The sequence below is a fragment of the Ursus americanus genome, chromosome 6, assembly GCF_024610735.1.
Source record: "Ursus americanus isolate L20-20 chromosome 6, mUrsAme1.1.p, whole genome shotgun sequence".
NCBI lineage: Eukaryota > Metazoa > Chordata > Mammalia > Carnivora > Ursidae > Ursus > Ursus americanus.
The window spans coordinates 70,623,254-71,065,843 of record NC_142132.1 but is presented as its reverse complement, the minus strand read 5'-3'; the positions used below and the strand labels follow the sequence as shown (position 1 = coordinate 71,065,843).

General features: G+C 47.9%; 2 protein-coding genes, 2 long non-coding RNA genes and 2 other non-coding genes across 11 annotated transcripts; 4 read left to right on the top strand and 2 right to left on the bottom strand.

The window, feature by feature from the left end:
- Positions 1-4,903: 4,903 nt before the first annotated feature.
- On the top strand, positions 4,904-20,960 carry TOMM20 (translocase of outer mitochondrial membrane 20). Of its 2 annotated transcripts, none has more exons than XM_087863132.1 (5): positions 4,904-5,166; positions 10,619-10,665; positions 12,455-12,536; positions 16,614-16,756; positions 18,728-19,789. In XM_087863132.1, the coding sequence occupies exons 1-5, from the start codon at positions 5,046-5,048 to the stop codon at positions 18,800-18,802; spliced, it is 468 nt and encodes a 155-aa protein (XP_087719258.1). In that variant the 5' UTR covers positions 4,904-5,045; the 3' UTR covers positions 18,803-19,789. The 2 variants fall into 2 exon arrangements, with proteins under 2 accessions (XP_087719258.1, XP_045639350.1); XM_045783394.2 differs by having other exon boundaries at positions 4,905-5,166; positions 19,699-20,960.
- Positions 5,606-5,740, top strand: LOC123783170 (small nucleolar RNA SNORA14). The gene has a single exon (XR_006777148.1). It is a non-coding gene; the product is annotated as a small nucleolar RNA SNORA14 (small nucleolar RNA).
- An 11,985-nt stretch (positions 20,961-32,945) lies between the features above and the next one.
- LOC148110009 (uncharacterized) lies at positions 32,946-38,611 on the bottom strand. The gene is made up of 3 exons (XR_015724870.1): positions 38,456-38,611; positions 36,658-37,760; positions 32,946-35,883 (listed from the first exon to the last, which is right to left on the bottom strand). It is a non-coding gene; the product is annotated as an uncharacterized LOC148110009 (long non-coding RNA).
- Positions 38,612-42,595: 3,984 nt separating this feature from the next.
- Positions 42,596-287,006, top strand: LOC123783036 (uncharacterized). 5 transcript variants are annotated; one of them, XR_015724868.1, is made up of 6 exons: positions 42,596-45,183; positions 53,182-66,186; positions 97,406-97,701; positions 197,520-197,565; positions 281,782-281,927; positions 282,101-287,006. XR_015724868.1 is itself a non-coding variant. In XM_087863133.1 (4 exons), exons 1-4 carry the CDS (start codon positions 66,176-66,178, stop codon positions 258,282-258,284), a joined length of 453 nt encoding a protein of 150 aa, XP_087719259.1. In that variant the 5' UTR covers positions 42,596-66,175; the 3' UTR covers positions 258,285-265,201. The 5 variants fall into 5 exon arrangements, 1 of the variants encoding a protein (XP_087719259.1); XR_015724867.1 differs by having other exon boundaries at positions 42,596-66,186; XR_015724869.1 differs by lacking the exons at positions 281,782-281,927; positions 282,101-287,006 and adding an exon at positions 258,185-265,201 and having other exon boundaries at positions 42,596-66,186; positions 197,520-197,615.
- Positions 74,865-74,971, bottom strand: LOC123783145 (U6 spliceosomal RNA). The gene has a single exon (XR_006777128.1). It is a non-coding gene; the product is annotated as a U6 spliceosomal RNA (small nuclear RNA).
- Positions 287,007-405,703: 118,697 nt separating the features above from the next.
- LOC148110008 (uncharacterized) lies at positions 405,704-407,530 on the top strand. Its single transcript, XR_015724866.1, has 2 exons — positions 405,704-406,139; positions 407,207-407,530. It is a non-coding gene; the product is annotated as an uncharacterized LOC148110008 (long non-coding RNA).
- The last annotated feature ends 35,060 nt before the right edge of the window (positions 407,531-442,590 follow it).

The window sequence follows — 442,590 nt, the reverse complement described above, 5'->3', positions numbered from 1 at the left end:
TATATTTAACTGACGCAAAAGTTGCACATGACAGCACTGGTCCTTACTGTACATATTGCTTTTTGATATATGTCTTTTTTTAAAGATTTTAGACTTAGGGTAAACACTTAGAATTTTAGTGATTATGTATTAGTGTAAGTTAGTGGTTATATATTAGTGTAAGTTAGAAATATGTAATTAACACTTCATATGGTTATTTCGAGAATTACTTAGGATGAGACTAAAGTGAGTAAATTAAAATGTATATATTTCTTATGTTTATATGTGTGTGTGTTTGTGTGTGTGTGTGTGTGTGTATACACACACCTTAATGTTGACTGGACCTAGACAGAGTCGAAATACTTATCTAATACAAATCCCAATCCCTAAGAAGAAAGGGTTTTAAGGGCTATTATGTAATAGCCACTGATTTTTTTTTTCCCCTTCCTCTTGAACTTGTGAAAAGTGGAGTTCTGTTTTTTTTTTCTTTCATCAACCTCTGGTAATAAACTAACCCAAGAATATTATATGAAATATTGCTTTGATTTCTTAACCAGTAATCAAACTCGTTACCGAAGTCCTTGGCAAACTGTCAAGCAGATTTCTACTTTTATTTGTTTTTGTTTTTTTAAAGATTTTATTTATTTGCCAGAGAGAGAGAGAGTGCAAGCACAAGCAAGGGGAGCAGCAGGCAGAGGGAGAAGCAGGTTTCCCACTGAGCAAGAAGCCGGATGCGGGACTCAATCCCAGGACCCTGGGATCATGACCTGAGCTGAAGGCAGACTCTTATCCGACTGAGCCACCCAGGCATCCCTTATTTCTCTTTTTTAATTTGAAAAAATAGTCTCCCAGGAAAACTTGTGTTTCTTAAATTGGTGTCATGTAGTAGAATGAAACAGTCCTTCAAAAAATCCCATTTAAAGGATATTTTCTGATAAAATACGGTAATTAAGTCACAAAGTATAAAGGTCACCAAGGGGAGAGCATATCATTGCATTCCCCTGGGGCTCAAGCTCATGCTATGGCTGTTGCCCATCTCAGAAATCTTACCAAGCTGCGTCCATGCCCAGGAGGGAGGGGTGGGAGAAATCTAGGGCTGCTGATCTGAGGCAGGCAGAATCTATGGTATCATGTATCAGGTGAATAAGAGGATTGAGGGACAGTGAGTTATTACTGATTATTTTAAAAAATCTTTCTTTCGGTCATAGTACCAGGAAAACCAAATGGGTCTTTAAAATGTAAATTGTAGAAATCAGAACTCTATTTTCCTGTATCCAGAGACTGGATATTTCATGTTTAGCATCCCCTATGGTGCTTAGAATCTAGTTTTTTGTAAGTATGGTTCAGTGAATACTTTTTACTTGGTAATCGAGCATTTTTGTATGTATTTCCAGTTACACTTACATAGAGATGCTTTGTCTATAGACTATATAGACTATGACTGTAGATGGAGATTATATATGGTATATAATTTTCTTGTTTGTATCTTATAGTGTGTATATTAGTGTACGTTACATGGTATATAATTTACAGTGTATATATAAATTTGTATAATTTTAGTCTTTAACATAGAGTGCTCCTTTTGGTCTCTAGGTTTTTGTGTAAAGAGCCCTGGACTGGAGTGTAGGGGCATCTAGTTCTTGACCCAGCTCTGTGGCTGTGTGTGAATGACCTTGGACAAGCCTCTCAGCCTCTTTATCCAAATATCTTGATTGGTGAAATAAGGGGTATGGACTAGAGCAGTGTTCTCATACTTTTTGATTACGATCTGTTGTAGTGGCTTTAACTTCACTTTGCGATCAGTACAAATATGGGTAGATGTAACTGACATGAAAGTTGCACATAACACTACTGGTTCTTACTACACATGTTGCTTTCTGATATATGTAAATTTTTAAAGATTTATTTATTTATTTGAGAGAGAGAGAGAGAGGAGCGCCTGCGAGTTTGTGAGCAGAGGGAGGGACAGAAAGGGAGAGAGACAATCTCAAGCACACTCCCTGCTGAGTGGGGAGCCTGATGCGGGGTTGATCCCAGGACCCTGAGATTGTGACCTGAGCTGAAACCAAGAGCCAGATGCCCCGCTTTCTGATATTTTAAATTCTATTTTATTAAAAACACTGGTTGTGATCCACTAAGGGTATTCTACATCTCACTAATGATGTGACTTACAAACAAGTGTGGGCGTTCCAGTCTGTTTCTATGCTTGTGTTTTACAACAGGTGTTTTAAAATGGAGAGTGGTTAGGGGATAAAAAGACACAAGTGTTGCTCTAACTGTGCTTTCTGTAAACATGTTGCCTGGTATATTGTACCTCATAGGAGTGACCTGAACATTTACTTCATGTTTACTGTGCACAACACAGGAATAGTTCCTTGTTCATTCAGGAGTTTTATTTTTTTTAAGCTTTTATTTATTTATTTGGGGGAGAGGGAAAGGGGGAGAGAGAGCATGAGCAGGAGGAGGCGCAGAGGGAGAAGGAGGCTCCTCACTGAACAGGGAGCTCGATGCGGGGCTTGATCCCAGGATCCCGAGGTCATGACCCAAGCTGAAGGCAGAGGCTTAACCAACTGAGCCACCCAGGTGCCCCTAGGAGTTGTAACCTCATGGCCATGTAGTCTGTTCAGGTTTTCAAAGAGTGGAGTGCTAGGCCTCATGTCATCTGTATGGCCTTGGACAATTCTCTTCTGTTCCAATATACCTGAGGCTCAGGATATGCTTCTAACAGCTGAGGTTCACTTGCAGCGTTTTGGAGCAAGAAGAATCAGAAGGTATGTTTGCAGTGCATAAGGAGAAGTTTTTTGTGTTATTCTGTTCTGTGTCAATCTCAATTATTTGCTTTGCTTTGGTATATAATGCCTCTCCACACCCTTCTCCCTCCTCCACCGCAGTCCGGGCAATGCATACATACCTTTGGTCCAATTTCCAGTCTTCCATAGGGTCTCAGGTTCATCACTTAAGCAGAAGGGCTTTCACTGACTCCTGAACTAGGTTAGGGCCTCCAGCTAAGTATTTCCGTTAAGTACCCTTGCAATAACTTCTGACGCCAACTACCCAGAGTTAGGCCAGACTTCATGTTAAGTGCACAGAGAGCACAGCTTCCTACCAGACTGCCTTCAGACCCCGGACAAAATTTTGGTGAGGTCTCCAGGTCACTCTCATAACGAGCTGGCTACTAGTTTGGGGGTTCCCACTACTCCTTCAGGTTCAATAATTTATAAAGACTTAATTCAGAAGCATGTTACACTTTCTTTTTTTTTTTTTTTTTAGAGTTTATTTGTTTGAAAGAGCACAAGCGGTAGGGTGGGTGGCGGAGAAGGGCAGAGGGAGAGGGAGAAGCAGACTCCCTTGCTGAGCAGGGAGCCTGACACAGGGCTTGATCCCAGGACCCTGAGATCATGAGCTGAGCTGAAGGCAGATGCTTAACTGACAGAGCCACTCAGGCACCCCTGTACTTACTTATTTTATTAAGTTTTATTTAAGTAATCTCTCCAACCAACGTGGGGCTGGAACTCACAACTGGGAGATCGAGTCACGTGTTCTTCTGACTGAGCCATTCAGGTGCCCCAGGAACATGTTATGCTTAGGATTACAATTTTATTATAGCAAAAAAATTCAAACCAAACCAGCCATAGGGAAAGACCCATAGGGAGAGGTTCGGGAGAGTCCCACACTTGAAGCTTCTGTTGTCCCCTCCCAAAGGAGTCAGAACACTTCACCCGCCTAGCACATGGCACATTGGTGTAGACACTACAGAGTATTGCCAACCTGGGAAGTTCACCCAGCTTCTGGGTCCTGAGTTTTTATTTGGGTTTCATTATGAAGGCCATGGAGTTCAACTCAATCTCCAGCTCTCCTACCCTCCAATCCCCTGCCCTCCCCAGGGATATCATCTGGATCAAAGGGCCAACTCTCTAACCACATGGTTGGTCTTTCTGGCCTGGATGGCCCCCATCAGGAGGTGACTCCTAAGCATAAACTGTCAGCGCTCACCATGAGTAAGAGCCATCGCTGTCACTTCAAGGGTTAAAGAGGATCCCTCCCTAAGACTGGGGACAGAGGTGGCCACTTTTATTACACAGCCCTGTATGTGCTTTCTCTTACCCCTCTCAATTTGTAGTTATTTTATGTATGCTTCCTGACCAAGGTTTTGTCTTTTTAATTATTTTTTTGAAGATTTTATTTAGTTTAGCGAGAGAGTGAGCACAAGCAGGATGGGGGGGGTGGGCAGAGAAACAGCAGAGGGAGAAGCAGACTCTCCACTGAGCAGGGAGCCCCAAGCTGGTCTCCATCCCAGGACCCTGGGATCATGACCCCAGCGGAAGGCAGACGCCCTTAACCGACTGAACCACCCACATGCCCCTGTCTTTTAAATTTAAACTACCATACTTGTTTCCAGTGACTTTAAGACAACACGTTTTCAATTTTTTTTCAATCTCTTTTATCCGTTATTTTTCAGGAATCGTTCAGCTTAATTTTCTTCCACCCCTCATGAAACTATATTGTAATATTCTGACACTGAATCACTAGATTATGTTGCTTGCTGCACAGCAGATTGTGAGTGAACTTGAAAAGCAAATTCAGTTCAATTCAAACGAGTCACAGGTTGTCTATATTATACAAGAACAAGATGAATCATTTGTCGTCAGCTCCTTCCATCTTTGACACAAGCAAGGATGCCAGCTACCAAGCCTTTTGAGTATGTGTACGACGGCCACGCACCACCTTCGCTACGTCACGCTCAGCGGCTTTTAAGGAAGTGCAAGATCACCCTCAAATCCCGACACCAACGCACACCCCACCCGGAGGGGCCTGGGCGACCGCACCTAGGCCCCTTGCGCAGGCGCAGACGAAGAGGCCCCGGCTGCGCTGCTCAGGCACTGCCGCGGACGTGCCCGAGGACCTCGCGCTGCCGGGGCCGGAAGTGCGTGCGCTCGGCCTTTCCGCGTCCCTCGCGGTGAGCGTCAGGTCGCAGCGGCGTGGTCCGCGCAGAGGGTTCCCGGCCAACTGCTCCTTTGCGGGCCCCGACGTCGCCGCCCTCACTCCTGCTCTTCGGTTGAGCGAAGATGGTGGGCCGGAACAGTGCCATCGCCGCCGGTGTCTGCGGGGCTCTTTTCATCGGGTACTGCATTTACTTTGACCGCAAGAGACGGAGTGACCCCAACTTCAAGAACAGGCTTCGAGAACGTGAGTGGGTCCCCCCGGCCCCAGGCCCGCAGCGTCCATCCGCCTGTCCTTCGCCGCCGCGGCCGCCTCCGCGTGCCTCCTCCCCGCTGCCCACTCGCGGGGTCGTGGGGGGCGTCGGGGGTGCCCGGCGGCCGCGGGCCACCGGGGCGGAAAAAGGCAGCGGCGCCGGCTGCGCGCTCCCGGTGCCGCTCCTGGCTCTGGTGCCCTGCAGGATTCCCTCCATTTTGGAGGGACGATTTTTCCCGTGTTGTCTTCCCCAACCGCTTGTCCTCTGAATGCATTCGTTCGTATTATAATTTAGGATGTATGTGTGTGTGTGGGGGGGGGGCTCTTTTTTTCGTTCACCTTTTTAAATCTCTATTCTTAACTCTAAAGTCATGTGTTTTGTATTTTACGTATTTGTGCTTGAAACCAGATCCGTAAATCAGCGGTATCCTTGCAGCATTCTTAAACCCTCTTGGTAGCTTCCCTGAAAATGCTTCCAAGATACGAGTGAATGCTATAGAAATTGCAGGGGAGTCCAAAGGGCTGCGCTTCTCCTGTGGCTCAGTCTTATTTCATACCTGCGACATCTTTTAAAAGAGGTTCACGTGAAAGAAATCGTGTCACCAGAACCATTGTGATCTTTGAATTTCGGAGGCCTCCTTATTCGCAACAGTGGAAGGATAAATTTGTTGCGATAATTATTTTTGTACCTATTTAGGTTGCTCAGTCGAATAATTTCTAAAATTAAAATTAAGGGACACCTGGATGGCACATTTGGTTGAGCATCCAGCTCGGTTTCAGCTCAGGTCATGATGTCAGGATTGTGAGTTCGAGCCCCACGTGGGGCTCCCTGCTCAGCGGGGAGTCTCCTCCCCCCTTGCCCTTCCCCCCACTTGTGCACTCTCTAAAATAAGTAAATCTTTAAAAAATAAAATTAAAATCAATACGTAAGTTATTATGGCCCAGAAGGTACGAAGGCGTGATTATTCTAATGAATGCTTACTATTTAATTAAGCAGTAGTAAATCTTTTCAGGTATTCAGGAGCCCCACGTGGCTAGTGACCTACCGGCTTGGGGGTATAAGACGACCTTATACCATCTAGATCATCTAATTCTAGTCTTGTGTTTTAGGAAAGAAGGGATACAGACTATTTTATTTACAGTTAGATAGACTAATGGAAAGAATGCTATTTTGGATTCAGACACTCAGTGTTCCAGTCCCAGGTTAGTCACAGATAAGTTGCATAATTTTAGACTTTCTGAATCTTACGTTTCTTAGCTGGTAAGATCAGGTAATGTCACCTGCCGCTGGTTGTTTTTGTGAAGACTGAGCTGTTTGAAGTGCCCACCACCATTCGTGATAGAGAACAAGCTCCTCCATAAATGCTGGCTGTAAGCCTAGCTAGAAATTGAGATCATTTTTTCATAGTTTCAGTAATAGTTGGAGGGGTGGTGGTGGTGGTGGTGGTATGGCTACAGAGCTCAGTAAAGAACGGATTAATCCTTTCTTCCTTTGGAAACACTGCAGTCTTATTGTTAGAAATCTTGAGAGAACTAATTTTTGGTTGAAATCAAAGAAGCTGTCATTTTAGACAAATTGAGAGATTATTTTCAAAATCCCTTTCCCATCATCTTCAATCCATAAATTTTTTTTCTAGCGTTAGCAGTGGCCTAAAGATCTCAGTGGTCAGACTTGAATGATTAGCTGAGTAACCCTGGGTGAGCAACTTGAAGCTTTTGTTTCCCTCTTTTGTAAAATGTTATAATACATTGGGAGTTTAGTACAGTGCCTGGCGCATGGTAATTGATGGATGCTACAGATTGTTTATGAATATAATTTTTCGACGTTTCCTTTAGGAAGTAAATTTAGGTTCAGAGTAATTCTGCAGTCCGTAAGTTCATGTTTTATGTGTATTTTTGAAAGTAGATAAAGTGTTTTAACTTGTTAGGTTTACACAGTAGCACTTGGGACTAATTTCTGATAAATACTGAGTCAAGGCCTAATTTTGCTCATTGAATGTGTAACTCCATGATTTCTCAGTCTGTTACCATCTTTCCCTTTATCACAGAGATAATGTAATATACTGATAAGGTAACAAGTAAATTGTCTTATGAAACTAAAGCTAGAATTTTAATCGAATGCTAGAAATTTAGAGCAACTAATCGGTCTTAAAATTTGGTAATTTTATCAAACATTCAAACACAATCACTCTCTACCACAGTAAAAAATACAACTATAAGATTGGATAGTAGTGGAAACTAAGTTTCTCTCTGTTGGGTTTCATTATTATTTTTTGTCATTTCCGTAAATCTGGCTTAGCAAACTGTATTTCTGTATATTCTGCAGAGTTGCCATGTTCATTTCTGAGGTTCCTTTTATTTTTATGGGAACGTCTTCACTTCTGTTAGAAGGTAGCGGAGGGATAGTGAAGTATTTCCCAAACTGAGAAGGCACTTCGAGACTGGGAAATGAAGCAGGTGACTCCATACAGTTTACGGTTTTATGCCGCGTGACTGACTGACGGGGGAGTGGGCAGATGATGATCCCGCGGCAGTTATTCTCCACAAAGTCCAGATTTTAGTCCACATTTCTAGAGTGAGGGCACTGGCAGAAGAGCACTGTTGTGGGATCAAAGGATTTGCATGCACCTAAATGACAGCTAACCTTTTATTAGATATTAGATACTGTGGCACTACCTGTGTGTCAGGAAGGAGAAAGACTGTGTTCTCTCTCACAGATTCATGGGAGGCCAAAGGAAGCCTCCCCCAGTCATGGCCTTGGGCCTCTCTAAGGTCTAAGGTATGTACGTGAATCTCCAAGGGACCTGGAACATTTAGCCCCAGGAGAGGTCATCCAGTGCACATGAACAAGATGGAAGGCCAAAGACAGAGTCGGTATTGTCCCCACTCTTAAAGCTTCTCTACAGCGTGCAGCGGCAGTAGAGAATAATGTTTGAGGACACATGTTCTGAAGTTCAGCTGCTTGGCTTTGAATTGCCCCTCTACCAATTATTAGTTGTGACCTTGGTAAATGTTCTCATCCGTAAAATGGAGATCATAATAGTACTTGTTTTAGTGTTACTGTAGGATCAAGTAAGCGAATTAATAACCTTTAGACTAGTGTCTGGCCCGTAGCATCTACAACTTACTGGGTGCTTACCTTTTTTTTTTTTTTTTTTTTTTTAAGATTCTATTTATTTATTTGATGGAGAGAGAGACAGCCAGTGAGAGAGGGAACACAAGCAGGGGGAGTGGGAGAGGAAGAAGCAGCTCCCAGAGGAGGAGCCTGATGTGGGGCTCGATCCCAGAACGCCAGGATCACGCCCTGAGCCAAAGGCAGACGCCTAAAGACTGAGCCACCTTGGCGCCCCTGGGTGCTTGCTTTTAACATCTCAGTGTTCCTTTGTCTTCGTGTCTGTTGCTTCTGTGAGGTCTTCTGTATCTCTTCTAGTCTTTAGTCGTCTCCTTCTGGCACTAGTGATGTTAGTAATTAGTTAATGTAGTATGGTAGCATTTATTATTTTCTGCCTCAGGACGGCCAGATGAAACCCTTAAACAAATTGAGGGTAGAATGTTATGGTTCTGTTTCCCCATAGTTGCCTGAAGATGAACACCTAGGAAAGGTAGTTTGTTAGAAAAATAGGCAGACTTCAAATTTATATGTAAGATCAGCTTATTTAATGTATCTTTTTGTTGAAACTGTCAGAATTGTATTTAAGCCTTAGAGTTGTAGCACTTAAGGTGTTTTGGGGGCTAGAGTTGCCAAGAGGTATGGGTGTGGTTAAACCCAGTTTGATAGGGTAGATAAGTTTCCTGGACCACAATAAATGAATCCATCTCACTGCAGTTAGGCAGACTGGTCACTTGTCTTTAGTCATGCATTGATTGAGACTTGAATTTGTGGCCCACTTTAAGGTTTTCAGAGGACATTTGCTTGTTTTATGAAGCTTTTGTTTCTCACAGTGGTAAAGTTAAACATGCCTTATCCTTACAGAGTCAGAGATTTATTTGCCAAAGATCACCCAGGTAATAAGTATTAGAGCCTTAACCTTTCTTAGCTCTGCCACAGTCTCCCTGTCACTGGTACTTTTTAGTGACTAGGGAAACTTATTTAGGTATTAGCATAGCACAACTCCTGGTAGTGAACTATCTCAGTACCAGATGCGTACTGAGGTAGTTCATCACCAGCTCCTCATTTGGCACGTTATAAACCAGACACTGTTAAAAAATACTTTACATGCATTAACTCATTTAATCTTCACATCAACTCTGTGAAGCATGTATCATTCTTAGGCCAGTTTTACATACGAGGATAGTGAGGTACAGGTTACTAGAACTTGGCCCAAGGTCATGCTGACACTAAGAAGAGCTGGGATATAAACCAAACAGTGCTTCCCCTGTGCTAACACCGTTTCACGTGGAAACACCCTTTCATGTGGAGTATATCATTATTTAGCAATTTATTTTATTTTTTATTTTTTGAAATTTTAAAAAGATTTTCTTTATTTGAGAGAACGCTCAGCCTTTGGGGGGGGCGCGGAGGAGCAGTGGTAGAGGGAAAGGGACAAGCAGACTGCACTGAGTGCAGAGCCCAACACGTGCCATCCCATGACCCTGAGATCATGACCTGAGCCAAAACCAAGAGTCAGAAGCTTAACTGACTGAGCCACCCAGGTGCCCCTGTAGCAGTTTAAAATATTGTCATGTCCTTTATTGATTTGGCTTAAGGCTTTTAATATTTTAACCATCGCTTACTTCTGAGATACGTGGTGTTGCTTTTTCGAGTCAAAAACAAGACAAAAAACAATTTACAGCTGAATTCTGTCCTCCTACCCCCTCTTTTTTTCTCATTTAGAAATGCCAGATAGCTTTCAACATTCAGTAAAGATTGAATCTGTTATATTTCAGTAATAAAACTTTCTTTTTTTTTTTTTTAAGATTTTATTTATTTATTTGACAGAGACAGCCAGCGAGAGAGGGAACACAAGCAGGGGGAGTGGGAGAGGAAGAAGCAGGCTCAAAGCAGAGGAGCCTGATGTGGGGCTCGATCCCATAACGCTGGGATCACTCCCTGAGCCGAAGGCAGACGCTTAACTGCTGTGCCACCCAGGCGCCCTGAGTAATAAAACTTTCCAACAGCAGTGGTTTCATTCTTGCTTGTGTTTCATGTCTTATGTAGTTTTGGGGGGGGGGTGGGGCTTGCTCTGCTTATGGCATTAATCACCTGTTAGAATTGCTGATCTTGGTGCCCCAGAGGGAAGGAAAAAGCTCTTCCCCAGAAATAATAATATTGTCCATAGCTCATTGACCAGAACTCTGACCCTGAGAAATCACAAGGAGACAAGGGAATAGGAGAGCCCTACTCTGGGGTGTTTTGCAAATAGAATGAATGACTGCCACAGCAGTTTGACTTCTTTTGAGTTCCCATTTAAATAATGGTAAAATTAAAATACTCCATTTCTTGCAGGAAGAAAGAAACAAAAGCTTGCCAAGGAGAGAGCTGGACTTTGCAAGGTAATCTGATTTTGTTTGTTTGTTTGTTTATACTGTATTTATATATGGTTATAAAACTATAAAATATACTTAACATGTGTTTTGAGAAAGCTAGTTGATACCAGACATTGTATTTTCTATTTTGAAATATAATTTGTTGTTGTGTTTTTGGAATAGTTAACTCCATTCAACTGCAGATTTTCTGGTCCATCATTATTTCCCCCTTGTTGGCCCAGATAGCAGACAGCTTACTACATAAGCAGTAACTGCAAGGAAATAAGCGGATAGTCTCCAGAAGATAATTCTACCAAACTGTTCAAGCTTTCTCACTCAGCTGCTTCAAAAATAATACAACAATACATTTATTTATTTAATTTTCCTTCCTTCAGCTCCTTTTAAAAGAACCACATACTATTTGTTTCAAAAGTTGTATAAGATTATTCATGCCCAGTGATCCAGAATCCTACCACATGGCAGATTTTTTTATCTTGATGTTATATGTACATGTAGATAAAAATCTTCTTTTTTTCTTTTCATAGCTCCTGTGTTCATGATTATTTTTAATGACTACATAGGTTTCTCTGCTTGATAAAAAAAATGTTCTGTGACATGTGTAAGTAAAGTAAGTAAATGTTAATCATTGCACATATAGCTTTTCTTTTTTATTAAAATTAGTTCCATTGTTTGGATTCCCAGGACTTGGACTACAGGATCAGTAGTGGTTCTTTTTAAAGCAAGTTGAGGCAAAGAAAAAATTAATCAGAAAATGTTACATTTTATTATTTTGAAACAATCAGATAATCAACACAGCTAAGTGACTGGACACAGTAATAATGAAGTGAAACTGAGAGGCAACCACTTTGTTGCCTTATGTCTAAACTACCTTTCTGAAGTATATGTTGTTAGTGTTTCAGTAGCCTTTTCTTTCTAAAGATGTGGGAAGGTAGATACAGACATGCATCAGTGTGTATTTTTTAGATTCAGGAATAATCAAATTCTTGCCTCTGCTGGGATAGTTACAAAAGATGCCTCTACTTTGAGAAATTTAAATTATTTCATCTTTGTTGGTAATGCGAGTGTATGTAATATTAATCAGGAACCAAAAGCTTCCATTAATAGAAGTCTAGGTTTTTAAATAGAATAGGACTTTTTAAAAGTAGGCTTATGTTTTTTAATAAGTCACATAGCCGATGGCATTATATATTACCATAGTCTGGTAATATATAACAAACTACAAAACAAAAACACAGAAATCCAAGCTTATTTAAATAAAGCTGCTTTTATAATAGCAATTTGTAATAGCAAAAAAATTAGTAGTAGCTCATGTGCAACAAATAGATCATGATTAAGCAGTCCTAGATTTCTCAATGGAATAGTCTATTACCATTTAAAAATAATCTTTTAGATGCATGTAAAATCTATACAAAATGATGTGGGATCAGAAGAAAGTTAATTATGGTTACATAAAAATCTATAAAAATGGCAATCAAAATAGTATAAATAGTAAAGTGCACAGTTTATGATAGAGATAATTGTATTCTTCATTTTTTACTTTAGGTTTGATGTACAGCATTCTGAGAACTGTTCTAGTATCAGTTTGATCAATAAGTATTTTTTTCTTATATTCATTTAAATGTAGATACTAAACTAATGCTTGTAAGTATTGAAGAGTAAATTTCTTTTTATCTTTTTTTGTAATGAGTTATTCAGTTTTTTGTTGTTTTGGTTTTAGTGGCATGATTTTCTGTGTATTGGTTACATCCCCAGTGTAATTTTGGTATCAGTTATTAAATATTCTTTTTCCAAACAGTTACCTGACCTGAAAGATGCTGAAGCTGTTCAGAAATTCTTCCTTGAAGAAATACAGCTTGGTGAAGAGTTGCTAGCCCAAGGTAAGTCATTAAAAGATGAGGAAATTAGAATTCTTCACAGTAAGTATAAATTTATGGTGATAAGGGGCTTTTTTTTGGTGTAGTGTAGCAGCTTTTAAAAAAGTTATTCTGAATATTTCAAGACAAGTCATTTAGTAATGGGAAAATTATTTTATTTAAGACTGGCTCTAGGAACACCTGCGTCGCTCAGTTGGTTAAGCGTCTGGCTCTTGATTTTGGCTCAGGTCATGGCCTCAGGGTCCTGAGATGGAGCCCTGTGTCATCTCTGGTCTCTGTGCTGAGCCTGGAGCCTGCTTGAGATTCTCTCCCTCTCCCCCTCTTTCCCCCCGCCCCCTTCCCCCGGCTCATGCACACTCTTACATGCTCTTCCTCTCATAAAAAAAAAAAAGGACTGGTTCTAGAAAAATACTTCTCGTGGGTTATCATTATCCATAAGATGTTTTGAGTTTTAGGTTTATTTGATACATGATACAGAGAATATAAGTAATCTTTACAAATGAGGTTATTTTTTTAGCAGTTTAGGGACTATAGTCATAATGCAATATGTAAATAATAACTGAAGGATTGTGATCTAGGCATATACTTTCTCAACTTCTTCATCTAATCTTCAGGTCTTTTCTAATATTTATAGGAAGGAATGGCTAATATAAGTCCCAGAGAAGGTTAATTTACTTGTCAGGGTCAAAACAGTGAGTTCATGGTGCTCGATTTCAGGACCAGCCCGTGATCCGAATATGATCTAGAGTTTAGGCTGTGTGCTTTACATATTCAATTAAGGATTAAGAGTTGTTTTTTTTAAAAAAACATTACTATTATGAAGTTAAAATGATCAAAGTGACAAATCTGAGATCTGTAATGCAGTAATTTAGAGTCTTAAATGTATTTATAAATTTTTAGTGCCAAATTAGCTTTTATTTTTTTAAAGGTTTTTTAAAATTAATTAATTAATTTGACAGCACAAGCAGGGGGAGCTGCAGGGAGAGGGAGAAGCAGGCTCCCCGCTGAGCAAGGAACCTGATGCGGGGCTTGATCCCTGGATCCTGGGATCATGACCTGAGCCAAAGGCAGACGTTCAACGGACTGAGCCACCCAGGCACCCCAGCTTTTATTTATTTTTAAAAGATCTGTTTATTGAGACAGAGTGTGTGTATGCAGGGCACTTGGGGGTAGGGGAAAGGGCAGAGGGAGAGGGAGAGAGAAAATCTTAAAGCAGGCTCCACACCCCAGTGCAGAGCCATCAGGCTCCATCCCAGGACCGTGAGACCATGACCTGAGCTGAAATCGAGAGTCTGATGCTTAATTGACTGCACCACCTAGGCGCCCCCAAATTATCTTTTATTTCAAAAGTAGCTTTGAAGTATTTGCTATCATTAGTAAAAATGATACTAGGTGTCAAGTTTTTCTTACGCTCATTGCTGTATCATAGATTTAGATAGTATTGAATTAACAGTGTAGGTCATTTGTGGTTTTTTATTTGGTTTTTTGGAAAGGATTAAAGGTTTCAGGTGGTGGTGACATGTTAACTTTTTGTCATGTCTCCCCCTTCCCAGTAATTTCTTTGCTTTTCTCTTTAGGAAATAATTATCATATTTGGATGGCATAGTAGGCTGATAATATTTATAAATAAAAATGGAAATTCCTTACTAGAAAGTAATTTTGCCTTTTTTACCCCATTACAATAAGAAAAAAGTGAGGTTTAATCATGGGGTAATAGTAAAGCACTTAAATCTTCAAAGAGCTCATTTGAGAGACTCTGTTACTTTAATATTTGAAACGAAAAATCTGCATGTATAGGGATATCTGTGTCTAAGGTATAGGTTGTAGTATTTCAGTTCATGCAGACATTCTCAAAGTATTTTGTTCATGCTCATAAATAAAGAGGTCTGTTTGATACTATCAAAATTTTCTGTCTTCCAAAATAGAAACACTGTTTTATATCATTTTATTTATTTTTTAAAGATTTTGTTTGTTTGAGAGAGAGGAAGAGTGAGCAGGGCAGAGGGAGAGGGAGAAGCAGACTCCTTGCTGAGCAGGGAGCCCAATGTGGGACTTGATCCCAGGACCCCAGGACCATGATCTGAGCCGAAGGCAGTTGCTGAACTGACTGAGCCACCCAGGAGCCCCTAGAAACACTATCTTAAATTATTTTACTCAGAGTGAAACATACAGAAAAAAGTACATTCATAATAACTTCTGTTTGGATGGGCTTGGAGATCCATGTATTGTGACCATCTGTTGACTTGAGCTGTCAGCTCCAGATTGAGAAGGACAGTAACTCATGCTGTCTGGGAGGAAGGCAGGGAAGGACAGGTGGGAGTTACTCTTTTTCCCAAGCTCATGTTCCACACTTCAGCTCATCACCATCCAGAGGGTTACTTAACTCTGCCAAGCTGCCTTTCTTATGGTGGAAACTACCAACCAAACCTGAGGTTGAAGACTCAGGTGGTTAGAATTAGGGAAAAAGTCAACATCAGAGTAAGTCATGCGAAGGCATGAGTGATTTAGGCAGTGAACTTCATCGCTTGGCAGTCTCTTCCATCCAGGGATCTTCCATAAGCATAGTTTTGTTAACTGAGCCAGATCTCATCTCAGGATGATATAAACGAGCTCAGGTCTGCAAGTGCATAGAGGAAACCATTGAGTTACTGTGGTGGTTCATTAACTGTTTCCAGTGTATTTAGAAATGTTGGGAGGTGTCTTGGGATCCCGTGTTCTACACAAAAATCCAGTAGCAGCTCTGTTTCCATTTAATAATCAGAATTAATATCCCCAGGCGACTGTGTTGTAATCCCCTATATTGCCTGTAAATTCAGTGGTATGAGGATTCAGTGGCCAAGTGGCATCTTAATCACCAAGTCAGTGGAGCCATTGTGTCCCCCAGTGGAAGTCCAAGCCCTTGCAGAAGAACTAAGTCTTTTGTATTTTCCATTTTTAATGCTTTCTTCAGTTTGAATACCTCAGTCCTTAGATTTTTCTCAGTTGAAATGTTCAAGCAATTCCTCTTCATATACCATCCTTCAGTCCCTTATTTGGTCATGTTCTTATTCAGGGATTGGTCATGATCTTATTCAGGGTCAGAAAACTTTGTGTTTACTGGGTTATTATATAGGGCAAGATGTGGGGGTGGGGTGGACAGGACATGAGAATCTTCTGTCTCTGGATGCACCACCCTCCTAGTACCTCGATGTGCTCACCAACCCAGAAAGGTCAAGAAACAATTTTTTGGCATAAGTAGAATTTGCTCAGTTTCCTGTGTTTTATGTAATTGTTTTTCTTTCAAAAGTAATGTGTCCATTGTAGGATAAATTAAAAGAAAATCCTACCGCTCAGAGATAATCATTATTCTGTTACCTGCTTGTTGCCACTTCCATTAGTGTGACTGTTTTTCCTATTAGTATCACTTTTTTAAAAAGGTTTTTTTTTTTTTTCTTTTTTGAGTTTGCATGTGATCACATTCAAAATAGTATAAAGGATTATCTAAAGTGAATTTGGGCCTCCTTTCTACCTCAGTCCCCAGTCTTCCAGTTCTCAGAAAGGTAGTGTTCCGTAGTTAGCAATTTCGTTTCTTTTCTTTCTTTCTTTCTTTCTTTTTTTTTTTTTTTTTTAAGATTTTATTTATTTATTTGACAGAGCACAAGTAGGGGGACTGGCAGGAAGAGGGAGAAGCAGGCTCCTTAATGAGCAGAGAGCCCTATATGGGACTTGATCCCAGGACTGTGGGTTCATGACCTGAGCCGAAGACAGATGCTTAATTGACTGAGCCACCCAGGCCCCCCGTAGTTAGCAGTTTCTTATATAATTAAATAGTAATATACTTGGACATTTCTGCACTTTAGTTTCTCCCTTTTTGTATGTGTTTTGAAGACACTTGCATATCAGTACTGTGATCTGATTAATTTTTATTAATGCTTTCATAATATTCAGTTATATGGATGTACTATAGATTAGTTTACAAGTTTTTACTTGTGTGATGTTTTTGGTCAATATCACTTGGAGATATAGTGAAGGCTTTAGAGTTGAATTTTTGACAAAGGCAGACTTTCCAGGTCACATGTTATTTTTATGTAAATCTTTCAGGCGAATATGAGAAAGGTGTGGACCATCTGACAAATGCAATTGCTGTGTGTGGACAGCCACAGCAGTTGCTGCAAGTGTTACAGCAAACTCTTCCACCACCAGTGTTCCAGATGCTTCTGACCAAGCTTCCAACAATTAGTCAGGTAAGGATTCGAAATGTTAATAAAAGTGAGTAGAATCTGAGAATTAAATGTTGTAGGGACATTGACATTTAAAAATTAGTCTAGTGAACATGATGAAATTATGAAACTCATTCTTGGAATCAAAGTAGAATTGGAGATAGCATGCTTGAAATTTTTCTTCCCTAATAATACTGAAATGAGCATAAGATCGAGTTATTGTACCCTACATGTGGATCAGGAGGTATGTCTCATAGTATGAAATCTCAGGCCTTGGTGTTCAAATACCAAAATTCAGGCCACTCGCAGCTACTTTCTGAAACTAGCTTTCTGTCGACTCTTGTGAGCCCATGCATTCAGTTAAGTGGCCTGGCAGAGGGGCCAAGATGGTATAGCCTGAAATTAGATCATAAAGGATTGTGGATACCCTCTGATCTCACTTCTCTAAAGGCCCCAGTGCCTCTGCTTCTGCCAAGGTGGGCTTTGGGCTTGGAGCTATTTGACTACATCTCCAAATGTATATTAAACACAACATTTGTATAAAAGATTATGTAACTTAAGAATTGATTAAAGTGCATTCTGTTGGTTTTTAATTTTTTCCAAGGAACCGAAATGAATCTGTTTTTTGAAATAGTTTGTTTATTTGTGTAATTTCCACAGTTGGTGTGATTTAAAATTGGTTAATTCTTCAAACTGACCTTTACTCAGTTTGGAAAGGGATTGGAGAGAAAATAAAGGCCCTGAAGATTTCAGGGAAAGAGTTGAAAAAAAACCAAAGATTTGGTCTTAATCCTTTTTAGACTAATGTGGTTCCTGGTCTGTCTAAATCAGAATCTTCTGTTAGTATTATCTGCTCTTGGAAAGGCAGCAAAGCTTAGTGCTTTTGGAAGATGGACCTGAGAGTGTGAGGTCTTTTGAAATATGGATGAATTCAGGATGAAGCCAGAACTCCTCTTTTAAAAAATGGCCTCCTTTACTCAGTTAACTTAATGTCATCTGGAAATATTTTCAACTGCTAATTTTGGAATTACTGTATTCCTTCTTGTATAATGACTGAGCATTTTCAGGCCAAAAAGGGAAATGTTAGGAGCATAGAATAACCAGTAAAGTGCTAATCAGTATTCTTAGTCTATATGGGAGTGAAAAGATACCTTAAATTCTTTTTGGTTTTAGTTATATAATTGATTAACATGTAAAACAGTATAATATTATCCTTCCTTGGATTTTGAAATAGGACTGACAGTAGTGTGATCATTATTTTCTTTGGTAACAGTGTTTAGAAGTGTTAAGTATTGAAATCTCAGAATGGGTAAACTTAATAAGATTTGATTCTTTGAATAAAAAGGACATATTTTTTTCCCTTAAAATTTTAGTTTAATTGAAGTATTGTTGACACACAGTGTTACATTAGTTTCAGGTGTACAGCTTACTGTTTTGACAAGTGTGTACATTATGGTCTGCTCACCACAAGTGTGGCTACCATCTGTCTCACCATACAATGGTATTTCATGATCATTGACTGTATTTCCTATGCTGTATTTTTTATCCCCATAACTTTTTATCCTTGCATAACTGGAAGCCTGGACCTCTCACTCCCCTTCAGTCATTTGGCCCATCCCCCCACCCACTTCAGTTCTTCTGGCATCCACCAGTTTGTATTTATGCATCTCTTCCTCCTTTTTTTTGTTTGTTCATTTGTTGGTTTTTATATTCCACAAACAAGTGAAATTAGATGGTGTTTATCTTTATATTTGTGAAATAATACTTAGCATAATATCTTCTAGGTCCATCCATGTTGCAGATAGCAAGATCTCATTCTTGGTCCATTGTATATGTTTACCACTTCTTTATCCATTCATACATTGATGGACACCAATGTTGTTTCCATATCTTGGCTATTATAAATAATGCTGCAGTAAACCTGGAGGTGCATACATCTTTCCGAATTAGTATTTTCATTTTCTTTTTTTCTTTTTTCTTTTTTTTTTTTTTAAGATTTTATTTATTTATTCAAGAGAGAGCAGCATGACTGGGGGGCAGAGGGAGAGGGAGAAGCAGGTTTCCTGCTGAGCCGGGAGCCGGATGTGGGGCTCAGTCCCAGGACCCTGGGATCATGACCTGAGCTGAAGGCAGACGCTTAACTGACTGAGCCACCCAGGTGCCCTATATTTTCATTTTCTTTGGGTAAATAACCACCAGTGGAATTATTGGATCATAATGGTTTTCCTATTTTTTAATTTTTTGAGGAACCTTCTTACTGTTTTCCACAGTGGCTGCACCAGTTTACATTCGCACCAACAGTGGATGAGAGTTCCTTTTTCTCCACGTCCTCACCAACATTTGTTACTTCTTGTGTTTCTGATTCTGGGCATTCTGACGTGGGAGGCGATATCACATTGTATTGTCGTTTTGATTTGCATTTCCTTGATGATTTAATGGTGTTGAGCATCTTTGCATGTGTCTGATGGGAAAATGTCCGTTTAGGTCCTCTGCCCGTTTTTAATTGGATTATTATTTTCCTTGGTGTTGAGTTGTAGGAGTTCTTCATATATTTTGGATATTAACCCCTTACTAGATGTATCATTTACAGATGTCCTCCAGTTCATTATTTTGTCTTTTCATTTTGTTGGTTTACTTTGCCATGTAAATAAAAGCTTTTTATTTTGGTGTAGTCCCAGTAGTTTATTTTTGTTTTTGTTTCCCTTGCCTGAGGAGACCTACCTAGAAAAATGTTCTTAAGGCCAGTGTCCAAGAAGATTACTGCCTGTTTTCTTCTAGGAGTTTTATGGTGTCAGGTCTCACATTTAGGTCTTTAATCCATTTTGAGTTCATTTTTGTGCATGGTGTAAGGAAGTGGTCCTGTTTCATTCTTTTGCTATTTATTGAAGAGACTGTCTTTTCCCACTGGATATTCTTGCCTCCTATGAAGGACTTCGAAAAATTAAATTTTTTTTTTTCTCTTTCAGAGAATTGTAAGTGCTCAGAGCTTGGCTGAAGATGATGTGGAATGAGAAAATGTCAACATAATCTCAATTAAAAATATTTTTAAAATCTTAAGTCGGAAGATGAGCAGCTCTGGGGGAAAAGGGCAAATAGGCTTGTTACGGACTGTCCTACACTGAAATCTACCAAAGTCGGTTTTTACTTTGTGTAGATCCATTCATTTGTTTTATTTATTTTTCCCAGTGAAAAGTGTATTTTGCTAGCAAGCTTTTCATTTTATAAATACACTATGAGTTACCAAAATATCATGGATTTATTTTATTCCTAAAACGTGCAATTAAAGTGTACATAATAACATCACATTACTTATGATAAAAATACTCAGTGCTTAGTTTTGAAAGATAGGCAAAAAACGTATAGGAGAAAGCTGAAGAATGCACGTTTTTTTTTAAGCTAGTACATTTGCTCTACATAAAAGAATTGGATGGAAACTTTATCAAAACTGAGCATTAAAATCTTTGAGAGATTATTTTTTTCCATTTAATCTCTTAAATATTTGAGATGTGCTGCTGTGCTGTATTAATTCACCCTCTCCCTGTGTATTTGTCTTGAAATGTTTAAATCGGTGGGCTTAATGTGTTCTGGATATTTATCTACTTGTATTTTAGATGTATGTAGTTGCAAATAGCACCAGGAATTAGATCTATGTACATTCTTAATCTAGCCATGGAGCTTCACCAATTACTATCTGCCCTCTTTTCTCACTTAAAAAATGAGGGAATTGGTCTGCTAATTCAGAGAAGTGTCCCTTTCAGCTTTTACTTCATTTGGTTCTGTCTAGCATCTTCAAATTCACCTTCTCCTAAAGGATATATTTGTTTGGACAACCAGGCCTTGCATTTTTTTATACTCTGAAGTTTGCATGCTTGCCTGACTTAGTATTTCTGAATTGATCCCTCCCATTTTTTTTTTTTTTAAAGATCTAACTTGTGTTGATTTTCACTGAAATCATATGGTTCTGTCATTACTCTTGTAAATCTGAAACTTAACTTTTAGGGTAACTGGGATGATAAGCTTGTAAAATGTTCGCCTTTGCTTATCTTCAGTGTATCTCCTTAATCCTCTTTCAGTCTGATTCGTTTATCTTGTTATGATGAGAATAAGGTGTAACCTTGTGGCTGAAGACTTGAAAAGAATGGAGGTGTTCTCAAAATAGTGACTTGTTATCTGCAGTCACAGATTGAACATTAGGTCTGAGAATAAAGATCCTTGGTACTTAACTTATCATCTGTTGAACCGAGTAACAATTCCTCCCTGTATATACATTGCCTTTATTTTGTCTCAAAATCTGGAGAGATCCTGAAGACTTTTCCAAAGTACTTACATATTTAATTTACTTACAAATTTTCCTTAACCTTAACCTTGGGTTTTTGTTGTGGTTGGGATATAGAGGAAAGAGTTTGGAGTATGGTTCTAAGTTTTTGCTTCCAGACAGCCGCATGGCCTTTGGCAGGTCACATTACATCTCTGAATTTACCCCTAGTATTCTCATTTATAAAATTAGAACATCAGACAGTGTAACTCAGACATTTAAGGACTCTTCCTCACGTACGTTCCAGGTTCGTGATCCTGCAACCTTAAACAGTATGTTTTGTTTTTTATTGCATCCTGCCTACTCTTCTCTGGGGATAGGGAGGTGACCAGTGTAAACATTCTGGTTAGTCGGTTTTACTCCTAGATCCCAAATCCAAAGCAGTGTAGTGGTCATCGGTCACACAGCTAGGAAACAGTCTTTTTGTCCTGTACTCTCCCTAGCCAGAGGGGAGTATTCAGACCAACAGCATTCAGAATGTAGGTCAGAGTTAGAACATAAGGGGGAAAAGAGCATGGGGTAGACAGCTCGGCAAGGGAGGAGTGGACCCATAGAAGCTTAGGACTAGCTGGAGGAGTGAGCAGTCTACTTAGCTTTGGGAGAAGGTATGAAGGCTGTATACCCTTGAGAATTGTAGTGTAGTCCAAGCTTGGTATCACTGGGTTTTCTGAAAAATAATCAGCTTTGATCTAATGCTTGTTGAAAAGGCTGTGCTATCTTCCCAGTGGAGCTGATTATACAGTCATTTTCTTACTTAAATGACAGCTTTTGTGCTTTAAAATTAGGTGCCACTTTTGGAAGGTGGTAATTGGTTTTAAAAAAAAAAAAAAGCCCAAACAGTTTAAAAAAAAAAAAAAAGCCCAAACAAGGTTTTCCCCTAGGCACATAATTGGCAAACATGGTTTCCTATCTAAATTTTTACACCGCGTTGGAGCCAGGCAGTAGGGATGATGTTGGCCAAATGGTGTTCGACCCACGATTTAATCAGAGTGATGACAGCCTGAATGTGCCCATGTGTTAATTTTGAATGCTTATATAAAGTCTTTGAAAATATGTGTTAGTGCATGTTAGTCCCTGGGAAGGAGCTGTTTGATTCCACAATTTGTACTTAGGTGAAAGTACGCTTCAAATGTGCTTACCTGGCAGAGTCTGTGCTGTCCTGTTAACAGATAACTAGAATTTATGTTAAGTACATAAAACCTAGGACAGTGGGCATAGTAGGCAGTCAGCGAATGTTTGAGTCCTCTTACCCCTCAATAAGGTTGATATTTTTTACCATCTTTATGCTTGCTTTTCTGACCTTGTGGAACCAACTTATGGACCAGAGTATTAATAAAATATTACAGAAAAGATTTTGAGAAAATTAGTATATCATGCAGATGTTACACAAAATTTTCTTTCTTGTAACATAAAAAAATGCAGTTTTATTGCTTGTGCCTCAGCTGTTTAAGTAAATATTAAAGGGCTTGGAGAAAATTTTCTTTCGGTGTATATTTGCAGAAGTGAATTCTCAGTTCGATTCACAGTGGTGGTACCTGCTTCTAGGTAAATATCCCTTAGAGAAGTGACAGTTGACAGTTGTGCAGCTTGTCCCAGGAAAAGCACATTTGCTTTTGACTTCAGGAGATTCGCAGATCCCAGGTTAAGAACCCGTGCTTTCCTGTCAGTAGGTGAGGATTTTATGTAATAGTGGGTTCCTGACTTGAGCAGGTGCCTGGAAAGAGTATTAAAACACATCGCTGGGCAGTAGGTCTCAGCAGGATCATATTATCAGTATATATTTTTTAAATCAAAATATATTTTTTTAAAGATTTATTTATTTTTGGAGAAAGTGTGAGCAGGGGGAGGGGAAGAGGCAGAGAATCTCAAGCAGAGTCCGTGCCCAAAATGGGGCTCTACTTCATGACCCTGAGATCATAAGCCACCCAGGAGCCCCCAAAATATTTTCATTTTTAGTTTCTTTTAAGTAAACTCCCCCCAGTGTGGGGCTCCAACTCAGGACCCCAGATCAAGAGTCACATGCTCCACTGACTGAACTAGCCAGGTGCCCCATGTTAGCATTTCTAATAAGTCTCCAAGTTTTAGTGGGCTGCTGGTCTGGGACCCTGCTGTGAATGTGACACAGCAACACTCAATAGTGGTGTAGAGAACATAAATAGGAAATTACTATAGGATAGCAGCCATGTTAACGTCAATGTACTTTAGCACTCTCTTCTGTAAAAATGAGATGTGTAGGGGCGCCGGGGTGGCTCAGATGGTTAAGCATCTGCCTTCCGCTTAGGTCATGATCCTGGGATCAAGCCCCATATTGGCTCCCAGCTCAGCGGGGAGTCTGCTTCTGCCTCTGCCTCTCCCCCTGTTTGTGCCCTTTCTCTGTCTCTCGCAAATGAATAAAATCTTAAAAAAAAATGAAATGTGTAATTAGAGAAAGCCAGCTAACTGGGGGTAGAATGTAATTAATTAAGAATACCTGGTACTCATTCTAACGATCTGAAGCATAAAGACCATCAATTATCAGACTTTATGTTCAGTATAGGCCAGTCCATTTAAATGTGTTTTAGGAATATTTTCTATAAACAGCCCATCAACTAGACACATCAGTTAAGCAGAAATTACATTCCCTGAGCATTTTAGTTGTGAGTTTTAAAATTTTTATTCCATATTTGTGTCTTCTGGCAAATCAAATGGATTTTTCTCCTTTTTTAGATACAAGGTCTCCAGGACGTTTTATGTATGTAATTTTTTTCCTTCACTTTTTTTTTTTTTAAGATTTTATTTATTTATTCGACAGAGATAGAGACAGCCAGCGAGAGAGGGAACACAAGCAGGGGGAGTGGGAGAGGAAGAAGCAGGCTCATAGCGGAGGAGCCTGATGTGGGGCTCGATCCCATAACGTTGGGATCACGCCCTGAGCCGAAGGCAGACGCCCAACCGCTGCCCAGGCGCCCCTTTCCTTCACTTTTGATAGCTACATACAGCTGTGTTCTGGAAAGAGTCCAGGAGGCATTACAGAGGTGTTAAATCCTTTCTTAATTTCCACTGATATTGATAGAAGAGTCAAATACTTTGCAATCATAGGGGTATAGAAGTGATGGGTGGGGGAATGGAGGGAGAAGAAATGGCTTAAGAGGGGCTGTGGTTGAGCTGGAGCTTGATCTGAAGATGGCATGTGGAAAGTGCCAGCATGTGATCTGTGTGTTCCAGGAGAACAAGGATCCCACTGGAATTTCACTGAGATCTTAAAATTCATGTAGCCCTGCCTTGCCTTTGTTGCCTAAGGAAGTAGGTGAGACAGCTGAGCTGGCCTTTTTAGTTTGTACCTCAGTAGAGTGGGTAATTTTGAAGTTCTAAAACCAGAACCTGTCTCCGTTCACCCAGAGTAGCACGCAAGACGAGTCCCTGGGCAAGTTAAACAGGTTCGTTCGTGACCTCTGGACGGTGTTCACATGGTGCCCGCACTTGCTCACCCTGCTCAGCGTTTGAAGAGGGCAACTTTGTGGTCTTAGAGACTGATTATTTTATAAACCAGTTACATCAGTTACCATTTTTATAGAGCCCTATGGTAGTTTCCAAAAGCTTCCTCTACAGTTAGGACTCCAGTAGCGAACCCAACTTGAATTAGCACTAGTGGCATTTGTTGGCTCCTCAGGAAGAGTAGATCTAGCCTCTCAGATTAGCATGAGCACCCCAAACCAGGACAGCTCCCTCCACCTCTACGTCTCATTGTGCTTGTTGATGTTCACTAACACACAAAGGATGACAGAAACACTTCCTGGGCTCTAGAATGGATTCAATTCACTCAGATGCCTTACAGTCTCCTACAGGAGTCCTTCCCCTTTCACAGCTTAAAAAACCTGCCTAGGGTTGCATGGGAAATGGAAGGTTCAGGATTTCCGCCCCATCCTTATGGACATATGATTTATAAATTAAGATTTTGTGTATTTAAAGTGTGCAGGGCGATGTTTTGGTGTATGTGGACATAGACAATACCACCGTCTATCACCTCACATAATTACTTCTTCAGGCATGTAATGTGAGAATACTTACGATCTACTCTGCAGATTTCAAGTACACAGTACTGTGGTCCCCATGCTATACGTTAGATGTCCAGAACTCAGAACTGAAAGTTTGTACACTTAGTTCAACATCTCCCTAGTTCCCCTACCCCCTTATCCCTGGCAGCCACCATTCTACTCTTTCCATGAGTTTGATTTGTTAGAGTCCACCTCTGAGCGAGATCATACAGTATTCGTCTTTGCGTGTCTGGCTTATCTGACTTAGCACGATACCCTCCAGGTCCAACCATGTCCCAAATTGCAGAATTTCCTTTTTTAAGACCGAATATCCCATACACACACATTGGTTACATTTTATGTATCTCCTTATCCACTGACAGACATTTAGCTTACTCTCCTGTCTTGCCTCTTGTGAACAATGCTGCAGTGAACTTGAGAGTGCTCTTCGAGATGGTGATTTCATTTCTGATGTATACCCAGAAGTGGGATTGCTGGATCATTTGGTAGTTGTTTTTTAAGTTTTTGAGACCTGTCCATACTGTTTTCCAGAGTGACTACATCACTTCCCAGTGGGCTCGCTTTTCTCAACATCCTCTCCAACACTTGCCTTTTGACTGTGTTCCTAGCCATTCTGTCAGGTGTGCGGTTGATGCTGTTTTGTGTATGTGCTGCAGAAGTGAGCAGGATTCACATTTCCCAGATGGTTAGTGATGTTGAGCACTTGCTGGCCATTTGCATGTCTTCGGAAGAAAATGGCTGTTAGGTCCTTTGCCCATTTTAAGATTAGATTATTTAATTTTTTGCTGTTGAGTTGTAGGCATTCCTCATTTTTTTTTTTTTTTTGGATATTAACCCCTTATCAGATAGGTAGTTCGCAAGTATTTTCTTTGATTCGGTTGGTTGTCTTCACTTTGTGGATGGTTTCTTCTGTGTAGAAGCCTTTTAGTTTGATGTGGTCCCACTGTTTATGTTTTCACTGTATACATGGAAGTATTTAATATTTGACTTTCAAAATTCTGAGTTTCACCTTTACAGTATTTCTTACAACATTCTGAAACCAGAATTCTTTTTCAAGTTGTTTTTGTAAATTCCTTTTTGCTCTTTTACTTTTTTAATTGAAGCATAATTGACATACAAAGTAATGCTAGTTTCAGGTGTATAACATCGTGATTCAACAATTTTACACATCATGCAATGCTCACCATGATAAGTGTAGTTAGAAAACAAACTGGTGGTGGTCGGAGGGAGGGAGGTGGGGGATGGGTGGAATAGGTGAAGGGGACTAAGAGGTACAAACTTCCAATTACAAAATAAGTCAGTCACAACATTATGACAGTATTGGCTCTGTTCCTCTGCTATACTTTTAACCCCATGGCTGACCACCAGTTTGTTCTCTGTATTTACGAGTCTGTTTCTGTTTTTCATTTGTTCATTTAGTTTTTTAGATTCCATATATAAGTGAAATCATGATATTTGTCTTTTTCTGACTTATTTCACTTAGCGTGATACCCTCTAGGTCCATCTCTGTTGTCACGAATGGCAAGATCTCATTCTTTTTATGTCTGAGCAATATTCTGTTGTGTATATATACCACTTCTTTATCCGTCTATCTGTTGATGTACACTTACTTTGCCTCGGTATCTTGGCTGTTGTAAATAATGCTGCAGTGAACCCAGAGAGATGCATACATCTTCCCGAATTAGTAATTTCATTTTCTTTGGGTAAGTACTCAACTGTGGAATTACTGGATCTTACGGTAGTTCTATTTTTAACTTTCTGAGGAGCCTCTATACTGTTCTCCACAGTGGCTGCACCAATTTACATTCCCATACATACAACAGTGCACAAGGGTTCCCTTTTCCCCACATCCTTGCCAACACTTGTTACTTCTTGTCTTACTGATTCTAGCCATTCTGACAGGTGTGAGGTGATCACTCATTGTGGTTTTGATTTCATTTCCCTGATGATGAGTGATGTTGAACATCTTTGTATGTGTCTGTTGGGAAAATGTCTTATTTGAAAGTATGTCTTCTGTTCAGGTCCTCTGCCCATTTTTAATCAGATTATAAGTTTTGGGGGTGTTGGGGTGTATAAGTATTTTTTTTTTAAGATTTTATTTATTTATTTGACGGAGAGCCAGAGAGACAGGGAACACAAGCAGGGGGAGTGGGAGAGGAAGAAGCAGGCTCCCAGTGGAGGAGCCCAATGTGGGGCTCGATCCCATAATGCCAGGATTACGCCCTGAGCCGAAGGCAGACACCCAACAACTGAGCCACCCAGGCGCCCCATAAGTCCTTTACATATTTTGGATATTAAACCCTTATCGGATATTTTATATGCACATATCTTCAGTTGAGTAGATTGAATTTTTGTTTTGTTGATGGTCTCCTTGGCATAAGCTTTTCAGTTTGATGTGGTCCCACTTGTGTTTCCTTTTTGTTACCTGTCTTTTGGTGTCAAATTCAAAAAATCATCACTACGACTAATGTCAAGAACCTTTCCCCCTATATTTTCTTCTAGAGTCTTATGGTTTCAGGTCTTATGTTTCCGTAAGTCTTTAATCCATTTTGAGTTGATTTTTGTATATGGTAAAAGAGTTCAATATCATCCTTTTATGTGCAGATATCCAGTTGACCCAGCGCATTTTTTTGAAGACTGTCTTTCCTCATTGTGTGTTCTTGGCACCTTTGTTGAAGATTAGTTAACTGTAAGATTTAAGGTTTGAATTAAGGGTAACTTAGCACTGTACTTGGTTATCTCTTTGAGAGAGAGGGTAAAGGAGTTGGGGTGATTTTTTTTTTTTTTAAGAATGTAGGTACTTTTTCACCAAACATGAGAGACATAATGAGCAAACAAAACAAAATGGCCATTATATAATTCAAGTTGTACATAGAATGGATGCTGATTTCTTCAGAGAATACAGAGCCTGAGCAGTTGAAAGCACAAAACATTATTGAAATGATCTCTTATCTCTTTTAAAAATGCGAGTTTTTTTTGTTTTCTGTTTTATAACTTTGCATTGTCTAACATAATAATCTCTGTGCCCCCTCCCAAGTTACTCAAATATAGTTAATGCTTCAGCAGGGCATGCCATGACTTCCTGAGCTGCTGTCACAGACTGGAGCAGATAACAGGGCCAGAGTGTTGGAAAGGCTAGAGTGGAGAGCACGTTGACTCGGAGGGCTGGGATGAACCTGGGCTAGAGCAGTCTAGCTGTTGGGCCTGGGAGCGGGGGCTCTAGGTAGGGAGTGGGACCTCTGCTAGAACTTGCTTCTCTCCTAAATTCGGTTTCATTTAGAACTGCTTCCTAATTTCTCCATTCTTCGTGGGTGATTTCATGCTCTCTGGCTTCAGTGCCACCTGTCCCTGATGTCGTGTCGTCGTTCCCCCCTCCCCGCCGCCCCTCACTCCAAGCCCAGGTGGGTATGGGTTCCTGCTTGCTTAGTATCACATGGATATCTACAGGCACCTCAAATGACATGTACAGAATTTAATTTATTCCCTTAAACAGGCTCCTTCTGAGCCGTCCTCCACTTAGCTGTTACCTACTCACCACATTCCATCAGTGACCAAACCTTGCCGCTTCTATTCTTAGTTTGTGTCTGATCCATTCCACTTCTCTCTGGCCTCACTGCCAGTCTCAGGATATTTGTCTCCAGTTACTGTGTAGCCTCACGTCCTCTGATCTGCTCTGCTGCCCAGGGAATTGCTCTGAAACATGTCCCTTCTTTGTGTGGCAGCCACAGCCCCTGTAATCAGATTTGACTAATTCTCCAGCTTCATTTCTCAAATGCCCTCCTCCCTCTTCAAACACACAGCACATAGGCTTTGATCATACAGAACAAACTTCCCCCATAGGCGCTTTCCTCTCTAGCTGTCATTCTCTTGTCTCACGTGATGTGCCCTGTGCTGTGGGTCAGGCACTATGCTTATTGCCAGGGATCTCTGGATAGACACAATCGGCCATTCCCTCACTGATTTTACCTTCAGGTTGAAAGATAATTAGTGAAGCCTTTACCAGTGGCGGGGTTAGGTGCCCTCTGTTGGGAGAGTCTGTAGAACCCTGGGATATTCTTACCAAGATCTGTAATTTTTTTTAGTAATACATCCCATTTTCCCAGTAGGCCACTCCCAAATACATATGTCTTATTGATGATTGGGTTTCCCAGCATAAAGCATAGGAATAAATACTTAGGAAATACTTAATGAATGGAAATCCAGATGGGCAAAAGTTGGCTAGGAATCTTTAACAATGAAATAAATATAAAAAATTTTTTGACATGACACGTGAGGGGTAAGTGGAAGGAAAAAAGGCATATGGTTGTGAGGAGTGATAACATCTCTTTTAAAAGTTACTAATTACTGATGTAGGAAAAGATGTTAGGGTTTGAAGCCGACAGCCAAAGGAGTAAAGACGTCTTTGATGCAAAAAGGTGGTTTTATTAAAGCACAGGGACAGGACCCGTGAGCAGAAAGAGCTTCATTGGGGTCATGAGGAGTGGCTGATTATGTACTTTCAGATTTGGAGAGGTTAGGGGTAGTGTAAGTCTCTAAGGAATTTTGGAAGCAAGGTTTCCATGCTCTTGAGGGGGGCTAGCTATTGTTTGGGAAAAGGTCATTTAATACCATCTAATAAAACCTGAGTCATGGCCTTCAAATGTATATCAGTGGGTCATATGCCTTGGGGGATGATTGCCAACATGTATCTTGGGGGGTTGAGATAAAGGAAGTTTCCAAAGCAATTTTTATACCTTAAAGTAAACTGACAGGATCCTGGGGGTTGGGCTAAGATTGGCTTTTGCCCTTAGCGGAGTATTAACATGGAGGCAGTTGAGTCCCTAGAGGAATGTCACTCTGTCTGTTTAAAGGACTTGTCAGTGTTCTGTAGATAGTAAGGAAATGGAATAATTTTCCTTCTGCCTTTGTTTCCCACATCACTTATGTCACTGGATTATTAGAAATATACAGAGTTTGAGATTAGAAGGGCACATACCTCTAGGCTTCCTCATAGATCTTGACAGTCTTGTAGCTGAACAAAATGTCAGACATTTTTTTAGGAAGTGAGCCTGCCAGCCATTGAAGTTGCATTTATGAGGATTTAAAAAATGTCACTCTAAACTATCCTTTTCTTTTTTTTTTTTTTTTTAAGATTTTATTTATTTATTTGACAGAGAGAGAAACAGCCAGCGAGAGAGGGAATACAAGCAGAGGGAGTAGGAGAGGAGGGAAGCAGGCTCCCAGCCTAGGATCCCAGAACGCCGGGATCACGCCCTGAGCCGAAGGCAGACGCTTAACGACTAAGGCACCCCAAAACTATCCTTTTCTTGAAAGCTTGTCAGATAATGGGGCTTAGTTATGTGTAGTCCTCATTCAAGGCTGTTCTTCTGCGAACCAGTCTGTACGCTGCCTTTTCCCAGTCCCTTTGAAGAAACAGGCTTGTTTGTTGTTTCGTTTTGTACCTTCCCCTTGGGCAAGGGGAACTTAAAACAGTAGCCCAGACTTGCACCTCATACAGAACTTTGAAGACTTGAAATTTAATCTGTTTTCACAGGTGGCACATTTTAAAATTCACCTTTATATTCAGAAAAAGATGCTAGCTAAAATACTCATGCTTTCACTAAAATTTTGATGACAGAAGACAAGACTTTCCAAATTTTCTTTGATTTCCTAGGTATTCGACATTCAGCAAGCTCAATATAAATAATATTATTAATTTTAAGAATGTAAAGGTGACTGTATCTCAGTAATAGATATTTTGTTTGATTTCTGTCTCGCATTCTGGCTGTCTGACTTTGGGTAATAAAATTACTTCAGTACTTCCTTACTTAGAAATACTTCGTTAGCTTTTTTTGGTCTTGTCAGTAAAACAGAGAAACAGTGAAATGTATTGCAATCGTTTGCTTATTTGTTTTCTTTCCTGCTAGACCATAAGTTTCTTGACATAGGAGCTAGATCTTAGTTTTCTTTGGATCCTGAGTATCTACTTGGCATGTCAGTAGGCAGGTAGTGAATGATGAGGTTGTGGAATAGAGGTGAGGTTCAGTGGGGTGGAGTCCGGAGCCGACGACCAAGAAAGAATTCTTGAGGTGTCTTCGGTGCAAAATGGTGGTTTATTAAAGCACGGGGACAGGACCCGCAGGCAGAAAGAGCTGCTGCCCCAGGGTTGTGAGGAATGGCCCATTATATACCCTCAAGCTGGGAGGGGGTTAGGGATAGCGGAAGTCTCTAAGGAATTTTGGAAGCAAGGTTTCCAGGACCTTGAGGGGGCTAGCTGTTGTTGGGAAAAGGTCATTTATTACCGTCTAATAAAACCTTAGTCCCTTCAGATGTATATCGGTGGGCCATATGCTTGGGGGATGATAGCCAACATGTATCTTGGCGGGGGGGGGGGGTGTTAGAGATGAAGTTTCCAAAGGAATTTTTATACATTAAAGTAGACTTACAGGATCTTGGTGGAGGGAAGGGGGTCAGGCTAGGACTGCCTTTTGCCTTTAGCAAAGTATTAACATCAAGGCAGCTTAGTTCCTAGAGGAATGTCACCGTGCCTGTTTCAAGGACTTGTCAATGCGCTGTAGGTGGTAAGGAAATTTAACTGTGTCTACATACATTCCCTTCTGGAAGCTAGGTTACTGAGAGCTTTGTTCTTGTAAACTGCTAAGACTTTTGTAAACTGAGGGAGACGTAAGTCTTGCAAGATTGTGGTCTCTATAGTTTAACTGTTTCTTTGTCCTTTAGGGCAGCCAGGAGTGCCTGAGGAATGTTGTATACATGGGGGGGGGGGGGGTTGCAGGGTGTCAGCTTCTGCTTTGTCCTCAGCTTGCCTTCCGATCCCTCATCAGTGAATATTTACCAAGCAGAAATCAAGAGGGTGGACAGTCTTGTTAATTTGATCTGAATTAAAATGTTCTAGTACTTGACAAAAAAATTAGAAATGCCTTTCCTTTCTGGGCTTGTCTTAACACGGAATCTTTTAATTAGAAAGGAACAGAAGTTTCTGGATAGGGTGAAAAGTCAGCCAAAACGTTTTTACTCCTTTGATTTTTTTTTAAAGATTTTATTTATTTATTTGACAGAGAGAGTGCAAGAGAGCACAAGCAGGGGGAGCAGCAGACAGATAGGGAGAAGCAGGTTTCCACCCCAGGACCCTGAGATCATGACCTTAGCTGAAGGCAGATGCTTAACCGACTGAGCCACTAAGCACCCGATTTTTTTTTTTAAGATTTTATTTATTTTTTCAAGAGAGAGTGAGAAAGCACGCATAAGAGCGGGGGTGGGGGCAGAGGGAGAAACAGACTCCCCACTGATTGGGGAATCTGATGCAGGACTCCATCCCAGGACCCTAGGATCATGACCTGAGCCAAAGGCTGACGCTTAACTGACTGAGCCACCCAGGCACCCCAACTCCTTTGATTTTTATGAAAGACGATACCATGTAGTATTCAGATATTTCTGTTAATGCTTTTACCTGTCTGCAAAATGTGAGATTTCTTCCTAAATGCTCCTGGATCCAGAGTCCTTGATTTTGAGAGGAGACACAGGCATACCAGACTTCCCTGGAGTAGAGTAGGTGGGAAGGGTGAGAGGTGTTCTGACTCTTAATTTCCGTGTGGAGAAATTGTCAGTCCACAGCCTTTTTATTTTATTTGGGCCTGTGAAGGAGAGTATTTCTGTTGATTCTCTAATAGAAACAAAATGGTCAGCCAGCACTTTTTCTAAATAAGAAGGGACTTCCAACAGGGAATTTGCAGAATTTAGATGTTTTTCCTTTTGCCAAGTGTAACTGCCCTTCTGAAGAAGGGCGTACAGATCTTGCTGTACTTGCTTAAGAAAAATAGTATTCCACTTCTTTTCTAAGAAAATGGAAAAATCTTTCCATGTGAAACCTGTAGGTGATGGCATTGTCAGGATGCTTCTGGAAGTGCCGGGAGCCAGTGGTCAAGAAAGAATTCTTGAAACATTTTCAGTGCAAAAAGGTGTTTTTATTCAAGCATGGAGACAGGACACATGGGCTGAAGAGCTGCACTGGGATTGTGAGGAGTGACTGATTATATATAAGTTAGGGGGGAGGGGTGGAGATAAAGGAGGTTTCCAAAAGGGTTTTCCTGCATTAAAGAAGACTTACAGGATCCTGGAGGTCTGGCTACTGTCAAGGTAAGGTTGCTTTTTGCCTGTAGCAATGCATTAACATTAATATTAACTCCAATGTGAACTCCTTGAGGATTGCCCTACTCTGCCTATCCCAAGTGTTTGTCAATGGGCTGCAAGTTGTAAGGAAATTTAATTTTATCTACACTTCCTTTGCCTTTGTTCTCTTCATCAGGGGGAAGTGGGGAGGTTAGAAAACACAAACTCATCTCAACACTGGACGGTCACTCAGCTCCACGGACTCCTTATCTGGGAGGCACTGTAGGCCTCCGGCTGTCTAGATAGCACATCTTCCTTCAGGATATGTGGAGTGTCCTTTTATCTCTGCATCTCACATTCACCCTGCCTCTTCAGAGAGGTTCTGGAATGTCCCTGTGTTGGACAAAATCACCTCAGAGCAATTGACTTCTTGTGTCACCTTATCCCCGGTGGCCTTGAGCTTGGTCAAATCTGAAGTGCTTGGTTTTGCAGGGTGGTTTTCAGTCAGCTTGTCTGGGTGAGCCAGTCCTTGCATGCCGAAAGATGTGCCTAAAGCTATTCTCCAAGGGAAGCTGGCTGCTAGGACGCTTAAAACTCAGGGATTCCTTTTCAGGGCTGGCCACATTCCTCAACTCTGATCCTTTAAGAGATATTTAGAATATTCTGGATTCCTAAAATTGTGCTTCAGAGAAGTAAGTAAGAGCTGGAAGTTAATGATACCTCCTCTGTTAGAGTTCTAGACTAATCTTACAAGGCCTCTGATGCTGTTTTAAGAATCATTCGAATCATTCGTAATCGGGTTCCCTTATCTTACACTCTCTTTACTTACTGTTACAACATAAAAATATATAAACCTGCATTTGTGTAATGTTTTGACGGCTCTAGGTGTTTTATCATTGAATTCTCAAAGCTATGAGGAAGGTAGGTTATTAACAGAGGACACGTGGGAACTTAGAACTGTGAAGTGACTTGTTCAGTGTGGTATCTCTCCTGATCGGATGGGGGCCCCCCAAATGTGGGACAACCCGATGGGGTGGAAGCCAGTGGCGAAAGAATTCACCTGAGGCAGAACAAAGGAGAGAAGTTTATTGAATACGCCCGCAAGGGAGCTGCAGGCAGGGAGCTACAGGCAGGACAGTGGAGGAGAGACTATCTGCCTGGAGGCAGTGGGTGGGGGCTCTACTTAAAGCGGGGAGGTAATGGGAGCAATGGAATTTTTCTTTCTTGGTACCCGTCCCTGGTTTTAAGGAGCCCTTTGGTTAGTTAAGGCCTCTGGATATTTTGAGGCAGGTTTCCTGATGGGCCTGTCTGTGTTCAGCTGGGGGTGGAGGGGGGTGGGGGGGTTACCGCGGGACCTTCAGCCTTAGGTCAAGCCTGTTGCCACAGGGGACAATACATCATAATGCTTTGAGGACAGCAAGCCTGATGAATGTCCTCTTAATTAAAAAGATGTCGATTCCACAAAAAAATTTTTGTGGAGTCTGACAGAAAAGGCTGTTAGTAAAACCCATCAGACTCCCCCATCTCAAAAAAGGAAAGAAACAGGTCCCTGTGTACTAAGCAACACAACATACAGTGAAGGTTATGTCTGCTCAGTTATACCCTCGTTCTTTAGCACAGCTGTCTTCTTCCAAAGCAGAGGTACACAAATTAAACTTCTTTCTCAGAGGGATGAAGGTATGTGATAAAGATGGTCCAGAACCCTCTAGGCCAGCCTCCCAAACATTAGCCCTAGAGCAACAGTATGCCTGGAAGACACCCATCGTAAATACTACACTGACCTGCTTAAAATAGTTTACAGTTTAGAAATTTTAGTTCATTCCATGCTGAAAATCAGGTGACAGATATCCTACAGGTAAAGGAATAGGCTCTCAATGAGTCAAGAAAAAACATCTCCCCTGTCCAGTTTTCAAAGGGCTCTGGGTCAGGCTAATTATAGACAGTATTCTTCATTTGTGGAGCTGTGGCACCTGACTTGCTGTTCTGGTCGCACACGCGAGTGTTTCAAGGATGAATTTGTCAGCCACAGACTTCTATTTCAAGCATCTGCAAGCTGGTCATATTTTGTGCCCTTGTGGTGTGTCACCACGAAACAAAAGAAGTAACAGGTGAGGTGTGTGTGTGTGTGTATGCCGCATAAGAAAATGATTTAAAGCTACCAGCTGGGCCACGAGGAAATCCAGTCTCCATTGCATAGGACTTGAGGGCTTGGACACTGGGCCAGTCTTTCTGAGAGGGAAGTATCAGCAAAGTATGTGTCAGGTAATATTTTTTGCAAAAACATATTCCTCCCTTCTCCCAGCATCCCATCTAGTTTTGCTCTGCCATTGGTCGAGTGCACACACCTGCTGTTCTGACGCTGGCTGCTGTGAGATCATCTGCCAGGTAGCCAAAGATGCGGTTGTGCTTTAAGTCTGGAGGAGGACGGAGATGACAGCGGGCATCAGGCTGTCCCCCTTCTCGGGGAGGGGGGCGGGGGACGACTCGGCCCTCCAGTGATGAGCAGCGTGGTGAGCGGCGGAGGCCTGGGCGGGAGTCCCGGGCGGGAGTCCCGGGGAGCATGCGCAGCAGGCCCAAAGCAGGCGCGAAGGAGAGCTCTTGCGCCATCTAGTGGTGGCGTCCTTGCCGGAGGCCTGGAGGGAAGTGCCTCGCGCTCCTGGCTGCGACTCCTGCCTCCCCGGCCCTGAACCGAGATTCTGAATAAGCAGGCCAGTGGCAAAGTAAAAAACACTTGAACAGTTATATATTTAGGGGGAAATAAAGTTCAACCTGGAAAATGTACCAGGATAAAATTTTGTCAAGTCTGGTCTCCGGGCCCCATAAATTTAAATTTTATATGGGAACATGCCAAATGAGAGAGTGTAATACAGAAAAATAGTTGGAAGGATTGCTGACTTGTCAAAGAAGAGACTTCATTCCAGTGTTACTTCAGAGTGCTTTAAAGCAACCTAAGTTTTATGTAAAATTCTTTAACTCCTTAACTTCCGGTTCTGTGCAAAAATAGAGGGGCGCCTATGGTGGAACAAACAATTTTTGAAATCAACAACTTGGAGCCTGGGTTCCAGATTTGCAACTTACAAGGAACTTCTTTGAGGCTCAGCTGATTCATTGCCAAAAAGGATGGTAGTATCTCCTCACAAGGGGAATTAATACTCCGACCACACATAGCATCTACTGTATCTGTGCCCAGCACTGTTGCCTGGTCCCCCAGTCCTGTGGGTGCTCCTCTCGGCCACTGGCTCCCCAGGCCCCATCTGCTTTGAACCCACTCATTGACCTTGGGCCAGCTGTACTTCCTGTCTTCTGCATCGTTTCCCCCTCTCTACTAGATATTTCCATTAGCGCACACATGGTATAATTTATCCCATTTTAACCAAACCTCTTCATCCTCTGTCCTCTGCAGCTAGCACCCCATTTCTCCTCACTCTTGTGTTATGGCAAAATGTCTCCAAAGGGCTGTACATACATACCTGCTGTCTCCACTCCTCCCATTCTGTCGTGATCCACCCTATCAGACTTTTGTCCTGTCGCTTCCACTGAGGCTTTTTTTGCCAGGGAATCCAGTGACCTCCTTGGTGCTGAAATGTGGGGTCAGTTCTTAGTCTTCTTTTAAAATTATTTTAATGATTTTATTTTAGAGAGTGAGCATGCAAGCGGGGGTGGGGAGAGGGGACAAGTAGACTTCATGCTGAGCATGGAGACCGACATGGGGCTCAATCCCAGGACCTGAGATCATGACCTCAGCTGAAATCAAGAGTTGGACGCTTAACCGACTGAGCCACCCAGGCGCCCCCAGTTCTCAGTCTTTTTCTGTGAAGGACTGTCAGCAGTATTGGACACAATCACTCCCTTCTGGAAACCTTTTGTGCTCTTGGCTTCAGGACACTACACCCGAGTCTTCTACCACACTGGCTGCTATTTCCCACTTTCCAGGGCTCAGTCCTTGGATGTCTTTGCCAGTTAACTCACTCCTTAATAATCTTACCCAGTCTTGGGGCTGAAGATACTGTCTGTATATGCTGGTGACTCCAGAGTAGCATCTCCAGGCTTGGCATCACCTCTGAACTCCAGACTCAGCCAGCTTCCTGTATGACCTCTCAGACTTAGTGTGTCCAAATTGAACTTTTGATCTTCCTGCGTAGACCTGTGTCTCTGGAGTCATCTCCATCCTCGTTAATGATTCCTTCGGCTTCCAGATATGCAGGCAAAAAATGTCCATCATCCTTGACCCCTTATTTTCTCTCATACCTCACATCCAGAGACTCTGCTGACTCTGCCTTCATGATGTATCCAGAATCCAGTCATTTCTCACCACCTCCCCATCACTCTTGTCCTGCCCCACTTTATCTATTGAGTGACCATCTCCTCCACAAAAATGTCAGCTCCATGAGGGCTGGGTTCCTGCGTACCACCAGTTTTGTGTGTCACTATATCCGTGGGGCTTCAAACCGTGGCCTACTTGGTGCTCAATAAATACTGGCCAATGGATGAGTGAATGAATGAAGCAATTGGTGAATAGCAGGTATTTAATACATGGTAGCAATTGTCTTATGTTGTCCTTCTTGAGTAGGACCTAATTTGAGTAGGAAATTAAAAGAGAAAATGGCACTGTGAAGGAGCAGTCAGATATATCCATTTATAATATGTCTATAGTTTACTTTGAAACACTTCAGCAAGGGGCTCCTGGCTGGCTCAGTCTTGATCACAGGTCACATTGGGTGTGGAGCCTACTTAAAAATAAAATAAAAATAAAATAACACACTTCAGCAAAAAAAGAAATGCATGAAGCCAAGCTGGCAAAAAGTCAACAAATATGAAATTGAGCCAGTGCGCCTGTGTTTGTTATACTGTATTCTTTCTACTCTTAATATTTGAAAACTTTAATAACAGAAACAGAAGATATGCTATGCAGTTTTTGTGGGAAACTCATGACAATAACATTTTTTTAAAAAATGGTTACTACACAAATTTCAAGGAGTTGCATGGCTTCCATGTTCTTTTTTTTTTAGATTTATTTATTTGAGAGAGAGAGAGCACAAGCTGGAGGAGGGGCAGAGGGAGAGGGACAAGCAGGCTTCCCAATGAGCAGGGAGCCTGCATGGGGCTCGATCCCAGGACCCTGGGATCATGACCTAAGCCAAAGGCAGTTGCTTAACCAACTGAGTCACCCAGGCATCCCGACAATGGCATTTTTGTAGTGCTGTCGTTTGAAAGCAACCTGCCCTGAGATGGCTGCCCGAGGAGCCAGAGGACCAGTCCCCCACTCACCTTCTGGGCTGCTCAGAGAACCACCAGAGCATCTCCAGGGGCTCGGTGCTGCCTCCACGTGGCTCCCCAGGTGGCTTCTGAAAGGTGACCTGAAATGCCAGCTGCTGCTCTGAGACATGCAGCTCTCAAGCAGCTCAGCTGTTGTAGCAGAAAGGCTTTTTGGTGCTGGGCCAAATTTATGACTTTTGAACTTGCAGGGGGGTGGGGTGGTGGTGAAAAAAATGGTTAAATCTAAGTCAGAGGCCTGCTAGAACTACGCTTGGAAGCTAATCAGAGATGAAATAATGACTCTCCCTCCATGTGGCTTAAGTGGGGTAACTCGAGATGGTATCAGTTTAGGGTGGCTGCCTGTTTGAAGGTGGTCACAAGTGGTGTTTTTTGCCTGGCTTCACAGCAAATTCTGGGAACGGTCAGTCCATTTTACCATTATCTCTACGTTATGGGATTCGGGATGATTTTTTTTTTCTCACAGTCGCCTGCATTTTTCAAAATTTCTGCCTTCACCCCATATTATCCTCACAGTAAGAGAAAACAAAGTATGGCTTTTTGTCTCTACCTACTGTGTCAGCTGGGATGCTTTCTGCTGCGACAGCAAATCCAGATCAGACGGAAGCAGATGGGGGATCTGCTGCTTCATAGGCAGGGTGGGCGGGCTTCAGGCACAGCTAGGCTGGGGCTGCAGTGACACCCCTGGACCTGCTTTCCTCGTCTCCATCCTACAGGCCTTGCTCTAGATTTAGCTCCATATTCTGGCAGATGCTTCCCTTGTGGTCACAACACAGCCATGAGGGCTCGAGACTTTTATCTTTCCAACTGCAAGTCCAACAACTTCAAGTCCAGTGGGAGCAATTTGTAGCTCCCCCGTTCCTGGCAAAATGCTCTTAGTCTCTCATTGGCTTCTTTGCCCACCTACAACTCAGGGCTGTGGCAAGGGAGATAGAAAAACTGACTGGCTTGTGTCTGGGTTACATGCCTCTCCCCTGAGATGGAGGTAGGACCCTTTCCCCAAAGCGCAGAGGCTAGGAGTAGGGAAACTTACTTTCCTAGAGGGAATTTGGTATCCAGTTAATGAAAGAGGCAGGGGAGTAGATGGCACATAGCCAGAAAATCACAAACGCTGTCTTCCTCCCTACTCCAGAAATGATTTGCAATAACCCCATCAGGAGAAAACTTAGGCTACGGAAATCTCCTGTAATTGAGCCCAGAATGTAGCTCTGAGCTCCCTGGCAACCAAGGTCAAAGGCAAAGCCTTCTTCACAGACTTCTGGCTCATCAGGATTAAGCAGTAAGGGGGCGCCTGGGTTGCGCAGTCATTAGGCGTCTGCCTTCGGCTCAGGGCGTGATCCCACCATTCTGGGATCGAGCCCCACATCAGGCTTCTCCGCTGGAAGCCTGCTTCTTCCTCTCCCACTCCCCCTGCTTGTGTTCCCTCTCTCGCTGGCTGTATCTATCTCTGTCAAATAAATAAATAAAATCTTTGGGGAAAAAAAAAGGATTAAGCAGTAAGGAGAGATCACTAACTGACAAAACTTTCCTAAGATTCCAAGGCTCATTTTAAATTGTCCTCTCCCTCTGTTTTCTCTGTCCATCTCCAACATTTCTTACTGTTTTACTTTTTGTCTTGGGCAGTCTTCACCTTTTTCTCGTGTTGTGTACTGAGCGGCGTCCTTGTCCCCTGTCTCTGCCCAGAGTCACCATATGGCCTGCTGCCCTTTCTTCACAGTTGAATAGGAAACTCTCAGAACACCGGGGGCTTAGATCAGCACAATGATCCCATTTCACCATGTACTCCTGAAGGGAGGCAGTGAACCTGAACTTGAAAGGCTAAAAATCCACTGCCATTGGGTCATCAGTCAGCCAGAAACAAAGGGTTGAGGGACTTGAATTTAGTTTTCTTTCTCTTTGAGTCATCTCCAACCCCAATCCCTACCCCCTGACTCTCCCCCTTTGGACAAGGAGTGAGTTGGATCAGATGGTGACGCCAACATTCCTGCCTGACTGTAGAAAGCGCCTTGCGCAGTGGGAAGGTAGAATTCTCCCCGCTGAAACCCCTGTCACAATGTCTTCTGCATCAAAAAGGTTTTCTGAGATTTTCCTCCCAGACCACATAGTTTCTCACAGATCCTGAGAGTTTCACACTCAATTCTTTTTCCTGTGTTGACAAGCAGAGGAAGCACATCTGCGGAGGCCGGGCGTGGCGCTGGCCCCTTCTCGGCCCTGCTGTCCCAGGCTTGTCTGTTGATGAAGCGGGAGCCGAGCCAGAGCGGCCAACAGCTGCAGATGTTGAGGGGAGGGCTGGCCAGAGGGCTGCTCATTGGGCCCCGCAGGGAGCCTTCCTGACAAATGTCATGGTCGCTTTGGGAAAAGAAAATGTTGACTGGATGACCCCTTCCCCCCTACTCCGAGGCTTCAAGTTTACAAAGAAGCTACAGGGAACTGTTGATCCCCCAAAGAGAGGGAGAGGAGGGCACCTTTTGGCCTGACTACTGCTTGGGATATTTTCTTCCTTCCCTAGATTGGTCCTATTTGCACCTTTGTAATGGTCAGCATTTTTCCACCCCCCTCTGGAAACAGCAGCTGCCTGCATCTCCAAGGTGAGGACCATTGCTCAGAATGGGCCTTAGGTATTTCAGCGTGCTGTCGGGGAGTAGAATGTGACCTAGTAAGCATATGCCTTAGGTTGCCTGCCGTGGTAGAGGGACATCCCCACCGTAAAGAACATTTCTCAGCTGCTTTGGCTCTCCAGGATTTAGTGGCTTTCTTCCAACACAGACATGCCACTAGGGCACGATTCATGTTATATACTTAGAAGCCTTATTTTAAAAATTGGATTGCAAAGTAGAGTGTATCTCATATGATTCAACATGTTTTTTCTTTTTTCCAATAGTTTGTGTGAGTCTATTACAAATGGACTAATTCTGCCTTAAACAAAAGTTCTTTTATTATGCTAACCGATAGCGCATAAACACAGATGAAAGGTTTTTTCCTTGAGAAGTTGTCAGTTCTTGACATGAAAGAGTAGTGAGCATTTTCACTGGTGTCAGTAACTTTGACCGTTGTCCGGTGAAAGAAAACGATTGAACAGCACAGCACGTTTGTGCCCTGCCTTAGCAAGCGGTCACTTACGCAACTGCCCCATCTGGGTCTACACCCGGGACTCTCCTTCAGTACAGAAGTTGTAACCATTACACTGAACTGGAGACTTCCTTTAAACAAGCAAATGTTTCCCGTTGACAAGGAGAATGTACCCAGGACTCCAATTAGTGAATATACTAATGGCTCTTTCCTATCTGTGATTTTAGCTGTGTTAGCTAAGAGAGAAAAATTTCTCCCTTTGTCTTCCCAGTTACTCATCTCCAGTGGAATTCCTTACAGTCAATTCACAGGCCTTTAGGGATGATCAGTTCATTTTTACATGTTGACTAAAAATCTGCGAACAGTGTATTTAAGCCACGTACTTTGAGATAATGCCCTCAGAAGTTTAGCTTATAACCGGTCTCATGGTTCATGTTCCCTGCATTGTCTTCTGCGGGGGGGTGCACATGGGAAGAACTCAGTGATCAATGTAACCTTTGGATTTCTTTGGGAGGAAACAGATCTTTGTTCCAGCACCTGACAGTCATTACAGAACTATTAGGAGAGGACAAGAGAAAGAGAGAGAGAGAGAAATGCAGGTCTCTGTGCAAGATCATGGCCACTCTGGGCCAAAAGCTGAGTGTGTGTGTGTGGTGATTTGAGTTTATGTGTCAACTGGAGGGTGTTTTTGGATGAGATTAGCATTTAAATTGGTGAGCTTTGGATAACACAAGTTACTCTCTAACATGGGTGGGCCTCATCCAATCAGTTGAAGGCTGAGAAGACCAGAAAGACTTGTGTCTTTCAGTAAGAGGGATTTTCAGCAGATGGCCTTTGGACTTCATCTGCACCATCAGCTCTCCTGGATCTTGAGCCGCAGATTTTGGCCTTGCCAGCCTCCATGGATCTGTGAGCAAATGCTTTATAAGAAATCTCTTTGTAGGGGTGCCTGGGTGGCTCAGTTGGTTAAGCGTCTGCCTTCAGCTCAGGTCATGATCCCAGGGTCCTGGGATGGAGCCCCACATCGGGCTCTTTGCTCAGCAGGGAGCCTGCTGCCCCCCCCCCCCCCCCGTTTGTGCTCTCTGACAAAATCTTTTAAAAAATCTCTTTGTATACATATCCTATTGATTCTGTTTCTCTGGAGAACACTGATTAGTACAGTGTGTCTGCTGAGACTGGTTCATTTGTGCAAGACTGCAGACTTTCAGTCAAGGAGACCTTATAGATGAGCTTCTGTGTTCTTCCTTGAAAACGCTCTACCAAAACCACCCCTCCGGGCTTTCTCGGAAGTACCTTCTTGGTGTGCGTGGGTGCCCTCTAGTGCCAGATGTAGGTACTGCCGAGTGCTCGGGGGCTTCCCTGTTGCCCTCAGCAGCAGGTCCCCTTTGGTTCCCTAAGCACATGTGAGGAGATGTGCATATTCGTGTGCATCATTCACTCTTTTATTCACTCAACAAACATTTAGTGGGGGCTTGCTTGTGCTCAAGGAAGGCATTGCAGCAGATGCAAAGACTGCCCCGCAGGTGGTCCGTTGCCCTCACTGAGCTCATTAGTCTCGCTGGAGACAAGGAACAGAAGCAGGTGATTATAGTCACGTGTGCCCAGGGCCAAGAGAGAAAGGTGAACAAGGAGCTGAGGCTTAAGCAGTGGGGATTTGAGGCCAGACCACCATTTGATGGTGTTTACTCTGTTCCAGGCATGGCACTGGCTCTGGACACAGAGCGGTCGTGGCTACCTCCTGCAGCAGCGTTAGGGCTAGTGGGCCCATTCTCCTTCCCTCCATGCTTCCTTCACAGTGGCTGCAGCCTGTAACGAGCAGAGATGTGTTGGCCAATAGCAGAAACTTAGATTCGAATGACATTATCTCCTTCGATTTCCTGTCTTTATGCTTAAGGAGAGGTAGCCTCAGAGAGGCCTCATAGCTCCGCGCTTGTGTCTTCTTCCTCAGCCCCTGGCCTCCAAGTGCTCTGGCCCCATGAGGAGCCCCTCCTAGCCCGCGGCCAGTGAGCCTCCTGCTGACGCATGCCCGGGACTTGGTACAGGAGGGCCTGTCCTTGGCCCTGTTTGGATGTGACCTTCCATAAACACAGGACATTCAGTGGCCATCCTCCAGGCACAGAGCACCAGGGATGACTTCCTTGCATTTGCCGGAGTGTGGCAGCGGTTCTTTAAAGATCGGGGCCCCGCACTCTTAAGCTCCAAGCAGTACCTGTGGAGGCCGCTGCTGAAGGCTGCCTTGTAGGGATGGGGTGAGAGTGTCCCCGAAGAAATCCGGGGGTGAGGTCGGGAGGGGCTGGGCCTGGGGCAGGTGTGATCCCCTCACTTCTCTCAGCGTCTGCTCTGGGCAGCATTGACTAGAGGGAGGAGGAGGAAGCCCTTCGGGTCCTGTGCCTCCTTGCCAGGGTCCCTGCCTCCTGCCCTACTCAGAACATCAGCATTTTACCCTTTTTCCCTCACCACCCATCCGTCTTTCATGGACTCAGATGTCCCTTGAGACTCGGGAGTGCTCCTTCAAGCCACAGACGTTGGCATTGCTTCGTTGGAGAAGCCCCCTTAAGCTGGTAGTGGTTACCGCTTACGGAGCACCTGCTGCGTGCTGGCACAGTGGGTGTGGGGGTGTTAAGACCTGACAAGGGCGTGCAGCAGACGAGGTCCACCTGGCCCTGGCTCTCCCCATTCTCTAGCCACTGTTGGAAGAATCTCTGCCAAAATCAGGCCCACTGGACAGACCCCCAGCAGGAGTGGGTGGGGAGGGAAAGGGCTTCCGAGGCTGTGCTCCCCTCATTTGAGGTCTGCTCCTCCACCCCAGAGGCAGGCTGGCTTGGCCATCTCCTGCATTGTCTCAGGCCTAAAGACGGGCCTTTGCCCACCTCCACTGCCCATTCCTTTCTGCTCCAGCCCCGTGCTAGTTGCTGAGGCTGCCTCCAGGAAGATACTGTGGCGTCCCGCCCTGGGGTCCTTGCACTCAGCCTTGCTGTGGGGACAGGCCCTCCCCTGGCAGGCAGCTCAGGCCTGGGGCCCGTGACCGCGAGCCTGACAGTCACCCATGACTGCTGGAAACCAGATTCTTTAGAGCAACATTTGTCTTTGTTTCACTCATTGGATTCCACAGTAAGATGACTTTTTGGTGAATGTGTTGGGAGGGCTGACTTACGGTCAGCCAGAGGCCTGGAGACTCTGGGAGAGGCCAGCGCTCCAGGGCTCGCCCCAGGTGGCTCTGGGCTTTGGAGAGGCAGGCCGCTGTCCTTTATCCAGGGCAGGCAGCGGGGCCAAGTTGTGTGGGCACTCAGCCGAGAGAGTGTTCAGCCTCCTTCCTCGTCACCTGGTCTCCGGGCCACGAGCACCGGGATGATTCTGTTGCTGCAGTCCCTTCTCTGCAGGAGGCTCGGGGCCGAGTAGACCCCATGTAAACGTCTCCCTTGGGAAGGTCAGGTGCCTCAGGTGGCCCGTGCTGCTGGCTGCTGGTCAGCGGGGAACCACACGCAGCATGTGAGGGCCGTGGCTCCTCCCTGGCTCAGTGGAGTGGCCGTGGTCACGGAGTGCCCGTGTTACCGCTGATCGGGGTGCTTTCGGTGCTCGGACCCGCCGGCTGATTACCCGGAGAGGCCAGCTGGTGCTGTGCAGGGGAGGCGGCTGTGGCTGTGGGGTTGCAGGCAAGTAATCGCACGTTTGGAAGGCCCGGGGTTAGAATCCCAGACAGGAGGCCCAGTGACGCGGAGCCTGCCCCTCCCTCCCTCCCCTTCCTGCCCACAGGCAGAGGTGCTATGGGATGGGGACAGAATGAGACAGCCTGTCCTGCTTGGGGTGGTTATGGTTTCTGTGTCCTAGCGGGGGGTGGTTATGAGGGAGATGAGGAGCTTTTTAAAGTCTGTTTATTGTTTTAATGGTAGATGACCAAGCCCAGATGCTCTCCCTCTGAGAGGCTGGGTGGATGAGGGGTGCAGGGTGCCTTGGGGCGGAGGCCTTGGGGCGAGTTCTCAGGGCTCAGCCACTGTTCCTGTCTGAGTGGCGAGTGTGAGAGAGTGTGCCTGTGAGGCACACACGGCAGAGACAGCACGGCGGCACCGGGGCCCTGGGCCCGGGTTCTGTAGCAGCTCCTTCGGAGGGGGTGAGGCTGTGGCACTGTGATTCCTCTTCTTGACCTGGGAGCTGGCTGTTTTCCAGTGATATGACAGAGGAGAAGTGGCCCAAGGGTCTGTTCCCCATCCTCTCTGCCGCAGTCGTGAGGGTGATCACCCGGGCTCTGGGCCGAGGAGGGGCTCAGTGCAGAAGGGGGCGTGTAGTCCCAGTCCCAGCAGGGGTGAAGCTGTCTGCCAGCTCTGGGGCCAGGGTGGGGATGAACTGGGGCTGGGGCAGGGTCCGTGGGAACAGCAAGAATTAAGAAAGGGATCTGAAGGGCAGGGTCAGGCATGGAGCATCCGGATGAGGGGGTGGGTCAGTTCCAGATCTTTATTCGACACTTAAAGGTCAGGCACTGGGGAGACCTCACTGAGAAGAGACCAGTTCCTTTCCTCTTGGGGCTTAGAGGCTAATAAGGCTGGGGAGCGTCCCTGGAGGGCATGGGGGAAGCGCAGCCTTTGTCAGCAGCAGAGGACAGCTGGGCAGTCCCGGCTGAAGGTGCCCACAACCACCTTCCTGGAAGACATTTCCTGCTGTCCGTCAGCTGAGGTTAGACGGGGAGCCCCGACTGGCCCTGATGATCTCGAGTTTGTGTTCCTCTGTCTCTCTTTGCCTCAGTTTCTCCATCTGTAATTTGAGGGATTGTTTCAAGGTTTAAACAGAATATACGGAAGTCCTCTAGAGGTTGGAGCACATCGCGGGGTGAGCTCCTGGTCAGCAAGTTCAACACCATCAGCATTCTTGTTTCTGAGACTCCTAGAGTCTCGCCGTCCAAGGAGGACGCCGCTGTTACCTGGCCCGGAGTCCGTAGACAAGAAGGCTGAGGTCAGGGGCGGCTGTCCTCTCTGTGCCCTGCCGTGTGGGGCCCGACGCATCACCACCCAAATGATAAAGGGCGAGGAGAGGCCAGAGTGTCCCTTCTCCTCTCAGGGGGCTGACGTGGATGGTGGAAAGTGAATGACAAATCTGGCCTCCAGGGTGGGAAACTTCCTGGTCATGGGGCCTCGTGCTCTTCGCAAGACAGAGCTGCGAGTGTCTTCAGATCCCTACCCGGCGTCTGGGTCACATGGGGTGACGGCGCTCCTTGCTCCGCGACATCCTTGTGCAAATCAGACGCTTCCCCCCTCAGACAGCAGATCCTCAATGAAATCGATAGCACGCGTCCTACTTTCCCTGCCGGGACCACATTAATCTTTACGTTTGTGCCACATCACCGGTTCTCGTGACAGCTCAGGATGTTTTTCTGCTTCTGAGTATCCCTTTTATTAAAAGACTTCTGAGCCCCACAGACGTGTTAACCAGTGGCCCCTCTGGCGCCCCTGAGCCTTTCCATTCTCCCAGCTCAGCCTCTGCCTCCTCGCTTCTCCCACAAGTCTTTCCACATCATTCATTTTGACATTTAAAAGTTTCCAAGCTTGTTCTGAAATGCCACAAAACTGCCTTTGTTATTCGCGGGCTTTGGAATGCTGAGAATCCCAGGACACTGGGCAGGAGGGCCTGCCTGCTCTGGGCAGGGCCGGATGGGCAGGACCAGAGGGCCTGCTGCTGCTGCGGGGAGGTGGGCTTCCCAGGCGGAGAATGGGGCTGTTCCTGTCCCTCCCTCTACAGGGCCACCTGGCCTCAGATGCCGCTTGTTTCCTGGCCTTCTCTCATTCTCACGACGCCAGGCCGAGACTTGTTCTTCTGAGGATCACAGAGTCACTCCAAGTATTCCATATACTCAGGAAGAACACTCTATTGACCCCATTGCATGATTTCTCTACCTTCTGCTTGGTTCCTGCTCTTCACAGGTCCTCCAGTGTTCAGGAGAGAATGTCAGAGAAAACAAACCTGGACATGTTTAGGTCTCCAGCTGTGGAGGCTGTCTTCTTCTGCGGACCTAAGTGTTGGGCCCATTTTCTATAAGATTTCACGTCCAATTTGCTTTGGCCGAAGGTGCCATTTTGCAAGCACACGACGCTCTTACAGGGATCTGCTAGTCTGTGGGGGTGCCAGGGGCACGGGTGCAGAGGGGGTGGGCAAGCCCGGGCTGGAGCTGGCTCTGCAGGCAACTGGAATGCCGTGTTCTATTCAGCGTGCTACCTTCCTGGGTCTGTGCCCGAGCAACGCACAATGTTCCTCACAGAGCGCGTACCTCTTAGAGTTTCCAAAACTGCACGGTTACGCTGCTGCACCCCCAGTCTTAACGTGGAAGCCACCTTCCAGTACCACTTTAGACAGCGCCGAAATCAGGACGACACAATCCAGCTCCCTTTTCTCGAGTTGTTCCCAGGCCATGGGTTCACGAGCTCGAACAGTTCCGCAAGGAGGCAGCGTAGGTGACTACGTTTTACTTGGCCTCCTGAACACAGCTGCCCTCACATTCAACAATCACTCTTCCCAAGGCAAAGCACAGTTTACTGCCAGAAGGAAGGGGACAAAACCAGAATGAAAGACAGTGCTTACCAAGAAAGGACAAATCGCACACCGACATCTTCACTGTGCACTGACAAGAAACTGGGGCAGTGGGGGGTCAGTTAGGAGACCAGCATTTTTGAATCGGAGCCCTCATACTTCTTCAAGTGCTGGCACGAATCTCTGGGGGTCTTGTTAAAATGCAGATTCTTACTCATCAGGTCTGGGTCGGGGGGCTGACAGTCTCCCTTTAACAAGCTCCCAGGTGAGTCCAGCCCCTAGTTCCACCTTTGAGTGGTGAGAGCACCCGGTACTACACCATGAAACAGTCCTGTGCTTGATTCGTGCCAATGAAACACAAAAATTAGGTAAAAGGGGTATTTATTTTGTATTAATTTTCCAATGAGATTCTCCGCTACTCTGTGGACGTGGCCATGGCTGTCAGAGACTGCTGCTTTCCTGCCAGGGGTTAAAGGCAGCCAGGCGCCAGGCCCCTTTGTTGCCCTACCTGCTTGTCAGACTAATGGCCACTGGACAATCCCCATCATCCAGGCCCAGCACCTGCGTGACCAACAGAGCCCATGGGTTTCAAGCCTAGCTGCCTGGACTTTGCAGATCCCAACAGCCACCTGCCTCCCCCCCACCCCGAAGATCCCACCTCCCCCTGCAGCAAAAACAAAAAATGAGAGCCCAACAGATGTGCGCTGGGAATGAAATGTGGCAGGCCTGGCCCATCACGGACGTGGCACACTCATGAGAGGAAGTCACGATCAGGTGGAAATTGCTGCGATCCTGCTGGTGTGGGCAAGTGGGATGGTATGGGCATGTTGTTGGGTGCAGGTATAGCCACGCACGTGTGTGAGGTTGGACTGAGGGGTGAGGAAGAGGAGGGGTGGCATGGCTGGGCTGGAACCCTGACACATCACTGTGAGGCCCACGGTGGGACATGCATTTGATCTCCTCACCCCGCACACGTATACCTATATATCTGAAATCAGGGTTTACATAACAACACGTAGCCTTACTGCACATGACACCCTTTAATTTTTTTAAAAAAAATTCTAAAATGCTGTTTCTGATCCACTAAATTGATTTCAGGGCCCACTCTTGAGTCATGACCCAGATTTTGACAAATAACTCAAGTACCTTGTGAGCCTTTTCTTAAATGGAGACTATGTGATTCTTTAATCTGTTGAGGAGTAAGGCACAGGTCTTCTTTAATGTGAGAAGATGTCACTTAAGAAATATGCACTTAAAATTGTGAGATCTTAGTGAAGGGATCTATTTCTCTGGTAAACTCAGAGCATCTATGAAAATGGAAGAATGAATGAACTAGCATATTTACAGACACTTAAGTCTCTGGATGGAAGATTTCAGGACAAAAAAATTTTTTTAAAGTATTACTGATAGGTGAGGTCCAAGTAGATACGAATTACAAATGTTTTTGAAATTAAAATTTATAGTAACAGGATAATATTGATTTATAAATAAGTTTTGAATACATCTGTAATAGAAATGATGATAATGTCAATATTTACTGAGTCATTATATGCCTACACTATTAAACATTTTAATTCATAAGATACTTCATAAGATAATTCATAAGAATTTGGTCTATTTAGGAACTTCCCTTTATTTTCCTAAACAGAATGTGGCTCTGGGAAGATGAGGTGTATTGCCCTGGGTTGGTGATCTTGTTTCTTAGAGCTGGGAAGAAGTCTTTTGGGTTTTTATTTATTTTTTTAAAGATTTATTTATTTGAGGGGCACCTGGGTGGCTCAGTCGTTAAGCATCTGCCTTCGGCTCAGGTCATGATCCTAGGGTTCTGGGATTGAGACCCGCGTTGGGCTCCCTGCTCAGCAGGAAGCCCGCTTCTCCCTCTCCCACTCCCACTCGCCCTGCTTGTGTTCCCTCTCTCGCTGTGTCTCTCTCTGTCAAATAAATAAAATCTTTTTTAAAGAAATATTTATTTGAGAGAGAGGGCAAGCACGGGGAAAAGGGCAGAGGGAGAGGGAGAGAGAACCGCAAGCAGACGCCCCGTTGAGTGTGGAGCTGGACTCGGGGCTTGATCTCATGACTCAGATCATAACCTGAGCTGAAACCAAGAATTGGACGCTCAACTGACTGAGCCACCCAGGCCCCCCTGGGAAGCGGTTTTTAGATGGTGTTATCCAGAGCTTTAAACTTTTTAACAGGGACAATATACTGTAGGGAACACGGTGAGGGTGCAGTAGGAGCAGAAAGAGGGGCTGGCGCTCTGAGCCGCTCTGTCCTGTGATCCAAGATGGCTGCCTCAGCTCCAACAGAGACTGACTTTGACCCCACCGGATCCAGTTTCAAATTCTGGGGAGGGGGAATCAGATTGGCTCAGCTCATGCAGTCTACTGTCGTCTGGGTCTGGGGTCATGAAGTATAAACACGGTGTTAGGGCCTCAGCTCTGCCGGCACGGCAGATAGTCGTGGTCTGGGCAGATACCCCAAAAGCGGCTACGATACTGCGGAACCCTTTGTTAAAATAAGATCTTACCTAAGAGCCACACGTGTAAGATGGATAAAGACAGAGTTGTTCTGGTAAAGGGTACAGGGACCAAAGTCCTACCAAACTGGCACCCCTCCCCTGGCGCCTGGGCGTGTAGTTTTGAAAACTATGGATCTATTTCTGCCCCCCATTTTTATAGAAAAATGAGGCTAGAGAGTGGGGTCGTCTCCTCAGAGGTACGCTGCCACCGAGTGTCAAGGCTGGGACTGGCACCAGGGCCCCAGCTCCTTGTGGAATGTCCGCTCTCCTCCTCGCTCCATCTCCTCATTCCCAGTTACACAAACACACTACTGCTGGGAAAGCCTTTTGTTTCTTTTAAATTCCTTTTTTTAAAAGGAAACCACTTTTGTATTTCTAAGGTGAGTCGATTTTGACTTGCAGAGTTAAAACAAAACAAAACAACACACAGTGAAGGAAAATGGAACGCCAGAAGAAGACCTGTGTCCCTGGCCAGGAGTGGCTTGAGGGTGCTGGCAGGGCCTCCTTGCCAGACCGAGTCCTGCCCAGCACCCTTCAGTCCTCCTCTCTACTTCAAACATAGACAAGGGTCTGGTGGCACAGACAGGCTTGCTCTGGTAACTGACCGTGTCTCAGGTTGAACATGTGCTTTGGTGCCTCCCACGGGATGGTGACTTTTGTCCTAGTGTCTCCCAGCGATGCCTCCATGTGTGGGCAGAGAGGCTCAGCGAAGCACCTGGCAGGAACGTGCTAAACTTGATGGCCCATTTCCATGAGGGTTATTACACGTACACTTGGAGAGATCTCCTCCTCACCTCCTGGCAGACCGTTCTAGAGACGGGTGCTTGGCCCCAGCCGCTGGCAGGTCACAGGCAAAGCCCCATGGGTCCTCTGTCCACCGGGTCAGCTCGGGCTGTCTGGAGGCTCTGCCCTGCGTCTGCTTGCAGAACCACTTGATGGCACTGTTAGAACTGCAGAAAAGAGGCTGCCTCCCTTGAAACAGTCCCCCCCCCCCACCCCATTCTAATCCTCTCCAAACTGTCATTTCCACCCACCTCCTTCCAAACAGAGGCAGAATAAAATCATTTCCTAGCCTGTTCCTGCTGGCATGTCCCCTACCCCCTTCCATCCATTCCCGGCTGGGTGCGAAGATTTAGTAGCCCCTCTGCCCTCTCTCCCACCCCTGTGCTCCCATCCTTCCAGCCTACTTTCCAGATCTTTATCATTCTGTGTGTCTCGGAGGACCTCTGGGGTTCCACGCAATCTACTCGGAGGGGAAAGGGCCATGAAACGCTTCTAAGAACATGGGGATCTGAAAGAGGAAGCAGAAGCGCATGGAATCCTTCTGGCCACAGGACTTGTTTTCTAGAAGAAAGAAGCAAACTGCCGTGGGGGGAGAGCAGAGGCTGCGTGGAGAGGGGTCACTGGGAGAAGGTGCTCGGGAGGAATGGGAGGAATGTGCAGACAGTGCAGGAAATGGGCTCTCTCGGGCGGAATCTTGGCATTAGGTTGCACGGATTAAAGGCTTTCTGTTCTTGGCTTCCCAGCTGCCACTGTGTCAAAATCCCCCTCGACCCACCGGGTCAAGGGTGGGGGGGGCGTGGTCCTAGGTGACCCTTGCCTTCATCCCTTGTTTTGGCCTCTGGTTCCCTGTTCTTGTGGCCACTTCCTCTTTCTCAGAGACGTGAGGTGGGGGGGACCATGATCTAGAAAAGATGGGGAAAACACCGCTGCCCCACCTTGGCACCCCAGATCTCTGGTCCACCCAGCACAGAGCCACCCGCTGTTGCCCCAGCCTGCCTTCCCCAGGCTCCCTTCCCCAAGAGGAAGGAGAAAACGCCATTGCTTGGAAGGAATTAGCTGTAAGGAAAGCATTTTCCCTGAACAATTACCAGGAAATACTGTCTTGACTGATACTCTTGGACGTGCGGACATGCGCTGTTCTCCTGGAAGAGTTATTTGAAGGCTTGTTAAACCACATAAATGCGGATGAGAGGGTCCCCAAGCTCAGAGTGGCCCACACAGCACAGGCCGCTGAGGCCTCCTGGTTTCCCTTTGGGGGGTGCTGGGTGTGCTCCCTATGTCCGTCCTGCCAGCCAGCACAGACTTTGAGCGGGGCACCCAGGCCCACTCACCCGCCCAACGGCAGGTGGGAGGTCATTCTTTGCTGACTCCGGCTCTGACTGGGGCAGGTGCATGCCTTCAACCCCATGAGTAATACCCGGCTTTTCATCTTCAAAGGGCCTTCCCAAGATTAACCAATTAGTCACCCCCAGGAAGGCTACAAAGCAGGCTATTATTGTCTTCATTAAGCCCGTGGTGAGGGAGGGAGGTGAGTGGAGTCCCCACCCCAGGCCAGTGAGAGTCTGGGTTTAGGCGCAGGTGAGCAGTCCTTCAGGATGTCTCAGGGTGTTAGAGGGTGTGTGGTGATGATGAATCAAGAACATGCTAAAGTGGGGGCTGGAGCTTCTTGCTGGGCAGAAGTCGGGGATGGGGAAGAGGTCACAGAGGGGGGAAGGGAAGGATCGGAGGGTTTGGGGCCGAAGGAAGGGTGTCTTGCTGAACCCAGGGCGAGCAGATGCAAGGACAGGTTAACACAAGCATACCCACGGAGGGCTCCGCCATATGTTCTAACTTTCAGAAACTGGTGCTGATTCTGCCCTTCTGAGCCATCCAGATATTTGTGAAATGAGTCTTGGAACACTTTCCTTTTCGTTTCTGCGTGAGGATTGTGAATGACTAAAAATGATCACGCACGTGTTGCTAAAGCCCCTGGCAGACCAGAAGTGTGATGTGACAGCTCAGAAGGGCGGGAGGTGAGTGTCCAGGTCACTCCGAGCCGTGGGTTTGTCCTCTTTCAGACGCACAATGCAGGTTAGAGTGTCTCAGGAGGTAGGACTGTGTCCTGGTGAGAGTGAGAACTGAAGCACCTTCTGGAAGCCAGACAGCAGAGCAATCCTTTCAGTCAACCCTGTCTGCAGCTGCTTTTTATAAACTTGGCATAAATATGTGCTTGGGAACGCCAGGACAGTGTATCTGGAAAATATTTGCTACCCTTCGAACACACACACACACACACACACACACACACACACACACACACACACACAGACAAATGCTTGGAAAGGAAAAAAAAAAAGAAGCACAACAGAAATTGTGCATAATACAGAGTGGCTTCACTTGTGGTTTTTTTCCATTACTTCCTCAGTTCATTTTTCTGCTGCCAATTTTAGAAGGCCATAAGTCATAGTTGTTGTTAAACTTTGTCAGTTAAAATGTAACTCTAAGAACAAGTCATATGATATGTTGTAGCCAAATGGCCTTTTGGAGGGAAGTTGTCATGGAAGGCACAGCTCACAAGTGAGTCCCAGTGTCCCCAGGTCTCCCCTGGCGGGTGTTATGCACTGTGCCCACCGGCAGTCCTGGCCGTCTTGGACCCAGAGCTGTCATTAATGCCACAGCTCCAAAGAGCCACCTCTCAGAAGAAAGGTGACGTGATGAATCCAGTTTCCAGCGTTTACTCTGTGTGACCCAGGAGCAGAATGTGGTCTCATTAAGAGTGATTTGTTAAACCCCCCCACTTTGCTCTCCTAGAAATGACGGGATCCACTTTCTCATAATCCTTGACCCAGCAGAATCTGAAATAAGAGGCCAGATTGGCTCTTGGAGGCTGGGAGTGCCCAGCTTCTTCACATCTGCCCAGAGGACCAGCAGACCCAGGGCTGGCAGGCAGCCCGGCCCATGCCTCTGGGCTCTGGGGCCTCACACTGGACTGGCAGCCTTCTGAGGGCAGGGCCCAGGCTTTCCCCAGCTGTCCTGATGTTGCAGGCAAGGCCAGGAGCACAGTCTGTGTTTACACATGCTTCTGCTTAAAACCAGGCTCAAGGACAAGCACCAGCAAGGCTGTCAGAGCAGAATCAGCTTGCAGTGTGGCAAGGAAGTTTGGTGGCGGGGGTGGGGGCTCCTATTTCCAGTCCCATCTTCTCCCTGGGCTTCTGTCTGCTCTCCTTTCCTCAGTCTGACTGTCCACGGAAGCCCCCTTGGGGTCTCAGAGGAGAGCAGGGGAAGCCGTGGTGGGGATTAGGGAGACTTTCTCAGTGGCCAGGCTCCTGAACCGTGAGGCAGGGTGTCCTCCTCGTGAGGCCAAACCAGAACCAGGACCGTTGTTCTGAAAAATAGATCATTGCTTTCATCCATGAGCCCATCAGGAAAGTTATGGGAAGGACTGACAGGTCTGATTCCAAACTCTGCCCCTGACTTGCCATGTGACTTTTGGGGAAAAGCAGGGCCTTCACGGTTGCTGAGTACCCATCTGTCGAAAGGGTGCTTGGGCCCCATCTCCTGTGTGGGGGGACACACTCCCTGTATGCTCCACACGGTACCTTCATAGGGAATGCAAAGGCCGCTTCACTGCCTGGTCATAGGTCCTCTGGGCCACGGTGCTGGCTCAGTTTGGGGGAGCTTGTGCCACTGTTTCAGAATGAAACCTTGGACGCACCTCAGCTGGCGTGCTTGAGACTGCCCCGCTTGTCTTCTGGACCTTCTTTCCTTCTTCAGGGCAGGAGTCTTTTGTTCATTTATTCATTCCTTCCTTCATCCGACAAATACGTACTACAAAGCTCCTGTGCTCAGGGCTCTGCGCTGGCCGCCGCTTCCATCAGTGAGCAAGGAAAGTCCCTGTCTTCATGGTGTTTTCATCCTAGTCGGGGAGACAGGCAGATGGATGTGGGCCAGCTCGTCCCACAAAGAACTTTTGCGTAAGATGCTGACTACAGCAATGAAGAGGAGGAACAGATTGCTAAGAGAGCACACAACAGGAAAGATGACTTGTCTGCAGGAGTAGCTGAGGTGCCCTTGGCTTTGCTGCTTCACCTCCCAGAGCCTCACCTGTGGAATGGGCACACTGCCATTGGCTTCATGAGGCTGCTGTGAGAAGTGGGGAAACTAATGGATGTGGAAAAGCACTTTGACAAGTGTTGGCTGCTCCCATAACTCTCCTGGGTCCCTCGTAATCCGGCACCAGCTCCATGTTCTGCCCTCTCTTCTGGAGAAACCGATTTAACAATCCAACCTTGCCTGGACAAACAGAGGAAAACCCATTCCAAAAACAACTGGCCTGAAAACCATTTTCTTGGGAGGGAGGTGGAGAACTGACGAGCATCCAGATGCTTCAGCGGGGTCTCGTTGCTGAAAGCAGCGTCCTGCCGTGGCCTGGAAAGAGCACACGTGGGGGACAAGTTCCGATCTCCCTTCCATGTGTGCTGCATACTGAACACCGCTCTGCCCTCTGGCCACAGCTTCTCAAATGCTCTGTTTACGGAGACATATTTAAAAGACTCAGGAAATGAACTCACATTTTTTCCCTCCCCCTCCTTTTCCAGAACAGGGCAGCCTTCCTGGAAGAAAGCAAACAAAACAAGTGTGACTGTTTAAAAAATTATTGGAAAACCCGTTCTGAACACTCCAGCTTTGAGTGGCTCTCCTGGGCGGAGGTCGCGTCACCTGCCGCTTCCTTCTGCCCTCACCCCGAGGGTGTATCTGTGGGGAAGGGGCGGGGCAGCCGTGTGGCCTTGAAGGAGGAGGGAGCTGAAGGGCCTTAGCAGGCCCCATGACCAGGCCCCCTCCCACACCCGTGTGCACCTGACACGCACAGACAGATGGGAGCCCACATGTGTGCCCCTGAAATCAGAGAATTCTCTCCCTCCCAAGTGCAGCAGACTTCTGCCCTGCGTGTGGGTGACTATTTTGGGTTTCTAGGTGTTCTCGTTTGATTTGTGGCATTCTTGGTGCTGTTATTAATAACACCGTTGGCTGTACGGAGGCTGAAGATGAAGCCTTTTCATTGCAGCCATCTGGTCAGAGTGCTTTTCCTTTGATGAGGGAAAAACCTTTGCTGTGTTTCAACTGGAACGCTGCCTCCCAATTAAGGTGACAGCAGATGCCGAATGGCCCCGTGTTTGCAGGAAGAGGATGCTCAGCCAGGCTCTAAAGCGCCGGCTCTGTCCGGGAGGGAGCCGGCCTCGTATTGATCGTGCTTTGGCATGCCAAGCAGGCTCCAACTCGAAGGGACTCGGCCAGGAAAGCCACCATCAGGTGTTTACCGGCTGGGCTGGCTCCGCGCTCAGGTTTTCCATTGTCAGGCAGTGACAGCGATGCGTTACAGACACCCTCAGGAGACGTTCCTCTGCTTTCATAACAATGAAGGATTTTTTTTTTTTTCTGACTCATCTTCAGAAGACTCCCCCCTCTTCTTCATTTGAAAATAAATATAATTAGTAACAGGCAGACGTACTGTATATAGCCAGCCCTTCCTATCCGGAGAGTTATAATTAAATGTACATGCTGTCTGTTGTTCACTGTCTGCTAAATGCCTCGCCACCCGCTCTAGGGAAGCAGCAGCCCTTGGGTGGGTGCTGCAGGGAGACAGGCCTGTTGGGGCTCTGAGCCCAGTGCCCGGTTAGAAGTGGAGACACAACATGGACCAAGTGGCCGTTGTCCCCTTGCACTGCCCCAGCCTGGGCTTATCTCCATTCTCCACCTCGAGCTGCTCTGGGCAGCCCCAGGATATGCCTGGTCGGTGCTGGGGCGGTCTGCAACCTCCCCCCACACCCCCAGAGCAAAGGGAGAGTTGCCAGGTACGGTTGTCATGGTAACGTGGTGGCCGCTGCTGGCTGCTGCTGGCGAGGGGCACCTGAGCACCTGCAGGCTAAGATCTGCTCTCTCCAGGCGGGGAGCCAAGACAGCGTTCCTTTGTTCCCAGCTCCCTGCCTGTGAGGCTGGCACGGGAGCTGCAGCCCCACCCCACGTGGCGGGCGCGTAGACAGGTTATCCCCAGGTAACCCGCGGCTCTCCTTCCGGACAAAAGGGCAGGCTGGGCGTTTGGTGGCCACTGTCCAGGCCCACGGAGAGCTCATATTCTGCTGAAATCAGTGGGTCAGGCGGGCCTAGGAATGCACACACACACACCTCATGGGCATATTCTGGGCCCGTGGCACAGCCACCAGGCTTGGTGAGACAGGCTTGGTGACCCAGGGGAGGCTGCGCGCTTCCTGCCTCCTGTCCCTCGGGCGGGCAAGGCGGTGACCGGATGACTAGTTGGCCTGGATTGAGTGCAGCAGGCGTCATCTGAGCCACAGGCACCTTTACCCAAGTTGCTCAAAGTGTTTTCCGAGCAAACAGTTGTTTCATAACACCCGTGAGAAGTAGGTGGGGTGACAAAGCATTCTTTGTCCCTGTCTTACAGATGGGGAAATGGAAAAGCTTGCCCAGCCAGGTGGCAAGGCCAAGAAAGGAAGAACGAGCTCTCCCGCCCGGGGCTCTGGGGCGCAGAGGGCCGGGATCTCCACCTGGCTCTCAAGCCAGGACGTGCCCTGTCACTAACTTCTGGGGGGGTCCTGGGGTGGGGGAGAGGCCCATCGGAGAAGGAGGCCAGAGGTGAAGGAGGCTCAGGTTCTTCTCCCTCAGCATGGAGCGGCCTCTGGGAACCCACTACCTGTCCTGTGGTCTGAGCTGTTGACACTGGCCGTTGGTGACCCAGGAAGTGTCAGGTGGCTGGAAGTTACTGGACTCTCAGAGGTGGTCAGCAGATATTTTTGAGCATCCTGTGCTGTCCCAGGGATTGTTCCGGGCACCGGGGGTACATTAGTGAGCAAAGCACACAGGGCCCCTGGTCTGTGGAGCTCACAGGAGACAGATAATCAACACGGAACATTAAGAAGAAATCATTTTGGAGAGTGCCATGTGCCATGAGGAAAGTACAGATGGACACGTGCCAGAGACTGGCTGGAGGGGAGGCTGGGGAAGAGGGGCAGCCTTACAGAGGAATCAGGGAAGGAGTCTACAGGGGCTAATCCAGCAGGAGAAGGAGCCAGCCCTGGACAAGCATTCCAGAGGGAGGGGACAGCTGTGCAGCGACCTCAGGAGGGCAGTGAGGGAGATTTGTCCCAAGGTTAAGGAGAAGGACGCAGCTCCTGGATGGTGGCCAGAGGGGGCACATGGGGACCTGGTCATGGGCCATGGGGCCAGGTGTGACTCTGGATGCAAGGGGAGGCAGTGGATGAGTCAGGACCTCTTGGAGAGGAAGCCCTGACACCTTCTGTGGGACTCGATGTGGGGCATGAAGGAGAGAGTAACGAAGGATGCCTTCTAGGCGTTTGTTTGAGCTGGAGGACAGGGCTGTGGATTAAGGCGGGAGACTGAGGAAGAGCGCGTGGAGGCTCGTCTTGGACGTGGGGAGTTTGAGATGCCTGCTTCCAGGTGGCTACACATGGGGTGTGGGCGTCAGTGTTTCTGAAGTGCTCCCTCTCAGACCTCAGAGAAGAAGGATGGTGGGCTCCCTTGGAGGACGGTGGGTTCTGTTGTGGTGTGTCCTAAATTCACCTGAGCCTCCCAGTGCTTAAACCTAATCCTTATCAGGGAGCATCGGGCTCCTGCTCTCTGAGCTGGAGCAGGTCTCTGTCACTGCTGCTTTATGACGTGACGTACAGTCGTCCCCCTTTTTCGTGGGGGATACATTGCAAGACCCCCAGTGGGTGCCTGAAACTGCAGACAGTACCAAACCCAATATATAGACACCATTTCCCCCTATTCATATGTACGATATGGTTTAATTTATAAATTGGGCCCAGTAAGAGGTGAACGACAATAACTAATAATAAAATAGAGCAACTTTAGCAATACACTGTAATAAAAGTTAAGCGAATGTGGTCTCTCTCTCAAGATATCTTAGTGTACTGTACTCACCCTTCTTCCTGTGATGACGTGAGATGATAAAGTGCCTGCGTGGTGCAGGGAAGCGGGGTGAATGACTGAGGCATTGTGACCTGGCATTAGGCTACTCTTGGCCCTCTGGCCATACGTATCAGGACGATCGTCTGCTTCCGACCGTGGCTGACGGCAGGTAACTGAAACCAGCGGAGAGCAAAGCCACCACTAAGGGGGGGACCTTCTGTCCATGAGGTGGTGAGCAGTGGACCCAACTTGCTTGTTCCTTCCCATCCAGCCCCCTGCCTTCCACAGTCAAATCCTTGGTCATTTATTCCTGGGCGCCATAATTAGGCTCATCTTATTATCTGTGGGTGAGGAAGGACCTAAGTCTTGCCTGTCTTTTGGTTGATAAAATGGAATGGTGAAAGTTTAGCAATTTCTTCTAAGAAGGGGCATTTGAAGAGGATGAGCCCATGTGGTCACTGACCAGAGAGGGGTCCCCTAAGCAGGAGGGCTAGGACTCTTTGTGGCCACGGACTTGGCATGTAACTTTACAGAACATGTTGATGCATACCCCATAGTGTAAAATGAAAGCTACAAAAAGGGTTACATCAGAGAAAACAGCCTAAGCCCCCTCTTGGACCCACCTACCGTCTCTCACTGCAGGGTCCACTCAGAGCCATTAGTGCAATGGAAATTCCAATTCTGGGTCTCAGAGGAATTATTATTATTATTTTAATTAATTTTTTAAATAGTAGGCTCCATGCCCAGTGTGGAACCCCAACGCAGGGGCTTGAACTCACGACCCTGAGATTAAGACCTGAGCTGAGATTGAGTCCTACACTTAATTCACTGAGCCACCCAGGCAACCCTATTATTATTTTTTTATTTTTTATTTTTATTTTTTTTAAAGATTTTATTTATTTATTCGACAGAGATAGAGACAGCCAGCGAGAGAGGGAACACAAGCAGGGGGAGTGGGATAGGAAGAAGCAGGCTCATAGCAGAAGAGCCTGATGTGGGGCTCGATCCCAGATCGCTGGGATCACGCCCTGAGCCGAAGGCAGACGCTTAACCGCTGTGCCACCCAGGCGCCCCTATTATTATTTTTTTAAGTAATTATGCCCAACGTGGGGCCCGATCTCATGACCTGAGAGCAAGAGTTGCACGCTCCACTGACTGAACCAGCCAGGCACCCCTCCAAGGAATATTTTGTAGCTATGCATGTATTAGGGTATTTACCTCTATGGAAATTTGCTGGTATCTTATTGTAAAGCTTCACAGGTGGCTGGTTTACATCTTGGATTTTACAGGGAAGTTTCTGATATACTGAGAACATTGTCTTGTGAGGTTCTTTCCATGTCCCAGTAATAGATTCAGGGATATCAGTTCTCATACCCCAAGAATCCCTTGGGTGAAGACTCAGAAGCTCACTCATTCTGATCCACTTTTCAGGGCACAGAACCATGATCGCTTTTGTGGGGCTTCCAAGATCACCGAGTGCTTTCATGGCCCTTTGCTTATTTGATTCTTTCCATGACTCACCGCATTATTGGCAGTTTGTCAGTGCAGATGCAGCAACTAAGAGAGGTTAAGTCCTTTGTCCAAAGTCACACAGCAAAGGGAGATCTGAGAATTAGTCCCAGTCCTGCAACCTCTCCCACTTTCCCAAGTCCCTGTCATTGCACCTTTGGTGGCACGGGGCCAGGGTGGTTCTGGGCACCTGGACTGATGTGAATGTGAGTTTGGTAAGCCTAGCCTAGGCGGTGCTTGAAATTCCCTGAGCTGGCTCTTGGGAACTAGTTCTGCTCCCAGAGGGCTGTGTTGCAATGGGACCAGTGGATGAGAAGGTTGAGACAGACAGCCATTACTTCACCAATGTGAATCAAGGTCATTTGTCACCTCAGGAAGCACGCGGAGCTGTGACATTCAGCAGGGAGGTGCGCTGCTCCTGAGTCAAGCCTGCGGTGTGGCCTGGCACCTTTCCCGTGTGGCAGGGAGAAGGGGACCTTCTGGAACTGAGGATGTACCAGACAGCCAGGCCCAGGAACCCAGAGCCCTGAGGAACTTGGTCATACCTGACTCAGCCCCTCTTTTGAGAAAGGAACCAAATACCATGTGGGGTTGCTCCCACAAGCTGGGGCAAGGGCGCCGGTCCACAGGAGCCATTGGCAGAAGCTGGCTGACTGCCATCCCTAGCTGAGGCCTTTTAGGTACTGTGACAGGCATGACTGGAGGGCCAGCAGCTCCTGACCCTCTCTTGTCACCTGGGGAAATCAGGCCAACTGTGAGCTAACAGAGTGTCCTCCTAGAGAGAATCTCTCTTCCTAGTTTCACAGGTGGTACTTGTTTTTTTTGTGTTTTTTTTTTTTTTTTTTTTTTTAATGTGGGAGTCCAGAACTTATCCATTTACACTGCTGTCCATTAAAGTGCTGTGCCTCAGAGGAAAATGCTCTCAGGGGTAGGGGACCAGGCCCGGGGGTTGAGGCCTGGGCATCGCTGCCCGTGCTCTGGGCAGTGCACGCCCGTGTTTGATGAGCGAGGACAGTGCCTTGTCTCACCGGGCCTTCCGTCTTATGTTGGTAGCATCGGCCTCCATCACACCTTCCTTTTGGGCTTTCTTCCTCAGGAGAACAGCACTGAAATGTCCTTTGTAGTTCATTACTCAGGCCGCAGCTCAGGTGTGCCTCACCGAGAGAGGCCTTCCTGGTAGACGTTAGCTGCCCCCTGCCCATCTTGATGTTCCCCTGGGCACTTATCATGACCAGAAATCACGTGTCTGTTTGCTAGCTTGCTTCTGATGCCCCCTCTCACCAAAATGTAAGCTCCATGAGGGACGGGACCACGCCTGGTTCAGCTCACCGTCACCCCCTAGCACTTGGCAGAGAGACTGGTGCGACGGACACGCAATATCTATCTTTTGAATGAGTGAAGGAATGAATGAATGCAACCAAGTAGTTGACGCGGAAGTGGGCACCGGGAGGGGCAGGTGCATACAAGCAGATGCTCCCAGGCGCCAGCGCCGGCACGGGGCAGCCTGTGAGCTGCTGGACCCCTGCGGGCTCCGCCTGGGCCGCGCAGTCATTATCTGATGGATGAGTGGGTCGTGCCGATGAGTCAACAGCGACGGACCGGGAGGTCAGGCGTACCTCAGCCTCAGAAACTGCACGTGTCCAGAGGATGGAGGAGCCCAGGAATGTGTTTGTCATTGATGTCAACCCTGCTGCAATGGACCACGCCTGCTTCTTGACCCAGGAACGTGGGAAAGAGAAAGGCATGGCTGGTTTTGGAGCTGGCAGCGGAGCTGGTTGTAGTAGAAGAATGCCCTGCTTCTGATTCAGAGCGGGGAGGTGCTCTGGTGTCCTGCCACGGCCCGAGGACCGCAGGGTACGTCGCTCCATGGCTCCTCGCCCTTGCCCGTCAACGTCCTGGCAAGGGGCTTGTTCTGACAAGTACTCGCTTTTGCGATGGAACAGCCTCTCTTTTGTCCAAAACCTTCCTTTGAATTAAAACTGTACAAAGAACCTTTCGAAGAGGAAAATAATTGGGTTGGGAAGAGGAGACTGTGTCCCATTTGGACACTTCAGTCCTTAGCTCCTGCTCTGAGACTTTCTGTCCTTTGCTCCTCTGGTGCCCACAGCACACCATGCCTTTTGGCTCCCAGCCTGGGGTGGCATCCATGGCTTCCTCCTCCTCGGGAGTCAGTCAGAAGCCCTGGAATCTTCTTTCTTTCCTCTCCCCTGCTCCCAGTTATCCTGCTAAGAGGACATGGCAATTGGAACAGCAGGCTTCCGGAGCCCAGAGTCGAACCCTGCCCAGAGACCCTGACTTCACCACGAAAATTCTTCAAGCACAGGAAGCAAGACTCCGAAGAAGCGCAGCCTCTGGGACAACGATGGTGTGGCTTCCTGAAGGGCTGGGTTTAGCTCTGGGGCATTTGAGTGGGAACAAGTGACATGTTCCCCCCCACTTCTCTCTTGCCCCAGTGCTGCTGGTGGGGAGGTGTGACCTACCCTTCTCAGGAGTGGGAGGGGCTGCCTTGCTGCACGCAGGACCAAGCATTGGTATTACACGGGCCATGTCATTCGTCCCTCACAGCGCCCCTGTGCGGTTGGTGCTGTCATTAGCTTGTAATTTGTCCTGGAATGTGAGCCCGGGGCGGTGGGACCTGTGTCTGTACAGCGCCTGCACCATGCCATACAGAGGGGGGCATTTGATGGATGGGGCCCACAATGTGGACCCAACACCCACTCACACACCCTGCACCTTCTGTAGGAATCCATCCCCAGCTAGTGATGGTTTAGAAGCCCGTGGCGGTGGGCCATCCACTTTGGATTCAGCCTATATACCAAAGCTTTTCTAAATCGCCACTTGGTCAAATGAGCAGTTTTATTTATGCCTTGATTCTTTAAAACACTGGATATGTTTATTTCTTCTTGCCTCTTGTTCTTTCAAGCTTGAAATTTCTCAGCACATCAAAGTCTTCAGAATGCCCTCAAACTTCTGTCTCCAAAGGCATTTTTACTTGGCTCTGCGTGGTGGGAGACGCTTCTCCTTTAGGAGGTTAAAGTTTGTTTTTGGCTCTTGAGTTGGGTGGTGTTTGTAAGAACGATACCAAGACAGCGGCCTTTTTCTCAGATGAGCAGCAATTTATGTTACGTTTTCATGAATTTCAGTTATTCCAAGTAGGGGTGGCCAAAGTCTACATGGTGTTTGATGCTCAGTGGTTTTATCTGCTGAAACCTGTTGTTTTTATGGCTTTGAAAATCTTAGAATAATTCAGTGTTGCCAGACCCAAGAGGACCGTTTTCCCTTTGACAGTTGACGTACGGTGTATGTACAAACCATATGGAGAGGGATGACCATATTACACTCAGAATTAGTCTTTTTTTTAAAGATTTTATTTACTTATTATTTATTTGTTTGTTTGTTTATTTATTGAGTGTGCAAATGGGGGGAGGGGCAGAGGGAGAGAATCTCCAGCAGACTCTCCGCTGAGCACAGAGCCTGATGCAGGGCTCAATCTCCCGAGCCCTGAGACCCTGACCTGAGCCGAAATCAAGAGTGGGAGACTCACCTGACAGAGCCACCCAGGCACCCTTAGTTTGTCTTTCTAAAGATTCTCTTCCCTGGTCATTTAAAAAATATCACCTAATTACCTAGATAACCATTTTTCATAACGGAGAACAAAACATAGTTCTCAACTTCTTGCCCCCCTTTGTCCCAACTTACTGAATTACCTGTCCGCATTCACCTGTGTCCTGTTCAGTCCAGGACTGAGAACAAGCCGTCTCGTCCTCTGCACGGCCAGCCTGTTTGCAGGCATCCTGGCGGCCCGCGCGTGAGGGGTGCCCACCCCTCACCCCCCGTGGCACTCTCACGTCCTGAGGAAATGTACTGTGTGACCCTGCGGGACCCTTGCTCTTCCATCTCTGCACAGTTAACTGTGCTAACCGGGGAGTCATCTGCACTCCCGCCTGCACTCCCTCCCCTGTCTCTCCTCCCTGGCACCACTGACAACACTCCTGCTCACGTGACACCTGGCCCTTGACACTTCGCACTTGACACTCGTTTCCACACTCACGTTTCCAGGTGCATGATGAGTGCCTCCCCTGGACTGTCCCCCAGATTCCTCAGATTGAGGAGGGTAGGAATGAACTCAGCATCTTTCTGTAAGTGCGCTTATCTTCCCTGATTTCCCATGTGAGGTGGGGGCGCTCCAGTCTGTCCAGAGGCCTGCCACAGGAAACCTGGTCTTATCTGGGACTCTGCCTTACCTCCGGGTTCTGCGGCCCACTTACCCATCTCCCGAGTCAGCTCCCCTCACCAGCTCAGCATGCCAGTCTGGGCCGGCATCTCTCCTGTCTGGGCGATGCAATCCTTGATCCAATCTTCTCCCTTGAAACTCCATCCAGATCAAAGAGAGTGGGAATCTGACCATGCCCGCCTCTGTAGAAATGCCTCCATGACTCCTGATTAGTTGGGAGTCACACCCGAGCTTCTAGCAGGGCATGCAAAGCTGGTGCCATTGCCTGGGCCCCATTTCTTGCCACTCTGGGATCTAGAAGTACTGAGCAACTTTAGATCCCTGGCTTTGGCACGCTGATCACAGGCGCTGCCTTGATAGGTATGGGTCCCTTTGCCAGGGACACCTCCTGACTTCTCATCTGCCTGACAAACTCCTATTCATCCTGTAAAATCCTCACCCAGTGTCACCACAGCTTCCTCCCGAGACAGATTGTTCCATGAGACAGCATCAGTGGAGTGCAGACCTCTCTTGTTTTCCCCATTACTCTGTGGTCATGACTGTTTCTCCGTGGCTCCCCTCTTGCTCAGGCAGGAACTGCCTCGGCACAACCCACTTTCTAGCACAGTGTATAGCACATAGTAGACTCTCAATAAACGTCCTGAGCTGAGACCTTATATATTCTAGGCAAGTACCAAGAAGCTGAAGTCCTTGGTTGCGGTCCTTAGGCCTCATCACAGCTAAGGATGGTCAAAGAGAAAAATCTGTCAGGGACCCAAGAGACAGAGAGCTCTTCTCCCCTTTCCTGGGGTGGCTGCCTGCTCTCACATTTCCTTTTTTGGGCAGAAGAGCGGAGCTTGATTTGGCTCTTTTACTGACCCTGAACCTCCCGGAGCTTCAGTTTGCTGAAGGAAACGAGGATCCGATAGGATAATGCAGCCGAGAGCGTTAAGTGAATGATGGGGGCACTGGGGTTCTCTTCATGCCTGTCAGCACCTGTCCTCTCTCTGGGCGACGCTTGCGATGGTGACGTCAGCCCCCCACGCGTGCGCAGAGCTGCTGAGACAGGCACAGGCGCCGTCCAGGAGTCCGGGTCGCGGCTTGCATCTGCGATGGGTATGGGCCGCAGCAGCTGTTTGTTTATTGGGGCGATGGCTGAGGAAGATAATAGCACTCTCGGGGGATGTGTCTAAGGTAGGATATGTGATGGAACAACAAAGTTGAGCCCACGTGGGGGGCTCCATTTTGGCTCCGTGGGTTTGTCAGCAACTCCTGGGTGGGAGCGGGTGGTGATGGGAGTTGGGGGATGGATGGGGTGCGTGGGTGGCAGGTGGGGGTTGGGTGGGGCCGCTGTAGAGCAGGCAGGCCTCCCTCCCGTGCTGCTTCAGGCAGACAGCCATCACGCACCCTGGGAAGCCCGGGCGCCGGTCATGCTCTTGGCCACAGACCAGCCAGCAGATGCTGTATTAGCAGCTCGAGAAGGCATGGCACCTGGGTGTGCAGCCCGGAGCGGAGCAGCACCGGACCGAGGTGCACATCAGCGAGGGGCTTGGGCCGGGCCCTGCTGCTGGCCTGCGTGGTGTCTATCCGTGGACAGAATAACACCTGCATGGACTTTATCCTGAAGCCGGTGTGTGTAACTCCTGTGATTAGCTAACCAGGTGATTCATTGCTTACACTTCCTGAGTCCTCAACCTTTTTTTTTCCCCCGGGGAAGTTCCCTTTAAACTGGCCATAAAGTATGCCACGTGTTGTGTGCCAAATGCCTCTGCAGATACTTGACTCCATTCTGCACATTCAGATGGCTCCCGGGCAGTAGTCACCTTCCACTGACTTTCCTCAGCTAGTGGGGCTCACTGGTGGCTGCGGCCTCTCTCCCTGACCCAGCTCTGTCCACAGGATAGACTTTGTTCTTTTGTCCATCCGTATACACCTGTCCTCGCTCACTCCCCAGATATGACTGAGCACCTACTAAGCCACACGCTCTGCTCAGCCCAGGAGTGGAAACCTAACTGAGGCGCACACCCCACCTTCCAGAGCTTGGGAAGAACCAACCACAGGGAGTGAGCTAAAGGCTGTGAAAGAAAAGATCCTGGGTGGTCAGTACAGAGTTGCTCAGCCCCTTTCACAGAGAAAACGCAGTGGCATCTGGTCTGTCGTCAGTAAGTAATAAAATACTTATTATACTTATACTCAGCACCATCGAGGATCTTCCAGGACAGGTGCTATCTAGATGTGACATTCTCGGTGCCATTATTATAATCAAAAGCGCCTAATGACCACACATACTAATGCAAACATAAGAATTCTAGTTTTTTGGTGAAACCGTGGCTCAGTGAAAGGTTTTTGTAGACCGGCTGTGGTGTGCCAAAAGAACTTTCTTTTTAAGCCATCTTTTGGGTAGCCCAGTGACATAGGAACACTGGAATAAAGGTGAGGTGCAGGATGAGAACCTATCCCAGGTACACCCCACAACGCCCCTCACCTGGGTAAGCACACATTTGCATATCAATGTATGGATTACAGACTTCCTTTTCTCAGGCCTAGGAGGTGCCCTGTTACACAGGGGGACCCGCAGCCAGAGAGCTCTCAAATCCCGTGCAACTTGAGAACCCAGGACTCGGGTCTTCAGAGCCCCAGGGGCCAGTCCTACATAGCGATTTCTATCTGCTTTCCCTTAAAGGAAGGGATTCTGCTTTGTAACTCACCCTGCCTTCAAACGTGGGCCTGGCCTCCAGTCTCAGAAGCTGTGCTGGTTTCTGCATGAGCCGGCCAGATTTTGAAATTACCTTTGGAGCCAGTCATTGTAAAAAGCCTGATACTCAGAGGGGAAGAAAGGTAGCTTTCATAGTCACTGATGAGCTCACCAGGTATGGATGGAACTTTTCAAATGGGCCAAATTAAACAGCAGGCCTTGAGCTCGGGGCCTCACGGTGCTGTTGTGAGGAGCAGGTGGGAAGAGTATCAGATGTGTGAAGTCCAGGTGACAGGTAACCGGATCCCCGCCGCTGAGTCACTGTGTGTGATGCGCTGTGGGAAGCGGTGTTGGCAGGGGAAAGCCACGCCCTCTCACCTGTCCGCAGAGGGGCCAGCAGCTTAACCCAAGCCTGTTCCCGCAGGACTGCCATTGGCTGCTTCGAGTCAATGAAAGTTGATATAAATCTGCAGTTTCCGCAGCAGCAGTAATTAACCCGCGGGAACCTTGCTGGAGCAGGTAGTTTCAGGAGAAACGGCGCTGGAGATGCTGGAGGGAGATTAGCGTTTCTCAGCTCTCGCGGTGATTTGCGTGCATTTCAGCGTGCGTTCAGTTCCAACGCATGACCATAAAGCAACCTCTTATAAATTAAATCACTAGGCAGGGAAAATTGACTTTGTTTCAGTGGAGGCCCTGGGATGCTGGTCTGCTTCGAGGGAGAGTGGAGAGGCCTGGCTTCCAGCTGGTGTCCTCAGTTTTCTGGCCTGTCTGGGGAGACCTTTGGCCTCACCAGCTCGTAGAAAATTTCCCCCTGGAGGACCTATGGTCCTGTTCACTGTAATGAATCAGAGGCCTGCCCGGGTTCTGGGGGAGCGTCTAGTCCACGTGCCCAAACGGCAGCTGGCAGATGACATGTGATCCTATTTCCATTTGGGGAACAGGACTGGCTCCTCAGGGCCCTCTGCACATGGGCAACTGGCCCAGGATTACAGGAGGCGGGATGATTTTGGGGGGACTCTGTGGCCCAGTGAATTGAGTATTCTGAGAGTCGGACCTCTGTTTTGATCATTTTGGTCCTAGCATCTAACACTTGGTGCTCAAGACCCAGGAACCATTTGTGGAAAGAGGGAGCACACAACAGGAGGAAACCTTCCCTGGAATTCCTTCCTTGGAACAGAATCCTACCTGCCCTCAGCTCAATCCTGTTCTCTGTAGCTCGCTTTTTTTTCCATCAAGCACTTGGACGTGTCTTTAATGGGTTCCAGGCACAGAACAGGTCTGGCTCTTCTCCCGTGGCGGTGGTGTCCCCTGCTGAGAGGGCTCAGTGCCCACATGCCCCCTGAGCTCCTATGCCCTTCCCTTCCTGGAGGGTGTGCTTGGCAGGAGTCAGTGAGGCTGATCCTGAGGGGCTCAGAGACACCCTCCCACCCCCCGCCACCATCAAGCTTCTAGAAATCTAGACCTGACCCTGTTTTTCAGAATGCTGAGTTAGCATTTCCTTTACCTATACGAGGAGGCTGATGGGCGGGTGGGTGGGTGTCCTCCTGGTAGGAGTGTGGTGAGCATGACTACATCAGGGGGCCCCAAAACACAGAGACAGATGCCAAGGATAACTATTTTCTTATCTCATAGCTACCTTGAGTTTCACAGGAAAAGAGTATTAAAGTATTTAACCTTTATATTTAAGTGTGGAATGAAAAGAGTGGCTTCCCTTTATAGGATTTTGAAGTCTTAGAGGTCGGCTGGTGCTGTGGACTGCATGCAGGTTCGTGTCGCCAGCCCCCCACCCCAGCATAAATTCATATGTTAAAAACCTGATCGTCAGTGGGATGGTGATAGGACGTGGAGGTTTTGGGGGGTGATTAGGCTAAGAGAGTGGAGCCCTCCTGAATAAGTTTAGTGCCCTTAGGGAAGAGACTCCACAGAGCTCCCTCACTCCTTCCACCATGTGAGGAGGACGTAGCAAGAAGGCACCATCTATGAACCGGGAAACAGGCTCTCACCAGGCATCGAATCTCCTGGTGCCTGGATCTTGGATTTCCCAGCTTCCAGAACTTCCAATAAATGTTTGTTGTTAAGAAGCCTCCTGGTCTATGGTATTTTTGTTATAACAGCCCAGATGGACTAAGCCGCAGCCCTACCAAACTAATACAATAACTTTATTTCCAAGGGGATCAGATTACAATGAAATCCCTCAGAGATCATTGAGAGAGAGACAGAGAATGTGTGTGTGTGTGTGTGTGTGTGTGTGTGTGTGTGTGTGTGTAATATGAGCACGTGGCAGCAGCATTTCCGTGTCGTATGCACAGACATCCTTTGTCATCCTCTAAGTGGTCTGGGGAAGGAATCAGATAAACTTGGAGAACTTGAAGTTCCAGGCTCTGTTTCTAGCCTTGGAATGTTCAAAGGCCTCCCCAGCTGTTCTGTGTTCAGATGTGGCTTTCAGGAGGTGGGAGGGTGGTTGGAGCTGCTCCTGGATATCTCTGAGCCTCTCGAAGAACACTCTGAGTGCATGAGAAACCATCTGCACTGCCTGCAGCAGAGGCCATGCTGCTGAAGACTGGTGGCAAAGCAGGAAATAGAAGGACGCTGAGCCCAGAAGTAAACCCTCATGTACGTGGTCAACTAATATTTGATGAGGGAGCCAAGAACACCCAATGGGGAAAGGATAGTCTTCAACAAAGGTGTTGGGAAAACTGGATAAGCACATGCAGAAAAATGAAATTGGACTGCTGTCTTCCACCACTCACAAAAATTAACTTGAAATGGATCATAAGACCTAAAGCTAAAATTCCCAGAAGAAAGGGAAGAAACTCCTTGATGTTGGTCTTGGCAATAATTTTTTGGATATGCACCAATGAAAACAAAGCAAAACTCAACAAGTAGGACTGCATCAAACTTAAAACCTTCTGCACAACAAAGGAAACAGTTGACAGTATGGAAAGACAACCTGCAGAATAGGACAAGACGTTTGCAAACTATGTATCTGATAAAGGGTTAATATCCACAATTTATAAAGGATTCATACAACTCAATGATGAAAAAAACCTCTAAACAATCTGATTAAAAAATGAACAGAGGAGCTAGAGATGTTTTTCCAAAAAAGACATCCAAATGGCCAACAGGTACGTGAAAAGATGCCCAGTGTCACTCATCATGAGGGAAATGCAAATCAAAACCATGGTGAGATATCACCTCACACCTGTCAGAATGGTTAGTATCAAGAAGACAACAGATAACAAGTGTTGGTGAGGATGTGGGGAAAAAGGAACCCTGTGCACTGCTGGTGGGAATGTAAATTGGTTCAACCACTGTGGAGGTTCCTCAAGAAAATTAAAAATACTATATGAATCAGCAATTCCATTTCTGGGTATATATCCAAGAGAAATGAAGAGGATATCAAAGAGGTATACACAATCCCAGTGTTTATTGTAACATTAGTAATAATAGTCAAGATATGGAAACAAGCTATGTGCCTGTCAACAGATGAATGGATAAAGAACCACCCCCATCACCTCACACACAGTGGAATATTATTCTACATGAGAAAGAAGGAAATCCTGCGATTTTTGACAACAGGGATGGACAAGTCAGAGAAAGACACATACTGTATAATATCACTTATTTGTGGAATATACAAATGCCAAACTTATGCAAACACAGTAAAAAGTTCGTTACCTAGGGGTTGGGGGTAGGGTGGGAGAATAGGAGAGAGGCTATTTAAGGGTACAAACTTGCTACTAGCAGATAAGTCCTGGAGCTCTAATAAGACCATATAGTGAATATAGACAACAATATTGTATTGTATTTATCAAGCTTGCTAAGAGACTAGATCTTAATTGTTCCTACCACAAAAAAGAAATGATAATTATGTGATGTGATAGAGGTGCTAAATACAACGGCAGTCATGTTACAATATATAAATGTATCAAAACATGTTGTACGCCTTAAACTTACATAATATTATATGTCAAATGTATGTCAAATATATTTCAATAAAAAAGGAACATTCTGTACACTTGACATCCAGCCCCCAAAGTGTAGAAAGCCAGAGCCCTCGTTCTCCCCCTGAACTGTGACCCTAACAGTTCTCCAGGAGCTCAGCACCCCGGCCATCTCCCAGTCCCCAGAGACACAGCCTGTCATGGTGGAGTCACATGATGTCCCTGCTCCAGCTTCTTGAGACTTTCAACAGATAGGTCTTAGTTGGTGGTGGGAGCAGTGGGCTTACAATCATTCTGAGGTTGAAGAATTTCATTCAACGTACAACAAATGTTTGTTGTCCAACTGCCTTGTATCAGACAAGTGTGATACACTTTTATGTTTATTCCATTTAGTCAATGTGATAATCCTGTGAGATAGAAATTCCCTTCTCCATTTAAGAGATGAGGAAACCAAGTCTCACTGGGCAAAGAACACAGCTGGAGAGGGGCCGAGTGGTTCTGGAATATCCATCCTTTGACATCAAGGGTAGTTTGTATAAATCATCTCGTATGCTACTGCAGTATTCAGGTGCTCAAATATTTGCTTTGCTTCCTTTTTTCTTTGCAATCTGCATTGTGGGCTGTGTCTCCATGTCCTTGAGTGTAGAGCCTGCTTTTGGGAGGAGTTGGGAGACTGTGACCTCATTGGAGCCTGGGGTAGGGCTCCAGGGAGAGTGGCCAGGTTTAGCAAATAAAAATGCAAGATGCCAGTTAGATTTGAATTGAATTTCAGATAAACAATGAATATTTTTGTTTTGATATAACTATGTCCCATACAATTTTTAGGATATACTTATGCTCAAAAAGTATTCTCTTGTTTATTTAAAATTCAAATTTAACTCTAGTTCCCAGTGAAGCTTGCAGTTGATTTAATGCTGAAGGAGGCTCCATTTGCAGAGGCTGGGACTGGATTCAGCTTTGCTCGTGAGCTCTGTGGGCTATCCAAGCTCTTTCTGAAATCAGAGAGAAGGTTACATCTGGCATCTATACTGAAGGTTACAAACTGGCAACTTGGGCAAAATCTAACCAGCCATGTTTTGTTTAGCTGGCATGATGTTGATTTTTTGGTAATGATTTATTTATTTATTTGAGGTGGGGAGTCAGAGAGAGAGAGAGAATCTCAAGAAGACTCGCCTCTGAGCATGGAGCGCAACGTAGGGCTCGATCTCACGACCCTGAGATCATGACCTGAGCCAAAATCAAGAGTCAGAGGCTTAACAAACTGAGCCACCCAGGACCCTGGGCATGATGTTGATTCTTTAAAAATTGGTCAATTTTTGAAAACCAGGAGTTTCTACATACAAATCTAAATGACATCCTTTTAAAATTTTAATTCCCGTGTAGTTGACATTCAGTGTTAGTTTCAGGTGTATGGAGTAGTGATTCAACAATTCCATACATCACCCTGTGCTCATAACAGGTGTGACTCTTTAATCCCCATCACCTGTTTCACCCATCCTCCCCCCTTCCCTCTGGTAACCATCAGTTTGTTCTCTATAGTCAAGAGTCTGTTTCTTGGTTTGACTCTCTCTCTCTTTTTCCCCTTCACTTGTTTGTTTTGTTTCTTAAATTCCACATATGAGTGAAATCATATGGTATTTGTCTTTCTCAGACAGACTTATTTCACTTAGCATTATATTCTCTAGCTCCATCCATGTTGTTGCAAATGACAATATTTCATTCTTTTTTATGGCTGAATAATACTCTGTTGTATATATATACCGCATCTTCTTTATCCATTCATCTATCAATGCATACTTGGACTGCTTCCATAACTTGGCTCTTATAAATAATGCTACCGTGAGCTCAGGGGTGCATGTACCCTTTGAATTAGTGTTTTTGTATTTTTTGGGTAAATACTCAGTAGTGTGATTATTGGATTGTAGGGTAGTTAGTTCTATTTTTAACTTTTTAAAAACATTTATTATTTTTTTTTTTAAAGATTTTTGTTTTTAAGTAATCGATATACCCAACATGGGGCTCAAACTCACAAGCCTGAGATCGAGAGTCTCATGCTCCACCCACTGAGCCAGCCAGGTGCCCACCCCCCCCCACCTTTTTTAAAAGACAGGTGGCCCCTTGGGGTGCTTGGTTGGCTCATTAGGTTAAGTGTCCAACTCTTGATTTCGGCTCAGGTCATGATCTCAGTGTCATGAGATTGAGCCCTGCCTGGGATTCTGGGCTGAGTGTGGAGCCTGCTTAAGATTCTCTCTCTCCCTCTGCCCCCTACCTCCCACCCCTACTTGCGTGCACTCTCTCTCAAAGAACTTAAAAGACAGGCACCCCCTCTTTTTAACTTTTTGAGGAACCTCTGTACCATCTTCCACAGTGGCTGCACAGGGGCTCCACATCCTCGCCAATACTTGTTGTTTCTTGTGTTTTTTATTTTAGCCATTCTCACAGGTGTGAGGTGATATCTCATTGTAGTTTGATTTGCATTTCCCTGATGATCGGTGATGCTGAACATCTTTTCATGTGTCTGTTGGCCATCTGGATGTCTTCTTTGAACAAATGTCTGTTCATTTCTTTGCCCATTTCTAATTGGATTATTTGTTTTCCGGATGTTGAGTTGTATTAGTTCTTTATATATTTTGGATACTAATCCTTTATTGAATATGTCATTTGTAAATATCTTCTCCCATCCAGCAGGTTGCCTTTTAGTTTTGTTGACTGTTCCCTTCGCTGTGCAGAAGCTCTTTATTATGATATAGTCCCAATAGCTTTTTTTTTTTCCTTGTATTTCCCTTACTTCAGGAGACATACCTAGAAAAATGTTGCTACGGCTGATGTGGGAGAGATTTCTGCCTGTGCTCTCTTCTAGGATTTTCATGGTTTCAGGTTTTTAGGTCTTTCATCCATTTCGAGTTTATTTTTTGTGTGTATGGTATAAAAGTAAGTGGTCCAGTTTCATTCTTTTGCATATAACCGATCAGTTTTTTAAACACCCATTGTTGAAGAGACTGTCTTTTACCCGTTGGATATTCCTTCCTGTTTTGTCAGGATTAATTGACCATATAATTGTGGGTTTATTTCTGGGTTTTCTATTCTGTACCATTGATGTATGTGTGTATTTTTGTGCTAGTGCCATACTGTTTTGATTACTACAGCTTTGTATTATAACTTGAAGTCCGGAATTGTAAAACCTCTAGCTTTGCTTTTCTTTTTCAAAATTGCTTTGGCAATTCAGAGTCTTTAAAAATATGGAATGCTTCATGAATTTGCATGTCATCCTTGTGCAGGGGCCAAGTTCATCTTCTCTGTATCATTCCAGTTTTAGCGTATGTGCTGCCAAAGCGAGCACTAAATTTCTGACTTTTTTTTAAATTTCAAGTTTTATATTTCTTTTTTGTTTTTTTAAAGATTTTATTTATTTATTCGACAGAGAGACAGCCAGCCAGCGAGAGAGGGGACACAAGCAGGGGGAGTGGGAGAGGAAGAAGCAGGCTCCCAGCAGAGGAGCCTGATGTGGGGTTCAATCCCAGAATGCCAGGATCACGCCCTGAGCCGAAGGCAGACGCTTAATGACTGAGCCACCCAGGCGCCCCTAATTTCAAGTTTTTATCTAAGTTCAAGTTAGTTAACGTATATGGCAAAATTGGTTTCAGGTGTAGAATGTAGTGATTCATCACTTACGTATAACACCCAGCACTCATCACAAGTGCCCTCCTTAACACCTATCACCCATTTAACCCATCCCCTGCCCCCCCATCAGCTCTGCCATGCTGAGACTTTAAGACCACATGGCAGCAGTCATCGGCAGCCAAGTACCAGCATCCCTCTTAGATGGGGCATGCACTCACCAGTTTGCCCCGTTCCCATTCCCATCCCTCCCTGTGGTTACATCCTGCCCACTTGATCCGCTTCTACTTGTCCAGCCCCTGCAGGTATTGAGTTTTTGACTCCTGATCTATACTACATGCCAAAAAGTCTACTTCCAATGACAACAAAAATACCAAGAGTCTTCATTGGACTGGCTCCCCCCCATTTCTTCCATTTTATTGCATCTCCCTCCCTCAGGGCACTGATGACCATGTACTGGTTGCTGGTTATCCCCTCCCCTCAAGGAATGCCAGCCTGACCCCAGAAGGCCAGGCCATGGGCGTGGCTCCCTTCGAGATGGCTCCACGAAGCCTTCCCTGACTCCCACAATCCCTCTGTTGCACACAGAGAATCACATTGCCATTTGGTTGAATTTCTTCATTATACAGATTAAGAAATGGAAAATGTGACACTCAAGAATGGCACGCAATGAAAGCTGTGTAAAACTGCGACTAGAGCTCAGGCAACAGGACGTGGGAATTTCTCACCAAACCACGTGCTGTTCTTGAGGATCTTGCCTCAGTGCCCCTCACATCTCCACCGCAGGGCATCGTGCCATATGCATAATGAGCTCTCTGACTGGCTGATTGATTGATTACTCACTCAGCGCTCCTGGCAAAGCAGTTCTCACTCTGTTGAACAAATTATCTTCATGCACTGCAGTCTCCAGAGCTGAGATTAGGGGAGCTCACTGTAATCTTCAAATCATTTAGCAATGTCTTGGAACCACTGGACATGATACAAGGATCTAGGAAAAATGTCTTCTGTTGGCATGTGGAAAGGAAGGGGGGGGGAAGCAGGAACTCTGAGGCACTGTGCTAGGGATTTTAGTTTTGTTTTCTACTGCCTGTTTTTATAAATAAAGTTTTTTTTTGGAACACAACCATATATTCACGCTACGATGGCAGAGTTGAGTGGCTGCAGTAGAAACCATATGGTCTGCCTATCCTAAAATATTTACGGTGTGGCTCTTTATAGAAGAAGTTTTCTGAACCTTGATGTAAACCATTCATCAGCCCTCAAGGGTGAATATTACTCTCCTCACCTAACCAAAGGGGAGCTGGTACTCAGGGTAGTGTTGCTTGTCCATCCCACCACCCAAATCATGGCGGAATGGAACTCAGGTATTTGATTCCAAAACCCATTGTCATTTGACCAGATGCCCACAGGATAAAGTTCAAATTTCCTAGTAGGGATCAAACCCACTTGTCCAACTTCTCCCTCCCATGTGCCCATCAGGCCAGCAACCTTGAACTCCCTGCTGGCTTCCAAGCACACCAACTTTCTGCTTCTGCATCTTTGTAAATGATATTTCCTTTTCACCAAATCCCCGACCTCTTTCTCTATAAGTAAAATCCCTTCATGACGCATCGCAAATCTTACCTCCTCCAGGGAACCTGCTCTTTGTCAGACAGTTAATGAGAACAAGAGCCAACATTATTCGTGTTTTCTTTGAAACATGGACTAGGCTGGCCGCTCTGCTCTGTGTTCTATGTAATCTTTTTATGACAACCCTATGAAGTAGGCACTGATAGTTGCACTTTCAAGGGGCACACGCAGGTTGAGAGGGTTAAGTAACTTGGCCAGGGTCCCAGAGCTAGAGGTTTGGACCTGGGATTTGGCCTGGGTCTGTCTGATGTTGGAGTTCAACTGTTACCACCACGCTCTACACAGCATCTGCTGTGTGCTCTTGCGCTTTCTCCTACAGACCTGGTTTTATAGCAGTTGCTCAGCCTGGTGCCTGTCTCCTGGAGGCTGGGAGCCCCTGGGGGGCAGCGAGCACATCCCTTGACAACTGTAATCTGGCCCATGGAACAGTCACTGTTTGTGGGAGAATGCCGGCACCTTGTCTTCACAGTGCCAACCCTGAACCTCGTTTTCTTGTTCTATCCATATTATTTCAACAGCAATTTGGGGAGACAAGATTTCCCCGAATTCCTTTCTGTTGGTGCCACCATCTCTCTGCCTCTGAGTGGATTGCGTGCAGATGACAACCCAGGCCCGTTCCTGGCTCGGCTCAGGACTTAGATTTTTCTTTGGTCTCTTGGTATGTCTTTATTAGCGTTTGAGAAAGGTTCTTGTTTCATCCATAATCAAGTCAAAGTTCATAGCTGTGAATAAAAGATGGGTTAAAAATAGCAACGACAAAATGACTTCTTTTCCCCCGTGGCCTGCCTTCCTCTAGAAAACCCCCCAATTTTGAGCAGCGATGTGCATCCACACACCGTATAGGCTTGCTCAGATTCAAGAAAGGGAAACGTGTTGAACTATCATTACTCACTGATAAATAATAACAGCAGCAACATCAACAATAACATCCTGACTGCGGTCAGTTGGCACACTTCATGGTGCATTTTATGCTATGGGAGCTGGGGTGGGGACAGGGCGCAGGCCCCGCCCTCTTGCGGCTCCCAGCCCGCTACAGTGCACTGTGATTGGGGATCTTGGAAGAGGGGCCCCTGCAAGCCCGTGGGGTGGGAGGCGCAGGGAAGGGCCTCGGGAGAGGGGCGATGGAGGGTGGCAGCTATAGGCCTCAGGCATCAGCTGGAGCTTGGTGCAGCACTCAGATAGCTCTTGCTTTGTCCGGGACGAGTGACTGAGGAAGGATCATTCAAACGCAGGTTCCATGGTGCCCAGCCTGCTCTCTGCAGGTTCTGAGTTCAGAGGAATGGTGGAGTGGGGGTTATATCTGGGGCCCACCCACTGACTCCCAGGTCCCTACTGAGGGGATCTAAAGACCATGGAGAGGTGGGACGGTGCATGGCAGCCCTCCCCAGCCCCTGTCTCCACTCCTCTCCCATCCCTTCTCTGACACCCACATCGCTGACCTCGTCAGGGAACATCATTCTTTCCTGGGACGACACAAATAAGTGGTATGAAGAATCCACTGGCTTCTCTTGCCTTGCATTTTAACGGCGGTTCCAAAGGAATGTGTCTGAGCTGCACTGTGGAAGGGTATGGAATTATCTATCAGCTCGACAAATGATCCATCCCATCGGGATTTCTGGAGGAGAACTGGCCCTGTGCTACACTAGCCATCTCAGCTGGGCTTTGCCTGCCTGAGTCTCCTCCAGGATGCTGGAAGGAACTGGAGGGTCCAAGGTAGAGTCAGGGTCTCAGCTGCAGGTCCAGGAAGAGCCACATGACTGTCAGCATGGCTCCCATCAGCACCAGCCCTGGAACAACCCTGGAATGAGCCAGGGAGCGTCTCTTGTTTTCTCATCTTGGTTTGTGGCTACTTTGCCGTGAGACCAGAGGCAAGGGGTGTTCAGCCTGGGCAGTGTCACCTCTGCCCCGTCTCCCTCGCAGGGTGGAGGAGGACATGTGGCTTCGTGCACACGGCCATGTTTTGAACGGTTTCTAGGAGGCCTAAGTGCGTGCTATAGATTCATTGCCTTGTGTTCTAGGAGGATGGGCTGGGATGTAGTGACTGGGGATGGGGCTGGGTCCCCGCTGATGCATAATCCTGTCTCTGGTATCTCTCTGTGGATTTCCCCTTGGTTTTGAGGGGCGGAGTGGGGAGAGGGCGCTAAGTGTTTCTTGTTCAGTATTCCTGGTCCCAGTGATAACAGAGGTTGTGAATTATGGACGCGGCAGCAAATGTTTTTAATCTCCCATGAAACAAAACCAGTGTGTTTTCGGCACCAGGGGCCGAGGGCAAGGGAACAAGCAGACAGCTGCTCTGATATGGCTAACTCGGGCTGACGTCAATGAGAGTCAGTCCAGGCCAAGGGCTCCACTCAGGAAGCTTCAAAGTGATACCGAAAACAAATTTGCATTTTTTCCTTTCACGGGAACTCAGCTACTCTCAGTTCCACCGAGATGTTTTCACCAGCCTTTGCAACTGGCTAGTTATGCTGAATAAACAGGGCTTGCAGTGTAGTGGGAATGCAGCGTGAGTTTTTGCTTTATACTTCCCCTTTAAAATTTATGCAGCGGGATTAATGATCCCTGGCCCTGGATCAAAACACTGGCAGGAGCTGACTTTTCTGCTCCTCTTAGGAAATAGTCTGTCCTAAGGTCGCTTGAAATGGAAAACAGTCTGAATTTGGAATTTGAACGCCCAGGCCAAGATATTAGTCAAAACTGTAAACTTTGACATCTCATTCTCCCCGCTCCAGCTTCGCTTGTTTAGGGTTGGAAGCCTGCGTGGGAAAGGGGGCTTCTCTGCTGGACTCCTGCACCCCACTCCCGCTGCCCCCCTTCCCCCCCAAGGTGCAACCTAGGGTGGAGGGAGGAGGCAGCTCTCACTTGAGTGGGGGAGTGGCGGGGGGCTGGCTGAGGCTCTGAGCTGACTTTTCTTCTGGTGGGGCTCTTCTGAGGGCCTGCCCTTGTCTGCTAGGTGGAGGCGTCCCTCTTCTGGGTGGTCACTTGTGACTTTTCCCTCCATCCCTGGGTTTTACCGCCAGCTCCTGGCTGCTGGGGTCTCTGGCTCTCCGGACAGCCCTACTGGTCACGCCCCGAGATGCCGCCATACTGCCTCCCTCCCCATGGGGCCCACATCTGGCTCCAACCTTCACGCATCGCTTGCTCGGACAAACTCTGGAATGGAAGGTGACCCCAACCCAGGGGCTTGCTGCAGGAGTCACCTGCAGATTTGTTCCCCGTGCTCGCTGTAACACGTCACCACAAAACTTGATGGCTTAAAGGAAAAGAAGTCTGAAATCGGTTTTACTGGGCTAAATCAGGTGTCAGGAAGGCTGAGCTCCCTCTGGAGGCTCGCAGGGAGGGTTTGCTCTTTGCTTCTTCTGGCTTCTGAGGGCTAATGTCATTCCTTGGCTTGTGGCCCCATCAGTCCGGTCTCTGCCTCTCTGGTCACGTCGCCTTCTCCTCCGTATGTGGCTGGGTTCCCTGGCTGGGAAAGGGCCCCAGCCTTGCCTGCCCACAGCTGCAGGGAGTCACATGGTAAACTCTCTATGTAGCTGCGTGGAAACCCCCGCCCCCCGCCCCACATGTGTGGGGTGAGCGGGCAGGCCCCTACTTGACCTTCAGGAAGCACGGCTTTCTTCAAAGATACTCCTCTCGGCAAACCCCCTCTTCAAAGTCCTGTCTCTCAACAAGCTGATTTGTTTAGACTCTCCAGGCAGTGGGAAGATTCAAGGTTGTGGATCTTAACCGTTTCCTGTGAACACCTCTTCTTGCTTTGCAATTTCACAGTGGAAGCAGCGTGGCCCCCGGAGTGCCACTTTTTCACATTCGGTTACACTGGTGATGGGATTGTTAGTGGCTGATGGTGCGGGGGCTGTCCCCTTCAAGGTCATGCACACTGTGGCCTGCAGCGGTTGCCTGTGGAAGGGCCAGGGGAGCTGCCCGCACCCGGCACCCTGGCCTCAGATGCCTCCATCCGTGGAGAGCATGGAGCTCTTTCTGTGAGTTCACACCACGGTGCGTAGTGCCGCCCGGGGTTCTTTCCGCACCCGTTCCCGAAGTGCTGACCGTGTCCCATCCTTACACGGTCAGAGGACTGCCGGTGGGAGGCTCTGAGAAGCAGGTGCTGCAGCACGACAGTGGAACTCTAGTGACAAATGATGCAGACCCACTCAGTCTTTGGGTTTCCAACTTGCAGCTGGGGTGCTGATCTAGAAATTTCCTATTCTGTGGGTTAGCAGATTATCATTTGATAGGGCTCGATGTTTGTGTGAACTAAGCTGAGATGGACTCGCTGGTCTGGAAGGAAAATGTACTCCTCGGCTCTCAGAGTGTGGGTCCAGCTTTTAGGGGAAAAAAATGGAACAGATTTGTTTGGAAGGTTCCGGAGTGTTCAGGTAATAAATCCTCTTATCTCCTTCTTCCACCTTAGCAGTGAAGACAAGTGGCCTGTCTCTTGGCTGCTAGACTAGGGAATGAAAAATCAGAGCTGGGCTAAATTCCTAGAGACTTGGGGATGCTGGTGAATAGGGAACCCATTTGCTCACAGAGTTACCTGTGAAAACTGTAGTTTATAGAAGAAGAAACTGACAAATATCAGCAAAACCATTGTTCAAAATGACTAAGTCCTTAGAGGCCAAGATTGCTCAGGGATCTGTCAGCATGCCTTGATTTTTTTTTGTTGTTAAGATTTTATTTTATTTTTTTAATGTAATCTCTACACCCAATGTGGGGCTCAAACCCACAACCCGGAGATCAAGAGTCACATGCTCTAGTGACTGAGCCAGCCAGGCGCCCCATGACTTTTTTTTCTTTACTGAAACGTACCGCACCCCTTTCTCCTTTACCACCTCAACCCACCACCCCCATCAGTGACTTGATAGAAAATTCGAGTCTTCTATTCTCTCCCAACTCACTTTAGTCCTGATTCTCAGAGGCCAAAATGTCATTGGCTCAGGTGGCTCAGGGGTCTGTTCTGAGTTGGCACACCTCTTTTATTCAGATAATTTTGGGGGAAACTGGGGAAGATTTGGGGACAGGCTCGCAGTCAGGTTTCCCCTAGTGTGATAAACCTGGAATCTGTTACCTGGAGCCTTTGTTTGCTGGGACAGCTACAGAACACCACAGACCAGGGGTCTTACACCACAGAAATTAATTTTCTCACAGTTCTGGAGGCTGGAAGTGTGACATCAAGGTGTCGGCAGAGTTGGCTCCTCCTGAGGCCTCTCTCCTTGCCTTGCCAATGGCCGACTTCTCTGGGGGTCTTCACGTGGTCCTCCGTCTGTGTGTCTGTGTCCTAATGTCCTGTTCTCATAAAGACGCCACTCACACTGGATTAGGGTCCACCCACGTGACCTCACTTCCCTCTTCAAAGATTCTATCTCCAGATGTAGTCCCATTTTGAGGTACTGGGGGTTGGGACTTCAGCACATGAATTTTGGGGGCCACAATTCAGCTCATAATACTCAGGAACCCCTGATCTGAACTCGGCTGCTCTGGACCGGACTGGGATGGAATGCAATGGAAGAAGCGGGTCTGGCTACTGTCCTCCCCACAGCCCTGTTTCCACTCACGGTGTGATTCCACAAGCTTCTTTTCTTCCTTCTCATTGTCCTGCTCCAGCCTCCAAGCTGTTTCCCACAGCAGCCCGAGGTCAGCGACGGGACTCTCTGTAGCTGAGTCTCCTTTTCTGCTCCTTTTGGACACACCTTTCCTTCCCAGAAAAGAGGGAATCTTTTCAAGTCCTGCCAGTGGTCACAGTCAAGTGAAATATGAACACAAGGGCTGACCTAGGGGAAAGGGAGCCACCAAAGGGCATCGGGCAGGGGAGTGAGAAGGCAAGTTTGCACATTATTTTTAGTGCCAGCATACGATACACCACGTTCTCCCCTTTGCTTCCCCCCCCCCCACATGTGTAGCCTCCTGGTTCCAGCAGGCAGACAGGCCTGCTTTGACTCATGCCTCTGCCATTTACTAGTTGTATGGGCTTGGCTAGGTGACTTAATCTTCTTGGGACTTGGTTTCATCACATATAAATGGGGATAGTAGTGTTTGCCTCACAGTGTTGTTGGGGGGATTACTTAAAATGGTGTTAGGGGCTGAACTGTGTCTCCAAATTCCTACGCTGAGGTCCTAACTCCCAGTTCCTCAGAATGTGGCTGTTTTTGAAGACAGAGTCTTTAAAGAGGTGATTAAGTTAAAATGAAGTCATTAGCGTGGACCCTAATCCACCATGATACCATGACTGGTGTCCTTTTTTTTTTTTTTTTTTTTAAGATTTTATTTATTTATTTGACACAGAGACAGCCAGCGAGAGAGGGAACACAGGCAGGGGGAGTGGGAGAGGAAGATGCAGGCTCCTAGCGGAGGAGCCTGATGTGGGGCTCGATCCCAGAACGCTGGGATCACGCCCTGAGCAGAAGGCAGACGCTTAACAACTGAGCCACCCAGGCGCCCCCATGACTGGTGTCCTTATAAGAAGGGGCGATTAGGACACAGACAGACACACAGAGGGATGACCATGGGAGGACATGGGGCAAGGAAGAAGACGGCCATCTGCAAGCCAGGGAGAGAGGCTTCAAAAGGAGCTGACCCTGACAACATCTGATCTCAGACTTCCAGCCTCCAGAACTGTGAGATAATAAATTTCTATTGTTCAAGCCCCCCGGGCTGGGGCAGTTTGGTACGTCGCCCTGGCAAACTAAGTCACCAGGTTTCAAGCTGATCACGCTGCAGAAACTCTGGCTCCGAGCCTGTCCCCAAATCCCCCTCAGTTTCCCCCTGGGATTATCAGGATAAGAGAGACGTGCCCACTCAGAACAGATCCCCATCCGAGCCAACAACGTCATGGCTTCTGAGAATCAGGAATAAGGTGATTCGGGACTCCCGGACGTCAGACTTCCAGCCTCCGGGACTGGGAGAAAGTAACTTTCTGCTGTCTCGGCCCCTCCGTGTGTGGTACTTTGTTCCTGCAGCCCTAGCAAACTAATACCTGGTACATAAACGGTTTTCTTCCTTTTCTCCTGCTCTCTTGCTCCTCACCACCCCCAGCTGGAGCAGTCTTGGGCTAGCCCCCTGCAATCTGCAAACTCAAGTCAGGACACACATGCAAAGGGCTAAACATGGAATGGGACTCACAGAGCAAGGGAGAACAAAAGACTATGTTAGAAAAGCATCTGACACCTCAAACAAAAAGTACCTTAAAAATCACCTAAAAGTTGGCACCTTAAAAAAATGGTGAAAGCTGACTCTCAGTTCATGGTCCCTTTCTTGGTTTTTTCAGGGGTTCCCTACTGAGCCCCTCGTCCCCACGGCTGTCATGAAATGGGGAATCATCTGGGGCCTTCGTGGTCCCTTGGAACCCCCGCTCAGGCTCTGCGTCCTAACTCGGGGAAAATCGACAGCTTGGCAACATTGTCTTCCAATCCAGTAATGTGGCGTCTCTTCTCCTTTGCTTAGTTCTTTGAGATGTTCAAGAAAGGCTTATAATTTTCTTCCATAAAGACTCGCACATCTTTTGTGATTTTGTACTTCTGAGTGTTTTAATTTTTTGTGATTTTGGTATTTTTATTTTTTTTATTTTTTTATTTTATTTTATTTTTTTTAAAGATTTTATTTATTTATTCAACAGAGATAGAGACAGCCAGCGAGAGAGGGAACACAAGCAGGGGGAGTGGGAGAGGAAGAAGCAGGCTCATAGCGGAGGAGCCTGATGTGGGGCTCGATCCCATAATGCCGGGATCACGCCCTGAGCCGAAGGCAGGCGCTTAACCGCTGTGCCACCCAGGCGCCCCATGATTTTGGTATTTTTAAAGCCTACATTTTGTTTTTATTGCGGGTGTACAAAAAGGCAGCTGAGTTTTATATTTAGATTTTGTGTCCAGCGATCTTGTTATGCTCTTATTAAGTGTAAGAATGTATATGATTTAGGAAGATTTAGGAATGATTAGGAAGATCCCTCTGTAGAAACCATGTCATCTGCAAACCGTGAGAGTTTGTTTCTTCTTTTCTAAGCCCTCCTGCATTCCTTTTTCTTGCCTTACTGTGTTTGCAGTGGCTTCCAGCAATGGGCATTCTTGTCCTGTTCCCAGTTGTAGAGGGAAAGCCTTCAGCATTTCAATGTTTCATGTTTGCAGTAGGCTTTTTTGGGTAACTATCCTTTATCACATTAAAGAAGTTCCTTTCTATTCCTAGTTTGCCGGGAACTTTCCAATTTTAAAATCACGAACACATACTGAATTTTCGCAAATACTTTTTCTATGCCCACAGAGATAACCAAGACTTTTCCTCCTTTAATTTGCTAATATCATGAGCTACATTAGTTTGTTTTCTAAAGTTAAGTCAGCCTTGCATTTTTAATTTAAATCCATCTGGTTATTATACATTCGCATTTTCATACATTGTTAGATTTAATTTGTTGTTTTTAAAAAGGGATTTTAAATGTAAACTCATGATAAAGTTTGGGCTGTGATTTGGAGATTTCCCATTTGCCCTTCCAGATGTGGTCTCTCCCTTGCCCTGCCATGCTCACTGCCAAGGGAGAGCTGGCTGGTATGACGGTATGAATTTCTGCAATGAACTCTCTGCTTCACAGTTTGGCTGGGCCAGTGGGAGCCCTGGCAGGAGACTGGAGGGAGGGAGGAGAGTGAGGTCACCCCAGGCTGGTTGTATCCTTTGATGGAAGGTCACTGGTCCTCCCAATGTGGCCCACTCTATCCTTGCAGGTTCTGGTAACTTCTTTCTTCCCTAGTTCCTATCCCAGGTACAGGATCCTTTGTTATTCCCTTTCAACCATAAATTGTGAACAAATCCTCCTCAAATTATCTTATGTCCTGCTGGGACTTTCACTGACGCAGCCTATAACTTTCCATTCTTGCAATATTCTTGCTAATTTTTACAATCGAGACTATGATAGCTTCACAAAAGGAGTTGGGACTGTTTCTTCTTTATGTTCTGGAATAGTATTGGTTCCTTGGTAGAACAAGTTAAAGCTTTGGTAGAACTTGCTGGTAAAACCATCTGGGTCTAGTGTTTTCATCGTGAGAAGAGTTTTACCTACTGAATTCAGTTTCATTAGTGGTCGTTAGACTATTAACACTTGCCTTCCTTCCTTCCTTCCTTCCTTCCTTCCTTCCTTCCTTCCTTCCTTCCTTCCTTCTTTTTTGCCTGGAGTTAGTTTTGGTAAGTTTGAAATGCATTCATTTACGAAGTTACTGGCATTTATTTTTTACTCTATTGTCTTTTTTCTCTACATTATACTTAAGTTACCCCCCCCCCCAATTAATGCACTTTATTTTTTAGGGCAGTTTCAGGTTCATAGCAAAACTGAGCGTTCCCATATACCCGCTGTCCCCCCACACACAGCTTCCCCCACTGTCAACACTCCCCACCACAGTGGTACATTTGTTATCACTGATGAACTTGCACTGACGTAATGTTCACCCAAAGTCTGTAGTTTACGTCAGGGTTCACTCTTGGTGCTGTACATTCTGTGGGTTTTGACAAACGTATAATGACATGTATCCACCATTATAGTACCATATGGAGTATTTTCACTGCCTTCAAAATTCTCTGTGCTCTGCCTATCCATCCTTCTGCTCCTAACCACTGGTCATGTCATCATTCTTCATTCTTAATAATTTTTATTTGTATTCTTCTTTTTTCTTGATTAATCTTGTCCTAAGTTTGGCAATTTTACTAGTCGTTAGAAGACCCAACTATCAGCTTTTAAATTCCTATTGTATGTATGTTTCCTATTTCATTGATTTCTCCTCTTTATTATTTTTTCTTTTAATTACTTATGTTTTTTCCCCCTTAATCTTTTTTCCCAAGTTGGAAGCTTAACTTGTTAGCTTTCTGCTTTTATTCTTTTCTAATGTAAGCATTTAGGGCTGTACATTTCTATTTAAGTGGCACTGTGGCTGTATCCCACAAGGCTCTATATAGGCGTTTATGTCCTAGTCTGATTGGAAATATTTCCTCATCTCCATTTGGATTTCTTTTTTGATCCACAAGTTCTTGAAATGTATTTCGTAATTTCTAAACATTTGAAGTTTTCCATTTTATTTTTATTATTTTTTAAAAGATTTATTTATTTTAGAGTGTGCATGAGTAGGGGGAGGGGCAGAGGGAGAGAGAGAGAGAGAGAACCTCAAGCAGACTCCCTGCTGAGTGCAGAGCCCCACTCAGGGCTTGATCTCAGGACTCTGAGATCATGACCTGAGCTGAAGTCAAGAGTTGGCTGCTCAACTGACTGAGCCACCCAGGCACCCCTATTTATTTATTTTTATTATGATTTCTGATTTGATCACATTATAGTTAAAAAATATGGTTTGTAAAATATCAGTCTCTTGAAATTTGTTGACGGGCTCTATGGCTGAGTACATGGTTAATTTTCATAAATGTTTGTGCTTGAAAAAATGTGTAACATGTAGTTGTTAGACATGGGTTTTCTGTATAGATGCCTTAGATCAAGCTTGTCAGTTGGGATGTGAAAATATGCTGTATGTTTTCTGATTTTTCTTGTTCATTCTATGATCGGGTACACTAAAATCTCCTGTGATGGTCGTTTTGTCTCTCTCTCTCTCTCTCTCTCTCAGGGCGGGGAGGGGCAGAGGGAGAAGGGGAGAGAGAGAATCTTCTGCAGATTCCCCGCTGAGCGCAGATTCCCGATGCAGGGCTCAATCTCACAACCCTGAGATCATGACCTGAGCTGAAATCACGAGTCCCATGCTTAACTGACTGAGCCACCCAGGCTCCCCTTGTTTTGTCTCTTGTAGTTCATTCTGTTTTTCCTTTATATACTTTGAATCTATCTTATTAGGGAGGTACAAGTTCAGAATGACACCTTTTACCATTATGCACTGACACTTTTTTTTTTTTTAAAGATTTTATTCATTTATTCGACAGAGATAGAGACAGCCGGCGAGAGAGGGAACACAAGCAGGGGGAGTGGGAGAGGAAGAAGCAGGCTCATAACGGAGGAGCCTGATGTGGGGCTCGATCCCGTAACGCTGGAATCACGCCCTGAGCTGAAGGCAGACGCTTAACCGCTGTGCCACCCAGGCGCCCCTGCACTGACACTTTCTGTCTCTAGAATTTTTTTGCCTTTAAAGTCCATTTTAATTTATATTAATTACTAATATATTAATACATAAGCTTTCTTTTTTAAAGGCATGCCTGGGATATTGCTTTTTGCCTTTCTGTTTTCAACCCTTTCTGTATTCTTATATTTTAATTGTATCACTTATAAACGTTGTAAGGCTGAATTCAGTTGACAACTTTTGTTTCTTTACTAGAGCATTTAGTTTGTTTCCATTTATTGTTTTTTGTTTTTTTTGTTTTTTTTAGATTTTATTTTATTTATTTGACAGAGACAGCCAGCGAGAGAGGGAACACAAGCAGGGGGAGTGGGAGAGGAAGAAGCAGGCTCCTAGCAGAGGAGCCTGATGTGAGGCTCGATCCCGGAACTCCGGGATCACGCCCTGAGCCGAAGGCAGACGCTTAACCGCTGCGCCACCCAGGCGCCCTGTTTCCATGTATTGTAATTAACTTACGGGTTTTGGATTTATTTTTACCTTCTTTTGTGATTCCTGTTTGTCTGCATTTTTCTTTGATTTTTCCATCTTTCTTGACTTTTTTGGATTGAATGAATATTTTTTTTTCTTTTTCTTTCTTTTTTTTTTAAAAGATTTTATTTATTTATTTGACAGAGAGAGAGACAGCAGCGAGAGAGGGAACACAAGCAGGGGGAGTAGGAGAGGAAGAAGCAGCTCCCAGTGGATCAGGGAGCCCGATGGGTGCTCGATTCCAGGACCCTGGGGTCACACCCTGAGCTGAAGGCAGACGCTTAACAACTGAGCCACCCAGGCGCCCCTGAATATTTTTTTTCTTAATCCATTTAACTCCCTCTATAGACGTGGATGTTATATTTATTATTTCTTCTTCTTTTTTATTAGTTTCAGAGATAGAATTTAGTGATGCAAATAACACCCAGTGCTCATTACATCAAGTGCCCTCCTTAATGCCCATCACCCAGTTATCCCTTCCTCCCACCCACCACCCCTCCAGCAACCCTGTTTGTTTCCTAGAGTTCAGAGTCTCTTATGGTTTGCCTCCCCCTCAATTTTCATCTTATTTTATTTTTCTTGCCCTTCCCCTATGTTCATCTGTTTTGCTTCTTAAATTCCACTATCATTTCTATTATTTTAGGGATTAACCTTGAAATTTCATTTATTTTATTCATTAAAAAAATTTGTTTATTTATTTGACAGAAAGAACGAGAGAGCACAAGCAGGGGGAGCAGCAGAGGGAGAGGGAGAAGCAGGCTCTCTGCTGAGCAGGGAGCCTGATACAAGGCTCAATCCCAGGACCCCGGGATCATGACCTGAGCTGAAGGCAGACGTCTAACTGACTGAGCCACCCAGGTGCCCCTAACCTTGAAATTTTAAAATGTAAAATTAACTACTACCTTTACCCTCCTCCTGGGTAGTGCAAAGACCTTTGAACACCTGAACTCCCATCACTGTCTCCTGATGTATGTGCTATTACCATCTAGTTCTGACTTGTTTTATTTTAACTGCACAAATTGAACATAATTACTATTGTTTTATACCATCAATTTTTATTCAGATTTATCCAAGTATTTACCATTTTGTCTGCTCATCATTCCTTCTTGTATTCAGATCTTCCTCTCCTGGGGTCATTTTACTACTTTCTGAAATAACCAAACTCTTCCAGTTTGGGTTGTCTAAAAATGCCTTTAACCCCTGTCCTTAAGAAATATTTTCCATTTTTCTTGGGCACACAAACAGCAGTGGGCTAAATCTCTTTTCCTCCATTGAGAGAGGACTGGCATTTAGAAATAAGCGCACTTGATTACATGGGGTTCTCTTGGTCAGCATTTAAATGTCTGTTTCCTCCACATCTTGTAAATACATATTTTCCCCAATTTTTTCTCATGTAGCAACGGGAATACTGATTGAAAAATATTTTTCTCAGAAATTCTGAATTTTTTCACAATTCTTGCAAAAATGCAATGCTGCATTTTATGCCCTTAAATTTTTTGGATCTATTTATTACATTATGACAAAGTTTTATTAGTTTTCTCTTTGTAGCTTGTCATTTACATTTTAAAAGTTTTATGAGCAGAAGTTATTAATTTTTCTCTTAGGGTTAGCTTTTTTTTTTTTAATGTTGTCTAAGAAATGCTCTCCTACCCCAGGTGAGACCTGAATTACACTTAATTTTGTTTTTGAAAAGTTTTAAAAAGTTTTGTTGTAAGGCTGAATAATATTCTATTATTTGTATGTACCAAATTTTATTTGTTAACTTATTGATAGGCGTTTAGGTTGTTTCTACATCTTGGCTCTGTTGAACAGTGCTGCAGTGTTATTCTAATTTTAAAGGGAATATCTAGAATAATATTTGTTGGAAGTTTTCTTTTTTAATTTAAAAAAAATTTAAAATTTTTTGGGGGGCATATGGGTGGCTCAGTTGGTTAAACAGATCAAGTTGACTCTTGATCTCAGCTCAGGTTTTGATCTCAGGATCGTGAGTTCAAGCCCCACATTAGGCTCCATACCCAGCATTAAAAAATTTTTTTTAATTTTATTTAAAATTAAATTAAATTTAATTAAAATTTTATTTAAAAATTAAAAAAATTTAAAAATTTTATTTATTTATTTGACAGAGAGAGAGCAAGCACAAGCAGGGGGAGCAGCAGAGGGAGAAGGCTCCTTACTGAGCAGGGAGCCCAATGTGGGGCTCTATCCCAGGACCTCGGGATCATGACCTGAGCTAAAGGCAGATGCCTAACTGAATGAGCTACCCAGGGGCCTCCAAAATTACAAATTTTTAACTGTGGTAAAGTACACATAAAATTTATGTGTAATCTTTTTTTTTTTTTTAAAGATTTTATTTATTTATGTGACAGAGAGACAGCCAGCGAGAGAGGGAACACAGCAGGGGGAGTGGGAGAGGAAGAAGCAGGCTCATAGCGGAGGAGCCCGATGTGGGACTCGATCCTGGTACGCCGGGATCACGCCCTGAGCCGAAGGCAGACGCTTTAATGACTGCGCTACCCAGGCGCCCCAAATTTATGTGTAATCTTAACCATTTTTTTTTAGTAATGTCTATGCCCATCGTGAGGCTCAAACTCACGACCCTGAGATCAAGAGTCACGTGTTCCTCTGACCGAGCCAGCCAGGCACCCCACCACCTTAACCATTTTTAAATGTTTTAAATGTACGGTTGACATTGTTGTGGAACCAATCTCCATCATTGTCTTGCAAAATAAAACTTTATACCTATTAAAAAACCACTCTTCACCCCTTCCCTTGGATCCTAGAAACCACCACTTGACTTTCTCTCTGTATGAATTTGACTACTCAAGGTACCTCATATGCGTGGAATAATACAGCATTTGTCTTTTGGTGACTGGCTTATTTTACTTAGCAGAATGTCTTTAAGGTTCATTCACCTTGCAGCAAGTGTCTGAAATTCCTTCCTTTTTACAGCTGTATATTCCACTGTATGTATTTGCTACATTTTGTTTATCCATTCATCTGCTGATGGCCACGTAGTTGTTTCCATCTTTTGGCTATTGTGAATAATGCTGCTGTGAACATGGGTATGTAAATATTTCTTGGAGATCCTGCTTTCAGTTTTTTTGAGTATGTACCCAGGAGTGGAATTGCTGGATCGTATGGTAATTCTACTTATAATTTTTTGAGGAAGTATTATAGTGCTTTCCACAGTGGCTGCACCATTTTACATTCCCATCAAAGTGCACAAGGGTTTCAGTTTCTCCCCATCCTTACCAACACTTATTATTTTCTGTTTTTTTTTTTTTAAGATTTGTTTATTTGAAAGAGAGAGCGTGTGTGTGTGTGTGTGTGTGTGTGTGTGTGTGTGTGTGTGCCTGAGCGGGGGGAGGGGCAGAGGGAGGGAGAGAATCCTTAAGCAGACTCTATGCTGAGTGTAGAGCCAGACATGGGGCTTGATTCCAAGACCCTGAGATCATGACCTGAGCTGAAATCAAGAGTGGGCCGTTCAACCAACTGAGCCACCCAGGTGTCCCTGTTTTCTGGGCGTGTTTTGTTTTGTTTTGTTTTGTTTTGTTTTGTTTTGTTTTGTTTTATAGTAGCCATCCTAATGTGGGTGAGGTGATGTCTCACTGTGTTTTGATTTGCATTTCCCTAATGATTAGTGCTGTTGAGCATCTTTTCGTGTGCTTATTGGTCATTTGTATAGCTTCTGTAGAGAAATGTCTGTTAAAATCCTTTACCTATTTTTAAATTGGTTTAACATTTTTTATATGTTCTGGATATTCTTTATGCATTCTGGATATTAACCCCTTATCAGATACATGATTTGCAAACATTTTCTCCCCATTCTGTAGGTTGACTTTTCCCTCCATTGATGATACATTGGGAAGGTTGAATACATTTCTTTTATCAGGTTAAGGTTCCGTTTTATCCCTGGTTTACTGAAAGTTTTTTTCTTTCTTTTTTTAAATCATGAATGGGTGTGGAATTTTACAAAATGTTTTTCCTGCATTTATGGAGATGATAAATAAGATTTTTCTCCATTAACCTTTAATGTAGTAGACAATAACAGTGGATTTAAAAATATTAAACTATTTTTGAATTCCTGGGATAAACTCAATCTTGTGGTAGTATATTATGTATTTTTATATGCTGCTGGATTTGGTTTGCTCATATTTGTTTAGGATTTTTTTTGTGTGTCTTTATTCATTAATTAAATGGGCTTAATAATTTAAATTTCCCATATTGTCCTTGTTTAGATTTTGGTGTCAAAATTATACTAGCCTCATAATTGTGGAGTTGTGGCATTGTCTCTTTTTTCTATTTCTTGGAAGAATTTTTTTAAGTTTTTTTTTGTTTCTTAAGTTTAGTAGTCAAATTCTTTTATGAATTGTTTTGGCCTAATGTTCTCTTTGTTAGAAAATTTTAATTGCTGCTCTTATTTTATTCACGTTTTTATTTTTTGTAATGGTTTTGGTAATTACATTTTTTCTAGGAATGTATCAATTTTATCTAAATTTTTAACTTAGTGGCATAAAGTTGTAGAGGTATTCCCATAGCCTTTTAATCTCTGCAGCATTTGTAGTTCTCTCTCCCTTCTCATTTATAATATTTTAAATTCTGACTTCTCTTTTTCTGATAATTCTCCTTAGAGGTGTTTCTTGATTATTCTCTTCAGACTTACTAAAAAATAATTTTGAACGTTCCTTTCTTATTCTCTTTGCTTGTTTTCTGTTTCTTCAATTTAGTTTTCTGTCTACTATCTCTTCTGTTCACCACGTAGTACCCCTTACCTTTCTCTTTATGTTATTCATGTCTGATATGTTCCATCTACATGTATTGAAAAGCTCATCAGAAGAAATTATAATTTTTGCTTTCGGCCATTAGTGTGTTATAAAGAGCTCTAGAGGAGAAAACCCATTTAGTATATTTACCCAGATATTTACCATTTCTGTTGCCCTCCCTTCATTTTTTTAAGATTTTTTTTTTTAAGTAATCTCTATGTCCAGCATGGGGCTTGAACTCACAGCCCCAAATTCAAGAGTTGCCTGCTCTACTAACTGAGCCAGCTAGGTGCCCCATTCCTTCTTTCATTTTTGATGCTCTGAGTTTCTTTTAGGTACCATTTTTTTTTTTATGTCTGAAGAACTTTCTTTAGCAATCCTTTTAGAGCTGGCCTGCTATTGGCAGATCTTTGTTTTCCTACAGTTGGGAATGTCACTTGCTTCACCTTCCTTTCAGAAGGATATTTTTGCTGGGTATAGAATTCTAGTTTGACAGTTCTTTTCTTTCAGCACCAGAAAATATTGTGCCACTTTCTTCTGGCTGCCATGCTTTCTGATGAGAAATCCACAGGAATTTCAGTGATTGTTCCTCTATTGGCAATGTGTCACTTTTCTCTGGCTGTTTTAGAGATTTTTTTTTCCTTCGTCTTTAGTTTTTAGCTGTTTGATTATGATATGTTTGGCATATATTTCATTGAGTTTATTCTGCTTGGGGTTTTTGAGCTTCTTGAATCTGTAAATTTATATCTTTTGCTAAATTTGTGAATTCATTTCCCAGAGTCGGAAAAATGGCCAATCCCCTTCCACTTCAGTACAAATTTGAATTCTGGTTTTCTTACCGAATTTGCCTGCTACTGTTTACTTTCCAGAGTCCTTGTTTATCTGTGCCTTCTGCTTTTGCAGTCAGTGGGAAATACAGTGTTCATGTGCTCACTCCATCTTACCTAGAACCGGAACTTTAGAGCAGGTCTTTGTAAACAGAATTCTCAGTTGAGGGTTTTTTGACCACTAAATTCTTAGCTTGAGTTATTTGGGGCTGCCAAGGTAGGTTAGAACTGCAGGTCCACATTGGGGTTAGCTTGTGGTTGCACACTTTTAGGTTGAAAATTTTCCCTTTCTGTGCTGTGCCAAGGTTCGAGATAGGGAATCTTCTTTGCAGTTTCTGGTTTAACTCTTGCCCTAAGGATATGTCAGCTTTACAGGGAGCTGTGGGTGCTTCTTATTAGACTTTCCACCATGTCTCCTGTTTCATGCACTCCTCAAGACCTAGAGAACAAGAACTCAAGTTACTGAGCTTGGTCGATGACCTCGAGGTAGGAGTTGACTTTGGTGCTCTTTTAGTAGGTAATTTAACTTAGAATTCTTTAGGTTCCTGACTTTACTTAGTGTTGCCATAAGTGTTCTTTACTTTTTTGATTCTTTTCAAAAATTATTATTAGTTGGGGCACCTGGCTGGCTCAGTCAGTAGAGCATGTGACCCTTGATTTTGGTGTTGTAAGTTTGAGCCCATCTTGGGTGGAGAGATTACTTAAAAATAATAAAAAATAAAATCTTTTTAAAAAGTATTATTAGTTAGGGGCGCCTGGGTGGCACAGCGGTTAAGCGTCTGCCTTCGGCTCGGGGCGTGATCCCGGCGTTCTGGGATCGAGCCCCACATCAGGCTCCTCTGCTATGAGCCTGCTTCTTCCTCTCCCACTCCCCCTGCTTGTGTTCCCTCTCTCGCTGGCTGTCTCTATCTCTGTCGAATAAATAAATAAAATCTTTAAAAAAAAAAGTACTATTAGTTAAAAAAGATTTTATTCGATAGTTTGTGTTGCTTTCAGTAATTGGGCTGCCCAGCTTATCAGTCCACCATCTTGCTAGTGATGAAAGTCCAGATAGAAACATGTTCTGGGCTCCTAATCATGCTCACTACTTTGCTGATCTTATAAAAGACGTCTTTGTGGATGTGTGCAGTTTTCCTTATGGGACTTTCCATTTATATATGTTTATTTAATTTTGTCTTATTTAAAACACTGTTTGGAGGTGATGATGAAATACACAGTGTTTCAATAAGTCAATATATTTTCTGTAAAAATTTAACCCATACTTAATACCTGATCTACAAGTGAACAAAGATATGTGGAATACTCTGAAAATGGTAAAGCACTATGTAAATGTAAGATGTTATTACAGAAATAATTTAAAATCTCTTTATATTTAATCAGGCCGTGAATTACTATGAAGACTAAATTAAAAAGACAATTCATAATAAATGCCTAAGTAGAAGCCCCAGGGGCTTCTGATGAGGACCAGCTGCACACCTGTCTTTTACAGATTTTGAGAAGCTTCTGCATATGAACTTGAACCAGATTTTCTTAGAAAGCAAGCAGAAGCAGTCAGTTAAGCAGTGCATCCCTCGGGAAGTTCATTGCCGAATTTGACTTCTATACAGTCGTAACTCTGGTCTGTTTATAAGGCATTTTATAGTTTGTTTACAGGGCTGGGAGGACACACTTATGCATTATTTGTGGTATTTGCAGGGTATGACATCAGAAACAAAACATGTATTCCTATACTTGAGGTTCTTTTTCTCATTGGCTCCTTCATGGTGGCACCTCTGTATTTATATCTGAGATGGCTGTGAAGTGTGGCATTCCCCACGCATCTAACAAAACCCTGGGAGGGCGAATGGTTTAGAGTAATTAGGAACGTGGGCTTTGATGTTAAGACCTGCTCTGGCTCTGCCACCATGGGCTGTGTGACACTGGAAGAGTTCTTTCCCCTTTCTGAGGCTGATTCTCCTCATCTGTAAAATGGAGATAATTATCCTCATCTCCTAGAGTGTTGGTGGGACTTCAGTGAAACGAGCCATATAGCGCTTAATTCAGTGACTGGCACATGAGATACTCAGTAAAAAGTATCTATAAAACAGCTCACTCTCTTGGGGTGCCTGGGTGGCTCAGTTGGTTAAGCCTTCGGCTCAGGTCGTGACCCTAGAGTCCTGGGATCGAGCCCCAAGTTGGGCTCCCTGCTCAGCGGGAGTCTGTTTCTCCCTCTCCCTCTGCTGCTCCCCCTGCTTACTATCTCTCTCTCTCTCAACTGAATAAATAAAATCTTAAAAAAAACCCCAGCTCACTCTCAATCCTCCGACTATGTTTAGGACAGTGATTCTGAACCTGGACAGAACATTAGACTCACATGGGAAGCTTTGAAAAACCCGGTGGCCTAGGCCCCACCCCAGAACGATCATAGTAGAGTCTCTAGGTTGGGGCAATTCTGATGTGCAACAAGGTTGAGACTCGTTGTGGGGCCTTGTGAGGAGGGCAGGAGTGCCAGTCCTGTGGGAAGATGCTGAAGTTTCTTCAGGAGCACCCTCTGCTGGGCATCCCAGCTTACCCTGCACATGCTGACCTCATGAGGGCATTAACCTGGCTAAGAGAATGTGGAAGCCCAGTGTGTGCAAAGGTCCTGAGGTTGCAGGGGTTAAAGATGACTGGAGGAAGCCGACGAAGGTCATGGAGGATGCAGGGCAGAGAGAGGGCAAGGAGGCCAAGGGTGAGGCAGTAGAGGCATATGTGTGGACAGACCATGGAATTCATGTTAATAAGATCATTCTGGCTTCAGTGGAGGGGGAAGGGAGGGTAATGCCACATCCTCAGTGAGACAGGTGATGGTAGCTTGGTCTCAGGACCAGTGTGGAGAGGAGTAGATTCTAGAGACGTCCAGTTGGACAGGACTTTGGGGGTCTTGGAATGGCAGATATGGACCTTGGTAGAAGCACAGAGGTTTCAGGCTAGGATGGGCCTGTATTCCAAAGAGATGCCCAGTGATGCCCAGTAAGTGTTTGTCATTCCTGCTGAGGCTGGTTTTAGGTGTGACCTTGGGCGTCTTGCTTCACCTTGGGGGCCTCAGTTTCCCCATCCATGAAATGGTGGGATTGGAGCGGTGTTCTCATGAGCTTTGTGCCCACATTCCACACTTCCGGAAGCCTCATGGCTGTTGTCTTCAGGGACCTCAAGCCTAGTAGAGTGGCCACTAACTTGGCTTTCACGTGGCCATGGTACATGCTGCTTTCTAAGAAGGCCACTGAGCCCCATAAGGGTGAGAACTCCCTTCTGCGTTTACCAGTGTTTTCCTGAACAATATCAGGTGCTAAACTGCCACCCCTGCTCTTATGCTCTGAGAAACCCTGCGGTCTCCAGAGCTTCTGAAGCTGTTTCATTCTTCTTGGTTAAGGTGGAGGTGCCCTGCTCACTGCTCCTGCTCCAGTGATGACAGCAAGTCCCCCCAAGAAGCTGAGAACCTCGGACACTGGTTCTGCAGCCCACACTCAGGGACTGGCCCGGAGCAGACAGTTCTCGTGACTGGGGCAAGGAGATGCGTCTCTCTCTCCTGCCTCCTTGTCACTGGGACCCCATGCCATCTTCAGATTGGGCTGGAGGCACACGGTCCTGTCCTTCGCAACTCCCCATCCTGCTGCCCTCCAAACCAGGCCTTGTACCTTTCTTCCTTCCACACGCTTCTCTTCACAGGTAAGCTCTCCCAGGGGATTTTTGCTCCTTGATAGTCAGAGACCTTCATTACCTTTTGTAGGTTCATTTGCATTTAGGCCTTATGTTTAACCTTGGAATGACAGCTGGCTTCCCTTTAAAGGAACTTTGAAACTAAGAGGTCAGTTGGTTGTTTGTGTCCTCCACAAATGCATATACTGAAATCCTAACCCCTAATGTGATGGTATTTAAAGGTGGGGCCTTTAAGAGGTAAATAGGTCGTGAGGGTGAAGCCCCCATGATAGGATTAGTGTCCTTATAAGAAAAGACAGAGAGATATGATCTCCCCCTCTCAACCTTGTAAAGACACAGAGAGAAGGTGGCCGTCTACACGCTAGGAAGAGCCCCCACCAGAACCTGATCTTGAACGTCCAGGCTCCAGATCTGTGAGAAATAAATGTCTGTTATTTAAGCCCCCTGACTGTGGTATTTTTGTCAGGGCAGCCCATGCTAAGACAGGTGGGGTGGGCATTTTGAGCCAGAGGAGGACCTTTCTGTTGCCATTGATCCCAGGTACCCGTAAGCTTACCCTCATCACAGTGAGCACATGCGTGTTAGTCTGCTTGGTCTGACAAGCAAAGTACCACAGACAGTGGCAGGGAGGTGGTGGTACTTCAACAATGGACGTTTACTTTCTCACACATCTGGAGGCCAGAAGTCCAAGATCAAGGTGTTGGCAGGGTAGGTTTCTCCTCTCCTGAGGTCTCTGTCCTTGCCTTGAAGATGGCCGCCTTCTCCCCTGTGTGGTCACGTGGTTGTCCGTCTGCACGTCTGTGTCCTCATCTCCTCTTCTTATAAGGACACCAGTCCTACTGGATTAGGGCAGATCCTCATGACCTCATTTAACTTAATCACATCTTTAAAAGCCCTATTTCCAAATACAGTCACGTTCTGAGGTGCTGGGGGTCAGGACTTCAACCTAAGAAGTTGGGAGGGGGACATGATTCAGCCCCAAACAATTTCCTTAAATGCTTAATGAGGCAGTTGAGGCACAGGGCTGGATGTCTATTAAACTCATAAACAATATTTGTTGGGTCGAAAACATGAACATAAAGGGATGGTGGGTGGTGGTGGTGGTGATGGTGGTGGCAGCGGTGATGGTGGCACTGGCGTTGTATGTATGGTTCCTCCCCTAACTCGTACGCTAGAAATGAGCTGGCTCCCAGCTTGTGAGAGAAACCCCCATCCCCGCCCCAAGATCTGTTTTTTGGAGACACATTGTAAAACATATCTTCATTTGTTTACTTTTTTGAAAATCTCAGCACCAAAATGGGGTAAACCTGAATTGATCAATTTAATCTCTAGTATGCCAATCACAAACACTTCTTGCTGTAATCTTTTCAATGTGCCAGTTGAATAAGAAGTTAGAGGAATAGTATATCAAAGCTGAAACTCAAATTGTCTTCGGAATAGGCCTTCCTTTGTGTTGGTTATTATAAGAAGATCTCTACTGAAAAACCGTATTTGAAAACTCAAGTTAGTCTTCATTTTCTACAATTCATATTAAAATAAGCATTGGGCTTTTCGCATGTTGATTTCTTCCATCTTTCCAAAGGCCTCTTTCCCCTTATATTCGGGTATGGAGAACCTAGTACATACTAGGTTCTGTGACATGGTCTTCCTTTCAGGAAATTCAGTCCCATGGGGAAGACAGGCAAGTAAGCTGGTGATGATGGCTTACTGAGAAGGGCTGGAGTCATGACTAGCCCAGGACACAGTGCGAATGCAAAGGAGGGTCCCTTCTCTCTGACCAGGGAGGTGGGAGGCAGCTTGTTGAAGGGCAGATGGGGGCCAGCAGGCAGTGGGGCAGTGAGAGGAGGTGTGATGTTGGGGGGTGGAGTGGGGAAGGAGTGAAGGAGAGGCAGGGGAGGGGACAGGGCTGCCACCTGTCCTGCCACCTGATGGCAATTTTCCTTCAGGGCCATTCCTTGGTCCTCAGCTGTTTGGCCTGCACTGTGTCTTGTGTCCCATTTTTTTCTGTAAACAGTGTGACCTCGTCCTAGGTTCAAAGGTGGCCTTCGTGTCCAGACCTGGCCACTTAGCATATTCCAACCTCCAAACCCAGTGAGTGGTGAAGGGGTGAGCATGCTGACCCAAAATGGCTCCGTGAGACCCAACCCAAGACTTTTCTTTCCTCTGGCCGGCTCAGTGAGAATGTGAAGTCACCACAGCTGCTTTCCTGCCTGTGAGAAAACCTGCCTAAAAATGACACGAAATAATAAAACTGAGCAGGGCCTAGAAGAGGCAGGCACTTGAGAGCATTGCCTGAGGCCTGGGCCTACCCATGATCACATTCCTTTTCTAGACTTCTTGGTAGTGGGGCAATTCATTCATTTCTTGAGTGTTTTTTGCTTAAGCTACTTGCCACTAAGAGCTCTGACAAGCATGGCTATCTTCCGATGATTACTGGGCCACAGAGCGTTCCATCCAAGCGCTGGAAACGAGCATTTTGTTGGACTAATTTTAGAACATGGGACAGAACTGAAAAACCAGGGGCTTTGGAGTATGACAGGATAGATGGGGTTCAAAACTTGGCCTTGATCTTAACACAATGTGATGCTTGTTTGGCGTATTTTTTCAATACCCCGAGCCTGCAAGTTTTATCATCTGCGCAATACCGTGCTCCAATTAGGCAGAAAACAAATGTCTATTGAGCAAGTGTTTGTTGAATGTATAGGAGCGGTGGAAATATATGCACATTCTCTTCAGGCGGGATTATTTGCGTCTTCTGCCTCTGCATAGAATTGCAGAAAATGACCTCAGGAGAGCATAAGTGGCTTCTCTAAGATGGAACAAATTTCTCAAGAGCCAGGTTGAGGAATCCGAGTGAAGGAGGCATCCTATGGCGTTGGGTGCTATTGACCCGGCTAAGCACGTCTCCCCAGGTGAGCAGGGAGCCTCTCCCAAGGAGTCAGCTCCAGAGTCTCTGATAGGAGTCCCCAGAAGCCTTTTCTGGATTGAAGAACGCTGTCAAGGGTGAAAGTTTGGTGTAGGTTGAAAGAGAAATCCCTTGCTCGTGGTGCCTACTGACTTCCAGAAGCCAGCCCTCCATGGGGAGGGAGTGTGAGGGAAATGAGACAGCAGGAGCTCGGGTTGGTGCCGGTGGTGACAAAAGGCAGCAGGTGGGGCCATGGAGGAGAATGCGTCAGAGGAGAGGACAGGGGGTCTGGGTCAGAGGCTGCTGCAGAGGTAACCTGCACAGGGACCCGGGTGATGGCTGCAAGTCAGTGTTCCGGATTTCCCAGGGGCCACCGTCCCTGGCTGCAGCCTCTGGGCCACCCCCCTCCCGTCCACCGGACTGCGAGCCACCTAGGGGCCCTGTGGTGTTGGCAGTTTAAGGCAGAGGAGTGGAGATTGGGAGATTATGTGTGCAAGAACAATAGGAACAAAGGCTGCTTTCAGGCCAGTGTTTGCATATATGCTTCACAGTCTAAGGGAATTAAAAACAAACACCCTCCGTTGTTTCAGAGCTATGTTGCATGACTCAGGCAGTGATTTACCGACAGGGCTGAAACCTCACTAATGGGTTCCAGCGACTTCAGTGGACCAAGAAAGGAAGACTTGTTCCCAAGGTCCCGGGTCGATGTTGGGGAGGGCTATTATGCCATAAATCACAGTGACCGCGCAGGGGGCGTGGGCTTGCGGGAGGGCTGGAGCCTGGAGGGAAGCTGGCCCCCGAGAAGTCGAGAAGTCGAGGTGCCTAGTGGCTTGTCAGCTGCTTCCAGCCACCCCCGCCCCAGGATGCTAACTCCCCACGGACTGTAAACAGCCAGTTGTTGCTCTTTAGGGCCCTGGGTGGGTGGGTGGGGGTTGCTCCCAGCCTTGCCTGAGACTCACAGCTGGTCTTCCAGGACTCGGCCAAAGCAATGCTCTTTCCATCCCTGGTCTGGGGGGTACCGAGCATGACGAATTTGTTGCTGGTATTCAGCTGACATCTTCCTTTGCTCTCCACTTCCCCTCTAGTGCTAATGCTCCCTGGGGTCTAGTCTCTCTCTCTCTTCCCCCTGTTGCTGTGGCTAGCTCCACCCCGCCCATGCATGCCACCCGTCCAGCTCTGCCACTGTGTTCCCCCTAAGACCGTCACTTGCTTTTCTAGCTCATTAATCATCTTTGTTGCTTTTCTCTGAATTTTCTGAGTTGTGCACTAGTTTCCTGGCCAGGGGCACACAGAGCAGCTGCTACTTTCTCAGGCAGAGGACAGAAGAGGGGTCTTCTGTCTGGTCACAGACTAGTCCCTCTCCTCCAGAGCCGTCCTGGGTGTCTGCACCTGGGGCTGCACAGACATGCTTCCGGGGACTCTCTGGGAACCCTGTCTGTTAGAGACTCTTCCCAAGCAAAGCCTTTACATGTTTTCAGGATGAAAAGAGCTTCATGATGAGAAGGAGGTCTCTCACCTTCTAAAGCAGGCCCACAATAGGGATGTAGGAAACGCTGTTGGGAGGAGGCTCATTCTGCAGGGAAATGCAGTGGGTGTGCTGACTGCCTCCAAGTCAGCGCCCCAGGGCTTGACCAATGAGGACTGGGGACTTGGGGGATGGAGAGAGCATAGGGCTTCCTTCACTTCCCAAATGAACACACTGGTTGGCGTTACTTATCCTTGCAGCAGGGCAATGATCTAACAAAATAATCACGACGTTTGAGTCAGAGGATGGCGTTGGCACTCACCACCTGTGAGATCTTAGTAAATTCTTTGGGCCTTAACAACTCATCGGTGAAGATGGAATAAAGATGGTGGTGACCATGATGGTGATGATGATGGTGATGGCGATGATGAAGAGAAACCCGGTGGAAGGGTGGTGTCCACTCCCATGTGTCCCCAGCTTGGTGTGGTCTCAGGTGCTCCCATCTGGCCCCAAAGAACAGGAGTGGGAGCTCTTTCTCCCATCCTCGTGGGGGCTCCAGGGTCTGGCTGGGGCTCATAAGCATCTGAGATGTTGTGGGCTGGCTGAGCAACTTGGCACGGAGCTGGGGGCACCAGGAGCTCTGGCAGGCTATGGATCCCACCCAGAGGAAGGCGGCATGATCTAACATACCAGCCGGTGGGGTTCCTACTGGGGCGAGCTGCGCTGCCTTTCCTTCTCAGTGCCAGGCATGTCTCCTCTGGTCCCCCCCCCCCCACTAGGACACTCCCTCACAGTGCCCTTGTCCCCTGGCACTGCCTTCAGAACTTCTGGGACCCCCATCCGACCAGAGATGGAGACTGATCCCTTTTCTCCAATCCTAGCTCCCTCCCTCTTCTAATGCCCTCCACAAAAGCCCTGCTGTGTGGTCCCTCCTGCCCACCAAAGTGGCACCTATTCCCTTAGGGACACAGAAACTTGTTTATTTTCTTGGAGGCTGGGGAGGCCCTGGTCCTCAGCAAGGCCAGGGAGGGAGAGTGTAGTCAATCCTTCCAAATGCCTCCCCTTCTGCGAGGAGAGTCGGAGGGCTTCTGGCTCAGGGCGTGTAGGGCATCAGACTAAATTGTGCCACAAGGTTTTTTGTGAGAACCAATTGCGATAATATACATAAAAATGCATCTTAAGTACATTAAGTAAAAAAATGTGATGCAAATATGGGTTGCTATTATTTCTTCACCATGAAAACACTTGAAAGTAGCCCAGAGCCCTTGTCCCTGCAGCCAGAGTCATCCTGGCCTCTGTCGGGCCTTTGCAGGGCTGGTCACAGGAGAAGGATTGAGATCTACCTTTGAGGGGTGGCTGGGTAGTCTGGGGAAACATGTATAATGTAGGCCACTGCGGGCCACCTGTTGGACTTCTGTCTTTTGTGTGGGCACGGGAGGCATGCCATCCGTCTAAGCACACCTGTAACTATCGGTCCCGAATAACCCGAAGTTGTTGAAACCCCGTTTTCTTGCTTGGTGTAATTGCGTTGCCTCACATCGGGGAGCCTTCTTCTAATACTTAGAAACCTTTGCTCTTTAGAGGTGGAGACATTTTTTTATGGCATTATTCACAGTGGGATTTGATTTATGGGATAGAAAAGACTCGTGCATCTATTAACATGTGTCTCCAAATCGCCTCTGTTTCCTCGTCTCTGAGATTTTTAAAGGCTCGTCAGCAGTGTCTGACTCTGCTGTCCCAACCAGTCATTTCAGAGCTAGGCTCCCCAGGCTTCTCCCAGGCATGCCCTTTCTCTCAGGTCGCTCACCTCTCCCTGGGCATTGTGGGCTCAGCGTCTAGACTGGGGATTCATGGTGGCTTTTCACCACCACATACTCCACGGTCCCCTCACCACCTCTGCCTATGCTCATTCTCACAGCCATTCCTTGAATAAATACGCTCGGTCAGACTCTTTATCCCCTCAATGTCCAAGGAAACTGATTCATCACACTGAGGTTTGTCTGGGAACTGCTTCCAGACAGCCCAAGCCATGTCCTGGCCCGTGTGTGGGGTCTGAGTTTGGGTCTGGTCCTTCTCTTCTTTGTTCTGCTTTATTTGATCTCCCTCTGGGATGTGGTCCCTGCCTCTTTCTGTGCCATTATTTCTCACAAGTCCGTGGCCCACCTTAGGTTTCCCCGGAGAGACATTCTTGCTGGCCAGGGCCGTGTGAAGCTCCTCGACTCTGGTCCTAGGTGCTCAGGCCCATGTAACCCTTGAGTCGAGCGTGCTCAGGCCAAACGGTAAATCTGTGGGTGTAAATATGAATAAACCAGAGGCAGCTGGATTTCCAGTCTCTTGGTTTCCTGTCTCAACTTAGTGTTATTCAACAATCTTCATGGCATTTTTAGGGCCTTTGATGGTGGAAGGAGGAGCATTTCTTTCCATTTAGGAAAATAACTTCTCAGTTTGGTCTGGAATTAATTTTCCTTGTCCAATTATTCTCAATCAAATGGCATTGTGAAGAAGCCATGGTGAACTTGTTCAGTAACTCTTCTGTTGTGTTTCTGTGGTTGTTGCAATGTTCAGAAAAAATATTTTATCCCTTCAAGGAGTCCTGACAAGAAGTTACAGAGGATTAACAGGGACCAGGTTGTAAACTGGAGATGGACCATCCATCACGGAGGAGGGGCTGTTGACAGCTTTAGCAGCCCTGCTGTAAAGAGGTAGACACCATGTTCTCCATTTTGTGGAGTCAGGATCCTATATCAAGTGAGACTTCTTGATATATAGTGGAGCAGCTGAGAATTCAGATAGGTAGGGGTAGGGGGCTGATAGAGCAAGACATTCACAGGTCAACAAAAGAACATTAAGGAGACAATCCTTTCGATAGGCATCTGGCTTGGGGAGAATAACTCAACACTGAGACTCTATCTCAGGCCATGTGGCAGGACCTAGCCTTAACATTTTTAAAAATTCCTTTCCCATCAAGAGACAGAGTCTACATCCTTCCTGTTGGCAGACTTCAGACCACTTTGACCAGTAAAGTGGGGGGGAAGTGATACTATGCAACTTCTGCAGTGGGGTCACAAAAAGAGCTGCCTTGTTTGCTGAGACAATGCTCTTAGAGCTCTGTAACCAGCTAAGAAGTCTGACTATCTTGTGGTTGCCGTGCTGCAAGGAAGCCAAGCCACATGGAGAGGCCACATGTAGACCCTCTGGTCTGCAATCCTAGTCTTTTAGTTAGCTGAGCCAGATGCCAGATGCATGAGTGAACAAGCCTTGAGATGATTCTAAACCCGAGCTGTCAAACCACCCCCAGACTTAGAGTCTTCCCTGTTGAGTCTCCAGACTTTGTGGAGCAGAGACTGGCCATCCTCTCTGTGCCCTGTCCAAATTCCCAACCCACACAATCCATGTACATAATAAGATGGTGGTGTTAAGCCACTAAGTTTGTGATTTGTGAATGCAGCAATTGCTGCATTAGAAACTGGAACAGGAGACCTGTAAAATGGTGGAAAAATAAAGCAGGTTAAGGTGTTAGAGAGTGATACAGGTGTAGGTGGGGGCAGACATTTGGGATGGGGTGTCAGAAGACTTCTCTGAGAAGCTGACATTTCAGCAGGGATTTGAATGATGTGAGCATGCAGGCTCACCTCTGGGGGAAACAGACCCTGGTTATAGAGAGCAGCAAGTGCAAAGGCCCTGAGACGGAATGAGATCATTCCAGGGATAGCAAGGTGACTATGTTGCTAGAGCTCAGAGAGTGAGGTGGGGAGGGATAGGAAATGAGAGGGAGCCATGCAAAGGGCTTTGCTGACCTTGATAAAGGATTTGAGTTTTATTGTAAACCAGCAAGAGGTTTTGAACAGAGTGATATTCTCTGAACTCACTCCCTCACTGACTTTATCCAGTCTCATGACTTCAAATAGCTTCTATATGCTTATCAGTTCTAAATAGATATATTTCTCACCCAGACCTCAGCTCCGAATTCCAGATTCTTTATATGGCTGCCTACTCAACTCTTCACATGGATCATTAATAGGTATTTAAAATGTAATATGTATAAACTATTAGCCTATCCCCTGTCCCAAACCTCCTCCTCCCATAGTCTACTCAATATTGTCAAATGGCAACTCTGTCCTAGTTGCTCAGATCACCTTTGACCCCTTTCTTTTTTCATATCCCTGTCAGATCAGTAAATTCTACTGGTTCTGTTTCTCATTGGTTCCCTCTGCTTTCATCCTCACCTTCTTTCCTGTATTCTCCTGGCACAAAGTGTGTCTGATGACAATCTGATTTTCTTTTCCTTCCCAGTATCTTGCTTGGTCTTTTTGCCTAGATGTCCAAGGGATTTTATATTTTCCTTTAAAGTCTAGAAATTTAACAGAATATATTTTGGTATTTTGGTATTACTTGTTTCAGGGTTGATTTTGACTTTATATATATAGTTTCAAATTTTAAATTAATTTCAAAAAAGCTTTCTTGAATTGTAGTTTTTAGGTTTGGTTCTGTTCCTTGCTTCAGTTTTCTGGGTTTTTTTGGGTGGCTTTTTCTTTCTTTTTTTTTTTTTTTTTTTTTGGTAAGGGACTCCTTTTATACAAATGTTGGATCTTCTTTGCCTATCTTCTATTTTTGTTACTTTCTCTCAAACCCCTTTTCATTCTTTCTTCATTTCCTTTGATTTAATTTTTCTCTTTTAAGGTATTATCTGCTGGATTTATGCACTCTTACTACTATTGTGATCTGTTTTTGACAACACGCTACACCAAATGTCTGGATTTTCCACATCAAATTAAGTAATCTGGTATATCTGCTCATAGGATCGAGGGAAATACTTAACAGCCAGATGAAGAAGTAGATCGAGCAAGGTCTGGAAGGGTCTCAACCACAGGAACTTCTGTCTTTGAGGAGTTTGGGGTGCACCACCCTCCTGGAACATGGATGTGTTTGTTCACCAACCTGGAAGCTCTTTGAACCCCTTCTTTTAGGTTTTTATGGCAATTCCATTACATAGGCACAATTGATTAAATCATTGGCCATTGGTGATGAGATCCCCAGTCCCTCTCCTCTTCCCAGAAGTCCGACAGTGGGGCTGAAATTTCCAACCCTCTAATCACATGGTTGGCATCCAGCTGGTTTCTCTGGCAACCAGCCCTCACCCTGAAGCTGTCCAGGGGCCCACCAAGAGTGACCTCCTTAGCATAAACTTAGGTATGTTTGTAAGAGGCTTATTATGAATAATAAAAGATGCTCCTCTCACCCTGTTGCTCAGGAAATTATAAAGATTTTAGGAACTCTGTGCCAGAAACTGGGGATGAGGACCAAATATATGGTTCTTATTATATCACAATATCACAACTCTTAATCCTTTTTTAAAAAAGATTTTATTTATTTGAGATAGAGCAGGAGTGAGAGGGAAAGAGAGAGAGAGAGAGCGCACGAGTGGGGGGTGGAGGGGTGGGGAGAGGGGCAGAGGGAGAAGGAGAAGAAGGCTCTCCACTGAGTAGGGAGCCCAATGTGGGGCTTGATCCCAGCATTGGGATCTCCATGACCCTGGGATTTGATGTGGAAAATCCAAAGGCAGATGCTTAACTGACTGAGCCACCCAGGCGCCTGCACAATATCACAACTCTTGTCTTCTTTTTAATGTCATCTAATTTCTCTGATATGATTTTAAAAATTTCTAATATTTTCCTGAATTCTGTCATTTTACTACTGAGTTTTTCTAGCTCTGATTTATGTTGTTCCTTTAGCTTTTTGGGGAAATATATTATAGATTTCATTTGTTTTGTGGGCATGTCTTTTGGGTATGTTTTATGGTCTGTAGGGATGTAATCCTACAACGTTTATATTTTTTCCTGAATAACTTTGTATGTTACTTTTTTTGTGTTGAAAACTTTTTTTTTTAGATTTTATTTATTTATTTGACAGAGAGAGACAGCCAGCGAGAGAGGGAACACAAACAGGGGGAGTGGGAGAGGAAGAAGCAGGCTTCTACTGGAGAAGCCTGATGTGGGTCTTGATCCCAGAACGCTGGGATCACTCCCTGAGCCAAAGGCAGACGCTTAATGACTGCACCACCCAGGTGCCCCTTGTGTTGAAAACTTTTATATGAAATTAGTTTTTCTGAATTTGCAGAAGACGTAGCTCTGCTTGGCTTCTCTAACTTCATTGCTCTACGATTTCTCCTTCTGTTGTTTTCATGTAGTGTTCGAGAATGTGGTGGCTCAGGTGCCTGGGAGGCTCAGTCAGTTAAACATCTGACTCTTGATTTCAGCTCAGATCATGATCTCAGGGTTGTGAGATTGAGCCCTGCGTCGGGATCTATGCTCAGCGGGGAGTCTGCTGGAGATTCTCTCTCCTCCTCTCTCTCCCCCTGCTCCTCCCCTCTTCTCAAATAGATAAATAAATCTTAAAAAAAAAATGTGGTGGCTTACTTTCTGACATCTCTAGGCTTTGTTCCCCAAACTCTTTTTAGATGGCCCTTTCATTTGTTTTCTTCCTTTGGCTCAGACAGCTCCGCCCCTTCAAGACCTCTACTGCAAACCCCTTGAACTCACGCATGACTTGACTGGGCAAAACCCTCCCAGTGTCATCTGCCATTCTCCAATTGTCTCTGTCAACTTTCCATTGAGTACCTGTTGGGTATTCTGAGATTTTCAGGTTGGTCCGATCCCTGATTCTCTGCTTCTCCTTATACAGATGTTAATATCATCTGTAGAGACAAGGTTTGTCTCTACCCACTTATATTCTGGGGGTCCTGGGGATACTTTGCTAGTTACTTTTGTGGTACATATGATCCATGAATTTTGGTTTTGCTGTTCTGTACTACTGTCACTAGCTATTTTTCATGATGGCATTTGGGAAGATTCAAAAATTATGATATCATCCCCAGAATCTTCTTCAGTTCGTATTCAATGCATTAACCAGAATGGTGCTATTAAAATGTGTATCAGATCATATCACCACTTCGATAAAAATGCTTTAGTGGCTGTCCATGTCATTAGAGCAAAAGCCTAAATCCTTACATTGACTTCTAAGGTGCTATGTAATCTGACTTTCTCCACCTCTCTTCCCTGTTACCTCTCTGAACTCCTCTCACACTACTCTCAACCTTGCTTATTATATTGAGGCACACTGTCCTCCTTATTGTTTCTGAGGTATGCCAGGAATGGCTCTGCTTTAGGGTCTTTACACTTGCTATTCCCATTGGTTTTTATTTACATGTCACTGTCTCATTGAACCTGCCCTGGCCACCCTATCTAAAATTGTAACGCTTACTAACATTACATATTCCCCCCAACCCCTACCTTTCCTGTTTCATTTTTTAATTAGCATTTATCACCACATATTTTATTAATTTCCTTATCAAATTTTTAAAGATTGTCTTTATTTATTTATTTACTTATTTATTTAGAGAGTACGAGTGGGGGAGGGGCAGTGGGGGAGGGAGAGAGCACATCTCAAGCAGACTCGGCGCTGAGTCCAGAGCGATGTGGGGGTCGATCCATGACCCTGAGATCATGACTTGAGCCGAAATCAAAGTTGGATGCTTAAGCAACTGAGCCACCCAGGTGCCCTGTATTAATTTACTTATCAATTTTTAAAATGTCAACTAGAACATAAATTCCATGGAGGAGGAGATTTCTGGTCAAAACTAAATTTTTGTCGAATCAGTGAATACATTTCAAAATTCCCTCTGTGGAGAACAGCAATGTATAGGGTGAGAGAATTCGAAGGAAGAGACCAATTAGAAAGACTCCTGCCATTATTCAGGCAAGAGCTGGTGGTGGAAGTTGGGGTAAACAGTTGAATTTGTGGTCTACTTTAGAGGCAGAAAAGGCAGACTTGCTAATTATCAACGTAGGTTGGTAGATGCTACTTAATTGTTTGATTGATGAACTCCTGTAACATGTGGGCATGAAAATGGCTTTATGACAGGCTGATCACAGCTCCTGGTCCCCATAAATTCTCAGTATTTCATTGAATAATCTGCCAAGTATAGCTAGGGAAAATTCAAGAGTACTCAAGGCAGAGAGGGTATTTTGGAGGTGGGGAGAGGAAGGGTGTTTCAGTGAGAATTTGCTGCATAATAAATCAGCCTAGAGCTTAGTGACTTAACACAGCACAGATTTATTATTTTTCATGATTTTATGGGTTGCCTAGGCAGTCTCTCTGCTGATTTTGCCTGGGCTTACTCATATGGCTTCAGCTAGCCAGAGGCTCAGCTCGGCTGGATGTTCATCTCAGATGGCCTCTGTCGCATGTGGCAGCTGTTGCTGGTGGTCAAGTTGGGGGGCCTCACTTCTCCTGCACAAGTCCTCTACCCTTCTAGTAGGCTGTACCAGCTTCTTTACATGGTGGTCCATGGGGAGCATTTCAAGGGGGCAAAAGTGAGAGCTGCCAGGGCTAGCCTTGGAAGTCATACAGTGTTACTTCTGCTAAATTCTATTGGTCAGCATAAGTCACAGGCTAGCCCAGATTCAGGGATAAGGGAAACGGACTGTTAACTCTTGATAGGAGCAGCAGGTGAGTCACTGCCAAAGGGCACACTTCCCGAGGTAGGGAGAATTCGTGGCCACATTTTGCAATCTTCCACAGAAAGCAGCCGGCATTTATGGAGTGTTAACTATGTTCCCGGCACCGTGCAGGTACAACACATATGTGGTTCTGGGTAATCCTCACAGCGATTGGGGGGCGGGGAGGCCAGCAAAGAAGTGGAGACAACAGATGGCTTCTCCCCAGGACTCAGAACCAGTAAGGGGAAGGCTGGCATTCAAGTCCACATTTGTCTGACTTTGAAAGCCTGTTTTTGTTTTTTTTCTCTTCTTCTTTAACCCTGGTACTGGTCATGCATCTGTGGTGTATAGAGGAGGGATTCGGTTGACTCTGCCAAGCGCTTTTTTTTTTTTTCCTTTTCTTTCTTCTGCCTTCTTTCTCTTGTTCGCAGATTTTATGAGTTCTTCACCTTGTTTGGGGATTTTTTTTTTTTTTTTGGTCACACACTTAACAGTTAACATTTACTGTGTAGTTACTACAGTTTTGCTCATGGTAGACTCTGTTGTCTAGACACAGTGTTCACAGTTGACCAGGCTGCTCTGGGTTGCTGTCCTATTGGACTGACCTTCCCGTCCCTGGTGTTGTCGGGATTTCTTTGCCGCAGATTTCTGCCCTGTTGGAGGCAGCTCCAAGCAGGCAACGGGGGGCTGGGAGCCCTGCTGCGTTCCCCAAGATGGCCTGAAGAGTCTGTTATCTGCGGAATGTGGCCACCAGTTAGTATTCCCATAGCCTGGGCTGCAATTGGGCATCAGGGCAGTCTCCCTTCTGGCTGGGGAGATGGGATATACTCGTGCATGGATTTACCCTCTGACCTCTGTGTCCTGCTTCTCGAAGAGGAGAGATGAGCACTAGTGTCTCCTTTCAGGGTAGGCGATGAGGAGCATTTAACCACTCCCTGCTCTGCCAGCTACCCTTGGTCTAGTTGGCTGTTTCCACCCCAGGCAAGAGTTGCTGACTGGTGAAAGCACATTCAGACAGCAGACCACTTACCTTGGGATGGCCTGTGATAGTATTCAAAACACTTTCACATGCACGTCCCCACGAGAACCTCGCAACATTCCTGTGAGGGATGCAGGGCAGGTGATAATGTTCCCACTTCGGAGGGGAGGGCAGTGAGGCTGTTGCCCGACTCTCCGTCAGACCCGGGACTCAAGCCCAGGTCTGTCCACCCTAAGTCCTGCTTCTCTGTGCTCAGGCCGAGCTGCCTCTTGAAGACCAGGTAAAGGGTGTGGGCATTAGGGCGGAGTCTGGGAGCATGGGAGGAACGGATGGCCTGGAACTCTCCAGTAGCTACAAGTCATGACCTCGAAGCCAGAGCTCTGATGTAGCCACAAGCTTTGTTCAGTGATGGCTGCCGTCGTTCTGTGGGTGGGACCGCAGTGCCGGCTGGCTGGGGAATCCCACTGGTGACAACACAGCATCCTTTTGCGCTGACGCGGCAGCAGATGCCCCAGGCCGACTCCAAGTCTGACAGCATCTCTGCGAAGCGTGTGAAGGGACAGCAGACGTCAGAGCCCTCCTGTAAATCACCTTCACAAAGGCTCTTTGTGGTTGATTCACTGATGACTCATTTATAATCTGGTTTCAACATTGTGAGTCAAAATGTGCCACTTTCATTAAAAATAACATTCACTGGGGTCTAACGGCTTTCTTTTTTCTGTTTTTTACTGTACTGTGTGGTTTCTGGATGGGAAGCTGTCAGATAGCAGGCGAGGTGTTCCGAGGCACTTGGACAGAATAATTATGCATGCCTTCACAGGCTCCCACTGATAGAGGAATGACTGAGCAAAGAGGACCGAATACCTACTGTGCGTTCCTGCTGCCTTCGGCACCGCGAGTGTGTGCGTAGTCAGCGGGAGCCAGCGCGAGCGTGCGTGGAGGGTGCGTGCTGAGCGCACGAGGGGCAGGTGCAAGACGAGGTGTCTGCCCTGCTGGAGATTCTAGTCCACACACAAATCCAGAAAGTATCAGGATCGCTTGGGACGCTTTCATGCGGATTCCTGGGCACCTCCCCCCGCCCCCCCAGCTCCGTAGGCGGGGCCTTGATAAACCCCTCAGGAGATTTCAGGCACAGTAAAGTTGAGAGCCTCAACTTTCGGTGAGACTGATGGGAAGTCCCTGCAGGCAAACCCTCTCTGTGAGGGGAGGCAGGTGGGCTGCCAGACAGAGGGGCTGAAGGAGGAGGAGGAGGAAGAAGAAAAGGCAGGGGGTGGGGTGAGGGTTCCGCAGCACTGAGGGTGAAGTGGGCCCCCAGGATCCCCGTGGGGACTACACTAAAACTCCCTGCTCTATTTGAGGCACCCACAGCCTTTCTGGTTTGGGGACCAAAACTTGGGCATCCCCTACTGCCCTAGTGGGGAAAAAAAAAAAAAACATACAAAAACGGTTTAGTGGGTATTCTGCAGGGTGAAAAGCCCTTGCTCTGCTTATAACTTTATACTTTGTGTCCTTCAGCAATGTTGGAAACTTTAGTGGGAAAGCCACTGGCAAGATCCGGTTGAGTCTGACCTGGCATCGAAGGTTTGTGCTGTTCTTGGGAAGCCACCATTTCATTTCAGCCATTTGTAGCTTTTTTTTTGCCATTTTCTGCTGTTGTCGTTCTAAAGTTTCGTTTAGTGAAGACTTTTCCCTCCAAGACCAGGGTCAAATGTGATCTGACTTTCCATCACTTCCTCCTCAGATGGGGCTTCTCTCCACCGGCTTCTGGGGCCCAAGCTCTCTTGATGGAGCTATGGCGTGAGGTCTGGGAGTGAGGCTCAGAGTGGGAAGGTGGAGGGTTCATCCCAGATGGCCTTGCCATCATGACAGTGGGCGTTGCCGTTCAGCAACCATGACCTGGCCCGCTGGGACTGCCTGACTCTCCCACTGCTTCCAGCTTCAGCTGGCACAAATGCCCAGCACCTTGCTGGGGGCATCGCCATGGTCCTCACGTTTTTGTTGCAACTCCTCTCATTCCCATCTGCCCAGCCTGTGCCTGATCCTCTCTCTATGGCTTCCCATGCCTGCAGCCTGAACTCACTCCTCTGCCATGGTTCAACCCAATTCTAGAGCCTTACATCTGCTTCCATACCTACAGACTCCCCAGGATGCTTCCCTGGCACCAGCCTACATGGCTGCCATTCCTGCTGGTTTCCCCTTCACCCCAGAAGGTAATTGGGCAGTTGGCATGAAACTCTGGTGCTTTAGGAGGGGATTTTATAAATTATCTGCCACTTTCTGGTCCTCATGCACCTCTCCTCATCAGTCGGCTGCCTCTTGAGGCAAATGGTCACAGGGAAGGAGAGGGTCTTGATCCTTGGGCTCCGTATCTTAGTCCTTAACTGGAGCATCATCTGGCCCATTACCTGTCACATGCCCATTTTCAGTAAGAAATTAACTTCAGCTCATTTAATTCTTGGGGTCTTTGTTGTTGGCTTTGGAGTTGGTTTGGGGACAGGGCTTCATTAAGAAAAAAGAGGCAACATAGAGTATTGGTTAAGAGTGCAAAATCTGGAGTTTAGGTTCCAGTCCAGACTCTGACTGTCTCGGCATGGTTGCCTGTTTTTTGGGCAAATGACTTAACCTCTCTTGCTTTGGTTTTCTCATCCATAAAATGGGCATGACAATAGTAGTACCCATTGGAGATTTTTATGGGGATTGCATTCATTACTATTTGCAAAGCATGGAGAACAGTGCTGAGTACATTGTCAATGCTATGTGGATTTGTTCGATTTCTTTCCTTCACTTTTACAGAGCAGCAGACAGATCCAGGGAGGATGAGCAAGGAAGTGGCAGAGCCAGCTCTATACAGGGGTCTCTCGTCGCTCTTCTTTGTGGCCTCGGATGCCAGCGACAGACAGCATGACTAGGGCTCTCCCCCAGCCATTTGCAGCAAAGACCTTTGTGTGGAATTCAAGATTTAGACAATCTGCTCAGTGGCCCAGTTTTGGTCAGTGTCCACAAATGTGTCCAAAACTCCTCTCGACCCTCCCCCCACTGCTAATTGCCCTTCTCTCAGCATTCCTGAGTTTCTGTGCATTGGTCAGCCGGAAACCGGGGATGGGGTGGGGTGGGGTGGGGATGGTCAGGCTCAGCTCTTGCCTCACCCCTGCCCCAGGCGCCACCGGCTGTTCCTCTTAGGAGCTCCAGAATCGAGCCGCCATTATGTCTCTTCTGGACAGCTGCAGTAGGTTCCTAGCTGGATGTAGTGGTCTGCACGGTGGCCCCCAAATATCAGGCCCCAATTCCTGGAACCTGAGATGGCACCTTATATGGGGAAGTTTTTGCAGATATGATTGAGAATTTTTTTTTTAATTTTAAATTGTGGTAAAATACACAACATGAAAGTTACCATCTTAATCATGTTTAAGTGTCGAGGGGCATTACGCACGTTCACACTGTTGTGCAAGCATCGCCACGTTCCATCTCCAGAGTTCTTTTTATCTTGCAAAACTGAAACTTGGTGTGCATTCATTTCTACCTTTTCCCCTGATCCCCACTCCAGCCCTTGGTGGCCCCCATCCTACCTTCTGTTTCGACTCCTCTAGGCACCTCATGTAAGTGGAATCCTACAGTATTTGTCCTTCTGGCTTATTTCATTTAGCATGATGTCCACGGGGTTCATCCTTATTGTAGCATGGGTCAGAGTTTTCCTCCTTCTCAAGATTGAATTATATTCCATGGAATGGACATACTGAATTTTATTTACCCGTTCGTCTGTTGATGGACGCTTGAGTTGCTTCCACGTCTTAGCTCTTGTGAATAATGCTGCTATGACATGGGTGCACAAGTACTGTTCAAGTCCGTACTTTCCATTCTTTGGGGCCTATTCCCAGGAGTGGAATTGCTGGATCATACGATAATCTCTTTAAGTTTTTGAGGAGCTTCCATACTGTTTTCCACGGCGACCGTACCATTTTATATTCCCACCAGTCATATGTAAGAGTTTAAGATAAGACTTTTAAGATGAGGCGATTTTCCTGAATTGTCCAGATGGACCCCAGATGCCATCACAAGTGTCACAGGGAAGTCTGTGTGAAACCGGCAGCAGAGACTGGGGGTAGGGGGTGGAAGCACCAAGCCGGCAAACGCCAGTCACCCCCAGAAGCTGGAAGAGGCAGGGAGTAGAGAGAGTGTGGTCCTTCTGACACCTTGAGTTCAGCCCAGTGGAACTGACTTTGAACTTCTATCTTCCAGAACTGTGAAAGAATAAGTACATTTCTTTCATTTTAAGCTACCAAATTTGTAGTCACTTGTTACAGCAGCCACAGGAAGCTAATACACTGGTCTGCACACATTCAAGCTCCTTTTCTTTCCATTCAATGCAAGTCCAACATTCTTTTAAAAATGCAAATGGTGGGGTACCTGGGTGGCTCAGTCATTAAGCATCTGCCTTCAGCTCAGGTCATGGATCTCAGGGTCCTGGGATTGAGCCCTGCATCGGGCTCCCTGCTCAGCTGGCAGCCTGCTTCTTCCTCTCGCTCTGCTGCTCCCCCTGCTTGTGCTCTCTCCCTTGTGCTCTCTCTCAAATAAATACAATCTTTAAAAAATTTTTAAAAAGAATAAAAATGTAAATGGGGTCATGTTGCTCTTTTGTTTGGGTACTTCCAGTTGTATCTTGCTGTTGCTCCTAAGCAGACTGACGCAGCACTCAGCCCTGGGTTACCGCCTTCCTCTGTGGAGCCTTCACCTTGCACCTTAACTTCTCCTTGTGCGTTTTGCTTTCGTCATGCCCATTTTTCTTTGTTCCTCAAATACACCATGGTGTCTCTTGCTTCTAGACCTTCGCAGTGCTGTTCTCCAGTTGAGTAGCCCCATCCCTGCTTCCTCATTTAGCGTAAATTTTTATAGGGATCACTTCCAAGTGTCTGTCAGATGTGAGGTCTCTGCTGGGGCATAACTGTCACTGCCTCTGGGGATGCTCTAGCTGACCTGCAGGGGAGGCTGGCCACCCAAGACCACGTGGTCTCATAGCTCCTGGGACCCACTCATCATCATGTGCCTTGCACTTAACTGCAGGTGCTTGTCTGCTTGTCTGTCTAACCTGCTGGGATGGCAGCCTCCTACAGGCAGTGACCCTGGCACACGCACCTCTCGGTCCTCACTATCGCACAGAGCTTGGTGCATGGAATGTAACAGTGAATATTTGCCTGCCAATTGGCTGAGCAAAAATGGGAAGGGAGTTGAGGAAAACTTCACTCAAAGTCAAGAGGGAAGATGCCAAAGTCATGCTGTATATCCACAGAGGGCAGTTCCTTGTGACTACCAGGAAGTGTGGGATACCATGTTGAGTGCCCGGAGTTGTTGCTCCTGTTGGAGGAGAATCAGAATACTTCTGGAGTCAAATAAACCAGCTGAGCATTGCTCACACTGGCGAAGGGGTTTGCCCTAGAGATGCCACACAGAGGTTACTGGTTCATCTTACCTTGGCTTTGAATCGAGGCTTAGCATGTTGTCACCCACCCTTGTCTCTTCCATCCCTCGTGCAACCCAACACACACACACACACACACACACACACACACACCCCTGACTTACAAAGTATTTTTAAGGAAACTTTTAGAAATTTAAATACTGGTAAAGTACACATAATGTAAAACCTACCACAACCATGGCTAAGTGTACATCTCAACAGGGTTAAGTTCATTCGCATTGTGGTGCAACCATCATCATCATCCATCTCCAGAACTCTTTTTATTTGCAAAACTGAAACTTTGTACCCACTGAACAATTACTCCCCATTCTCCCCCCACCCCCACTCCAGCCCCTGACAGCCATCATTCTACTTTCTGTCTCTGTGGGTTTGACTATTCTAGGTACCTCATGCAATTAGAATCATACAGTATTTGTCTTGTTGTGACTAGGTCATTTCACTTAGCATAATGTCCTCAAGGTTCAGCCATATTGAAGCATGTGTCAGAATTTCCTTCCTTTTTAAGACTGAATAATATTCCATTGCATGGATGTACCATCTTTTGTTTATCCTCCATTGATGGACACTTGAGTCACTTCCACATTTTTACTATTATAAATGACGTGCTATGAACATGGGTATATAAATGTCTCTTTTAGATTCTGCTTCTGATTCTTTTGGGTATGTACCGGAGGAATTGCTGGATCATGTGGTAATTCTATGTTAAATTTTTTGAGGAATTGTGTTACTGTTTTCCATAACAGCTATACCGCCATTTTACATTCCCACCAAAAGTGACAAGGGTTCCAGTTTCCCCACATCACTGACTCCTAAGGTTTTGATGGGTTTTGTAGACTTTTACTGAATGTTTCTTGGTGGAGGTTGGAGGGAGGTGGTTACATGCATACCATACACAAATGTTTCTAAAAATGTTCTTTTAGCATCTCTCTCTCTTTCCCTGGGACTCTGCTTCCGACAGCAGATGGCTCCTCTTCCCTCACTGTCTTTCCCACCAACAGGGACTCCCTGTTAGTCATATCATCCTTTTCATTATTTATTGTTTCAAAGTATTTTTTTGCTGGCTTTTAAAAAGAGATTTTGTTTTTTTAGAGCAGTTTAAGATTCACAACAAAATTGTGAAGAAGGTACAGAGAATCCCTGTATACCTCCTGTCCCCCCCATATGTGTAGCCTCCACCACCAGCAACAGCCCCCCAGCAGAGGGGTGCATTTGTTACAATTGATGAACCTACATGGACACACCATAATTTTCCAAAGTCCACAGTTTACATCACAGCTCCCTCTTGGTGTTATATATTCCACGGGGTTGGACAAATGTAACAACAAATATCCATCATAGTAATATCACACACAATGTTTTCACTGCCCTAAAAGTTCTCTGTGCAAAAGTGCTTTTTGATTAGGTATTAGCTCATGTGGTTCAACACTAAAAACATTCACAAGTCTCCCTCCCAGACAGTCCCACAGCCACCCAGTTCCAGCCCCCAGAGTCCACCCATGTGATACTTTCTTAGGTGCATATTCGGAGATATTTTGTATGCATCATATAGGGGAGCACATTGATGAGGGGTAAGGTGAAGCACGAAATATAAAAGTAATAACAGGTTGGCACCAAAAACAGAACTGAAAGTACACATACAGGGAAAAGTCAGGTAGGTCTGGTTAACACCAGCTGAGCTCATGAGATACAATGGAAAGTAACCACCTGGTTCTTTGCATGATTTGGACCACGGAAGCACAATGTAGCTTGCACACATCTGGAAGAAAAGCAGTTTGCATTACAGCAATCACTAAGGTAGGACCGTAGGACTGTCTGGGGGTGGGACTGTGGTCCAGGACCCCTAAAGTTGATCTTGAGTAGATTTCTTGGCAGACTTAACAGAGAGGGCCAAGACAATATGGGGTTTGGTGTTCGGACAAATATATAAATCCAAGTGTGCATTTTGAGACATCTGGAGCCCTGCAGACCTGCTTGTTTTTTCACTGATCCAATCACTTGTCAATGCGAACACAGCTTTAGAAGTGTTTCCTCTTCCTCTGCCTGCACGTTTCACTTGGAGGACGGGTTCTGGCCAGGTCAGGAGTGGATCGCTCCTTTGGCTGTGCTTGTGAAAATCTCTTCTCTTCTTCTTCTGTGGTGCATGTCTAGTGCTAGTCCCTCCAAGAAATGAGGCCATGGACTTGTTTTCACCAGTGGAACATGAGAGGAGGTGACATTGCCTTCCACAGACTGGAGTTGTCCCCTGGGACAACTTTATTGCATGGAAGCCAAACACTGCTCAGAAGGGACCCTGTTCTTAACCTTTGTACCCTACTGTCTTCCTTTGGTTGACTCTACAAATCATATCCACCATTAGAGAATAAGGATTTATTCTTTATTCCATTGTTGAGGATATTCAACAAAGTGCCCCTATGGGCAATCTTCAAACTTCTGGGCAATAGCTCCATTGGTGGGGTAGGACTGTAGCTTGGGCCTGTGTCTTGGACCCTCTTATGTCTATTTAGAAATATCCCTCTCCTTCTCACAGGGACCACTCAGATATTCATAGTTCACATTAGCACATGTGGTGTCAGTTTCTGGTAGGTCTTGAGAAGTACTGGTAGCAGATTCTAACTCAGGATTAAACAAAATTGAACAACCCTGAATTTACATGTTATCACATGAATCCTTCACTGAATATTGACCCTAGCTGTAGGGCAGTGGGGTCTGTGTGTTGCCATGTGGTGTGACTGGTTCAGATCATCTCACTGCCTCCATCCCAGTCCTAGCTTCTACCCCAGTTCCTGCTACCTTTCTGTATCCCTCATCCATTGGTCAGATGAAGCCCATCTTACCGTAGGTCATCATCATTAGGACGTGTGTTGAACAATAACCAAAACCCAAATAGAATGTCTCAGATCTTCCCTCTGATTAAAAAGAATATTCTTTAAATTTTAAAAAATTTTATTTTATTTTTATTACTAGTTTCAGGGGTAGAATTTAGTGATTCATCAGTTGCATATAACACCCCGTGCTCATTACATCAAGTGCCTTCTTTAATGCCCATCACCCTGTTACCCCGTCCACCCCCCACTTCCCCTCCAGCAACCCTTGGTTTGTCCTAGAGTTCAGCATCTCTTATGGTTTGCCTCCCTCTCAATTTTCATCTTATTTTTCCTTCCTTTCCCCTATAATCCTCTGTTTTGTTTCTAAAATTCCACATATGAGTGAAAGGATGGTATTTGCCTTTCTGTGACTTATTTTGCTTAACATAATACTCTCAAGTTCCATCCACGTTGTGGCAAATGGCAAGATTTCATTCTTAAAAAGAGTATTCTAATAATATTTTAGGACCAGGACCAGCAGTGCAAACGTGTTGTATTTATTAATGTACACACATACATTGAATGTATTTGTTCCGACTTTCAAATTTAACAAAATGGATAGAACTGTGAATAAATAAGCATGCTTTTCATGAATTCAAGCTTCTGGCCAAAGTATTTAAGGGGGAGAAACATTGAGGATTGCTCCTTTGGCACGTGAAGGACAGAGTAATTAAGTCTGGGGGCAGGGTAGTGGAGGGGGGGTATGTTTTCGGCACTAGACTGTGAGAGAATGTTCCTTTTTTTTTTTTAAAGATTTATTTATTTAAGATTTATTTTATCTCTCAAATAAGAGGGAGAGAATGAGAGCCCAATGCCGGGCTTAATCTCACGACCCAGATATTCTGACCTGAGCTGAAATCAAGAGTTGGACGCTCAACTGACTGAGCCACCCAGGCACCCCGAGAGAATGTTTCTGAAGCAGAGCTCAGGTGACAACATCTTCCTCAGTATCTTCAGAATTCACTGAGTTAAACTGGCTTGACAACACCCTTTCATGAGTTTTGGTCCCATTGTCAAGTTTTATAGGTCTATTCTGGTGACCTACTTCTGTACTCTATGCAGAAACAGGGGACTAAGGTCGCCATTGCCCTCTATTTTCTTTGAATTAAGCTCCAATCAGACATCAGTGAAGTTAGGAAACTGATACATGTAAGATTCCAGAAAGAAAACCCATGTGGGTAAAACGAGGAATCTTTAATTTTTTCAGTGACATTTGGCCAGACTGGTTACTTTGTCGCAACATGATCGGGATCCTCTTTTATTCTTCCTGTGAAAATCTGTGTACTTTGGGATTCGAAGTCACATGAATCTTTGCCTGGCAGAAATGTAAATGTTTTGAGAAGGCTGTGTCTTTGTGACTTTGAGCCACTGCAGAGACTGAGGGATCTGTGGAGGAAGGATGGACGATGCATGCTGGTGCTCTGGGCAATTTCTAACTCTGATGAGACACAGATACCTCCCTCCCTCTTCCACACGCACATCTTCTGTCACCTTCAGAAGACACCAGGCTTATGGGGCCATGGAGAGAATGTTTCCTTCTCCCTGATTCCGGCCCACTATGTCAAGGGACTGAGGAGCTAGCAGAGAGCCTCAGTTTAAACCCAAACAATGGTTTACACCATTATAACGTCTTCACTCCTTTTTGGGTGGGCTTGGGACCATGTGAGGTGATCTTGGGCTCCTTTGTGAATTTTGAGATGCATATCTGACCCCCATGGACAGCCCATAAGTATCCTCAGAATAGGGCCCTCCATCTGTCAGATCCCTGTGCCTAAGAAGGAGGAAAAGAACCAAGAGAACTGAGCTTAACTTGGGGGTTGTCAGATGGTTGGGTATGACTCTCGTTCTTGTTCTGCAACCCAGCAGGTCCACCTGAATGCCCATGGACTGCACAAGGTTGAGGTTACACCCTTGGCTGGTGTTGTTCACAGCATGTAGACACACACTGGGGAGGTATGAGCTGCTGGATGGAGCCCTGGACTTGGTGGCAGGAGACCAAGTCCAGCTCTGCCCCCTGTTAGCTCTGTGGCTTTTGGCAAATTGTTTCTCATCTCCAAGGGGTGGTTGTGTCACAGTACTGTCCACGTCATTGAGTTGTGGTGAGGTTCAAGTGAGAATGATGATTGAGAATAGAAGACCACTTTGAGGGTTAGGGTCGGTTCTGAGGACTAAAGCATCATGGCCATATAGGAAAGTTGAGTGGGATTAGGTCTTGTCCAGAAATGTGAAAACCCAGATAATCCCAGACTTTGGGTGTGTTGGAGCCGGATGGAAATGTAGCAAATATTGACTCTAACTCTTCCATTGTACAGATGAGGAAATTGAGTCTCAGAGAAGGGAAATCCCTTGAAGGGTTGTCTTGGGCTATTTGAACAGCCCAGGAGAGGCCCTGGAGAAACCTAGACTCCATAGTGGGGCCACATCCCTTGCAGTGAGATGGCTCCAGGGGTCCAGGGACTCTTACTTTCCAGATGAAGAGTATAAAAGTACCTTGCTGTGCCAAGGGAATGGAAAGTCCTGCTGATTCAAACAGTAGAACTGATGATCTGAAAGATAGATGGCAGAGCTGGAAGGTCTGACCCTTACATGAGGAACAAAGGTCAAGAAAGTGGACCAAGGAGGAGATCTAGAGCATTCTACTGTTTTTACTCATTCTGAGAAGTCCCTTGACCTTATGAGCACAGGTAAGCCTTGGCCAACTTTTCCATGTCCCAGAGCAGCCTGAGGCTCAAACGTGACTGATAATGGTGGCCCCTATGGGGTGGGTGGGGGTACATTGGGAAGCTGTGACTCAGAGCCACTGCCTGCTGGAGGCCTCTTTCTTCACAACAGATTGCTCTGGTGGAGAATTATAGGTGTGGACAAGCCTAACCTTAAAGGCTACAACTTTACAGGTCATGAATAAAGGCTGATGCATGATGCCTACTAACAAAATGAGGGGCAGGACAAGCTCTTGGCTTCACCCAGAGAGGCCTTGACATGTTCAGCGGGGTCAGGGCTGCCCATGTTGCTCAGGATGGAGGAGGCAGCATGTGGGAGACAGCAGCCAGTGAGAAACCCAGGCGCTAGCTCAGAAGAACAGAAGCCTCTTCTTTCCGAAGACTTGGATACATGGTTTGAGACAACTGACATCTGCAGCTCCAGTCAGCCAAGGACAACTGGGGAGGGCAGCTGTGTCTCGCTACCTCTGGAATGTTGGCAACACTGGCCTCGGGAGGGAAAATAATCTCCCACTCTCTCACTCTCCGAGCCACCCCCTATGAACCCACCAGCTCTGTGATCCTCTCTAGCAAGATGTGTCTGTGTGTGGCATTGTTCTCCTTGACATTGATGGCACTTCTTCCTGTCGTCAGACCTACACAGTGAATTATAGCAGAACATGAGCTCTAGTGTCTTTCTTGGAAGAAAGCTATTCCTCCCTTCATTTATCTCGTTCACTGGCCATAGCGTGGGGCCTGATTGAAGAGATGGAGAAGTGCCTGAGACCCCAATCGAGGACCAGGGCTGCAGGGGCCTGTGTGGGAGGAGGAGGGAAAAGGCGGCCCTCCATTTTCCCTGGACTTGCAATCTGATGAATTCAAGGAATCTCACCGGGCTGAGAAACCATAGGGGGAGGTCCGCTGTCTTATGTACTTGCTGGGAAAATGGGGATCTGGGAGACGTTAGTGCAGAAGGCTCTGCGTTGTGTTCTGAAGCATGGACTGTTAAGGGAATGGCCGTGCTCTCTCCAGAAGCAGCCCTCACACAGGCCTGGAAGGATCTGGAACTGCTGTAGAGCTCCTTTTCCAGAAGGACTGGGCTGTCCTTGGCTCATGTCAGCGAGGGCAGTCTACTTAGACCCTCTGAAATGGGGTCAGTTTGGGGAGTTGAGTCAGAGGGAATGCCATCTCTCACCCTGGAGTGGGGCCAGGACACAGGGGTGGACTTTTCTAAAAATAAGCCATTCATGTTTGGACACCATGCTTCTGTCTCCTCAGAGACCTGGCACTTAGTGCCAGGCCGACTTCTGTGGCGGCCCGCGCATGGAGGCCAGGGACTGGCTCAGGAGAGAGAAGGCTCTCTGGACTCTTTTTTGGCCAGGTGGCATGCAGTGGAGGTGATGCTTGGCGATGAGTTTCACCATCACAGCCTGGACGTCAGTGAAGTGGGAGGAAGAGCCCAGAAACACACTCTGCTCAGGCTGAGGGCCCCTCCAAGGGAGTCAGTGAGGTCTACCCCCCCGGGGGCTGTCTCTCCAGGCCCTTTGCTGGCTCCCCCCTTATAGAAGCTAAGCCATCTCCCCCAGTCTGGGCCTCTCGAACCCTGACACTCCTCCTCATCTATGTAGGTAGGAGATTGGGGGATGTGAGCAGCTTTATCCACATAAAAAGAACATTGCTACTATTGTTTACATGAAAAGGTTAAGTGCACTCATTACTTTAAAAAATCAGATATTAAAAAGAAAAGTATAAAGAAGAAATTAAGAAATTACCTGCGATCACTCTCCTTCCACTACTTTCTAGAGAAAATAGATGTATTTTTCTACACAAATATGCACACTTAGCTGAATATATTTTCCTTTTATAAGAATGGGTTTAAGTCAACATTTTCCAGCCAATTTTCTTACTTAGGAATACATCATGACTACTTTCTACAGCCACAATTATAGATTTGCATAATAATTTTAATAGCTGCATAGAGAGGAATCATCATTTAACCTAAGGGTCGGCCGACTTTCTGTCAAGGGCTAGATGGTAAATGTCTTCAGTTCTGTGGGCCAGATGTCTCTATTGCAACTACTCAGCTCTGCAGGTGATAGCTCCAAAGTGGTCAAAGAGAATGTGTAGATGATGTAATGAACAAGTGTGGTTACGTTCCAATAAAAGTTTATTTACAAAGATAGGTCCTCAACTGGTTTTGGCATTATATGTGCTTGCGTGTGTGTGTGTGTTTGTGTGTGTGTGTGTGTTAAAATCCGGCATGTGTATGTATGTGACTTTGTATGTCACACACATATATGGTCACATAAATACATGCACACAAGATTCTCAGCACACACCCCACACAGGATCCAGACACACACACGTCCTTGTCTGATGGCATCCACAGGATAAATTATCGGATGCATTTTTCTGTGATCTCAGAGGGAGGCTTGCAAACCAACCGCGGACCCTGTTAGCTCTCATGAGCCTCATCTCTTACTTCTTTAAGAAATGCATGCATTGAAAAAGAGTCTGTTTCCGGTCTCCTGGGCAGGGACTACGCTACCATTAGAGGACTCCCCTCCAAGAAGGGCCTCCCCGAGAGCTCTGTTTCGGATGGCTGTCAGCTGTCTGGGTGGCTTCCCAAGGAGAGAAGTTGACTCCCTCCAGGACAGCGCTATCATGGGGATTTGGGCACATGCTGGAGCCTGTCCAGGTGTCCAGCCCTGCAGCCCACCTGTTCTTCGAGAGATATGTGTGGGCACATGCTTTTTCTAGAATACCCCTTAGAAGCAGGGGGCCAGATAGAAAAGACTGAGGACAGTCTCTGCTTTCCAAGGGTTTTTTTCTTCTGTAGGAGAAGCAGAGGCCGGCCCGAGAAGCAGCATTCCAGGGGACCCAGTGCGAAGGGGTCCGAGGTGGCATCCTGCCCACAGGGTATGCTGCTCCCTTCACTGACTTCTGTGAGTTCGGGGTCCTCAGGAGCAGCATGACAGGAGCTTGGAGCAGCTGGTCACAAAGGAGTCATGCTGGCGGAAGAAAGCTCACAGTTCTGCAGGGAGAGAAGGGCATGTGTTGGCAAAAAAGGAGAAGGAGCAGTTCCAAAGGTGCAGTGAGCGGAGACAGAGGGAGAGGGCTCCAGGGCCAGGCGGGCTCGCTTTCACTGCTGCGGGCTGCAGGCCAGCCCCGAGCTTCTCTGGGTCTTGGACTCCTCGTCTGTATTGCAAGGGCTGGCCTTCTGTCTGATTCTGTGAGGAGCATGAGTAAAGCATGCAGGTAGAAAAGGGTGCACACGCTTGTGCAAATGTGCACATGCATACACGTGCATGTTTATGGACATACGCACACGTATGTGTGTGTGTGTGTGTAGCAAAAATGCAGTCCTTTCCATTTATGATCGACCACCATGAAGCAGGCTTGCCAGTCCTTGGGGATCTTGTGTGCCCGACCCACCTGTGATGACCTGTGACATGGGGACAGGTGCTTGGTGGCCTGGAGCTGAGCCCAGAGAAGTGGGGTGTGGGGCTGATGGGGTCTTTGCACACAGTTCAGTTCTTCCTGGGAGCCACTGGGCCTAGCTTTGAAGGCCTCCAGGGACCATTCCAAATAGAACTCATGGATTGTTTGGTTTGAAAGTCTGAGAAGCTGCCCTTGAAGGTTTAGATCAACTTGTGTGATATTTGCCCTTGAGAAGTGGGAAAACAGTGTCTGAGGATCTGCTGATTTACAGTAAATCCTTCACGGAATGAAAGGGGGGCCAGACCCCAGTGGGATGTGGGGTTCTGCGCTCCTGACAATCTCTGCAGGCTTCCTCCTGCACCTGTGTGCTCCTTGTCTCCATGTTTTGCTGGAAGCGAATGAATTATGTTCCCCCTCACCTGGGCTTGTCAATTGTTTTGGCTTTCAGTTCTGAAAAGGAAAAATGCCTCCCTGGGCCTGCACTGTTGTCCTTGTCATGTGGGGACCAACATCTGCATTGCTGCTCGACTAGGTAGCAAGAAGCTTTTTGGCAAAGGATAATTGGTTCTTAAATGTCATCAAGGACGATTTATTAATGTTGTCCATGTTGTCCCAGATTGTAGGATTTCCATCGTTTTGAAGCCTGAGCAGCATTGCGCTGTATTGTATATACCACACTTTCTTTATCTATGCATCTGCTGAACATTTTGGTTGTTTGCATATCTTGGCTATTGGGAATAATGCTGCATTGAACATAGGAGTGTGGATATCACTTCAAGATCTTGATTTCGGGGCGCCTGGGTGTCTCAGTTGGTTCAGTGTCTGGCTCTTGGTTTTGGCTCAGGTCATGACCTCAGGGTTGTGAGATCGAGCCCCATGTTGGGCTCCATGCTCCGTGGGGAGTCTGCTTGAGATTCTCTCCCTCTGCCCCTCTCCCCACACTCTCTCCACCTCACCTCTCAAATAAATAAATAAATCTTTAAAAAAAACGGATCTTGATTTCAATTCTTGTGTGTATACCCAGAAGTAGAATTGCTGGATCATAGAGTAGTTCTATTTTTAATTTTCTGGGGAGCCTCCATACTGTTTTCCATAATGGCTGCATCAGTCCACATTCCTACCAACAGTGTGGAAGGGTTCCCTTTTCTCCACAACCTCCCTAAGACTTGTCTTTTTTTAATTTTAATTTTTTTAATAATAGTCATCCTGACATGTGTGAGGAAATATCTCATTGTGGTTTTGATTTGCATTTCCCTGATGATGAGTTATGTTGAACATTTTCTTTTTTTTTTTTAAAGATTTTATTTATTTGTCAGAGAGAGAGAGAGCACAAGCAAGGGGAGCAGCAGACAGAGGGAGAAGCAAACTCCCCGCTGAGCAGGGAACCCGATGTGGGACTGGATCCCAGGACCCCGGGATCATGACCTGAGCTGAAGGCAGACGCTTAACTGACTGAGCCACCCAGACATCCTGATGTTGAGCATTTTCTTATGTACCTGTGATTAGCTCCATTTTATATAGGGGGAAACTGAAGCCCAGATTGGTTAAGAGGGACCCTTCCCAGGGTCGCACTGTCAATGAATGATAGAGCTGAAATTCGAATGTGACCAGAGAGTCTGGCAATGTCACCATTACACTATGCTGTGTGCCCCCATCCCAACGCCCCCTGCTATAGGCTTATTGTTTCCCCCCAAATTTGTACGTTGAAATCCTAACACCCAATGTGATGTCATTGGGAGGTGGGGCCTTTGGGAGATGCTTAGGTCACGAGGGTGGAGCCCTCATGAGTGGGATTAGTGTTCTTGTAAAAGAGACCCCATAGAACTCCTGAGCCCTTCCATCATGTGAGCACGTAGTGAGCAGTTGGTGGTCTGCAACCCGGAAAAAGGTTCTCATCAGAATCTGACCATGCTGGCACCTTGATCTTGGACTTCCAGCCTCCAGAACTGTGAGAAATGAATGTCTGTTGTTAGCCCTCACGGACTAAGACACCCCCCTGAGTAATTAGGCCAGTCAACAGGCCAGTTAGCTGGACCAGGCAGGACGGGGGTGGGGGGAGGAAACACTTAAATTCAGGCTGTCTTGAAGAGGGGGCAGGAGCAAGTGGGAATGACAAGAGTGGAGGGAGGGAGGCTGATCGGGATGGCAAGTGGGGTAGGAGGTGCTGGTGAGGGGCGTTGGGGATGAGGCTAGAGAGAAGCAGGGCCAATGTTTTGGAGAATGACGTGGTGGGCTGGTGTCCTGGAAAGGCATTAAGCTTGACCGAGAGCACGCTTGAGTCCTGGGCTTATGGATGGGCCATAGTGTTCCCTAGGCAGTCTGGTGGCACAGCTCTAAAGGGGCCCTCAGAGTGAGGCAGGCAGTAGGACTGGATCTGGAACCAATCTGAGTCTCCAGGGGGCTGCTTGGAGGATCCAGAGGAAGCTGACACAGGGCCACGTTCTGAAGGGAGGCAGCCCATTGGAGAGCTGGATGCAATGGACGCCCTCTTGCTCACATCATGGAAGCCATTCACATAACCCCAGGCTGCCATGTGGGGAATGAGTACATGAATGTAGTAGAGCCGTTAGGAGGTTCCTTCACTTCTCCAGGGGTGAGGTGTTGGTGATGAGATGGTCACAATATTCACAACAGATGGTGACGATAAAGCCATCCTCGCTGATGTCAGGAGTGAGAGGGCAAGAGGATAGTCAAGGATGACTGGGATGCTTTGCTCTGAATAGGAGTGTTGTTTACTGAAGTAAGGAATGAGGGCCCATATGAGTCTGACACTCTGGAGTGACATTGAGGCTAGAGATACAAATCTGAGGATCATTAGGAAGAAATGACATTGCAGGTGACAGAGTGAGAGCACTTGGCCCCAGGTTTGGTCCCCTGGCTCTAGATGACTCTTCTGAGGATTTTTTTGCTACAAAGGACCAGAAAAATGGGGAGTGTGGTAGTTTGAATTGTGTCCCCTGCAAAGATGTTGAAGTCTTAAGCCCCAGTACCGACGGATGTGACCTTATTTGGAAATAAGGTCTTTGGAGATGAGGTCATTAGGACAGGTGCTAATCCAGTATGACTGGTGTTCTTAAAAAAGGGGTTTGGACACAGAGACAGACACACAGAGAAGATGATGTGAAGAGACACAGGGAGGTGACGGCCATTGACAAGCCAAGGAGAGCCTGGAAAAGTTTCTCCCTCCCAGTCCTTAGAAGGAACTCACCCTGCTGACACCTTGATCTTGGACTTCTGGCCTCCGGATCTGTGACAATAAATTGCTGTGGTTCAAGTGGTCCAGTCTGTGGTACTTTTTTACAGCAACCCTAGCAACTACTACTGGAAGGGTAGCTGAGACAGACATGGGGTTTACTGCAGGTCTTTTAAGAGGGGAGATGGAACAACATGCTTATAGGAAAATGGGAGTGATCTGGGGTTGAGGGAAAATTGGGGATGTGGGTGAGCGAAGGGATGGGTCTCTGAAAAGACAAGTTCTGTGTATCTTGGGCCTTTGCACATGTGACCCCCAGAATCTGTCCACCTGCCCAGGCCTCACTGGGTGGGCCACTTCTCTAGGGGGCCTGGAACTGCCCGCTGTACACCAGCACACTCACTATTTCCCCATCCATGCACTTTCCACCCACTGCCCAGTGCTCTGGGAGGGACCAGGACTCGGGATGCTGAACCCCACAGAGTCCAGCCACAGGAGGGGCTCTGTGGAACACGCTTTCCACAGATGAATGTGAAGTTCTTCTGGAATGTTTTTGTCCACATGGCACTGGTTTTAGAACTCATTTTGGAAATTGGTCCTGGCACGCTCCTGTCTCTCCAGACCAACGCTGGTTTTGTCCTGTGTTTATTCAGTACTTTGGGGGGTTATAAATCTGGAGACAGCTCCACCAGGAACTATTAACTGGGGCCAACCCTGTGAACTGTGTAACCTTGAGCAAGCTACTTAACCTCCATGACCCTTGGTTTTTCCATTAGTCAAATGGGGCAAAGAACTGCCCTTTCTCTGCCTCACGGATGTGGATGTGGTGGCTCCAGCTATGTTCTGAAGCAGAAACTTGGGTGTGTGGATTCATGAGTGTGTGTGGGCTCTAAATTAAAGGCACAATCAGTGGGTTTCTCGGAGAAGAGCTGGTGTGTATACGTGTAAAGAGGGGGCAGATTTAGTCACTCAGTACTTTTTATTTAGAACTCTGAGTTTTTAAAAATTTTTAATTAAAATTGAATTGTGGCAAAATACATGACATTAACCATCTTAACCATTTCTAAGCATACGGTTCAATGGCTTTAAGTACCTCACATTGTGGTGCCATCATACCCCTGTCCACGACTGAAACTCTGTCCCCATTAAGTAGTGGGTCCCCATTCTACCACTTCAGCCCCTGGCAACCACCATCCATCTTTCTTTCTTTCTTTCTTTCTTTCTTTCTTTCTTTCTTTCTTTCTTTCTTTCTTTCTTTCTTTCTTTCTTTCTTTCTTTCTTTTCTTTCTCTTCTTAATATTTTATTTATTTATTTTAGAGAGAGAGAGAACATGCAAGCAAGAGAGGGGAAGAGGGGGAGAGAGAGGGAAAGGGAGAGAATCTCAAGCAGATTCCCCACTGAGTGCCAAGCCTGACTCGGGGCTCCATCTCATAACCCTGAGATCATGACCTGAGCCGAAACCAAGAGTCAGAGGCTTAACTGACTAAGCCACCCAGGCGCCCCTCCACCATTCTACTTTCTGTCTCTATGAATTTGATTACTCTAGGGACCTTGTATGAGTGGACTTATATGGTACTTATCCTTCTGAGACTGGCTTATTTCACTTAGCGTAATGTTCATCCATGTTGTAGGCTGGGTCAGAATTTTCCTCCTTTTTTAGGCTGTGTAATATTCCATTGTATGGATGTACCATAGTTAGTTTATCCGTTCATCCATCGATGGACATTTGCTTTCACCCCTTGGCTGATATGAATAATGCTGCTATGAATATGAATTAGCCATTAGAAATCTGAGTTTTATGTTACGGCTTGACCTACGTGTACCCCTCATCGTCCATCCAAGGATTCTGGGGTACATAGTTGGATTCAGCTCAATGTACAGGAAACCTGGACTCATCTGGGCTGTAACTCTTGCATGGTCTGTGCTTTTAACTTTTTTTTTTTTTTTTTTTTACATTTCCATGAGGCCTTTGTTTGAGAGAATTAAACATTAGATAATTTGAAGTATTATGGTTTTGGAGTTAAGGCCACTTTGGTGTTTTTTTCTTGGAGGATCATCTGTTTTATCTCCGCTTGACTTTTTTGAAATGCTGGAACTGTTCTTTGATTGAACTTGAAGCTTTTTTTTCCTTTGACATTTATACGACCGAAGGTGGAAAAATAAGACCTTTGCTTATTAACAAAATGAATCAATCTCTTTCCCCCATGGGAAATTGAAAACAATTTAGAGAATAGAGTAAACTTCAGATTTTCCTGTGATATGAATTTGGTTGACCTTTCCTCGAGGTAAGATTTAAGGGAGAGCTAGCTGGGCTTGACAGACGGTGATGGAGCCAGGTGCCATCAGATTTCACCCTTGGTTGCCATGCTCTTTCCAACTGGAAGCGCCTTGCTCCCGCCCACTTGTCTGCAGAGAGGGCAAAGCTGAGGCCCAGAGAGGTCCTGTGTATTAGCAAGGGTCACCCAGGGAGCTAGTGACTGAGGGAAAGTAGAGCTCAACCCAGATGCCTTCCTTAAGTGGCAGGGGACACCTGTTCCAAATAGTAAATTCTCAGAGGCAGTGGCGGTTTGTTGTTTGGTATCTTTCTTCCTTTTTACTTGTATGTGCCAGATGTGTTTGGGGAAATTCCCCATTAGACCAGCACATAGTTAACACCTCCTTTGTCTGACCGTGTCACATGTTCCCCCCTCTGGAGCTGGCGGGGGCCTGGAGTTTCCAGCCAGCTTGACCTGGAGCCACCGCCTGTGGCACGGTGTTGGTGGCCAGCGTTGGGGAGGCCTGCCTGCCCTGTGCCTGTCCTGCCCAGGAGTGGGAAGTAGAGAATAAACAAAGCAAAGACACTGTGTTGGAAACAGGACTGCAGAACTGAGAAGATACTTAGAAACATGGCCTGGGTCCAGCTCCTACTCTCTCCAAATATGCCAGGAATGCTGGGCCCAGAGGAAGGGGACAAAGCATTGGAAAGAGCAGCCCATGACCAGGGCACACTCCAGCTAGTCTAGTGAACAAAGCAAAAGGACACTCCTTGGCCCCAAATAAAAGTGTATTAGAACTCAAAAACGAGTGTTGCTAATATTGTGTTCCTGCTGGACAAACATCTCTAAAAACAAATCTCTTAGTCTTCTCAGCATCTCTGTTTTGGGTGAGGAAGCAACTCAGAGGACCCTTGAGAGAACAGGTTTGTTTAAGCTCATACAGGGAGTGAGCAGGGCTGAGGTAGAACTCTCCCTTTTCCCAGTTGGGTACCGAGTGAACTGTTTGGCGCCAGGGATTAGTTTCCCAGTTTGAGTCGAAGATCAGATCCTGACAGAGGACAGAAGGTCAAAGGGTACACCAGTGAGGGAGGAAAACAAAACAAAAACAGGAAGTGGCCAGCTCAGGGATTTTCCATGGGAAGGCTGGGAAACATGTCCGGATATAAAGAGAAAAAGGAAGAAAATGGGCACCTCTGAATCTTCTGGAAGCTGCTTGAGATGGTGCGAAAACTGGTTCTCAGGAGGAGCCAGCTTGATGGAAGTTTGGTGGGGGACCAGGACACCTAGGTGTGAGCCCGAGCCCTGGATCACATCAACTCCTCCTTGGCTGATGACCAGATCTTTCATTGCCTCTGTTCTCCTTTTGGAAGGAGAGTTTGTTATCTCTTGGGTCCCTTGGAGAGGCGTGTTCACGTGTGTCCTAATGCTGATGTGTGAAAAGGGGTCTGTAAGCCAGAAAACCCGCCTCTGAGCAAGAGTCCACAGGGGTATTTCTGATGTATAGGGGCATACAGTATTTACAGCTAATGTCACACAAATGGAAAAACACCTGCCTCTCACTTGTAGGACTAACTGACTCAGTCCTTTTGCTACCAGAATTTGGAAAGGGCAAGGTCAGAGAGGGGGCTGGGCAAAGCTGAGGGAGGCTGTTCTGCCGTCTTTTCTCAGCTTCAGTTCTGTCCCTCCCTGCCTGTCCTAATCAGGACAGGGGCAGACTCCCCCATAGAGAACTGCTCTGTCATCGCTCCTCCTCTCTGCCTTCTCAGAATGGGTGACGGTCTGTTGGGGGCAGGGGAGTGCCGGGTTCTGCGTGAAGGTCCAACAGAGAGGAAAGACTCCTTGTTATTGTTGTTTGTAAATCTCATCTTTTGTACAAGAGCAGAGGACCAATGTCCTGGATCGGGATCCCGTGCTCTGTGCAGTGGCCACCCCTTCCCCCACAGGACCTGACTTGGTATCTTCCTCAACTGCTTCTTAATTTGAACTGAAGAGGTTCTTTGCCAACAACGGAAGCGGGAAAAAAATCTCCAGTCCTTCCTGGCCATGTTCTGTCTGGAGATCTTGTTTCAGTCCCTAGTTAATCAAGGAATCAGAATCTTATGTAAAAAGAGAAGAATGTGCCAGCGTGTTTTCTAACACCCTATATGCAAATGAGCCAGTAAAGTATATTGTGGGCAGCCACCAGAGGTCAAAGGTCACCCTCCACGTTCGTTCGACAATTATTTTGCTCAAAATAAACGGTGAGCAGGACTGCAGGAAATGAGATGCAGCAACCTCAATTCATGTGTGAAAGTTTCCAATTAAGAATTCAAAGAACTTGTTGTTTAATGAAAAAGTGAAACAAATTCCCTTTATGTGTTTCCCCACTTCCTTGGTGGTCCCTGGCTAAGAGCTGGATCTGCAGGAATATGGCTCTCAGTTCACCTGATAAAAGGGGGAGTGTGGCAAGTGATTATATGACCAGAAGCAAAACCTGAAGTAAGGGGAAGGTAGTTGATCAGATCCTCTAGTTTCAGGTTGGCAAACTACTGCCTGGGCCAAAAATGGCCCACAGCCTATTTTTGTAAATAAAGTTTTATTGAAACACAGCCACGTCCCTTTATTCCTTGACTCTCTGTGACTGCTTTCCACAGTTCGGGGGACAAGAGAGTTGCATAAGGGAGTTGAATAATTGGGACAGCAAAGCCAAAATATTTACTTTCTGTAAAATCCCCTTACAGAAAGCTTGCTGGCCCTGTACTCTAGTTCATTGGTTCTTAATTTTATTGTGCAATGGAATCCCTTTGAAAACGTGATGAATGCTTTATATACACCCCCTTATAGAAAAATATATGACCTCCTGGTTAGGAATGCCTACACGTAACCCTTCTACAGAGCCTGGGATCACGGTAGTACATTCTGGACCCCTCACAGGAGAAGTTTCTGATGGCCTGAAGGACACCTTCTGCACCAGTACCCACCTCCACCCGCTGTGTGGGTCCTGGTTGTGATCAAGCAAGAAAGAACCTCAGACTACAGGTCAGGGGACACAAGTCCTCTTCTGGGCTCTGTCACCCGTAAGCTATGGGACGTTGGGCAAGTCACTTCACTTTCTCTGTGGCTGGGTTCCGTCATGTGTCAAACGAGAGGTCCAGAATAGATATCGAAAAAAAATTTCTTTTACTGAGGTATAATTGACATATAACATTGTACTGGTTTCAGGTACACAACATAATGATTTGATGTCTATGTATATTGTAAAATGATCACCACAATAAGTCTAGTTGTGATCTGTCACCTCCCAAAGTTAATTTATAGGATTTACTCTCTTGGCAACTTGCAGATGTGCTCTGCAATATTATTGACTGCAGTCACCATGCTGTGCACTGCACCCCCGTGACTCACCTATTTTATAACCGGAAGTTTGTACCTCTTGACCCCCTTCATCTGTTCCACCCACTCGTCTGGCAATCACAGCTCTGTGCTCTATGTTTATGATTTTTGTTTTGTTTTGTTTGTTGCCTTGTTTTTCTTTTTAGATTTTACATCCGAGTGATATCATACCATGTATGTCTTTGTCTGTCTGAGTTATTTCACTGAATGTAATGCCCAAGGTCCATCCATGTTACCACAGATGATGAGATTTCATTTTTTATGGCCGAGTAATATTCCATTGTGTGGATATTATCTATCTATCTATCATCTATCTATCGTCTTCTTTATCCCTTTACCCATCAATAGACACTTGGGTTGTTTCTAGAATAGATGATGTATTTAAAGATCTTTCTGGCTTTAGGTTTCTGTGCTCTTCAAGGGTCTGGAACTTATTTCTGGAGCTGAGTAGTTAGGGTGTTGTGATTCATGCATTTTCAAAGCATCTGAAATCTGCTTGGCCACCCAGACAGGTCTGTGTTAGTTATTTTGGTGAATTACGTGCACTGAAATCTGGGATTTGATGACCACACTGGATATTTGGCACCTATGGGAGAAAACCCTTACATGTCCTAACCTCCAGCCAACCCTGGTCAGCCATCCTGATAAATTGAATTGCCGCACAGGGGCTGCTTAGAACACAGCTGGAACCAGTTCAACCCATCAGAACTTAGGAGAAACAAGGTAGAACCCAAGGCCTCCTGGTAGAATGGACCACAAGAACACCTTCTAAAGGTGTTTGTTTGTTTGTTTGTTTATTTATTCGAGAGAGAGGGAGCACATGTGTCGGGTGGCAGGGGGAGAGGGAGAGAATCTCAAGAAGACTCCATGCTGATCACAGAGTCCAACACCAGGCTCAATCTCACGATCCTGACTGAGATCATGGCCTGAGCCACTTCAAAGAGTCAGCCACCCAACCAACGGAGCCACCCAGGCGCCCCTCACAATAACACCTTCTACCAGAATGAATCCCTGCGCCTTCTCTTGGGCTGAGATGACCTTCCAGGAAAAGAGGTTTTGCTTTATGTTGCTTTTGGTTTTCAAATGAAAATAAATATATATTTTCATTGCTCATAAGAATACTTCACATTTCTTGTAGATACTTTGATGAAGTATAGAAAATATGAGGAGGAAGGTAAAAATTACCCCGAAATCCAACTCTGCAGAGGTAAGCAGTGCTAACAATTGGATACATCTTCCAGGTGTCTCTTGTATGCACACACACACCATCGACACACAATTACCTATATGGGCTATACATGTTTTGTCTCCTACATTCCATTTCTCAAAGTGCCCCATGCTAGTACTGTTCTATGGCTTCGGATATAGATTTCCAGCATGATTTTTAATGGCTGCACAGTATTTTATCCAACATACTATACCTCACGGGCTCAATCACGTCTAGGTTGTTCCAGTTGTGTGTGTGTGTGTGTGTGTGTGTGTGTGTATTTGCCACACTGTGGTGACTATCTTGTACTTACATTTTGTGCATTTTGCAGCTCATTCGGCTGAGGAGAAATTCCTAGTCTTGAAATTGAGGACTCAAAGGTTACTCATGAATAATGGCAATGCACAGGGTCAGATTGCCTCCAGAGAATGTGTAGTAACACTTTACGTGCACCGACAGCATAGGAGAGAGCCCCGTCCCCCTCTCTGGCCAACCCCGGCTGCTGGCATTGTCAATATTTAGAGTTTTGGTCAATCCAATAGGTTAAAGTGACGTAATGTTGTGGTGTTGATTTGCATTTCCTACATGAATTTTACTTCCGAATGGCACTGCCTGTGATTGAGCAGGGGAGAAATAATGACTTCATATCAGGTTCTCATTACTACACGAGAACCTAAGCCTGGCGGGAGAGCAGACATCTATCATTCAGAGGAGCCAGGAGCCCAGCACGGAAGAGTTGGATCCTTCTTGAGGACCATAATCTTTCACTGATTTATTTACTCCTAGGCTCACTTGCAGCTACTTTTGGGCACCTGTTGAATGGCATCTGGGAGGCCCAGGGGCTTGGATGACAGGGAGGACATCTGGGCCGTCATTGCGAGGCTACGCGCAGGCAGAGAGCCGGCTCCCCGTGTCCCCGCTGGCGGCTTTGCTCTGGCCATGTCCACTGATCACATCTCCCTTGGCCCCGAGTGGATCTTCCCATTTCTCTTCTCCCAGGATCGGAAGACATCAGCTTTCCTTTAGCTAATGCAACCAAGAAATCCGCTGGAAAGCTCAGAAACGCCTAGTGCTCGCTGCCTGTGACCTAGTGCAGGGGTGGATCGGACAGTGGAGGGCAGCCAGGGGGGCCGACGGTGGAGAAGTCGAGTGCCTGGAGTGGCAGGTCTGTCCGGCAGCCTCTGCTGTGGCCTCAGGCCAAGATGACCGGCTGGGGCGGGAGAGGGCTGTGGCGGAGAGTCGTTGCTTCTAGGTCTGGTGCTCAGCGGTTTCCTGCCTTGCTGAAGGGCCGTTGCTCGGTGGTGATGATTCATGGCATTTGGACAGTGTGGCTGTGTTCTGAACAGGGAAGTGAAAAATAGCGCAGCCAAGGGCAGCACAGGACAGGATAGGGGCGGTCACAAGATGCGAAGCTTTACTTTGGAAAATGCAGGGGGGTGGGGGAGTCACGGTGAAGTCAGTCGTGGTGGCTCAGGCCGCGTGAGTGTGGCCCTGCTTGCTTTTCTTCGGGGCATCAGCTTTTCCGAGTGGCGGTCGCTAAGCTGCCCCTTGGAAGTGGCTGCTGGTCTTGGCCGAGCCGCCGTGGGTAGGAGGAAGTGGACGGGTGATTCAGTGAGTGTCAGCTTCCTCTCTGACTCAGGATTGGATCCGTTCCTTAGGGTGGTGCCAGGGGGCCCGTGTGGCTTTAGCAGGATTCTTTGAAATTGAAGTCAAAACGGAGGCTCTGCCCCTGGTGGTTGCTGGCCCTCCTTTGACTCTCTGGGATGAGTAAGGGGATTAAGCTGGATTCGTGGCCTCCCTCCCAGCTGGGTAAGCCCTTCTGACTCGAGGCCTCCCCGTGGCTCCAGCGGGTGAAGACCAGCGAAGTGCTGAGCTGAGGCCATCTCCTGGGTCTCGGCCCACATCGGGGGCTGCCTCGTGTTTGGGAGTTGTGTTTGGGGGAGCAGCTGGGTTCTGAGGGGCTCAGCCCCGGCAGGTGTTAGACTGATGGAAGGGGCAGTTGACCACCCGGCGCTGCCAGCTCTCCTGGAGTCTGTGTGTCCATTTAGCCCACGGTAGATGGGAGAGGGCCAGATGTGCAGCTGCTGCCTTCCCACGGGAAGAGTCGCGATTGGCTTTTGATTCCGGAGCACTGAGCTTTCCAAGGATCTGTCGTTAGGGAGCTGCCTAAATGGCTCTCACTGCTCTCACCTGAAACCTGTTCTAAGACACACTTCAATTATCCAGGTAATTGCCTCTGCCTGAGAGTCCATAATCATAAAAGCATTGGCTCAGTAAAGACTTAAAAATTCTCTCAGAATCGCCGCAGGGGTTCTTATTCCAGTGCCCTGAATCACCTTGGATGACAGTCTCTCCTTCCAGGTCAGTTCAGTCCACCTCTCTCCCCTCCATCCCCTCCTGTTTCCATGGCCGGAGCAGAGGTCAGCTGGTCTCACTCAGGCGGGATGGCCAGCATCCAGTCACCAGGGTATTTAATGAGGACTCTATTATTAGTCACACGCAAGAGAAGCGCAACTCAAAGCAGTTGGGTCTTCTAAAAAGGAGCTGTGTGTGACAACTGGAGACGGCAGGGGAGGGGCTCTGAGGACACCTGCAGCTGTGACCTGACCCTGCCAGGCGCGCTCTCTTTTCTCTCACATCATCTTCCAGCAAATATTGATTTTAATCTCTTTGATAAGCTTTCTCCTCATGGTAGAGAATGTGCACGATGGCAGTTTGCTCATCACACCTCACAGCCAGAGAGGGACTGAGAGTTCCAAAGTCCCTGAGAGAGGCCTCGATGGCCTTCACTGGAGTCAGGTGACCGTCACTGGCTCAATCACTGTGGCCAGGGAAGGATCTCTCAGCAGATGGCTGCTGACATTTGGACCCTGTGACTGCAGGGAAGGGAGTATTTTCCAGAAGAAGGGGCTCCTGTCTTAGGCAGGCAACGATGGGCCCGCTACCCCTGGTGCTGAAGGCTCTTTCTGATGCCCAGGCTGAGGACTCAGGCCCTTGCTGCCTCCCCTCTGCCTCTCCCGGGCCAGGCAGTGAGGGACATGGCCCAGGGGAGGTGCCTCCTCTGTCCCCAGAGCCCACTGTTCTACTGCTCGAAGATTCATACGAGATGGGGGTTTTCTCAGCTATGTTTTTTTGGGGGGGATACATGTCTGGGGAGCAGCGGTATGACTTTCTGAGGAGATTGCCTTGGAGGATCTAAGCAATGAGAGAAGGCAGAACAAAGGGACCATTCTCAGAAGCATGGCAAAAATGAAACCAAATAAAAACCCCATAAAAATCCCTACTGGGGCAGAGGAAATACCAACTTGATGCTTTTGAGCCACATTCGGTAATAAAGGAAAGATTCAAGGATAGGCCGTTCTGACGTGACTCTGTTTGGGCTTGAGGGAGAATGTGCTGGAAGACAATGAAAGGGAGTCATCCAAGCCAGGGAGGTCTGTTGGTGCGTGCACTTGGGTGGCGTGTTGTTGCAGTTCAGGAACTGACCGATGACCAGGGTCACGGGGATTCTGAAAGAGACACCCGACAGGAACCGGATCAAAGTTTGTGCCCAGCCCGGGAGATCAGATGACCAGCAGCTGGCCTGCCCCCTGCTGTCTCCCATTGATGTGAGAGGGGCTCTGACCCCTATTTGGTCACAAAAATACCCGTTTGGAAATCTCTTTGAAGACCGATGAAGTAAATGCTCACAGCCCAGACAACAGTAACTGAGTGACGTAGGCCAAGCATTTGTAGTACGTGGAAGGATCGCGGATTATAAAGCTGACAGGCATCTCGCCTTTCTGTTCCTCTAATTTGGCTTCCTTGCTTCTGGTCGCAGTTTCGGGCACAGAGTGTCCTTCAGGGGATGGAGTTGAGGATGTGGGGACTCTCACTCTCACTTCATGGGTGTGACAATGTCCCAGGGAGAGAGCACCATCCTGTCACCACTGGCAGCTGGCCGCGGCCAGGGGCGGGTAGTCCTCGTGGCACGGCGAACCTTTGAAGTTGCTCGTGGGGTCTTTCCATCTGGTTTGTGGCCTCGGGCTGCTGTGACCCCCAGCGGGATGTCTCTCCAGGTCTCCCAGGACGCGGCAGGGTGAGGGTGAAGGGAAAGTCTGGTTTTCATCTGGGAGCACCGAGCCCCGTCTGCATGATGGCTCTGCTCTGTTTCTGCCAACTGGATGAGGGCTGCCGGCTCCTGTGGGCAGGGACGGGGCTGAGGGGGGGCTTGGCCACTTTGCTTCCCACGTTATTTCTGAGACCCCACTGGAGATGGAGGTGGGGGTGGGCTGCTAGCTCTGGACTCAGCTCTGCCTCTGTACTCAGCAGTTTTGATGTTTGCTCACTCAATTCATTCCTCATTGATCCATCCACTTACCCATTCACTGGGGCTGTCATCCAGTCATTCAGCCACTATGAGGCAGGTCTTCGTCTTATCTTTCATCTTTACTGCCTGGCACAGTGCCGAGCTCGCAGGAGGGACTCCACACATGTCCGTTCACTTCTCTTCCTGCTTCGCCTTTGTTATGGTTGAAGTTCTGTGTGTAAGTTCAGATTGTTCAAGTTCTAACCTCCGGGACCTCAGAATGTGACTGTGTTTGGGGATGGGGTCTTTGAAGAGCTAATTAAGTTAACATGAGGTCATTTTAAGTTAGAATGGGGCTCTACACCAATCCTTATAAGAAGAGGAGTTTAGGACCCAGGCATATACAAGGGAGATGATGTGAAGACACAAGGAGAAGACGACCATCGACAAGCCAAGGAGAGAGGCCTGGGACAGACCCTTTACTCAATAGGCCGCCAACCCTGCCAACACCTTGATCTTGGACTTCTGGCCTCCAGAGCTGGGGGGCAATGCATTTCTGTTGTTGAAGCCCCCCAGTTCTGTGGTGCTTTGTTATGGCCGCCCTAGCGGATGAATACGGCCTTTCAGCAGGTTCGCTGAGCACGTAACCAAGAGCAAGGTGCTGTAGGAGGTCCAGAGACAACGTCAGGAAGCATGGCAAAGGGGCACACGGAGGGGCCCATCTCTAGTCACAATTTCTTCCCCCAACTCCTCTCTCCTCAGCCTCTCCTTACCTCTGCCCCCACTAGAAGGGGAAACAGGACGAAATGAAACAGAGGGCTCCCCATGAGATGCCACCCTACGGAAGCTCTGGAATGGAATGAAAACCCTTTCATACAGAGTCAGAAACACCATTTTTAAATTTTTTTTTTCTGGCTGTCCCTCTTCCCCCACAGTTCTTATGTAGCACATGTGTCTGTAAGCACATGGCCAGAATACACACATGGCCCAACAGAGCAGCCGTGTGTGTGCTGAGGAAGACTGAAAAGATCGGGAAGATGGTCCACAGCTTCTGGGGACACACGTGATTGTATGACGGGCAGCACATTCACCAGGGTGTTTCCCAGCACTGGCTTTATGGTGCTTGGTAGCTGGGAAGGGCTGCAGTGGACTCTCTCTATGGACCATGGCTTATATCCCTTGTTGCCCTTTGTGACTAAAGGTGATGCCAACGTTTGTTTCCATACAACTGTTACCAGGAGATTGTCCTTTGAATAGTGGCCCTGGACAGTGGCCGTGGGCTGTGATCCTTTTGCAGGAATCACGAGGTCATTCCATCGTGGAGTGATCTTGGGATCTCTGGGAACACCTCTGAGCCTTCAGATCTGCGGGGCTTCAGGACTTCTTAATAAAGAAGCCAGGTCCACTTGAAGATCTGCACAGTATGCAAGTCTTGATATTTTTTGTATTTCTATGGTGTCTGCCAATTTTCAGTCAAAGATATTTTCCACCATACAACTCAATTATAATCCTGTCCCCTGATGGGTGTCCTTTTGCAATCCTCACTTAGCTCGTTGATTTTAAGGGGAACTGGGATTCCAGGAGCTTGTGTTGGCCAACCAGTCCCATGTTGCATAGTACTAGGCTCCCAAAGGACTTTGGTAAAGATATCACTGCCAGTGGGGTTGCAATCAGCTTCTGTGTGCATGCTAGGGAGTGAAGTTTGCACATCACGGTCAATCATACTGATAGTGGCATATTGTCATTTAATGTTGATGTTAAAACAAGCTTCCTATCTTTTCTACATACATACAAGTGAATGTGTTCTAGGGATGGTCTGAGGGCTAGCCCAGCAAGAGTGTTACAAAGCCACCATATGCTGGGCCACTCCCTGCCCCACTTCCTCTTGCAACGCCTTCCTTGGATGGCCCTTCATTCCTCCCCTCTTCCCTACTCAATGAGACCTGAGGTGTGCCCATCTCTGGAGGTTATCTGCATTTTAAGTGAGTGACTCCTGAACACACACGCTTTCAAAACCCCCAGAAATCCTCTTCCAATTCTTGAATAGAACCAAGAGTTTCTACCTTGGACTGGGTCTACTTTGCTTATTCAAAGGACCGAGCCAGTGGTTGGCCTGACTCTAAGTCCAGTAGGTATCCTCCTCCATTGGTGTGTTTGGTGTCACACAGGTGCCTTCTCCAGTCAAGGCCACAATGTGACCTTGCGGCGGGGGGAGGGGGGGGGCGGTTATTATGTGCCTGCTGCAAGTGGAGACTGAGTTGGGCTCTTGGTGCTGTCTCTCGGCCACTGCCCCCTAGCCCTAGACCTCTATTTACTATCTAGCCGATAAAAAAAAGACAGCTCTAAATGCTTTCAAAGCCATGCCCTCTCCTCCCAGGCTTCGATTTCGTAAATGTTGGTTCCTCCAGAGAACTGACCAGAGCCTGCAACCATGCGTGTGCTTTTCAATAACCTGATGACTTCCAGTGCGCTCCAGCCAATGAGGATGGAGCAGTGACCCTTAGATAAAAGGCTTCATTTGGCATGACTCATCCTTGGAGACATCTAGCCTGCTTGGCCTGTGTTGTTAAGTGCCTGGTTCTGTAAATATTGACAGTTAGAAACCATCCCAGGAACTACCAAGCAGTGATCTGGAAGGTAATGTATTTGAGTATGATCAGTGATTAGGCAATGCCTGTCATTTGCTAAGATTCAGCCACTGATAAATATCACCCCATTATCTCTCTGTCTAATAGTGTCATTTGCTGGTGTGTGACTCATAGGTGTTATATTACGGGGTCTGATTCATCAAGGAAAGTTTGGTCTGCCACAATGGAGAATGACATCCAAGGCCACCTCGGTTTTTAGGATACTGGCTTCTTAACAAGCATTGCTTTGCCAAGAAGGAAAAGTTCAAAAGGAGTCCCTGTTGCTGAGAAACTTCAGGGGGTATGGAGGGGGTACGGAGGACCAAGAGCAGAACAGCACTTTTCACCCTTCAGAGCTGATGTGTTTAAAAAACCTACTTATCCACGTAGGCACACTTCCATTCCATTCACCTGTGGACACCCATGGCTCCACGGGTGGCGGTCTCTCTAGGTTCAGATCATCACTTTCGGACCTGTTGGCAGTGCTCTCAGATGAGGGACAAGGTTAAATCTCGGCTCAGGCAGAAACTGGTTTTATCTCTTACCCTCCCCTTCTCAGTACTTAAAATACGTTTATCAGCACCTGAGTGTCTATGATGCTTTCTGATGGGTTTGGCTGTTTGGTTTACTGAGCTTTATCACTGCGTAGGAACTTCCCGTTTGAATCATGGTCCTTTCGAATGGCCCTTGTTTGTTTCCTCCGTTTGTTCCAGGCTGAAGATCTGTCCTGCCCAGTCAGGTATGAGCTTTTCTATAGGTGGGCTTTGAACATGGGCCTTTGGCAGACTGGCATGCCAGCTAGAAGCGCTACCCTTGGCCGAAGGCGGGCGTGCGTGCACACAAGTGCACGTGCACACACAGCTGTAGCCCTCTGCACAATCACTTAACATCTACTGCGAGCTCTGCGCGCGCTGACTGCATCGAGAAGCAGCACAACACGGTGAAGGGAGCATGCGTCGGGCAGCAGGCATGGAAGGCTGCATTATGTTGATGTAAGCCATCTCTTGGCCACTAACCGGCTGTGTGACTTTGGGCAAGTTACTTAACTGCTCTGAGCCTCAGATTGCTTACTTGTAAAGCGAGGGTCATAGTACCTACCTTTCAGGGCTAGAGGTGGGAGTCGAGATAACATATTTAAAACACATGGCTCATAAACACTGTCCAGTCAGCTGTAGCTGTTACGGTCTTTAGTACCAAGCCACTGTGAAAATGGCTGCACTGACAATTTTGGGGTGTTAGGGATTCAACTACCTATAGTAGGTCAGAAGTTTTATATGCCTCGTATCAGCCACTCCCGGAGGTGGTGTTGTCCTGATTTTACAGAGGAGGAGCCTGAGGCTCAGGGGTCCAGCTAGCCAGGTTGCGAACCAGGCATCTCTCGCTGTGGACAGCATGCACTGGCCATCACGCGTGCCACCGTCCAGGGACACCAGAGGTCCCGACTGGGTGTGTGTTTAGCAGAGGTTGGCAATTGCTGCGTCAGGAGGACCCCAGGGCATCTGCTTCATCTTTGCCCCCATCACATGAGCACAGACTGTTCTGGGTGTTGTTGGCCAAACAGCTTCGCAAAGTCCTTGCTTCACCACCTGGCAGTGGCTGTGTGTTCTGTCCTTTTGTTCAGGTAGACGACACATGCCGAGCTGCAGAGCCGTGTTCCGGAACCTGCTCATAGTCTCTACTTTTAAGGGAATGTTGATGGGTGGGTGATAGGAGTTCAGTCTGTTGGGAGGTGTGTGGGTGGGGACGGGGAGAGAGGTCTAGGGAGCCTGAATAGTGGGAAGGAAGTTCAGGTTGACAGCCATTCCCCTCTGTCCTGGTGACCAGAAGGAAACAGACTGTTCAAGCAGGAGCTCCTCCTCCGAGTGCCCTCCCAGTGGCCCCAACCCACTGCTCCCAGGGCAGTGTTTTACATGAGGCAGCAAGATTTAACATTATGCCCTCACAGGAGTGCGTTATTAAATGCGTATCTGTGGCATCAGGGCTATGTGTCTGAAAGAATGGGGAGGAATTCAGGAGAGTGACGTGCAGACCAGGAAGGAGAGAGAGTTCCTCTGAAGTGGCCGGAAATGAGTAAGGGGTGTTTCCGGGAGAGGCAATGTGAGGTGGAAAAAAGGATTCCTGCCACGACTTTGAAAGGAGAGCATGCTTGCACTTGATAAGCCCGAGCTTCCAGACACAAACACTTCAACTGGCTGAGGCCTGTGCTTCCCGCTCCTCCCTTGGAGGGGAGAAAGGCCCTCAGAGGCCCACCGAGAAAAGGCCCCTTGGCATCACTTTTGCTAACCTGAGTTCCTGAATGTCCCAGGAGGTTGGACTGTGCTTCCCCGAGAGCCCAGAGTTTCCCCGGCGAGGCTGGGGCCAGCGGTGTTTCCAGAGGGAGCACAGGCGAGGCTCACAAGGCTTCCCTGAAGCGTCCGGTGTTTCCGAAGGGAGGAGGGAGCAGTAGAGCAGAGGCAGGCAGGCCAGCTTTTGCTGCCTGGAGATGAGACCTCATTCTTCCGTTAGGGGTCCGTCCCCAGTACGTTCAAAGTGTCCCTTCTCTGCAGTGACCAATGGGGGCAAGGCTGGGTAGGGAGGACTGTAAAAGGACCCACTCTGACCAACTTTGAGGCTATGCATGGGCTGCTCTTGATTGAATACATCTGCTTCGAGGTGTCCTAAATTCCTTCAGGTCCCGGATCCTCTTCCTTGGAACCCCGAAGAGCCGACGCACCTTCAAGTGCGTTCCCAGCTCCCCAGGGTGCCGCGAGATCTAAACAAGATGGTGTTGTATAAGACATGTGCGGGGTCCGGCACATGGACTGTGTTTAATACATGTCCCCTAATGTCGTTGTTGTCACTTATCGTTACGTCAGACTCCTGCTTTGCGTTTACACTTCAGAGGTCTGTTCTCCCTCAAACCAAATGGTTCTTTCCAGCGCCACGTCCCCACCCCATCCTCCTCCCCTCCCAGGAAGTTTGGGCTCCTTTTCTCTTTGTGTTCTAAACAGATTAATTCCTCTTAGTCGTCCACTTGCTTATTCATCCGTCCTCCCAACACTTATGCTAAAGATCTAGCCTGGGCTCTTGCTGAAGCAAGAGTGAAGGGCACTCCCATACACCCCCCCCCAATATATTCATGAAATAATCTTTTTCAGGTTCCAGGTCTAATTACTGAATAGATTCGTGTGATCTCACTTGCTTTTCTTGTATGCGCATTTTTTCATTACCGGTGTGTTTTTCATGGAACTTCATGCCTGCAGAGAGCATTTGGAGGCTCTGGTTTAGAAAATGTGAACTGTTCTAAGGTCCTCTGAGGCCCTTGCTGTCCAGATCAGAGAAGAGAGGAGGGAGGAGCCACCACGTGCCCGAGGGAGAAAATCAGGCCCATATGTACCCGGGGGCCTGTTCCCTACTCTGCACTACTTGGAACCACTTTCCATCATGTGAGGTCTGGGACAGATTTCTCCTTTCAGAGAGATGCCTGGGCAAAATGACAGAGTCGGGTCATTCTGGAAACCAAATCATCTTGCTGAGGCTATATGGCAGTGAAGAGCCACATGGAGATCTCCCCACTCCACCCAGCACTCACTATGTGGCCGCCCACAGGACCCTGCCGTGGCGTGGCCACGCCACCTTTGTCAAAACAACGGGGTGGGCAAAAACCTTTTAAGGGGGAAACAAAGATAATGCAGGGTCAAGGTACAGATGCTTACTTAGCCCTGGAGCCCTTGTGCTACATGGTTCTGTGTTGACACGAGGGCAGCTATTCTGTCTTTAATGAATACAGGAAGAACAGCTTCGGTGGCAGAGATCTGGGGGAAGCCAGGAGAAGGTGCACAGCAGTCCAGGCTGGGTTCCCCGGATGTAGTAGCAGGGGCGCAGGACACTCCCTCCCCGGGATTCTATTTCAGGCTGGCTGGAGACAACAATGTGTTCTTTGCCACAGGAAGAATGCTCCCTCAGACAGAACTGCTAATCGGGCAAGATGAAGGGCTGCGGAATGTCGAGCCAGTGGTGGTTACTGTTTGCTTTCCAGCAGGCGCTTTCTCTCTTCCTTCACTGAGTCACGTGTATTTTTGGTTGCTCATTTAGATGGTGGCTGGATAGCCCCCTCCTCCATAGCCTTCCTTTTTTTTTTTTTTTTTTTTGAAAATGTGGGAATTATCTGAGCCTGTGAGCTATCTCGCAGAACCATGAGCAATTTTCCAGAGCTACCCTATGTCATCTGTCTCCCTGGCAGAAAGAAGGAAGGCGGGAGGAAGAAGAGGAGGGTGTGGACAGGGAAAGGAGAGAGGAGGGAAAGAAGGGTAAAAGGGGAGAGAAACATCTTGCTGACGTCAAAGAAGACCACACTGTACAGGATAACATTACTCAGTACCTCAACCACCCACTCCCTCTAATTTACTAGAAACCAAACAGCCTGTTTTGAAACCTGTAGCCTGCAGTCTGTTATTCTGTTTTGTTTTTCTGCTATTCTCTCTGGACCAAAAGGACCATTAATTGTTGGGAGTTTGAAAGCTACCTGATTCCCTGAAACAGAGGGGATTTCCAGGAGTAATAATTCAGCCCGTGCTTGTGTAGGGCGCTGCAGCTAGAGTAAATTGATCCAGCTGCTCGCAAGCTGATGGAAAAGTGCCCGGGGGAGAGCACGGCATCTGCAGCTGGGGCCTCTGCTGGCTCTGTCACGTGACCCGCCCCAGCCCCGCCCCCTGCGCGCGCCCGCGCCCCCAGCCCGGCGCGCCCCCTGCTCTGCCCGCCCCGCCGCCGCAACCCTTCCAGCCCGCGCTGACTGCCCTTCCACCGCAGGTGTGGCAACCTCTTTCTTGGGAAATGCAGGACACCGAGCATGATGGGGGGCGGCCCCATTGCCTAAGCTCGCTCAAGAGAGTCGCCCTTTTGGTGTTTTGGCGGGGTTTGATCGTGTTTCCCAGAAGCCTCCCCTGGTTCTGTTGTCTGGACACCCGGGGCCTCTTTACAAATAAAATCGGAGCTGGCGGCGGTAACCTGTACGTAACCAGAGGCGAAAGAGATACTGCTTCCACTACCCAGATGGTAGAGTTCAATCTGTTTTCTGGCCAATGCCGCAGAGTTAATTTTTATCCTAGTAAAAAATAATAAACACGGCATTAGCAACTAAATGTTTATCAATTTGCAGTTCATTTCCAGCCAGATCATTTCACTCCGGCATGTTTTTACTGCTAGCGGATGCACTAGAGTGCTTTTCATGAAACCATATGTGACTATTTAAGTCCTAGCCTGCGTAGCATTTATATGGTGCTTTTCACCTTAATTGGATAATATTATTTGGCTATTTCAGGCATGGTCCTCAAATATTGCATTTTAATGATGAAGAAACTGCAGTGAAGAAGGTTGAATGAGTGGCCGGGGATCACCCCGCAGTTCGGGGATGACGCTAAACGAGGATCTCTGAGTCTTTGTTTGGCTTTCAGGTCCAGCACAGACCTGCGTGTGCCGGACCGTGTACCTGAGCAGGGCTGTCTTGGTGGCTTTTTTCCCCCCTCATCTTACCGGAAGTTAATACCAGAGAGGTGGCAGAGGAGAACGAACACAAGGGGTTAGGAACTCTGAATAGGAAGATGTCCTATCAGGGGAGATGAGCAATGGGAGTAGGACTGACGCTCGAGTCCATTCAGCTGCCCAGCCAGCCAACCCGGTCTGCAAACACTTTGGCTCGTTGTGTTGTCTTAGTGGACTTACACCATTGGGTTGTGTCATCCACTGTTTATCACCAGACTGTTAGAGTCAGAAACGATTCAGTGATCACAAAATGCAGGCATGGCTATGCTGTGAATCACGCAGGCACCCAACCCTCCTCCCAGCTTCCTGGTTCTTCTTCGTTTGAGTGTGTCAGAGAGACCTTGATGTTGCCACACTCTTCAGGGTGGATCTGCGGTGACTACTTGGGGAAAGGGAGAGCAGAAAGAGCTTGCAGAGTCAGCAGTGTAGGTCAGAGTATGTGGGATGCATGTTCCATCTTTATCTCCTCGGGACAATAGCTCACTTTCTTGAAGCCTCAGATTTTCCCCTGTAAAATTGAGGGGACAGCAGGTCTTCTCTCAGAGGGCTGGCATGCACATAAGGGGCATGTGTACTCAGGGCTTGGCAGAGTGCTTGGAATTTAGGAGACACTCAAGAAATGCTCTTGGTAAGAAGGGTGGGCTTGACAGGGGCTGGTGGGCAATGGGTTGAAGATGCCATATTTGCAACTCCAAATATGAGGCCATGCCCCATTTCCCAATGAGCCGGTTACAAAAGTCTTGTGAGCGTCTGTGTGTTTTTCTTGGTCAGCTTGAATATACATGCTTTTAATGATGCAAGTGAAGTAGTCAGATTTCTAGTTATAAAATTTATTGAGTTAATTACATGCGTTTATAAAATTATACGCATATACTCATTTAGAAATGTTGCCTTTTTTTTTTTTTTTTACTTATTGTTCAGACTGTTCATCATCAGCTGTTTTTGTCGTCACTGGAGCTCCTTTCTGAGAGATGTCACTCAGTCTTCCAGAACACACCATCCTGATACTGCTCGAATATCTTTGGGATTTAGTACTTTTTGAGTCTGTGTGTCGTGGTCACTGGAAGTGTTAGCTCAAGCTCAATATCCACTCACAATTTGTGATCTCCTAAAGTTAACTTCTTCTTGTACTGCTTTTAAATGTGATTTTAATGAGGTTAGGGCTACCTAAGGAAATGTACATACATTTTAACGATGCATAGTAACATCTGAGGGGGCGAAATGACACGGGGTCTGGGATTTTCTTTAAGATAGTTCAGCAAAGAGGGGTGCCTGGCTCAGTAGGTGGACCATGGGACTCTTGATCTCGGGGTTGTAGGTTCGAGCCCCACATGGGGTATAGAGATTACTTACAAATAAAGTCTTAAAAAAAAAGATAGTTCAGCAAAGAGAAAAAGGCAAAAGACAAAAAAGGAACAAGTGGATCAAATTTGGAAAAATCTAGGTTCTTATTAATCCAGGTGAAGGGCATTATGGAACTTCATCTTACTATATGCTCTTCGGATAGGTTGGAAAATTTTCATAATAAAACTTCTTTTTCAATGAGCTTTAAAAGACTTGCTGACAATATCTAATCCTTGCAGGAATAACTAGAAAAACTTTGAAATATTTTTTATTAAAAAACAAAAACGAAACCAAATCATTCTTCCAGGCAACCTCTCTGATCATCCCGGACTAGCACTGATGGAATTCCCTTCAGGGTATTTTGTTATTTAAAATAAAGAAATGGAGTGAGATTCACTTGATAATATGAGGATCTTTTAATAGACACAAATGTAAGGTGACATCTCATATTTGTCCTGTACATGTTATTTTCCTCTGTGCTTTGTTGTGCCGAGTGGATGGGGTTGGTAATGGCCCCAAACGGAGAACTGTAAGTGATGGGAAGACTTGCTGCAGGGTCCTTTGTCAAAGTACCTATTACCTAGTGCCCTTGTTGGCATCTGAGCTGGAAGGCACAGGATCGCAGGGGACATGCAGTTCTGGAAGTGGGCCTGGTGGCACAGGCCTGGGGATGGGGTGTCAGTGATGGCGCAAAAGGGGAGAGGCAACATTTCTTCGTTGGGCAATGCTTATCCCCCGGAGAGAGTGCACAGAGCTGTGGTCTGCACAGCCAGAATGAGAGGGTGGTTGGGCAACTGTCCAGCAAGCTCAGCCAACGCCGGGAGAGAGTGTTTGGGCCTAAGTGTCCTAAATGTCCACAGTCCGAAGGGCTCAGAAAATGCTTCAAAATTTATATTAGTTTTGGGGGTGCCTGGGTGGCTCAGTCGGTTAAGTGTCTGATTTTTGGTTTTGGCTCAGGTCATGATCTCAGGGTCGTGGGATCAAGCCCTGCGTCGGGCTCTGCGCTGGGCGTGGAGTGGAGCCTGCTTAAGATTCTCTGTCTCCTTCTTCCTCTGCTCCTCCCCACCTCTAAAAAAATTATTTGTTTTGTAGTAATGGCTTTTCCAAAGGAGGAAAGAAAACTTATCATTTTTTAACATTTTTGAAGAATAGGATTCTTTCCATACAAACATAGTAGATTATTTGCCAGAGAGTATTAAAATTAAAAATATCTACCCAACTCGTGTGGGAAGGCTGGAGTTCTCTGGAATTCTTTTATTTTATTGTATCCCCCCCCCCCCCCCGCCAAGAATGCACTGTGCTATGCCACAGGACAGTCCCGTCTTTGAGAGCGTTACCTCTGACAGTTTTTGGTGTCACCTCATTCACACTTACCATGTCACAAGAGAGAATCTTTAATATTTTGAAAGAACCTTCCCTCAAGCGTAAAAATGACAGCGTCATGGCCTTATAGCGACTATCTCAACATTTCAGTGCTAGCAGATGGATTGGAATGCAGAAAAACAAAATAAGATAAACAAAATACCAGTGTGCCCAAACAGAGGGCAGGCTCTTTTGGGGGGCGATGCGTGGTTTTTTGATGAGCTAAGTGTTGATTCTAACCCGAAAAGACCGGGAAGTGTGAGGTTAGATAAGTGTCTGCTAGATTCATGATTGCCATGTGGATTCTGTGAAGTCAGCTTAGAGCGCACTGGCTGTAGCTGCAGAGTAAAGTTCACCAGTTGTTCATCCTTGCTCTGATTGGGCAGTTCCTGAAAACAGAATCTGCACCACCTCTGCTAACTTCGGGTCTGCCCCGTGGGGGTGGACGCTTCTAGCAAGGGAGCTCAGGATGAATTCTGCAGACATTGCTTGAGCAACGCCAAGTGGCCCCTGGCCAGGGTCGAAGTTAAACCAGGAGATGGCTCTCAGATGCAGTTGTTGGGTTGGGCACATCTCTCTCGAGCTGCTGTGTGGGGCAGGAAAGAGAGAGGTTTGTTTGTGGCTTCAGTTCATCAGTTCTCTAGTGCACACTTTAATCTGAACCTTTTTATTTGCTCAAGAGAAAAACAAGGCTGACTCGCACACCACGGAGGGTTTAAATTGGACGGTCCCATAGAGTCCTCTACCCACGCCTTTTTACATTTATTTTCCAGGAACCTCATTAGGTGGTTTGGGATGCCTTCCGGTTGTGTTACACATTTTCCAATAGAGTTGCTGCACATCCTATGATAAATATAATCGCTTCCCCATGAATCGCGATGATCTCACACACGACATTTGCACGCGCCTGTCCGTGTCTGCATGAAAAATGGCAGGGCCGTATTAAGGAACGCTGATCTGGCTGCAAAGCCGCTTCTGTCGGGTTTTCTTCGGTGTGGTTATCCCGCCTTCTGGTCGGTGAATAAATACCGTTTGGACAGGGCCTGGCACAGATGCTTTAACCGTAAAGCTTAATGTATAACTAGTATGTTTTTCTTCTGTGTCAGCAGTTGGCAACACGATACTGTAAATAGGGATTCGGTGAGTAAATGGATGTCTGTAGTGAGGGGAGGGGAAGGCTGGAGTAAGCAGTTTTGAAATTCATGCCAGTGGTTGCTACAAGTGATAAGGTAATTTGAGTAACCTGTAGGGCCTGTGGATTCACAGCTTTCAAAAACAGGAAAGTCTCTTGTTTAAAAACCCTCTAAAGCAACATGTGGGCTTAGAAAAGAAGCTGGCTTGTGGTTAGGTGATTGTACTTCCTTATTGATATAATGGCTGGTGACGCAAGGCCTCCTGGGATTGCAGCGTGGTGACCGCAGGCCCGACAGTTACCCTGACCGGCTTCTGAAACAGGCCCGGGGCTTTCTGGACGGATGAGAAGTCTAAAAATTTCCCTTTTCATTTCCTCTCTTGTGTGACTTTGTCATTTTTTTTTTTAAACTGGTAATTGAAAAGGGAATTTTGCCCATGCTCTGAAGGAGTTTATCTTGACTGAGTAGCTTCCCTCCCACTCCTCAAAAATCCCACCCTGAAAACCCCATGCTTAAAAAAGAAAAAAATCATCCATTCTTGCACATTTTTTGGTGAGTCTGTGTTTGGTTAATCTGCTTTTGAGGCTGGATTCCTAACAAGCAGATCTTTTAAAAACCGTATGATTTTTGAAAAACACTCTGGAACTTCTCGGTGACTTTGGCTCCTGGGAGTTGAAAGCCCAGGTAAATGCGGCGTCCTTCCGGAAACCGAACCCTCTCACGGCCAACTGGGAGGCTCGACTGGTCGGTGAATAAAATAAGTAAAATAAATAAAATAAGTAAGAGCTCCCGGTGTTCACGCTCCTGTTGTGAAACACGAACACAGATGCCATTCCGGTGTGACACCGCTAACTGACCACAGCACAGAAAGTTCCATCGGCTAGATGTGTGGGCTGTCCTAGGCCTTGAAAACATTCTGCATTCAAACTAGACTGAGGAAAGGGGCTCTCGTGTCTGCCCTGGAGAGGATCCGGCTGGGACAGCTGGGGGTGCTGAACACGCGACTGCTCTTGTTCTCCGTCCAGGGGAGACAGAGGGCAAACAGGTGGAACTACTTCCACGCCCAGATTCCTTCCAGAATCCTCATGGCTGTATTCTCTGTAACACATCTGAAGTGTGTATGCACGTATATATGTATGCGTGTGTCTATGTACATTTATGTGTATACACACACACACACAGACACACAGACACACAGACACGTGTGTTATCTATGCTATTTGGTCCAGCCCACGAGTTCCTTTTATTTTTCAGTGAATTCAAAGAAGATAACATCAGGAAGAAGTGTATATTTTAGTGTTCCAGTAAGTTACCAGTGTCGCATGCCGAGTCTCACCAAACGAACCCATCTTCCTGACTTGCCTTGTCTTGGCCTAGTACATCTGCCACAATCATGCCACTGAGGCCACAAGGAAACCCTGATCCGGCCAAGTGTGGGAGCTGATCACTGCCCGAACATTAAGGTTACCGAGCGAACAAGAGCCACTTTCTGCATTATGTGTATCTATGGTGTATGTGCGTGAGTGCCGTGTGTACACACACGTGTGTACGGTGTGTGTGCATGTGTATCCTGTGTGTGTGTCTGAGGGCCCAGTGTGTGCCTACTGTGTGCACGGCACATGGGACGACACAGAGCCATGGGGCAGTGACAAGGAGGATGCTGGCGTGGGGCCGGCCTGCTCAGGAGTGGGCCCATCACTCAGGACTTTTCTTCTGCTTTGTTGCTTTTTCCCCTTTAACCAACATGCATGGACATCACAGAAACCTTAAAGACAGGTAAAGTGTACATTACGTTTCTCCATCCCGCCTGCCTCTCTAGTGAGTTCTCTAAAAGTATCATTTTACTTCAGCCTCAGGAAAAGGGAGAGAGTTTTGGGATTGAGAAGATGGAACAAGGATTCAACACCACACTGTTCTTTTTTCGCTCTGGGCACGTGTGTGCTTCTTGTGTGTCCAAAAGACAGAGAGGAGAAGCCAAAAAGGGAAAACAGGCAATCAGATCGGAAAGAGAGCATAAGTTCGTATTCACAAAATTAAACTTTTATTCCTCTACCCGGGACTCTGCCCCAATTTCCGGTCACTAACCTCAGTGTCAGTGCTGACCCACTTCTGGCTATTTTTATTTGTTCCTTGAAAATGCTCACTGTGTGATTAAAGTTTACTCTTGTCAACTTTGTTCCTATCCTCCCTGCCATCTGAGTCCAAAAGTACAGCCCTTCCCACCTCACTCCCAATAATTACGGGTGAGTTCAGAGCCAAAGAGCAGCAGGGTTTTATTGGCAATGGGAGAAATCAGTGACCCCTTTCTGTGCCACAAGAGACGGAAGGACAAGCAGCTGCTACCTGCCTGTGAAGCCTTGCAGCCCGTGTCTTCACCTTTTGTCCGGGTTTCCGCTCCGCAGCACGCACACGGCACTGGAGACAGTGTCTCCAGGTCCCAGGCCCGCGGGGGGCACACAGATGCCGGGGTTCTTGCCCCGGGGCCTGAGTGTGCAGCCACTTATCTGCAATTACAACCCGAGTCAACAGTGGAACCAGGAAGTGGACTCGGGGTCCAGCATCGTATGGAAAGTTGGGTGTATTTACTTTTCTCTTAAAGCAAACTTTGATTTACCCCTTAATAAGTTACCACTAAGGATCTAGTTCTAGAAAATCCAAGTCACATGTTGATAAAAGAGGAGAGGAAACAGTGAGGCTTTGCATTCTTCCAGCTTTATCATTAACCCCAGGTTTGGAAATTCATTTGCTTTAGAAGGCTTGGTTTCCAGGTTTTCAAGAGGGGGATCATTCTCTCTTGATGAGGTGTTTTTGACAGCCTTAGCTGAAAGGCATCATAAACGGGGTAGCCCATGGCCCCACTGAGCCCCTGGAGGATCTGTGTGACCGATCTGCAGGAAGGTTAATGTCTCGGTGCTCTCATTCCCTGTGCCAGCTGGGCAAACCCTTTACTTCTTTGGCCTCAATTTCCTTACCTGTAAAATGGGGATAAAAGTGATTCCCCTCAGAAGGTGGTTACAAGGATGCAGTAAGGAGACGTGTGGCCAGATGGGAGAGGGCCATGCAGTACATGCTTCGTATACAAGCTGTTGGGATTACGAACCACTGAAGTCATTCTGACTGTGTGGAATAAAACTGCTGTTTTTGCTTTCCAGAACTTTCTCTGGGAAGTCACCTGTCCAAGGTACAAAATGTGATTTCATCCTCTGTGCCTCTCCTGCTCTTTGCCACAGGAGTGGATGGAGCTGCCCTTGAAGGACCAGAGTAAAAGAAGGTTCTATCCTCACGGGTGATAGGGACTCGGGTGCTGGGAGTGGTTAGGGGGGAAGGCTTCCTCTCCTTCGTGCGGTCAGCACTTCCTCATTAAACGCCATCGTCTGCAAACAAGGAAAAAAATGCCCGAGTGGAAAAAGGAGGCACCCAGGACCCCTCTCCTACATCTGTGATGGTTTCTGGAAATGAGCTATTTCTTTGCTTGCCCAGAGAGCCCAAGTGTAACTTCTAGGGAGAAGGACAGCACCCTTTTCCTGAGTTCTAACAAGCCTCTGTCCCGACTGCTCCCGTAGCAGAGAAGTGAGCAAGGGTGATAGGAGCATCCGGAATAAACGGGGGATCACCCAGAGTTGAGGCGTGCAGGGGTGCACCTGCCTTGGTGTGGCCGTGAGGGGTGCACTGTCTCTAGACAGTTTACTTCTTCTCAAATTTCTAATTGCCATGCACCAGGAATTCTGAACAATAAATTCTGATTTCTGATAAAACCCTCCTTCCATTGGGCGCCCACTCCTCCTGTGTCCCTCTTGGTGTAGACTGCGTGAGCGGGGTGGAAGGTGGACGGTGTGGCCCGAAGTTAAAGGGCCTTCCTGTATGTCAAGACTCCTTCCCCCTCCGTGCTGACCTGGAGATGTGGGTGCGCCTTCTCCCCTGCTCTTCTGCCGTTCCTGGTGCAGACAGCTCTGAAGACTCGGGCTTCCCAACAGCGTGGTCCATTTAACCCTCACCCCTACCTGGGGAAGTGCACAGAGTCGTGCTTGTCGAACAGATTAGGAAATAGAAGCTCGACAAGGGGCAGGAACCTCCCCAGTCTTACCCTGCTGGGAAGTGACGGCTCTGGAAATTGTCCTGGATCTGCCACCCCATGGCCTCCCTGCCTCGAAGGCCCAGGAGGCCCCTGCCGAAGTGATCGTTCTTTCCAGTGCTCTGCACTGTGTCCAAGATCATTTTGAGGGGAACACACGGAGCTCCCCTGACACCCACGAGGCCAGCTTATCATGATTCAGCACAACCGAAGGTGTCACCTTGGGGCTCTTGAAGGGCATGGTGCCGAACGCCTAGGCCCTCACCAAGCAGGGGCTGTTTCCCATGTCTGACCAGACTCATACAGTGTGAGCTGCAGCGTGGATTTTCAGGGAGCAGTTTGCTTTGGGGGTGGCCCTGCAGGAACATGTTCTTTATTCGTGTCCTTGAACCCTCACTTGGAGACGGGCCTGGCCGTGGCGCCTGCTGGGGGAAGAGCCCCCTTGTTGCGAGCACTGTTTAGCTCCAAATACTTGAGCCTCTCACCACCCTCTCTCTGCTCCGGATTTGCTCCTCCCTCACCGGCTTACTTCTCCAGCACACAGGAAGCCTCAGAAAATGAGGGAAATGTCTTAAGCAGGAGTCCACCCGACGTGGCAGAGTCCGGTGTGGCGCAAGGCCCGTTGCTTGGACTCATCATGGCCTATCTCCGGGGTCCCGGGCTTCCTTGAGCTGTGGGCAACTGGAGGGTCCCCCTGCTCCCGGGGCCCTACGCAGTGGGCCAGGCCGAGCAGCCAGGGCCAGCACCCCACCGAGGCGGGGAGGCCGGGAGCCCGAGCCCTTGGCCTCTCGTGATCTGGGTCCTGCCTCCTTCAGAGCCTGTGAGAAGTCTCTCTTGGAGAAGGAAGAGCAGGCCTGTCCAGGTTATTTCTCTGCCTTCGGGCTGGTCTTTGTTCTGCAGAGCGGTGTGCATGAAATGCTGGCGGGGCAGGGGAGGGGTGTCCATCAGTGCCTCGCACAGGAAATTGGAAATCGGACACCGAGGGTCTCCCCCCAGTCCGCCTCCGACTCACGCTTAAACAAATCCAACACCCGCCCTGACCTTTGCCCCCTCCATCTGTGGCAGGCCACGGACCTGACAGCAGCCCGCCCTCCCCGCCTGGCGAGAGCTTGCAAAGGTCCAGCGTGGGAGAGAATCCTTCAGGTGGCCGAAGGAAGGCTGAGGATGCCGCCTATGATTTCTTTCTTTCTTTTTCTTTCTTTCTTTTTTTTGGTCTTCAACGAAGTGAATTCTTAAATTTTTTCTCTTTAAATTTTCATCCATTATATTCATCAACGCAGAGAGATGGAACATTTGGCAAAATTACTTTAAGTAGCACTCCAACCTGTGGTCATAATTTCAAATCAAGGAATTTGCTGAGCAGCTGTGGGAAGAACAAAGGGCCTGGGGGAGGGGAGGCTGCATGGCCGAAGCAGCTGGGGAGGCAGGTTGGGTGGGCACCGAGGGGGAGCTGGCCTTCGCACGCCTGCAGTCCGTCCACGCGGGGCGGGGTGACACCGCAGTTTCCATCTGCTGAGCACCCCACACGCTCCGCTGAGAAGTACACACGTGGAGCAGAGGATTCAGATTCAATTCAGTATGACGGCTGAGAGCTGCAGCTCAGGAGTGGGACAGGCCTGGCCTTGAACCCTCAAGCTCCGTCACTCACCAGCCTCTGCTGAGTCATCTACGAAATGGGAACAATCATAGCAACCACATCTTAGGGACCATTATGATATCTATTCCTTTGTCTGGCCTAGTTACTAGCACGTGGTAAGGGTTCAAAATGCTATTACGATCGCTGACCTGCACAGGTGGGCAATTTACGGGCTTTGTCTTTGCAAATGATTCACGCAGCAAACATCTATTGAGCGCCGATGGTGCTCCGGCCGCAAGGCTGGGTGTCGTAGGAGTACAAACGTGTAAAGCATAGGAAGTAATATGCTATTAGACAAATAGTAATGCTTCTATTGAGTTGAAAGTAATAATGACTCCCAAGAGCATTTAGTTCATTTACAAAGAACCTTTCTTCATAGATGGTCTAGCAGGAAAAATTTGAAAAATGTACGAGTCAAAAAAAAAAAAGCTGTCTTTATTTCCATTTGTTTTTGAACTCATTACTTTTCAGTAAAACTAGTATCTAAATTAACTTCATTTCTTAAAATAACCCTGCTTCATACCTGAGAACTTCAATCAGCTAATTTGCAGGCAATCACACCTATCTGCCAACAATCGGATTTGTCTAAGTGCCTTCCAAAGAGTGACACGTGTGTCCTCAGGAAGGCCATCATTTGTCGGGATTATCCAGGCCTGCGATATTACGGTTCGAGAATCAGACGTTATCTAGACCAACCTCTCCTCTTCTGAATAGTACTTCTGAGAGAGAGTGGTTAAGCTTCTGCTCCAGCTCTGCCAGGAAAGGAGAGCTTGCTCCTTTAGAAGGGTGGAACAGCTCTAAAGGTTCAAGATAGAACAATTCCTGAGAGATTAATTTAAATTTGTACAGCCCATGGCAAGGATAAAAAGCCTTTTTGTTGTTTTTGCTTTCATCTTGCTCCCCGTTTCTGTAGCCTGGTCTTGCTTTGACGGCCTGTCCATCCTTCCCCTTTTACCCTGAGCTGCCGCCTGCCCTCTGCCCCGAGGGGAAGCACGCTAGCGCTGGTCACTGTTGGGCGGCCAAGCACACCGTGCTCTGGAAGTGGAGAGCCAGCATTCGGGGTGTTGCTCCTTGCCCTGTTCTCTGGGGTGGTTCGACCAGGCTCTGCTTTCTTGGAAAACAACAGTGAACTTTGTTCAGCCAAAGCTTTATTTCCCAAATTCTGATATTTGCTCACTGGCCCTCCTCCCTCCAGCTGTTCCCAACTGCTGACCACTTCTCAGGCGCGCGGCTCGCTGCTTCCGCTGTTCCGGCGCTTTCTGGAAGGCGGCCACGAGGAGCCAAAGCAGATGCCGCACGGGGGCTGCTGCCTGTGGCCTTGGCTTGTGGTCTGAGTCCATGACGGCTTCGTTTGGAAAGTGTGAGCGTGACTACCTTTGAAACCCATGGGCTAAAAGCAGAGCTTTCAACGAGCAGAGCAGCTCCACGAAAACCTGCAGTTGCCTCGTTTGCTTCACACTCCTGGTTACCTGTAGAATTGTTAGAAAGAAAAAAAAAGGCAAGCTGAGAGCAGCTAAAGTAAAAAGAGAAAAGGGAAAGGTTTATTTTTGGAGCTCTTGAATTCGGTAACTCCTTCTGACTACCCCACTTCTCCTAACTCGGCTTTGGTCTCCTGGGGGCTGCACGTCTCTGGGGTTTGCCTCCGTCCTGGGTCCCAGAGAACCTTCTGGCTCTCTGGATCTTGGAGTGAGGTGCCACCCAGCCTTCTTCCACCCTGCTTCATGGCTGCTCACTGACTGGCCCCTGGGAGTTGCTGGAGAAAGCCAGGCCCTGGGTTGAACTGGTTCCACACTGAGTTCTGAGGATCTCACCCAGTGGTCCCAAACCCCCTAGGCCGCATTTGGAATGTAAAATGGGCTTTGTTTGGCCTGAGTAATATTTAATATAATTTGGTTTAGTTATCAACATTTAAGAAACAGAAGATCACAGGAAATCCAGATTTTTAGCTCAACTTGAAAAGGTGGGAGAATAGCAGGACTGTATCTTTGCTCTCTCTGGAGCTGAGTCGTGGCTGCCCCTCTGACAGGTGGCACACACTGTCCACTTGGCCACCATCTTTCCAACAACAGAGAGTGTCTTTCTGGACACAGAGACTGAGTATTAGATGTTAGTGATCAATGGGCTTCTCCCCCACCCTGCCTTCCCAGTCTACACCATTCATGAAGGGCCTGCCTGATTCTTCTGGGCATTTGAGTTTGCTGTCCGTGCTCACTCCCTTGTCTGGAATAGACTCCGGCCCATCACATTCTTCTTGCTTCCCTTCTTCCCTCCTCCCCTCCTTCCTCATCTCCCCTCCCTCCTTTCCCTCTCTCTCTTTTATCAATTCTTAAACTGTAAAATAAAATGTATCTACAGAAAAGTGTTCATAGCAAAAGTCTAGAGCTCAATGATTTATCACTAAGTCAGAACCAGTGTCATTACCAGCTCCACGGATAGGACTGTGTGGCATTCTAGAAGCTTTCTCCATTCCCTTCTCTCCCTCCCTCCCCACCACAGGTAACCACTATCCTGACTTCCATGGTAAAATGTCCTTGCTTTTCTGTATAGTTTTACCAGCAAAATCCGTATGAAATGCTGGTTTTGCCTATTTTTACACCTTCATGCAAACGGAGCCCTACAGTATGTATTCTTTCATGCATGGCTTCCTTCACTCAACATGATACCTGTGAAATTCACCCGTTGTGAACAGATGTAGTCTATAAGTTTTCATCACTGGATAGCATTACCTTTTATAAATGTGACACAATTTTGTCTTTTTATTCTACTCTTGATGGCCATTTGAGTTGTTTCCAGTTCAGGGCTAGTACAGAAGGGGCTGCGATGAACATTCTTGTGCTTGTACACTGGTGCATGTATGCATTTCTGAGAATATTACCTCCAAACCTGGGGTTTTCCCAGTGGAAAGGTTTTTAAATTATGGATTTAATTTTTTGAAGAGCTGTTTGACTAGATTCATATTTTTTTCTTGTGTCCATTTTGATAAATTGTGTTTTTTAGGAACTTAGTATTTACATAAATTTTCAAATGCAATGGCCCGACATTGTTTACAATATCTTCTTACAATTTTTAATGATGGTGGGCTCTGTTGTGATGTCTCCTTATCATGCCTGACAGTGATTATGTTTATCTTTTCTTTCTTTACCCCTTGCTCAAACTTGCTGAGGTTTTGGGGTTTTTTAAAATCAATTTTATTACTCTTTCCAAAGAATCTTTCGGTTTTGTTGATATTTCCTACTATATATTTGTTTTCTAGTTCATGAAATTCTACATTTATCTTTCTTTTTTTTCCCCTTTGGGTTCAATTTTCTGTACTTTTTCTGATTTCTTGAGATGGTGGCTGAGTTCATTGATTTTAAAACTTTCTTATAATCTAATATATGCAAGTGAAATTATGTGTATATTTATTTATTTTTAATGAGTAGGGGCAGAGGCAGAGAGAGAGGGAGAGAGAGAATCTTAAGCAGGCTCCATACTCAGCACAGAGCCTGATGCAGGGCTTGATCTCATGACCCTGAGATCATGACCTGAGCTGAAATCAAGAATCAGATGCTTAATGGACTGAGCCACTGAGGCACCCCCAAGTAAAATTATAAATAATCATCTAAACATAGCTTTAACTTTATCCTATGAGTTTCAATATGCAATATTTTCATTATCATTCAACTAAAATATGTTTAAATTTCCTTTGATTTCCCATGGGTAATTTAGAAATATTCCTGAATTTTCAAATACATGAGAGTTTTCTAAATCATATTTCTAGTATTAATTTCAAGCTTAATCATAATGTAGTTAGAGAGTGTATTTTGTGCAATTTCAGTTATTTGATATTTGTCAAGAATTGCTTTATGGCTCAGCATACAGTTGATTTTTGAAACTTCCTTGTGTTCTTGAAAAGAAGGTATACTGTTAATAGTTGTGAGCTTAGTATTCTGTTTGTGTCCATTAGGTTATAGTTGCTGATTGTGTTGTTTGAGTCTTCTGTATTCCTACTGATTTATTGTCTATTTGTTCTGTTATATATTCAGAGAGATGTGTTAAATTCTCCCGTTATTATTATGGATCTGTCTGTATGTGTATTTGTTGGTTTTGCTTTATATATTTTGAGGTATTAGGTATATGTAATTTTCAAATCTATAACTTCCTAGAGAATTGAAACTTTTATCACTATGAGATGTCTTCTTTATCTCCAGTACTACATTTCACTTAAATTCTATTTTGTTGAGGGTGCCTGGATGGCTCAGTCGGTTAAGCATCTGCCTTCAGTTCAGGTCATGATCCCAGGGTCCTGGGATCGAGTCCTGCATTGGGCTCCCTGCTCCATGGGGAGCCTGCATCTCTCTCTCTCTCTCTCTCTCTGCCTACTGCTCCCCCTGCTTGTGCTGTCTTTCTCTCTGTCAAATAAATAAAATCTTAAAAAAAATAAATTCTATTTTGTCAAATAATATAGATACTCCTATTTTCTTTGGATTACTATTTACATTGGATATATTATTCCATACCTTTACTCTTATCCATTGTGTATCCTTAAGTGTTATGAGCTTCTCTTGTAAACATACAATTTAAAAAATTAATCTAGTCTGACAATTTTGTCTTTCAATTGATGCCGTTAGTCTATTTATATTTACTAATGCAATTTAATTTACATTAAATTTAATGTAATTTCTGATATATTTGGATTTAAATCTACCATACTGTTAAGTGCTTTCTATTTGTTCCACCTATATCCTATCTTTATCTTTCATTTTATTGCTTATTTAGGATTGATAATTTTTTAATATTCCATTTCCTTCCTCTGTTACTTTGAAAATTGTATATTCTTGTACTATTGGAGATTGTCCCCAGGATTACAGCGTAAACTCTCGTGTTATTAAGGTCTAATATTAATGGTGGTTTTATACTCTTCTCAGGCATTGCATGGACTCCAGAACACTTGAACTCCATTTGCCCCCTCCCAAATTATTTTATATTACTGTTTTTTAAAAAAGATTTTTTACTTACTTATTAATTTGAGAGAGAGAAAGAGCAAGTAGGGGGAGGGGCAAAGGGAGAGAGAGAATCCTGAAGCAGGCTCTTGTCTGAGTAGAGAGCCCCACATGCGGCTTGATCCCAGGACCCTGAGATCATGACTTGAGCTGAAATCAAGACTAGGCTGCTTAGCCGACAAGCCGCCCAGGTTCCCCCTATATTGTTGTTGCCACACATTTTAAGTGAGACATATTTTAAATCTATTAATTTTAAAAAAATTTGTATATAACCACTATCCACTTATATTTACCTGTATACTTGCTATTTTCTATGCATTTCTTTCTTTCTTGTACCTCTGACTTTCCACTTGGGAGTATTTTCCTTGGACCTAAAGAACTGTCTTTAATATTTCCTTTAATGTGAATGACAAATGTTCTTACTTTTGGTTTCTAACTATCTTTAGTTGACCCTCTTGGATATTTTTGTTGAGTGTAAAGCTCTAGGTTGACAGTTATTTACTTTTAGCCTGTTAAAACTATTCTATTATCTTCCAGTTTTCATTGTTTTCTTTGAGAAGTCTGCTGTTAAGTCTCACTGTTGCTCCTTTGACAGTAATCTGTTTCTTATTCTCTGGCTTCTTCTTCTTTTTTTTTTTTTTAATGATTTTTTATTATATTATGTTAGTCACCATACAGTACATCCCCGGTTTTCGATGTAAGGCTCGATGATTCATTAGTTGTGTATAACACCCAGTGCACCATGCAATATGTGCCCTCCTTACTACCCATCACCGGCCTATCCCATTCCCCCACCCCCTCCCCTCTGAGGTCCTCAGTTTGTTTCTCATAGTCCATAGTCTCTCATGTTTCATTCCCCCTTCTGATTACCCCCCCTTTCTTTACCCCTTTCTTCCCCTACCAATCATCCTAGTTCTTAATGTTCCATAGATGAGAGAAATCATATGATAGTTGTCTTTCTCTGCTTGACTTATTTCACTTAGCATTATCTCCTCCAGTGCCGTCCATGTTGTAGCAAATGTTGAGAACGCGTTCTTTCTGAGAGCTGAGTAATATTCCATTGTATATATGGACCACAACTTCTTAATCCAGTCATCTGTTGAAGGGCATCTCGGCTCCTTCCATGATTTAGCTATTGTGGACATTGCTGCTATGAACATTGGGGTGCATATGGCCCTTCTCTTCACTACGTCTGTATCTTTGGGGTAAACACCCTCTCTGGCTTTTTCTAATATGTTTCTCTTTGCTTTAGTTTTCAACAATTTTATTACGATTCACATAGGCATGGATTTCTTTATATTTCTCATGGTTGGGGTTTTTAAGGACTTCTAAAATCTATAGTTTTATGTATTTAATTAGTTTTAGAAAAATCTCAGTCATTACCTCTTCAAACATTGCTTTTTTCCCATTCTCTCTCTTTTTTTAGGATTCCAATTACTTTCTTGCTTGTATTTTTTCTCTTGCCCTTGCTTTTGTCTTTTCCCTCCTTTAATCCTCTATGGTTCATTTTATATACATTCTTCTGACCTAACATCCAGTTCACTTCAGCTTTGTCTCGTGTGTTATCCATGACTTCTTAATTCGGTGATTATATTTTTTAGTTCTGGAGTTTTTGTTTGTTTCTTTTTCATGGTTTCTAATTCTTTTCTGAAATTCTCGGTTTTGTCTTTTATCTCCTTGAACATAACAAGTACACTTATTTTAAAGTCTGTGTCCGATAACATCAATATCTGGAGACCCTTTGAGTTTGTTTCTATTGTCCCTTGTTCTGCTGGGTTTTATTCTTGTTATCTTTTCTTCTTAAGTAGTTATTTCTGCTTTTTATAGCAGATGTATCTGCAAAACTAATTGTGGAATTAATTTGAAGCTTAGGATGATATCTTCCTCTAGGGAGGATTTACTTTACTTTTTCAGGAGCCTGGGAGCACTAGCACCTTGGGATTAATTTAACCCAATTTCAGAACTGAAAATGATTTGAAGGCGAGCTACACTATCTGCAAAGGCCTGGCCTTTTCTGGTTCATATTTTCTCCTATTGTGCAATCCTTCAGTGTCCCATCCTAAAGATAAGGATTTTCCTGGGACATCCAACTTGGCAAGCTCTGGACTCCAGCTCCTGATTCTTTAGCCATATGATGCTGTCAAAAGTGCTGCTCGGCGTCTTAGCCTCTCTGCTGCCTGGTCTGGAGTCGGCTATCAGTCCAGAGGAGGAGCAGCTTCAGGCTTTGGGTTTACCTTCTGGGGCTCCATTTTCCCCAGTTCGTGGCTTGCTAATTCTTCACTCTTGTGTAAACCGTCAGATGCCTCCAGACAGATGATTTTATATCTTGTGTAGCTTGTATGTTTTTCCTTACTGGGAAGATGGGTGTGAATTATCTAGTCTCCATGGTCCTCCTCCAATTTCTCCTCATTGTCAGGCTTTTTTCTTTTTCTGTTTTTTTCTTCACATCTCAGGAGGAAAAATGTCCCTTCTTCTTTCTAAAGCAAGCCCTTACTTGTGTGACTTGGTTTTTTCTCTCTCCATATTTATCTAGAGTCATAAAGCATCTTTAGCCTCTCCCTTGACACTGGGCCTTCCCCTCTAAACATGTGCATCTATCCTCTACACACACAAAATAAAGCTGTGCTTAACCTAATCTAAACCCTGCAGTTCTAGCCAATCACCAGACCATGTGGTGCTATTTTTGATGACTGTTCTTGCTAGAACAGAGTCTCAGTTCCTTTTTTTCCAGAATAATGTTGACAAGTCTGCTCAAATTAGTGTTCCCATCTTGATTGATTCACTTGGCCAGAATAAGTTTACAAATCAGTGGAGAATAGTGGAGGAGGGTTGGAAAAAAGGAGAGAAGGAAGAGGAAATTTATAATGGTTTAAATAATGCAGTCCAGCGTGTAATTTTTTTCTATAAAGGTTTTCTCTCTCTTGCTCTATTTCCCTCTCCTCCCTTTTAGTGTGAGAGTTTTAAAAAGAGTAATCTATTCTTGCTGTTTCTGAAACATACATTCTTATTTAAAGGTTACCAAAACATCCCAGCTGCCTACCCAGTGACCTTTTCTTGGTCCAAATTCTCCTTGATCTTTTTGCAGAATTTGTCATGGTTTCCACTTCTTTCTCCTAAATTCTGTCCTCCTTCAGGTTCAGGGATGCTGAGTTCCCCTGACTACTCATTCCCATTTCACATTTCATTCTTTCTTTCTACTTCCCCCAAGGTAGAACTTCCTGAAGGTGCTTGGCCCTCTTCCCTTCTTTCCTCTTCTCATTTCTTCTCATTATTGACTCTGCCTTTGTAAATTTATGGCACACCTTTTTGTACAAGGACACCCAGATCTAAATATCTGTCCCAAGCTTCTCTGCAGGCTTCCAGTTTTGTGTTTCTGAATGACTGTTGATGTCTTCTATCTGCATGTCCTAGAGGTCCCACAAAAATATTTTTAAAATTGAGCTCATATGGGGTGCCTGGGTGGCTCAGTCAGTTAAGTGTCTGACTCTTGATTTTGGCTTAAGTCATGATCTCAGGGTCGTGAGATTGAGCCCCACATTGGGCTCCAAACTCAGTCTGGAGTCTGCTTGCGATTCTTTCTCTCCCTCTGCCCCTCCCCCTGCTCACACACTCTCTCTTTTTTCCCCTCTCTCTCTAAAATAAATAAATAAAATCTTAAAAAAATTGGGCTCATAATTTCTAACCGTAAACTTCCTCTTCCCTCTGATTCCCCATTTATCATTCACACACCATGACTATATCTCTTTACCCACTTTTCCCTCTACATTAAGTACCCTTCCCTTTATCTCAACTTGTTCAAATCCCATGTAGCTTTGGAGGACCAGTTCAATGCTCTCTTCTTCAAGAAACCATAGAGTAATGTGAAAAAGTATGGATTTCAGCAGTGAGAGATATGGTTCAAATCCAGGCTCTGTCACCAACTTCTTTTGTCACAAATTTTTCTCATCCATAAAAATGGGAGTAAGAGTGACTAATTCACAGGTTATTGAACAGAGTAGATGAGTTATTTATGAATATATTCCATTTCTTTTACTTGCTCCTTAAGAGTAAGGTTCATTTCTGGTTAATATGGCTCAAGTACTTATTAAATAGTTATCAAATGAATGGATTACTTTTGCATGGTTTTCCAAACAACATGGTGCTGATGTCAGCATTTTATTCATCAGTTAAAAAGGTCAAACCCACTTTATTTTGTTCACTGGGACATTACTTGATTATACGCAGTCACTACTTTGGTACTTTTATTTCTGTACAGTTTAATGGCTTGATTTAATGTCACATAACTGCTAAGATAGGTGAAATAATCATGGGCCTTCAGAGCCACTGTAGCCTCCATCTGTTGTTGCCTTCACAAGGGAAGTTTGGATAATTGTCCAGTGGGTTGAATGGTATAGATAACTGGCCTTGGCTGGCAAGGTTCCCAAATCCCATCACCTCGTTTTATTCTTGCTTAATTTATCCAGATAATTGCTCCCACTCTTCACTTCTCCTGATCTTTGTCAAATAGCCTACTGGGTCCAGGCAGCCATCTGTTCCTACTCCCCTATTCTCGTGTCTCTTTTTGACCTTCTTTCCTCCTCCTTAAAGGTGGGTGAGGCTGGCATTGGAAAACCAGCCCTCAGCTGGGAAGTGGCCCTTTTCCAAGAGTTCATCAGCCCAATACACCTGTCTGCTGGGGTGGACAGGCCAAGTACTCATCTCCCTCCTGGCCTATCAGATACAGCTGAATACGTTTGGCTGAAGCTCCAGAAATTTGGTTATTCATTTTCTGCTTTCAGCGAGTGTAGACCACCTGGTCAGTGCTTGGCTCACCCACCTCCTAGTTCCCTTGGCTGGTAGTGTCTGGCAGCCGGAGTATCTTCACTCCTTTCTGCCTTCCCCACTCGTCAGCATTAGGTAAGCCCTTTAAGGGAAGGAGAAATGGAGGTGAAGTGAGGTTTGAGGATGCATGGTGGAATTGCCATAGAATAACTGGGAGGTTTCTTAGAATAAAGTTTTCCGGTCATGGCCAGTCTAGCAGGCTGAATAATGGCCCTAAAGATATCAGGCCCTAATCCTGTAACCTGTAAATGTTACCTTATCTTGAAAAAAGTACTTTGCAGATATGACTAAGTTGAGGATCTTCAGATGGAGAGATTCTGGATTATCTAGGTGATCCCTAAATGCCATTGCTGGTGTCCTTATAAAAGAAATGCAGAGGGAGATTTCCACACACACACACACACACACACACACACACACACACACACACACACAGAGGCAGTGGGAAATTGGAGGCAAAAATTGGAGTGATGTAGCTTCAAACCGATGCTGCCGCCACCGGAAACCAGAAGAGGCGAGGAGCAGATCCTCCCCTAGAGCCTCCCCAGGGGGCGTGATCCTGTTTACACATTGACTTTGGCCCAGTGGTACTGCTTTTGGATTTTTGGACTCCAGAACAGTGAGAGAGTAACTTTAATAGTTGTACACTCACACGTGTGTGGTGATTTGTTACGGTGGTCCCGGGAACCCAGTGCAGCCAGTAATGACAGTGCAGAGGCAATCACTGTAACATCACTTCCGGGTTGGAAGCCCCCATCTTGCAAGCCCGTATGGGGGTGCTCCAAATGCCATGTCACAGTAAGCCAGCAAATGTTTACCGAGCAACACTTCGATCAGTGTTCAGCGGCAGAGCACAGAAGCCACCCTGGTTAGTGTAAGCAGAAAGAGATTCTTTGCAAGGCATTCAAAGGCTAGCAGAAGAGCTGGGAGCGAAGCTCCAGGCCGAGCTTTCAGGGGTGAGTCCACTAAGAGATGCGGCTCTTGCCACCACCAGGCAACTGGCAGGTCAGCTCCAAAGCTGTCCTATCGTCCCTATAATCTGCGCCTCCAAAGTGTATGCCTGTGCCACACTTCTCTCCCCACGGAACCCAGTTTCAAACTCAAGTCTTGTGTGACTTCCTATTGTTTGAGGAATTTAAATTACTACTGGGACTTTAGCTCCAGGGGAGCCTAGGGAATGTGATTTTTAGCTTTCCAGCTCCGTGGTGATGGATTTTGCAATCCCGATGCCATGGGCACGGAGTGAGCCAATCTGAGATTTCTTTTTTTTTTTTTAATAATAATTTTTTATTATGTTAGTCACCATACAGTATATCGTTAGCTTTTGATGTAGTGTTCCATGATTCATTACTTGGGTATAACACCCAGTGCACCATGCAATATGTGCCCTCCTTAATACTCATCACCGGCCTATGCCAATCCCCCACCCCCTCCCCTCTGAAGCCCTCAGTTTGTTTCCCAGAGTTCACAGTCTCTCATGGTTCGTTCCCCCTTCTGTTTACCCCCCCTTCATTCTTCCCTTCCTTCTCCTACCGATCTTCTTATTTCTTATGTTCCATAAATGAGTGAAACCATATGATAATTGTCTTTCTCTGCTTGACTTATTTCACTTAGCATAATCTCCTCCAGTCCCATCCATGTTGCAGCAAATGTTGTGTAATTGTTCTTTTTGATGGCTGAGTAATGTTCCATTGTATATATGGACCACATCTTCTTAATCCAGTCATCTGTTGAAGGGCATCTTGGCTCCTTCCACAATTTAGCTATTGTGGACAATGCTGCTATGAGCACTGGGGTGCATATGGCCCTTCTCTTCACTACGTCTGTATCTTTGGGGTAAATACCCAGTAGTGCAATGGCTGGATCATAGGGTAGCTCAATTTTTAACTTTTTAAGGGACCTCCACACTGTTTTCCAAAGTGGCTGTACCAACTTGCATTCCCACCAACAATGTAGGAGGGATCCCCTTCCTCCACATCCTCTCCAACATTTGTTGTTTCCTGCCTTGTCAATTTTTGCCATTCTAACCGGCGTAAGGTGGTATCTCATAGATATATACAGAACACTACACCCCAGAACAACAGAATGCTCATTCTTTTCGAATGCACATGGAACTTTCTCCAGAATAGACCATATACTGGGTCACAAAACAGGTCTCAACTGATACCAAAAGACTGAGATTATTCCCTGCATATTCTCAGACCACAGTGCTTTGAAACTGGAACTCAATCACAAGGAAAAATTTGGAAGAAACTCAAACACTTGGAAACTAAGAATCATCCTGCTCAAGAATGATTGGGTAAACCAGGAAATTAAAAATCAGATTAAACAATTTTGGAGGACCAACGAGAATGAAAACACATTGGTTCAAAACCTATGGGACACTGCAAAAGCAGTCCTAAGGGGAAAATACATAGCCATCCAAGCCTCACTCAAAAGAATAGAAAAATCTAAAATGCAGTTTTTATATTATCACCTCAAGAAGCTAGAGCTGGAACAGAAGAACAGGTCTAACCCATGCACCAGAAGGCGGGTGATCAAAATTAGAGCAGAGATCAATGAATTAGAAACCAGGAGCACAGTAGAGCAGATCAACAGAACTAGAAGCTGGTTCTTTTTTTTTTTTAAAGATTTTATTTATGTGACAGAGAGACAGCCAGCGAGAGAGGGAACACAGGCAGGGGGAGTGGGAGAGGAAGAAGCTGGCTCCCAGCAGAGGAGCCCGATGTGGGGCTCGATCCCGGAACACCGGGATCACGCCCTGAGCCGAAGGCAGACGCTTAACGACTGCGCTACCCAGGCGCCCCTAGAAGCTGGTTCTTTGAAAGAATAAATAAGATCGATAAGCCACTGACCAGACTTATTCAAAAGAATAAAGAAAGGACCCAAATTAATAAAATTATGAATGAAAGAGGAGAGGTCACAACCAACACCAATGAAATAGGAAGGATCATTAGAAACTTCTATCAACAGCTTTATGCCAATAAATTAAACAACCTGGAAGAAATGGATGCCTTCCTGGAAACCTATAAACTACCAAGACTGAAACAGGAGGAACTTGGTTATTTGAACAGACCGATTAATTATGAAGAGATTGAAGCAGTGATCAAAAACCTCCCCAAAAACAAGAGTCCAGGGCCTGATGGATTCCCCTGGGAATTCTACCAAACATTCAAAGAAGAATAATACCTATTCTCCTGAAGCTGTTTCAAAAAATAGAAACAAAAGGAAAACTACCAAACTCATTCTATGAGGCTAGTATTACCTTGATCCTCAAACCAGGCAAAGACCCCATCAAAAAGGAGAATTTTACAGACCGATATCCCTGATGAATATGGACGCCAAAATTCTCAACAAGATCCTAGCTAATAGGATCCAACAGTACATTAAAAGGATTATCCATCATGACCAAGTGGGATTCATCCCTAGGATGCATGGGTGGTTCAACATTCGCACATCGATCAGTGTGATAGATCATATCAACAAGAAAAGAGGCAAAAACCATATGATCCTCTCAATTGATGCAGAAAAAGCCTTTGACAAAATACAGCATCCTTTCCTGATTAAAACCCTTCAGAGTGTAGGGATAGAGGGTACATTCCTCAATCTCATAAAAACCATCTATGAAAAGCCTACAGCGAATATCATTCTCAATGGGGAAAAGCTGAAAGCCTTTCCCTTAAGATCAGGAACACGACAAGGATGTCCACTCTCGCCATTATTATTCAACATAGTACTAGAGGTCATTGCAACAGCAATCAGACAACAAAAAGGGATAAAAGGTATCCAAATCGGCAAAGAAGAAGTCAAACTGTCTCTCTTCGCAGATGACATGATACTCTATATGGAAAACCCAAAAGACTCCACCCCCAAACTACTAGAACTTATAGAGCAATTCAGTAATGTGGCGGGATACAAAATCAATGCTCGGAAATCAGTTGCATTTCTATACACGAACAATGAGACTGAAGAAAGAGAAATTAGGGAATCCATTCCATTTACAATAGCACCAAAAATCATACTCGGAATTAACCAGAGACGTAAAGGATCTATATTCTAGAAACTACAAATCACTCTTGACACACATTGAAGAAGACACAAAAAGATGGAAAAATATTCCATGCCCATGGATCGGAAGAATAAACATAGTTAAAATGTCTATGCTACCCAGAGCAATCTACACTTTCAATGCCATCCTGATCAAAATACCAATGACATTTTTAAAGAATTGGAACAAACAGCCCTAAAATTTGTGTGGAACCAGAAAAGACCCCGAATCTCCAAGGAATTGTTGAAAAGGAAAAACAAAGCTGGGGGCATCACGTTGCCGGATTTCAAGCTATACTACAAAGCTGTGATCACAAAGACAGCATGGTACCGGCACAAAAACAGACACACAGACCAATGGAACAGAATAGAGAACCCAGAAATGGACCCTCGGCTCTTTGGGCAACTAATCTTTGACAAAGCAGGAAAAACATCCAGTGGAAAAAAGACAATCTGAGATTTCTAACACAAGCGCTTACTGTGTGCTGAGCCCTGCTCGAAGCCAACAAGACAGCCTCTCTGGGCTCAAGGAGCTTATTTTCTCATGGGTGTTGTAGATGATAAGTTCATCAGCAGACACAGTGATGTCACAGATAGGAAAACCTTTGGGTCCACACCTCTGCAATAAAGTGAATATCATAATAAAGAGAGTCAAATGAAGTTTTGGTTTCCCAGTACATATAAAAGTTATGTTTATACTCTACTGTAGTCTTGTTAAGTGTGTAATAGCATTATGTCTAAAAAAGGACATACCTTAATTAAAAAATACTTTATTGCTAAAAAATGCTAACCATCATCTGTGCTTTCAGTGAGTTGTAATCACGGATCACAGATCACTATAACAAACATAACAATAACGAAAAGGTTTGAAATATTGCTAGAATTGCCAAAGTGTGTCACAGACTCGAAGTGAGAAAATACTGCTGGAAAAAAAAAATGGTGCCAATAGACTTGCTTGGCACAGGGTTGCCACAGACTTCAGTTAATAATAAAAAGAAGCAGTATCTGCAAAGCACAATAAAGCAAAGTGCAATAAAATGAGGTATGTCTGTAACTGGTAAGTGCTGTAAAGAAGATAAAGCAGAATAATGATCTGATGACTAGGGAGGAAGAAGTGTTGGTTGCTTTAGTTGGTATGGTCAGAAAGGATCTCTATTTTTTTTTTAAGATTTATTTATTTACCTGGGGCGCCTGGGTAGCGCAGTCGTTAAGCGTCTGCCTTCGGCTCAGGGCGTGATCCTGGCGTTCCGGGATCGAGTTCCACATCGGGCTCCTTGGCTGGGAGCCTGCTCCTTCTCCCTCTCCCCTGCTGTGTTCCCTCTCTCACTGGCTGTCTCTCTGTCACATAAATAAATAAAAATCTTTAAAAAAAAAAAAGAATAAAAAAAAGATTTATTTATTTACTTGAGAGAGAGAGCAGAGGGGAGGGGCAGAGGGAGAGAGGGAATCTCCACCAGACTCCCTGCTGACCGTGGAGCCTGCCGTGGAGCTCAGTCTCATGACCCTGAGATCATGACCTGAGCTGAAACCAAGAGTCAGATGCTTAATTGACTGAGCCACCCAGGTGCCCCAGAAAGGGTCTTTTGATGTGACATTTTTGTTAAGTTCTGAATGATGATGAGACGACCATGCAGAAGGCTGGGAAGTGGTGTTTCAAGAGGAAGGGGCAGCAAGAGCAAAGACCTGGCAGGAGGATTAACTTGGAATTTTTAAGGGAGGGAGAGAAGAGCAGGGTCACTGGAATGTGATAAATGGATGGACAGAGGAGGGACATGAGGTCAAGGGGCTCTTGAGTGTGTGGCCTGCACCACTGGTATGATTTATTGAGATGAGAAGGCTTGGGGAGCTGAGCTGAGATTGAGACTTAATGCTTTGGTCATGCAGAGTTTGAGATGCCTACGTGTGGATGCTGAGCTGGGCAGCTGGACTTTACCAGTCCAGGGCTTTAGGGAGAAACCAGTGCAGGGATAAAATTCAACAGTCATCAGCATGTAGGTGATGTTTAAAGTCTTGGGACTAGATGAGGCAGTACATATGGAAGAGAGAGGAGCTGATGTCAGAACTTCGGGGCATTCAAATATGATTTAGAGGTCTGGCAGAGACAGGGGGATCTGAAAAAGCACGGGGAGTGGGATGGGGCAATGCTGGACATAGGTGGGATTGTAGAAGTCACCTAAGAAAGGGTTTCTAGAGGGGAGGGAGCATCACCATGGGCCTCATGTAGGTCTTTGGTGGCCTATTTCGGGAAGGCGGTGGAGGCAAGAGCTTGGCTGGAGCAGTTGGAAGAGAGGATGGGGGTGCAAGGAGGTAGTAGTGGTGAGTCTGTACAACTCTTTGGAGAAGTTTCCTCTGAAAGGAAGCACGGAAATGGGTCAGTTGCTGGAGGGGCCCGTGGGATCAAGGGAGAAAGGGGGTAATGGCAAAAGTATCCTTGAGGAGATGGGGGTAAGATTCAGGGGATGAGTGATGGTGTTGGCGTTGGGAGCTCAGGGGCAACTGTTTTGTTTTATTTCCTTTTCTTTCTTTTTTCTTTTAGTTTATTTTTTAAATTTAAATTCAATGAAATAACACATGGTGTATTATTAGTTTCGGAGGTAGAGTTCAGTGATTCATCAGTTACACATAACACTCAGTGCTCATTCCATCAAGTGCCCTCCTTAATTCCCATTCCCCAGTTACCCCATCCCTCATCACCTTCCCCTCCAGCAACCCTCAGTTTGTTCCCTATAGTTAAGAATCTCTTATGGTTTGTCTCCCTCTCTGATTTTGCCTTATTTTATTTTTCCCTTCCCCTACAATCCTCTGTTTTGTTTCTTAAATTCCACATGAGTGAAATCATATGGTAGAAGAGTGAAGGGAGAATGAAAAATGACTCTGCTAAAAATTTAGACATGAGAATTGAACATAAAATGTCCAATTCCCCCCCATATTTTCCTGATTTTGAATATATAAACACTGGAAGGGAGGAACACTCTTTGAATGCAACCAACTGCCCAGCGGCTGTCATGCATGACTCTGGAACCATCTGTCTTGTAAGTACTGACTCAGGCTTCACACATATCTCTAACAGGTTCTAGCTTATCATTGCTTCTGCTTCTCCTTCTTGTACTTTCATTGTCAAAATATGAGAAAAAAATTTGAAGCCTTTGACAGCACATAATTATGATGAAGAGATGGCCATCTTCTTTGCTTCAAAATCACAAAGAATTGTTTTCTATTTAAGATGATCAATCCAGCAAGTTTCTCTATTTCCTTTTAGCCACCTCTGTTTGTACACCTGCCTTCAACATTTATCCCCTCAAGGGTATTTCCAGGGCATAGACATCATAGAAGATGAAAGAACACTGCCAAACACCTTGTGAGCAAACAAAATGATCCAAGATCTTGGAATAAAATATTGCAGGATGAAGTCTTCCCAGTGGAATGAGTGGCTGAACGAGAACACCGTATGTTCTTTTGGTCCATGGCAATATATCATCCACCCATCAGATTTTGAGTTTGAGAACATTTGTTGAACATATTGCACTCTGAAGACTTATGGCCTGAGATTTCACTTACATGATCAATTTCATCATTGTCCTTAGAGTCTAGAGTCCTACTGTCTCTGCTTTCATCTTCTGATTCATGTAAGAATTGTAAACAGCTTTTTCTTTTTCTCTTTGCCATTATTGACAGAAAGCAAAAGATTCTGAATTTTCAACAGTTTTCAATGCAGGCTACAAAGATGGCGCCTCCAGCTTTCCTTTGTACGCTCCTGAAGATGATGCCATACTTTTGCCAATTGGACAGGAAGGCTAAGAAGGATGCAGTTGTGATGATTTATCTCACTGTTGCATCATCCTAGTAATCCAGGTCACGGTATCCTTCTTGTTCAGAAGAATTCATGAGTTTCGATGAAATAGCAAACATGTTTCAAAATATGGGAAAATTAATCCTAAGGTCCCCAAATGTAACAGATGTATAAAAGGGTCCAATGGATGCATGGGGGTAATTGGGAGACAGAATGAATCTTATTCCTTTAAGAAAAATGAGTAATTACTTCCTTTTTCTTTGGAAAACCTCTAATAAAGAACAAAAGTCAAGCAAAGTCAATCCTTGCAAATAGAAGTGCTCAAAAAAGAAACTTGAAAATTTAAGTTGAATCTAACAGATCCTATTGAGAGTTTCCTCCCATATTTTGACTCATAGACAATCTCTTAAAACTTCTTGTGACTGGAAACATGTTTTTCCTTTTTTAAAATTATAATAATATTTTTTTATTATATTATGTTAGTCACCATACAGTACATCCCTAGTTTGATGTAAAGTTCCATGATTCATTACTTGCGCATAACACCCAGTGCACCATGCAATACGTGCCCTCCTTACTACCCATCACCAGCCTATCCCATTCCCCCACCCCCCTCCCCTCTGAAGCCCTCAGTTTGTTTCCCAGAGTCCATAGTCTCTCATGGTTCATTCCCCCTTCTGTTTACCCCCCCCTTTCTTCTTCCATTTCTTCTCCTACCGATCTTCCTACTTCTTAAGTTCCATAAATGAGTGAAACCATATAATTGTCTTTCTCTGCTTGACTTATTTCGCTTAGTGTTATCTCCTCCAGTCCCGTCCATGTTGCAGCAAATGTTGAGAACTCGTTCTTTCTGATAGCTGAGTAATATTCCATTGTATATATGGACCACATCTTCTTAATCCAGTCATCTGTTGAAGGGCATCTCAGCTCCTTCCACAATTTAGCTGTTGTGGACATTGCTGCTATGAACACTGGGGTGCATATGGCCCTTCTCTTCACTATGTCTGTATCTTTGGGGTAAATACCCAGTAGTGCAATGGCTGGGTCATAGGGTAGCTCAATTTTTAACTTTTTAAGGGACCTCCACACTGTTTTCCAGAGTGGCTGTACCAACTTGCATTCCCACCAACAATGTAGGAGGGATCCCTTTTCTCCACATCCTCTCCAACATTTATTGTTTCCTGCCTTGTCTATTTTTGCCATTCTAACTGGTGTAAGGTGGTATCTCAATGTGGTTTTGATTTGAATTTCCTTGATGGCTAATGATGTTGAACATTTTTTCATGTGTCTGTTAGCCATTTGTATGTCTTCATTGGAAAAGTATCTGTTCATATCTTCTGCCCATTTTATGATTTGTTTATTTGCTTCTTGTGTATTGAGTTTAAGAAGTTCTTTGTAGATCTTGGGTACCAGTCTTTTATCTGTAGTGTCATTTGTAAATATCTTCTCCCATTCCGTGGGCTGCCTCTTAGTTTTTTTTGACTGTTTTCTTGGCTGTGCAGAAGCTTTTATCTTTATGAAGTCCCACAAGTTCATTTTTTCTTTTGTTTCTCTTGCCTTTGGAGATGTGTCATGAAAAAAGTTGCTGTGGCTGATGTCAAAGGGGTTGCTGCCTATGTTCTCCTTTAGGATTTTGATGGATTCCTGTCTCACATCGAGGTCTTTCATCCATTTGGAGTTTATCTTTGTGTATGGTGTGAGAGAGTGGTCAAGTTTCATTCTTTTGCATGTAGCTGTCCAATTTTCCCAGCACCATTTATTGAAGAGACTGTCTTTTTTCCACTGGATGTTTTTTCCTGCTTTGTCAAAGATTAGTTGCCAAAGAGCTGAGGGTCCCTTTCTGGGTTCTTTTTGAGTAGTAATTGATAAAGAAGTGATTTGGGGTAAAACGCCTTTTATATATTAGTGTATTTTTAGTTTTTGCATTGAAAGTTTATTTTTATATCATCTTTAAAATGATACCCATGATATGTGTCCTTTCTGCACTTAGTGGCACATACCCGTCAGTTTGAGATGAACTATGTGAGAAAAAAATGTGAATCATAGTGAATAGAAAAAGGCATATTATGATTTGATTTTAGCTCCTCAATATGTATATATATGATATATTTTACAACATTATAACAAAAAATAGGCAAAAACTATTTTATTTTCTTGATGTGAATGCTTAATTTTGCACTTAAGCTGGTCTGTATTTCTAATTTTTGAAATTTTATTTCTAACTGACAAGATAAGACATGAGATTTAAGCTGCTCTGAAATATGAATTTTTTTCCTCACCAATAAATAGAAAACCAGGGGGCCCTGGGTGGCTCAGTTGGTTGGGCATCTGACTCTTGGTTTTGGCTCAGGTCATGGTCTCAGGATTTTGGAGTCAAGTCCCATGTCAGGTTCTGTGCTGGGCGTGGAATCTGCTTGGGATTTTCTCTCTCTCTCTCCCCCCTCTGGCTCTCTCCCTCCCAAAAATCAAAAAAGCCAAAATTGGATATAATTTTATATATTTTTATAATTATTATATTATATATTATGTATTTATAATTAGAATTAATTTTATTATAATTTATATATATTTCATACATATAACTTTTTTTTCTTTTCAACTTATATATTTGAAGTACTAGAAATCTGGATCTGGTACAAATAATCCAGAGATAAATTTGCAAAATTACTACCATTTTGTGCTTCTTGCTAATATGCTCCTTGTAATTCATCATCAGTGTTTCTTATGCTCCTTAGCTCCAGGCAATGCTCCACTGTGGGTATCAAATAAGCAATATATGAGAAGGAACGAAAGCAATTGAAGAGGGCACATGGTTGAGTTAGCTGAGGGCAGTGGGAGTGAGGGGTTGGGGCAAAAGCAGACTCATCTGTCTCTTAACAGATTTGTCTCAAAGAGGGAAATGTAAAATAATTAATTTATTGACTTGAAAAAAGTAAAAATGGACACAAATGCTCTTGGCTTTCTTTGATGATCCCGACCCCTGGGTCACTTTTGAGAGACGTTGGCGAATCTGGGGATGGGCTGCATGGGCCTCGCTCAGCCTGGCGTGTGAGTGCTGGCCTGTGCTCACTGGGCGTGCGGGAGATCCCCTGGCTCACTCTTCCCCTGTGGGGTTCCTTCGCGTAGCCTTCTTGCAAACGCTCAACTTTTCATTTGCTGTTGCCCAAAACAGATTTCCGTTTCTAAGACTGTAACTCAACTTACACGAATGTATACTTAGTGAGGGGTAGTCTCATGTGGTCAGCTGCGTATTTCTGGAAATTGCTTAGAATGCCCCTAGAAGCTAATGTTCTGAAGTTAGTGTCGACTCTCACCGGCTTTGGATCCAGAGGCTGCCATCTTCATTCTTCATCCATAGGATCCAGGAGCTGTGTCCTCCTGGGTCCTGAGTTCCTGCAGTCGGGGGGAGAGGTGGAGTGAGCCTAGGGGACAGCCATCGAACGTCACAGCCTCTGGGCTGCTTTGGAGAAAGCATGGTGGAAGGGGCTGATGCACGGGCATCTCGTCTCATCGGGTGGGTCAGCCAGGCCTGTGGGGCCGCGTCCTCAGCCCCTTTCCTTTGGAGCTGCGGGATATGCCCGCGGACGGTGCGTGCCCACGGCCAGCAGGGCCTTCCCCTGGGCCCCTGGCTGCAGCGGAAGGACCTCTCTCAAACTCCCCTGCCCTTGGAAAGTGTCTCAGACACGGAGCCACTTTGCCAGGGTCGGTAGCCTCTTTACTGTGTGTCCGGGGGCCTTCCGAGTGAGCAAGGGAGACAAGAGGACAGGAGAAAGAAAATGAGGAAATAGGACAGGAGAAAAAGAGAAAGTCAACAGGGCTGAGACATGGAGGAAGTAAGAGAAGAAAAACCCCATGGAGGGGGCGGTTAGTGTTGTGCAGTCGGAGTGGCTTCTCGTGGGGGTCGTCACCTTCCAGGCTGGACTCCACCTCTGTGTATTCTGGGTAATGAATGCCAGGCAGAAGGCGAGTGGAGAATCGGGAGAGAGTGCCCGGACAAGAGCAAGGGGACTGGGAAGCTCTGCAAGGCAGAGCCCGGGCGCTGGTGGTTCATTCCTGAATCCTGAGCGCACAGAACAGCGCCCTGCACGTGGTAAACGCGTGTGGAAAATGTTCTCTTCTGCGCGGAGCCCGGTGAGCGCTGATGGCATGTGGTTGGGTCTGCAGTGGTCCCTGGGTTCTCGTGGCTCCAGGGGAGAGGAGACCCCCTAACTCGAGGCCGCACAGTCAGGGATGATGGTCCTCCCCAGCGGGACGACCCACCTGGGGCAGCCCGGGAGAAGCAGCCGGATGGGCAGACCAGCCCTCAGACTCACCAGTGACAGCCGTCCTGGCCAGCACCCCCTCATGCACTTCCTGCACCTTCTAGAGAGGGACGATGGACTAAAACGAAAAGTGACCTAAGTGAATAGTCACATGACCGAGGCTCTGCGGGCACCACCTGAGAGCGAGAATGCAGATGGACGGAGGGCTCTGCCCTGTGCTGGCTGTGGTGGCTCCTCCGGGCGGGAGGGGACAGGGGGAGCTAGAGGGCTCCCCCCAGAGCTCCCCTGAGGCAGCATTTCTGCTCTCCCCTACCACAACTGTGCTAGGAGTAGGACTGCTGTAAGAGCTTCTGGCTAAAGCCGGGCAGGAGTCTCAGGTCTCTAGGATGCAGAGTAGGTTCCTTCCCTTAGGGTTCTGTCCATGTCTCCGGAGCAGGAGAAGAAACTTTCAAATGACAGTGGTCCGGCTATTTGGTCTGGTGTTGGAGTTTCCAAAAGGCTTAATTCACTGTATAAAGTCCAATCAATGAAAACCCATATTGAAACAGGCTGCTTACTTGGCATTTACAAGCCAAATGGTTTGGAAAGCCACAGTATGTCTCTCTACTGCATGGATTCAACTTACTGACATGTTCTGAACACTCTCTATGTTCAGGGATGTCATGTACAGATGTGCAGTTTGTGCACTGCACAAAGGTTCTGGGCTCGGCCAAGGGTATGAGGTGTGGGAGGTGGAATGTGAATGGGCACTGAAATCCTGATTGTGATTTCCTGCTGGATGTGCTAGGGGACTGCCTTCACCTGAAAAGAGGGGCACATTTTCTTTGCACAAGGGCATTGTTCTGCAGAGCTGTCACACAGGCTAGTAGGCCCCCTGAAGGCTTGGGAAGCCCTGGCTCTTTTCCCCAGGCTGTGCTAAGGTGGTGCAACAATGAGGAAGATGGAGCCCCTTCCCTCCAACTGCATACAGACTTCTAGAAAGATCTAGGCACCTAAACCAGCAATTGTGATCCTACCACTTTTCTTTTCTTTTCCATCATATTCCTTTCTGGTTTGTTGGAATAGCAGCCAGCTGTCAGTAACCTTGGGAAGGCTAAAGTGCCCATAGGAAGGCCCCACAGTCTGTGTGGGGAAACTTGGCCCTTGTTTACTCTTGGTAGGAATGGTCCATGCGAGCCCAGCTGGAAGACTGAGGCAGGGCCCTTTCTATAAACACACTGGTCCTATGATGGCCAAAGAGCAGAACCCACATTTCCCAGGGCTTGGGGGCCTGACTCCCCGAAGCTGCTGCAGGGGACACTGGAGTTGCTTGGTTGGCCAGTCACTGAGGGAAAATCCCCCGCTAAGCTGGGGAGCCAGGCCAGACCTCCCCAAGCTGACTCTCCAGCCCAGTGATGGCCGGCTTTGGGTATGCCGTGTAGACCATGGGAGAATAGATCCAACCAAACCCAACACCCGATGGTCAGGCATCCAGAGAAGTCAAACACAGCCTATGACATCATCCCAGAGACTTGTGCCCTGATGACATGAAAGTCACCCCACTCAGGAGCAGGTGAGCTGGCATGCCGGCAGCCCCAGAGCTTGCCATTGCAAACCTCTTCACCGTGGGCACAGGTGACACTGGCAGCTCCCAGCCTGGGACGGAGCCCCGACAGCAGAACTTGGTCAAACAGAGACGTGTGGGGCGAGCGGGCTGCGTGGGCCCGGGGGCACTCCTCCTCCCCTGTGGGCCTCCATCCCATAGATGTGGCGGGTGTGAGCTGGGGTGGCAGCTGAGCACTGACGTGTGTTTGCTCAGGAGGCTGCGGAGGGGCTGGGGTGGGCCCAGGGCTTGCGGTGCCATCCCAAGACCACAGGGCAGAGAGGCTGGGTCAAACCAGGTGGACGGATGTGCCATAGACCTGGGGCAGGGTGGGGGGCAGGACACCGGAGAGGAATCACCTCCTACGCCCTGAGGGTCTGTATCCCAGGTAGGCCCCGAGCTCCTCCAGGGAGCAGGTGGCGAACTCAGAGGGCCGGAGCCCAAGTCGTTTTCACCAAGGAGTGAGGCTGAGGGGGGCCCAGCTGGGGTAGGGGCGTGACACGAGGCCTTGGCTACTCCTGTCGGGACTCCTCTCCCCTGTTCCCTTGGGCACTGGAAGGTGAAGAATGAACCAACCCCACACCCCCTTCTCTCTTCCACGAAGCCACCCCGACCTTCCGGCTCCAAGTAGCTGCTTGCCCCCTAAGCTCCTGTAAATCATGGCAGCCCCTCCTCTTCTGCCTCCCACGCCAAAGAATGAGTCAGCGGTCTCCGGAACCCCCCAGGACGTGGGAGGGCCCCTGGCCCTGTCAGGAGCCGATATGTGTGTGTGTGTGTGTGTGTGTGTGTGTGTGTGTGTGTGTGTGTGTGTGTAGGTCTTGTACACAGGGGGCAGGGCCGTGAGTCTAGGCACATGAGTGCCTCTGTCTTGCCCCAAGGGGCTGACTTATTAATTAGTCAGGGAGATGCAGCCCCGTGAGAGAAACATGTGTAATACGGTACATGATATTTGGAGATATTAACTCTTCTTGTTCCTTCCAAACCCGTCTGGGGTTTCTGGCATTTCCATGCCTTGCCATACAGGCATGCATGAGTCTGGAGGGGGGACCCGGAGAAGCTTCACATGTCCAGCTACTTCCCAAGTGTCTAAGGTGTATTTCTGTGGATGCCTTTCTTCCTGCCTCCTGTTAATCCATAACTTCCAGTCGGGTAGTTCATTCTCTGTCAGCACCCTCCAGAATCTGTGCCCTCCCCACCCTGGCATTATGGCATAAACCCACAGCCTGCAGAGCTCAGCTGTCACGTGTGAAGGCCGTCCTTTGGAACGCTAAGACAGATCCAGTTCTTAAAACAGCCTGGCGAATCAGAAGCACTTTTCAGTCTGTTGCTTCAGCCAGAGGTAGACAAAGCCCACCTGAGAGCTGAAAGAGCGAGAACTTGGATTTGGAGTGCAGGGGGTGGGGGAGATCCTGCCCCTGGAACCCGTGGGGTGAGGGACGATGGCCACCATTCATGGCGGTCTTCATAAACGGCTTGTGTCCACTGTGATGTTCATCGGAGAGGCAGCGTTTTGGGGAAAGGGAAACTTTCACTGATTTTGAAAGTGAACTGGCGGGAGCCTTGTGGGTCCTGGGAAGTGTGGGAACAGCCATATCTTAATGACACGATATTGTCCCGCAGGAGCAGTGCCAGATGAGAGACGGTGTAGACAGTAGGCACGTGGGGCTTTCAGGAAGAGGAGAGGTCACTCTTCTCCCGTCCGGGGGGGTGGCAGCAGGGGGGCAGAGCTGCAAAGACCTGGGCTTTGAGACCTGCAGACCTGCGAAGACCTGGGCGGAGCGGGCAGATTAGGAGGAGAGAAGTGTCCAGGAGGGGTTATGACGTGCATGAAGGCGTGAGAGAAGGGACGGTCACAGAGCAAGTGGCGACAGCCGTGATGTCTCTTCGGATGGCAGTGAAGCCTGTGCTGGAGAACGACAGACGGGAAGGCGGTCTGGGTGGGTTGGGACATCCTCAAGGCCTGGCTGGAGACGAGGTCCAGTGGGTGGCGAAAGAGGCTCCCTGGGGAGGAGGCCGGCCTACTGAAGGAGGCCCTCCTGGGATGAGGCCTGAGTCCACACTGCACCTGGCACAGGGGCTGGCAGTGAGCAGAACAGGGAGGCGGTCTCAGCCAGGAGACATCCTGGAGGGGAGCCTACAGGCTCTGGGCTGTGGGAGGCAGTGGGCTGGCGGCTGCTCAGATAGCAACAGGCATGGGGAGGCCCAAGGGGAGCCGCCAGAGGAATGTCAGGGTGGTGGTATCCAGGTGGCTGGTGCCAGGTGTCTGGGGGACAGCAGAAGGCTCAGAGACCATCTGCCCAGAGGCGACCCTGCCCGAGGTGAGCCCGCCAGAGGTGGCCTCTCTGGGGGAGGAAGGCGCCTGGTGAGGAAAAGAGGAGCAGCTTGGGAAGGCCCACTGGCTCAAAAAAATACTTGAGACTTGAAGTGGTCGCCTGTGCGAGTCGGACTTTGTGCCCCGGGCTGGTGATTTCTCATTGTTCTGTGACTTTGGTTTTGGTTTTGTCATGAGTGTTCACGAACCCCGGCACAGTGAAACCCAAAAGCTCTCTTGAAGGAGCGGAATGGAACACAGAACTCTCAAGAGGCAGCTATCCTCGTATCTGGAGGGCCCACTGTTTCTCTCGGGGTTGTAGACTGACCTTGACCTCGGGGTGTCTCCCCCACCTGCACTGATGCCCGCCCCGGGGCCTCCCTGACATCTAGGCGGGAGCCACACCCGGGTGGAGGTGTCCCTGCCACTCTGGTGATTTACAGTCCGTGATCACAGACTTTTTAACAAGCACTCTGGGGATGGCAATTTTTCGGGGCACAGCCCCTGGCAGTGGTTGTGTTTCTGGGCTGGTGATTCAAGATGACTGGACAGGTGGGGGGATGAGATGATGTCTTCTTTTTTTTTTGGCATGAGATCTCTTCCAAGTAAAAGAACAGGGTGCTTTCAAAAAAGCTGCAGTAGGAGACAGGCGAGCATGTGTTTTTGCTCTGAGCACCACGGCTCTCCCGCATCCCCCCCCCCCACCTTTAGGCACACCGTTGTCCCCCTGCGGTCCCCGCACCCGCTGACCCCCTGGCGCTCATTGCGAGGACAGTGAGAGGCATTAGTGGCGGACTCACCACACTTCCTCCCCTGCGCACACTTCCGACAGCCAGCAGGAATCAATAAATTAGGATAAAGAAAATGACATTTGGCTTTGTCTGGGCTCGAGTGTCAGAGATCTACCACCGTCTTGGTGTTGAATGGAGATTCTGTTTCCTTCTCCGACTCTAAGCTCAAAGGCTGCTTCCGGCTTTCCTGTTGGTACCCACACTCACCCAGACAGTTCTGACACTTTGACTCACTGATCAACTTATTTTATTTTATTTTATTTATTTATTTTTTTATAATGATTTTTTATTATATTATGTTAGTCACCATACAGTACATCCCCGGTTTTCGATGTAAGGCTCGATGATTCATTAGTTGTGTATAACACCCAGTGCACCATGCAATATGTGCCCTCCTTACTACCCATCACCGGCCTATCCCATTCCCCCACCCCCCTCCCCTCTGTAGTCCTCAGTTTGTTTCTCATAGTCCATAGTCTCTCATGCTTCATTCCCCCTTCTGATTATCCCCCCTTTCTTTATCCCTTTCTTCCCCTACTGATCATTCTAGTTCTTATGTTCCATAGATGAGAGAAATCATATGACAACTTATTTTATTTTTCAAAGATGTATTTATTTATTTATTAGAGAGAGAAAGAGAGAGCACGAGCAGGGGAGGAGGGACAGAGGGAGAGGAAGAAGCCGGCTCCCCGCTGAGCAAGGGGCCTGATGCGGGACTCAATCCTGGGACCCTGGGATCGTGACCTGAACTGAAGGCAGATGTTTCACCAACTGAGCCAACCAGGCACCCTATTTTTTTTAAACCACCATTTTTGAAAAAGTTAAGCACACGCACACACACACACACACACACTTACAGGGAAAAAAACATGAAACCAGCAAGCCCTGTGTTAGAGCTGACCGAGCATGAAGGCTTGCCCTCCCAGAGCAAGGGCCAGGACAAAAATTCTCAGGGTAGCTGATCGAATTTTTACTAGTTTACAAGCGTGCATAGGCTGCTAGCACTTTGTTGCCTTAGAGCATGAATACCTCACGTAGTTTTTCCATTAAGTCACACCATCTCCCGTTTAGAGAAAAGCAAACCGGAGGGTTGCAGGAAAGATGAGTCGGGGCCCAGGCAGTTGGTACCAACATTTAGCAGCAAGGAGCCTGGGTTCCCGGTGCGGCTCTGGAAAGGCATGTGTGTGTCTCCAGTGCTGGATGGGTAGGTGGGGCTCTCCTGTCGCCAGCCTTTGTCCTCGTCTTTCTGTCTACCCGGATGGTCACTAAGTGCCCAGAGCAGGAGGACAGAACGTCTCTGAGGTTGTCTTGAGACCAGTTCTGAGACTGTTGTGAACACAATCCCGGCTGAAAGGGTGAAGTTTTCTTCTGGTGGAATTTTTGATTTAAGATAAGGCAGTGGAGACTGAGGTTGGCTGTGTGGTGTGGACACTACACAGCCAGCCTCACTTTTCTACAGGAACCTTGGTATTTGCTTCCGGGTCTCAGGATTTGCTCAACTAGGGCCACAGGCCCTGAGGGCACTGAGTGAGACCTCTGGGTAAGGTGCTGATCCCAGGATGAGCTGATGAGTTTGCATGAGGTCACCAATACCTGCGGGAGATCAAGCTGCATCTGCTTGGAGAAAAGGTGCACACTTATGAGATAATGAGGAATGATTGGTACCCACCAGTCAGCCCAACTCCAGAGAGCTCCTGCGGCCTCGAGAACCCATTTGCCGAGCATGCACACGTGGGCCAGGCACTACCTTTCTGGGTCTATTATCTTGGGTGGGACCACAGATACATATTGCAGAGGGCCAGATACTCCCTGTTTTGAAGGCCGTATGTCTTTGTCACAACTACTTTGTCACAACTACTCAACTTGGGTGTTGTAGTGTGAAAGTAGCCACAGGTGAATGGCATGGCTGTGTTCCAACAGAACTTTATTTACAAAACAGGTGCTGGCCAGATCTGGTCTACTAGTTTATTGCCCAGATTTTTCCTCTGAACTTTGAAGGGCAGGAACAAGTTCTTATTTATGTTTGTCTCTCTAGTGTCTGGCATGGGGCCTGATTCATGGTATGTGCTGAGTAATACTCCATGAAGATTTTCCAAGGAAAAGGTATATTTATGATTCACACCATGAGCTGCACTTGGAGTCCTGATACTAGAATGCTTAAATTAAAGGGCCCTCATTTATCAGCTACCCACACGTGCACATCCACCCACCACAGACATAAACAGACAGATCGATGCAGGTATCTTACAGCTAATCCCTCAGATATATGGGCATTTATATTCCAGGTCTGTTGTCCTTTCAACTCCCTCCCTTCCCTCTCTTTCTCTTCTCCCTAAAAATTTATTATGCATTTTCTATGTGCCAGACACTATGCTCGGCTGTAGGTAACATCTAAATGTAACAACCAACACATACACATTTGTCTTCAAGGAGCTTATAGTCCAGTAGCTGAACCCAAAGAAGGGAAAAAGAAGAAGAAAAAAGATAAATGGAGAATTTAATGAAGTAGAAAACAAATATAAAATATCAACCAAATCAAAAGCTAGATTATTTGGGAAGAATAATAAAATTGATTTTAAAAAAATAAACCCTAGCAAGATTGGGCAAGAGGGAAAAAAAGAAAAGGTAAACATAATCCTTGTCAGGCGTGATAAGGAGACATCACAACAGAGCCCACCTTCCTTAACATGCCATTACATTTGAAAATTTAGACAAATGGGTAAATTCCTTAAAAACAAAATTTATCAAAATGGACACAAGAAAAGATACGAATCTTAACTAGTCTAAGACTAAGTTAACTAAATTAAGTCTAAACTAAACTAGTTGATGAAATAAATCGAATCCATAATTTAAAACATTTCCGCAAGAAAAACCCCAGGCGTGGAAGTGATACCTGCACCAGCATACAAGCACAAGACGCTCATAGCAGCACTATGTATACAGGCTGGCCCTAGACTGGGAACAACCCGATGTCCAACAAGCTGGAACAGAAGAGGAGAAAACAAAGCCACGAAGTGCTGGCCCTTCGCCCCGATGCAGTGTGCACTCCTGGTGTGTTCTCTTGTACTGGGAAGTGTTTTCTTGGAAGAGGTGCCACTTGCATGGAGATGTGAGAGAGAGAGAGCAAGAGTGAGAGTGAGAGAGAGATCTCTGCTGCGGATCTGTTGGGACAGACGGGGACGGGGAGCAGTGTGGGCAGAGACACTTGAGTGGGAGATAAGCTGTGTTTGGGAAAGGACAGGCTTTCAGTGTAGTTGGGGATGAGGAACAAGGGGGGTCCTGGGCGGGCTGAGGCTGGAGGTGATTCTCAATGGGCCAGGGAGAGCCATTGAGGGTGCAAGCTGGGGAATCATGTGACCAGAACCTCCTGTTCTAGAGGGGTACTCTGGGGGCTCTGCTGAGGTTGGATGAAGAGATTGAGCCTGAAGGGAGGTTGGACGGATGTGTGAGGTCACATGAGAAGTGCTGAAGTGGGAAACAGTGCAGTCACAGTAGGGGTGGAGAGGAAGGGGTGAAAACAAAATTGCCACCAACGTGGACTCTACAGGACCTGGATGATGAGAAAATTTGGGTTGCTGGTTTGGGTGACCAGGTGAATGGGGGTCCCATTCTCTGGGGCGGGAGTGGGGGGAAGGTGAGCAGTTAGATTTGGGGCATGTTGAGTGGACAATCTGTTGTCCAGTAAAAAGCTGGGGCTTGGGGCTCAGAGGAGAAATTCGAGCTGGAGGCATCAGCCATCCAAAGCAGCAGTGATTGGAAGCGTGGGTGGTGGTGGGGGGGGGGAGGACAAGCTCTCAGGGCAAGAAGTTGGGTGGAGGGAGAAAGCTCTGGGTAGTGCCAGCATTTGTGACAGTCACAGGCCATGGTGGAAGGTTCCTAGTGGACAGCAAGCCCAGGCCCTACCATTGAGATTGTCTGCACATGCTGGCACAGTCATTAGTCACCCTGGCTGAGGAAGGGTTCCAGGGAGAGGGGAGCCCTGGATGGGGGACCCATAAACAGAGGAAAATAGAAGCCCTTAGATTCAGGGTGTTTCTCTCTTTCATCAGTGACTCCTGGGCTGGGTCAGCAAGGCCTCTTGCTCCCTTAAGCACGACAGAAACAGGACCATTGTGTTCCCGATGTGCTTCTGTGTCGCCAACCCCGTAAAGACCAGGAAGCCTCAGAATGCCTTGTTCTGCCTGGGAAGGGCGTAGCTCCTGGCACGTGGGGTCCCTCTCTCCCAAGCTAAGGAGTCAGCATAACAGCGTTCTAGAGTTTTCTCAGCCCGTCAGCCACAAATCGCGTTTGAAAACCATTGTGCAAATGCACGGTTCTGGGTGATTTTCTGTTTATAGCACAGAGGCAGTTGACTTTATGATTGAAGTCTAGGTGACTGGTTAGATATCTTGAAGGAAAAGTGTAGGTAAGTCCTCATTTGGAGGACAGAAAACTAAGTGAACAGATAATTTAAAACCAAAGGAAAGTAACCGTAGGACACTGGATCAGATAATTTTTGGCAAAATGTAATGCAGGGGCAACCTTTGTTGAAGTAAGTCTTACTGAGTCTTACTGAGGAATAGAACAACCCAAACGGCCAAGAGCTGAGCTGCTCTGAGCCATGGAAACTGCACCCCCCCCCCACCGCTGCCCGCCAGCCCTGCTCTCCCAGCCTTGGAATGTTGCTGGCAGATCCCCATGGTCCTTGGAAACTCCACTGCTAGAGGTTTGCTTCTGTCCTGCCAGCTGGGCCCAGCACCTGCGGAGCAGTATCTCCAGACCTCATTGGCGTCTCTCAATCACTGTGTGTCCCTCTGACACGCAGAGAGGTTGGGCTGCATGCTGCTCCCAGATGACTCTCATGTCACAGAGAGGCCACTGGCTCTTTTGTTTCTAAGAAATATTCTGGCCAGTGTCATTTCTGACCCGGGGCTTGCTCCCAAGGCCACTGGCCCGAGTTGGCCTGACATCCCATGTCTGAAGGGGACAGTTGGCCTTAGGTGGGTGCTGCCCATGGCCTAGCTGGGTCCCCTTGGAACTCTGGGCTCCACATCCGGACCCTTTCTTGGGTAGGAGGGGAAGAGGACAGGAGCAGTTGGGAAGGGGTGGCTCCCAAGGGCCCAGATCTGGAGGAAGAGCCGAACAGTTAGTTTTTCAAGGCTTGGAGGGACTGAAGGGCCAGCAGGCAGGGGACACGAATAATTTATATCAATAAACTTTACAAATGTACACTATCCTGATCATTCCTAGTTTGGAACTTGCTCTTTAAGAGACCATCCTAACCTAATAAGGTGGCTTCAGGAACTCAGCGAGATGAGGACATTTGTTCAGAGGCCAAAGTCCCTTTGAGCCCCTCTGGGTCACTCCTGCTAGCTCAGTGGCTGCTTGTAGCCCGATAACAATGGCGAGCATCATGGGGCGCCTCAGGGCTCACGTGGATCATCGCGCTCTCCCCTCAGATCTGTACCTGCATTAACCTCGAAGGCAAGCATGGCAGTTGCAGCCGGCGCACACCTGTGAGCACTCGTGGTGGGCCAGGCACTGCTCTCGCATGTTCCATGCGTCATCTCATTTAATCCTCACGCCGCCGCCGAGAAGCTGGATAAAAGCAATGGTGGGCACTGGCTTACTGGTGCGGGCTCACTGTTTGATAGGTTCTGCTTTAAGCCCCTGACATGCGTGGGTCCTGAGAACAGGCGTGAACACAGGTCCCGTGGGCCTGCCCTCTTCCCGGGGACTGGAGCAGGCAAAGACCATGCCACTAGGCACCTGCCTGGGTGGAGCACAGGCTGGCCTGCGTGTGCATGTGTGCGTGTGCGTGTGTGCGTGTGTGCACACATGTGTATGCATGCACTCCTCATGCACGCACCCCCAGTGGAGGCAGAAGGGACACAGCAGCCCCGGATTCAAATTGACCTTGTCCCTGAAGGTCTGGGGGTGACCTCCCACACTCTGTATAGCCACTGCCTTGTTTCCCCAGCTTGCCCACTGTTGCTGTGTCCTGGGGAGAGGGTGTCCCCTAATGAGGCCGCAGACTGTGGAGGGATCCCCATGACAACAGGATCCCCCAGGAGCTGCTCAGCTGACAGGGACTGTTTCTGTTCACGGTCTAGAACAGGAGGAGGCAGGGGGCTTCTCCCCTGGCTATGGGAGGTCTGGCCTGTGCTGGCTGCCCTTTCCAGAAGCTGGTGCAGACTGGCCCCGGCTGAGCCCCGGATGGATGGTAAGAGCCGGGGGAAGTGCTGACTGCAGCCGTGGCAGGCAGCAGGGGCGAAGGCTGAGCGAGAAAGAGCTTTGGCTGTTAGGAGCGGGGCCCCCCAGGAGAGTGGGTGGAGCGGAGCCCATCAGAAGGCAGGACAGCTTGGGGCTGAGTCCAAACAGGCCAGGCCCAGAGAGCAAGATGGCAGCGGGGGTCCCTGGGGACCCTGAGCAGGGGAGCACCCCCTCCTCCAGCAGGTGCGCTCTGTACCCAGGTATGGAAACACTACTGATTTTCCTTCGGAGTTGGGTAGAGCGTGGGTTTACAGGGACCTTTCGTAACCCCAGGAAAATGAAGTTGCAAACACTGTGAAGCCCGTTGTTCTCTCACTCTTCCAGGGAGGAGGATGAGGGTAAGAAGGGCAGAGAACAGGGAGAGCACTGTGCCAGAAGCCATGTTCGAGGACATTCTTCCTGACCTTGCTTATGGTGTGGCCCCCAGGCAGGCGACACCTGGACAAGCACAGAGGGTCACAGAAGCGGGGGTTGTGTTCTCAGGGGCATCTTCCAGTGTTGGTGTTTTTAGCTCAACGTTCTTGGGTTCTACTCCCATGTTTACACACATTCCTTTGCGGGGAGATAATCCTCTTTGACTTTTTGAGGGTTCGGGAGGAGCTGAGCTTCCAGAACATGAACAGAACATTTTGCTGCAAAGGTATGAATAATGTTCTGGATTCCAGCTCCCAAGCCAGCCACCACTGTCCTGGGCTGCAGGACCTGAGGGCGGGCAGGACGTGGCCTGGTGTCCCTTGGGTCCCTCGGTGTTAATCAGCCCGAAGAAATGGCTCCTCAGGAAGGGGGGCTGGTGAGCAAGCAGGTGACCACATGAGTCTGTGAGACGGGACACTGACTAGGTCTCCTTTTGGAGACGGTCACCTTGGTCCCTGGGGAGTCTGTGGTCTGCATCCTCGGTGTCGCCGAGGAGCACCAAGGACACTCGTGAGGGAGTTGGCTGTGTGTCTTTTCATACAAGGTCCTGGCCAAGTATGTCTCATGACGGACAAAGCATGAAGGGGGGGCAGGAAGGAGAGGGCAGAGCCGCCCTGGTAAGGCCCTGGTAAGGCCGAGGGAGGGCCCAGGCAGGAGGCTTCCCCACGGGGAGTCTGGTGGCTCTGAAGGAGGGAGAAGAGAGAGGCCAGGGCCAGCTGGCTCGGGGAGCGGAAGAGCATGAGGGTGGGCAGGGGAGGCCAATCTGAGGGCAGGCAGGCTCTCAGGTGGGCAGAGAGCCTAGGCTGCTCCGCGGTGGGACTTAGAAGCCAGGAACAGGATGCGAGAAAGGACGGCGGGGACGGAGGCCTCTTCCCTGAGAAGGAACAATGGCCATTCTTCCATTGAAGGCTGACATTCCGTGAGAGAGGAAAGGCCTCCTGGTGGAGGGAGGGGGCAGCTTGAGGAGAGGAGCCCAGAGGGAAGGGAAGGGAAGGGGCCCCAGACGCTTGCACCGACCCAGGCCAGCACGGCCAGGCCTTGGGAACTGACTTGGAATTTGATCCGCACCCCGTCTCCGGTACCAAGCAGACAGGCCAGCTCCCGCGGATGGCTTCACCTGAGTGTGACCTCACAGCTTCACGAGGCGCCACTGACTCAGCCCCCACCCCGGCCCCGCGGCCCCCCAGGACCCCGAGGGGCAGGCCTGGACGGGAGGCCGCGAAGCTGCCCCGGGCCGGGGTCTCACGTGCCGTGTTGTGAGGCTCTGTGAGACTTACCATCTATACACACGGGAAGAAGGATTTCCCAGAAAAAATAAAGGAAGCAGGCCAATATAATCAGCGCGCACAAACCCCTCCTCTTTCCAAATATGTGCCTATCTCCAAAACAATCAAAACTGCCCCATTAAATAACACTTGCTCAGTACAAAGGAAGTACGGCATGATGGGATCGCTCGCCGGTTCCAAGTAAAACATTCCCGATTGTTCGACAGGCAACAATGAACAAAAACGCTGAATGGCATTCACACGTGAGTTCTGCTGTGCTCGGGGCAAGCCCTTCAGTGCGCCTGAGCGCCCAGCGCAGGGGTCACTCGGTGGCTCTCTCACGGTCGGCTCTGGGGAGCGGCTGCCCTTGGGTTGAGGGGGGTCAGAACGGGCTGGGGCCTCACGAGCAAGTCCGGACCTGACTGGCCATCTGTGCCCCTGCCTGCTTCCCGCACGCGGCGCCTTGGGCCTTTCCAGACTACCTGCGTCTGGTCCGGCCCTCCGTGCCCTGTGGGAGGCGGGCTCTGGGCCGACCGCGGCTGTTGCACGTGACCTGGCACAGGCCGGGAGCTGGCAGAGAGGGGGAGATGGTAGTCAGGGGCCAGAGGCTGCTGAAAGGAGGGGGCAGCTTGGTTCTGGCCCAAAGACGGGCTTGGGGGCCTCAGTGACAGCAGCCCTGTTGTCTGTGATGGGCTGAATTGTGCCCCCCCCCAAATTCATGCATGGAAGCCCCAACCCTCAATGTGACTGTATTTGGAGATCCGGCCCTTGTGGAGGTAATTCAGGTGAATGGGGACCTGGTCCGATAGGATTAGTGTCCCTATAAGAAGAGACACCAGAGAGCCCCCTCTCTTGCGTGTGAGGTCGCAGGGAGAAGGTGGCCGTCTACAAGCCAGGAGGAGGGCTCTCACCAGGAACCTAAGGGCCAGCAGCTTGACCTCGGGCTTCCGGCCTCCAGAGCTGTGAGGAATAAATGTCTGCCGTTTACGCCACCCAGTCCGCGGGATTTTGTTACGGCAGCCCGAGCAAATGAACACATCACCCAACAATAAATTGGAAAGCCAAAGGGACCCAGGAGTCTTGGGGGCAGGCGGACCCTCCAGGCCGTCTGAGGCATCTGTCTGCCATTGCTGGGGGCTGCCCTCCCCTGATCCCACCGAGCCCTCCCCAGGGTCGGGGCGAGCGAATTGGCTCGAGGGTGTGTCAGCTGTTAGTTCACCTGCTGAGCCCCCCCCCCCCAGCATGGCGGGCTTCTCTGAGTCTTCTCTGGGCTGCCCAGGTACCCCTCGCCCTGGGGCTTGAGGCCGCCGCCACTCCAGTGTGGGCCGCGTCCCCGGCCGGTGCAGGAGGTAAACAGCAGGGAGAGAGAAATTCTGCATACACGGAGTCCCGTTTTTATGCAAATGTGCCTGCTAATACGGAACGAAGGAGCAAGAACCACAGACTATTTATGACAGAAGCAGGACTGTTTGGAAACAGACGTTTTATCAGGTTCCCGTGAGGCACCAGCTGCTCTTTGAACATTTCTATTTCAGGGCTTCATGTAGGAAAGCAGTCGCTCTATAAATAGCAGGGCAAACGAAGTTAGGGAGGGCTGTTACCCTGCCGGGAGGCTGGGGTCCGGAGCTGGGAAACCTCGGGGCGTCTCAGGCGAGACCCTGTCTCCCGGGGTCCTCTCCCTTCCGGGTGACCTTTGAGGCGTTTCAAACTCTTCTTTTGATAATACCCCCATGCCTGTCTCTGGGCTCCTTCATTTCTTCTTCTTTTTCAGTCTTTCAGATGTTCTTTACTTTGTGTTTTGAAAGAAATTCTTCCCTCAGAAAAGTTGCAAGAATAGGACGAGGAACATCTGTAAACCTTTTGTACGGATTTATAAGTTCACATTTTGCTTTCTCTCTCTCTGCGTCTCTCTCCGAATACATATTATTCGTATCTTTTGCTGGGATTTGTTTGGGATTATGTTGCAGATGACACAGCCTGAAATACTCCGGCAAGTATCTCCTAGGAGGGACTTTCTCTTACGTAACCACGACATGATGATTTCATCCAACGCTGTGATCGAACATGAAGTCAATATTCACATCTCACCAATGAACGTCCCGATGCCATTTTTATAATGTTCCCCACCCTCCATACACGATCCAGTCCAGACTCGTTCACTGCATTTACTTGTCCTGTCTCTTAATCTCCTTTAATCTGCAAGGATTCTATAGCTTTCCTTTGAATTTCGCAGCATTGATATTTGGGTCAGGACCTGGAAAGGGAAGCAGAATGATTAGCAAAGGAATTGGGGATTGATTACAAGGATGAGCCCTTACACGGTGATGGGAGAAGCCGGGGAAGTGAGGTTCTGTTTTTTTTCTTTTTTTACTTGACAGAGAGACAGCCAGGAGAGAGGGAACACAAGCAGGGGGAGTGGGAGAGGAAGAAGCAGGCTCCCAGCGGAGCATGGAGCCCAATGTGGGGCTCGATCCCAGGACCCCGGGATCACGCCCTGAGCCGAAGGCAGACGCCCAACAACTGAGCCACCCAGGCGCCCCGGGGAATTGAAGTTCTAGAGGGGTCTGGGGTGGGGACGTGGGGGGGATCAGAGGAAACTGCTGAGTCAGGACCACGCAGGGGAGCTGGGAAGACGTCTAGGGAGGGCTGTTCTCTGATGGAGTGTTGGGCCTGGGGTCTCTGGCTGTAAGCAGGGCAGGCATTTGGGGAAGGAAGCGGTCCAAAGTGGGAGAGGACAAAGTGGTCCCCATGGGGACACAGTGGCCTAGGTCTGTCCCCACCGCACCTACAGGAGAAGCCAGTGCCCTTCACCACAGAGCTGCACCCGCACCTGGCCTGGTACGTGGAGGTGCCGTGGGAGCCTGAGATGCTATGAGCCCACACTGCCAGGGCATGGAGGTGACCCAGCAGATGGTGGCGGGGGACCTCAGCAAGCCCTCCAAGCGTAGCGCTAGCCACTTCCCCGCTGCCTTTCTGATCTTGTGCACATTTCTCCCTTGGCCTGCCCGAGCCATTTTTCCTCCCCACAGACTCCCCTCTCCTCTTGTGAAAATGAGTCTGACAACTGTAGGATAGATGGATGTCTTCGTCAATGAACGCACTCCCTCCGGGGGGCCGAGTCCCCACACCAAGCCCATCACAGCCCATGCTGTCCTTTTGTTGCTTTCTTCCCGTCATCACATTGCTTGTTCTCTGGCTCCTCTTCCCCATGAGGTTGGGAGCACTTCCTGGGAGGACGGGGTCCAGTCCGTCCTGTTTATGCTGTACCTCCAGGATCCAGCCCGGCCCCTGGCACAGAGTGCTCACTCAGAAGCTAGTGGATAAATGAAGGGGCTAATTGGTAGCTGTGCTGTTCTGGAAACCATCTAAGGAGGCTTGGGTGATGACTTGTACTTTTAGGTCCTTGCTGCGAAGAATGGCTTTAGGGATGGGCCACAGTGGATTAGATCTGCCCGGCATTTTCAGGGGTGACTTTGTCCTGAGACAGAACTGTTGGAGTGAGGGCAGGATTCACTTCCAAGGTATAGAAAATCCAGTATCACTGTGGCTTAAACAAGATAGGAGTTTATTTCTCTTCACATAAACCAAGTCCAGAGGGAAATGATCAAGGGAATCCTTAGCGCCCAGGCTCCCCCCAGCTCACCACTCCGCCCTCCCCAGGGAGCAGCACTCTTCCTCCTGGTCCAAGATGGCGGCACCCACATTTCAGGCAGCAAGAAAGAAAGAGGGGACAAAGAAGAGACCAAAAAAAATGCAGCCACAGGACACAGGACACTGCTGCTGTTCTTCCATTATCTAGAAACTGCATGGCCATACCTGGCTGCAGAAAAGGCTGGATTGTAATCTTTATTCTGGGTAGCCACGTGCCCAGGTAAAAAGTCTACAAAGATGGGTCTGCAGGCCACCAACAGTCTCTGCCACAGTCGTGTTTGGGGGGAGGTCATGCGTCTTCTTCTTCACTCCCTCTTTCACATGCAGGATGTGAAGCGAGTGGAAGGTCCCAGGCCCTGTGTTCCGGTGCCGGCTCATCTTCAGCTCCTCCTAGAAGAGGGGCAAGCCGGGGGCTGTGTGCTATGATTGGATTTTCTGTGTTGAATGGCAGGAGGTTGTCCACAATGCAAATAGCTAAGTGCAGGGAGTAGGCTGCACTTCAGTGCACTGGAAAAAAATCTAAAAAACTAAAAACCACCCAAACCCAAGGGAAATCTGTCAGGATTTAAGGGCTATGGTGAATAGGGAGGACCACGCTATGCATTCATGGCAGGGCCCTGGTTTTTGCTGCATTGTGATTGAAAGCGCATTTACTATAGGGTGGGAATTTTAAATCTCCTTTTTGAAAGCATGAGTCTCATGGGAGTGTGTCGGAGGCGGGCAATCGCTCCCCTGAGAGCAGTTTTGTAACTACTTGTAGCTGAATTTATTTTGTTTCACTGAAGTATGCCAGCCTGGACATTTCCTCCTGTTCTCATGCTTTCGGACTCAAGAATGCAGAAAGCACATCTGCCCCTGGAAAGCACAGCCTGCAGGATGGGAACGAGGGACTCCCCCTTGCTGTGTCCAGAGGGTGAATCACCTTGCTTCCGAGTGCTCGGTGTTCGGGGTGGGGACTGGGACGTGGGGGAGAAGCAAATGCTGCTGGTAATGGAAGTGCAATGGGCTGTTGTCTCAGCCAAATTACACTTGAACATGAAATGCCGCTGTTTATTCAGGTTGATTTCCCCACGTCCTGTACGTCGGGGCCTGAGCTATGCCCATTACAGCTATTGCTGCTGTCCATGGGCTCTGGCCTGCGTGGGGGTGTGCCATTGGGCTGGGCTTCATCGATTTGGCTGCCTCAGTTTCCCTGTAAGCCCTCACACTAATTTGCAGGCCAGAGAGACACACACGGGACTGTATACAGTGTAAGTCAATTATCGGAGTGAACAACATCCGAAGCAACAGCGGCTGCCATTGACTGAGTGCACACTGTATTCTAGGTCCCGATGTCCCAGCTCTCAGCATCTCTGACAACAACCGGGAAAGGTAGGGATTGTTTTCTCACTCCAGAGATCAGGAGAACGAGCCTGTAGCACGTGAGTGACTTGCCTCCGGGTCTGTGTGTGATGGGGTTTGGAGGGCAGGTGGGATTCTCAGGTTGGGGAGCAGCCTTGCCCGTGAATGCCACCACGGGGCCTCTGTGCAGGAAAGAGAAGGTGCTGTAGCTCAGAGGTGGGAGCTCTGCAGCCTACGAAGCAGAGCATCTCCTCCCTCTGCAGACAAAGCGGCCAGAGCGGCCTTCTTGCCATTAGGAGCAGTCGCTGTGGTTGACAAATGTCCTCCAGCTTATCCAACCCCTGTTTTCCTGTGATGTTGGTGTTTTCGCCAAGGCCACACCTGCACTTCAGCTCTGGGGTAGAATGAAGAATTTACCTCTGTAGAGTACGAGATCTTCCTTCCTGAACTTTCCCCATTTGTGTCCACACCCGCAGTTGCACCCTTAACCATTTTGGTCTGTTGGTTTCCATACGTCTACTGGTTTGCCAGCCTCTGGGCGGGGGGGCACCATGTATTTAAAATCCTCTGCCCGACACAGCAAAGAATGACAAATTCTTAAAGACTGGCTGGTAGAGTTAATAATAAAAAAGTTACTTCTTCACCTCTGTGTCTTCTACAAAGCAGCATTTTAATTCCATTAATAATTCATTTTTTCTCCTATGTCTAGTGGGAGAGACCTCAAAGTATTAAGGCTTTATTGTGCTGCTGAGCTATTCCCAGGCCAATGTAGTTCCTACTGCATAAGTCCATGCATCTCCCTTTTAGGGGATAGAATCATGCAGACAGCGATTGTACTGAACCAACAGCACAGAGCCCCCACTTTCCTCCTGGGTGCAATCTAGGGAATTCTTTTCCATTAAATAAATAGGTATTTTTACATCTCCATACATAAAGTAGTTGGCAACATTTGTTTCTGGGCTTTCCCACATTCCTTCCAGCAGATTCTCTACATGTCGAAAGCATCTACTCTGTGCTATGGGCGTTATTGACAATGTGTATGTCACGATCCCTGCCCTCAAGGAGCTTACGATCCAGCTGGGAGTTGTGACAAAAAATAATAGAGAGTCACAAAGACAATACAGTATCAAGACCTAAATTTTAAACTGCAGGTTGGAACCCATTGGTGAGTGGGTTGTAAAATTAGTTTAAAGGATCACAATCAGCATTACAAAAAGGAAAATAAGTAAAATAGGAAAGATTAATACGCATATGACATAGTAAGCTTAAGAGGTATTTGGTAAAGCGTTGGCTCTGTTTTACACATTAGTATAAATAGTTCCTTTCCCTAGGTCGTGGCCAAATATGTTTGAACACTTCTGACAAGCTATGTGTGAGATGAGTAGAGTCAAGTGTGTGAAGGAATGCCACGTGAGAAGCGGGAGTTCTTAACTCGTATTCAAGTTATGGACTTCTGAAAACGACTGGCAATCGCCCTAGAAAACATGCATATGCCTGGCATTTTGCACATGACCTCAGTGGTTCATGGACTTCGCAGCCTCCCACTGACCTTGGTTAGAGCCCTTTGATCTGGAGATTCAAGCTGGAAGGGAGGGAGAGGAGAAAGGCTGGAGGGTCTGTGTCTCCCAGGAGAGATCATCCGTCTCTCGCGGGAAGTCAGCAAAGGCTTCCAAGGCGGAGAAGCTCACAATCCAATTCATGTTTTAGGAAGATGTTTCTGGAAGCATCAAGAAGCTATTGTAATAATTATTTGAGAGATGACAGAGGCAGATAGGTAAGAGAGCACAACTGTGAAAAAAAATCATTGGACTTGGTAATTGTTTGGATATGGGGGAAGGGAGGAGAAGGAAGTGTCTGGATTGGCCCCTGGGGTTTCTATCTTTGAGCAGACAGCCATACTAATCACTGATCAGGAATAAATACAGAAAGAAAAGTAAGTTTGAGGAGGAGTAGGAGTTTAATTCTGTAGTTAAGAGACATGCACAAGTGTATCTGGGGACCTAATAGAGTCTCCCAGCATTCTCGCTATGAAACTAAAGAGTGGGCACCCAGGAGGGCCATGTTGGGGTGGGGTCGGGCCTAGAGGAGCTGCAAAAGGAGAGGGGCTTCAGACTTTGGGTAGGTGTGTTCTATGGTGGAACAATGTGGCAATCCTGGGGCAACAGGAGTGTCCCAAAGACCCTGAAACCCTCACTGACAACGGAAATGGCAGGCAAGGTGCGTTGGGTGAACTGGAGCAGCGAGTGAATGACACTGGGAGTGAAGCTGGGCCTTCTGGAGGCAAGGGGGCCTGTGCCTGTGGACAGCATTTGGAAATGTAGGGGAAGGCGCTTGTCTAGCCCAGTAGGGAAGGCCCAGCAGGCCGTGGCAAGGGGGTGTGTGCATGTGTGCTAACGTCTAGCTCCTCTGGAACTACAGTCGGTGAGTCTGCCCAGCCCCCTAAGCACCTGGGAGGAAGAAGGGTTCTCACCCTAGTGTTGTCTTCCCAGCCAGAGTGACCGCTACATTTTGTTGTGCCTCTGGCCTGCTTCCGATCGCCCAGCCACTGAGCTCCTGCTGAGTATTTAGGGCTGTTTAGGGCTTGGTGCCGATACTTTGAACGTAGTGCATGGTGCTGCCCATCCGTCCTGACTGCTGCTCACCTCCTCCCCATTCATCCCCCATTTGCCCTTGAACCCTGGACTGAGCTCTGCCAGCCTGTCTGGACCATTGCCCTGTCTCATCCAGTCCTGTGGCCCGGTGCCTGCTGAATTCCACTGACCCTACTGGTGGGAAACACAGCAGGACCCCCCAGTCTCTTCCAGGCCCAGGAACCTGATCCAACTGTGTTTGTGTCTGGTACGGAGGAAGGTGATATAGTCAGGAATTTCATGCTCCTTCAGTCTTGATAAGTGCTGCTAGGAATCTGGGTTAGAGTCAAATTTGTATCGGATGCTCTGGGTGAACTCCTTAACTATTTGTTTGTAGTATTGCTAAATATTTCCAGATGTCAGCACAGCACATATACCATGATGCTGTGATTAAAGCACTCAGTACTAAAAATTTTTTTAATCAGAAAAATGCATAAGGAGAAATAAAATCTCCCTTTCTGCTTGGAACCCACCATAAAGACCTTGCATTGTTTACCAACCACAAGAGTTTTTCCTTGGCTGGTACATGTGTCTCTCCTAGCACTTTTTCCAGCTGCTCAGACATACTTTGGCAAGGTTACCCACTAGCTCCAATACCAGGATTACCCCATTCTCATTTAGCAGTTCAGGAATTTGGCACCCAGAGGAAAAGCAAAGGCAAATTCAGAATTCTACTAACTCCCCAAATGGAACTAGGTAATAGTTCCAACATCATCGGGGTTGCTGTGAAGATGGCACAGTGGAACAGTGTGTGGAAAGTGTCTAGTACAGTGCCTGGTACCCACCTGGGCCTCAGGCAAGGCCAGCTCTTTTCCCGAGGAAGGTTGTGTAATACCTGACCAAGGGATTTTCATATTGGCTGGGGCAAGGACATTGAAGCCTCTGGGTTTACCTATAGTTGAGACATTGATTGAAAATCTCGAGAATGTTATGGAAGAGAAGAAGCAGGTAGGAAGAATGGAAGTTGCAGGGCTGGAAGTTGAATCCTAGACTCCTCTCTTCCTCTTTGAGTGACCTTAGGCTAGGAAATTACAGCTGACTCTTGAACAACACAAGGGTTAGGGGCGCTGAACCCCACACAGTTGCATATTTGCTTATAATTTTTTACTTCCCCCAAAACTTAACTACTCATAGCCTTCCGTTGACTGGAAGTCTTAGCGATGATACGAGCAGTTGATTAACACATTTCGTATGTGATGTGTATTACACACTGTATTCTTACAATAAAGTAAGCTAGAGAAAAGAAAATGCTGTTAAGAAAATCATAAGGAGGGGAGGCCTGCGTGGCTCAGTCGGTTAAGCATCTGCCTTTGGCTCAGGTCATGATCTCAGGGTCCTGGGATCGAGCCCCACGTCGGGCTCCCTGCTCAGTGGGAAGTCTGCTTCTCCCTCTCCCTCTGCCCCTCCCCCCTGCTTGTGAACTCTCTCTTTCTCTCAAATAAATAAAATCTTTTTTAAAAAAAGGAAATCATAAGGAAGAGAAAATACATTCACAGTTCTGTAGTGTGATAAATCCACATAAAAGTGGACCCCCACAATTCAAACCCTTGTTGTTCAAGGGACAGCTGCAGTTTTGCTGAGTCGCAGTGTTTTCATTTGAAATGGGAATAATGCCTTTCTCAGAGGGCTGTGGGGAAAAGAACTAACACTGGCTAATGGGTAATTATTAAGCAGTTATTATTATTATTACTGTGACCTCTCTCGTTTCTTGCAGCAAGCTGTCACCAGTACGTCACGTGCTCAAATGTCTTCTTTGGTGTTACAAAGTAGTTTTACTGTAAATGCCAATGATTCATTCATTCATTCATTCATTCATTCATTTATTCATCTAACAAATACATATTGAGTCCCTGCTATGTTCTATGTGCTGGGATCCCGCAGTCAACAAAGCTCTTGCCCTCATTCCCATCGTATTCCAGTGAGAGGAGATAGACTGCGAGTGTATGGTAGGTACTCGCTACCTGTACAGCTGGTTAATGACGAGTTCATCAGGGAAATCTGACTTCACCAAACTTAGGGAGCCAGTGACATATGAAATCCATGGACTTTATTCCTACTCAGGTTTTTCCGGTGGGGATGACTGCTGTTGCTCACACCTGGGGACCTTCCCCTAGTCCTGTACTTCTTGCTCGGTCTTTGCCTGTCCGGGCTCAGCAAGCTCTGTTGCTCTGTGGCTCCCCAGCTTTGGCCGTGCTCCCTTTCCAGGTGACGGATATCCCCGGAGCTTAAAGGGAACATCCAACTTCTCTGGAGAAATAACCCAGGAGACTAAATTGTGCGCTGTACAGAGGACATTCTAGAGAGTTCTGATTCTTGTTTCCAGACCAAGACATCTCCCTCATGTTTCACTCAGTCATCCCTCAAACTTGTCAGATGCTCTCATACTGTGGGGTTTTTGTTAATGAGTTTCCTGCAGCCTGGCATCTCCTTTCCCCACCTACTAAATCCTATCCATTCATCCAGGTTCAGCTCAGATAATCCCTCTGTGGCAGAGAGTGTGACCAATTCCCCAGCATCCATTCTCTTCTGATTCTGGTGGTCATAGAACCCCCGAGCTTGAGCTGGATTTATGGCTAAAAGCAAAACATTCCCAGCCTTCCTTGAAGCTAAGTGCAGCTATGTAACCTGGGGCTAGCTCCTTGCACCCTTCTTGCTGATGGGAATGGGAACTTGGTGTCAGGACGTGGTATGTTGGCAGAGCAGCAAACTGGAAGGAAGGTGCCTGGGTTCATAACATGACGCAGCTGCCCCATGAGTCCTGGACTGTTTGTGTTCAAGTAATAATCTGAGGGAAAAGCAAAGTTCTCTCTGTCTCTGTCTTTCTCGAGCTATTGTTATTTTGGTTTTCATTAGAGAATCCGAAAACTGATATGCTCAAAACTCATCCTCTTCTGTGAGGTCCTCCCAACATGTCTCTACGTATGTATCCCCAAAGTGTGCAATTTTGCCTCAGTTAGAATTGTCCTTTGGCTGTTTGGGAACCCAGCGATTTGTCTGAGCTTCTAGTCCTTGGTGATGCAAGCCCCTGGAGAGCAGGAATCTGTCTTATTAAATGTGGAACCCCCCTCTCAATAACCAGCACAGCACTTGGCCTGTATTCTTCATGTATTTAATGAATGTCTGCTCAGTGCATTTTTTGATGAATGGAGAGTGATTCCCTGCTTCTCCTGGACTGAAAATACTCTTTCTAAAGCATCTTTGCCCAATAAAAATATAATGGAAGTGTATGTAATTTCGAATTTTCTTGTAGCTGCATTTTAAAAAATGCAAAAGGAACTGGTGAAATTAATTTTAGTTATATGTTTCACTTAGCCCTATATATTGAAATGTCCTTTTCACAAGTAATCAATATAAGAATTATTACCAAGAGTGTTTTACGTTCTTTTTTTTCATACTAAGCCTTTGGAATCTGGTGCGTATTGTACACTTTTAGCACATTTCTTTTTTTTTTTTTAAAGATTTTGTTTTATTTATTTGACAGAGACGGCCAGCCAGAGAGGGAACATAAGCAGGGGGAGTGGGAGAGGAAGACGCAGGCTCCCAGCACAGGAGCCTGATGTGGGGCTCGATCCCAGAACTCTGGGATCATGCCCTGAGCCAAAGGCAGACGCTGAACGACTGCGCCACCCAGGCACCCCACTTTTAGCACATTTCAATTCAAACCAGCCACATTTTGAGTGCTCAATGGCCACCCGTGGAGAGTGGCTACTCTACCGGGCAGCATAGCCAGTGGGAAGAACTGTGAGCCAGGCCTGGAAGGGTGGGAACGATTTGGATGGGCTGGAAGGGCATGGGGGGAATGCCATGAGGCAGAAACAAGTAGTCTTTTCGAGAGGTTTCATAGAACTTGCTAGGCACAGGGCTCTCCGATAGACAGGGGTGCTCCATGAATCTTAGTAACTGTTGCATGATTTTAATGTAGAAAGATTAATGTGGGAAGAGAACCACTGACAAAACTAAAGAATAAATGGAATCAGGAGAGGAGGGTGTTTGAGAGGAGCTCTGGGGGTCATTGAGGCCAAACTCTGGGCATATCTAATGATATAAAGAATGAGGACACAGCCTTGGCTGAGAGACATGGTAGCGTGGGGCTGGGTTTTCACCATGGCTGCCTAAGTGACCCTAGACGAGCCATTTCAACTCTCTGAGGCTCAGTTTCCTCAGGAAGCCTGCCTGGAAGCAACACTCTGGTGGGCACAGAGCAATCTATTCAAAGAAGCCAAATTCCAGGTGCACAATAAGGAGAAGCTCACCGGCCCAGCTCTGACAACCTTGCAGAGCGCCAGACAAGGCAAGCTCCATGGATGCCCCACAGGAAGGATTTTTCCCCTGGGTTATTGAAGCAACAGGTGGTTTCCATCCAAGGTATCTGGCCAAGGAAGAATTGATTTTGCAGACAATGGAGACTGCAGACACAGGCAGTTGTGGTAGATGGAAGGCAGGAGAGAGACAATGCCTTTCCTTTTTCTCATGGAAGTCCCTTTGTGGAGCTCTTGGGTCTACAAGGAATTCTGAGTAGATGGGGTACAAAATACCTCAGTAGCCCAGACTGGGCCATATAAAAGAGAAATGGGTACTCATGACTGTCATATGGGTCATTTGAGGGGGAAGCAGGAAAAGTCCCCAAGAGCCCCTTTAAGGTCTCAGCTTTCCAGTACCTCAGACAAAAGTGTTATTTTGGCCTGCATTTATCCAGGTAATGGCTTTAGTTTTCTACATAACTTCCCACGCACAGATCTGGTCATCAAGGAAGTAGACCATTTCCACCAAGGTCATTGTGGGGGGAGGCTGTGCTAGAGGCTGACTTGGAGTTGATTTTAGGAGGGGAAACAGGTCCAAGTGTCCCAAAGCTCAAGGTTCCAATCACCAGAATGTATGGATGTCCAGGGAACAATGGAACTTGTGGTCATGGTGATGGTCTGGGGAAATCTGAGTGCCAGATCCACTGGAGAATCTTAGAAACTTATGACTTCGTCCTTGGGAAGCTGCCAGTGTTTCTGGAAATGGCCGTGCTTTTGGGTGAGAGCAGCTGAGCAAATAAAAGTATTAGGTCAGGCCCAAGAGCCTGACACAAAATCACCAGGCCAGCGCTGTGAGTAAGACGTTGGCCAACCCCAAGGCCAAGTGTATCCTTGATGGAAAACTAATTCTCAAGGAGGAAGCTTGTAGTTGGATGAAGGTCCTTCTTTCTCCCTAGCTTGTAGAAACAGCCAGATTTTCCCCCCTTGTTTTCTCGGTGGAATGTTAGTTCTTTAAGACCTATCCTGGGCCCCATGTGCCTCAATGTTTTCTAATGGTTATGCTTTCCTTGGATGGCCCCATCTTGGATGGAGGGAGAGAGTTTCTGCTGTAGCACCTGGGGTGGCACTTGGTACAGCCAAGGTGCTCGACCAATGTTTGTGTAAAGGATGCATTCATATGTTCACCTCTGAACCACTAGGGTAAAGTGGCACATGGCACCTCCCACTTCTTCCTTCTGCCTTCATTCCTCATGCCTGGTGGCACAGGGGGAGCTGGGAGCCTGCCTTTCATGCCAGAGTCTTTGTGCTTTGCTACTCTTATCTTTCACATCATGGAGAAAATCCAATGAACCTGATGAATGTAATCATTCTGGAGTGTTAGGGATTTAATGCATCACCCCCACCCTGAGTGGCCAGTGCTGAAGGTTCAGCATTAAACCAGCTGGGTATGAATCAGGATTCTGCCTGTTATTGGCTGTGAGGCAGTGGCTAATTCACTTCATCTCTCTGAGCCTTAGTTTTCTTATCTGAGAAACAGGGATGCTAATAATTTTTATAGCTACTTCCCGGGGTCCATAGAATTACAGGAGATGAGGAACATGGAGCTCTCAGCACAGTGGTAGGCACACTGCAAGCCCTCCAGTGTGGGTACCTGGGCAAGAGTCTGAAACTTATAGCCACGATTTTCTCTTTTGCCTTTCAGAGTATGTAACCTTTACGTTACATGGCTGGCACTGGAGGGGAAGAAACAGAAGGGAGATTGGGATTTGTTACAGAAAAACCCTTCGCCACTTAATGTAGTGACAAAACAGGAAGCTGACTGTACGGCTTTCATAAATACAGGGCTAGAGCTTATATTTTAGACAAGGAAAATGCACACCAGCGACACAGCCATCCTCAGTGGTGCACCAGCGGGGAGCCACGGTGTTGGTGTTGGTGGTGGTGGCGGTGGTGGTAGGGTCATCTTCCTCTGGTGCAAGCAAAACTGGGCGCATGTTCTGCAGAGAATTTAAAACCGAGAATGAAATAAAGCCAAAACTGAGTCTACTTTTTGTGACCACCATGCATGGACATTTCTAAACAATCTCTGATAAAAAGTCCTCCCCACAAAAAATAATGTGGTTGCTCTAAGTTCTCAATTGGCACAATGGCTGTTGGGTTTTAATAACATATATGTCAACTTTTGGGCATATTTTTGTTACTTATCCTTTCCTAAACATTTGTAATCTCTGTGAAAGGTAACTTGGAGAACTCCCAGTTAGGCAGTTGGCCCCCCGGAACACATGCTTACTCAGCTATGCAGTTTATTTCAGGGGTAAATTCATAATGATCTGGAAGTATCCAAGCTCACCTAGGGTGCTGTCCCTGTCTCCAACCCCTGAGGCACAACATATTCCTCTTTTTAAAAATGGTATCTCAAGGGGCGCCTGGGTGGCTCAGTCGGTTGGGCATCCGACTCTTAATTTTGGCTGAGGTCACGATATCAGGGTTGTGAGATCAAGCCCCGCGACAGGCTCCACACTCTGTGGGGAGTCTGCTTGAGATTCTCTTTCTCCCTCTCCCCCCTCGAAAAATGGCATATTGATTTCATGGAATATTATGTAATTATCAACAAGAAAAAGGTAGCTCCATATAAAATGATACAAAACCAGTCTCCAATATACAGTGTTCCGTGATGTAAGAAATACACAGAGCACTTAAAAATATTTGAATAGGTGACATGTATGTATGTATGTTTTATACATGAATAGAATATCTCTCAAAGGACAAATAAGAAATGCCAGCCTGAATAGAAGAAAGGTAGTACATTGATCGTAAAAACAAAGGCATATATTTGAGCTACCTCAGTTCCATCGTTTGTGTGCCTGCTCGGAGATTCCGTGTGTGTTAACAACGTAGAACGGGGAGGCAGGGTGTGGATGGTGAGGGGTAACATTTGTCGTTGCTGAGCACAAATGTTAGTCCACAGATGAAATATTTTACTGAGTCCAAGCAATATTTTTCACACGGGCATTTATTTCTCTTTCTAAATTGTTAATTGTTCATTTTAAAGCTAACGAACTCATCAAGAGGTTAACGGCTATTACCGATTATTACGGGATTCTTAGATGAATAATTTGGCAGCATAGAGAGGGGGTTTTTAAAAAATGATTTGCTCTGGGCATCTGACGCCCTGCATGCCTGACTTTTTAATCAGGACGTAAAAATGCTTTTCAGGCATTATTTTTATTTTATCCTCACCAGATTTGCTTGGAAGAGCAATTTAATCAACACTTGTAATCGGCCACCTTTGGGGCCACTCCAGAGGCTTGGAGTGAATTCAGGGGCACCCACCTTATTAACCCTATCGATCTGTAAACCATTTTCTCTCCTTACAACAAGCTTCCTACTTACCGATACTATGATTGCTATAAAAATTCCTTTTATTCCAGGGATGAAAGGCCAAAAGTCCAGGTGCTCCGGGGGTGGTGTCTCAGGATGGTGCAGCCCCAGCGAAAGGAGCACCACCCACAGGCAGGGGACCCTCATTCTTTCAGTCAAGGGAGAATCTGCCAAGCTCAGCAGAGAGTCTGAGAACCTGCAGGAGGCCATGGAGTCAAAAGAGGAGGCCAGGAATAAAGCCTCTTCCGGCCTCTAGGTTTTCCTTGCACAGATCTTGTTTTCCCACAAGGGGCAGCGCTGTGCCTGGCCAGGCGCCCGCACAGGAAGGCAGTGCCCCCCCTCGCACCATCCATGGCAGGCCCTTCCTTCTTCGTCCCCTTCCCTGGGTGAGCCTTGCATCCTAGGATTGTAAAGTGCCCTCTCCATCTCCTCTCCGGGACTTCATGATGGACTGAGGCATGTGCCAGATGGGTTTCAGCCGTGCCAGTATGTTGGGGCCCGCCCGCCTCCTTGGGAGTCAGGAAGGAGCAGCCACAGGTCCAGGCTTTCACCTTCTGCTTTGGCCGGCTGTCTCTCATGTACCCCAGCGGGCCACACAAATACGATTTTGTATGTGTGCCCTTTTGTGCGAAATCTCGAGAAACACTGCCTTGGGGCGAAGACAATGCTGTTCTTTGCTGTTTGGGAGACATAGGATCTGTTTTATGCAAGGAAAAGGTGGTTTGACCTGTTTCGTTGCCTGGTGAGCATACCTGTGGTTCCGTGGCTTCCAGATTAATTGAGTGAGCAGTGGGCAATGTGTGGCTGGCTGAAATGCATCCTCCCTGGACGTGAAGCGTGGCTACTCTTCTCTAGCTCGGGTTAACATTCTGTCTTTGTGACGTGCTCGGAGATACAGCGGGTCTGTACTCGGGACAGCTGTCTACAAGACATCATATAGTAAGATGGTTGGGACCCCCGTTTCTGGAGAGATGGCACCACCCATGCCCGAGGGTGATGGTGACATTTCCAGTAGATATGACACAGGAATGCATGTAAGCCAACCATTCCTTTGGGGGGATTTACAGGCTTCATTCACATTCTGCTGAGGTTTCGTGTTCTCTTCCCACGTGTAATGAATGAAGTGCTGGCAGCGCAGAGGGGTCGAAGCCGCCGCACAATCTGTGGTAACATGCATTCCATCAACAAACACTTGCGGAATATCTGTGCCAGGCGCTGAGCTGTGTGCAGGGTGTGCTTTCCCCTCGGCAAGACAGCGAGAAGAGCGATGGTAAAGGCCAAAAGAAGTTCCTGTGAGCAAAAGCTGGAGGTGTTTTGAAGTTATCTCAGGTGGTTATTTCAAGGGAAATGTAGAATAGTGTCTTCCGTGTTTCTAAGTGCGCGTGGCCGCATTCCCTCCGAACTCGTGGGCTTGCCTCTGACATTTGCAGAGCCCAGGGCAGGAGTACAACTGGGGGCCATCACGTGCCCCAATATTTAGGAATGTAAATCAAGCCTACCAACGTTTAAATAAAATATGCTCTGTCTTCTTACTCTTAAAAAACGCCCATTCATAAAGACAAAATGGAAGAATGTGTAAAGCTATAATTTTTACATGACCCAAAGGTGGCAGATATAAAAAATGGCTGAATTAATTATTATTGCATATGTTTAAATGTTTGAATGACTAACAGCATGAAGGTACATCATTTTTTAAAAAGATTTATTTATTAATTTTAGAGAGGGAGAGAGAGTGCACACATGCAGGTAGGGAAGGTGCAGAGGGAGAGACTCTCCGGCAGACTCCCCACTGAGCGGGGAGCCAGACGTGGGGCTCCATCTCACCACCCGTGAGATCCACCCATGACCAAGAGCTGGACACTTAACCAACTGAGCCACCCAGATGCCCAACGAAGGCATATAATTTGTAACTGTTTTATGCTTATTTCCTTAAATTTTTGTCTTCATTTCAGCATGATCATGAATTCTGTATTATTGTGAATACATTCACATAGGTTCGTTCTTTTTTTAAAAAGATTTTTATTTATTTATTTGAGAGAAAGAAAGAGAGGGAGAGCGAGAGGGAGAAGCAGGTTCCCCGCTAAGCAGAGAGCCCAACACGGGGCTCAATCCCAGAACCCTGAGGTCATGACCTGAGCCAAAGGCAGACACTTAACCGACTGAAGCCACCCAGGCGCCCCACACATGGGTTTGTTCTATCCACAGCAATGAGCTAAAGGATTTAAAAAATGTAAGTGTATATTTCATACAAAATGTGAAGTACTTGTAAAAATATCAAAATTAATTTTTCATATGTATTTTTGAAGAAAGTTTCTTATAAAACAAAAATTAAAATTGGAAAAGGAAAAATACAGATTATAATTAATATGTGTAAAAATGTTAAAATTATTTAAAGAAAACCGAATTTTAAGTTTTAATTTTCTAAAACTTAAATCTCGCTAAATATTCGCTGATAATGCTTCGTATTTCTAGCATTCAACTCTCACCCAGTGGCTAACATAAAGGATGTGTATTATGCATCACACACGTTACGTAGATACTGGTTTGAGAGTGACAGGCATTGTGAGGTATCTCGCCATATTTCTTAGCCGCCATATGCAGTTGTTGCAAAAAGCATGTTAATTCTCAAGTAGCCCCAGGACCCCGAATTGAAACAAGGAAGCGGATGAGTAGTGCTCCTGGGAAGTGACGTGTCAGAGGGGAAAGAGCTGACACCTTAACGTGCTGGTCTTTTCTCTCCCCCGCATGCATCTGCTGGTCAAATCCCCTCTGCGCTCTGAAATACGATCCTGCCTCATATCGGCGGCCCCAGTACAACCCATAGACCTTCATGGCGCTTGGACGCAGTGGGTTTTTCTTTTTTTCCGAGGACATGGGACAGAAGGTACAGAGAAGCTTTGAAGACGTGGTTTCCTGGGGCTTGAGCTGTGTCGGTCACAGGAGTGGATGTTAGGGTGATGAGTGAGGCTTTGCTAGCCTCGAGCGCTGGATCCCCAGCAGCGGAGGGGCCGTGTGAGCATTAACATTGCTCTTGTGAGTGTGGAACTGTCCAAGCCACGGGTCTCAGGGCAGGATCTCTTTCTCCCCAGTCTCTCGGTGGTGCAGCAAGATCCCAGGAAGGACTTCCCACTCGGTGATTCTTCTTCCCTTCTGGTGACTCTGCCCTGCCTACGTCCGGGAGATGGGGACCTTTCCAGAGGCCTGGCCTGCCACATGGCCCATTTCTGTCCTGGTCGCTTCTTGGAACAGTGCAGTGTCAGCGTTGAAGTAACGGTTGTACACTTGGCCGGGAGTGAGATCTTCGTGTGGTTTGCATGAAGTTGCAGTACAGAGATGCACTGTCCTCTCAGGGCTGGGCTGCACTGCGTGAGCCTCCTAACTGCAGCAGAACATCTGCGCTCACCCTGGTCCTAAAGATTTTATTTATTTATTTATTTGCTAGAGAGAGAGGCAGAGGGAGAGGAAGAATCCCAAGCAGACTCCGTTCTAAGCACAGAGCCCGATGCGGGGCCTGATCCCACAACCCCGAGATCATGACCTGAGCCAAAACCAAGAGTTGGAAGCTCAACTGACCGAGTCACCCAGGCCCCCGTATCACCCCGGTTTAGGCCCTCATCCCCAGGCTAGCCTGGCTGTGGCCAATAGTGGGAAGGGGGTGCTCTGTGCTGACTCCCAATGGTGCTTCTGTGGTGAAATTCACAGATGCGGTGATGGTGCTGTGTTTTCATCTGTCTTGTTGCTGATTTCAGAGCTGAACTGGAATATTCTGTGTGCATGCGAAAAAGAAGTTATGTTCCACTGAAATACAGGGAAATAATAATAGGACTATCGTCACAGCCAATGGCATTTATCGGGTGCCTTTACTGTAGCTGTAGGTCCTGCAGGGAGGAAGACAGGCTTCGCCAGTCAGCTGGGACAACAGTGAGAAGATGGCGGGCCAGGCGTATCTAAAACCATCAGGGCCTCTTTTCCTACTCAGCCGGCCGTCAATCCCATCCCAGAACCTGCTCGGTGGTGCTTCATCCCCACTCTGTCTGGGGCGTGGCTGACCTGGCCTTCGCCCTCTGTGTTCTTGACCTCACTTCCTATTCGCTGGATCTTCTTTCCCCCAGATCCCGAGCTCCATCATTTCATCCCCACCTGATCACTTCATCCAGACTCCTGATTCCTTTCCTGATTGATTACGGTTGTTCCAGCAGCTTCCTTGGACATAAGGCTAAAGATACGGAGAAGCGATTTGAAATCCTTGCTCCTGCGGGTCTGATAGATCGAGACAGACATTCCCACCTAGAGAAAGAGCACACTGGCAAAGTTTTTTTAAAAAAAGTGACCACACTGGTAGACACTCAGGCCCTCACAACATTTAGGGTGGGTGTCCATGCCCCAGAGGCTCACAGGGAGAGGAGCAGCAGGACGCCGTGGCCTGCCCCGCAGGGCCCTGCTGGCCGCTATCCCTCCGATCATCTGGCAGCCTCACCCTTTGAGAAGGCTCCAAAGCTCTCACAGTGAAAACACATGACTGTAATGACTCCCGCTCCTCGTTTGTCTCGTCCACAAACCGAGCTTTATGCCTGGTGAAATCAAGTATGTCTCACGGCCCCGTCAGAATATATGTGGGTTATGCTGTCTTGCAGTTGTTCTCAAGGATACCCCATTTCCCTGGTTTCACAGATGTTTTAGTTGGACTTTATTTTTAGACTGCCTCAGTCAAAACCATCTTCCCAAGCCAGTAGACTCACGTCAATAGTTCACTGTGGACAGTTGCCTGACTCCGTTTGGCACCCCATGCTGGGGCTCAGTCTCCCTGGGCCCCTCATGCTTCCCTCCCGTCAGCATCAGCCGGAGCCTCGGCAGACAGATTGAGGCCAAGGGAAGGTGGGCCCCTGTGGCTGCGCTGTGGGGCCGCGCTGTGGGGCCACGAGCATCGCAGAGTGGAAAGCTGGTGCGCGGGGAGAGTCGTAAATGGTGCGTTGCAAGCCATATGCTGCCTTAGATTGCATTTACATCAAGACGTACAACATCTTGTTATCAGACAAGGCAAGACACAACACTCAGCGGGAGGAGATAGCAGCCACAGTGAGCGCCAGAGTCGTCTTCCACCTGCTGTTGCCTGGGTGTTAAATCTGGCCAGAATCCTGATCAGGTCAGTGTAGGGAAGTGTGACAACGCCTTGTGTTGTGGACCAACGGAGGGAGGGAGGCTCTCTCTACACGCCGAAGCTGAAAGATGTTTGGATTTCTGCTGCCTGGCTAGAGGATTCCTGCAGGAACTGGTTGAGATCCTCAGGCCTAGCCCAGTGTACCCTCCAGGGCCTCTCTGGTGGAGGGCCTTACAAAGACCAAATCCTGGAGGGGGGCCTCTTTGAGACCCATCTGTGAAAATACGTGGCTGAGAGTGCAGCAGAAGCCAACCAGGAGCCCAGTGGGTGTGCAGGGCCTGACAGCCTGCTCTCCAGGAGTAAGCCGTCACCCAGCAGGAATCTGGCAACCGAATGCACAGTTGTGTCAGCTGTTGGGGCGCAGGCTTGACTCTGCATTGTTGCACTACCTGAATCAGGGTTTTGTGACTGTGGGGGCTCTCTCCTGTGACGAGTTCTGTAGAGCTGAGGTCCCAGCTCAGACTCTGTGGCGCAGGTGAGAGAGAAAAGCCCTTGCTCGTGGCTGGAAGGCAGAGAAGCAGAGGAGGAAGGGAGGGAGCCCCTTTGCCTGTGGCCTTGCCACACATTCCTGAAATTCACATGGATTCGGTAGGAGATCCCATCTTGCTGAACTCCTCACTGGCAGGAAGGGGTCAGGGTGTTAGAATGTTCTCGCATGTTAGGGAACAGCCTTTTGGAGGAAAAGGTGAAAGTGGAAATACAGGCTAGAGACTCCATAGAGAGCTTTACTGGAGTTCCTTACTGGGTGGAGCCTCATGTTTGGGCTGGTTATCCCTGGGCACGGGCCTGGTGGAAGTCTAATGAGTTCTAGTGCAATTATCTAACGAAGGAGCCAGACTAGAGGGATTTTAGGACACACTCTGCACCCAAGATTCTGTATGGTCATTGAGGGGGTGAGTGCATGCTCTGTCTTCTGGGACACCTGAGTTTAAGTCCCATTTCCCAGGGTTTTTTTTTTGTTTTGTTTTGTTTTTTTGTTTTTTGCTGTGCAGCCTGAGGCAAGTTACTTAACCTCTCTGAATTTCAATTTCCTTATTCCTAAAATGGTATGAGAAGTAGTCTGTTCATAGTGGATGCTGAGTAAATGGTGGTTGCATTCCCTCCCTCTTCTTCTTTGAGTTGGCAGAGGCCCATGGTCAACACAATCCCTCCTTCTCTCGAGTGCACTCTACCACGGACTCAAGTCTCCTTCCCACACCAGGAGCGAGAATGTCCAGATAGAGTGTAATTCAGATGGAAGGCACTGGCTGTCTTTGAGGACAGGTGTTCTCTCTCTGCTAGGCCGGCTCAGAGTCCGTGGCCTCTTTTGGTGCTTACAGACCCCAGGTTCCCCTGACCGTCACACCCTCAAAGGGGCTGGCTCGTTTGTGGCTGGCAGAGCTGGATTTTCTGTTGGCTTGCATGACACTTGGCTTTCTCAGTGCAAATCATCGTGTGCTGCTTTGCATGATGCCCCTGCTTTGCGTGTAGCCTCCTCCTGCCCCCACCAGCCTGCCCCAGGCTCACCAGACGAGATGGGAAAGAAGGCAGAGAGAAGGAAAGCTTGCAGTCTCTCTGACCTCCGTTAAAATCTTGACTGTGCTGGTGGTTAGCTGTGCAATGTTAGGCATGTCCCTGAACACCCGAGCCCGAGCATTCTAGTCTGTAAAGCAGGATATTAATTCCTTCTTGGCAGGAGTATTGTAAATATCAAAGGCAGTGAAGTATCTGGCACATGGGAGGCATTTGATAATAATATCCTTGTTATTCAGAGCAATGTTCTCATGCCCTTAAATCATTCTCTTTAAATAATTAGAACCCCGGTTCTCAAAGTGTGGCTCCTGGGACAGTAGCCTCAGAATCTCCTGGAGCTTGGTGGAGACGCGGATCCCCAGCCCCACCCAGGACTCCTGATTCAGAAGCCCTGGGGGCAGGCAGCCTCAGCAGTCCGTGTTCTCACGGCCTCCAGGGGACTGTGATGCACCACCAAGTGGGAGAACCTCTGAATTAGAAAGATTCTTCAAAACCTCGTCTTTCAAGGTCATTCCTTTTGCCTGCCTGGTGATGCCTCTTGCTCCTGGATGTGATTTGTAGGGTTTATCAACCTCAAGAGCCATGAAGGCCGGTGCAGATCCCTGTGTCCTGGGGCTGAGTATACGCCAGCCTGAATGCAAGAGAAGGCCTCCAGAACCCTTGTGCCAGCCTCCTCCCGTCTTCTGATCAGTGTTCTGGGCTTTGCTCTCCTCCATCACCCCCCACCACCAGGAGGGCTGCTCTTCTTCCTTGGCTGGGAGCAGAAGTGTGCAGACCCTGTGCTGCTCTGTTCTCCTCCAGCCCGAACAAAGGCACTTGCTCCCATCTTGGCTCTGCTTCCCAGGGGAAGGGCCGGCCGGGGTGGATGTGTCTGCAATTACCCAGGTATGCTGCCTGAACGTACTTCTTGAATGGATGCTGCCAAGTCGCTTGGACCGGTACCGTGCCTGAGCCCAGACAGCGTTATTAGTACTGTATGGCGGCTCTAATTTTAGGGGAAACCTGACGCCGCGGGGTTGTCATGTTCTGTCGAGCAGTCTTCTAGAGTATGTGCTGACTCCTTTCATGTGGTTTGTTATCCTGCTCACTGAATTATTGGATGGGGCACATCCGAGCAACCGACACCAATAACACTCGACTCCGAGTTTTGTGATCAGCTGTCATTCCTGAGGGTCTCCTAGATACCAGTCACGCCACAAGGGGCCACGAAGCGTTGGCAGCCTGGCATGGCTTCTGTTCCGAGAACGGAACGTTTCCAACAGCTCCCCGGAGTGTTTCAAGTACCCAGATATCTAGTGTCATCGGTGGACCTGGCCTCAGTGGGAGTCCTCAGGGTTTCACTTCTCTTTTCAGACACAGTGTGGTTTTGCAGGGAGGCAGATCCGGGTTTGATTTGGGCTCTGCCACTCACTAGTTGTGTGACCTGGGGAAAGTTACTCAACATCTCTGAGCCTCAGTTCCCTTCTCTCTCCAATGGTGGTAAGAACCTTTGCAGGGCTGTTGGGGATATTGCAAGAGGTCTAAAGTAAGGTGTCTGCACATGGTAGGCAATCCATAAACTATTCTTCTTATTATTGTTTCTATTATTATTAATATTTGTCTCTGGGTGAAGCCTTGGAAAAGGCAATATACCTCTCCTATGGAAAAATAACTTTGGAGGAACTGTTTCAAAATTTTAATGGAAGAAAGATGAAAAAGCTTTCAGAAGTAGAAAGCACAGGTCCTTCCAGGAATGTCTGAGTTTCTTGTTTCATTGTCCCTCACAAAGTGCCCCTCTGGAGACTCCCATAAGGCACTCCTTCTGGACACCGGGTGAGGGATATCTGCACCAAACCAGGCTCTGGAGCCACAGTCCAGCCTGTCAGCGACCATGGGGCTGACTCAGGATGCTAGCGCGCTTGGCCATCCATTCTCCTCTCTGAAACATTTGTCTGGAACCACTTGAGTGACAACAGTGAAAGCTCTGGCTAGCTGAGCAGAGTTTGAAGAACTGGTTCTTGACTTTTCACTGTGATCTCACAGTGAACCCTTTGGGGCAGATGTAGCTGTCTGGATGAAAGGACAGGTGAGACTGTGTCTAGAGAGTTCCACGCAGGAGGAAGCCACTGGAACAGAGCCACGCCGTGGAGGCCGATGGCTCCCACATGAGACTGGCCTTGGGTGGGTGGGTGTGATTCCCGGGGGTGATCAGCAAAGCAGGTGTTTTGAAGGCAGAGTTAGTAATTAGGTAAATTCATTCAAACAGGGCTATTCTTAAATACAAGCAGAACAGTGGAATAGACTTGTAAAAACGTTTAGATTCTTTTCAGCATGGTGACAGTTTTTTTTTTTTTAATTTCATTGACACTTCCTTTTTGCATGATTTTTATTGTGGTAAAATACACTTAATATAAAACTTACCACTTGAGCCATTTTTTAAAAAAGATTTTATTTGACAGAGAGAGAGAGGGCGATCGCACACAAGTGAGGGAAGGGGCAGAGGCAGAGGAAGAAGCAGACTCCCCGCTTAGCAGGGAGCCCAATGTGGGGCTTCATCCCAGGACCCTGGGATCACGACCTGAGCCGAAGGCAGATGCTTCACCAACCAAGCTACTCAGGTGCCATTTTGAGCCATTTTTAAGTGTACAGTTCAATGGCATTGGGCGCGTCCACACTGCTGTGCAGCCCTCGGCATTGTCCGGCTCCAGAACTTTTTTGTCTTCCCAAACTGAGCCTCTGCCCTCGCGAAGTACTAACTCCCTCCCCCCCTTCTCCCACTGAAACTTTTGTAAAGACCAAAGGAAGCTTCTAGAAGATAGTAGAAGGTGCTTCAAATAACTGCCTCCTTCAACGGTATATTTCGGAAGTCTGTCTTCTTCATAGAGGAACTTTGACCCCTCAGATGTAGGCACAAAACAAAGGCTTGAACGTACGCGGAAATGTTTTGCCCCTTCGGGCCACTGAGCACGCCTTTGCTTCGCCCTTGCTGAAGAGAGCAAGCCATGTTTATGGAAGAACACTTGCAAAGAAGAAAGGCTTGGAACGGAGCACCGTCTTCCTGAGTTGTTGACAGCTGTTCTTCATTGGAAATCTCAGTGGAAACAAAGAAATCTCGCAGCATTGTTTTCACATGAGCACGTGAAGTGGCTTCCTTCCAAAGCTGGCCTGATTTAGGTACCTGGGCTCTGCGGCCAAAGCCTCCTGCGCAGTCTCCGTTTCTTCCCCGTGGCTATTGTTGACGCAGCTGTGGGACGGTCTGGTGTCCATCCTGAATCCGCGGTCCCTTCCACTTGCTGGGAGTCCCAGGTGTCTAGGCTAGGTCACTGTCTCTTCCTGGAGCGCTGGCGGCTCTGTGTGCAGGCGGCGGGTGTCTAGAGGCAAAGCAAGCTCTCCGTTGTTGAGAGGTTCGCGGGGCTTTCTCAGAATCCAGGGGCCATGGCAGCCGACCCAGATTTCGGTGGAAAACCACTGCAGTAGGAAGGGAGGAGGAATCTGGGGGCATTGAAGAGAAGTTGACGTTTTCCCCAACTCGGCATCATTGGTTTTCCTCTTTGTGAGATCTGTGGCATGCGAGCTGGCCTCTTTCGGGCCCTGGGCACCGTGTGGCAGAGCCGCTCCCCTCGCCTGGATGCTGACTCATTGTGTGCCCTGCTGAGTCATTTCACGTCTCATTTTTTTCCATCCGTAAAGTGGGGTTAATAACACCCATCCCGGTTGTAAGACTCAAATGAGACAACATATGTGAAAGTGATTTGAAAATCATAAAGCGCTTTCCAAGTGAGGTGTGGTGGGCCTGGCCGTGAGTGGGTATGCGGTGTTAGAGGTGTGGGTGGGGGGTGTCGAGCCTCTGGTTGTGCCGTATCTCCTGGGCGAGGGCTCCCATGGCACCCTCACTCTGGTCATCCTGGCTCAAATGCCACTTCCTCCAGGATGTCCTCCGTCAGCTTCCAGGCACCTGGACTCCCACACTGGCCACACTGTTTTGGGGTTGCTTATTTCACTGCCCCCCTGCAGACCATAGAGTCCATGAGGGCAGATGCCCATACGGATCTCCACTCTAGCACCAGTGTTCACTGACTTCCCTGCTTGGCCACTCGCTAGCTGTGTGACCTCAGTTTTCCTGTCTGGTGAGTGGGTATTTATGTCCCCCTCTCGAGGTCTGAATGACGACTGATGCAGCAGGTGTAGAACACGTGTGCTGCCTGGGAGGTGCTCAGAGCAGAGGTCCTGGAGTCCTGGCGTATTCAGTCCACGGAGGCAGGCTCCTAGGGGGCTGACGTTATTGTGTTTGATGTGACTTCCCTCATTCCTGATTTATTGCTGTCGCCGTGTGTGTTCTTTGCAAGTCCTTCTACTCCGGCCTCATCACGGATACATCCTTGATCACAGTCACGTGCTCAAGCCGAGCAACCTTGGGGCTAAATTCTTTGAACCCGTGTTTACTTATGTCACCAGATTGAGCAATGGGATTGTGGCATTCCTTTTTGGGACAAGGACATTTGACCAAGTGGTTTGGATGCAGAATTTGGGATGCGTGAGCGGCATGTAATCCTGTGCTTGACTAAGTATGTTTACACGGAGAGTTTTGTCCTGCAGACACGGGACTGGGCACACGACATACCTGAGGTCGTGGTGAGAAAGTGTCAGGCCAGCCTGGAGGGATCTCATCTCGGAAAGCATGGAGCTTTCAGGCCTGAGCCAGGGGCTTAGGATCCCCAGTTACTAGGGGAGAGGGGCTGCTGGCTGGACAAGGGTGGGCTGGCTCATGCTGTGGGTCCCTTTCCTGGGCAAGGGAAGGCCATGGAGCAAGGGACATTCTGAAACACTGAGAGGGGGCTTGGGGCTGACCGCGGACCTAGGGAAGGTTTGGGAAAGAGCTGGCAAGCAAGCAGCAGGAAAGTGTTCTGGAAGCATCACTTGAGCCACCGTGTGTGTGTGTGTGTGTGTGTGTGTGTGTGTGTGTGTGTGTGTGATTTGCATGGGTGTAGGCAGGAAGGGAGCCTTCTACTCAGGACAGTAGCAGCACCCAGGGTCCCCAGGAGATCATCGGGAGAGACCCAGTGTGGGCAGATGGCAGCAGGAGCTGCGTGAGGCGATGGGGTGCTTGGAAACTGTGTAGCCCACTCCCCATCCTGATGCTCAAATCCCCCTTAAAATGGCCCAGCTGAACAGTGAGACACCCCATGTCCGGTACTTCCAGGGGCAGGATAGCCCAATTCAATCCGTTCTTTATTTTTCCAGTGGATTTTATTTGAGGCACAACTGACACGCAATAAAACGTGCAAATACGCACAGCTCAGTGACTGCACAGCTCACTAAACAGTCATGTTGGCACCCACCCATGTAACCACCTCCCAGATCGAGATAGAGAGGGTTTTCACCATCCCAGCGGGTTTCTTCATACTCCTTTCCAGGAAGCAACCCCGCTACCCACCCGAGGGCCTCACTTCTCTGACTTTGATCACCTTAGGTTAGTTTTGCCCGTTCTTGAAATCGGCAGAACTAGGATCCTGTAGTCACGCTTGTTTGTGGCCAGCTGGTGTATCTGTTCGCACGGCACAGCTCCTCACGTCATCACACGGCGCCTCCCCTGGCGGACACACCTCTGCCCCATTCCTACCTCAACTCACGTCCCAGGGAGCCCCTCTCCCAGCCCAGCTCCCCACTCCAGCCCTCCAGTCCTGGCTCTCCTCGATGGTGCAGTGGGGCCGAAGCCCTGGTGTGCCTTGACTATGGGGAGGACTCAGGATCGATGCGCTTCTGCTGACGGCACAGAAACAGCCTCCCCCACGGAGCGGGGCTCGAAGAGCAAGGAGAGTTGGCTTTTCTTAGCTCCGGAAAGAGGAAGGCCACGGCCTGGAGTTTGGAGAGGAAGACTGGCGATGAATGTGAACACTAGCTCTATGACCTTGAGAAAGGCATTCGACCTTCCTGGGTCTCTCAATTTTCTCTTTCCCAAAATGAAGGGGTTGTTGGATTAGAGGATCTCCCAGGTTCCTTGTGATCCAGAGTCCATGATCCTGAGTCCTCCCCACACGGGTTCATCCGTACATCCTCCGTGCGTCTGTGGTTCCCAAGTGAAGTGTCTGCTGAGTGTGTGTGTTTATCCATCCTGAAGTTCGACATTCCTGCAGACCTCATTTATTTTATACTCTTGGTTTGAAAAAAAGACATTCCAACAGCAGGGATTCTAGGCTGGTGGAGGGCTGGCCTCCTTGTACTGATTGATGAGGGGCTTTTTTTTCTCCCAGCTGACCTCGGGGGCTTGCTCCTACCCTCTGGCAAAGGGCTATCTGGTGGTCCTCTCTATAGAAGTTTCCAGAAATGGATGAAAGGACAGTTCTGTTTGGAGAGTATTTTGATGTCTTGGTACAGTAGTTTTTAGAAGGCCTTTAGACTCCAAAAAATCTGTATTTTGGGATTCAGTTCAAAATGGGGCCCTAGGGGGAAAAAATGCGGCCCTCGGACTCCATGGTGAAGCCGTCTAAGGGTGATTCAACCATCGGCTGTGGGCCAGCTCCCGGGCTGCCATGCTCCATTTCCCATCTGTAAGATGGGTGAATAATCCTTGTTTTACCTTGATTGTTGTCATCTTCCAGTAAAACACAAACCAGAGAAAAGATATTGTTCCAGTGACTCTGAGGGGTAGGCCAGTGGTTTTGGTCAAGGGTTCAGCTGGGGAGTGAACTGATTCTGGTTTTTGTGTCCTGGTTTGACCAGAGCCCAGGGATTTGAGACGTTCTTTCAGTTCTTCCTAGCTGTCTTTCTGCCTTATCTCTGTTCTTTTCTTCCAAACACCACCCTCTCTCTTACCTCTGCTGCTACAGAGCGCCTTCTAACGAGCCCTCCTCTCTCTCTGCCCTTGGACGCCCACTTATCCCTCGAAGGAAATGCGTGAGTCCAGCCTAGGGATCTGACTGTGGTACCACCTCTGGGTACCAGCATGTCACTGTCCCCAGGACGCCACCAGTGTGCAGGGACCTGCTGACCTGTACACATGGGCTTCTTTGCTACCAGCTGTCTCAGGATATTTAGAACCACGGCCTGTCATGGCTAGGTAGGACTTCGATTTCTTAAGTGAAAGCTGAACACACTGCAGCCCAGAGGGCCGGAATCCCCCACTCCGGGCCCCTGGATGGGGTGCTCCGATTTACCTTTGCATTAGCTCTTTCAACCTGCTGTCTCTGATTGCTCTCCGCTCGTTTATGTGGGTTTGCTTTGTCTTAGGCTCTTTGAGGACCTGGACTAAGCCTCACACAGGTACTCCATATTTATTTTTGACCAGATTGGACAGTTAATAAATATTTGTTTCGGTTAATGGAAGTCTGAAGGAATAGATACATCATGCGACGTGTTCGTGCATGCGAATGATTTGGTCCCAGAGCTTGGAACCCTCTCAACGAGCCCCCCCCCCACCTTTCTGGTAGTGCCTTCTGCTATTATTTGTAGCTGAGAAGGTCCCTGCCAACATGAGGTGGAGGCAAAGGGGTTAATCTCCATCCTCGGTCTTCTTCCTTTGCCTCCTGTGCTCTGAACATCCTTGCAACATTACCTGCAAGTTACTGGAGCTTTAAATCGAAATGTCAACCCCCTCTTCATTCCCACTCACTGTGCCGGCCCCTGCGGGACAGAATGCGCCGCTTTCCTAGTGGGTGACATCCTTCCTAGTACATCTGCTGTGGGTGACTTCACCCGCGTAGCATCTGCTGTGCCGACGATGGGCTCACAGATAATGAGTGCTTGGATCTCACCCTTCCATTATGTCATTGGGCTCCCAGCTTCTGAAACTCAGCATCAAGACATAACCACAACACGAGGGGAACTTTTCTGAGTTCAGCGTGACCTCCAGGCTCTTGGTGAACATGCAGAACCCGACGCCCAGGAGCCTCTCTGTGCCGGGTCATTGGCTGAAGCTGAAAACAAAAGCATTTCTGTAGAGGAGCTAGGGCTGTGGGTGACATCCTCTTTCCAGAAGACTGAATGCAGAGGGTCCCCCCTTTCTGTTTCCAGCATGGGGTGGTGTCCACGTTTCTCTGCTGTGCCTGTGTGAGCCGGGCAGCTTGGCCCGACAGCTCTTGGCGTTGGGCAGGGAGATGGTGCTTTGGGTCCCCCTCTTCTCAGCTGCATGGCACCAAACGCTGGACTCGTTCGTAACTTGGGCCCAGTTTTCTCCGTCTTCATAGATCCAGATTGGACGTGGTGCTGTTCATTTGGTGACAATAGAGATACAGTCCCAAACCCGGAGGAAAGTGACAAAGGTTATTTCATAGCCTCCTTTAAAAGATCTGGGGTTGCCCTTCCAGTGATAGTGAGGTAAGCTATAGGTGTTCCCCCTAAATTAGTTTCCGAAAATAGTGGAGCTTTTTCACAGTCAAGATGGCCTCAAGGCCGAAAGCCACTGGAGGTTCAGACATGGTGCTTTTCCCCGCAGAGGAGCCATCTAACAACTTCCAGGGCTCTCTGAGGCTCCCTCTGCTCCCTGGCTGCTGCAGGGCCTGGGCTGGAAAGGGCCTCATCCCCAGGAACTGTCATAACATTGAACATTCCAGGTAGAGCTGGGGCCCTCCATCCCACTTTGCTCCTGGACATCCAAGAGGTCACAGGCAGTGGGAAAGAGAGAGGATCCCTAACTTCAGTCAGGGTCTACCTACCCTGTCCTCCCTCTGGGCTGCTGACCCTCAGCAGAGAGCTCCTCGCACTGTGGCCCTGGGTCCCCAATGCCATGGAGCTGATGAGGGTGGTCGGTCATTGGCAGGCTCCACCTTCCCTCCTGCTCCCCACTTAGCCTGTCCCTTTCAGGGGCCCCACATCCCATATCCATGGGACATGGCCCCGTATCCAGAGATGTCAAGTCTGGGAGAGCTCAGGATGTCAAACCAGCTGCTCCAGCCTCCCTTTGCTTCTCAGGAGGGCCTCTCCTGGTCTATTTATCTCCTTTTGTTTATGACTAATGGGATCCTCTTGGGACACTTGCCATTCCATGTGTTTCATTCAGTTTGGGCTGCCATAACAAATTATGGTTTTATTTCTTATGGTTCTGGAGGTTGGAAAATTCAAGATCAAGGCACCAGCAGATTCAGTGTCTGGTGAGGACCTGCTTCTGGGTTCACAGACCGCTATCTTCTCGCTGTGTCCTCATACGGCAGAGAGAGAGGAAGCAAACTCTTGTGTCTCAGGGCACTAATCCTATGCGGGAAGGCCCCACCTTCTTGACCTAATCACCTCTCGAAGGCTCCACCTCCTGATACCGTCTCACTGTGGATTAAGGGTTCAGTCGATGATCTTCGTAGGGGGACACAAACGTTCAGTTCATAACATCATGGGGCAGGTACATAGGTGTGGAGTCCCTCCCCAAACCCCCTACCTCAGAGGGGGTGATTAGGGGCACAGAATGGCCAGCAATCATTAGGGATTGCCTCTAAGAGAGGCTGTTTGCTCTGACCCATGAGAATGTAGCCAAGGATACCAGTTCATTCAAGGGACAGCTACATATAATCCCAACAGTCGTTGCCTGGCCCGTTGACTGTTTTGAGGGTTGGCCTAATGCTGGCCCAGCCCTGGTTGTGTGTGTGTGTGTGTGTGTGTGTGTGTGTGTGTGTGTGTGTGTGTGTCTGTCTGTCCTTGGGGTCCCTAGTGGGTGTTCTTTGGTCTTTTCAGTGACCATCCTTGGGTCAGAGGTCTCCTGGGAGGCTGGTCTGGTTCCTGGAATGGTCTAGCTGGGCATCTCTACATTCCTCCATGTGTTCAAAAGATGCTTATTAAATAATGGCAGCGTGCTAGGCTCTTGGGAAGCAAGATGAAAAATAAATGTGGTCCCAGCCTTCATATAACTCATAGTCTTAAAGAGACAAGGAAACTGGTGTATTAGCTAGCTATCACTGGGTAACAAATACCTGCAAAGGCCCCAGGAGCATCTAGCAATGAGCATGTCTTCATGGATCTGTGGGTTGACCAGGACGGTTCAATTTCAGGCTGCAGATCTGTGAGGGTTGCTTGGACTGATCTTATTTCATGGTTGTTCATCCCAGGTCCCAGGCTAAGGGGCCACAATGACCTGGCAATAGGCTTGTCTTTTGATGATCGCAGAGCAACAAAGGGCAAGTGGAAGCACACAAAACCATTAAGACCCAGGCCTGGAATTGGCACATGGCCTTTCTGTCCATATACCCATGGCCAACACGAGTCACACGGCCAAGCCCGAAGCCAGGGGGTGGGGAAGGGTATTGCTCAATGGCAAGGCTATAAGCATAGGGAGAGAACAGGGCTGATAATGCAATCCACCACACCATGGGTAACTCCCATTGGCATAGACTGCTGGGGGAGTGTGATGCGGCCTGGGGGGTAGTGGTTGGGGATCTAGCACAGGGCAGCAGGAGGCCACAGGTCAGTGCAGCCAATAATTACATTAGTCTCTGGGCGGGACTAGCAGGTTCTCCATGTAGGGTCCGGGAAGGTTCTGGTTTCTGGCTTTGGGGCCTCTGTGTGCCCATGGCCATGCTCACTCCAGCGTCCAGATGCATGGGCACGAGCTTGACCATTCTTCGGGGCCTCAGTATATTGCAGGGAGGGGACCACTGAGGCCCTGCTTGTCCTGTTTTTGCTCCGGGAAGGGCAGGCCCATCTCTATGGCCAAGGCCAGCCCACCGTCTGATGTCTACACTTTGGCATAGCCTGGGACGTGGCAGGGCACAGTGGGCCATGCATCCAGGGAGGCACTTCCCTTGAGTCCTTTGGCAGCATCAGGCCCCTCTGAATGTGGCACTAGAGGCTCCCCTTGCCACCTGTACAGCCACGCATCCTGGGTTCTCCAGAATCAATGTGTCTCTGCCAGCCTCCCGGGCAGGGCCGCACTCGTCTCCGCCCTGACTCTTCCCAGAGTCTCCTGACGGGTCCCTCCTCTCCCACCCGTGTCGCTCCTCTATTTCTTCTGGACACAGCACCCACGTGAACTCCCCCCCGCCCCCATGTAACTCAGAACACGTCATTCTCCACTTCACCCCTTCGCGTTGCGCCAAGGAGACAAGCCCACTTTTTAGGAAGGCTCTGGACGTTGTAGCTCTTTGAAAACAACACGAAGGCATCGTTGCGTCTTTCGCTCTTGCTCTCCCACGAGCGTGCGGTGGACTTTCCCACCCGCTTCACGACGGGGCAGCACAGTGATTTCAGAAGCAGAAATGAGAATTTGGTCCTGAAGCTCGGCGCTCAAGAGATTCACGGAACTGTAAACCATTGCCGCCCTTCCTACTGATCTGTTTTAGGCTCCTCTTTCGTAAAAATACGGCGTTTGTGTTAGCACGTGGGAAGGTTATTATTGTTATTTTGAAGTGAATTAAAGAATATTAAAATTGTTTCAGTTTCAGTTCTAAGACAGTACCTTTGATTGACATAACCCAGGTAAACAGAAGGCCTTTGGGGATTTTGATAATAGAAATTTTTTAAAAAAGATTTTATTTATTTATTTGAGAGAGAAAGAGAGCACGCAAGCAGGGGGAGGGGCAGGCAGAAGAAGAAGGAGAAGCAGACTCTCTGCTGAGCAGGGAGCCCGATCCCAGGACCCCGGGATCATGACCTGAGCCGAAGGCAGACCTTCACTGACTGAGCCACCCAGGCTCCCTAATAGAAATTTTTAAGGGCTGTAAAAGGTCCCTGAAACCCAGCAGTTTGAGAACCATGGATATGGAATATTTCTGAAACGTATTTGACCCAGAATCCGCCTCCCTCACCCCTTTCAGGTCAGGTAGCAAGTGTCGACACCTGCTGGCAGTCATGTTCCGTTCGGGCAGCCCTGGGACCGCCGATGCTGTGGGGCATGATGTCGTGGTGGACGAGGTACAGGATGGAGTTGGCTAACCTCAGTTCACACCTAGTAGCTGTGTCACTCTGGGTACACGACCTGACCTTCCAGGCCAGTCTCATCTGGACGCAAATGGTGACGATAGTACTCACGCCAGTAGTACCCACACTCGAGGGATACTCGAGCGAAGATTGTGCAGGATCCTGAATGCAGGGCACTGGTACGTAGCAAGCACCCAGCAAGTACTTGCTCATGTCCCTACACTCTATACTAATATCACTGCTAGAGTTGTATCTTAATTAACAACGACAACAACAGGTGCAAAAGGAGCATTGATTCAAAGTCTAGGAGGAATGGAGGAAGAATTTACTCTGCAAGTGCGTAAAGAGCAAGACGGGGTGGTGAGGAGAAACGGCTTCTCTGGGGTATGGCCTTGAAGCCCCACCTCAAAAGGCTGGAGGTGGGTTTTCACAGCGGGGTCCGTGGCTGGCAAGGAGGGGAGGTGGGTTCTTGGCCAGTCTGTGGGAGGTGGGATCTCAAAAGAGAGTGATTTTTGGACCCTTGCTTGCTCAGCCCAAGCCTTTCGGGGACCAGGACGTGTGATGGGCCTGGCCATACGGAAAGCCAAGTACAAAGCTGATTCTGTCCTGGACACAGCAGATCTATTGCCTCTCCCTTTGCCTCCCTGCTGTCTCTTTCAGAGTAACTGCTTCTTTGGCTGGTGGAGTGAAACTGAGACAGGCTTGACCTTGGTGTATTTATAGCCAGGAAGTAGGAAAGTATCATGAGTAAAACCAGAGCAGGGAAACCATATGAAGTCCCCTGGGGAACGGTAGAGTTTGTGTGAAGTGTGAGTGTGTGTGTCTGAGAGACAGAGAAAGAGAGAGAACGGGTTTGAGTGTGTGTGTGTGTGTGTGTGTGTGTGTGTGTGTGAACAATTTGGTCAAAGGTTTGATTATTTCTAGAAGGAAGCGTGATTGGCTAAGTCAACTTACAGACCAGCATTTCCTCCCTTATCTGAACTTAGTGTCACCACCTGTGAAATGGGCCTGGTGCTTGTGTCCTTGATGTAGCTCTAAGGTGCCAGCGGTGGGAGCAACAAAATTCCAAACCGTGGCAACCGTGAAGTTCTCTAGAAGGCATCTGTCCCCTCTGCAATCCAACAAGAAAACCACAGGATTGCTGGCTGAGGAGGAAAAAATGTTCAAACATCAGCAGTTCAACTATCTGTGGCATCCTAGACCTTCCTTCAAGTTTCTCTTGTGGTGGTGTGGTAACCGCAGAGAACAATCAGCCCGAGGGACGAGGAGCTTCAATCTGTCTGGCATACAATGTCTTTGGCTCCCATGTGCCTCTCCTCAGACCAAAGCCACTTCGAGGCCTTGGGAGCTACCGCCAGGGGTAGCCCTGGGTGAGGGGGGCTGATATGCCAGAGGTTCACCTTCAGATAAAAATTGGACAAGAGAGTGGTGGAGAAGAAGGAAAAGGGTTCCCCCAGGGGTGGTGCAAAACAGAGTTGTGTCCCTCCTCAGTGATGGCGGTGGGCACACGTGGGCCTGGCGCCTTTGATCTTCCTTCTGTTATCGTGACAGCCGTGTCCCCATTGGCGGCAGTGAAATAGAGGATAACATCTGTGTTAGATGATCTCTAAAGGGAGTGAGCCACCTTCAGATGACCTCAGTGGTGAGGTCACACAGCTTGGCTGGATGGCAGGTCTGTGGAGGGGCTCCGTGGCCTGGAGGTAGTGTCACCATCCACTTTCTCATGCAAGGTGGGACTGTTTTTTGTGTAAAAGGAGGAAACTGAGACAGTCTGGGTAAAGGAGACATATGACCATTTCCGTGGAGGTCATGAGAGGCTGGTGGAGGAGCTTAGCCCGTGGGCTTTCCCATGGAAGGGTGGCCAGGTCCTTCACGAGGGTTTAGGGCACCGGGAGAAAAAGTCCCATCATTTCTGCCCGAAGAGGGGTTGGCCAGTGGCAGCTGTCTTGAGAAAGGGACTGAGGTTGTTATTCTGCTCGTGGAGGGGCCCTTTCTAGAGATCTGGAGACCCAAACTGGAGTCATCCTCGTGCTGCACATTCTCCCAGGGTGTTAAACTTTCCAAAACACTTTCACAGGGTCCACAATATCATCAGAAAACCCCACCCGCCCTCCAAGGGAGGATGGGACAGACTACCACTCGAGAGGTGAGGGACTTGAGGAGTGGGTGGGCCCAAAGCCCTCGGCCTGCGGGGGGTGAATTCGTTTCCCAGCGTCTGGCTGAGGGAATGTTCGATCCACCACACTACCTACCAGGAAGATGGCTAAGGTCTGAGTGTCCTACAATGCATTTCTACCCAACCGGTGACCTTCAAGGCGGTGCGGGGAATTAGGGAGGAGAAGCCTGCCGTGCTGTGGATCAGAGAAGGCCCTCCGGGTGGAGAAGGGGAACTTGGGAGCCTGTCTGGATATGCGACTAACCCTCCACCCAGGTCTCTGTGTCTTTGTGGTTTTACGAGACCAGATGTGCCCAGGGCACAGGGACAGGCTGGATGACAGATGCACAGAACCACCGAGCCCTCCAAGGATAGTGACTCACTGCTCCTGGAGTTTGGTGGAATGGCAGCAAGTTGGAGCTGAAAGTGGCCTTGATGTTCTTGTCCTCCAACTCCCTTATCTGAAAGATGGAGATCCCGATGTCCATAGCGGGAGGAGGAGGCAACGTGTGCTACTCCACGCCAGGCATCTCGCGTGCATGCGTCTGAGTTAATCGCAAAACCCTCCAGGAAAGGAAAAATAATCCGAGGGTAGCTCTGTCATCCAATTGACTAGGTGGGGAGGCAGGATTTGAACCCAGTTCTCAGGGTGACTCTGAAACCCACACTCTGTAACCACATGGTGCCCCTCTCCCCAGGGCTTTGTCAGGAAGAGGGCAAGCCGTGCTGAAAGTATGCTGATCCCCATCTAAGTCTCTTTTAGGTCAACTCTCATTGTAAATATTTTCTCTTTGATTTTGCAACCCACGGCAGTTAGTGACCGGGGCTGCAAAGGGAAGATAAGCTTGCAAGACAGGAACCTCCCATCTGGCCCTAGTGAACTAGGGGCAATTTCCGAGTGACTCTCAGGCTGTCAAATGCAGTGACCCTAAGAGGTGAACACTGAGGCCACTCTGTAGATATGACCGGGGTTCAATTTTCCATGATCTCAGCAGAACCGGATAAACCAGCAGCAGATCCGGCTCAGAGATGAGGGAGGACGTTGTGGCAGGTCCTGGAAGCCCACCCTGCTTCAGCAAAGGGATCCAGATCGGGGGTGGGAAGAGTGGGGTGGGGGTGGGTGGGGGGAGGGGAGAGGCAGGTGGAGGTGCCCCTGGGCAGGGGTGCTCTTGTGTGGTCACCTCCGATCTGCTCTCTCCAGAGATGCTGGCCAGTCCGCAGAAAGAGGGGCAATGGGAACTATATCCCCAAGAAGACAGTGAGTCTCACAGGGGGCTGGTGGTCTCCATAGAGAGAGCCCAGATCCAGCAGGAGGGGCAATTATGCAAGCAGTGACGGGTGCGGGGGCCAGTCCTCGAGGCAAGGGTTAGCCCAGTAAGAACAAACAGGTTGTTTTGGAAAATCGTCTGGCACCCTCCCCCTCAGCCTGCGTTCAGGGGCCAGTACTTTCCGCGTCTATTGCCTTACTCGTCGATCAGCACTTACCACATCCTTGAGAAACAGGTCAACACACAGGTGGCCCTTTTTACCCACGGGGCCGATGTTTGGAACTCTGATCCACACAGGGGCAACCTAGCCACCAGCGGCCCTTTCTGCCCCGGGGACTCTGCTGGGCTGGTCCCCCTGCCCCCAAACGACGGTCCTGTCTGTTTCCACCCGTGAGATCCTACGCGCCTTTCAAGGCTCCGCTGAAAGTGTCTTTTCTGCTGCCTGCCGCTTTTTTTTTTCCCTTCCATTTTTAACCTTTCTGCATGATGAGCATTTCAAACATTCCCCAAACTGGGGAGCAGAGTACGGCGGGCACCTCCCATGTGTCATCCAGAATCAAGACTCTGCCGCACTCGCTTCATCTCTCTCTCTCTCTCTCTGTGCATTTTATAGCATCGTGTCATTTCACTTCTGCATACGAGATTTTGCAGCTCTGAAAAGGACGGGCACTTTCAGACATAATGATATTATGGTGATGGGCCTAAAAATTACCACCAATTCCTGCTAGCATCCCGGTCCGTACTGAGATGGCAGTTGTCCCATTTTTCCCCCCTAACAGTCGATTCTTTTGAATCAAGTCTACCATTTGATTCGGTCGAGTTTTTGAAGGAATGGGGTCAATTGTTCTGCACAACTCCCACACGTGGCTCCTGCCTCTGTTCCCATCTATGCTTGTCTTACAGCCCTTATTATAGGTGCCCGCAATTATGCCACCACCGCCCTGGCCCTCGGTCCCTCCGCAGCGGGAGGTTTTTGAGAGCAGGCCTGGTGGACGCTCTTCATCTCAGTGCCCCTCCTGCCCGACGTGGTGCTTTGTGCATAGTAAGCGTTCCGCTGATGCTCAGACACGTCACTGCCTCAGAGTGACTTTTCTCTTTGCCGCTTAAAACTTCAAAGTCTTAAGATTTTGAAACCCCCACGGCTGGGAGTGACCGTTGGATCCAGAGGGGTTTGGACCCCGAGCAGAGGGCAGAGCAGATTACCTTTTAGACTCAGCATGACTCGCAGTTTTGGGATCCGGAACCCGGCTGATGCCGGACGTCGACTTCGTCCTCCAACCTTGCTCTGGGATTTATCAACATTCTCGTGGTTAAATTCCACAAGCTGGCATGATCGGAGGAGGGAAATTAGGGCATGATTTCTGGCCATCACCTTTTACAGCTTGGCAAGGGACAAAAAGGTTATCCTTTCCCTCCCCGTGTTGCTCTGTCATTTAGTGAGGTTGTCTGGAGCCGAGGGCCCGGCGCGTTTGGGCGATGGTGCCTCCTGCCCCTCACCTTGCTTTCTGACCCAATTCCCTGATCTCACAGCCTTTGCCTCGTGTATTTCTAGAGGTATAATCTGTATGCCGTATTGAGAGCGAATGAGAAAATATGGCTTGGATTATGGAATTCAGCTTTATGATTCGTTCATTCGACAAGCTGTGTTTTGAGAGTCTGCCACGTGCCAGGCCTTGCCTGGGTTCTGGGAGTCCAGAGGTGGCCACGGCCCATTTTACCAGCTGGGAGTCCACTGTTTAATGAAATAGACCCTTAGTGCCATAGTAGTAGGAAGCCTGGACATTATGGAAGACAGAGAAAGGCAGCCATGTCAGACTTCTGGAGTATGGGAAGGCTTCCTGGAGGAGGAGGCTTCTCAGTTGAGACTTGAAGGATGCATAGGAATTTGCTGGGGGAAGGGGAAGAGGGAAGAACATTGCAGATATAGCCTGAGGATACAGAATAACATATGGAAAGGGAAGTTGTATTTACTCTGCAGTTTTTTTTTTTACGCTATATTTTCAGAGACACTTGTAATGTCATTCAAACTCCTCAAATGATTTTAAAAAAGTAGGCCTTGGGGAGGTTAAATGATTTGTCCAAGGGGAGGAAGTGGAATTAGAATTATGGCTGCAGATTCTCTGAGAAGCAGTTCAGCATCCTGACTTTATTCTCTGCCCATGTAACACCCATCCCTCCATGAAGTAACTCCGAAATTCTCATTCGTGCCAGTCAGAGAAGGGCCCGGCCCGGTTCAGGGAGCACACGGTTGCTGCATTCCGGAAGGAGTCATCGGGCCTGGTCTCCATGTGAGCGGAATCGCCTACGGCCTTTTCCCAACATCCCCATGGTGCTCCTTGGACCGGGAACCAAGGGCAACAAGCCTTATCTCAGAGAATGGAAAAGTTTCTCTTCCTGAAGCAGACACAGACTGTTTTATGTTGGCTTCCTGACAAGCTAGAAATACCAGACCACTGACCAAATAGGATTATTTGACGGTTTGTGTATTATAGGAAAACCATTGTGTTTTATTATATATACGTGAAGTGATAGTAAATGCAGTTAATCCAGCCACAATCTTAAGGAAGCCCAAGATCTTTCTTCTCTTCTCCTTGTCAGATGATTTTTTAAAAAGCTCTGGAAACTTAGAATTGTTCCTCTGGAATAGTTCAATGAGCTTTTAAAAAACCCCTTGACCCTGAGGTACTTGGCCCTGAGGTGATCACCATGGCAGCAGGCACTTGGAAGACTTTCTGAGAGGAAGTAAGGGAACTTACAATGACCCACACCCACCACACACCAGACACTGTTGTAGACACTTCCACACGCTGTTCTGTTTACTTTTCGTTAACGAACCCTATCTGATACAGTCACACAGTCACTATTAGCCCAGTTTTCACCTGTGAGGGAACCAACCTTCTGACAGGTTAAATAACTTTTCAGTTTCACAGAATGTGGAGCAGAACTAGAATTCTGACTCCGAAGTCTACTGTTCCCTCAGCATCGTGATTACATTTCACACATGAGAGGTGAGGCCCAAGACCCAGCTCTCAGATCACACTTTCTAGGTTTGAACCCAGACTCCAGCAAATTACTCACTCTGGACGAGTTACTTAGCTCCTTTTCCTCAGCTTTCCTCGTTGTGAGTGGGGAAATAATGGTACCTTCCTCTTGGGAAGGACTCAAGAGGCTAATCCAGGTGAAAATCCTCGGAACAGTGCTTGGCACCAACAAGCCCCTCATGAATGTTAACTTCTCGTGTAGGGACCTTTGCTTGAACTCAAGCTTACCTCTTGCCTTGGCTTGTCTTCTTTGGGAAGAGGACAGGCAGTTGGCGTATCTTTGAGGGCCGCAGAGGTGGCCCCAGCTGAGCAGTTAGGGAAGCAGTGGGCCAGCTGGGACAGGGCTTCTGCCTGGCAGAGCCAGGAACTCGCTGGTACCTGGGGGTCCCAGAGCCCCCGAGGAGGCGGGCTTCCTCTGCTGTGCCAGATCTTTCTGCTAGGCCAGACACGGCAAAGCACATGGTTTTGGAGACAGTGTCTCCTGAAAATAATTAAAATCTGAAAACCTCTGTGAATTCAGTGATGCCACAGGTTCCTGAAGGTGTTTCCAGGGGAATCCAAGGGCAAGCCTCCACCTGTGGAGGCAGGTCAAGACCAAGCCCAGAGCGTGCAAAACAAGGCTCATATCAAAAGCCGACTTGCTGGGGAATCAGCGGCAAGAGCATGATGTCGTCTGCTGGGGGAATGGAGGTGCCCGTGCTGCCCGGGGACCAAGACCCAGAGTCTGGCTCGGCTGCAAAAGCCAGGCAGGACCCACAGGGCAGGCAGACCAAGCGCCCGGTGCTGGCCAGTCAGTCCAGCGGGTGTGGGTCCCGGCAGGGGAGTGGGTGGCGCTGTGCACGTAGGAGGATTTGCGGAACCACGTGCCGAGGGGCAGAGAGGACCCGGAGAGAAGGCCTTCAAAGGCCAGCAAAGCCAAGGAGGAGCAAACAAGAGCAGGGCTGGACCACAGGACGGGACTTTTGGTCCCCAGCAGAGGAGGCTGGCGCTGGGGTGGTTGGTCCTTCCAGCTCTGGCAGGTGTGGAGGGGGGCCGGGTGAGAGAGGGGCGGGCTAACATTCATATAGCAGTATGGCATGCAAGGGGGCACTGTGCTCGCTCAGGGGACAAGGCCAGGCCCACGGGCCGCTCAGCCGCTTGCTAGACGGGCAGTTTCCTTTGGCCCAGGGGAGTCTCCATGTTCCCCTGTCTTAATGGGCCTCATGCTCTCTGCTTTACGGGGCAAAGTATAGACACTACAGAAACAATGCCTGTGCGGGTACCCGAGTACCTGCGCGGTGCGGTCCTCTCTCCCAGCCCTCTCCCTGCACCCCAATTACTTCTACCTAGTCCGTTCACCTCCCCAAATCTTGTTTGTCTTATCTGGAAAATGGAATAAAAATGACAACCTTCTCTCATCGTGCATGTGGCTTCCTGGAGCTCGATTTCCCCCAAAGGCAGTGAGAACTCTGTGTGCAGGGCAAGACTGTGTCTCCTGGCTTCCCCTCCAGGCTCTATCGTGCGGGACTAAGCAGCAGGCTCCTCTCTGCCGAGCGCCACCTGCAGAGCGGGTCCCAGTGTCCCTTAGTGTCTCCTCAGGTCTCCCCACTCCTCGGACAAAATGGCTGTTAGACAAGGTAATGGTGATATATGCAGACCCCCCCATCAGTGTGCCAGGCGGGTGCCGTTAATGGCTATCTTGGAGGTGACATTCCATTAGGGGTGATTGGACTTAATTTTAATGGCAGAATGACTTACTGTTTCATCATCCTCTCCCGGGCCTGAAGGTCAGTGGGAAAACTTTCTTTCCTGCAGGAATTACACTTCAAAATCGGCACAGTACCGAGCCAATCTTGGTTAATGTGAAAATACTGAACTGTAAGGGAACCCCTCTGCACAGACAGGTATGTTTGTCAACGTGGGCCTCTTGGTTCAGTGACCCTGGAGCCAGAGATGGCGTAAGGTTGAATGCTGCCTCCACCACTCGCTGGCTGTATGGCCTCGGGCAACTTACTTAACCTCTCTGTGCTTCCTAGCCTTGGTGTGAGGATTCCATGATGGGGTGTGTGGCAAGTGGTTAGAGCACAGCCTGAAACATGGGACCTGCCGTGGAAATGTGGGCTCCTGTTATTAGTTCTTTAGGGAAAAGAATACAAGAAGCAGCCGTTTAGAAACCACGAGTTGAACAAACTGAGGGCTTCAGAGGGGAGTGGGGTGGGGGAATGGGATAGACCGGTGATGGGGTAGTAAGGAGGGCACTTATTGCATGGTGCACTGGGTGTTATACGCAACTAATGAATCATCGAACTTTACATCAGAAACCAGGGATGTACTGTATGGTGACTAACATAATATAATAAAAAAACATAAAAAAATAAAAAATAAATAAATAAAAAAAAAGAAATCACGAGTTTGGAAACCACGAATGAACAGGTAGTCAGGCGAAGGGGAGGGGTTCCAGGAGGGGTAGGTAAGTGCGGAAATGCAGATTGGGGTTGGTTGTCTGAGGCCTTGGAATGCTGGGCTCAGGGATTTAAACCCCATCCTAAATGATATAGCAGCGAATGGAGAGCTTCTGGACGTTTCCCGAGAGGGAAGGCCACGGGAAGGGAGTATTTCTGGAGGAGCCTCACTGACAGTGGGGATGGAAAGAAAGAGATATATATGAGCGCCATTAGGAAGGAAGCCCCCGCAGGAGCTTGCGGTAATTGGATGTGGGGTGGGGGGGAGGAGGGGTGTAGGATGACTTTGAGGTGTCGGGGGAGGTGGCTAACGGGAAAGTGTCCTCACCAGCGCAGGAGGAGCTGGTTTGGAGGGGAGAGGGTGTACTGGTGTTTGGATCCCAAGAGGACGGGGCTGCTGGGGAGCCATGTCGGGGCTGGGGATGTAGATCGGGGAGTCATCTATAGATGGCGGGGGAGCTTCTCAGCTCTTGAGGGAGGAGAGAGAGAGAGAAGCACAGAGGTTGGAGGACAGGCATAGGGAACATTTCACAGGGTCCGAAGCTGACAAAGGAAGAGCAGAGAGGGCAGAGGACAGCAGCCAGAGGGGACTTTGGCAGGGCCTGCACTGGGTGGGGAGGGGGGATTGGGGGCGAGGAGTGCCGTCTGATGCCACGGGGAGGCCAACCGTGGGGAGAAGGGCAGGATCACGCCCTGGGCACGCCGTGCAGGTGCAGCCCCGTGAGCTGTGCAGGAAAATGGGCGCTGGCAGGAAGGAAGGCCTCAGGGTGTCGGGCGAGCCAGCAGTGAGATTTAGGCTTAAGAATTTCTACGAAGTGCCAGAAACGAGAAGCTATTATCTTCCTCAAGGGAAAGTACCAACACACCTGGCAGTGTCAGCACCCTGTTCTTTGGCTCACTGGGCTGCCTTCTGGACCCAGACCAGGAAACAGTGGTAAAGAGCAGGCCAGGCCTATTGGTGATACAATTCTGAGTAGTCTGGCCGTGGATTCCCCATCTGCAACGGAGGCGGCGGGGGGGGGGGGGAGGCATTTGTTCCAATGGTGCCTGGGGTCCCTTTCTTCCCCCTCGACCCATGAGCCATCACTAAGTTGTTCCTGTGCTCAGCTGACCTCCCAGGGCTGACGGCCCCCCACATCGGGCCCGAGATGGTGCTCCCTGGGCCTGCGTCGTGTGCGGGCCATGTAACCCCCGCCTTCCTCAAAGTCCAGTGTGACAAGAATAACTAAGGGTGACATAAAAACATATAGATTGCAGGCAACTTATGCAAATATGAACATGTGAGCTGGCTGTTATCATCCTGTTTGTGCGGTCAAGAAATTCGAGGCTCAGAGACTTGACCGAGTTCACAGAGCCAGTTAGAGGCCGAGCTGGGACCAGAACCAGACACTTGCACTCTCGGCTCAAAACTCTTTCCATCACAGCATACTGTTTTCAAATTTAGGTGGAGTAGAATAAAAATTTTTGGTTTGAGAGTGTGGACAGTTTTGTGTGGTTCCTTGAGATGTTTCGCAAAACTGGTGTGGCCGAATTCCCGCTGGGATACCCTGCTGGTCACGGGGGCACGGTGGTTGTCACCTTTTTCGTCGCTGCAGATGAAGAAACTGAGGCAGCTCTAGATCAGCTTTCTGTCTCTGCTTCTGGATCTGCTACCAGTTTGGACAGTGGCCATGGCAACCTGTGTCTCCCCAGCCATCGAGGGGGTCTGTGTTCTGTGAGCGACAACGTCTCCCACTCATAGCAGGCTCTGGCTTGACGTCCCACTGAAACTTCTAGAGCCCAGGCCCTCCCTTTCTCTGGAAGGTAAGGGTCCTGGGAGGACTCACAGACTCTCCTTGGCAGGAGAGAGTTTTGCATGGCAGCTGTCCCTCCTGTGCCGATGAAGGGAACTTGAGCTGTGCTGCTGCCACACAGAGGTCTCTCCTGCTGTCTTCCGAGTGTTGACGTCATCTCCTCCACGGTCCCGTGCCACCTGATGGGAAGAGGGGGCAGCCCGCTCCTCTGAGAGCACTGGCTTATACTCAGCTACCCAACACAGCTAATTCTTGTTCTCTCCTCAGGATCACCACCCCGAGTTTCACTTATGCCGTTTCTTTCAATGTCCCTTGTGCACCAAGAATTTAGGACTAAGTCCAGGGGATGTGTGGAAAGACAACACGTGTGAAAGCACTCAACATTGCACCCTCAATCGTCCGTCTCCCCGGACAGTTGGCCACTGTCTGTCTATTAAGCTCACGCACTTCCACAGGCCCTCGGTGAAGGATGGGGGGGAGGGCGGCCTGGATGCGGCCTCTGCCCTCTCTTTGCAGGACTGAGCATGGGCCCCATTATTCCGGAGTGAGTCAGAAACCCTCCGCCCTCTGCTGAACAGGCTTGGGTGTCCTTTGACACTTGATACCGGTGTGCTGTTACAAAGACAGACCCAAAGGGATACAGGAGTAGAGATGAGGAGAGGCATTTGGTGAGACCAATGTTGGCTGTCAGTCAGACTCGTCCCGCTGGTCAGGCTCACCCATTGCATCCTGCAGCCTCGGAGTGGCCCCCTGAGAGTCCCCTTCCAGGTTGGTGGTCATGCCTTTGTATAGTCCCCTCCCACACTGAACGGGGCTGACCTGTGTGGCCCATTGACTATTATGGGAATGACCAGGTGTGACCTCTGAAGCTGGGTCATAGAAAATACTGAGGCTTCTTCTGCCTGGTTCTCTTGGATAAGTCCTTCTGGGAAGGCAGCTGCCCCAAGAGGACACTTGCGGACAGATCCACGGACAGGTCCCTGTAGTAGGGAACAAGGTCTCCCGCCAGCAGTGACTTGCCAGCATGTGACAGTGGAGCCATCTTAGAAGCAGACCCTCCCGTCCCGGTCAAGCATTCAGAGGACTGTCGCCTCTTGCTGACATTTTAGTGACAACCTCGGGGGAGACCCTCAACCAGAAGCGTCCGGCTGTGTCGCTGCTGGATTCCTGACCCACAGAAAGTGTAACTAAGAAATGCCATTGCTATTTTAAGCTGCTAAGTTTAGGCTAATTTGTTACACAGCTACGGATAACTCATCCGTCCGCAGTAGGCACACAGGGACTTACGAGTCAGCCTGGGCTCAGGTACAGGTTACGTTTCCCGGTGTTTTCTTCCAACATCGCTGTCTGTCTGCCTCTTCCTCCCTGTACTGTTTCTGTGGGTGTGCAGGCTGCAGGGGGGCGTTTGCTCCCTGGCCTTCCTGCTATTTGGGTCACCGGAGGAGTCCAGGCTCTGGAGCTCATTTCACTTTGGCACAGTGTGGGAGCTGGAGGACTCCGTCCCCAGGGCCCTTGGACTAGGGACCAACATGAAGGGTGTTGTTAAGTCAGCCAGCAGGCTGGCAGGAGGAGCACGTTAGCAGGCGGCTTCCAGAGCCCTCTGTTCCCCTCCCCCGCCCCCGAAGCTTCACTTCCCATGGTGATTCCAGGGGCTAAAGGAGGCCACCTGAGACACACAAAGACCTGGTCTCATAGGCACTTATGAGGGACCAAGAACTCCGAGTTTCAAACCAAAGAAGTGGGGCTGACATATTTTGTCCACGAGTCAGCAAAGACATCCTAGCCTAGAAACCCGACTTGAAGAGCTTGGAGAGCCCAGTGCTTGGCATATAGCCAGCCAATGGGTGACTGAGGGACCAGGCTCTCACACCCTCTGCCCTGCCCAGAGAACCCCGGGGAGGGGATGGCACTTCGGGGCTCACACTTTCAGAGGGACGTGGGAAAACTTGAGCAGCTGTGGGGATGAATGAGGGGGCTCATGACAAGTGAGGGATGCTGGAAGAACTCTGAGGACTCTCTCTCTGCAGGGGAGGCCCGCAGGCAGGTCATAGTCTGGAAATCGTCCATGGGTCCTCTTGTGCCCTCTCAGGATCTAAGCCTTCGATGGGCGGGAGGGACTTCGTGAGACACATGTCATGAAGAAGGGTGTCATAGATCCCGAGGCACACCACGGCCCTCGGGGAGGAGATGAACCGCCTGTCCCAGGAGTCGCCCAGTCCCAGCCATATGGCTGAGACAGGGCTAGGAAGACGAGGACCTCTCCGCTCGGTGGACCGCACTCTGAGAAGTCCTTCAGAGGCCGCAATCTTGTGCTTCCTTGCGTGGAACGTCCGTGGGCTGGGGGAGGAAGGTCCTGCCCTCGGCTGACCTTGCTGTGTGGTCTGGCTGCGCCGAACAGCAATGGCCTTGACTGACAGTCCCCGGTTCTTTAACACATTTGCGGAGAGCAGGGAAAACAGCACGGTGCCCCACCCCCTCCGAAGAGTGGATGAGTCACAGGCCCCAGGGAACCTGGCATCTTCTTTTTGTCATTGAGCTTGTGAACCAGGCCCGGGTCCTCCTTCCTCTGCAGTTTTTAATTAGGGAAACAAAGTGGCCTCGCAGAAACCGGCGCTGGGATTGTGCACAGGGAGGGACGCCTCGGGCGGTGGAGGGCCGTGGAGGGGCCGCTGGGCCCTGGCTCTGCTTGGTGCTCAGGCAGACGGTAGCCCAGCCTCCAGCCCTCTGTCTCCAGGACCCCTCCTGGGTGGCCAGTGCCCAGGACCCTCACTCGGCCCTTGCAGCACCAGGTGGGGGATAAATCTGTTCCCTCCCTTAGCAAGAGAACAGATGCATTCTCCGCAGCCTGCTACGAAAGCTCAGGGACTGGAGCCTCCCCACGCCAACCCAGCTTGTTCACGTGGACAGCATTCAGACTGGTGGGAACTGGAGGAACTGGCATCTCCCCCTCTCCCTGCGCCCCCACGCCCCTCAGTGCTTTCCCTTGAAGTCCCAAATGGGGGAACGAGCACATTCTTTCCTCGGGCAGCTGCTCTGCTAACTTCCAGCTTGTTGTGCTCTGAGTTCATAAAATCCGAGGAATCAAAGGGAGAGCTGCGAGCACTGAGGCCCGTGGGGACCCACAGCTCTGGAGACGCCAGTTTGCTTTCTTCTTTCCATGTGCGTCAGATGCGCCGTCTTGCAGAGCCCTGGCCCGCTCTTGCTCTTCCGCAAAGGAAGGTAAAACAAAGCTGTGGCCAGGGGTCCCTCAGGCTGGGAAAATATTTAAAGCCGGGGGTGACAGGCTGCTGTCCTGGGCGCTCCAAGAGAAATGCAGATTACTGAGCCCAACCCGAGAGCAGTTTAGGCAGAGCTCTAAACACAGCGGGGAAGTCAGGTGGGCTCTGGGTCCAGCTGCAGCACGGAAGGCTGGAGAGGAAATATGCTCGGGTTGGGAACCTTCTCTTTCCTGGGCTCGCGGCAGGAACGTGCTGTCCGTGGACGAAGTTGCTCTGCCTAGATGCCCCGACCCAGTGGCTCGTTTCTTCCCAAAGCAAGCACTTTGGGTTCCTCTTGTGGCGAAAATAGCCCCGCTGCTGACTTCATCTTTTACAAATGGGCAGGAGTCCATTCACACGGGGCGATCCTTCTGGGTCTTGTGGGGCACCCCCAGCTGTCCGTTCACCCTTGACCTTGCCCAGTCCTCCAAAGTCAAATTTAGAAGTGGGAAAAATACTTGACAGATGGGAACATGATAGGCTTAGCGGGAGCCTGAGGAATTGGTAGGGAAAGACTTAATTTAGTTTGCGTTTATATTTGAAGGGATAATTCATTTTCTCGGTTCAAAAATCAAAACTGTGAAAAGCTTGTCTTCTACCCCTGCTCCCATCAACCCAACCCAAGTGAGCACCAAGAGTAGTTTCTTGGGCATTTTTATTGTGCCTATGTGTGTGTGTATGTAGTTTTTTCTTTTTCTTTCCCCACTTTACAGAAAAGGAAATGTAAATGGCTCATGCAAGAATGGAAGGATCCTCAGTGTCACTTAAGGAAGGAGAAATGCACATTGAATCTCCAGCAGAATTCCCCTGTGGCAAGGCGGACAAAAGTTAGCATTCTACGTAAATGGGTTTGGACTTTGTTCTCTTCGCTTAATTGTATATCTTGGAGATCTTTCAAATCAGTGCCTAGAGAGTGTCTCCATTCATTTTTACAGCTTTATAGTGTCCTATTTATGGACGCACCATAAATTTATTTAACTAGTTTCCTATTGATGGACCCTTGGGTTACGTCCAGTCTTTTGCTACTATGAACAGCGCCCCCCTGGGACATTTCCTGCATGTGCAGGTACATCTATAGGATAAATTCCTGCACGTGGGATGGCTGGATCAAAAGTGAGTGTGTTTATGATATGTACAAGGCTTTCCAGATACTCTGAATGGGGATGTACAATATACGCAGCCCCTGGTCATCGAGGAGGGAGCCTCTTTTCCCACAGCCTTGCCACATGAACATTTCATTGCAGTTTTTTTTTTAAAGGTTTATTTATTTATTTATTAGAGAGAGAGAGAGAGAGAGAGATAGAGAGAGAGAAAGCTCATGAGTGAGGGGAGGGGCAGAGGGAAAGAATCTTTCAAACAGACCCTGGGCTGAGTGCGCAGCCCCATGCAAGGCTCCATCGCAGGACCCTGAGATCATGACCTGAGCTGAAAACAAGAGTTGGTCACCTAACCGGCTGAGCCACCCAGGCGCCCCTCATTGCAGTTTTAATCTGCATTCGTCTATTAAACTGAGACTGAACATCATTCCATTTGTTTAAGGAGCCTCTTTGCATTTCCTTTTCTGTGAGCTGCCTCTGCCTTTGCCCGTTTAACAAAAATTGTCTTGTTGTTTTCATCTTTTTTCCTTAATCACTTCCAAGAGCTCTTTTCCTGTCAAAGAAAGATTCGCTCTTTGTGATAGGACTTGCAAATATTTACCCCCACATTGCTGTCTTTTGATTTTGCTTATGTTGCGTGTGTATGTAGAGGTTTTAAAAAATTAGGTGGTATGATACTGTAATCTTTTTTTTTTTTAATGGATTCTGGATAAAAAAGAAAGGCTCTCCATACTCCAAGTTTCTACAGGAATTTGCTATGTTTCCTTGACAAATTTTTGCCAAGGAAACTTTCATGGTTTCATTTTTTAAAAATCTTTCTATCTTTGATCCATTTGGAGTTGATGCTGTGGCAGAATAGGGGGTATGGTGTGGTATGCTTAACTCTTTTTCAATTGTCTTGATAGCATTTACTGGCCTATTTCCCAATGATTAGACATGTCACCTTTGTAATTTACTGAATTTCTCACCAGAACTGGGTCTATTTCTAGTTTATTCCACCGACTGGGCTGTCTGTCCATTAGCTGGTACAGTGCTGTTGTCCTTGTTGAGACTATGACGTGCTTTGATATGTGAGATGGTTGTTCCTTCTTCCTTTTTTCCCCTTTGCTCTATTTTCTTTTTCCTTTTCCTGGCTATTCTTGTTTGCTTCATTTGCCATGAGAACTTTAAAATCTGCTTATTTAGTTAAAAAAAGTGGATATTTGTATTGAAATCACATTGTTTATAAATTAACATAATTGACCTGATAGTGTTGTTAATTATCATGGTGATACTGACATGATTATGATTTGACATGATAATGAATTTTCCTCTGAATGCGGTGTTTCCATTGGTTCTACTCTCCTATTGCATTTTTTTTTTAAGTAGGGTCCACACCCATCACGGAGCCCAGTGTGGGGCTTGAGCTCACAACTGTGAGATCAAGACCTGAGCTGAGATCAAGAGTCAGACACTCCACCGACTGAGCCACCCAGGTGCCCCTCATCTTTAGTATTTCTTAAAGGTTTTTCTCTGAGACATTTTGCACGAGTCTTAAGTCATTTTGTTGTGTTGCCATTTAAAAATAAAACACCTCTTGAAGGATGTACCATTTTCCTCACTGGATCTTCCAACTGATTGCTATTTGTGTATCTAAGGGCTATTGTTACCCAGTATGTTGGTTGTGTACTAAGCTACATTAATGAGCTCATTGTTTGTAGTTGTTTTTTTCCAGAAAGCCTTTAATTTAAAGAATAACAATGTTATTTGGGAAATTATCCAAAATGGATGTTTCAGCAATCACAAGGAGGCAGCCACAAATGGGTTTGGGGAAAGCCGTAATTGGGGTGGAAATGCCAAAGAGTGTGTCTCTCGAGATTCAGTGAGTTCCCTCCAGGAAGGTGCAATTGGGGGGATGGAATCTGATTGCAGAAGCTCCATTTTGGACCAAGATTTAAAAGGTGTAAAAGCAGAACCAGTTACTTGGAAATGCATTTGTGATGAACTCGTATGTGGTCATATTCCTTCAAGCCCCAAAGCACACAAGGAAAATGCCCAAGGCTGATTGCAGTGAGAAGCAAGGTTCTTGCCCACTGCAAAGCCTGTGGCTACAGAAGGAACCGCAGGGGCATTGGCCACCAAGGGGCTGTGTCCTTAGCTTTCAGAACCACTCATCAGAGCCCGTCGGTGGACGGATCTTAGAACACAGGGGAAAGAATAGAGATCCATCACGCATCTGTTCTCTTGGAGATGGAAGGACAATGGAATTAATAGGTGGCCTATGAAATGACCGGTGAGGGACAGTTACCACATTTTGCTCTGTCGTGGCTGCAGTCTAAGGCAGACCCAGCCCCAACACCCCCACACCTCTGGGCTCTCCCATATAGTTTATCCAGCCAAGGACTTGGAGCTTCATCTGGGACTCGGGAACCTTTTAGGGAACAAAGCTTAGCTGCTTCTTCACCTTCACCCACCACAAGTGAGAGGAGGGGAAGGAACTGTTAGCAAGTACCCATGCATTACGCTTGCTGCCATCTGTACGTCATTTTACGTAATCCTCTCAACAAGTCCTCTGAAGCCTCTCTCTGCTCTGCGGGTAAGAATGAAGGCTCGGAGTGGCAATTACCTTGCCCACGGCCAGTCAGCTGGTAAGTGGCTGATGCAGGGTCCAGCGAGGAGAAGCAGAGCTCTGGATGCCCCGCCCCCTTGTTTTAATGAAAACAGCTCCGCCTTCACCTACTTTGCTCCCATTACGTTTTGGTTTGAAGAATGGATTCTACTGCGAAAGAGTCTGTGTTCTCCAGACCGGTCCATTCTGTTGTTTCTCATCCCCCCCGGGGGGATTTGAATTGGCAGCACTTCCCAACTCCTGGCCCTGCGCCCACCCCACGCCCAGTACTGTTGCTCCTAGTGGATCCTAGTGGATCTGAGGGGTCCCACGGAGGGGTCCCACGGAGGGGTGTTATTGGGTGTTGAAAGCTCAGAGGAGCTCAGGGCTGAGAGATGGCTAAGGCAGTTGTGAAAGTGACTCCACAGCCCGCCCAGCCCAGGCTGGTCCTCCAACCCATTGCCGCAATCAACACCGTGTTGGGAGGCCCAGTAGTGGGGCAAAGCTGGCATTTTCTCCAGGTGCTATAATGCGGAGACACTGTTGTGGCCACCCTCTCCCCACTCCCTCCACGCCACAACCAAAGGATCCTCCAGCCAGCTGTGCCAGTTACTCGGCGGTGTCTGGGAAGAATTAGAAACTCAGGAATCACTCGAATCAAGTTGAGGGACTTTTAAAAGTACTTGAGCTCATTATCTGCTTTTATAGATTGAATTTCCTTTTGCATCTGATGACTAAGAGTCCTTGGTGCTTCTGTTATCATCTTACTCAAAGGTGTTTAAGAATACTAGAAATAAGAGCAATTTTAATATCATCATCATCATCATCATCCTTTGGCTTCTAAATTGGGGTGAAGCCAGCACCATTATTCTTACCACCATTACAAAATAATACTGAATTCAATAATCAGCCTTTATAGGAGAAGCTCAATACACTAGGTCCAACACCACCACTCACATTTTCGAGACGGGAGAAATGGCCATCCAGAGGGAGGAGCTCATTTTATTCTATGTTCCTTGCAAAGATAAAGGCAAATCTTTGGAAGACGCTGTGTCCTGTTCTTCTTGGTGACTGTGAGCAGTTTCAGCTTGTTGAGGATCTTGTGTCCTGGGCAGAATTTCATGGCAGGACGGCTGCATTTTGTGAGCTGGGCAGTGTGTGGGCAGGCAGGTGGGCTCAGAACCAAGCATCTGTGCCTTGCACCCTTATACTCTTCATTGTGGACCAGGGAATGCAAGGACTTTCCATCAGGCTCAGACTTTTGAAGATGGTGGTGTAACACAATGAGCAATGATGTATTGTCTGTGGTCCACAGCTGGAGAAGAGATGTATTCTATTAAAAACACCTAGATATTGGTGTGAGCGTTTTACAAATATTAATTTATTTAATCATCATACCAATTATTGTTTTCACTTTATTATTGCTGTTTTCATATACAAAAGTGAGGCATAGAGAGGTTAAAGAACCAGAACGAGATCACACAACCTGTCTATTGGAGAGCTGGAATGGAGTCCCAGGCCATTTGGATCCAGAGTCCGTGATGCTTACTGTTTGAAGCATCTCTTATGTGCCTGGGCTTGGCAGTGGAGCTCAGAATCCAATCCAACATGTCCCCTTCCTTCTAGTAACTTACAGTCAACGAGGAGCTTACATTTTGAAAGAAGCTTTGCCCTATAAGGTTCTATACCTCATCTCCTCCACTTCATTCCTGTATAGTGACATCAACCTCACTCAGCAACAAGGATTACAAACAAACACTACAGGGATATAGTGGTTAATTTTATATATGAACCAGGATAGGCTATGGTACCCCAATACTAGTTTAGATGTCCTTGTGAAGGTATTTTTTAGATATAAATAACATTTCAATCAGTGGATTTTGAAGAAAGCAGATTACCTGTCATAATGTGGGTGGGCCTCATCCAATCAGTTGAAGTTCTTCAGTGGAAAAAACTGAGGTTCCTGAGGAAGAAGGACTTCTGCCTCCAGACTTGAGACTGCAAAAGTAACTCTTCCCTGGGCCTTCCGCTCGCCAGTCTGCCCCGCAGATTTCAGACCTGCCAGCAATTGTGTGAGCCCATTCCTTAAAATAAATCCCTTTCTGTATGCACACGCCCTATGGGTGTGTTCCTCTGGAGAACCCTGACATGAGGGAGAAAATTCTATTTCTGAGCCCTGGGGATGAAATTCTTCGGGGGCAAATGACTCCTGTAAGTAGGTGGTCGGGACAGAAGCGAAGGTGTCTGAGAACGGGAGACTCCGCTGTAGGATTCTGCAATTCGGTTACCTCTTCTGTGGTCCTCACAGCGCGTGAGTAATGAGTCGAATCTGAGAATTCAGAAATTCTCACCCTGGTCCTGGGCTTGGATCTCTACATACCTGAGGTTGGTAGGTTTGGAAAGGAACACCACGTCTCCAAGCATAAGGTCCCTCCTTCCCGTAGGAGGGCTTGTCCATCCTACCACATGTCACCGTGTCCAACATACAACACAAAACATGTGCCTCCTGCCAGGAGCTGGGCTGGAATATCGCACGTGCTGATTCTCACAACAGCTCTGAAAGGCAGGCATAGCACTTCCGAAGTGCTATTGACAGAGCTGAAGTGTCCCGGTCAGGGGTTGGCACTTAGCCATCTTCAGCTGCAGACATTCGGCCCCCCTCTGCAGGGATGGTGAGGGCGTCCTATCCCAGTCCTCTGATCAGGTGAGCAAGACACAGAAGATGCTGCTGAGGGCACAGTGTGGGGACCGGTCGACAAGTAAGGACCCAAGGGAGTAGCTGAGGGTACTCCCAGGGACAGGAGAGCCTCTGAGGGGCTCTGCTGGTATCTGAGAGTGCCCCATGAGAGGAGACTGCAAATGGCCTTGGCCACGATTTACACACCCCAATTAGCTGCAACAACAGCCTTTACTGTGAAGCAAATCCAAGGGGAAAAAATAGCTTTTCCAGACTGGGGACATTTGCCCCTTAGTGCTCATTACAGTGATAAGCACCTGGACCTTATTCTAGGTGAGAGTCAAATGAAACCTGAAGTTTTCCTCTGAGCAAGGCTGCTCCATGAAATAGACGTGTCAGTCAGTGAGTCTGGCTGTCTCCATGGGCCCTTGCTAAGCCTCGGGAGCACCTTCACAGAGAGCCTGCAGCTTTGCTGATTCAGAGCACCTCATTTCCTTCTACTCAAGCCTTGGCCAGGAAAAGTCAGGTAGAGCCCCATTCATTAAGCATGTCTGCAACATGTGAATGCAGCTGGGCTCCCAGAGTTTGCTGGAGAGGAACATGTTAGGGAGAGTTGAAATGGACCAGTTATTCCCAGCTGTTCCTCCGCTGTGTTAGTAGTGGAGTCAGGGTGTGAGGCTGCCTTGGGGCCACTCACCATCCACCATGTTGTTTCTTTGGGAAAATGCTCTCCAAGTATCTTTGTTGGTTAGTGGGTTGACTGGCTGATGAATCGAGGGACTCATTCATTTACTGAGTCACTCATTGCCTGCCGTACATCAGGAAATCACCAGGGATGCCAAGACTGTTCTTCTGATCTGAACAGCAACAGGGAGGGGTGCCTGGGTGAGAGGTAGGGGACAGTGCCACAGGATGTTCGGGGAGGACCATTCTCCAGCCAGTCATGTCCACACGTCGTATCAGGACTCAAGAAGCAGAGGGCCAAGGGCATGTCACCTGCTACGTGCAGGTTGTCCAAACATCAAGTCTTCCCAAGTCGGAGAACATTTGGGCTTTCCTGACTCAATTGGCTGAACCTATGAGCTCCTTGAGGAGCAGGGCTGTGTCTTAGATACTTTGGTATCCTTAGGTACCTCACACAGAGCAAGGGCGACCAGGTCAATCAATACGCAGTTGATAAAGTGAAACCAACTGTTGCTGTCCTGAAGCTTGCCTTCTTTTGTTTGGTTCTAAGTGGTTAAGAACGTCTTGGCTTGGTTGGAGTCTGGGCGCTCACTGGGGTTTGGGGATCGACTATGTATTTTAGTGATACGCTTCTCAGTGAACAGAGAGGTTTCTAAAACACAAGGGGTATGTGGGTGTTCTTAGCAGAATGGCTCAATTCTGGCACCCAGCCTTGGCCTAGAGAAGTCTAAGGGGCTGGAGAGGGAGGCCGATTGCTCTGTGAAGGCAAGGCACTTAATTTTGTTCATAATTATAATAAAAATGCTGTTAGCTGGCTAGCGTTCATGGAGCACGTGTTATGTGCCCGACTCGGTGCTAAATACTTTTTATGCGCTATCTCACGATTCTCCAGCAGCTCAACAAGGCGCTCTGTTTCCCTCGCATTTCGGAGAATGAAGGAAACTGAGGCTTCAAGAAGTTCATGTGGCACATCCAAGGCCCTGTCTTGGGTCAGGCTCCCAGAAGCCAACCCTGAGATGAGGATTCATGGGCAGGTGACATGTTAGGGAAGGGATTCCTGGAGAGCGTCTCTGGGCAGGCGGCTACGGTCTGATCCCACAGGCTAGCCCAGTTTCATGGGCGTGCATTCTGCACTGGCCGTGGGACTCCAGGCTCGGAAGGGCCTGTGCTTGGGTTGAAGCTCTGCTGTTGATGTCTTGAAATTCTTAATAACTTTGCAACAAGGATCTGCATTTTCATTTTGCTCTGGGCCCTGCAAGGGGGAAGTGTATGCCCCTTAGGGATCCTCCCCCTGGGGGCAAGTGGATGGGGGCTCTATTCTCCTGCCACAGCCCTCGATCTTGGGTAGGGGCTTCCTCTTAATCATTCCCGTGTTTTTCTGGGTCCTTATATAGCAAGTACAGCTGCCTACTGGCCTGCAGGCAATACTGTGAGAAGGAACCATAGGTAGTGGCTGTTGGATGGGTAAGCATCCTGAAGGAACAGCAGGATTCAAACTCGGGGCCACAGTTCTTAACCATTCTTCCTTTGAGAGGTCACACGGCGGCTTCAGTTCCGCTATGAGCCCCTGTGTCCTTCGGGTCCTTCTTCCCTTCTCCTCGCCTCCTGCAGCAGATTGTGGATGAAAGGGGAAGGGGAAGTGAAAGAATGCTAAGTAGGGGTAGGCATTGGTGCCAGGTGCCGGGAAAGCTGTGATTCACCTTTTCTGGAGACAACTATTCTGGGCAGGGCGGGGGCCACCCAGGAACCCGCAGTGGTCAGGCTGAAACAGCAACGACGCGCTTATACAGCTTTCCCTTCAGTTACTTGGTCCTCGAAAGTTTTCTTCCAAAACACGAAATCTATATAGTTTTCTGCTTGCTACCTCTGTGCATTTTATTCATATTTATTTATTTTTGAGAGAGAGAGAAAGCACGTGAACTTTTGGGGGGTGAGGGGAGGAGAGAGAGATTCCGCAGCAGGCTCCACGCCCAGTATGGAGCCCGATGCAGGGCTCGATCCCACGACCCTGAGATCATGACCTGATCTGAAATCAAGAGTCTGACGCTTAACTGCCTAAGCCACCCAGGCGCCCATCCCCAGTGCATTTTTAAAGATATGTTTCTTATGGCTTTGTCTCTTGTACTAAGCTCCTCACGATGTGCATTTTGAGGAGCTTTTTTTCTTTTTTTAGCTTACAAATATTTAACAACATGTTTGTCCCTTGGCAGGCTGCATTTGTGACTGTGTAGACACATCTCCTCTGTCTCTGTAAGGCTCTGCCCAAGTAGGATTCGTTCTGCTGGTCTGCCCAGGGTTTTCTGTCCCTTGTTCAGTCGTGGAAGCCTTGACTACGGAAGCTCTCTGCCAAATGCACGTTCATGCAGCCATGCCCAGAAACTTCGGTAGGAAAAAAAAGCAAGCAGGCATACTAAACGGTCCCTGGAAATAGCTTGCCTTGGCATGCATTTTCAGATGATGGTTTCTAAGTCCTAATAGCAGGGACAGCCCTTTTTTTTTTTTTAATCATTCGTCCTACATGCCCATGGACTATAGTGCAAGAGACACATTCAGGAAATACGCTAAATATAAATAAGGAATAAACTTGAGGGTGAACTTGCTTTCTGATCTGCGCTACCCTCAATGTTCTGGAAGTGTTCAAATGTCTCCTGTATACCTGTACCGCTTCTGAAAAAATGTCCTTCTCGGTCCACTGTGCACCAGCTTTTTAAAAGATCTTTTTTTTTACAACTTTTTAAATTTTATTTTATTTATTTTTATTTATTTTTTTATAATAATATTTTTTTATTATATTGTTAGTCACCATACAGTACATCCCTGGTTTTTGATGTAAAGTTCAATGATTCGTTAGTTGCGTATAACACCCAGTGCGCCATGCGATACGTGCCCTCCTTACTACCCATCACCGGTCTATCCCATTCCCCCACCCCCCTCCCCTCTGAGGTCCTCAGTTTGTTTCTCAGAGTCCATAGTCTCTTATGCTTCATTCCCCCTTCTGATTACCCCCCTTTCTTTATCCCTTTCTTCCCCTACCGATCTTCCTAGTTCTTATGTTCCATAGATGAATGAAACCATATGATAATTGTCTTTCTCTGTTTGACTTATTTCACTTCGCATTATCTCCTCCAGTCCTGTCCATGTTGCAGCAAATGTTGAGAAATAGTTCTTTTTGATGGCTGAGTGATATTCCATTGTATATATGGACTACAACTTCTTAATTCAGTCATCTGTTAAAAGATCTTGACTTGGAAGCTTTGGCTGCTTGTTCTGAGCTATGCCTTAGTCCCTGTGTTGCTGGCCTCACAGTAGGACTCTGTATGGGAGAAGGGGATTAGCCAGCGACTCTTCTAGAATGTACCACCAGTGACATCACCCTCCTTCCTTCCCTTTGTCTTCATTGTCTTAATGGCCCATTTTACCTTGTTGTGTTCTCTTCCTCTTCCTCCTAGCATTTTTGCTGTGTGCTCACCTTGTATTTTAATTAGGTCCGATTCACTGGACTAGCAAAGGTGGTGTGTTCATCCCGACAAAAGCACCCATCCGTGTGGCTTATCCAGGCCATCGGGCTAGAAACCATCAGGCAAACCACGGCCAAACCTTTGACTTCCTTGCATGGGAAAACAGCAGAAACAGTTCTCTTTTTTATTTCCACAAAATGTACATCCCCAAAGCACACAGAGAAGCACATGCTGGATCATAGTGTCATTGTTTACTCAAGATGCCTACAAAAACCGAAAGAGGAAGGAGTGGACATTTGGCCACCAAAGCCAAACTGGACGAATCTTCGAAGGAGGAGGAGGCTGAAAAGCTAGGCAGAAGCTGTCATGCGAAGGCCATTCTTTGTGTCTTTACGCAAGTCCTGATCTCAGACGTCCCTGTTTAAACCTCCTATGTGTGAACACTCCCACCTCCCACTGTAGCTTGTCCTGGGAGGGAAAGAAACCGGGCTCTCGTTCTCTGGGGAGCAGAGGGAATGAGAAGGAAGGAAAAACAGGCGTGTGTGGACTCCGGGAACGCTCAGGTGCAGCCAGTCTGGAGCCCTCCTCCTGAACTCATCCCTCCCACTCCCCCAATTTCTACTCCTTGTACCATGCCGCTCAGGACAGACGTCCCATCTGGGAGGGAGTGTCTTGGACCAGCGAAGAGTTAAACTATTGTGAAAGGCTTCCAAAGGACTCTCTGCACTGCCCCCTTTGCGGTGTGAGGATAGGTCGCTGAAGGGGATCAGCACTTATGTCCAATGGGGTCCTTCACTAGTGCTTGTTAGTTTCATATCCTAGGAAATTTTCACTCTCTGCCTCCACGAGGACAGTCAGAAGCAGTTCCCAAAAAACTAAAATAACAAAATAACAAAAATAAAAAACAAAATAAAAGCAAAAAACAATAAAAAAAAAACACCCCATCTCCAGATGAAAAACTACAGACGCGGCCCCCAGGACCCAGTATAGACTTGCAACCATCATTTTCTCTGTGTCTCTCTCTCTGTCTCTGTGTGTCTGTCTCTCATCTGCCACTTGGCTGGGGCTCACCATCTTCCTCCATCCCACCCACATAACCTCAGAAACTACAGATGAAAAGTTTCCATTTTAATTCTGGTATTACAAGGCTATCTATTTTGCAACTCTTGAATTTTTAGTCTGAAAAATGGTACTTTCTATTCGATGTTTGAAACTTTTTTTTTTTTGGTCTAAGGGACCAAAATGGCTGCAAATACAATACACGTGGTTTAATTAACTCTTCATTTCTTCAAAAATCAGGGTAATAGTGAAAACCTGTTATAATGGAGCACGCCCACTCTCATTTGAGGCTTTAAACTTGAGCCTTTGAAAAAATAATGAATCAGGTAGCTTCATACCAGTCCTGCTACTTTTTCCTGCCTTTTAAGGCACTTTCTGATATTACCAGAATCTTCTGATAACAAAAACATTAAACGGTGAGATGCATTGTGATGCTTTTTAAAGCAGCCTGTCCTTATCATTACCTGTTATAATCTGAAGGAGCAGAGGGACTGCCTTTAGATTGTTTTGATTGGTGTTACGGTGTTTCTAGCTCTCGGATTTGGACCAATATATAGACTTCACCAGTGATGCCGTGGAGTGTTTCTTTTTTCCTTTTTAAAGATCTCATTTATTTATTTGAGAGAGAGAGAGAGAGAATTCACAAGCAGGGGGAAGCACAGAGGGAGAGGGAGAAGCAGACACCCTGCTGAGCAGAGTCCTGACACGGGCCTCGATCCCAGGACCCTGGCATCATGACCTGAGCCGAAGGCAGACGCTTAACAGCCTGAGCCACCCAAGCGCCCCCTGTGGAGTGTTTCTGTTGCTGTGTTTGAGAAAGATACTTTTCTTTCCACCACCATCGTCCACTATGTTTTAATCAGCTCCTGGGTACATTGTGCGAGCCACCTGGCTTAATGGGTATTTGCTTTTTGGTGATTTATCTCACTCCTTTCTAGTACTATCCCTGACAGAGCTTGGTTTTCCCTTCTCTCCCCGTGTACAAGAGACTCGAACACTTGTAGTTGAAAAACCCTGTCAAGTATATTGGCATAAATCTTTTTTTCTGTCTTTCAAGCTACAAGACTTATATTTTCCTGTATGATGTTTGGTTTGTTTTAATGAACTTGACCCCACGTTGTATAGGATGCTTGCTTGCTTCTCAGTGGTACCAGGTCCTCAGGGCGTGTATGGAGGACCAGCTGCATAATTTGTAGGGTTTAGTGAAAACTGGACCTGCAGGGCTCCTTGTTCAATATTATTATGAAATTTCAGGCTGGAGACAGCAGAGCTTTGGGCAAGAGTGGGGACCCTGTGCAGTTCACCCCCCCCCCACACGAAGTCCGTCATTCCTACAGAAGTAACTTTTTATGACTAACCCTGAGCGTGATCGATGACTTAGCCTTAGTTTGTTCCTTTGCTATTTTTAGCTTGTAAACGGAGTAAGATCAACCTGTATATCTTGGTGCTTTGAAAAGAGTCCCCTGATTGCTGGCTTCTATTGGTGCTGCTGAAAAGTCTACCGTCAAGCTACCCCCGCCCTTGGTTTTGCCCTTCAGCAGTTTCTCTTTACAATGGGTCTCTTTTTGTGTATCTTGCTTCAAACCAATTTTGCTTCCTGAATCTGATTTTCATCCTCTCCTAGAACGTTCGCAGCCCCCATCTTTAAAATATTGCCTCCTGTTCCAGTCTTTCTTTCCAGAGCTCCTGTGTGAGGCATGCTAGGGCTTCATGTATCTCCCGCGTCTTTAACTTCTCTTTCATTTTGAAAGTCTGTTTGTCTTTCTGTGCTGTCCTGCAGGTGGTCTCCTTCCACACCATCTCCTGGGTCACATTCTTTCTTTAGCTGTCTAATCTGATCGTAGAACCCACTCACGACGTTTCTGTTTTTAATGATACACATTTCTAGAACTTATATTTGGTCCTTTTTCAAATATGCCTGGTCTTTTTTTTTTTTTTAAAGCAGAGTCTGATTATTTTGCGCATAATTTTCATCCTCCCTTTTACATTTTTAAATTATCTTAACCATCATTTTTAGCCCCTTCTCATCGTTTCACTACCCGACGTTCTTGGGGTTCCCAAGGTTCATGACCCACGCTGCCCGTTGTGTCTGTTGCCTCCAGTTCTCTGTGCTCGTGTCCCTTGAAGCATTCTGTAGTTTTTTTTTTTTTTAAGATTTTATTCATTTATTCGACAGAGAGAGAGACAGCCAGCGAGAGAGGGAACACAAGCAGGGGGAGTGGGAGAGGAAGAAGCAGGCTCCCAGCAGAGGAGCCTGATGTGGGGCTCGATCCCAGAATGCCGGGATCACGCCCTGAGCCAAAGGCAGACGCTTAACGGCTGTGCCACCCAGGCGCCCCCATTCTGTAGTTTTTGATCACGAGCTTCTGTTTCGAAGAACCCTCGGGATGGGAATCTTGTGTGGCTGAGGCTGGGGATCAATTGCCACAGAGAAACTTCCCATTTGCTGCAGCGAGTACCGCTGCGAAATGACTAGATTGGGACTCTCTTCATGTTATTTACTAGGCTGGGGGTTCCCAGACTGTACAGGTGTGTCAGTTTAATCCCCAAGGCTGTGTGAAGTGTGGCCTGAGGTTATGAAACTCAAGGTGACTTTTTTCCTTGCCAGAGCTCCCACGGCAGCCAAAATGTCAGCACCCGCTCCGGTGCTCAGCCGGCTTTGGCCTCAGGGATTTCCTTTACTGATCTCAGCTGTGCTTTTAAAACCATGTTTGTTATTTTTGTAGGGCATATCTAGGTATTTTGTGGCCGGAGGTTTTTCAGATTCTCCTCCATGATAATGCCACAAATGATAGTTTCTGTCATTCTGAATTTCTGAGCCCAGAAAAAGCTTTCTCACTATGATTACATATTTTGAGATCGCCCTAGTCGTTAGAGATGGTTGGTGGTGAGGATTGCACAACGCGGTGAATGTACTTAATGTCACCAGAAAATGGTTAAGCGGGCCAGGAGCCCTGGCCAAACTCCTAGCAATTCTGCTGCACTAACCAGAAGATTCCCCCTTATTTTTGTACACAGCTTCTCATTTAAATGAGGTTTGGGTTTTGTTCTGCAGAGAAAACAGCTAATGTACTCCTTGCTAAAAATGACTGGAGTGCGCAAATGGTTGGATTTATTTAGTACCAAAATGTGAGATGTTTAAAAAAAAAAAATTCTTAGGAATTTGAGGACACCGGGAGGGTTGCTCAGCATTGAAAAGTGAACCGAGGAAAAAGGCATTTCAGTTCCCCTGTGCCACGCATGCTCCCTGGCTTTGAATAACGCCAGTGTCTCTTTCTGCTGTTCTTTTCTTTTGCTGCTGTTTCCCGCGCCTCAGAGATCCGCTTTACCAGAAAATGAGAAAGTCTTTGCCCAGGGAAGCACCCGAGCCGTGAAGTCAGATTACTGTAAAGGTCTCACGGCTGAGTCAGCGGGAGGGCAGCTGGCGATCACTTCCTGTCTCACCCAGAGGAAGGAGCTGCCCCGGAAAGGGACGTTGACGCCCCACCAACTTTAGGTGGCTCCTTTACCTCTCCAGGGACCAGGAAGGCTCTCTGCATGGAAGGTTCTGCTCTCTGGTTGGGGACAATCTAGCCCCGTGGACCGGGAAGGAAAGTCATTCATGTACTCATTCATTCATCAGTCCCCCCTCTTCTTAGAGTGGAGTGAGGACGGCTTTGTGGGAAATGCGGGCAGGAAGCTTGCAGTATGCCTACAGATCTGTACTTAATGGTGGTGGGGTTTGGGGAGTGAAAATCTTAATTACCCTGAATGCAAAACACTCAATAATGTCCATTGGTTTTGTTGTTGTTACCCTTCTACGGACATGCTTTTAGGAAAAACACGGTGCAGGGGCATGGCCTTCGGTGATGAGGCAATGCTGGGTCCATGTGTTCATTCTTTTTTTTTTTTTTCCTTTCAAATAACATTTATCCAGCATTATGTATCAGGGCTTTGTACGGGTGCTGTGGGGCTCAAATGGTAAATGATAAATAGTCCCTGTCCTTAAGAATCTCCGTCTAAAGCCTTGTGGAAAGGCCAGCACATATACAGAAGGAAATTGCTGAACGGAACGCAATTGATCTTCAAATGAGCTAATTAAAGAATCAGAACGGGTAGTCCCATAACTTTTTTGTATTGTGATAAAACCTACATAACATAAATTTACCTTTAACCATTTTTTAACGGCATTAAGTCCATTCGCACTGCTGTGCCACAATCACCCTCATCGGTCTTCAGGACTTTTTCATCTTCCCAAACTGAAACTCCGTCCTTATTCAACACTAACTCCCCCTCCCCCTGCCCTCAGCCCCTGGCAGCCACCACGCTACTTTCCATCTCTGTGAATTCGACTCCTCTAGGGACCTCATATAAGTGGAATCCTACAGCATTTGTCGTTCTGTGTCTGGCTTCTCCATTACTTGTTTCATCAAAGGAAGTACGACTTACTGAAAAGAAAATGTCCGCCCTGTCCCTGACTGACTCACCACTTGGCTTGGCCCAGAGTAAGACGGTCAACTTTCCTTAATGGGCTCAGCTCTATGACAACACGACCATTTTCATATCTTTTCTTGAAGTCTCCATCACAGTGTTGTGATATTAGTTAATTGAAGTCGATTGACATGATTATAGGCTTAAGAGGCTGCCACTCCCTGAAAACACGTCCCAGCCTCCCTTGTCAGGGGCTGGTGGAGTGAGGTTAGCAGCTTGCAGGTGGACAGTGCGTTGGCCCCGTGGAAAACCCCGCTGGCTTCCACAGGCTGTGTGTCTCACAGTACATCACGTGTGAGCACGTAGAGAGCCCTGCTAGTCCCTCAGCCCAGAGGCCTGCCAGAAACCCAGGCCCCGAAGACTCCCCTCCAGACGCGTGCTCTGAGCCGGGCTGTCTAAAATCTTTCCTCTGGAACCAATCAGACACTCGCCAAAGGGGCAATATCTCACCGACTGCTTTTGAGTCACATGTTATATTTGAGATCTGCCCTGTGTTAGGAGCTGAAACATTTTGGCCCATCTCGCTGGAGTTAGGGAAAGGCCTGAAGTCATGAGAGGGGTTGTTCAAGTTTCCCGCTGTGTTTCTGGGGCACTTGGATACACAGCTGAAATGTACCTTACAGCACGTGTGGTCTGCTGTGTAGACGTCAATATGAACAGGGGGCTTAGCTTCTTGGGGTTCACCTCTTTATTCCATCAGAATATAAGCTCCACGAGGGCTGATCTCATCACTCCTGGATCCTCAGTGCCTTCAGGAGAGCCTGGGAACAAAGTGTGAATATCTCCGACAAACTGGAGGAAACATCTGTTGTCAGGATATTGAGTGTATCAACATACAGACAATTACGGTGCTAGAAACCAGAAAATGACACCACCGATAAATGCACTCATGCTAGCTACTTAATCAAGAACTATTCCCAACTATTCTAGTTCTTTAAGAAACTAGAATGGGGAAAAAATGGTTTTTCTTCTTTCTTAAAGAAAATTAATTAGTTGTTTTCTCCTAAAAGAACATCACTGATTACCTTTCTTTTTTTTTTTTTTAAAGATTTTATTTATTAATTCGACAGAGATAGAGACAGCCAGCGAGAGAGGGAACACAAGCAGGGGGAGTGGGAGAGGAAGAAGCAGGCTCATAGCGGAGGAGCCTGACATGGGGCTCGATCCCAGAACGCCGGGATCATGCCCTGAGCCGAAGGCAGACGCTCACCCAGGCGCCCCATTGATTACCTTTCTTCTTAACAAATGTCATAGAATCTTCTGGATGCATCACTGAAACACTTAGCATTGAAAGAGGAAATTAACTACTTGAGTTTTCAAGTATCTGTATCTACTGGTTCTTAGTATGGTTAAATGCTAATATCACCCCCGAGAATGTGATGCAACGTTTGTGAAGAAATTGCTGTAACAGGGCCTCTGTGTAACATTTTCTTGCGTAGGATTTTATAAAAAACAAAACAAAACAAAAACCCCAACAAGCTGAGGTCTTGGAAAATATTAGAAAAGAGCCTCTCTATAGGCTTACCACAGAAGCACGTTGTTTTCATTCCCCAACGGACTCTGATTGGTTTTGACTGGGCAGTTCCTCCTTTGTCTCCCGGGCTTGGGCCTCATTTCTGTTTTTTTGACCACCAGCCAGCCATGCTGTCTTCATGGAAGTCCTGCAGTGGGAGGTGACGTGGTTCTCTCTGACTTCTCCGGGGCCTCGCACAGATGTGAAGTCCATCGCCAGCACAACTGCTCTCTCCGAGAGGATGCTGGGAGGCTGTGAGGTCCGCTAGAGCAGGGGCTAATGAACAGAACAAGGATGGATACTTCCTCTCAGGGTGCCCCCGAATGTCATCAAGGAATCCTCGCCTTTTTTTCTTCTTGCTCCTTTCCCCCTATTTGTGTGGTTATCAGTACCCATCCCTTTTTCACTTGCAGGACCACGTCTGGACAGAGAAGCCAAAGACGACACCTATCATCAAAGCAACATTCCATGTTCCTCAAAGATGATGGTTTTTCAGTTCCCCACAGCTCATGAAGAGGGCCCTTCACTGGACAACAGATCTTTCTGGGCCACCTGTCATGCCAGGGATGAGACATCTTCTAAAATAGAGATTTTTGGAGCTCTGATCCGACCCCCACCTTCCCAGTCCCTTTTGGAGTAGATAGTCTTGGGACCTCGTCACGCCTCTCCATCTGGAACTAGACAAGGGCTAGGGGCACGAGTCAGTGTGGAGGGGGTCGGCATCCATCCCCACCCTCAAATCGTGTTTCGTGCAGAGAAAGGTAGCTGAGCGGGGTTGCGTGGCTGGGGTGCTACACACATCTACACTCTGGTTTCTCCACTCGGCTTGGGTCCCAGGGCCCCCCTTTGGGCGGGTGGCTGGCTGAGGCCTCCGAGGAGCTGAGTGGGTACATAATGTGGTTTGGGCGTATTTCAGCATGGCGGCGAGGGAGGGTGCGTGGAAGGCGAGTGGCCCTGGTGTCCTGGCCCTCCCCTCTATCCTTTGAAATCTACCGGCATTCTGGTACTTCCTTTTGCTTGTTGCATTACTTAGGGTAACGGGAGCAGCAATAACAAAGAGACCCTCCAGTTTCAGAGCCTTCACACTGATGCTTATGTCCTGTTCAGGTCCGTGGGTGACTGTCCTCAGGTGGTGATGCAGGAACCCAGGCTCCTTCCAGCTGTGCCTATGCCGTCCCCTAGGGCCTTGGCGATCTCTGCATGGAAGCTGAGAGAAAGTGCAGCTTACGTTAGCCCGAAGTGACACCCACATTTCATTGACTGGACGGCAGAGAAATATAGTCCCAGTGAGAACTTCATGCTGTGTCCGGGAGGGCGTGGGTGTTGATGGGCAGTTAGTTTCTCATTCACAGTCATGGGGTAAACTTCCAAAGCTTGGATTTCCTTATCAGTAAACAAAAATCGAACCCACGACCAAGAGACACCGTGAGGATGAGAGCTAACGTGTGTAATACGGCTAAACTAGACCCCGACGCGGACAGGGCTCTCCACCTGGGGCTGCGAGTACAGCCAGTGGTGGAGGGGCAGTCTCATCGCTGGAGCCAGGGGGGTCCAGGCTCATGCGCACCCCAGCTACTGCAAGGGCTCCCTGTCCATCCCGTGCTTCTGCGCGAAGAGGTTTCATACCTAGGACGGTTACGCACTATGCCCTCTGGATCATGATTATTAGGTAAATGTGAGTCTCTGTCATAATGATGACTAGGTAATGTGTATATTATGTACTGTGATTATTTCGTAAATGCAAGCGAACGGCTCACTCTAACATATGTCCCATGGACTGCTATTCCTGGGGCATCGACATAGCTTTGGAATATTTTCCCATTGTTTGCTATCTTTCAAAAGGCTTTTGTCATCAAAGCTGTATAGATCACTGCAAAAATTGCCAACACACAGACAGCTAGAGAGTGGAGCTGAAAAGTCTCCTTCCCACACTTGGTGCCCCCTCTCCTACCACTGTTGGATAAGCAACCATCGTTAACACTTTCAGTAAATCCTTCCAGAAATACTCTGTGTTTATATGCAAGCATATTGAAATCCTCTTTTTTTACACAAAAGCAAATCATGCTAAAATGTTATTCTGCAACTCCTTCTTCTTTTTCTCTGTTTCCATGTCTGCTCTAACTCGCTGCTTCTAACAGCCACACGGTATTCCATCGTGGCACAAGCCACAGTTTATTTAGCCAGAGATGAGAGCTTTATTGGTAAGTAAAAAGGCTACAAACTCTTCTTTCCTCCATGTGAGTTGATGGCCAGCTCCCCAAGATGACCTCCCCAGCAAAGTGCAGGTGCCCTCGGAAATCACAATCCCATATGAGTGCCTCCAGGGTCCACGTGTCTCCTACCAGGGCATCCCTCAACAGCCCAGGACATGAACAAGTGTGGTTCAAAAGCTCCTGCTTGTTCTCTCAGGGATGAGGTCACGGGGAGGTGGAGAAGCTGTCAGAAGTCTGCAGGAGCTCCTTCCCTGTGCCCATAGCCTCAGGCTGGCTCAGAAGAGCAAAGCAGTCTTTGTTGTCCCCTCCAGGGCAATGGGCACACTTGGTTCAGCCGTCAGAGATTATGCCCAGAAATGGTAGATCAGAAAAGGAATTCTCTTTGGTCACTCCGTTCATTAGGATTAAGACTTCTTCATGTTGTAAGGCCCCTGGGCGTTTAGAGAGCTTGGTGGTTCTGCGTTCAGTGAGGCTGTGAAAATGACTGTGCCCCACGTCACTCGTCCGCACTGTGGGAACCCATCTGGCTTCGGCCCTAGCAGAGCGTTTTCCTTCCTGTGCCACCTTCTGATTTCTGTTTTCCCATCTTTGCAGACCACCTGTACCAATGTATTTAGCATTTATATATTGGAACAATTGCCCTTCTCACCTGTCTTAATGCCCAAGCAACATCTTGGAATCACAGGTTGGGTGTGTTCAGTTCTATTTTTTTCGAATAAATGCATCACGATGAATCAACTCTTTAAAAAATCGATCATCTGTGTATCTCCTAATTGCACCCAAGTGACTCCCACGTCTCTTCAAGGGAGATGTATCCCTTTGAACAATTTAAGAGGAGACCCTTCCGAGATCTTTGAAACATGTAGGATTTACGCAGCAGGAAGACAACGTCCGTTTATTCTCCTGCATCAGCACAGGATGATATTTTTGGCCACAGTGATCCTCATGGAATGTGTTTTGCTTTTTCTGGAAAGCAGATAAATGCCTCCCTTCCCAGTTACCACTGAGGATAAGTAGTAAAGAGTGAGGGAGCGTCCAGGGACTCTGGCTCTAGCAGATGTAGACATCTCTTTATTGCCTTGCATGCACTGGGCCAGGCTCACATTAGTGCTATTTTTAGACTTTCGGATTGACTTGGTGAATCTGGCCTCCTTTTCAACAGATCATATTAATGAACTGCAGATGGGTCCATAATTGATTCCTCTCGATCGTGATTTATTTCGCATGCAGGCAAATGTCCTCAATGTCTCCTTGGGGAATAGTCACCTAGTTTCTAAAACCCCCGCTCTGTCTGGGAACAGGTTTTCTCTTTGGCTCAGACATCAGAGGAGAGACTATTCTAGATGAATTCAGTGAAGTGCTTGGATGCACGCTCGGCATCCCTGGCGGTTGTGTGGGGCGTTTGGAATCCGGGCGCTTTGCGTTCAGTTACACGGACCTATCAGCCTGGCCGATGAGGCAAGGGCTGCATTACTGGATGACATTTAGGAACATTTCTCCCACCTATTAACGTACTCACGAGCTCCATTATTCTAGCAGTCTGCTCAAGTGATTCCTCTCCTCCCCTGGCCACACCTGGAAGTATCGCCTTACATCTGGGTCTCCAAAGGCACTTTTATTTTATGTTCAACAGACTTTTCCTTAAGAGGCTCTCATTTCCCCCTTTGGCTCCATGTGAGATGTGGGGCCAGTGTACTCAGGGTGACCAAGAGCTGGCAGGGGGCCAGGGGGTTAGCGTTGCGTTCTCATATGAAATAACGGGAGCGTGAGTTTGCATGCAACAGTGCAAGGAGCTGTCCGTCCACACTGTGGGGAGCCACAGATGATGCTGACAAAAGTCGCTGCCGGGTCAGGCTGGGCGTTTACTCACTTGACTGACACAGAGAACCAAAGGGAGTGATGGAAAGAGGAGACAAGACTTCACCCATGTTCACACTCCAAACTCACTCTGGTGAGTTACTCACTCAGGTTGGGTGGGTCTAAATCTCGCCAATCAGACAGCTGGATTTATGCCCCTGATATCCAGCTTGGTGCTTTATCCAGGATGCCCACTTTTTGTCTGGAGTAAGGGTCTCACTGTCACCCAGGAGGCACGTGGTCACATCCATTCCCCATCGGATGCTTGGTACCAGGAGACAATTTATGTGTTTATCTGGATAAGCGTGTAATTTGAAAGCTGAAGCTTCTGTATAAAACATCATAACTTCATTTTCAGGTCCGACAGCTTTTACTGTATTATTATCTGCCCTTTGGGTTATTTGGGTTCCTATTCATCATGGAAATCAGAGAGTTACCTTTTTTATATTAAAGTATAACTGACATATGACGTCATTTTAGTTTCAGGTGTACAGCATAATGATTTGATATTTGTATGTGTTCCGAAATGATCACCACAGTAAGGCTAGTTAACATCTGTCACCACACATAATTACAGAATTTTTTTCTTGTGATAAGAACTTTTAAGATTTACTCTCTTAATAGCTTCCAAATATGCAATACTGCATTATTAACTGTCGTCACCATGCGGTACATGAGATCCCCAGGACTTATAATAATTTTAACTTTTGGTATTGAGAGTTCATGTTGTCCCAATATGTTCTGGGATAGCCTTCAAAAGGGCCAAAGCTCAGCAGCCACACAGTTGACTCGATCTCTTAGAACATCTCCGAGCTGACGGGTCGGACGAAGCACGCCAGTAACGAGACTCGCTGGCTTTGAGATGGGAAGATGAGGGGAGGCTGCTGTCTGAGGTCGTGCTGCTCTGCGGACAGTTCCGTCTGCTCTCCTCAGGGAGGGTGCAGACGAGGGGAGTCGAGGGCTCCACTATTCTCCCCATTTCTTTCTTGGGGCTTCCAAGCCCGCTTAGGATGGCCTTGATTATGACAGAGTCTGTTACCTGAGGAGATGCGGGGTCCCTAGCAAGAAGTGAACAGTTATTTTCATTCATCCTGAATTAAACTATCAGGGTGCCCAACAGTTAAGTATGACGTGACTTTTGGACAGGTAGCCCTCAGAAAACCCTGTTTGCTTACCTTAATTCCCTCCAGGCACCAACATCTCTGAAATCCTGCAACAAGACTCTGGGAAGTCACTGGACTCCTCTCATCATCCCTAAACCACGACGTTTAATGGGCTAATATTTCCTGGTTTGGTAGAGTTAGGAAATTCCTAATCTCTGATGATTAGGAGTTTACTATTTTTCTAGCACATGATTCTGAGGGTTTACCGGCTTGAGAATTATAGCTGACTTCAGTAGAGCCCAATTAGGAGGAAGAGGGGCTAATAGTGGATAGGAGTTTAATCACGGATTTATAAATAATGATAGGCTCGATGCCTATCATTTATCCTTCAAAGATTTTTTTAAAGATTTTATTTATTTACTTGAGAGAGAGAGAAAGAGAGAGAGCACGAGCAGGGGGAGGGGCAGAGGGAGAAGCAGACCCCCCGTGGAGCAGGGGAGTCTTGACATGGGGCTTGATCCCAGGACCCCGAGATCATGATCATGACATGAGCCAAAGGCAGATGCTTAATGGACTGAGCCACCCAGGCAGCCCTATCCTTCAAAGATTTTTTTAAAGCCCACAGTTGGCTATCATGTATTTGAAACAAATTACACATCCCTCTTTCTGAAAAGGCCTGTCTTCGGGACCCATGCTTCCTTCAATTTGCTATTGGAATTAAGTCCCTTAACCGAGGAGAAGACTCCGTGGGGCTTCTCCTGCACATTACATTTTGCTCGAGGAATGTCTCCTACTGACCCAGGGTCCCCCACCCCCAGAGGAACCTTGCTGTTCTGGCAGGTCATTCATCCTTGGCATTTGGGGAATAAAGATGCTGAAGAAGGAAGGAGCAAAGTGCCCAGTGCCCCAGGGTTTGTGGATTCTTCCCTTTGAGGACTGGAGGGGGCTTTGAAGATTAGGGTCAGCATTCAGAGTGACCTCGCCCAGTCTGTGGAATTAGGACGAAGGAGTATAGGATTCTGAATTAATCGGACCAAGGTTAAAAATCCTATCTTGGCCTCTTATGAGCTGCTTGACTCTGGGCAAATTCCTTATATGTGCTGACCCTCAGGTTCTTTGCCTGAAAAATGGGACGTAACCATGCCTGTCTCACAGAGTCGCTGTTAGCTAAAATGAAATAAAGAAGCACTTTGCACAGTCTGGAGTATCACCAGAGTCCTGGAATATTCCCAGCAAATGTTGGTTCGTTTCCCCTTCACATGCAAAGAGAAAGCGACTTGCCACAAAAGCCAAGACCCCTCGAGCAAGCCGACAGGGCGAGCTTTGTTTGGGTTGAGGCTGCCAGTACTGCAACAGCACCCTGACTCGGAAAATGATGATTCAGACCCAAAGCTGCCGCCGCAGATTCGGCTGCTGTCTAGCCGAACACCCTGTGTGCAGCCAACACCCTGATTATGTGGGTGTTAGGAGCCTGACCGGTGATTTCGCTTTCTTGTCGTTGGGAGATGGACCAGACCGTCCCCAACATGCCCACGGGGAGCTGTCCAAACAAAGTTGAGAGAGTGGGCTGTGAGCCATGGGTGGTCTCTCTGTGCTTCTCCTGTGCCAACAATGGTAACAATCGATCAGTCAATCAACAACCAATCAGGAAAATCATGGATGCTTTCTACATGCCGGACACCGTGGTCAGTGACCCGACAGCAGGACCTCTGCAGGAATACCGTGACTCTCACTTTCCCAGGGCGGCCCTAGGAGTTCTGCACTGTTTTCCTCCCTGCCTCGCAGATAAGGAAGCAGTCCTAGAGAAAGCACTTAAAGCATATATTTTTTGAGTCTAATATGTCGGAAATAAGGACAATAACAGAATGAAAGAAGAAATCCCAATCGCTCCTCAACCTGGTATTTGGTGAAGCTTCTACACACAAGCCTTTTGGATGGGTCACAAAGATGGAAGTCAGGGTGCTGAGCGTACATTGTGGTGACGCAGAAGCGAGGGCTGCGAGAGACTGGTCCGTAGCCTGTACGCAGAGCCAGCGCTCACTCCCATTTTCCCGCATTTCTCCGTGTCTCTAATTAGCCAGAGAGTGTTGGAGTCTAGATCTCTGTTGGATTTGCCGGTTCCCCTTGCGCCTTGGAGGAGGCGCTCATTCCAAGTGACTGGAGCCGAGGGTACAAAATGTATATTTGCTCGTAAGCATACCTAAATTCGTTTTTTAAAATATTTTATTTATTTGAGAGAGAGAAAGAGAGAGAGAAGCATGAGCAGGGGGTGGTAGGGAAGGGGGGCACAGGGAGAAGCAGACTCCCCGCTGAGCAGGGAGCCCGAGGAGGGGCTCAATCCCAGGACCCTGAGATTATGACCTGATCCAAAAGTAGCCGCTTAATTGACTGAGCCACCCAGGCGCCCCTGCATGCCTGAGTTCTGTATGGACTTTTGTCATTATGTATTTTCTTAATCAAGAAATATTAAACATACAACCATTATCACGTGAGAGTCTGGCACATTTTGGGGGGGTCCCCATATTTAGAGTATGGGAACTGCTGATACAGAGAGCCAAGGCCAATATGGTAACAAACCATTGAAACCCCAGGCCCAGCAGGGCAGACGCCTGCATCCTGTGGGGGGGGGGGCACAGCGGAGGACAGTAGGAATAACGAGGGGCTTCTATATAATGAGGTCTGGAAACAGCCCACTCGTTTACAGGATCCGTGGCCTGGCATCTTGTTTATGAAATACCCGCTTAATTTGTTGATTTTTAAAATGCGCTTTTATCGGGCTTCTGGGTGGCTCAGTCGGTTAAGTGTCTGCCTTCAGCTTGGGTCATGATCCCAGGGTCTTGGGATCCAGCCCTGCGTCCAGCTCCCTGCTCAGCGGGGAGTCTGCTTCTCCCTCTCCTTCTGCCCCTCCCCCTACTCGTACTCTCTCTCTCTGTCTCTCAAATAAATAAATAAAATCTTTAAAAATAAAATAAAATAAAACGTGCTTTTATCTGAACTCACTTTCACGCCACGTAGGCCCAGTCTATTTGGACAGCTAGCCCTATAGAAATGGAGGTGCTGACTTATTTTGTGCCTCTGACCTTTCAGAGGGAAAAAAAAGTGATATTATCTAATGTGATGGTGGGAAGCAGCCCCCCATGTCCTTTCTCAGGGTGAGGAGAGAGGCCACCAAGTTGAGTGTCTGGGCACCACTGTGTGCCTCCCAGTGGGGTGGGGCCCCCGAGGCACCCTCTCACCTGTCACCTGGGACCCTTCCCTTCTGTCATATAGTTTCGGGTTCCAGGCCTAGATTTGAGGCTTTGGACATGCAGGCTGTGGCTGGCTTGCCTTCTTTCCTAGGTCCATCACAGGACATGTTCAAAAATATTTGTTGAATGAATAAATCAGTGAGTGGAGGAATATATGAACCGTTAAGTATGACTTTGACTTTACAAGTTAGAGATTGAAAAAGTTTTAAGGAGATTTTAAAGTCCAGATCACTATTTATTAAATATGCGTATTCAGTTTTTTTTTCCTTTTTATTGCCTGCATGGGTTTATAGACGGTCAGAGGGCTAAATGAAAAATCCTATTCCCCCCCATACACACACCCCTTGATTATAGAAACAACGTATGCTCATTGTAAAAAAATAAATTAAGAAGGTGAGGAAAAGGCTGACTGTCCTTCATAACCACACCTCCATGTGTCTCAGAGAGCACATCTTTCCAGACTGTCCTGGGTGCGTTCTGCATGGTTTCCACGGAGCCCCCAGACCCTCTCTCTGCCGTACTCTGTGCCCAGGAAGCTGACCCATCATGGCAGACACCAGGCTCCTTTGCACACCCTATGCCAGCTTCTAGTGATGTTTAGCCGATGGGAGGCACTGGCCAGAAGGAAGCCTGTGGAAGGAAGAGAAGTCAGTGCACTGCTCCTTCCCCATGACTGTCCAGTGGGCAACTGTCCTTCCTGACTTCAATGTTTACCTCCAGCCCCTCCTGCGTGGCTTCTGTCCCAACCAGGCCGGGACACGCGATCCCCTCCTCATCCTTCCTGCTCACGGGGTCATGATGGCTTCTCACCATTGCTGGTCTCGTTGTCACCATCTTGCTTGTTCCCTTAGCTGTCCACAGCTCTTGAATTGGTCCCTTCGCTAAAGCTCCTTTATAGGAACCACCGGGGACGGAGTCTGATTCTGGCCTGATTGAAACAATACCCACCTGTATTTACCCACGTGGCCTTGTAGTACACATTCTAGCTGGGCCCCTGCTTTAAAGTTAACAATACTCTGTGATAGGAATCTTTTAATGCCAGCAAATACAATTATGTTTCCTCATTATTCTGTTTGTTAGGATTTTCAATAGGATCTAATTAAATACGACAAATATTTATTGAGTTTCTACACTGTGTAAGATATAGTCCCTGCCCTTAATGGGGGGTACAGTGCTCTGTGGGCCTTAAGACAAGATAACTGGGTGGAAAATAAGAGGTGTCATACAGGAGATACTAGCTAAGAGCCATAAGAGTTCAAAGGAGAGAGTGTGGGTCTTGGAGAAGGGCTTGTTGGAGGAGGCAGTGCTGTGATAAGCCAGCGTGTGTGTGTGTATGTATGTCTTTGAAGACTTAAACCAAAAGGAGCGGGAGCCTGGAAGACACCCCAGGTAGAGAGGGTGGCAAGACCCACGGCCTGGAGCTGAGAACTCACAAGGTTTTTTTGAGCTGTGAAGAGGCTGGTTCAGCTGGTCAGAATGGAATGTCCTTCCAGGGTACTTTATTCATCTCACCTCTTTTGCTTTTACTTTTTAAGATTTATTTATTTATTTTAGAGAGAGAGCATGTGTGCTGGGGGGAGGGGCAGAGGGAGAGAGAGACTTAAGCAGACTCTGCACTCAGCGAGGAGCCTGATGCGGGGCTCAATCTCACCACCCTGAGATTATGACCTGAGCCGAAATCAAGAGTTGGAAGCTTAACTGACTGTGCCGCCTTAAAACAATTCATCTCACCTTTCAAGCATCTCACCTTTAAAACAATTTGCTGGAATGGGTATCGTTTTTCTGTCTCCCTTCTAGATTATCACCTCCTCGAGGCCAGGGACCATCCTTCACATCTTTTTATAGACCGTGTACTTAGAGTAGGGTAGGGATTCCCAGTAAAGGTTTGTTGAGTGAATCTGAATAGAAAATCCTCTGATGGGAATGGAAATTCATTGTCAGATCATGGTGGGTCTCGAGGGCCAGGCTGAGTGGTTTGTTGGAATGTTCTGGACTTGCCTCCCTCTGGGGTCAATGTCCCCTCTCTCTTTTTGGAGACTTCTTGCTCTTTCAGGCTTAACTGGAATCATAGCTAGGAAAATGCTTTCTGGACAGGGACGCTCTCTCCTGAGAAGATAGGTCCCATTTTCCCATCTATTCCTTCTTCTACAGGTGGGTCTGGGGTAGGAAACCCTGACTCGTGATAATCAGAGAAACCGCTTGCACATGGTTCCACTGAATCAGGCTGGTCTTTGAAACAGAGGGCAAAACAAGAACAGAGTTTGGCTTTTCTCCCAATATGTAAAGTCCTGGGGATCTCTCTTTTCCCACCCCCTTCTCCTCCGGCCAACCCCGGAAAAGCCAGGGAATGCCAGCTTCTGCCCAAGCGCTCTGTTTCTCCCCTCTTCTCCACTTGCCGCCTCTGGGGCTTGGTCAAGGCCGAAGGCATTGATTGTGGGGCAGGGGAGCGCAGCAAAGCCTGGGCTGTTTGCACAGCGCTTGCATATGCAGTGACGGGGCGTGGGTGATGACGGTGTGTAGTGACCACAGTTACGAAACAGAAGAGAGAGGACGAGCGTGCACGTGAACATCAACTCCGCCGTGGGCTGGCGGTGTGTGAGCCTTTGCTGTGAGCCGGCTCACCCCCCCTTAGCTTTAGTTTCCATCCGTAAAATGAAGACGGCAGTGTCTACACTCACATAGCTGTGCAAACAAGGGAGACAGAGGGCAGACAGAAGCACATGGCTTGGCCCAGGGACTCACCGTACTTTGTTCTTTTTCTCCCTACACATGAGTCCTCTACCTTTTCTATTCCAAACTCTGTTGGGACTGAAATTTGTATTTCTTTGTGAACAATTATCTAGTTATATCACACGCAGTACAAATTCCCTCGGAAGCGGTAGCACTTTGGATGTACTTGGGGAGAATTCTCCATTACCTCCTCCTCTCCAATCCCTAAAACAAAATATTACAAAACAGAAAAAAACAAAGCTCGAGCGTCTGGCTTTCATTCTGAAACCAGTTGTTTGGTCAGCTTGTCTGTCGCGAAATGCACGCTACGTAGATGAATGGCCCTCTCGAAGCCTGTGATGTGCTCCTCGGGGAGGCGAGTGCTTGGAACAAAACCAGTTTGCACTGATGGACCCTCGGGGGGTCCTGTTACGATGGTCTTGTAAACATCCAGGAAAACCTGTTGACTGTTGAAAATCCAGATTCTAAATACTGTTTACTCCTGAATAATTTGTAATTCCTTTCCCAGCTCAAGTAACTATAAACCCCTATAAAGTGCTTTATAAATACTCATTAGAGTATTACAAAAGTCCTTTGAGCTCCACGTGATTATCTCCATTTGGCAGTCAAGTAAACTGAGTCACAGAAGTTGAAAGATCTGCTCAAAGCTTTGCCAGGAGCAAAGACAGGGCAGGGCCCGAGCTCAGACATCCTGGCTCCCGGTCTGGTGAGGGGTTCCACAGAACGTGCTGGACTCGGCTATGTCCAGGCTCCTGACCTCTCAGGGTTCCACTGTGCCATGGCCTTCTGCTAACCCATTGTCTAGGATTGGCCGAGGTCCCCCTGCCCCTGAGATATCACTGTCCAGGAGCAAAGGCACCACTTTGAAAAGACCATCAAAACACGTGTCCAACAGCCACGTATGTCCTTTCATCCCCAGCAGCCTGGTCTCACCGATTCTCCATGCCTGCTTATAAGGGCCCGCAGAAGGTCAGCAGACACAGCAGTAAGACGTTGGTTTTCTGCTTTTCCTGAAAAGCTGAAAATAGCCAGGATTCATGGGGTGTAGTAAACATTTCCTGGTTTGGGGCTGCCCTGCGTTTAAACCCACTTATCTTTAGGCTCTACCATCCACCAGGGTTGACGGAGAAGGCTGGCTACGTGCTCTCCTAGATCCCTGGCACTAGGGTGCGGGCACAGGCCAAGCTCGGCCAGCTGGCAGCGCTGCCTGGGACTCGAGTGATATGGAGAGTGGGCTTTGCCCAGTGGCGGGCAGAGATCCCTGCATCCCATGCCTGTCGGTGGTGGCACCGCGGGGCTAGCAGGGTGGCCAGGGGCCCCAGGAGGCGGCTTTACCATCAGATTGCTGCTGTCTGTGACCCTGGCTGTGGTTAAAACTGTTGTCCCGGGTGCACTTGGCTTCCCGCTCATTTCTGGAAACCTCGGGATTGTTTGTGAGTTAGCAGTTTTCCTTCCAGCAAATTCCTTCCTGAAGTACACCAGAGTCAAGAGTTTTGTTTGTTTCTGGCTGGGACCAAGTTGCAGAATGAGAGAGGTTCCTCTTTTCCTTTCTCCCTCCCATTGTTGAGAGATGGGTTCGAAGACTCCGATGAGACTAGGGGTATAGCAGAGACAGTAAACATGCCATGATATGGAAAAGCTCGAATGGTTAGGAGCTGATGTTTGAAGATGATCTAGTTCATTCTTCTCCAGCAGCATTGAACCCAGGTGAGCGATGTTGGTTGGTGCATTGTGACCACTCTCACTGCCATCAGCGTGACCAGCGTCCTCACCAGCACTACAGCTCCTGACACTCTAACCATAACGGTCGTGATGAGACCGGCATCATTGTGCACCCATCTCCCGTCTCCCCCTAGGCTCCCCTCAGCAGGTTGCTCCCCATCCAGGGTCCTGAAGGAGCTTTCGTGTGGAGTTGAGGAAGGGCTGCCTGCAGCAGTGTGTGGGGAGTGAAGAACACATCTGCCCCGGAACCTGCCTGCTTTTGCCTTTCCTGCTACTTGGGGATGTGAGGATGCTGTCCGGGGCATCTGGAAATCTTAGGAAACAGTGTTTTCATCTGTGCCAGTGGCAGTGGGCAAAAGACCTCTTATGGACTCATAGAAGAAGATAAGAGAATAAAAGATAATATTTGTTGAGTGCTTTTTATGGAGAATCTCATTTGGTCTTCCTACTATCCTTATGAGGAAGGTGCAGTTGTGATCCCTAATTTACACGTAAGACAACTAAGGCACAGAGATGGGGTGGCTCGCCCGGGACTCTTTACTACTATGCTACCGTGCATCGGGTAGGTGCCTGCATCCTACGGGGCTATGGGGTGGCTTCCAAAGCTAACTCTTTCTCACAATTCCATGCAAAGATGATAAAAATATAGATTTCCACGGTCCACACCCAGAGATTTTAATTCAGCAAATCTTCGGAGGGTGAGGGATGGGGCTTGGAGACTGAGCTGCTACCATGCATCCCAAATGGTTCTGAAGGACTCTGTCCATGGGCAGGTATCGGGCAGACATTGGCTGGCACAAGAGCCTATGTGGCCACTCCCCTTTCCACGTGCTCGGCAGAGAATGCTTCCTGGGCCTGGAGTCCTTCTCAACGCAGGTAGTGACTAGCGATCACGAGGAGGTGCCTTCAAGACAAATCAATTTGTCATCTTCAGCCTATGGTCTACAGGAGGGGAACTGAAGAACCTGGCTGTTATCACAGGACACTAACTTAACAAAGAAGGAAGATAATGCGCTCTGTCTATGCCCCAGGTTTCTGTCTGCTGTGTCGCAGGGAGCTGTTATAGAACCTTTCATTTTTAGCCTGGAGAGGGTGGATTCTTATCTCTAAATTGCTCTATTTGTTTAAGGTTATGCTAGCTACTTTAACATTTTATGACATTTTATAACATATTATAACTGCCATTGAAACTGTTCCGTGTTTAGTTATTTAAGTCCTCCAAATAACCAGCTACTACCCCATGGGTTGGATTAGTTTGCATATGTTGGATCTATTCGTTAGGACGGCTCTAAACACCACATCAGCCGTTTGATCAGCAGCAGGACATGGGGGAAGGGGTTCTGTTCCACCCATTCCTTAAGGTTCCAGGCTGATGGAGGCTCTGCCATCCTCGATGTGTGGCCTCGATGTACGGTGTTCATACCCAAGAGATTGACAGTAGTGAAAGACGGTGGAGAATTGCCCAGGAACACTTCAAGAGCATTGGTTGGAAGTCAGAGTCCATTGGCCAGAATCGGTCACATGGTTTTACCCAACCTCAAGGGAGGCTGGGAAATGGAGGCTAGAGTGCCAAGGAGGAGAGGGAAGTGGGTTTGGTGAACAGCTAGCTAGAGTCCTCTTGAGAGACACGAGGGGCTGTAGGTGTGCCCAGAAGAAGCGACTGAGGACCACGCACTCCAGAGTGGGTGGTGCTTGGGCCAGTGGCATCTAATTTTGTCACTGCTACGCTGTACCCCTGTGGAACAATTAAAATACATTCGATGGGACGATTTTCAAATTTTAAATAGTAAAAAAGCACCAAATCAAACAAAGAAACAAGAACAATGAATACTTTAGAACTTTTCCCATCATTTTAACAATCTTTCATGACTTTTTGGAGTTCCTTATGTATAATTTTAGAAATGCTTGTCTGGCTCACCTCGTGGTTTTGCTCATTAGCTGTTTGTCTCCCAAACTGTTTCCTTGGACTCTAAGGGAAACCTATCCAAGTCTGTGCGGGACTTCTCTGTATTCTGAAATATTCCTCCAAGACTGGAGGAATGCATTACCATTTCTGGCTCTGAACAAAAATGTTGGCCTGGGTCCTCTTTCTTGAAAGTCAGTGTCCCTGGGGCTGAAAGTGGTGGACTCTGGGCTTAGACCCCAGCTCTGCCCCCTCCAGTGGTGGGGTCCTTTGCAAGTGAACGAACATCCTCATGCCTCATCATTCCATTCACACATGAGGATAGCGATACCCACCTCACAGGACTGTGGCGAGTTGTGGGGGAGCTGGGGTCTGATGTACAGGAAGCCTGAAACTACTACTGTTAACTCCAGCGTCAATGAGCCACCCGCTGGAGTTCAGCTATGTCAGGCCGTGTGGGTAAAATTTACACTTGTGGATAAGCATCGAAACATTCAAGCTCAGAACAAAGATGCAGTCAGGTCCCATGGGCCCAGCTCAGAGGCGTCTCCCAGAGTTCCCCCTTGAAACGAACCCTGCGTGCTCTCCAACCAATCCTCACAGCACCGTGACTCAGTTTCCCTGATAAAAGGGGGATACAATGACAGTTCTAAACTTGTTTGCAAAACATGTTGAGAGCCTTGAAATAAAGGTGGTGTTTAGTGTGAGTTCAAAGAGTTATGTGATTATTTTATTGCCCCTTTTATTCCTGAGATTTTTCTGTTTGCCTGGCTTACAAACCCAAGCCAGAGCCATAAAATCACTTTTATGCAAGCGCCTTTCACACACATCACGTACCAACTGCACATTTCAATCAACGCATAAAGCGCCCGGGAGGGTGAGGGCGGAGACAAGCAGAACGAGAGCACCAGCAGTCTCTGCCTGATTGAGGCCAGTACTACACACTGTCACTGGAACTTTGTTTTGTAGCCGACCACAGGGCCCTGAATTGGAGTAGCTTGCACATGTTGGATCTGTTAGTTAGGGTGGCCCCAAACACCAAATCAATTGTTTCTCAAACCATTGTTCTTTCTTGTGGGGTCAGCCTATGACTCACCACATTCTTTCCGGAGCCCCATGCCCCCCGAAGCAGAGGATGAAAGAAGCTTCGAGCTGGTGTAACTGACCCAGGGTGGGAATCCCTTCTACAGGGCCCCAGGCGGGCCGTGGCACGGCCTTTGCTGGCAAACCCGGGGCCCACCCTCCCTGTTTGGGGAGGCATCCCATTCTATCGTTGGGTGGATTTGGTCATAAAATGCTCTTCCTAAAGGTGAACAGACATGTTGGCTGTGCTCAGGTGAGTCCCAGGGAGTGCTGGTTTCCCACGCTGGCCATGGAGACTGGCAGCAGGAAAGGCTCAGAAAGCTCTGGTGGTCCCGGGCACCTGTGAGCTCTTGAGCAGGAAGAGAAGACACGCCGGACCCAAGGGTTATGTCTGTTTAGGTTCCTTCTCTGCTTGGTTTTACAGACCATGGCAAGTGACAGCCCATTTAGATGAGTCAAAGCTTAGGATTCATTTATACAGATTGACTCTTCAGGGACAGCCTTTTTGTTGCCCTTCTCCTTCCGTTCCTTCCACTTCCGGTCCAGGCGAGGAACTACCGGCCACCATATTATGCAAGAACAGGGAAGTCTCTTCGGCCTCTGGCTACATCAGCAGGAGCCTAAAGTGAATGATCTATTTCTCAAATTCACTGAGTAAATCATTTATTCACTTGCCATTCAATAAACCCCTACTGTGTAAACAGCCCTTCCCAAGACAAGTGTGTTCAGATCCTTAGGCTTGAGACACTTACATACTCCTTAGGGAGATGGGAAATTTTACCTGGACAGGCTTGCTGTACACCTCACTCCAGGACATCCCATCCTGGGCACTGGAGCAGTGGTCTTTGGGGTCTCTATTCTGTTTCCTTCCATTGGTCTCTCTCTCTTTCTCTCTCTCTCTCTCACAGACACAGATACACACATACACACACACACTGGAAAACAATTTGTTTTACGTGGCAGCCACCTTACTTCCTGGACCATGGAGAATGAGAGCAAAATGTGAGCAGGTGTGAGGGTGCCAGGCAAACAGCCTGATTCTGAGGGAGATCCAAGTCAGAGACAGCTGGTTCTGGAGTCAAACAGGGGCGTCCCAAATCCTGGGTTGGTGGTTGGAAGGTTTGTAGAGAGCCCATGAAAAATGCTCTGTAAATTTTTATGGAATAAATGAATAAGTGAATGGTTGCATGAATGTGGACTCCACCCCTGTCTCCACATGGTCCCAAAGTATTACTCATCTTCGTTTTCACTCTTCTGTGCTAAACGTTTTAGTCTAGATGGTTCAGGGAAAGGGATTTTTGAAACCAAACAATTCTAGAGATAGCTCTTGCCAGCTGTCAGCCCTGGGTACACCCTTAGACACTTTTCTTCAGAGAGGTGTTATAGAGCAGAGAATTCTAGAACCAAGGTCCTGTGGGCTTCTCTCTCTTTTAATCTCTCAACAAAGACAGGCAGAGGAATTTATTATAATCCACTTAGGTCAATAGGTGGCCAAGAAAATCCAGTGGTGAGTGAGTGCACTCGTGTTTAGGTAGACCCTTCTAATGCGGACCCAGGGCACTTGGGGAAAATTTATATTCATAGCATCCAGTGAGGACAGGAATTACCATCCCATTTAACAGATGAAAATCGAAGGCTTTCATTCCTGGAGCAAGTCAGGAACCCAGAGTTCAGGAGAGAAGCCATCTCTCTCTGCCCACATAAGTGGATGAGTTACTGTATGAATGTCTGCTGTCACATGCTCTGGGGCTATGCCTCCCGAAGTCAGCCTTCCCTGGCCAGTGCTCCTGCAGGAGCTGCATGGAGGGGATGGGTCCAAAGGCATTCATATCTTTGCCCATGTCTTTCTAAGTGTCTGGGAGGGGAGGAGGGTGACTCTCCCACCAGTGCGCCCTCCAAGCATCGTGCCACCACTGTCCAGAGCCTCCGGACCGTCCATGATTATCACACAGTCTTTGTCCTCGTTGTCATCCTCTCGGGCCACCAAGTCATACCCCCAGTGAGGACCGCATCTAGGTCACTCTTCCGCTCTGTGTGTCCTGAGCAGTCTTATTGCCATTCGCAGTTCAGCCACTCCCTGTCCTCCTGCCTTTTCTTGGTCATACAGGTGGCTGTGCCTTGGACCTTAAGGTCACTCAGAACTGTCTCAATTCAAAAATTCTGGACTCAGAGGACTCCCTCTCTGACTACAGACTTTCACTGCTGCTGCCACTTGCCAGGAACTCTCTCTGGTCTCGTTCACCTCCCTCTCCACTCTACACCATGTTCAGTCCGTTTTACGACTGCTCCTTAAGCACGTGGAACACTTCCCACGTCTCCTTGATTCTTTGCCGAACATCATCCCAGCCTTGGCTCTAATTGCTCCAAGACGTAACTGCAACCAGTCATATTTCCTGAGCTTTAAACCCTGATGTCCAAACTGCCCACTGGACACACAGCTCCACTGGGACATTTCATGAGCACTGAAAGCTTAACACATTGAAAATGAATTCATTGTTTTCTCACCAAACTTGTTCTTTTTTTTTTTTTTAAGATTTATTTATTTATTTGAGAGAGAGAGAAAGAAAGAGAGCAAGTAGGGGGCAGAGCAGAGAGAGAAGGGAGAGAGAATCTCAGGCAGACTCTGGGCTGAGCGTAGAACCCGACGTGGGGCTTGATCTCATGACCCTGAGATCATGCATGACCTGAGCAGAAATCAAAAGCCAGTCACTCAACCTACTGAGCCCCTCAGGAGACCCCCCACCCTCAAACATGCTCTTCTTCCATGTTCCCTTTCTGACCATGATGGTGCCACCACCCACCCAGGAGGTCATTCAAACCCAGGACTGGGCATCGTCCTTGACAAGCTTATCTCCCTTGGCCCCCCTCCAGTTGGCTGTCCAGGGACGTCTCAGTTTGACCATTTCTGTCTCTCCACTGTCTTCTGTGGCTCTTCGTGGTCCAGGCCACAAGTCTTCCTCACTGGGATCATGTCAACCTCCCCTGAGCTTGTCTCAGTCTCTAGGCTTCTCCCCTCCAACTCCACATCCACACTGCAGCAAGAGAGATGCTTCTAGAACACAGATGTGATCATTCTCCTCAAACCTTGCAGGGGCTCCCTGTGGCCTTGGGATAAAATTCACATGCTGCTAGGTCCCTGTCCTCCTCCCGCTCCCTCTGCAGTCTGGCCTCTCCCTGCACTCCGGTCTCACCAAACCACTTCCTGTCCCTTCTGTGCTTTTGGCTCTGCTGCCTGGGAACTTTGTACACGCTGTTCCCTCTGCCTGAAATGTGACCCCCTTCCCCGTCTCGCCCTCATCCACTCTGGCTTGGCTAACCCTGTACTCTCTGCGGTCTCAGCCCAGAAGTCACCTTCCCAGGAAAGGCCTTCCTGACCCTTAAATCCAGGGCACATTCCCCACCTGGGTTCCCACAGCACCGTGTCACCCCCACCAGAACCCCAGCATTGCCATCTAGCTGACAGCCAATGCGTTCTAAGCACTTGTTCCGTGTTAGGCTGTTTCTCTAGGCTTTACTCACAATCATGTGCAATCGTCACTATAGCCCTATGAAGAAGATGTCATTATTATCCCATTTTACAGATGAGGAAACAAAGGGGAGAGTGGTCACACACACACACACACACGTTTAGTAAGTGGCGGGAATGGGAATCGAGGCAGTTGGACTCCTGATGCTACACCACGGGGATCCTTGATTCTAGCTGCACATTGGCCTTTAAAAAACACGCTTGCTTGTGCCCTGTCCTAAGGGATATTTCGGTGGTGGTGGTGAACAGTTGGCAGGAGTCTGTCATTCTAAAACTCTCCAAAGGTGTATTTGATGTGCAGGACCAAGCCCCGTTATGCCGCATGGCAGCCACCTGTTTCGCTGTCTTGGGTCTGCGATGAGCTTCGTGAGGACAGGGAACATTATCTCTGACTCTCCAGGCCCCCTCAGTGCCTAGAATAGCGCCCGGCCCACAGTCATCCTTCAAGATGTGTTCAAGGAGTAAATCAATCGCTTTTACTCTGGGCTGTCTGGCATCCTCGAATGCTAGAAAGAGCCAGGTAACCTGGCTCACTGGGCCCATAAGTTCACGGCTGCTGTCCTTGGCCCCCTCATGGCTTGACTCCTTTCCAGGAGTTGTGGAAGTTTCCCCACGGTCTATGAACCCTCCCCCTTCCCTGCCATGCTCTCAGCAGATGGCCCGGACCCCGTGCTCATGAGACCAAGATCACCGTAGCAAGATCCGCTCACCCCCCACTGCTGCTCCCCAAAAGTTTTGGGATCTTCACTCCTTGATCCTTTTCCTTTTAGGGCACAGAAGGTGGAGGCTTCCTTCTGCCTGCAGCTCCCCTCCCCAGCCTGAGCCCCTGGGGTGACATAGTCCCAATTCCCAGCTGGCACCCTCCATCACTTGCTGTCTTGGGAACCTGCGAGCTCTCTCCCCTCTGACTTCTCCGCTATTCCCCCACACCGAATGCATCTGCCTTCCATGCCCCACGCTCACGGCCTGGGCCACCCTGGTGGCCTCACAGCTGACCCGCTCGTTCTCGTCTTTCAGCCCTGTCCCCCCCATGTCACTGTAGTAATTCCACATCCCTCGCCAACGTTCCAGTGGGCAGAGCAAATGCAGTGGAGCATGTGAGCTCACAGATTAGGCCTGAACTTCTCTTTAAAACACCATCTCCTTCCTCCTCTCCTCTCTGCTCCAGTTAGATCTCTTCCTTAAACATTTCCTGCCATTCCTCTGTCTCCCCGTCAAAGCTTCATCCAGCCTCGGAGCCCAGCTCGATGCAGCAACCTGAGCTCCATGACCAGTCTAGCAGGAGGGCCTCTTTTCTTTGCATTTGGCCCGCAGCTCGGTGGTGTGTGCTGCTTTTCCAGCACTCTCCGTAGATTGTCTTCCCTCCTTAATGGGCTATAAGCCCTTTGAGGGCAGGATCTGGCCCTTCTCCCCTGCAAGCGCTTCATGCTAGCTTTGCACAGAGAGAACGCTCCCTCTGCATGGTGGTCACAGAAGGACACCAGCTCTCGCCAGCTCCTCTTGGCCCAGCACGGACTCACACCGCCACCAGCCACCTGGAAGCTAGCTGTCTGTACAAAGCAGGAGTTTTGCCCCTGTGTTTTCCCGAGTCCTGGGCAAGTATGCTGGGGAAACACTCCTGGCTGCATGGTTCCTGGGATAACAGCCTGGCCGCAAGAAACTGAGGCTACTGCTCTCGTCTCCAGGGCAGGGAATGGGCAGCCCCTCCTCCAGGCACTGCCGCCCTGGGGCCCAGCAGGGTGATTCAGGGCAGGGACCAGGGCGCTGGCCAGGGTGGCCCCTTTCCGCGTGGGCGCTCCTGGTCCCCTCACTTTCTTCCAGAGAGAGCTCCCCGCGCTCCTCTCCTTCTTCCTGGAGAGGCTTGAAGAAGGAATCACACAGGGGACAGACTCAGGTGTGGGAGGCTGGAGCGAAAAAGCCAATAAAAGCGCCTTTATTTGTACTGTTCCCGTGCTTGATATCTTGTTAGGCCCTACTCCATTTCCTTGGAGCAATGAGACAAGGAAAACAATTAAAAAAAAAAAAAAGCCCTGCTCTAAGTATGCATGAACTTTATGGCCTCCCTCTGCTCCTTGTCCTCCTCCTTCCCCACCAGGGTTGCCTGTGAATTCCTCTCCCAGACTTCGTGTTTTCCATCCTAACGTTTATGGCATTTCCCTCGATTAATGGCTAACACATTCATTTTCTCCCCACCGCCCCCATTATCAAAGAGCGCTTGAATAACGATTAACTCTCCGGTTAACAGAAACGTGTTAATCATCTACAAGCCCTTGGGCAGGGAAATTATTCTTTGTAACCTTGTCCCAATGGCGGGAGAGCCCCTGTCCCCTGGCAGCTGACCTTCAACCAAACCCGGGTCTAGAAGCTGGCAAAACCCAGACAGTGAGGGTGTTACGAGGGCTATTATTAGTCAGCCAAGGTCATAAAGCGCTGAGTGGGGGTGACACTGGTGCTCTTTGGCCCAGGCCTGGAGGACGCCTTTCAATCCAGCCACCCTTGCTCCAGGACCCTATAGTGAGACCAGGCTGCACCTCTTTTTTTTTTTCCCCCAAATTGTTTTGCAAGCGAGGGCTAATCTATTGCACATTCTTTGTTGCTGGGAGACTCAGAGTGGCTGTACAGGCTGTTCTTTCTTGGAGCCATAGTTCAAAAGTGCTCCTGACCCAAACCCACACGTGTTGTACCCCTGCCCTCCCTTGTGCGGGGCTGGAACAGCCGCTAGGAAGCTTCTCCCCGCTGCCGCTCCAAGTGCCCGGGATCCACCCGCCAGACCCAGCGGCTGGGAGGGTGACCTCCTTCTGAAGTTAGGTGGGTGGCGCCTTTCCAGGGCAGGGGAGGCAGGAGCTGGAGGACAGGAGGGGGAAAGGGAGCAGGGAGGCTCCGGGGAGCCCCCTCCCCACCCCAGGAGAAGGGCAGAAGCAGCTGAGCCCAGCTCAACATCTGGAGCAGGACCGGCGTGCCCAAGGACGAGGGAGCCACCTTGGAGAAAACGCCCCCTTCATTCACAAAGCGGATCTGTTGCAGAGGGGAGGCCAGGGGGAAGGAGGGCGGTCGTCCAAGTTCCTGCTGGGTTGGCTGGCTCTCCCTCTTCTGCGGCACCCCACCCCCTCTTCTTAAATAAGACCCAGGCGCAGGGGAGAGGCCGATCTGCAGCGAGAGGACGCAGGCACGCCAGACTTATTAGGAAAGATGTAGTGGGGTCTTGGCAAGCGCGGGCGCCTCGGCTCCCAGCGTCCCCGCGCGTCTGGTTACGGTCAGGCGCTGCGCTCCTGGGCCCGGGCCCGCGGCCGCTCGCCGAGCCTGCACCGCTCCGGATCCAAACATTTCCACATTAGGCAGCCTCCCCGCGCTCTGCGGCCCTGGCAGTGACCTCGGGTGACCTCCGCGGCCCGGCTCAGAGCCAAGCCTCCCCCACAGGTGCACTGGCTGTTTTCTGGGTCACCCTTGTGATCGGGTGTCCAGGCACTTGGCAAAATTTAGCAAACGTTCTCCGGTGCTCGGTTTCGCCTTTACGCTATTTACACAGACACTCCCGGGAGCGTGTGAGAGGAGCTTGCTGCCTCTTGCCAGGCACCGATGATAGCGCCCAGCCAGGTTCACTGGCTCCTGGAAAATGTTGGATGACTTCACCTCCCTTTGCATCCCTAGCCCCCTCTCTTGAGGCTGGTCTGACTTCCCTTTTGGACTCAAAATTCTGAGCAGAAGCTATTATTCCACACACACACGCACACACGCACACACACACACACACACACACACACATCTCGATTTGTGCAGCCATATATGGTAACCACCAGCCGCCAGTGGCTCTGGGGCACTGGAAACCGGGCTAAGCCAGACTGGGGCTGTGCTGTCCGTGTCCATGACGCCAGAGAATTCGAGGCTTACCTTAAAAAAGAATGTAGAATATGACATGTGTTGAAATGATGATAATTTGGATAAAGTGGGTTAAATATGTTATGAAAATACATTCTACCGGTTTCTTTTTACTTTTTAACAGAGCTGCTAAAAACTGTCACATGCGTGGCTTGCACTGTGCAGCAGTGGGACAGCGCCACTCTAGACTGTCCCTGCAACCACCGGTTCTGTCCACGCATCCTAGGCCTGCATTTCCCTGACTGCAGGGTCCTTCCAGGTGGGGCTCTCCTGCTACCTTCCCTTTCTCCTCCTTCCTCCTTCCTGCCTCCCTCTTTGCAAAACTTCTAAGTCAAGTTGCGGGATCCAGGCCCAGAGTCTCGTAACCTGGCGGACTCCGGGATGGAGCCTCCTCTGGCCATCACTGCCCCTGCACGTGCCACCCGAGGCCTTCTCCCACTGCTTGGGGGTCAGGAGGCTGTGTCCTTCCTGAGGGCAGTCGGCACCAAACGTGGGTGAACAGCCCTAAGGCGTAGAGCAGTTGGAATCCGGTTTGGTTTACTTCTGTGTTTCAAGAGGCATAGAACGAGGAGCCTCGGTCATGACGGTTTGATTGCAGATATCAGCACTCGAAAGAAAGTGCCCACGAGTCTGGGCTTCAGACCTGCTTCGTACAAGGCAAAAGAAACTCTTAGAAGTTCTTATTTTATTAAGAGCACTAGGATTTTATTCAAATAAAATGTCATGTATCACAATTTCTTTTGTTCTAGTATGAAACGTTCATGGGAAGTCCAAATGGTGTGAAGTAGAAATGTCAGCATCTGCGGCTATTGTCTGGCACAGTACATGTGTCCCTGTGGCTGTTCGAACTTGCTAGTCCGAATTCAGATGTGACATAAATCCAACATGCTCTTGGGTATGAAAAAAAAACAATGAAAAAAAAACAATGTAAAATATCTCACTAATGATTTTTATATTTATAGTAAATATTTTTATATTTTATATTTTGTCAACTGAGTTATATCATTTAAAATTAGTCTTACTCATTGCTTTTTAAAAATAAAAAGATTTTATTTATTTATTTTACAGAGAAAGTGAGAGACGGAGCATGAGAATGAGCAGGGGGCGAGGAGGCAGAGGGAGAGGAAGAAGCAGGCTCTCTGCTGAACAGGGAGCCCGATGTGGGGCTCGGTCCCAGAACCCTGAGATCGTGATCTGAGCTGAAGGCAGACACTTCACCGACTGAGCCCCCCAGGTGCCCCTGTTCCTTTTTTTAAACATAGATACTAGAAAATTGGGAATGACTAATGTGGCTAACACTGTATTTCTATGGGTCAGTGCTGCTCTAAGGGAACGATGCCTTATTTATTTTGAGACATTTACAGATACAGGTGAGCATCTCAGCCAGGTTTATCATCGCTTTGGAGCCTGGGAACTTGGACCCTGAGTCTTCCAGCCATGTAGCAAAACAGACATCCAGTTCTGTAGGTTTGAATTCTGGTTCCCAGAGCCAGATGTTGCCCGGAGGACCCACCTTGACTTACCGTCTCTGGAAACGGCCCCGCTGGCCCTCTGGGAAACTCCCAGGTCCTGCAGAGACTTGTCAGGTAGTAATTACAGGTGTGCGAAGACCCTCCTGTTTCATACACTTAGTCATAATGATTTACGTTTACCAGGCACCAAAGGTGTGCTGGGAGATTAGCTGAACAGAGAGAAGACGCGGCAGGCAGATCACCTTGAAGTTGACCTGTCAGCCAGATTTCACAGCACCTGCCTGTTCTAGCCCGGGGGGCTGCGATTTATTCTTTGGGAAATTGCAAATTCTGCCTGTAGGCCACAATCCAAATCTTTGCTTCTCTCTCCCAGGTTCTGGAAGACAGGATGGAGGCATCTGTAGGGCAGGGGAATTTTTTTCCAGGGAGTTTTCCACCTGAATTAGCTTTTATGATACCTTCAAGCAGTCTCTAAGAATTTGGTCTTTTAACACACACATACACGCACATACATATGTAAACATTCAAATCCACATCAGAATGTACTTGTTCTTTGGCCCCCTGGAGATGGCTGCCAAATCATCTGCTCCCCTTCCCAAGCCTCCCGGAGCAGGGACCCCTGGATTGGAGGCAGTGGGAAGAATCCTGGAGAATCAGGTGTTCCTGCCCGTTTGCACGACCTGGGCACTGTGCCTGCCCGCCCCACACGCCGAACGCTGCCGGGAAGGACAGAAGCAACATTCATTAAAGGGGAGGAAAAATTAGGCCCTTTTCATTAAGGTCAGAAGATTTTTGAGGTTGGATCAGTTGTCCAGGTGCATGACCAATTTTCTTGGCTCCTTGGAAGCAGCAAAGTATTTGAAAAATACTGGCGCCCTTAGTCTTATAAGTAAAAACCCATTTATCTTGGAAATTAAAAAAAAAAAAGTGCTGGCGATGGAAATTTTCAGATGAGATGCATTTCTTCGCGCCTGAATGTCTTGAATGCCTGCTGGATTTGTCTCCCTGCTAAGCTACTCACACTTGCAAATCTGTGTTTTCAAGGTGAGGAGCTGAAAGTAAAAATGGCTGTAAGATGTATTTCTGGGAGGGCTGAAAACAGGAAACAAATTGGAACCATGGCATGTGGACAGGGATACTGGGTTCAGGGAGGATGTTTGCTTATTTGGACAGAGAGCAAGCGTCCCATCCCACCCCTGCTGGGAGCTCGACACTTTAACCACCCCTGGAAACCAAGGTTCTCTTTGGGACGCGGTGGGACTGTGTTATTTTTTTTTTTTTCGGCTTAGATTGTTTTTATATGGTTACCTTCACTACTCCTTTCTGTTTGGGGCTATTTTCATATTTTTTTAAATTTAAAAAGCCCCAGAACATCTTGATTTTTGAAAAGGCACATTCACCCAAATAAGGCGCCAAGAGCATAAACAAGGTGGCCTCAATATTTTGTGTGGCAACAGCCAGTGTCCCCAGGATGCACAGAAGAGCTTGAGAGCAAAGAAGGAAGGAAAAGGCTCAGTCCTTGCCCCCTAGGTGTTTAAACACCTCCAGTCCCCTCCTCTGACCTTGTTTACCAACTTTCCCTTCTGTAGTTTTGGCGGGAGAGAACGCAGGTTGCAGAAGAAGGGGATACTGGGTTATGTGGCTTATGAAGGCTCAGGGTGCACTTGGGGTGGAGGAGGAAGGAATGGGGGATGGAGAGTTGCCTGGGGGGGGTGTCCAGCGACCTGAGGGTGAGTGAGGTCAGCGCAGGTCCCTCCGTGCCCTCCGAGGCTTGTGGGGTTGCTGCCATCAGCCCCTGGGCGAGATCACAGAGCTGTGTCAGTCTGTCTCATAGGAGGGACATCAGAGGACATTCCGGGAAGCTCTTCATCACCTCTGAGACTCATTGAACAGTTTCACTGTCCAGAGAAATCCGAAAGATGCTCACACAGTCTGCCCCGCGGCACGGGAGACTACTGGGCTGGCTCAGCCTTGGGGGCCACCTTGGTCACCCAACATCACTACCCTTCCCCGAGTTGTCTCTCTTCCCTCCCTTCCCATCCCCTGACTTCCCTGGGTCCCGGAGTCCGGTGTTGAGGGGGAAGGGACAGCCCGAGCTCTAGCTCGACACTCACGGCTGCCGACCCAGAAGGCTGTGCTCGGCCATCTCCGCCGGCCTCTCAGGCCTCAGGTGCCAGGGTCGGAAGCAGATTGTCCAAGAAGCCCGGTGATGTGCAATCCAGACATCAGCCACCTCTCATTCCGTGGACATGGAGGCTGAGACACACCCAGGTTAAGGGGCTTGTCTGGAGCCATTTTGCCCATTGGCCCGAGAGGCAGAGCTGGCACCCGGGTTTTCTGACTCTCTGTATGCTCTCCCAAACTTCCCCAGGGGGAATGTTCTACCAGGCCATTCTCTTCACTGCCAGCGGATAATAGGTGTGGTTTCGTAGGGAACTGATGCAGACACGCTTGAGCACGAGAGGAGTCACCGAGGCTGGCCCCTGGTCTGCATGGCCTCTGCGTGTCACCGCGTTTCCTCGAGACTCTGCTTCTGACCTGGGTGACCACTCATGCTGAGGAGCAGAGGAGGTGACCTGGTGGAGTGTTCTGGACCAGGACTCAGGCAGTACCGTACCGGGGCCAGCTGTGGCAGGCTGGCCAGAGCCAACCGTCAACGATTCGGGAATCTTGTGAGTCACTTGACTGTTGACAGCGTGAACGCGGCTCTGGGGAGAGGACTGGCACCACGGAAATTGGCAAATGCGACAAATCGGGGTTTCATCTTCCCTCACCAATTAGCTGGTTTACCAGCTCACCGCTGATTTGGAAGTAAGACCCTGCTTAGGGCAGGGAGCTACTTTCAGGCAAGATACTTAGTGCAATTAAAAAATGGGAGGTGTGCAAAGGAGACCATCAAATCTGGAAAAACTACTGCCTATCGTACGAGAGGCATCACTGAGGCATCTTGCACTGGACTGAGACGAGCTCCAGGGGACAGCAGGGCTACCCAGCTTGATGAGAGACGGTGAGGCCTGGGTGAGACTCTGGCGGCCATCTCGGGACAGCTTCCCCAGGGTCACCTACGAGCCACTGAACTGAACGTGTCACTCTGTGTCGGGGCAGAAACCTGGTGAAGGGCAGGCCCCGTCTGTCACTGCCTCGCCTTCCCCCCGCTCACCCTACCTAGTACATCAGCAAATGCTATCGATCCATCTCCAGTCCACACCTGATGGTGCCCCCTGCTCCTTACTGCGGCCGCTATCCAAGTGCAGGGCCCTGTCCCCTCTCTCCTAAGCTGTCCCCTTCCCTGCATTCTTGCCCACCTCGAGTTACTGTCAACACAGCAGCAAAAGTGATGGGGGCATGGAGGAGGAGGAGGAGAAGAAGGAAGAAGAGGAGGAAGAGAAAAGGAGAAGAGGAAGAGAAGGAGAAAAAAAGGAGAAGAAGAAAGAGGAGGAGGAGATAAGAAGAAGTGGAAGGGAAGAAGAGGAAGAGGAGGAGGAGAAGGAGGAAGAACAGGAGGAGGAGAAAAAGAGGAAGAGCAGGATGAAGAGGGAGAAAGGAAGGGGAAGGGGGAAAAGAGGAAGACGAGAAGGCAGAGGGGAAAAAGGAGAAGGAGAATTTATTATGTCATCCCTCCCTGGGCTTCATCAAAACCCTTCCATAGCTTCCCATTGTACTTAGAATCGAGCAAAACTCTGCATGACCTGGAGCCTGCCCCCTCTCCAGCCCCTCTTGCTCTATGCTCCTGTATGCTCACATCACTCTTGCCACACTGGTCTTCTTCCAGTTTCTTGAACACCGGCCTCATGACCTTTGCATCCACTCTTCCTGCCTCCAGGACTATTTCCTGAGTCATCCCACGGCTCCTTCATTTCCCTTAGGTCTCAGCTTGAGTGCACTGTTCTTAGAGGGAGAGTTCCCACTCACCTGCTGGAGCCCCTGGAGGGCTAGCAAGAGGCTTTGCACACAGAACTGGTGAGAACCAAACAGTGTGGGACTTCTGGGAGAAAGGAACCGTATGAGTTCAAAATGTTCCTGTTAAATTTGCCAACGCGGTAAACCTTAGAACAATACTGCTTGAAAGTCTTATTTGCTGACTATGCAGTTCTGTATCCATTTGGGCAGAGGCCTGGGAAGGGGGCCAGTGAACGAGGGGACGTGGGGGGCAATGAGGGTGCAGGAGCCATGTTCAAGCCACGCACACTCCCAGATGCTCCAGTCCTGTCCGGCCTCTGGTTTGTTATTGGAACTAGCACTGATGAATCACGTTAAACAGATCCGAAGCAAAACTCACAATTTGTTTTTCTTGAAATGGTCCTGAGAGGTGCTTTCCAAGAAACAAGAAAAAAAAATGAACTCACGGTGACTTTGAGTCCACTGAGGGGCAGTCAGTGGTTCATTCCCAAGGGCAGAGCCTTTCCCTGTTGGCCAGTGTAGGGGCAGTGATGGAATGGGCCACAGCCTGGGAGGTAGAAGTGCTTTGCCATTGCTCTAGCAGGGTTTTCAGTGAGTGCTTATGGGGCCCTGGGGGTAGGGGCTGGGGAAGGGGTACATTCAGTTTCTGAGGCTGCCAGAACAAATGACCACACAGCACGTGGCTTAAAGCAATGCAGACATATTCGCTGACAGTTCTGGAGTCTAGCAATCTGAAATCAAGGTGTTACAGAGCCACGCTCCTTGCCTAAACTCTAGGGGAGAGCCCTTCCTTGCGTCTTTCAGGAGGTGGCTAGAAATCCTCGGCATTCCTGGGCTGGTAGCTCCATTGGTCCAATCTCCGCCTTCATTGGCACATGGCATTTGTCCCTCTGTCCCTGTCTGTGTCTTAGAGGGAGTGTGTCCAATGTCTTCATAAGAGAGTGTCCAAATGTCTTCATAAGGACTCCAGCCACTGGGTTTAGGGCCCACCCTACTCCAGCAGGATCTCATCTTAACTTGCTTACAGCTGCAAAGACCTCATTGCCAAATAAGGGCCCATTCACAGGGAGTGGGGTAAGGACGTCCACATCTCTTTCTGGGGGACACAATTCAACCCACACAGGAGGGGTCCCCTCGCTCCTATGCAGGTAGTCACATCACATGCGCGTTTCACAAACATGCAGAGCCGATGAGAAAACATCACCTCCAACTGAGTAAGACGTGACTTCCAGGTGCGGGATGTGCAATTTACAAAAACATTTTGAGGTTTGGAGTGAGAGCCTGCTGGAAGTTAGGGAGCCTCCTTCCTTCAAAGATTTCCAAATACATGTTACCCAGGTCCCTGTGGCAAGCTGAATAATGGCCCCCCAGGAGGTGTCTATGTCCTGATCCCTGGAACCTGTGTCACTTTACATGGTAAAAGGGACTTGGCAGATGGGATTAAGTTAAGGATTTTGAAATGAGGAGATGATTATCCTCTGGATTATCCGAGCGGGTCCAATGTTGTCACGAGGGTCCATATAAGAGGGAGGCAGGGGGGCTCAGAATCTGAGAAGGAGACGTGACCGCAGGTGCAGAGGTTAGAGTTGGAGGGGTTTGGAGATGCTACACTGCGGGCTTAGAAGGTGGAGGGAGGGACAAGCGGCCAGGAACGTGAGCAGCCTTCAGAACCTGAAAATGCAAGGAAGTGGACTCTCCCCTCAGAGCCTCCAGAAGGAACCGGCCCTTGCTGACGCCTTGATCCTACCCCGGTGAGACTGATTTTTCACTTCAGATAAATGGATTTATCTTGTTTTAAGTTTGTAGAAATGTGTCACAGCAGCAACAGGAAGCTGATACAGTCGCACAGCCCAGTTTCCGGTCTTGTATTAATTTAACAAATGATCCATCCGTCTATCGTTTCTGCTGAGTAACTTCTAGAACAGTGTGTTGCATGTAGAAGACACTTAACTGTTTGTTGGATGAATAAATTGAGAGCTAGCCTCTTTGGATACGTGCCGCCCTCGTAACTATGAGAACGGAGGAGAACTGGATATTAAACAAATACTTTTACACATGAGAGCATAACTGGATTCTATGGTGAGTGCTGTGCCATCCGAACTCCAGGGTATGATGACAGAGGACAGCAAGGGGACCTAGCTTAGACTCTGGGGTCAGGCAGAGCCGCTGCAGGGACACACAGCTGAAATGAGGACGGGGCATAGCTTCTCTTGGTTCTCGTTTCAAAGACAGACACGTTCTCGCACAAGGAGATGCCCTGATTTGAGCTCTCATGATGCCCACCATTTTTTGGCATGGTCTGAGGTTGTCCTTTGGTCACGGAAAACGTGCTGTGGCTTCAGCCTGGCCCTGAGCTTGATCTGCGTTAACGGAGTGAGTGCCCCCGATCAATCTGCCGCCCTCCCCGCACACCATGGGCTGCCCAGCTGATGAGCGATGATCTCCCTGGCGCCGCGCGAGAATGAAGCGAGGCTGGGAGGGGCCAGCCCCGCCGCCCTATTTCTGCGGTCTTCCAGGAGGCGTGGGCCTGCCTCATCCTTGTTCCTGGGGCTGCTGGTGTTTTCTGAGGCGGAACTGGAGCCCGGGGTAGATCATGTTTATGGGCGCCTCTGTGCCAAGGAAGGGTAGATCATGTTTATGGGCGCCTCTGTGCCAAGGAAGAGAGGGCAGGACCTGGGGAGACGACATTGAACGACACCCGAGCGGTGGGGACATGTGAGAGAAGTAGAAGCAGACACGCAGAACACAGGACCCAGGGTGTTGTGCCAAAAGTATAAGTGAGGACCGCAAACGCTGCCTGTGGGATTCCGGGGGGACGCGAAGGAGACCTTGAAGATGCTGGAGTTTGATAAGTGAAGAAGCTGGGAAGGCCCGGTCTGGGCAGAAGCAGCAAGCGCAAAGGTTCTCCACACTTCGGGGCTCTGAACGTTTGGGGGCCCAGCCTCACGCCTCTTCCCTGTGTCCTCACACCAGGCACCAGGTCAGCAGTGGGACACAGCCCCTCTGCTCCATTCCCGCAACAACGCTGTCACATCACTGTCAGCACTCCGTCTTCCTAGATGAGTCTCAGAGAAGTGCCCGAACTCAACTGACCTCCAACAGCTGCTAAGATCTGAGTGCTGTCTACTTAGCACCAAACCCAGACTCAGCACCATGTGGATGGTGAACCTGCAGGAAAGCTGGAGCCCGCTTTCCAACATGTGCACACCTCGCATTTTCTGGAGGTGAGTTTCCTGGCGCAGAAGGGAGCTAAGCCCTGGGAGTGCAGACCTGGCCCCATGTGCAGTTCCAAGCCCTGGGGTTCCGGAAGCGGTGCATCTCAGGATGGCTGGTCGTATTAGGGGGCACCCAGGGAAGCTTCTGAGGTTCAGCTGGGCCCTGCTGACCACACCGAGCTCTGCCCCTTCCACTCCTGAGGGGGAGGGTTTGTCTGGGGCCAGACACACGTTCTCCAGCTCTGCTCACTGAAGCCTGCTCTGGGAGGAAAGCCACTTGCGCATGGCAGGAGGGCCTGGGGCGCCAAAGGACTCCGCAGGCTGCCACTTGCCACCTGCCAACTGGAATCCCTGTGTTCCCCTTCCCGCCCCCGCTCCCAGCCCTGCCTTATCAAGTGGAATCTTGTAGGAACTGCTGGCACCTCGGCAAAAAACACCCTAGTCAAACAAAGACTCTCCCGAACACAGAAGGGTTAGCCCTCGGCTATGGCCTCATGACAGCACTCCTTGCTCAAGCATTTACAGGGGAGCCAAATGCCCTCCTACCGAAGGCCCTCCCACACCCTTCGGGTGAGTCATTCCCCCGCCCCCCACCCTGGGCACCCATTGGCCCCCCAGGCAAAATGGTAGCTGAGAAGTGAAGGGGTAGAGGCCTGCTTTGGAGCAGAGCCAAGGAATGTGGGGCTGGGTACCACCTCCAGGCTGTACTTCTCCATCATCCTAAACAACCTCCCTATGGAGCTGGGCAGGAAGTTCCATGAAGGGGCAGAGGGGAAGGATGCTGTGGCCAGAAAGAGCCGGAATGCGTGGGGCACTCCCCATTCAGCTAAGGAGCCGGGCCAGCCAGGACCCTCCCTGGCCTTTATTTAAGCTCCCTCAGGTTTTGGGTTGGCCCAGAGAAGCACCTACAACCTCTTTCCTCGGGACCATCTTCTGTTCTAGACTAGCTGACCTCGGGGCAAGGCTGTGGCCACTGTGGTGAAGCCCTGAGGTGGAAACACTCACCTCTTGGCACCAAGAAGAATCCTCAAGAGTTTGGGTTATTTTTGCCGCTGCGGCTTCAGGATTAACATACCTGCCATTGGGTGTGCCGATTCGTGTTTGTTTCTTGTTTTGTTTCATTTATGATTGTCGGGAACCTCGAGCGTCTTCTGTGCGGGTGAGGGTGTGAGATGGGGATGGGGTGGGAGGTGTTGGGCAGGCCACAGACTGGCCCCAGCGCTTCCTAGAGCTTACCGTACTTTCTGACATCAGTTGTCTGTCTGCTCATCCCCTGCAAAGGACAATGAGCTCCATGAAGAGAGGGCAAAATCTTATTTTTCTTTGGCTTTTCAGCTTCTGAGATACCGTAAGTTTCAATAACATTACTGATGGTTTGATGGACGCGCTACAGTGAAGTTGTTGAACAGAGTGGCGGTGGGGGCTCCATACTCGCTGGGAGCCCTCTCCCCTGGCAGGGACGGTACAGTGGTAATGGTAACCAAGCTGGGGATCAACCAAGTCAAGGAGGCTTTGAGATCTACTAGAAAAGGTTCGTGTATTGGATTACATAGGGTTGTGTGTTTCAAGCAGCTCTGTTTTCCTCTAAAATAGTAACAGCAATAGGGGTGCATTACCGAATGCCAGACGCTGCGCTGGCTTTTTGCACATGCTATCTCTAATCCTTATAGGGACACAAGAGGGTATTATCATCTTCATTTCACAGATGTGGAAATGAACACTCAGCGAGATCGGGTATCCTGCTTAAGGCTAAAAAGTGGCATAGCCATTCATTCAATTCACTTATTCAGCCAATATTTATCACGTGCCTACTATATGGCAAGCCCCAAGCACCACTCAGAACAGCAGTGAAGACCAGACAGAAATTCCTGCTCTCCTGGACCTTCAGTCCTAGTGGAGGGAAACAAAATAGGAATCAAGATAATTAACAAAATATATGGTATGTTGGAGGTGGGTAAGTATAAGGGGAAAAATAAAATAGAGAAGGGCGAGGGGGAGAGCTGGTGGGGGCTGCAAGGGGCTGCTGCAATTTGTGGGGGGGGGGGGGGACAAGGAAGCCCTCATCCGGAAGGTAACATGTGACTACAAAGCTGAAGGGAGTGGGAGAAGCAGCAGAGAGCTCTGGGAGGACGGTCCCAGGCAGATGGAGCAGGGAATTCTATAGGCCAGAAGCATGAGCATGCCAGTGTGTTCTAGAAACAGCAAGGTCAGACGAGGTGAAGTCAGGGTGAGGGTGTGCAAAGGGGCAGACAGATTACAAAGGGCCCCGGTCAACTGTCCCGAGGATCTTGCCGTACTCCCGTGGAGACGGGAGCCGTGCGGGGCGTTGAGCAGAGCAGCCACACGATCCAGCTGGGGCTTCAACGGCATCCTTCTGGCTGCTGGGCTGAGGACAGACCGAGGGGACCTGGATAGAGCAGGGAGACTGATCAGATGGCTGGGGCAATTATCCCGACAAGGGAGACAGTGGCTCGGATCAGGGCTGCAGCGGGGTCAGGTTCTGGGTGAGACTAGAGCCAATGGGATTTGCTGATAAGTTGGATGTGGGATGTTAGAGAAGGAGCTGTCCTGAGCAACTGGGAAAATGAGATTTCCATTCCTTGAAATGGGAACTAGGGGAGAGAATATTTGGGAGAGAAATGCAAGAGCTCTGTTTGGGACATGTTACGTTGGAGATGCCAGTCAGACATTCAAGTGGAGATGCCAAGCACATGGTTGGATCTCTGAGCCTGGAGCTGAGGGGAGAGATGGGGGCTGGAGATAAGACGCCGGTAGCATCGTGTAGGTGAGGCACTGAAATCCTGATGCTGGATGTGCTCACTGATGGAGACAGGGAACGTGGATAGAGAAAAGAAAAGATCTTGGATCTCTTGGGGGGAAGAGGAGGAACCAGGAAAGGAGGTGAGAAAGAGCAAGCAGGAAGGCAGGAGGAAAGCCAGGCAGGTGTGCAAACCCGGATGAAGGAAGGGAAGGGGGTGGAGGGGAAGGAGGATGAGGAGGTGGAGGAGGAGGAGGGCGGAGAAATCAGCGGGATCAAATGTTGCCGGCGGGTCACATAAAATGAGAACTGAGATTGAGCCCGGCCCCGTGCAGCCCAAAGCTGCTGTGCCCCGTCCACTCCCTCAGTATTTGACTGATGACAGATGCCAAAAACTGTTAACAGAAAAAATCCCAAGCCCTGAACCACAGTGTACTTAACATTTGACTTCATTAAACCACTCAGTGCCATCCAAGCACCATAGAGCTGCCTTCAAGTTCTCCAAGTGGTGTGTGCACTTCCTGAGCCTTTAAGGAGAGAGGTGTGTGCCTATCATTCTTCTACCTTTCTCCTCCTTCCTACTGTTGGAACGTGGATCTAGTGGCGAGCCATCTTGGACTAAATGGATGAGGGCAACATACTGCAGATGGCAGAGCAACAAGATGGAAGGCACCTGGGTCTTGACATGAGCTCTGGGCTCCTAACACTTAAACTGATAAGTGAGAGAGAAATAAAGTTCTATCTTATTTAAATCCTATTATTTTGAGGTCTTTTAGAACTGATTAACCTATATTCTAGCAAATATATTCTTCAGGCTCTTTGACTTAGTGGACTGTAGGTTACATGAGACAGAGAACATGGTTTGCTCACCATTGGGTCACTGGTACAGAGAGCTGGACACATAGTATATACTCAATAAATATTTGTTGAAAGTATGAATGAGCTACTGTTTTACTCTGGCATCTTGACCTCTGATTTCCAAAAAATGGGTGGCTCTTGCTCCATTGCTCACTTGGACTACTATGGTGTCTGTCATGGGCCAAGTATGCAATGTCCTAAAGAAATGAAAAGTCAGAGGTAGAGAGTCCCTGTCAAGCTGAATCACCCTTTGGGAGTGTGAACCTCAAATCAGGTTAGACGATGTAGTCTTCCCATCTGTTGAATAAACAGAAAAGGTATCTAAAGGATTCACATGATTTCCCAGCTCCATGGAGATGATGCCTTCATCCCTATCTGAGGTCCATTTGATAGAGTGCCAGCAGAGGCAGGAGGCCCATCAGATAGACCTGGATCTCTGAGGATAAAAGAATTCACTAGAGCCTTACAGATTTTTCAGAGCTATGACTCTCCCAGGGAACAATGATCCAGAGTTCTGGCCTATTTGGCTTACAGGGTTTTTTGATCCACTGAATGAGAGTGTTCGCCGAGTGCCTGCTCTGCAGCACCTTCCTGCCTTGAGACTTCACTCCCGGCTGGGGTAGCCCGTGAACACCAGCCATAATACCCTGATTCCTGAATTGGTGGGACCATGACTTAACTTTCTAGCCTCTACAGACTAACCTGGTCTATGGGTGATAGTCCTGTAATCTCTTACCTCAGGGCTATGTGATCCTGTTTCCTCTACATGAATCCTACTATCCCTCCATCCCACACTTACCCATTGGATCTTAGTTTCCATGTCACATCCTTGCATTATCCAATTATCCAACACTGGAATGGGTGTTCCTCAAACATGCTTCCAAGTACTCTCGCTATTCTTTTTTCTTTATTAGACAATGAAGTCCAAGTGACCAGGACACAGACCTGGTCACTTGCCTTGATGTCTGGTACCTGGGACTTTCTCACTAAATATTTGTCAAATGAAAGAGATGAATGAGTGAATGGCTTTTCTTGCCTAGCATGGCCTTAAGTCTATTCTTGTTGCTTGGTCAAGCCATGGACTTGGGCCTCCAGTGAGGTTCCCAGCCCTTATTCTTGGTAAAAAATACTTTTAGATTCCTGATTATTTACTTGTTTGTGGACTTATCCCCTAACCCAGTCCTCTGACCTCTCTGCTGATCCTCAGTACCATATTGTAGCTCCTTGCTCTGAATCTATACCTCATGGCTGCCGTAACTACCCAGAGACCCTGTGATAGCAAATCCCACCACATGGCATATTGCCACTTTGGTGCAATTCTTGCCACAGCCTCCCTACTCCTAGGTACAAGCTGTTTCTATCTGAGGAGTACAAGAAGGAGCATATTATGGAGGTTAGAGTAAGCCCAGATCATGGTGTTCCAAACAGATCAGAATATCTGGGTGTATAACACCTCCCTTCAGCATAGATAGATGAGGGGTGATTATTTTTTAACTGAACTTTTCACTTTGAGATAATTGTAGATTCATATGCAGTCATAAGAAATAATTCAGAGATCTGTGTATCTTTTACTCAGTTTCCTCCAAGGATAACATCTCTCAAACTACTGTACAATATCACAACCAGGGTACTGACAAGATATGGAACATTCCCATCACTACAAAGGTCTCTCATGTTGGTCTCTTATAGCCACAAACCCATCCCTCATCCTTAATTCCTGACAATTGCTAACCTGCTCTCCATTTCTATAATTTTGTCATTTCAAGAATTGTATCTAAATGGAATCATACAGCATGTAACCCTGGCTTTTTTCACTTAACATAACTATCTGGAGATTCCTCTAGGTTGTTGAATGTATCAATAGTTTGTTTCCTTTTATTGCATGGTATTCCATGATATGGCTGTACCACAATTTGTTTAACCATCCACCTTTTGAAGGACTTCTGGATTGTCTCCAGTTTGGGGTTATTGCAAATAAACCTGCTATAAACATTCATGTACAGATTTTTGTGTGAACATAAAATTTTATTTATCCCAGAGAAATAAGCTCATTGTTACATGTCATATGGTAGTTAACATGTTTAGTTTTATAAGAATCTATCAAACTGTTTTCCAGAGTGACTGTACCATTTTAAATTCCCATTAGCAATGTATGAGTGATCCTGTTTCTCCACATCCTCACCAGCACTGGATGTTGTCACCATTTGGTATTTTAGCCTTTCTGATAGATGTGTAGTGGTATCTCATTGCGATTTTAATTTGTATTTTCCTGATGGCTAATGATTTTGAAAATCTTCCCATGAGCTTATTTGCCATCTGTATATTCTCTTCAATTAAATGTTTTTCATGCTTTTGAAAAACATGATCTAATTGGACTGTTTTTGTTTTTTCTTTTACTGTTCAATTTGAGAGTTCTTTATAAACTCTAGATATTAGTCCTGTATCAGATGGATGGATTGCAAGTATTTTTTCTCAGTCTGTAGTTTATATTTTCATCCTCTTAACAGGAAATTTCACAGAGCAGAAGTTTTTAATTTAAAATCTAATTTATTGATCTTTCCTTTTATAAAGTGTGCTTTTGGTATCAAGACTAAGAACTCTTTACCTAGCCCTAAATCTCAAATATTTTATCCTTTTCCCACCTATAAGTTTTATAGTTTTACATATAAGTCCATGACCCATTTTGAGTTAGTTCTGGCATAAGGTGTGAGACTTTAGATTAAGGTTGTTTTGCTTTGGCCTATGGATGTCACTGGCTCTGCACTCTCTGTTAAAAAAGCTATCTTTCCTCCAGTGAATTGTTTTTGCACCTTTAACTAAAATCAACTGGACATATTTGTATAGATATAGTTCTGGATTCTTTATTCTGTTCTATTGGTCTATGTACCCATCCCTTCACTAATGCCACACAGCCTTGATTACTGCAGCTATATAATCAATTTTGAAATTGGGTAGACTGGTTCCTTCCACTTCATTTTTTTTTCAAAATTGTTTTAGCTAATCTAGTTTCTTTGCATTTCATAGAAATTTTGTAACAATCTTGTCTATATCTAAAAAAATGTTGCTGAGATTTGATAGGAACAATGTTAACCTGTGTATCAAATTGGGGAGAATTGAGTCTTCCAGTCCATGAATATGGTATGTCTCTTCATTTATTCAGACCCTTCTTTCATCAGCATTTTAAGCATAAAAGGACTGTACATGTTTTGTCAGATTTACACCTGAGTAATTTTTTTTCAAGTGACTTTTTTCAAGTGTTAATAGTATTGCATTTAAAATGTTATATCTACTTGTTCATTTCTGGTATATTAAATACAATGTGGTCTGTATGTCTTTTTTCTTGCAACCTTGCTGGACTCAGTTATTAATTCTAGATTATTTTTTTTTTATTCTTTGGGGTTGACTGTATGTATCATGCCACCTACAAATAGGGAAAGTTTTATTTCTTTCTTTCCAAACTGTGTGGTTTTAATTTTTTGCTGTCTGGGACTTCCAGTATAATATTGAATTGGAGTGGTGAGAGTGGATACTCTTTCTTTTTTCTTTTACTGTTAAAATAATTATTGTTAGCTGTGGGGTTTTATAGGTGCTTTTTAGCAAGTTGAAGAAGTTCTCCCTCTATTTCTATTTTTTCTGAGATTTTTTCTAACGAACAGGAAAATTTGGGAAGGGCAATAATTCTTTCATTATTCCAAATTCCTTAGTGAAATCAGTCCCTCAATGGGCATGTTATTGATTGAGTGAACACTGTATGCTATGCTAGGCCTTGTGAGACATAGGAGCTTAAAACTCGACCCCTGCCCTCAAGCATTAAGGAGACATGATTTCCATTCTACTATTGAGCATGTATTGTAAACTGCAGAAGATCCAAGATAGGAAAGGCTATTAACGACCTGGCCAGAGGTAGTACTTAGACTGGCCTCTGGGAATGAGTAGAACCTGAGAGAGAAAATAAGAGAGAGAACCAGGGAAATCTAAATGACCTGAAATTCTGTTTTCCAACAAGAATGATGGTAAGTCAATAATTAGCAGGATATAGCTAGCTTTTGATTTAAGGAGATGGATTATCTCTGTTTTGTGGATTATCCCTGACAAATGCTTACTTCTGGACTTCCTCCCCTTCTTCATCCAGCTGAGCATTTGGGCTCTCTTTTCTGCCATCAGTCAGCATGCTCAGGGGATGCAAACTAAAATTACTATTAGCTAAAGAAAAACATGATTAAGAAGGGCAATCTGTTGTCCCTAAATTATATCATCTATTCCAAACTAAATAGGAATGATATTTGTATTTTGTTTGTAGATATCCACACCACTTCTCTCTCTTAAGGATAAACAAAAATTGGCTGTGTGACTATCATATACACATCACATTTATTAAGTTGGCTTGGGAGCTAAGAGTAATGCCACAGAGATCATGGACCACATGACATCTGATTCATTGGACCCATCCATATTTTTATGTGTTTACTCTAACATAAAGTAATAATGAATAGTGCTCTCATCTGCAAAATTAAAAATCCTGGCACATTACCCACAGGTCATGCTTTGGGTTGTCTTTCTACAGCATTGATGGATTTGCATGGATCTGGCCCTTCTATCTCACTGTGTCCTGCTGGTGACCAGTGGCTCATCTTTGAGGCAGATGGCCAGGGTTAAGGGTGGAATCCGAGGCCATGAGGCAGAGTGAAATTAACTGCTCCCTTCACATAGGGATTGAACCCCTGACCTTCACCTCATTAGCACAGCACTCCAACACAGCAATTCCCAGCCTCAATTTTATATCACCCCAGGGTGTTTCCACTTATCTCAAGAGGGAGCTGCGGAATTCCCCAAACAAAATTAATTTTAATTCACTTTAATTTAAACATTAAATATGGGCTATGCAGGCAGTACTTTGCAGGGGGGGAGGAGAATGGCCAATGTTAAAAGATGAAGCCACCAGGATGCACTGTTATCCACGCACCCTGAGACAGCCTCTCTAACCCACCGAGCCAGCCCGAGGAGGAAGGAGTCTGCATGTAAGTAGCAGGCATGGAAAGCTTTTAGATTATGGGGGAAAACAGCTCAATCCTACCAAACATCTGCATTTCATAGGACTGTTTTATGTGGTCAGCTGGGCATACTCTAAGTTTGCCTGTGCCCGAGGGGCAACAGTTCAGCCCCAGTCCAGCTAGGCCCTCCCTTTTTCATCCTAGGGACTGCGATGCTTTGCATGGTCTTAGGAATTTGCTGCAGGAACAATTTGTGATTTATTAAGATAATAAATTGGCCTTTGTTGTCGGGGCTTTTTCCTGGGTCAATACACAAGATTTATCACCACCATGCTGGCTCGGGAAGCATGTGGCTCCAAGGGTTCCAGGGCACTCCGGCCACTGGCTTATTTTGGAGGCTGGCAGGGTCTCAGAAGGCCAGCAGCTGAAGTGTAATGCAGGAAAGGAAACAGTAGGAATCAGTTACTTAATGAACATCTTCAAAACCCTTCATTGCAGTTTACTAATAATAGCCATATGTATTTATTACAGGATAATAAGTGTACTTCCTTATACTGGCAGCGTCCTTTATAACCTGTAAAGGACTTTCACACACATTGTCTCATTTGTTCTGTACACACCTGTCAAGAATTGCTCTCTTCATTTTATTGATGAGCAGCCAGACTCAGAAAAATTAAGTGACTTGCCCAAGGTCGCACAGCTAGTAAATCACAGATGCAACACCAACTCCCATGTCTTCTCATATCCTGGGCCCTTTCCATTCTCCTTCTCTTATCTCCATTTATCATCCTCATCCATTTGCTTTTGGCAGGGAAGGGTCTAGTATCTCCATTTTACAGAAAAACAAATTGACACAAAGATGTAATTAAACTTTTTGGCTCTTGCCTTTTGCAAACTCTCTCTTTTTGATGGTATTACATCCCTTTCTTGTTGAAGGGCAAGGAATCCTTTTGCAGGATAATTGCTGCTCTCAGGGTCCAGAATCTCCACTGTCATTGTCAGCGCCATGATGGTCATTTGGCTCCAACGTGCCCTCTGTGTCTGACGGGGGCTCACACCAACTACTTCTGGGTTTGGAGGAGGTTGCACATAAATGGTTTTTTCACATCTACTTAAGCAGCTGTTGGCAAAACACTCTCCTTCCCGGTCCTTCATGGATAGGCATTTTGTTCTGGATCTTTTTTAAACAGCCACATTCTGTGAATTTCTTCTTCTTTTTTATTTTTTTTAAGATTTTATTTATTTATTTGACAGAGAGAGAGGGAGACAGCCAGGGATAGAGGGAACACAAGCAGGGGGAGTGGGAGAGGAAGAAGCAGGCTTCCCAGTGGAGCAGGGAGCCCGATGCGGGGCTCAGTCCCAGGACTCTGGGATCATGCCCTGAGCCGAAGGCAGACGCTTAATGACTGAGCCACCCAGGCTCCCCCTGTGAATTTCTTCTAATTCAATGAGCTTGGAATGCACTTTCCCAATTGGGCCTTAGACACACCCCTTCCCCCCAAAATGACAAACTGCCCAAAGCCCATTCTAGATGCATGGCCACACTGTGTCATCCCACCTGGAGGAGAGCTCACCTCTCCCGAATGCCTCTATGTTCATTATCTAGACTTGGATTGGAACTTAAGGTTTAGTAGAAAACGGTTGTATCTACTTCCTCTCCTAGGTTGAAAGAATTCACTGTGGGGCACAGAGCAGCCAGAGTGACAGTGTATGACAGACCTTGGCCAAATCTGAGTGAGAAGATGACCCCACGAGGATGTAAGCTCCATGCGGGCAGAGCTCTGTCTCTTTTGGTTCATGCTTGAATCCCCAGGACTATAGCCCTGCCAGCCTCCCACTAAATTATTTACTCAGTGAATGGACTAATGATGCAGAGATGATGAGATTAAAATTGATAGTGGCCCAGCAATCATGGCTGTGTCCATTGATGGCATAAGGTCGCTTCTACCTCCTGGCTCCTTTGGCTTACACCCCATTTACTAAGACTGGTCCTTTAGCCTTGCCAACAATTCCATTTCCTGCTTCAATTTTCCAGAATTAGTTTCTAAGGCAGGAAACTAAGAAATCTGATTGGGTTGATGAAATATATATATATATATGTTATCCACCTAACTTAGACTGTAAACTTCTGAAGGCCACAGAAGGTCCCATATCTTGTTGCATTCCTCATACCATCTGGAATAGTGCTTTGCAAACAATGCATGCTCAAGGCATGTTTGCAGGGGGTGATGAAGATGATTTAATAGCATTTTAAAGGCCAGATGTCTAAGAGGTTGGATGTCCTGAGGACCATCTTCCCAACATATGCATACATGCACACTTACACACACACACACACACACACACACACACATTTTCTCATTTGTGAGACATCATTTTCAAGAGGCCATTTGGGGAATGCAGTGGGCCCACTGAAACCGGAAGAAATTCAAGGCCATGGGCCAGCTACACCACGGGAGCCCCACACCCAGCCAAACGTTCTCATTGGCAAATCACACCCGAAAGCTGTCACCAAATTCTGCTCCCTGACAGTCCCAATTCAACAATGCACTGAGAGACAAAAGAAGTTGAAACCCAAGTGAAGATTGCCAACGAGTCTTTTCGGGCAACCACCAGATTGCACAGAGGGTCAGCACAGACACCGGCAGAGAGGAACATTCTCCTGGCGGGACTCCATCTCTAAATTCGGCACCACTTCAGAGGATCTCAGCCTCATACCTTATGGGATTTATTATTTTTTTAAAGACCCAACATTTGTTCTCAATTTTTCCTAATAAAACTTTCTTAATCTAGCACCATTCACTCACTCTCTCACTCATTCATTTATTCAATTAAATCTTTGTTGTCTGTGTGCTAAGACCTTTGGCCCCATTTGATGATGAAGACTCTGGAAAGCAAGTAAACCATTCTCCCCTGTGCACATTAACGATGAAGAAACCCATTTAGGTAAAGATCTCTCCCACAGCTCACTGATACCAAAACATAGATTAAGACTCAGATATTTTAACTCCAGTAGCCCCTGGACAAATGCTTACTTAGTGAGAAACATTGACAAGGCAAAGTACCCTTACCCGGTACATGATGGTGTTTTGGGGCAAGATTAGTAGTAGTGTTGGTAACTCCCAAATACCGTTGTGGAAGTTTATAATGATTTTGCAGGATGGCTTTGAGTTACCTCATGGTGTAGCCAACCATCCTAAAATCCTCAAAAGATATCAACTGTAGTTTGAGCTATAAGACATCATTTAGCGGGATTTCCCCAGACTAGGAGCATGAGGCTGAGGTGGAGGGCGTTAGCTCAGCACCATAGGAATACAAGTAGGGGCCACAGCTCCCAAGTTTGAGGCTCTGGGTCTACACAGAAGGGAAGAGCCACATAACTTGGTGGACAGAGCATGGAACTACCATTAGGAGAAGTTATTCCTTAGAAAAAGAGAGACTTGGTTTAAAAAAAAGGGGGGGGTACAATATATGTTGCCAAATGAGAAGAGTTATCAGAGAAAGTTCCTGGGAATTTGAAGGAAGCACCAGGCTGGAGTGTGAGTCTCCTGATTTGAATCTTTAAAACTAACTTCCTAGATACCCCCTCCTTTAAGATTCTATTAGGCAGGTCTAGATGGAGGCCCAGAAATCTGTATCTTTATCAGACCCCTGAATGATTTTTTATAATCAGGGAAGATGTGGGCAAGCTCTGGGTTCGAGGGTGCTGCCTCACAAGGCGAAGAAGGAGCTCGACAAGCCAGGTCCGGGAGAGGAGCTCTGGGTCAAAAAGGCAAGAACAAAAACAACATGAACCTTTAAAAAAAAAAAAAAAAGTGAATTGGCACAAAGCAGCTGTAGCCTGCATGTAATGGTTTCCCAGGACTTCCAGAAAAAAGCTGAGTCTGCAGATGCCTGTTCATCTGCAGGATGAATGGAGTCTGTGTGCTCCTCGGGAGGCCATCACAATGTGCACATTATTACTGAGGTACTCCGGTGAGCCATTCCTTATGCTCTCCCCTGTCCCCCAAAGTCCCAGCTTGGTTTTCCTTGGATGTACTCCCTTCTCCCTTCCCAGGGGTTGACAGACTGCAAGGGCTGCTGTCTGCACTCCCTCCCTCTTTCACTAAAGTCTCCGCTCCTCAGACTTGCTCTGGATCGAATGACCGCATTTCCCTGTCCTGGGGCCTCCTGAAGGCCTGGCGCTGAGACCCCCATGAGGAGGCCAGAGGCCTGCAGTCATCTGGGATGACAGAAGCTTAATTTCCAGCCCATCCCAATCACACTTCCAAGCAGCTGATCCCACTGTGGGTGTGAGGACCTGGGGCCTGCAAACATTTTGGGGCTGGTATCCCAGGAGGCCTTGAGAATCCTAGGTTTTGCTGCCGGCCGGTGGGCCCTACAAAGGGAACTGGCTGCTGTTGCAAGCAGCCCAGCCCAGATAACGCCAGAAGGAGATAATAAAGTGGCTGAAATCCTTGACAGTGGTAACAAAGCAGGGACCGTGTATTCAGCCGCTCCTGTGTTGTCGTTTTCACATACATTACTTTGTTTGTGTTTTAGTCAATCTCTTGGGGGTAGTTATTATTACATGATTTTACAGATGAGGACAAAACCTCAACCTAAAGGAATTTACCACTGCCCCACAGTTGGCTAGTAAAGAAACTTTTTAACATCCAGATAAATTATGCATAAAAAAGAAATACGATACGCATAAAGAAACACGTAGTGTTCTAGTTAGTGACAAGTGTGAACACATTGCCCAAATCAAGAGCTAGAATCTTACCAGCAAGAGAGAAATCTCCCCAGGTCCTCTCCAATAATCACCTCTTCTCCACACCAGGCATTTTTCTCACCAAAGATTTGATTGCTTGTTTGTGAATTGTATAAAAATGGAATCTTACACTCTGTATTCTTTTTATCTGGCTTTTTCTCCACTCAGAATTATGTCTATAAAGTTGATCTAATATTGCTAAGAGTACAAGAAGTTTTCTCATTTCTAATTCTGTAAAAATTTCCATAGTATGAATTTACCACAATTTATTTATATATTCATGGACTGCTAGTCATTTGGGTAGCTTTTCATTTGAGCCTGTTGCAAATAACGCTGCTTGGAACATTCTCATATATGTCTTGTGGGGTATACATTTCTGTGGGGTACATACTGAGGAATGGCTTTGCTGTATTATAGGATATGCATACTTCAGTTTTAGTAGATACTGTTATATAGTTTTGCAGAGTGGCTGTACCAGTTCATACTCTTAACAGATAGTTATGAGAGTCTGGGGGAATCCATATCCTTACCAATCTTTTTTTTTTTTAATATTTTATTTATTTATTTATTTGACAGAGAGCACAAGCATGGGGAACATGGGGAACAGTAGAAGGAGAGGGAGAAGCAGGCTCCCCGCTGAGCAGGGAACCTGATGCGGGGCTCGATCCCAGGACCCTGAGATCATGACCTGAGCCGAAGGCAGATGCTTAACCATCTGAGCCACCCAGGCGTTCCATATCCTTACCAATCTTTGATACTGTTGGGCTTTTTAAGTTTTTACCTTTCTGGTAAATGTATTTTAGTTAGCATTCTCCTGATGACTAAAGAAATTAAATAGTTTTTCAAATGTTGTTGGTCATTTGGGTATCTATGGGCCTGTTTCAGTCTTTTGTCCATTTTTGTATTGTGTTGTCTGTTTGTCTTGGTGATGTAGTTTTTCTTTATAGTTTCTGGATATGATTCCTCTGTTACTTGTATGGATTGCAAATATTTTCTTGTCTGTGGCTTCCCTTCTCATTCTTAATGATTTCTTTTGATGAAATGAAGATTCAAATGTTAATGTAGTCCAATTTATCAATGTTTTCCCTGGGGATTCTGCTTTTGGTTCCTGTTATATGTGATTGACTCTTGTATACTGACATTTTTTATCCAACAAGCTTGCTTGATTTTCTCATTAATTTTGACAGTTTTTCTAAATATTTTGTACTTTCTATACATGCAATTACGTAGTCTGTGAGTAATGTCAGTTTTATTCTTTCATTCCAATTCTTAGAATTTTATTTGTTTGTCTTACTTTATTGCAAAGTCTAGGACCTTAAGTATAATGGTGACCAGAAGTAGAGAAAGGGAGCATCCTTCTCTTATTCCCAATATTGGGGGAAAGTACCACTATTTGAACATTAAGGATGATATACACTAGAGGTATTTTTATAGATACTCCATCAAATTAAGGTATTTCCCCTCTCTTCCTAGTTTCCTAAGAAAGTTCTTTTTTCTTTTTATTATCACGAAGGGTTTAATTTTATCAAACGCTTTTTTCTGAATCTATTGAGTTGATCTTGATTTTCTTCTTCATTCTGTTACTGCGGTAAATTATACATTTAATTTTGGAACATTGAGACAATCTCATATTCTTAGAATAAAACCTATTTTGTTTGTTAGATCCAATTTGACAATGTTTTGTTTAGGATTAGCCTCCGTGTTTAGGAGAAAGAAATAGCCTGTAATTTTCTCTCCCAGTCAGGTTTTTGTTTTTTGGTTTTTTTTTTAAGATTTTATTTATTTATTTGACAGAGATAGAGACAGCCAGCGAGAGAGGGAACACAAGCAGGGGGAGCGGGAGAGGAAGAAGCAGGCTCACAGAGGAGGAGCCCGATGCGGGGCTCGATCCCATAACGCCAGGATCACGCCCTGAGCCGAAGGCAGACGCTTAACCACTGTGCCACCCAGGCACCCCATCTACCAGTCAGGTTTTGATAGTAAGGTAATATAGCTCTCAAAAATGAGTTGACAGGTCAATCATTTTCTACTCTTTGGAGTAGTTTGTATAAGATTAATTATATTTCATCCTTAAGTATTTGGAAGAATTCACTGTGAAACCATCTGGCTCTGGAGTTTTCCTTGTGGAAAGATTTTTCATTATGGATTTAATTTATTTAATAGATAAAAGACTATAAGTCGGTTCAGAACAGCCTCTTATTTAGTAACTGTAGGCTATAGTAACACATGGGTTTTTTTCACTCCTGATATTAATTATTTGTGCCTCATCCTTTTTTAAAAGACATCAGCCTTGTCAGGAGCTTATCAGTTTTATTAGTCTTTTTAAAAATAATTTTTGGCTTTGTCGGTTTTCTTTGTCATATTATTATTTTCTTCTTCATTAAATCCTGCTGTTGATTATCTCCATTCTTGTATTATCTCATAGTTTAATTTGCTATTCTTTTACTAAAAATCTTAAGATGGAAACTTGGTTCATTGTTTCTTGATCCTTTCTTCTTTTCTAATGATGCATTTAAGGCTATAAATTTCTGTTAAGCTTGCTTTGGCTGCATCCCATAAGTTTTGATATGTTTCAGTTTTACTGTCTTTTCATTAAAATACTTTCTAATTTCCACTGTGATTTCTATGTTGACGCATGGGTTATTTAGAAATGTATTGCTTCATTCTATATCACATTAATCCAGTCAACCTCTGAGCTCTTTACAAATGATTCAGGAGTTCTGCAGCTAGCTAGCTCTCTTTCTGGATCACCCTTTTGGAAGAGTCTCGACTGAAAGCCTGAACTGTCTAACCTGGCCCTTCCTTCCGGCTGGGCCCTGAGCTCCCTTTTTGTCACCCCAGCCCCATAAGACTCCTGGAAGCTCTGCTCAGCTTCTCGGCCACTGCTTGGGAAGTGCCAAGTGCCGAGGAGAAACATGGCCGACACCCATTCTCTGTTCATGCCTTGTTTCTGGGATTTTAGCTCTTTTGTTTCTCATCACATTGGTAGTTTTTTTGATGCCTTAAAAAAATATCTTGTCCACGTTTCCAGCCTTCTTGCCAGGAAGGTGGTCTGAGATGAGCCAGTCTGCCGTGGCCATCAGGGAAGGTGCCCCAGAGCCGGGATTCAGGCCCAGGCCTGTGCATGCCCAGACCCCAGAGCAAAGTTCGGAGGGCCCCAGACATGGAGTTCGAAGGCAACGTTAAGCCAAATTTGTGGCTCAACTCACTGCTTTACCTTCCTCGTTACTCTTGATCTAGTCCTTTGGATTAAGCATCATCATTTATCAAACCTCAGTTTGAAAATATCCTAAACATAAATTTCCAAATTTCTTTTTTTTTAATATTTTATTTTTATTTTATTTGACAGAGAGAGAACACAGGGGGAGCAGCAGTAAGAGAGAAAGGGAGAAGCAGGCTCCCTGCTGAGCAGGGAGCCCAACGCAGACCTGTATCCCAGGACCCCAGGATCATGACCTGAGCCGAAGGCAGACGCTTAATCAACTGAGCATAATGAATTCCAAAATTCCATAAATATCCAAATTTCATAATAAATTTATTCTTTTTGGATCACTTACTTTCTGTTGGTTGTTCACAGGGCCTCTGGGAGACCCGCTGCCTCTTTCCCAAGTTCATCCTTTCCAGGTCTGAAAGCAGTACCAAACTGTAGGGGAAGCAGAAGCAGAATCACACTGTCCTGTAATTTTTATCTCCCCTGATAGACGTGGGGGCCCCTAAGGGAATCCTCTGCAAGGGTTCACATGGAGCTCTTCTTAAGACTCTCCCACAGTGACTTCCTTTCTGTCAGTGTGAATGCCCTGACTGGCCACATTTCCCTTTTCCCTTTGGCTGCCAGGAAGCCCAGAGTGTAGAGCTACATTTATAGGTCACCTCTAGCAGCTATGTCTGTGTGTAGAGACTGGATGTGACTTTTCCCCCCTGGCTAGATTTCTCCTTCTTATTTCTCTTTTCCTTAGTTCTGAATTTTCTTTATTTTTATATATTTTAAATATTATTCTTTCTCTCTCTGTGACTTTACATGAAACTGGAGTTACTTCAATTTTGTCAATCTACATAACCACTTAGAGTTTTTATTTATTTAAAAATTTTGGGGGCATCTAAGTGGCTCAGTGGGTTGAGTGTCTGCTTTCGGCTCAGGTCATGATCCCCGGGTCCTGGGATCGAGCCCAGCATCGGGCTCCCTGCTCAGTGGGGAGCCTGCTTCTCCTCTCCCTCTGCTATTCCCCTGCTTGTGCTCTCTGGCTCTCTCTGTCTGTCTGTCAAATAAATAAATAAAATCTTTAAAAAATTTTTTTCAACTATGGAAATATTTGACCACAGAAGGGATCCTGGAGAAACAAAGATATGAACAGTATTGTAATTTCTAGAATTTATGGTGAAATTAGATTTTCGTGAACCTTTGACCTACAGATTCTGTTGTTTAAGATCACTCATAAGTAGATATTGCGTTACGTGAAAAGTTGTTTCAAAATCAAAATTAACAATCAGTGTTAGGGCTCCGATCAACCTGGAACAAAGGAAGATGGACAAATCTGGTCACACTGGCCACTGAGCCTGAAAGCAAGAAGGTCAATTTTACAAAGTCATAGGACAAGTGAAAGAAATTAAGTATCAAAAACGGAAACTATCAATATTATTCATTATTACAATACACCAATAGGTAAGTATAAGTGTTTTTCCTTTTCTCCAAAAATTCATTAATGTCCCTACAGTGGAATTAGTGTAATTAAAAGTTCGAATTCATTAGATATGTTATGATATTGTACAATTTATTGTATTTTGGGGGTTTTGTTGGTTTTTTTTTTTTTTTTTTTTTTTTTGACAGGCATGACCATCTATAGAAGGCTCAGAAAAAAAAATCACTCTCTGGTTTTTTTTCTATCCATTATTAATATCTCCGCATTTATCATTATTGCTAAAAATAAGATCACGTGGGAGCATGGGTAACACCATGTCCTCCCCGGGGGTCAGTCCCTGAGGCAGGCTGTGGGCCCTTGCTAGGGACTGAGGAAATGTCCCTTAACCCGGAGTTGTGGCGTCTCAATGTTCTCTCCCTGCAACGCCCCCGTCCTGCATTCCGCGTCCTCCAGGGTAAAGGTGCTCTTTGCACACCTTTCCTCAAGCCAAGGCTTTCCAGTTGCATCTGCACTGGCCTTTGTTCCTAAGTTCAGGCTCCTCCCAGGAGGGCAGCTTTCTGCGTGCGTTCTTCCTGCCAAGGAGCTCCATCCGTCAGCTGCCCGGGCCCCCCTTGCGGCCCAGCCCCTTCTTACTGTGTGGTCTTAAAGCAGGTCACTTCACCTCTCCCTATCTCTCTCTGTAAAACCCAGATAATAATACCTCCCGAAGAAAGAAAGGGTTTTCTTTAAGCCCTTTGAGCTTCAAATGGAGCACACCGCAGCAGTGCCCAGGGCTGCGCGGCCGCCGTGTGATTAGGTAACATGAGATGCTCCTCATTACGCTTTGTCTGCGATGAATGCGCCGGGCCACAAAGCGCTGGGACTCGCGGTGACATCGAACCCCCGCGGTAAGCTGGGATTGCCTTACACTCCAATAAAGCACGCCAGAAAAGAGCAGTAGTTTCGCCTCACCCCGTCCTCAATGAACACTCTCGTCGGAGCAGGAGACGGCTAAGTAAGCCACGACCCACTTACAGGTGGAGGGAGCGCGGCCGGCAGCCCCACAGCACTCGGCGCCAGCCGCTGCGGGCTCCCCGGAGTCAGGCCGCCCCGGGCAGGGCGGGACCCGCCCCGGGCCTAGACGGAGGAAATCAATAGCTACCCGAGAGGGAGTTCCTACCGGTGCCAAGAGGTAGGCTAGGTATGTTTTTCTATTCCAAACCCTCAAGACAACTGCATTAAGCTCTATCTATATTCTAAAAACAAAAGCAAACAAAAACCACCCACTGAACTTCTTACGTTTTCCACCATCATGAAAGCCTACCCACTTGGGCCCACAGACCTGAGCCCGAAATTTTGGCCTGAGGCCTCCTCACCGATCCTGAGGCTTTAAGACCACACAGCACGGGGCAGCAAATCACTACGGGAAGGCTTACTTTTCTCCTTCCGCCCAGACCTCTGGAAGTGGCCCTGAGGCTTACACGAAGGCTCCCTCCTCATGAGGCCTTGGCTAGGCCTCCCTTAGCTCGACAAACTTTTACCCAGAACCCTCTGATCCCATTTTGACGAATGGAACCCAAGTCCCAGTGGGCTGTGGTATCAGAGCCTGTCAAAGGTAGGGTCCTGGTTGGGTGTCCCTGAGAGCTGGTTATGAGCTGGGGGTGTGCCGGGGAGGGGCTGGAAGGAGCCCTGGAGTCAGGGGAGATGAGGGCGAGTATCCCCATGTCTGGTGCTTCTCTGAGGAAGCCAAGGATCACACGCCCGGAAGGAACAGGCTGGGGATGAGATTGGTGACAAATGTCCCTTAGTGGAGGAAGAGGGAGGGTCCCTGGACTGGCTGCTTGAACCACATCCTCCAGGGGGACCGAGAGGCAGGGGCTTCTGGAGACCCCAGGGAAGGAGACAGCTCTGCTCCCTGGGGAGGGGTCTAGTGTGTTGACTGCTGGGAGACATGCTTAGCTGAACTGACTACTGCCATAGTGTGTGTGCATGTGTGTGTGTGTGCGTGCGTGCGTGTACCGTCGGTTGTTAGGGAAACCATGGAAAGAAGGGGAATGAACGCTTGGGATGGGTGCTGCATTCCCTTGGGGTCCGTCTGCTGAGTGCTGATTGGATGGGCCTGCGTGTTATGCAGGCAACTCTTGTTGCCCGGGGAGCCCCGGGCTGACTTGCTCCCTCGGGAGCTGATGTTCAGGGAACGGTGGAAGCAGCTGGTTTATGGAAGCATCAAACAACGTGAGCGGCAGAATCTGCCAAATCCCAAACATCCCTGGCCAAGCACCTTTTCTTCTAGATTTCGAACTCATCTGTGCTCCCAAAGCAGTTCTGTTTCAGCCGCTTATTCCCCTCACTCCCAGTCTGCGGGAAGCTGTAACTCGCGGGCAGGAAAGGGACTCCCCGGGATTCGTTCGCGAAGGCTGCCGTGAGCCCGGCACTGGGCGGACACTGCGCATCACCAAGGGTGTGGGAGCGCAGAAGTCGGGGTCCTGCATTCTCAGGAGGGGGGCTGGCACCCTGCAAGGACATGCAACGGGCTCTGCCGTCCACTGGCTCGGGTCTCAAGGCAACTTTCCCAGCATTGTTCATACCTGGGACAAGTCTTTCGAGTGTGGGGACTGGGACTCTGTCAGTATTACCTCGGTATCTCTCAGAAAGCTGTGGGGCCTCCCTCAGTAAGTGCTCCTTGAATGCATGCTTGAATGAATGAATGAATGAATGAGCTCATTGTGTTGGCCACTAGCAAATTCCGTAGCTCCCTACAAACCCGACAACTTCTGCAAGGAGCCTCTGGAGGGTCCTGACAGAGAACCTGGTACCGAGGACATGCTTATCATGCAACCCTCCATCATCCTGTCTTGTCCAGACCCCCAGGAGTTCTGTGAGGGGGGGAACAACCCAGAATCTTCCACTGTAGGAAGATTCCGCTGCCTCCAGACATGAGGAAAACCACTGGTCTAATTCATTCACTATGGCGACTTTTTCATCCATAGGCCTGGCGCTGCCTGCGTAGCTCTGTCTGGGAAGGTTTGCTTTCAAGTAGGACAGCTGCTTGGCGTTCTGGGCGTACAATGTGGAGGGCAGATGTGGCCCTCCTGGAACACACTTGTTGGTGGGTAACCAGATCCAAAGGTGAACCCCCACAAAATCTCACTAACTACTTCTCCTCCTCCTCCTCCTTCTTCCTCCTCTGTAACTTTCCAGATCTCAGTACCCATCTGGGTACTTCATTAGGATCCTAAGACATCTGGGGACCAGCAATGGCAGAAACGCGCTTACGTCGGGGGCCTATGATACGTCTGCATGGTGCTAAGCCCTTTCCCATATGTTATCTCAGATAATCCCCGCCCCCCCCCCCCGACAGAGTGGGATAGATTCCCATTTACAAATGAGAAAACAGGCTCAGAGAGGCTGAGTTACTTGCCCAAGGTCACACAGATGGGAAATCGTAGTTCCTGAATTTGAACCGAGACAGTGACATCAATGAGCGGTGGGTTGGGAGGATGTCACTGCAGCCATCGTCTCCAGCAGCCCCCTTCCCCATGACATCCCCCCCCACAATAAATACACAACTGAGTAAGAAGAATATGCAGGGGACAAAAGGGATCTTCATGTATTCCCCTGCCACCACCCTTTCGGAGACATGGCTGCCCAAGCCCTGTCTACACAGACCCCCTGGAGGCCACACCACATCCAGATTTCTCTGGCTCTAAAGGCCGTGTTCTTCCCAACACAACCAGGATATTGGTTCTCTTAGATTCCTACCAAGAAGACCTCTGCTTTCCTAAACACTTTACCCAGAAGAGGCAGTAGATCAGCATAGGACTTCCCTAATGGAGCCTTGCACCACAGAGTCCAAACTCTCGCCAGCCTGCCCAAGGACGCCAGTGCATTACATGCCCCGCGCTCTCAGTATCCCCCGAAGCATTGGATCCCAGCGGGTAAGTGTCACCGGCGTGCAGGTGCGCAGCCCGGACAATGTAGATTAGAACTTCAATTTACTTTGAAACATCCACTGGCCAAGGTCCAGTTCATTTTGCGTTCCTGCTAATCTTATTTGGTCTCTAAATGTAGAGACCAGGGGTGTTTAATGTGGCCGTCTGTCCTGACACGAAATCCATGTTCCCTTCGTGCCACTCCAGCCTCTACCCCGGGAGTGTGAAAGGGGTGTAGGGCTGAGGTCAGCCATGGTCTTGTATTCCAGGCGGGAATTAGTTTGCAGACTAAATGTTCACGAGTGAAGAGCTTGTCACAGGCTAGGTGGGAAATGCAAAAACAACTAAGCTTCCAGGAATTCAGAAATATAAACAGGTGTAAGTACCTTTCACCTGTTCCCCTCCCTCCCTTGGGAAGCTTATACCCAATACTACTATTTTATGCTCCTAGATCTCCCTATAATCACAAAGCACTTTTATACACAGGACTTAGTTTTGACCCGAAGCATTATTGCGCCCATATTATAGATGAGGAATTGGAGACCCCAGGGGGTAGGATGGCTTTGGCCAGAGTCACAGGGCCAGTAACTCCGGCAGAGGAGAGGCTCAGATCAGCCAATTTCAGGCCTGGCACTCTCTGCCTCAGATCTGGAGTGTTCTCCCTAAAAGGGCAAAGGGCTCATGCGAACTTTGAGGAGCCTAGTTAGTTTCCGGGGAGCTGCCTTGGCCCAAGACCCGGGGCTCCAGAGTTTAGCTTGCCGCTTTTTTGCAAGCTTGCAGCCGACCCCTGCAGGCACTGAGTCTGCCTCTAGGTGCGGGCATAGTCTCCAGAGGAGAGGTGGCTTCTTCTCCGGGGAGAAGTGCCAGGTCACCTGAGGCTGCTTCGTGGGCCACCATTCGAGGGGGCTGAGCAAGTTTGGGTTGCGATCTCCATCAGCTTCTCAATTCCCAACGTCTTCGAGCGTCCATCAGTCCGGGGGGAGCCTGAGAAGGTGGCGGTCTCTGAGGCGGGGTTTGGGTGAGCAGGTAGTCCCCCAGGCCTGAGTGTTTCCTGCAGGGGCTGTCTTGGGCTGCAGCTCTGGGAGCCCCATCCGAGCCGCGTAAGGCACATCGACGCGGCATGGCTCCTGGGACAGGAGTGAATTAGGCTGCGTGCACGCCATTTGCCTCCTTCTTGCACGCTGATCCTGTCCGAGCTGGCTCAGGGGCTGCTCCCGGGGACAGGGTGCCCTCCGCCACCTCAGGGCTGACCAGAGGAAGGTAACTGAAGGCCAGGGAAGCAGTGGCCCCAATGGCAGGAGCTACCTGGTACCCCAAAGATGTGGGAGACCCCCGATTCCTACACCCTTTGCTATGTGGGCCGATGCCCCTCCAGGCCTCTTCCCTTTACCCCGGGAGCTCTGCTCCTTGACAGAAGCACCCCTCCTTCTTGCCAATGTTTTCCAAATCCTGCCACCCGAGCAGCGAGAGCTCACCTATCCGGTGAGCGAAGGAACAAGTATCCCCTGTCACACCCGTACACTTCTGTGCAGACGGCATTACTACCGTGCTTTCCTGAGGGGAAGGGAGGAGCCCCCAGGCTCACGGCGAGACTTCTGCTGTCAGCTCCCTCCGGGTTGCCCCATCTCCCCGGGTGTCAGCCTGAAGTGTTGTCAGGCCCACGAGGACCCCGATGCATCATTGCCAGTCCCGTCCCTGAGGTGCCCTTGCCGAAGTCAAGATGCCCGGCAGATCCGAGAGGCTGTGGACAGGCCTGGGGGATGGCGGGAGTTGCAGGGCCCGCTCCTGGAGTGTGCTGTGTGGGTAAACCCTGGCCCGCCTGGCCGGCGCCGGGACAGAATGCCACTTGCTAAGGCAGTGACTGTTGTAACACTGGTGTGTGCTGGAGGAAACCCACTGAGAGGGCCTGGGACATGCCCCTGGGTGTTTCCTCAGAGCTGCCCCAGGGGCCAGAGGCCGGGGGGCAGAAGCCAGCTCCCAGGAAGCGCCCTGCTCTCCAGAGTGAGGTTCAACGTCTGGAACCAGCGTCACGCAGCGCTGGCTTCCCTTCCCTGCTCCTGGCCAGGCCGTCCCCCGGGCTGTCCCCTGCCCACCTCGACGCCCCCTGGACTCCTCTGTAGCGGGCGCTCCTGAGCACTGAACGCGGGGCTGGTAAAACACGCTTCCTCCTGAAATGGTTTCCTCTTTTATTTGCAGTTGAAAACCATGACCACGAAAGAGACTTCCACAGGCCTCTGTAACAGGCACTTGCATAATGGCTTTAGGGACAGTGTTTTGGGGACTAGGAGGGGCTGGCTGCGCCTCTCCACCGGTTGGGGGATGCACTTTGGTGGACATCGGACCGTCTCTCCGGGTCCTCTCAGGTTCGGACAGAAGACGGGATCTCCTGGGTGGGAGGCTCTTTATAAACCCGCCCTTGCCCGTTTACCTGGTGTTGCGGACCACGCGTCCCTTTCCCTCTGCCCAAGAGAGGGTGTTGACATCTTCAGATTCCTCTTTCTTTGCTTTGCAAGATGTCCCGTATTTAGCCAACTCACTGTCAAGGTGAAGCACGTGGACGCGGCGTCAGGAGTCAGAGCGAGCGGTCCAATCCCAGCGGCAGCACCTGCTAGCTCTATAACCTGGGGCATGTTCTTTGACCTGCCTTGGTTTCCCCTTGTAAAACAGGGTTGCCGTGAGGATTGAAAGGGTTAAGACACATAAAGCTTTTGAGACCATGCCCAGCCCCGTACTGCTAACACTGCTGTCTCTCGGCTTCTCTTTCCCGTAGAGACCACTTTGACAACTGTTGGCTGACATTTGAATCTGTCCCATTCTCGGTGGCTGGCCAGGCTCCTTCTCCCGCAGTGTGCGTGCCTTTTCCCCTCTCTGGCACCGAGCAATGTCTCCCAAGCTTGCCCACCCCAGGGTGCACAGAGTCTCGTAACTGCTGCTGGTTGAGAGGCATTTAGCAAACAGCAGCCTGGCAGACACGTGCACTTGGCCATGGGCTCGCGGGAGCAGTGTCGGCACTAGTGATTTACTGCAGCCCCAAATCATGCTTCCCTTCGGCCATCCCGCCTGCTGCCTGGCTGAGGGCCCTGAGGTAGGAAGTGACTTGGTTTCCCCACCTGCAGGCCCTGCTTGCGATGCACGCAGCCCGCCGCTTGGCGAGCTGCGGCTCTGCAGACCAGGGCGGGCTGTCCTTTTGAGAACCACCAAACCTGCATGTGTGTTTGGCTAGCGTCAGGGAGCACGGGGTAGCACCGGTGATTCGAATGATGTTAGGCAGCCAAAGCAATGGAAATATGTTGAAAGCAATGCGGTCCACACAGCGAGCTGGGGTTAAACTAGAAATAGGGGGCCAGGTTCTGTGCCCTGAGCATTTCACTCAAGCGAAGTGGGTGGAAAGGAACGAACGCCCCAGCGCATGTCCCCCAGGGTGCCTGTGGCAGTAGCCAGCTGTGCCGTCTGTCTACACCCGCGGGCCTGAGGACCTGGGACCCAGAGCCCGAGCCACCGTGTGCCCCCTCCTAGGCCTGCATGGAGCTTCCTGCACGTAGCACTTCATGTAGCCAGTGTCTGTGCGCCCTGGACTCGTGGCAGTCGCAGGAGCAGCACGACTGGTAGACGACCTCTGCAGTAGGAAGGTCATCCCGACGGGGGTGTGCAAAGCAGCAGAGTCGTGGCATCCACTGTCCGGGCCCCACAGACCACCAGCTCATGTGCTGTCATGCCCCTCCCAGCACAACTGTCCCCCAGGCCCCCAGTGCTGCAGGGCCCCGTGTCTCTTCCCTTGGCCGGTGAGGCACCAGAGGCTCGGCTAAGGAACCTGTCGGGGGGACGAGGGGAGGAAGTGGCCGAGCTGTGATTCAGACCCCGGCCCATCTGAGGTCAGCGCTCAACACTTCTCTCTCACAGTGTGCAAAGTTCTCACAAGAATCACACAGATTTGTCAGCGAACCTCGAGGAGGTGGTCGTTCTGGTTACACACTGGGAGGGTTGGCTGGACCATGGGAACGGACATCTTATGCGTCAGGAGTCAGAACTCAGGGTTTTCTATGGCTCGGACACTGGGGTGCTTCTCTACGCCTACCTGCTCCCCTCCCGGAGAAGAAACATCCTTTATCCCCCAGAACCACTGTTTTTCAACACCAGTTTTAATGTGAGGCACCCTCTCCCTGGGAAATTGCAAAAATTAAATCGTTTTTAAGCAACCAAACAACACTTCTGGGGTTTGTAATAAACTTGTGAAATTTGCGGAACTTGGCGGTTGAGGGTTCCCTCAGTCCTGCTTCCCTGGGGCCCCGAGGAGCTTCGAGTAGGCTCTCCATTCTCTCTGGTTTATGGTTGATCTTGCCAACTGGGGCCCAGCCATTACATCTTGGACCAAGGAGGCAATGAGTCCTAAAGCAATCAAGGGGCTCTAGGAGGCGACCTCTGGTCTGGGTTTCTGGCTCTGCCTTCCTTCTGTTGTTGTGGGAAGGTCGTGCAGACTGAGGTGTCGGGGGGCCCCTCTGCAGAGGTCAGCCTGCTGCTTCCACGGGCCTCCACTGCTGAGGGGCACACAAACGAGCAGCCCACTTCCCCTCGTGAGACTTTGAGCTCTCCCAGTCAACCAAATGAGCCCAGGGTCCCCTGCAGGGTGGCCCACACTTCATTTTATGACATTCTGTTTCCTCTCCCCTGTGGAGGGCCTCTCTGTTCATGGAAACTAGCAGTGAAGTGATCTCCACGCATCGGCTGTCCCTGGGCTTGTGTTGGTCATGGTGGAAGCAGAATGCACAAGGAGGGGTATGTTTCTAGCTCTGAACTCTTAGCTGGAAACTCAGCTCCGTGTGGTCAGGACTTGGACAGAGTCAAGGCCAGTAGGATGAACATAACTTGATAACTTACCTTTCCTGGCAGCGTAAGGGCCTTTGGCATAACAGAGGGAGCCTTGTCTCTCTGCGGGAGGACTTCCAGGGAGCAAGGAGCCAGGAAAGCAAAGCCCCTATATTTATCTGTTCAGAGTAAAGAACCTGGACTCTGGGCCAGAGGGCTGGGTGCCAGCCCTTTCTGAACCCTTTACCAGCCATGGACATTGTCTGTACTTTTTCATCACTGGTATAGTGGGGAGAGTAACAGTACCTGCCTCATGGGGCTGTCATGGAGATTAAAAGAACACGATGTACTTAAGACAATGCCTGGCACATAGTAAATGTGTATTATTTGTATTGTGTTATTACAAGTGAGAAACGATCTCATGCTCCTTGAGAATCACAGATAAAGGATACCATGGCTTCCCACAGAATAACGGCCCCCAGAGAGGTCCACATCCTTCCCCAGGACCTGGGCATGTGTTCTGTTATGGGGAAAAAGGAGAAAGAAGTTTGCAGAAGGAATTCAGGCTGTGAATCAGCTGACTTTAAGATCAGGAGATTATCTTGGATTCTCCAAGTGGACCCAATGTAATCACGAGGGTCCTTCCAAGGGGAGGAGGGGGCAGGAGAAGAGAGAAGAGAGTCAGAGGAGAAATGATCACAGAGGAAAGGTACAGAGAGGAGGAAGGAGGCCACGAGCCACGGAATGTAGGTGGCCTCTAAACGCTGGGAGGGGAAGACACAAGATCTCCCTAGAGCTTTCAGGAGGAACCCAGTCTTGCCATCCCTCAATTCTAGCCCAGTGAGCCCCGCGTCAGACCTCTAGCCTACAGCACTTGTAAGGTGATAGATGCACGTCGTTGAAGCTCCAAATCCATGGTGATTTGTTGCAGCTGCAGTCAGGAGCGGATCCTTGTGTGTCCCCCATGCTGCCTCGGTGACCAAGCCCAGATGCTCAGAACGGCCCGTGCGGTGCTAGGACATCCCCACTGTCGCGCACCCCCACGGCCAGCCCAAGGAGCGTGCATTTCACCATCAGCCCCTCCAGGAATACGTGATGCCACCGGCCAGCTCATCCCTCTGGAGCTGCTGATTCAGACTCCAGGAGTTTCTTCCATCAGCGAAGGCTTGAGGTTCTCTGAGGATTGGGAGGCAGCTGGCATTCGTAGCCTGTAGTACTTGGGCTGCTCCTGTGGCTTACACAGCTCCCAAGCAGTTCAGGGCTCTTCCCACGTTGCTGGACCACAGATGCCCGGGGCTGGGCTTCCAGTTTCCCACACGATTCCTTCTCTTTTAGGAAACTGTCAGTAACCATAAAAACATAAGCGCAAAACGGATTGTTGCACGAATCCACCGGCCCCCACATCACCTGCTGGTGATATCAGAGGCCGGTGCTCTGGAAAGACTCCCCTCCACATGGGGGACGCTGAGGTCTCCCTCTGGGGGCTCGCCATCCTCAGCAGCTCACCCCTCCCTAGGCCTCCCTCCTTTCCCAAACAAGGTTAGGATTTATAACTTCTTTCAGGGCAACATCTGGCGCATTTCCATCAAGTTCTTGTTTTCTTTCTTTTTTTAAAAAAATCTCTCATCTCAAGTCATTTCAGTTCAGTTCAGTTGTATCTCCTTCCCCCCTCCCCCCTCCTCTCTCCTGTCTCGTTCTTCCGGCCTTTGGAGATACTGAAGCAGAGGCGCGAGGACTCGTTACCCACAGCTGATGAGTCGGGTTAGAAGTGAAAGCATTGGCTGGGACCCGACTTCTTTATTTCTTTTTGGCCACAGAGCCACAAGGCTGGGTCCCCAGCAAGCCGCCTGAGGACATCTCGTTGCACCATCTGCCCGCCCCCACCCGCCCCTACCAACCGCCGGGCTCCGATTGTTGTCATTGCTGATTTTTTTTTAAAGTTTTTGTTGGTTTTAGAAATTCGCTAGCTCTGTACTTTTCAGAGCTGGCTTGCTACCATAAAAGCAAAACCAGGGCAAGGAGAACAAAGGAAGAGACGCTGGCAGAAGGCTGGGCCACACTTAGCAAGGCCACTGCTTGCTCGCTCGCTCACGGGCGCGGGAGGGGTGCCGGCCAAGCCTTAAGACGCATCTGAAAACTTCTCATGGCCTAAGGGTTTCAAATACCCACACTTCCTGCTCCTTGGAGAGGGTATGCACAGAATGTGAGTGACTCACCAGCGGTGGTTTTCGAGTGTGTCTGTCATAAGGAGGTAGCATCAAAAGCCCATCCTGTTTCAGATGTTATTTTTTCCACTCTTGGCTAAGCAGACTATAAAAGCTCAATGCTGAAAACCAGTGTTTGTTTTGAGTGCAGAAAGTGAAGGGCGAATTAATTGTACTGCAACAAGTAAAAACCCAACTCTTAAGCAAAAAAAAAAAAAAAGAAGAAGAAGAAGAAGAAAAGAAAAAAGAAAAAGAAAAAAAAAGACATGTAAACAGTGTGGAGATGGAGTTTCAAAGCCCTTGTCTTCGAAAAGTTTAATTATATTTCAACTAAAGCCAAACTGTCAAAACATGGGAGGGTGATCTTCCTGCTTTGAAAACACATTAGCCTTCTTATGTAAAAGCCTATAATTGATATCCACGCCGAAACTAGAGATGAGCCCAGAGAGGGGATGGCCTCTTAGGACCGCTCCAACGGCACTTCCCTATCGACCACGTGCAACTCTTCAGAGCTCCGTTCATGAAGTGGGAAATTGGAGAGGAGAACAAAGCCAAGCACAAAGCTCCGGGAACAGAGAGGGTTTAAAATACCACACCTGGTTTATGCAATGTGTGGGCCCAGGGCATTGTGGATTACTATTTACATAAGAGGAAGCCCGGGATGGGGGGTGCTGGGTGGCTCAGTGGGTTAAGCGTCCAACTCTTGATTTCGGCCCAGGTCATGATCTCAGGGTCATGAGATCGAGCCCTGCATCGGCTCCGCTCTTGATGTGGGGCCTGCCCAAGGTTCTCTTTCCCTCTCTCTCTAAAAAAACCCAAACCAAACAACAACAAAACACACAGAGGAAACGCAGGAGAGCTCCTCACAGTCCAGACGGCAATGTTATAGGTCAGAGCAGGCTGCACCTCCTTCCTCCTGAGAAGCAGGGCTGTGTCTGTGCTGTGCTGGGGCTGAGGGCTGGCTTGGGGCCTCTCCTCTCCATGCAGACCACTCCTGGGCCCAGCTGGGGCTGGTTTTCAGGTCGCTTCTCTTCTTCCAGACTCCATTCAGCCACTTTCCCCAGAAGGAGAACCTGGGTGGTTGAGGTTTTGCCCTCTTCATCTCAGCTCCCATTCCTGTCTCTCCTTTGATGATCTTCTAGAACTTTCTGGTTGCCATGGCAAACATTCTTTTTCTTTTTCTTTTCTTTTCTCTTTTTTTGGCAGAAAGTCTCAGCATGTTTTAAAAAATTGGTTAAAAAAAATTTTTTTTCCTAAGAACACAAACTTTAGGGGCAGCTCAGTTGGTCAAGCGTTCAACTTCCAGTTTCAGCTCAGGTCATGATCTCAGGGTCGTGGGATCGAGCCCTGTGTCAGGCTCAGCACTTGGCAGGCATTCTTGAACTTTCTCTTTTGATGTCTGAGAGCTCTCTATATTCAGAAACCATTCCCAAACAGAATAAACTTAAGCTAAAGGAAAATTAACAATGTCAGCCGTATAACACATATTTGGGGTTGGACTAGACGAGGCATCAAAACAGACCATGACAGGAACAGCAGTAGCAAAAGGTCTGGGAATTACCAGACTAAGGCTTGAGTTCTCATAGGTGGCTGCCATCTTTCTCCTCCTCTTCCTGGTGAGCGGACCAGGCCTACCCAACAGGCCTGGACTGGGACCATCTCTGTCATTTTTCCCCTTGGATGCTGGTGGTTTAAGCCTAGGTACCTATCATGTAGATGCTTCTGGGATTAGAGCCCTGTCTTCATCCATCCTGGTGACACATGGCAGCCACTCCCCTCTTTCTTCCTCCTGTTTTTGCTGCTCTTCCCCAAGTGTGATGCATCCCACGTAACCCACCATTGGGTAGAGTGGACTTTTTGGTTTATGGTGTGGGACTCTCTGTTGACCTCAGAGAAGAGTTGCCAGATAAAATACAGGATGCCCAGTTAAATGTGAATTTCCGATCAACAATGAATCATTTTTAGTGCAAATATGTCCTAAATACTATGTTAAGAAAAGTATGTCCTGTGAAATATTGAGGACATATTTACGCTAAAAAATTATGTGCTCTTTGTCTGAAGTTCACGTTTAACTGGGCACGCTGTATTCTAGTTTGCTAAAGCTGGTAGTTCTCCCAGGACCCCTTGTGTTCTGAGTGAACGTAGGTTCCATCAGCGGTGTGAGGTGGCAGAACCTGGTGGAGCTGTGTTTTCCCCTCGAGGCCCTAGTGAAGACAACCCACTGGGCCAGATGTTCCCTTGTTGCTTCTGCTCTGTGCTCCGGGGGGTGGGGGGGCACTGTCTATACCTCTGTCATGGCTTTAGTGTTATTAGTCAAGGTTCTAGACCCAAGAGCTTCTTCTGGCTGAGGCCATGTTGGTTCATCTGCGGGCCTGGCACATAGCAGGTGTTCAATATGGACACACAGAGCTGGTGGCCTGGGAAGGACAGGGTGGTACCAGCCTCCCTAAGCCACACCTGGACAGCAGAGTCATCCTTTTTTTTTTTTTTTAAAGATTTTATTTATTTATGTGACAGAGAGACAGCCAGCGAGAGAACACAGCAGGGGAGTGGGAGAGGAAGAAGCAGGCTCCCCGCGGAGGAGCCCAACATGGGACTCGATCCCCGGAACGCCTGGGATCACGCCCTGAGCCAAAGGCAGACGCTTAACGACTGCGCTACCCAGGCGCCCCCATCCTTTTGACCATCTCCGAATGACTGGGAAGCCAGCAGAAGCCACCATGCAGCTCACATAATGAGAGCTTTCTCCTTTCCTCTTCCAGACAGTTCGGATTCTTTAAAAAATTGCTTTTGGGAAGCAGCAGAGGGTGCGGGAAACGCAAAAAGCAGCCGCCAGTGGAAAACAGGAAAGGAGCGCCTCTAATTAAAAGCAGCTCCCAGCTCCATCCGCAGCACCGGGAACCCAGCTGAGAAGGGAAGGCCGCTCCCCCTCGCCCGCCAGAGTTGGGGGCAGGTGGCCTGGACAGACCCTGAGAAGGAGCACTTGGGGCCCCTCAAAGAGGAGAGTCTCCACACGACGTCTTCACCCCTAGACCTCCACAAGTTCCTTCCTCCCCCCCGCCCCTCCCCGAAGCCGCTGCTGGGCTCCGAGCTGAGCGCTCAGCCACACGGGGTGCACATATCTTAGAACCGCTCAGAGCCTCCCTCTGTCTCTTTCATCTTAGATAGAAAAGTCCCCTTTCAAGTTCTCCAAGAAATGCTCTCAGCACGAGGCATTTACCGTTGAGCACCGTTGTGGGCTTCTGTGTTTCTAAGATATTCACGCAATGACGTACGTGGGAGAACACGGCCACGCTGTGTGACCGGTAGGCAGCATCGTATTTATTTCATGGATCCAAGAGAAAGCCCAGAGATGAGGAACGATTGGCCCATGGTCACCCAGCAAGTTGTTCATTCATATATGAGTGGTGGGTACCATTGAGGCATTAAAGGAACAAAAAATGAAAAAAGATACCATTCCTGGTAAAATGGTCAGGAAGGCAGGTCCATCTCGAGCCAACAGGAATACGGTGGGGAAAGGGACAGGGTGGCAGCGTGCCGGCGGGATGAATCACACCAAGAGGGGGAAGGGAGCTGGGTGGGGAGCCATGAGGGAGCGTGGTCAGCCACGGTGCGAAGCTGACGGGCCGGAGCCGGGGTGTCTTGTGCTGAGGTTGCGCCTCTGGGTCATGGGTCTGAGACATGAGGCCAGTCATGGTGTCAGAGGGCCGGTCGGCCTGCGGCCATGGTGTATAGACCTAGGAGCCGGGGGGAGGCCCGAGCCTAGTGTTGCCTCTGACACTGGCGAAATTGGACAGGTCACCTCGCCTCTCGGGGCCCTCGCCTGGCTTTCTTATCTGAAACCGAGGAGGGGACTGGATTTGACCATTTTCTAAGATCTCTCTCTTAGAGCACTGATGTTCCAGAATTTGCCATGAAGCCCCAGACCACAGCCTTGACCCAACAACTCCAGACCCATGGAGATGATCATGCCATGGCCCTGGTGATATTCACCGCACACCTACTATGTGCTGGGCTGCAGTGGGGTCGGTCCGTTGGCAGAGGCTGTAGGAAACCAGCTGCAGGAAAGTGCTCATTGGGGCTAAGTTCTTGCTGCCCCTGCACACGCGCTCACTGTCTCTTCTGCTCACCGGGGAAGCACAGAGGGATTTCTGAGTAGTTGCAGACACAAAGCCTCAGCAAGTTCTAACTTTGATCTTAGCAAAGTTGCATTCGGCAGCTCTGGGGTGCTCAGCTCCTCCTCAGAGCGTGGGAACCAATTTTGAAACAGATCCGTGTAAGCAGTCCCCTGCTGAAGAGGTTTTTCCAAAGCCTGTGGCCAAGGACTTAGGGCAACAGCAGAAGGACAGGCTCCCCCACCAGACGGTCAACACGTTGCTAGGGACTAGTGAGTGCAAGGAGGACCCAGAAGAGGCCCTTATGAAGGGGAGTGCCCAGGAAAACCAGTGGTGATGAGGACAGTCGGTGAAACAGGCTTTCCTGTGCTGATATGTGATGCAGGAGACCCAGGGGAGAACTTAGGCCTTTAAGGAAAAGGCCTGGATTACACGCAGGGACACAGGGCTGGAGCAGGGGAGGCCGGGAGGCCAGTGACAGTGGTGAGGCTGAACCGCATAAGAGGGGCTGGGGACTCTCACTTCCTTATTTGGTGCATTAAAATGCTAGATCATGACTCAATTCCTCATGCTTAGAAGAAGAGCTGTCTAGAGGACTGGCATCCCGTTGGCCTGGGCAGTCCCACCCCTGCCATTATTGTAGCATAACCGTGAATACCCTGTTTTCCCCTCACAAAAGCGCCCTTGTTTGAACAGCGCACTCTATGGTCACCCTTGTAGAGCTGACCAGACGACCATTTTGAAAGCTCAAGTGACTACCGTAGGGGAGATGAGTTTCTGGAAGAACACCACCCCAGTTCCACTGCATAACCAAGAACTGGGCCCCTTCAGTGCAACCAGTTCTCTCCAAGAAGCTCCAAGCGCTTCTCAGTGAGGACTGGGGTCATCGAACCATAGCACTTCCCAACGCCAGGTTTACACCAAAGTTCTGACCCTTGGAACAAAGATTTTTCAAACCCCAAACAGCCAGGTAGCACTTTGGAGGCTGTTTTTGATTCTGTCTCTCCAGACGCTGACCCTCCAGCCCTCCTTACACATCCATCCCTCCAGTTCACATCTTGAAAATTTAGTGCTGTGAAGAATACATTGTATTAGGAGAGAGCTGCGCAGAGTTGTTCCAGAATACTCACACTCAAGGGGAGGTCAGGGGGCCTTGGGAGGTGGCTGATCTGGCGGAGAAGACATGGACCCCAGAGCTCCAGCCCCGCTGGATGACTGAATGCCTGGGTTTCTCATGAGTCAAATGGGCATAAGGTTTGTGAGAGAACCAAGCAAAGAAAAGAATTACTAATGGCGAAACTTAAGATATGACAGTAGGTTAGTGATGAAGCTGTTCACGGGCCTGAGGCCTTCCTAAAGTTCTTAAAGTCACCTCTGCAGGCACTCCCCACTCTGCCGACAGGGCTGGCTCTGACCCCACAAGTTAAGGGTCACTAGACACAGACCCTCAAAATCCCAAAGCACTGATGGAGTCTGCCCATGTGTCTCAACAGTGGATTCCAGCACTTTCTCCTTTCCCTGTGTCCACAGACCTGAGCTCGCCTGGAGACAAAGATGTGCCAGTGCACCTCACGATGGAAAGGGCTTTGGTCACTCTGAATTCCACGTTAGGTGCCCGGCACTATTCTGTGCCCTGGGGCGACAGCAGTCATCAAAGCCCTCGCTGCCCTCATGGAGCATACACTCTAGAAGGAGAGACAGACAACCAGCCAGTAAAGAGTCAGATAATGTGAGGTCAGGTGATGCTGAGTGGGTGAGCAGAAGGGACGCCGAATCATCAGACTGGGGCTGGAGGGTCTGTCTCAGACAGGATCGTTGCGTGAGCTCTCTCGATGGGGTGGCATTTGGTGTGATGATTTGTGAAAAGCACCTTGCAGGGTAAAGGCCCCAAGACAGGACCCAATGGATGTTTGAGAAAGAATCGAGGCCAGTGGGGCCAGATGTGCAGATGTGAGCCAGAGGGGTAGGATGGGAAGCCGTGGGATTGGGCACCCCACATGGTAATGACTTGGGGCTTTTGTGGGGCTTTTTCTCTAATTATGGTGAGACGCCATTGGAAGTTTTGACTGGACGAGTGAAGTCATCTGGTTGACCTTTGGAATGAATATCTTCAGCAACCGGGTGAAAACTAGATGTAGAAGGACAAAAAGGGGAGACATTTTAGGAGTCCGCTGCAACATGAGGGTCATGTTACGTGTGGTGAGTGATAGCAATGGGGGTGGCAAGAAGGGATTTGGTTCTGGCTATATTTCGAGGCTAGAGCTTATAGGATTTTCTGGTGGGTTCAATGTGGGGAGTGAGAAAAAGTGGGAACCACTGGTGATGCCAAGGGTTTTAGCCTTGGCCCTGAGGTGAGTCCATCCATGGACGTGGGGAACATTGGGAGAAATCAAGACTTTGGTTTTGGTTATCTTGACTTTGAGAAGCTAACTAGACACCCAAGTGGAGATGCCAAGTAGCTATTGTATATATTGTATAACAAATGTGATATTAAAAATATTCAACAGTTCCTCAAAAAGTTAAAGATAGAATTACCAAATGATCCAGCAACTCTGCTTCTGGGCGTATACCCCAAGGACTGGAAGCAGGGACTCAAACAGATGTTTGTACAGCCATGTTCATATCGACACTATTCACAACAGCCAAGGGGTAGAAACAACCCAAGTGTCTATCAGTAGATGGCTGGACCAACAAAATGTGGTAAATATATATAATGGGATATTATTCAGTCTTAAGAAGGAAGGAAATTCTGACCCACGCGACAACATGGCAGCATCTTGAAGACATGATGCTGAATAAAATAAGCCAGTCACAAAAGGTCAAATATTGTATGATTCCTCTTCCATGAAGGACTTAGAATAGGCAAACTCATAGAGACAAGAAGTAGAATGGTGGTTGCCAGGGGATGGGGGAGGGGAATGGGGAGGTAATGTTTCATGGATACAGTTTTAATTTAGGAAGATGAAAACATTCTAGAGAAACATGGTGGTGAGGGTCGAAGAGCAACGTCAATTTACTTAATGGCACCAAAATGTAGTGTTAAAAATGGCTAAAATGGCAAATTTTATGCTATTTGCATTTTGCACAATAAAAGAGAATTCACTGTGGACGGGGTACCAGCCAGCTGGAATGGGCACTGGCCATAAAGAATAGGTGCCCGGCCCATGCCAGCCCCGGGTAATGAATATGTAATTGAATGCAGAGCCCCAGGCCCCTGGGTAAACCTGGTGTTAAAACCAGGACACTTGTCACATCACCTGGGAAGAGAGTGTAGGGGGGCGGGCAGCAAAGGTAAAGGAGACACTGCACCCTCTCCCTGACCAAAGCTCAACAACACGACACTCTAAAACCAAGAGGCTGGATGACAAATTGGAGATGCCGCCCTCCTCCGAAAGAACACGGCCACGATGGGGTGCGCTGATTTCCACACCGTGTGCTGCTCCTTCAGCCAAATGCACATTCTCCTTCCACGCACATGGTTTCCTGCACTTGGTTCCCTCCACGCTGTTCCCAAGGCTGCTGCCTCCAGAGGCTCTTTACTTCTTGTCTGAAAGAAGCCACAGCCTCGTCTTGCCTCCTGACCTCAAAAGGCTGGCAGAAATGGCCCCCCAGGCAAAGCTGGGGTGAGGACAGATCCCAGCAGCCAGGATTCAGGGAGAAGAGCTAATGTCCGTTGTAACCGTGAACGAGGTCAGGGCAGGACGGGGAGTAGGCACCGTGTCAGGGCTGGTGCGTCAGCGAGTGTGTGTTTCGGTCCAGCGCCCTGTTGTGCCTGTCCCAAAGAATTCTGACCTACAGCACAGAGCAGCCTCTGCTTCTGGGCTGGCCTCCGTGCCTCCCATGCACCCATCCCAAAGCCGGGCTCTGAGAGGGACAGCCCCTGCCTTGGGCCGTGAGCGTGCAAGCCTTCCACAGTTCTTGCTGTCGAGTTGACATTAAGATATCTTACCCCCACATTTGCCACCTCTCTGCTGTGCACTTGGCCTGCCTTTCATATCTGCCTCCTCTGCCTCGTAGCCCGACCACAACCCTCCGCGGAACGAGCTTTTCCCTGCTCCACACACAGTCCCGAGCTTTCCGCGTCTTCGCTCCAGCTCCGCCTTGCGGTGCGAATACTTGGTTTCCTTCTTCCCTTGTAGCAACAGTGGCCAAGTCCTGTTCTCAGAGGTGGGTTTACTGTGAGGTTCTTAAATTTGAAGTGTCAGGACCCCTCAGGGGCACCATCCCTTCCGCGGACTCGGAGACCCCGTAGCAATCAGGTCGCACGGGCGTGTGCTTTGCCAAATTGGCAAAAGCAAGATAAGTAGGTTAAGATGCTTGTCTTTTTTCCAGCCTAACTTCGCCTCCACGTGTTTCACTCGTTTCTTACAGTGTGAGTGGCTTCGAGCCTGGTGGGCATCTGGCGAAGGGAAAAGTGAGTTGGGCAGACACTTGTTTGGCTTTAGTAAGATCCGTAACACAGTTTGCCGTCTCCGCAGCGTACCTGAACGATTACGCACCGCTCTGGTACAGAAACGGCTCGGGCGGACGCCCCTCGGGCCCCCGCGCTGGCTCGGGTGGCTTCGCCGTGCGGAGGTACGGGGCCCAGGTGCATATCACCGCACATGCAGATCCCGTGGCAGCCGTGACCAGATCGAGGGGGAAGCAGAAGTGGAATTTGCAATATGTGGAACCCGAATCCGGACTGCGGAGAGTTCTCTCAGTTATCGGAGGTGTAAAGCCATACAGAGAAAATTCTGTTTTCGCTGACACCTAGTCAAAAGGAAAGTCCTCTCCTGTCAGGAATAGACCCAGGATTGCTGCAAATGCGATTACGAATTCACAGAGCTGACTTACGGAGGCAAGGAGGGCCTCGGGGAGCCTGCGGCTGATTGACACATGGCGGGCTGTGGAGGCCCTAGGGGATGGTGGTTGTGTGGGGGAGTGGGGGTCTCTGTTGGGCTCAATATATATATATACACACACACCCCCACACACACATATATAATATGTATGTTATAGATTTTGTATATAGATATCGTGTATTTGTATGTGTGAGCTATACGATACTTATACCTGTATTTCCCGTATGTATAGATAAGGAGACATAGATGTATATACGTGTTACACATTTTTTAAAAGATTTTATTTATTTATTTGACAGAAAGAGAGCAGTACAGGGAGAGGGAGAAGCAGGCTCCCTTATGAGCAAGGAGCCAAATGCAGGACTCGATCCCAGGACTCCAGGATCATGACCTGAGCCAAAGGCAGACACTTCATGACGGAGCCACCCAGGCGCCCCTGTGTTACAAATTTTCTTCCACAACAATGAAGAAGTCAAGGGAAACCCCATGGTTTGGTTGTCACAGAGGCTGCAGAATTTGGGATTCTCGGGTCAGTGCAATGACAAGCAGGGTTTCCCATGTCCCTAATCCTCGGGCAGTTTCCAGGGACAGTTTGATCTTTCCTAGGTGTCCGGAAGGGGCTTACAAGTGAGGGTGAGAGGGAGTCCCTGCACGGACTGCCTGCCCCGGGACAGTCTGGCGAGCAGCGAGGGTGGAAGAAGAGAACGGACTTTGCCTAGAGCTCTGTGAAGGGGTCACGGGACCCAGGGCGCGCTGAAAGGAGCGAGGAGCAGACGGCGCTGACTCAAGCATACACATCGACTCCAAGGCGGATCTGCTGACACGTTCAGGGGCACCTCGCCCACCTGCTGGCTGGCCGTGAGGCCGGAAGCCATGGGACCCGATGCACGCAGGGACACAATCAAGCCGAGCTCCAGAATCCCAAACCTCTCCAAGCAGGGAGAAGACAGGAGTGATTTTAGCTTTTGAAAACTGTACATCTGCCCAAGTGTTGGTCTGGCCGAAAGGTTGGAAAATTCTGTTAAATTCTGTTAAAATTCAAATAAGAATAGCATTGGAATCGTCTCTTGGCTCTGGATTTGTCCTGGGTGAACTTTCCATGTGTCACCCCTAGTAGATCAGAACCAAAGGTGGGTCAGCCCTGCCCCCGCCACAGCCTGACTCCTCAGGCGCCCAAGCAGGAGCCCAAGAGTGGCGATGGGGAGCATCCCTGCAGGACAGCAGGGCACTCTTAGCAGAACGCAGACTTGTGGTTAGATGGGCGGGGTTTTCCTCATGTCCTCCCAGGGTCCATTTCCAGGGCTCATGAGAAGACCGTCCGCAGTTAACCGAGCAGGTCCTCAGCAGAGGTTCCCGTGCGTCTGGCCCTTGTGCATTTTCTCTTAAGCTTTTAGAAATGAAAATGACAGCTTTCAGCTCTGATGGGCTGGGCAGGCAGCCCGTCGGAGCTGCATCAGCCCAGAGCGCTTCCCTGGGGCTGACCTTGTTCCCAGGAAGAGCAAGGGTGTGCCAGGTCACCTTCAAACTGAGGTCAGAGACCTTGGATATCACCTAGGCAAAAGCTTTCAAGCTTTTCCTGGGGGTAGAGCTCAATGGGGAACCCCAATACCTAAAGCAGATGAAAAAGGACCGACTGTCCTTGGAGACCGGGGAGGGTTCTCAGAGTTAACTGTGCAGAAGCCCAGGGCTCCGTGGAACATGGTTTGCAAAAACACTTACATCCGTCCTCTTGGAGTGTCCCCAGAGCAGCTGTAAAGGCCTGTACGCTCCGTGTACCATCCGAAAGAATCAACTATGAGTCCAGAGGATGGTCTGAAAAACCACACAAAACCACCACCACCACCCCACATTCCGAGCTCTTCTCCTCAAGTCACCTTCCAGTCTGCTAGAATCCTGCTGACGTGGAGGCCAGAAGTCCCCACCTGGTCCGCCTCCTGGGGTCTCAGCCTCATTCGGCTCCTCACGGTTGATGGGGCAAGTCCCCTTCTCCTGGATCCGCTCAGTCTTCCAGGAAACAGCCAAGCCCCAGCGTCACCATCTTTGTGACATAGAACGTCCTGCCACCCATGAGGAGGCTGCGAAGTGCCAGGGGGAGAGGGGCTGAGAGCCCACCCAGCTCCCAAGGATGCCGCGGGGATGAGAGAGGAGCTGTGCCGTGCAGCCCAGATGGAAACTTCCAGAAATGGAGACTGCTACACTTTTTTTTTTTTTTTTTTTTTTTTTTTTAGGGAGCAGGGCAGAGGAAGAGAGAGAATCCCAAGCAGGGTCCACAGTCAGCGTGAGACCCTGAGAGTGTGACCTGACCAGAAATCAAGAGTCTGACACTCAACCGACTGAGCCACCCAGACGCCCTGGAGACAGCTCCTTTTGAGACAGCTCCTTGCATTACTGATTTGCCTCCCTCTCCTTCTCAGCAGCCTCTGGGAAAGTTGTATTCTTGGAGGTTACCTTCCAATTCAAAATCTGACGTTATTTTAGAAGGTAGTTTCAAATTTTTACCTGCTTACAGCATGTGTGCTCCATCAGCAGCGAGACGAGGTTAGCACCCAGATAGCAAGGGTCATTACTTATGAAAGGAAGGCGCCAGATGGCGGTCACGGTTAGTCCCCACTGACCATGACTCACAACATCACAGAAATGATTGGAAGATCCAGGGGGTCGAAAATTGCCATTGTGGTCCACTGCCCAGAGAAGGAAAAGAAAATAGAAAGTGGAGAGAGAAGGAAAGAGGCTGATGTCTGGGTGCCTCAGTTGGTTAAGCATCTGCCTTCATCTCAGGTCATGATCCCAGGGTCCTGGGGGTCCTGAGATCGAGCTCCGCATCAGGCACCCCTGCTTCTCTGTCTCCTTCTGCCGCTCCCCCTGCTTATGCTCTTTCTCTGTGTGTGTGTGTCAAATAAATAAATACAATTTTTAAAAAAGAAGCAAAGAGAAAGAGGGGGAGGACACCCACATTTTCTGATCACCTGCTATGTGCCAGGCACATTGCACTTATTTTTTTTTGTACCACATTTAATTCACACAACCACTCTGAGGGGTAGGAATTACTCTGCTCATTTTGCAAACCAAATGAAGAAGGAGACGCAGAATGGTACGGTTAGTCAAGGTCACAGTCGCACAGCAGAGCCGTGTCTTTCAGTGTAGCAAAGGGGAAGGGCATGAAGAGGCCGACAGGAAGAATGGAAGGGAGAGAACTTGGCTATAGAAGCATTTGCTGGAAGCATTTCAGAGGGGCCATTGTGCTCAGGTCTGAGGGGACGGCTCAAATCCACAGCCCTTCTAGAGAGAAAGGTTGCTGGGACACGTCTACCCACGGTTGGGCTGCATGTGACCGGCCGAGCGTGAGGGGTTTTGAGATTTTTGACCCTTCTCAGAGGCCACCCATCTCTGTTGCCTGTGTGTTTTCCTGCTGGTGTGTCTTCCAGGCTAGTCTGCTACTGGAATCTAGGACTGGATGCAAGAAAGGTTTGGAACCTTCCAGAAAATGATATTGTTGGAGAGGGTGCAAGCAGAAGCTCTTGAATCAGACAGACTCAGTTAAGTGCCGGCTCTGCCACGGACTGTGTGACTTTCAGGCAAGTTACTGAACTCCTAGCTTCGATGTTCTCAACCATGAAATGGGGATAATAATAGTATCTCGCTCACAAGGCTGTTTTAAGGACAAAATGAGGTAATGTATGTAAAACACTTAGCACCAAATCTGGCACATATTAAATGCTCAGTGTCCACTGGCTTTTATTATTTTTAGTATGTCCCAGTTAAACACCATGATCTAAGATGCATCACATCAATAGAAGTTTCTAGAAAAGCAGCTCCGGTTTGGGATTTTTTGGTCAAATGTGTGCCCTGTGCTTGGCCAGTCTCCACGTAAAGCTTATGGGGGTGGTGGTAGAGGAAGAGCTGGTTTGGGGGAGCCAGCAGGACTGGCTGAAGAAGAAACAGTACTTAAGTGGTACCCTCTAAAATGCTGGGGGTACAGACAGATTTTAGGCGACCTCCCCTGGAACTCGGTTCTCCTCTTCCTACAAAAGAGTGTTTTACCTCCCGGCCCAAGATGGTGCCTCAGATTCCAGCAAGACCCATTTGTTTGGAGTCTTAAAGTCTTTTGGGGCTTCAAAAAGCTCTGGAAAGAGTAATGCCATAAGCCATTGTCACCTGCATTAGGTAGCTGACACATAGCTGCCCCCCCCCATCCTATGGTGCGTATAAACAGTGAGCGCATGCTTATAAATGCGAACTCTTGGTTTTAGTGAAGGAAGCCTCTGGCCCTTGCCCTTTGCTTTGATGGTTTGCACATGTGTGTGCTCACACATCCTGTTCTCTCTCTCTCTCTCTCTCTCTCTCACACACACACACACACACATACATACACACCCCTGCATGGAGCGCCAGGAGGAACAGATGTAGAGAACTGATGACCAGACTCACGTGCCAGTCCCCACCCAGCTACCTCTCGTGAAGACCCACCTACCTGGATCACGTGTTTGAGAAGGAAGCTGATGGATCAGCCAACATTTGGGCAGAAAATGCCATGGGAGGCAGTGGGAAAGGAGGGTTTCCAGCAGAAACTGGTATGTGGATCTCGAGGCAGGGCTCCAGGCAGCCCCTCCCCGGTGCGGTGGCCCTTCTCCATCCCTGGATTTAGTCCCCCGAGGGGAGAGCGGGGTCTGGGCTACTCTCACAACATGAAACTGGGGGAACCAAAGTGGGTTCCCAGTTGGATCTGAGGACTTTTTATTTCTCCTCTCCTGCTACTGAGCGTCTTTCTTGCCTTCTTCTCCCGGCAACTTAGCTTCCCTTCCTTTACTTTGTCTTTGTGGGAAGGGTAGGAGGGGACTTGCCAGCGACATCCAAGCACACCCTCTTCCAAACCAGGCTTTGCCCCATCCTGTATCTTTCTCGTGTGTTTAAGTGGTATTTTCTTACGTAACCGCCCTGATCTGCAGACACTCTCGTTATCCTGGATGCACACTTGGCTATATTAAGGCTTCATGTTTCCTGGCCAGTTCGAGATGTCAGCTTTTCCGGAGTGTCTTTAGACCCACTGCGATCCCACCCATGTTTGACCTTTGTCCCCAAATGTCCTCCCTCCAGTAACTGGGATTTGTATCCTTTTTGTGAATAGGCATCTCTAAGCTTAGTGGCCCCTGAGGATCTGTGAAGTGGCTTTGAGTGGTGTCTGTGACTGCCCTGCTGTCAGATTTGTGGAAGAGAAAACAGAAAAGGAAAGTGACTCCTCCTTATATTAAAAATAAATAAGATTTTAAATTTCTATTTAAGAGAGTTTTCCTCTCTTCCCTGAAAATAAATGCACAATTGTCTTGAAAACCCTCCAAGCCGAAAATACACAGTACTGATGTTCCCACTCCATTAGGCTCCTTCCCAGAACAAGGATCGCTAACCTGGAAGGAGCCATCCCTGTGAGATGATGTCAGTGTTTGTGAGTTGGCCAAGCGTATTTTCTAGGGCAGGGGTCCGCTGCTCTCATGGGAATGTTAGAGGGTTTTTGACTCAATGAAGATTAAGAGTCACTGCCCTGGGTCAATTTTGACCCCTGTCTTTTACCCCCATGGACAATCCGTCCCCAAAGTTCTTTCTCTGCAGTGCCCCCCTAGACCCAGCCTCACTCCCCACTTGTCCACGTGATGCCAGCTCGGTGACTCGTGCCACTTCCCTGCTCGCAGTCTCTCTCTCACCTGCAGTCCATTCTGCGTGATGCTGCTGGAATGTTGGTCCTCAGACACCGGAGCTTGTAGCTGTTTCTCCACCTCCCACCCTGACCGTGATGTTTACAGCAGGGCCCTGGGGCCAGCAGCCCCAGCCTACTATCAGCTCCCCTCCCCAGCTTCTTACTGGACTTGGAGGCCCGGACTGCCCTGAATTTTCATTCTGGCTCTGTGTCTCCATAGCTGTGTGGCCTTTGGCAGACTATTTAACCTCTCTGAGCCTTGATTTCCTCTTGTGAAAATGGGGATAACAGGTCTCTATCACCCGGCTTTTGATGAGGATCGAATGGGAGGGTACTTGTAATATACTGGGCACGTTGCAGACTCCAGGTTTTCCCCTTCTCCTCCTTCCCCTCCCCTGCTTGCGCACAGCGTGAGGATCTGGGGTGGGGATTGTCAGGATTGTGTCTTCAGAAGGCAGTGGGAAATGAGGCCTGGGAAGTATTTAAAAGGCAGGGTGGGGCCTAGGGTTCATTTAGGAGAGGCGCTCTGGTTGGGCTTCCAGCCTCACCCTTCTTCCCAACGTCTGCTGAGATGATCCGACGGGCTTTACCTGGACCCCAGAGAGAAGCCCGAGGACGGTCTAGAAAGCAGGCAGTTGTCCTTTCATGTTAATGTTCATGCCCCTGAACCGCCCTTTGTCACGGGATCACTTGGGGTCAAAACTGTCCCAGACTGTCTAGACTGTGTTCGGGTAAATGACTGGGGAGAGGAGCCCTCTTGACTTCCCTGCTCTCCCCAGGTCCCTCTGCCTCCTTCTATTTGGCACTTTCATTCCTGGTCTGGACCAGAAATAGAGATTGCATTTGCCAGTTGATTTGTGAAAATCACAGAACCATTATCTCCCACAGAGTAACCTCTTAAAACACGAGTCAATTTTTTCCCTATAAATTATCTGTTGACAACTCTTCTTGTGTCTGTAAAGTGCCGTGGGCTCCTCGGAAGAAAGGTGCTATCTAAACACAAGGTTTTATTATTTTTGTCATTATCATTATTTATTAACATAAGACTCTTAAAACGGCAGTAAGTGTGGAAAGCAATTATTTTTTTTTTTTTTGCTTTGGTTACATCTGGGTCTTATGATAGCAAGGTGTGATGTCTCAAAGACCAAGTCACAGGAGGAAAATAAAAGCTCTCTGTGTCTGAACATCTCCTGTCATCTGAAGGGTTTGCAGCCTTCACAGATATCAATTCATTAATTCCCCAGGGTTACAGAGAGATGAGCACGACTGATCCCAGTTTTAGAGGCCGGGAGAAGCTGGCCAACCTTGGAGTTCCCAGAAGAAAGATCCCGACACTGTGGGGTCACTGGAGACCTTTGGGAGGTGCTGACCACGTCCTTTCTGGTCATACAACAGGACCCCCCAAAGCCAAAACACTTTGCTGGCCAGCAGCTGTTGGAGGGGCAGGAACGATTGTGTCCCTTCCAACCCCTTCCGTGAGGTAGGCCTCCTTCCTCACCCTGCTCCAGACACAGTGACGACCCATGGTGCCACTGGACGCTTCATTGGTCCCACGCGACCGGGTTGATGACATCACGTGGAAACGTACCAGAACCGAACAAGGTACCAACTGTCCCAATGAGTTCAACAGATGCCCATCTCGTTGGCTGTAAGAAAGCTCCTGTCTCTCAAGTCTGCGTTTGGAGTTCTTGGGCAATCTTGGATCTTTGTGTGGACGCAATCCTGCCTCCCCAGTCCTGCCAAACTTTGTGACGTGGGGCCCCCACATCCATCCGTTCATACGCAGCGGTATAACAAGGAAACGCGGTGTGCCGCCCAGACTGTGGGCTGGAAGTCAGTCAGACCTTGGTTACAACCCTAGCTCACCTCTTCCTAGCGACGTGATTTGGGGCAAAGTATTTTCCAAGCCTATTTCCTCATTGGCAGAATGGGAACAGCAATATCTTCCTTGTGGAGTTGTTGTGAAAATTGTTCTTAATACGCATAGCACCAGCCGGAGTGGGGGGAGGGGAGGCTGGAGGGGCGCCTCCTGCCGGTGGACGAGAGCTGACTGTCTGCTCCATGATGTCACCTAGGTCTCTTGAAACTGGCCATGGCAAGGGTGTTTCCTCCATGGAAATCAGCAAATGCTACAAGGCAGGGCTCATGCTTTCTTCTCCCCAAGAGCCTATTTATCAGCACACTTAGGCATAGTAGGCACTCAATGAATATAACTACTATTAGTAAACTCAGGTAAAACCCATGTTGACTCAAAATGTAGAAATGGAATACATCCATTATATGGAACACAAAATCACTGCTTGTTTTACAAGGAAAAGGATATCACATCTGCCCAAAATTGATCACCCAGAAAGATGAATGTGTGGCCTCCTCTGGTTCATGGAACTTGTCATTTAGATCTATTGCTTTTGCTTATTGAACTCGAGAGCATATTTTGTGTTGCTTCTAGTAACTCTAGAAATTGTTCGGCTTATAAGAATGTGCTGGCTAATACCCACACTGACAGAAACAAACAAACAAACAAAAAGAGAGTTTTGGAAATAGCTTTCGCTCTTTCCCTGAATAAACAGTGTGTCAATCAACAAACATCCAACACTGTGCTTGATTCTACAACTGATACAAGAAATTTGCAAAATGATTCTTGACTTTATGGAGTTCATAGTCTGAGAGGGGTAGCAGGGAAGAAGGCTCGGACATGCGAAGTAACGTACAAAACAAATGTCTTTGGCAAACACATTACAGGCTACAATTTGCTTGGACGTCGAGGAAGCTCAGGCACAGAGAAGTAAGTAAGTTTTTTCAGGTTACACATCTGGTAAGAAACAAAGCTGCAATTTGAACTCAGACGATAGATCCTAGAGTCTTCTTGGTAATAATTATTGTGTGCTGAAATAAAAACAGTCTAAATTTTGTATATGGATAATTCGAGAATGGACAAATCAGAGGCTGGTTTTGTGATCCTGGACAACAAATGCAGGAAGATTGGAACAACTGAAAGGGGCAGGATCACCATGGGGCTCACAACTGCTGGGGGGAAGCCCCAAGGGAAAAAATGGCATTTTTCCTACATCTCGATGGATAGTTACCCATTTTTGTGACCTCTTGCTCAACCACGAACACAGCCAGGTCTGCCTGTCTTTGGCCCCGATGTAGCAAGCCATCTTGCTCTGACTGGTAGGACCAACAAGGAAGAGCTGAGTGTGCAGCATGGTGGTGGCAAAGGCCTCTCGTCTGTGCTTGGACCAGCCTACAGCACTAGCGGAAAGCCGATCACCCCAGTCTTTGATATGAGAGGCCCAGTCTATTTTTCTTGTTATACAAATCTCTCTTGGCTTTTCTCCTTCTTCCCCACCTTTCTTCATGGCCTAATTTTTTTTTTTTTAACATTGATGGGCTTTCCTGACCGTAGCCAACCTGAACACAACTCCAAATAATAAATATTGGAACAAGGATGGGAACGCCATGCTTTGCTGGGGGCAGGCAATACTTCATTTCATACATCACTACTGTGCGAGGGAGCAATTCTGCAAAGCCGGGCAAGATGTAGAAAGTTAAGAAAGGAGGGGGAAACGCACCAACCACATCACTACTCTATCTCCATTATCTTGTAAAGTTTACTGATGCACAAAAAGGGGCAATTCATAATGGCGCCCGCGACTGTGCTGATTTACACAGGTAAGGGCAAAACGGTGCTAAACAGTGTTTCGGTAGTATTTTGTATTTGTCACAGGCTTTATTGGAAGTGTAGTGATTTCTCTCTGTGACCCAAATCTGGATTTTCCAGAGCCCAGTTTTGAGTGGAAAGCAAGTATCAGACCCATGTATTGTGGATGTCCAAGGTGGCCCCAGAGACGGTTGGGGGGTCTCCGTGGCAGAGGAGTAATAGAAACTTGCCAGTTTGCTCCGGCAGCCGCTCCCCATCCTTGGACTATGACCAAGACAGAAAGAAGATCCGGGACTCTGCCTGCAGCGGAGGAAGGAGGGGACAGAGGTGGGTGAGCAGCCCCTCCTCCTCGGCTGGTCCCCAGGGCTGAAGATCCCCTGGACACCTGCTCCACCCCTCCTCCTCCCCCCAGAACACACAGCTTCTCTTAGCGTCCCTCACTTTCCCCAATGGCACGCCCCGGACACATGGGACACGTCCGCACGGGTGACCCAGGAGTCACACCCAGAAGAGGGCTCTTGACCATCTATGGTACACTTTCCTGACCACCTGCCTGTCCCCAGCCCCACCCCGGCCAGTCACAAAGCTTTGAGGCTGGCAAACCAGAGTCGTCATGGCCACGGCTGACACACCATGCCTGCCTTCACCGCCTCACTTCTGAGAGCTTGGTGACCTGAGGAATGGCCACGGCACCTCGAGGGTTGTCGGAATGGAGTCTCAGTTTCTTGTCCCAAAGAGGAAACAAAAACAGCCAGAGGTTGAGGAGCCCTGCCGCAGCCACTTCTCTGCCCCTCCCCCCCAAAGCCTCTGGGGGGCGCTTCAGAGCAGGTTCTGGGGGTCTGCTCGCCAGGAATCCGGTGGGCTTCCTGCCCTGCCCCACCTCCCGCTCTCTCCCTCGTCTCAGGAAGGTCTCTGTCCCCAGTGGCTCCTGGGGCTGCTGGGATGTCTCTGAGCACAATCCCATTTGTGAGTCCTTCGTACCTGCGGCAGGTGACCTACCCGACAGAACCTCTCCCCTCACTCTTCCTGAGAATTTAGCTGCAAACGTTCCTTTTCCTACCCCTCCTCTCCAGCCTCCCCAGCCTCTTCTAACTATTCTCCTAGGAACCAAACACACACTGCAGGAATTGCCGGCAGACAGCTTGGTCTTCGGATGACTTGAATTTGAAACCAGTGTGACCCCTCCGATAAGTTACTTAAGACCTCCATTTTTCATCTGCAAAGTGGGGGTATTCTTGCCTCTGTCCAGTGGTGTGCTCGTAAATGTTGAACCACTAGTTCTCAATAAATAAATAAATGAATGAATGAATGAATGAATAAATAAAAGGAAAAAAAGAAAGTTCTGATTGGATAGCATTCGCCCATGTCCACGGTGTAAATACTTGCATCATGGCTAATTGCAAGCCAGCACACCCTGATGTCACTGAACGTGGAGCTGGGGAGAGGGGGCCCCTGTGAGCCGGCTCCAGCCCACCCCGAACCTCGCAGTGAAGTGATGGGATGCTCTGCGCAGGGAACACCTTGGCGGCGCTGAGCACCGCGCCGACGCACAGTAGGTATACCGGGAGCAGCCACGGTTCCCAGCTCACGGGGCTTCTCTTCTTGCCCTTCCGAATGCGCTAATGGATTTTCTTGTGGAGGAAGCCACTTGCAAATGAATTTTAAATAACATGAAGCTGTCTTTGCTGGCTTCTGATCAATCGTTCTGAGCAACCTTCTTGGAAATAACTCAGGGCCAGTGCATATGCCTCGGGGTGACACTGAAAAGGGAGTCACCCAGGACGCTCCCTCCCTGCCACCAGGAGAGGCAATCTCTGTCTCGAGAGCCACACGAAGCTGCCTTGGCCGGCACCCCCGCACTTGTGCCAACCTACTGCATATAAAACATTGTCTTCCTTCTAGCAAGTTCTGTGTTTGTTTCTTTCCTAAGCAACAGCTTCGCTGCTGGCCACATCCGACAAAGGAACAAAGTCACATTGTTCAAAGCAAACAACTCCAGTATCAGTTGGAACAAATAGACAATCACACTCCCAGACCTCAATCTTCAAACCCAGCTGGACAAAGCAGAGTGAAAAGGTTCAAGGCCACAGGCAGCAAAACACACCTTTATCTGCTTTCAAAGTGTGCCTATCGAGTGCAGTTCTTATGTGGGCTCCCCCACCCCCTGGCTGTTACTAATATCCTTTTAGAAACCTGAAAATAGCATGCCTTTCCTTATGGATGGGTCCTGTTCCAGGTGACCAGGACGGATTTATTCTTTTCCCCCCGACAACCCCTGGGTTTAGAGGAGGACAAGAAGGTTTCTTTTGTGTCTCTGTTCATTTTTTAAAGTCCCCGTAGTAAGACTATCATTTTACCTTTTAAAACTCAGTCTCCCCTTCTGTTGGCCCAGACAAATTTTTAGATTCTTCTACCATTTTAGACATACTAAGAGTCTGTGAGCCGTAGCCCCTTTCCTGGTCTCCTTCCCCGAGGCTGCTGGGAGCTGATTGACAGGAGGACGGACCGAGTGGAAATTTACTACACGTGGTTTACTACTTGCAAACTTGCATGCCAACACATGGTGTCCAGCCCTCCGAATTGATGATCCTGGGCTCTCAGGGAACCTTCTAGAGAACCGCACTTGCAGGGCGTGGGGCCGGCGGAGGGGCAGGAGAGCACAGGGTGCGGCCACCCTGCAGAGGTGGGCACCTGGGGGGGGGGCTGAGTATCTCACCAAGTAACAGAGGTCGGAATGAAAATGCAACCGCGCTGGCCCTTAGCCAGCCCGGAATACGTGGTGTTGCCTCTTGCACACATTTTTTGAAAAATGACTGTGCTTACGTGTCAAGCACCTAGTTAGGAACTACTCCAGACCCACCTGGGGACTGGTAACCGCGGTGCGAAGGGAGAGGATCGGGAAGGCGAGGGAATCAGTTGCTGTGGCCGGCTGGCCTGGGAAGAGGCCACCCCGCCTGGAGGGCAGCGGGGGTGGGCCCTTGAAGACTCCCAGGAAGAGATGCTGAGTCTTGAGAAGTGAACAGGATTTCTCCAGACAGAGGAGTGGAAGGGAGGGAAATGCAGGCAGAGGGAACAGCTTGGGGCAGAGACACGAAGTGCTCACAAAACTGGGGGCCTACACGGCCTTTGCTTGGCATAGGGCTACGCTTCCTGAACAGAAAGTGGAAGAAGCCATGCTTTTGAGCTCACCCGCTTATTAAGAAAATTATTTCAGTGCTTTCTGGGGTTCTAGGTCTGTGACGAGCATCGTGGTCCATACGAGAGGAGCACCAGATGCTCCCCACCTGGCACACGCTCCTCCTTCCCTTATTCTCTGGATGCTTCTATGATCCCTGCTTCAAGGGCTGCCGTGGCCCGAAGGGATGGTGCTGTCCTCACAACCCCAGGCGCCATTATAAACTTCACCGTTGCTGTAACCCTTCCATTGTTGCCTTGAACTATTATTTACATTTTATTTATTTATTTATTTATTTATTTATTTATTTATTTATTTGAGAGAGAGAGGGCGCGTGTGAGCAGGGGGGAGGGGCAGAGGAGAGGGAGAGAGAGAGAATCTCAAGCTGACTCCCTGAGGAGCACGGAACCTGACTCGGGGCTCGATCTCACGACCCTGAGATCATGACCTGAGCCGAAACCGAGAGTCAGAGGCTCAACCGACTGAGCCACCCAGGCGCCCTGTTATTTACTTTTTAAAGTACTATTTAGTCCTCTAGCCATTTTTAAATCAACTTAATTAGGGTATAATTTACATACAATAAAATGCCCAGAATTGTAATGTATACAGTTTGATGACACATGTGTATACCACACAAACATAATCACCACCTCAACACAATAAAACATCCCCATCACTTCAGAGAGCTCCCGCGTGCCCTTTTCCTTCGTGGCCAACCACTCCACCACCCACCCAGACAGCCCAGGCCACCACTGATCCGGCTTCTATTATCAAAGCTCCGTTTTTCCTCTTCCAGAATATCATACAAATGGAATCAGATGGTAGATGAGATGGCCTTTGCTCAGCGTGGCTTTGGTTGTTTCGTTTGTTTGTTTGTCTGAGATTTATCAACGCTGAATGTATCAGTAGCTTGAGAATTTTCATTGCTCAGGAGTGGTATATTACATAAATACAGAAATGTTTTTCTCCATCTCTTCCTCTACTAAGGGACATTTGGGTTGTTTTCTCCGTGCATTTTCCTGGTCTTGCCTTTCCAACCAGATTGTGAGCCTAAGGGTCACTCTGTCCCCACCCGAAGCACCTTATCCAGGGCCATGTTGGATTGGATTCTCAAATGTGTTGCTTCATTGAATTATATTTGTGGATAAGATGTGGTCCCTGCCTGTTAAAGCCTTATAATCTAATTATGGAGGCAGCTACACACATAAATCAGTTATTCCAAGGCAATACATTTATCTCTTCATTCAGCAAGGATTTATTTTAGGGAAGAGAGAGGACACGTCAATGAATATCTAAAACACAGCACAGAAAGTAAAATATGCTGTGAACGAAATTCAGAAGAGGATCTACGGAGATGGAAAGCAAAGTGGTGCCTTTTGCTGAGCTGCTCGGGGAAATCGGGAGGAGCGAAGGCACGGAAGGTGGACAGACTGTGGACCGACCGTATAGGGCTCATCGGCAGAGCTGGAGATGCAGGGGTGGGAAGGGGAGGGCACTCCCAGCTGCAGAGGGCAGGGGACTGAAATCACAGAAGCAGCACTGGGCGTGAGTGGAAGCAGCTGGTTGTTTGGTAGGTCTGAGCAGAGTGTGAGACATGGAGGGAGTGACTGGAGGCTGGGAAGACAGGACAGCCTCAGGCCACACAAAGGGCCTAGAATGCCAAGCTAGGAAACCCAAGTACAAGTCAAACGCACATTACAAGCTCATTAAACACTTACTCGATGCATCCCCCTACAAGGCAAAACCCCCACCATCTCTGAATTATTACATCAGTGATCCAGGAGAAAGACTGAAGCTAAGAGGGGTAGGTAATTTAACAAGGTCACTCCAAAGGGGAATGTCGGAGTCAGGACTCAGCCCCAATTTCTGATAACTGTGGTCTGAATGCACAGCTGGTGATGAAAGTATGTGAGGTGCAAACATCCCAGAGTGTAAAGGTCAGAGAGAACCTTTTTTGATGCAAGTCACAGAAACAGGGTTTGGTGGTTTATTTCTACGGGACTGAAAAGTGGCGAAATTCTAATTATCAATAATACTACATGACACTTAATATTTTTCAAGGGATTTTATATTCATTATGTCACCAGATCCTCATAATGATCATGACAGCTCAGCAGGTGAGGTATTGTTCCTGTCGTTAGTAGTAGTATTACCACTATTACTCCTGAATTTTCAGAGAAAAAAACCAAGACCCCAAAAAGTTAAGAACCTTTCTGAAGGAACTTGAGATAACTAGCCAGGACTGAAATCCGCATCTCTTGAATGGATTTCTACAACCTGCTATTGGGGAATAAGGAGGAAGGATTCTATTGGATAGAAATGACTAGAAGACCAGTGTCACCAAACCAAACCAGCTGGTCTCAAACCCTCCCCAACCCCCTTCCCAGCACGCTGATGGGCTGTGGGCGATCTGAGGGCAGTTTAGAACCCCTGATGCAGAGTTTTATTATGAACACATGGGAGTCAGATGTCTCTTCTGTAATAACAGAGAGCTGAAGATGTGGGTCACCACGCTTTTTGCCAGTGTAGCCATTTGTCCTTCTCCGATCCTCAGGGCCACAGTCAGAACCGGGAGGGACCCCCTAAGTCGTTTTGCAAGGGTGTAGGACCCGTGGACCATCCCTGCACACTGGCCTCACCTCTGCCCACTCACACCCCCCCCCCCGCCCCCAGCCTGAAGCTTCTTCCTGCCCCTGCGTGGTGAGCTCTCAGCCTGGGTGGGGTCCAGGACAGACTCGGCCTCGCTGGGAGCAAAGAGGGCTTCCAGAGGGGATGGCCCCGAGGAGCTCACCTATGTCGTCATTTCGCCTCAGGTAAATTCTGAATAACCAGGAACAAAACAGAGCTGCTGAAGAACCATCTGGAGGGGGCCAAGCCTCCCACATGGTGGGGCGGGGGAGGGGGTCCCTTTCTAAGAACCTACTGCCTAGTTTGGAATCTCCCAAAAAGTTTATCTGCTTTTGTGCACATGATCTCTGAGGCAGTTTGCTAAACACTATTGCTACCTCCATTTATTCAACACCTGCTTCCTCCTTAATCCAGGACCTGCCTTCCATCAGACCAATCGAGCCCACCCCCCACACTCAAGGCTCCAAATAGAAACATTGGTCTTCCTCACCTTGCATAGTCACTCTCCTTTTGAAATATACACATGCTGAAGGGACTCAAGAAATAAATCTTTGCTCAAAAAAAAAAAAATTCTCTACACACCTATTAGTTCTATACTCCTAAAAGCAGCCAGGCAGTCGGCAAATAACAACTGCCCTTGGTCATTGCTGGCAAGATAAAGGACTCAAAACAGGGGCCAGCTGCTCGCCGGGTGAGGCCAGTCTGTCAGTGCCCTGCACCTCGTAGGATGACGCTAACAGCAATCTTTGGCCATAAACAACTGTCCAGTCCATTTGCTCCTGGACCAAGCTGGCATAAGTTCTAGGCCTGAAAGTCAATGCAAAATGAAATCTTACATATAAACACCATCCTTTCAATCACTTGAGAAAGACACCCTCGCTCTCTCTCCCTCTCTCTCTCATAAACACGGCAGCTTGCTTCGAGCAATCTTCAGCTGGGAGCTGTGAAGAATTGCTGTAGGTAGGACGAAATGTTGGCTCTGGAATTCAATGAACTGTCAGCACGGCGGCTGGTGTCAGGATGAGTCCCTCCCCTTCAGCAAACGGGCGTGGGGGCTGCGAGCCTCCAAGATGAATGGTGATTGATAAGCTGCTACAGGACCAGGACTCCGGCTTCCCAGGGTCCTTGCCTCACCCGCACATGTTTTCCATGAACGTACAATAAAGAGATAGTGGGAGAGACTGTGAGTACATGGGAGATGCTGTCAAGAATTTGCTTGTAGGGCATCGGTGTCTCAGTCGGTTAAGCATCCGCCTTCTGCTCCGGTCATGATCCCAGGGTTCTGGGATCGAGCCCCGAGTCGAGCTCCCTGCTCAGTGGGGAGTCTGCTTCTCCCTCTCCCTTTGCTCCTCCCCCTATGTGTGTTCTCTCTCTCTTTCGATTGTGCTATCTCTTTCTCTCAAATAAATAAATACAATCTTTAAAAAAAAAAAGAATTTGCTTGTAGCCTCTTCTTTCATTTGTAAGTTTCACGGGCTTCAAAGCTACCAAAGAGCAGGGACCCTGCTTTATATTTCTTCTCTCTCAGTTCATGTCCAGATTCATGCTCAAGGGGAGAAGAAAAAATGCTACCTGGTGTCCCATGTGCCAGTATTATTAGCCCCATCTGATAGGTGAGGAAGAAACTTGCCGGCAGGAGCTTGGGCTCAGTCCCAGAAAGAATGCTGATCGCACCTGCTCTCACCACTGGCTGTGCTGCCCCTCGAAGGGTAGTCACCCATTTCTCTATTTACCACGGGAAGCAAAGTGTGGATCTGAGAAAGGCAGAGGCATGTTTTCCCATTCTATATGACAGTGTGCACACAATCTACATACAATCTATGGGAGTTCGTACAACACATGGTAGGGAAAACATGACTTTGCCCTTTCCCTCCGTCATTCAGTGAGTCAGGCTACGGCAGATTGGTTTTGTTTTTGGTGTTAGTTAGTTTAGTTTGTTTTCCGTGTTAGTTTCCCCCAGATCCCCCATTCATCTTCCAGAATCCTTTGGCCCTCGTTTCGCTTTTGTATTTGCAGATACAATCTGTGACACGATAGAAAGGGAAAAGAAATATTTTAGTGAAGAACGATAGAGAATTTCACCCCCAAAAATGGATGAACATAAAATTCCCCAAGAACTGAAGATGAACGTTGAAACATAAGAATAAAAGTTCAGTATGAATTTGTCCACAATGTTTAGAAGGAACAGGTTGGAAATGCCGTGTGTGTGTGTGTGCGTGTGTGTGTGTCTGTGTGTGTGTGTGTGTGTGAGTACCAAGCCAGCGTGGTCAACAGGCAGAGGCACAACATTCAAGGGGCAAAAAGGATGAAATCAGATGCTCTGAACACATGGAAATAGCAGCTGTGAAAGCTCTGGCCCCTTATTCACACATTTTATAAACTTCAGGTAGAGGAGAAACGACAGTGAGAAGAATGCCCTCCGCGTGGCCTCCTAACGAAGATTCGCGTTCGGATATGGCCGCTCGAAGCCGCGCAAGTTTGAGGTTGGGTCCGCGTGCTGTTGCAGCTTCTCCGTCCATCAGAGCTTCGCTTGTTTTGCTTTCTTTGCTTTGTCTTTGCTTTCTGTCCCTGTTTCCCTACAAAACCAAACATACTTGCTCTCCCAGCTTCACAAAGAGAAACCGATTCCAAGAGGAAATCACTTCACACCAAGTGAGCCCTGGGAAGAATTCAAGACTGAGGAGCCCTTGTAATGAGATTAAGGGAAAAATGCTTTTGTGCAACCAACTCAGACCCGACCTCAGTACGTGAAAGGAGCCAAAACAAACGCGGGCATTGTTTTGGGAAGGAAAAGGTTAACAAGCTATGAAAACAAAATTAGAGATATTTTCAAAGCATGACCCTCAGCAGAAGGAGTAGAATGCGGTCTGCCAAGGCAGCAGCACGTCCCCCCCCCCTTGACATTTATCCTGCAGCTGGGGGGGGGGCAGCCTCCACTGTGATGTTCCCAGCAGATGACGTGGGAGCGGCACTCTGCAGGACGGCCGTGCTGCCTCCACTGGGCAGAGGCACAAAAGCCTGAGTCCAGGGGAGCAAGATGCCTCCCTCCTTGGCCCTCTTCTTAGAAATGAGCTTAGAAAACATTCTTTGTGGATCATGTCGAGCTCGGAGCACATGCTCTCACCCGCCCTCTGGTCTGCAAATGGAAAAATTCTGAGCTTGTTTCCAGACTTTGTGGTCTCGTAATGACCCTTAGGACAAGACCTGTGCCTCAGTTTCCCCATCCTACCAGTTGATGTTTATTGGGCACCCACTGTGCACCAGGCTGAGGGCTTCCTGTGGTGGATATAAAGTTGAAAGGGCCCCATCCGTGTCTTTATGGGGCTCACAGACTGGTGAGGACAGGGATATGCAAACAGACAGTTGTCATCGTAGTACAGAAAGTCTGTATACATACGTGATGTTTCTCAAATGCAAGAGTTTACACTGGCTTCCAAATCTAGCAATAATGGGGATAATCAGTGCACATTTGATACTCAGGGGGAATGGTGTGTGTGTGTGTGTGTGTGTGGTCTGACACCCATCACCCTCTGTCAGTAGTGTCCCTTGGTTCTTTGGAGACTGCAAACCCCCTTCTATGTTCAAAGCTGGCTCCCAGTGACAGAGGCTGTCACCCTTAAGTACAGAGGAGCCAATGCAGTGACGTGTATGGAAGAGCCAAGATGAACTACCAGGGGTGTTTCCTTGTCCCTCTTCATCAGAAAAATGTTGCCAGTGCCCACCAAGGCCTAGGCTGTCTTTGTTCAACTCAATGCACGCAGACCCCCTTAGTCATACACCCTGCTGGTGACGACGGCGAGAGCTTTTATAAACAGAATCAAGAGCCCAAGAGAAAAAGAGATGAGAACGTCAAGATGTCTACAGTGGATTCCATGACAAGGCACCCAGTTTTCTCCAACAAGACTTAAAATCTTGCTTGTCGCACTGAGGTCTCCGCTCCGCCTTGCGGAGAAGTATTTTATACTAACTCTCTGAACTTTGTGCGGACTGAGACAGTGCTGCCGATTCTCAAAGTCTCCATGATTATTTTATACCTGAGCCTTCACAGCCTTGGCTGCTGATTTCCCACGATCTGAGTTGATGAGATTCTTTCCCACACATCAAAAAGTAGAGATATCAAAAGATGCACGGAGCAGCGAGGGCTCAGAATGGAAAGGTGCTGCGGGCGGTAACTTACCTAAAGCAGCAGCTCCAACCCTTGGGTGACAACTCTGTCCTTTTTCTGAGACTTGTAGCAATTAGTTGAGAAATTTGGAAACACTGAGTTTGGTGTGGAGCAGGTAAAACAATGATGCTTCCCGTTCCTTCTTAATTCAGAGAAAGAACCACCAATAATTACCTGTTGGCCCTCTGGTTAACTTCTGGTCAATGACTAGGTCCCAGGCATTTTGTTAACCTAATGTGAAGTTATTCAGGCTTTTTATTTCCGGATCTATATGTAAAATTTTAATAAAGTACTTATTTCAAATACATTTTATTCCTCGGACATAAGGTTTCTTTGAACTTTATTTGGTCAGCTCTTGATTACCTGGAACAAAAGTGACTAATCCTGGACCGGCTTCCTCTTCTGCTTCTGGGTGATTTCCCTCCTTTTTTCCTGCCCACCCAGGGCAGGAATTTCTATTGTACAGAATACTGCGGCACTTAATCCATGAGCCATTTTATGCGAAATAAGAAGTTTGATACCATTTTTTGTTCCCCTGGTGAATGAAGCTTACACCTGAAATCTTAAAAGTCATACTTATTTATAGACGTTCTAAAATATTTCCCACATTCAAAATATACCCAAAGGCCTTCTTGACATCTCTGCGAAGTGAATAGACATCTTAAACTCAACGTGTCTAAAAGGAGTTTCTCGCCACCCCCTGGGGCCCCTCCTCCCCCCACCTGCTCCACCCACAGCCTTCCCATCTCGGCGGCGGGAACATCTTCCTGCAAGCTCTTCACACCCCACACCTTGAAGGCATACTGACTTCTCTCGTTCTCTTAGCGCCCCCCCCAAACTGTCAGGAAATCCCCTTCCTCAAAATATATCCAGCATCTGACCACTGCTCATCAGCTCCGTGAACTGTCACCCTCGCCCACCCCCATGTCACCCTCGATCTAGCAGTGACCACCAATAGGCATTCTTGCTTCTATCCTTGACGCCAACACTGTACTTTCAACACGCCAGCCAGTGACCTTGGAAAACGTAAAGGAGGTAGCACTACAGCTCCTTGGAACCCCGCGAGGACTGTGGCTCACCCAAGGATGGCCAAAATCATCATGCGCCCTGTGGAGGCTTTGTCCCATCTGTTCTTTCTGTCTGCAGCTCTCTTCCCCTGGCAGTGTTGTGGCGAAGTCCCTCCCCGAAATCCGATCTCACCTGCTTGGTGGGCCTACCCCAAACTTTATTGGACTTGCCTGCATCACGGGTCTCACCGGCCTCCTGGGCCTTCTTCTCCCACTCAGGTTTTGGGATTTTTTTTGTATTTTCTTTTTTTCCCATAGCACTCCCCCTCACCTCCCGGGAGGTTCAGAATCTTTATTTACTGATAGATGCTAACATCCAGATCAGCATCTGCTGTAGCGGGTATTCAATAAATACTTGCCAAATGAATTGATGACTCAGGGAGTCAGTGCTCGGTGTTGAAAAGAGCACGGGTTGTCAACTCCATGGACTAGGTTGAAGTCCTGCCACTTACTAGCTGTGGGACCTTAGGCAAATCACTTTAAGTTTTCGAGCCAGTTATAAAGTCATGACTATAAAGCATCTGAGATAGTGCCTGATGTCTATAAACACGCAGTAAATGGCACTTGGTGGCATTGTTATTCCTGTCATATATGCCAATACCTGCTAAACACGGCAATAACCTCAAAGGATATTCTACCCAAGCCCACCTTCCCAAGTCGGACCATTACCTAAGGACTCGGTGACTGGTCTCTGGCACCCGCCACGCTTCCCTCTTGCCTATCCCTGTTGCTCCTCTGTTTATAGTAAGAGGGAGGTGGTGAGAAGGTATGTAATTGCTATGCCAATAGTTTGCTCAGGGACATTGAGCTCCAATCCCCACAACTTAGACTGCAGCCCTGAGAGCAGGTCAGTGGCTGGCAGACAGAGTCAGGTTCCCTCTTCCTCTCCTCCTGCTTCCAGCTGGTTCCAACTGGCTTTTTCATCATCATTACCCTCCAAAGAGGCAGCAAGGGGCAGCAGAATGGCATGGTTTTCGGAGTCAGACCCAATGGTGGTCCAATCTCGGCTCTGCTACTTGCTCACTTTTCCCATCTGTAAAATGGGCATGATAAGACTCTCTTCAATGGAATTTATATGTGAATTAAATGGAATACCAGGCTCCTTATACCTACCCACCAGGTGCTCAATATATCTTAGAAAGACCTGGTGACTTGAGAGGACAATCCCACCCATGAGATAACTGGCATTTTTTGCATTTTTGAGAAGGAAGTGGCTAAGTAAATGAAACGTCTTCTCCTGAAGAAGGTAGAGGTATTCCAGAAGAAATTGAACCAGCATTGTTGGATGACCAGCTCTCCCTCAGGCCTCTTCATGTCTGAGATCTGTGACTGCAATGACGTTGCCCTCCTCTCCTTGCCACCTGCCAACCCCCCACCCCACCAGTCACCTGAGTGGGCTCTTGGCATTACAGAGGCAGAGCTCTGCCACCTCATGACTGCTCACGCTCTGGCGTAGTCACCGCAGGACCAAGGCAGAGAACAAAGGAGTGCTCAGAGAACTCATACCAGCTAGAAATGTGATAGACCCAGGAACTTTAGTAAATCCATATTATAGATGCAAGGTTGACTACAGCAATATTGAATAAGCAAGTATAATAAAGCATGTTTGGAGGAAACATCCCACAGCCTCCTGCTTTATTTAGGGAAGACAGGCTTGGAGAGACAGTCTGAATGATGGAAAGGTGTAAGTATGGAAAGGAAGATGGGGAAGGTCTGAGAACTCTGGGCATGCTGCATGACGACTGGACAACACAGGGCTAGGGCCAGGGGCAGGGGTAAAAAAAAATGCATCTGTACAAAAAAATGCTTCCAGAAATACAGAAAGCCTAGGCCCAGACTCACACTGCTGTTTTCGTGATATTTCCCTGTGATTCTTTGCACCCCCTCCCGAAGTGGTCCAGAACCAGAGTGTGTTGCCATGGCAACAGGCTCAGTAGGGGAGCCACTCAGCATTACCCAGTAATTCACATCTGTGCTTGCTTCCCTCCCTCCCTCCCCTCTCTCCCCTCTCTTTTTATCTGTAAGTGGAAAGCAGCTCGTGAGTGACGCCACCCTGAAGCTGATGGTTCTGGAAGGAGGGAAGAGGAGACTTTCTTTTGGGGGGATATTGCCCCCGAAGTTCCTTTTCCCTCCCCGCAGGTTGCACTCCCTCACCTGGGGGGTGGAAGGAGCAGCCTCAGAGGGCCCGCAGCTGGGGACAGGTGGAGCCTCCGGGGAAGCCTGGGAACCAGCCACGGCATCTGACCTTTGCTGCAGGAGAGCTTCTTCTTTAAAGCCTGTGAAATTAGGGAATTAGCCTGCGGGCTTTTACAAACTCCCTTGACTTCCGGTGTGGTTGGGCAGGTGGATGGGGCCCAGGGGAGGTGAGATGTAGCACTTCCAGCCCCGACTCCTGAGTACCCACAACCTTCCCTTTACGCCCTTCACTTCCTTCTCTTCTCTCTCGTCTGGTTCTCTTTCTTTCTTTCCTTGTTTCCAAATTCTCTTCCTGCCTTCCATACCAGGGCCCAAAGCAATGATGCGAAACAGGCTGGGTCAAGGATGGAGCTCGTTCAAGGTTGATTTGGAGCTGGCCAATTGGAGAAGCAATCATTCTGCTCCTTTGCTCCCACCTCCTGCTCTGTTTTTGCTGAGTTCTGTGAAGTTACAAACAACGGTTCAGGTCAACCCACTCACCTCCTCTCCACCCCTTTTCCTCCCCGTGAGATTAACTACCCATGCCTTCTGGTCTCTGCCTGATAGAGCATGAGGAAGGCACCCAGCAGCTCTGAAAGAGTTGGTCCCTAAAGCAAAAGTTATTTGCAAATGCCACCAAAATCTGAATATGATGAGGTTATTGTTGTAATGGCATGTTTTTAGGAGACTCATTTGCTGGTGTCACCTAGAGCTTGGATTATTTCTTCTCCGTGTAGTTTTGCTTTCCCTGTTCTTGCTTTCTAAAAAAGTCTATCTCTTTATTTCTGAAATAAGCCATCTATTCATATGATCACAATTTTAAAATATTTCAAAGAATTTATTGTGAAAAGTCTCCCTCCCACTCCTCTGCCCCAGACACCCGTTCCCCTTCTGAGAGCCAACGAATATCACCAGTTTGTATCGGAGACATTTAAAGGGGTTCGCAAGCAAACGCAGGTGTGCATTTTCTTTTCTTTTTCTTTTTCGTATTAAGTCTTAAAAGGTAGGGCTTCAGGATTGAGAAGGTCCTACCCATGAACATACCCTGACTTGTTTTGGATCCAATTTACTTTATCAATGAAGTCTATACTTAATTCAGCTCTCTGTCTATGGCCTAAAGAAGTTCTTGCGTAATCACAGACTTCTTCTTTTTTTTTTTTAATTTTAAAAATCACCTTCCTCCCCTGTCATTTCCCAGAATGACAGGGAAGGGACGTAGAGGGCCAGGTTGTGTGTGGTCCTCTCTGCCTGGCAGGGAGCAGGTGTCCCCTGGCTGTGGCCAGGTGAAGTGGGTGGCAGGGGTGGGAGGCGACCATCGCCGGCTGAGAGCCAGCTCACTCCAGAGAAGCAGCATCTGTGCAACAAGCTCCAGTGGCGGAGAGAGAACCCATGGTCTGCAGGCAGCCTTGGGAGTGGGGGTGGGGAGGAAGGAGAGAATCGACCAGACTGCTTATTTGGCTGTAACAGGCTCCCTCCGATTTCAGTCAGAGCTGCCCAAAATGGCTCTTGTGGGCAGACGGGGCCTGAGTCAGCTGGTCAATAACCCTCATCGAGTGTTCCCTGGGTCCAGAGCCCCGAGCCCAGAGCTGTGCAACCGGAAACAAGAAGCGTCGAGTTCAGTTCTTCCCCGAGCTGTTGAGAAGTGGAGGGAAGCAGAAAGGACAGATACGCCCGAGCAAGACTCAGGAGCCTGTTAACACGATCACAGGAACCGGGACAGCTGAACACGCAGGACTGACAGGGCGGGAAGCCCAGGCCTGGGATGGGATGTCCCTCCACACGGCTACATGTGCTGTCTTGGCATGCCTCGAAGGCTGTCCAAACCTCAGTTTCCTTATTTGGGATGTGGGGACAATCCCCACGCCTTACAACTGTGCTGAGATCAGAAAATGCAAACTGCTTTCCGGGGGCAGGCACAGGGCAGGCGCTCAGCCCGTGGCAGTATTTGTTACTATCCTGACAATCATTCTAGAATCCCCTGCCTCTGGAAATCCGTAGGGAAGTGTTTCACGCTTCTCTTGCTCCCCTCTTTGGCACAGGAGTCTCTTCCCTTTTTCCTGTCTCACCTCTGAGCCTAGTCTGCTGGTCTTCTGTCAGCAGGTCTGCCCACCAGCGAGGGTAGGCCTGGGTGAGACCCGCCTGCAGGGACGGTGACCGGTGTTGGCGCCATTGGGCCAAGTCGAACAGGAGGGTCTGTGCTGCGTGTTCTGTCCCTGGAGCCAGTGGGCTATGGGGAGAGCGGGGATGAGAAGCCAGGAGATGGAGCCAAAGGTCAGACGTCAGGAAGCAGCCAGGCTCTGCACGCGGGGCTGGACAGGCCGGTGGCAGGTAGGACCGGGAAGCCAAGAAATGACCCTGTGGTGCATACTGGCTTAAGTGGGACAAGCTTCTGGCAAGGTGTATCTTTTCTGTGAGGCCATCGAAAGCCAGAAATGATGTAGGGGTCTACTTTAGTTGGCTTTAATCAAGCTCTGTGGTGGGAGAGCTTGGGAGGATGGCGCTGCCTGCCTGGATTGACATCCACCAAGTGGGGCATGGCCAAGGGTCGTGCTAGAGCCCTTGTGGCCGCAGCAGCCCCGTGGAGGCCGCTGCCAGAGCTCTCTGCCTCGCTGGGACCGAGAACATGCCTCCTAGCCAGTATTCCTGCCTCCCCGTGGTCTCCCCCATACACACCTTCTTCACACGACCACCAGAGTGATGGCTAAACACTGCACCAAACCCACCCCAGCCCCTAAGGGCCTCCAGCCAATGGTTGGTTTGGATATATTGGAAGTCCTGCAGGCTCCCGACCTTCCTCCCAAGTCACCTTTGCTCTGATTTATATGCTGCAGACTCATTCCTGCCCCGAGGCCCTGACCCGGCAGGTCCCTCCTCCAAGAATGCTGCTCCCCAGACCTTGCAGAGCTGGCTCCCTCCCCCACCCAGGATTGAAGGTCACCTCTCCAGAGAGGCCTTCGCTGCCTGCCCAGGTGCTGCCCCGGTGCTGTTTGGGTTCTCTGCGGAGTGGTTATCACTGGGTGTTGTTTCCCAGTTCGTGTGTGTGGTTGGTTATTCATTCCTGGTCTCCGCCGGCTAGACTGGGAGCTCCCTGGGAGTGGGCACTGGGCCCAGAGACACGGTTGGGTTCCCAGAGAGTTCTCCTTGGTGGCCTAGCATGGGGACAGCATCATGTCCACCACATCCAGTGAAGGACCTGAAGGCACATTTGAAAAAGTCAGGTATCCATAAGGAGGCGTAGAAATGGGAGAAGCAGCCTGGAAGATTAGGAACGAGAAAGACGGCCAACCCGGACAAGCTGGGATAGAGAGGACAGCTGCTGACAGAACCGCCCCCAACAAGGCCTCATCTGCACCGCCCACCCTCTGCCCAGGGCTGGGTGGGCTGGTGGCTTAGAATCCAGGCCAAGCCCCTTCCCTGTCCCAACACACTCTGCCGATCTCAAGAGCCCCGTCGAGAATGCCTTCCCATTGAAAATTTGAAATTACTGTCAACAATACTATACTTCAAACTTGGCGATTGTTGATTCTAATGACCAGCTGGGTGTCTAAGTATTTTTTTGTGAGTTCTAACGCATCCTGTCGATGCGAATATGTACAAATAGGCCAGTTCTCGCATTTATTCCCAAGTGATGATGCCAGAAAGAACCGTGGTGGGTTTTCATGATTTGTCCCCAGTTAAGGCTGCAGGCTTGGGGCCCTGGAAAACCATGACTGAGCGCGGAAACGTGGTTTTTCCCTAGTCTTGCTCGTTCTTTTCCTTTCCCCTGGCCCTCCAGTCTCACTGCATTCCTCTTTGATGGTGAAAGTCGCAGCTCCCGGAAGGCAGCCGGGATTTGCCTGCGGTCCTTTTGTCTTCATCACCATCTGTCCTTAGAGCTGGGTCCCATGAAACGCTGCATACCTTGCTTGTTTCTGGTGGTTCCTTTTGTTTTCTCTCTGTGTTTCTGGTGGTTCGGTTTCGAAATCAGGAACAGTGAGCAGGCAGAATGTGCCCTGCCTTCAACCGAGGTCTGAACTTTGACAGCGTTTTGGAAATTGCAAAGCGCACATGTGCTAAGGAATTTCACTGGGGGTTCCTTCCTCCCAGCGGTTGACGGATCCCGTGCTGGTCTGTTCCTTCTCTCCTGATAAAGGTGCCAGGCTTTCCTGACCGTCCACTCTAGGGGCTGTATGTCTCCAGGAGAGGCAAGCCTGGGGCTTCCCCTGCACTTGCTGGGAAGGAAGGCAGGCAAAGAAGGCTGCCCTAGAGGGAGCAAACGGCCTAAGTGTCTCTCTGAACTATGAGCCCTCAGCTCAGAAGCCCACATTCTCTGGTGTTGCAGGCGGCCACCGTGCAGGATGGGTCCAGTTCCCAGATTTCACTTAGCTCATCCACTAATTTCCATCAGTATGACCTAAAATACAGCTATAGCTTCTTCCCTGGGAGTCGGGCCGAATATCTCTGGGTTTGGATGTGTCATGGAGATACTCTCCTCACCCCCACTGCAGCCTTGGAGAAGCTGAGCCTTAGGAAGGCAGAGTCTGTCCTTGTTGCCGAGCAGAGTGGGGTTGCCATGGACTGTTGTGCAGGTTGGGCATGCAATAAATATCTCTGGGGCACTTGACGAGGACCATGTTCCTGCTCAACTATAGCTCGTGAGTCTGGACAGAAGTTCCCACCTGGAGACAAGGCACCATCCTCCTTAATCAAGGGTCATACTTACAAATCAGAATTCTCCCAAAGAATCAAGGCATGCTGTCTCCGTTGCGTTTCTTGACCCCTAAGGGTCACCTTTCCCTGCAGCTGGCTTTGCACATAGGCGAGGTTCAATAAACGTGCACGAGGTGAAATCCTTGCAGCCAAAGCCAGCCTGTGACTTTTGCTGGAAGCACTTCGCGGGCCTAACCTAAACTCCAACAGATACAGCATAGATGTTAAGGTGCTTTGTGACTTGGGAAATAGGAGCCCAGCCCAGCATTGCCCATCCTAATCTGCGGAAGGGGGTTCTTAGAGCAGGCAGGAGAGGGAGGGCATGCCAGGGGTGGAATGAGACTGCTTTTCTTCATTTTGCTTGGTATTTCCTGCAGTTTTATGTTCTCTCACACAGTTACAGCGAGATGTAGCTGATATACACGTTTGCCTTTTCCTGATTATATACAGTATCGCGCGGCTAAAAACCTACACGGGCCAAAGGACACATTCCGGCTGAACATTAGAGCCTTTTCTTACATTTAAAAACAAAACACCAAGAACAGCCCCTCCCCTGCCGTTGCACCGAAAGTGGTATAAATGCTCAGGTCCCCGAGACAAATCCACAGTGAGCCAAGTTAAATGCTCCAGATTTGGGCCGTGACTAAAGAGCAGGACCGGATGGGTGAGGCGCTGGATTGCCACGGCCCCGGGGGCGGGGGTGGGGGGTCCACACGGCCCTGAGACTACCCGGCGTTCAGCTGTCTTTATGGCTAAGCTCGATTGTCTGAGGAGCCGTGCTGCCGTTCCTGAGTCCAGACAGCACCGCGATGCCCACGTGCCTCTCGGGGGCTCTCCCCTTCCCTTAATGTCCAGTCTGCCAGGAAGACACGTTTGGGACTTCCAGCAAGGCACTGTGTCCCGCCAGTTTCTACAAGGACACAGGGGAAAGCTGAAAAGCAGCCTTGGCCCTAAGGAGCTCACACCCCGGCTGAAAAAGCCAGATGCGCCCAGAGCCTGCCCGGCCCAACACCGGCACTGAGGGAGCCGTCCGAGGGATTTTAGCTGGATCCACTGTCCGGACACGTGTCGGACCTACGGGGATGGAGCCCTCGGTCTAGCCGTGCAGACTCTGAGCATGCAGGTCATTCACTGACAGAATTAATAAGTGTTTCCTCCTGCCCCCCACCCCCCGCCCCCGACGCTGCCGGCCTCGGCGATCCGCCCTACCCATCTGGCACCGCCGTCCATGGCCACGGGCAATTGCTAAGCTTCTGTCCCACAGCTCTCCCTTGCCGGTGGAATCAACTGCTTTAGAGACGTCATCGCCTGAAGTGGGGAAATCGAGACAACCAGAGAAGTCTGAGATTTGCCCAGGGTCACCAGGCTCCCCGTTCACGCGGGGCCTGGAGAAGCCAGCCCTGGGCTGCAGGGAAAAGCAGACAGGCCCCAGAGCTAAGCCTGCGGGCCCGACCCTCCAGGGAGGTTCACTCAGCGACCACTTCACCTCCAGAGCCCTGCAGCCTCTGTCTGCAGACAAGTGAGGGAAACATCCCTTTCCCCTTCCGGTCCTGTCCCACAGACAGGCGGATAGAAGCACTGTGTGTGACATCAGCCCAGATTTATGCACCAGGACTCACTCTGTGGCCAGAAAGAACATTCCTAGTTTTAACAGATGCCTTCTTGTCTAAATACGAAAGGACCAGGAAGCAACCTAAGGATCTGCGCCCAGCCTGTGGTCACATGAGCTATTCTGGGTGGGGCTTCCTTGGGGAAGGAGCCAGCTAGTGTCCTCTGTGGCCTTCATCTGGGCCCACCTCAAGGGTGGTCTTCAGGGCCCACAGGAGGCCTGTAGAGAACTTGGGCCCCAAGCCCACTCCTGCTACTCCTCCTCATCTGAGAGGGGAGAAGGACAGCTGCTGTCCCTGCGGCCTTCTGGGAAATGGGGAGGGTCATAGGCCAGGGTAAGTGTGCACGAGGCCCTACGCACAAAGATGGCGGAGCTCTTCTCCCCATCTTGTAGTGGGAGGTCCAGTGGCACTAGTAAAACCAGCTACAGAGACAAGAAAGATGAGCCTGTTGACTAACCCTAGAGGTGTCTAGGTGGCACAATTTTAAATATGACTACCCAAAGATTCACGTGTGCGTGCGTCGGCTGATTCACCTCGTGACAGCCTGCACCAGGAAGATACACGATTTAGGACAGCGTATTAGGAACGTTCAAATGTTCGGGCAAACCCTTGAGTCTCTTCTCCAAATCCTCAAAACCAGTTTGGTAAATGGCAGTTTTCCTAATTCCCTCCTGCTAGAAACAGTCGGGGCAGCTTCCGAGGGTGTGGCTAATTCTGCAAGCTCCAAAACATTGATTTGGGGATGGCCATTGCAAGCACCTCCAAGGACCTGGGTCACAGGTCAGACTCACCAAACCCATCTGGGTGGAGTCCTAAAGACGCGGATGCGAAGGGCCACAGTCTTTCCCTCCCCAGACAAACAACCCGTCCTAAGCTCCTGGAGCTCAGGATGCTTAGATTCCAGGGACAGCTGCTTGCAGGAGAGGTAGGTGAGAGACAAGGGGGTGTGCATGGGCATGTGGGGTGCTGGGGCTGGCAATAACTTACCAGGGGTCTCTTTATGCCCCTCTCTGGTTCAGGCTGAGCTCAAGGTAATGAGGAAGAGTCCCGTACCCATTACAATGGCCATGCCACTTCGGAGCCCCACATCTGAAGTTAGACTGTCTTGTTATGTGAACAGCCTAAAATCCTTCACTTGGTCAACAGTCAGGCCCCAGACTCCATGAAATCCCTGTTAGAGCCTTATCTGAATTTCTGATCCTTCACTTTCAGTAACATACAAAGGCTTCTCTCAGCGACGGGGCTAATGACGAGTCTCACTTGTCTGTCTGCAAGGAGAAGTATTTTAAATGCTTTCCATTCACAGCCGTGAAGTGCTGGGATGACCAAAGGCAAAGGTGCAATCTCTCTGTACATTGATTTTGAGTGCAGGCTTCATGTCTGTATGTCCTTATTTTTTACCATGCGGGTGAGGCAAGAAATTAAATTGGGCTTCTTAATGAGGGAGAATAACCAGCCCCAGAAATACAAGCTCATAGGAGCATTTGAGCAGCTAACCTGTTTGCAAATACGTTCTTGCTTTAGGCCTCTGTTGCTGGGTATTCCCCCTGCCACACACACAGACACACACAGACACGCACACGCGCACGCACACACACGTGCACACACACGCACACGCACGCACACACACACAGACACACATACAGATAGATCTGTTTTTGCTTTCCCTTGGTTTCTCAGGAAAGAAAAATCCCCCAGGATCTTCCTTTTCTGTCTGCCTGACAAAGCTAATAGGAAACGTACATTCATCTGTAAGCGAGGTAATGGTTTTTCTGCTGTTTCATACGTGCCCCGTCAAATTCATGGATCCTGAGGAAGGAGGAGGCCCTGGGGGAACCGGATTCACCTCTATGGGGCCAGGTGACCTGCCCCGCGGTGGTGCTGGGCGAGGCAGACAAGGGGTCATTGCTTCCCTGGGGGTAGGAGGGTGGGGTGGGGAGTCTGTCCTCCCTACCCCTCGGCCTTCTCTCAAACTGAGCACAGAACACTGCGTCTCTGAACACAAGGCTGGGGAATCAGATTTCCACCCTCCTCGAGGCGGGAAGGGCAGGTTGAGACACCCCGGCCCCAGGCTGGTCTTCCAGGCAGCACCCGGGGAGACAGGCAGAGCAAACAGGGCTGGAGGGTCCAGACATCCAGTGACGCTAGGTCTCTGATGTGCCGAATGGACTCGAAGCCATCCCGACTCCCTGTTGCTTCTCGAAAGTCACCAGTGAGTGTTTCCTTCACTGCCGTCAGCTCCAAGGACCGGGCCAGGCCCTCCTCACATCGGGGTGGCTACTCCACAGACCCCAGGAGCTTGCCCCTGCTCCGAGGCAGGAGGGCCTCTTGCCCCTGCTTTGCAGTCACCTGCGGAGGACCGGGGACGGCAATGTCGTGGTTTTGCTTTGAGACCCAGGCCACCCTTCTGTCTCCTAAGTCGGAAGAAAGTGGAGTCGGAACTTTGGATCAGTTCGGCCTGGCAACAAGTGTTTATTTGCTCTGTCTTCTCTGCCTGCCACAGAAGGGTGTCCCTTCTAGCTTCTAGCTCCCACCCGCCCGGGCTCTGCTACCCTCTTGGGACCACAGGGCTGTGGGTGCTGTTTAGAGGAACCCACCTCCTCACGCCACCTCTCCGTGGCCACGTTCTCGGCTCTGGTCACAGTGGTGATGGGGGGCATGGGGACCGAGGGGCCCAGGGAGGCAGAGAGCGGCCGAGATTCTGCCTGACAGGATGGGTGAGGGTAACGGCCCTCTGAGGGGCACTGCTCTGCTTGGGGAACATCCCCCAAGAGGTCACGGCCCCCCCCACCTGCCCCAGCGAGCCCCGTGCTTCTCGAGAAAGGCAGTCAGGCCTGGGATAGAAGCAGAGAGGAGCGGGAGCAGGGACTCTGGGACCCGTCTCCTACTTGCCAACTTTTTCCTCCATGACCTTGAGCTGTTTCCTGCCTGGCACCCCTGCTGCCCACACGGGAAGCGGGCACACCTACTCTCGCAGGGCAGAGCAGGCCCCTTGCAGAGGGCCGACTGTGGTCCATCTGAAGGTAGCAATCGGCCCATCTGCTTTAGAGGGAGGTCCTGGCAGGCCTTGTGACAGCGGCCCCTGCTCTGGCCTTTCCGGCTTCCAACTGGAGACGTCAGGAAACTGCCAAGTCAGCCCCTGCTGCGACACCTTCTAGCCCCTGAAGAGGCCTTTCCGAGAATCTTGCCGAACCCTGAGGGTGAGGAGTGTCCGATTCTGCAGTGGGGAGCGCGGGCAGCCCAGCCTCCACTTCTAAGTAACCTTTACCTCGGAAGCCTGCCAGCTCTCTGCCTGGAGACTTGCCTTTCATCACGACTTGTCACCTCCCAGGAGATGCTCCACTTTCCAAACAGGTGAAAAATGAACCCGATTAAAAATAGTCGCCTGGACTCTCTACAGAGTCCCCTCGTAAAGCGAAACAGCCTGTGTTCTGCCAAGCGGCAGAAAGGCCCACCCTGCCCCTCGGTTCCAGGACCCGGCGGCCAGGCGGGTTCCCACTGCGCCACAGGCCCCTGTGGCCTCCTGCGGGGCGCCCCGCAGCCCCCCCGCATGGCCTGGCGCCCCGGGCTCGCGGCCTGGCTCTGCTCCAGCCGCCCTCACGGCCCTCTCGGCCTTGGCCGCCGGCTCCTGGGTTCACCTTGCTGACAAGGGGCCACCTGGACCTCCCCCTCCTTCCTGCTCTCTTCAGGGCTTCATGGACCCGGCTTTCTGGAGCTTTCTCAAAACCGTGGACGCATTCCCAGTGGAAATCATGACATTTTCCGTTTCACATTACGTACTCCACAATGCCTCAGGAAAGGAGAGGGAGAGAGGGAAGGCAAACAAGGCCTGGGAGCCAGCCCCCTCTCTGTAAACAGCCGGCCGGCCTCAGTCTGCGCCGGCCCGCTGTGTATCCTGGAGTCACCTCCCCGCGCCCTGGGCAGCCGGCGCTCGGCCCTCCCGGCTCCGGTCGAGGCCTGGCGAATAGGTTAGCCGCCTTTTCTATCTGCTTCTGCGGCACATCTGGATCGAGGCGTGCCTCTACTTCGTTGTGTGTGTGTGTGTGTTTTTTTTAAACTTTACTTTCCACTGCCATGGTAACTGCTCCATGTTTGGCAAAGGGAGAGAGGGAAAAAAAAGGCTCGGGGAGAAGAAAAGGAGCTCTCAGCGCGGGGCTGGCGGCCCGCCAGGGTAATCATGCCGCCGAGCTGAAATGAGGCCTCTGGCGGGCAGCCAAGTGACAAAGAACAAAGCTGTCAGTTCCTAATGTTGGCGGCAAAGCTTGTTTGGCACCCTTATATGGTTTCCCAGAACTCCCTGCCTTGGCCGCCTTCCATTCCCTTCAGGGCAGCAAACGGGATTAGCACAGCTCCGAAGTTGTTTTTCTCCGCTCTCCTCCAACTGTTCCAGTGACATCATCCCTGCCGCATCCATTTTGCCAGCAGGGTGGTTTTTCTCTCTCTCTCTCCACCTCCCCCCTGCCCGCCCGCCCTCCCTCCTGCCCTCCCTCCCTCTCTCCTTCCATCTCTCTCACTCACACACACACACACACACACCCCTCCACTCCCACTTCCTTCCTGTAACCGCCCCCTCTCCCCTGACTTTCTTGAAACGCAATGTTTTAGGTCATTCTTCTTGCCCAGCTTCCCCGTTAAATTAAAAACGCCCTGGTGCTTGTACATTTAGCTGAATCAAGCCAGACGTTGTATTTTATTTTTATAACTGAATTCCTGTGAGATAAAAATCTCATTTTCCTTAGCAGGCTGTAATCAGCGCTCGCAGGGCTGTGGTTTCCAACTGCCCCATCTCCTGCTTCCTTATGAAGCTCCGCCGAGAAATCAGCTTGGCTCCCGTTCAGGTTTAAAGGGCCCGCGGCCGGTCCCATGTTGCTTGTTCTCCCTCTCTCTCTCTCTCTCTCACGCGCACACACACACATACGCACACGATGTGCATCCAAAGGCCATTATACACACGCACACACGCACACACATCCTCAGCTATGCAGACAAAGGACGTGAAACTACCCACCAAGACAGAGAAACACGATCAGTACACAGTGTCATTTCTTTCCCTTTGGAGAAGGAAAATAGGTGAACAAATGGAAGCCAAAAGCTGCTTCCGAAAAGACTGGTTTGAACTAGCAGGCAGGCAAGCGTTATGCAACTCATGGCTGGGTTCACGAGAGAAATTGAGGTTCCTGACGGCACAAATGTGCCCCCGCCCCCGCCCCAGCACCCCCCCCCCCCAACCTCCCCACCTCACTCTGATTCATGAACTGGTTTTCAGATTCATGAATCACTCGGGAGCCAGCAAGAGAAAAATGAGTAGTATTGATCTCATTTCTATTGGAATTGGCTCATTATGGCCATTCTGGCTGTGGACAGCTTTCCACCACCAGACACTGGCCGGCGTCCGAGGTCTGCAGGCAGGCGCCCCCACCTGCGGGCGGGGCAGGAGTCCTGGGGTGAAGCCTTCTGCAGAGGGTTCCCCTTCTCATTATCATCAACCGGGCATAATATGATCTTATTATTAGATGGTGAAGGGACTGTGGCTGGACGCCCCCATCTTCCTTGGGCAGATCTGTCGTCTGTTTTAACGTCCTCCCTCTTTCTTTGTTTTTGCTTTTAATAAACCTTTGAAGAGGCATCTTGGGGCAAATAGTTTTCTGGATTTCTGGTGACTTCTCAAGGTCTACCTAAAATAGAAATTCACCTTCTACTGAGTGACTTAACTTCCAATCCAACTAGGAGGTCTTGGGGTTTCTTTGTTTCAAGGCAAACAAGCAGCCTTTACCTTCTGCACTCTCTTCAGCAAAGAAGGATTGGCGGGTGTGGATCTTCTAGGTTTGGGTGGTCTGATTTAGGCAAGGAAACCCTGTCTACCCACTGGGATGACTGCCTTCACAGGGACATGGGGCTCTGGGATTGTATGAAATGGGCATTTTCCTTCCCACATGAAGTACCTAATGTTCTTCTCACCAATGGTCCCAGGAGTGGGCAGCACAGAGAGAGTGTGTAGGTCCCTGGGCAGGTTTATCAAGGGCTGCCCACCGAGGAACCTGCTTCCCTCCAACCACCCTTCCTCTCTCCACTTGAGTTCCAGCTCAACCATCTTCCCTCTTACAGGTGCCCCCCACCGCCACCCAGCCCAACACGTCAGACCCATCCTCACGGTTGAGAAGCCGTCTCTTCCTCTATGAAACACTGCTCGTGTGTGACCAGGTCCTAATAGGTTACTGGCCTTGATTTGCAGTTCAGATGGTATTTTGTGTGGCTTCTGCCCCCACGTCCTTCCACCCCTACCCTCCCACCCCTGAGAGATTTACAATTGACTGGACGTATGCTTTTCAGAAACCCCACAAAAGCTGGCAACCCCCTCCGGAAAGGGATTCGATCTTAATCTGCATAATTTTGGATCCGAGAGTTTAGAAAGGAGATTCTTATCCATTTACTTCAGACACACAGTCGCGCCATTAGATGCATTTTCCTTGGCAGGAATTCGATGATGTGACCTTACTCCCTTTTATTCCTGCAGTGCCCAGAGAAACTGAGAGCGGCCCAAGAAGGGGAAAGAAGATGTGTTTGTGTGAATTTCAATCAGCAGTTGGTTCAGAGGCAAAAAAAAAGAAGGGCTGCGTTTCCATGAGTTCTGCGTGAAGGTGCCTTTGGGCTCTGAGCCGTCCAAGCATTTTGGGGCTGAACCTGCAGCCAACCAGAGTCCCGGGCCTGCAGGGCCCCAGGGGTTAAAATCACTCCCACAAATTTGCTGGCTGGCCTCAGAGCAAATGGGGAGAGTGGGCTGGCTCATGTTTTGCATTAACTCGTTTGCTTTTTTTCCACTGCAGCCTCACATTCTGCGATAAACCTGAGTTGCTAGGAAAGCTTTATGTAACACCCACTGGCCTCAGCTCCTCAGAGCAGCAAGTGTTCTGTTTCCAGAGTTCCCCATAAACCTGGCAGCACATCAAAACCTCTGTTTCATAACAGACCAGAAATAGGATTTTCTAATAACATTCCAAGGACTGGACTTATCGTGCAGAGGTCTGGACTTTTATGAATTGTTAATGGTTAACTAAACAGAGACCCCCACGACGCCCACCCTGCTATCTTTGGGGTCAAGGAGGGGAGGGATGTCGGAAGAATGTGGTTTCTACATCCACGATCTGTTACTTTGTGACCCGAGGCCTCTTTCAGAGAATTTGCTAAATAATCTCAAACATGTTGAGGATCTTACTCATGTTTTAAAAAAAGAAAAAGGAAAAAAAAAAAAAACAACAATAACTACCTTCCTCCTGCTTCTTCCTTCATTCATGGAGAATGTGGTTTCCTTTTATGTTGTTGCTGGACACACTGTCAGTTGCAGATTTAACCCCGAGCTTTCCTTCGGGAGAGGGCAGCTCTCTTTGATGGACACACCTAGCTCCGGGGGACCCAAGTGTCCTCGTGCAACCGACAAACCGCACATCTAAAACTCCGCTGCACAAATCGTGGGCTGATGGGAGGATGGCAGAGAGAAAGACGGGAGAGTGAGGTGGCCTTGCCGTCCTCCCTCACACCCATGGGCTACCCCTAGGGCCATCCACCCCGCCTGGTCCGGTCCTGGTTTAGATGATGACAGGGAGTTCCCTGCAAAAGGCCATTTGCAGCCTATTTAGATGTCACTGGGGAAACTTCTTCCCAGGGTTCCAACCGCATATCTCTTTGTTCCATTTTCATCGGCTGTGCCTTCCTTCCGGTTCTGACTGGAACATCATTATCCTGTCCTCCTTGCGCAGTTAGCACGTGGGCATAGCCTCAAAACAAAAGAAACCCCAGGTACAGCGTGGCTGGGGACGGACGGGCCCGGCGGTGGCCAGGCTCACTTTTGGGCAGAAGCCCTCCAACTCCGGCGACAGAGAGCTGCCCCCACAAGACGTTGAGGGGGTGCTCTGGTCCCCTCCTACGTCCCCAGCACCGCCCTGCTCTTCTTCCCTGGGTCGGCTCCCTGGACTCGCCCCAACAACCAGGGGGGAGCTCATTCCCCTGACTGGGATCTCGGCCCAACCAGAGCCTCGAGACCTTCGCGCTGCGCTCCTGTGTGGTTTCCCTGTTTTAAGCTTCACCGTCGTCTTTCTCACCCCCCACCCTGATTTCCTCAATTCCTGCACTGTAAGTCTCATACACCTCATTTTGGAATATTGGCCCCCAGACGTGCCAACTCAGGCCTTTCCAGGACAATTCTCGCTTGGTTATTTCTTTCATGGCCATTTGACATAATTTCTCCAGTCTCTCTGGTATTTGCAACACGTCCCCATTTAGTTCCGCGCGAGTGGAGTTTGCCTGCTGTTCACTCTTTCTTCTGGATCATTAGGAAAAACGATAAAGAGAAGGCTCTTCTCCTCTCACTCCGTCCCCGTGCGGAGCTGGGCCTTGGGGGAGCCCCCCCACACCTCCTGAGCCCTCCCCGAAGCCCTCGACCAGAAACGGCCCCAGGGAAACAGCCGTCAGAGTGGGCTTCCGGCACCAGGCTCGGGTTTAATATCCCTGAGATCCATTTAGTGTCTGGACACCTGGTTGCTATAGAGACGGTTGTCATAAAAACACACCGATCTGTAGAGAGATATAAAACCGATCCCTGTGGTACACAGTTGGACACAGGAGCGCAGAGAAACGGCGAACAGCTTATCACTTGGCTTTGTTGACACAGTGCCTCTGCCTTTCAAATCCCACCCGAGCGACCTTCTGAGACCCAGGCTAACGCAAATCCATTTTCAGTGAATATTTCGTCAGGGGCAATCAAGGGCTTCACCGAATGCCAGATGCCCCTGCCTTCCTGTCCGAGCTGAGTCAGCCCAGAAGAGGACATCCTTCTCTGGCACGGGTTGTTCTGTGCTGACTGTCATTGATCCGCCAGCACGCCTGAGCGGGCAGGTCGTGCCTGACCCCGCCGCCACTCTCGATCCGGAGGCTGGGGGTGGGGAACAGGTGGGTGCAGGAGGCCTGGGAGGCGCTGCCGGTTTGGAGGGGCAGAAGCCGAAGGGGGCTCCAGAGACCCATCCAGGACGGGTCTGCATCTGTTGTCTGCCAGCTCCGTGCTGGGTGGTTCAGCGAGAGAACTTATAAGGTGTGTAGGGGCGCCCGCTGACCACCTTCACCTCCTCACCGCCTAAATCCTCAAAAGCCTGCGTTCGGTTACCACTGGCTGAGGTTAATGTCTCCCTTGGTCTGCTCTATGTGCAGAAACCGGTAAAACACCTCACTCCCCTCTCTCGACCCTGCGGTGTAAGAGGGCAGGCTCGGATTCATTCTGCAACTCACGAAGCAGAGCGAGGATCCTTCTGAATTGTGTTTGGGAAAGGGAGTGAAAGAATGACTTGGTGTCCACAGTTTTAGTTCTGCCATTGGCTGAGTGTACTTGGAGGAGGAAAACGGCTGGCGAGAACCAGCTATGGCGGTGGAGGAGGTTTGCTTCCGTAGCGGCTTCCCCGATGCTAGCAGCTCTGGCTAAAACGTGAGCTGCCCCGCCCCCCACGGCATGCCTGCATTAACACCAGAGACCCAGGTCGCCTTCTGTGCTCTTCCTTCTTTTGGAAGATGTCGGACTTCTAGACGATGGGTCATAACTTCATCTTTGACTTGATCTTTGATCTTTAGCAATTCCCTCGGTTCCCCAATGCCTCAGTTCCCTTCTTTTTTATTGGGAGACATGTTTCTGTTTCTATTTAAAACCAAAAGGCATTTTAAGCGTCTTTTGCTTCAGTCAATTCTATCACATTGCTATAGAGAGAGGAAGGAAAGATGAGACCCAGGCTAACATGTCAGATTCGGAGAACAAGTAATGCATTTATCATGCGTGATATTAACATGAGACGCGATATAATGTTAAGACACCTGTTCTCAGTGTCCCTGCATACTGGATGTCATTCAAAAATAACTGACTCCTTGCTCTTGTAAATTCTTTAGCTAGTTCCATTAAATACCCTGGAATGTGTGTTAGTTCAACCTCTCATTTGCCTATCTTCAATTTCTCCAAATACCCCCTTAACGTGTCCTTATCAATCATTTATCGACAGAAGGTCACCTGGTGGCTCGGTCGCTTAAGCGTCTAAGCGTCTGCCTTCAGCTCAGGTCATGATCCCAGGGTCCTGGAATCAAGCCCCACATCAGGCTCTGTGCTCAGTGGGGAGCCTGCTTCTCCCTCTCCTTCTGCCCTTCCCCCGGCTCATGCTCTCTCTCTCTCTCAAATAAATAAAATCTTAAAAAAAAATAGTTATCGACAGCATCTTCATTTGTTCTTCACCCTTATCTTTATTTTTCTTGATTAAGATAACTTTTTAGGGGCTCCTGCCTGGCTCAGTCAGTGGAGCATGCGACTCGATCTCTGGGTCATGAGTTCGAGCCCCACATTGGATGAAGAGGTTACGTAAAAATAAAATCTTAAAAAAAGAGAGATCATTAAAAAAAAAGCAGTTTAAAAGCTCGGCTAATATGGAGTCATTTACCTTTCGACTTCCCCTTCATTCATGAAATGGGCCTACTTCTTCTTTTTCCATACTCTTCCCCCGAACCAAAAAAAAAGAGGGGGAGAGGGAAAAAAGCAAACACGTTTTTAAAAACACACCCGGTTCTTCCCAGTTCCTTTGGCTGGCATTATATTATTCTGCCTTTTTTTTTTTCTTTTCTCTTTCTGCCCTCGTGTTTTTCCTGAAAACTTGAACTTAGTCCTGCTGTTCTTTCTTGTTTTCCTCCCCCGGTGCCTCCATTTCTCAAACAAGTTCAGGATGGAGCTGCACTTGGACTTCTTTCTCTCCTGGCCTGGCCGAAAGCCCATGAGCACTTCTTCTGTCTCGCTATTTTTTGTCTTGTTTTCGTGGGACCTGGAGTCTTGGCCCTGCAATTATGGCGTCTTGTCATCTTTCTCCCAAGGCCACAGCTCACATCCTGGCAAAGCGGACAATGGCAGTGTGTGTCTTTACTTAGCTTTTATACCTTTTGTTTCAAAATGCAGGATTTCCTTATGGTTTGTTTGGGCTTTTCAAAAAGCTTATTTACTGATCCAGAGGGGTGCCAGCCTCACGCCCTGAAGAATGCAGGCCAAGTTTATATGTGCCTGAAAATACACCATCATGTCCAGGCCTACTTGATGTTCTGGGCCAATTTCGAGGCTGATTTTGATTGTTGTGTGTTTTGTCCTGCTGTTTGCCAAAAAAGTGGCTGCTTTTTAGCCAAAACCTCAGCTCCCCAAGCCTCTTGTACAGAGAGAACAGGGCTAGAAATTCAGACCAGGATGATGTCTCAAATGGAAAGAATGAGGATCACATTTTTAAATTATGGTCTTGTTTACACACTGGTAGTCAACTCTAATCATTTTTTTGTTTAAATTAAGCTCCCTTGCCTTCATTAGAAGTTGGGCTATGATTTTTAAAAACTATCCAGCTATGCTTAAACCCCACGTTCCTGTGTTTTGTACCAAGGCCCTATCTCTATGCAGTATTTTCAGCACAACGTTTTCAAAAATGAACACTTAAATCAAGACATGAGGTCTTTTTAAGAGAGAGGATACGTGATCTTCGTGATAGAACCACAAACCAGACCCGAACGCACGAGTTTATTGCAGGTTTCCTCAATTATCTCTAACTACCGTGGACCGACGTGTTTGTTTTATTTTTCCTGATGCCAGTGTGATATCATTGCCCGAGGAGCCCTGGGGAGAGGTCACAAGAATACAGACAGACGGCGGAGGGTGCGCACACAGACTTGCACGGACAGAAACAAAGGGCAGGCCCGTGCCCCTGCCCTCGCCGGGGAGCCGCGGAGACGGACCCCTAGCAAGATGAGATGTTAGCACCGACTGTGCCGCGTGGAGCCAGCCCTCCGTCCAAGGGCAGCTCTGGAACTTGGATCCGCGTGATTCGACAGGATGGGACAGGGCCACGATCTAAGTAACTTCTCCAAGAAGTCTGACTCTGTGCTGTAAAGACTGATTTATTTGTTATTTGAGAGAGAGAGAGCAGGCACAAGCGGGGAGGAGCAGAGGAAGAGAGAGAATTTCCAGCAGACTCCCCGCTGAGCTCGGAGCCTGACATGGGGCTCGATCTCAGCACCCTGAGATCACGACCTGAGCCAAAACTGAAAGTCAGACACTTAACCGACTGAGCCACCCAGGCGCCCCTCACTGTGGGGTCTAGATGCATTCTGTATGCTTACTCCTTTACGTTAAGACTGTCTCCGGAGGTTCCTCCAGAAAACTCCTTGAAATACTACATCCCGTGCCTGAAAGGATCATCCCTGCCGTCCCATTAACCTTACAACCCGTTGTCCAAGGTTTGAATCCAATGCCCCCTTCTCTTGGAGATCTTCCTCAATACCCACTTAAAATTGATTTTGCCTTTTTTTCTGGGTGCCCAGAGTATAGCGCCCCTCTATAGAAGCCTTATTCTTTCTTCTATATTACAGCTGTCCGTGGGCAAACCCAATGGTGAGCTCATTGAGAGGAAGGATGGTGTCTTTCCCCTCCGGACAATGACTCTGCTCTGTCCAGAATGTATTAGTTTGCATTGTGATGCCTGTGTCCAGGTGTCTCTCTGGAACCGTAGATGGAAAGCTCTCCGGGCACATGGACTTTGTTTTGTTTATGCTTGTACCCCCGGAGTTGAACAGATTGTCTGTCCCACTGAAGGTGCGTTAATGCCTGTTGCATAATTGGAGTTGCACAGGGTATAGACAGAGGAGCTAAGTGTCCACACGGCCTTCTCAACACTTCCTAGTACAGATGGTCCCCCACCTATGAGGGTTCGACTTGTGATTTTTCGTCTTTATGATGGTGTGGAAACAATACGTGTTCAGTGGAAACCATACTTTGAATTCGGATCTTTTCCTGGCCTAGCAGTACAGACATCTCTCCTGAGCGGGGCGGTGGCCTCAGCTCTCAGGGGGCTACGTGATCGCGAGGGCCGGCAACAGATACGCTTCCCGCCATTGGGCACCCACACAAGCTGTTCTGTTTCTCACTTTCAGGACAGAATTCACACAGTTGTGCAGACAGTCAACACTTTATTATCAGAGAGGCTTTGTGTTAGATGCTTTTGGCCAACCGTGGGCTCATGGAAGTGTCCAGAACACATTTAAGGTCGGCTGGCCTGAGCTAGGATGTTTGAAAGGTTAGGTGTATTCAGTGCATTTTCCACTCAGGGTGTTTTCAACTTACGATAGGTTTATCGGGAAGTAACCCCATTGAGAGTCTAGGAAGATCTAGATAACGTATCTTTCTTGCTGTCTCCACTTAGTCCCTTCCTGTTCCTTTCTAGTCCAATGAAAACTGGCTTCTTCCCTTACCTGTGCCGGTTCCGTTGTCACTGTTCTTGCTCACGTTGCCACGAACCTTCCAAATGCCTCAATTCCGAAGGGCGTTTTTCAGGATGTACCTTATTCAGTCCTCCCCAAATATTTGACACCGGAAGTGGTTGCCTCACACTGGAACTCCCTCCTTCCCTTGGTGTCCATGCTACAACGTTCTTCTGCTTTTCTTCCTTTCATAGAACCTTGCGTGTCTAGCTGACATCGGGGCCCCCAGCCTCCTGGGTCCCCTCCTCTCCTTCAGCTGCATGTGCCACCTTGGTACCCCAATCCTAACTATGGCTCCCACATAGCTCTGCATTTGAATGAGCCCCAGATTTTCATCTCTAGCCAAAACCACTTCACAAAGCTTTGGGTTAGGGTTCCCCCAAACATACTAGACATCTCCATATGGATAACTTGCAGCCCCAGTATAGTGGGTGAGGTCATCATCTTCCCACCAAAACCTGTACCCACTCTTAACTCTTTATCATCCTTACTGTATTCTGGGAGTGTCTGTAGTTATTTTGCTCACCACTCTGCCTCCCGATCACGTCTACATTGCAATTGGTCGGATCTTTCAAAAATATACAATCTACACACTGCCATCATGTCACTCTCCCCCAAGACCCACATGTGAGGTCTGAGCCCAGCACCAAACACGTAAGCCTCTGAGCTCAGGCTCTGAGCTCCAGCCTTACCAAACTGCTTACTCTCCCACGGGCCTCTGGCCTTTGGAACTGCCTGTCTGTCCTGGTCACCTGCTAGCTTCTCCTGATTCTCGAAGACTCACCTCAGCTGCCTCATTCCAGGGAGAATTTCCTGCCCCTCTCCAGCCAACCCGATAATCTCTTCCTTTCTGCTTCCTGTCCTGTTTGGACAGTGTTCTTTTTTTTTTTTTTTTTTTTTTGAAGATTTTATTTATTGATTTGAGAGAGAAAGAGAACGTGGCATGAGTTGGGGGAAGGGCAGGGAGAGAGTGAAAGCAGGCTCCTCACTGAGCACGGAGCCCAACACGGGGCTCCATCCCAGGACCCTGAGAGCAAGACCTGAGCCGAGGGCACACACTTAACCAACTGAGCCACCCAAGCTCCCCCATGTAGCACTTCTTATGTTATTTGGTACCCCTTGGGTTTCCTGTCTTTCTTGTCAGCTGGGCTACAGGCCCCTCAAAGGCACAAGAGTCACCTGCAGGTCCCATTTTAGGAGCCACCTTCTGCCTCTCATCTGTCCTTAACAATCAAGAGCATTTCGAGGCACGTGGCCAAAGGAAAGACAGGAGCTTAGAGCCCTGGGGTTCTCTTCCTCTGGATGCTCTTTGCTGTTACCTGGCTGATCCATTGGAGTAAGAAATGTAATTCAGCCGAAGCTATCGTTGCGTCCCTTGCTGTGGGCTTTAGGGTTGCATGAAAAGAAAAGGGTAGTTTTCTATGTTGATCTGTTTGTTTAAAGTCTTCATAGTTATTAGACTGGAAGCTCTCTCATCCTTCCTTCTTGCTGAATGAGAGGCAAGAGATGAGGACCCCAGAGAATCCACTCTCCCCAATGCTTTCAGCATATTTATTCACACCTATAGCGCCCTAAGTCCAAACCATTAAGGCTCACCCGTAAGCTCACCCAAATGCACCTTTTCTCCCCCGCGCTCTGGTTCCGTTGCTCGGCCACTAAGGCGGCTAACGCTGTGAATTTGCCCATGTCCCTCGTCTGAGGAGTTCCAATACTCCATTCGTATTTCCCTTTTGATTCTTATTGCCATGTAGGAGTACGTGCGACGATCCCCATTTGACACGAAATGACCAGCCTAACGCAGGACAGAGACCTCACGCCAGGAGAACAGAGATGGAACTCTAACAGGTCACAGGTCATCTACAAAACCTGAGCTTTACGTCAGCGGTAGGACTGTCCCAGGCGATAACGCTAAGTATTGACCTGACACAAGGAAGGGGTGTGTAGTGTGTGCCGGGCACTTCCGTCCCTTGGCCATGGCCCCACGCGGCTTAACTTTCCAGGAGTGCTGCTTCTAGGTAAGGCAATTCATGGTGAGCGTTTAGGCCAGACGAGGAGTCCAATGCAGGCCTCTTCCCCTCAGATGGGCTTCCTGCCTCCAGCACCCCCACAGCCTTACTCTAGGGCAGGCCTGCCCTTTTTCGGTATTATAAAAGAAATGTATCATATATTCCCTCTGCTTTTCAAGGGTTCCCAGGGCATTTTCCTAATACAGCAGCAATTCCCATTATGCTGTATTCTAGATTCATCATTTCTCAATGCAGCCTTGTGGGCTTCAGGGCCAATGAGGAAGAGATGGGGCTGGGGTGGGTGGCCGGGGCTGAGGAAGATTCCAGACGAGAGGCGCTGCTGTAAATCTTGAAGTACAATTATCTCTGTGAGCTCAATGGCACCCGGATTTTATTCAGGTGAGAAGCCGGCCCGTGACTCTAGTTTTAGTTGAACGCTGTCTATGCGTCCAACGCAGTGACACAAGGGGTTTTTTGCAGTAACCTATGGAACGTATGCCGATTGCGGTGATTGCCGTTTGGTCTGGAGTGAAGGGTGACTGAATAATCGGCCCGCAAGTGCATAACATGTTCTGTTGAGCTTACAGACCGTTGTTCACTGCTCAACGGTACACAACATGGAAACGGGCTTCAGGTGTGCAGGAAATATGTGGGTTAAAACATAGAAGAGCGAAAATCCTGAAAATAGCTAATGCTTTACTAGATTTTCAAAGGGTGTTTTGGGAGGTAGGAAGGAGATAGTAGGAAAAGTGGGTTACAGCCTTCCTTGTGGTTGTTCGTGGATAATGCAGGGTCCATACTGCCGAGCAGATTTTCTCAGAGTGTGGGCTTGGGAAACCTTTCTGTTATTTGCTCCTTTTAAGATGTCCTACTGCTCTGTCCCCTGGCTGTGGAGTCTGACATAGGTTCTTGGTCTGCTCAGGAGGCCGACTATCCAATTTCCTCGTCTGCACCCTGCAGAAACCCATGGAAATAAAGCAGTGGTGGGTTCTCCCACCCGCATCACATTTTTCCTAAGGAAGAGGTATTGAGAACACACACTTTTCTTCTTTTAACACCTTTTCTTCAGAGGACCTGACTCATTCCCTCTAAAGGGGAAATCACAACAGACATGTTTCGTAGCCAAACTGCAGCTGTGGGGGGTGGGGGGAGAGAAGCAGGACAGCTGCGGGAGTGAGGTTGTCACCTCACACGAGTCACCCCACAGGATTCTGGAGGTGATGTTCTTGGGGCCCTCTGCTCTGAGATGGAGAACTGTCTGCCACACATCTTGGAAGGTTCTAGAAGTACCTACTGGGATGGCAAGTGTGGGGGGAAACCCCCCTGGTGATCCTTGCATCAAGAAGACCAACATGGACCCACCCCCCACTGCCAGCCATGAATCCCTACCCCTTGGAATGGAGAAGCCTCTCTACTCCCAAGCCCCTTGACACCATTGTCCTTGCTTTGGCCCCTGCTAACCCAGACACAGGCAGAAGACGGGCCCCAGAGTGACGTGGCAAGATGGGGCTCCGTAGCGAGGTGCCTTTGAAATTCCATATTGTCCTGATGACCTAGTTCACGCCCTCGATGTGCCCATGAAAGTGGCAGGAGATTTCTGAAAGACCAGATCATTTGACCTTTATTTTTGTACCTCTATGTAAGTTGTTTCCCTTAGGGAGCTTTTAAAGAATACCTATGCCTGCCCCCCCCCAACCTCTTCCCCACCCTGACCTATTAAATCAGATTCTCTGGGGAGGAAAGCCGGCCATGGTGCTTTTTAGAAAGCTCCCCAGATGATTTTAATGTACAGCCTGGGTTGAGAACTGCCAGGTCGACATCTGGGATGAGAGAGGTACGTGCCGATGTTCAGGCCAGTTTTCACCACTTTAAGGAGCCCCACTCTGTGCAGGTTGTGTGTACGCCTGGGTTCTGGAAATACATCAGTGCATAAAGCACAGGCCGCCTTAGACTTTTAGGAGGGATTCGGACAGATAAAGGATGGTTTCTGTGCCAGCTGGTCATGCTATTTGGCATGTGGGGGAGCCCGCTCTCCGACCCTTCAGCAGGAAGGAAGGACAGCGTGCAGGCGTGAAGCAGCATGGTTTGTCAGGGGACTGGCATGTCTGTTCCAGGAGAACAGGGTCTGTGGGTCCTCTCTGCTCTTTCTTGAGAGCGATCAGGGGCATAGCAAATATTGCGGAATGAATGAATGAACACATGAGCATTGCCCTCTCAAGGGCACAGGGGAGGCCAGGAGAGGAGGCAGGGAGACCAACGAGAGAGCCTGGCATGGATGGAATTCTGAGCCGTGTGATTTACCCATAAGCCAGTCGTTCTCAACTGGACCAGGAATGAGGATCCGTATTTTATAAGAAAAAAAAATTCTCTCAGCGTCTCACAGAGTAGCAATAGCACTTTTAGTACATTGAGAAAATGCCTTTAGACTAAAAAATTACTACAAACTCCATGATTTTTAAAATGAATTTTTATTTTGATCGCAACAGTCACACACAAATCATGTGTATCTTCACAGCACCCAAGTGTAAGAAATTTTACCCTTCTTTATTTTTTGAAAACAAATCATGACCGAGCCCCTTCTAATAACAGTAGATTAGAAAGTCTAGCTCAGTCAATTGTCTGGCTTAGAACTTACAAAGAGCTCCAGGCTTACGATGGCCCAGCCTGTGTGGGTGACCTCCCGTCTCCCGGTTGGAGAGTGGGATCCACAGAGATGTCCCTCAGGGTCATCCTCTCCCTTCTTTGCAAACCTTGCCACCAAACCCCAAGACCAAGGTTTTTGGGGATCCAACATCCCCCTGAATCCACATAGCCATCGCCTATCCTGGGACTTGAATGTTCTGAGATTGGTATCTCTGTTACCCTTTTTTAGAGTAAACTCCACACCCAATGAGGGGCTCGGACTCACCACCCCAACTGAGCCAACCAGGCACCCCTCTGTTAATTTGGAGGTGCAAGTCCTTAGCCCTTTCCCCATTGGCTCCTTGGCTCCGTCTCTGTCCCACATCCCCTCCCCACCCCCATCAAAAACAAACCAACAAACAAACTGCACAAACCGGTTTCTCTGCATTTTTCTTTCCCGAGGAACACTCCGTGGTTTGGAAGCTGGGAATTTGTCTCCTTTTTCTGGGGCTGGAAAGATTCAGTCTTTCATTGTCCAGAGCCGGATACCAGGCATTTCCTGACAGTATCTGCTAACTTTTAGCAAGTACGCCGTCCACTTTATGGAGGCATTTCATTCCCACCTCCACCCAGTGACGTCAGCAGTGCGATGTCCTCAGTCCTCCTGAGAGGTTAGCGGGAAATGTGGCCGAATCAGTAGAATCTGATGGAAAACCGGATTAGGGGATGAAGGAGGATGGGGCTGGTCCTGCGTGACTCACAGATTCTACTTCAGTCGACGGAGATCCCATTAATAAGCGGCGGATCCGGGGGGAAAAGCCTTAATAAGCCTTATCAGTACCTTTACAGTTTTTAACCTTCCGTATTTACTCTTTCCATTGATATGTCTCTCATACCACATTCCCTAAACCAGACCTAGCCAAAGGGATAGGACTTTGGCACTGACTTAAAAATGGATCATCTCGACTTCATTCTTTTTAGGATTCTTTCACCGTAATCACGAGTCAGTCTGCAAATCAGGCTTCGAACAACGTGAAAGAGAAAAATCGATGAGGCTGGGCAGGTGGTTCCTGCAGGCCTGGGGGACTGGTGTGCTCGGGCCTGGTGTCAGGGACCCACTCTTGGACCGGCTCTGTGGTCACTGGGTTTCCAGGTAAACAAGCACACCTTGCCCTTTGTCACACGCTGCAGCCTAGCTGAGGCCACGGTGTGGCCCTGAACCGAAGACAGTGCAAAGTTACTTCTAAATAAAAGTCTTCAGTCGTTCACCTGAAAGGTATTTCTGTGATTCACTTAATCAATCACTTTGGAGATAATTATTGCCTCTTCTGTGCTGTAACTTAGCAAAAAATGAAGTAGAAGGAGGTATGGCAGACATTTTTTGAGCCAAAAAGCGAAACGCGATGTCTAACGAATGTGAGCAGCCCCGAGGAGCACACGTGGATGTGGTATTTGGGGTGAGCGCTATCCCGGGGCATCTGGGGGGTGAGGCCGCCCAGGGACCAGAGGAGAGGTCCCTGCACTCTGGGAGGGCACATTTGACTCAGATGGTCCCAGGTCACGTTGTCGCTGCAGTCAGAGTAAGAACCGTAGCCTATCTGCCCCCATTGGCCTCTGCAGGACCCTTGGTGTCCCATCAGGTTGTCCCTACCCCGCTGCCCTGCCCCTGTGGCCCTGGGAGGCTCGGGCAGGAGTTTTGGGTGGGTTCACGCAAGGATGCCCCCCCCGCCGCCCCTGATGCATGCTGCTGGCTCATGTAGTGGCCCAGGGGCGGTGCTCACCGCCACACCTACTCCAGCGTTTCTGGGGGGACCCTTCCCGGGCTCCTCAAACCTGCCTCTTGGAGGGACACCGATGGCTGGAGCTTGGCTGTGTCCTCCTGCGTCCACGCTTGTCACGGGGACACCACACTGTTGTTGGCGCCTTGTCGGAAAGCCCTGGCTTCCCTTCGGCCCTCCGACCCCTCAGCACAGGCCTGCTCTGGAGTCGGCCCTGCTGGGCCCCGCACGTCCCCAGGCCCTGGCTTCTTGGGGCCGACTTTGACCACCACACAAATCATCTGGTGCAAACAGGTGACGGGACGAGGGGTGGGGAGACAGGCTGTGACGCCCGGCGTGGGCGTGGGCGTACCCCACAGCCAGGGTAGTGGTGGCCAGCAGGGTGGGTGGGCGGTAGTAACCGCAAACACGAACACTCGCCGACACTCGCACTGTGTGGAGATCGGCAGTAATCTTTCAGAGCAGGGGCAGAGGCCCGAGGTGGGAGGAGGCTTTAATGGAAAGAGGCTGGAGTCTGGAGCCTGTGGCCTCCTAACCCCTGCTTGGAGGGGAGGTGTCCTAGCAGCAGTGCGGGGACACCTCCCGCCTCACATACAAAAGGCTTCAGCCCCTTTCATTTAGTCTCCATTGCTGTCAGGGTGACCGTCACCAGCAGCCCCGGGCCTCTGGGCCCAAGGACCCCAACCCCAGCCAGGTCAGCCCCCGTGGACACCTCAGAGGCCACCTGGGAACAGTTGGACGCGATGTGACCCCGCTGCCCATGGGACCAGGCCGTGTTCCTCAGCTCGGCGGCAGACCCGAACCCCCAGGCTGGCTTCCCTGCCTCCCCTCCGCTGCTCCTCCCCTCCACGCCGCGCCTCTTCCAGCTAACGCTGTGCAGTGGCCGTCTTCCTTGAGTTCCTGTAGTGTTGCCTCCCGGCAGCCTTCTGGGCATCCCCCAGACTGAGGTGGGCCATCCTCTCGAGGGTGAACTCCCCTGACGACGCCCCTGTTTGGCTGCTCCTCTGTCTTCCCTTCAGCTTACTCTCCACACAGGACCAGAGCGATCATCTTAAGCCTGTTTCAGGGTCGGGCACTGCTTCACTCCCCAGTGAGTTTAGACAGAAGGCCACACACTTTGGGGCCCACGGCGCACACCACACCGCCCTCCTCTTCCAGCACCATCGGCCTGCTGGCGTTCTGGAACAGCTTCAGGTCTTCGCTCTTGCCTCAGGCCCTTTGCACAGGCTATTCCCTCCCTTTCCCTGGAATCCTCACTATCCAATATTCCAGGTTTCAGCTTCAACGTCACCTCCTCAGAAAGGCCTTCGCTGCCTGTCTGTCTGAAAGAGACACTGTTTCATCCTAGCGTGCAGCACAGTCACGGTTCTCGTTCCTTTGTTGACTTCAGCTCTTCCACCTCCGTGCTGGATTGTGGGCTTGATGAGGACAGGACGACACAGACAGACTCATTCTGAGCCTTTGTCACTTCACTATATATGGTTGTTGGCCTGGGCCCAAATCCAAATATTTTCAGAATGGAAGAAAATTGGACTTACTGTTGAAATGCACTGCGAGGCGGTAACTTTCAATCCTTGAGCCCTTCCAGCCGAACCTCTGGAGGAAACCCAACGCAAGCCCTAGGCCAAGATTCAAAGGCACTTCCTTGATGTTGCTAGTGACTTAAAGCAGCCATAACCTGCCCAGGGCCGAGCTGGAAAGGACAGTCTGGGCCCACAGGACGGCTACTCCCTCTGGCTCTTCCGTCTCCATTTGGACTCCTGCCGCTGCGGCCTGGGCCGCCTCGTGGGGCTGGCACAGGGCTTCCAGGCCTTCTGCAAACCTGGATCCTGTGCTCTGGTGAGGACTTCACAGCCTTGCGGATTTTGCTTTCCCCTCCTGCACTGTGCGCGTGGAATCTTCCCCAGCCAAGGAAGGGCTGCTAGGAGTGAGAGGGGCGCTCCAGAGGGGTTATTAAAGCAAAACAAACAAAGAACCGCACAAGACAGAAATGCCCCCCTGCCCCCAAACCGAGACTGCGGACTGGGGGGATGGGGACCTGGTTATAGGCTCAGCTTAGCCCTCTGCAGAGACCTCCCGATGCTGGCAGCTTGGGCCCCAGGCCCCACGTCACGTTACCAGGCATAACAGGCATTGGGTTTAAACTCTGCAAAACCTGGACAATAGTCTCGTGCATTTTCCACAAAATCGCCAAGGCTTGCACCTTGAATGTGAAGAGCCAAAGCCCCAAAGAGATCTTCCTGCTGGTTGAAAAGCCTCCTCCTGTCCTCTCCCGTGTTCTCAGAGGGCTTCCTCCTGGGGTGTACAGGACTTCAGGCTCGTTGCCAGGCCCAGGAGGAGCCTGAGGAGAAATATGCGACCAGCCTCGCGGGGGGAAGAACATTTGCTGTTACCTCAGTGACCCAGAGCCACGGGGCCGGTGATCACACCACACCACCTCAGAATGATTTCCTTGGGGTTTACTCAGCTCCATTCTTGGAAGGTAGAGGAGGGACGGAAGAGAGGGATGGCTCCAGTTCTGTTGGTAGAAGGAGATGGACACCCCCCCCCCCCGTTGACACACACATCTCCCTCCATCCCATTGACCAGTGGCACAGGAAGTGCGTACACATCCTACACTCAGGGGCTGTTGTTCACTTCCTGGCTCCCCAGCGTAAAATAAGTACTTCCATGCTGTTCCAGCCTCATTCCAGACCCTTCTCCTCAGCAGGGCCTGTCAGCCCTAGACACACGCATGGAATGGACAACGCTGGCTCTCGGTTGTATCCCTTCACTCCCTTTTTTCTCTCTCCCACAGCTGGCTCTGCTTGTGCCCCTCTCTCAAGGCCCCCATGTTCTCTGGCAACTTAGGCTCTTCATGGCCTCCCTCACACCCAATCTTCCAGATCTTCCCTGGACCAACTGTTTTGCCTTCCCCCATCAAAAGACAATGGTTCTCGTCCCTATTTCTGCTTGCTGCTGAGAAAGAAGTTTCATCACAATTCCTCTCCCTCCTTTCTCTCAGACCTAAAGGCAGACACAACTAGAAGTATTTTTTGCCAGGGTGTTTTGAGTGATGACAGAGAGTTCCTGCAGGGACACTGCCCACACCTGTACCTCGGGGTTGATTTTCCATTTGTCCTCACCTCTAGGGTCTGTCACACAACTCAGATTTCAGTATAAGCAGCTTGCCATATCTGGGGCCATTTTCCTAGGGTTATTCCCATCTCTCTGTCTAGATTTTAAATTCTAAACCCACTTGGTCCTAGCACAGGGCTAACACATTGGTTACCTGTCAGGAATGACTCTCTAATGTACAGTGAGGTCAGTAAGGGAAAACTCATAAAATCAATAAGAGAAGACCCTTAAAATGCTTGGCATCCCGAGTTGGGAAGAATTTACAGGATCTACTTCAACTCCCTCATCTTCTAGATGAGAAAGCTGAGTTCAGAGGAGCATGAACATATACAACAGTGACCCATTTATTCCTTTAAGAGCAGATATTTATTCAATGTTGAATCTAGTTGCCATGATAGGCATATAACACCGAGCCAGTCGTGGGCCTTGCTGTCCAGCAACTTAGGCTTTGATGTCTGAGGGAGATAAGACGTGAGTGAACATGGATAACTTTCTATGTGGTGGAAGTCATGGCACCATTAACATGCTGAGTGGACTGTAATCAAGTCTAAAAATAAATAGGGTGAACTTCCAATGCTGTGAGTGGCCAAGAAGGGACACGCTGTGGGCAGGCGGCATATGGAGGGAATTTGTAGGTCTGTGTCAAACATCGAGCCACAGCTAGACAGTGAAGCCGGTCCCGTGCCCGCGCTGTGCTTGTTGGTGAAAGCGCATGGACCTGATTTAGCCTGTGTTTATGAGGAGTGTACTGTATGCCCTGTTGTGACTAAGGGACACCTGGAGGGAAGCCAAAAGAGCAAACGCACCACATTGCCACCTTGGAACCTTCCAGCTCAGATCCCCTTCTGCCATGACCACCCCATCGAACGGCTCTCATAGGCATGCCGCTCTTGGGGCGTAGATGACCTCCGAGTTTCGGTTTGGGCACCTGCTATTCAGTTTCTGTGGGTGATCCTTTGCTCCCCTGGCTGACGACTCCCAGATACAGGTCTCCAATCGTGACCCAAATCCTGGGGTACAGAGACTGTATTTCCCACTACTTCCCCAGCAACAAGTCCACTTGGCCATCCCTTGACAACCCTAAACTCAGCATGCCCCAGATGAACTCATCCCCTTCCCCCTCAAGCCTGCCTCTTTCCCAGTCTGTGTGGCAATCGACGCCATCACTGTGCATCTCCCAGACAGCCTCCCAGCGAGAAGCCCACGATGATTTCAGATGCCTTCTTCTCTTCCATGTTTCATATCGAATTGCTTTCTGCTCATCTCTTAAATCGATCCCCTCTTGTCGTTGCATCCCTGATCCTTTAAGTCCAGCTTGCCCACCCACCTACTTTGTCCTGGCTGGCTCCCAAATCTCCTTCCCAAATCTGTGAACCACAGTGATTTTAGGCAAGAGCCCAGCCCCCTTCTTCACTGTTCTCAGTTCTCTGCTTCCTGATTCCTGCCCTGTGCCCCCCACTTGCTTTTCCATTTCTGGCCATTCTAGCTTCATTGATTTTAGATTTCCATGTAATTTCCCACTATGATCCCCCCCCGGCTTATACGTCTGGTTTTAGGTTTAAGATCCTACACATTGTCTCTTAGAGGGACATCCTCGTCCATTCCTACTCTCGTGAAACCCGCTGGCCAAGCCAGACCCAAGTCTCCTACCTCTGCTTCCACAGTAACGTGGTTATATATGTGCCTGTTTCTCACACTGGACTTGAAGTTCCTTGAGGACAAGGATATGATTTACTTGCTTTTGAATTTCATTGCAGGCACAGTATAGGATTATGAAAATGGGAAGAGTGTGGCAAATACAGGAAATGTTTAGGAAGGATTCAAGGCATTCCATGTCCTGCAGGAATACAGAGAGAGGGAGGGGCTTTTGTGGACTGAGTCAGTACAGGAAGCTGAACCCCAAACCGAACACAGACATTGTAATTATATGCCCTAGAAACAGGAAAGTGCTGGTTACTCTGATGAAGCCTATCTTTTAATTCTTTCCAGTGCCCTGAATTCGTCACTTACTCTGTTACCTTTCTCCTAACCCAGCTGGGATGACTACTGCCTGAAACACCAAGAAGTGTGTCCAGAATGTCATGAGAAGCATGGTGTAGCCAACATGAAGCCATGGGCCAACAACCTTCCTGCATGATAGGGCCAGGAGTTTGGGAGGCTCTCTTCTGTTTACTTGGACCGAAGGAAACTTGGAGCTCTGCTTGGCCCCAGAGTAGCTCCAGAATCAGAAGTGTTCATCATTCCTATGACCACATATCCAGGGAGTGTTTGAGCATGAGTTCTCCCTAGAGCCAGCTCTCCAGCCAAGTGTGAACAGTCCTTGTATAATCCTGGCTGATGCTCAAGAGCCCCGTTAGGTTTTTCCAAAGAAGTATCCTAGGCCTTTTCATTGGTTTCTCCATCTCTTGCTTCCTGTCATGCTATCATGTGATTGGAATACTGCTGTCCTTAAGGCTGTGTCCCTTTGGTACCATGAGCTCAATTCTGTTCCCTGTCCTCCTGGCCTCGGCCCCGTCCAACCCTCTTGGCTGAGAGATCAGTGGACGGCACTGCAGCGTCGGCCTGGGTTGTGGTTTTTTCTAAGCTCCTCCGAGCTATTCATCACGAGCCCAGGAGTTGCGTGGCAGTTCGTGCTCCATTATTAGCTCTCCGAAGGGCGCTATTTGCAGCCACCTCATTCTGAAGGAAAACCCAGCCTCTAAGGAGTTGGGTTGTGCTAGCAATCTTTTCAAGATTAGTTTTGAGAGCCTGTCCTCCTTTCATCTTTCCTGTCTTTTTGGCCACTCGCTCTTAGCTCCTCACCCTCCCAGCTGCTGTGGGCCCGAGCTGTCCCAGAGGAGCTCCCAGAAGTGACTTGCTATTCACCGTGAGGCTATGCGAGCGTGGAGAAACCTGGCCAACCCAACGAGAGGGTGCCCAAGAGAAAGTGTGTCTTGACCCCTGACCCTCTTCAGCATAAGCTTATCCCTTTGAAGAAGCTTGTGTCCTCAGGATCTCACTAGCTTCTTAGGCTTGCCACAGACGTATTTTTAGCCCAAGCAACCCCCATACTGCTCAATGGTCTTATTCATGGTCAGCCTGTAAGTTATCACAAAAACCTTGTTCTGGTTTCCTTGGTTCGTGGAAAGCCTTGGTGAACTTTGTGCAAAAATCAATTGGCCACATCACAGCATAGTGGTATAACGTTCAGGCTTGGGGAACCAAAAATCCAAGTCATAATATGGCCCTTCATCCTTCTGGGCTTCCAAACCCAAAGAAGGCCCCGAGTCTCAGGAATATACAGAAGGAACGAATGGAAGGAACAAATACACAAACACATAAATAAAGGAAAATGTTCTAAGGTACTAGAAAGCCTCTGTTTCTTCTACATACTGATGCATAGCCAGGTAAACGCCTTCTCTTCTTGCCTGATCCAACCTCATCTCCAGCAGCACAGAGATGGTAGATGGAGAAACAGATCCGAGGGGAATCATCGTGCGGTGTCACTCTCCTTAAAGCAGCTCACCACATTGTGAAGGAGAGCCTCGCTCTACCCCACGTAGAGAATGGCCTGGGGTTTGTACCATCTCTGTTGCTAAAATCACCAACCATCACCTTGTATAAATCATGGGTACGTCAGTCCCATGGCAAATGTCTCCAAGTGTAATTTACATAGAGTGTCATCCATGTGGCGTCGGGCTTGCTGATACTTTTAAACCAATCCAGGCTGGGTCACCTTGAAGAATGGTTATTTTATTTTCTGCTTTTGGACTGCAGGCCCATCCCGACCCTTCCTCTCCGGTCCCGCGGGCTTTCAGCGGCCTGCTCAGTCTGGTTGGGGCCAGGGTACCGCTCACCATTCTGGTTTGGAGGACCCTTCACTCCCTCTTGTTTCCATGCTATCATCTAGCCTCAGAGAGGGGCTCCCCTGAGAATCAGCCTTATGCCGTTTGCACAGGGCAGGGCCTGGAAATCTTGACAAAGCGCTTTCTATAAAGCACCGTGAGGGAGGGCAAAAATAACAACAGTAAATAATGCCTTCGAGTCAGCCATTAACCTCTGTTGATGTCGCCTCCGTGTCGGCTGTCACCTGTTAATAGTGTCACCTAGAATCCCCGTTGGGGCCATGTAGGCTTCTGTAGTATTCCTTCCCCCACAGCAGTGCTGAGGAACACTCGTCCTCTGTAGCCCATCTGTCCTGTTCCGTGTGGCCGGGCCCGTTTCTCTCAGAAGTGCTCTGAGCGGAGTGGACTTTATTCTCAGTACTATTTCCACAAAAGTTCCCAAATCCTGTATTTCCCTCCGGACTTTGCTGCAAGTCACATTCGCTGTTCGGAGATGCCCGGCTCTGCCAGCCTGCCTTCAGGTCAGACCTCAGGGCTCTGGATTTTTAAAATCTCTGTGTTGGTTGGGTCCTGGGAAACCTCCACCTTCCCCCTCCCCACCCCCCCGAAAGGCCCTCAGGGCTCAGCCCACCGGAGGAGTGTCTGCAAAGGCGGATAGGCTCTTTCTCGGGCCTGGGCCTCCCTCTGCCTCCAGCCCTGTTCTTGCCTAGCTAGACGCTCAAGGCCGGCTGCACCGTTCTCTCTCTGTGGCCTTGCCCTGAACAGCCACGGCCAGGAGCGCACGCCAGAGACGCGCTTGCAAGTGCCGGCGGCAAAGTCTTACTCTTCGTGAGGCCTGTCACTTGGGCGAGCTGAGGAGCGCCGGCCAAACCAAACTCCGGCCTTCTCTGCAGCGTCCGGTCAAAACCACAGCTCCATTCCAGAGTATAATCTCATTATTTAGCTTCTGGGCTTTCTGTAGCTCGAGAGTCGATCTGGAAACATAAATAGAGCAAGGAATGGGGCTTCCTCATGCCCCCCTGGAATGCCACTCACTTCTCATATGGTTTCTCAGGCTCTGGGTTCAAAGGTCCAAAGCATTTCTCCTCCCATTTTATTAATTGTGCATCACGCAGCGTTTGGTCACCTCGCGTAAGCCTGGCCCCTGATCACTCCCACTGGGAACCTACTACCCTGGGAGAGGCAGACACCACAAGGGTGAGTCGCAGAGTGTGAGCAGAGCGCCACAGGCCCCTGAGGAGGAGGGCGAGAACTTCTTCACAAAGGTGGTGACATTCGATGTGGGTCTTAAAGCAGGACTCAGCGTTTGACAATGAGAGGTCAATGGTGGTCCTGTTAGAAGGAGGGTGGGAGGGCACGAGGCTCTGAGGGCTCTGACACACATCGGTATGGTGTGGCGCTCAGTGCATCCAGCTCGTGTATGCTGGGCCTGGCCGGTAGTGAGGAAATCTGAGGCCACCGGTAAGTCCCCATGGGCACACTAAGGAATTTAGACATTGTCCCAGGGCTGACCGAGAGTCCCTGAAGGTGTTTAACAGAGCAGGGTGTGACGTATGGATCAGAGAGGCCAAGACTGGGGCAGGGAGACAAGTCATGATGGTCCTGGCCAGAGACGGTGGGGAGGCTGACTTTGAAGCTGTGGGACACAGAGGAAGGTGACATTTCTGTGACAGGGTCCACCGAATCTAGACACCTGTTGAGTACAGGGAGAGAAAATGCAGAAAGCACTGGGATCACACTGAGATTTTGAACTTGAGAGACTTGAGAGACTAGAATCAGGAGGCGAGGCAGGACGAGGGCAGCAGTACAGCAGTGATGGGGTGGGAGTCAGATTCTGGTGGCTTCCAGAATGGGACGATGAGGGGGCAGCAAGTATAGTTGAGTCCTTCATGGAGTTTAGTGATGAGGAGAAGGGACAGAGACTCTGAGCACTAAAGGGTTTTTCTAAAATAGGAGAAAGAGCATATTTACAAGGAGAGGGGAAGACGTGGTGGAGAAGAGGGGGTTGTCGTGTGTGGTAGAGCTGCCATTTACTGAGTGGCTCCCAGGAGCGGGCCCTGCACCACACACTGAACGCACCTCGGCTCCGCATCAACCCAGCGACGTAGGGGCAATCTCGCCCGTTTTCCAAATGAAGACGTGACCAACCAGTGGCTTCCACCAGGGGTGGGACTGGCTGAGCAGTGGGAGCAAGAGCGAATGGTGGGGTGGGAGAGGTCCCTGAAGGCCAAGGAATGTCTGTCTCTTAGATTTGGGACTCAGAGCAGTTCTGGCTGGTGACAAAGACTAGACCCGAAGGCCTGGGCCTCGATGGTTGGTTCCCATGAGCTTTACAGTTACCTAGCATGACTCAGCTGCAAAGGCCCTCAGCAGGGGTGGCTGAGGTCACGGTGCTGAAGAGGTGTCTCTCCTTCTCCTCTTCTCCTCAGACCTCTCTGAACATCATACCCACAAGTGTGTGGTTCCCACAGAGCACACTGCGTGTGCAAGAAAGACTCCGCATGCCCTTGCTTTTCACCACTGTGGCTGGTAGAACCTGCTTTGATTTCTGAAGCATTTATGAACTTCAGAGAGCTACAGCCCATATTTTGCCTCCAAGAATTCTTCCTTGTTTTCTCCCACTTACCAACTCGAACCCTAAGCTGGTGTTTAATTTATCTGTGCAAGTGAGGGATGAGAACAGCCCTGCATAATTAATATATGAAGATCAGCCAAAGCTCGTTTCAGCCCAACTCCATACTTCCTTCCCCACCACATCTCTATGCCTCTGTTACTAACAAATAAAACCTGACTAACCTGCGTGTTGTCAGTTCTTTGTGTGGTGTGTCTGGCTTCGTACAATTGGTTGTGACTGAGCGTTTCAGTCAGTCCAAGGCCCCAGAGCCCACATCCTGGGTCCTTCAACACACAGGCAGCTGGTGCTGGGGTGGCCATCTTAACAGACCACAGTAAACCACTTGCACCCCCTGCTCGCATAGCTTTCCGCTGACGCTGAACCAACACACCCTGTCTACACCCGACTTCTGGTGAACTTACTGGATAAACATATGAATGAATGAATACGTTTCTAAGCTGTCTAGAAATGAAATTTCTGGACAATTCTTCCAATGTGAAAGACAACCAGTATAAAGATTTTGGTGAAGATACGGGAGCCCACGACTCTCAAGCTTCCTTCCATTTATGATTTGATAATCAAAGACCCAAATATAGTCCAACATGTGAGATGGAATTTTCCTGGAATTACATACAGAATTCTACACTCCCAAGTACCCAGTGTAGAATGGGAATAATATGACACAGAATCACAGAGTGGATGTACACTGTTGTACAATCAATTTAATTTATCTCTAAGGAAAATTAAGCCTGATGAGGATCAAAGACTTGCCTAAAGTCTTAGTTAAAGATTGTGCAGAACCAAAACTCATTCAAAGAATCTTACATTTATATATTTATTTTTGAGAGAGGTGGCAGGGGAGAGGGAGAGAGAATCTTAAGCAGACTCCATGCCCAACACAGAGCCTGACTCAGGACTCGATCCCATGACCTTGAGATCATGACCTGAGCCAGAATCAGAAGTCTGATGCTTAACCGACTGAGCCACGCAGGTGCCCCCAAAGAATCTTAGATTTAAAAGAAAGGTTATTACAGAGAAACTTCATGGAAACTAGTTGAAAGAGATTTCATTGGAACCTGTGGAAACTGGCAAGACATTGGTTAATTTTTTTTTTACTCTACTTCCATGGGACCTTCTGGACTCCCTTCTCTGTTTCCAGGAGTCTCCTTTAAGTCCTCTGAAGATTGGTGTCTCTGCTCTCCCCTAACCATCCCAAAAGGAGACATTACATGTCTCCAAGACCTTCCAGCTAGGCTCCCATGGCTGACTGGCCAACAAGGGTCTTTGTGGCCCAGCTTGGATGCTCATCTCTGCCAATCTGGACCCAAGCTGGAAGCTGACCAATCTCTGACCCATGGCCCTGGAAGGGAGTGAGTTATCCCCTGGGGAGCTGACAAAGGCTGATTCTCTAAGAGTGGGGTAGTGTTGGGAGGACAGGAGTGTCCATACTAGTACCCCCAGGAAGGCTCAGGCAGGTCAGAACCTGGCTGGCTGATTCCACACCAGCATTCGGTTGATCAATGACCGGAAGGGTCGGGACCTCAGAGGCAACTGCTCTCGAAAGTATGGAATGCTCCAAAGGTGAGTGCAGTCACAAGCAAGAAGGATCCCTCCCTGGTCAGGCATCATCCAAAGGTGCACGACTGACATATTTTATGAATAACCCAGAGACAACTTAGAGCACAGCCAGAAAAAAGTAACAGTGATTGGTGAAGGGATTCAAAATTATATCACAGGAGAAATGACTGGAGGGACTTGGTACCTGTAGCCTGGAAGAAGGAAGATTTAAAAGAGATGCGATTCTTTTGTCCAAATATTTAAAGGGCTGGCTTCAGTTTCTAAAGCAGTCTGTTCGTGTGTTTGCAGAGGTCCGGAACTAGTACCAATGGGTAAAAATTAAAAAGAGGTAGGCTTTGGCTTAAAATTAGGGCCAACATTCTTCCCCATAGACTTTTCTAGAAGTAGGCTGTCCTGTCATGCTCAAGAAGAGATGGGATGATCACTTGTAAGAAAAGCTGTAGAAAACTCTTCATATGGATTAAGAGACGTCTAAAGTTTATTCCATCCAGTTCTGGAATTCTATGACCCTGAAGCAGGTTCCTCTGTTTGGCCGGGTTGATTGCTATCACAGGTGTGAAGGCCACTGTGTGTGGTCAGTTGGGTCAGAGGTATCGGCTGCTGTTACGCAGCCACAGCCCTGCGGAACAGCAGCTTGCCCTCATCTCCCTTTGGATCCCTTCTATTCTGGGCCTTCTCAGGTCTGTTGGAGACAAGCCTCCTTCAGCTGAGAAGCTCTGAGTCATTCATGCCTCCCGGCCACCTGCAGGGTCACCATCTGCTGGAGTGGCGAGCGGGGCTGCCGTGTGCCCGGGGAGGGCCCAAGATACGAAATAGCCATCGATAGGAGTGCTTCGGACATAGCTCATCAGGCTGTAGGGACCAGAAGCCTGCGCGAAGCAGCTCCGATTTGAGAAAGAATAAGGGAAAAGTGTAAAGCGATGCATTTCAAGGCTATAAACAGGTTTCGCAGAAACCTAAGAAAAGCTGAGCACCGGGACGCGGGAAGGGCAGAGCTGAAAGACAGCGGGACCTCTGCAGCACGAGTTCTCCACCTTTACGCTAGCACAACCCCGACGTTCAGATGACAAAGTGGCTCTGCGCCTCGGGCTGCTCTCTCTTGCCCCTGTGTCTCTTCACTCCAGATCCTTGGGAGACCTCTGATTGCTGACCAGTTGATAAATTGGCTGGGTGAATCTCCTATCCATCACCGGACTAATACACTGCAGCCTGCAGGGCTGGTTATCCAGCGGCTGTCTGCAGAGCAGGCTGAGCTGGGGGCTTGGGAAAACAGACCTGGTCACCCAGTGCAGCGACAACCAGGGTCCTGAGCAACCCGACATGGCATGCGCTCATCCAGCCCGCGCTAATGTTCATATTTTGTAGTTTTCACTTCTCTCCTCTTCCTCCATGGTGCGCTTCTCGGCATATCTACAAAGCAATATTGCTCCCAATTGATCTCACAGTCCCAACTACAAGATCAGCGGGCCTGCTAGGCCAGGTGCCTGTATACCATTCCGAAGAGTTTAGGTGAAGAGACCGACTAGCCAGCCTCGATTGCTCCTTCTAATTAACTCATCCATTAGTACATTTACCTGATAATTATCAAGTGCTTAATTATCAGCATAGCTCTCTGCTAGGAACAAACAGGTAAAATCTATGGTTTATATCCTCAGGCAGCTTGCACTCTATCTGGGAAACCAAGACATACACCCTTAAGCAAATAAAAACCCTTTCAGACAATTCCTATGATCTCAGAACTAGGTGGGTTTAGCCAGCCTTGCGCAAAACCAGACCGGGTCCAACTAAACCAGCACAGCATGCCGGCTAAAAGCCATCCAGTGGCTTCATTCAGCACTGACAGAATCACTGTCTGTCTGCAGCACTTACCTATAGAGACTTTGAAGTCTTCTGCAATTTATTATGCCAAGTCCAATTAATCAACACACAGAGTAAAGATAGAGCCCCAGAAAAGATAGTGTACAATCTGGGCAACAGGTGCTGAGCAAGGACAGCCTCTTCCCATGTTCTCCACGCTGCCTGCTGGTTCTAAGGAATAATCTCAGCCTCGTCATCTAGATCTGGAGTCAGGGTAAGATCGTCTAAGTAGTCATTGGCCACAAGACATGGAAACTTCAGGACTTAGCACAGACCCTCAGAACTGTAGGAAGAAGCAGCTCTTAGGTGCAATATTTCTAACTGAAAAGGTGATAGATATACTTATGCTGTTTCCATTAGGTTCTTTGTTTGTATTTTTAGAACTGAGATTACAAAATGTACTCATCCTGCTCCCTTGGAACAGAACTCCTGGTGTCCCCACTCCTGCTGCCCATCCCTCCCTCCCCTGGCCTTGGCCGGCCAGCCCAAGCCCATGCCTGGCGTCTGCCTTTTACAAAGCGGCCACTTACTAAGTGGCATCCCCCTCTCCCTGCCCTCAGCTCATAGTCAATCAACAAACCCTGGTTGAGCGCTGTTCTGGATAGGGCTGAGGCTGAGTGCCATGGGATACCCCAAAACAATAGCAGCTCTGCCCTCCAGGAGCTTGAGGGGGAGAAATACGACACGGGACATCTCTAATGCAAGGCAAATTCATGCTGGGATTGCGGTTGTTATTTTATGGAACATATTAACTTAAGGAAGAATTGATATCTTTCAAAGAAGAAAAATCTAGGCGATCTAGATAAAAATGTGGGTGGTGGATCTGAAGACACAATTCATACTAGAAGAAACCCAAATCTGCTTTAATAGTCACGTGAGAAATAAAAGGAATAGCAATTAAGACAATAATTTTTGCATCCATCAGATCAGGAAAAACTACTGAAATTGAATAATGTCAATTGTTGTTGAAGGTTGAAGAAATGGGAACTTTCTTTTTTTTAATGATTTGATTTTTAAGCACTCTCTATACCCAACCTGGGGCTCGAACTCACAGCCCTGAGATCAAGAGTCTCGCGCTCCACCGACTAAGCCAGCCAGGTGTCCCAACAAATAGGAACTCTCATAAAACGGGTGCAGACACTCCAGGGAGCAATCTGGCAGCATTTAGTGAGTCCCATAACTGGGCAAATAACCCAGATAAATTCTGACTATAATGGAATATGTTCAAGGTTATTTGTCACAGTATTCTTTGCGGTAGCGATGAGTGGAGAGAACATATGCTTCTAGCACAAGGAGGGTTGATGTGGGCATTTAGTGCAGCAATCAGAACGATAACACGATGTACACTCAGCATGGTTGGGTCTTAATAAGACAGTACTGATTAACGACTGTAAGAGACAGATTGAGATATACAGCATAATGTCATTTACATAAATTCAAAACACGTTCACAAAATGACCATGTCCCCAGCAGCTACAAAAGTGCCCAATAGAGGGTAGGCCCTCAATAAGTTGTTGTTTTGTTGTCATTATTAAATATATATACTAAAGAACACTCTACATTTTTCAATGATACAAACAAAACGAGGACTCTAACAATATTGATGTAAATTAAGGACACGAGCACAAACACAAAAATCGCATCGTTTTTAGGGCATACACAAATCTAAAAATATATTTAAGGGCACAAGTCTTCTGGTTGTAGTCATTTGATATTAGAATGGAAATCCCTGGAGTGAAGCCAAATTAATTCATAAATCTCTGTTGTACCCAAGATCACACACCCTCATGGACGCTCGCTCTCTACGTTCTGGCTTTATAGTCACCAAGCAACACTCTGAAGTCGGAGAGTTTCTTGGATACCTGGTTGACGGAAAAGGCAGAGGGAGGGCTTTCCCAAAAGCACCTACATGAATATTCCATGTACTAGAAAATGTCTGAGCAGCTCTGAGTAACAGAAATTCATATATTGGCGTCAGTCTCTGGTGCTCTGAGTTCTGAAGATCGGTATCCCGAATCTGAGATGTTTCCTGGGTCCTCTATCTCCCTAAAGCGATGGTTAAATATAGATTTAGTTTCGGTTTTGTTTACTTGCTTGGAGAGAATACCTCATAGGTAGTTCTGTGTCCTTCCTAGCGCTCCCCCTCGGGGGCACATCCTGTCTGATCAAACCATGGAGAGGGAAGTAACATGATGTTTGGGATTCAATGTAAAATATTTCAGCAAAGATAAAAATGCAAAATTTTTTTAAAAAGGAAATATAAATATAACACTGCAAAATCTTTATTGAATCTGTTGAGTCTCATTGGTAGTATACGGGAGACTCATAGTATCATACGTGTGTGTGTGAGACTTTTGGAGAGAGAGACAGAGAGGGAGAGACAGGAGTCCTGTTGCCTAATAAGACTGGCAACCTCCCATCTCTGACTCGTCCTTTCCTATCCAAGCAGTTACAACATCAGCTCATGCTTACCGTTGGGGGTTCACATTCGCCTTCATTTTTTAACCCCAGAGATTTCTCTTACTTTCTTGGAATTCAGATGATGGATTTAAAAGGATGTTACGGGCTTTCAGTACTGCTGGGTGTTTTGCAGTAGGAGAGAGGTCAGGTACTGTGATCTGCCCTATTTTTGGAAAGGGAGGACGTTAGCTGTGCTTTCAAAATAGCTTTAGTCTGGTTTTTTATTTTTTTAATATACAGGGAGGCAGTCTATGCAGTGGCTATCTTCTTATCAAAATCATAAGTACATGTGTTCATTTTAAGTTTGTTTATTTGGTTATGTCATCTCTACCCCCAACGTGGTTACCAATGAGATTCAACAAATTCAATCAACGTGGGGCTTGAACTCACAACCCCAAGATGAAGAGCCACATGCTTTTCTGACTGAGCCAGCCAGGTGCCCCCAAATACATGTTATAAATGAATGATAGTAACACCTGTCCTCACTCTCAGAAAAAAAATCAAAGTGTATTTCCTACCTTAATCATCTCTATATAAACAGGCTAACACCGTGGGGTTTTTTGTTTGTTGGTTTGGTTGGGGTTCTTTTTGGCATTACTAAGTATTTTTTAATTTTACCTCAAGAGCAGTGAGTACACAGCACTTAGCCAAGTAAGGATGACTGCATCATCTTAAATCTCATTGAGTTTAAGAGGTTACAAAATATTGTCTCATTTTATCCTCACAATGACCTTACAACACAGAAGGTATTGCCATCCTGTACTTACAGATGGAAAGACCGAAGCCCAAAGAGGAAGAGGGAATATAGCAAGACTCACACGCTAAATGCCAGGGCCAGGATTGGAGTCCTCAGGGTTCCACCACCCCACAGCATTTGTCCTCCAAAAAGCCAGGCCGTCTTCTCATAATGAATATTAGTGTATTCATTTGCAAACTCTAAAGCAGCTAAGTCGTAAAAGAAAAAAAAAAGGATACCAATAACTTCAAAATCCAAAGAGAGGAGTGGAGCCTCCTGTTTTAGACCAAATTAATAAAAATAAAAGTCAGAGTGGGCGGTGGAAAAAACAAATCACCTTCTCCAGGTTTAGGGCAACTGTCAGATGTTTATACCCTCTTCCATTCATTTAGGAAAATATACTGCAAACTGCACGCATACTTTTCAGACAGATGTGATCGCTTTTAATGGGTGCTTCTCTGCAGCTGGCTGGCCGGTCTTCGGCTGCTCTGTCATTTTCATCCAAACATTTAAATCTGGGGCTGGGTAGATATTCGTGGCTGGGTCAAAAAGACAGCTTTGGTATGAACTATTTATACTTAATTGGCCTCTGTGTTTGTCTGTGTAGTTTTGCCAAGCATTTTAATAGTTTTCATTGAGTATTCTTTATTCTTTTCTGGGAAAAAAGTGATTCAGGGTGGGAATGGGAGGAGCACAGGCCATGAAATGCCTCTGCCTTCCCTGAAGACGTTGGACACTCTTCCCATCGTAGATGCAGAAGGAAACATTGACCTCTGACTTGCAAATAATTGGGGATATTTTTCTGGTAGTTCACCACTGTTATTCTTTGCCTTGTGGACTGTGATTTAAATTCCAGTTCAGTCCTCGTTTAGTGGACTAATGAAAGTACTGGATTGGAGGGAAGCTGTTGATTCCTGGTGCGCAACAGGGTGACATGGACACAATGTAACTTCATTTGCAAACTGATTTTTAAATAGCTCATTTATTTGAATAATTTTTACTTTTATCATTAGAAAGTAAAATATAAACTATTCCCAAAAAAGAAAGTACAGAAAAATATAAAAAATAAAAAAATATAAAAAATAAAAAAATAAAAACCACCCACAATTCTACCTTCTACCACACCAAATAAAAAGTTTATTCAGTGTATTCCCTTCTAGTTTTCTCTATATGTTTTTATTTCTCCTCAAAATTTTGGTTTATTGTATATCTACAAATACAATAAAATGTATATAAAAATAAATTTTATATTTATAAGAAAAATATAAAATCATATATAATTTTAGAACTTGCTTTTTATTTGTGCGATATAACAGGCATCTCCCTGTTATCGCCAGTCTTGCAAAACATAAATTTTAACAATCTTCATGTCATTTCAAAGTATAGATGTGTCACAATTTCCTGGACAAGTTTTCGATTGTTTAATTCTTTCATTTATTTTTGTATATTAATAAAGTCATGATGCACATCGTACACTTATATCTTTGCCAATGTGTTGGATTGTACCTTTACCGTAATTTCTTAGAAGAGAAATCGCTGAAGCAAGATAGGCACAATTTTAAGATTCTCAGTGTGTATTTAAATTTTTTTTTCCAGAAACAAGTTATCAAGTTCCACTTCCACAGGTTGTGGACGAGATGGCCTGGTTCCCTGGACCCTCCCATTCCTTGGTTTAATCCTTGCCTCTGCCACAGAAGAGGAGCCCGGAGTTCTGTGGGCTCCAGGTCACGTGACCTCTCACCTGGTGTCAGTCCCACTCCTAGCAGGATGGAAGAGGGTCAACGCTCCACCTGTGTCTCCCATACCTCCATCCACAGGAGCATGGCGCAACTGGAGAATTCTAAGTGCTCTGGAAAGATGCCCTCCAATCTCCCCGGCCAACAAACACTCCCTTAGCAGCCAGCCTCGCTGACCACAGGACCCCTCTCATCCTAACTCGGTTTCAGGACACGAGAGAGGGCATGCCCGACTCCTTGCCTCATTCGGCTACCTCTCATTTTACAGGGAAGCTCCTCTCCATTTCTGCCTGATTGTTGCTCTGTGTGCCGAGCCGAAGGCAGCTACTAACGCCCCCAAGCCGAGTCTCCCTCTGGAGAGGTTGGAAAGAGCCATGGAAGGACAAGGAATTGCTGCCAAGGGCTTCCCTCTTGCTTCCGTCCAGCAGGCTCTCCCACAGCCCTCACCAGGCTCACGCACCCACTCCCGGTGAGAGGTCTGGGGAAGAGGCCTCGTGCTCTGCCGAGGAGCACGATGCTGAGAAAAAACAAAAACAAAAACAAAAATCCCCAGAATTTTATCTCCTTCCAAGATAAGAAGTTCAAGGTGGAGTAAGAAGGGGGAGAGCCCAGAGGGGGAGAACATGTAAGTCCAATAATAAATGAGGGATGGCGTCACTCTTACACAGGACTATTTCAAGTCTGCTGTCCATACTGCAGGAAGAGAAGGGGAACGCTTCTGATCCCGTCGACCTTTCTCTGGCACTCTTGTTTATAGCAAGTAGGTGTGTTATAGAAGGGCCTAGCTCCATACCAGCCTCTGTTAGGAATCGGCTTTCTGGGATCCTTTAATTAAAGTATCAAGGCACAGGGTTAAGATGAAAGGCTTAGCAGATATGTGGACTGCGCCCAGCACTGCTGGTGGTCTGCTTAGAACGAGTGGAGGCCCAGGAGGGTCCTGTCCCAGCTCGTGCAGGGGGTCTGGCTCCAACATCTGCTTGAGGACTTGGGCGACAGTGTCACGGGGAACTGGAGACCCTGGGCGGGAGCTCTGGGCTGAGCTCCTGGAGACTGAGCCCCCCCTGCCTTCGAGAAGTGCCTATGTGGTTGCCTGCGGAAATGCCCTGGATGCCCCGGTAGCACGGCGGGGGGGGGGGGGGGCGCCCCGGACTCAATCATGCAGCGCACCTGCCAAGGGGGGTGCGGCAATTACGCAGCCCATGTGCTCTCAGCCTCTGCATGGAGGAGCTTTCTTAGGGCCCTCGCTGACCCCAGGATTTCCTCTGCATGCTTTTATTTCTCTCAGTCTGCTAGGCACCGGTTTTCAGGGCTCCTATAACTTGAATCATAGCCGTGATCCTGGAACTAAAAAATCTAAAATGGACAAAGAGAGAGAAGAGGCAGGGGCAGAGGGAGAGGGAGAGGGAGAAGCTCAAGCAGACTCACGCTGAGCACGGAGCCCGCTGCCGGACTCCATCCCACCGCCTGCGATCATGACCTGAGCCAAAACCCAGTGTTGGCCATTTCATCAACTGAGCCATCCAGGCGCCCCAACCCTAAGGTATCTTTTTATTTTTTTACGTATTTTTTATTTTAAATATTTTATCATTTATTTATTGACTTATTGTGAGAGAGAGACAGATAGTGACAGAGATAACGAAAGAGGGCACACGCGGGGAGGAGAGGGAGAAGCAGGCTCCCTGGGGTCCCGACACGGGGCTTGATCCCAGGACCCTGGGATCATGACCTGAGCCACCCAAGCACCCCCTAAGATATCTGTTTAAAGAGAAATATATATCTATATTTATATATTTTTCTAACGTACACTTATATCTGAGCATGAATAAGGACCTACCTCTATTTATGGGCTGCCTGGTGGTGCAGAATCCGCCACACCCGTATTCAGGGACCCCCCCCCACACTCATATGCGTGTTGTTCTTATCAGCCCAGGCTCCGGCGGTCGGTGGACACTAATGAGCCACCTAAATAGCAATGGTCTAGATTTCACGGGCTCGGACCAGCCCCACACCAACACACAGAATACGGGGTGTTCACGACCTATACCGCCCTCCGAGAATATCTGTGGGCCCTGAGAGCATCTCGCAGCTGCTCATAACAGCCCTGCCACTGCCCTTTGGGCTCCCCACCCGATTGCACTGATGGTCAGGGTCTGTGCCCCCCACCTCCCAAGAGAGCATCTAGGTCCTCCCTGAGTGCCCTGACCCCAGGTTAGTGGGGCTAAGAGCCCTTGCCTGCTCTATGACTTCTCCTCCCTCAAAGCGGAACACTCTCCTCGGACCCCATGTCAGTCCCTACGGCCTGGCAGGAAGACCCTCTCTCCTGGGGACTGAACAGGAAGTTACAGCGCTGAGCTAGAGACAATTCCGGGGATGAATACCACTGTGGCCTCTCCATTTCAGCTTCTCCCCCAGCTTCCTGTACCTTCCTCCTCCTTCAGCTGAAACCCCACACAGAATGATGCTGTCCGAAGTCACACACCAGTCTGCCGGTCAGGTCTGGATCCTAGCTCGCATTCAGGTTGGGAACCCAGGTGACATTCTTTACCCTCACGCTAGTCAAAACATTTTCAAGGGAAGGACAAAAACAACTAGAGGAGTAGAATGTTGAGGAATAGAAATACTCTCTTATAACATCTTCTTTCCTTGAATTTTGGGCAGCTCCTCCTTCAGAGATAAGCATTCAGAGACTATCACAGAGCTAGCCTGTTAGTTCTGTAAATATGGGCATGTCGATGAATCCAGAATATTGGATTGATACTCCGTGTGAAAATTATCAACAAAGCGGAGTCCATGCTGTTCTTCCAGTGATCCAGGGTCAGATGAGGTCTTATTAAATTGAATCAGCCAGATGTGTAATGAAAATTTTTTTTAAACTCTGAAAGAGTTCTGGGAGCGTGATTGGCCCATGCCCTTGGCAAAAAGAAGGGCCTCCCCAGGCATGGCCCCCGCGTTTCCTGGATAGAACATGACCTCTGGACTCTAACCGTGGTGTTCCCCTTCTACTCCCTGAGTATTCCCGGGTAATTCACTTCACTTCTCTGAGTTTCTGTTTCCTTACGTAGAGACTGACCTTGCTGGATCGTTGTAAGAATTGGAGATTTCATAGGCACCCCCCACTAAATGGTAGCTCTTGGGGCTGTTATTTCGTCTGGAAATATTTTTTGAAGAGGAACCAGATGAGCCAAATGCTTATCAACAGCTCCACATCTGTCTTTGAAATACGACTCTCTCTTATTCTCACATACATACGTCTGCACACACACGCATGCACACAGCCACATGCGTGTGTGGGTAAGAGACTGCCGGGGTCTGAGTCCTGGCACCACACCCTTTTCTCTTGTGACCTCGGTCACTTCATTCATGAGTCTCTCTCGCTCATCTGTTAAATGAGGACTGTTGTAGTCGATAGGAGGGTTAAGGGAGTTAATATATTCACACCATTAGAACAAGGGCTGGCACAGAACAATGCCTAGCACATAAAAGAGCACACAGGTTTACTATTATTATTATTATCATTATTATTACTACTACTACTACTACTACTACTACTACTATCTATTATTCATTATGTCCCAGGCAGGGGAGAGGGGGATGGGGGTCTCTGACACTGAGAAACCTGAAGTCACTTCTCATTTTCACCGTAGACTTCTGTATACCTCTTTCTTTCATTTATGTATCTACTTTTCTTTCCAGAACAGCTGGTACTAGGGGGTGTGTTGAGCACCCGCAACCTAACTCCCCGTCAGGCTCACACAAGGCTCGCCTCTTCTAGCTACTAAACAAACCGTTTCCCAAAGAGATTATATGCAAGCAGCACAGAAATGGGCTCTGCTCCAGCTGCCCTACAGAAAGAGAGGACCCCTCTCTCCTGGATCCCCGTCTATCCGTGAAGTTAGCTAAGGAAGGGGGCCACTGCCTGGAGGATGAACATCACCTCAGTCGACTCGGACCGCCTCGGCAGAGTGTCTCCCACGAGGAGACCAAGGAAGCCTGCTTGACAAAGGAAGACCAGCCGTCACCCACAGCCAGGGTGCCTCTGACTGACCTCTGTCTGCCCAGCCTTTCAGCAACCCATTAGCAGTCCCATAAGTGACCCTGGTCCTAGTGCACCTCCACTTAACACGACTCTTGGGAGGATACGTGGAGCAAGAACAATGGCGGCCCAGGCCAACTGGAAGGGTGAGCACCGCCATGGCAGCCAGGAAGCATGAATGCTGTGGAGCAAGTGGTGCGGGGAATGAGCCCTACGGGCAGACAGGAGAAAATGCTGGGGCAAAGGAAGGGGCACTGTGGGGACAGAGAGGAAGAAAGGAAAGACTGCCGGGCTAGGCCCCCTCTCACCTTCAACTGGTCCATGGGAGACCAGTCAAAGAAAGCAGGAAGGGAAATACTTTTCCTTTGACTTCTCTAAAGCAAGCATTCTTCAAAAAAGAGAGTAGTGAGCCTAGTTAGGGTGGATAAACTATCTGATTAGTAGACACCTGAGAGGCGTCTATTAAGGGATGTAAAATGGAAAGCTCAATCAACGGTACTGATTAATATTCATGAAGAGCCAAACCAGGTGGAGTGAAAAAGGTTCATATGTTGGACAAGAAGGGAAAAGGGAAAAATGGATTTGTTTGGGTGAGGTTTCAGTTTTGATCCCGGAGTAAGCTTATAGAGCAGAAATGTAAGGTAGAAAAATAAAATCTGTATCTAGAAGTTATTAGCATTATGCCCCAAAGTGCTGTTGGTTCCCGCTTTCGGTGTGTCATACCATCTTAAAAATTACTTTGATTTTGTAAAGGCAGTTGTGGTGGAAAAGGCACTCTGAAGGGTAAGCACGTCTCTTATGAGAAGAATCCAAGCTATTAAAAACTACAGTTAAGAAATGCAAAGAGGGGGGCGCCTGGGTAGCGCAGTCGTTAAGCGTCTGCCTTCGGCTCAGGGCGAGTCCCTCATCGGGCTCCTCCACTGGGAGCCTGCTTCTTCCTCTCCCACTCCCCTGCTGTGTTCCCTCTCTCGCTGGCTGTCTCTCTGTCACATAAATAAATAAAATCTCTTAAAAAAAAAAAAGAAATGCAAAGAGGTACTGATTTTACTCCTTCCGATGAAAAGAAATGTAGAAGCAGGAGAGAAATCATGGATAGAGACAAGTTCTGACTATAGCAATTCAGAGACAGGAACTCTACACGGGAGCAAGAGAAGACTGCTTCCGGAAATTTCTGAAAGGTTAAATCGGAGAGCTGAGGGTCAGAATCATACTGTGATAAGAATCAATGTAGAAGATGTGTTTGCAAGGAGCTAACTTGCGTCATCATCAAAGGAAGGACAAGGACAGAGAAGGAAAACTGAAGCCCCAAATAAATGACAGAACCCAGGCCATAAAAGATGCTGAGTATCGTGCACAAATCCTCAGAAGGTGTGGAAAGACAAGTTAGAAGCCAAAACTCAGTTACCATTATCACGCAAAGTAACAACAGAACTCTTAGTAAAAATAAATGACTTAGCACGTGACCCGTACTGCTTTTCGTAGGTACTGTAGGGAAAAGGCTGATAATCACCCCCTATCAGGGGTTTTCAGCCCATTGAAGTGGGCCCGACAAGTAGGAGACGGTAGAAACGATTATTGACCACTGTTATCTTCCAAGGAGTAGAAGCAAACTGACCTTACACATTGGAGTTCGTTGGCACTCGCCAACACCGATTACAAAATACAGGGAGGAATTCTCCTAAGGACATTAAGCAATATTTGTCAATGTGTGCAGGTAAGTGTTGACTGTCTGATCACTCTGGACCGAGAAATGGTTCTCAGCAACAGTGTGATCTCTTCTTCAAAGTCGAAAACACGACTATTATGAAAACAGGTATTATCATGAAAACATGAACCAGCTAACGGCAGGGAGACATGGTGGGCGGGACCAGCAGACAGCACAACTCTTCAGAGAAGAAATAGACATCAATCTAACAACAAATATTTGGTGAGTGCTACGCTGGGCTAGGCACCATGAGAAATAATTCCTCCAATGGCTGATAAAGCCTTTCAAACACATGTCTTCAATTAATTTGCCCATTTTTGTGTGGTGGGTATGGTTAGCCCTCTTCGTTAATGAGGAAAAAATGAGATTCGAAGAGGTTAATTGAATTGGAGAGCTCCTGATTTCTAGTTTCCTATCCTTCCTGCGTACTTTCTGGGTTTAAATTCTGGCTCCATCACTCCTTAGCTGAGTTACTCAAAGAACCCTTGCATTCCCAGTTGTTAAGATGCAAACACCTACCACGTAAGGTTGTTGTAAGGATTCAGTGTGTAAAAATGCTCGACATGGTGCCTGGCACGTAGTAGGTCCTCAGCAAATGTTGGTTTCTCTCCGTTTCCTTTGCTGAGGCCCGGCTGTCCACCATGGATAGCACCACCCAGCAGAAATAGCACAGAACGATGCCCCAGCATGGAAGGAGGTGACCAGCCAACCAGTGCTCTGGGGCTGGGCACGTGAGTCCTCCTGGGCTGGAGGGGCGCTGTGCGAGGCCTGGGAGACAGCTGTTAGTCAGTTGGCTAAGCAGTGAGCTAATGTTGAGGACTGGAGGAGGGGCCGGGGGTAGCTGAGGCTACCTTCCATGCTCAAGGGTTTCAACTTGATCCTACAAAGGAAGGGGAGCGAGAAGGTTTGTCAACTTGCAGGCTCATCTATTAAGCCGAATCTGGTGCCAATGTGTAGACTGGACTGTCAGGGAAGAGTGGAGAAACAGGGAAATTTTATATTTTATACACAAACACACGCACGCACGCACACAAAGCCTTTTTCATTACAAAATATATATAATCCATTTAATCCCATTTTAAATGGCTTGAACATTAATTTTACTCTTGCAATCGATTCTAGAGGTTTAAAACTGCTGTGTTTTGCTTTTGCGACATATTATGGTCATACCTAGAATTCATTCGATGTTAAATCAAGAATAAAACTCTCAATTACGTTGTTGTTCCTATGGTAAAATATAATCCACTTTTAGGCCATTCACTTTGCCATAAACTCTCCAGGAATGAAATGTGATAAAGAGCAGAGACTCGTTGCATATGACAATAATTAAATCTATACTCGACAAGTAAAAGAACATGACTGTAGGGACAGGTAATTTAGGAGAAAGAAAAACAGACTTAAATACGTCAGCAAATCTACTAAAGTTTGATACCCGTGATCTATTTTGAGATATGGGATCATGACATATACTTGAGAAAACCCCAAGTCCAGTAAGTACCCAATTAGGGAATGAATTACATTTTCAGAATACAGTCTAGAAGGCCAAGATCAAGATGTCAGGATGTTGATTTCTCCCAGAGCCTCGCTCCTTGGCTTGTAGGTGGCCACCCTTCGCCCAGCGTGCTCACATGGCCTTTCTTCCTTGGGGTCTCTCCCTCTTTCTCTAAGAACACCAGCCCTATAGGATTAGGACCCACCTTTATGACCTCATTTAACCATAATTACCTCCTTAGAGACTCCATCCCCAAACATTGTCACATTCTGAATTATCGGGGGTCAGGACAGCAGCATACGAATGGCATGGGCCTTGGAAGGAGTTAGGGTTGTGGCTAGGTTATCCGCCCAGATGGAGATACAGCCACTCCATCCGGGTCCTGCTAGCGGTGCCCATGTGGGGCCCCGGCCGCAGCCCAGGTTGGAGGGCACTCAGGAGCCTGAAACCCAGCGCTGAGCTCCTGCAGGTGTGAACAGCATTCCTCTGAGTCCTGGTTGCTTGCTTGGAGATATTTTTAAGTGTCCCCAGTTTTTGGAAGGGGAACGGAGCATTCCCTGCACCCCACTCCCTGCTGCCGGAAAAGCACGTGATGGAAAAACCCGCCTGGGCTGAGGACAGAGTGAGGGCGAGCGAGCTCTCGGGGCTCCGGGTTGATTTATGTTGTGGTTGGTGGCTGTAGTGATTGGGCTTCTCCTTGGTGATTGGTATGATCTGGAGGTTGGCGTCGTTAAGGAGAGGTTTTTGTGATGACTTCAGAAAATTACTGTAAATAAGATGGTATTTAGCTGTTTTTAATTTTATACAGCTCATTATATCATGGTCAAATGAAAACCTTGACATTCGGGGCAGGAAGCATGTGGCTAGTAGGGGTGGGTGGACTTGAGGCAGGGCGGCTGCCCCCAGTGAAAGGCATTCACGGGTCTCCTAGAAAGGGAGGCGCGCAGAGGGGCGTCTTCTGAAATCAACCCTGGTGACTTCCTCTTCCTGACAAAGTTCTCTCCTCCAGAAACTCCGTCCTGCGAGTCGATAGAGACAGGAACGGAGGCGTTGGGGGATGGGAAATGGACTCTAGGACACACGGGGGACAGACAGACGTGCGGTGGCGGCAGAGTTCTGATTAGATCAGGCCAGGGGAACACGCTGTCCCCGCTCTGCGGCCCTTGGCCCTGGATGTCAGAGGAACACAAAGCCTTGACGTATCTACAGCCGGCTGGCCGCACTCAGGCAACGCTCTGTTTCTCTGCATGGGTCAGGAAAAGGCGGAGTCTGTCTGAGTCGCTCCACACCTGGCCCAAAAAAGCACCCACCCAACACTGAACTGCAAAATATGTAGAATTCTTGGCACACAATCTAAAAAAGAGCTTTGAACTTCTGCCTATCTCTGCAATAAAATCCCACTGGGATTCTGGTGTGCGTTTGAAAGGGGCGAAGTTGAGACTGCGTAACAGACAAACGGGAGTATTGGAGTAGCGGTTAAGAGCATGGGTTTTAGGGTCGGGTGCCCTGGGTTTACATCCAGGCTCTGACACATTCTAGTTGTGTGACCTTGGACAATCCTCTTTGAGTATGATGACAGCACCCGTCTCCCGGTAGTGTCCTGAGACATTCGCCCAAGGGCTGGGGACAGTGACGGGCATGTGGGACAAAGTGAGCTGGTATCATGATTATTGGACAAAGGCTCCTTGGGGCTTTTCACAAGGCTAAAGGAGAGAGAAGAGGGAGAGGCAGGAGAGAGAGCAGGGCTGTGTGGACCGACCTAGTCAAGGCACCCAGCAGGGAAAGGGCAAACTGGCCCTTGGGAAACATCCCTGTAAACACTATATGATATTAAAACTCTTTCCGAGTGTAGACCAGGGCTTAGTTGACAGACCACACATTTATTTCCTCTCCAAGTAGAATATGTTACATTTCCCTTTCTCTGACATTCTAGGGTCTTGAAAAATCCAGGAAACACCTTTACATGCCTTGGCCCAGACTCGCCTTCCTGTCCTTTTCATCTTGACAACTGTCCCTGGCCTGGAGTCATGAGCCTCTCGGCCGCAGGCTCTTTGGGTGAGAACTGCCTTCCCCGGAAATCTTCCCTCTGCCCAGCAGGTACCTCAAAACTTCGGGGAGTTTAGACCTTAGAGCAATCCTCCGGTGTCTGTCTTACAAAGCTCCTCGCAGCTTTGAAAGAGATGTTCAGTCATGAGTCTGGAGAAGGAGATGTGAAATGAAGGGAGGCAGTGAGTTGGCAACTAGAAATTCTGAGAAAAAGAAGGGATGGAAAGAAAGGATGGGAGGGAGGGAGGGTGGGTGGGGGAGAGAGAGAGAAAGAAAAGAAAAGAAACATCGTCAAAGTTTGTTGCTAAGAAAGGGAAAACCAGTGAAGTGAGCCTTTGCATGTAAATATATATGAAAATATGAACCTTTGCAATAAGCAGGATAAATTTAACATGCAGAAACATATACACGCCAGGATGATAAATGCAGTGGGATACAAAATTGTAAACACGGTATGATTACAACAATGTGAAAACCAAATAAAAACCAAAAATAAATTGACAGAAGAATTTCCAAAGTGTGAGCAGTGGTGGTCTTTGGGAAGCCAGGGGGAAGTTTCTTTGTCTTCTTATAGAGACAAAAGAATTAATAGATTTACTTCAAAGAGATAACTAGCGGCAGTAAGATTGCCCCTTTCAGCTGGGGCCCCATGGAGCGCTCAGCCAGGCGGGTGGCCCACCACTGCGACAGCCATGGAGGGACCTGTCCCTCTCTGCTCATCCTGCTTGGCCCTTCTCAGTCCCAGCCTCTATCTCCTCTCCATGCCCAGTCCAGTCGTGTTCTGGTGGGTGTTTTCATCTCTTAGGATCTTCCTGCCCTGTCCCCCCTTCAGCTGCTACCAGACTCATTTACCCACCTTAAAGGGTACTTGCTAATCTCCCCCTCCTTTGCCTTGTTCGGCTCCCTCCTACGTCTAGGCACACATTCCCTGCCACTCCCTGGCTTCTGGGTTCTTCCTCTCGTCCATGGTCTCCCCTCTGCCCTCAGGATAAAGGTCCAGCTCCTTCTGGTGCCAAGGTCTTCCTCACTCGCCCTTCCCCACGTCCCACCCTACGCTCCTCATGACCGGCTTCGAGCCACATCCTTGAGCTCTTCCGGCAGCATGGGAATATTTCCACCACCGCACTGAGCACATGTGACTGAAAGTATCTGTTTCTTATCCCTCTTGTCCCCCAAACTAGAAAGTCTCTAAGGGGGGGGCGCCTGGGTGGCACAGCGGTTAAGCGTCTGCCTTCGGCTCAGGGCGTGATCCTGGCGTTATGGGATCGAGCCCCACATCAGGCTCCTCCGCTATGAGCCTGCTTCTTCCTCTCCCACTCCCCCTGCTTGTGTTCCCTCTCTCGCTGGCTGTCTCTATCTCTGTCAAATAAATTTAAAAAAATAATAAAATTAAAAAAAAAAAAAAAGAAAGTCTCTAAGGGAAAAGACCAGGTCTTAGCCATGGTTGAAACCCCAGTTCCGACCACAGCCCCTGGCACACGGTAAGATCTCAATAAATACTGACTCCCCTTAACAAAACTTTTCCACAGCTCCCCCCCGAATGCAGTCCAAACCCCTCGCCTGACTTTCAGGAACATCCGAAGGCTGGCATGAACCCACGTTTGCTGCCTTATTTCCCACTGCCCCCCACCCCAGGACCCCCAGCACTGCCATGCCGAATATTCACTTTCTCCCAAGCACACCTTGTCCATAGTCTGTCTATCCACACATTTTCTCGCTAAGCCCAGAGCTCCCTCCCATCTCTGGTTTGCTCCTTGAATTCTGTTTCCTTTTCAAGTCCCAGCTCCAGCCCCGCCTCCTTGTACAGCCTTACCCACCAAGGCTCTCACTCAGTGTGTGCAACCAGGCTTCCCTGCTTCCAGAACGTCTCATGTGCACCTCTCACTTCCCTAATTTGACTTACGTAAGCCCTGAGCCATGGTTGCCAGGCACTCGGGTCCCCCACGGGGTCGTGTATATAGAAACCTCTCAATGGGAGCTGGCTGCCACGGGTCACTGGCTGGTGGGGAGGTCACCCGGCTGGGTGTGTCTCTTTTGGTTCCTGAGCTGTGGATCCATTTCTCACGCAGTCCGTGCCTTGAGGGAGGGCCCTGGAACCTAAAAAGGAGAGGTTAGGTCACTCCAGCCCTCTCCCCTCCACCCCCGGGCTGCCCTGCCTCTGCTTCCTTATTTCCTGCCACAGGACACGGGGTGGGCAGCGGAGAGCCCCTGCCGACAGCTGGCCGAGCCCCAAGGACAGGCCTCAGTAGATGAGGGACCCTACACCTTGCAGTCAGCGTCCAGGGCAGTCTTCAGAGCCACCCAGCCCGGCAGGCTTTGCTGAATCTGTAGGCAAACTCTTAATGTGCAGGGGAAAGCAAGGAGAGAGAAAACCACGATTGTTTTCCTCTTCCTTGTCCACTTCCCATGGCCCGCCCCCCGAAGACTGTCCAAGGCAGTAGCCTGGCATTGGAGAACGTTCAGGTTTGAGATCCATATCTGTCTTCCATTCATCAGATTCTATCCAAACCACCCAGCCTGCACCTTTCCCTCATTTAGAAAGAACTGGCAGAACTTTCACACGCTAAATACATAAACGGATTAATTAATCCAATTGAGATCGTTGTGCATTTTATCTCCCGAGTTCTCTGGGCTCGCTGATAGAAGACGTCGGCGTCCAGGAGTGGCATTACCTCGACCTGCTTTGCGTCCCAGGGGCTCTGCTGAAGCCAGTCCCCAAGAATGGAGAGCACCGCCTCAGCAAGAACACAGGGTGACATCACCCACTCACCCCTGCTTGCTGTCTCTCCTCCCTCCACGGATGTGATGTCAACAGTGGCACTTCTGGCCTTGAAGAAAGGACTTGCCCATGGAGGGGGGGTTGGCTGAGGGCTGCTCAGTAAGGCTTTTTTTTTTTTTTTCTCTTTTTTGAGTGAATTGAGGGCAACGAGGCTTGCAGGGCTCAGGAGACCAGGAAGCACTGGTGTGAATATGGGTATAAGACCCCTAGCAACTCTGGGCGGCACGGAGGGCAGTGGGTTCTCGGTTCCGGTTCTCCAAACTGCACCTGCAATTGTCCCCATTGTATGCAGATCAGGGCGGGCTCCTCACCCACGGACCGGCCTGCCCTTCAGATGTTCAAAACTGGGGCATGGCCTCTGCTTAACTAGAAAGAGGCCTGGGCTGGTGACTCACTCTAAGTCACCTGAGAACCTGCAAGTCTTCAGCTCTGGCCCAGATGGCCTGTCTCCCACGTACAGTGCCTTCACTGTGTCTGTCGGGACAGCCTCCCAGCCAAGGGACCCAAGAGCGCAAACTTGAGTTTTAGAAACTGGACAGTAGTGAGGACAAGCCCCCTTGGGACAGGGTCTTCCTCACTGGCTTCTCTCACCCCCAACCACCAACTTTTTTTTTTTTTGCCCCCAAATTTATTAATTTGAGAAAGAGAGAGAGAGGTAGAGAGAGAAAGAGAGAGAGCAGCAGGAGAGGGGCAGAGGGCGAGAGAGAACCTTAAGCAGACTCCCTGCTAAGTGGGGAGCCCGACCTCAGGACCCTGAGATCATGACCTGAGCCAAAATCAAGAGTCCAACGCTCAACCGACTGAGCCGCCCAGGCTCCCTCCTCCCCAACCACCAACTTTTACTGTCCTGAAACGTCGGGGTCTTTGGGACCTCCTGGGAGAAGCTTGGACTTTCAGCTTCTGCATTTGGGGCTGAACAACAGGCAGTCAATCGGCCTAGAAGGATCAGCTCCCTAATCTCCACCTGATGTCACCTCCCTGCCCTGAGACAGGGTCCCTGCGTGTGTCTATGAACGGAAAGCGCACACTTAGTTATTCATCACTGAAACCCGTAAGAGCAGAATCACGCCAGGAAGAGATGGCTTCCCTGGGATTTCGTTCATCAGACACGCCTGATCTGGGGACAGCGCCGGGCGTCCGCTAACTCTCTTCTCTGTATTCCCCAGGATCTCCAGTGTTGTATTCGGGTTCCTGGAGAAAGGAGAAAGTTTTTTCAACTTGGAGTTAATCTACCTGGTTCCAGGTTGCTGCAGCCTGTCCATTTTTAATGGGAGAGAAGTCCTGATCAACGTCCAGGAGCCCTGTGGGTCACGCAGACCCTGGTGTAAAGATGGCTGCCATGTTGTCCAGTGCCAACAGGGTGCACCGCGGAGCAGAGATCACGCGGACTGCCCGTCCAACAGGCTGACAGTCAAAGTGCCCTATGTGTCCCTGTGAACATCTCCAACTCGGTTTACATTTTAAAAGAAAATAAACACACCCAGACACCATCTCCTATGTTTCTCCCCCTTCCCCTCCCTCTGATAACGGAACAAACCCTTTACGATGTCGATGGCTGACTGGGGGCAAAGGCCACAGACCCTAACTCCACACCGAGGGGCTGGGCTCGCTCTTGAGACTGTGTCAACTGGACATCTAGTTGTATCCGGATCTCTCTTTACCCCTCAGGGAGATCTGTAACTGGATCCAGCTTCATCCTGGATCCCGAGTGGTTCTAGCTAGATCAGACGTAATCTGAAGCCAATTTGAGCCTCTTGCAACAGTCTTAGGGAATCCTGCGCTTTTCCACTGGGAAGTGGGAGCTGCAGAGACCTGCCTGGCCCTGGGACTCTGCCCAGCTCCCGGCATCCTGCAGGTTTGTTGGGCCCCTCCCAGCCCTGCTCTAACCCCAAGTGAGCTGGCATTGGCTGGTTGGTCTGGTCTCACCCAGGATTCCTGTTTGCCTTGGCCTCTGTCAAGGAGGCAGGGAGCCTGAGGAGCCAAGGGGTTAAGCAACAGCTTCCCAAGGGCGAATTCCTGCCCAGCGCCTGGTATCTGGTTCCCGAGCCAAGCATGGGTAGCTCTGTGTCTGGTGATTCCTGATTCCTCTGCACACTGCATGCTGGCTCTCTTTTCTGGCCTGGAGGTGCCCTCCCAGAAGGAGTTCAGTCGAGGGGTCCGACGGCCACAGCCCAGATGTAGATCTTACATGGGAACACTCCCACCAACTGAATTCTCAGAACATAGTAAGGCCCCTTAGGGCCGTTCTGGAGTTCTGTTAGCCTTTCCTCCAGGCCCCACTTAATCGACAGGGCCAGGTGTTCTTTTAGATACTTCAACTACGCAAGTGCTTGATATCAGGGTGGTTTAAATGTCAGAGGGGCAGGGCAGGGCATAATGTGGGAGGCTGGGACTTACGACAAGCAGATAAGAGCCTTCTTTGTCACGATGACGGCTTTGCCCAGCGTCACCCACCATTTCTCAGATCACCCTGTGTTACCAGGTTGTATCTGATTATTTTTGCGCATAGGTTAGAAAGGTATGAAAGACATTCTGAATTTCTCGGCCCTCCTCTCGAGCAAAGCTAATACTAGACTGCAGCGAGTTGGTGTTTGTCTATCTCCAAGGGCTGGGAGGTGATAAGCTAGGGAAAGCCTGCTCCTCTCCCCATTTTTACATGCGATTCTAGAATCTGCTAGGGACCAACGTGTTTAAACCCGTCGCGGTATAATTATGAATAACTCCTTTTGCTCTCAAAAGGGACAGCTGGCCGGTGGATTATATAGTCATCTGAGGTATAGAGGACATCGCATTCACTCTGGCCGTGTTCCTTCCAGATGTGCAGAGAGCCTGCTAAGGCTGGAGAGGCTGAGGGTGAGAAAGGGAAGTGACTCGTCCACGCTCACGCGGTGAGTCAGTCGCAGAGCAATTAATGAGAACCCAAGAGCTTTGACTAAGGCGCTACTCACCCCGGGCCCCGCCCTGCTAAAGGAATAGAACAGAATGGACGAGAATTGGTTGAAACAGCACACCAGTGCCAAGATGTGAGTAAAGCAGTGGGGAGAAGACTAGCAACCGAAAATAACTGGAAGACAAAGGGAATCCCTCAAAATGTGTTAGTTGAGAAGAGAGTGCCCGCGTGCCCGAGCACGTGAACGGGCTTTAGGAGACTCACAAAGGGGCGGGCGCGAAAGAATACTGTACAAGAGCGGACCCATCATAGTGGGAACTCAGGAGCTGCCGGATGATGAGTGAATCGATGAGTTAGTTACAAGTGACCACAGGGAGAAAGGAAGCGTGAAGGAGTCATTGCAGACAATCTCAGCAGACTGCGGGGAGGAAGCACTAAGCTCCTCGATGCTGGCAGGTGGCACAGGGCCGAACCTGCAGTGTGTGCTCCGAAGGACCTCGGGCTCCCTCCAACCCTACCCCAGTGTTGCTTAGTGAGGTGAGCATGGAGCTGGCTTCTGGAAGAGGAAGTATGACCAGGAGAAAGGGGCAGGACGCTGCCTGGCCAGAGCCCAGTGTGAATGAGGAATGTGTGGGGACAGCAGGCAGACAGGCCTGCCTGGAGCACAAGGGCTGGTGTGGGGGCAATTGACAGAGATGGAAGAAAAGAAACAAAGAATGTCTGCCCAGCATCCTCATTCTTTTGGTTTTATGGGAAAATGGTGAAACTCTTTCTTGCAAGCTGCGATTATAGAGGGTGGGAGTAGGAGAGAAACCACAGCGATTTTTTTTTTTTTTGGACCGAAAAATGTTTTCCCCAAACTAAACAAAGTTAGATTGAGAAATTCAACATGGTACCTTAGGGACCTGGTAGCTCATTGCTACCCGGAGGCCCGCCTTCCCACAGGCGCCTGCTTCAGGCTCTAATGGCTGTCTGGGGAGAAGGGGACGCTTCAGCTTTTCACAATCCAAACGGTGATGGTTCTCTTTCTGCAGAGTAGTTTTTGTCCCCTATGAGGGCACTGGAGTCCTTTGTGGTCACACCTTTCTGTGGGCCTCGGCAGCACAGGTGAGTGTGCGCCCCGCCCCCTCACCTGCCCAGCGACCAGACTCCTCCTCCAAGACAGCTGGGAGCCTGGGACTTCAGTGTGGTCCTCCTTCATTTCGTGCCCTCAGGGGTGGTGGCTGCATGTTACCTAAAAGGTGATTTCCCTCAAGATGAGGATTAGCATCATTAAAGAAACAAAGGCATCCCTTAATTACAAGCCTAAACCCCCGCCTTCAAAGACAGCTGGAGGAAGAAAGCGGTGCTGGGCCTGGGTGGTCTTGCCGGTACCACTTCGGTGATTTGATTCTCTGAAACCATTCATTTTAGGACTGCCTTATTTTTTTTTTTTTTTGCCTTTTTTTTTCCTCTTTTCTTTTTTTTTTTTTTTAACAGAAAGGTGGGACCATTCAACCTTCTTTAGCAAGTCACAGTGATTTTTAATTTTTTTTTTATTTGACAAAGAGAGAGACAGCCAGAGAGAGGGAACACAAGCAGGGGGAGTGGGAGAGGAAGAAGCAGGCTCCCAGCAGAGAAGCCTAATGTGGGGCTCGATCCCAGGACTCACGCCCTGAGCTGAAGGCAGACACTTAACAACTGAGCCACCCAGGCGCCCCCACAGTGATTTTTAAGTAAATAAAAAAGTCAGTAGCCCCAGCTACCATCTCGCGTGTCAGACGCAGTGTGTAACTATCCGCAGCATGGGGGAAAAAACAACAAAAGAAAAGCCCTGCAACGGCTCAGTTGCCCATTGTGGAGTCATATTTTTATGTACACGAAATTCTTTTTCTCAACCATCTGATTTTTGTTAACTACTAGACCTACATCGAGTCAGGTCTTACGCCTGCAACCCCTTTAATGAGCATGATACCTTAAATTGTTGTTCAATTGGGGTGGCAGGGCTCCTGTTTGTTATCTGCGAAGCTGGAGGCCCTGAGGCCACCTGCACAGTCCCACGGGGGGGGGGGGTGAGATTTTCTCTGCTGGCTCTCCCCTCTCTCCCAGGCCCCTACTGAGGTCTGAGCCACGAAGCCTCAGGTAGAAATCTGGGCCCTGGACCAGCTTGGGGTGCTGGGGAGGCCTTGATGGGCCCAGTCTCCACATGGGACAGGAGTAGGACAGGGATGCTTCGGGGCGCTCCTGCTCCGGCTCTGGGGCTTCCGAGTGGCCGCTGGGTGTGGGAGAACCCAGATCCGGCTTCTTCTCGAGTGCATCGTGGGGACAGCCCCATCCTCAGTGGGGTGGGGGTGGAGGGGTGGAGGGGGTATTTCTCTGTCTCAGACAAGAAGCAGGGGCTGGCCTCCAGTCCTGGCACATTTCAAGTGTGGGAAGGAGGCACCCCGTGCCTCTCCCGAGCACCCCAGGCAGCTGGCTTGGATCCTGGACCTTTGCAGTCATGGGTGCCAATGTCCATGCCAGGGACCCAGCAGCTGTCTATTTAGGTAGGTAAGGGCTGACTCCCAGCGCCAACCTAACTTTTTTCCAAGCAACTGAGATTAGCCAATTGGAAAGATATCCTCAGCTCCATCCCAGCCTCTGTCATATCAACGGAGGGCGGAAGCAAAGGTCTCACCAGAGACCTCCCCCTGTCCCGCCCCACCAAGCCAAATGGCTTAATGACAGGGCAAAGTGCCTTACGCCTTCTTAAAGACAGGGCCATGGCCATATAAAGTCCTATGGTTGTTCACCTTCACAGAGACAAATGATTTATTTCAAATTCCGTTTTGCTCATGGCTAGCTCTTCCTGAATAGTCTCCAAAACGCTCCCGTGAAAGCAACTTACACAGCGGCTCTGCCTCATGGACTGACCCAAAAAGGGTCCAGTGGAAAAGAACTGCCAAAGGGGCATAACAGAGATTTTTCTCAGCCAGGCCCAGGGTGTGGCGCCAGGAGGGGGGGGGGGGTTCCATTCGGTCCCCAAGATGGAGAACCTGTCTGCCTTTAGTGAGAAGCTGGACTGGGGGCTTTCTCAGTTTTCTCTCCTCTCCTGAAGCTACAATTCACTTCGACCCTAATTCTAGGTCACTGTCAGAATGACCATCTACCCAGAGCGGCCAGTGAGCGTGCGTCAGGTAAAGGTAGCAAGAGCTCCTGGAAAGTGGCAGAAAGAGGGATTATTCCACAAATGGTGTGGGACCCATTCGGAAATGGTCGGCCCTTTGGAAAAACGAGTTAAGCTTAAGTTGATTTTTACTTTACTCTTTGCTCCCAATAAATTCCTTGTAGATAAAACTTAAAGATAACATTTGAAACCGTAAGATTTAAAAATTGGGGGTGACTTTGCCGATCATCTCTGTAAGGGACGTCCTAGAGGTCCTCTCTACCTTCTAGGTAGACTTAAAACCATACATTCCATACCATAAAAGCACGTATACCTTTGTGTGACAAAATCACTTTCAAACAGGGCAAGTATTTGCAACACATAATAGAAACACAGGACTAATTTCCTTAAATTACAAAGAGCTAGTACAAATCAATAAACAAAAGGCAGGATAACCCAGTAGAAAACTGGGCAGAGTATAGAAATGAGCAGTTTGTAAGAAAAATAATACAAACTCCCAACAAGCACTTCCACGTGAAATTGAAGACACACGTCTAAGTGCTAACAGGATACCGCTTTTCACCTAACTGGCAACGACTGTAAAGTTTTATAGTAATTACTGCCTGTGAAGGTATGTGGAGGAACAGGTATGTGCAAATATTGTTACGGGGACTATCGACTGGTGGTCATTTGCCACTAGTAAGATTCTTCTACGAGCAATTTAGCAACGTCAATCGTAATTGTCAATGTACGTAATCTTTGATCCAGGAATCCCACTGCTTGAATTTAGCCCACAACTACCTTGGCAAAATCCTACCGTGACACCTGGGACGAGGATGTACTTTACAGCATTGTTGGGAGTGGCAAAAAAGCTGGGCTCCGCTGAGACTGGTTAGAAAATACAACTCTATAAAGAAGTTTCTAGAAAAAGGTTCTGAGTTGATTGGTGGAACTTGATATAGGGAGTCATTGATTTTTTTTTTTTTTAATAAGTAGAGAATGATAGCCAGGCTCTGGACAAGGTATTAGCAATATCTGACAAAGTTCTGAAATTTTGGTGTGTCTCTTTAGCAAAAAAACCAAACAAAGTGTTGAGCATATCCCCCTATGGCAATTCAATAATATGTATACAAATTCTTTGATGCTCCTTCCCCTGAGAGGTGAGGTCTATGCCTCATCCCCTTCAAACCGTGCAGGCTTTGGGGACTGTTCTGACCAACAGGGTTTGACAGAAATGACAATACGTGATTCTGACTCCATGTCATGAAAAGTGTTGCTGCTTCTGCCTCGTCTCTAGAACTCTTGTTCTCGAAGCCTTCAGCTGCTAAATGAGTGGTCAGGCTGCCCTGAAATCACCAAACTAGCATGGGAGAGAGGGCAGCCGGGCAGCCCCAGGTCGCCCAGGCTTTTGGCTGTAACTGCAAAGGGTACCAAGCCCACCACCCAGCCAAGCCCTTCCCACCTTCCTGACCCTTGGAAACCGTGAGAGGGAGATAAGAAAATGCTGGTGCTGCCTTAAGCCTCTGCATTTTGGGGTGATTTGCTACATGACAATAGGTAACAGGAACAATTGTGATCCCAAATTTTCATAGATGGGGTGTGTGTGTGTGTGTGTCTGTGTGTGTGTGTGTGTATGCACTCTCTATAATATTTGTATAAATTCAATCATGCATGCACATTTGCAGTATTTTGCATAATTGTGAGGAGTAGAGAAGAAACTTCTGGAGGGATTACTTTGGGGGTCGTGGGCTGGGAGGCGGGAGGTCATTTTTGCTGGAAATTAAATGGTAATGCTTTATGATTGCTTGCATGCTGTAATTTTCTTTCCTTTGGAATCTTTCAAACATTTTACCTGGCTTGGGAAGATACATATTAGCTTTTCCAAAGAAGATTCTTTTCCAAAGAAGAGTCTGCACAGTACCAACTCTGGCTGAACAGTAGCAACGTACTTACCACCATCTGAAACTGACTCCAGTCATTGATCATGTAGCCTCTGAGGTCAGATCACATCAGTCCACATCCTGGCTCCACCATTTCCTGTCCACTCTGAACCTCAGTCTCCTCTTCTACAAAGTGCAAATAATACTAGTACCTCCTTATATTATCTATTGCTACACAACAAATTACCCCCAAATGTAGCAGCTTAAATAATTCTTTATTATATTACAATTCCTGTGGGTTATGAGTCTGGGCATGGCTTAGCTGGGAGTTTCTGGCTCCAGGTATCTTATGAGGTTGTGGTCAATCTGTCATCCAGGGCTGCAGTCCCATCTGAAGGTTTGACTGGGGGAGGCCCCTCTTCCACGTCAATGCGTGTGGTTGTTGGCAGGATGCTATTTCTTGCAGGCTGTTGGACTGAGGGTCTCAGCTCCTCACTGGATTTTGGCTGGGAGTCTCCTTCAGTTCTCGGCCACATAGGCCTCCCTACAGGGCAGCTCGCAGCATGGCGGCTGGAGCACCCAAGATAGAAGCCAATGATTTTATAACCTAATCTTGCAAGTGACATCCCATTACTTCTACCACACTGTCCTTTAGAATGGAGTCTATAAATCCAGCCCACACTCAACGGGAGGGAATTGTACAAGGAAGTGGATGTCAGGAGGTGGGGGTCATCAGGGGACATCCTAGAGGTTGCCAACCACAGCACCTGTGGGATGGTCAGGAGGATTAAATGAATTAATGTCTGAAGCACAGAGCACAGTGTTTGAGACCGCATTTGCTCAGTCAATGGAAGTTCTAATTCATGTTATAGATTCCTGTCTTTGTTTAACAGTAAATGCCCAAGTGCCCTTTCAGTAACAAATTTACAGCAAGATTTCAGTGAAGCCCTTTTGCCAACAATGTACTAACTCATCCTTGTTGCTCTTTTCCTGGAACTCACGGAGCAGGATCCCTTAGGAGCAGTGCCCGCCAGGATCCGATATGGCTGACCCTCTCATAGGCCTGGGCCTCTCATTACGGCTCATCATTTACTCACACTTTGTGTGGGTTTTTAGCACCTACAAGGAGGCAGAAGCTCAGGCAGGGACCGCGTGAGCCAGGCAGACATTGCTAACGCCTTCACACAACATACAGGTTGTTGAGGGGATGGGGACAGAGAAATGGCAGCTTCAGCCATTCTTGGGCCCTCTTAGTCCTGCTAACAGGGGAGGTGTGAGCCTAAATGATTGCTGAGGGCAAATGGGAGGTTTGTTATTAGTTTTTACATTTAATTTCTGAGTCCTTAATTTATTTAATTAGAACACATTCACTATTTTATATTTAGGAAACTTACTGATGCCGAGCGTGCCCTCACGTACGGTAGAGGCAGAAAATTCAACTTCTTGGCAACCTTATGGGATTGGGTTCACTAGGTAGGTGACACCGTGGTTCCCTGGGAGCCCTAGCCCTGATCAAGGGAGGACAGAGCTAGGACTCACATGAGTGTGGTCATCCTCCGGGGCCCTTAACTATTCTTTGTAGGAGCCTCTGTATAGTCTCAAAAGTATATATTCATGTTTTAGCCACTATTTTATGAAAAAATAAGCAGTTGCCACTCGAGTGTTCGCTATGGCCTGTATGTTAGACAAAGCAAAGGAGCAGCAGGAACTGTGGACCCACGAGCAGTTTATTATCTCTTCGCAGAGACCAGAGGCTCCTGGAGTGGAGAGCCCAATATGAGCTCTTCTGCCGAAAGCCAGGCATGTCTGAGCACAACAATCAATCTGTGAAACGGTAAAAGGCCGAGGGATCATTCTGGATGGCTCTAGCTGTCATGAACAGAACACCAAGCAAAGTGGCCAAAACCAAATGATGCCTATTGTCTTGCATAACAAGAAGTTTGGGGCTGAGTAGTTCAAGGATTAGTTAATTTAGAGGCTGATATGGAAGACCTGGTTTCTTCCCATCTTTTGGCTTCTCCATCCTCAGCAATGTTGGCTTTTGTCTTCGGGCTTGCCTCTTCATGCTTGCAAGATGGCTGCCCCAGCTCCTGACTTCACGAACCTTCGGTAACTGCACTGAGAGGCAAATAAACCAGCCACAAATTAGCTGCATGACGGGCCACATATGATACGCCTGATCTTGTAGGAGAGAGAATACATAGGTGAAAGAATGGGAATGGAGCAGTGAATTATCTACCTTGTATTATATGAATTAAGTTACGTGCTGATTTTTTTTAAAGATTTCATTTGTTTATTTGAGAGGCGGGGGAGCATAAGGGCAGAGGGGGACAGAGGGTGAAGGGGAAGCAGACTCCCCTCCAAGCAGGGAGCCCAATGTGGGGCTCGAGCCAGGACCTTGAGATCATGACCTGAGCCGAAGGCAGACGCTTAACCGACTGAGCCACCCAGGCACCCCAGTTATGTGCTCACTTTAAGTGACAATTGGTCCTTGGGTACTTTTGGGATCCACCTATTTCTAAATTTCAAAGAATGTATTCTCTCAGTTCATGGTCCTCCAACAAATGTCCTTTTGAGAACATGAATCGGGATCTAGGACGACCATCATAGTAGGCTTGAATCAATCAAAGGACAACAACAAGAATCCAAAAACATTCAACAAGCAGAGAAAAAAGCCAAAAGAATATAATTACAGAGTGCAAAAGTTCTCAAAACCTTTTAGACCTTTCCTTCTTACTCAAGATTCCCCTTTCTGTGTGGGCCAACAGAGAAAGAAAAGAAAATCACTTCTCCGAGGCATGTTTTCTAGAGCGAGCTGACCCAGAGTCTTTATGAGATGAGCTGGGAGTTAATTCATAATTACATATACAGCAAACAAACCTCCCTACAAGGTAACCCCTTATCTTACCTAATTCTATGGTATTAAAATCTATTCATTCAGTCAGCAAGTAGTTTTAACGCCTACTGAGTGACAAGCATTGTTTTAGGCTCAAGTCTTGTCATGGTGCTCCAATTTTCTCCTTCTAATATTTATATTCAATAATCATTTATCAAAAACCCTCCTGGATTGCAGAGCTAGAATCTGTAATCAGCCATACATTCCTGGAAAATATTGACAAAATCTCAGTTGGCAAGATCAAGAACTCAGAAAATGGGGGGTTAGAGCACAAAAATAAAAATAGTATTCTGTGTGAATATTCCCACACATACACATAAATATGCATAGGTAAAACAAAAATTCTGGAAGACAACAATTTTGAAACACGCTCTGTCTATATTAAAGATCCGCTCTCCTTAATCTGCATCAGGCATTTGGTATATGTATCTGTTATATCATGATTTTCTAAGGCACATTCTTCCAACAAATAACATGTTATATAAGCTATGGGTTCTTTTATGTTCATAAAGTAGTCCTTACTGGCTTGAAATGTAATAGCTTCTTTCACTCACATTCTCCCTTGTTTTATTTGTGCAAATCTCAGCAAAATCTTGTGTGACTGTATTTGTCAGCGTCACTCCATAACAAACAATCCCCAAATCTCAGTAATTTACATCAGTAGTTTATTTCTTACTCACAATACATGTAGATTATGGGTCTGCTGTGGCTCTATCCCATGTTTTTCTCATTCCAGGTTGCAGTGGAAGGAGTAGTCTTTATCTGGGACCTGCTGTTCTCTTAGAAGGGGGCAGCAGAGCAAGGGACCAAGCTGTACCACAGAATCCCATTTAAAGCTTCTGCTTATAATGGCATGTATCATGTCTATTCACACGTCCTTCAGAGTCAATCCCATGATCAAGCTGGCCTGGGGGGGGTGCCCATACTTGACCTGTAAGGATATATGATCCTTTTATTTTTTAAAAAAGATTTTATTTATTTATTTGGGAGAGAGAGAGAGAGCACACACAAGAGCAGGGGGGAGGGGCAGAGGCAGAGGGAGAAGCAGACTCCCCCACTGAGCAGGGAGCCTGATGTGGGGCTGGATCCCAGGACCTCAGGATCTTGACCTGAGTCAAAGGCACACACCTAAATGACTAAGCTACCCAGGCCACCCTGGTTGTATAATCCTTTTAAAGGAGAAGGAATAGGGACACCTGGCCAGCTCAGGTGGGGGAGCACATGACTCTTGATCTTGGGGTTGTGAGTTTGAGCCCCACCTGGGGTGTAGAGCTTACTTAAAAAAATAAAAAATCTTTAAAAAAAATAAAGGAGAGGGGCACCTGGGTGCCTCAGTCGGTTGAGCGTCTATCTCTTGGTTCTTGGCTCAGGTCATGATCTCAGGGTTGTGGGATCAAGCCCTGCGTTGGGCTCTGTGCTCAGTGTGGAGTCTGCTTGAGATTCTCTTCCTTCTCCCTCTACTCTTCCACCCCACCCCTGCTCGCATGCTCTCTCTCTCTCTCTCTCGCTCTCAAATAAATAAATCTTTAAAAAAAAATAAAGGAGAGGGAACAAATAATTGCGAACAATACTGTGATCTAACAGTAACCATTTGGCTATTGCCCAAAATATTGAGGAACTTAAGAGAACATTGTTTTTCTTGGACTACCTTTCTGTCCATTCACTGAAGGACAGAACAGACACAGCTCCCCAAACTGGGCACAAACGACCCAGGAGAAAGGAAAACCATCATTCTAAGGGGACTGAACTAAGCCCAGCGTTTGACAGAGGGTTACGTATTTTTGAGTTTTAATAAACGAATATAAAACCACATGATCACAACACCAGGTTTGTCAAAGGATTGCTGTAGTTTATTCAGCATGACGCTGACAACTTCGCTAGCGCCCAGCTTGTTTTTCATTTCTTGGGATTCGAAACGAAAAGAAGGGAAAGCGATGGCTAGTACTTATGCTCATGCCTGTCTAATGCTTCGGAATTGGCTTAGGTTGTGTCTCCACGGCCGTGAGTGGTAGTCGCAGAAACGATGAACGCAGCTAAGACAGACATGCTCTACTCGGAGAATCTGAAGTAGGATTGGGAGGGGCAGGACAATAGTTGCCCTCCTGTGAGCAGTAAAATTATAGTGTGACATGTGGTTCATCATCACGGGGACCGAAATCATTGCTGGTCTCAATTTCTGCCATTTGTCAGGAGAAACTGGGACCTCATGCCTGCCTGTTAATATTTTTAACCACCAGCTGCTCCATGCCAGACTCCGTAGGGTATCTCACATTTACATATATACACACCTATGTCTACGTATCACTGATTTTTCACTGTAACCCAGGATTTACTCGTAGTCATAAAAGATGGCTTACCTTAGATTTCTTGCCATAAAGCTTTTTCCCTTTATATGACTTCATACTTTCTACAGTTGGCTTAAAGGACACATTTTATGATGAGAAAGCTAAAATGAAGTCTTTCCAAACACCTGCCAAAAATGCAATTAACTAATAAGATGACTACTTCACTCCTCAATCTGTGGTCTGTTGAGATGATAGATGGATGGATGGATGATAGATAGACAGACAGACAGACAGATTGATAGATAATAAAGAGTCCCCCACACCTTCACACTTGGTGTAAGAGGAAGGGAAGAAATCAAGGTAAAATAGTAGTTTCGCCCACTTGAAATTGGAGAGACTTGTCAAACAACTACCCCCCCCGCCAAAAAAAAAAACCCCAAGAACTTCTCAACTTCAGTATTCTAATGACCATTTTTTTCCTTAAAGAACACGGTGCTTGTTTTGACTTTCTTTAAAAAAAGATTTTATTTATTTATTTGAGAGAGAGAGAGTACGAGCTGGACGAGGGGCAGAGGGAGAGAGATAAGCAGACTCCCCACTGAATGGGGAGCCCAATGTGGGGCTCGATCCCAGGACCCTGAGATCATGACCTTGAACAAAGCCAGATGCTTAACGGACTGAACCACGCAGGTGTCCCTTGTTTTGACATTTTGTTAATAATGTCTAGCATACTAACGGCTAGCAGATTATGACCAGTCCTTGGTACTTTGTTATGGTAGCCCTAGCAAGCTGATGTAATAGATATTTTAAAAACTCAACTTTGGTTCAGTTTGTTTGGAAAAACAAAAAGAACAGTACTTATAATCACAGGGGGTGGGGTGGGCAGCATAGTACAGGAGTTCTCTGCTTGCCCTGGTCTGGGTTCAGCTTCTCGCTCCATCACTTAACCAGCAATGTGGCCTTGGGCCACTTACTTAGTCTCTTTGTGCTTCGGTTTACATAAATGTAAAGTGGGGTAAAGTCCTTATCTCACAAAGTTGTTATGAGTATTAAATGAATTCGTGTTTTAAAGCACTTAGAATTGTGCTTCACGCACTGTGACTGATACATAAACATGAAATAAAGAGATGGGAAAGTATGATGAAATCCAGTTTATAGAATCCTTTTAAATGCTGACACATTAAAACAAAAATTCTGTCAAGGACTCTTGCTTCATGGAGAGAATGACTGTTAGCAGCATTCAGAGTTCTCACGTGTGTGCTGAGTTTGGGTTTACGCTGGGACTGCTGTCTACAATAGACGAATGAGCTCTGCGGACGGCAAAGGTAACGTCCCGTACACCCTGACAGCAGCGACTGGGAGCCATTTCTGGGGAGGGTTTTCACGTTTTCCAGGGATTTGACAATTGCTGGCTTTCCCCCCAACATTTGTTGTGATGAGAAATATGAAGGAGAAAGTCCAGCATGTGTGCTGAAAATGTTCACAGGTGCTGTTTGCACATGACCTGCTGCAGAACGGGGGTAAACACGACTTGATTTCTACTGGTAAAACTTTAACACAAGATAAACTTGCTGACTGCAAAGCGTACCACATGACTGTTCCGTGCGTGATAGCTAATATAAACAGCGTAGGGGGAGCGGAGGCCTCCCAGGGTCCAGGGACCACTGTGTGGACCTTTCTGGAAGGCCAGCCCAGCCACAGTCTGCTCTGCGTTCCTCAGCTTCCCGAGTTGCTTCAGCTTGTGGGAGGCAACCCAAGGAAGGGGGACAAAGTTGTAAATCAGGAGCACTGCACAGCTGAATGTGCCAGTGTCTGGTGACTCACTCCTCCCAACCCACTGACGTTTAATACCCACGATGGTTTCTATCAGGAAATCCCAACGGCCTGTCGATGGCCTAGGTTACATGTGTGACCAACAGAACCTTAAACAGAAATGGCCAGTCACAGAAAATGCATCTTACAAAGCATTTGGGAAAATAGGAAATTTTCTCCAAAAGGAGATCGCACCTGAATTAGATTTCTGAGGGTATTATTTCTCTGTGATCAAACACTGCCTCTGATACATTGAGAACATTTTTATGAGTGTAAAAATCACTGCAGGAGACTTGAAATAATTTCGTCTCATGTCAGTTCAATCCACAGAGCTATTAAAATTTTCAAAACTTCAGGGCACCAAGGAAATATATGATCTGAATGCAAGCATCTGAATAACGGCTGACAGAGATGGGAGTGGGTAGGTCCACAATACTTCATATATATTTTTATTTACATAGAACTGACCATTGCATAACCTCACTTACACAGAAAAGAGTTTCGAAACAAGGAATTTTTTTAAACTAAAACAAAACTTAAGAAACACTTTTCTTAGACATATACATCTCTCATAGGAGCAGTAGCCCTAGGCCCTGACTCAGGAAATATTTATGCTTATTGTACACATAGTTTTAACCAGTGTGATTTTCTTGCTTTCACCCCTCAGCACTTAGGAAATTAGGAGTAAAGAGGCCTTTTGCTATAGACATACATGCTGACCGGAAGTCATACTGACAGCCCACAGAAGGGGGAAATAGAAAAGTGTGGAAAGCAGACACAAGAATTCTAAAAGGGACAGTAGTTTGGGTCTCTTAGTGTGCAGGCAAACGTCCTACCTGTCTCAGCGGCCTAAGCACATAACTTTGTCATACAACAGCATTAGAATCGGTTCTCATTAGGATGACTTTGAGACCAAGAGAAGAAGAAAAGGCGTTAAATATGAGTTTCCCAGACTCTTTCCGAAAGCAGTCGAGATTGAGTTACATTTCAGAAAGTTTTCTGCCCGAAACATCTTATCTTTAGTTTCTTCCTTCCTTCTTAAAAATATTTTATTTTATTTGATTGATTGATTGATTGATTGATTTAGTTGGTTATTTTCTGGTGCTTTGAGGGACAAGCCCTCAGCTCTCCAGAACGGCTCCTTTCCCACAGATGGCTGGGGTTGTTACGGTGGTTGTGTACCATGTACCATACACAGAAGCGAGATTATTACATACTATGTGATTAGTATTCGTTCATCTCCTTTAAGAGCCATCTCAGAGTTTCCCTGTTTTGGGATAGTTGAAGCACTGTCTTACTGCTCGAAAGATCTTATTTCTGGAAAGGAGAGGAAATGGGGAAAAGAAATGCGTGGAGGGGACTGTAAGGAGAGGATAAGTCAGAACGCACATTACACTGTCAGTGCTGTTGGGAGGGAAAAAGAGGTTTCCTTTAAAGAACAAACAAAATTTCACTGTCTCATTTATTTTCACTTTAGCCCACCTCACAGACCTCTAAAACAGCTCACTGTCACCAAATGCCCTTTCAAATGATGCAGAGCTGAAAGAAAAATTGAAGTCACCTCCCCATATGATATGTAAGAAATGTCCCATTCCTATCATCCCAAGGAAAAAAAGTCCAACCGCGGCAACTCTGAAAGCAAGCCTCGTCAGTTGCATCCTTCCTTTCTTCCCACGCACCAAACACGTGTGCGCTCGCACGCGCGCATGCGCACGTCCTGTATTAGGGACACTGCCATGTAAGGAACGGGTAATAAACTGTAACGGCGGCCTTTACTGCAGACTTCCTATCAGCCAGGCGCTGGGTCAAGGGGCGACGGCTAATTATCACTTGACCACACCCCTGTGAGGAAACTTAAATTTCCTGAAAGACGCATTGCTTGCGCACAACTGAGATGGGATTTGAAACAAGGGTGCTTATTAACCACGAGGCTATGCTGTCTCCTAGTGAGGTTTAAACGTTTATCCCTGTAAACGGCTCTCATTATCCCAAGGGGCAGGGAAAGGTTGAGGAAAAATAGCCACTTTGACTGGAAAGACCCAGCACGGGTGGTTGGACCCTGCCCTACACAGAAAGAAATTGCGGAGCGCGCCGGTACAGTTTAATGAGTGGCTCGCCGCCTCCTGGGTGACTCACGTGAAACCCCAACGTCGGGGGCTGGGAAAGGCCGTGGCCCATGTAGGAAGAAGGCACATCTGGGTGGCTTCTGCAGCAGAAAACCACCTGCTTACATGCTTCCCTGTTCACCAGGACTCTCTCTGGAAAGTGAGTAAATTGTTCACAATCAGACCTGCCCTTTACGGTGTGGGGCTCCCTGCAAACAGACCCCGGGCAGTGTGCTCGGAACACAGGCCACTGGTAGTCACACAGCGGCCTTCATTCTGGGGGATGAAGGGCTGGCTGCCTCGGCTCCATCCTCAGTGACTTTAAAGAATAGCGAGCCCCAAGGATCTGATTGTGCAGGGATAGCCACGTGGTCCCCGAGCTCTCGGTTTCTCCTCTTTCGAGCTACTTACGAAATGCAGATAAAGCAACTGGAAAGTAGAAGCTTGCAAACAGGAGAGAGGTGGGGAGAGAGGAAGGAAAGGAGAGAGAACTGATCTGGGAAATCAACAATCTGTCATCCTAATATACGGAGAAATACGGTTTTAACCTTTGATCAGAATATCAAGCTGTCAACAGTTGAATAGAGTGCTAAGAAAGCACTAAGCTGCGCAACGGTACAACAAACCAAGCCTCTAGGACCAATCGAGCCTCTGAGACCAGACGGCAGGTGGGCAGGTGACGAAGCAGCCATTACATCATGCCAGAAACCTGCGGAGGCTTTGCCTCCAGGCTCAGCGGTGAGCCCGGCTGAGTAGCCGGTTCTGGGTCTTGGACTTGAGAGCAAAGGTTCAACTCCTTGCGAGTTAGCTTGGGCAAATTTGCACAACCTTTCGGAATGCCTCATTCCTCAGTGATTTGTGACATTCCCGAACACCCAGAGTAGGAGCTTCTCGCCCTCACCATCCAGCCCGGGTTGTTCCCTGAGGTCCCCTGGCTCCTGGGCATGAATTCAGTGGCCAGGACAGGGCAAGGGCTCCATAAGCACTGGCTGATTGAATGCGCGTGTGCTCTGTAAATATCCATTCATTGACTGCGTCATTATGTGTGAAAATCGAACACTGAATCATAATTCTCCACCTCATTCCATTAAACCCAAAACACAGTGTCCACATTTCTGATTTAGGGGGGAAACTGTCATTTTAAGGGAACGTCCATGAATGTCCTAACCTTGAAAATTAAAAACTCTGCTATTAAAAGCAATACAGGCTCATTGTAGAAAAATCTAAAAAGACTTAAGAAATACTACTTAAAATACTTAAAAAGCCAGGAACAATCACCTGTAATCTCAAATCCTGCCACTTAGAGATGGTTAACATGTTGGTGTGTTTTTCCAATTTTTTTCTTTATATATAAACGGACACATATACATATTTAAAATTATGATTATATGGAATATATGACTGCATATCTGCCCTTTTTTGAGTGCTACAGATTGGGCATTTTCCTTTATGAACAATTATCTTGGAAAATAGGATTTTAAAATATCTACACGGCATTCCATCACATGGATGGAATCCAATTTTTTTCACTTTTTCCTTATTTTTGTACATTGAGGTTGTCTCTCACTTTCCCTACATCACAAATAATGCTTCAGCAAAAAATACATCTTCAAAATCATTCTACACACTTCTGATATTTTAAGACAAATATCTAGAGGCAGAATCACTAGGGCAAGAGATATAAGCATGTTGAACAGCTCCTGTTACATATTTCTTAAAATATTAAAAAAAAATTTTCTTAAAACATGTAAGGGCTATCTAAAGAAAGTTATGGAGAGAAATGACAGGTTCTGGTTTTTGGTTTTGGGGGGGTTTGTTTTTGTTTTTTTAGCCCTATTGCCTCATTTCCTTTAGCCTGGGCCAGTCTAAGTATTTGTCATCTTTAGAGTTTAAAATTCCTCCTGCTTTCATGTTTTTCTCCTGTGTTTCAGGAGCACTCAACCTAGAGATTCCTCTTTCATCAATGCTCTGTGTTGCTTTGTCCACACTTGGGGGCCTGTGACCTAAGGTTCAAGGGTACTCTGATGGACCCCGCATTGAACCAGGAATTTCTCTGTAGGGAGCTGATTTCAAGGCTAGAACACACACTAAAATCAAAGGCTTATTTTCTTCAAAAAGCAAATAAAATATACAAGAAATGATGATTCCTTTGAATTCAAAATCCTCTATTAATAGCTTCTTGACTCTGTATTTCTACATTCTCTTTCCAGCATTTTAGCTGATTTCAGGAATATCAAGAAACACTGTTAGTGACAGAAAAAGTTGTTGATTCCAAAAAATTCAGCAACGGTCATTTTTGAATATGGTGTTTGGTTTATGCAGTGAAGTTAGGGATAGTTCAACTTTTTCTTTTACGTAATAAAAAATTAAGTTTGCTTGTTTACATTTAAAAGGCAGCTAGGATTTCTAACTGCATCATGAAGCTTTTGCTCCTCTTTTTTTTTTTTCTAAAAATCTATTTTTCAATGAGCATGGGATATACTCATGTGAATCATAAACATATTCTTCAGCTCTCCTCTTTAGATAAGTTGAATCTTAATTATTGAAGTAATAGATATATTTTCTTAAATGCTTGATATTTTTTCATGTTCTACTTCCCCCCTTTACCTTTTTTTAATTTTGTCTTCTATATTATACCAAACATAGTCTGAAAAACTTATGCATAACAATTTATTATTATGTGCCAATAGAGTCACCAAATATATTCTCATATTTCAGGAACTTAGGTATACACACACTTCTGCTGATAGAATCATAGGTTTCAAGAAAAAAAATGGAGTTAGCTGGGATCTTGGGATATTAGCCATAACTTTCTCATTTGGGTAAAGAAATCACAGTCCACGGAAGAGAAAAGGCTGGTTACTGAATCTTTGGGTTTGTCATTTAATCAAGGATATGGAATAGGAAAAATAATAGTCCTAGTGACTGACTTCTTTACAGCCTTTTACAGTTTATTAAAAAAGCTCTCATTCAACTCTTAAAACGTACCTCAGTTCCCGGCTTTCAGCAAATGAAACCCCCACACATTCCATGTCCCTCCGGAAGCCCATGAAGCTGATTTTATATCTGGTATTTATTTCACTTATTGTTTGTTGCTGGTGATAGTATCTTTCACCTAGAGTCTCAAAAGGCATTTAAGAGGAATTCACGCACAAAACAACAGGCTATCATTTTGGGTGGGCTGATTTTTAAATGGAGAGTAACGCACCTTGCCCTAAAAGTTAAGAAACTGAGAGGCACCTGGGTGGCTCGGTCGGTCAAACGAACAGCTCTTGATTTCGGCTCAGGTCATGATCTCAGGGTCAAGAAATCGAGTACCATTTAGGGCCCCATGCTCAGGCGGAACTCTGCTTGGGATTCTGTCCCTCTGCTTCTCCGCCCGCCCTCCTCTGCTTACATGCTCTCTCTCTCTCTCTCAAATATATAAATAAATAAATAAATAAATAAATAAATAAATAAACAAATAAATAAAATCTTTTCAAAAACTTAAGAAACTGAGGCCACATATGAGCTGCAGAATCATAGTATCAGTGGGATTTTCAGATTTTTTTTTTTTACAAAGGTGTTACTGGTTACATCTGCCGCTTAGAGTGCCAGGAACCAAATCAGATCTCAAAGAAGCCCAAGGTCGTGTCTTTCAAGGTCTCAGAGTGGGTTTCGCAGATGAAGCCATTGGATATGATGTCTTCGCCACTTATATTTTCACAGAAGAGGACGGTAAATACTTCAGTGATGTCAGAAAGTAATGCTAATCGCTCATCCGGAAAACACTGTCCCATGACTTCATTCATATTTTCCACAGTTATTGTACTTCCGGTTTTCAGGCACAGAAGGAGGGATGCAGAGGAGAACGAGGCACGCATCCTGCCCTCCACGTGTCCCCGGTCCAGGGGCACCTGGGCAGTCCCATCTAGAGCCGCTATCTCGAAGCCTGGGAGAGGGGCCCCTCCTCTGTGGAAGGTGGCACAGTTCGTTATGACCACATGGGACAGCTGTTGGGTGCCCTTCTCCTCTGTGCTACTCTACGGTGGGTTTCACAGTAGCAAGCCTTTACTAATCTTTAGCAGGGTGTGTTCGTGTCCTGGGGCTGCTGTCACACACTAGCACAACCTGGGGGCTTACAACAGCAGAATTTCATTCCCATGGTTCTGGAGGCTAGAAGCTCACCATCAAAGTGTCAGCAGGGCTACGCTCTCTCTGAAGGCTCGAGAGGAGGATCTGTCCCGTGCCTTGCTCTTAGCTCCAGCTGTTGCTGGACTTCTTTGGAATTCCTTTGGCTCGTAGACACATGGCTCCAATCTCCACGTCTGGTGTCACGTGGTGTCCTCTCCTGGGTCTCTTCTCCTCTTCTGGTCAGGACAACAGTCCCATCTTCACTTGATTACATCTCCAGGGACCTTATTTCCAAATAAGGTCACATTCACAGTGACCCTGAACTGAGTGACCCCCAAGGTCACCTCCCAGGGTTTAGGACTTCAACGAATCTCTTTGAGGGATGCAATGCAACGTGTCCCACAGGGATCTGATAACATCTATGCCCTCCTCTCAGCAGAGACAGTAAAACACACCAGTTACTCCCCTTTGGATCGTGGGCCGCAGCTTCACGAGGCTGGGCTCAACGATAAACCCGGGTGCCCTGGGCTTCGGAGTGGAACACAGACGGTTAAAATAATGTGCAATGTGTTTGGGGGTAAGAGGACAGAACAGGCTAAAGTAGACCTTCAAATGAGTGACATTTCATGAGTCCCTCTCTTTCAGCTTTATGTGTTGATAGCACATTATCCTTCGCCCTAATGTCTTGTTCTCCTCGTATCAGTGAAGCAGCAAAGAGGAAAGGTGCCGAACTCCCGCTGCAAATGAGGTGCCATTCAGCAGCCCCGTTCATTTGGGCTACTCGCCGCTCATTCTCTGCGACAGAGGCTGCAGCCACTGTCCTGATGGACCCTGTTTTGCTCTGTGTGACTGAGTCTGAATGGCCTACCTGTGCACACTTTTATTTAGGCAGCGGACTGCATATCCGGTTTCCATGTCAATCATTTGTATTGGAAGTGTTTTCCCCTAATGAACACATAGTTGTAAAGAATCCAGTTTGGCCTGCAGCGCTGTTCCCACTGGCATCCATTGGAAGGTTGGCGAATAATCATCCCAACTGGCAGAGGCCAAAATACCCAGCCCTCTGTACTGCTCACCTGTCCTGCGGCCCTTGCGCCCTCCCTCATGGGGAGCTCTTCTGTTGATCTCTATGGTGCTCTGCTTGACCCAAGCTCATGAATGGAAAACTGTGGTGGACCAGCCCCTTCACAGAGGGTGTGCTGAGAAAAACACTGCATCCCGCAGGTAAAAGGTGGTCTGGAGAAGAGGCTTCCCCGTGGCTGGTTACCTCCAGTGGAGAGGCAGGAAGATTTCTGCTACAGGCTATAGGAAAAATGATCGTCTTTCTCGCCATCACAAATTGTAAGAAAACTGCTTACGGCAAGCGGCACTTGTTGTGTGTTATAATAACACATCCATCTTGGTCCCTACTACCTACTGTGAATGACAAGGAAAGACAAGTGTATTAAGAACATTCATGCAGGGGTGCCTGGGTGGCTCAGTCGTTAGGTGTCTGCCTTCGGTTCAGGGCCTGATCCTTGGGTCCTGGGATCGAGCCCTGCATCCGGCTCCCCGCTCAGCGGGAAGCCTGCTTCTTCCTCTCCCACTCCCCCTGCTTGTGTTCCCTCTCTCGCTTGCTGTCTCTCTCTCTCAAAAAAAAAAAAAAAAAAAAAAAAAACTTAAAAAAAAAAGAACATTCAGGCAAACAAATAGGTATATTTTCAAATCTTTAGATTGTGTGCAAGTAAAAGGAAAATGTGTACAAAAGGACTGTATGCCTATTCTGGGAAACGAAAGTCCTAAGAGGTCCTTTGGGGGAGGAATGACCATCCTCCTTCTAACTGGAGAAAATTTCAATGAAGGAATTTTTAAATATCTCTATATCCTAATTAATTTACTGACACATCAAGTGTATGGTCAAGATTCTCAGTTGCAAGCGACAGAAATGCAACTCATAATAAAAGGCGATGTATACACAGAAAAACTCAGGAGTGGACTTTCAAGTGGAGTCGGTTCCAGCCTGTCAAACAATATTTTCAGGAACATGCTTCCAGCCTTCGGCTTTGCCTTCTCTCTCTTGACTTCATCCTCAAGCAGGTACTCCCTATTTTTGGATAGACTCTTCCACAGAAGCTCTAGGCTAACTTTCCATCAGTTTAAACACTCAAGCAAAAGGGTTCTTTCCCGGGACTTCAGTCCTAGCTCCTGGGGCTGACAGCCTTGGCTCTGATAGGCTCATCGTGTGACAGCGTTGGCTCTGATAGGCTCAGCGTGTAGCACCTGTTTGGTCCTAAACCAATCAGCAAGGTTAAAACTCTCATTGGCCAGACTTGGACCACACACCCGCTCCTGGGGCTGAGGGTGACTGGGCGCCCCTTCAGAACTACCAGGACTGGGAGTCAGGGAGGGGTAGTTCCCTAAAGAAAACGAGGATCCTAGTATCACAGGAAGAAATGGAAGTTGAGCAGGAAAAAGCTGCAGATGTCCATGACGCTATCCAAAAAAAAAAAAAAAGTAAATTGTTGTGAGAGTCTGACCAAGAACTAAGAACTACAAAATCAACCTCAGCTTTTTTTTTTTTAATGTTTTTTTATTATATTATGTTAGCAACCTCAGCTTTTTTAAGCGACTTTAAACGAGGTCAGCTTCCAGCTTCCTTCACAGAGTTTCTGATTACTCTGCCGCTGGTAACCAAGTCAGCAATAAATTCTTTGTTTCCCTTACAAATCAAAGTTGTCCAGGAACATTTCCTGTTAATCCCTATTTTAGAGTATTGCATAATTCCCGAATTCTTCTTTCAGGAATAAAGGTGACAAATAGATATAGGTAAAAACAAAATAAGCAAGATAAAACAAAAGATTAGGGTGAAATTTTCTGTTTTCACATCATAGCTTTAGCAGGAAAAATCTTTCTGGCTGAGTTATTTTTGAACAGAGAGCAAATAATGATTCAGGTGTAAAAAAGAAGAACTGGGGCGCCTGAGTGGCTCAGTTGGTTAAGCGTCTGCCTTTGGCTCAGGTCATGATCACAGAGAGTACACTTCTCCCCCTCCCTCTGCCCCTCCTCCCTGCTCGTGCTCTCTGAAATAAATCAATAAATAAAATCTTAAAAAAATAAAAATGAAAAGAAGAAGAAAGCAATCACTATTTATAATAAGGACAATGTTACCAAGAAAGAGACAAGGATGGACACTGGGAGACAGGTAACGTTTCCTGTCACAAGGAGACCAGTCTCACCGAAGGGCTAATAAGCAAATATTTATCATCTCCCAGTAATGAGACGGCATGCTCTAAAACCCGGGGATGACAGTTCTATGACAGATTTGGTTTTGCTATGTGTTTCGACACAAATGTCTCCAGGAGTTTCCAGCCCCCGCACAAAAGTCCTTAAAATAAAATTACTACCTTATAATCAAGCAAGTTCATTTTAATTTGTTATTTTATTTTCTTAATAGTATGAAAGGCTTTGAACCAGACTCCATCATCTGGTTTTAAGGCTTGACTGGAACTCCACCAAGATTAGGGGACACGGAGAAACAACAGAGAAGCACAGGATTAATGACTTAACAAAAACGCAAACCCAATTGTAGAATTCCTGGTTGTGAACTTTTATATATAACGTATTCATTTTGAGATACTATTTTTATGTTCCAAATTTCTCTTTCCGTTGTACGGTTATTGATTTTTTTAAAAATCTTGAGATTTGTTTAATTGTCAAAATATACTACATTGCATGAGAGAGAGGTACTGACCGGGTGTGTCCACATGTGAGGTTGATGCTTACAATCATTTTGTATAGATATCACTCAAATAACCAATATGTGGTGGACATTTACAATAAAATTCTAGAAGGTTTAGTGGGTCTGATATAAGTGTAGTGCCTTGAAAAGATAGAATAGCAGGCTATAAAAAATACCAAGGGAGAGGGGCACCTGCCTGGCTCAGTGCGTAAAGCATGCAACTCTTGATCTTGGGGTTGTGAGTTCGAGGCCCATGTCGGGCCTGGAGATTACTTTAAAAAATATATATATATATACATACATAAAGGGAGATAGAAAACAAACATAATTATCACTGGGACGAGAATGAGCAGATTTGAGTATTCACAAACCCACCGAAAGCAGAGGTAATTTAACAAAGAGAGTGAGAGCATACTTTTTGGAGCCTATCAGACCTTAAATTCTACTTTGGCTACTTTACAACTATGTCAACTTCACCATGTCTCTGAGCCTCAGTTTCGCCAACCAGTAAAAGAGGGATGATAATATCAACCTCATAGGGATCAGTGTATATAAAGTGTCTAGCACAGACAGTGCCTGGATCATAGTATAGTAAGCTCTTGAAATACGAGGGTTACTGATAATAATCAGTGGGTTGGCACCACTACCCCAGCCCTGGGCTTGACATAAGGTGCAGTTGGGTGATAGAAAAGGTAGATTATCTATAAAGATTATTGCTTCACGAGACTCAGACAAATAGCACACACGACATTGTCGAGAAATCCCACATCACAAGCATCACGAAGTGCTCAATTCTGAGACACTGCACAAGTGCTGTGGGGGTGCAGAGGAGGGAGACCAGTGATCACGGGTAAACCCGGGGCTACGCAAATGGGGACCTGACTTGAGCTTGAAAGCTATATAGGGCTGGAATAGGTAGGAAGGGAATGTTTAAGGTGACTGTGCCCAGAGAAGCTCCCCCCCGCCTCAGTCCACCAAATAAATGAGTGAATGAATGAATGTAGAGTTGAACAAAAGACAAAGACAGCAAATCCAGTTCATGGGAGAGTGAGGGGAGTCTTTAACTGTCACCTTTGGTGGGGGTTCATGTACAGAGAGACATGTTGGCCGGAACGGAGGGATACACTTAGGCGGGCCCTTAAAAACTAGTAAGGAGTTTGTGTTGAATTAGTGGGATTATGGAGCAGAGGGAAAAAATGATGAAAAGAGTGCTAAGGTCAATTCAGGGATGGTTAGGAACTGTGTTGTAGGAGGAAGCGGGAATGCACACAGGAGTCTGATGAGAGTCAAGTAAAGCAGGGCTGAGGGTGGGCAGCAAGACTCAGATCAGGACCTAAGGCCCAGCCAGATCTTCCGATAAGGGCGGGAGAGAGGACCTGAGCTTCCGGTTGGCTCATAGTCACTACAAAATTAGTGGGAATTCTAATAGACAGTCGGGAGAGCAGAGAGCGAGAACTGAAGAGCAGGGGAAGGTGAGCTCAGGGATGTGTTTGTTGGTTTTGAGCCTGTGATGAGATACACAAGTGGAAAATACCCCATGGGCAGTTAGAAGTTCAAAGTTAGAATCTGACACAAGGATAGAGGGGAAGAGAGATTTGGAAGTCATTAGTATAAAGACAGTGAACAAAAGCAATTCCAGAGATGAGGTCTCTGGAGGATCAAAATAAATAGAAAGAAATTAGAATACCAAAGACTAAGTCTAAGGCAATGTATAAATCAAAACTATGAAAGTATTCCAGGAATTCTTCATATGAACACATGAACCTAAAAAAGGTCAGTTGTCATTACCAGGGCTGCATTATAACTTTTGTGGTTCCCGGAAATGCTGTGGGCATTTTTGCCTTTGTGGGCCCCTTCCTCCATTAAAAACTATGTCCTATAAGTGCAGTGGTATAAAGACAAATGTAGTCGAGACTGAGTTCATTAATATATATTCACTATTGTTATACTATTTTCTCCCTTCCGATTTTAAAAGAAATTATAATTAAAATATTTTGGGGTGCCTGGGTGGCTCTGTCAGTGAAGGGTCTGCCTTAGGCTCAGCTCATGATCCCAGGATACTGGGATCGAGTCCCTCTGCCTCTGGCCCCTCCTCCACCCCCCACCCCACGCTGTCTCTTGCTCTCTTTCTCTCTCTCAAATAAAGAAAGTCTTTTAAAAAATTAAAACATTTTCAAACGTTTTAAAAATTAGAACTTTTCCTTTAAAGTATCATTGGCCCTGCTATGTCTAATGGTGTGAATAATCCAAAATAAATAGGTAATTTTTAAAAACCCATGTACAGTTGACTTCAATGTGTGTGTGTGTGTGCGTGCACGAACACATGTGCATGTGTGTGCATGCAAAGGGAAATCTGCCTCTTTTTTTTTTAATATTATAAGCTAATGTATTAAGTAACTTTGATCCTCACAGGTATATAACTTGGTTCAGTTGAAGTGGCCCTGAATTGAGACGTGCAAAAGAGGGGATTCAGGGTGAGAGCGAACCAATGGTTATCATACTTACTGTGTATAAGAAAGGAATTCTATTTTTATTTGTATTTCCTTTTTTATTTTTTTAAGCTTTTCTTTTTATGTGATCTCTACACCCAACACGGGCTCGAACCCACAACCCCAAGATCAAGAGTCGCACACTCTACCAACTGAGCCAGCCAGGCACCCGAGGAACTGGATTTTTTTAAATGCACATTCTTGGGTCCTGCCTCTCGGAGAATAGGATTCCCTTGCTACAACACATCTCGTACATCCCCAAAGGAGTTGTTTTCAGAATAATTGTGTGCGGTTTTGATGTTTTAGGGGCTTAATTGCTACATCTGTTTCCTGAAAAAAGGAGGATTAACAATGTACCCACCACAAAAATTAGAAACCTGGGCAGAGGAAGTTTAACTATGAAGAATGTCGGGTCTCAAGTAAAGAAAGGTGGACGATAAGTCAGACGGCATTCCAGGGTTTTCGTCACTTAGCAGGGATGCCAGGGAGCGCAGCAAGGACCCAAATATCAAGAAAACAAGGGGACAGAGATTGAGGACATTCTCCAACATCGCAGTTGAAGGCAGGGCCACGGACATTCACTGAGTATCTACGACGTGCCAGCACTGAGGACTCTGTAGCCTGGAGTAAAGCAAGGGGCGGTAAAGCACACACCTTAAGAACTCGTGAAGTTCTTGCCTTAAGTTCAGTAGGCACGGGATAGCACTTTAAGAGCCAAAGTGAGAAGAAGAATGGAAGGAGTGATCACAGAAGTGGCGGCTGACTCAGGAAGGATTAGAGATAAGAGTCTCTTGGAGATGGTCACAATGAGGTCATTGGCAGCTTTGGTGATAACTACTTCCTGGAGCAGTGGGTGTGGAGGGATGCTAAGTAGCAGGGCTTGTTCCTAAAGTAAGATCCTCAAGTCTGGCCGCGGGAGGTAGAAGAACTGGTTGGTTTTAGAGGAAAAAAAAAAATGTCTGCTTCAGCCTTGTCCGGAAATACCTAACATAACAAAAGCCAGGGTGAATCAAGGGCTTGTCATGTGTCTTAAGCTGTTCAAGGCACTGGGTATGTCGTTTCACCCTTCTGCGGCAAGTACTGCTTTTATACCCATTTCACAGATAAGGAAATGGAGGCACGGCAAGTTTAAGGAACTTGCCTAGGATCACACAGCTGGTAAAAGTGGAAGAACTGGACTAAGACTCCTGTCTCTCTGCCTGAAGGCCCTGCACTCTTAACCGCGGGGTGATACTTACCCATACCGAGTGGTCTCTGGACATATCGGCCAATCTCACATTTACAGTTGACCCTTGAACAACGTGCGTTTGAACTGCGAGCATCCACTTACATGCGGATTGTCTCTCGAGAAATAAAAGACAGTACTGTAAATGTATTTTCTCTTACGATGTACTTAATAATGCTTTCTTTTCTCTAGTTTTTTTTTTAAAGATTCATTTATTTACTTGAGAGGGAGCGCGTGCGCGGAAGAGAGGGAGAGAATCCCAAGCAGACTCCCCCACTGAGCATGGAGCCCAACGTGGGGCTCAATCCCACGGTCTTGAGATCACGACCTGAGCTGAAACCAAGAGTCGGACACTCAACCGACTGAGCCACCCAGGTGTGCCTTTTCTCTAGTTTACTTTATTGTAAGAATACAGTATGTAATATACATAACATACAAAATACAGCTTAATCGGCCGCGCGTGTTATTAGTAAGACTTCAGGTCAACACAGACTATTAGTAGTTAAGTTTTGGGGAAATCAAAAGTTATGTGTGGATTTTCGACTGCCGGGGGGTCGGCGCCCCTCATCCCTGCATTGTTCAAGGGCCAACTGTATGTCAACTTAGAGAGGAAGTGGAGCACAGAAAAGGGTTTGCCTGTGTTTACACAGTAATGGGACAGTAGAAGCAGAAGTGGCACCCTTCACAGAGCATGCGTTACCCACACAGGACTTAAACCTCAGAGTGTCTGCTGACAGGGATTTGGCGCTCCTCGTACCATGTGACATAGAGCCAGGCAGCCAAGGGGGAGCTGGGCCTCCATTAAAAAGAACAAACATTTAGCTAGCCCCCAGCCCATATCTATCTCTGCATTTCCAGTGCCCTACAGAGAGAAAATCTTTACTTGAGAAGTGACTTTGTTTCCTCTCTCTGAACATCTAGAAAATTCTGTGGCTTCAAAGCCTTTTCTCCATTGGGCCCAAGTAGTCTTAGGTACACATTCCCCAACCCCCTTGGCCAGATGGATGGAAAGCTCACTTTGAACCTGACATTATTAAAAATATTTTAGTAGTATATAATAATTATATAACAATATAGTAATACCTATGTATACACACACACACACACACTGGTCATCTTGGTTTTCGCTTTGAGTTCCCTAAGAGGGAAAATATAATCTAAGCATAAGGGGCTATAATTTGCTTCTTCTTTTATCAAAAGTTAATGACATTGCTTTATCAGTATAGAGTGTAAGTATAGAGAGTGTGAACCATTGGCCTTTCTCTTTGCAGTTGTGGAAAAACATGCCTTGGAAATGTGTGTACATGGACAAAGGGAAAACTAGAAGGATAATTGTCATTATGATTGGGTAATAAAGTCAGGCCCTGAGTTTTGTGACTCCGATAATTGCGGCTTCTACGACTGCCACGCTTAAGGAAAATGGTGGTGGAAAACCCTCAGGGAAACGGGAAGGGAGACAGTATTACCTAGTGAAGGAAAGTAGTAGTGTCAGCTATTACTGTATTACTGATAAAAAGAGGTGTACATGTCTACCTCCCCCATACATTCTGTGCATGTCTTTAAAAAGTGTATGTTGGTTACATTTTTAAAAACATACTACTACTTAAGTATTCTAGGGGAACTTACTGTTGTTTTTTTTTTTTTTTACAACCCTGTGGTAAATTATGGACTCCGTAAAGTGTTTTTTTTTTATATGTAATTCTGAATAATCAACTCCTAATTTATGTCTTTTCTAAGGGATACAGCATTCCATGTAGAATGTTCTTAAAGCTCAGTAACAGACACAAATGGCTATTGGCAATAAGAGAAGATTATTATGGAGAATTCACATGGAAAAATCAAATCTTCCTTTCCATTATTTTGGAAATGACGTTGGGCAGAGAGGGACTGACATAAAACCTCAAGGCTGTGCACGTATCTGGAGAGCCCATCTTGGCATGATGTCGTTGTCAGAAACTCACACTGCCTGGTTTTGCTCACTGAGCAGCTCGAAAATGCTGTGAGTTCACACAGGATTGAGAAGAGAATTGACCATGGTCATTCTCCCTCCTGACCTATTATAAAAGAAAAGGACTGGAGCCATTTGCAAACTTTTTTTCTTTCAGGACGACCCAGTGAGCTGCCATCTTGAGTGCTCCATCAGGGTGGGGGCAGGGGAGCAGGCACGGGGCCCTGGCCTTGGGGTAGGACGTGGTGCGATGCTGTTCTTCTGCGGGCATCATCCCAAGGGGCGCCTGAGGATGCAGCGCTGGCTGGGATCCAGGTAAACTGGAGGCAGTCCTAGAAGTAAGGACCTCCATCATGCTTAGTAAGATCTTGGGTTGTAACGGCTGCCTGAGCCTCCAGACATTTTTTATGAAGCTCTCGGTCATGAAGCCCTCTTTCCGCCTCTGCTGCCACATGTTTTTCCAGCTGGACCTCCACCAGTCTTCCGCTCTCCAGAAAGTTCTCATTCATTCAGCCCAAGGGTACCTCGCTGGCTTTTCTGAGGGCTGCTGGAAGTTTCAGCAGGAGTCCTAGCCACATGGAGACTCGAGCTCCCTGAGCTCGTAGATGAAGGTCTCAGACTGGGCGTCTGTGCCTTCAGATGCTGTGCTTTTCTGACTCAGTTTAAATGTGGAGAAATGAAAATATACACATTTAAATATGTGAAACTGCACCAGAAAAAAAATCTTATTAGCATGCATTTTCTGTGACTCAGACTCCCTCACCAAATCCAGCAGCAGGGAAATTTAAGAACAGGTTTTTGTCCACAGACTGGGATCCACCCACTTAACTTTGATAAGCCAGTGGCCTCTGAACTTTGTTTTCCATTGTTCGTCTTCTCTTCACCTGGGGCATGGGGGATGTTTTAGCTTTTCCAGACGCTGGTCTTCAGATCAGCAGACACAATGCTGCAGTTACAAGTCTCTGACACACTCTGGAGTCCTTGCTTATGGGCCAAGGCTTACCCTTCCAAATTCTAAGCAAATAGCTTCCTCTTCGTGATCCAGATTTGGTTGCTGCCCTGATGGTCATTTTTTCTTTGCATGAATTTAGAATTCAGTTCTTCATCCTCCAAAGCCTAACTGAAAAGGAAACGGTTCGCACATTCTCTGTGGCAGATTCTCCTTGGAAAACCCTCCTGAGGAACTGGGCTGTCCGTGTAAGATCTTACTTTATTGATACATTTGTGTTTGATTTATAATCAAAACTGAGTCCACTTCCAGATTTTAATGGTGTCCCCATTGAGTACTGGTGTTTGACTACACTTTGCCCCCTGCTCCCTGCCCCCCACTCCTAACTCAATGCCCTTCCTCCAGGCTCCTGGCTTCAGGCTGTGTCCCCTGGCCCCTTGCGCTGCCACCGTGTGCAGCCAAATCTTTTCTCATCACCTTTGCACTGCAAAATCGGCAGGGGCAAAAATGATACCTACGATAATGTAAAGAGGCCTCGGAACCACTAGAATTAGCAGTACAAAATCCACAATTTTGACAAGTTTTAGTCTGGGTAGACCAATTATATTCAGGGATAGCTGTGAAATTGTGCAATCTGAAACGGTAAAGTATTTTTAAAAGTAGGCAACAGAAAGCAAGATTGTGAGGAAATCACACCAATTTTCACTTTCTCTCTAGCTCGTTGGTTTCACTAAATGCTGAAAGGAGAATATAATCACAATATTTCCAAACTGATTGCATAACTGCTCTGTAGCTTGACAATGTATGTGCCTCCCAACACTCACGATAATACAAGTGGCATATATCTGGCAGGTTACCCATTAAACGAGTGTGACAGATCGTATTTCTGGTTAATTGTTAGTTCCTTATGACCTTAGACTTTGCCTGTGTATTTAATAACACCATCTGCTGTCTCGGGTAGCAATACCACCTTTTTACGTGAGGATTACTGTTCTTACTTCGTAAACAACAGTGCTCAATCCGAGGTGTTGAAACTCTAGCATAGAATTATTTAAATTCTCCTACCGCTGGAAAGCTTGAAGAAAGAAACTGATTTTCTCCCCTATGCTGGCTTTATTGGCCTCACCTAAAATATCATAATTTATATACCATAATAAAAGCATGAAAATGGTTTCCAAGCTGTATTCTTGGTGTGCAAGATGAAATGTTTTAAAAGACCTCTGACTGTTATGTCTGTCCTGTTTGGCTTCTTCCAGACTAGTTTCTCATAGTGTATAAATCTCTGGGAAATTTCCCAATAAAACAGACAATTAAGAACTAATTCCCACAAAATGAAATGAGACGAGACACTTTTTTTTTTTTTTTTAACCATCACTCAAGATGACACCTCTCCATTTGGGGACATGTGGAGAATCCTGCTGGCGTTCGAGAAATATCAAAACATCTAACGTGTCTTCTGCAACGAGGCAAATGTGGCCAGGGTTTTAAGTGGGCTACCTCTGTTCCGGAGCCACGGATAGAAGCACCTGTAGAATGAATTCTTGATGGCTGGGGAGGTGGGAGGGGGGGAAGCATTTACTTTTAATTTAACAAGGTTCATGCTGTACAGTGTACTGGACTGGTGGTGTCATCCTCCAACCCATGAATCACAACTTCTAGAAAACAGGGGCTCTACGGAGCGGGAGAACTGGTTTGCACCCAACTGCTGTCTCCTTCCTGCACGAGGGGGCAGCTGCACCCTTCTGAGTCAGGAGGGACTCCATTCACCAGTTCCTTCATTTATCTGTCTGCTAACCCATTCCCAGCCTTGACCCCAAAAGGAGCTGAGGTGAATGGAAACTGCCATTTGATGTTACTAGGGAAATGACAGCTCCTGGTTTCAAGGTGAACGTTTTTTCGCAGCAACTGTAACTTTTCCTTCCTTAACTACTACAAAGTAGAAACGAGCATTGGAGGGTAAAGCAGTCTAGGTCATGTGTACCTGATTTGGAAGTGACTTTTGTCAAGAACTGTAACAAGGCTCATAGGATTGACCGTGATAAGCCCAGCATTCCACGGCCCGTAACTTTATGCTAAAATATGGACACTTCACAGGGTATGAGGTTTTGGGGTTGGTTTTTGGAGGGGGGGGGGTTGGTTAATTACGGGGAACCGGAGAGGTTGGCCTGAACGCCCACCACATGAAAATAATCAAGAGGTCGTCTGCCAACAGAAAACAACTTCAAAAGTATGGAATGTAAGATTCTGAGCCTAAACCACTTGACAGCATCCCAAAAAGGCATGTCCTGACATGTTTTCAGTATAAGAGGGCTTCAGCATTCCAGGCTTTTAAAAGAATGTCTCCTGTTACAGCTGAAAGGGGCTGCTTCTCCTTTTCCACACTCTGAATTCATGGAATCTGGAAGTCTGATTCTGGGACACTCATTTTCAAATGTATTGAGTAATTTTTATATGAAAAGCAAGGAATATGGCTCTTTTTTGTTTTTAGAAAAATAGTGGAAACATCCACATACGTGCTTCCCACCAACACCATTTTTGAAATAGATAGAATTTAAGAAACTTCATTAGGCTTTTTCCTAATCAGACCCAAATAAATGAAACACATACAGAAGGTTATGAATGTAATATTTCACTACAGTTAACAAGTTTCAATATATCAGGATTCCTAGAACTTATCCCCCCTAACATCCTTTATAAATTCAGTACAGAGCCAGCAGAGAAGCCGCACAGCTATAAGCAGAGGAATCCTGGGTGAGAATACAAAAAACCCCTCAAAACAAGTTTCCACATCCTTCTGATCTACCAGCCAAATGCCCGTCAGTGTGTGGAACAGTTTTTTGTTTTTCTCAACTGAGGTCCTCTTGAGTAATCTGAAGGGGCTGCCGATAGGATATTGAATCTTTGCCCATTTTGTATGAAGTATATACATATATACATAATCTTTACCCGTATATATATATATATATATATATATATATTAAAATATATAAATATATTTAAAATAAAATAAGGCGGTCTCTTGTGGAAAGAAATATTTTCCGTAAGTCTTGAGACACTTTAATTGGGCATATTAATGCTGATACAGATGCTTTTGCCCTGGCTAACTTAAACTAAGTACAGACCGTGGCTTAGACACTCCTAGCCTGGGATCGGAGCCCAAACCAAGCAGACATAATGTTCTCAGATGATGTGATGATCTGGTAGCCACTTAACCTCACAACTTTATTTGGATGGCACAATGCCCCAAAATAATGGGCAGACACTCGCTGGTCATTTTTCTGCATTGTTTTGTGATGCCACGTGTGTCGGGCTTGGGTCTGTCAAATTCCCCCGTAGTCCCGTTAAATCGCCCAGCGTGGGAAGGGTCTGAGTAGAAATGGCATCGAGTTCAGCGCCTCCTCTCCTGGTACAGAGAAACGCCAGGCCCAGGTTGTCCCAGTGACCTGCGTCAGGAGATCTGCCAGGTGTGTGAACAGAACCCATTGTTCCTCGGCCACTTCCTGTGCAGGTATTTACATGTATGTAAAAAAGAACCTGGGAAGAAAACAGAAATAGGAGGTAGCCCACCAGTGGGCTAAAGAAAGAACTGCAGTCTGGGAAACGTGGCTTCTAGCTGTTGTTTACCTGCACGTTTTCTTTGAAGGCAAGGTCTTCATTGCCTTGGTGCCCCAATAAATTGAAAAAGGGAACGGACACGACGGCTTTGTCATGGTGAAGAACGAATTGATCTGTTAACCCTGGAAAATGTTCAAAATCGAGCTCTCTCTGAAATGCTAAGAGATAGCCCCTAGGAAGTTTGCATGTGTTGTAGTTCGCAGGCAAGTTTCAGCCGGGTTTCCTCACTTAGGAATTTGCTGGAAGGGCTGACAAGGCGGGCCAACAAGTCCATCAAAGTTCATCCGTACTTGCATTTTAGCTGTCTGTGACAAGCTTTTTAGTAAACACACTATATTTAGGCAGTTGCCCATTAGGAAATCTCTTTCTCTATTTCTGTCTACCAGTGGTCTTTTGTTGGGGCACAAACTCAGGCTGTCTGTCCCCACACAGCTGGAGTTAGTTTTCTTCTTCCCTGTGTCAACTCAGCTCTGAGTGTGAATCTTAATTGTCTCGATGGTTTTGCACTCCCCTTGGCAAACAGGCATTGCCGTGTGGGCACAGGAGTGGATGTGCCCATGCGGACGCGCACTTACTCCGATTAATAAATGACAGCCCACCATGAGCCTTTAAAATTTTTCTTCTTTTTTTCCTTCTGCAGGGAGCTCTCTGTGTCTCCTCTGTACATAAAACTGACCACACACACACAAAAAAAAAACGGAGAAATAATTTTACGGTTAAATATTTAGATCTTTGGGTATTATTTGAATCTCACCTATACACATAAAATAATTGTTTTAAGTGACAATACTAGTTTTTTTTTTTTTTCCCTGTTCTAGTCTTTGTTGTGGAGAAGCTGTTGGGTTGGCCCTTAGTGCTTCTTCGGGAAGAACTGTTGTAGTGTGTTCTGTGGAGGGGGGTAAGTTCAGGGTCTCCCTACATTGCCATCTTGGATTGGAACTCCTTCTTCTACTTCTTCTTCTTTTTTGTTTGTTTTTTGTTTCTAAACACATTAGACTAGAGCAAGTAAGCCACCAGCCCAGATTATTGAAACCTCATTGGTAAAGGCCAAATTTTCCCACTGATTGGCATTCTTTTACAAAATATATTTTCAGCTTGTCAAGAGAAAGTCAGTCTAGTTCATATTGGCTCACTTCTTTTTCATAAGAAATACAAACAATGACAACGAAAGCCTATTTGGAATAAGTTATGATCATTTTGCTTCCTATAGGCCCTTTACAACCATGAAAGGCTATGGAATATCTGACTTGACTTTTTTTTTTCTTATTTTTTCTTTTCAGGGCCCCCTAGCCCCTTGTATTTATTTGTCTGAGTGCAAAGTAGCTAGGATTGGAATCCTCTAACAGAAATTAAACGATTTCATGAGATTTTCCTTTTTGTTTTTAAGAAAACACGTCATATGGGGCTGGAGGTACAGTATTCCAATTTGGTGACTGCCCAAACCATATCCTCACCCAACTAAATCCCAGAATGGACGTCTTTTATCCTACCACCAACATTG

Excerpts from the sequence above, each read along its gene's own strand:
- LOC123783036 (XM_087863133.1), top strand. Across the intron at positions 97,702-197,519 it reads CCACACGCTTCTCTTCACAG|GTCCCGATGTCCCAGCTCTC; the intron begins GTAAGCTCTCCC and ends ACTGTATTCTAG. Across the intron at positions 197,566-258,184 it reads TCTGACAACAACCGGGAAAG|GACCACGTCTGGACAGAGAA; the intron begins GTAGGGATTGTT and ends TTTCACTTGCAG.
- TOMM20 (XM_087863132.1), top strand. The coding sequence starts at position 5,046 with ATGGTGGGCCGGAACAGTGCCATCGCCGCCGGTGTCTGCGGGGCTCTT. Across the intron at positions 10,666-12,454 it reads AGAGAGCTGGACTTTGCAAG|TTACCTGACCTGAAAGATGC; the intron begins GTAATCTGATTT and ends TTTTCCAAACAG. Across the intron at positions 12,537-16,613 it reads TGAAGAGTTGCTAGCCCAAG|GCGAATATGAGAAAGGTGTG; the intron begins GTAAGTCATTAA and ends TAAATCTTTCAG.